This window comes from Micropterus salmoides, unplaced genomic scaffold, assembly GCF_014851395.1.
Source record: "Micropterus salmoides isolate LMB-PRFRI ecotype aquatic unplaced genomic scaffold, ASM1485139v1 Ms_hic_scaffold_17, whole genome shotgun sequence".
In the NCBI taxonomy this organism is placed as follows: Eukaryota; Metazoa; Chordata; class Actinopteri; order Centrarchiformes; family Centrarchidae; genus Micropterus; species Micropterus salmoides.
Genome location: NW_024040817.1, coordinates 29,671,610 through 30,248,325, shown reverse-complemented (window position 1 = coordinate 30,248,325; position 576,716 = coordinate 29,671,610). Strand labels below are relative to the sequence as shown.

At 40.5% G+C, this 576,716-nt stretch overlaps 12 protein-coding genes and 1 long non-coding RNA gene across 21 annotated transcripts; 8 read left to right on the top strand and 5 right to left on the bottom strand.

Annotated features, from left to right (window-relative positions):
• The first annotated feature begins 133,289 nt into the window (after positions 1–133,289).
• Positions 133,290–230,103, top strand: thrb (thyroid hormone receptor beta). 4 transcript variants are annotated; one of them, XM_038724299.1, is made up of 11 exons: positions 133,290–133,733; positions 192,240–192,306; positions 206,196–206,268; positions 207,515–207,565; positions 218,464–218,564; positions 218,666–218,813; positions 219,887–220,092; positions 221,147–221,233; positions 221,708–221,854; positions 221,943–222,201; positions 223,027–230,103. In XM_038724299.1, exons 3-11 carry the CDS (start codon positions 206,262–206,264, stop codon positions 223,266–223,268), a joined length of 1,248 nt encoding a protein of 415 aa, XP_038580227.1. In that variant the 5' UTR covers positions 133,290–133,733; positions 192,240–192,306; positions 206,196–206,261; the 3' UTR covers positions 223,269–230,103. The 4 variants fall into 4 exon arrangements, with proteins under 4 accessions (XP_038580227.1, XP_038580228.1, XP_038580230.1 ...); XM_038724300.1 differs by having other exon boundaries at positions 133,293–133,733; positions 221,207–221,233; XM_038724302.1 differs by lacking the exons at positions 133,290–133,733; positions 192,240–192,306; positions 206,196–206,268; positions 207,515–207,565 and adding an exon at positions 207,572–217,202 and having other exon boundaries at positions 221,207–221,233.
• Positions 230,104–232,392: 2,289 nt separating this feature from the next.
• On the bottom strand, positions 232,393–243,960 carry nr1d2b (nuclear receptor subfamily 1, group D, member 2b). The gene is made up of 8 exons (XM_038724297.1): positions 243,475–243,960; positions 240,821–241,051; positions 239,414–239,502; positions 238,745–238,889; positions 236,767–237,452; positions 235,167–235,352; positions 234,855–235,065; positions 232,393–234,067 (listed from the first exon to the last, which is right to left on the bottom strand). The coding sequence occupies exons 1-8, from the start codon at positions 243,491–243,493 to the stop codon at positions 233,871–233,873; spliced, it is 1,764 nt and encodes a 587-aa protein (XP_038580225.1). The 5' UTR covers positions 243,494–243,960; the 3' UTR covers positions 232,393–233,870.
• Positions 241,734–249,920, top strand: LOC119906872. Its single transcript, XR_005445048.1, has 2 exons — positions 241,734–243,212; positions 249,122–249,920. It is a non-coding gene; the product is annotated as an uncharacterized LOC119906872 (long non-coding RNA).
• A 3,551-nt stretch (positions 249,921–253,471) lies between these two features.
• rpl15 (ribosomal protein L15) lies at positions 253,472–255,886 on the bottom strand. The gene is made up of 3 exons (XM_038725845.1): positions 255,670–255,886; positions 255,439–255,575; positions 253,472–253,829 (listed from the first exon to the last, which is right to left on the bottom strand). Exons 1-3 carry the CDS (start codon positions 255,839–255,841, stop codon positions 253,524–253,526), a joined length of 615 nt encoding a protein of 204 aa, XP_038581773.1. The 5' UTR covers positions 255,842–255,886; the 3' UTR covers positions 253,472–253,523.
• A 2,409-nt stretch (positions 255,887–258,295) lies between these two features.
• Positions 258,296–262,995, top strand: nkiras1 (NFKB inhibitor interacting Ras-like 1). Of its 2 annotated transcripts, none has more exons than XM_038725843.1 (4): positions 258,296–258,448; positions 258,691–258,791; positions 259,010–259,251; positions 260,971–262,995. In XM_038725843.1, the coding sequence occupies exons 2-4, from the start codon at positions 258,698–258,700 to the stop codon at positions 261,211–261,213; spliced, it is 579 nt and encodes a 192-aa protein (XP_038581771.1). In that variant the 5' UTR covers positions 258,296–258,448; positions 258,691–258,697; the 3' UTR covers positions 261,214–262,995. The 2 variants fall into 2 exon arrangements, with proteins under 2 accessions (XP_038581771.1, XP_038581772.1); XM_038725844.1 differs by having other exon boundaries at positions 258,343–258,613.
• On the bottom strand, positions 262,654–279,325 carry ube2e1 (ubiquitin-conjugating enzyme E2E 1). Of its 3 annotated transcripts, none has more exons than XM_038725842.1 (6): positions 279,230–279,325; positions 277,882–278,052; positions 277,368–277,418; positions 265,326–265,458; positions 264,548–264,695; positions 262,654–263,241 (listed from the first exon to the last, which is right to left on the bottom strand). In XM_038725842.1, exons 2-6 carry the CDS (start codon positions 278,043–278,045, stop codon positions 263,144–263,146), a joined length of 594 nt encoding a protein of 197 aa, XP_038581770.1. In that variant the 5' UTR covers positions 278,046–278,052; positions 279,230–279,325; the 3' UTR covers positions 262,654–263,143. The 3 variants fall into 3 exon arrangements, with proteins under 3 accessions (XP_038581770.1, XP_038581768.1, XP_038581769.1); XM_038725840.1 differs by lacking the exon at positions 279,230–279,325 and adding an exon at positions 278,899–279,038; XM_038725841.1 differs by lacking the exon at positions 279,230–279,325 and adding an exon at positions 278,443–278,783.
• A 5,574-nt stretch (positions 279,326–284,899) lies between these two features.
• LOC119908097 (ubiquitin-conjugating enzyme E2 E2-like) lies at positions 284,900–352,400 on the bottom strand. Its single transcript, XM_038725838.1, has 6 exons — positions 352,251–352,400; positions 349,522–349,719; positions 340,737–340,787; positions 299,937–300,069; positions 291,799–291,946; positions 284,900–285,644 (listed from the first exon to the last, which is right to left on the bottom strand). The coding sequence occupies exons 2-6, from the start codon at positions 349,710–349,712 to the stop codon at positions 285,547–285,549; spliced, it is 621 nt and encodes a 206-aa protein (XP_038581766.1). The 5' UTR covers positions 349,713–349,719; positions 352,251–352,400; the 3' UTR covers positions 284,900–285,546.
• A 1,175-nt stretch (positions 352,401–353,575) lies between these two features.
• sf3a3 (splicing factor 3a, subunit 3) lies at positions 353,576–363,565 on the top strand. Its single transcript, XM_038725274.1, has 17 exons — positions 353,576–353,807; positions 353,910–353,957; positions 354,429–354,481; positions 354,725–354,830; positions 354,926–354,998; positions 355,590–355,681; positions 355,778–355,860; positions 356,045–356,183; positions 356,294–356,362; positions 356,466–356,533; positions 358,020–358,127; positions 358,224–358,293; positions 358,469–358,633; positions 362,689–362,799; positions 362,943–363,033; positions 363,123–363,178; positions 363,271–363,565. The coding sequence occupies exons 1-17, from the start codon at positions 353,712–353,714 to the stop codon at positions 363,346–363,348; spliced, it is 1,506 nt and encodes a 501-aa protein (XP_038581202.1). The 5' UTR covers positions 353,576–353,711; the 3' UTR covers positions 363,349–363,565.
• Positions 363,566–370,699: 7,134 nt separating this feature from the next.
• On the bottom strand, positions 370,700–383,625 carry si:ch211-30b16.2 (glycoprotein endo-alpha-1,2-mannosidase-like protein). Its single transcript, XM_038725834.1, has 4 exons — positions 382,455–383,625; positions 382,048–382,157; positions 376,013–376,089; positions 370,700–372,902 (listed from the first exon to the last, which is right to left on the bottom strand). Exons 1-4 carry the CDS (start codon positions 382,957–382,959, stop codon positions 372,266–372,268), a joined length of 1,329 nt encoding a protein of 442 aa, XP_038581762.1. The 5' UTR covers positions 382,960–383,625; the 3' UTR covers positions 370,700–372,265.
• A 6,807-nt stretch (positions 383,626–390,432) lies between these two features.
• Positions 390,433–404,634, top strand: LOC119907803 (protein lin-28 homolog A-like). Its single transcript, XM_038725484.1, has 4 exons — positions 390,433–390,442; positions 391,760–391,914; positions 397,936–398,114; positions 403,569–404,634. Exons 1-4 carry the CDS (start codon positions 390,433–390,435, stop codon positions 403,801–403,803), a joined length of 579 nt encoding a protein of 192 aa, XP_038581412.1. The 3' UTR covers positions 403,804–404,634.
• Positions 404,635–410,940: 6,306 nt separating this feature from the next.
• On the top strand, positions 410,941–428,218 carry pdik1l (PDLIM1 interacting kinase 1 like). Its single transcript, XM_038724772.1, has 3 exons — positions 410,941–411,085; positions 417,079–417,374; positions 423,101–428,218. The coding sequence occupies exons 2-3, from the start codon at positions 417,090–417,092 to the stop codon at positions 423,839–423,841; spliced, it is 1,026 nt and encodes a 341-aa protein (XP_038580700.1). The 5' UTR covers positions 410,941–411,085; positions 417,079–417,089; the 3' UTR covers positions 423,842–428,218.
• A 144-nt stretch (positions 428,219–428,362) lies between these two features.
• Positions 428,363–432,966, top strand: LOC119907149 (replication protein A 32 kDa subunit-like). Of its 3 annotated transcripts, XM_038724774.1 has the most exons (9): positions 428,365–428,485; positions 428,572–428,624; positions 428,723–428,824; positions 429,666–429,782; positions 429,877–429,945; positions 430,059–430,166; positions 431,117–431,236; positions 432,236–432,333; positions 432,552–432,966. In XM_038724774.1, the coding sequence occupies exons 1-9, from the start codon at positions 428,473–428,475 to the stop codon at positions 432,631–432,633; spliced, it is 762 nt and encodes a 253-aa protein (XP_038580702.1). In that variant the 5' UTR covers positions 428,365–428,472; the 3' UTR covers positions 432,634–432,966. The 3 variants fall into 3 exon arrangements, with proteins under 3 accessions (XP_038580704.1, XP_038580703.1, XP_038580702.1); XM_038724776.1 differs by lacking the exon at positions 429,666–429,782 and having other exon boundaries at positions 428,363–428,485; XM_038724775.1 differs by lacking the exon at positions 430,059–430,166 and having other exon boundaries at positions 428,363–428,485.
• Positions 432,967–456,289: 23,323 nt separating this feature from the next.
• Positions 456,290–499,261, top strand: foxo6b (forkhead box O6 b). Its single transcript, XM_038723972.1, has 2 exons — positions 456,290–457,574; positions 495,027–499,261. Exons 1-2 carry the CDS (start codon positions 457,077–457,079, stop codon positions 496,749–496,751), a joined length of 2,223 nt encoding a protein of 740 aa, XP_038579900.1. The 5' UTR covers positions 456,290–457,076; the 3' UTR covers positions 496,752–499,261.
• The last annotated feature ends 77,455 nt before the right edge of the window (positions 499,262–576,716 follow it).

Below are 576,716 nucleotides of genomic sequence, written 5' to 3'. Positions count from 1 at the left end.
ATCCATTAACCAGCTCGCTGACATATTTATTGAATGCTTTTTTGTACTGTTTAAGAATCTGCTAGTGATACCTTTTGATTTAGTTTTGTGGACCAATATTAATATATTAATACTAGATGGAGTCAGCCTTTGTACATTTTGGTAACTTTAGAAACTGGCAATCTGACAAGCATGCCCACTTTATGTAGTAATTGGTCATGTGTGCGAAGGTGGTGGGCATAATTTTAACTTTAATTTTCACAATCAAGTTCCTTTTTACTTTTCACTTTGATCCTAGGTACCTTCAAGCAAACTGAACCCCTTAGTGCAGTCTAAGCAATCCACGGAAGGTTAAATCAAGTGCAACCGGACTTGGTTGAGGATACTGGAAGACGTTTTGCCTCTCATCCAAGAGGCATCTTCAGTTCTGGCTAACTGGCAGGGAGTCCCAGCTATTTAACCTCTTTGGAGCCGTTATCGAGGTTTAGGTACCAGATATCAGTGTCGGGAATAACGCGCAATTACAGTAATGTATTGCTTTTTGCTGTAACACAGTAATATGAAGCATTATTTTAAATAAAATCAGTATTATGATACCCATTACAATCTCGGTAACGCGCATTACAATGCATTTTAAGCTGAACTTAATTGGTGTTTTGTTTATTTAACAATTCACCAACACTGCAAACCATTTCGGCACCAGACAAACAAATCCATGAGTAAAAGACTAACGTTATTTACTGTTGCTGGAATCCGATGGTCGAGATTGTAGGCAGGGTGCAAAGTACGGGGAAGCTCGACTCCTCTTAACAAGACGGTTGTTCCCCTGATGGATCATGTCTAAAGAGATTTCTATTAGAATTCTATAGGCCATGTGTTTTCTTTAACGATTTCCTTTCATGATCAGAGAGGCTGCTGTCAGCTCATTCTGACCGATACTGTCAGAGATTCAAATAATCTGTGACATAATGCTGCTGTACCTCGTGCATATATGTGCACAGCGTCTTTCTTAATGGGGAGACAATTCATCCTATTTCACCCCCAGACACACACACACACGCACGCACACACACACCCCAGATCAGAAGGTTAATTTTTATGACAAAGACCCACCCGGATAACTCTGCACATCACTAGAACCCACCTATGCAGGTAGATCTTACTATCAGAAGAATTTAAATCCCATTAAATGGCAGTTAAAGTAACTCAAAGGTAGTGTAAAGCATTCAGAGACAGTAATATTGTAATATAACTAATTACTCTAAAATACATTTTGGAAGTAACTTGCCCAACACTGCCAGATATGCTCAGCCTGGCAGATCTGCTCAGGGCCTCACTGATTAATGTACAAAAACACACAACTTTTATAACTTTAGTCAGTGATTTTGATTAAACCGGATGATATTTTATGATTTTCTAGATGGACAGATAGCTTTGAAGTGAACCAATAACTGCTGTTAATTGTAATGTTAGCTGAGCGAACGGCAGCTACCATTAGCAGTAGTTACTTTACCACAAGTAAAGCCATCTTTCCATCACACAACTAACTAACTTTACTTCACCACTGAAAAAGCAAGACATAATGAACAATCTCCAAAATTTGAAGAGTCATCTTGAGCAGAGTAGTTCCAGCACTGGAGATAGTGCTATGAGCAGAGGGGGTTGAATACTGATACATACTGAGCAGGTTGGCTGTGCCTGGAGCAGATAATGAGCAGATGAAGGCAGGTAAGTAGAAAAACCATACCAAACCAAACCTGAGCAGTCTGAAGCTTGAGCATTTTGCTCACAGAGAAAATTAGGAAAAGCATAATAGGTCCCCTCTATCTGCATACATTTAGTTCAAGTATTTGAAATACATTTCTGTGGATTCAAACATCCCAAAATTTCGGAAGATACAAAATATGTTGGCATGATATGTTGGTAAATGTGTCTAAAATAACATAGACACATAATAATAAATAAAAATTTTAAAAAGTATGTATTTGAGTATGATATAGCTTCAACAAACAGAATAAGTGGATACGGTATAGATGGGATATACTGTAGGAAAGTTAAAGTTGCTTAATTTTTTTCAACCTTCCAGACATCCATTAGTTTCTGATAATTTTTCTACGACATTTAAATTAATAGGAAGACGTTTGTAACTTGCTTGAGTTGTTTAATCAACACAAGCACAGATTGAGTTGAAACGTCTGCATTTAATTGCCTTAACAATGAAATGAATGGCAATAAACATCTGCCTGGGACACAGAAAAATAAATCTTTCTCAAACACAGCAGCATCGTTTGTATAATAGTCTACAGTAATGTTGTGAAAGTACAATAGATGGGATTTTCAGTAAAACATGCATAAAAAATATGTTAGAAAACAATGTTGTTCTGGGATGTACACCAAAAAACCCAAACAAAAACCGGAACAAACAGACATCATCTACTTCTACATCTTGTGTATTAAGGAATAGTTGCAGTGTGGATGTAAATTTCAGAATAAATGTATTAATGTGTGCACTTGATTATAATATTTCCTTGTTCTTTATTTATTTTTATCTCTCTCATACATACTCACACACACACACACACCCCTCAGTGATGTTGATTGGGCCACTGGGGTTCCCATGAGGTATGTGATGTTTGCAGTAGAGTTCAGTTTCCCTATGAGTCCCCCAGCGGAGGTAGAAGGTGGCAAGCAGGGAAAACCGGACCGCTGACCTGACAGCAGCGTGTGTTTGAGCGTGTCCCTGGGGATCCTGCGGCGTCCCAGATCATTTGTGTGAATCCACACATCATGCTCAACAGCAGTACTCATTACCTTAGTGTTTGTTTCATCTGTTGTTTTTCTTGATGTCCAAAGTTCAGACGCATTCAGTCATATCTGTATCAGACAGCCTCGCATTTATTCTTTTGTCTCTAGTGTTGTAAATAATACAGTCTGCTTTCGTCTATATCACACCCCAAAGGATGATCAAGGAGAAGACAGCATCTGTACTGTTTTTTATCTACTTTTTGTTATTGCTTTTATGTGTTATATTGATGGTGTTGCATATTTCATGTGTACACTCTGTCCTGCCCCAGTCAGCAACGCAAGATCATGTTAATGTATTGACATTCTCTTCATGTTGCTTTCAACTGCAGGAACTGACTTGTTGTATGCAATTGTATTTTTAAACACAAAACAAGAATCAAATGGTTTTACAATAGGTTTACTTACAATATGAAGACACACTCATTCGATCGTTGTATTGAAGTGAAATGGTCTTACTCAGTGATTCCCAACCTCAGGGTGAAATCAAGGTAAGATTTACGATTGAAATAAAGATTGATTCTTTTTTATTTTGTTTTTCCTCTTTGGGCCTCTATACATTTTAATGAAACAGTCCCAATCTCCTTGCATCTCCAAAGATATATTCATTGTGGATAACCAGCATCTGTTTGTGTTGTATAGTTGTCTTAATTTTTCAATTTCAATTAATTCAATTTATGTATATACATATATATATATATATATATATATATATATATATATAGCGGCAAATCATAACAGAAGTTATTTCATGTTAATATTTTCGACGGAACAATTTTTACAGCATATTTTTCACAATGTTTTGCTGTTTATTTGTGACGAGCTGTATTTAAAAGGGCGAAATGTCCGTGCAGGAAGTGATGAGTTTCACCGACAATGGCTTCGCAGCTAGCACTTTACCATAATGGACACATGTTGAATAGTTACCAGGGAACAAATGATTAACTAACTGGTGGTGAACTATTGGTTAATGATTAGGTAATTAAAGCAACATTATGTAGTAATTTTATTAACAGTTTCAAAATCATTTGGATGAATCCAATGTTTTTCTTGGTCGCACTGCTGCACTTAACATTTCATAGGACAATTTGGCTAGATTCATACTCCTGCACATTTATACTTGTGCATTGGTGTCTGTGTCGCCGGTGAGTCAACTTCCTGTTTAGCCCTCCACTAACTTGAATGGGGGTAAAATAATAATACTGCAGCTATTCTAGACTTTCCAAATGTTACCAACCAAATGGATTAAATTCAGATTCAGTTGCCTATGTTAGCAAAGTCAGCTCAAGCAAAATCAGCCAAAATCAGAGGTTTCACAGACAGAGGTTAAGCTGCTAGCTATAAATTTCTAATTGATGTTGGCAAACTTACTAGACCACACACTGCAGTAATGTTAATGTAAGCGCTCTTGCACCAGATGCTGTTTATCTTTGTTGGATAACTTGCCACCCACATTTCATCCAATATTATGTAACTTTTCTACAGTAAAATAATGGCCGATGGCGAGCTCTTCGGATTCAATCTAGGACCACTACCTGCCTAATCAAATACCACTACCTGCCTCTTTAACAAAGCCTTTACTTTGAACAATAATGGCGAATAAGTCTACAAGGCAAGAGTTTAGTATGGCTACGCTAATAAGCCTACTGGAGGAACACAGGAAATCACTCTTGCTTATGTATCGATCTCCCACTTGCAGAATATCTTTATTTTACCCTGGGAACAGACTCAGCCTTTGGAAGTTACTTTTTTTTTACAGTTTATCTGTAGATATCTGGGATCAATCATGGACTATTTGCTTAGCTTCTTATGCTTGTTTAGTCTGTGTAGTATCCAATACTTATGCATTTGACTCATAACAGTTCAAAATAGCACTGTAGCAGCAAGACAGAGGGTCAGTGACCTTTGGGGAGGTGTTCTACGGGGAGAGTAGTGATTGGTGGTTATGTTTTCCTTTTTTTTGCTTTTTTTTGGCTAAAAATGTTCTCGCCTCCTGCTTCTTATACCCTCTTATCTGTCATATACCTACTTATTTATGAGTTATTGATTCAATTAAAGGATTGAAAGTCATTCATCTCAAAATCAGGAGCCTTGCTACTAAAATCGATCTTCTCAGGGTATGGGTGGCTTCACATAAACCTAATATAATTACTATTTCTGAATCATGGCTTCACAACAAAATCACTAATTATGAGGTGGGAATTGATAGCTATGTTTTATATAAAGCTGATCATCAAGAGGAGGAGGTGTGGCTACTAATGTTGATACAAATTTGGTCTCTGAGTATGTCTCTCCTAATGTTGCACCTATTTTGAGTGTCTTTTTAACTAACATCATCTTTCATGAAAACAAACAGCTTACTATTGGAAATATAATAGGCAGTGTAAACCTTACCCAGCTAATTACAGAACCCACAAGAGTTGATGGCCATTCTGCTACCTTGCTTAACTGGATCCTTGTTTTATCAGACTGCTGAAAATTAAAATACAGAGTTCCCCTACAAATATATCACAACAAGGCAATGTAAAAATATTAGTTGATCATTTTGTGATCTCTTAGATCTTAGATAGGACATGCTTCAACTAAGTCCACCTATGAAAGAGGCATGGAACCTCTTCCATACTTAAGTTAAAACTGTAATTGATAAACAGTCATTGGCAGACTTTCTGGGGAAGACCTGGTCTGGGAAGGAGCAGCTCTCATTTCTAGAAATCTGTTTATTAGTGGACCAAATCCATGACAACCCAGAGTTGAGACCAGGAGCCAGAGTCGCAGTCTAACACACTTCTCTGCTCCTCCATTTCAGGAGTTACTTAGTGTAAATCCTATAGTGACGGTGTCTGCCCCCCGACCATTTAAATCAAAGGTAAACAGAAGAGGAGCTGTGCATAAAAACCTCATAAAAATTAAAACCACAAGAGCAACAGTGCAAAACAATAGGAAAATGAAATGTGGAAACATCAGATCTCTCTCTTCTAAAGGTGTACTAGTAAATGAACTAATATCAGATTATGATATTGATTTATTTTGTCTTACTGAAACCTGGCTGGGTGATGGAGAATATGTTAGCCTAAATGAATCCACCCCTCCCAGTCATATTAATACTCACATTCCTCGAGGCACAGGCCGAGGAGGTGGAGTTGCAGCTATCTTCGACTCTAGCCTACTAATCAGCTCTAAACCTAAACTAAACTATAACTCATTTGAAGTCTTTCGCACCCAAGTTGGAAATCACTGCAACCTTTTTGTTATAGTGTACCGAGCACCTGGTCCGTACTCTGAATTCTTATCTGAATTTGCAGAGTTTTTGTCAACTTTAGTCCTTAAAACGGACAAAGTTATTGTTGTAGGGGATTTTAATATTCATGTGGATGTTGAGAATGACAGCTTTAGTACTGCGTTTATCTCTCTGTTAGATTCCATTGGCTTCTCATGTGTGTGTTCATGACCGACTCACTGTTTTAACCACACCCTCGACCTTGTTTTGGTATATGGTATTGAAATTGAACATTTAATAGTGTTCCCACAGAATCCCTCTTTGTCCGACCACTGTTTGATAACTTTTGAGTTTGTATTGCTGAACTACACGCCATTGGGCAAAAATTTCTATACAAGATGTCTGTCTGTCAAGGATGCGATTCCATCAGTTCTAAATTCATTATCTAGTCACAAAGTAACGGAGGACTCCTATGCTAATTTCAGACCCTCCCAAATCGATCATCTTGTTGATAGTGCTGCAGGCTCGCTGCAAATGACACTCGACTCTGTAGCCCCAAGAAAATTCACCAAGACCTGCCCTTAACTGGCACCAACTTATCTCTTAACTCAGGAACCTTAGAAACAGCTGTAGAACCAGATATATGTTTAGACTGTTTTGCTTCACTCAATCTTTACCAACTAACTTCAATAATTTCTTCATCTAAACCATCAACCTGCCTCTTAGACCCCATCCCGACTAGGCTGCTTAAAGATGTTTTACCCTTAGTCAGCACTTCTATACTAGATATGATCAATCTATCTCTATCAACAGGCTATGTACCACAGTACTTTAAAGTAGCTGTAATTAAACCTCTTCTGAAAAAGCCCAAACTTGATCCGGATGTTTTAGCCAACTATAGACCTATATCTAACCTTCCATTTCTCTCTAAGGTTCTGGAGAAAGCAGTTGCTAAACAGCTGTGTGACTTTCTACAGAGCAATAGTTTATTTGAGGATTTTCAGTCAGGATTTAGAGCTCATCATAGCACAGAGACAGCACTGGTGAAAATTACTAATGACCTCCTTATTGCATCAGACAAAGGACTTGTCTCTGTACTGGTTTTATTAGATCTTAGTGCTGCATCTGATACCACTGACCATCAGATCCTATTGCAGAGACTGGAACATTTCATTGGCATTAAAGAAACCGCTCTAAGCTGGTCCTATTTATTTGGATCGATTTCAGTTTGTACATGTTAACGATGAGTCCTCCATGCACGCCAAAGTTAGTCATGGAGATCCTCAAGGATCTGTCATCTCCTCCTCAGATGATACTCAGTTATATCTATCAATCAAGCCAGATGAAACTCATCACTTAACTAAACTTCAAATGTGCCTTCAGGATGTTAAAACCTGGATGACCTGTAATTTTCAAATGTTAAACTCAGATAAAACTGAAGTTATTGTTCTGGGGCCTAAGCACCTCCGTGACGCATTATCTAAAGATATAGTTTCCCTTGATGGCATCGCCCTGGCCTCCAGCACCACTGTGAGGAATCTTGGAGTTATCTTTGATCAGGACATGTCGTTTAAGTCTCACATTAAGCAAATTTCAAGGACCGCCTTTTTTCACCTACGTAATATTGCGAAAATCAGGAATATCCTGTCTAAAAATGATGCAGAAAAACTAGTCCATGCATTTGTTGCTTCTAGGCTGGATTACTGCAATTCTTTATTATCAGGCTGCTCGAAAATGTCCATTAAGACTCTTCAGCTGATCCAGAATGCTGCAGTACGTGTTCTGACAGGAACCAGGAAAAGAGATCACATTTCTCCTGTCTTAGCTTCTCTGCATTGGCTTCCAGTAAAATCCAAAATAGAATTTAAAATCATTCTTCTTACCTACAAAGCTCTTAATGGTCAGGCACCATCTTATCTTAAAGAGCTCATAGTACCTTACTATCCCACCAGAGCACTGCGCTCCCAGAATGCAGGGTTACTTGTGGTTCCTAGAGTCTCCAAAAGTAGACTAGGAGCCAGAGCGTTCAGCTATCAAGCTCCTCTCCTGTGGAACCAGGTTCCAGTTTGGGTTCAGGAGGCAGACACCATCTCCACATTTAAGAGTAGGCTTAAGACTTTCCTCTTTGATAAAGCTTATAGTTAGGGCTGGCTCAGGTGAGTCCTGAACCATCCCTTAGTTATGCTGCTATAGGCCTAGACTGCCGGGGGATTTCCCATGATGCACTGAGCTCCTCTCTCCTCTACTTTCTCTCCCTCTGTATGCAACCTCATCCCATTAATGCATGTTACTAACACAACTTCTCCCCTTTCTGGTAGTCTTGTGTCTCTCTCCTCTGTCCTCCTATCACTTCCTGCAGGTGTTTCTGGCTCTGGAGCTGTGGAGTCTGGATCTGTGGTTGCGGGTCACCTGCTGCCCCCATGTTCCTGCTTGACACGCTCTGCTGCAACGACTATTGTTACTAGTCCTATTGTTATTATTGTTATTATAATCATTAACATTACGATTGTTACCATTAACACTACTATAAATATCTGTACCATTTTTCATTCAGTCTATAGCAACATCACCTTTACTGTCTGTACCTCTGTGTGTATATTGTGTAGGCTGCCTCCCTCCCCTCTCTCTCCTTCCATCCCTCTCTCTCTCTCTCTCTCTTCCTCTCTCTCCTTCACCCCAACCGGTCGAGGCAGATGGCCGCCCACCCTGAGCCATGGTTCTGCTCGAGGTTTCTGCCTCTTAAAAGAAAATCTTCCTTGCCTCTGTCGCCTAGTGCTTGCTCTTGGTGGGAATTGTTGGGCTTCTGTAAATAACATCATAGAGTACGGTCTAGACCTGCTCTTTTATGAAAAGCGCTGTGAGATAACTGTTGTTGTGATTTGGTGCTATATAAATAAAATTTAATTGAAAAATTGAATAAACATGCTCCTGTGAGAACGATTAAAGTCAAAGGTTTGCCATGGATAAACTCTAAATTACTTCAACTATTCATAAAAAGGGATAAAGCTTGGGTTAAATATGGCTTCTCAAAAGATGATTTTATGTTGTCAGTTTATATATTGATATTGTTCTTCCATTCCATATTTATATATTTCTACATTTATTTATGTTGACTGTTTGTCTATGTGTAGCACCTTATCACCACAGCAAATTCCTCGTATGTGTAAAACACTACATGGCAATAAAGCTCCTTCTGATTCTGATGACTTTGATGGGACAATATATAGACAGTTAAGGAATAAATGCAAAACTGAAACTAGGAATGCCAAATCTAATTACTATATTGATTGTTTCTCTGATTATTTCAACAACTCCAGGCAATTCTGGAATCATTAAAATAATATTCTTAATAAAAATAAAAAAAACTTCTGTGAAACAAATATGCATGGACAATGACATATTATCTGATCCTTTGCATATAGCTCATGCCTTTAATCATAATTTTTTGTCTATGTGTAGTTTTTTCTGATGGTTTGGCATTGTCTTCCATGCCTGTTGGCTCCTTTTCATTTAAAAAAAAATCATGCCTACTGATGTCTATAATACATTATGTGACTTGAACATTACTTAATTGTGGATAAAGGTGTTCCTCAAGGTTCTACTTTATGCCCCTTACTTTTTTCCTTCTTTATCAATGACCTGGCACAAGTTTGTTCTCAATGTAAAGTAGAGCTTTGTGCAGATGACACTGTCATTTATACCTCTGACCGGGATTTGCTGCAAGTCAAGAGAACTCTTCAATCTGATTTTGATAAAGTACAACAGTGGCTGTTCATTAATAACCTTCTGTTAAACATGAAGAAATCCTGCTGTATGGTGTTTTCCACAATACAAAATTGCCAATGTGTTTCTAGTTTTGAAATCAAGTATTTATATGGGTCCCTTATGCAGAATGTGGAGGAAATTAAATATTTGGGCCTCTGGTTGGACCCCAACCTCACCTTCAAGATACACATTGATAATATCATTAGGAAACTATATGGATGTCTTGGCACTCTATAGATCGATCAATTGTTTTTCAACTCAAGTCAGAAATTTTGTTTTTCTCAACTAGTAATACCAATCATTGATTATGCAGACATAGTATACACTAATACATGCGAGTCCAATCTTAGACCCCTTAATGTTGAATTTAATTCCCTTTGCAGATTCATTTTGAACTGTTCATTTAAAACCCATCATTGGCTTATGTATGACTCACTAAACTGGTTGCAACCTAAACCACGTAGGGATTACCACTGGATTCTGTTTATCTTTAAATGTATTTATTCCAATTGTCTTGCATACCTAAAACAGCATTTAATTCCTAATTGATCAACATACTCATTTAGACACCTCCAATGTCGAACAATTTTTATGGTACCAAGGTTACTTTTTGTAACTGGTAGGAGAGCATTTCGATATAAGGCCCCTCAAGACTGGAATAACCTTCCTTTTTTTTTAGATCTATTTCCACATTTGGTTTATTCACATCATCATTTTTTTTATTTTCTTAAAACTACATATTCTTGTTATTCGGGGTACCAATGGTGTTAGCTATATATGGTTTATGCAGAAAATATACAGTAGTAGGTATATAATCATGACTTTCTTATCTTGTTTTTCTTTACTCTGTTTTTCTTCAGACATTTCTACATGAGATGTGACTTTATCTTGTATGTTACATTAGTTGGTTAATGCATTCTGATGTTTATTTTGTCAATGTACTTCATTTCGTTTGCAATGCTAAGTGTCTCCCACTACTGTTGCAATATTTTGACACACTGGTTTGTGTTGCCTTAGCCTGAGATTTCAGCTCCACATATTCACTCCACATATTTACTCACTCTCATTCCTTTCCTCCCTCTCACCGCCCTCCACCACCTAAAATCTGCTGTGACATGAAAACCAGCAGGCAGGTTCACCCAGGGGGGATTCTTCTCCCAGTGAGGGGCTCAGGTGTGCAGCTCCGTGTGCTGTCGAACATCTGAAGTGTATATAGACACAACACAGAGAGTCAAGCAATTTCAATATTAGTTGTTTTTGTTGCGTTTTACTTTCAGTTGATATATTGCTTCTTCCTCATTTGAGAAATTAGACAATGCAAGCGAGGCAGTGTGCAGGAGTTCCTCTCATTGTTTTCAGATACAAGAACAGCGGCTATACATATTTGGTTCCACACCTATTTACTTATCTGCAAAAATATAAATGCTCAAAATACAGCGTTTGTGTGCTTTAGCAGGAGATGATGGCTAAAAATCTATCAACAGAAATTAAAACGCAACAAAAACAACTCATTTTGAAATTGCTTGACTCTCTGTCTATTTACACTTCAGATGTTCAACAGCACACGGAGCTGCACACCTGAGCCCCTCACTGGGAGAAGAATCCCCCCTGGGTGAACCTGCCTGCTGGTTTTCATGTCAGAGCAGATTTTTAGGTGGTGGAGGGCGGTGAGAGGGAGGAAAGGAAAGAGAGAGAGTAAATATGTGGAGCTGAAAGTTGAAAACAGCACAGCTCAGGCTTAGGCAACACAAACCAGTGTGTCAAAATATTTCTACAGTAGTGGGAGACACCAGGGGATACCTACAGTGCCAACATAATCCAAAGAGATTGTTGTAGTCATGTTCTGTCTGATTAACTTTATCTCCTAACAATGAAACCAAGTTCTTCTTTTTTTTTAAACTAGGATAGTCATCTTAACCCAAATGTGCCCCTCATAAAGACTTGACACGCTTCTCAAGATACCTCAAGTTTTAGAGTAGAGTAATACTATTATAAAATACTATTGTATTGCAAAAGCCTCCATTTGCAACAAAAAAGGTATCTAATTTTACATACTATTACATACTCTTTAACCCAGTAATTTTGTATTCCTCTTGCATAAAATTTGGAAACTATGGAGACAGAATTTAAAAATGTATATGATGAAAAACAGTCCAAATTGAAACAGAAGGGGTATTTACCAACTTTAGTCCCTAGTATGGGTCAAATTTCAAAAATGATGAAACATTAATTTCTCATCATGCAACTATAGAATACGTTCATTAGACCTTCTATGTATAACACATTTCATATGTTTACAGTGCAGATCAGTGGCATTAGGCTCAGGCAATACGAGTAATTTAGTGCTGCTAAACCTAGTCCACACATGCAAAATGAAATTATATTGATGGGATATCTGATCCAAATCTTACCCTATCCTAGTTCTTACTTCGCAGATAAACCTAGTAACCTCCACCCACTTAAAAAAAGAGAAAAATAACAGCACTCGGAAAGAACTGAGCCATAAGATCCCTTCAAAGAGGTGGAAAATTGGTGGAGTGCCTATTTAAAGGAGTGCTCCAATGATTTAATATAAATGGATTCATGGTGGACAGTTCAATTAAAGGACAAAGATCTCGACTACTGACAATTTGGTTGGAGATTCTACTGTGTTATGCTAGTAGCGGCTAACATAGCATTCAACCAGAGATGAGGAATGAGCTTCAGAGGTCTTGTAACTGTCACTTCTTTCTAACTCCCCACCCCCAAATTCAAACATTTACTCTTCAGACACTGCGCACTCCCCCTTCAAAGGCTTCAACATGGTCCCCACCCCAAATTGCACTCAATCTCCTCACCGGCCACACGACAGTGATGCTCTCGTCCTCGCTAGAGTTGGAATTGCAGGAACTCTTAGTTAAAACTTTCACAATGGCTGCATGTCAGCGTTGTACAGCATACTTATTTTTGTTATTTTCTTCTACTTGCTTCCTCATACATCTTGCTTTTAAAAATGCAGCATCTTGCTTTCTAGTGTGTAAGGAGGAGAAGGAACAGGTGACAATGAGCCAATCAAACAAACTAACATGGCAACTATGATATAACGGTAGGGTCTGTGACAGAACACAAACTCTAGTCTCCTAGTCTAGACTCTAAATGCCCTTCAACCACTTCGACCTCTGCACCCTTACTTTCTAACTCACCATATAAAGAGCAGACTACTTCCTTCACTGGGTGTTTGCACTGGATTTTAATCATAAGGTATAGAAACGTTCAATATGGTTGGTGTAATTCATGGCTGACCTGGTGACTCCATTCTAAGGAGATGCACACCAGCAGTATTTTGCTTTTCAAGTTTAGGCCACCAAGACTGTTTGAATAAGGCTAGGGAATTAGGATACAGTCCCAGCCAGCACTGTGCAAGAGGCACGGCCTGTATTGTTAATGCTTGATAAAAATTAAGTCCACCTTTGGCATCACCTTTGTTTGGTGTCTGAAGATGGGCGTGACAAAAAAAGTGGAAACCATTATCTTCATGCATTTATCTCAATCTTCTCCACAAAACTTGAAGCAATATACTATCACACTACTTCCTGTTTTGATACTGAACAGAAAAATAGGTCATAATAACCTTTAAAATGAACAGATGACCAGTCCTGTTGTGTTGCTGTTGTTTCAGTCTGGTGTGAGAGCAGTTTGAGGTGAAGCTCAAAAGGGCTTTTCATTTGAGTGGCAATTTCACTAATCACAGTGTTGTTCTTCCACCTCCTAGCTGCTTGGTTACAGAACGTACAGATATGTACAGCCAGAGTCAGTGGAGGTGCAAAAACAGTACTCACCAACAGGTGAGGGTGTGCTGCCGCTGCTGGATGGCTGCTGGATCTGCAGCCGCTGCGGTGATGGTGGCGGCAGCTGTGGCAGGGAGCTGATGATTGACGGGAACAGGAAAGGATACACCCCGGGTGTGTAGCGCCTCATCTGCACCAGTGGAGGACTGCTGCGTGGCTGGGCGCGGCTGGCGGTCTTCATCAGGGCGATGGGCGAAGGGTGCACAGAGCACTGAGCGAGCTGAGCCTTGGCGAGGCTGGGAGGCCATCGGGTGAACCCTGGCTGCAGTTAGTGTGTCTGGAGCAGGTGTGGTACCACCTCAGCACTCCAGAGATGCATGGTGGTGGGGTTAAATGTCACCCAGGTCGACTCAGAGGCTTTTTCCACTAACACTGTAACAGAGACACGCATCAAGCATTAGTTAGTTAGATCGCTGTAGCTCTTCTGACAGTAGATGATCAATGAAACTGTAGTTATGAATAGAAATACAAATCCAACTATCGTTAGAAACCCATGGGAATAACATGGTGTAGCGCTGTCAATTTGTATTTGTCTGCTGCTCTTTTCCTGTCTCTAAGTTTTCCCTCTCGGACTTCTACAGGCAGACTCGTGGGATTCCTCACACATGTCCATTAGCCTCAACATTCAACCCCTCACTGGCTTGTTTGAAATCTGTCTGTTCAATCACTGCCTGACATCTTAGAAGGAAAAATAAATAAATATTGTAAAAAAAAAAAAAGAAAAAAAAAGTGCCCACTCATTTATATCATCATCCCACTCTGTTTTAATGGCTCTCATTGCCCTTGGGCTAAGAGATGTATAATACCCTCAAAATATTCTGAGTAACTCTAAATAAGATATTGTGCGTTTTTTAGCCTCGGTCGAGGCATGAATCAAGGGTCGGTTGTTTGGTTGGTCCACCACTTTTTTCCTGACTCAAATATCTCTAAAGAACGTTCGATAGATTGCCATGATATTTTGTAGAGACATTCATGGCCCAACAAGGACAAAGCCTAATGCCTTTGGTGACACCCCGACCTTTCTTCATGCATCACCAGCAGGTCAAGGTTTTCAGTTATCAAGCAAAATGTGTGCTTCATGGATTGGCACTAAAACATTGTACAGACATTCATAGTTCCCAGATGATGTTACCTAATGACTTTGGTGAATGTATGCCTTTTCATTTGGCCACAGTATTTGATACAGACAATCAAGTTCCCACCAGGATCAACTGTAATGCCTGCAGTGGTCCCTTTAAATTTCACTTGTACAGTCTCACAGAGCTGCTACCGTGGCTGTAGCCTATTAGCCTTTTTCATTATAGTGAAGGATAAATAAATAAACAAACAAAGCCACTCAGAATGCTGTTGCTGGACACGAAAGCTTGGATGGCAACTACATTATTGTCAAGGTACTGTTAAAGGTGCCCTGTTGAGTTTTCTTGTAAAGAAAATACTTGTGTCGTTGGGCCCTAACAAACATGATGATCACATTTCCTCTCTCATAAGACAGTTCCAAAGGCAAGTTTTCTTAAAGGATTTGAACCTGCATTGTTTGTATCCATGTTTACTTGCTAGCAGTCTTCTTCTTCCCTGTGGTTGCCAGTGCACTGCTGAGTATCTTGGTGCACAGACCTTTTTCACAGCAGACATTTTTACTTGCCTTTGCAGGAAAAGCACGGGTGCAATTGATACCGTTAAAAAAGAATGCATTCCATTTAGGTGAACACGTTTTAGGTTCAAGTCAAGTTAGGTTTATTTAAAGTGTAAGATCACCGACATGGTCCCAGTGTGCCTACAAAATACAGAGACATATAAAAAGTTGCAGAGTTGGATATAAAAAGTTGGATATAAAAACACATGATAAGATACACAAAATAAAATATAACAAAGTAAAACAAAATGCATGATGGTGAAACAACAAGATAATAAATAATTATAAAATTTATAAGAAATCATAACAATACCCTAGCCCTAACTATAAGCCTTATCTTAGAGTGAGGAAACCATCCCTAACTAAAAGCTTTATTAAAAAGACAAGTTTTAACCTACTCTTAAATAGGGAGATGTTGGTTGCTTCCTGAACCCAAACAGGGGTCTGATTCCACAGCAGAGGTACCTGATAGCTGAAGGCTCTGGTTCCTGTTCTACTACTAGAGACCCTAGGCACTACAAGTAACCGTGCATTTTGGGAGCGCAGTGCTCTAACAGGGCAGTATGGTGTACTGAGCTCTTTCAGAGAAGGTGGTGCCTGGCCATCAAGGGCTTTGTGTGGAAGAAGAAGAATTTTAAATTTTACAGGGAGCCAGTGCAAAGTAGCTAAAACAGGGGTGATAGTATGGAGTTGCAGTAGTCAAGCCTTGAAGTAACAAATGTGTGGACAAGTCCTAGTATTGTGCATACTGTGGCACTGTCAATGGAAACTTGATGGAACTTAGCCATTGTTAACAAGAAATAGTGTACACCCTAGGCAGAAATGTGTATTGTGTCACCTGCATGTATGTGCTATTGGGTGTCTGCATGTGTGTGGACAAACAACACAGAGACCCACTCATGATAAAACTCCACAGCTCTACAAGAGGTCAAAGACTTGACAGGGTACTTAATAGAGGTAAGGGAAAGAATAGTGGTAGACATTATTAGACATTAGGAACCTCGACTCATCTTTCAGCCTCACCAATGATAGTAAAGTAGTTTTTAAGGAAGCACTAATTGTAATAGTTCATTTATTTTTTTACGAGATTAAAGTTTTAGTGATTTAAAGCACATAGACGGAGTTTTTTTCAATGTTTTTATTTCTAGTAACTGTAGCCACATTTTAGTGGTATTGCAGAAGCTTAGCTCCATATCTACAGCTCAGCTTTTTTTAAGAATGTATTCATTTATGAAGGTCACAACATGGCCATCCTCATGAAGATGATTTCAAAGAGAATTTGTGGAGAGCAATGAAACAAAAATGGTGTATTTTCATTTAAATGATTAGTTTCCTTCAAGCACCTTTTGATTGCCTGGTTGGTTGCAAACAAGTGTGAGAACAAGTACTTGACCTTGCTGCAAAGACCAACTACTTTTCATAAAAACGTCAAGCCTTTTACTCAGTGTACGTTGACACTACAAGCTTGGTTCTGTAGCTGAAACTGATAATTCCTGGTTTCAAGGATATCCCGAGATATTCCCAGCAGAGACTTTGACCTTATAAATCAGCTGCAGTTCACCTCGGGCATTCATCCCATCTCTCCTCACACCAAGGTAGCTGCGGTCTGACTGCCGATGAAGACGAGCGGGGTGGTGCTGAGGTGCAATCAGTCCTCACCGCTGAATTCTGTGTAACAGAGTTATAAACTGCTACGGTATAATGGTGCTCATAATAAAGCTAATCTGCAGTCAGGGGGCCATTAAAGTGATCTGTAACCACACTTTGTAATTAAAGACCACCAGACCACCGTCTTGCCATTGTGCTGCATACCACTGAGGAAGGTAGAGTGCAGAGAGGACAGGGGCATGGTATTAAAATATGATCTGTGTCTGGGTGTCATGCCCATAGAATAGACTGTGACTGGGTGAGATGGGATCTGCTCGCCCACTCTGAAGACTCGGATCTCTGAGTCAGATAGGTGAATAAGAAATCCATAAAGCAGTGGTAGGCAATAGGCGGCCCGCAGGCCAGAACTGGCCCGCCAGCAATAATATCTGGCCTGCGGCCAGATTGCTTTGATAACAAAAAAATAAAACATTAATAAATTGATAGCGGCTGATGCTGAAATAGATCTCAGTCATGGCAGCAACAGTTACTCACAGAATCACTTTCTCTTAAGTGATTGTGCCTCCAAGATAAAAGCGCAAGAACGTTTTTTGAAGCAATGCTTCATGCATGAGTTCATTGAGAGCTTTTACTTTAAAAAGTTCTAAAGTACATTCGAAAGAGTCTCTGGCATACTGAAAAAAAGCCGTCCCTAAATGTGTGATTGGACTGAATTTTCTCATGGAAATGAAAATTTGTGTCTATAGGTTTATGAATGCAGATCAAACGTCAATTTGTTTAACAAGGGAGAAAAAAAAAAGTCACACTTATTTGCCGACCCCTGCCATACACAGTTGTCACAGTTGTCACAGTGCATAGAAATGGGATTGCTGTCTCCAGAACCATTATAGTCACTTGTAGGTAGGTTTTACAGTAGAACAATCAATGAAAGAAGAAACCTCATGACCAGGGAGCTGTTTTCAGTCGAACGCTCCAACCTTTAAACCAAACGCTGCTCATGTGGTTTGGACAGCCGTCTCAAATTGTCATATTTTTCTATATTTTTTGAAAATTCCCATTCAGCAGTAAATAATGTGGAAATGTCTGAAATGCAATCAAAAGTGGATGACTTATATTGACATTCAAGGCAAGTAATTGAGGAGGCGTACACAGCACTGGTTGATCATTTTGTGGAGTGGGCCTAAAGAAATCATCTGGGAGATGGTGATCAACTTTCAACTTGAAGAGGATGACTTCACATCTCCTGTGTTTTCTGCGAGAACATGTTGACATGGTGGAGTCCACATCAACAACAGACTGAACTGGAAGACCAACACAGAGGCTCTATTTAAGAGAGGGGCTGAGCAGACTCTTATTTTCTGAGGAACCTGAGATTCAACATGTGGAACAAGGTGCTGGGAATCTGTCTGTTGTGGCCAGTGCAATGTATTTTTGTAGTCTGCTGGGGAAGCCGCATTCGAGCCAGGAACACAGTCTTAATAAAGTGATCAAGAAGGCTGGCTCCATTATTGGCTGCAAACCAGACAGCTTTGAAGTTCTGCTGGAGAGGAGGACACTGAACAACCTGTTATCTGTTATGGATAATTCTGACCACCCTCCCCACCACCTACTGGACAGACAGCGTAGACAGAGTACTCTCACCTCACCTCTGTCTAAGTGAGAAGTCTCAGAACGCTCAGTTACTGTTTTTAGTTCTGTCTTAACTTAGTGCTCTGTTTTGCTCCCTCCAAAACGTATTTGCACATTTGTATTCTCTACCTAATTACATTCTAAAACTTCAATGACTTTGTAAACTTGTATAATATGTTATTATCGTCTTGTTTGGTCTGGACCACTCATGAATCATGTTCCTATAACCAAAGAGAAATTCTTAATGAGAAAATTGCTGAGTGTTAATTCTCTTAAATCAGTCATACATGCACATGAGAACGATGCCATAACTTCACATCTTGACAGGCGCACTTACAGGTCCAGTCCCCATGGAAATCTTGCTCAACTTTAAAGGCTTGTTTAATTAGTATATAAAGCAGCAGCAAGGATTTCAATACCAGGAATGAACTATATGGTATCACGGGCTGTTCACTTTGTAAAGACTTTTAATTCAGCTATCACAAAGTGATAGAGTTGGAAAATTATTCAATAATCCAAATGCCAAATAGTTCAAAATTTGAGGGAAAAAAACTCTTGTCAGAGGTTCATGGTTGCTTTTATGCTGTTACATGATTTTGATGTCTTTTGGTAAAAAGAAAACACACACACACAACCCCCTTTGTCCTCTTCCATTAGCTGTGGCAAGTCTTAGTGCCTGCCAGCTGAGAACATATGAAGCACATTTTAACATTTGAAGCAGCCTAATATGTGGTTGCATTTACTTATTAAAAGGCATCCAAGCAAGGTTAAAATCAAGGGCAACTGGATTTGGTTGATGAGTATCATCCTTGCATAACCATGACTTGGATGACTGAGAACCTTCAAAGACATCTTATTAAAAGGCCTATACTGGTCTGGATTAAAACTTGGTTCTCAACGGAAGTTTCATCTACGGAAACAATAAACAGCTATCCATTCAATTTTTTTTTTTACTCATTTCCCATGATAACAGGATACTTTTCTTGTGATCTTGTGATCAGATAACAAAACAGTAGTTTAACACAGTGGTTTAATGGTAATTTCAGTAGGAATATCAGTGTCACTGGTTAGCTCAGTTGGTAGAGCACAGTACTAATAGTCTTGGAGTTATTGGTTTGATTCTCATGGAGGACCAGCCTTATTGTCTTTTTTTCATAATCCTCTTCAACAAAGTGCTTATGAAGAGATTGTTTAACATGCTCACAATAAAGCATGTGCTGGACTGTGTGCATCCCGGTGATTGGTCCACATCCATCAACCTATGGACTTTTCATTCCCCGTCATTCACAGGGAGAGGAAATTCCCCTGGATCTCTTCATAACAACCTTTGTTGAAGAGGATAGTAAAACATTATGAGTCCTGTGCTCGTTCATTCATTCGGTATCTCATTTGGTAGTCATACACCCTTGGTATGATGGATATGATGGGACCTTATTGAATTCTGTCCATTTTTATTGAATAAATGATGAATACTATATTTGGCATCTTGTCCCTGCAAGACAAACTGTACTGCACATGCTGAAGGAGACGTTTTTATATTTTGTTTTGTTGCTGCATGTACCCTTACATTGAGTTGGAATATGAAAATTATTCTCCCAGCCTTCTGTGTGTAAGGAGGCCTCCAGGGTTAGGGGTGGGGGGTTGTCTGGTGTGTCAATAACAGGTTGAAGCAGTGGGAGATAAGAGATGCTGCAGCTTCCAGTGGGAGGAGAGCTAGTGCTTGTTTGGTTCCAGCAGTCTTATCTCCCCCGGGGTTCCCTGCTGTCATACACAGATTACTGTTTAACAGTTTAATCAAGAGGGACAGACGACGCACACACGCATTCAGCAAGTTCAATTCCTACTGGATACCTCAGCCTTGAAACTTTTGGCTGTACAGTTCTGTCAGTATGGAGGAATTAATCAGAAATGGGCCATTTAAAAATGAAGAGAAGGTTATTATGGAAGCACAGAAGATGACCTTCCTTCCTTTCATGAGCTTTTTCCACTTCACAGTACCACTTTATACAGAACAGAAAGATACAGTAAGAATAATCAAGCAAACACAATACTTTCATTTTAAACATCAAAGCAAACATTAGATGTTCCTGCTGACATTACAAAACAATCTACCAGGAATGTGCACATGGACAAATTTGATTGTCCAAAGCACTGCGTTGCTGAATGACGTCACATTGCTTTGCAGCAGAAATGAAGTCAGTTTAAACTTTTTGTGTACAACCTGTGTTGTTGGTTTTTGCCAGGGCACTTTGCCTTGGCAGGTGACTTGAGACAACAGTGTAGCACGCAGTGTGTCTGAACATGGCTTTACAGTTCTTCCATCTCTATCCTTTGTACAATTTGGCATGATAGAATTAACTCTCACAGCTTTTTGAAACTTTGCAACTGTTATTGGACTGAATAAGGGAAATTCTGATCATGCAGGTCTTTTCAAGGTGTTTGAGACACTCACAAAAATGTATTTCTCATTTTTACAGCTATTCCTTTTGTAATGTTTGTGTATGGGAAAAATGCTTTTGAAAAAGTGGCCACTTAAATGACCTGAAAGCCCAGCACTGTTTCTGGGGGCCTGATCCTGCACAGGATAACTGTTTGCACAACTACAGTAGGTAAAGTAGGTCCAGGCTAAACTAGGTAGTCGTCTGTAAACTTTGAGTTTCTTGCCTCGTTGAACTACTCTTTAGCGATGTTGCCACATTCCCAGATTTCAGCTATTAACTTGGTGAGCTCAGTATTACTACTACTGATAGAAATGATGGCCAAAAGTATATAATAAAACTCAAGTTGTTTTAAAAATGTATTATACTTTAAACACATTTCTTTTGTTTGCAAAGTAAGATACGAGTGCAAAAATTCAGCAATTTAATGATCTATTGGTTAATATTAAAGGGTGCATGCATACATTTAGAAATAAATAAGATTGATAGACTTCTAATCATGTTACCTTAAATTGTAAACATTGATCGCAGAGATAAATGAAATCATGTTATCAGATGTAAGGAGAAAGTAAACTGACAAAAACGTAAGTGCCTAAGAACACAATGTATCATTTGAATAAAAATTCCTATTCACTTCACAAAGTAGTGACTTTGTTGTTTTTTTTTGCAGAGATGAGCCACTTAGAGAGAGGTCGTCTGTTCCTGGCTTGTTTATCAGTTTGGAGTATTGCTCCAGTAGAATCATTATTTACCCAAATACACTACATTATCCAATTGACAATTACTGCTAATACTTTTAAGTAACGGTCTGGTTCCAGATTTAGACTTAATAAAAATACACTGGAACTTCATAATAATGCACATGGAAGGGTGAACAGTGTTGCTGCCATGATTTTGAATGTTGAAGAGAATGGAGGTGGAAAGTGTACTGAAGGAGGACTTCATACAGAGGAGGAAGAGGCATTCTTCTGGGAATACTGTGTGAGATGTTTATACTGCAACATACCTTTCTACAGTCTGGGGTTATTCACATAGTAGTTACTGTGTCTTCTGACTGATGCATCTTTGGTCTTATCCGACTTTTAAACAGTCTCCTTTAAGAAAACTTTCTTCCTTCATTGCAGTACGAAACAAGAGGCAATGTGTGCAAGAATAATTCATGAGGCTTAATTTAGAAATGTAGCTCCTGTCGCCATAGCGGATAGAAACCTGATAACAGCACAGCCACTGAGCACGAGCTGAATAAAAATAGAAGACATTATAAACAACAAGTTAGTGCATGTAGAAATTACAATGTGATGGAGCCACTGATACGTGCTGCTGCAGTATACACAGTGAGGACTACTTATAATTTGTGTTTATTTTTTTCTCCAGCTTCAGCTTGGCTCGGACTTTCTCTGTTGCCGCAGCTGTTAGTAACTAACGTCACAATTACATACTGACCATAATGATATGATGTCATGATAAAGTTTCATTGATCAAATGTTTTCTGTGAGAAGCATTAGAAGTGAATGGTGAATTAAGCATTTTAATCTGATAACATTCAATACATACACACATCTAAATATACAATATATTAATTATAATATACTCACTGACACAAACATTTCTACTTTGTTGTTCATGGCATTGCAGCTACCTAATACTGTACAGTTATAATGTATGCATTATAAATAATTTATGGAGATCATCTGTTCATATTTTTGGCATGATTATGTAGCAGAAAATAGAATTGTTGCACAATACTGCCTTTTCTTCTTTTTCTGTACTATATGTGGTATTATGAGTAGTATTATTATTATTATGTTCTATTATGCTTCTGAGTGCTATGAGCTCATGTTTTGATTAAGATTTTAAAGTTTCATTTTAAAATTGTTTAGCATGTGACAACTTGTTTTCAGAGATCAATCATGGGTCCAACTGTCATGTTCAAAAATTATACTAAAACCAATACTTGTTTGGTATTCATGTGCAGGCATTCACATATTGTATGCCCCATGAAATAAATCCTGATTTCACTCTAGCAAAAAATAAAACTAAGGCAAACAGATGCTACCACCCTGAAAAACTGGAAAAAAATACACCTACCAACAACTCTAAAGACTAATTAACACATACCTTATTTTAATTTGGATTAAACAAATAAGATACATGTTGTTTAGAAAGGTAGAAGAAAGTTGTGGTTTTACAGCTTAGTTACATGCAGAAACTATTTCTTGGCAAACAGCAGCTGGGGGCAGTGACTGTGCAGTCTTGTCGTACATCATGCCTGTACAAAGACCAAAACGTGTGCTTATTGAACATATCTGGAAATCAATGCTTTATCTAGGTGTCTGTGAAGGTTCTCAGTCATCCAGGTCCACGTTATCCAACGAAGGTTAAAGTCAAGGGCAACTAGACTTGGTTGAAGATACTAGAAGACATTTCGTCTCTCATCCAAGAGACTTCTTCAGTTCTGACTGACTGGTAGGGAAACTCAGCTATTTAACCTCTGTGGGATCATTAGCTATGATCGTCGATACCGCTGGTTTGATGGTGCTTTCTCTTATAGAAAGTGTTCTCGGAAGAGATGAGTTTTCAAGAGCTTCTTGAAGTTAGAGAAGGAACCCCTTCTCTGATGGCGTGTGGTAGCTCGTTCCACCATCATGGTGTCACAAATGAGAACAGCTGAGAACAGCTGCTTTGTGTGAAGGGATGGCAGAGCCAGGCGGTGTTCGTTGGAGGAGCGTCACGGCCAAGAAGGAACGTTTGTATTATGGAGATTAGGTAGATGGGTGCAGACCCAGTATTCACTCTGTATGCAGCATTAGTGACTTGAATTTGATTCTGGAGGCCATGGAGAGCCAGTGGAGGTCAGTAGTGGAGTAATAGAGTGACATGAGTCCTTTTGGGCTGATCAAAAACCAGACGCGCTGCTGCGTTCTGAACCATTTGTAAGGGTTTCACCGCACAAGCTGGAAGACCTGCTAAGAGGGCATTGCAATAGTCGAGGCGAGAGATAACCATTCAATTCAATTCAATTCAATTCAATTTTATTTATATAGCGCCAAATCACAACAACAGTTATCACACAGCGCTTTTCATAAAAGAGCAGGTCTAGACCGTGCTCTATGATGCTATTTACAGAAGCCCAACAGTTCCCACCAAGAGCAGCACTAGGCGACAGAGGCAAGGAAAAACTTCCTTTTAAGAGGCAGAAACCTCGAGCAGAACCATGGCTCAGGGTGGGCGGCCATCTGCCTCGACCGGTTGGGGTGTAGGAGAGAGAGGGAGAGAGAGAGCGAGATGGTTGGCCTGTACCAAAGCTGGGTGGCGTACTGAGGAAGGTAGGACTTGATTTTACTTATGTTGTATAGAAGTTACTGAAGTGAATTGAACAATGGAAGACTATCTTCATGCTTCATTTACACACATCGATCAGCCAATCATATAGTTGCTGTCAATCTTGCTGCAGCCCTCTTCCACCCCATTCATCTCCTGCTCATGAGATCCATGCCCAGATCAAGCTCAGCAGAGGTCCACTACTCATCATCAGCAACATCCAGATCTTCAACATTTCTTCATCACCATCAACAACGTCTAGACTCCATCGTTGGTTTGGTGGGGGGGCCACACCACCCCTTTAATACTATTATCACGATGGGGTCTAATTGCAAAAGACTTTTCACATTTCTCATATTCATTGTACACATGTCAATAAATTATTACCATTCACTCCTGATTGACTGATCCCTGGCTGGGTTTCCTGGTGGTACATAGCTGGATGATTAAACAGGCCAAGCTATACACAGTGGCTTAAAACAAACCAGTGGCTAGGTACACATTTTTACAGTGAAATCTGCATCGGCCTTTAAACATTCTCTACTGTACACCTATATCTGTACAGCACAGTGTGTTTATCTCTGCTCTTTGTTTCTCTCTCATCTAAGTCCTCTTTTATTTCTCTTCCAGCTCTTTTTAGCGGCTCCCTGTGATAGATGGAGGCTCCCCCGATGCTGACCCCTGGCATCTGGATCACAGCCATAATGACAGGGCCAAGCGGTGCTAACATGCCTCAGAGAAAGGTCAATAGACCTCAATGGCAATACAGATATCGACAGTGTCATCCATCAGAGGTTGGGGGGACTCGACAACGGCATGACAACAATTGATTGTACACTCCGGGATCAATTCCAAAATCATTTCTGCATCATTTTCAGGTGCAGGGAAATCAAAGTGAGCAGCTTCTGCACCCTTAAGGAACAAGATATATGACAGGCTTCCACCTAATCAGGCAAACTGCACAAACACATTACCTTCATTATACATACAGGCGCTATGAAGGTTTTTTTCTCCTCCCCTGATGTGCATTATTCATCATGCTACATGAAGGGAACTTCTTCAGTGTGTTAGACATGAGGGGGAGCTGGGTGCTTCATGTTGAGCATGGAGCTGGGAGTCTTGGGACCCATTCTGAGTATCAGGTGTTGTGGAGACACTACAGAACACATGAAACAGTTTACACACACATGCCCGCACTGCAGAAGATATCAAGAATGTTGTCCATACCCATTATCTTATGCTCTTACAGTTTTGAGGTGTAAGAAACAAAAGGAAATCCAGGTAAGGACAATGATCAGCAATTGCCACAGAAATTAGAAAAGAGCAAATTTCTACTTCACAAAATTACCGTTATAAAGAAGTAAAACATTAAAGGTGAGGATCTAGTGATTTAGGGTTGCATTTCTGTGAAGTTGGAGAACTCACAAGAGTCACAACATGAAAAGGAAGATCAAATTCTGTCGAAGCTGAAGAGGCAGTGATATCTTTTTAGTCCCAGTATGGTCAAGCGCCAATGACGCCAGATCCTGCATTTCCCATTATACAACGAAATGTATCTTTTTTTGTTAGACACACATTAATGTCTATTTGTTTCAATCTTGACTCCCCCAGTTTGTAACGTTATCTTATATCTCTATTATAAATTTGCACCAGGGTTACCGATTTGCAATGTGGGAGGAGTAGCTGTTTCCAGATGTGTTTTCCCAATTCTGTATTCTCATTTCAAAACTTTCTTTAAATAATATCTTCAGTGTAAATTTACAAAAAAAACATGGGGCTGCCCCAGACGATGTAACGATCGAACGGGTGTGAGTTTAATTATTTAAATTCTTTATCTGGGAAATCATGTTTGTCATTTTGGCATGAAGAATGGTTCTAAATACTACAATAGCCTTTGCTATGGAAAAGAAGTGTAAATCGGAGCGGTAGCAAATTCAAAATGCTTTGTCATCGTGAACAAAACACAATGCCACATTTGTTGAATTAACCTAAAATTTGAAAAGACATTAAGCTGCCGATTCCAAAATCGGTTTTGTCCGCACAGTAATCTTTAACTTCTACTCACTGTTATCGGCGCACATAACAGAATTTTTAAGCACGGTGACTGGATGTTTTTTGCATGATTCTGACGGCCCAAAGGAGACATATATCAACAAATCTAATTGCAGCAGTAGTTCCAATTGAATAAATAGATTTTGCTCAGACATTTCACTCAATGCCGATGTGACGAGGCCCTAGCAATTCTTTTGACCAGGAAATAAAGGCAAATGAATGTTCATTGTGATCTAGTTAGTGCAAGTTTCAAGTCAGCAAGCATTTGCCATAGCTTACAGAAATGAACAGAAACTAACTGCTGCTTAGAAGTTAGGATACAGTTATGGTATGCTTAGAAAACAGTCAGCAGTGATACAAATTATGTAATTAATGGGCTGACATGGCTAAATGTGCTAAAACATACAAAATCGGTGGCATGGCTCTTTAAATGCTGGAGAGGAATATGTTTGGCAGTGAGCTCACATCCACAAATACCTGCACATGTCTGACTCTGCTGTGAGAGGTGTCTAAACTGAGGCTGTTCCTCTGGGTGTTATTATCTCCACACAGAGGCACACTGGCAAAATGTCTGAGAGCTGCTCCTAATCATCCTAAGTGTGACTAACCAACCCTGGCCACTGTCTCCTCAGGACACACACGTACAGACGCATGGCTGTGATGATACCTTCTGAAGGATATACCGTTACAAGCAGCCATTTAGGCCTCTGTCACTGGTGTGTTGTGTGGACCTATCTACTCCAGCAGGTACAGTATGGATGCTGTTTGCACATGGGATACCGCAGGCCTTAAGCACTGCAAAGAATTTCATTTCTGTGATTGTTGCAAACAGCATTAAGTAGGAGTACAAGGAAGTTCTAGGACACATTAGGACATTGTATTCAGTGGGATTTAATGTGCTATATTTAGAGACAAACAAAATCTTAATTTGTGGTCCACTTACTAGTTTTTTTTTATTCTTTTTTTTAAACTAGCTTATCTCACAGTCTTCATTTTCGCAGTTGTTTTAGAACTGGCTCGTTTTTAAATTGTCTTATTTAATCCCGACTACATTTAGAAAATTAGGTATGACTCATGCTTTGAAAATGTCTTTTACATGTCTATTCAGTTAACATCCACACATATGCAAGTATATAAATCCAATCAGCGCGACCCAGTGCTGATATGATCTTCTACAAAGTAACATTTGAAGTTCCTAAAAATGAAGAAACACAGCCAGAAACACTAGTATTACAGTGTTAAACAATGCTAAATGCTGTGTTGTGAGACAAATGTTCAAAAGGACAGATTTATGTAATTTTTTTCCCAAGAGCCCGCCAATGAGGTACAGTTGCAAAACCCACAAAAATCAACTGTGACCTGATTTTTATCATTCTCCCATTGAGAACAAAAAGTGCCAGCTAGCCAGATAGCTTGCTAGCTAATAATATTGCATGTATCCCGAATAGTCGAAGATTCGATGCTTCGATGGGCAGAGCCTGATTCGACTGTCAATGTCACAGTCGAGCCAATAAGTTAATATACAGCCTATAACAATATAAATTTCAATGTTTAATGCTGTAAATAAACATGTAAAAAGAATAAAACTTTCAATAAATGCTTTTAAAGTGCGTAAATAAATCCAAAATTGTAACCATAACCCTGGGTCGTCTGTGCGCATGTGTAGGCGTAGCGTATATGTGTGTAGTGGCAGAAGAGACAGAGCCCCAGCTTCACCAGTGTTGTGCCAAGTTATCGGATAACTTATCACTGTTGATGAACCACACAAAGAATATTATAGCTGGCTACTTGAAATAGACCCGCGAGGAACCGCGACGTGACTTAATCTCAGATGTTTAGCGAAGTTTGCAGTATTTCAATTTGCACACACATCACACACAGCGTCATTATTACCTTCACAGCTAAAATACAGCCAGACGTGACTGCTTTTACAGTCAGCCGTAGTCAGCATTCAATCGCGGGAAATGTAAAGAACCTCTGTCACAGAGCTGTAGCGCAAGCATGACTTTGACAGGCAGAAGGAAAAGTAGTTCCTATCAACCAAGTATAATTAGATCATCCTGGTGACAGTAAGATACTTATGATAAAACACACACACTCCAAATTACTGAGTTTAGATGCCGATCCTTTTATATGAGTATCGATCCTAGAGCAGGAAACGTTGGTATCAGAAATATTGATACTTTAGGATCGATCCGCACATCTCTAGCGTGCAGTTGTCGGCAGCATGGCATGCACGCCACACTCTGCACAAGACCAGTGAATGAGAGAGAGAAAGAGTCGTAAAAATGCCTTAGTTTAGCTTAAAATATACAGTGTAAGTTGAATGAAGAGAGACTGCAGCTCTGCAGCTTCTCAAGATTAAAGCGAAGCTTTTTTTTGGTGTGCACACATGATTCGACTATCAGTCGACTATAGGCAGGACTTGACGATTCTGATTCGACAGTGTAAATCCTTAGTTGGAGACAATGTAAACTTACAGTATTAACACAAGTTCTACTTTGTTGGCGATAGTTGAGCTGTGTTTCGAGCTGCTTCGTGCATTTCATTAGGAAACAAATGAATTGGCACTGCCATTCGTTTTGAACAGTCAAAGTCCCATGCTTTCGTAGATGGGATATTTCTCGTATTGTCCACATTAGATGTGACTCACTGTTGTGACTGACTCACAAGTGAAGGGGGAGAGGTCATGTTACTCTCTACGCTGCACACAACCTGCAGGACCTGCGGGGTATAACAAACTTTTTAGTAGTTTTGAAACCTTGACTTTTTCATACCGTGGGATACCTTGAAACAGGTAAAATGCCCATGCCTACAGCCAATACACTGACTGTTGATAGCTGTAGCTAGACAGCAAAGTATGCACTGACAAGGAACTCCAGATTTTTAGTTTTTTACGGTCCAGTTTCTGTATTTTTCCTCTGAATTTCCTCCGTTTGTGTGTAAAGTCTGCTTAAGCTGAAACATTTTCACCTTAATTCACATCACCCAGGGTGAATATGTGTCATTTTGCATCTTTCCATTCCATCCTTTCTTTTATCACTATGTGAATTCTGAGAAAACTAGATGATGTCCAACCAGCTTTTTGAACCTCTAGTGAATTCCAGAAAAAAAGTTAAGTTGCCATTTTAACTACAACTCAAAATACTTAATGTGCTTGTAAAGTACTCGTTAGCCTCGAATTTGCTTATACACCAAAAGAAAGACTACAATACACGTTACAGTAACACATATGTTCGTTTTTTAGATTTACATTAACATAATACTGAGTCAGGTCTACTTTGCCTGACATGTCATGCATATAATGCACTACAGTATACACTACAATATGGACAGAAGAGCTCAGGCCTATCTTAAACTCCTTCAATGAACCAAATGTAGATTTCAGCTTATACCAATCGCCTTCCATACAGCCTGTCAGCCTTATCTCGGCTTTGACACAGAATGGAAGCAGTATTCAAGAAGATACACTAACTGCTAATCATGACATTTTCCGGCTTTAGCTCAAAAGAAAGCATGCTTAATGTAATGTGTGATTTTATCATCAGCGTCAATAAACTAATAAAACTTCTTCAGCGACAAGCAGCTGACAGACAAACAGCAATTCCATTGGGACTCTGACGTCTAATATGCTGAGCATTATGATTCTCATTTCATCAGGGCCAAAGGATGGGGTCATTACATAATGGTGTAATTAGTGGGGTTTGGTATAAAAACAGGCTCAGGAAGGCACAGTGCCTGATAAGATGCCAGTAAAGAGGGGAGCCGCAGCATGTTAACACCAGCTATGAGGGAAATAATCCCCCTTTTTAGATTTGAAGTGAAACACTTAAAGACCAGCCATCACAGCTACATCCTCTGCTGTTTTCATAAACTTGCAGCCACCCCGAGCTGTCCGTCCCCTCGCTGCGTCTGGAGCCAAGCCAGGCACAATATTGTTTCATATCTCACCGAGGCTCCAGAGGAAAGAGGCCTTTTCTCCTTCTGCCTCACACTCACAGATCCACAAACTCAGCTCTTTATCTCAGTTTTATACTGTTACAGACGGCAAAAAAACTATTTCAGGTCCATGTTGGGCTTTGCAAACCTGTATTTTGTCATCACTGAGTACATATGCTCAAGTTCGGAGAGCCATGTTTACACCCTGAGGCAGTCAACCAGCTCGGCTCATCACCTTATTTGTACGAGTGGTGCTGGCAACAGTTGCCAGGCTCTGTCTTTTTGTTTCCTGTTCCCCCCTCAGCATCCTGTTATCTGCTTTGCATGGAATAGCCTTGTCCTCAATAGCGCTGTTGTCCTGATTGAGCTCTAAGCATCCAATTAGCTCTGCCTGCTCATGAGCTCCAGTGAAACGGTCTGAGAAACTGTTTCGGTAACACGTTACTTGAGGAGCATGGTTATGCATTACAAGCAGATTACAGGTCCAGCTGAGCATTTTGTCCTCTAGACCCTAAAAATATCTGTGACTATGATGTACCCCAGAACACTGCAGGCCAAAAACCATGAGGCAACATCACGTTTACCCCCCTCATCCCCGCTCCACTGATTTTATACAAGTGTGTTTCCAGGTTTTGGGGAGTACTACTGCAGACGTGAAAAACTTTGAATAAAGTATTTTGTGTCTCAGAGGGAGCTGTGTGAAGTCTGATAAATGTCCTCAAGTGATGCTACTTGAGTCAGCATTGTTTGGGGCTGAAGACTACAAGGTTGAAACAGAAAGAAAGCCCGCTCCTCATCTCCGCTTGAGGCTACAGTACATTAGCTGCTACTAGCACACACCGAAATCACTGACCAAACTGTCTGTGCTTGAGTTGCATTGTGGGTAATGTAGGCACCAGGTTTTGACATGGTTCTGCTGCACTGTCTATCATGAGACTGACGCTGTTATTTAAGTGAAATGCTCAATACACTTTGGTTAGGTTTTAAAATGTAGTTAAATACAAATTTAAGGTACTTGTACTTACTCAACCCTAACTATTTTACTGGAAGTAATTTTTAATGTAAAAACAATTAATTCCAGATTCACAAATGTGAAGATTTTCCCTTTTTCTTTTAATTCTTTTAGTCATTTGAATGTAGTGTTAATAATGTTGAGGTTTGGACTGTTGGTTGGACAAAAAAAGCATTGTGAAGGTGTGACTATGGGCTCTGGGTAATTGACAGCATTTCTCACTATTTTCAGAATATTTTTACAAACCAAACAATCAATCGATTAATGTATAATATACAGTTTAATCCATAATGAAAACAATCCTTTGTTGCAGTAAGATACAAAATAGTTCAAAAATTAGCTCCAACTCAACAACTACAGCAGAAAATATCCTGCTTTTACATGAATGCATGAGGAATAATCAGATGATATGTAGTACAACAGTCACAGATTCAGATGGAAATCTGCCTCTGGTCTCTTTGTATGTCTAGATGAGGCTGAATTTCTGAAACAGTAAAATGGTATTGGTGAACTAAATGCTCCACCTCATCAGACTTGGCCCGAACAGCATCCTCCTGGATGCTTTCAAGTTTTCCCTTAGCTGAAGCAACCTCGTCTGAGCATTTCATGGTCAACTGGAACATTACTGTTAACATTGTCAGTCAAAGAAATTATGTCCTTTATTGTGTTTAACGCTGTTTCTTCCATGTTAGTGATTCAAATGCGGATTTCTTCTTCTCTCCACCTTCTCCTTTCCACATCCATGTCATGACATGCCAGGTGACAGTCAATCAGACAGCTTGTTACATCCAATGGCTTTGTTGTTTTCCCCTGTTTTACCAGCGTACGGCCCAAAGTTTCATGGAAAGGCTACAGAAGCTAAATGACTGAGAAAAGGAAAAGCAGCAGGGAAAGGAAAATGCAAAAGGGAAATGAATGATATTCCCCTTTTAAATGCCTCAATAAAATCTGCATTCCTAAATTCAATTTGTAATTTCAGATATCTTAAAAAACTGCATTTTCAAATAGATTTTTGAATATTTATTTATGAGTTCATTAATGTATTTTTAAATGATGTACTTATCGTCTTTTATGTTGCTTTTGTAAATCCCTTTTTAATTTAAACTATTTATTGATGGATTAATATTTCAGTTGTAAATTCTTTTTATAATTCCTCTTTTTATACCCCATTAAAATGTCAAATGATAAATTACTTTGTCATTTCTTTTATTATTCATGTATTAATAATTTAATATTTTAATTATACAATTAGTTATTAATTACAGAGCCCCTAAAGTCAAATAAAGTAATACTTTTTAATTTGAGTGTACAAATAATTATTTTGTGTGCTCAAGATTTTTAAAAAAGTATCACCTTATGGGGACTCTGTAATGAATTAATGAAACGCTTTATTACTATCTCTATGACACTTGTGGCCCCCATATTGCACAAGTTAATGGATCTTTATCTTTCTTTAACAATTTAATAGAGATCCCTTTTGTGGTCGTAGAAGGACCAATGGGATACATGGAAATCAAATTCATTCCTATTTTCAAATTATCTGCAGAAGACAAACAGGTTTATTTCCACATTAATAACAAAAAACTAATAATAATTATAAAATGTAATGATTCTCATTCTTTTTCTCTGTTTTTCATCTTGCATAAACACATTCTCCTCCTTCTGTTCATCCCCTGCAGGATCTACACATTAATACACAAACATGCTTCTTTGTGCTTGTTTATTCCATGTTTGTGTTCACTTTCCTTATGGATTATTCTTTTGGAGGATTTCTGTCTTCTTGCGGGTCTCTTTTGTTTGCTCTTAACTCAGACACTCAGTCCCTGTGGCTGGTTGACAGTATCCAGATTCCTATATTAGTAGTTTTATGCAAATTGTGATGACTTGAATAAGAAATGCTGAACAGAAACTGCATATTCAAATTATAAGTTAGGGAAAATGTTCAAGTTTCTACAGTTGCTTGAGGCTAAAAACATTTATAATGCTAAACTGGAATGGAGATGCATTTGTCAAAGATAGTGACATGCAGAATATTCGGTCTGATGAATAGTTTAACGGCTGTTTACGACAGCTAAAAAGTGGCTTTGGACAAAACTTTGAAAAAACCTCCCTGTAATGTTCGTATTTATAGGTGGATCTCTTTGTTCAGCTCTCTGGACTGTGTGAAATATGATTGTACAAACACTGACTGCTTCTTGACTTGAATGTGTTATTGACAGTCAGGGAGCTAGTTAAGATTCCTCAAGTCAGTCATGTCATTTTTTGACATAATGATGCTCATTACGGAGCTTAGACGCTCCAACGTCAGTCAGCGGGAAAGTAAGGGAAGACGCCAAGCAAACTATGTTGCCTTCAAAGTCATTCAAAATCACGGTCACAGAGTGGCAGTGAAACGAGCACAGTGTTTTGTGATAAGCTGCATGCAGCCGGGTAATAAATAGCCTCACTCAGGATTAGAGGCTGGGATCTGTGGCGTGGTAAATCTGTGCTTTACTAACTGAGCTAAATGATGCAGCAGTCAGGCTCAAAAGGCCTTCTGGATCCCATAGCTGCACATGTGATGTGTCCTGTAAGAACTTATTTCTTACAACAACTACCAGACTGGCTAACTGAGAGCGTGACGTTTGCTTGCTCCTTAACACAGTATACCATAGCCCTGTAAATGAGCACTGTAAATAGATCACACCAAGGTAGACCCAAGCAAATGTGCAGAACAACGCGTTAAAATTCAAATCACGGGATTACAAAAGTCATTAGGGCACTTTGTCTGGTGTCACATGGAGGAATGGAAGAGGATTCCAGTGGAAACCTGTGAAGCTCTGGTGAACTCCATGCCCAAGAGGTTTAAGCCAGTGCTGGAAAATAATGGTGGCCACACAAAATATTGACACTTTGGGCCTAATTTGGACATTTTCACTTAGGGGTGTCCTCACTTTGGTTTTCATTTGTAGCAAAGTGTCATTTCTTCATTGTTGTCACATGAAAAGATATAATCAAAAATTTACAAAAATGTGAGCGGTGTATTCACTTTTGTGAGAGACTGTAAATGAAAACTAGAAGACACTAGATGGATCAACAAATTCTTTATTATTCATGCTGAGGCCATAATCAATGTCAAGGAATCACCAAAGTCGTAAGTATTTTTCCTCTGGGGAGCATGAATTTCTATACCAAAGCTCAGGGTGATCCGTCCAGTTGTTGAGATACACCCCAAAATGTTTTACATCTCATTAAAACTCCTTTAAAAAGTAATTGAAAAAGTATTCATACAAGATAATTAAATAAACAGTTGTTTATGAAAACAAACAAAGGGTTTCTCACATTTAATTTGTACATTTGAGCCTAGCACTGCCACACGTGATCTTCTAGGAGAAAACAGGAAACTAAATTCTTCTTCAGGGCCTTCTAATATCATTGCCACTCTTGTCCTTGTCCCTTCAATTTACTTTGATGAATCTGAATTCTTTAGTGTTTGTTTCATGGATGCTGTGATTTCTTTATACTGTGAAAGGAGTGAAAATTATTTCATTTTCCTCATTTCTTACATTTTCTGTCCTTGCTGCTGTTGCTTCCTAGAGGACACGTACGTTAAACCCCAAATCCACACAAGTATAGAAGAAACACACACGTGTCTACAGGACACCCATGTACATGTGCTTACATGCAGCCCAGAGAAGTATAATTCCAGATTAAAGATACATCAAAATAACTGCCTGACAACCAGGCCTGGGGGCACCCAGCATAAACAGACCATGTCTATGGTAAATTACAACTACAGCTGCTCAATACACGTAATTCTCATGTGATTAAAAGATAACACCAAAAGGAGCCCATATCACATTGTATGTTTCTGTACCATGAATAAAAGTAGATGATTCTCTTTAACATCCACTACAGTAAGTGCAGCACAGGCCAGTAAGAACATGGATTCACCTCAAATAACTAGTATTAAGTTATCAGTGACCCTCTATTAACCTCTACACTGTAACACCACTAATACATGCTGCATCAGCAGAACTCTGCTGGCAGCCTTTCTCTGTTCCTCTTAACCTACTCTAGGAGGGCCTGTGATTGATCTGCAGTAAATCCCAGTCACATTTTTTGCTAGATTTTACAAGATTTTACAGTTCAGTGTTTGTTTGTTTTTTCAGCTCAAATAATTAATTTCCAAATGCCCTTTTTCCACATGAACAGTGTATACTATACTTCCGAGTACATTCCTGTCAAGTGAAGGTGAACAGACACAAAGCAAAACCAACAATCTGATACCAAACAACATATTTATACAGACAAGAAGAATTAAAAGCAAGTAGAAAAACAGCACTTGTGTGTACAGTGGAGACATACAGTCACTTGAAAAGTTTGAACCTTCCTGTGCATTGCTATAAATTGGTCCACAGCGGCCACTCAGAGAGCAATGACAGCTGATACACAGACGAGAGCGAGTGTGTACACATTAATTGTTGAGGACACCCCACCTCATCCTGTCCACATGTCGAAGTGTCCTTCATATCAATGAACCCTGACTTGCTCCTGCATGGCTCACCTCCATCAGTGCATGCATGCGTGCTTGAATGAGGTGCAAAAACCTTATGAATTGCTATAGAATTGAAGCCGTTGACCAGCATTGTTGCTACGTGGTGCCATGCCAGTTTCATTAGTTGATCCAATTATAGCAGAGAATGTGCAGCGAGTTTGACAGCTTACAATATTTACCAAACAAACAGTGATGGCAGTACCTTAAGATCAGCTCATTCAGAGCACAGTCCTGCCTGAGTTGTCTCAAAGTTCACTTGTGAACATACTAATTTATTACATTTTTTATTGTGACATTAGCATTTAGCTACCTATGGATGTCGGTTGATTGGCAAACTAGCATACTGGCCCAAAGTTGTACTGTACGGTCCTGACTCGAACCGACGGCCACATGTACAGGAAGCGGAAGCACTAGCGAGGAGACTAAAACCCATGGGCACTAGCATCTGTTGCCAGTGCGTCTCTTGAGGCATCAGGGAGTGAGGTTTATTCACTGCATAGTCTAGCTGGCTACCATTACACTAACAAAGATGATGAAAATGGTAAACATGACTGCTGAACATTGTAGGCACGTTAAGATGCTGATATCAGCATTTAGCTCAAAGCGCCGCTGCGCCAAAGCCTTGTTCACACTACACAATTTTAAACCCAAGTAGTAGGGTGAGTCATTGTCAGCTCGTGTAGTGTGAACACCACAACAACTTCAAGACTCCTGTTACAAGACAGCAAGTTGTGTAGTCTGAACAGCACAATAATCTGCCAACGTCAAAAATCAACGTGGCCTCACAAAGATGCTAGCATGGTAGTGTGTCCAGATAGAGTACAAAGCAAATTTTCACCTCACTTTATTTGCAAATATTCAACCACTGGAGTGTTTGTGCAGTCTGTGTTTATCCACCCCAAAAAGCCAATGTGCCATTAGCTAAAGCTAGCAACATATGCACCAACTGTGTGTGTGTGTGTGTTTTTTTAGGAGTGTCTGTATGTTTACGTTCTTTGGCTAAGTAGAACTTTTTCCCCACAAGCTGAAACATTTTCAACTCACACGAACACATCATCGTCTTTGTTCACCCCACCTAGAGAATATTTATATATGTATGTATGTTTATATAATAGCATAGTTTCTGTTGGTGCATGCTGGAATCCTTGCATTGGAATGGCACAAGTTTTTGTTTTGTTTTGTCTGTAAAATGATGTAAAATGAGTAAGGTTTGTGTGATGTCTTCAACCTATTCATCACAATGTCCAATCAGGAGGGCCAATTGTTTTTAAATGTGTGATTTAAGTACTATATTTAGACTTGTCCCCGCGACCCTGTACGCAGGATAAGTGGTTGACGATGGATGGATGGATGGATTTAGATTTGTCCCCGCGACCCTGTACGCAGGGAAAGTGGTTGACGATGGATGGATGGATGGATGGATGGATTTAGATTTGTAGTCTAGAACCGAAAACGAATCCAATCTACTGGCTATTTTATAATCATGACAAGAGATATTTATTCAACCTCCAGTTGGTTGATCTTGATACTGGGACTGACAACACAGGCATGGAATGAATTTTAAATAATTTTTTAAGATCTAACTGCAGGGTTTAGATTTATATTCCCTTGTAAAGAATGGAGAGAAAGCTGTGTGATTAATAGGGAGAATCAATGTTATCAGTGAATCAATGTCAATTAGTGTAACTGATGCAGATAAATAATCAGATTAACCACTGCAACTGTTGAGTGAAACATTATTAAAATTATATATGCATTTAAGTCAAGGTTGACTTCAAAGCAAGAATACTTTTTGTCTGCAAGAGGAGACCTCAGATGAGCAAAACCAGCAAAGATCAAATTAAATCTAAACACCAACATGCTCAGTTCTACAGAAAGCTCCTCTCATGAAACCAAAGTGATGTCTTTTTTGCAAAAGGTTAATGTGTATTTATTTCAGAGACTTTAAGATTACTGATCACGTCACACAGTAATGACATTAGCCGCTGTTAAATCTTGTGTCACACTAATCAAGTACAGTACATGCCATTCAGCAGTTCAACAGTCAAGTCAAATGAAAAGCTTCCAAATACTCTGCATGAGGACATACACACACACCATGCTCACAATTACAGATGGCACGCATTAAAAGTAAATATCTGCAAGAAGTCCAGTGCCTCATTGCAATATTTTTGTCATTTTAGAATAATTCCAGATCTTTTTTTACAAGTGGAGTTTGTGGACTCGTACATTTTCATGCTTCATTTATGTTTTGAAAACAGCCAGCAAAGCCCCTGTAAATCCCTTCATTCTGTCAGCGAGTGACACTGACTCGACAACACACTTCATTTGGTGATCATCTTGGCCATCATTATGGGCCAAACAAACACTACAGTGTAATGGATTAGATATGCAGCAAAAACTGGGCCAAGTGGGGTGTGTGGAGTTTGTGTTTGGTGGGAGGGGGGCCGACAGATGCTGTGATGTATCATATCTGCATTGGAAAAAATCCTTTGAAGGTGTCAGAGCGTGGACAAATTAGACACCAAGACAGCTCCATCCCATCTGATTCTATTAAGAGACAAAAGGAACATTAAGTGATGCAGATTAACATCACGCTTGCAGGAGTAATAACCATGATCAAAGATGGTTATTTGGAAGATTTGGAAACATCTCCACTTAACTGCGGCTCCTGCAAAAAGCTTGGGGTCGTACAGCTGTCACCACTTTCTCTCTGGCTCCCCACTACCATCGCTGCCACCTCTTCCCCCTCTTCCCCCTCTTCCCCCTCTTTCCCTTCTTTTATGTGTTGTTTTCTCCCCGATCCGCCAATGCCAGAAGCACACAATGCATACTGGAGCCCTCAGGAATAGTGCATCAGCTCAGCGCCAAAGTGAAAAAACAGAAAAAATAACAACAACCAGGCGGTGGGAAGGAGATTAACATATAACAGCAGAGAGAAAAGAGCTCCATTCATCAAACATACAGAGTTTGCTACACTACAAAAGCAGACAACCCCACTGTACAAGCAGCAGCGCACACCATACCGTATAAACACAAAAGCACTCCATATACATTGTGGATACAGTAGTACACAGATAGGGAAGCAGAAGGTTATTTTTTTTAAACACAGAAGATGATGGTTAATGGTGCTTTAACTGTGGTTCAGAGATGCTCACAAGTCTTTGAGCTAGAGTCCAAGTCAAGTCTAAAGTGTCTGCGCAAGAGTCCCAGTCTAGTCTCAAGTCTCTGAGCTGGAGTCCAAGTCAAGTCTCAAGTCACTCGTGGTTATAATGAGTGTTGTATCACCTGCTGCGTTCAATCCAGGCTGCCTGTAACACTGCTTAGCTATAAGGAATTCTCTAACTGTAACTTGTTTTTCATTTACCAAAGTGACTGTATTTTGAAAAAAAAATTGCCCTTGGTTCGTCCTGATGTAGAAATCCAGTTGCTGATGATGCTGTTGCCAATATGCCGATGATGCTGTTATTTACGTACACATCTAAACAAAGCAGCAAGCTGCTTCAAAACTTACCAGTGCAATGAACTACATTATAACAAAATATTATGCCTTGACAAATCATGTCTTACGTTAAATGTTTGTAAAACTGTTAGCGTGGTCTTTTTAATGCGACCATGTAGCAAGTTGTGTCTGAATACAAGTATCTGGGTGTCTGGATTGATTCAAATCTCTCTTTTAGAACTCATGTAAAAAATATGTCAGTTAGATTTAATTATTAAATAAGTAACTTTAGATTTGTTTGGCAATCACTCAGCTTTGCAACTGCTGTGATAAATATGAATGCAATGATTATCCTGCCTTTTACATATTGTTTGACAAGCTGGGCACAGGCTAATAAATCAACAATGAAGCCACTCGAAACTCTTTATCAACGTACTATCAAAGTTTTAGATCAGAAACCATATAGTTTTCACAGCTGTCAAATTTTAAATAGCCATAGACTTCTAAGTTGGGAAAACTTGATCAATTATAGTAACCTTTGTCTAGTTCAAAAGATATTGCACAGCATTGCCCCACCTCCACTGAAGAGATTTGTTATGCAGAGAGCAGGCACTCATGTTACCAGAGGTATCACAAGAGGGTGCTGTATCATTCCCACTCGAAGAAGTGCTTTTAATAGTTCTCTGTAACAGCATATAAACCATGGAATCTATTGCAAATGCAGATAAGAGAAGCAAATACGTATAGTTCTTTTACTGGTCAGCTTAAGAAGTGGCTAATTGATAATCAGATATGTGCACATTAGACTACTGACTGCCTACTGAGTTTTGTTGCTTGTTGGCAGATTGTCTTTGCAATGCTTTGTCTAATATGTTGTTTGTTACTTGCAGACTGTAATAAGTCATTTTATGTCATTTTAATAACTGGCCAGGGACAATAGATTAAAATTAGCCTGTTAGGCTAACTCTGGCTCATTTACAGTTATTTTAATGTTAATTAATGAGTGCTGTCCCTGTCAAATAAACATATATGAATGAGATGAAAGAATTATAATTTTAAGACAGCAGAACAGTTCTTTCAGCAAGGGCCAGTCAGAGGCAGAGTAGGCGGGTCACACCATCATCCTGTTAGGATTTGCAAAGGGACAATTGAGTGAGATTCAGCTCTTCTTTGTTTGAGAGGAGAGAGGGAGGTGGGGAGGGGAATCATTTTGTGTGTCAACAAAATATCTAAATAAATAATAATATTTAAATTCAGAAATTTTGGCTTATCATCTCATTTATTGTTTCCTTATGAAGTTTATGCAGTACTGTAGGCAAACCCAGGACACCATTACACTGTTCTAGGCAACTTAAAGAAATCCAAGACTATACTATACAGAAACCTTTTATTGTATTTTGTAAAAAGAGATTGAATGTGAATTGTGCATTTCCACATGGAACAAGCCTGCACATTCTTAATATTTATCAATATGAAAGATGTTCATCTGTCAGAGAGTGTAAAATTACTACTTCAAGGCCTAATTGCTAAAGTAGGTTTCACAGTGTCCGATAGCTGTGCAGGTGAAGTATGCAAATGTTGCTGAAAATAATGCTGCACTGGCACAGGATGAACTAAAAAGCATAATGGATCAACGTTCTCATTTTCGTCCAAGAAACAGGCGCTTGCAGCTCTGCCGCTTGAGCCCAGTGACTCATAATCCATGTCGTCTTTCATTTAGCGGGAAGAGCAGTTGGCGTATTGCGATATGGAAATAAGAGGAGCTGATCAAAGCTCCCCTCCCCTGGATGAGCTCCTCATCTGTCTCTCCAAGGACTCCCAGCCTGCCAAGCGCTGCAGCTCCTAATACAGACGTTTCAGCACTCATGCCCAACCACCCGCCATCATTAAAATTTCATACTGACACGCGGCATACACATTCCTGCAAGCCCTACAGGCTCCACTGTATCCACCTGACTGGCTCCAGCGCTCTCTCCTTCTCCCCTCCTCACTCTAGTCGACTGATTGGACTGGTCTGAGGTCTGAAGAGAGATGCACATCAGTGGATGACTGATTTATTAGGGCAGTATTGAGAGGGAGAGTGATGACGGTAGTGAAGCAGGAGGTCCAAATTTAGATATTTATCAGCTGATCTCAACTTGTCTCATGCCTGCAAGAATCTGACAGTGTGTAAAGCGGCTGCACAGAGAAACTGCAGGAGCATGATGGACATGTTTTAACTTTCTGAATGACTGAATGAACAGAAAACTTGCCAGATGCAGCATTTTAGCACTGATAAACATATCATCAGCATATTGAGTTAAAGGTTCAAGTTCCCATGAAACGGAAACCAGAGTGTTATTTCCTTCCATATATGTATGTGTTTCCAGTTAAAACACAAAGCTCTGGAGGGCCATGTCACAAATATTGATTGACGTTTGCAGTACCCAATAGCGCTGAATGTGCGTTCCACCCGCACCCTGTCATGCATACTCTTTGCTTAGTGAACTCCGCAGCCAGGAGCAAACACATCCTCCGAGACCAACAGAGGCCAGTTTGACAATTGGGAATACAGTACCAATGTGGTTTTCTTGTCAGTTTTGGCTCTTGACACGCCCGGGCCGGACTTAGCTAGGACTGCTAGCAAGCCCAGCTAATGTTAACAAGGTAACTAGCCACAGATGCAGATAGATGCGTTTAGCTGCATTTAACGGTTTAGCAAAAAGTAAAGCTGTCTGTCTTGAAGCTCTGTAAATCACTTCAGTAATGTATCCCCTTTTGGTCTTTAAGGCTGTGTTTGGTCCTGTTCAGGCTGTGTTGACTGGGAGGCTGCTGAATTCGACTCTGGTTGTGCCGCCCATTCTAGGGCCCCTACCCGCTATCACTCCATGCTGAGTCCCCCGTCCCTGGCCATAGACTTTATAAGCCTCTTGGCCTGAAAACCTCCTTGGCTTAAGTAATATTAGAAGTGTAACGCTAAACACTAACACTCTCCCAGTGATCTAATATATAGCTGCATTGCTAATCAAGCAATGTGATATACATTGATCCAGGACATACTTGCTGTTCTGAGCCTGTTTTTATATTCTTTTTGTTTATACCCTTCATGTTGTAGACATATATGTTAAAAAAAAGGGCATGCTATGACAGAACATAAAAGGATTTGTTTAATTCTGCCTCTTTACTTTAGTAATTTGACTGTTTTAGGATTTTTTAAAGATTAAAATGTTTCATAAAAATCTGAATACGCTGCTGAACTCTTCTTTCAAATCTGACCTTAAACCTGCAATCATTCAACACTTGGCCTGCAAAATGTTGCTTGTTTACATTTCCAGCAGTTATGGAGTAACAATATCATTCATTTGGAGTTGTGTTGCGATCTTGTCAATATAAATCCAATATTTACTCCCTTTTAGCTCTGTTCTCCTGAGAAAAATATCTGCTTCTTAGCTGCTAAATGCTCCACTGTGTTCACCAGCTATAGTCTCTGTAACTGTGTCTGCCTGCTGTTTGGTGCTGGGCTGGTAGTGTACAGTGAGTTAGTTTTAGAGTTACTTTGCTGAAAACACTTGCCTGCTGTGGCAGAAAATAAGCGGTGAGAATAAATCAAGAGAGTTAAATTGTGCGCCAGACAGCTGACAATGACCCGAAACTCTCTATAAAGCTCAGCAAAGCTGAGGGTTTACCAAGCAGCACACATTTGATACATTGTTAGTATAAAAATATCAATTAAAGCCCCTTCAAATAGCAGTCAGATAATGGGTAACATAGTAGTCGTACCTTTCAACGACAACATAAGTTTCATAGCTACTACAGCAAGACAAAGTTGTTTTGCTCTCTCACAAAGCAATCTTTCATCAAAGAAAGTTTTTTTTCCAGCTCATGACCTCTGTTGCAGTGAGATGTCACAGAAGCATTTAATTAAAGCCCACACCGTCCTCTGTCACACTCTCTCCTAGTGTTTCATAAATGTTCCTCCAGCAGCTAAAATCCACGCTGGTCTGTTCAACTGTTGTGTGATCAATGCATTGAGAAAAAAGAAGGGATGCCTGCTTTGCTCAACATTATCTCCATCCAAATCCCAACCCCTGGGGTTGAAAGAGGCACGTGGCACTTCGCTGCCCTGTGCCCTTGCTGATTGTATTTGGGGGATACCTGGAGACATGACCATCAAGACACCACCATCAAGAGAGTCGTTCCATCTTCCGCCATGTTGTTATTCAGCCATGGCAGAAATAAGCGGTGAGATGCCTCCGGTCCTATTGTCATTCAGCTGCAGTGTCAGGATGGAGGGGAAAGGAAATGATGCAGGGCTGCCAAGGCTAAATTTGTGTCATCTGCCAAAACTCTAGTTCTAGCACGATACACCCCGTTTAACCAACTTGACTGGAAACAATTGATTTTGCCCATTTTCACGGAAAGCAGCGGGAAGCTGGAAGCAATGAAGGGACATGAGAAAAGGAATGTTAAATAAAGGAATCTCTGTCTCCTCTTTTTCCCCTCTCTCATGCTTCATACTTTACACTGTAGATTTGACACGGCTCTGTTCTGCACAGGAGACACATAAGAAATCAACATGACATGTAAAAAGGCAGCTGTGTCAGGTTTGAGGGGGAAGCTTGGCAAATTTAGTGGAGGATTGATGTCAAAACAGCTGCAGGATGATAATTCAGCAACAACACAATACCTCAGAAAATTCTAACGGTAAAATATTATAGCAAATATGCCTGTAAATAAAAAGATCTAATTTGTTATTTTACTGCAACCATGGCCATCGATACCATCAAGTCATGTCCCGGGTATTTGTTTGGGGGAAATTGTAGGCTTTAGTATGTAACCCGCCTATTATATTATAATATAATATAATTGGGGGGTTACACATCATCAATCCACGGTGGTGATTGATTCCACTATTTAGAGTCAATAACCAAAACTGTGTAAAACTGTTTCACACACACAACAGAAATACTACAGTCATGCATTCAAATTTTACTTAAACAAAACTATAAGCATTGATGCATTAATGTCTACATATTTTTTATGTTGCTGCTGGAGAAGGTGGAGATCATTTTAATTATCTACTCCTGGCAATGTGTGAATTTCCCCCCAGGGATCAAAAAAGTCTTACTGGATCTTAACTCAAAATTATAAATCATAGTTGTTGATAATATCTTTTATCACACTCCTTTTTTATTTTTTTGCAGTGTATTTTGTGAAGTGTATTTGGTCCATGTCTTTTGGTGATTTTGCAAACTTGATTGATTGATTGTTTCATAAAATGAAAATACTCATGTAATTACTGTACTTAAGTACAGTAATTGAATAAATGTACTTACATATTGCTAAATGTACTTAACTTCCACCACTGCATGTTTTATTATGAATTCAGACTAATCTGCTGCCTGATTTATGTGTTGTGCTTTCTCTAGCGACGCCACCATTGCTGAGGTGGCACATTTGAATGGACTGAACTGCCTATGTAAATGTATTATTCAAGTATGATTATGACACAGGCTTTAGGGAAAAACAGCATTAACATTGCACTTTTGTTCAACCTCCACAGTATACATTTAAAGGTTTTGTGTAGAGAACCCTACATATAGACATGACTTGCTAGCTTATAAATCATTAGACTTGTAATTCATGATTTATTTGGAAAACCATGAAAAACATCAAACTCTAATAGTGGAATTTCAGCCAAGAAGCAGAGAGTACCCCACTGGCAAGAGATCTGAGGGCCATCATGGTGACACAGACTATAAATTAAAGTTACAATGATTTTGCTGAGCAGAGCAGGGTTTTTCCTGGCTCAGAATGGGCCTTTGGGGGGTGACTTTGCGCGACAGTAAGCATGATGGGTACGCGTTCAGTAAAGGCAATGACGAAATCTATGCATTTTCTTGTTATTTCTGACCATTTGATGAACAAAATATAATATATATATATATATATATATATATATATATATATATATATTTAACATATATAACATTAAATAGAAAGTATAATGTTACTATAATAATATATTTACATGTACACTTTATTTGGATGATCTGCCTACAGATAGTTTAGTAGATATTTAGCTTATTTGTTTCACAAATAAAACCATTTTCTGATATTAGCCTACACCACTGTGGTTAAGGTGTGATTAGTGCTAATGATGTAAATTCATTATAATTTCAGATAGTAGTACAGGTTACTATAATTTACCATTAGTAGCCTAATATTAATTCCAGCTGGACAAAACCACTGTTTTTGTGGGTTGTTTTCAGTCACTAAATTATTGTGCAAGAAAAATGCTCTACATGGTGGTTCTCTCATTTCCTTATGCAAATGAACTTGTCAGAAATAAAAACTGTGCATACAGAACAACAAGTTGAAGATTTCAAGTTTGCTGTAGTGCCTCAACCTTTTTTTAATGTCCCACCTCCTCCAGGCTGTGATTGGTTGGTTAACGAAAAGTGACTTTGACGAGCCACTATACACACAGCTGCATGAAAGGCTCCCGACCTCCCTGCGGAGATTAGCAGGCAGGCGAGAACGGGAACAGGTGAGCGTCACATAGTTTAATTACATGTTTAAAGGAATGTATGGGGTTGATTGTTCTTATGTAGTTTGTATGATGCTTTGGCAATATTGTTGTTATACATTCATGCCAATAAAGCTAATTTGAAGTGAATTGAAAATAGTGCCCAGAAAACCTGATTTATAGAGGGCAGAGGAGAGAACCAGTGCCGGTACACCAAGGAGTAAAATGTAAAAGTACCGGTGAATACTGACACACTTCAAGCACAAACTGCTTTTATCTTTTGAGAAATAAAAGGAACTCATTAGCGCGAGCTTCGTAACAGAGCGTTCAGTCACGTGTAAAATACAGCCGCTGTGGATGAGAGGAAAGGTGACTGGAAGTCAAAGACGTCGTATTTAAGTTTATGTTCTGCTTGCTCAACAGTTGTTTGATAAATGACTATTAAAACACATTCGGAGAGGATTTAAAAGGTTGTTTTTTTTTTTTCAATTCTGATCATTTTGGCGCTGAGGATTTTCCTTTGGCGCTCGCTAAAACCTCTGTGGGGGACGCCAAATATTTTTCTATGCAGGAAAAACCCTGGCAGAGGCTTATGGATTATTCTTTTAGATGTTTCTTTCCAAAGATGAAGTTTATTGTTGAGCAGCTAATACACATTTGTTTGTTGGTTTCTTGTGTAATTTAGTAAAAAAATGTAAATTTGAATTCTTGACTTAGACTAAATAAATGTTGGGGGCATTGGGGGACTTGGGCTGGTCCGTATTTCTAAAATCCCGGTTACAGCCCTGACTGCAGCTAAACTGACAAAAAGCTTCAAAGACATGTGACGGCAGCTCTCTGTAGTGGATAGCAGGATGGTGGATAGTGCAGCAACAAACACACTTCTTCCTTACACATTAAAACTGCTGACTGCTTCTACTGAACCATAAAATGTCAAGAAAGAAAACTCATGAAAGGGCAGTGAGATTGTTGAGACACCATCAATAGTATAGTATAACAGCACCATTTAACATAACGTGGCTCAGACTGGGCACTGATACTCATTATGGGCTGCGTCAAGGCTCCAAGAGAAATCAATACATGCATAAATTGGACCAAAAGGACAAATGCTGAACATAACTCCTAACAAAATAAGATATTAGAGCTCATGTACAGTACATGTATAGTGGCCTGGCAGGTTGGAATATTGTTGATGCCTCCATGCACACAGCACTCTGCATAATCAGTAGCAGACATGCTGTAGCTGCCCAGTGTAATTTAGGCATGCTATTTAAAAATAAAGAGAAACACTGATGGTGCTCTATTGTGCAATCCTTCATTAAAAAGCAATAACAAGTGTAATCTGTTAATGATTTCCCCTCCTGTAAATGGATGTTTCTTTGTCTACCAAGGTCTTTCTGGAATAACATCCAAACAATGGCAGGCATTGTCCTGCAGGGCAGGGGCGGACGATTGTGTACGTAGCGTTGAGATTTTTAAAGAGCTTTTGGGAGCACATGACTGATTTGTGGGGTCCGAATGGAAAGGCAAACAAAAAACAAAGATGTGAACTTCCTCCACCAAAATAGCCATCTGCTAAGTCATGGGATCCTGTGGCCTTGAACACTAAGTCACTGTTTCCAGGTCAGCCTTGGTAAGTCAAGACTGGCTTAAAACTTTAATATTCTGGGCTTTATTCTTTGTATCTGGAAATGACCCTTTTCTGTTTATCATTTCTTACAAAGTTGCACTATATAAAAATGCAGTTAGACTCTTTTGTAGTCTTAAAGCTGTATACCGCATATTTGCCTTTAAACAGGGTTTCAGCAGGTTCACCAAGTTAAATTTAAGACTTTTGAAGACCTTTTTATTGCCAAACAGAATGACATTCAATACCTGTTTCCAGATCATACTGGCCAAAGTATGAAAGTATGATGGAAAACAAATAGAGCTGATATGATTATTTATTACAATGTGACTTTTTTCAGTACTTCCAAGCAGTATGTAACAGTAATGATAGGGTTAATTAAACTAATGCGACCTGGAAGTGGATAAGTGGCAGGAAATGGATGGATGAACCAATTAAAAATAATTAATTAATTTGAGTTCATTCAATTTTTTTCTAAAATCAACATGTGTACATTAGGTGTTGATGAGCTGTCATTATTTCCCATATTTATGCCTTATATTCAAGAATCTTGAAATACGATTTCTGACATCACTAAAATAGACCATACCATTTCCTGAACTTGACGTTAGTTGAACAATGCCCACATCACTCGTAGGGCAGCTGCTCCAGTCGAGTGCATCACACACTGATGGAGACACTGCAGGTCAATATAAAGTTAGCCATCTAGCTTCTTTAATACATTTAACTTTCCTATCTTCAGAGTTTCGTAATTAGCATTTATTTTACTTTAAATGAGCTATGTGATGTTAGCTAGCTGATAGCCCACCCTCATTTCATTACCCTTAAATCATTTCATATTTTATGTAATTGTTAGCTAACACTGGTGCTTAGGTATGAGAAGTGAAACTGAGGATTAGTTATTGTAGATACACATTTTGACATCAATATAGAGATTATTATTTCATTTTATGTATTGTCTTTCTACAATAATCCTGATATTTGTTTTCACTCTGGAATTCAGGAGTTTTACCTGACTAGGTAAATGTTAAAATCCAGGCTTATTATTTCAAATGTATTCAGTTTTATTTATATAGCGCCAAGTCAGAACAAAAGGCAACTCATTGCACTTTTTATATAAAGCAGGTCAAGACCAGTACTCTGTTTAATATTATTTACAGAGACCCAAATATTGTCACAGATTGCATTTCATTCACAGTCAACATAAGCAAAAGGAGATATTTACAAAAAAAAAAGTTGAAACTTAAAACTTGAAATGATAAGAATTAGGAATTAGATATGCTAATGCAGACTAAATTTTATGGCAGTGTCTTTGTTTCTGGTTCAGCAGCATTGTGTGGGTCTGTTTTTAGCAGTCATGATGGTCTGATGTGTGTCTGACTTTCTGGCTGCTGTAGAATAGAGACCTCTGACTACAGTTGTCATGTGGTAACGGGCACCCATGACCTGATGTAATGAATTTGATTTATCATCATCTACAGACTGCACACATTAGTTAAATAAACAAGGATATGGATGTAAGCCCTACAACTCTCTTTCTCTGGCTTGTTTCCACCCAGACAACAATACAGCTAGACAAAATGTCAGTTCTTTTCATGCACGTGACGCAGAAGAGAGCTCACACAGTTTACTGAAGAAACTCATTTTGATGCTTTTTAAGACTTTACCCAAAATCTAATATGTTTGAATAAAAGACCAGACAACCAGAAAACCTGTAACAAACAGTTTGAAATATCCACTAAGTGAGCACAATACAAACAAAGATATCTATCTTTTGATACAAGGCCAGTCTAAGAGGGAGACAAAAGTTCCGCACTGCAGGTTTAACAAAAGTAACTGCAGATGTTTCAATCAGGAGAGACTTGGTGAGACTGAGTGAACAACAATAATTTATTGACAGGTGATACACTGAATATAAGAATGTGAAAAAGACTTTTGGCCATTTTACAGGGGTGGTGAACAGAGGCATAGAAATCCCCCATCCCCGGCTGAGCTTGAACTGGGCCTGGATCTGATGAGCAGGAGGTGAAGGGGTGGAGGACTGCTGCAGAGATTCATGCTGAAGTGACAGCTGACAGCAGAGGAGAGAACTTTTTTTTACTATTTTTTAATGCAGCATTAAAGTTACAGGAAATGTTTTCAGCAGTACTAATGGAAACTTGGGTTAATGATGATAAATTGACAAAACATTCCAAAACACTGCGTTTTTTTACTCAACCAAAGTCATGTGTACTATTCATTGAGTTGACTGTATTGTACTTCTCCAGTGAACATTTAGGGTGTTTGATACAGCCAGCAGACACAAAGGAAACTTGAGATGAGTAATTTAGTTTTCAGCAGTGTTAGGGAGTAAGTAGTTGCATGTAATTTAGTTACATAATTTAATTACAAAATAAATGTAACTGTAATCCACCCGAAATGTGTAATTAAACTGAAGTTACTTATAAAGATGTTCATGATTACATTGGGGGATACATCTGAATATTTTCTGTAAAAAGCTAGGCTGAATGTTGAATGACATTGATGTGAAGTAAAAAAGAGCAGCTAACTTCACTGTCTTGATCTGCTACTCTGCTACTTTAGCACTTCATGCAGACTAGATACGGCAACCTCAAAGGGTCAAAACTCAAGCTCAAAATTCCCAGTGGCCTAAAAACACAGCTACCACTAGGTGGATAAAGGGCAGCACAAACAGCAATTTGTTTTTTCAGCAAAAAAAATCATTAAATTCGGTGAATTTGCATTTGCATGAATATTTCATAGTTGCTCTGTCGTTCTGTAATTTTAATTTACAGACTGAAAAATGTGTGCTACTTTTTAACAGTTTGGATTTGCAGAAAATAAATAGAGAAAACTTTTTCGCAAGCATTTTGTATTAATAGTTAGATATTGTGATGTATCATTTTAGGATTGTCTAGCGTTATATCGATTATCGCAGAATTACTGTATCGTGATATTATCCTTATTGTGAGCCACGTATCGTGTATTGTATCGTATCATGAGGTACCCTGTGATTCCCACCACTAATTCTGATGCTTTAGATCGGTTCTCATGATCAACAGTTGAAAACAATCATTAGAAATTCACTTTATTAAATTGTAATAAGTTACAAGACTTTGATAAAGCAATTGAAATAGTTACAATATTATTACATTTTAAATAGGGAAACTTGTAATTTATTATTTATTTATTGCTTTTAAGAAATACTTCTTGCCCTTCAGTCTCAACTTGTCATTCCTTTTGTGAAAGGATTTCCAACAAACAACAAAACATCTACACTGTTTCTCTGGTTGGAAAATTGGTGTATTTTAACATGAAACTCACAAATTACAGATTTCAGTTTGTTTGTATGTCATTTTTAGTGACCTTATTAAAGTATCTTCTGATCATACTCTTATTGTGAATCGCTCTAGTGTCAGACAACCCTTACATGCTTATATGTAAGCATGTAACTAAACGTAATATGTTCAGCTGACAAAATGAGCAGCAGAGTTTGGTAGTATGTACTGCAGAGTACTAGAATGAAGTCAAGGGAAGATCCAGCTCTTGATGGCGGGATAATCAGCCTCCAATCCCTCTCCTCTTTGATATAGCCCTGCAGCCCCGGGGCCTTGATCCAGTCCGAGAGTACTCATTAAAACATCAGCAGAGAGTCCAGACAGGCCCTGGCACATCATGTCCTTCTAAAACTCCAGCCACAGTACACAGAGACAGCCCATGGTGGGAAACTAGCGGAGATTAGGACTTTTTTCAGCCCAGCTTTGTGATGTTGAATGACCTTAAACTTAGAAAGGACATCCATTGGTGCCTTGATGATTAGTTTTTGAGTGATCATTAACCCCCAGTCTTTCTTTTGATGCTTTAAATGAAGCAGCATCTCAAATAATAAATTACTTAACTAGTGCAATATTTCGCAGGGCTGCCACTTTTTCTTGACTGAATTTAAACTAACACGCAATTTGTTTGAATTAATTCTGATGTAATCTACCTAGCTTAATCCTAAACTGTGCGGTAAAATAGATATTCTGTTCATTCGCAGTGTCTCTTTTAGTAACCAGTAAGCTGTTAAATAAATCTTGTGGAGGAAAATGTACTTGGTTATATTCCACCATTGGTGAATTTTGATTCCCAAGTTCAAACTGTATTAATATGAGTAAATGAGTAAATTAGATTTTCCTTCACTTCCTGTCTCTTTCATTATTCATTATAACAGAGCAGCACCATCATTTGAAAGTAGTCAGATCACAATAAATAAAATAAAATTGAGCTATATTCTACTATACAGAATATCCTGTTTGTTACTGCATTTCTGCAAAAGATACCGTGCATGCCTGCAGAAAACTAATAATGAACCAAATGAGCCATGTTGAATGTCTGTGACTGGGTAAATCTCAAATCTAAATTATTTTTTAGCTGAGCAGTGGATTTTTATCAGTCCAACCATGGAAGGCATCTCTGTTTCCAAGCGCTCCTTCAGTGCAGCAGCTGCATAGCGTACATCCCACTAGAATATTATGAAACTGACCTAATTTCCCAAGCTTGCTGCAGGCAGCGATATGGCTCCTTTGTACTTTTCATTTTAGCCTAAATAATTGATTCAATCCTCCTTTGCCTGTAATCCTTCCCATAAAATACCAACCAGTGATAGACTCATAGTTGCACTATTGTAAATTAAAATGGATATGGATGTCATAGCTGTTGTCTCAATCGCAAACTCATCAGACATGCAAAAAACATTATTTTTCATAAGCCATTTTTTGGTCACATTTAAGCAGCAGCACTCCTCCTATGTGGAAACGGATACAGCACCCTGCCAAATAAGTTTCCATTTCTATTTTGAAAGATTAATAGTGTGGGGCTCCACATACATGGACCCATTGATACATGCACCCACACGTGCAAAAATGAACATAATGCGACTGCAATTGGAAGCATGCCAGTCCAAAACAAGATTCCACACACACACCCCTACGAAATAAATTCCCCAATACAAACATCTTCCAGTGCTGATATACACAACGCCTTGAGACTTTTCCACATTCTGTTTGACACCTCTAGTCAAGTGCTCCCCGGCAGCCCAGAGTCTGATAAAACATTCAGAGCAGGATCCTGGCACCCAGTGCTGCTGCTGCTGCGGCTGCTCCTGTGATAAGGGCCCTCCTTCTCTAATTAAAGCCAAGTAAGCCCCTGCTGGAGCTGCCTGCAGTGAGAAACCCGCAGAAACTGCTGGGGATGGCTGTTTGAGGAAGCCTCTGAAATATTAAGACGGTGCTGACAAATGGAGGCTCAGGTGAGCATTCTGCTGTCAGCCTCTCAGCTTCACTTCCATCACGGCTCACATTGAGACGGCTTACCAGTGGTGTGAGGGTGGAGGGTTCTCAACTGGGTTTGACCAGAGAAGGGTTTAAATAGTATTTTTGGCATGAGTAGCCACCTAGGTATTTTTAAACATGATAATTTGCATGCCAAAAACATTACAAAAAGTATTAAAGAATAGGGCTGGCAATATTTTATATTTTTCTTATAGTCTGAAATCCCATGAAAAGACCAAAACCAGCCATGAACTTAAAAGGCATGATGTAGTATATTCCTGTGTAACAGAATCCTCATTGACTTCTGCTCTATTAGTTCTTAGTTTTAGTGTCATTCAGCTCACAATTTTTGTTTACTGTTTTGGTCTCTCTGCTCTCATCAACATTGTTTCCAACTGCAGCAGGCAGCTGTTTTCAAAGAAAAAAGATCCCAAACTCAATGTACACTCCCTGCCCTGCTCTATAGCAGCTAAAGAGCCAGATATTTTTCTCAGGAGTTGGTGCAGACAAAAACAAAGCCACATGAGGGTGAATATTGAACTTAAGGCTCGTGCAGACTCCAGGACTTTCAGCGTTGGCCGATGGCCGTGCCGTTCACGCTACACAACTTGCCGTCTTGTGATGGGAGTCTTGAAGTCATTGTAGTGTTCACACCACGTGACTGATCGGTGACAGGGGGTCACACACTACACGAGCTGACAGCGGCTCTGTCACCTGACACTGGTCTCCAAACCAGTAGTTCACACATAACAACTGGTGGCCACCGATCGATCACTGAATTACCCCCGATCACAGCCTGATGGTTGCCAAGCTCGCCAAAATCTGGCTTAAACTCGTGTAGTGTGAACTAGGCTTTACACTCATCAGGCAGCCAGAGACATCAACCCGAATGCTAATGCTCCTGTTTCAGCTGGATGTGTAATTAGACAACAGTTTGCTATTATGATTAATTTTATGATAAGGGTCAAACAAAGTAGCCAAAAAAGTTGAATACATTTAATACAACACTACTTATACTCGTAATGATGGAAATTTCCCACAAGCCAAAGACTTTCACAAGTTAAATGTCACTAGCTTGACAGAATAGACCAGTCAAGTGGTGGTGGCTAGTCCATACAGCTAAAAAATCTGAGATTAAATTCTGTTTTCTGTATGCTAACACATTGATCACTGTTCAAATGTTCTAAAATTGAGTGCTGTAGTTGATAGTCAGCCCATTCTCACTCCCAAGTCGTCACATATGGAAGTTTGCTGTTCCTGAGAGAATCTGTTGATAGAGATGATATAGAATAAATAGTAAACCTGTGCCTATGTTTCACTTTTTCAGAAAGACAGATGAAAGAAACCCTTGCCCACCAAATGTGTATTGATCTGCAGCTGGAAATAGTACCCAGTAAATGCACCATTTACTCTTTGAGAAAAGTTTGCTAAACACTACAGTGTACAGTACAGTTTTTTTTAAATAAAGCAATATATTTGTCAGCCATTTTTTAAGAATAACATCTTCAGTAAGAACCAATGGGCTTGGGGCTGAGAGCCATAGACTGGGTAGGGAAGCCAAAATTATTGGGACATGGATTAACAGATTGTTGGTTTTGGTATTTTCGTGGGAAAAATCTATAACAATACTAGCTTTATACTCTAAGTGTCTCTCAACAGATTTTTATTCTTGTGATAGAAAAGCTACACCATAGAACGCTCAACCTCTGTAAAGCATTTATGCACACATATGCTTGGTAGTTAGAGAGCCATGCTTAGAGGCAAAGCACAGCTTTGTACACTGCATCAAACAAGCACCTTTTCAACTGGAAGGCCTTGATTAAAACAGCACTGAATAAAAGTCAATATTCTATTTCACCCTGTGGGCAAAACTTTACACCGAGACGTTCAAAGTAAAACCCATCTGCGACAAAAGGGGAGAAAAAACACTTGTTAACAATGATAACTGACCTGAGAGGCAAACAAAGACAGAATAACTGGGTCTCATAATCTGTAATGTGATTCTTCATTCGATCACAGCTAGACAAATGGACTGTGGAAGTATTGACACATAATGAATAACCTTTCATTTCAAGAGGGAAGGGAAAGCAATGGGAGCCATAATGCCAGGACCATTTTCCACAGTTATTCTATTTTCAGAGTAATCATACCATTAACAATTCATTACCTTTTTATGAAATCAGAACGACAGGGCTGAGAGCAGCTAATATTCCTCACAGCACATATTTATACACAAAATGTACAACGCACTCGGGGTATGACTGCATGGCCTAATCCATGGCTCTGATGACTGAAGTCATTAACTGGGCTGCTGATGACGCCGTTAGTCAGATTTAAGGTGTCATGGAGTCAACACATTAGTAGAGTGATGTAGGCGAGCATGGACGGAGGGATGCAATCATTCAACAGACGTGATAGGCTGTGAGTGGACGTGGCAACACGTAAGAGATGATGGGGGGTTCTAATGTGCAGTGACATCTGACAGTATAAACAGAAAATCTGCAAGTCTGTGGGTGCAAATATCATATTAAATACTGCTACTGTTATGCAGGTTACTCCACCATAACCTAAGCTGTTTTTGAGTTTTCATCACTTCCTACCAAAGCATTAGTCTACGGAAAACTGGTAACAGTGTGGTCTGTGGTTTAGAAATAATATTGCAGCTGAGTTTTCAAATGTGATTTGGCATTTCAAGTCTTTTATAGATAGTTGACAGTAGACAACTGACAAGAAGAGAGATGGAGAATACCATGCAAAAAAGGTCCCTGCTGGACACGAAGCAGGGCTGGTGTGGTTCATCATCAGCCCATTAACCCTGAGGCCACCAGGGCGCCCACAAATGTAACACATGTTTTGATAATCAAAAGAAAATTCCATTCATCTCCATTGTATTGAGATCTCATAAATCTACAAAACTGCAAAATCTACCAGATGGATATCACAAAATCCATATGACCAAACAAAATTGGGTAAATGTTTCATTTAAATCCGCCTCTGTGCTCTCTGCCTTGATCTCAGTCCTTCTACTTGGATTTTTAAATTAGGTTGTGGACATTTTTTGTAACTGTTTAGTATCTTCACATTCCATGACTTTCTGGCCAAAAGGATTTTCAAAAAGGCCTCAATGGTGCATTCAGCGTTTAAGAAGCTTAATCTCTAATCTCATGATGAGTCAGTCTTCATGGGACCTTAATAGCTACCTTTGAAGACAGGCTACTTATAATAATGCTAACATTTTTACTGGCAATAGCTACAAAGAATTCAATTCTTTTTCAACTGTGCACATACAAAGCAACAATTAGACAAAGGAAAACCAATATATTAGCAAAAAAAGAAATTAAACCCATTTATTTGGGGCGGCTGTGGCTCAGGAGGTAGAGCGGGTTGGCCGTTAATCGGAAGGTCGGCGGTTCAATCCCTGGCTCCCCCTGGTTGCATGTCAAAGTGTCCTTGGGCAAGATACTGAACCCCGATTTGCCCCTGGCGGCTATTCCGCCAGTGTATGAGTGAGTGTGAATGTTAGTTTCCGTTTGAGCACTTAGGCTCAGTGTATGAATGTGTGTGACTGGTGAATGCAGATGTAGTGTAAAAGCGCTTTGAGTGGTCGAAAAGACTAGAAAGGCGCTATACAAGTACGGAGCATTTACAGCATTACATTTACATTTAAGATGGAACTGTGCCTTTGACACAGTCAACCACAGGCTCCTGCTATCCGCTCTCTCAGCAATTGGCATCTCGAGTAAAGCACTCCTGTGGTTCGAATCCTACCTCTCGGGGCGTTCCTACAATGTTTTGTGGCAAGGACAATTATCCTCCTCCCACTGCCTCTCCACAGGGGTGCCCCAAGGCTCAGTGCTAGGGCCCCTTCTCTTCTCAATTTACACCACCTCACTGGGGCTGATCATTCACTTGCACGGCTTCTCTTACCACTGCTACGCAGACGATACGCAACTCTACCTATCCTTCCCGCCAGGCAATCCCACCGTCTCGACGCGGATCACGGACTGTCTCGTGGACATATCTGCATGGATGAAGGCTTGTCACCTTCAACTAAACCTCTCTAAGACTGAACTCTTGGTCATTCCAGCCAAGCAATCTATCCACCATAACATCACACTACAAATTGACTCCTCAACCATCACTCCAACCAAGGTGTCATGATTGATGACCAGCTGTCCTTTTCAGACCATGTTGCTGCTGTCTCTCGGTAATGCCACTTTGCTCTATACAACTTAAGGAAAATTAGGCCCTACCTCACTCAGTACGCCACCCAGCTTCTGGTACAGGCCATGGTTATCTCTCGCCTCGATTATTGCACTGCCCTCCTAGCAGTCTTCCAGCTTGAAACCCTTACAAATGGTTCAGAACGCAGCAGCGCGTCTGGTTTTTGATCAGTCCAAATTCAAGTCATTAATGCTTTGCATACAGAGTGACTACTGGGTCTGCACCCATCTACCTAAACTCCATAGTACAAACTTACGTTCCCGGCCAAGGCACTCCTACAACGAACGCCGCTTGGCTCTGCCATCCCTTCACACAAAGCAATCCCAGTCCCGGCTATTCTCATCTGTGACACCATGATGGTGGAACGAGCTACCAGACGCCATCAGAGCAGGGGTGTCCCTCTCTAACTTCAAGAAGCTCTTTAAAACTCATCTCTTCCGAGAACACTTTCTCTTATGACACCTCTAACTCCTAACCTCTAACATGTACTTCCTGTGCTCTTCCCTTACAATGATCTTGTATTGATAGCACTTTTTTGTTTTGATTGCACTTTTTGTTAACTCTTACTTCCTTCCCCATTGATGTGATATGTACTATGAGCTCTTACTAGTCTTTATTGCCACTCTTACTAGTATGTATTGTCAGTTGTAGATCTGTATTTGATGCTCTGTTGATGCTTGTGTGTTGATCCTCAAATGTAAGTCGCTTTGAATAAAAGCCAAATGAGTAAATGTAAATGTAGATGTTATGAAAGTAAAGAGAATGCAAGAGTACTGCAGTGCTAGCAGTTCTGTGTGGCTGTACTAGGCTCAATGGTGCTTCAAGCTAAATGCTAACGTCAGAAATGTAATATTCTTGCATAAATGACCAGCCGACATTGCCATTCCTAGAGCCTCCACTTCCCGAGGTCGCCAATTCAAGTCAGGGCCGTGCAGTAGTATAACCTCGGGGGTGAACCATTACACTTGCACTATGGCAGGGAGCTTTAAATCTTGTACCCACTCTCTTGGAGGCACATGGTTTTATTTATACATAACCAATTCCTAGCTATTGCCATAGCTTTCAATCTCATCCCATGGTTAAGATGGGAGTTTTGACATCTGAGCAAACTTTATCTGTTTATGAAAACCGTGAGATGTTGATGATGCTAGTAAATGGAACTTGAGTTAAGGTTATTTTGTCACACAGCGCTCCACGGTCAAGTTAGCAACAATAACTATGCTACGTCCGTAACGTAGCTGACATTACTTGCTCACTGATGTACCGGACTTTTCTACGTTAAGTAAGTCAGTTCACTTATGTAACTTCAAAGAATCATTTACTTTTGGTTTCACACAGGACTCAGGAAACAGTGGTCTCTTCGGTTAAAGTCCTGTGTTCGTTTGTCCCCTCCGTCTATCCACCCACCCCAACTTCTTCGCATCACAGCATCATATTTTGAGGGCCACTGACCAAGCAGCAGTATTTGATGACTTGGGAGTGAGACGGTGTTGTTCAAGCCAAAGACTGATTATTAAACATTAGTAGTCATAGGTGGCCTGGTAGCCTAGAGATCTAAAATGGATGTAATCATAATGTAACAATTTAGACAAAAGAACATTACCACAAAAAACACAAGCGCCACGAAAGCAACGTTGAGCTCAGAGCAAATGCACTCTGGTGACTTAACGTTCTGGACTTGATGATCTCGATATACAGGTATCCAGCAAACTCTGCTGAGTGTTGGCACACTTGGCTGTGTTCTGGCACCAGAGGAGCCAGCTCTTGCTCGCATGAGGTTGCCAGATTTTGGTATGTTTTGGGGGTGCAGAGTTGGGCTGAGCATCAGTTCCAGCTGGAAGTACTTTGGGCCAGGTGATTGGCCCAAGTACTCTGGCCATTTATTCATGATCAGTCTGGCAACTAGGCATGCCGTATTTAGGCCACTACTGGCCCAAGCCCCTTAGGCTTACTGAGATTCAGCATAAAAACAAGATAAATAGACTTAGGTTTTCTGCATTGATCTCCAGGATTCGGAAAAATTATAAAAATGTTTTTTTCCAACTGCATCAAATATATTCTCTAAATCTAGTAAAAATAATTTCTGATCAAGACTCACAGGCATGCTGCTTCAGGGTGTTTCCTGGTGTTTTTGCCTTTTTAACATTCTGTCACTCGCATTTCATGCAAGACATTACTAAGATAATTCAATAGCAAGTCTAGAGTGAATATTTGCGCAGAGCTTTGTGAGACTTCTAAATTCCAAACTGTTGTTAAAAATCCTTTTGTTTCTAGTGTTGTAATTTTTTTTCAGCTGTTTTCTTTTTTAAACCACTGTGTCCTCGATGTGTCAAGTGAGAAAATGTGCCCGGGTGAGGATGCTCATAAATACAGTGAATACATTTCTAAGAACTCCTCAGAGGGATTGTAGAAAAGAAATCCCAGTTGTGGAACAGCGGGATATTTCTGTGAACTTCTATTTACCTCATGTTGAACTTCATCTCACTTATTTACTTTTTTATTTAGCATCGTATATCTAATACAAGAGCCCATCCATTGATGTGGAAGGCTAGAATTACAGTTTTTTCCAGTTAAGCACAGCATTTACAGTATTTCTCATTTTGGCACAGTGATATTAATGTACCCATAAAAAGTGCAACACTTTATCTCTGTCACACACATACACAAACACACAATATCCTCTCACTTTTTTCCCAGCTTCCATTTACCTCTCTTTCCCTCTCTCTTTCTCTGTTTCTCTCTCTGTATATCTCTTGCTCATTCTCTTCCTGCACTGACCTGTGTTTCACTCCTGTGGAAGACTCGTATTAACTGTAACTGAATCTATACACTCTTTGAAACTCTATTCACCGTGGACACAAATTAGGCTATTTAAACGGCCTCTAAAAACATGCTTTAGTCTAGCTGGAATGTCGGAGATGGCTTCCATATGTGCTGAACGCAGATCAAAGTTTTTTTTCTTGTTCTCTTTGGCCTAAATGAATTGAGAAACTAAAGTTGGTGTTCCCTTAATTGCAACCAAGTAGTATATAGTTACTTCTGGTGTGTGTAACAGTATGTTGAGGGGTTTTGTTCAGAGAGATCACATTCATCTTGTAGAGAACAAGGGACAGCATAGTGTATCCAGTACAACACATCAACAACAGGTGCCTCTTCTTGCTGTTCTATGGAATTAAACTGATGACTTTACAGTGGTACTCAGGGTGCAAACTACTACTTTGTTGGGTTTCTAAAATATTGACAGCATGCTTTACTGACATTAATTTCTATATTTCTCTATCATCATGGATCTTACGTAAAATCAGGAGCATCAAACTTCATCCAGCCAGAGGCAACGATCACTGACCATCCGCAGCGATCCGTGATCTCCTGTCCCTGGCCCTGGACGCTCCATCGCCCCCCTCCCTCTCCGGTATGGGTTGTGTCGCTAGTACGAACGACACACTATGAACGGTTCATGATCGTTCCGTCTGGCTGGTTGAATATCACGCATGATCCATGCACTACTGCAGCTGGGGGCTCTCTGCAGCGCCACACAACTTTCCAAATTCTTCCCTTTCACAGAGAAAAGAAAGGTCAGGTCGCAAACACAGCCGCAGCGGTTGTGTCAAGCTTAATTGTAGCAAAATGGCTGACTATGATAATAATAATAATTAATATGGTACAGTTCACACACTGTTGGAACTGATACAGTAAATTGTAATCACAGAAATTAGTCTGATCTGGTGAGACCCAGATCCAGCCCTCTGTGCTGTATCGCTGGTATCGCTTTATTACAGATACTGCCACTATAACAGATTACACAAAGTTACCTCTACAGTGAGAGATTGACTATAAATGTTCCAAACCATAAACAGACAGCACAGAGTCCCCCCTCACATAATTAACGTTAGCATGAGATTCCTGCTGTTTGACTGCCGTATGAGTCAAGAGCACAGGTGCCCTAGTCATTATATTTTTGCATTAGCATGTAAAAAAACCTGCTGTTTCCTCAAAATATACCAGACACTGATGTGTTATGTTAGAGCAAGAACTCATATTAGCAATATCTGCAAGCATATACAGGAAAAACTTTACTCATAAGAAACTCACGTCAGTGAAGGATTTAATAAACATTGTTTATCAGCCACAAAAGATAATAAGAAGAGACTCTGTGCATCTGTTACATTTTTTTCTCCTCAAAAATTATTAGCGGAACTACATGATGCATTTTCTATCCAAAGTCTTTCGTCTGCAGCTCTGTCAGCTGTTACCAAGTCACACACCACAACTTTTAAAGTCAGTTTAGAGTCAGTCAGTGAATCACCAATGCTATTAAAATCCATCCTATAGGAACCATGAATGTTTGTACCTAACTGCACTGAAATTCATCAAATACTTGCTATTTCTCTCTCCAAAAATATTTACTTCATGGTGGCGCTACAGGATAACTTAGGATTCATTCTCTGGGGAACATGCAGGCACAAAATTTAATTGAAATCCATCCATCATTCATTGAGATTTTTCACTCTGTGTCAAAGTGGTGTCTGTAGCATGGCGAAAATGTCTTTGTTAGTCTCAGGTCTGGTATGCTACCTTCTAGTTTGGAAGTAGATGCAGCATTGCTTCCACTTGTCTCCAGCCCAGTGTTTAACAGTTTATACGTTTTACAGCTCAGAGGCCACATATCTGCAACCAGACATCACCAGCCAGGAAAGTTCCAATACAAAAAACTACTTATTCAGCTAATGACAATCATGATTTGCTTTAGACTAGTCTGAGGATTCTGTGTTACAGAGTCACTCATACAGGTACGTAACACCTCTGTTTTATACAATTTTCACAATAAGATTTAAAATAGGTTACATGAAGTGCACAAAGTTAGGACATTGTGCTATTTGATCACATCGAAATGTATTTTTGCACCATGCGTAGGCTCTATAGTGGATGTGCATTTTAGAGATGATGTGTGCATAACCTCAACTTCACAACAGAAAAGAACAGAAGTCAGTGGCTTTTGAAATTAAAATGTCAGAAGTGTTTCTTTTAACTTTTAAATAAGCATATATTTAATGAAAAATTCAGTATGCCTACTTTAGCAGTCCTCGATATTTTTCTATTCTGTCTTTATCTATCTGTCTACTGTCTGCATTATTCTGTATACTAAGACTCCACTGAGAGAACTTAAATTTATAATCTTGGAAAACCAGACTTTGATGCAATTGTTCTGTATACTAATGAAGTGCTGTAATTTGTTAATCATTTACATACCAAATGAAAGATGTATGGTTGTAAAGCCATAGTGTGAAAATGAATCTATGGCTGACATTTGGAATGAAAAATAAGGAATTTATCTATTACGGAGTTTAATTGCTTGGCGAGAGCGATCTCTCCTCCCCCTATTGATTCAGTTTGACAGGTTCCTTCACATTGACAAATCCAGGCAGGCGGGGCAGTGTTCCAGCCACCTCCAGGGTGTCATCCATCTCCCACCCCGAGTCTCTGAGCAAACCTCACACCTTAATGCTCATTTAAATGGGACACCAATCATCATCCGAGACAAATGACCGATTCAGACGTAGTGTAGCATCAGCAGCACCAGGCGCTCTGCAACAGCATGAAACTGAACATCACAAAACTCTCAATCACGCAGCTGTGTGGAAACAGATATGCAGCACGGCTCCTTTTTGCTTGATCAGATGAATTATCTATTTATGTAAAATGGAATCTCAGTGACTATTTAGTGAATATTTACGCTATATATACTGTATAGACACAACGTTATACTGATCTTAGTCATGAAATGGATTTAAATAATATGACATTAAATTTTTTATAAAAATCTGAATATTTCTTATTAACAAAACCACTGGATTCCATTGACTACAAGCACAGCGTATCTTAAACTACAACAATTTATCATTTTTTATGGAACTTGAAATCATGATTTTAATTAGAAGTTACATAGTTAAATGCCTTAACAAGCTGTAGGGGGGAAATGTCATCAACTGTTGATTTCACCAGTAAATGTACTCAGCTGTAGCTTATTTTCTGACAGGTAGCTAGAAGGTAGATGTCAGGTGTAAATAACGGACAGCTGGAGCACAGAGAAGTGGAACCTCCAGTTAAACCTTTAAGCACATCATATCATCGTTTAAAGCTTATCACCATAAAAGCTGTGCTCTGCTGTTAAAAGCTGTCTGTCCTGTCAGTCTGTAAAGTGTTAACGGTAGCATCAGCAGCTAAACTGCATAGCTGTCAACTTTTATCATTAAGTGTCAATATCTTATTAAAATATTGTCTTTTCTGGATTTAATAATGGGGTGCTATAATTGGTTAAATAGTACATACCAAATGAAAGATTGACCATGATAAAGCTACACTGCAGATCTCTAAACAGTATTATATAGGGGTGTCAGTCAACAGACATGATTTAATTTAGTTTTATCCTGTCAAAATTTGAAATGAATATTTTTCTTTATTTGAAAAGGGACAATGTGCATTAATCAATTTTCAAGCACATGTAAATGCACCTGACTTAGCCGAAAGGCTAGTTTTCATCTGCAGTCCCTTTGCCTGATGTTATTAGTCATCCTAGAGTAATAAAAAAATAAAATATGTACAATAGTTAAAAGCATACTACATTGTTGTAAAAGGCATTTCCAATACAGTTTAACAGCATGGGCAGACAGATTCCAATTGCAGTTATGCAGGTATAGAATGTTAAAGGTGAATAAAAATAGCATCAGTGTTGACATTGCTGGTTCTCAATATGCCATAAAACTAAATACATTTATCACAGTTTGTCATTATTACCATGAAAGGCTGGAGAGAAGGTGGAAGTGTCCTTGGGCAAGATAATGAACCCTGAAAATGAGTGTGTGTGTGTGAAGGGGATTAGATTCCGTTTCCTTTCTGATGAGCAGTTGACATCTTGCATGGCAGCCTCTGCCATCAGTGAATGAATGTATGTGAATGGGGTGAATGTGACATGTATTATAAAATACTGAGAGGTCAGAATACTGGAAAGGCGATATACAAGTGCAGTCCATCTACATTATGCAGCTTTTATCAAAATTGGGCTTTTGCATGATTGTTTTTGAATACATACCACTAATGTAATATCTTATCTAATTTATATTATGCTATGTACTGTATATCTAAAAATCTATTGGTTTAGCTTTTTTATAAAAAACTAGACACATACACGCAGACACACATTTCTCTGACTGAATAGTTTTTATTATTTATTATTCTATCTGTTCATGTAGATAAAAACAGCATATTGTTTAGTTCAAATTACAATTCGATATTTATCTTAAATCATTCTGCCCGATCTCAAACTAAGACCAAAACAATGCTCTAGCTCGACTAAGGTGCTAAATCACACCACACTACACAACTGAGCTCTTTTCTCAATTAACCAAGCTGTATACACAGTTACTCTAGAGGCCATAAAAGACAACTACCCCTTGTAGAGCTGTACAATGGACTACCCCAGTCAGATCAGAGCTATTTGTTCTTCTAAACACACTATGCTATTGCTTTATTTTGATTGCCAGTGCTATAAAAATGAATGAGTGACAGAGATAATAGTAGTTAGGTTCTAAAGCCAGCTGCAGCAGTTGTTCAATAAAAGGGAAAATAAATAAAAGGGTCAATAATTCAGTGTAGATAAGACTTACAATTGGTGTTAAGGCACCGAATGACATGAAAAAGTCTCCCACTGAGGACACATAACCAAAGCCACTTCCATTGCTTTAAACAGAAAACAGAGCTTGCTACATCTGATGCAGCGTGCTCTGTATGGTTTGGATATTGCATCGCTCTTTCATCAGACATTCTGAAAGCATGGAGGAGTAATCATTCCACTCGTTACTCACAGTTTTGATGAGCTCTGTGTGAGGGAGGGGTAAAGGTATGTTAGCAAATGTGGGCTGCCCTGAGGCGAGCACTTGAAATCTTCAAGTGACAGGTTCATTGGCTTGACCGCCAGGTGAGACCTCAGCACTGCAACCTCCTGTCCATTTTCCTAGGCATGCTCACGTCTTAAAAAAGCAGCTGTGTAAACACACAGGGATGAGTATCTCATTTTCAAACCGCAGACGGCCTGAACCAGAGGAGGAACCTGGAAGCTAAGTGCTGAGGGGGACATATAAAGAGAAGTTGGATGATTGTAAAACCACAATATATTTACATGGTTTGGCGTGATGGGAGTGTGGCTTTCACTTCCTGTCAGCAAAAACTGAGCAAACAGTATGCATGTAATAGATCATGATATAAAGCTTTCAAGACTTCTCAATATTTTCATATTACCAATGGGTAGAATGTCATCACTTGTTGTAACAAACCCACAGAGAATCATCACCCGAGTTTACATACACCTCAGTCAGTCTCATTGCTTCTTCTCATTTTTAACAATCAAGCTCATCTTAGCCTCTTATATGCTACCTGCCCAGTGAACAGCCATGGTAAGCATCTAGCTTGTGATAGTGGTGAATTTTTCTGCTAAGATAGGGTAACTATAAGTACTCCTTTTCCCGGACACTTCCTCTTTTTGGGACCTAAAAAATCCGTCCAGCCGGGATTTCTAAATCGCCCCAAAATGTCCGGCATTCGGCTTTTTGCTTTGTTCAGTCGGCATTCATTGTGTTTGTTTTTGCATTGCTTTGACCAGTACCGCCACATTACATTTTACTCTTTGTTGTACAGGGACTTTTTCTTGCATACCGGCACTTCTCTAAACTACTCTTTTCTGCCCTCTCCACCTGCGGAGTCTGAGTCAGGAGAAGATCAGGTGCTTCTTTTATCCAAGTCTGTGCATAAAGTTGCTTGTCACTGTCACCTTTCGTGACCTACTGATCACAGCCCGGATGAGGCGGGACCTTAAAAAAGGTTGATGTAGTGCTACAACAAGCTTTTGAGATATTGAACTCGTTCTGCATGAATGGCTGACTGTTTACAAGTTAGCACTTAGCATTTAACAAATTAGAGACTAACCACCATGTAGACCATTTTTTCCCCACAGGGATTTAATGAACGAGAACAACCTGCCATAATGAAACTGCTGTAGCTGGAATTAATATTGTACCAGTGGTAAGCTATATGTGATACTATTAGAAATGATAATGAATACACTATTTTGGTCCAAATCAAACCTTAACAAGATGGTAAAAAAGTGAATCAGTTGAATTGTTGAATCTCAATATGCTGCTGAAATGTTACAAATAGGCCTACTATAATCTATATCTACTAAACCACATCTGTAGGCAAACAGCCAAGTAAAGTACAACCTATAAATTTATTACCAGTTACCATATTTGCCAGTCGATTCACGTTCCAAGCCTCACCTATGGTAGTGACCAGAAGAATGAGAGTGCGGATACAAGCGTCCAAAATGAGTTTCCTCCATAGGATGACATCCAGAGCGAGCTCAGAGCAGAGCCACTGCTCCTTTGGGTCGAAAGGAGCCAGTTGAGTTGGTTCATGCATATGATTAGGATGCCCCCTGGGTGCCTTCCAGGCACAACTGACTAGGAGGACACACCGGAGTAGACCCAGTACTCCGTAGTACTCCCATCACTACTGGAGGGATTACACATCTCATCTCCCCACAGGAGGAACTGGAAAGTGCTGCTGAGGAGAAGGACGTCTGGACTACCCTGCTTTGCCCGCTGTCACCACAACCTGACCCCGGACCAGCGGAAGAATGCGGAATGGAATTTTATATGGTTCATCAATGTTGGGTTTACTACAGAAGCCCTAAGCGGCCATCCATTCAAATATTTTTTTTACTCCATTTTCCCATGATAACAGAAGAAAGATTCCTGACCCCGTGTTAAATTACTGTTTGTTATCTCGAGATCACAAGATAATTACCCCGTTATCACGGGAAAACGAGGTAAGGTCACTTAGGGCTTCCATAGTTTAAAGCTTGTTACTGCCTTTTTGGCCCAGCTCTCCCCAGCCCATCCCATTCTCTCACAAACAAGAATCCAGGAAATAAACAATGGCCCTGGAGGACAAAACTCTTGACAATAACGTCACTCCCTATCGTGCAGAGTCTTTAAAATTCAACACGAGTCATATATCAACTCGGAAGAGGAAATGAGCAGACTTGTTTAAATTGCAGACTAAACTACTGTAAACAAGAAAGTAAAGAGGAAATGCTGATGAATACATGTTCATAACTACAAAGGCTGCACAAAGAGGAGAGTGTGTGTGTGTGTGTGTGTGTGTGTGTGTGTGTGTGTGTGTGTGTGTGTGTGTGTGTGTGTGTGTGTGCACAAGAAAGATATAATGGGGTAGAAAGCTAGGTGGTATTGACTCTGGTGAGATAATCTCAACACAGTGTCCTAATCCAAAAGGGTTTGAATTTGACAGAAGATAATCTGTACAATTTCTCTTCTTAAATTTATCTGGTGAATGGATGCTAACTGTCGCTGCAATCCATGATGACCTTCTAACCCTAACCCAGCTTGATGTTTAGGGTTTAAACCTACTTTTTAATTTCCTTCAACTTCAGCATCCATCAACTTTAGGATACAGATAGAGATGTACAGTCACTTCATTCCACCATCTACTGAGCCTGGTCCTACTGTGTAGTACTTGTTGCAACATACGTTATTTTCCTTTTTCCACAGAGAATACAGCAGCCGCCTGTCAGCAGTTGGACAGTACAGCATATGAAAGATGAGAAGAACTGAGAAAATGTGCCGTGACAACTGAGCAAACTCCAGCCACTGATGAAGGCCATGAGATTCATTAAGAACTTGGTGCCACAAACCACAGCTTTTATAACTTAAACTACTTCGAAATGCCAGTTAGTTGAAAGATCGACAAGCTATTAAGTGCACCTCCTTTGTTCGTAAGTATGCTGTTAATTGCTGTGACAGAACAGATGTACAATTGAGCAAGAAACACAAGCAGTCAGACAATTAATCAAACCTCCAGGTTAGTCAAATATATTTGGATGAGACGATAAAGGCAAACAGTACAAACTTTACCCAAACAGTCCATTGTAAACATCTTTCATAGTTAACATAGTTACCAACTTCCTGCTTCATCTTAGACCCATTTGCTGTATTTGCATGTGTACAGTTTTCCTGCGCAATGAAGGATTTTTACTTTATTTTGAGTATGTATATTTTTGGTTTCATCCCCTTTTGGATTTTTAACGCACAGTGGACACTGGTCATTTGCAGAGTCATCTCAGGTGGTGTTCACTGTATGGATGTAGGAATCTGCTGTTGTAGTGTTGTCACTGTGTTCCCACACCACTGTAATTAACCTAATAAGTAAAATATTATTTTTAAGAAATGCAAATATAATAAGCAGTTGACAAGACAAACCCTTCTCTGGTAATTTGGTGAGTAAAATGTTTACATAATTGATAGCAATGATCACCAGAACAACGATATTAAGACTCAAGATTGTAGTTCTTAGGGTCCACTACCCGAACAGTTTCTGGAGCTTTCAGCCATATCACATGGGCTTCATCAGCAGAAAGAATTTTCTCAGTTGTCATGGAATATGTCCTGTAATTGGACCTTAAGCTGAGAATTTTCTGCTGTTTCCAAGGTCAATAATGAACTTTCAAGCTCAACTTTTATGACCAAACTTTTAACAAAACCAGAATTTTCTTTTCATTTTGAGAAATAGTTGCATTTAAATGTATAACTGCTGTGGGACTGAAGCCAAAAATTTCCTCCATCATGAGCTGATTTGTTTTTTATTTCTTTGGCAATATGTACTGTTACAATATTGCATCTAGTGCCTTTAACTGAGCAAATTAAGTGACATTAGATTTTTCAGCAAGCACTTTCAAATACCATACACCCTGGCTTCCCTGTGTGCGGACTGATCTCTTGAAAGCTGCACTGAATGTGGTGAATCAAAGTGTATAGAGCAAAGCATCATGGGTAAAGAGCCTGAAAGCACACACCAGCTATGACAAATGCAGCTTTGGTGGATACAAATTGAATTATTCAGACTCAGAGGCATTGGGCTGGATGGGGAAAAGATCATTGGTTTGTGTTCTGTGTCCATCCTTCATGCTGTGGGACAATGACAACAGCAAAGGCGAAACAGAGGTCACAATCTATTATCCGCTGCAACATGCAATTAATCAGCATTTTTGTTTTCCTTGTGTGTGTGTGTGTGTGTGTGTGTGTGTGAGTATGAGAGAAAGCTATGGAGTGATGGCGGTGGGAGAGGGAGGTTTATTTCAATCCTGACTTGATCAGAGCACCACAATAAATTTGTCTGACTCAGTGTGAGAAGTGAAAATCAAAGAAACAGCAAGGTCAAAAGGCTTACTCAACTTCAGTGCGCACAGCTGTATACAGTACACCACACACACACACACACACATACATACACACATACGCGTACTGCTGCATTATAACAGTAGGTGTAACTTTTACAATATACTGCACACTCTGGACAGCACAGTTGTCCTGAACTCTTTCATTTGCACTGTAGCATTAAAACAAACAAACACAATTCATCAGACAGAACTGTATCACTGTTGTCATGTAGAAATGTTGGAGGTTTTGGTTCTTTTAATACAGTTACTTAATATTAAGAATTATATGTTATTTTATGCATTGAGAACATTTAAAGGGGCTATATTTAAGTTTTTGATTTTAATAAATGAAATTGTCATTGCCTTATTGTCAATGGGCTCAAATCTCACTTAGAAATGAAGCACACGCCTGTTTTCTCTGTTGCTTGCATCAGCCACTATTCTGCTTTTAATGTGGGGACACCGGGTTGGATTCAGCTCTGTGCGCGCTCCCGAGCCTCTCACAGACTACAGCGACAACACGGCAGCTAACGACATGCAGTCCACTAACACTATAAAACAACCGGCTCCCAGCAAAACACAGGCTCCACGTAAGGATCCAAAACAAGAATAAAGGTTTATGTGCTGAAGCCCATCAGACCAAACAGGTTCAGATGATGTTGAGTAAGAACAAAGTGAGCATTAGTAAAGCTGGAGAAACACAGAGAAAGTCACGTTAGCTCGCAGGCTAACAACAATGTTATGTTATCCGATCGCTTTCCACATTAATTCACCAACTATCGCGACCCTTGTTACTATCCTGTGTACCACTGTTGATTTAGCCTGCAAGAAAGGATGTAATGGTAAAAAAGCAAATGTGTAGCGATTTGTTTACTAATGTCTGTACTAAAGCCTATAGTGATGCAGCCAGGAGCAGCCAGCTAACGTACCTAACAGCTAACAGTAGCTCGGACCTGCTGCTTTTTTCTTTGTAACGTTCAGTTTATGTTTATTGTGGTTTTACCAATACTCAGGTACACAGCTTCTCCACCTCTCAGTCACTGTAACTAACGTGACCCACATAACATAAAACACTGCAACAAAACGGTCACAACAAGCCAGAGGAAGAGCCATCCACTATCACTAGTTACAGTAAAGTTACTTACTGCGGTCTAAGTGTTCTCATCACAATCTCATCATAATATCCATTCCAGCTAACTAACCGTTTCATTATCATCCAATACATGTAGCTGTGCTGACACTGCTGAGCCTCCGGTGACAGATTCACAGATAGTAAAGATGGTTAACGTTACCGAAAAGCAGCAGCCGAGCTAACGATGTAGCACGTCGGCTAAATGCAGTAAATGTACCGTGATCATCTAACGAGCATGGATTAGTTCAACCTGCAGTTGATAAAACTATCACTGTAACGTTGCAGTGGGAGTTTCCAGCTCTGTCTGTTCTCCCTGTCTGTCTATAGCTGCTGTCACCCTTTTTGTGGGAGTATTGAGCCGATATGCGGCTGGCTGCACTGAATGAAAGGTACGGCGCCGGTGTTGATCTGCCTCTGATACGGGAACATCGAAGTAACAGAGCCTGAAGATGTCTGGAGAAAAGCCACAGCCTGCATGCTGGTGTTTCTGCGTTTATTGTGGTATTTCTGTATGAAGGCAGTAGTATAATGCCCCTTTAAATTCTTAATTGAGCTTTAGAAATGATTTCATAACACAAGTGGACAAAAGTGGTATGTCACAATTCCATATTCATATTGTACAGTAAACACAATGTAATACTAATGATAATTATATATATGAGGCACCTTTTACTGACATACAGGAAGACATCAGGATCAGAAATACATGTTAATAAAACAGACCTTTTGATACTACCGCCAACTGTATAAGACAGTCAGTCTCAGGAACTCAGGAACAGGATATTAACAAGGAACATGACACAAAGTTACCCCATCTTTATTCACTGATTAATTTGATTGTCTTTGTTGCCTCACTAACTACCATTTTTTGTATGTGCCTTGTGGGAAATAGTGATTTTAGTCTGCATGCTGGCAAGTACACAACAAGGCTCCTATTTTGAAACTTGTTAAAGAGGTGGTATTGTGCTCATTTTCAGGTTCAAAATCTTATTTAGGGGTTGTACCAGAACAGGTTTACATGGTTTAATTTTCAAAAAAAATCACCATATTTTTTTTCATACTGCACATTGCTGCAGCTCCTCTTTTCACCTTGCATGTTGAACGCTTCGTTTTAGCTACGTACGTGTATCTTTCATCCAGAAAGTTTCTACATCACAGTAACAACTTTCTGTCCATTGACTGCCTGGAGGGTAGCTAGTGTTTGGAAGGGAGAGGAGAGGTGTGTGCTGCAGCTCACTGTTTTTCCACCGGTGTTTTTGAGGGCGTGTCGGACTAGCCGCTTGGCGAGCTTTATATGAGGCGCATTTTGCTTTCATTCCTGTGAAGTCACAGGGAAGCGGCTGGACTACAAACGAGTTGTTTTCAGTCAGTTCAGAGCAGAGTTTTCTGTGGGAGAAGGGAACTCCCTTTGGGGTGGACTTTGGGCTCTTTAGGTTTGCAAACCTATTACATGCACAAAAAAGGTATATAACAATAAAGGAGAGGGAAAAAGCCCAATACCACCTCTTTAAGTATTAAAATTCCATATTATGCCGGTACTGGAGAAGCAAAAGTCTTGTTTGTATGTGTTTTTTATTTTTTTTATTTATCCAGATCATTCTTATTGTCTATTTCTTCTACCCATAACCACACAATTTGCTACAACAACCTCAGCTCCTTACAGGGATCAATAACATTTCACCTAATCATTAATCATATCATATCTTATCCTTCCCAGGACACAGACTAAGTGCTGCCGGGAAAAAATAAATAGAAAGCTAGTGTCTGTTGTCAAAGGCTCTTCTCTATAGCACACAGCAGATCATTGTGCCTTTGGTGCACATGAGTAACACATTTCTCCAGGGCCAAATATGAAAGTAGCAATTTGTATTCTGTTGGCCGCCCAGTCAGCGATACTCTCTGTGTCTTTTTTTTTTTTTCTTTCTTTGGATGCCTCGGCAGAGTCCATCTCAGTAAAGAGACGGAAATCAAACCACCATTTGAAAGGCTCCTCATATCCCGGCATCATTTGCTAGATTGGTTCGGCATTGTGAAGTCAGAAAGCTTTAGTATGGATTTTGCCTCTGAGAAGCCGGTGCTGTCTCTGTGAGATCAAAGCAGCGGAGACCAGATGATCTGTGCAGTGTTTAAGACAGCTCTGAGGGCCTGCAGACGTGACTGGACTGCCTAGACCAGGTCAGAGGCCTCAGAAGAGGTGATGGATTCTGCCATCCCAGAGGTGAGATGGATGAAATGCGATGGAAGTGCGTTGCCTCATCAAGTGTTCAAAGGTGAAAGAGCTTTGAATGTGGTTGGGAGAGTAAGGTAACATTTGGGTTGAAGTATTTTACTAGATAGTAATGATTACAGGTGGAACACACACGACCTGATGGATGAACATGAATAAAGACTGAATAAAGAGGTGGTTTGAATTCATGCATACAAGCCTTATAGATTAATCCGCCCCCGATTAATGTGTAGTGCTCTGTGACGCAATTACTGTGGTTGCATATTGGAACTGAATGCATCTTCACTGACTGTTTAGACTGATCACACTCGGCAAAAGTGCAGGTAGCTTGTGTCAATGTCTCAAATAAGTCTACCACACTAGAAGAATTAAGAGAAAAAGTTAACACTAAAGGGGACAAATACATTTCCAGCACTATGTTTTTATTCTGAGACTCCACTAGGGTAGCTCTGGATGATTCACAGTTTTAACAAATATTTATTTATCTTATACTGGTATTTAATGCTTGTTAATCATCTGTCAGAAACAAGCCGTTTTAGCTCCTGTCTCTTTAAGGCCACTTTCTTCTGATTGGCTAGCTTCCAGAAGCCTGCCGAGGGGTAGCAACTAGCTGGCAGAGCGCTAAAACAAAGTGTAGAAATGGACACTCAAGACAAGGCAGCAAACAGTGCTTGACAGCATATGATAGCTACAGTAACTTAGCTTGGAAAATAGCAGTATGGGGGTATGGATTTACTATTTATCAAACCAGAAATTACACAAGAATGAGGTTGCAAAAACGACAAAATGCCACTTCAACCAAAGTCGCATTCATCTATTGAAGTCAATATAAACCATGTTAAATCAAAGATGAAGCTGGATTTCCTTCGCTCTCAGCGACTTCAGCAGAAATGAGCTCTGTGCTTCCAGAGGTGGCTAGAAGCTATATTGCAACAATACCGTTGATTAAAATAGTACTCTCAAAAAATTTGCTTCCGACCAGCATCATATTGAAGAAAATTGTTCCTGTAACAAATGTAATAAATGTTGTAGTAATTGAAATGGTTGGTTTTAATCTGTTCCAGAATCGTGATATGTAATATATGACCGTCCTAGATCAGGTCTGAATTCGAATTGAGTTGTTAGCTACAACTCATATTGGTTAACTGAAAAGCTGCCTATCATAATCAGATGAATAGATAAAAAGTTTAATTAGCTGTACAATTGAGGTTACATGGTCTTCAGTCAGTTGCAATCATAAATTTTCATGACATGAACTACATACACCGGTCACAGAACGTCTTGGCGCTTTCATTGTCTCTCCCCTCTATTAGCTAGAAGACGCAACTGTTGAGTCGGGGGCAGAGGTAATATTGTGTTAGCTGGTTTATTCATGGAAACAGAGAGAGCCTCAGTCAAAGGTTCATGTAGGCAGATTAACCTGAAAAAGACCTGAACCTGAGTACAGACGACAGCTCAGCATGTAAATGAATGAATGAATCACAAAAAAGGCACTGCTTGGTTAAAGCTTCAAACAGCATTATCAGATCATCAGATGTATCAACAGCATGATCATGCATAGATTGGAATGTGCATGTGCTTGTTTATCTAAGTGCTAAAAGAGTGATATCAGATCATTCAAAAGGTTTCATGTGACAACAATATACTCCACTTCACTTAAATGTAATTCTAACCATCAGAAACCACTAGTGGTGATTATTTCCAGATGTCTTTCGTGTGTTTTCACGTCTGCTTCATTCAAGCATGCTTCTGGGTAATGGAACAAGTAATCATCTCCTACATGATAACCATATAATAACTTCTCGTAGGGAAACTATAAAATATGTTATTTATCACATTTAAACATCACACGTACACCATCAAATCCTAATTCTACCTGATCTGGAAGAATAACAGAATCTTACACACTCACACGACAAAATTCCAGTTGCTGTTAGTGATCCCGCTTCCCCCACTACTGAGCATCTAACTAAATTTGATATTAGCAATAAAAAAAGACTAATGATGCTCATGTGGAATCACTAGGCACTGTAATCACATTGTAAGTGTGTGATAATTATTAAACTCAGAATATAATATAATGTGCAGAATGTGCAAAGTGAAATACAAACCTACAGTATGTCAGTCTGAACAACTCCTCAACCTTAGCTTGTAGTTGAACATTTTGGGAAATTTTTCACTTTCTTTCAATCAGTGAGATGAGGATATCAGTCTCTCTGATTGAGCGAGCCAGAAATGTAAGCAGTGAATGTTACTTACTGTACATCCAATCAGCAATCCCCATTCTCTTCTCCCTTTGTTTTTGTTTTAAATGACTTTTAGCTTTATTATTTACTATCTTATGTACATGCGTTTACAAGAGTTTACAAGGTTAATGAAGTGTTCAGTAGCCTTCATTAAAAGTTTGTGAAATTACAGGTGGATTTAGATACATATACTAGAATAATATTAATAGCTGAATAATCATAAAGCTAGTTAGAGTCAGTTGAGTTTAGTCTGACTTTTATGAAAATGTTTTCAGTTTTTCAAACCTTTTCTTTTTGATGGATATGCAAAACCATTCATAATGACTTCATACATATGCAAACTAGCACAAGACGTCATGGCAACTTATAGTGACTGTTCAAGACGACTGTAGATTGGCTACTTTTCATTGGAAATTGTTAGCAACAACTATTGCAGGGGGAAATAGCTAGCCCGACTCTGTCCAAAGTAAAAAGACAGGGAAAAAGAAGTAAGTAAACATAGATGTACTCAATGCAGGTTTAAACTTTTAAGAAAAATCTGCTCTTTTTATGAGGATTGAATGCATTAAGCATGTTTGTTAGACCTAAAGGGGTTTTGGTGAGTAACACTAAATGTAAACTGAAATGTTAAAGAAACAACAGGGCATTAAGCTTAGTTTTACTTCACTGTGTAAAAATGTTTTCAATATTTTTAACATCTAATAAAGACAGCGCACTCAAGTCATATTGCTAAGCTAAGCTAACTATGTCCTTACTTTAGCCCCATACTTGACACTGACATTGTCTCTATTTTAAACAATGCAGTGGTCTACACAGGCTTCCATTCTCTTCTGTTTTTTAGTCTTAACTACACTGATTGTGTACAGGGCTCTGAGCACTGCCAGACCAGTGACTGTGATCTCCACAGTCATTCAACACTAGTGTGTCTGAATGCATCCTGCGTTGAGACAGACAGAGCACTGAAGCTGCTGTTCTGCTAACATGCTGATCACGCTCCTCCTCCTGTGTAGACATGGAGTTAGAAGCGCATTTTCAAGTCAAATGTTACAACAACACTTTGTCATGTAATGAGTTGGTAACAACGGTTTTTGACAGCCATTTAAAGCACCGAGGTGATTAAAACAAGCAGAATTAATTTAGTTAGTTCCCATGCAGACTGCTCTATATCAGCTGTGACAGAGGATGCTGAAGCTACACAGGCCTAACTGACAGGGCCATGGCCCGGCCCGCTGAGTCTTGACAGGAAGAGGGAGGGAAAGGCAGCAGGAAAGAGAAGCTTGAGGAGGACAGAGTCATGCCCTTGTTTTGAATCAGCCTCCATTTCTACTAATTTCCCAAAAATAACTTCAGGAATGTCCTGCATATGAGGCATAAATAACCCTTATATGCACAATCAGGGCTATGCTCCCTCTGTTCTTCTTCATTGAGGAGGATTTTTAGGAACATACTGAATGGCTCTGGCTCCACAAGCTGAGAATCTGAAGAGAATTCCCGTTTTCTATTGACACCCCCCACTCTTATCATTGTTGTCTTTGAGGAGCAGGGGGGAGGGGGCTGGAGAGGTGCCAGGGACCCCCCTCGCGAGACACAGCGAACAGGGTACAAACGCTTGGCACAGTAAGGCCACTAATTTGCCAACAGCCACTCTGGCAACCATCGGCTCTGAAGGTTCAGTGAGAGGTGAATCATCACTCATCAACAGTAAACACAGAAACACACTGCATGCTGTACAGTACACACTGCCGCAAGCTGCAACTGAGCTGAAAATTACAAACCAAAATAAAGGAAATTATGTTAAGTACTAGCAATTGATAATATTTGTGTGTAACTGAACTGAAGCTGCTGGAACCAAGCGGTAACAAGTAAGTTAATGCAATTTCAGTCGTTACCTACGTATAGAACATGTGATTCATTAGTAGAATTATGCTTTCAAATACTTTAAAATCATTGTTAGGACTATGTGTGTATTTACAGTACCATACCGGTGGTTCTACAGGTTGTCTGTGTTTATATTACTGCTGACTGATTACTTCTGAAACTTTTGCTTCTCAGTGTCCCTGTTGTTTATTTGTTGTTTGCTGCTGGCTGCTATCCAAATAATAAATAATAGAGAATAAAAGTGGAAAGATGAGCATAACATGTATAAAAGTGGTTGTGGGATTTTACAGAGGTAATTTGTTGGTGTGACTTCACCAAATAAAGTGACCAAAATATTATGGAACACATGTGTGCTGCCTGAGCAGTCGTGCAGTGCCAGAGAAAAATGCCAGTTCTCCTGTGCAATGCTGCGTTCTGTGTTCTGCACCGACACCACCATAGCAATATTGTCTGTAGCTTCAAAAACTTGTAAATGTAATCTATATAAATGCATCAATCAATTCATTCTAGAATTCGAGAATTTAATGTTTCTGCTAACAGTCACAGCGGGCCGCCAAGTTTCTTGTGCCACGGAAATCCAATGTTACCTTACATAAAAATTTGTCCAATACGTTCTGTACAGTTTTCTATAAAGATTTTAAATTTGGAGAAAGGAGAGCCCTGGTCAGCAGATACCCTGAGTTGAGATGTATATTTAAGAATTCAATTGTTAAAATTTTTCTTTACTTACATACAACAAAACAAGTTTTTGTGTCAATCTTCCAATGAGGTCTGTAAAGCAAGATAAAAAGCTAGGTTCTCCTCTGCCAAGACTTTGTACTGTACAGAATTTAAAACAAGTGAAGTACAGCCACACAGCCTCTGCTCCTCCGTCAATCGTCAATGATTATGTAAATAATTACATGCACATCACATGTGGGTGCAAGGAGTACTGGAAAACAGCATTACGCACAGTACTTGTTTTTGTACCATTAAGTGTCATGTGCAATATTTACTGTTTCCTTTCATGTAGCTTTTTAACTGTATTTTTAGCCACACTAGAGGTATGGTTCTAGGGATTGTCGGGTGGCACAGTAGTCCAACTGGTTCATTTATTTCTCATTAGGTAACAGGGTTAACCAATGAAATACATTACATCATTAATCATCACCAAGTCAAACTCAATTTATGGCGAGCAAAACCAATGACTTTTCCATCAGCTACAGTTGCACTTTGTGCTCATTAGAGAATGTTAGCATGCTAACATGCTGGGTGGTGATGGAGCAGTGGATAAGACACATGCCTTTGGTGTCAGAGTCTTGGGTTCGAAACCACTGAGACACCATTGTGTACCTGAGCAAGACACTAGTTGCAAATATAAGTTGCTTTGGATAAAAACATCAGCTAAATGAATAAATGTAAAGTATGAAGGTAAACATTAGCAAGTTAGCACTGTCGTTGTTAGCATGCCAAAATTAGCACATTGCCCCATATTGCTAGCATGTCTCAGTCATGTTGATACATTGGTGTAATTAATGTATCTGTATTTGTTTTTGTACTGTACTCTAATGGATCTGGACCACTATACTAACCATTTTGATATGTATTGCTAACCACACCTGTCACCACAGAGCACCATCAGCCCATTAGTATTTACATATACATTTTGACGCGAGGAAGATCTGACTGTGATCAAAATATTGTCTATTTAAATAAATGTGTGGTTTAGAGTCAGTGTGTAGGCATTTCTCTTTTCATCAAAACAAGACAACTCCAACAAAATTGGAAATATTGCTGCTGAAGAAAAGACTGTTTGATGTCCTTCTGAAATACGTTAAACAGACATTTGATCCACTGCACAACCAGAATGTGATATAGCCAATACCAGAGGGCTGAGATTGGTGCATTGAAAACCACTCTGACAGATCTTCCATTCAGTTGCTAAACAGCAGATCAAGCAAAGACCAAATTCATGTAATCTTTTTCACAACATAGTTATATATTTTTTTGTATTCAGGATTTAGATTTTCCAAAAATAAGAAAAAAACACTTTCATACAGACAACTTCAGACATTCGAATATCCTTCAACACAAGACCAAGGGGAGTTTTAAAAATCATCTCTGCTTGCAACCCCAGTACAACACACAGATAACAACAACTGTGTGTGTGTGTGTGTGTTGGGGGGGGGTACTAGCAAACTGTTAAATTATGTATTATACCACGTAAAGCAAGTCTCTGGTGTCTGCAAGTTGATTTTCAAAGCTCACTAAGACGAACGACTATGCATACGTGAAAATGAATATGTTTTGGAAATAAGTGAAGAGTTACTCATGGTACAGAATTCAGGATGTCTTATTCTTGGCCTGTCAGGTGTCTTTGGGGTGAAACCACCATACTGGTTGTAATTAAACAGAGGATCAAACTGATGAGCTGATTCAGACTCACCATAATTAGTGATCTGACTCAGCTCTCAGCAGGAAAAAGAACCTGAGCATCGAGTGTAAGCAGCATGAGTGAGTTCATGTGTTGTTAACTAGACTTACTCAAGTGTAGTTCATTAAAGGCTGGCTACTTTCTGCATATTAAAAGTCAGCTAAGCCTCACTGCTGAGTGGTGAGTGTATTTGAACACCATTTTCCAATGTGGTTGCTTTAATTATCACCAGAAAAGTCCAGAATGGAAAGAAATAAACTAAGTGAGGGATGAGTGAGGGGGAAACAGAAGAGTGAGGGAGAGGTGGGGTGAAAGGAGGCAAAGAAGAAATGAGAGAAAATAATTGAGGGAGAAAATGGGGGTTTGTCTGTGTCTATTTGTCAAAATTAGAAGTACTGCGATGCACTTTTCAACCATTATGTTAAATATAAATCAGCATTCAAGAAAGTTTGACAGCAATTTTGCTAGTGTGGAAGGAGAAGCACCACCTGTACTCCACATGGAGACAGCAACTACAGCAGGAAAAAGTTCACGAGTGGGCTAAAACCACCTAAGAGAAATGTATCAAGATTACAAGAGATTGAAGATTATCTTTGCAGCACTGAACATTGCCTAATGTACCACACAAGGTGAGCTGTAAGCCACACACTCTCCATTAGTCTGTTGCTCTGTTTTGTATTTTCTGGTTCTCAAGGTTTTGTTCAGACAGAACAGAAAGTAAATTTTAGGGGGTTAGGGTCGGGTTATAAGTGGTTCATATGACAATATGGGAAATCAAAAGTGCCACACTAAAAGGCAAAGTGAAACCCGGCCATCAAAGAGATGGGTGATAAGTGATATTTCACTAGCAAGGACCACACAATCCACAGATACGATTAAATGATTTATTAACGAACAAAACAGAACGATGTATGAGGCTTGCAGTTGCTGAATAGACATCAAAAGCGTTGTGGGGAAGCTGCGAAAGGGAAATCCGCCGTAGCACCAGGGCACGACGGACCCCCTATAACCCTATGGGGAGGAAGAAGGAGATCAGGAGGCAGGACAGAGAAAGCGTTTGGGGGAGAGGGGTGCAGAATGCGAGAGCGAAGAAGAGGATATGGGAACTGTGGGTATTTATGGAAATGCTGGCAATGACATGATTCATGTGTGGTCCCTCTCCTGAAACTCTGCTAATTAGCTCCACTTCACCAGCACGGACCATACAATCCACAGATATGATTGATGATTTATTATTAATCGAAACAGAAAGATGTGCGAGGCTTGCAGTTGCTGAATAGACATTTGAAAGCTTTGTGGGGAAGCTACATTAGGGAAATGCGCCGTAGCACCGGGGCACAACAGACCCCAAAAAGATTCCAGTTATTTGAAAGAACGATCTCTGAGACTTTTGAGATCTGAACGAATGAGAGTAAAAGACGAGTGCAAGCTGGGTTGCTTTAAGTAGAACGCAGTGTTGTTTGGGAAATGAGTCAGAATTGCAGGTATGACGCCGAAAGTCAAATTGAAGGGAAGATGCAGTTTAGTGAAACCAAAGAGAGCCAGTGGGAATGAGAAAAGCTGAGTCTGCTGTGAGAGGAAGGCGGAGGTGGTCTTGGGATGGTTCTTGACATGAAAACCTCTAAGTAAGGTTATCTGATAATGGTTAAAGGCCAGACACGCCAGTTAGAGGTCTGGAAAGGAAGGTAGCGCAGCTAAGATGGACTTTGATGACGTGCGTTTTATAGCCATCATGGATTGGGCATAGCTGATGAAACAAGACGTGGCGACGAGATCGAATGGTAGGAAGGTTACCTTGTACGAGTTGTGATGGTGGCTGAAGCTCTTCAAGCTGGCTTGAAATGAGAGAGAGGGCTGTGCTGTTGATAGTAAAGTTTCGGGGGAACATTCTGCAACCAACCATCTTTCCCTATGGAACCCCAAAAAACCTGCAGAATCAGTGACAGCAGTGTACAATTGGTATCGTGGGGTGACACAATTGTTGTGGTAGAAGATGATCCTGAACCGTTTGACAAGGACTGAGCCGAATATGTGGGGCGAGGGGGATGGCGTGATTGATGTGTGGTCCCACGTCTGAAAATCTGCTAATTAGCTCGACTGCTGAAATATGGGGATACCCTCTCCTGGAAGACATTCATACTGTTGTGCTTAATCAATAATTTAACAATGACCACTCTCCTTTTCAGTTACTCTCTTGACCTATCCAGTCCAACAAAAACATTACTGTTGTGGAGGATGCGGTTGAGGCAGGCAGGTACAACCATGCTATAGTCAGTCACTGATGGGTTGTAACCCACTCTCCATAAGAGAATGTCAACTTGTTTTTTTTTTATTGTCTATACATCTACATGTTGTCTGCCTTGGTCACTCTATATTCTGTCTTTCATTGTATAAGAATCGCTGGGCTGTTTCTCGCCCAGCTCTCCTTCTTCACAGTGCGGAACGTTCAAATGTGCCGGTGAATAGAACTCTCTCTGCCACTGCCCCTGTGCACGAGCAATAATGCCACCTGTTGCTGATTGGCTGGAACAATGTTGTGGGCAAGGTCCACACCACTTTCTTTGATTTCCATTTACAGAACCAGGGCTGTGTAGGATAACCGTTTTGGTTTATTTGAGACACACAAAATGAAGAGCTAGCAAACTGTAATGCATTCCGATCACTTAGTAACCATTTAATAAGGCTAAACTATGGAAGGGATTTGTATACAGTTGCAATGCAACTAACACATAGTTTACAAAGTGCTATTTTATACATATATATATATATTAATTTGGACCAAAAGGCCCAGGGATATAGTTAGCACTTGGGCCTGCCATGAGGTTGTGCCATTGCATTTAATATATATATGATGTAGTTTGCTGGATTATACATTTAACATAAAATTTAACATGACATAAATTATTTGCTTCAGTCCCAAAACATTTTGTATTTTAACTTCTTTAGTGAGAAGGTGTAAAACAAACACCATGTCCAGTATGTGTAAATGCTGTTTGACCTATTGGTTTACCACAGCAGAAATCCTGCGACATAGACATTACAGCGCATGAATATGCCAGAGTATTAGGTAACCAAGAGGATTATTCAGATGAGAACGAGAGTCATTTGCATTGCAAATTAAAACAGTATTTAAAGCAGAGTAACATGCCCTTCAAATAACTTCTGCTGCAGAAATATCCCAGTTCTCCTCCCTGTTAAAATAGTTATAAGGTGGGAAGGGCACCACATGAAAGACTCAGCGCTTCCACACTGAACATCACCATTACACCGAATAATCGTTGGCTCGGCCTCCGCTCTTAGATACAACAGACTGTGTCATAATCATTTCATGGACAGTTTTGTAAGGGAATTCAGCATGTGATTAATTGATTAAAATCACTCTGTGTTCCTCCCGCAGGTGAAATTGCTTAAAGAATCAATAAGTTCTCGTGACGAACTGCGTGGTGTTGAAACTGTACAGGGAAGCGCCACGGAAATATACAGTGATGCAGTGTGCCAGTATTGAGTGTGGGTGGTTTTACAGTGTCAGCGCTGTTGTGGATGTTGAAGATGATGGAGAAAGAAAAATGTGCAACGTTGTGGCCTTGAGCCCGGCCCATAATTCTGTGGAACATTTTCTTCCATTCAGATGTGTGGAAGTTTTAAAACATGATTAGGAACTTAAAGAACTTTTATCAAATGTAAAGTGTATATGTTGGCACATTGTTGCACATTCCTGCTGGGTACCATTGTTCCATCATTATTGTAGAGATGTGGATCCTGGCGTATATGGATCATATTGCCTAGATTAAAATGTGATGATTTATTTACTGTACTGTTGTGTTGCAGGCGCCAAAGCTGGTATCAAAAGTGCAGCAGAGTATGTGAATATGAAATATTTGGTTGCACAGGTTGGCAAAATACACAGTATATGTTCTTCCATACCAAGGTCTTGGGTAAATGTGTTTAATAACAAATACACATGTTTTTAAAGACACATATTTGCTTCTATAGCTCCTCCAAAATCCTGTCCACAAAGCCTGGAAAATAATTTGTGCATGTGAAATACAATTATTCTTTTGTATTACAAACTAGTATTTTCTACATTCAATTGCATAATTCTCATTCATGCTTTGTGCCCCCAAATGCTGCATATATGCTGTGCAGGCACACATTTCAGACCACTGCCACTGAAAACAAATGAACACCTCATCAGTTAGGAAACGATTCAAAACAAAATGGAATTTAGGAAAATAAAATGCACAAAGTGTTTTTTTCTGGGTTACTGTTTCAGCACCCCACCCATTCTCCCTCCATTGTCATCAGTGACAGCTCCTTATCTGGCTAATGAAGCGTAGCAAACACACTGATGCAATTTTTACATAAGGTTCACGGTAACAAATCAGTATGCCAGTTAAGTTCAGTCTTCCACTGAACAAGATATCTTTCATTCATTATTGATGTTGTGTGAGAGGAGCTTTCCCCTGAAGGCACACTAGGATTCCCATAGCCAGACTCAGCATCAAAGGCTTCTCTATAATCTTCTTCTTCTCTTTTCCCACCCCAACCACTCGCTGACTCTCCATATTACATGGTCCATCTTACTCATTTACTGCTATCCCTCGCCGTATGTGTTTAATTATGCTATCACTTGTAGTAGATAATAAGATAGCAGGATGAACAGTGCAACGGCTGCTATTTGTGATATCATTATTAAAAGCAAATTTTTCATGTAAAGGAACACTGATTTTGCATGGACAGATTTTTCTGTATCTTACATCATCTTACCTTTTTAAGCAATCTACCTGCCATGGTTAGGAGTTATCTATAGACTAGACCAATAGTGGAGACTGGTGAAGACTGAACCAGTCAGTGGTTGACCAGTTTGCAAACATTGCATGAATGATTCTTTTATTGTTCTTTACTAATATAAAAGAACAAGGAAAGATAAAAGGTTTGATAAGAAATTTGACAGTATTAGAATCTCAATGGAAAATGGAACCAGCCATTGGAACACAAACTGTCTTAATGGGTCGAGCTGTCCCATTCTTAAAGCTCCTACAAATGTATCCGACAGATTTCTGCCAGAAATTGTTTTGTCAGAATTTAAGGACATACCTACTGTATGTGTCTTCCAGTTTTTCCCCGTCATTGTTTACTTGTGAAGTTCAGGACAGAAACTTAAAATGATGCTTTGATGAAAATTATTTTGTAGGCTACACCTAAAGCCTTCAGTCCTTCGATAGCCACACCATCAAAGGTCAAAGACATTTCTGTTGCCCAGAGAGTCGCTGAAATACACAACTACACTACATAGATGTACTTTGAATTAGGTTCTACCTATTGGCTACCATAGTACCACTGCAAAACAAGTTGGCTGTAAAAACCTCTAAAGCAATGATGGCAGTGGGGATGGGAATTATGGTGATGCATGTTTGCTAGACAAGAATGAGTCATTCATTTGTGAATGAAGTAGAGAAGTGTATTCTTATACCTGATTCATCTAGTCTTTTAGCCACGCTAAAAGAATGGCTGAAAGGATGCTGATGTCGACCCATTGGCCCACCACCTTGTCCAAACTGAAATATTTATTTAATGAATTGCTTTGAAATGTCATATCCCCCTATAAACATATATATTAATAACTGATCCCTGAGATTTTATTTAGCACCATCATCAGGTGAAAATGTAAACGTGCAAACACACCAAGGTGATATATGTGGTAAACATTATACCTGCTAAACAGCAGCATGTTCACATCATCGTGAGCCTTTTAGCATGCAGACGTTAGCATTTAGCTCAAAGCACCACACGCAGCTCAACTAGCATGGCTGTAGACTCTTGTTTCAAAAAAACAGCAGCAAAATGCAGAAGAAATTCAGAAGCAGACTATGCTTCCTGTGGGGTCCAAATATCCTGCATAATCTCTACATGTATGTGTATACAATGCTGAGACGACAGAAACATATGACATACAGCAGCTACAACAACATTTAGATGAAGAAGCATATATCATACTTACTGCTTCCAGAGACAGGAGTTGCATTACTTAGAACAAGTTGCATAGGGTGTGTGTTTACTGAAAACATCATTATTTTCCTTCCTAAACATGTACTTTAATGAGCTTGACCTGAACAGGTCACTGAACTCTTCCCTGCACATACTGAGAGCATTAAACTCTTTTTAGGTTTGAAAGAAGTTACTTTTTTTGCAGCAGTAGAAGACACCAAATTAGCCATTTAGCTTCTGAACGATGCTTGGCTCTCTGCTTCAGAAGAAAAAACTAATGTTGGACAGGCTCTCCATGACTAACCTGGCTGCGCTAACACTGCCAGAGTTTGGAGTTCCATTCCCCTGAGCAAGGCACAGACATCGCCAGGGTTTCCATCCTGGTATGCAGGGAGCGGGAATGTCTCCAAATCCTTCCACTGTACACTCCCACTGTTACAGACTAAAATATGTATTCACCATTAGAAGCTCTTTCTGTGTGGAAGGGAACATGTTGAGTGCTCGGCAGTATTTGTGAAGCAGCGGGTGGAGGCTCTCAGCAGAGCAGGCTGGAGCAGTCACCCCCTCACAGGCTGTCTGCACCCCCTGGGAGCCAACACGGCTGCTTCACCAAACAGAGGGCAAAAACACAACAGTGACAGAAGGAGAGAAAAGGAAATGTGAGGGTAGTAAGGGAATGACACTGTACGTACACTATAAAGAGAGAGTCAGGTGTGACAAAGTCATTGTCAAGTAAGTCTCAAGGCTATGTAGTCCAGATTCAAGTCCAAAATCAAGACAGGCAAGTCCCATGTCAAGGAGCCGATCCCAGTTGACAATGGGTGAGAGGCAGGGTCCAGGGTCCAGTCAATCAAAGGGCCACATAGACAAACAACCATTCATGCTTACAGTCCCACCTACGGGCAGTTTAGAGATGAACCTAACCTGCTGTCTTTGGACTGTTGGAGGAAGAAAATCCATGCAGCTGCTTGCTCGTGTTGGAGTACTCACTAGCCACTAGTTTTCTTCTTCTTCTGGTATCAATCAGGGCCTTTGATTAAATTACAAGAGTGGAGTTACTCCAAAAAGCGACAAAGGCATTGAACCAGTCTCAAGCTTTTGGTGTTACTTTAAACTATGGTTCCGAAGAATAATACCATCCTTTTTCAGAGTGACCTTACTCTTGTATGTGTTAGATATCAGCAGATCTCTGTGAACTTTAACTGAATGTAGCACGTATACTCAGATGAGCACTTTCCAGCAAAATGACTGCACCTTGAACTAAATTAAATACAGTAGAAATGGTAGAATATTACACACAATATTACATTGTCATGTACATCTTGCTTATATATCATTTTATTTATTGTGCATATGATACATATATCATTATGTATACTATACATATACACAATATACTTTAATGTATGGTTTTATATTGTAATTATTTTTATAATTGTCCTACATGCTAGTATTTGTATTGTGTTGTACATGCGCCATGGCTACCTGTTTTGCTTGTGTGTCAGTATAATACCTCAGTAAGAGTTTCGGAGCACTACAGGACTCGTTTTTTTTGCACATACTATTTATATTCACACAGTTATTTGCACAATAAATTTACATTTAGAGGTATTGTAATGTTTACTATGTGTATACAGTTTATTCTTGATCTCGGAAACAATATGACCTCCAATCTCAAGTTCCACTTACTCACTTGTTCTGGATCTCTCAACGATGTTGCACTATGCTTCCAGTGCTTCCTTAATAAGGAGTTCGGTAAAGTCCGCAGTATGTAAATCTCCAAATAAATACAACATTTAAATCCAATCTATCTCAGTTGTCATAGAACTGATAACTGAAAAAAAGTCTATGATTCATTAGTGTTTTACAACTTCTCCTCAAATTTTCATAAAAACACAAAATTTTAGCTCAACTTTAGGAGGTAAGTGGATGTTGAGCGTCAACGTTGTTACAACCAGTTGACACCTAGTGGCCCTGTGTCTTTTGTGGCCTCTGCAGTCCAACCTTGAAACATATCAGCCACAGCCCCCAGTGTAACCCTAATGTGCATTCTGGGATATGACACACCACACAAATCAGAATTCATCCCTTATTCCTCAAACACAGTTGAGTCATTTGAAGCCTATACTCTCTGACAGTGCAGCGAAGAAAATTCTAGCACTATAATAAGGTTGAATCTGTTTTTAAAGAGGCCTGAGTTTCATCCTCAGAAGACTCAAATGGGATGAGACAGAGAAGCAACAGCGATGTCTTTGAAACTCAGCTGAGCATCTCTGACTACAGTGAGCTGCCCTTCAGAATGTCACACAGCCCTGTGATAGATCTCTTCTTATCCCTGAGAGCATTTTGCCACCTACTGACTGTTACTGGTAATCACATGACTAATCACATTTCACTTGCACCTTCAACATACATACAGGGTGCAGAGTGCAAGTTTTTTTTTCGCCATGATTAAAATCACATTTTTAAAAAGTCGTGTAAGGAGACAGTATTTTTCTGTGCAAAACATTTGTGGATACTGACGTTTGAAAAGAGAGGGAAGAAAACGCAGAAAAAAAGAAGACAAGCTGGCACACATCTGGGTAATGCAAATCCTGAGAAAATGAAAATGTATGGAATAATTAAAAAGCTTTGATTTGGGTACAAGGCTCAACATGAAAGCACTGAAGGAACACTTGAATCGCTGATGGAATTAAGCACATTATTAATGTAGGCTTACTTCAGGCTATTGCATCTCTGAGGTTCATTCTTTGATATCTTCCTAAGTCATTAATATTGCATAGTGTAGCTGAAGTCTTAATCACCAGATCCAAGAGTGTATAGAGCGCTACTTTTTTATCCAGAGAGGGGTTTCTCACAGAAATAAGTTGCAGACAATATCAAACCAGCGATCATTTAAGCACAAACTGCCATTGACTTTGAAATCCCCATTGACAGCATGTCATTCTGTCGTGGCTTCGTTTCCCCCCTGATGGCATTTCACCAAGGACAATGCTGCGGTGCGCATACAAGTGGATTAATTAAAAGATTCATAAGTCAATCAGAGAACATTCACATACTCGAGAGCAGTTTCTATGCGCAGGGTTCAGCGCGAGAAAACATCAAAGGGTTTAAACTGCAGGCATGAAAGGCATGGGAAATGAGCTTTCAAAAGGAGAGGCACTGCTGAAGCCTGCAGGAGGAGAGGAGCCTCTCACTGACTCTCAGGTACTCTGAGCCTCCAGTGAAGCCCGCATACCCTGCCGGCTGCAGGAGGAGGAGGGGAGCACAAGAAGAGCTCAAACAATCATGTTTGTTTGTCTTTTATCATCCCCTCTGTACGTGGATCAAGTTACATAATTGGTTCTTACACCTAATTCTGACATGCACTTCTATTAAGTCAGTGTCGCCTGAGCTGCTGGATATGAATAAATGTTTTTTCCAGCTCCGCTGAATTTGCATTAAAGCCAATTCTCTCTAACATAAAAACCTGCACTTGCAAAGTGTGAATGCTGTTGTGTCATGGTAGATATGACACGTGCACGCTGGATGTTTGTGCTAAATGCAAGAGTAGAAAATGTCCAAAATGCATCACTCACTTTGCTGGACTATGCCCCATTTTTACACTGGTCACTTGTGGGTTGCAACAGGTTAAGTAAGTGCCATCACATTCACCACCACCACCACCACCATCATCTTTATCATCTTCTTCTTTATCATCCAAACTATCTCCGCCAAAGCACCACATTCATGTCCAAAAGCAGCATCGCCAAATTAAAGCTAAAAATGCAACCATGTTAGGAGTGAAGTTGGCTGGGTGTTTGCGGGTCCATCCTTCAAAGCTCTGCCACTTCCAGACACACCAAAACAAACCCGTCAGGTGCCTGGATGAAGGCAGCAACGCGTCATTCCCTGACCCACTTCAGCGACAGAGACAGAGCTCAGCACATGACAGCTCTGATGAGCTGCACCATATTTCCATGTCACATAACTTTACAGATGTGTTTCTAATTTTACATATATCAAAAATATTTCTTCACCACAAGGAGTCATCCAGCGCAGATTTTGCTTCATCCAGACATGACAGCGTGGAGAAACTTACCCGTATCCCGCAGCTGGTCCTGACATCTTATAATTCAAACTTGTATCCTTAGTTGACGTTCCCTACACTCCGCAGCTTGACCTTTGCCTAAATGCAGCCGAGCAGAGAGAAGAGCCGTTATTTCTTCTTGGGGAGGTGAGGTGAAGTCCTTATGGCACAGGGTACCCGACCCGACGGCGCGCAGCCGCTGCTCACAGACGGAGCGCTTTATTATTTCTAACGGGCGCGCCACCGCAGCACGGCTATACGGGGTCTAACCCTGCGTGATGGGGGCGCTCGTTAAACTGACACTGTTAACCGCATGACACGAGTATTTAGGTGGCGCTTATCCACACAACACAGTTCATCTTCACTGATAACATCAGCGGGCAACATTGGCTACAGAATCCCGTCTGTCTGGCGTGTTACGCTTAATTCCGTTTGAAATGTCGGGGTTTATGGGAGCATCAATTTTTTGGGAAAAGGCAGAGACTTGGCAGAAAATGTCAACATGCCGTCCCGAAACGTTATGGGGTTCTTCGAATTTCGGCACAATGGTGATCCAACAAGCAGCACTTTTTAAAAAGAAAATGTTTTATAAATGACTACCACAGTTACCACCTCTTCGCAGTATGATATTGATTAGAGAGAATCTTTCCAATTTATATTTTACTTGATTGAATTTATTCTGAAATCTATGATGAATCCCGAAATGAAAAGTGGATACTAAAGATGTACCTATGTTAAATTCTAAGGGCATTTAAACTGCCTACTTCTCTCATGATTGAGGGAACCTTAATTTATCATATTTCTGAACACAGTGAACACAGAAAGCATATAGCCTGGACATCACAAATTACTTAAAGACAGATTTTTACTGTCTTTTCTGATTAAATGTGACTACAAGGGAAGGGAATCCCATGGTCATTTATTTGTGTATACATGTGAACAAGCATCCCGCTCACTGAGTGTCCTTGAGCAATAAGGAATCCTTCCAGCTCAGAGATAAATGGTCAGCTGAGGCTGGATGACCTCTAACCTGCATGTTCAACAGGAGTCAGCAGGGATGCTGCACTTTGGAGAAGAGTTGCTGGGACCTAGAAAAGTTCCTGCAACAAAAAGAAGTGAAGACTTGAAGGTATACATACAGTATATAGGTATACATATATGTGTGTATATACATATACATATATATATGTACATATACATATATACATTACATATACATATACATATATATATATGGCATCCTTTACTTCTCAAGCCATGTGTTGTTGCTTTTTTTTTACAGCAACAAGAGTTTTATTTTGTGATGCAATGACGTTCTCAACTGAAAACGTGATTTCATGCCTAGAAGATCTAATTACTTACCATTTCCGTGATTTGTGGGAGAGTAGTGTCACTAATGAGAGAAGTGGATTTACACTTTGAGTTTTTTTAATCAGTTTTTTAAGGTGTTACAGATCCGTGGGAGTAATATTTTTTATATATGTACAGTTTGTCTGTCTATGAGTAATGTGAGCACTTTCCACCACATCATCAAGTGACTTTATCATCTTTTCAATCTGCAGTTCCCTTAAAACGGCCTGAGACCAGTACTCTTGCAAATGAATCATATTTTTAAGCCACTGGAATGCAAAACTTTTAAATTAGGCTACATCAAGCTCAAGCCTTCATTAAGTCACACTGCAGCTGGATGAATTTACCTTTTTCCAATTTTAACTCATAAGGCACCAGTGAACACTATAAGTTTGGAGGATAAGGCTGGTATTATTATATATTTGTTCACTTTGTCAACAAAGTGAACAAAACCAAAAATGTGTCCTTCAAAACTTTCTGACATTCCTAGCCTGTCTGCAGTACAAAGGCCCAAGTCCATGTAGATCTTTAAGACAGCTCACAAATACACCGTTTAAACTTTTAAAGGCTGTTGTTTTCTACAACAGCTCATTGTAGTTTTTAGCAATCTTTATTCAAACAGGAAGAAAGAGTGTATTTGTTGCTTTAGCCAATGTTTGGGGCAGCAGGACAGTGGATATGGGACTGGGTTAAAATAAACTTCACTTTGTGTGTTCATGGTAATGAAGGAACACATCACCCGGTGCAACAGTGTTTTTATTAGTGCTTGGTACTTTAGCTCTTTGGCACGGAGGAAGACGACACACCGGGCTTTGGAAGCCCACTCCATACCTGTTAGTAAGATACATTCATTGTTTGGGTCTTCTCAAGAGATCTGTTGTCAGTACACTGACCTAGAACATCACAGAGATTGCACAGAGCTTCATTTTCCCACTTACAATTGCAATTCCTCATATTGATGCCTAAAGGAAATGTAAAAAAGAAGCAAAACATTATCATATTACAATGTGAAAACAGGTACACATAATAGCAATCCTTTTAGTTTGGCAGTCTGCACATGTGATGCTCTGTCCTAAATCTGAGCAAGCCTGATGTACTGTGTCTGTCACTGAGCTCACAAACCATCCCGGCAGAGCATGAGATACACAACATTTAATGAACACAAACACATAATAAAGAAACAGAAGAGGCTTTGTATGTGCCGGAAGCTACAGCATAGCAGCAAGGATGCAGAGCTCAGCATTGTGGCTCCATGGACAGCCTAATGGGAGAGATGGACAAACATGATTGGAGGGTTTATGGAACATGTGACTCTAAAGCTGATGATACACGGGGCAACTTTTTGAGCAATGTTGCTGGGCAATCTTGCTAGCGGCAAGTCCGACTATGTTTTGAACGGATAGCGGCGGGGCGGGTGGCGGAGTGGTGGGTGAAGGGGATTACGGTAGTAATCTTTACTCATTACCCTTGACGACAACGTTGCCCTGCATGATTGCTCTAAAAGTTGCTCTGTGTATCATCAGCTTTAAATAAGTTCCGTTCCTGCCTGAACTACTGCAATGCTAATCAAAATTTAGTCGGAGGCCCCGCTGACAGTTGAGCATTGTCACTACATATGACACAGAAACAACATCTCTTGTTTTTAAATAAGACCCGACAAATCCTTCCTACATTATTAAACCTGCCTTGTTTGTTTAGCACAAAAACACCAAAGATAATTTCTTAAACCTACTTTGCAATAAAGCTGACATCAACGTCTAATCAGTCATTAAGGACTGACTGACAAATCTGATTTTCTCTCGTCAGACATCAAGCCTGACTGACCCAGCATAACAAGCGACGTCACAGGGTCTGTCAGGGTCGGGAGTCACGGGGAGGTCCAGCTGACCAATGAGGGCAGCAGATTTTCCATTGTATATAACTAAATAACCACTATACTTATGGTGCGTAATATTGAGAGCTGTCTTTCATTTTATTTTGTTTCTTTTTTCAGTGAATTTTTTCCACCACTAGCAAGCAGTGACTGTAGGGGGCTCTCTGCTGGCCACGGGGCCCTATGCCACGGCAAAGGTCACTTAGTGGGTTGGCCGGCTCTGCCACCACCTCCTGAGGAAACAGTCTGTCTCTATAGCTGCTGAAGGCGCCATGCTTGGGAGAGAGGTGTGAGAAAAGTGTGGCAGAAGTTTGCAGACAGGGAGCGATGGACTTCACATGACAGAATTCACAACTTGGATACATTTTTATGAAAAGCTGTTTTGATTCTTTTGATCAGTGGACCCTTACAGACTAAAGGAATCTAAATAATCAAGGAACAGACATATTCGGACTTAACGAGTGCTTCAAAGGAGTCAGCACTTTTTTTTCCTTTTCGTCTCTTGTACAATGCAGTTTACACCAGTAAATCTATAAGAATTAGACTCGTTTCCGTTACATTAACTGAACGATTGAATTATGGAGAAATTAGCCAAGCTAACGATGTATAGCATGTGCATACTGACATATTGATCATATGTTTAAACATATATTAATATTTGCATTAACGATCTAAGCAGCTTAGAAGCAGCTAAAGCAGAAAACCCAGCTGGGTTTAAGAGGTTTTATACATCCAAAGATGTTATATCAAAACCAGACCAGGCCTCTATTCGGAACCTGTGTTTATTTGTCAAAATGTGTTCCCACACCAGGCCAGTAAACGGGGTAGGCAGGTATTTGGGACTCGGCTATTAATTGAAGTTTTACGGTACGTAAGTTACATTATGTACCTGGCCTAACATAAGTACGTTACATAAGAAACTTCTTGTTTCACACAGGACCTGAACAGCAGCCTCCTGGACAACATGTTCTCACTCCCGACTCGTCACATATCAACGCTTGGTCAAGGCCCTTTGGCGTCGCCTTTTAACGACCTGGGTACCCCGATGCGTCATTTATTGACATTTAGGGCTCCGCGGTCAAGTTAGCAACGCTTAGCAACAACAAATATACACCTTCTGGTAAAGTTTGCAACAATAAATATGCAACGTCCGGTTTGACTTTCAAAATAAAATGCTAGCATTTCGAATCGCCATTTTTGAAAGAGCGCGTTATTAAAGTCGTGAAATGTTGCAGTTTGGTTAGATTAACACACAAAAAGTACTTGGTTGGGTTGAGGAAACAAAACTACTTGGTTATGGTTAGGAAAAGATCATAGTTTGGGTTAAAATAACTTCATATGTCAGTTAATACGTAAGTTAACTAACGTCACTTACATCAATTTATGTAACTTGCCTACATAAAAAGATTTAAAGTTTACTTTTTGTTTCACACAGGACAAGTCCAGGTTCTGGCCCTCCATCCACCCCAACCAACACCTTACTCAGTCTTTTCTGTTAAATATCATACACCTACCTTTACCGTCAAAAACTGATGCTACAGGGCTTCCCCCACTGCATTGAATTATGATGCTATAGGGATCCCCAGTGTGTTACAAACTGACACCGATGGCTCTTGACCAGGTGTATGTGACGAGTCCGGGAGTGAGAACGTGTTGTCCTGGTTTACAGTCTGTGTCTGTTTGTCCCATATGTCGACATTTCTTTTAATCACCATGTTTATAAATTCAACAATAACCTGTCCAGCTGTGGAGAGCACCACAGATATTGTAGTGTTTGCTCGTGACTTCTTAATGTACCCCCCACACACACACACACACACCCATCCACCCACCCACCCCCACAAGATGATGTTGTTATCAGCACTAAAGGCTGAGTGTGCATTCCTCTTCCTGAAGATATTATCTGTGCCCTCCTCTGCAGACAGCCAGAGAAAGGTGAGAGTGATGGCGGCGGGGGGGTGGGAAACTCCTCTTTTTGACACCATATCAACTCAGTGCTCCTTATCGCTCCCATTTGCTGCAGAGCCAGACGATTACCAGAGTGGCTTTATGCACACAGCCTCGACACTCAATTAGTCTCCCACACCCACTCGCTCTGTTAGCTCTCAGCACCGGGAACCCACAGCAGCAGACGCAAGAGCGGGAAAATGCAGATGAGTTGACCCACATCAACAGATCGATGCACGCTGTGTTTTAAGGAAAATCCACTCCTGACCTCATGTCTTAGATAATGATTTTTTGCGTAGTGTGAAAGGAAAGAAAAAGTGGTTTCTAAGTGCCCCAGTGTTTTGTTCTTTTGTTTTATGTTAAGGAGAACTGTATGAATGAATACAGATGTCAGTGACCCCTATGGCTAAAGACTGGAAGTGATGTGTCTCCTTGCTAATTTTTTACAATGTAATCAAATAAATAAAATTATTAAAGTACACATTTTGGAAAATAAGATTAATATAGTTATCATAGTTATAAGATACAGTATGTCACTTCCAGGTGCTCTCTTTAATTGGCTGAGTTAGCTAAAGCTAAAATATTTATTGCATCCCATGCAATAGCTTTTGTTTCAGGTGCTGTTCCCAAAGACAGCTGTTTCCCCCAGCTGGAGCTCTGTAAACAGGCTTAAGTATGGTGACGTAACCTTCATACATAGCTAGTTAGCTACCTAGCTACAACTACAAGACAGAAACTGTCTCTAAATGCCTAATACTAATGCACTTTTATTCGCCATTAATTCAGTGAGTTTGATTAAACCTGAGTCATACTTCCAAAGAAGACAGATTCTCCTGACACCTGGTAATCACTGTTGAGTCATCTTACAGGAGAAAAATTGAAGTATCTGCAATTGCTGGATAGTTCTGATGCTTTGAAAATAGTTTCTCACAATTGTCATTGTCAACATTAAAACCTCAGCTGACCTCCTCAGATAAAGAATCAAGATCTCAATCCTTCCCACAGTGACAGGTCATCAGGGAGCTCTGGCCCAATGCAGCTTGTACTGGAAGAAATGTCTTCATGTAGTTCTTTCTCGTGGCTTACAGAGACCAGGCTGCTGTTAATGTGGTGCGTTGGACAGGAAATGTTGTCATTTGTCCTTCTATTGACTCAAGCTCAAAGTCGAGAAGACAACTTTGGTGTGTTTCCCAGGAGCTCAGAGGATAAATGTTCCTTACCTCACTGCTGTGCTGCTCCAATCACCAACATAATTACACAAAGTCTATTTGCTGGAAAGGACTTGCCACAGCGCTTGCTTTTGATCAATGTCCATGTATAGACTCCCCCAGCCCCCTCCCCACTACTCTTTCTGTACACTTCCCAGTTACTGTCAGCTCATCCTTTTCTGACTGCTAAATTCCTTTGTCCTGTTTTTCTTCACAGAGCACATATTTACAGGATTGCATCTTTTTTTTTCCTTTAAGACAGCAGGCGAGGCCTAATGTTATATTTCAGTGTAATGGGCATCTATGGCACAGCATATGGCTCTCAAAGACTTCTGGATTATTGCAGTCCACTTGGTTTCTTGCAGACACACCGCTGCTGACAGGATTTTACACCTTGAGGAGTTGCTTTTCCTCAAGACACCTGCATTCTGTGTCATCTGTGCGCTTATTCATACTTCTTTAACACATTTAAGTCACTGGTTTTATGTCATATTGATATTTGAACAAGTAACTTGGAAAATATAATCAATTACTAATTAGTTATCACTCGGCAAACATGCGATGTTCACTGATCTGAACTGAACCCAGATGTTAAAGGCTTACCAGGGCCAGCTAAGAGGACACAACGTGTATGGACTTCACTGATCACATGGAAGACCTGGTTAGAGCTGGGACCAAATTTACTCCTCGCACCTTCCCTCGCTCCACTCCCTTTTTCTCCACCCTAAACCCCCCTCACCGTCCACCTCCACCACTGGTTCTAAGTCCTCCAGGTTTGACACATGTGTCACAAATCCAGCGCATAACCCGCCCTCCCGCTCCGCAATGACGAAAAAGCCCAGTAAGCTCTGTCTGATATGTGCTGGGTCCAGACTGCAAGGAAAATAGCACTCATGACTCTTCCCAGGACAAGCCGGGGCCCAGTGTGCTGGTAGTCTTCTCCATCCCTGTCTTGATAGGTAACAGAAAAAGCATGGTGAATGTGTTAAGAAACAGGAAGAACTCAACATATCCTGCAAATTTAGTATTAATTCCTCGTCAGCCACAGCCTGTCGAAAAAAGTGGGCCAGATAATGTTTTTAACACACTAAAATTAGCTTTGTTAAATGTTAGGTCTTTGGCAGGAAAAACATTTTTAATCAATGATTTTATAATAACTCAAAATGTTAATTTCATGTTTTTAACTGAAACTTGGTTGGACCAAGATAACAGTGCAGCTGTCCTTATCGAGTCTACCCCTCCCAGCTTCAGTTTCATGAGTGAAGCTAGAGTGCATAAGAGAGGAGGTGGAATTGCCATTTTGTTTAATGACTCCCTCCAATGCAAAAAGAAGTCTTATGGGAAATTTGCTTCTTTTGAATATGTGGCTCTTCAGCTGAATTCCTCTTTTCGAGCTATTTTTCTAAATATCTACAGGCCCCCTAAATACAAACAAACTATTTTGATGACTTTGGTGAACTGCTGTCTATAATCTGTATTGACTTTGACTGTGTGGTTATTGTTGGTGATTTTAACGTCCATGTTGACAACCCCCAGGACAGAGGGACTAAAGAACTGTGTTGTTTTTCTTGATAATTATGGACTGACCCAACATGTGACGGAGCTCACACACAGTAAGGGGCACACTTTGTACTTGGTCATCTCCAAGGGTCTGAACATTTCCAAGGTTGTGGTGACTGATGCTTCTCTCTCTGATCATTCCTGTGTTTTCTTTGAGAGTGCTATCTGCGTGCACACAAATGTACAAACAGAGGTGTTCACAAAACGGCATATCACTGAAAACACTAGTGAAAAATGTATTGAGGCTTTCTCCTCGACACCCGCCCTCTCACGGGTCTCAGTCAATGAGCTTGTAGATAATTTCTGTTCTAAAATTACAAATGTTATTGATGCCATTGCACCAGCCAAGGTGAAGGTGGTCTCTGGTAAGAGAAGATCTCCATGGAGAAATGCCACGCTGGTTAGAACTCAAAAAAGAGAGTGTCGAAAAGCTGAACGCAGGTGGCGGAAAACAAATCTCCAGGTTCATTATGACATCTATAAAGAGAGACTTCACATTTAGAATTTAGAGCTGAGAAATGCAAGGCGGTCCTTCTTCCCTGACATCATCACCAAAAACACTAATAATGCACGTGCCCTGTTTGCTGCTGTCGACAGGATAACCAACCCTCCTGTGTCTGTAGCCTCTGAACTTCTATCCACCAGGGCCTGCAATGAATATGCCTCCTTCTTCACAGACAAAATTCAAACAATTAGACAAGCAAACAGTGCCTCCATGTCAGTAACAGAATATGTCTTGTCCCTATGTCCACTTAAAAACAATTCATATAGCATGAGAAAATTTGATTCTATTAACCATAAAAACCTGGAGGACATAATACAACATCTGAAATCCTCCTCATGCTGCCTTGATATTCTGCCAACAGGTTTTTTCAAACATGTTTCTAAATGCATGGCCTCAGATCTACTACAAATTGTCAACATGTCTCTCCTCTCAGGTTTTTTCCCACAGGCCCTGAAAACTGCAGTCATCAAGCCACTCTTAAAAAGAGCAATCTAGCCTGGTCACTAATGAGCAGTTACAGGCCCATATCAAAGTAAAATCACCGAAAAAGCTGTTTTTCAACAGCTTAGTGCTTTCTTGGCACTAACTAACTGTTTTGATGTCTTCCAGTCAGGTTTTCGACCACACCACAGCACTGAGACGGCTCTTGTTAAGGTCTTCAATGACATCCATTTAAACACTGACAGTGGCAGAATTTCAGTTTTAGTATTATTGGATCTCAGTGCTGCATTCGACACGGGCGACCAAAACATATTACTAGACAGACTTAAAAACTGGGTTGGACTTTCTGGCACAGTACTAAACTGGTTTAAATCCTACTTAAAGGACAGGGACTACTTTGTGTCTATAGGTAATTACACATCTGAGCTGACAAAAATGATATGTGGAGTTGCCCAAGACTCCATTCTGGGGCCTCTTTTGTTTAACATTTACATGCTTCCACTGGCTCAGATTATGAAAAACAACAAAATATATTACCATAGTTATGCAGATGACTATGATCCCATACAAGTGCTGAGTAAATGGATGTGCCAAAATTTTCTCCAATTAAACAAAGATAAAACTGAAGTTATTGTTTTTGGAACCATGGAGGAACGATTGAAAGTCAGTACTCGACTTCAGTCTGTAATGTTAAGAACCACAAATCAAGCCAGAAATCTTGGTGTAGTCATGGACTCAGACCTGAATTTGAGGAGCCACATCAAGATAATTACAAAGTCAGCCTACTATCACCTGAAGAATATATCAAGGATTAAAGGACTTATGTCTCAGCAGGACCTGGAAAAGCTTATCCATGCATTTATCTTCAGTGGACTCGACTACTGTAACAGTGTCCTTACAGGGCTCCCTAAGAAATCCATCAGACAGCTGCAGCTGATTCAGAACGCTGTTGCTCGAGTCCTCACTAAGACCAAAAAGGTGGATCACATCACTCCAGTTCTGAGGTCTTTACATTGGCTTGTTTCAGGTGCTGTATGTCAAAGAATTGATTTCAAAATCCTGCTGTTAGTTTATAAAGCACTGAATGGTTTAGGGCCAAAACACATTTCTGATCTTCGTTATGAACCATCCAGATCTCTCAGGTCGTCTGGGGCAGGTCTGCTTTCTGTCCCCAGAGTCAAAACTAAACAAGGAGAAGCAGCATTCAGTTATTATGCTCCGTATATTTGGAATAAACTCCCAGATAACTGCAGGTCTGCTGAAATTGTCAGTTCTTTTAAATTAAGACTGAAGACTTCTGTTCTGACTTCTTTTTACCATTGCTTTTAATTAAATATTTAAGATTTTTCTTTTTACCACTGCCTTTAAGTAGAAGATTGATAACTTACACTGCGCTGTAACTTTTACTGTCCTGTTTTCTTTTTCTTTGTTTTTAGCTTTTTACCATTGCTTTTAATTAAATATTTACACTGTGAGAAATTGTTAATTGAGTGAAAAGATAATGAGAGTGAGATTGAACATAGTGAAGGAAGTGGTCTTAAATCTCGCGCCTGAGTGATTTGCAGGAACCTCTGTCCACCTGCAAAACGTGCAAGTGGGTCCAGGGTATAACTGGATCAAAGTGGCCTGCAGACAGACATGTCCTGGTTTCTCTGTAGTGTCCGAGGGTTTTTGGAGTTTCAGTGGACCCAAAGATTGCTATTGACCCGAGAACAGACTAGCTAGAGTGAGTAGATAAAGTGTACTTCTCTGTTTATTCTCTTTTCAAAACAATTGGTACTCAATTATTTGCTCAACCCCTCAGCCTGTTTTATTTTCCATTTAACTCTTTTAACCCTGATTGTACACTGCACTGTAACTTTTATTATATTTTAATGTGTAATTTCCCTATGCTGCTTTTAAACTTTGTTTTTATTTTTATATATTCCCCTGTTGCTGTCCATGTTTTATGTAAAGCACTTTGAATTACCTTGTTGTTGAAATGTGCTATACAAATAAACTTGCCTTGCCTCTCATCAACCTTGTTTCCAGCAGCAGCTGTTTTAAATATAAATATAAATATAAAATAGTGGCTAATTTAGCAGCCAAGCAAGATATTTTTCTCAGGAGCTGGTGGAGACCAAAACAACAGTTAAAAAGAGAGTGAATGGGCTTCATCAGATGGACACAACTCAGATTAATGCTAATAGTAGTTTCCCAAGTGGACAAAAAAGAGTCAAATCAATTCATGAAGTCAGGAGTGGATAAATAATAATAATAATAAACAGCCGATACACAGTGTGTTACTGAAAAAAGTCCTCTGTCCTGGCTTCAGTTCACTGGATAATACTGAAATGCAGAACTAAATTCCCAAATATAACTTTAAAATGCAGCTCTCTACAGTCAGACCTGTTGATCTCCTAACCCTTTACTTCAGCTTAAAATCGGAAGCAGAGCAAGCTAAAGCTCATGTTAATCAATTCAATGTTTTGTAAACATAGTATATATATATATATATATAGTATTTAATATTATTTGCTTTTCCAACTGTTAACGACTTGTTTTGACCACTGCCTGTATGCCATTTAGAAGATAGCAACAGTTTTTATAAAAACAATTTGTGAAATTGTGAAATTTTTGATTGCCTGTAGTAGCAAACAGTAATGACTGCTTCAGCAGACTTTCCACCGAAGAGAAAACAAAGACTTAAGATTGAACTCTTTCAAATGTGTCATGCAATCTTTTTTTTATGCAGATGTTGCAAGTAGATGTGAGTTTGTGTTACTGGGAGTCTTCAAAGAGAATATTACTAATCAAACACCACAGGTTGCTGTAAGGACAAGCTACATGTATTTAATTCAAATGTAATTCCATGTAAGTGTAACATCATAGGTGCAGTTCTGGACTGAAACATCACCTCAGGAGAAAATTTCAGTTTGATGTTGAACTTTATTCATCATTTATCTTCACACAAAATGATATTGAGTCAGATCATCTGAATGTTGACAACAATGTCTACAGCTGCCTGGAAAATAATTTGGAGACAAAGTTCCAGCATAAATAAATCCTAAAACTCTTAGAGGCAAATTCTAAACTACTGGTTGAAATGTTGGATGACCACTTAATATTAACACAATTAATGTAATGTAATGTTAACATCAGTAGTAAAAGCACTTAGCACTGCAATTTGGCTTGGCTTAATCTGTGTTTCAGTATTTTAAAGTCAGAGAGGAAAACACGTCTGTGAAGGAGCTCACAGCTCTCGTGGCCAAACTCATGGAGGACCTCTCCCCCCAAAATGCTCCTATTTCTGTAAGTTTGACGCTGTTGCTGCAACAGGCAGGTGTTACACCACCTCCCTGTTGATGATTTACACTGAGGATTTCAACACATTTTTATTCTGCACTAAAGCCCAGAGAGGAAGAGAAGGAGGCTCAACCTGGAGGCCGAAAAAGGGAGTCCAATTTTTATGATGACTCTCCACAAGCAGAGGGAGAGGAAGGACTGAGACTGGGAAAACAAAATGGGGTGCACACAAACACAGGTAGGTTCTCTAATGGTCACACACACCTGGGATCAATTTGTTTGAAATCAGTTCCCCAGAAAATTGCACTTGCAATTGCATATTTGGAGTTGGGAGCGTAATTTACTGTTAAAATGCAAGACATTCAAACCAGCTTTATTGTACACAGACGCTCAGAGCACCTCGCTGTCCAAGTCGAGAAGAGGACACAGAGAGAATAGAGAAAAGAGGAGCGGAGGTGTAGACAGGGTGCTGGCAGATAGAGACAGGTTCTCTTATGACAACACGTGAATCAATAGCTGTTTGGTTTTGATTATTAAGTAGTTGTTCCTTACTCACAAACTTAACTTTTAATGTTTCCGCTTTACTAATATGTAAAAACATACTGGTGTTAACTGCCATCGCAGCCGGCCGTCAGGTTCAGCCTCAGCATGGAGGCAAAGGAAGAAGCCCGTTTAAAAGGAACAGCAGAGCCAGGAGCTCCTTAAAGGACACTGACGCCCACAGTCAGAACGGAAGATCATTTTTATCCTTCCAGGAATTGAGATGCTGTGATTTGAGGCTGCACTAACAGATCAAAAGACCATTAATGTGTAATGTGTGACCTCAATGTTTTGGTTCTGCAAACTCCCCACTCTTCAATCTTTTTTCCAGCAGCTGTTTTCAGCTCTAAAAACCCACTGTAAACTGGAACATTCAGCAGCCAAAGAAATATTTTTCTCAGGAGTTGGCGGCGACCAAAACATCCAAATGAATGCTGATGTTGCTCTGCTTGTTCAGCGGGGTGGTGATAGAGCAGTGGATACATGCCTTTGGTGTGGTAGACCCAGGTTCAATCCCCCCCACAATGACATTAACCAATGTGTCCTTGAGCAAGACCTCTGACATATGTGGCAATTGTCAGTCGCTTTGGATAAGAGCGTCAGCTAAAAGATTAAATGTAATGTAAAACCTCAATTCGTCATCTTACTAGACCCTGTTCTGAATGATGCTCCAGGACCGGATGCTCCTTTCTCGTTGAGACAGTGCAGAGGGACTTGCGTGTTGTTAACATGTCCTCACACACACTCCACACAGATCGATGCCCGCTTTGTCCCGTTGCTCGGAGGGCTCCTCCTTGCCATTGATTGACGGGGGGAGAAGCGCTGCCAGGCCTGTGCCGGAGCAAGAAATAATTATTGAGCTGATGTGAGAGGATAAACTGTGGCTCATCCTGGCTTAGTGGACATCTATACAGTAGCGGAGAGATGCTGCAGATAAACTGAATGTCCTGCTCGCGCTGAGCCGTGCTGCTGACAGGAATTCTGGTCCTCTGGGGGGGAATTGCTCTCTTTTTTCTTACATTCAATTTTGTTTTTCAGAGGACTTACATAGCTCAGGAACTGGTGCCAGCTCCAACTGAATCAGATAAAATTTTGATAAAAACATATTAGATCTGGTTCCTTTAGTGAAACTACTGAATTGGCCAGCTTATGGTCACGCTTCACCAGCACTGTGTGACTACAGATACAGGTAGAAATCATGAATCACTTCAAATCCTTTCGCTCATTTCAGTTCAGAGATTTGTAGTCACAGACTGGAGTACCCAAAATGCCCTTATTTTGGGGGTTGACATGGGGATTCACTGTCCTATCTGTTTAAAGATTTGTTGATGAAGTTTTGTCCGTACACCTCTGAACACTCAACACCTCTACAGAGACATGAGCAATAGACCCAGCGAGGCATCACCTCTTTTTGTAGAACTGTGTCTAATTCAGAGTTTTTAACATTCAGAATTTGTACAATCCAGTGAATCCTTCAAAAATGATTCTGATATTTCTACGTGCTTATAATGGGGAAGATGTAATATAGATATAAGGGTATCACCTTATACAGTCAGACGCTCTGCCTTCCAGTCTGATTCACACTGGTTATTCTGGTCACATCTGTATTATCATTAACACATTAGTAACACCAGTTGTAGTGTTTGTGTTCTGTGATCTGTCCACTGCTTCTCTGCTCACGGGCGTGAACATTGTTTGTGTGAAAGTTGTGTCTTCTTATTTCAGTGCTTGTTTTCAGTTCAGTTCAGTTCACTAGAACTGTCTTCTTTTATAATTTATGTCTCTGTAAGGGCAATTGTCTGCCGGAGCTCGCCAGCCAGATCGACAGATACACACACACAGAGTGGCTAGGAGAATAAAGAAAAACACTGTTAGATAGTCATAAAGCTAAAAACAATCATGGAGCACAGCAAATGCGAGGCAGCTATCAGAATTCATCTGCCAAGATCTGCTCGGGTAGCAGAACAGTTTTTGTTGTTTGTGGATTTGTGTGTCAATTTTGTTTATCTGTGTTGGGTTTAGTTGCGATTTGTTTTATTTTGATGCGTTGTTTCTGTTTTCATCTATACGTGTCTATAAGCGTTTGTGGGTTTGTTTTGTGCAGGGCCAAGTGTGGAGTTGTGGAGGTTGGTTTACAGACAAAAATTATTTTTTGTTTGATTGGTTGATTGATTGTTTTTGTTTTGAATGTGTTTTTGTTGTGTCCGTCTGAGTGTTCGTTTGCTAGTTTAGCATAAAAACAAGGGCGTCACAATGTGTCGAAAAGTGGTGGGGACATGTCCCCAGCATCCTCAGTGTAAATGGCACCTATACATAAACACATTTAAAGATATTGAATATGTTTTTGATGAATATGATCAGCTGTCAGATTCGCCAACCTTTAAACTCCCATGTCAAAACTCTTTAATGTGTCATTCCTGCACCTGCCCTTAACTCCCTGCAGCTTCTGTTCATTCGTGATCACACAGGCTTTATCACATCAGACATGATGGAGGAAAATCATGAGAAAGTTGTGGGTTTGATGGATGACTTTGTGCTATGGTTTCATCAAGCTCTGGCCGGTGTAATTTGATCCCCTGGAGTTTCTGGGGGGGGGGCAGCAATCAGAAGAGAAGGCTCGATCCAGCTGTCCACAGCACAGAGAACAGTCCTCAAATGCATTATTGCAAAAACGAAAAGAATTTTTCACTAAAACATGAAAAGACTGACTGAGGCAGGTCATCAAAACACCTAGCATTCATCATTCAGTCTCAACTTCAAACACCACACAAGTGCTTCCATCTCGTTCATTGCTGGGCATCGTTTGGATTTCCCCAAGCTCCTCGCAGACCTTCCAGTAGAGCGCCGATGCTGTAGTTAAATGGCACCGTTCAAAGCGTTTTTGCTGAGAACAACACCTCTCATTTCAGATGGATGGAGGTCCGTGTTCGCCCTGTGGTGTATGATTTCTTATCTCTGTCAGCAGGCAGTGGTGTAAGCTCACCAGGCTTCAGAGGACTATCTATCTGCGTTTGCAGCACAGCTCAGGGGAACTATTGGAGAGGTCAAACTGAGGGCAGCGCTGGAAACAATGACACGGAGAAGATAATGACACAATACAATACAGTTGCCTGAAAATGGCTGTCTTATCATCAAGGATATCATATGTCGGGGAATGTTGTGACAGCGATTTGAAAAACAAGTACTCCCCCTAGTGAGGAAACACATGATGAAGGGGACAGGGGGCCAAATCAAGGACTGTGGCTTTTGTCCCCCATCAGTTACATTCACTTTAGGAACTGATCCAGACTATTCATGGCCAGTATAGACAGGAGCAACAATTATACAGTGGCAATCAAAGCAACTTTCACTGTACATACCTTAAAACTTGACAAAAATGTGAATCTATCCTTTAAGTAGAATTTTCAATGCAGAAATTTTACTTTTGTAGTTTTCTTGTACTTAAATAAAGGATCTGAATGTTTCTGGTATTTCACTGGTTAAAAAAAAATGTAACCTGCAGAGTAACTACATACTATAGCTGTGAAATATATGAGGTGTCGTAGACAGTAGTTGTACCTCAACTGACTTATGTATATCTATTAATTGCAATAATATTTTTGTTGTCCTATGTATTCCTCCTCTACAGTTCCCATTTCATGGTCTTTCTGAGATTTCTCCCATTTTCCTTATGCTGAGTTTATTAAAGGCAAAACTCTTAAATGATCTCGTCTCCATCACTCCTCAACTTACTTTACCTACATGTGTCGTTTAGTTCAAAGTTTGAGTCTTACACTGTTCATTTGACTGTAAATTAGCCCCTCAAGATATCTGCCTCGTTTTTTTTTTTCGTTTTTTCATTCTTTCTAGCGGTCTCCCACTTCCATACTACATACAGTGACAAAATCATGTCTACTCAAAACAGTCAGTGTGCACAATAAGTGTAATAAGTGTTGAGCGTGCTGTCATTGTCCCACAGTGCAATGTACAAATGGAATGTCTACTTACCGCTGCACAAAATTAAATAAATTGCTAATACTGGTGGGACAACTCCAGAATGATCTTGGAAAACAAAACAAAACAAAGTATTAGATATTGAGGAAGACATTTTGCTGTTAGTATAGTATTGAGACACAGCTTCTGAGTTTCACTGCATGATTCTGAGCTTCTGCTCTTAATGTGGTGCTCTACAGAGGTAAAGGTAGGACAGATGAGCCTGTTGATACTTGTTGCTATAAATATGATGTTTGAGGAGGTTGGCTGTTGCTAGGCAATTCACTGGTCTTCTCCATGCTTTGATTGCATTCGGTTTTATTTATGTGCCTCTAAATTCTTCCACTGCGTAATTGCACAAGAGGTTGGTTTACAGAACATGAATCTGGCAGCAAACTTCAGTTTTTCCTATCATCTTCACAGTTTTATCAACTGCTTATCTCCTACTTTTATCAGATGCCGTGTGTGTTGATTAAATTTAGTGTACTGTGATAGGCGACGTCTCCTCACCTCAGGCTTTTTCCAACATACAATGATGACAACAGGAATATAAAATGGGGAGGAAATAAAGTTCAAACAGCTTAAGGCAATGCATTAATTTTAAAATATAATACTATCATGACAAAGTGTGCTACTTGACAGTTATTAGGTGTAGTTAAAGTACAAACACTACATTTAGCGTTTATTGAATTGGACTATTACATTTTATACTTACTGGAGATGAACATGGACACACCTATCTGTCCTGGATGCCAAATATGAGCTTGGGATCATGAGTTTATGTGTAATTGTTAAATGAGGAAAAGAATTTTAGCATCAAATCATTTTCAAAAATGACCTATGAAAAGGCTCCACTACAAAGAGCATTAAGAAACATTGAACAACCCCACATTCTCCAGTATTTCTTTGACAGATCTGCAGTTCCTACATACAACCACTTGATGGCATCAGCACACTGTTGTTTTCTTTTTACAGAACTTGGCACAGCACCAAAACTTTGTCTGCCAAATCAGATAAAACCATAAAACCGTCATGCATAAGAAATATTGATTCAATAGTGAAATATTGATAGAATAGTGATTCATTCTTGTTTAGTATGAGTACATGAGTACTATAAGGAAAGACAATACTATAAAAGGCTAAAATCAAAGCCACATTTATCAGTTTTGATGGAGAACATCCAGGATGCAGTGAAATGTTTGGATTTGGCAGCTGGCAAAGGCTTCATGGTGACACAGTGAGGGACTGAGGTTACTGTGTGTTTAAACTGTCTTACCAGCTGTTGGGATTACACACTCGGAGAACAGAGCAGTGGGAGTTCAGAGAAATCTCAGCCTGTTTCTAGCAGTACAGACCCTCTGCTCTTCTTCACTGAATCTGTGGCCTGAAGTGAACCTGGCCACTCTCACTGGGTGTTAGTCAACTGCTACAAATTACACTGTATAATAACATACTGACTTTTGTTTGAGGGTGTTTAAGGCTTGTGCTTTCAACTTATCAGAGGTCTAGAACATAGTTTTGAGATAGGCCAAGTTTCCAAATTTCCCAATTCAACTGCTCAACTGAACTGAACACTTATAACAAGACATCATGTGTCCTTACGTTTATTAAATGACTCTTTTCTCTGAAAAAGCAATCTAAAACTAAAAATAGGCATCCATTTTGATCAGTTATTTTTCATAATTCTAAATATAATAAAAACCACAGATTTTGTTCTGTGGTTGCTTTTTAGACAACGTCATAATGCTCAATACAACAAGTCCTCATACCTAAACAACAAAATAGTCCTTCTGTCCATGCCTCTCAAAACAACACATTTGAGCGTTTTCCGTACCAGTCCAGCAACAGGCACCGTACCTTAACTCTTTTATGTAAGTCACATGATGTAAGTGGTTAACGTTGTGATGCAGTTTGGTTAGGTTTAGGAAAGCCTTCTGGTTTGGGTTAAAGTAAGTACTTTAGGTAAGTCATCGCAATAACTGTTTTAACAAACTACCCATTTTGTTGTTTTTCAGGTGAGGACAGGCTGCCTCAATAATGGCCCATCACGACATCAGGATTTAAAATGCTGGACATTTGTTGTGATGGAGGTATTTTTGCATTGTTGGATTTTAGTATTCCATTTGTGGAAGACATCTGATGCCTCATGACTCCTGACAAAGCCTCTTCCTCTTCATTGATCTGTTCTGTAATGTGGGCCTATAGGATGTCTTCTGCCTCCAACTGTTAAAATGATGATGTACACAAAGGGAGTGATATTTTATGCATAGTGCTTTTTTACACCTTTTTCTTCTGATGAGAAATGGTTCCCTTAAATTGATAAAACCACATTTACATGTGTCAGTATTTGTTGTGGGTTCGGCCAGGTGGAAGACTGCCCAGGTAACAACAAAAAGTTGATGTCATCAGAGGGTTGAAATATATAGCCAAAATTAAAGTCGAACCAGTGTCAAAGTGCAACGTCGATTGTGTCTCATCGTGCTCTCTTTCCCTTGAAAAACTGTTCTATTTTTATATCCTGACATGTTTTGTGAATAACTGCCGACTGTGAGAATTTCACCAATGATTATGTTGACATCAGGGCTAAGTATTGAAGAATTCCTGCACACAACATCTGATCAATCACAATAAAGTAATTATTATATATTAATACAAATATTAATTAGAATACACATGCCACTATGTACGAATTAATTAAAAATATCATCTCATGGAAAGTCCAACAGTCTGTCCTCCTGGGTGGCTGGAATACTTTGTGTGACTTGTAGTGTATAGCATTAGCTCTGCCATGTTCCCCCGACACTAAAGCTAGAAAAGCATGCACTTGTAGCCATGGAGCAAACTAAATGCCACTTTTTACAACTGTGAAAGTTGCATATGAACGCATAAAAATGGTCTGATGTTCTACATTAGTAAATAACTTACAGATACATTTGTAAAGACGCCTTTGTTGTTGCTGTGTACTGTTTCTGCTGCTCAAGTCGACTGAGTTCTGTTTGAAAGATGATGACAGATATGAACAGTAACTGTTAGACTGAAATTTAAACTTGGGCAGGACAATAATTCTATCTAACTTTGTAGCTTATTACATAACTCAGATTGCACAAGTATTCTATAACCCTGTTAGGGTATACATTTATACTCATTAACATTTATTTTTTAAATTGTGCCATTGACCTGCCATTAACGCTCTGGCACCTTATTGATCACATACTGTACTTGTATGGACCCCAGTTGTGAAAGAAGAGCATGTTGTGACCGATCATGATCCATCTTTACGTTTTTGATTAAGCTACAATATGCAGGGTGACACCAGAATTTTAGTTTAAAACACTGACCATTAAATAAATGAAATAACATTATCAACAGAATGTGAAGAAGTAACCGTTCTGATGTCATGTCAAAGACGTCTGTGTACAGTGTTGCAGAGATCCATCCATTATCTTTAACTGCTTATCGTTTGTAGGGTCACGGCGGCCACATAGTGACATAGTGACACACAGCCATTTGCCCTCACATTCCCACCTAAGGACAATTTGTAGTCACTAATTAACATATTATCCTGCATGCCTTCAGAATGTGGGAGGAAGCCGGAGCACCAGGACAAAACCCACGCTGGCACAGGGAGAACAAACTTCAGCCTGATAAAACTAATCAATTAGCTAAACTTTACTTGGCCCCAGTCCCCCCCTCCAAGATACATTGTCTGAAGATATAGATAGACTGGATGGCTTTGCCCTGGCATATCCTGTTTCAGCATTTTTACTTCAAGGCTGGATTACTGCAATTCCTTATTGTCAGGATATCCAAAGTCCATTAAGACTCTCCAGCTGATCCACAATGCTACTGCAGGTGTCCTGACAAGAACCAGGAATAGAGATCATAGTTCTAGCCGCTGTGGATCAGAGGGTAGCGGGGTCGTCAACTAATCATAAGGTTACTGGTTCAATCCCCAGCTCGCCTAGTCTGCATGTCATTTACCATTTATCCCGTATTAGCTTCCCTGTAAAATCCAGAATAGAATCTAAAATCCTCCTGCTCACCTCCTATGGTCAGGTACCATCATATAGGGGGACCTCTCATTGTGCGATGAGCTCCTCTAGTCTCCACTCCTCATCTCCCTCTCCATCTGTCTTCATTCATATCTCATTAACGCATGTTACTAACTTGACTTCTTCCTTCTCCCATAGTTTTGTGCTTTCTCAACTCTCTCCTCTCTCTTTCTGAACGCTTTCTGCAGATGGTTTCTGGGTCTCTACAAGGGCAGACTGACCATTGGGAGTACCGGGAGTTTTCCTGGTGGACTGCTGGACAATTGGGCAGATTAACTACATAGTATTAAGAAAGCTGTTTAAAATCGATTGGTGTGTGCCTTGATTGACTGTCCCATAATGTGTGGTTAATGGCCCAGATGGGGGTGGCCAAGGCCAGTTTAATATGATTGGGAATTTCAATCAATCATAAACTCTGCATCACTCTACATCATCAACATAATGAAATGGTTGAAACGTGGACCTAACCCATAGCCCAGTTATGTTTGCTTTTTTACATGAAACATAACACAAAGGTGATGCTGAAAAGTTGAGGGAGCCCCCAACAAATGCTTTGTCCGGAGATTGGGCAGACCATGGACAATTTCCCAGACCCCAGTCTGCCACTGGCTCTGGAGCTATGGGGTCATGGATCTGTGGTTGCAGGCTTCCTGCTGCCCCTGCAACACCCGTTGCTACAATTATTATTATTAGTGTTATTATTTTTATTAATTGTTTCTCTTTATTGATGTCTGTACTAAAACCACCTTTACTGTTTTTTAGCTTTTCTGTGTGGACATTATGTTAGGCTGCTTTCTCTCTCTCTCTCTCTCTCTCTCTCTCTCTCTCTCTCTCTCTCTCTCTCTCTCTGTGTGTCTCCTGCCACCATTTGATCTTCGCTGTATCTGATTGGGCAGACTGTGTGTGAAATCGTTGTCGTCCGGGGACACAGGAGGCAGAAGCGCAGCGAGGTGCAGCGAAGCGCCCTGAACCGCTGCCTGCTCCCTTTCAGCGCTCATGTTAACCAACTGGGCTGTTCAGACAGAGCAAGATGGTGTAGGTAGAGCTGCCAGAGAATCTGACAAGAAAATACACTGATAATACAATAATAATAATATAATATTCCAAACAATCCAAATGACAAACTATGATATAAATTATCTGATGAAAATGCATGCCATGCTTCCCCCCTTAAAGGAAATGTACCTTAAAGCCATTTTTTCCATCCACTTTGGAAAATTCGTGTATGGATAAAAACTTTGTGATTTAACGCATTGTACTGGCATTGTAACCATTGGGAAATATAACATAAAGCATATGGTGTGTAACAGGCAACAGACAGGATCAAGCCAAAAGCCTCCCCAGGGTGGCGTGGGAGAATTTAAGGGTTGGCGCGTAGGGAGAAACGTGAGGTGAATATGAGTCATAAATAATCCTCCTTTTCACAGACACGATACACATATTGATATCATTCAGTTCGAGTTACAATTAATGTCCATCGGGAATAACTTGAGAATATCATATTTTTGTGAGTGGAAATTGTTGTGAAAATTGTATCTAGTTGGTGAGGCATTGAGAAAATAATTACAACAAACCCTTGTCTTTTAAGAATTTATTAACAAAAGAGAATAAACAGAGAAGTAGTACAATACAAATCAGCTGGACCAGAGGTTCTGTCTCCTAGGACAGTCATTAACGTCTGGCTCCGAGCAAAGGGATGCATCATCATTTACACTGTCTAGGTTTCTATGTTTTGGGGAACAGAGATCCTCTCTCGGCCTTGAATGAACATTCCAGGAGAGGAGAGGAAAAACAAGAGAGGGAAAACACCAAAACAATCTCACAGCTCTGACCTAAACCTGAGTAAATGTGGACAGACTAACTTAAGGAGTATAGAAGAGGAAAAGGTTAAGAATAAAAACACATACACACATATACCTACAAGGCATAACAATAATAGTAATAATAATAGTAGTAATAATAATAATATTAAAAGATCATACATAAAAGATTAAATGTAAGAGGACACAATTTTCTGCCATAACATAAATGTAAACAAATATAGGCTAAAAATTGGGTATCAAAAATTGGATACCAGTACCTACCTGTTATTCCCAAATAGGCCTATATTTTGGTGTTAGCAAGTTTCTATCTATCAGGTTAAAAAAAACACTTCTTACATACTCAATATTCACACAAAAATCTAATTCCGTACTGATCGTATGCCAAAAAGAATGGCAAGCAGATCCACTTTAAAATACAAAGACATCGCTCCGTATAGGATTTGACTTACAGTAAGACTCCACCAACCCCAGAGAAATAAATCCAATCCGAATGGGGTTAAATTACCGTAAACCACCATAAGATACTGTACAGGTCTTACCAAATAAGGCTGTAGCAACAAAACCCCAAGTGTATTGAATTGTGTACAAGCTTGTTGCACTCTTGTTCGCCTCGACGGGGTGGTCTTAGAGCGCTGTCAAGTGAACTCTGGAGCGGTTTCTTTCTGGTGTGAATACCATTTGAACCGATAATAGCAAGCATACACTTCTATGTGTCATTTAAATAGTACTTATTTATCATTACTGTACTATTAAATGTAATATTGTTGTTATTTATAATAATATGATTATATTATAATTATATATTTCATATTTATCAGATTATCAGTTTTCACTTTTGATATATCTAACTTTTTTTATGTAGTAGGTAGGGAAATATATGCATTAATTCATTCTTTCAAGGAGATACATTCTTTAAAGATAAATTTATAGGGGTGACTTTTTTACCTGCCACGGCTTTTGTTGACGATTCTGGACCATTTGAGTTTTGCCTTTGTGAAGGCAAAGGAAAATTCAAACACAGCATTATCCTTGCATTGGTTTGATTCAGGAACCAGACCATTATGTGTGAACCCGCCCTAACAAACCAACACAGGTACAGCTACACTAACCCTCATTAAAAGACCTCAGTTTTGTCTGACTTTTTTCATGACTTACATCATGTTGATGCTTTACTGCACAAAATGTCCATTTTTTACAAATCACTTTGTCTGTCACTGAGAATAATTTCAAGATTCTTTGTTACCAAAATAAAATAATCTGCTAATAGGACAAAAGTGGTCACTCATGGATTAACTTGAAGAACAAACAAGAATCTGACTTAAATGCAGCATTTTCTTTTTGTTTCTAGGTGGGAACAACTTGGTGGAAATTAAGAAGTAACCTAGAAAGGTGATTTCTACAAATTCAACTTTCCCTATTCCAAATTACACCTCTGTTGGGCCACACAATAAATTTAATGCAGGACGTCATGTATGATTCAGGTTTTTTTTTAAGCATTAGTCCACAAGATATCTTATTTCTGCAATAATCAAGTTTAACAAGCCAAACTACCAGAGGCCCCGGAGCTGGTTTCACTCTCTACTTAATGTTAGTTCACCTGCATGGTGACCTGTGAAACAGCTGGTTATGAGATGTTTGTGCATGTGTGTGTGTTTGTGTGTGAACTGGTCTGGAGGGCTCTGTGTTGATGTTGATGATAACTCTACTTGACAGCTCCCAGAACAAAATGCCCCAGTTGCCAGAGGCAGCAGGCCCTCAACTGCACACATATTTTATTTATAGGTGGAGGAGATCAGAGAAAGGACGGGTTCATAAGGTCAGCGGTTTGTTTTTTTACATTGCTGGATGTCAATATAGAAAAATCCCCAAAAAACGTGAAGAATGCTCTTTGAAGCATGAGTCTGGGGAACACATGAAGCAGGTCTAATTTATTGGTTATTGTTGGATTACCTGCCATTACTTGTTCTAGCTAGTTGGTATGATTGTTGGGAAATTTTAGCAAGACTTCTCTACACTGTAACTGCAGTTTCCAGTTTTTTCCTTTTACTTTGTCATTTTGTTCTGGCGAATGTGCTCACAAAAAAAATCCTTTTACATCCAGCAGATGTAGAGCAACATTAGCGTTCATTTGTTTCTCCTCTGTTTTGGACTTCACCAACCCCAGAGAGAAATATCTGGCCCTCTGCTAAATGCTCCACTTGTCCACTAGTCAGCTGCTTGCTGACTTTGTCTGTTTGTCTGTCTGCTGGTTGGTGCTGGGCAGGTAGAGTCAGATGTGAGATGTAATGTGAGCCATGAGACTGAACTAAAACAGTTAAGTTAACTTAACGCTAAAAAGCTGCGGCCATTTGCCCCAATGTTAATATAAAGTGTCAAACCATCAATAAACATAACAGTTAAATTGTGAACAGATGAGTGTGCAGACTGGCACACGTTCAGAGAGGCCACCCAGAAGAACCAGTCTTGAGTCAATACAATGATTCCACAACCAGAAAGCCTGGATGAACGAAGAGAACTCTGTGGTGAAGTCTGCAGACGACACCACCATCTGCCTGATTTCAAACAATGATGAGACTTTACATTGGGAGGAAATCGACAGTCTTGCAGAGTGGTGCACAGAGAACAAACTACTACTCATCTTCAGCAAAACTGAGGAGCTGATTGCTGATTTTAGGAAGAAGAAGGCACACACTCAGAGAACACTGTCCACATCAGCTGAGCTGAGGTAGAGCAGGTGAACTGTTTAATGTCAACATGACTGAGAATCTGACATGGTTATCTCACATCTCTACGCGTAAGGAAACTAAAGAGGGAAATATTCCCATGCCAAGTCCTTGTTAACTTTTACAGAGGAGCAATAGAAAGCATCTTGATGGATACTATCACAAACTGGCATGGGATATGTACGGCCCAGGACAGGAGGGCTCTGCAGCAGGTGATTAAAACTGCTCAGGCGATCATTGGTCCTCATCTACTGAGCAGAGCCCAAAAAAGTTATTAATTAATTAAAATTACAGTATCTCACAAAAGTGAGTACACCCTTGACATTTTCTAAATGTTAGGGGCACTCACTTTTGTTGCCAGCGTTTTAGACATTAATGGCTGTGTGATGTGTTATTTTGAGGGGACAGCAAATTTATAAGCTGTACACTCACTACTTTACAATGTAGCAAAGTGTAATTTCTTCAGTGTTGTCACATGAAAAGATAGAATCAAATATTTACAAATATGTGAGAAGTGTACTCACTTTTGTGAGATACTGTATGATGACCTAGATGGGTGTATAAATAACAAGTCATAGAAACATTGTTGGAGTGCTGAGGATGAATTGTCTCACAGCTTGAGGGAAAACGCTGGTGCTGTGGCAGAGTGAACAGGCTGAGGCTGGGGTGGGTACGGTCCTTTAAAGGTTCAGTGTGTGAGTTCTAGTGACATCTAGTGGCGAGGGTTGCGAATTGCACCCCCACCCCTCCCCTACCCAAGGAAATATAGCTAAGGTGCCTCAGACAGGACAAAGATGTCATCTATGAGATAAAAGAGATTGCCAATCAGGAAATTAGTTTCCTTTAGATAGATGTGTTAAGGAATTATATAAATTATGTAAAATCAATTGTTGTTTTGAATATTATTGTTACTTTTTCATTAATAAACAACAGCCACATGAAGAAATGAAGTGCTACATGATGTCTCATAATCCTGTAATACATTATTTTACATCTTGGGAGTGTTGGCTCATCTGAACTAACATACCAAAGTAAATAAAGAAATTAATTATTATTTATAAAAACACTATCACATCTAGTGCATCAAGTATGACCACTGACAGGTACCAGGACAATGTAAGCCTCACTGCACCACAGTCCATTATAAACCACATAATACATGAACTTTACAAAGGCATTTTCAGGTGAGGATCAAGGCTCCTCTTGCTTTGCTTAATTAGATAAGCAATCTGCAAATATTACCAAAATGTCTTTGTCTATGTCTTTGATTTTTTTTTAAATACAACAGAAACACAAAATAGTACTGACAGACATAAGTTCAGCTTGTAGTAAAATAGTGCAACGTTTTTAATGGGCATTTAGCATGTGAAAGTACAAATTACACATTTGTGTGCACAGTGGGACGCAATATCCAATAATATCTTTAATGCAAATTCGGAAAGTATTCATTATTGGTCACTTGATAGGCACATGGTCTTGTTCTATATCACCATTAGCAGTAAAAAGAAATACATGTTTTCCACCAGGGCAGTAAAATGTGAAGTTTAGCTGCTGATCTGAGCTTCCCTGCTGTTACCGTTTCATTACCAATAATATTCATCAACTGTTTGTCTCAGGAAGGTTACGGCACATTTCTGTCCACGTAATAAAGCCATAACAGAGCGCTGGAGAAGAACTACAGGAAGTTACAATTCAACTACATATTTTTTCTAAGTTTAGCTGGCTGATCTGAGCTCTGATGCTGGAAGCTGCCGTTTTATTGCCAATTAGCGATCAGCTGATTCTCAGGAACTTAACACACAAAGCCAAAACAGAGTGCTGGAGAGAGAGAGAGAGTAACTACATGAAATTAATCCAACTAACATAACACCACAAGCCAAAGCACAGCGCTGGAGAATAAACCAATCCAACTAACAATAAATGTTTTTCTTCCAGTCAGTAAAAGTTCAGCTAGCTGATGCTTCCATGCTCTAAGCTAAAGTTATGCTTTTATTGCCAATTAATTAATAATTAATAATTAAGCCAAACCACAGGCTGGAGTATAAGTATGAAATTAATCCATATTTCACACCACTGACAGGGGAAACATGTCACGGCTCTCTGTGATTATGGCCAGCTAATAGCTAAAGCTCTCAAACACCAGTTTTCATTTGCATCGCTAAAGTCTGATATACAAAGTTAATTACCTGTCCAGCAGAAAACAGACAACTTCAACGCTGCTTTGAAGACATCTGTCCCACAATATAGCCTTCCATCTGGGAAAATCCACAAAATCCGTAATTTCTGCCGTCAGCTGTCTGTCCCGACTCCGTCTGGCTGTCGGCTCTCGTGCTAAATAACACGTGTGTGCTCCTTCATTTGTCCAAATGTCACTTCTCTTCTTACTTCTAATAAACCAGAAGACTGTATATTACTATTATTATTAGTCCCTTTTCTTCTTCTTTGTGTGACAGCGTCTACACTACAGCGTCTACACAAGCAGAAGAAGAACGCCCTGATGACAAAACGCGCTCTGTCACGCTGTTTGTCCCTTGTCAGCTATTGTAGAAACATGATGACAAAATACTGCGACCTCCACAGCAGGGGGTGCCCAGGTTATGTAGATATAAATGTTTCATTCTAAGGTAATAAAAACATAATGATTCGTTATGTAAGGTCTTTACACACCACTGAAAACATAGTTATGGATCTTATATTGCATTTCTGTTAATAGAGCCTCAGAAACATTACACACTGGGCCTTTAATATCCCAAGTTAAGGTCATGTGATGACTCTTCAGCCAGACTGAAGACTGTAAAATGTGGTTGAGAGCTCTAAAGCTAGGAGCTTGGGTATGTGAAATAGGGGTGAGGGGAGATTTAGAAGCTGTCACTTATAATGGAAATATATAAATATGCATCAGAATGTGCACATGATGATCGAATTAGGTCACTGACAATTTGCTTTTTGAAAACGTTTTGTTATGATGTTCATACAATGACTGGTTGAAATCCCACCTAACAACATTGTTTTTGAATGTTTAATTAACCGTTCTGCAATGTAATAATATTTTAGCTCTCAATTTTTCCTATTAACAGTAGATCTGATAAGAACATTTTCTCAGAAGGCCAAGTGACTGCCTTATCCGTTAACATCCAATCTGTGTTAATTGAAAACTCATCAGGACCATTCTGCAATAACTAGTACGTCTTTCTTAGCAAAACACAGCCTGGCCTTGAAAAAGCCACAACCCAAAAAGAAAGAAAGAGCCTGCTCTTCCTAATATTGTCTGAGGACAGTCATTAAGATAAGACATCACCAGTCTAAAAGTACTGTCAAGCTAAAATCTTCCACAGCTCAAAGTCCATTAAGATCCACTGAAAACAGCCCATGTAGGCCAAACAAACATCAAAGCCAAAGTTGGAGTAATATTAGATCAGATTACAATACACTGGATCAGATGAAGCTTTAATGATCTATGCGGAGAAACTGGGTCACTGCAACAGGCAAAAAGAAAAGAATAGAAAACGGAGAGGACTTAGGATAACTAAACAATTACAAAGATGTATGCGGCGAGTATAACATTCACTAAGTAAATAAAGATGCAACATCTCTATGCTTCAAAGACAGAGCTCCAGCTGGTTAACAAGAACAGAATTTACAAGTTGGTGGGAGTTTGCCTTTTGTACTATAAACTATAAGAATCCATGGATGGCATGTAAATAAGCATCTTTGGCTGACTACATTACAGTTACAGAATGTGCAGACATGACTCACCACCAGCTGATGATCATCGTACAGATGTAAAAAAGAAAAAAAAGACAAAAAACAATCTACACAAATGTAGACACTATGCTAACCAGGCAATTAATCTTGACTCTATAGCCTAAAGGTGTGTTGAAATTGATGTTACCCCAAGGCTGTTTAGCAAAGCCTTTCCCTGGTGTAGTACAGCCTACAGTCTGGTGCAGGGGTCTCTTCTTTTACTGTTAAATGTTCAAGCGACCTCCCTAGGGGGAGAGTAACCTGGCCTGTGGTCTCCGGGTAATTTCATTTCTCGACCCATTGCATAGCATGTGTCTGATTTAAACACTTAGAACTTTGATTATTGCGACTAACTTTGAGCAGGTCTATCAGCTGTCCCTCCAACATTAATGGTGTGGCAGTATTGAGTATTTTGACACTGAGTGGAAGTACCCTAAGCTTGGCACGGCCGGGTTGTGCAGCAGGAAGTGCTGCATACGGAAGCTACAATATATAACATTACAGCACCTGCTTCATGGATCAACTCAGGGTGTTGAGCTAGAGGGGAAAGTGTGTTCCATCAGCTCACTGTAGAAACTAGTAAGGGCAAAACCTGCAACCAGGGGCACTTGCAAACTTCCCATGAAGATGCACTGAGACTGAGCCAGGTTCTAAGCAGACATTGGGATGGGTTATTCAGCTGCATATCAAAACTTTGTAATGGTTTAAAATCTGGTGCTTTGTTTTACACAAAGAAGACAAAAAAAAACACAGAATGGAGAACGGTAATGCCCGTCTAAAGCTATCTAGGTCATGCAAGCTAATTATAGCTAACTTACTGACCTTCTGAGATGAACGATGTTTGTAACTATACCTCCAAAGTGCCTGTGATTCATGATGTGCAGGTGTCTTGAAGATGCACTGCCCTGAGCTTGTCCCCCGAGCACTCATGATTTGTTTAAACCCGCTAAATATTTTTTTTAAATGAATAAATAAATGAATGAATAAATAAATAAAAAACTAAATATACAGTCGATTAAATGGGTCTCACCACGCTTCAGGGACCCTCTAGTGGGAATAGGTTGTAGGCTGGAGTCTCAGAACCTATTCTCAGAACAACATGATGTTATACACATGGTTAAAGTGGTGAAATGGTTGCAGTTTTGTTAGGTTTACGCAACATAACTATTCTTGGTTAGGTTTAGGACAAGGTCGTGGTTTGGATTAAAATAACTAAGTCACGTGGCTTAACTTATGTGATCAACCAGCTCCTTACACCAACTTTCTCACTCTTTATACTACGTCACGTGAATTCCTCCTTTGTCCATACGGCAACTGGAGGTCCCAGCTTAACAATAAACATAAAAATGGGTCGTAATAAGGTGCTTGCACTATCAACCGATGCAGCCATTTAACTGGTGAGGACGGGCTGGGTAATTACTAATATTTTGATAAATGCTGTCAAAGACACCAGAGTTTTAATTCAACTTAAAGTAAGGTAATTCAAGCTTCTACTCATTGATGGTGGTGCTTTCCCAGAATTATTTTCAAACATTATTGACAGAACTTTACTGCACACACACACTCACTATGTTGGCAATGTTCTTGTGGGAAACCTAAAGATATAATAAGTGATTACGAGAGAATTTTGCTGACAATGTTTCACCACATAGCCAACAGACAACATGATAGTTTAATAACTTACAGGAAGAAGGAGCACTTTGGAACAACGGACACAAAGGGCAGACTTTATTTCATGAACCAATGTTTCATCGAGGAAATGTTTTATGTAAGAACATATAGGTAAATAAGACAATGGGCCCTACTTTAACTGCCCAAGCACAACGACAAATGCATAGAGGCAGACTGTGCGGGTGTCTTCACAGACGTCTGCTGTTTTGGTTCACGTATGTGCAGCAGTGCAAATGGCCTGGGTGAAGGTGAATATTGATCGGAGGGTGTGGCACCTGATAATGCACCCGCATCACTGGTCTCGTCGCTCTGAAACAGTTTAGCCAAAACAGTTTAACAGTGACGCATGACAACAGGAGTTCAAAAAATAAAGAAACGGCTTTTCCTGGAAATCATGCTGTCACCTGGGTGATGCAGAGCGGCACGTTGTGAACACACAGCACCACTAAATCAGCAGCCAGGGGCAGATAATTAGTACAGTGATGATAGAAATAAATAATTCTTTAAAACTGTAAGGTAAAACTCATATCACATCAATCTGACTCTATTTCAATCATGATCCTTATTTCATGTTGCAAATGGTTACATTATATCTTAAATTATATTTAAATTGGAGGCTTTGAGGCAAAAGATTAATGAGGCCAGTAATCTGATGTCTCCTGCATAAACAGCAGAATACTGAGTTATAGCGACCGGTCTGACGTGGTGTGTAGATGCGTGTGTGGTTATAGCAGCAGCCTGGTGGGCGGCCGCAGGTACTGGTACTGTGCACTCCAGTCAGAGGGTGCATATTTATCAACATACTGTATTTGTTCTGCTGCCTTCAGGTTGCTGCAGGGATGTCATGAACTTTCATTCCATCTACAGCTGCTGTTGATAGCAGATATTGTAAGAATCACTTATTAAAGCAGGAGTAGGCAACGTTGGAGAAACTAGCAAGAGAGAGTCAGAAATTTAAAGTATCCAACTGAAAAGAAATCTCACTCAGGCCTCTCTCCAACACCCCCCCAAAACACATGTTCATGCACAGTGAGTGCACGGGCAGATGATTGCCCCTGTTGGTGTATATTTGTTTTCATTTATATTTATTATTATTATCTATTTTCATTGCAGCAGCAACACTCTCTGTGTGTCACCATACCCTTCTACTGGCTCTGTAAGTAATGCTCATTGTAAGGAAAAGCAAACCGTTTGATATATAAACCAAAGTATTGGTCAAATTGCACTTTTGACATCATGTTGGCACTAGGGAATCACCAAAGTTCAGAAAGACCATAAAAAACACCAAATTGTTTGGTTATTCATCCAATTCTTGTCAAGAAATTTTAAAAGTCAGGGGATCACCAATTATCTAAACAGAATCAGCAAGTATGTTAAATAAAAGAAGTATAAAAATATTATAATTATTTTATTAAATTATAAATTATGCATCCTGCCCAGGAACGGCTAGTTACTGCTATTGCATGAGGTAGAAGCCCCACGATACTTCAATTCTCTAATTTGTTCAGAAACAGATTTTGGTGGACTGCTACGGTGAAATAGCGAAAGTTTACTAGTCTAGGCCTACTTCATACAATAGAACCCTACTACTCATGCTCAACCCCTCAGCCCCCTCAGCTCACAAAACTAGGACCCTCAGGAGGAGGGAGGACTGCAGTTGGACCCTTCTCCTTCTGCATCGGTCAACATGCAATTCTGCTCCTGTGCTCTTTTGTAATCTCTTATAATAACCTCTTGAATTTATTTTTATGTGTTCCTAGATAAGCAGGTTGTTGCTCTCCTCTGCAAACTAATCTGGCAAGAAAACAGAGAGAGAGAGAGCAGACACACACAAGCAGGAAAGAAGCCCTTTCCCACAGATGATCACACAAGGAGATGATTTGAACTTTGAACTAGGGCTGGGCATGTTAACGTTGTTAATGTTATTATCGTGTTAACACATTACCATGTGTCACAGGAGGGGCGGGATGTTGATCAGCAAATCACCCAAACAAGCAGTGGAGGGAGGCTTCGGCAGACTACGCTGGATGCAGCGTGTGGGAGAAGTAGATAAACAACAGCAAAACAAGCGATCACATTCCATAGTGAAGTGGATAGCTGCACAATGCATGCTGATCAGTATTGGTGAAGATCTCTTCCAATGATTTGTGCTGCGCATCGCGTACAAAAAGTGCAAGAATATTGAGCTTCTGCAGCGGGAAGGTGTGTGCGTGAGGCGACCACTTCACCTCACTCTAACAGGGACACTTGCTACTGAACATAGACTGTTTCTTCTGCTCCCTGATAAAAGAAAAAAGTTTCTGCTGATACTTGTTCAGACAAACAAAACAAGAAAACAGATTTATATGTGTTAATCTGTTGCTCAGAAGGAGTCTGTGGATGTTCTGATCATGGCTCTGGACTCTGATGGTAACTTATTTTAACAAGATATAAAGGGTAACGCCCTGGCAGTGGCAAAGACCTTCGGTTTAATATTTGATTTGATTACATTAATGTTTAAGTTGAGATTTACTAGAAATATTTTATTCCTACTGTGTAAAGGGCATACTGCTGGTAAAAAGCACCTTATTTGTTTGTAAGTGTTTGCAAACCACGTTATTGCACTTTTTGAAAAGTGCGCAATACACTACTTTAGAATTCATTATTAAATTTTGCGCATAACTATGAGATTAGTCGTGATTAAAAATGTTACCCTTGCCCATTTACATAGAATATTTAGCTTTGTTTCACTCTCCAATTACTCCTGAGCAATACATCTTGCTAAAACTCTTTCTGTCTGTAATTCATAAAAATTATTTATTTGGGTTTATCAGGAAGATACAAAATAAAGGAAGAAAACTGATAACAAATTCTGAACCTGCATGTGAACAGCATGCAAATCATCCAGAATGAAATCTTTTGCCCCGTTACATTCGCGACCTTGAACAATTTTTTCAGTTCAGTGTTATGTTATGTTATTTATATAGTGCCAATCCATGACAGGTGTTATCTGATTGCACTTTACACAGAGCAGGTCTAGCCTGTACCCTTGTAATATTATTTACATAGAGCCAACAGTTCTCACCATGAGCAAGCACTTGCAAGTCAGAGGCACGGAAAAACGTCCTTTTAACAGGCAGAAACCTTGAGCACAACCTGAACTCACGATGGACGGCCAACTGCTATGACTGGATGGGTTGGTGGGGGAGCAGGGGGAATGTTCTTTCAGGAACAAGAACACTTCGAGCTTGGCTGCAACAGGTTATGTGTTTACATATGCAGCTGTGACTTGGCATGCCACAGCGAGATCTTCCTAACGTGTTTGGGTTCATCCTTATGCCTCACACACTGTATGATGAAGGTGTGTGTGGTTTACCTTATTTCTCACAGGGGGTTAAAAAGCCCTTAAAACAACAATCCACCTCAATATGAACAGTATTTATAGGGAACTTGGGAGTTTTTGAAGCACTGGAAAATCTTATTCCTGCAGTATATTATAGATAATGGGACAATATGTTATTATTTTCCAGTTTAGCAATAATGCAGTTTGACAGCAAATAATCTGTCAGCTAAAAAACATCAACTGTAAACTCTGGCTTTGGTGACAGTTCCACAGAATCAAAGAGCAGGTGTTTCTTTTGAAATTCACAGTTTTGCACTGACAGGGAGTTTTACAGTATAGAGAAGGCAAGGCAGAGAACAGTTATCTCCCTCCAGTAACCTCAGTAGCTGATAATGTAATTCAAACAAGACAGCACACTATGCCATTATTCTGCACCCTTACTTTATCACACTTACTAATGTTATTTTTGTTTATGGCCCATATACAAAACATTATTTGAATAAAAAAAAAAAAATCTCTCGTCTATACAGTAGGCTTCTATGTCATGTCAGTATCACGCATAATTTGGTGTTTGAGGTACAAGGATCCAGTTCTGCATAAAAGCAGTTCAACTACCGCCCTTTTACATACTTGGAGAGCATCCAAGTTAAACATAAAGTACACAAAAGCAAAGGTGATGTAAGGTAAGTGAACAGGCCTACACAAGGTGATCAGCGCGCTCCAAGGTATGCTATGCAGACAGGGACATTCGCAAATTGCTGCCAGAAGACTTTGAAACCTTCCACTAATAATTTACCTGGAAGCCGTGTTTCTGCCATGAGTTTAGAGCCAATTCAAAACTCAGTCCATTAAGACACTGGAGAAGCAAACAGGAGCCTAATCAGGTTGCTGGGACAGACTGATTTCAGGTAGACTCTGAAAGTTAATGTAAGTCTATGAAATAATGTTGCAGTTTTTTTAAGCTCACTACATAACATTGTGTTGATCATTTTTGACCAAAAATGATCAAGCATTTAGGTACAAGGCAATGTTTCCTCCCAGACAGCATGTCCATGTAGACCCTTATATGGATTAAATGTGGCAATATGGGTATCAAGTGGGTGTGGGCTTGACCTGGGCAAATTGTGCGGGAAGCCCGTGCTGGCTACGTGATCCCCATTCAGTTAAATGTGGGCTAAGTGGGTATGGCCCAGAGCTGGTTAGACTATCTGGAACCTATGGCTTCAGCTGCTTGGGTCCCACATGTCCAGCCCATGTGGGCTAACTTAACGAGCTCCTTTTAGGGGCAAGCAAGAATATAAATGTAAGTTTTGCCATAGGAATCTGTCTCCAAGTCTGCCTCTCTGTCCCTCCTTTCAGACCCATTCTCACTTCTGTAGGCCACTTCATTGCCATTCCATACCTGTCAACCAGTTGCCATCAATACTTTTCTCACTCCCTCATCCAGCTACTCCTTCCTACCCTGCAGTAATCCCTTTCAACTATTCCCATCACCTGGTCTTCCCATTCACCTGTTCACTTGTTTCCACTTTAACTGATCTGACCGGCAGTATTTTCCCAGCTTCTTTTCCTCAGTCAGTGCCAGATCGTCAGTCTTGCCATATTCCTGCATGCCTTTGCTTCTGAGGCACCAGAACCTGATCTTGACTTGGACCCTGGACCTGCCAGACTGCCTGCCTGCCTACCTGTACCTGCCTGTAAGTCTATATAGACCTTCAACTTATAAATACTGAAAAAAAACTCTTCCTGCCCACTTGGTCTGTCAGGATTTGGGTCCTTCCCTTGTTGCCTGAATTCACAGGTCTTGACAGTAGGCTAATCAATGCAGAAATGAAATGGATAGAAACAGTGTACAGCTATCACTATGTTGCTAATGTTGCCTTGTTCCTCACTGGGTGAGTGTCAGAGTAACCCTTTGCTTTATAAAGCAATACTCTTTCAATTCATTAACAATGTTACTTTAATTGAGCATTTAAAAACACTTTTACAAAGTTGGTGTTATGGTCCGGTGAATCTGTCTGTATTTTATGTTTAGTTAATATTTCCTGACTTTTAATTCTGTCAGTCTTCCCTAGGTCCTGTTTGTCTCATCCATCCTTGTGTGTTGTTGCATGCTTAACATCCTGTTTTATTTTGTTATTGTCTGTGTCTGCTGTTCATGTCTAGCTTTGTTCCTGTTATGTCTAATTATTCCTAATTAGTAAAATGTCTTTCACCTGTTCACTCCCTCCCTGCTCGTTTGCTCTGGTATTTAAGTCCTCACTATTGTTCTCTTTGTTGTGTCCTTGTCATATGTTGTGTGTTATACCTGTAATCATGCCAGTTTGTTTGTTTCCCTCCATTTGGATTACTTTCTTTGGATTACCTTGGTTTTTTTGGACTTTGCCACTAATTGTGGTGTGCTCATCTTTGTGTTTCCGACACAATTGTGTCAAAAATGGTTCAGTACTCCAAGCTTCATTCAGAAAATGCACACTACCATCTGCTGATAAAGATGTAATGCAACATCAAAGGCTTGTCAAAGCAGTCATTTCACTACCTGAGTGAACCACTGTGTTTGCTTCAGACATCAGACTTAACGATACAAGCTCTGAAACAGTGGTTCGTTGAGAGAACTTTTTGAGTTTGAAGCAAACATCAATGTCAAACATGACATCACTATATCTAGGTCCTAGGTATTTTGTGCTGAATGAATAGATGAATGAATTGATATTCTTCTTTGTCACACTTACCACTAAGCTGAACATGCCCAATTTCGAGAAGCTAGTAAAGGCAAAGCAGCTAAAACTGAAGCTAGCGAGAGCAGAGAGCCAGCCAGCAGCCCCCTGCTATCTTTCTTTGGCATCAACAATGAAAACAAGGCCAAAGCCATTACAAGGAAAATCATGGAATTCATGGCATAAAATGACCAGCCATTTTCCGTGGTGCACACTAGCCATGTTTCCATGAAATTGTTCTGCAAATTTTAAGCAAAATTTTGAAATGTCACAAAAAAGCAAAAAAAGGTAAATGTTCGCTACGTCACAACTTATTTGGCACAACCTTTTGTAATGCGATACTTCAAAATGGGCATAAATAAACGTTGATGGAAACTGACTAATGACGAGTAGGTGATATTTCTCAGATGTGGCATTACCAGAATCGTTTAATCTTGCGCCAAACCACATACGCAGCCTGCTACAAGGCAATTCCAAAGCAGCAATCAGTTTTACAACTTACATTTGGACATCTATGATGTCTGACTGCTCAGTTGGCCACCAAGTCCGTCTACACTGTGATGACATGTTAGGTCCCACACTGCTGCCAACCTAACAGCCACATTTGACACAATGTTGCAATGGTGGGACATAAACAAAACCAGGGTTCATGCTGTGCTGCCAGACAATGCTAGAAATATGTCTGAAGCACTGGATGAGGTTTACTTGGCGGGTTTGCCCTGCATGGCACACACACCACAGTTAGCAGGTAGAAAGTTTTTTCCTGTAATATGGAGCAATTTTGGTATTTTACAGAATGTTCATAAGAATTTTAAAAATGAACATGTATTATATTTTTTGGGATAAAAAGCTGTAAATTCTAAACATTGGTATCTTCTAGAGAAGTGTAAATAGTCATATAGGATGTTGCATTTTAATTGGCTGAGGTATAGGTGAGATGTAGGAAAAGTGTGCATTTACTTATGTCTCATCAAGTAGATCATTTGCAAGAGGATATGCTTTTGTTAATAACAGAGAATTTATACCCAAAGTTTTGCTGTGCTATAGGATGCCACTTAGTAATCAAGTTGGGGGAACAGACTGTAGGCTGATGCTAGCTAAATCAGCTTGAGTCAGTAGTTTTGTCTGGACTGTTTCATGGAAAAGAGAGATGACACCCAACTCTGAGCCACCTGGGAATGCTCAGTTCCTCTGGCAATACTGGATAAACACTAAACTCTGTGAATATGCCTACGTGCTGCCCTCCGGCTCAAGGACAGAGGCTGGTAGAGACTGGTAGCCTTCTCTGTCGAACCACAGAACTCTAAAAAAAGGTACTGCCCTGCTTTATTTGTTTTGCTCTAGTTTGAGTGAAGTGACCGCTAAGTTTTTGGTCCCTATGAGCACAAGCATGAATTCAGACCTGCAACAAATTTTATTTATGTCATTTCATTTTTCAGGCTTATTATGGAGTGACTATTGGTGTGTGCACAGTGTGTGTTAAGGGAAAGGTATGGGCAAGTTATTTATTTTGTTGAACTACAGAATTTAAAAAAGAAATTGGGTGTTAAATGAATCTATATGATGCAAGTTGAAACACTTGTTTGAGAAAGTAGAGAACAGACTTAAAGTTTAAATACATTCAATTTTATGTAATCTTGCCTTTCAATTAAAGTAAGCTTTTTAACTTTAGTTAAACATTTTCTGGGTGTGTTTATTATTTCTAGAGGTCAAAGGGCATATAGTCTACATATGCACATTAGACTGTGGTGCTTGTGTATTGTGTTAAAGAGTTAGTACAAATAATTATTTGCTTATTATTGTGGACTCACAATATTTAGTTATAGCTGAGCAGTATAAGGTTTCTAGCACGTCCCAAGATAAATAACATTAAGTTAATCAGAGCTATACCAAAGTTAATTGGGATAAAGAACTCAGGCCCCCTGAACATAAAATGGAGGCACCGCTGGGATAAGTCTTGGGTCCCCAGGAAAGTTAGAGTAGCTAATTCAAGATCCAAAGGCAGAAAAGCAACTCCAGAAGATGGCAGACGGAGCAGAGGTAGTTTCTGAGCTGGAGAGATGGTGCAGAGGTGAAGGATTGGATGAGGCACATGGAGTCATGGACATGGGTTATCGTCCCTGAAGATCTGAAAACTGGCCAAATCGAAGAGGCTCGTGAAACTAGTAAGAGCAGCCTTATGGTCTTGTGTAAATGTAAGGAAACCCTAGCTGGAGTAAGTGTTCTTTGTCTTCTTGGCAGTGTTGAGCAAGCTACCACCAAGCTACTGAGAAATGTAGTTAAACTAGTAACGCCAGTACTTGTAGTGACGCTACTGCCCAACACTGGTAGCAACAGGGAGAGAAACTGTCAGACTTCCTCAGGCAGCTTGAGCGCTCTCTAAGTGTTTCACAGAGACAGCCTTCCTCCCGACTGGATAGGGCTTTTGTGGAGCAACTACTGAGAGGGGCAGATGCTTCTGACCTAATGCTAATCCAGCCTACCATACCTACCTGAAGTCCCATTACATCCAATGTCTGGTTTCATTCTCTGGGGTTTAAATATGTCCGACGCTAGCTCTATCCCTCTATCCCAGAAGGGGAGAAGGCCTTTCCACATTAGTCCAAGCCATCAAATACAGACGTCCAGCACACTGAGGATGCGTTCCAGGTTTCTGCAGCTGTCTGGCACCAGTTGGGACATCTGATCCACACTGTGAATATGGAAGGAAAAAAATGTTGCAGGTAGTTCGTGTAAAATATAAAGTTAACTATAAAGGATGCCTCAGTTTGGTTGACACTACTATTATGTCACATATTTGAGAGAAAATGGAATAAGGGAGTAACACCTTGATATATAGAGGACAGTCAATAACAATATCCAACATTATGTTTTTTTGTTTTCCTTTGAAGACAGACAATGTAATATCAGCTGTCAAATGTCCAGTAGCCATCACAATAAATGCTGATTCATGGTAACGTTAATGTCTCCACATAATCTACTGTGGCAAATTACCACATTTATTTTTATACGTTGAAGCATTTTAAACCTTGTGTAGTATAACCTAAATAACAGAGAAATAGTTACTTTAAGTGTTGTTGTGTAGTTTCAGGTTAACTTACCTCCAGGATAAGCTGATAACGATGCTGCCACAGGCTACCAACCTCCAACAAGACAAGCTCCAGGTAAAAGCTACTTCTGCTAACGCAGAGTATCATATAGCATTAGCTCCTTAGCCTGAGCTAACTCGGTCATGTTGAACTAGGCGGGCGTGGTTGTTCCACGTAGAAATATATCTCACCTGATGGGTTTAATCCAACAACTCTTGGTCCTTTTATCACATCATCCTCTCATGTAAGTTCTTTGACGTTTGCTTCTGTAACGTTAGCTTTGGTCATTGAGAGAAAAAGTTACGACGTAACCGCCATTCCTGTACACCCTTGTTCTGCTCGTCATGACTAGAAGAAGTTCCGAGATCTGTGCCTTTTTGAAAGTGTATAGGGTCAGTTTTGCAATGTTATTTATGTAAATGTTTTCTTCATGAAAAGTATCTATACAAGTTGAAACATGTAAGAGCAGACCGCTGTGGAGACCTAGACTGTAGAATAAATCTGTCTAGACTGACTAGAGGCATCTGCTGTCCAAATGTTAATAGTAAATCTTTGGCCTTTGGATAATGTATTTGAACTTGATAGTACCAAATGCCTGATATGGCTTTTACTGTAGTGAACACAGTCGCACTGTCAAAGCCTTGTTGGGGGTTGCAGATACTGAATGATACACTGTTGCATGAGGCGAGACTTTGATTTTTATCTATTCTCTCCCTGCCGTATGCTTTTGCAATGAAAGTAGGAAGAATGGCTAAAAATCAAACTGGATTGTTTTCTTTTTCATATCATGTCTTATTAGTTGGATTGAAAAACAATGCTGTTACACAAGTAATTAACCAGAAGGATGCAGAAAAGGCCCATTCCAAGTGGTTCTCGGGACAAGATAAAGGGCTGATACAAGACTGGGCACAGTCCAAGTAGGCAAACCTGGCACAGTAGTGGTAGGAGCATGCCCCCCCCCCCCCCCCCCCCCCACACACACACACACAATTCATTGAGCACAGGCTCATTCACTGTCTACTGCTGTCCTCTCTGTTCTAACAAATTATTCAAACCGTTCTGTTTTGTTTGTGGTTTCTTACTAATGACAAGCATCCTTTGTGTAGTTGTCATTTGATCATAGACCATGATGGTGTTATGTTTTCTGAAGACGTTACGATACACTGATACACAGATATACAGATAATAGCATTCCATGTGTCATTAGGGTTAACTCTTTGATTTCTCATGTGAGTCACTGCTAATCACACTACAGGTGTTATTTCATGTTTTTGTTCTCAGATGACTGTGCTGGACACAATAGTGATTTGATGGACTCTGCTGCAGCTGAGGAATTGCTGTTCAGTAGTAATGAACTGCAATGAAATCACTGTTTTAGATTAATTCAGTCTGATAACAGAAAACAATATCATTATTGAGAACAACTAAGTTGTGAGTAAAGTTATAAAACACAGTGTTGGTGCTGGGAACATGGGACATTGCTGCTGAGACGCAGCAGTGCAATAATCAGGGCTGTAATCACTAATTTAACATTGGGGGAACCATTTTCAATGTGCGAAAGTTTTAGAAACGTAATAGCTAAGTTGACCATTTCAAAACATTTTAAAACCAAAGTCAGATGTTTCCTCTGCTGTTCATATTTGAATAGCATGGGTCTACATCAGGTGTTTTCAAAGTCTCAGACTGTGGGCCTCCCCTCAGACAAAGCTTGCGGAACGGCACCCCCCCCCCCCACCACATCTTTAGTTTACTCAAGTTTCACTCAATTCCCTGATGCATATGGGATGATGATTATATTATTTGATCCACTCAACATTTGAGCCAAAATAGCCTAATATTGCTGTTGTTACATAACTTCTAAATACACCAAATAGTTTTAAAAAGGTCTGTCCTAAAGCCTTTCTTAGTTTCTGACTCTGATGGGGGGGAAACAGGTCTCAAAAACTTCTGTGTCTCTGAACTCTCGTACATGTAGGCTATTCTGTGTGATCTCCTTTTGATAACTAATGCAATAATATATTCATAGTCATATTGTTTCACTTCCACTCACTGAGTCTCCCCTGACACTGTTTGGAGCCCCCCTTGGGAGGCCTGCCTCACACTTTGAAAACCCCTGGTCTACATAATTACATGACGGATGTGTGTGAATGTAGGCTGTTGCCTTCTGAATCTTTAGTTGATCCTTTCTTATTTACCTCCATACCTCCTCTGCTGCCATCGATCTCTGCTCCTTTTCTTTTGCCTGATTACAGTAAAGTGAATATGCCATAATTAGCAGCATTTGGTGGGAGTTTATATAAATATCTACATATTTTGTAGATACTGACAGAATACTATGGTGTTTCGTAAAAGACTTTGTGAGAAGTCTGTATGACATCATTAAAATGCTGCCCCTGATGGGTGCCTACTCAGTAATCTATAACTAATCTAAACCTCCTCAGACCTTAAGAAGAAGGTCAAGGTGAGAAACATGTAAGTCCACCTTTCCATCCATTTGTAGCATAAATTGCTGAACGGTTATATTTGACTACTACTATTATTTGCTATTTTCAGCCTATGTTAAGTTTTTGTGGGATGAGCCTGGAAAAAAAGCGTTTCAGAGTTCTTGTACAACATTACTTTATAATGCCAGGAGATGGTGTAACTTGTTAAATGCATACGCATAAGTTTAACTGTTAGTTAAATGTTAAACTGTTTGGCTACGTTCAGACTGCAGGCCTTAATGCTCAATTCCAATTTTTTTTCCCCAGATCTGATTTTTTTTGTTTGACAGTTCACATTATAGTTTAAATGTGGCCCATATCAGACTCCAGTGTGAACTGTCCGCGGCCTGAAAGTGACCTGCATACGCAGAAGAATAACATGACGGCACACGCTGTTGCAGGCTACAGAAGTAAACAACATAGCTCCAGTTAGCTCACGGGAGACTCCCGATTTTTATTGTCCTCTCACAGGTTACATTTCTCCCGAATTATGACAAGTGTTCACAACTTTCTGTTCTTTTCAGTTTCTGGCGCTGTACAACGCAACTGCCCCACAACTCCCTCCCTCCTACACTCCCTGAGTGTATTGTGTTTACGCCCCAGCTCCAGGGTAACTAGTGTCTGTTGTCAGTTTTCTTGTTCTGTGACAAAAAAGGAGAAATAATTTTCCATTGTTTCCGTGTGGCTGGGAAACATAAACAGTACTTTATTTGTATTTTTTTTTTCATATTTATGTTCCTGAAAAACTTTCCTTTTAGGCATTGAATTCCCCCTTGCGGGATTAATAAAGTATATCTTCTTCTTCTTCTTCTTCTTAGATGCATTTGGCACTGAGATAAACAATTGTGATGTTTTTTGACATGTGCCATTTTCAAAATGAAAGTGGCAGGCCTGTATTTGAAACAATGTGATTTATTCAGTGTCTGGCTCTGCAAATGTCTTACTTGAATGTTGTAAGAAATTTTAGCTATTAAAAACAATTGTGTGGTATTGTATTTTCAGCAATGTGAGTGTGAATGGTGGTCTGTCTTTATGTGCCAGCATGGTGATTGACTGGTGACCTGTCATGGTGTACCGCCCGCCCCTTTTCAGCTTTGTAGTAGTTATTGCATGTGTTGCCTCAAGTGTGTTTATTGGTATCTCGATGGGGCTATGGCACGCAGGGACAAACCCAGAAGCCCACTTGTAGCACATGTGCCACCCACCTAGGCTGCTACAGGTGGGTTTCAATTGGATTTGTACCAGACAGTCTGTTTGTACACAGGTTCCACGGTGGCACCACGTGTGTTTGCCCGGATGGGCTTCAGTCTTGATTTCATAGGGCTGAAGGTGTGGCCCAAATGGGTATAGATATAAGCTCACATGTGGTCTAGGTTCATGGGTGTCACCCACCTAGGCTGTAAAAGGTATAAATAACCCAAATGGGCCTCAATTGCAACCCAGTAACAACATGAAGCACACAAACTTGGTTGGGACCCACATTTCAGCCTGTTTTTAACCCATTTGGGGCCCACACACAAATGCTGGCTGGGCTCTAGACTGATAGTTTGGTGACCTACATGAAATGCTTTTATGTAGGTTAGGATTTGTTGAGCACATGTGCACAACCCACTCCAAAATATAATAATAAAAAGAAGGTTATAAAGGCCTAATGGAAATGAAATTATATAAACGTAAATGAAGGTGAATTTGAATACATTACAAAATAAATGACACTATTAATGTATTGTCATGTGTTATATAATTATAATTTCATCAGTCCTCGCCTGCTGTCCTTGAGCGCACAAACACACACACACACACACAGTAAGTTGAGCAGTATGTTTCCTGCCCTGTCGGCATGTACCAGGCCCACTGTAAAACACTCAACCGCCATCGAGAAAAAAACAACTTGGGAGTGTGTAGTAAGGGCGAGGCTTATTTTGTTCGGTTCCTGCTCGTTCCTGAATCGGCTCTCTGATTCCCCGTAGCGATCACTCGGAGCGCTACAATTGCCTGTTTCGTTAGTGTGCCGCTTTTTCAAAGGTTTGTTCTCGGCTCCATGTTGAAGTTTTTGCGTCCAGAGCACAGACTCTCTTAGCCGCATTCACTGTGTTAGCCCATACTACACTCACTCCACACAGGGACAGTACACGCGCAGATACACGCATAGCCTTCGCCTGATTTGCACTAGCTCGGGTCATTTCAGGTTAAACCCTGGCGCTGTGTCCCGTTCAGTTGAGCCGACGGAGATCGACACTGGTTCCAGTTGAGGAGGAATGCACAGGCACTGGGACTCCAAATAATACTTGGATACGAGCTCCGTCTTGCATATGCGGTAGGCGATGTTTCATGTTTTTGACAACAGTCGCTAGACAGGGTGCTTGACAGTAACGTTACCGCAGCTGGCTGTACATTGCGCTTCCTTCGCGTCATGTTCATATTAATGTTCACGCTTTTAACATGACCACCAATGAGTTATTTATGTCCTATGGAGGGAATAGTGTTTGCCGAACTGCATTCAAAATTTCTGCAATTCAAAGCTGCCTTGGTAAACTGCAGACGGTTCACTCCTGGATGACAATGACTTCGGCTTCTCCAGAATTATAAGAGTCTCTAAAACAATTCGGAGTACAGTTTATCCAGAAAACAATACTTAATAACAGAAATATTTAAACTTTATAATTGGTTAACGCTGCTCCCTTACGCCCACGGCGGCGTATTATGTCGGAACGAGATAGCGGGAGGAAAATGAGAATTGATCAAAAAAGTTACATTTTATTGAGTTGCTGGTTTATTGTATACACGCCGAATTGAACACTATCTCGTAATTATTCAGAAACGTACAAATACATTCTTTTAATTTGTTGTTAATTTCAACAAGAAGCGAAAGCACATTAAATTGACAGATATTTGGCTCGAGGTTTTGTCGGTCCAAGAGAACAGGCACGTACCCGGGCTAGCTTTTATGAAGACTTGAGGGAGTTGGTTTATGGGCCTAAGTTATCGTGTCCCTCATAGTCGAGGGCATCATGCCAGCTTATGATAACACCTGTCGGGGGGGGGTCTGGTTCACTTTCACTTGGGGTCTTGAAAATATGTCAGAAATGATTTCAGCTCACTGTCTCTGATGTAACCTTTGCTTTCGCTTTGGCAACATAATCTTCATTGAAGCGCTCGATGAACATCTGGCATGCAAAATAAGCAATCCTTTCCTTAGAGGTTGGATTTTACAACTTTACAGTTCGATGTATCACTGACATTGTACATGTAAAGATGTTTGCTAATGCTTGACAAAATATGTGGCATTATCCCCGCGGAAAGATTTGTTTGTGAGTGGAAAGTTAGCTAGGTCTATTTGCAAACAATTATAAACAGTCCTTTTTGCCTTCCCACAGTGTACCGTATGACAGGTGACATGTTGCCATGTGAGCATAATAGGATGCCTTCAAAGGCTGTCAGAAAATACAAGCATACAACAGCAAGGTGACCGTGGGAGTTTTCTGTGTCCAGACGAACACTGAAACAGCAGTTGATGTTACAAGTAATGTCTAGGATAGTCATAAAAGCATATTGTCCTCCTCAGTGCCAAAAAAAAGACAAATGACCAGAAATATTAATAATTTGTAAATTTATTTGAAAAACACAGCAGACAAATCATTTCAGCCATTCGCCAGCTCCATTTGTAGGTAGTGAGAATATAACCTGTCAATTAAGTATCATACCAATGTTTCATTAAGTAGAAATTATATTTAAATTAAGTGAATATGGATATTTTCCCAAGAGATATTTTGACATTAACAGTTTTAATTCATGTGCATTATTTATTTATCTTGACTCATTAAAAGAATAGCATAAATACTTAAAATATATACTTTTGATACACCGATGATACTGACATTTTTATTTTACAACCAGAAGCACTTAAGTGCATGCCGAGTCATATTTACATCATTCAAATGGGGAGTTTCCAAGGAGCTACTGAAGGCAGCATCAGTTCTCAGCTGAGGGTATTTAAGGTCGTTGTCTGCCTATTTGCTACTGTGCTGTGGGAGCTTGTGTGAACATCGACTCGCAGAGCAGGATCTTGTGTGCAACAGTGCAGCCCACTCGCACATCTCCACAAATAATGTACAACATACTATAGGAGGGGGGTCTAGAATATTTATATTCAGGATTCAGAGTGGGATCAAGTCAAGTTGGCGAGTCACTTTGTGGCAAAGAATATGTTATCTAGGGCCTCCGGTTGAGTGCATTCATTCCCCTGTTAATTCCCACAGACATTTGTATTGCTGTTAACAATAAGTTTGAATAAAAACCACAAGAGTAAGAATAATCAGTGTTTGTTCAATTATAACCTTTAAAATATCACATAGCCATTTTTATGTACCCTTTTCATGTCAAAGTAGGAATAGCACACATGTAAATAAAGACAAAGGAATGCAAGGTATGTCTCAAGAACAATCTCATGAGATTTCTGGGTGCCTGTTGTGGTTTGACGTGGGATCTGCAGTTGTCTCCTTAAGACTATTTTCACTTTTTTCAAATACATAGCCCTGTCTTAGTGCTCCTCTGCTCTGCTGTAAGGCCACAAGCCACATTTATCCACAGAAATACAAGAAGTTTAAAAGAGTTTGTACCTGAGCCATACGTTACTAAAACGGGCAGTACAGTATATTTCCAATAGCGCTATCATAGAAATGTTTCATTATGAAATTGGCAACCACTATTCTTATAATCAGTAGTAGTACCCACAGTTGTTTATGAAGATTTTAATGACTTCTTGCCACATAACAATTAAATGTGTAAGAACATAATCCATCATGTTGGGCTTTTTTCATAGTGATCTATCTTAACAACAGACTTGATTTGTTAACAACGTTTGTTTTTAATAATCCATGTGCAGTTGTGTTACAGATGTATTTCCACTCTGCTGGAAAATGTACTTCTCATGTTGCAATACAGTGCATCACTAAAGTGAGTAAGATACATGGAGTAAAGGACATTATGGAACCAGGCATAAAAATGGAACAAGACAGATGATTCATCACGTGCAGTGCTTCAGGGGGTTGTCACCTGATCGTGTTTACTTTTTCAGATAATGCACGAGTGCTTTTGCTTTTTGTTGACTTTTGCAGCTCACACTGGTGGATATAATTAAGTAGTAGAATGAGAAGTATTCGACATGTTAAGCCTGAAAACCAAGGTGTTAACACTCCCATGATACCAGCACAGCTAAAGTCAGTATTAAAGTGCTGCTCCACTTACTCCTGGAGCTTATGAGGCTGTTGGCTACATAAGCTGGCAAGAGATGCGTTTGCATGCAAGTACAGGCGAACATACTCGTAGTTGTACAAGGCTCCCTTATTGTTCTTATTGGAGAAACTTGTTACATTTCGAAATGAATGGTATCTGGCCGTAACATAATGAGATTCTGTAGTAGCTTAACCATAGATCAATTTGAATAAATCAGTTGTAAGAGCTATGAAATGATGTATTGCTTCATGGTTTGTTAATGCGGTTAGTCGGGTGTTAAAGGTTATTATAGCAAGGCTTCGTCTCAGCTCAATTCCATACCTGAGATTCTCAATTGGTAGAGGAATCATTTGTACAATATTCTTAGGAATTCTACAGCACCAAATTGTAGTAACATTTAAAATACTGTCAGTTACTGAATTGTGGCTTAACAAAAAACATGTACCTTACAATGGAAAAGCCTCAATAATCACAGTATGATATGGAGCCTTGAAACTGGTAAAAGGCAGTAAAAGCTTACCAGCTGAGTTAAACATGTAACTAAACACATACAATGCAATTATAATAAATAATTAAAGGAAATATTAATTATCGAGTACAGTCAGTATGAGGTGTCTGAGCACTTCTAATTAGCGCTAGATAGCTAAGAAAATCGATTGACTTAAGTATCGTGTTTCGTTTTGATTCCCAATTGATATATAAAACTAGTTATTCTCCTTTATCATAACCAGTTAAATGTACCACTTTACTTCAAAAATTATTATTATTATTTTTTATTCATTGTTTTTTATTCATTTTATTTACCCCTTTTATATGCAGTCGGCACATCTCCACCGTGATATAGAAAGCTCAGAAATGGCAGTATTTCTTAAGGAAACTTAAGAAGGCTAAATTCCTGTACCAAGTTCTTTTACAGAGGAGCAATAGAAAGCACCTTGACTGGAAACATCACAAACTGGTATGGGATGTGCACGGCCCAGGACCGGAGGGCTCTGCAGCGGGTGATTAAAACTGCTCAGAAGATCATTGGTACCCATCTACCGAGCATCAGTGATATCGGTGAGGTGCCTGCAGAGCCCAAAGGATACTAAAGGACAGTACCCACCCAGCCACAGCCTGTTCACCCTGCTGCCCTCTGGCACACTGGCGCACGTTGCTACATGTAGTGATTAGCAACGCTTGCGTTTGTGAGCAGTATAAAGGGAACTACAACTTCATCTCATTATACAACGCTGTGTTGTAAAATGATAAATAAATCTGCCTTGTGCCTTGTATTGAGCACTGAAAAAAGAAACTTGCACCTCTTTGGTACATCTGATTATTAGCGTCCGGTGTAATTCATTAGAGTTGTTCATATCTTTTATTGCCTGTTGTCAGTTTTAGGGCTCAAGTGTGTGAGCGTGTGTTTATGCCTTAGTGTGCAATTATGATGTGATTATGATGACTGTGCAAGTGAAGACCTGGATCACTTGGCATGGATGAATGTAAAATATGAATATAAAAACACTGAAATCACCAGTGCAAGCTTTTGAAAACATAGGTTCTTTTTTCAATGTGACACATTGAAAACAGCTTTTAAAACATGGACACAGCTTTTAGAAACACTGATCACTCATCACACTGAGAAAACTCTGCAGTGATTGGTGCACTGCAATTTGTGGAATGTGGGACTAGGGACGGATACACGATACACCAGCACCGCCTACACACACACAACGCCACACTTTATGTGTGTAATTTTTAAGAAATGTCATATGACGAAATATATGATTGGGAAAATAGTCTATTTGGCTGAAAGTCACAAAATTCAAAACAATGCTGGTGCATTTTGAAATGTTGCTTATATATTGTTTGTGTATATCGTCACGTTTTAACAAGCATGGCAGTATAACTATATGATGTTACTATATTCATTATGATCTCATATAATACTATATTATATAGCTTACCACTAGTATAATAGTAATAATAATAATATAGTTTCATTTTTGTGGGTTATTTTCTTTTCATTAAATCTTAGTACAAGAAAAATGGTCTACATTGTTGTAATATGTTAATGCTAAGTGCTAACTCAATAATCATAACCACTCGTGCAGAACAATGAATTTTGCTGTAGAACATCAACCTTTTTTAATGTCCCGCACCATCCACGTTGTGATGGTTCGGTTCGCGAAAAGTGACACTTGTGCTTTATGAAAAGTTGAACATATTTCAGCAAAAGGCACCTAGCTAAAGAGCTAGCTAGCCCGTTATACAAAAACAGTGAGAGAGATGCGTTGTCAGGCTGCTCAAGCTGCCCGCAGAAGACCGGCTCACCGGGATTTCTCTTAGCACTCCCGATGGCTTGTCTGTCCATGTTTTCAGTGAGCAGCGGAGGTGGGGGGCGTGCCGTGTTGTAGTCTTGACTCATACACTATGCTCATTAATAATTTTTCTGGTTTTGCACAAATCTGTTTTTAGGGGCATATGCAAGTGTTTATACTTGAACTGTAGAGCCCTGTACATAATATGAAAGCTTGTCCAAATAATGCAGCTGTTAATAGTTTCTGCTGCTTACATCACGTCCATTTCTCTGTGTATATTGCACAGTTTTACATCAACTCCCTGTAGTCCATCAATGAACCCCTACCACTTCCCTGTCAACATGGACTACTACAGTTTTAAATTCATGATTACGTAATTGCAATAATACTTGCAAAAGAAATAACAGTACTAGCAACGGCAATTATATTAATCAATCTTGCAGTTGCAACAATCGGTAATAGTCTTAAGTCAATTTTTCAGTGGGCCTTCTAAGGAGAGAGATGCCGGTTGGGAAATCTACTCCTGGCGTCACTCAGATAAAAGCTTCGAATGGCTGTAATCAACATCTCATGCATTTTGCACGTCTTAGGTTGAGCTATTGTTAGTGAAATCAAATCACATTGGCTTCCAGTAACAGGGTACAGGTAACGGGATCCTAAGGCTCACACCGGGACACAGCAGGTTGAGTTTAAAGGCAGTTCACTCGGTCATTGAGGCAGGGTTACAGTTGGCAACTGGTGCACTGAATCAAGCAAACTACTCTCAGATAAACACAGGTAAACAGCAAGGCAGGGCTCTAAAGGTGAACTCCACAGATTTTATGTCTCCAGATCCTCGGTAAGGTATTTAATGTGGATTTGTCATGTCTGATCAATACTTAGCCCATTTAATAAGGTCTGTGCCGGCACCAATACAGATACTATACGTATACTACAAACAATTTTATCAGTCTAGTTGACTTGGCTGCCTCATGCCAACAGTTTGCTTTATTAATCAGTATATAAACCTGGCCACAAGGCATTGCTTGAAACAGTGCTGTAGATATGACGTGATGATATGAAATGATTTGAGTAGCTCAATAACAACCTTTCTGCAAGTCTGAACATTGTGCTATCTTTGTTGTACCTGATGTCCTAGCCACATATGGACGATACACACACACACACACACACACACACACACACACACACACACACACAGACACGCCTTGCTATGCCTAGATCTAGTGATTCATCTGTCAGTGTGACTCAGATGTATTGGGTTTTAGTTGAAATGCAGGCGACCCCACATAACAGACTTTTTATTAGAAACACAAACCTCTACTTTTTTTTGTCTAAATTAAAAACTAAACTTTGAGCTCAGTTTAAGCGCTGAGGACATATTATTTGAGCATCTGAAACCTTATCTCTGTGAACTCACATTCCCTGATAACTTGTAATAGACCTTAATAGATTGTTTTATGGCCGTACTGTTGCGTTTGGATTCTACTATGATTACAGATTTTTCATGTTAGCTTCTGTTCAGTGCTTTTGCTAACCTCCATCTCCTTCTGCAACATCCTCTGCAGTTACTCAAAGTTTGACCAATGACAGTTTGTTTTCAGATAGCGTGTCCTACTAAATGATTGTATTGAAATGTCTGTGGTAGCTTTCATTGTTGCCACTACCCCAGGATTGCTTGCACACAATTGGAGCCTGTTGCACCAGCAGTTTGTAAGTCCAAACTTGGCCTTAAGTTTATAACTTAAGTGGAGATTTACCCATAACAAAATTGAAAACAGCTTGCACCACAAAAACTTGTTCTTATGTACAGATTAGTATTTACACCCAGTAACTGCCAGTTGGAACTGGACTGGACTGAAACAACCCAAGCTTTCATCTCTGCCAACATATCTGATCAGACATATTTAACATTTAACAGCACAATCTCAAATTACAAAACATTTTTTGATTATGTTGGTAATACCCATCACCTAGTTTAAAATCATGCTAGTCAGTGATTTTAATTCTTAAAATCAATAAAAGCCGCTAGTCAAAAACGAAGGGTGAATGAACTCCTGGTTATATAATGTGCATGTCAACAAAATAATCTTGTTTTTATGTGTTTTCAACACTTTATTGTTCTGGATTATTCATTGTAATTGCTATTGTCGCATTTCACTCCCTGCAGTGTATATATGTATATAGTATGTCTCAGCCAAGCCGTATTTTGTAGTAACTAGGGATGTGCCGATTAAGCCTAGTTCACACTACACGATTTTTAGCCCGATTTGCCGCTCGCCGACCGCCAGGCTGTGTCAATGTGTCAAAACAGCTACCCGACACATTTCTAACACATCGCCGACGTCTGCCAGATATCTAGCATGCCAAATATCTGGAAGAGTAGGCCGACTCGACATCCTCATCCAGCCAATGAGAGCAGGCAGCTACTTTTTCACTACAAAACACTTTTTACTCCCCTCTTTGTAACTCAGACAATCCCTGCTACCTGCGTGTGCTAATCCATCTTTCAGCTGTTTTGTGTGTAGGTCACGTCATTTCCCGTTTCACATTTCACGTGTTTCCTTGACAAAACGTGGTTTGGAGACCAGCGCCGGGTGACAGAACTGCTGTCAGCTCGTGTAGTGTGTGACCCCCTGTCACCGATCAGTCACGTGGTGCGAACACTACAACGACTTCAAGACTCCCGTCACAAGACGGCAAGTTGTGTAGCGTGAACGGCACGGCTATCGGCCGACGCTCAAAGTCATGTAGTCTGCACGAAGCATTAGTCGATTAAACGTTGCTACCCTCGCTTAGTCTGCACCAGCAATACTAGTTGGATCAATCATTATTATATTTTATTAATGTACAATGCCAGTTAACTTCTAAGATGTAACGCAGCCAACAGCCAGAAGCGGGCCTCAGCACCCACAAAGTGGGACATAGATGACATCTCGTAAAATCAGCGCAGTTTGGAAAATGAAGGTTGTATGTAGTTCTTTATCAGAATAAATTGGCATACCTGTATAAAAACTCGATCAGAGCAATGCACAGGCACTGCTAATGTAAGTCACATTCTACAAAATCCTGCAGATGTTTCACAATAAATGCCTGGTTAGGAAATAAAGGACTTGTGTCCACTGAAACACTAGAGGGCTTTTAATTTTAAATGGATACTGGAAGTGTCGGGTTTGTATGAAGAGCAATATAATATGTAAAAAACAGTAACAATATACTTATCAAACAGAGGGAATAGAAATATAAGGCCTATCTATATTACAAGCCTGCTTGAAATAAAGGCCTGGTACCTTTTACAGTTGCAGGTGAATAGATTCTCAGTCAAGCTCTGGAGCAGTTTCTAAGCTCTAGTAGCATTTATGGCCATTTTTCAGCAATCTACATTAGAGACAATGATATCCTCAGTAAGTTATACTGAATGATATCAATATGGGTTTCCTCTCTCTGTGTTCAGTTCAGACTGTTGATTAGGGGTGTGCAATATTGAAAAAACATTATATCTCGATTTCTTTCTTGAATCGTGTCGATAACGATAATTTGACAATATTTAGCATCCTTCAAAAAGTCGAATATTGTACTAGCTCGCTCTTGTTATTAGAATATTAATTGTTACTAATGACATTAATGGCAACAGGACTTTTTTTAAACTGGCTTTGATTCTGTCATTATTGAAGCAGTTTTGAACCTGGGTGTGTTTTTGTGCTGGTACCTTGGCTGGTTCAGGTCTGTCGTGGATAGCAGATTCCCGAAGCTTTTCAAATTCTTGATATTCTGTGTGGTGGTTAGTTCGTGGTCTTTAAGGGCAACCGATTTTTGACGTAGTTTTGCGAATGATGTGTTTTGAGCCACATCCATCTCTTCAAAGCCAAAGCAAAGAGGTGGATCCACGTCTAGCGATTCATAATAAAACAACGTAGATTGCGAGGCTGGTGGTGTAAACTTGTGTTTTATCTTCTGACACTGTTTGTTTACTCATTTTTACAGTTTACAGTTTTAGCTTAGTCTGTTTTAAACAATATTTGTGTTTAGAAAGAAGCTGTTGTATATCCATCCCTCACAAATGAACTATCCCAAATACTAAATCGGACACGTGATGGGTACGTGGCCCATACCCACAACGTAGGCATACGTCCAGCCAAACGCAGACCCTGCACCAAAAACGGGCGGGTATGTTTGTGCCAACCTAAAAGCATGGAAGCCTTAATGGTTTCAAATGTCTTAAGATGTTAAATATTGATGTGTTGACACGGTATTTTCTAGACGACAGAAATTTTGCACCTTCACTGCTCACCTGCAATCCATGTGCCTCCCTTTTTTTTTTTTTTTAAATACTTACAATTATATTTATTTAATTACTTACTTATATTTTTTTATTTATGCTGCTGGTCACTGGGAGCTGCCAAACAAATTTTTGTTGGATGCGAACAGTGACAAATAACGTATGTTCAGTAGCGTTTGGAGTGTAGAGTTTCCACAACCTGAAATTTTTTAGGGTCTCCCGTGTATTTACACTAAGCTCTTAATAGTTAATAAGGCTGTTTCATTTGTTCTAAGCGATTTATATTTGGCATTTCAAACTAAAGTAGGACATTCATTTGTATTGGAAATTGCTGTAACAAACACAGTGAATATGGGTAGGTAATAATCTCAAACATAAATCATGTAATTGAACCCTGATAGCAGAGAGAACCTTTTACTGAATTTACTAAGTAACCATTTAAAAACATTCCTCTGTTCCCCCTGAACAATGCATTGCTGGACTGTTTATTGACTTGCTGCTGTTTCAGCTACACCCACCGGGACTGGTGGAGCAAAATGAACTTCACAGATGCTTAAACAAGAACTTTAAGTGTTAGGGTCATGATAAGTCAGAATGAGTCCAGAGAATAGTCTCCTAAAATATAAGGTTCAGAACATCACGAGTCAGAGAGTCACATCTGTAACTTTATATGTATTAGTTGTTTGTCCTGTGCCAGTTGATCTGTCGCCTTCAATCATACACCAGAAACCCTGACATACAGATAGACCTCTCGACCCTTCTGAAACTAGAGTGCAGAGTTTAATAAGTGCAACATGGATAAAAATATGCTTTTGTGTTTACTGCTGACATAATTTGTCAGATACTCTCTGGACCATTTTGACCTACACAAACTGTATGTCAACAAGAAAGTATTTCCCCGGCATCCTGCTCCTTGGCTGTGGAAAACTGTGATAGTGACTATGAGGCTGACTTCTTGACAAATTGTGGCGGGTGGTGTAACGTTCAGCTGGCTGCACATACTGTACTCTGCAGCTGTCAGAAACAACTGCTCACATGGCATGCATACAAGAGTTGGGTGATACTGTAGGAGTCTCTAAATCATTAAAACAATCGGCCTTGTATGTATTCCACATCAGCAATCATGGTATGAAATGTAACACAATTCTAACTTTTTAAATCACAACATGTCCTCTGTCAGTAGTGAGAGTGGATCCTGTAGTGTGGGGTTTCTTTCACTGACAGTCAGGACTTCACTGTTGCTTTCCGAGATATTTCATTGGTATTTTACATTTAAAGGCTTTGTACACTGCCGTTTTGTAGATAGGACGATGGGCATTAAAATGCACAAAGGTGCAGCGACAAATTTGATTTCTGCTCTTGTCAAACATCTCTACCTCCTGTCTATTGCATTTTATCTACTGTCGATCTGTCTAGTGACTATTTGCATTATTCTCTGCTCACTCCGTATTGTTACTGTTTACTGCGTATTGGATTGTTTGTATTGGGTGATTTGTTGTGATTTGTTGTTGCCTAATCTTACATTGTTTATGCACCTTGGTCCGTACGAAACAACATTTCATTCAGCTGTACTGAACTGTTGCGGAAGAATGACATTGAAGTTGACTTTACTTGACGTGATGCAGAGCTAACATCTTGTTGAAGGCGTGAGGATCACCGAAAGGAAAAATTCAACCCAAACATTGATAATGACTTGCTTTAGTCCAACCAGCATTACATCCCATGTCATCCATTCTTTCTTTTGCTCTCCACTGTAAAACTCTCTCATAGCGTTGATTGGTCAGTATCAGTTTTGCCCACATGTGCTCAGAAATAATGGGTCTTTGGCTGAGTACGCTCATTAAGCTAACACAAAACAGCATCATAAAAACTAATAGTGCATGTACATGTGGGGTTGTGGTCAAAGAACCAAGCACTTTGACATTGCATGACTTAAGCTGTGAAAAGATTTGGTGTTAAAATTGGCAGTGGCTTTAACAATTTCGTACAAATGCTTTTTTATCAACTCTATTATCCTGTTTTTTTTCAAACAATAGTAAGTCCACAAAGTCAGTTTGTGATTCTGATTTGAAATTGTTGTGGTAGTTTTTGACCAGGATAGTGACATTTCACAAGATGTTTGACACAGCATATTGTGCCTTATAGTATATACCCCAATATATGATATTTTTTATAATAGGATAATAAAGTTTGTCACAAATAATATTGAATTCATCAAAATATGTTGTATATGTATCAATCAATTGGGCTGATGATCTACAGACTTAGTAACTCTCATTTACATGCACACTTGTATCCAGGTTTTGCAATTTTCATGGAACATAGAGACAACTGAGTGTTAATCTCTTTGTATACAAAGAGCCGATCGACAGAAATTTTTTTGGCATCACCCTGGTGGGTGCTACACGTTGGTGGTGGTTGAGAGTAGTTGCCCCCCCCCTCACTCTGAAACGCTTTGGGTGTCTAAGATAAAGCACTATACAAATGTAATCCATTATTACTATTATTATTATTTCATTATTAGAATTTTGATAATTTATTCTTGTAAGCATTTATCAATGAAAAACATTCCCATTATCTGGTTCCAGCTTCTCTGATGTTGGGCTTTTGTTAGTCAGACAAAACAAGACATTTGAAGACATCATCTTGGACTGTGAGAAACTGTATTGGGGATTTTTCACAATTTTAAAATTTAATTGTCCTTTAATTCAGACACTGAAAATAATCATTAGTTGCAGCTAGGGCTGTGCGATATGACGATTTTTGGTGAGGGAACGCCGCTTTGCACTGCGATGAGATTAGCTTTACGTTGGAATTCGGCATCTTTCCAATGTCCCAATGTGAAACTAATATCCAACTTGAACCTAACTTCACCCCGGACCTTTCTTCCACATGTGCCAGTGCCAGAAGAAATTGCACTGGACGAGCCACACAACAGTATCCAGCAGTGGCAGTCGTGATATGTGTTAGTCAGGTACTTGCTGTGTCGTACTCTATCATGGTATTTGTCATGGTGATGGATTTCTCCCTTCTAAGTTCTCACTTACCACAACTTTATATTGCAGAGAAATATCCTGAGTTACAGTTGGAAATGCCATATTTCATTGAATCCCCCCCCCCCAAATTTCTATAATGCATGCTTTATTGGCATGAATGTAAAACAACAATATTGCCAAAGCTAGAAATAAATTACAAAACAACAATTCATTTTATACAGTTCATTAATCACTATAAAAAAAATAAAAATAAAAATATATATTATAAATATTAAAATATAAAGTAAATTAAACAGTAAATGTGTGTGTGAGTCTGTGTATCTTATATTAATAGACAAATTTTAAAAAAAATTTTAGATAAAAAAACAAAACAATATTTAGGACAATTATAGCCCTATAGTTAAAAATGACCTATATTGGGATATGAATTTTGCCATATCACACAGCCCTAGTTGCAGCCCTATGTGACTCTAACATTATCCAGGTTTTTGACATTGTTTTTGTATTATTACCGCTTAGTTATAAGCTTCATTCTGTGTTAGGGCTTACACCATACCTAGGTTGGCTAAATGCGTGGTCTCCAAAGCTGCAGACATGCGCAGTGTTTCCCATACTTTCATTTATTTGTGGCGACCCGCAACAATATCAACGCTGACCCGCCACAGATTGATTTTCGATTTTTCTTTTACTAGGCCTATTTAAAATTATATTTTATTGCAGAGCGCTGTAGCATGTTCGCGCAGCGCATCCTCTCGGTCGTCCCTCTGTCTCTCTCTCCCTCTCCCTCATAAACACAGCTGCACGCTGTGAATGTTGGAGACTAAGCTTCAATAAGTTATTAGCAAGCATGTAAGGAGTCTAGCTAATAAGGAGAGCTAAGTTAATGTTAGAAAACTCAGTTACGCTGTTATTCTGTGGGAAACACTGATGTGCCTATTCAAAAATGTAACTACATGCCAAAGAGGCATTTCATAGAGTAGGTCTGGACCTTTTTGTAGAGACCCAACAATTCCCACAATGAGCAAGCACTTGGGGACACAGGCAAGGAAAAGGTTCCTTTTTGGAGGTGGAAATTTTGAGCAGAACCAAGACTCAGGATGGCCATAGCTATAATTGTTTCTGGAGTGTTTCCAGATAATATTGTCTAAATGAACCATAAGGTGAATATGATTGGATCAAGCTGAGATAGATCTGATAAACAGGACTTAAACCAGCTTAGAGTGGTTCCCTTAATGCCAATTAAATGTTCCTGTCTCTGTAATAGGATGTGATGGTCAGTGGTGTCAAATGCAGCACTAACATCATCTGACAAAACAAGTACAGAGACAGAGTCCTTCTGTGTTTTCTCCTACAAATTTCTAATGCCGGTAAATTGTGAAGCAAACATGAAGCACAGTGAATGAAACAACATAAATACAGCAAACACATGGAATAGTCTCATAATGTAGTTATTAAATAAGGTCTCTCCCATCATTGCTAAGTAAATGAAAGACTGTATGAATTTAAAAACACAGTGACTGGGGAATATAATTAAAGCATGATGTGGCCTGATTGTGTGCTATAAATCCGTCTAGTGTTGTGGTGGTGATTAGGGGTGGGGGAAAAATCGATACAGCATAGTATCCTGATATTTGCCATGGCAATACTGTATCGATACACGGACGCCAAGTATCAATATTTTAGTATATAAATAGCAGATGGGAGTTTTAACTTTTTGGTAAAATCTATTGCTTTTTTAGTCTACTACAAAACTTAACAGGACCATATAGAGGACTGAAAAAGTGATATGAACAAACAAATGTCTCTTTTTAGATAAACAGATGTTGACAAAGTGTGACTTTAGGGATCTAATTGGAAGTTGGAAAAATGTATTAAATTGCAATATATCTCAATATATTTAAAATAGCTATATAATCGAATCGCAACATAAATATAGTGATAATATCTTATCGTGGGGCCTCTGGTGATTCCCACCCCTAGTGGTGATATCTTTTGGAGAACATTTCTGCCTAATTTACCTTCATCATCTGATAATGGAAGACAGGAGCATCAATGAAATGTGTTCTGTTTATTAGTGGTGGCAGACATTGGCTTTAATTTCAGCATATATAGATCGTCATTTTTTGTAGAAGGAGAAGAAGAGCCTGCCCACATAGCAAACCGTAATCTGAATACGGTGTAATGTAACATTAGGATCATTCACATGATTCATTCATTCACATTCTGTGCTGTTAGGCCTTTAAAAGCTTAATAATAATAATAATAAGCTTAGTGAATACATCTTCACTTTGGTTCAAATGGGTCAACACTACATTCTTTAAAATTTCCCTTGACCCTGACTAGTTAATGTGTAGTGTAGACACTCATTCTGTAAGGTATTTTAATAAAACTCACAACCGTAGAACTGGTATAGAAGTGATATAGCTGCAATAACATTGGAATACCTACAAGTATTTATTATCATTAGTTTTGGGAGTGTGTTTCAGAGGTCAGAAGTCAACCAGAAGGACTTTGTCAGTGATAGAATCATGCAGTACCCTGTCCTTCCCTTTCACCAAAGGCCTTCAAGCTGTACCCCAGCAACAGTCACTTTGAATCCTGCTGCTGTGTCCTTGAGCCAGTTACTGAACCTCTCTCCAACGATAAGGGCCTCAGAGAAATGCCAAAAAGGACTACGCTCCGGTTGGTTTTTACAACCTTCATTTCAGTAAAGTTAAAATTGACTAGGCAATATTTTATCAGTAAAGACACTACCCTAAAATGAGAAAGCAGGTTTCGAAAGGTTTAGCTGAAATACGATACAGTTGGTCTTTTCAGAAGCTAAAAGTGTTCTTGACACTCACTTTGAGCAGATCAGCTAAAGTTTTCTCCGACTTGAGAGGGCATTTTGGTTAACTGTGATCGTCGGCTCACTCTGCAGTCTGTTGTGGAGCACAGGTTCAAACTTTGGCTGGGTCATTCAAGGACTCTCAAACTTGAAGCCACTCCAGCTTTGCCTTGGCATGGTGCCTCGCCCACTTGTGCTCTTCCTGTCTGAGGCTATGTGCGCTCTGCGGCAGGCTTTCTTACAGGATCTCTCTGTATTTGGCACCAGTCTTATACTCAGTCCTGAGTCCATACCCAAAGCATGATATTGCCACCATGCTCCACAGTAAGAAAGGTGTTTCCTAGGTGTAGTGGATGTTCAGACCAAATGGTATTGTGTAATCAGACCAATAATTTTTAATAGTCATTTGCATAGACAATGCAGTCCTAACTCAGGGTCCGCTTGGTGGAGATGGAGATGAAGACAGTGAGATGCAGCTGAAACATGGTTCTTGCTACTTTTTCCAAGATTAAGAATATAATTTTGCACCCAACCCCAATGCTAATATTTACACATTTCTGACATTCATGTATAAATGCACTTCATTATGCAAGATGCCGATTAGATTTAGAGACAAACTGTAAGTCTGCCTTTCAAACCTAATGTTGAAATTTGAGTCAAAAAGTCATGAAACATCTGTAATGTTGTTGTTGTGTAACATTGAAGAGCTATGTAACTGACTTCCCCATACGTCAAAAAGAGTGATTTAAGAGAGAACGGCCAAGCGAGGGCAAGAAATGAAACAAAAAATTAACAGTGTTTACTAAAGCAGACCTATTGAAGCAGAGGAACACTAACCAAGAAAAACACACTGGGACTTCTTCTTCTCTTGGAATTTTTAACTTCACAATTAAGCAGTTAAATAATACCAAAACTGTAAAGCTGCTCTAATCAATATTTTTAATTATGCGTAATGTGAAAGTTGACGCTCATTTTGATGAAACTGCAGGCTGCACAAACAACATTAAGTTAAGGCTAGCGTTAATGTCTGTGGCCAGCAAAAGTTTAAGCAAATTTTAGCCAAGGGGCTAGCCTTACGTAGTTAAAGCTAAAGTTAACCTAATCAATATTTTTATGATAACAATGGCTCAAATGACTGTATAAGGTGTTGTTTGTAGTGACAAACCCACAGGGAGTAATCCCTCAGCTCTGCAGTTTCCCACAGCTCTGCGGAGCTTTTTAGCCTGTTTTAGCTCATGCTTTTGTTTTTAAAGTTTAACCTCTTTTCCAGCAGCAGGGAAAACCAGCTCTGATAAATCCACTGTAGCAACTAGGTGATAAACATGGTGCCGCATTTAGCAGCTAAAGAGGTGGGTACTTTTGCTGGAGACCAAAACAGAGCTTAAACAGTGCTGATGAATCTGGTGGCCAAAAACACTACCGTACTCCTTTGAATGCTAATGTCTGTGTGTGCTGCAGGGGTGTGCTTCTTCACTGGTCTCACGATTCCATTCGATTACAATTATCAGGTCAACAATTCGATTCGATTCCTCGATGCATCACGATGTATCACCTCAAGGGTGGGAATTTCTAGGTACCTCATTACGATTATGAGGCTACGATGCAATTGTAAAACGGACAGGATACAGATGTTTTTTTTCACTCACAGCATTATTACATTATTACAGTGTTATTACAGACCTCTGCTGTTGCTATTTTTATTTGAGGCTGCTATTATTAGTATAAAGTCAGATACATGTTGAACTACACACTTTACAATGCTCCAGCCAAACCACGTTCTCTCCACCGTAATATATCTGTTCCTTTTTTTGTCTCGCATAGTGTAGTTACATGTTTGTGTCTTGTAAGTTGATTTATAGTAATCTGGTATTGAGCACCATGGGCCTTGAGAATTTGTGTACTAGATATGTGGATGAATGACAACAAACCAACTTTACAGCAGCCAAATAACATCCTGCTCAGCTTCCAGACCGCAGTCTGAGGAGGAGAGGTTTGCTAGCGCTAACTAGTAGCGCTAGTAGTTGGGAAAACAACAGACAGACTTTAATAAACGCACGCTGTGACTTACACGGTACATTTACAGCCAGACTGAAACGTAGCACTCATGTTTTCCTCTGCTCCGCTCGTTTTCACCATCACCTACTGGCGCCTGTCACGTAGCTGTCATTTGAAGAATGAGGAGCGGACGCTAGCTAAGCGCTACCGAGTCATCATTAACGAATTATTAACGTGAGTTACGCGTTGACTTAATTGATCATGTGAAAGTTTAGTAGCAGCAGTCACTCACTCAATAGCCGCCTGTCTGTGCTGAACAGGGAGAACCAGACGTTTCCGTTGTGTGCACCTTAAAGAAGCAGCAACAAGGAGCAGCAACTTCCAAATTTCCGAGTTCCACGTTTTTCGTTCCGTCAACAGCAGGTGATCGTTTGCTAATATGTGTGTCATAAAAATGTTATTGATGTCTTGTTCCTCTGAGGGGAAAAAAATAGAGCTTTAAATAAGAAATGTTTCTGAATCTTTTAAAAAGCCAAACTTGGGTGATTTAAATTCAGGTTGGAGGTGGAGGTCAGATGCTTGGCACTTGAAAACATTTTTGTTTAGCTGCAAGGTTTGAATCACTGTAGGAAAGAATTTGATGGAGAGTTTCAGTTAAATGAACAATGTTTTGTTCTAACGGTGGTAAAAAGCCAGAGATCTAAAGTTGAAACAAGGCAAGAGGAGGATAAAACATTCACCGCCCTTTTAAGGAGCCAAGTTGCTGACAGTATCCCCTATATAAAAAAAATCTAGATGTTACTTCTGGTATGTTTTATTACTTCAAGCATTTGTACCGGCCTGACTGCAGGTCATGGAGAAAGCCCTGGATACTCCCCTAATAAAAGCAGAGGAGGATCACATTGTTTGGTGGCTTGTCCTCTATTCTTCAACAAAAGGTGTCTACAGGTGCCTTGAACGTCTGGCAGTCATGCTTGGGTGGCAACATGATGCAATGGGAAAAGAAATCTTAAAGAATTCTGCCCTGTTTGTTTTGGCAATGCTCATTAATGTCATTCTTATTTTAATTCACTTAAACCTCCTCTTTCAAAACAGACTCCAGACACAAAAGACTAAGTGGCTGTATCATAAAAGAATTGTTAGGGCAGAGAAATATCCCACAAGCTGCATTTCAAGGCTTTGTGCCAGCATTGCTCAACATCAGGAGGTATTTTTTTTAGATGCATTTAAAGTCGGCCTACATTACAGTTGTCCTCTGGACCTACAGAAGGGCTGTTGAGAAGGTTAGAAAAAAATGGAAGAGTTATATTAGCATGGACAGCGATACATTGGTGAACATTTCACATTTTCCACTGCTTTTGATAAGCCAGTTAAATACATATAGAGATCAAATCAGTTTTTGATATCAGATTAATTATAAATAAACCTTACCTGCAATAAATCTTCTTTTGAAAAAGCAAGCTTAAAGAAGGCATGCTAGTGATTGACGATAAAGCAGTGACCATCCAGAAAAAGCTAATCTGTAGGACTGGAATTCTTTAGGTTTCCAATTTCCATTCCAATTATGATTATTTATTTGATACAACTAAGGCTCAGAAAGTCCCATCAACATGGTTTAATAATCTATTTATCTATCTTATGTTCCAACGTTCAAATAATTTCAAATTGCAAACAACTTTTTTTATATATAAACTATAAGACATACCTAGCTTCTAAGATTTCTGCAGAAATGCTTTTGCTTCCCTTTATGAACCGCTGTGTGCTGAATGGCAAAAAATATCTATCTAATCAACACCAGAAAAAGGGGTCATGCTTCTTTTTGACTGTATGTTGTTTTAAGTCACACTTCTTCACCCTCCTCTCATCTTTGCTCAGCATATCACAGAGCCAGACACTTAGACAGAAGGAAGTAAAACAGATAGCTAGGCAGACAGGAAGCTGTCAGACTGTGCTCTTGATACTACACAATGTGACTTACTGTCTTCTGGCGTTATAGACTCGTATGGACCTGTATGTATGATTGTGCCGAAGAACACAGGTTGGCCAATCTTCCTTGCATTGTGGTTTTTTTTTTGCCAGGAGGTATACTTGACTCAACCCCGTCATTCTGCTTTCTCTTCCTGTGTCACTTCTTTTTTCTTTTCTTGTTCCCTATACCGTATGTCGGTCTCTAGTGCATGACTGCATGTGTGTGTCTGTGTTTGTCTGTTCATGTTAAAATCATTTGAAGAGCAAAGAAAGAGGAATCCTGCAAAACACTGAATTCCGAGTGAGTGGTTACTTTGCAGATTTTATTTACTTCATCAAATAGAAGAAATAGACGCTGTGGCGTAATTAGGTTTTTTTAGAACTTAAAAAGATTTTGAAGAACTCTGGAGCTTAATGGAAATTAAAACATTTAAGAAAACTCCATTTGTTTCAGCAGAGCTTCAGAGGAAGTGTGCATTCAGGTTGTAATGGCAGTTCATAGAAAGCTTGAAAGTGGATTTAAAAGACAGCACCTTTGTTGTGAAAGGATGAGACATGGGGACTGCTCGCCTTGTTGGAAGGAGAAAATCCTAGTTTTGTGTCTTCTCAGTGGCATTTTCAGAGCAGGCACATTAGGCTAATTCAATTTACAGACATCTAAGTAATCAGATGATTCAGCCTGATTTGGAGGAAATGGCTAAGAAATAAACAAAAGGCTTTGGTGCTTCTGCCACAGGGCTCCCACTGCTCTTGATGTTGAATTGAGACTTAAACAGATTTTGCCTTGTACCTTAGCCTTTCCTAATTGTATTGTAGATTTATTGTAACTAAACCCTGTGTTGAAATCGGCTTTGGTGTCAAAAATGAAAATCAGAATTAATCACAATATGTTTTGGTTTAAAATGCAAACATTTGGAACCAGTAAAAGCCAGTAAAACTTGGAAGATTTACTGGCTTGCTGGGTATGTGTTAGAAAAGCTTTCAACTTGTTTTTTTTTTTTTTGCATGTGGCTCTACACTCAGATACAAATCTTAATATACTGAATGTCCATTAATGCTTTTGTGCACTTGGCTTTCTGTAGATCCTCAAAAGATTGAGCGCAGATGGATGAGATAGATGTGATATTTCAGATAACACAGAAATGCATGCACTGTTACTCCATAACTGAAAGAAATGCAACGCACAGGATGCGTTCACCACAACAAACATCTGCAATGTGGAATATTAAATAGATAAATAAGACATTACTAAAAACACATACATTTTTATTACAATAAAAAATATTATTATTTAAATGTATCCCCCTTATTATGAATTGTAATTTAAATTACAATTTTTATATTCATAATAACTTAAGACTTAACTTATAACTTAACATAATAAGTTTTATTGAAATTCAAGAGCGGTATGGAGAGTAGGAAGTGAGGAGTTGGAGAAGGAGATGGGATAGGAGGAAGAGCAGGAGTATGGTAGAAGAGTAGGGAGGAGGAGGTACAGAAGGAGGTGCAGCATGAGAATCTCTGGCCTGTCCCTGACCAAAGATAAGATGCTGTAGCAGAATAATGAGTTGTTTGGTGTGTTGTACTGTACAGTGCATTAAGGAATAAAAAATGTACAAATGTATACATTTATTTCTTTTGTTGTGTTCATCATGTGAAAATGTTTTTGTGGGGGAGAATCACAAGCAGCATTACTTATAACTGGTTTTTGTAGTATTGTTTAGAATTTATCTCACCACTGTGTAAGTGTGTGTGTGTGTGTGTGTGTGTGTGTGTGTGTGTGTTTGAGGGCTTGTGTGTTATGTCTGAGGGCAAAGTTTGTTTTTTCAGCCAAATTGAACGGTTTTGAGGGGAGAGCTTCATTTTGACCTGAAAAGAGGACGTTTGGGGAATTGGGTGAGAAGTGGTGGATTTGTGTTTAGAGTTTCGAGAAAAAGAGGCATCATTTCAAGAAATGTGTTCAAGCAGTCAAGAAAAACTGTAAACACAATTCAGAATGATAATTTCATATGTATTTATTTACTCAATATTAAACACACTGATGAAACAGTAATTTATATTACTTTAAATTAATAATGAATTAACTGCAAACAGAGATTCAAAGTATTGTGTGACTGTGGCCTCATGGCATATGGAAGTTCAGCTGTGCACTCTAAACTTACTTAGCCTTCAAGGTTGACTGTTTTTAATTGCCATTTCGGCAAAACAGCCTGGAACTAATGTGTGTTGTATTTTGGTTGAAAAGAAAAAGTTCTTTGACATTTCTCTAAGAGGGACCCCTGTGGTTTGGAAAACACTGCTGTTGATCACAGAGGTTACTGTGCAGCATACAAATTTAAAGTTCAGTGAGGAGAGCAAACTGTGCAGCAGTTCCCAGAAAAGCATACAAACACAAATAAAAGTGTGGCAGCCAGAATTTGTGTTTTTCCAATATAAAAGAGAGGCAGGGTGCTGGCGCACAGATGTTTAAGTAAAAACTGTAGTCTTGTCTGGCATCGTGTTGACCTTTTTATTGTTTCAGCCTGTTATTTGTCCTCCTCCTCCTCTTGTACATGGCCGTTGTTTTCCGGAACATATAATTTGGTCCACTTCCTGTCTTGACCTGAGCAACAACAAACAAAAGCAATTATTTACAGTAGCCTTGTGGTGCCAAACCAAACCAGAATTTGGAAAGCCAAAATCTTTAAAATGCCAAAATACGCAATTACAAAAGGGAAGAACAAATCATAAGTACTGATTTGTTTGGTGTTTTTTGGTGAATCTTTACATTCAGTTTTCCATAACTGCAGCACTGAAAAACATAATGCCAACCAAATGAATAGAATATCTTTTATACAGGCTGAGGCAACAAAGTGACAGCATAATATTGTATCAGTGGAAAGTTTGCCCAGTGTGCCCTGATGACTGGGCAGTGATGAGCTTATTACACATTAAGTAGCCTACACAATCTAATCTTCCTTTGGTAGCCTAATCTTCTTCAAGCCTTGGTAGCACAAATACTTTTCACTGTCCCACTTTTTACAGTTCATATTCATTATAGTGGTTTGATTCAATGAGACAACACAAATGTGAGTAATCCATTTTCACAATGATTTTGATCTACTTTTACAGTCCAAGCTGGTCTTTGAAGTATCAGCAGTATGTTTTATGGCTTATAAAATGATATATATATGCCCTACCCCTACATATGTGAACATTTAACATGCTTTAAACTTTCCATATAGCGCCATCATCAGTTAAAATGTGTCCAATACTTTGGTTTGTGACCAATAATCATTGACATTGCCATCAGTGCTAATTAGCAAACACTAACATGCCTAACTAAGATGGTGAAAATGGGAAACATTGTGTGCTAAAAATCATTGAGAGCATGTTGGCATGCTGATGTAAGCATTTAGCTCAAAGCACTGCTGTGCCTAAGTACTGTACGGGCAAAGGGGTGTGTAACAGGCGATGTACCCAATGGGTTTCAATAAATAAAGGGTCCAAAGAGAAGTGGGCTTTCTGTAGCACACACCACTTAAAACTTGTCTTGATAAATGATGTCTCAGGACATCCCTAATCACTACTTTTGCTGATGACACACAAATCTACAGTATGTGTCTACCAAGAGTGGTGCGTAAAGATTTTAGGTGGCTAAAATATGTTGTGCTGCTGACACCGTCCACACCAGTAGGTTGCTTTGCTTCTGTGCTGGTACTGCTGTCCGCTTCTCTAAGCTGGGGGTGTGCGTACCCCCATCCACTGTAGGTAATACACTGACTATGGATAAGTAACTCAAACAGTTCCACTTGTGTGAAAAAGTGTGTTAAAGGGATAGTTTTTAGATAGATTACATAGATTCAGCTATGTTATTGATCTTTCTATACCCTGCAAGACCAATCAAGTCCACTAACTAACAGTTGCAATTTAAAATCCAGAGATGCATTTGCTACAGGGTCACCCAAACTATAGAGAACTGCAAACTTGATTGGAAGCTTAGCTCAAAGAGCCATGTTGTTTAAGTGACTGAATAACTGCTGGTAAATGGGGATAAATAAGGCAGTGTTATGCTGAAGGGGATTGCTGTGGCGCTGAAAAGTCTGACGCAGCGGGTCACATGAATGCGGCAGTTGGACTGCTTTATACTCTTTTGATTGATGGCCTTGCATTGTACTACATCTAGTAAATTGAAAAATAACTTACAAGAACTAGGCTGTGTGAAATTAGGTCACTTTGAGTCATTTTACTGTTAACTGGTCACCACTCTCTTGACCAAAGTATGGCAGGATGTTTGTACAATAAATTTGCTTTTTCGAATTACAGATTGTATTCACACTGGACAGGAACTTGTGATTTGGGATTTTGATCCCTGGATCTTCGTTCTCAAAGCTAAAGCATAGCAGTAGGCTAATGAGTTTTGTTATTGAACCTGTTGACAGATTGGAACATTTCGTAAAGGAACAGTTCAATATTTATGGAAATATACCTACTCACTGTCTTTAGAGTGACATGAGAAGATCAAAGTCGATCTCATGTCTGGTTGGTAATCTGTTTTATGTTGATCTTGATAAAGACCAAATGCAGAAACGCAGTTAGTCTACAGAAAAAAAATACACCTACCAGAACTAATGCTCACGTTGTGTCTCATTTGTTTTACCCTTACAGAAATGTACAGTACTTGTGCAGAGTGTCTCAGGCTATAGCACTGGTTGCCTGTTAAACCAAGACTGGAGAAGGGAAGAACGGGGAGTCGCTTTTGTAAGAAACATTTCTAGCACCTAATTCACAAATTGTCATTTTTACATCTTGTTTGTGTACAGAACAAACAATATGCAACATAAGCTTCAGAGGTGTAGGGAGGACAGAGCCAGGGTAGCTGTTTCCCCTTAATTCCAGTCTGTATGCTTTAGGTTTACCATGTCCTGATTCCAGCTCTGTTCTTTCACCCACTGTTTAATTGTCTTTGAGAATCATCTCAATCTTATCTGATGGGTATTCTCTATGCTGAGCATTTAGATTAAGCTGCTTGCACCTAAACTGCTTTCAGAGTTTTCATTACTAATATCCACTACAGGCTCAATACAGTGCTTTTCTAAATCACTTGCACATTACTGATGTATTTTATCAGATGACCTCTGTGTTTGGATGGAACTTTTAACTAGGACAGAGTAGCAGAGACTCAAGAATGAATTTGCGATTATTACAAATTGCAGGAGAACCCCAGATAATAATAATAGTTGTGCACAAGCAGAGATTTTCCTGGTGATTAAAATAACTAACAATGTCGGCAGTTAATGACTAGACATTACCAGTGCAAACAGAGCTGAATAGACTCTTCCAACATTGTTGTTGCACTTAGCAGCTACTGTCATTAAAAAATGGTAGGGACTGTTCTGCCATTCCAAATTATTGGTAAGGACATGTCCCTGTCGTTCATATGCAAAGTTACACACACACTTGTAATTGAATGCAACTACATTTGTTTTAAAATCACAAGTAGATCCATTTGCATGATCCACATGGCCTGCTTTGAATATGAAGCCTCCCTGATGAACTTAATTTGAACCTGATAGAATCCCTTTCTGATCAAGGTTCCAAATGGACTGGCTTGGTGCCTTTTGAAATTTGTATTTTTGTTATTTTTCCCACCCGGTTCTATGTAGTAAAGCTTCACATGGATTGGCAGTGGTACATTTTTGACTCATATGACTGAAAAACAGGAACTAGTTACAGGTGTTGGTACACTCGTTTCACATTTCCCATGTGGTTCAGAAAGATGCTGACAGCAGTTAATCTTGTGTGCCATCTACATGTTTACACACACACTTCCTTTACCATTCTTTACTGAGAAGGTTGTGGCCAGTAACGTTTCAACATATACGGTATAGCCTCTAGTCATTGTGTGGTTATCTTTTAACAAACATTTTAAAGTAGCTGCACAAAGCATCATAGGGAGGCCTTAAAGTAAAACCTAATTTAGATTTAAATGTACACTGAGAGCACTTAAAGTGGATCCGACTGTGCGGCCTGGGTTTACCATTCTCAGAAGCATAAAACTCAAGTCTCCAAAGTGTTCATGACATGTGACTTGTGGTGAATGGGGTTATGCATCTGACACAGATTGACTGTCTGAATATACAGTCCTGAGATTTACAGTGCAATAAATTGATGTTATACTCTATTTTTTTCTCTCTTCCATGTGATTGGACTGTGATGCTCAACCACTGACACCATTACAGGTAAGTTGTGGTTTCCTTTTATTTCTTACTGGATATGAACTGTATGCCTATGTGCACCTAAATTCAAGTTTAAAAGTCAAATTCAAAATGGAAAAAGTGTCACCAATCAACAGTTTTAGATTGTATTTTGTATTTAACATTGTAACAAAGCTCAAGGTGTGGACTCAAGTCCCAAATCTGGTGACTTTGACTTTATCATCAATGATTTGTGACTTACTCTGAGATTAGACTTGATATCTTCCCCAAGCCAAAGACTTTGAACTTATGTTATAAAAAAGTATGTCATGAATTATTTATTTCTGCAAACAGCTGTACTTTGAATCAATGTGACAGCAGCCAATCATATTGTGCAAGCAGTTTGTCAGTGCAGACCAGCAGACATGCAACAGCTGTTACCTCAGAATAACTCATTTGGCCATAAACAATATGTTGTGGTCAGCAAAACATGGAATGTAACATGCAAAAGAGTTGACTGATACAGATGGAGGTAAAACAACTTCCAACTTAGTTTGACATTTGAGGCAGCACAAAGAACATTACATTGATATTAGCCAGTATTAGCTAGCACTGGGTTGTTAAAGATGCATAATTAAAATTAATATATTCAGTGTGTCCCCTAAAATTGTTTTTAGTCACAGTGAATGAGCATGCGACGCCATCCCGACTTCTTCACTTCATAGCCAAGACTTGAGACTTGCAAAACAATGACTTTCTCCCACCACTGGAAAAAGTGCAACTAAGGCGTCCTATCAGCACTTTTATCAAAGGGTCACTAATGATACTCAGTGCCAATTTTAGTATACATAGAGTAAGTAATGCCAGAATATGACATTCACAGAGAAGTAGTTAGTTTGAAAAAAAAGGGGGTGCTTGATACGCACAAAGGTAGCAAGATTCTGAAGTGATTTAGAAGTGGTGTAGTATTTTTTCCAGCAAATTTGCAAATACCTTGGTTTTCTGCATCAATTTCAAATACTGTTTCTGAATCCACATTCCCTGATTTAGCGCATGATTTCTACAAAACAGATAGCACGGGGCCCTGTGTGGGTTTACACAGTACGTGTGCCTGTGCCTTCAGCGAAACCTCTGTTTGTGTGGCCTAATGTGATCCTGTTATAATCGGGAGTGGATTTATGTTAGGTATGAGGAGCTTATGAACCCCCTGGCAGTCAGTGTGGAGCTCCACTGTGTTTTAATGCTTCAGGGAAAGTTGAAAAATGCTCTCAGGCCTAGATGGGGTTGAATTATTCATGGAGATAGAGGGAGAGGAGCTGTAAAAGCCTTCATCTTCACTTTTCTACCCCTGGCTGTGCTGCTTCATGGTGCTCACTGAGTGATGGGGTGAGTTGGGGTAAGAAGGCACGTGATTATCTTTGTAAAATATTGATACCACATGGACTTGCCAGGGGAAGAGCGGAAAGGGGGGGGGGGGGGGGGTGTATGCTAAGGGTTTACACCAATTACCTTTTCCTTGTTAATGCCCATCCAGATTGCAATTTTTGGGGATGTCATTGATCCCTATCGTTTTTGTATTTTGGTTTACCCATCATGTTGCTAGTCATGTTGACATATACTCATAGTGACGCTGTCTGCAGGTTGTAAAATAAGGAGAACTATGCAATGCTAGTAGGCATGAAGACGGATGTGAAAACAGCAACTGGACTGAAACATAAAGATTAGGGGTGTGACAAGATCTTGTGGCACAAGATCTTGCAGGATTAAAATGTGACGAGATTTCTCTGTGGTGGTGTGAAGTTGGCTGCTTTTCACCTGAGAGACCAGCATTTGGTTTTTAAAAAAATAAAGTTAAGTAGCATGAGCTGCGTTAGCTTTGTAGCATTAGCGTTAGCTAGCTAGTTAACTATATTAGGCCCCCCACAGTCCCATACCCTAACCTACACATGGGTGTGTGCCTAAACCTAAGTCAGTGATTCTATGCCTGTTGACCAGTAAACCCATCAGCTGCAGCCTGATAGCCGATCTGCTAGCAGGTAGGGTTCACCTCCTTTGTGTCACTGCGGTGTCCAAGTGTTTATGTCATGTAACATAGAACGTAATTTACCTAACGTGGGCAAAGAAACGGAGTTCGAAATTCCCGTTTTGGGACAAACGTTACCGGTAGGGGCGTTATTTTAGGATACGCTCATATGAGTCGTATTTGGATGTTGGTTAAAACAACCTATGTTGTTGGACACCGGCATACGCCGTGATGGTAATCAAGTAAACCCACTGTAGCGCTATGAGAAATGTTGTCTCGTCTCGATCTCATGAACCCATCTCCTGTCTCGTCTCGTTGGTATTGTGTTTCGTCATACCCCTAATAAAGATCCAAAGTGTGTTAAAGTCAAGGGCAACTGGACTTGGCCGAAGAAACTCAAAGACGTTTTGCCTCTCATCCAAGAGTTTTCTTCATTTGTCAGAGTTTAAGAGATGCACCCTACATGGACAGGGAAAATGGAGGTCTTGTCAACAGTTGATGGTAAAAGTGAAATGAGCATACCGTATTTTAAATTAAGTGTATCATAAAACATAAAATGCTTCCTTTGTTGTAGATGGAAAAAAACACAAGGCGATATTCAGGTAATAATAGTTGTGCATGTGTGCACATTGATGAAGGGTGGAACTTCCTTGTTTTCCCTATTCCATTATGTAACGTTGTTCGGGTGGAGGTTTTATTTCTGTGGATAACAGGCCAAACTTACTGTAGGGGGGGGGGCTGCATTTAATGTCAGTATTTTAGAAACATATCAAGCGTGCTTCATTACAGAACCACAGTTTGGTGCCAGTGTGTCAGTGAACAGTTGGGAGGGGAGAGATTGTAGAAGTCAGAGATACCAGTTCCCCCACAAACAGTAGCCACAGCAGCTGTAAATCATGGTCCGCCATCACAGTCACACCCCAGTCTTTATTAAGTAGATGGTTCAATGTTTTTTAGTCTACATACCAAGTGAACAAAATTATGTTCCTGGCCACTTAAGATTATGCAGTTATGCGGAAGGAAAGTGCATACACCAATAATTCAAGCATGTCGGAAAGTAATCAATATCACAAATAATACTGGACAAAAAAAAAATGAGTGTCCCAGGGTGTTTTTTGCTCCACTGGCTACACGGCTTAAGGATGGTGTTGCTGATCAGTTAGCTGGTCTGTTTACCTTAGTCCTCACAGTCCAAAGACATCTGCCTGATCAGGTTTTTTTGGGCCCTATACCCTGTTCTGAAATAAAGGTGACATGCAACCACAAATTATTTGTGATTTCACAAGAGTATTTCAGAATGTGGGGTAAACGAACATTTTATCCTATACATGCAGCATGCAGCTAGCAAGGCTTTAAGCTTTTTGCAAGTTCTCCCGTCTTATGGCTAGTGTGCCTTCGCCTTAAAGGGGTGCTGGGAATGGGAGCGTTCAGCACTGTGGCCTGTTACGTAACGCTTTGGCTGCGGTGCTCAGAGCTGCGTGGCCCCTGCGCTGTCCCACTGCCAACAAGCACAAGAGGTTTCATCACCCCGCTGTTTCAAAAGGCCCTCTGGACTCTGGATATTATTTGGTGCTGCTCTGTAGTTTGCCTAATTCATTTTCTCCTTTCTCTCTCCTTTACACCAACCATCTGTCCTCCTCCCTAATAGTCTCCTTCTTGTAAACCCGCTGTCTTTTTCCTCATCTGCTCGATCTTCTGCTGACTCACTCCACTCTCTGAAATTATAATGCACTGAAATAGCTGACTCTCTCTCTCTCTCTCTCTCTCTCTCTCTCTCTCTCTCTCTCTCATGGTCTTATTGCACCATTTTGTTTTTATATCTGCTTCTCCTCTGTGCTTCCCTGTCCACCGAGACCGGGTCTAATGAGAAGCTGTGAATACGGATAAGGCTAGGATGCCTTACTTCCACTGGGTTTTTTATTTTAGTTCGTGCTAAAAAAAAACATCATTTGGTTTTACACACAGAGGAAAGTAGAGCCAGTTGTTATTTGTCGCATGAAGATAATAAATCATCTGTCAATAATAATAAAAATAACAACATGTCATGGAATTATTTTGAGCAGCTCATAAGGCATTATAAAGACTGTCATACTATACAGTATGACATTATACAGGCACAAAAACTGTCAATTTGTATTGTAAGCATGAGTAAGGACACGGAGGGAGAGATATGAGGCCAAGATACTGTGTGAGGTGTTCTGAAAACAACAGGATGTCAGTTATTGTAGTTTGGCCACGGATGTTGCTGCTTACCAACATGGTCAGCAGGTGGAGTCTCTGAGGATGTCATTATCTTCTAAGTTTATTGTGATAAATCTACTATAGAAATGATAAAAAAAATAGACTTAGAACTCCAGAACTTTCCTGCAAATAATCACTTTTTCAAGTTTTCTTCAGTATCAATCAAAGTAATCCAGTGATTGTTGTCTGTCCGTACATGGGAACTCTGCAAACAGGAACGGCTAATAGCAAATGCTGCATACTTTTAATGTTGCCAATTGTAGGCTAAAAACAAGTTTGTGCAGTTTTTGGGGGGGGGGGGGTTAGTTTAAACAAGCTCATATGCACTTCAGTCAAAGTATTTCTGAACAAGCTAGGTCCAATGAAGAAAACAATTCAAGCATCTTCTTAATTTAGTGTTAAGTCAGTGGATGGAACTGATTTTCTGAGTGCTTTGGTGCTATGTGGTTCTAAATCACAACTTGGCTCGCTTTGTGTCAAATTAGTGAGGAAGAAGAACTGCTGAGGGTCTAAATTTAAGTAAAATAGTAAGGAATAAAGTGCTTGTTAAATAGTTTCCAGCTTCCTCGCCACAGTGAATGGGTTTTATAGTGGCTTCCAATAATCCTACCAAAAGATTGTAAAAAAAATAAATAAAAATAAGCGCCGAAAAATGTAAAAGTGGTAGTTATAAAAGAGACTTTCCTCAGCAGAATAATGACAGCATTAGTTGTTTGATCAAATGCTTAAAGCAACCTCTCTTAATAGCGTCATTGTGCACCCCTGCAGTAGCCTGGCACCTGTAATAGAGGCTGACATTTTTTCCGAAATCCTGTGGGTCACTGGATTCTTGTGAAATTCCCACATTATGGGAGTCAGTTTTCCACATTTCCAGTTTCTGTAATCATAATGGGACTGGGAAGGGTCAACAGGAGTGGGCGTGACAGGAATCTTAGGTCTGTTTTTTTTTTTATATAATATATGCAGTTCTAATATGAATTAACACACTTTTCTTTTAAGTTTTTTATTGGGAACGGGATGGGACAGGAGTGAAAATCCACTTCCTGTGTCACCCTCTAGCCTGTAATGCCCAGGAGCAGCTCTGAGCTTTTGATCACTGGTCAAGTCAGGTCTTATTTTATCCTAGTCTGTATGTAATGTAGAGATAACATGATTCACTTGTTGACAAGATATAGGATGGATAATTGGATTGTACCACAGAGCTGAAATCACTCATATCACATTTGGGACTTTTTGTTGCTTGTTAAGATAGAGTTATCCTTTACCAGAGGTTTCACACATTTTAAGAGCTTGATCACACAGAATTTGCTAATTTGCTTTGTAGGCTTTTAAACGTGAGGTATACTAATTGGCTTTTTGTTTTAGAATCCTAGTCGGTGTGCCTAGGTCTCTGTGTGTTCTGTGTTTTACTTGGCTGCACGACAAATTTCCCCTTGGGGACAATTAAGTTAAAATTGAAGTTGCTGCCAGTCACTTAGCTAGTGAAGAGAATGACAATAGATAATGTTGTTGTCCAACTGAAAAAAGTCATTTTTATCAATCCAATAATGTTAATGATCTCACTCTTAGTAAATCAAGGTTTGAAGAAACAGCTTAATAAGCCTAGAGATAGAAATACGGCCTTTCCACTCTAAATACGGAATATTTTTCATGTGTGCTCAGAGCATTTCTCAAAAATATGAGGTACACTGGGTGACTAAAATGTGAGACACACAGGGAGCAGAGGTGGTGCAAAAACCCCTTAAAAACATACTGAAAATAATCAGAAAACCGCAGCTCTCACATCACATCCTGTGTGATCAGGCCCTAAGACATTTTGTCTTTCAAAACCTGTTAAGTGATACTTAGTGGGTTGATGAACAAAAACATCAGACTATGTATGTGTCCGCGTGTGTATGGGAATGTGTGTGCGTGTGTGTGTGTGTGTGTGTGTGTGTGCAATTGGGCATCCTTATAGTGATTTCACAGCTTTGGGTTCAGGTCAGGGTCAAGGTTCCTCTTTGTCAGCTTGCTGCAGTTAGCACAGTGGTAAAGACATTTGCTAGATGTGTGTGCGCGCGCGTGTGTGTGTGTTTTCATAATGATCCTGCTTTCCTGACATCTGCTGTGAAAGGCTGGACAGTCACCAGTGACCATCTTACCATGTCTGTAGTCTGATTGTGGCTGGTGTTAGAGGCTCTGATTGCATCTAAACCGTGGTTTCAAGCAGCTCCTGAGTAAATTTAAATTAGCATGAAAGCAGATGGAAACAGCCAGGAGGAATGCAAATGTGAGTTGCTTTTGACAGCCAATTACACGAAAAGATCAGTCACGGACAACTTTCCCCCACCGACAAACTTGCTTTGCCTCCACACATCGGCTGACTTTCCTCAGTCGCGTAGCGGCACTTTATTTGAAATTGATGGAGTCCCAATGAGTTGATGGTGTGAGTGTGAGCAATTCCCTTGGCTGGGAGTCAAGGGAAAATGGTGAATTACTGGATGCAGAAATGCGACCAGGCACTAATGGATGTAGAATGAGATAATCAAGAGGCTAACGACGACAGGAATATTTGTCAGAGAGAGCAGCAGTGAAGAGCTTTGTACTTAGCTTTAGACGTCCAAAATGCATCCATTACTCCTAACTATACCAGGGCCTTTCTTATGCACTGACTTAGAATTTTATGTTCCTTCAGGGTGCATGAATGTATCCCAACACAAAGGGCCTCTTCTAGACTCACAGCTGTGCATGAGGCTTCAGCTGGACTCACTGTCCTAGTTTGGCTGCATATCGACACACACACACACACACACACACACACACAAATATGGTCAGCACAGGGAGCTCAACGAGCGAGACAGCGCACTTAGGGTACATGGGACATGGAAGGCAAAACAGCATGTGGTATTAAACCATTGAGTGTCCACACTGGCCAAATGAAAGAGACCCCTGTCTGTCCTGTTTGTCTCTTTGTATTGTTCCTCGTTATGATGTGGCCCAGATTCTCTAGATTCCCCAAACTGGGTGCCGTGTCTAAAAGTAGCACTTTGCACACAGAGGCTACTCAGCTAAACTATGTGTGGTTCTGTCAGCACATGAAGATTTGCAGTATCAGTTACGTCTTGCCTGAGTGATTGTGCCAGTTTCAGTCATCTGCACTCACTTCCAGGGGGATGTGGATATGGAAAAATATCAGGATTGTCTTAAAGTACAATATCACTTTTGTTAGGCTGGTCGTAAATTGTTCCAGAGCCCAAAGGAAATGGCTTTATTTGCTGCTTTTGAGTGTTGCCGTTTGGAACAGCTATCAACACATTTGCCATTAGGCATGGTCAGACAACGTCTTGGATGAACTAGTTTGCTTTGACGATACCCCTTTTAATACATTTCACAAGAATACATTTTGCAAATGCTGGCATTGAACCATATCTAGGCTTTGGAGAATTGTCAAATATCTGTGTTCTTGTCTGATGACAGGGCTGTCCATTGCTGGTTTAGAAGAGGTATTGGTCACTCAGAGTAACTAATAACTTTTGAACTGACCTAATTTAATTCATTTAAACTGTGTAATATGTAAAACAGATGTGTTGTACAGACTGTTCTTGTTTAAGCAGATGAAAGTAGAGATGGAGAACTACCTCAGCAATCTGCTGCTTACTGTCCAAGTTGTGGAATTTTTGCACGTTATGGCTGTTGTCTCACCACAGCCCCTCATGTTTAGCCTTGCAAAGTCGGCCTGCAAATTTCACCTCACTCACTGTGGTCTGGCCAGGCTCAGTTGCCATGTTGATTTGGTTCAGGTCATCAATAGGCAGAGACCAAAAATACCTTTTTAAGAATTTTGAAACAGAAAACCAAATACGACACCGACCATAAATTCAATTGCAGCAGTTTGTTCGCTATCATATAAACTACTAGGGGTGCGAATCACCAGATACCCCACGATACGATATTATCACGATGCTTATGTCACGATACGATATTATTGCGAATTTTTCCCAACTTCAAATTGTGTCCCCAAAGCAAAACTCTTTTTCTAGTGGACTGAAAAAGCAATTTTATTAGTGCCAAAAAGGAACTTCTCATGTACAATTTATATAATAAAAGATCGATACTTGACATTCATGTTACGATACGATATTGCCTTGCAAAATATCGTGATACTATGCTGTATCGATTCCCCCACCCCTATAAACTACTCACCAAAGGGTCAGCTGCTGTCAATCACTTGGCTGGCCTAGCTGATGACAATAGCTTATGTCGTCAACTACCTGAAGAAGAGAAAGCTCACCATCCATATCCACCATCCATTTTTATTGTTTACAACAGAACAAATGAAAGATGGGAGAGTAAAGGCTGTAGTGATGTAGAGCATTTTTGTGCCTAGCCTGTTTCTTCAAACACACTAGGTACTCAGGCTGGATAAAAGGCTGCATGAGCAGTGTGCAAAAGACTTGAACCCCGTTGAAAACAATTAGACACAAGCATCTCACCCCCAGAAGTGGGACTCCTCTTTTTGGTGGTTATACTCCACATTTTGATTGAACTGATGGTGTCCTATGATATGCAGCACCCACAAAGATTCAGTTTGGTTTTCATGCCATTGTTTTGTGAATTATGGCTCAGCCAAACTGCTCTGTGTTTGATAGTAGTTAACAGCAAATAATCGTAGCAATGACACGAGTGAGGGAGAATCCAATGGGGGAGATAACGGCAGGCATGAGTTAGTCACTGTCTGTTTGTGTGTGTGTGTGTGAGAGAGGGGGCGGGAGAGAGAGAGAGAGAGAGGGGGAGAGAGAGAGAGAGAGAGAGAGAGGGGGAGAGGGAGAGGGAGAGAGAGAGAGAGAGTCTACTATTTACTGTCTATACCAAAACTTAGTTTTTAACTTTGTTACAGCTTTGCTTTTAGACCCAAGGGCAGGACTAAGAAAGGTGAGGAGTTAGATAAAAGAGGAATATTTGCAGGGTGGAAGGGATCAGATACTGAGCCGGGGATGAGCGAAGTGGAAGACTAGATACTGCAGAACCATAGCTGAGAGTCCAGACTGTGAGAGGCTGAGCTGAGCAGGTCCAGAGCAGAATACGGGAATAATATAGTTATTTAAATGTGTTCATTATGTTGTTTGTTTGTTTTTTTATTGTAGCCTAGTACAGTTTAATGATTTACTTTAAAATGTAGGCTATTTGACTGTTTTGATCTGCAATGAAATTAAGCAATTGTAAAATTAATAAACCCCATAACTGCTACATTGCCGCTGTCATCACTCAGTTTAAAGTGCTCCCACACAGCTGACGGCTTCATTATGCTTTCTGTTCACTGCTGCGAGCAGAGGGTCAGGTGTGCGAAAAAAAACCCTCAACATTCAAATCTCAGTGGTTAGCACTGTTTTCTCACAGCAAGATGGTCGCGGGTTCAAACCCTGGTTGCCCCGGCCTTTCTGTGTGGAGTTTGCATGTTCTCCCCGTGTCCACATGGGTTCTCTCAGGGGGCTCCGGCTTCCTCCCACCATCCAAAGACATGCATGCTAGGTTAATTGTCCTTAGGTGTGACTGGATGTACTATGTGTGGCCCTGCGATGGACTGGCGACCTGTCCAGGGTGTACCCGCCTGATGTCAGCTGGGATTGGCTCCTGTATGCAGGATAAACGGTTGACGATGGATGGATGGATATACAGTTGGGCCGTTTAATCTACAGCAATGCATCATATTCCACAAGTATTACAGTACATTTTATAGAAGACATATTTATTTACTCTGGCAATCCTCATACAATACTTTAAGAGCAAATAAAAGTCGCATGTAGTCTGCATGTATCTTGATCTTATTATGTAGCACATATCTCCAGGATGCGGACCAGATGGATTTTAGTTTTTGGCTGCTCTCGAATTGGAAAACAGAAAATATGTGTGTTACATGTGAGAGGAAGAATCAGTTTGGGGACCTTTCCATCTTAATCTCAGCTGGATGTGTCTCCTCAGTGTTGGTCCAGTTGTGCACTGTTTGCCTGCTTTAGTCTGATTTGAGTTGCCTGGGATAGTTACAGATTTACATTTAAGCAAAAAAAACTCAGTCACCCCCCACCTCCTCCAGCCTATCTGCTAATGCCAAGGGTTGTGTGAAAAACAAAAGCAGTGCAAAAAAAGCAGAATGTGGATGCACTACTTTGGGGGAAGAAAAGCCCAGAGCCTGCCAAAATATGTGTGCTGCTTGAATGCTGGATTGCTTTCAAGCAGGGAAAGAAGGGGGGGAAATGAGGGGATAGAGAGGCCAAGGGAATGAAGGAAGTAACGGATGAATAAGGCAGAGAGACATATTGGGGAAACTATTTTGCGAGTGTTGGGATCCCAGAGGCTATGGCGTCTCAATCAAACCACGTATGCACATGTTGTGAAGGCCTGTAGCCAGGCGAGAGGGGGCAAGAAGTGTTTGTTGTCATTCCCTTTAAGTTAAGCCGTGGGCAGATGGGGAGAGGAAGCTTACTAATAACACGTTAGGGCTCATTGATTTCAACACGTCTTTTTCTGTTTTGGTTTCATGGTTTTAATTTGGGGCTGTTCTGGCACCGTCTTCACCCCCTCTCTTTCTTCTTTTCCATTTTGAATGTGGTTGCTCGGTGAACTGGTCATAAATGTGCGATGATTTTTGCTCATGCTCAGTATTGCAAACTGCGCCATGTGTCTTTTTTTTTAACCCCAGAACCAGCAAGTCTGAATCAAGTTGTTGCAAAAGGAACTGGAGGGTTGCAATGAGGGATGGAAAATAGCCACAAGTCCATTTAACGGGGTTGGACTTCTATGTTTGTAGACATACGCTGAAAATAGTGAAGGTTGTCCGGTCATTGTCCCACAGAATGGGATCATTTTTTCTACTGTGCATAGTGAATCCCCAAAGGATGAATCAACAATCAACAACTTTTGTGATCTCTTGACTTTTCCTCTAGCGCCACCAGCAGGTCAAAGTTTTCACTTTAATATTTTAACACTTACAAGGTGGTTTGGCACAAAATATTTTACAGGCATTCATGGTTCCCAGATGAACCCTGCTGACATTAGAGATCTCCTGGTCCTTGAATTTGTCCAATTCTTTGGTTTATGGCCAAGTGCTAATTAACAAATATTAGCATGCTAACACTATATGTTTGTAAACAAATATGTGCTAAACATCGGCATGTTAGCATTGCCCACTTAAGTGTTACAATTTAGCATTTACTACAGCCTTACAGAGCTGCATGAATCTTAGTCTCAATACATATATATTTTTCATTTGAATTATTTTTATGAACGTGGACCAGTTGAAGTTCGTCAAATTAGTTCAAAGCCAGGGGTGTGATGAGATCTCGTGATCTCGTAATATTAAAATGTGACGATATTTCTAGTGGAGAAATATCTTCAATGCAACTGCATTGTTTTGCATTTTGTGAATTATTAAATTAGAGATTGATTTTTGTTATTTTAAATGGTGTGCAAAGATTCATTTCTTGTATGAATCCCTATCATTAGTTCTAAATTACAGTGTTCTTTTCATTATTTTATTATTAGGAATTTATGGACACACATTCATTATTGTTTGGAGATTCTTATACAGATTACATCATTGTACACTGTGATTTAAATCAGACTTTTGCCAATTTATAACAGCATTTGAGAAAACGCATATTTGTATCATTGTCCATTTCTAGTCACTGTTGTGGTTTTACAGTTATTGTGAGACACCGTCCCATTGTGCTGTCCTACATGGACAGTATGACACACCACATTAACCCCAACAAAATGACAGCTTTGGTTTTGTTTGTTTTTCTGTATATTACTCAAGAATCCTCTTTCTAGTTGTTGGGGGGGGACATTGCATGTGTCCACGTGTCGCAGCGAGCCAAAGCCTGTTGCTGCTCGGACTGGATTATGGGATTTTGCACTGTAACCTTTTCTTTACCCTTTCATCGCATCCCACACTGAAGCTTTTTATGCGACATGTATGCAGTCGTATGGTGAAGGTTTCAGCTTAACCCTGCTTACAGTGCCAAAAGGACATCTGTCTGTTTGTGTCTAAATTTAGTAGAGGAGTGGAGATATGAAGAGGGGAACAAGCCATTTGTAGTTCACTGAGTTTCTATCTCACAACACGTCAGGGTTTGTTATTTTTACGTAATGTTTTTTTGGCCTCTGTTGAAGGCTAAAGCTTCTAAATAGGTAAGACTAAATACGTTGGTAACACTGACACAGATAGGGGGCAGACTGTGTATCGCAGTCTGTTTATGTAACCTGCCTGAGGCTGAATGCTCAGGAATCGCACAGATGTTGTTGCCAGATGTGGATCAAACTGACCTCAGCTTTGCGCTTCACCTTTTTAAAGTGGCGTGCACATGTAAGAACACACACAGACACACACATTTGTTGTCAAGAGTGGAGGTGTGTTAAGATCAGTAAATAGCACTGCTATTACCCTTAGTTTACTTGCTTAGTTTCACTTAATTCCTGGATGTCTTTGGGATCATAGTTATTTTATTTTATCCCGTAGACAACAGTTGAGCCAAGATAGCCTAATAATGCTCTTGGTATAACTTCAGACTACACCAAATACAACTAGAAATGGTCTATCCTAAGGCATTCATGAGTTTGTGACTGTTGAGATAAATGTCAAATATTAAATTGATTTGGTTTTCATGTTTTTGTAGCTTAATTATTAAATTATTTTCTCGAATACCAATAGCGGCATTGATTGATTGATTGATTGATTGTGAGATCACCTGGCGGGGCAGTCCGGAGCTGAGAAGTTCACGTGAGGTGATGGTTCATGAAGGTGTTTCCGTTGCAGCCAGGTGGGAAAAGACGCCAATGTAATGTGTCTGGGAAATTGTGAAAAACAGTAAAAATCATCTAAACTACTGTATCTCTGAACAATTTCTTTAACCAAATCACACACATTTAGCCTATTCAATGTGATCTCCATTTGACAACTACTGTCATATTTTTTCACTTCCTTTCATTGAGCCTCCCCTGAAACAGATTGAGCCCCCATGGGGAGGCTCGCCGTGCACTTTGAAAAGCCCTGCTGTAGAGCAATGTTTAAGCTTTCAGGCTTGACTAACTAAGGGTGATGCCTACATACATAATATCATGCTAAAAGACACGGCAGTAAAGAAACAGCGTTGTTCTTATATTGCAGTCTAGCGTAGGGGTGGGCAATATTACAATACTCTGCGAATACCAGGTATCTCTCTTACTACAGCCCCACAGACACAGCTTCAGCATGTGGAGAAATCCAAGGCCTTGCCATGCCTAAAAATGATTACTGAGCTATGATTGGACAATTGCTGTTCGGGGAAGGCGGGGTTTTAGCGAATGGTCAGTTCTTAAGACTGTGAAGCCACGTGCTGGCAGAGCTAGGTATGGTGCCACCACTCAGCCTTGCTGCCAGTTTTGCCCCTGTGATCACTCACAATACTGCAACAGAAAAATGCTATGAGCTGTCTTTATAGAAGATGTCTGACATCTGTAAAATTGTTGACAGGACACCTCCAACTGTAAAAAAGGTTTATTATTACTTCTTGTATTACTTCTGTATGATTTTTTAAGCCATGAAGGTTTTGTATTTGCAGAACCTTCCCAGTGCTTAGAAAATGTTTTATGTGCAATAAATCATCCCCATGTCAAACATGTACAGGGTGCTACACCATGGAATCTATTTCTTTTTATTATGTCTCAGAGCTCACCTGAGCCGGCCCTAACTATAAGTCTATATCCGTCTCTAGAAGCCGATACGGCAACTAACCATTTGTGCAACTTTCCTCTGAAACAGATCTGTGTATGACCTCATGCAAATCACTCTGCACCAGAGGGAGAGACTGTTTTTATACTGTATGTTGACAGAGATGCTGTTTCTCTCACTGACTATAGAGGAAATGACTGAAGATAACATATGTGTCATTCATTATCATGAAAATATCTGCTTTCAAACAGCAGAGCGGCACAGAGATACGGAAGGGTTTCTCTGGCCGATGTTGTCCTCAGCTGAAGGGCTGAATCTGCTGCTTTTAGTTTGAAAGTTACAGCTAATAAATGTCACCCATTTGCAAGTGGTACTTTTCTGTGCAAATTTCACTGTGCAAACTTCATATTTAGAGTTGAAAATCATAATCAATTTGTGTGATGTGCACTTTGTTTCCATAGTAACAGGCTGCTGTAGTTGCCTGCAAACAGCACTCAGAAAAAACTTTTTGAAATCAAAATGCCACGGCATTAAATTATTTTCTGATGGTAATTTGAAAAATTTGCAGATTTATTTTGGTTTATCACCTACATATACATAAAATACAGTAGGTCATGTGGTCTTGGCATGGTCAAAAGTTACGCCTCAACAACTTATTCCAAAACAAATACTCCACCAAGGCTCCTAAAGCAACACATTAACTAGAGCCAGACTGAGACTAGCTAAGCTGCCAATATTTGCCAATTCTGCCTTATCACAGATGTAGTGTGTTAATTGCAGTAATATATGTGGTTATGAAACGTCTTTCACAAGAAAGTGGTTTCAGTTCCCTCTGCCACTGTTATTTAAAAAAAAAAAAGGCCTTTAATAACTTATTCCTTTAATAACTTTATATTTATCTTAAACTTGTATTTTAGTCTTTTCAATGTTTTTCATGCTTTTAGCTTGTATTGTTTTTGCATTATTGTCTCGTGGGTATTATTATAACTTGTTTTTGAAAAGTGCTCTACAAATAAAGATTATTATTATTATTATTATTATTATAAAAGTCACATCTTTTATATGTGATTTATTTAGCACATCAGGAACTAGGGATCGACCAATATGTGTTTTTCTGGGCCAATACCGATTATTAGTAGCCAATTAGACCGATGACTGATATTTGGAACCGATAAACATTTGGTGTCAAAATTTTAATCTTGGTGTCAAAATTTTAATCTTGGTGTCAAAATTTTGATTAATACAAACTCCAACACAAAATTTTGTTAAAAATAACAAGATTACAGTTGAGGCTCGTGCAGACTACACAACATTCAGCGTCGGCCGATGGCCGTGCCGTTCACACTTCACAATTTGCCGTCTTGTGACGGGAGTCTTGAAGTCGTTGTAGTGTTCGCACCACGTGACTGATCGGTGACAGGGGGTCACACACTACACGAGCTGACAGCAGCTCTGTCACCCGGCGCTGGTCTCCAAACCACGTTTTGTCAAGAAAACACGTGAAATGTGAAACGGGAAATGACGTGACCTACACACAAAACAGCTGTTGTTTGTTATTATAAAGATGGCAATTATAAAGCCAAAAAATCTGGGTGTAAGAATGGATTAGCACACGCAGGTAGCAGGGATTGTCTGAGCTACAGAGAGAGCTGGAGGGGAGTAAAAATGGTTTTGCAGTGAAAAGTAGCTGCCTGCTCTCATTGGCTGGATGTGGATGTCGAGTCGGCCGACTCCTCCAGAAATTTGGTATGCTGGATATCTGGCAGACGGCGGTGTATAAGAAATGTGTCAGGGAGCTGTTTTGATGCGTCGTTGAGTAGCTCACACATAGCGACTGACGACCGCTGGTCAAACGCTGATTTACTCCCGATCACAGCTCGACAGTCGCGGAGCTTGCCGAGCAGCAAATCGGGCTAAAAATCATGTAGTGTGAACAAGGTTTTAATTGTCATGTTTAATCTTTATAAATAGTGAATTAAATGAATTAGAGATCCATCCCAGAGATGGACTTGTGTGAACTATGAACTCTGAGTGACAAATTATCTTAAACTTTGTCTTTACCTGCTGCCATTTATATTGTATTTATTTTATATTGTTAGGATTTTATTGATACTATTTATTGGTTCTGTTCTTTATCTGTACTCGTATTGTTTTTTTTACTAAACAATTGCCTTAAATAGAATAAATTCAGAACACTATTCAAATTTAATATTTAACTGTTTTCAGAGCAGCAACAAAAGTAAGGTTTACAGCAGCTATAGTCACTATATAAAATCAGTATCTCACTGGAAACAAATACAACATGTAAAATAAACTATATATCCTATAAGTGAATAAAATTAAATATGTATTGAATATTTATTGAACATTTATTATATTGATATTGAAAATAATTATATTGCAATAATTATTGTTATTGTTTTATTGTCCAGCCCTACGTTAAAGTGAACCAAAGTGGAAGATAAAGATTTTAATTTAGTTGTAAGAGCGGGCACAATCCTATAGATTTTTTTTTTATCAATGTATGGACCAAAGCCACCTTTACTGTTGTTTTGCTCTCTGTGCTGTTCAGTGTTAGAGAAATCCATCTTCCAGAACCTTGTGGCTCCATAATCCAAGGAAATTCAGCTTCTGGTTTCAGCCCAGTGTGAAATCCCTGTGTTTCCATGCGTATATGCTGTGAATGCTTGGATGCTGGAGAACTTACTGTCTGGATGTATGTGGGAAATTTTGGATATATAGCGTTTTCCACATGCATATAATGTTGTGTAATGTTAAGGCTTTTAACTGTCTGTGTGTGTGTGTGAGAGAGAGAACCTGGCAGGGTTCCTAGCTAGCGAGGGTTGGGCCAGTGTGGTATCCAGGTTTCTGCCCCAGAAACATGGAAACCAACCAATCAGAGGAGTTTTGGAGAAAATCCTAGGGTGCCCATTACTGACCTATTTGCAGTTAGGCAGGCGTTGACACTCTTTGCAAACCCTGTAACTATCAGAGCAGCATTATGAGGAGGACGCATAGAGTTTGATCAAGTCAGCACAACACATTACTTTTGCTTATTGAGTTACATTTAGAAGCTCTTGTTTGTTGTTGAGCAAAATCCTCTCCACATGGGGGTTGTTTTTTTTCATTTTAAATTGATTTGTTTTTTTCCGCCTTTTCTTTATTTTCTTGTATGTCTTTTGGATTTTACTGCCTGGATCGCTGAAGCAATCTGCTTCCTGCATGTCTGCCAAGAAACATCTTGTTCCTCCGATGCTTTGCCATGGGTGCTGGAAGCCTGGAAACCCATCATGCCCCTTTCCTTTCCTTCCCTCCCCAGCCCTGCCTGCCTGTCTGTCTGGGAAACCTAGTGTTTACTGTAGAGAACTGGGCAGTGCTGGAAAACCCGGACCCTGATTTTACTGGTTTAGAGCTGAATTTAGATCTATAGCGCACTTCCTATACTATGTTGTATTTATGGGGGACCCAGACACTTAAACTACGAAGACTAATGAGCAAAACATTTGAAACAATATGGAAGACTTTCTAACAAAAACAAGTTTTTACATTGTGGTGTGGTCTGTGAATAGGCTCTACTTTGAGGTACATGGTGAGGCATTTACTGGGCAGAGTTCACAGTAGTTTTAATGTGTCTGTGCAGTTTTATTGCCCTTGTTAGTGACTTGTAAAATAATTGCTTGGATGAAGAGATCAAATTAGCTCTTACAGTTCAAGTTAAGCATTTACAGCCAGCAGGGACTGAAGTGGGGCAGGCTGGGCTGACGGAAAGGTCAGCAGTTTGGCTCCGAAGGTCACTTCTTGAAATCAGTGGTGTTGTTGCATCCAGACTGCAAATCCCTTTCCATGCAAAGCTGCCACCTTCAAAGTCAAGACTGCACACAAAGAGCCAAATAATGGTGCTGAATTACAAGATGGCTTTCCAGTGTCATTTTCAGGACATTGTTATGTTAGTGCCAGAATATATTGTGGTATTGCTCAGATAGGGTAGACTGCACACTGTGCTTTTAGGGATTGTGTTTGCCATACTGTTCTGAAGAATAGCTAATGCCTCACTTAAGGTCTTCTCTGGGATAAGCTGTTGAAATGGATCTTAATATGTGATTCAGGGATACAGTAATCCTGTATATAGGCATTCTGGGGGTGCAGTCAGACTATCTGTGCGCCTGTGCCACAATATTTCTTATGAAATACTGTTAAAATCACTGGAGTGCTGATATCTTTACATTAAGTCCTAACTTGTTTCAGTTATAATAAAATGTTGTAATAATACCTACTGGTCTATGTTGGTTAGTTTAAAGTGATTGTGAGCAATCTTGTGGTAGCTTATAATTGTATGTGTCTGTGTAAGCTTAATGTTTATTGAGAAGAGACCCTTTAGCTGCTGGTGTGCTATTACACTTGATGATTCATGAGAGGTCTGCATTGGAGGTCCGCTCCTAGTAACCAAGACCCAAGCTGGGACCTGAGCTAGGTCCAAAGTAGATTTAGTATTCAGCAACTGCATACTGTTGTTCTCTTTCCATTTGGGTCAACCACATTTTGAAGCCTGTCTCACTATCCTCAGGTTTGATTCTGAAAGGGCTGATTCTTGGTGAAAAGGAGGTCTGCTTCCAAGCAAACGTACCAACCAGTATTGGATATTTGAATTGTTATTTGAAAAAAGTAAACGCTTTTTTCAGTCCTTTTTTTCCTCACCATAATAAACATCCTAATAAAAAAATGAAGTGCTAATTTGTGTATGGTTTAAGTGAATAATTTATTGAATATTTATTTATTATGATGTTATTCAAAAAAATTATATCGTGATAATTATTGTTATTGTTGTCCAACCTACATGCAACTCAGCTCAGAAGAGAGCTTGGGACCTGGTGGATTTCAGGTGTAAAAAAGGGAATTTGTGGGCAGATGATAGCAACGTAGAGGAGGAAGGGAGATGTATGATAATGGCCTATGTGGAGCTTTTTCGTTCATTGCGGCTCGGGTCAGTGGGGCAACAGCTGCTCTAGAGTGACGTTAAAGTCGCATCAGTTCCGATCCAAGGGTCCAGACTCAGGTCGCATTTAAAAAAGATCCTGTATCGGATTTGGACCACATATAGGGCTGGGCGGTATATCGGCATATTGAGGTATACCGATATAATTTCAAAAGAGATATAAAATTAGACAATACCGTTTATACCGATTTATAGTTTGATGTTGAGTTAATGTTTCTGTAAAGTCCTGCCAGCGTTTGCTCGTCTCTCTCCCTCACCCGCAGCCCCGCCCCTCCCTCTGCGTCTGCACGCGGCCGTCTACTCACAAACACTGAACAACATGGAGACGCACACAGTGCTGAAGACCTGGCTTGTAAAAAGAAAAATACAACGGATTATTATAGACTCACATTATTAAAACAACACTTTTGGACACTACTCCGATCGTTATTATCGAAAATCGCTTTTTTCTATCAGCGCAATGCATGATGGTATGTAGGGCTTGGTTAGTGACCATTTGTTGTACACAACTTTTCAAAATGCATTCTGGGATACATTGAGTAGACAAATAGGGTATTATAATAATTACTATACATTCGGACAGCACTACAAAATGGCGAGCTCCCTATATAGTCCACTATAAAGTGAGTAGTGGGTGATTTCGGACACAGCCACAGTGATTACGTCACAAGTAGCGACACGGTGGACATTTTACAAGAGCGGACCAGGTAAAGCGACAGTGAAAACACCAGTCAGATGTCATTCATTAGCTACCACGTTGGTTTTATTTTGAAAGGCTACGTTACTTAAGATGGAAAATCAAGTATGATTAAAATGGTGAAATAAGATACAAGCTAAATTACTAAAAATAGTAAAAACATGGCCGCTAAAACAGACACCAAATGTCTCTTCAGGTTGGCTGTATTCTTTTCACCTTAGGCAATTTATCTCTCCGTCTCCACTTATTACAGTCCATTGTGTTTGTCTTCAACCCTTGTTGTGTTGAAGCCATCAGGTTGTCATTAACTCCACCTCACCTGGGATTCTGCGCTCCTCACATGCACGTGTTAATCAATGAAAGGGATGCATTGTTTACATTCTGACTGATGGAATAGACACACAATTAGAGGGAAATATCATGCATTTTTTTTAGCACACCAATAGCATTTTAGTCCTGACAAAACATACATTTTGTCCTAATTTTTCTTATCAAAGATTTATTTTTAGCTCGTAAATGTCTTGTCTTAGTCATGAATAAAATATTAAATATTAATCATTTTTGTTAACCAAATTAACGCTGGTAGTGCAGCAATTGTGAGCTTTTTGTGACACCAGACAACATAAATAAACGCACAAGGAGCAGTAAAGTGCAGCATGAGACCGATTTGTTTTCAGCCGTTGGAATTAAATTTTCCCCATGTGAGTCCTGATGATGTTAATGTTGCACCAATTGGGGAGTTACCTGTCAGTCAATATGACATCATCTTGTCAAGCTCTTGGATCTTTTGTAAAGTGCCAGCACAAACCTTGTCTTTACTCTGGACCAAATCAACCAAACTACATGGAAAGCATCTTGAGTATCTTGAAGGCATCAAACTGCTTCAGACAAAGTTCTCATCAGATTATCTAGCAGCTGAAACGGCCTGCACGTCAGTTTATTACATGATCGACAAACAGTAGCTCCACACATTACCATCGTCCACGCTCCAAACAAAGACATGCAGATATTTTTAAGTGAACTAACAGGCTTTCTGAGTAGACCAATGAGAATTTTATTTTCCTAATGCACCAAAAAATTTTCATACAACCACAAAAGAGTCTTCATTACCGTGGATATTTAGGACTACAGCGTTTGTGGGCGGTTGAGGTGCACAAATATTTGCTTTGGCTGCAGATGTCACCACACGATTAGGATCTTCAATACTGTGCAGTTTTTAAAGTGGGTGTTCGGTTTTGTAAGGCATTATGAATGTATTTTACCACTTTATACTCACAATCATAAATTCTACACAATGAGAAAATGTAAAGGAGGTTGACTATTTCATTGTGCTAAAATCGGTGCCTCAAGTGGTTTCATAATCTAATTTGACAGTCAGTGTGCGCGCTTGAACCGAAGTGTTACCACTATTTTTGGCACAGTGAGAATTCAGATTTTCTAATATAATCACACATCATCAGGCAGGTTTACATTGCTGAGAATTATAACTACTTGCCACATACTTGTTTCACTATCTGCTACAGATCTAGCAGAGCGGACCAGGACAGATATGTGAAGAAAGTAGGAAGAGAGCGCTGTTCTCCAAAGACAAATGGAGTGAGTCGTTTCAGCATATCTGTGGCAGTTTGAATGCCTCAAGGTTATTTGGATTGTGTGTTGATCACCAGAGATCTTTGTAACTTGTAACTGACACTCCTCTCAAAAGATGTTGACTGATTTTCCATCATCTTTAACGGAGCACCGCCACAGGTATCACAAAATAAGCAGGCTTGAGGAAGTGAGCTGAAAAACACTGGATAACCCCAAGATATTTAGTACAAGTACTGTTTACTAAGTTCAGTAGTCTGCTCACTTAAATGTTGAGTTGCAACTAGACATTTTATACAAACAACGTTTCTTTACATTCATTTAGCTGACGCTTTTATCCAAAGCGACTTACAATTGCTATATATGTCAGAGGTCGCACGCCTCTGGAGCAACTAAGCGTGTGGCAGTGTGATTCAAACCCTGGTCTCCCACACCAAGGCACGTGTCATATCCACTGCGCCATCACCACCACATAGTAGCTCATTTGTCAGAACCCTCAAAACAAGTAGTAGTTATAAAAGAGTGTCATTTTTGTGGTGCCGGCAGTCTCAGTCAGGAGTTGGTCTACCGCTAGTTTGGCTGTTCTTGCTCCAGCTGTTTCTTTAGATGTTTCTGGATATTTGATAAAATATAAACGTGTGTAGTCTAGTTTTTTGTCTAAAAAGGTTTCAGTATCATTAAAGATGTCATTTGAGTGTGCAGACGTTTGTGCTGAAATAAACTGTTGATGAATTGCTTGATTGATTGAAAGAAAATGAATTGATCACAATTTGATATTTAATTAATTGTTTCACAGTTTTACCTGGTGAATGACAAACACTCTAAACACGCTAAATGGTTTATTGATTAATCAAAAAGGTGATCGATAATGAAAGTAATCCCTAGTTGCAGCCCTTGCAGACATGCTAGAAATTTATTGTGCTTATTTTGTCCACCATTCACATCCAGGGGTATGAGATGGAGGCCACTAATTTGCTTAACTGTAGCCTCAGCAGTTTGTAGTAATGATATGAAGAATTAATTTGACATTGATATGATAATGTTTAGAAACACTGTTAACAGTGTGACAGTGCAGAATGCAGTTCAGAGCAGGTGTGTGCCATCTCGTGGGCCGGCTGCAGGGGGACTCCCCCTGGCCTGGCCGCAGTCTGGATGCTGGACGTCACATCTGGCAGGAAGCAGCGGTGGCTGATAAGTGTCGCCGCAGACTATGTATTCCCTGTAGCGCTCCCTGTCTGCTGCGCTCATACACTCTCCGCACTCCTGGTGAAACAAATTCACACACTGACACACTTCAAATGCCGCTGTACACACACAGAGAGGTCATGCAGGGGTCAGGATTTCAAATAGTACCATCCAGCAGACGGTTATATGTCAGTGCTGCGGCGGTGCTGACTGTTAAATGCCAGCGGGAAGGCTGGGGGAGGGAGAGTTTGCACAGCATGCAAGGTCAGTGTTAGCGACGCTGCCATGGTGAAACTGTGTGACCCAGGTTAGATGGCTACACAGAGGCTACATTTCAGACAGGAAGAGGTACCAATATAATCTGCTCCATTTTTTTCACATCAAGGTTAAAAGTACAGTCTGCATCCGATGTGCTTTACTATGTACTGGAAAAAACATAGTAGTATTTCTGTGCTGCATGCTTTCAGTATCTGATAATTTAGTAAAACATATATAGTGTATTGATGTAATATTATCTTTACTAACATAATATGTACTTTTTGTTATTGCTCTGCATGCTTATGTCATATTTCAGTGACTGCTGTCCTTGTATATTCTTTTTTTAGGCTAACTATGTAATATCTGTCCAGAGACTACAGATGGGAAATAACTCACAGTAACACATTTCCAGCGGTGTTTATTAAGGCGCAGTGTTCCAGTAACCAATACGGTTAATTGACAGCAGTTTCGATAATGCATTAATCAATTAAGTCATTTATCAGGCACAAATGCCATACATTTGCTGGTTCCAGCTTCTCAGCTGTGAGGATTGAATGTCTTAAGGTTTTGAACTGTTGGTTGGACCAAAAAAAAGCATCAGCTAGGGAAGAGTTTCACTATTTTACAGAATAAAATATTAATCGATGAATTTAAAAAGTAATTAACATGCTCATAATTCTTCTACACCTATATTTTTACAGTTCATTTCTGAAAGTCTTCTAATTTGCAAAGTCTTAACACACCACTTGCTAGAACACCTAATCAGTTCATGTAGCACTTCATGTGTCCATATTTCAGCTTGAATGTATTATGTGTGGTGAGACAGCCAACAGTAAACACCGTCTGAAAGAAAGAGGCGGCTTCTCCGCATGAAAGAGAAGACTCGCGGTAGCCTTTTATAGAAAGTTAAAAACAATCCAAACGACCAGATTCATCTGGAGTCCTTGAGACAGAGTCGTACGTTGCTGCAATCCCAGCTGATGCAGATCTACCCTGATCTTGCCAGTATTTTTGTCTCCTTTCCCTCACCTCCCTCCCTCCGTCTCTCTGCATCTTTTCCCTCTCTTTTTTTCATTGTGAACAGCTTACTGCAGTATCCTTAAAGTCCCTGCATGTGTCCTGAGTTGTCCTCTCTTACCCAGCATGCACCGGTACTATCTGGAGCTCTGTCGGCTCAGGATGGACGCACACTTTTGATGTCAGGAGAGAGGAGGGGGGAGGACAGGCAGACGCTATGATGCTGCTTTATAGACTCCTTTCAGTGGTTTCCCTCAGCGCCCACTGCTGTCATCAATTTGAAAAGGGCTCTTTATTTTCGCCCTCCTCTTTTGCTAATTTTTTTTTTTCATTCTGGCCCTGAAATAGTGTCCACGAGGCTGAAAAATAGGAGAAAAGAACTCGGTATAGCTGCAAACAGAGTCTGCGAGCCGGCGCATTGTCCTGATGTGACCCGTACTCACTTATACAGGCGACAGCAACAACTATCAGCCTGCAAGGGAGGGGTGTGTGTGTGTGTGTGTGTGTGTGTGTGGAAGATGGAGATGTTAGTAGGGCAAGATATGCATGAAATTTAGATATTTTCTAATCTTTGCTCTGTGGTTGTAATCTTTCCTCACATTCATTCTCATGTCATGCATTCATTCAGTTAGTACAGTTTGTCAGCTACTCAGTTACTACATTAACATAAGATTAACCATCAATCATTTTGATGATTGATCATTTTTTCAGACCGAATCACAAAACATTCCAACTTCTCAAATGGGACGATTTACCGCCGATGTCATTGTATATTGAACTTATCAATTAAAAAAGATTAACATTAATATTATTTGTTTGATTAGTTGATTAGTGAGAGAAACAAAGCAACGACACAAACAGACAAACAAACACACGTAATTGCTCAAAATTACACAATAGCTTTTGTTTTTGCTTACTATTGTACCATTATGCCGTTTTGGACCTGCTTTTCAATTATCTCATAATGATCAAGAAAACCTTCCATATACTGTAGTTTTAATGTTTTGGGGGGTTTTTTTTATCGTAAAACAGTCCCAGTTTGTGAAGGGTGTCTAAAATCCAAAGATCTTTTGTTTACAATGATAGAGAGAAAACGATCAAATCCTCCCAGGAAGGTTCAAATGAAGCGCCGCTGGACCAGAGAGGCTTTTTCAGTTGTGACTGACCGGCAAGGGGTCCCAGCAAAAGTTTGGTATTTTTACTTAATGAGTGACTTCAATGATTTGTTCGGCTGAGTAATTGATTTTGGACTATTGGTCAGACATTATGAAGACAACACCTTGGGCTCTGTTTTTTTAATAGACTAAAATATTAATCAAAATGATCAATCCGTTTTATTGCCAATAAAAATTATAGTTGCAGCGTTAAAATCAAGGATTTTCATCAAACTCCATCCACTGATGGCGACCTTTTTATACGGTTGAAAGCCCTGAAAAAAGCTAGTCAGGTCGAGACTAAGCTTTGACGCTTGAGTGCAAATTTGATTAAAGAACTAAGATGACCCATTTTGTGGAGTATTGTTTTGATGTTTCCCTTTTTAACTGCAGCACAATATAAACGTCAGTGTGATCGTGTAACATGTTCAAATACTGCATTCAGGCGGTTTATTCAGGATCTAATGGAATTAGCACTGGCAGTGAGTACAGCTGTTTCCTCTGGTGCTGACAGCTCAGAGCAGTTTAATCATGTCAGTTATCTTTACCTGTTCGCTTGCTTAATTTAGCTCCGCTCACTTGAAGGTAACGCTTCTTTGAAGGGTGGTCCTGACAGTCCCCTGTCTTGTGTGTGTGTTATTTTAAAAAAATGCTCTAGAAAGATTCCTTAAGATGGATTGTTCTTTTGTCAAATCTGACTGCTGCCTCACCTCTGTACGCAGTTTGTTCTCACCAGCTGTCTAACTTTGTTTGATGCCTCTATCAGATTTTGGGACCTACTTTCTTTACAAAGATTCCTTCACACCTCAGACCCTAAATTATTTTTGAGATCGAAATGGCCTCAATGATCAGGAATTTCAGAAAGAGAGAGATTCAATGTTAATGTTTGCAAAAATCTTAACATGTCGTTTTTGGTTTTTAGTATTATTTTTTTGCATTTATTTTACCAGGAAGTCCCATTGAGATCAAAAAAATCTTTTACAAAAGAGACCAAGCCAATGTAGCAACTGCACAGAAACACAACATATTAAAATGCATCATATAAAACATGATATACAAAAATCAGCAACAAGACAAAGAACAGCTGTTCACAGGAGAACAGCTGTTCACAGTGGCCTCCATCACCACATTCTTTATGAAATACCTTCATTCACGAGTGGATATAAATGTGTCTAGTTTTAGATTTTTTGGGAGATTAGTCCATGCTCAAAGTGCTTAGTAGGAAAATGCAGTTCTCCCCAGATCTTTCAAAACCTGGGGTACATTTAAAAGCCACCACTTGGAGGAGCGTAGCTGGTAACTACCAGAGCTGAGACAGAGAAGGGTACAGACGTGAGCTGGAAGTTTACCCAGCATGTTGGACATTTTGCTAGAGTACCAGAAATCCAGTTGTTGTTCATCTCACAGTCCTTTGTGCCCGCATGTTTCTGCATCTGTTTATTTACCTAACCGAGTGAAACAGCAAGTTGTTTATTAACGGATGACCATTTTTCTTTGCACACAAAAGAAATTGTGTACTCTCCAGATTTGGACCGGTGCCTCCTGACTGACACCAAATCTGCTTGATGTCCATTGTAGTTTTTTAGTCTTACAGTATGGGATCCCCTAGATTTCAAAAGTCTCCATTGTTGTTCCTTCTTCAGTAATGGTCTATAGGGATTTTTATGATCCAGTCCAGAAACAGTCATAAAAACCAACAAGGACAATCTTCTTCGGAACAGTTTGGTTTTATTGTAAAAAACATTTGTTAGGAACGTATGATGGATTGGAATGTGAACATGTTTTCACAATATTGTCCCTGTCCATCAAGTAAAAACTGAGCAGCTGGTGACACTTAAGGAAACAAATAACGAATGATAACCAAACTTATCAGAAAAATGCTTGAACAGACATCAGCGTGATATGAACTAACTACAATGACAGAAGCTGTCTTTGGGGAAAAAAGTATTTGACGTGTACTTTGATTTTTTTTTTTTTTAGTTTGGCCCATGGCATGGGCCAGGGTTTATGACCTATACTGTGGCAAGCCACCAGGGGGCCATAGAGATTTTTTGGCTTCACTTTTTTCTTCAGCCGGTGGCGTAGTCTTGGTCCCAAGCGGGAAGCTTCTGGTCAGGGACCTGAGGTGAACACAGAAGTCCCTTAAACCTGCATTTTATCGAACGGCCAGCTGGGGGTGACAAAGCAACGGGAGATGTGACAATGACTACATCCCCTTCCTGTATAGTCTATGCTTGTTCCTTGAGGTTAGCGACTGACTGCTAACAAATGTGCAAGATATGGAGAAGGAGTTTTTGCACTTTTTCCTTTGCAGATCAGTTTTAAACAATGCAAGGAAGTAGGGCTGGGCGATATGGCCAAAAAATTTAGCACGCTGAAATATTTCATACCATTCGATATCGATAATTATCACGATAAATATCAAATGATTATTTCTATCAAATTAAAAGGCTGATTTTTGCTTTTTGAAGAAATCAGATGGTTAGTTGTGGTTTTAAACTGTTATTTATGGTCAGAACATGACAAAGACTTGCCAAAGAGTGGATGGCATTAAAAAATCTGAGGAAGAACATTCAAACAACAAAAATATTTTTTTTAATTATATACTTGAATAAAATTAAGTAAAATCTCTTTTCAGTCCCTTTTTCTCAACAAAAGAAATATCTTTAATAGAAAAAAAAAGTTAATTTGTTTGTGATTCAAATGAATTAAATCAAACATTTATTGACAATATATTGAACCTTTGTTCTATTGTTATTGTGGAAAATTATATTGCGATAATTATCATTATTTATTTATTGCCCAGGCCTACAAGGAAGTAATAAGTAAGATACAGCTACAGTTCAGTGATTACATTCAGAGCTGCAGGTGGCGGGACACTTTGCAGTTTGGGTAAAACCCAAAACACATCATCAATGCAAGAAAACTTTTTTACCACAATGTTATCCAACTGTCAACGGCAACTCATACAAGGGACTTCTTCAGCTCTGAGAACTTCAGTTCTGAGTCCCTCATACAAGGGACTTCTGAAGAAGAGAACTGAAGAAGTCCTTTGGATGAGCGATGAAACGTCTTCCAGTATCTTCAACCAAGTCCAGTTGCCCTTCACTTTAACCTTTGTTGGATAACTATGACCTGGATGACTGAGAATCTTCATAGACATCTTACCACGATGTTCCTATCACATGGAAACCTTAGGATGGGTGCATCAATACCTGAAGTATCTATATTACCAATACAAGCCTTGTTTTGCATATCGGTACTTTGTGAAATGCCAAAAGGCTAGTTACAATAAAAAGGAAATGTGTCACATTAGATCATGTTCTGGGCACATGTGCAACACTCTGCTTCTCTGCTGCTGTTGTGTGCCTGTGCACAGTGATCACCACATTCATTCTCAGAATCAGCACAATAAACACTTGTTATTTGTCATTAAAAACTGCCTTGTGTTTTAACATTGCATGGCCTTAAGTAATTGGCCCTGGTATTACTTGGTATCTGATCAGAACCACATTTTGTGGTATTGTGCACCCCTAAGGAAAACCGCTCATGCTGTGCCTACATCACAGGCTTTGATCTGAGCTTCTCATGGTGTGACATGGTCCAGGCATCCCATTATATCCGATTTTGGCATTAGAGTGCACATAAAAATCTAGACCCCCCCCCCAGTCGTTCATATGTGTTTAGTTTTGAAAATATTTTAGAGCAATTTTACCTTTTGAGAGCACTTCTTATCTGTGTATAAAGGTTTCCTTTTTTTAAGCCAGACCGACTGCCAAGTAATGTTTACATTTTATAAGTATAGGTCAATAAATTGCCATATTTTGGTTTCTTCACCTTCTGCAGTGAAAAATTACAGAACTATTGTTCCAAAAGCTTGGTTGTGGATCAAACCTTCCGTTTTGCACATCGTCACGCTTTGCACTGTTGCTTCAAAGCTAAAAGGTCCTCTGGTTCAAACCTGACTGCGGCCTCTCTAGGTGGAGTGATGGTTCTCTCCGTGTTCACATGGTTTCCTTAAGTGCTCCACTTTCCTCCCACACTAAAACACTTGAACACTGTCCTTGACCAAAGCACTGGCCTTGGATCTGGAAGGAGGATAAAGAGTTCCATTTTGGCTCCATGAGAACCGGGGATCTTTCTGGTCTTTTTTTCCCATTGTAAAAGAAAAGAACAGATGAAAAAAAATGTATTCAAAAATAAACCTTGGACTTGGACATCAGTGGATTAGGTTGGGCTTTAGATTTGGGCACAAGGCAGAGTTACGTGATATTTTCTTTAGTGATTAAAGGCTCGCACAAAGTCAGCTGCTGCCAATCACTTAGCTAATTCATGAGATTGTGTGATATTGTTGGACTACAGAGGAAAACTCACCATCCATTTTAATCATGCCCCAAGCCTGATGCTCTCTACTTTTATCATGATATTCTCTCTTGTCTCTAAATGGACCTTTCATTCCATTTCACATCTTTATGACACACAACAGAACAACTCTCGTGTTTGCTTTTACCTGATTGGACAGAAGAGAAATGGCCGCAGTGATGTAGGCCATTTGAACATTTTGTGACCTGCTGTGCTTTTAGAACCACAAAGACATGTCAGGTGCCTGAAGCACAACTACAACACTGTGCAGATATTCTGTTGTAAACAACTGGATAGAGGCGCCTCTCGCTGCAGAAAAAGTGACGGGGGTGATCATCCCCTAAGCTATTGTAGCTCATATGAGCAGATTCAACAGAACAACACTTCAGCATGAAAAAAAACTGGAATAATTGTACTGTTTTGTTCTTTGCATGCATGAATGCTCGTGAGCTTCATGAAACAGTAATGTCAGCACTTGCATTACAGGCCAGTACATTATTGCATCTTTAAGTATCGTGTATTTTCCAGAGTTCAAGCTTACATTCAGTTTATATATGCAAGTCACAGAGTACCATCCAGACTGAGTACTAATTCTTTGGAGTTAATAGTATAGTAATTGGAGGCTAAGTACACAGGACTAAACACACTGGAAACATGAAGTGGGGACTTGCGAGTTGGGATCACAGGCACAAGAAAGCCTTGAATTCATTAAGGTTCCCACAGACCACTTGACACACCCCTAGAGGAACATACTGAGGAGGAGCTCTGCCCAATCCAGCCTTTACTTAACCATTTACAACCATTACAGACCAGCCCGTCGACACTCATCTAGACGTCTTTTCTAGACTTTCTCCAGGCCTCAGACACAGGCCCAGCTGTCATTTTGCCTCACTTTTCTGTAATAAAAACCATTCATACTTTTAGCTCGCTGCGCTGGAAAAGATGAAGACTAACAGCAAAAGTGGATGCTGAAAATGTGCGTCACATTGTCAAATATAACTCGAATCACCATGGAAACTGAGTAATAGAGTGTATCAGTGTTTTTTTTTTTTTTCACAACTCTGTCTCTCTCTCCCAGACACACACACACACACACAGACACACACACACTCACTCTCTTTTCATCGCTCTCTTCTTGTGGCTCTCTTCACCAAAATACACACACACACACACACATTTCTGACTGGATGACAGCATCACAGTCCAAAATCACTTATTGGTAGAAAATATATTAGAAACTGCTGCATCTTATGGGGGAAACATGACTAGTAAAGTTGAATCAAGAACATGGGAGGAGATATTAAAAGTATTGCTACTCCTTTGTCACAGCCAATGCCATACACTCTTTGTGCTTACCAAATAAATGTATTTCCCCGAGAGAATAATAAATAGTTTTGTGTAAGTCTTGCCCAGTGAAATTTGAAAAGCAACTTGATATAAGCTATTTTAATTCCATTTATTTTAATTTGTATTGTCGGATTTATGATGCTGTTAAACTACTCCACAGAAAATGTATTCTGCGGTCATGTGCCTAGAAGCTTTTACCGGGCTGAATGCAGGATAATAGGTTGCATTTGAGACTGAAAAGGCGTTGAGAGTCAATCTAATGGCACATATGGATCAATAGCGAACAGCAGAGTGCAGGAGAAACTCACTGATTTATTATGTCTGTGCACAAATGTATTCAGAAGCAACTCATTTTTCTTGGGGTAAGTGCATTACATTATTTGGGTTTTTTTGAATTTTGACAACTTAAGCCTGTCCACTCTTAGCTAGATAAATTCAGAAATGCATAATTTCCTTTATGTTAAGTGTTCTTCACAGCCACAAATCATTGTGCATTTCAAAACCACTGACCACAGTGTGGAGTTTTCTTGTAAACAAACAAAAGTTAGATTTAGTGTCACCAAAAGCATATTTCCCTCCTCATAAAATATTTAAAAAGCCCATTTTTTATTTATTTGAAATCTATCAGTGTTTACATCCTTGTTTGCTAGCTTGCAGTCTTCTTCTTCACCTTCTTTGCTGGCATATTGCAGCGTATTTTGCCGTGTTACAGCCTCTTGTACATCAGTGGAATAGATTGATACCGTCGGTAGGTCTTTGGACTTTGTAGGACTTTGTCTCGTGCGTCATGCATGTGCATGCAATGCAGTGAAGGCACCACGCAAAATAATGCTCTCCATGTGGGTTTGAATTTTTGGTAATGTGATTGGTGCAATATTTGTGTGGGCGGGTTCCAGAAATAGTTTGTTATATGACTCAAGTTCCAATAGCCCTAACAGGCAGTTAACCATCCAGATGCCAAAATAACAGAGTGCTGAGGTCACAGGCCTATACCCGTTGTGGTTAGTTTTGATAGCGTACCGTCTAAGAAAGACGGCTAACACTGTCCAGACCCCTTCCTTTCTCCAATGCAAGTTAATTGCTGAGATCTGAGAACACAGCAACATCGGTCTGACAGGTCAAGGAACAGTATGCCAGGGTTTAAACAAAGTCAAGCTTATTTTTCTGTGCAATAAGGGATTGCTGAGGACATTCCAGGTGCCCTCACTTTCACTTTCTCCGCCAAATAAAGTGCTTTAAATAATCTGGCTAAACAGTTCCTGATTGTCATTATAATGCAGCAAGCACATGAATCTCTGCTTTGTTGTCATGATTTTGTTCCCTGGTCTCAGCAGTCAGCTTGGCGGGTACATCCTTATCATAACTGATGATGGCAAAGACTGCGACAATAAGTAATAAAGCGGATTATCCTTTAATGAGCTATGTAAACTGTGTGTTTGTGATGTTGTATAAGTGTTGATGGAGACCAGACCGGAGCTCAGCGGAGTAACCAGCCTCTGCAAAAGAACGCATACAAATGAGGCCCGAAGAGAATATGAACCAATATGCAAATTAACATTACACACAAATAGGACTTGATTATGTTGTACTGTTATGGATAGACAGTATTATTAAAACGATGATTACCTTTCAGATGGGAGCGCGGCGTTGCATTTCCCCCAGATGAGATGCAAATGTGCGCACACGCTTGCTTGTTTGCGTGTGGACGAGTGTGTTAAAAGGTGCTGCCGACAGAGCATGCAGGGAGGAAACGCGTTCCCATTAGAGTGCCCATTAAGTCTGATTACAAGTGATTACCGTCTGTCGGAGAGAGATGACCAGCCCTGTCCTGCCACTGAATTAATGCCATAAACAAATGCTTTCCTTTCTCACTCTCATCATAATCAAACTGCCGCCTCTGTGTTTTTCCTCTTCCCTTGACATCTCCCCATGAACGTCCAATGCTTTGTGGCGAAACACCAGACTTAGGCGCTCGTTTCTACTTCCCTGCACATGTTTTGTGACCGTTGTTTTATTTATGGCCGTTTTCCTCCCAAAATGCCTCTCTTCGCTTCAGGGGCTGACACACACAAAAAGATATATATATTGACTCATTTGAGAGCAGCCGGTCCTAAAGGGGAAAATAAATTTACACTGGGCCCCCTTCACTGCAGCGCTGGGGAAAGTATTTGTGGTCGTGACCACATGTGGAAGCCACCAGAGGTTATTTTACAGCAGCTGTGGGAGTTGCTTTGTTGAGGGTAGTGTTGTATATAGGTCACCTTAGTAAAACAACATCCTGTCATACACACAGGAAACGGGCAGATGGCTTGATTGTTAGTGTTTTTAATGCCAATGTGAATATTTAACGGCACGCGATTGTTTCTAGTCTTCCAGAGGACTTACTGGTTTTAGTAGTTAGACTATGATTTTCATCTCTGTTGCTCATTAGTTTGACCGGCCTCTATATGTCTGTGTGTGTGTGTGTGTGTGTGTGTGTGTGTGTGTTTTTGTAGGTGTTTCTCTCGGGGAGCTCAGCAGCTCCTCAGCGGTGCCTGGAGTCAGACTTCATCACTTCCTCTGGTAAGACCTTCATGTTGCTCAATTCCACACAGTCAGAGTCCTGCAGCCTGCAGAATGCCAATACACTGTGTGTTCTCTGCACTATACCTCCCTGCTGTGGCCAAGGCGCGCACCAACACACACACACACATACCCACACACACACACAAAGAAAATCTGTGTCTCTAGCAGTCTAGAGTCGTGATGTAAATGCAATGAAGCTCTAATCTTGGTACTGATCCAGGCTAAATCATTATGTGCCAGACTGCTGATCTGTCAGTTTATTCTGTTTCTTGTCTTTGGGTTTGACAGCTGCAGACTGTGCATGTGTGTGCAGGGGGTGTCATAGGGCTGGGTGATGTGGTTAAAATCAGAAACATTTTAACGGTGTGAATGTTTCTCCAATATTGTATTTAAACACACTGAATGTTATGAAATCCAAATTCTCCAAATCAATTTAGTGTTAACAGTATAGTACATATCTGATATACCATGGCATATCATATTGTAACAAAATAATATGGTTTTATTGTTATTATTTCATCATTTGTGGTATGTTGGGTACTAATGTCTGTCTTAACCACAGATCTGTTCTAAAATAAACAACAGGCAATCTGTTCTCCAAACTTCAATCGCAGGGCTAACACTTTGACTGTTATAAAGAGCATTACATGCACACACTTCCCCTACAGCCTTATTCTGAGGTTCGTTGGGGGCAGTGAAAATCTTGCGGCACTCAGCTCTAGCCGTCACCTTTTGTAATCAACAGCTGATACATCAAAAACCCACTGTGATTCAATTTAAAAAATAGTTTTGACCATCAAATAAAGGCTGCTGCTGCATTTACCATATTTTAGGTTAGTGCTGCCCTATAAATGCAGCTCAACAAAGCCAGCATTGTGTACTGTATATTGCAAGGAAGGAAATATATGTGACAGCTTATTAAAAATTAAGACTTAACAGAGTGGCCGTGTAGCTCAGAGCAGATGTCAGACTGAAAGCAAAAAAGGTACAAATAAAATGGGAAAATGTGTTGGACCTAAAATGTAATGATGATAACTCTGCAGGTGATTGCTGGCTCCAGCTGTCAGCCATTTGTGTTTGTGTTCTCACTGCTGGTTGTTGTAGTAGTACATGGATTTTTGGTTATAATACACCCGATGTGTTATTTGGACCTGCTCAGCTCATGGCTGTGTACAGTGTAACAGGAACACTGCAGCATATCCAAAACACAGCAGATAGCCTCAGCGTATCAGCGATCTTCTTTGGCCTGTGTGTTTTTTTTGTTTTTTTTCCCCAGGCAGCCTGAGAACTTAATGTAATATGATAAGTGCACCGGAGACTCCCAACACAAAGTCATTGGGTTGATTCTTCTATTAGCTTGAATTCTTTAATGAAAACACCATCTGCTGTCCTTTTTTGTGATACCAGTTGCTATGATGATGAGGCTGTATCACGTTGCACAGTGTGAATAAATTAAGTATCAGAGAGCTGTAGGCATAATTGGCGACGGATCAAGATTGACTCTTATCAGAATGCAACCCCACAAATAAGATGCATATTGGTCAAGGCTGTGACTATTGTTTACTGCTGCTTGTCACTGTTGATTCATGATTCAAGCTGACGTTGCGCACGATGAGATTACCACTGAGGACTGTTATGAGGGCTGACATTTAGACATAGATAAGGCTCCGATGCCCTTTTGTGAAGTTTTCAAAACAACTAGAGCCAATAATTTTTATTGCAGGTGAATGCAGCATGTACTGCCTCTGTTTTGCATATATTGTCCTTGTTTGTTCATTGTGTTGTGTCTATTTGGTGCAAAGCATAAGTCTCAAAAATACATTCAGTGTAGAGCCCAACCGATACGGGTTTTTTGGAGCCAATGTTGATAATCTAGTGGAAAAGAGCAGATTTATGAGCCGATATTTTGATTTTGAAAATTATTTGGAAAGTAGACCCCTTTCCTGTCCAAACTACACTTACCACAGGCCAATATTGAAAGCTGTTCTGTATGTGGGCTATAATACCTTTTCTTAAATGGATTATGTTAATAAAATAAATTACAGTCTCAACACATTCATATGTAAACATGTAAACAATTGCTCATCAACAAATATTTGCTGCAGAAAGGTGCAACTGTAAACAGAGGGCTGAAAGAGAATAAGTGTAGGCCATGTGTATTTTACCTTAAACATAATCTGCCCTATTAACTACATTCAATGTAGCATATTCACATCTAGTCGATCTGCTGTACCAGCACTCTTTAATAACATCCAAAACTACTAAACCATTTCTCAACCACCAGCTGGCTCTAAAACATCTACGATAACGTTACAGTGAGCTGCTGTTGAATGCATCTAATACTACATGACTCTCTACGAGGACCTGCAACTTTGAGATTTCATTTAACTAACATTATAACTACAACCAGAGCCGTTACGGCTCTGACAGCGTTTCACATCTACAACGTCACACAAAGAGGAGCTACAGGAGCCGCGTTAGATTCTTGTTCAGCTCACATTTATTTACATGTTTGCTCTGGTTTAATCATTTCAGACACGCCGACTAACTGCAGACATGCGGCTCGCAGATATATTTAGAATACGTCAGAAACTCTAGTTTATGGGCTCATTAATGTTAGCGCTCCTCCACTGATAAACACGACATTAGCTTTGTGGCTAATTTAATTTGCTGCACGTGATTTTAGAGTGGTGAAGAAGTGATGAACTAGGGACAAATGTGGACTGTTCGCTAGAACTGCCACTGTTTCAGAAATAAATCTACAATCACGTTTGCCAGCAGCCTAGTCTCCAGCACCCAACTACCAGAACATTAAACATGCTGCTGTGAGCCGGGAGGGCAGTGAAAAAACGGGAGGGTTAGCAAGTCATGAATGTTTTCAGAACAGGAGAAATGATGGGTCTGTTTTTATTATAATTATTCAAGTTATGTAATTAATGTGACAAAGGACCCACTCATGACACGAGGGAAGGATATGTCTCTGTTTCTTTATCAATAGTCATATATCTCCTGTTGTAAACGCCAATGCCAATTAAATGCAAGTAGCTCATATCGGCTTATAATATCGGCCCGCTGATAAATCGGTTGGACGATAATTCAGTGGTGGAAGAAGTATAAGTCTGTGTAAAATTACAACAGTGTAAAAATACTCCATTGAGTCCTGCATTCAAAATCATACTTAGTACAGAAGTAAATAAAAATAATAGTAAAGTAAAAGTAGTCTGCAGTAAAATGTCTCCCGTGACATAATGATGCGTTAATGTTAGAGCAGCATTTTACTGTTGTTGCTGCTCGAGGTAGAGCACGTTTAAACTATTTATATCCAGTTAGGTAGTTTAGTCTAGTGGTTCCCAGCCTAGGGGGTTGGGCCATTCCAGAGAGTCCAAAGGGTCACCAGATAAATCTGAAGTGTCGTGAGATGATCAACAGGAGAGGAAAGAAGAAGAAACAAAGTTCTGATATTTTGGACTCTGAGTTTTTGGACTTTTCTTAAAGCTTTTGTGCAACATATTGAATGATTGGACCTCTTTGGGCCTCAAAATGTTATTTAAAGGAAATCATGTGAAGTGTCTGTCTGATGAAACTAACAATTCATAAACATCTGGAATATGACAAGAAGCACTGATTTATTTATTTTTGTAAGGGATCACAAGCCAAACAGGTTGGAAACCACCAGTTTGATCTTTTTCAATGTTATGTATTTTATAAACCTTTTTCTTATGTTAAATCTTAATCTGAAAAGTAACCAGTAACTTGCATTCTGAAATTTTGAGATGCAGAAGTATGAAGTAGCATAAAATGGTCTGTGACAAAATAATCTAAACTGAAATGTCAAGACAAAATATTTTATTTCGGAGCGTTTAGTTGAGCTGACTGTGATGCAGTGAACAGATTGTTACCTTCACACTAATGTATGTTGGGCCAACCTACCTGCTGAGTTCCTTCAAAAACATTGTGCAAGTGCACCTAGAAGAACTGATGCTGTTTGAAGGCAAAGGGTGGTCACACCAAATATTGATTTGTTTCGAATTTTTTTCTGTTCACATATGTGTATGTATACACACACACATATACATATATATATAAAATGTCCACATGCTTTTGATCGTATGGTGTACTTAAGTTTTCATTTTCAGTAATAGAAGTTTTCAGTTTCATAGCATGTGTAGAAGTCACAAACTTCAGTAAGGTATGGAAATACTCTGGGACTGAACTTTTGAAGTGTGGAAACCCTGTATATGCATTGCATCATTTTGTGTTCCCCCTTTACCTAAATCTCATATTGCCAAAGCAAAGCATTTACAAGAAACGGGTTCACTGAGAAGCCGTTAGAAGACGTTGGAGCATGATCATAGTGGAGCTGAAACCTTTGATCATTGACCGTCGCTGGTTTCCAGGATGCTCTCTGGTAATAGCTAAACAATACATTACAGTCAGAGAAATGCTCTTGGGTCTGCTTTAAAAGTGGAGGATTTTGATACAAATGTGTTTTTCATTAACTTTATGTCAGATTCAAAGAATGTTGATTTCTTTCATGCCTCAAGCATATTTTGCTGACTTGTTGTATTGTTGTGCTTCTCCTCTCAGAGATCTGTTGCACCCATTCATGTTGGCAAAGGGTTTTACAGGGCAGCACTGCCATTTGAAGAAAGCACATAAAACAAACTATGAACAAGCGTGATAGAACAGAGTCAGCTGAAGGTCTTCATCTGTTTGCTTTTTATTTTTTTACTCTGTTGTGACTGTCTGCAGTTTTGTGTGGAGAAAATGCTAGACACTATATGTACAACACAACTTTGTTGCACACAGCTAGTCTCGTGGTCCTGTAGCTATCAAGAACTGGTTTGCGATAATCAGTTAATCTATTCTTTGGATGCTATCAATGAGGAAAAGTACAGCATGTACCCCATTAGGGGCCTATTTCCTGTTTCCTGCCTTACCCCAGGCATCTGAGTGCACACATGTGGGCTATTTCACAATGAATTTTCTGTATTAGCTACTGTCTGTCTGTGTTTTTAAATCAGTGGCCATATTAAGTTGTATTACATGGTTCTGCTTTCATTTAAAGATGTGTTGGATGAATTGCGCTTGTTAAGGATCACTGTTCCTATTATAGTGGCTAATGTGATGTAAAACCTTCAAGCTTGTTTTATCATCAACAGCGAAGCAAACAGTTTTGTTGTTTCTCAGCAAAAGACCCAGCCCTACACTGTAAGGTTGCTTTCATGTTGTTATCCTCTCATCATATCGGTCTCTCCCCCTACACGCTACAGCCAAATTGAAAGTAATTCTTGGAAACCCAGAGAATTTCTAAATATGGTAGCTCTAAACAAGTGAGGTTAGGGAAAGTGGGTATTTGAGCGCTTTATCACTGAATAACAGTGTATCTGAGGATGGAATGAAATTTATTTGAGTTAATTTGATCACATGACAACAACAACACATGAAAGCTATGAAATATGTATGAGAGAGACATTTTACACACTAGTAACACACACATTTCCTGTGTGTGTCCTGTATATATTTCTATGACTGTCTGTGATATTCAACGCTTAGTACATTATGCATTAATCAAAGTTGCATAATACTTGTGGTGTCATGAGTAAGCGAGCGAGCACGTTTAATGAACGTGCACTGTTTAGTTTACATTTCTTCTTGTTTTGTAATGCGCAGTACACAGTGTTCCTGCAGCGCTCGTCATGCAGGATGTGGTGGCTGTTGCGGTGGAGAAACCACATAGAATGTGTGTCCCTGTGTAGAGGAGGAAGTGCTCACCCATGGCCTTACAGAGCGCTGCGTGGCCTCCAACCACAGGCAGAGAACACGCCCACAAGACAGTGCAAACCTACGACTCAATCTGACTTCCAAGCACAGAGTCTCTCATGTGTCTGTAGTTGTAAGATGTGAAATCTGTGAAAGGAACAAAGAGCGTGAATATGGTCCAGGATGTAACATGTTGACTACCGATCAAAAGGTCGAGGTTTGACTGCAGTTGTGGATCAAATCTGACAGCCAGCGATAATTCCACAGTAGCTGCCCGTACAATCTGAAACTTGATGGCTTCAGCGACCCCTTGAGTCTCCTAAGAGGAACTGTTTTACAAATTGAGGCACTGACTTCTTGAGACAATGCCATTTGAATGACTCACTTAGTGTTTTGGCTTTTGCCCATTCTCAAACGTTGCCCCGGGTGGCTCCCGGGCTTTCAAAATCCAGTCAAAGCAAAACAAATGAGCCGTGAATTCACCACAGAAAATAAACTTCTGAATCAGTTAGTCTGTTTTCTCAGTAATAAAGTCGTACTTTCCCGTAACAAAAATAGGCCGGTGAAACTTTTGAATCAAGGTGGATCTCTTCATACAAGTGCAGTAATGGGCCTTGTGTTGGCTTGTTTTAAGATGCACTTAACAAAATCCCCTGCGGTCTAATGCCCACCGTTATAAGAGACACGCCTATAAAACCGCTGACAGGACAGCTCAAACTTTTTGGTATTTTCCTTGAAACCAAACATATTAATGTTATTCATGAGGTGGCCTGTTTGCCTTCCAATCCAGCAACAAAAGGGTTACGCGTCTGGGCAAGAAATAAATTGTCAAATGAATGGGTGCTATCTTGGAGTCTGGCATCCAGTTTATATAATACATCCATGGTTCTTTCAAAACAGAGAAAAGCAAGTTGGCAGTGTTCTAGCGAACACGTCCTCCAAATTAAACGACACACAATGTTGTCTGTAAACTGCCTTTTAGAACGGCACACTGAAGCGCATTCTGATCTGATGTCCATATGGACGGAGGACAACATCATTTGTCTGCTCTCTAAAATTGTCACAGAAACAGAAAATCCCTTTTAGGATTTAACAGCAGTTTAGGCACAAAAGTGACTTGGGGAAAGATCCTAGTTTGGGTTAAAATAAGTACGCTGTTAAGGTTAGAGAAACATCATGGTTTGGGTTAAAATGATCTCTTCTTAGGGTTACGGGAGATTCATTGACATGGTTACAGTAAAAAAGGGAGCGATCGTGGTCGGGAAATCCTAAAAAGACAGATGTTTGGTTGTCCCATCCATCCACACATACCTCCTCCCTATGCGGACCTTGTTGCTTTACAATGACCTGTAATCAGTCACCTGACTTCCTCCTTTGCTCCCTTTGTAATTACTACCACTGCTACAGGGCGCTGCCGTCTCAGCATAAACATGTTGTTTAGTGGCCCTGGATGAAATGACTGATTTTGCTAGAGGAGGGTGTCGTTCCACCAAACTGTTCTAAGTAATGTACTCAGTCTACCTTGTATAGAGGGAAAAAAAAAAACTCAAGTGGAGGCAGGGGTGGAAACGTATTTAGATCATTTACTTCAGTCAGAGTAGTAATGCCACACTATAAAAAATACTTACTTAGAAAAAGTCCTGCATTCACAATCCCACCGATGTAAGTAAAAATACTGAAGTATTCTCAGCAAAGTGTACTTAAACTATCCAAATGTATTGTTTATTTAAAGTATAATTGCAATCAATTAGAGGCTTGGAACAAGCGAATAAGGCAGTTGAAGGTAGTTTCAGTACAAAGTATTTGTGTAAGGTCCTCTGCGGGGTCAGAGCATCTTGTGCACAGGTGCATGCAAGAACATGTTTCGTAATTTTATTCTAAATCTCTCTTACTTTTTTCTCTGAGGCTTGTTTCTTTGAGTGTTAGACTCAACAAACTCTCTGAACTGGACAAACAGACCGAGACCTGCATTAAGACCCTGTGGAAGCTCAGCATGGAGCCAGAGAATTTTCTTCAAGACAAAACCACTAAATACGTTTTCTGTGCCGAAATACGGCAATAAAAATATTCAAATCTGATAAACACTTTTGACAACCCTTGTAAGGATGATGATGTGGTGAATAGAATATCAAATATGCCTTACATTTATCTTGATGAATCTCGAGCAAAATGACAATTAATTGTGATACTGATTTCAGATAATAATGGCCAAGCCATGTACCTGCAAGTTATATGCTTTTACATATAGCTGTTTCATATTGTATATTGATTATCTGAAAATATTTGTTAGCAAATACTTGGTATAGTTTTGCTCGTGCGCACTGTGGATGAAGCTGTGTAGCTTAATTTACACACCAGTACCAATGTGTTTAAAGCTGGGTAGGTGTTTGAAGAAAGCTTGCAAGATATTTTGGGTGGGATATTGTTGAAGCAAGGCCAGCTTGAAGGCTGCAGCATGTTAGCTCATGCACATACATGCACACGCACACACATACCGCTCTGTACACACCATGACAGATAATCGTCGCAGGAAAAGAGTAGACACAAGGCTGCAGTTTAAATTGCTCCGCATCATAGCTCAGCACCTTCTCATCAAGAAAAGTATGTGGATTCTTTTAGGACTCCATTTGTGCTGTTCCAGGAAAGTCAAGGGGAGAAATCAATGAGTGCACATAAAGTACAAGCAGATAAAATGCGAGACAGGCTGGAACTCCATGCCAGGGGCAGTGCTCCTGTGTTTTGAAAAGACAGGTAGGAAACCCTGGAGAGCTGGTATAAGTTTGACAGATTCTTTTGTGTGTACATGAGAAGAGAAGAAATGGGAGGTTTTCTGTAAGATAACTTTGGTTTAGCCTCCTCTGTCCTCAGTATAATCGCACAAAAGGTTAGATCTTGTTGCCATCATGCCTTGCTTTACACCAGTCCTTGATACATAACGGCATTATAAAGAAACTGCTGATGTTCAAATTACTATAAAAGATAGTTTGTCCAAAATCCCGATCAGCTGTATAGAAGTTGGCCGAGCCCTCCAGACATGTATTAGGCATAAAACTATAATGTGTGTCTGATATGTTTACATTCTGCAAAAACAAAATTACAATTTCCACATTGCAATCTGTAAAAGGGCATCTTCTCCTTCAAGAACCAATTAATAACCAACTAATATCAGAATCTATGAATATGCAAATTGTGTTTATTAATTAATAATTGTTATTATTCCTGCAGGACACAAGATTGCTCATTGGCTTAAAGTTCCTACATAACTCTCATATAAATTTGCATTTTAAACCAGGATTGGCTTCCAAACTATTTGTGATAGTTCATGACAAATCATGCTCGTAGACCTACCCCTTAAAATCGGATTTTCATTGAGCACAGAGAAACTTTCCACTCTCTGCAGTTAAATGTGAAAACAGCCCTGTAGTGTTGAACTCTGCACCAACACCATTCTGCACAGTGGAAACCACTTTTAAGTGGCCGCAAAGGCAGCACAGAGTCAGGGTAGAAGTAGGAACTAGTTAACACATCTTTTTTTAAGGTATAAAAAACCTCCGATAGAGCAAGCAGGAAAGTAGAAAAGGTCAAAGCTCAATGAAAAGGGAAAAGGGTGGACTGAAGCAACCCTGCTCCCTGCCACTGCAGCTAATTTACGCCTGCGGTGGAAGTCCATTATTGTCACTTTTGTTTATTTGGGACACTAATGTGGAGAAATGGCAATTAGAGAGCCACAGAAAGCACTCAGCTGGATGATTTTTCCCCCTTCCAAAATAAATTGCCATCTGTGGCCCTCCTATCTGATGGAATCGGGTTGTCCTGAAATGCATCCCTGTAAGCGCCTATAGGTGTGACTGGTTTGGTTTACCTGAAAACTCTCTCTGATATGTCTTTTTTTACTCTACATATACATTAGTCTACATTTATGAAATAACAAAATTGTCTAACATATTTAAGCCAATTGTTATATCCTTCTACAGAGGAAAAGAACACCAACTGAATGTTGTGCCAGGTTATTTTAGGCAGTAAAAGTCACGTTCATAGTCGCTGCTAGATGATTGGCAGTTGGAGCTCTTCCAAAGACTGGTTGGGCATGAAACTTTTCTGGTTGAATCATCAGTGTTCACCTTTGTACAGTAAAACGTAAGTATAGGGAAGTAAACTATGAAGTTGAAATGATAAGCTGATAAGCCATAACATAAGCCTATAGTATGTTAGAGCACACATTGTGGATACTAGATCCCAACTGATATGGGATTTTTTAAGACTTAGGATTTTAAAATCCACTATTCTGATACATGGGCTATAGATAATCCCTAACATTTGTTATGTGTAGTTATGAGATCTCAACGAGACATAATGCAGTTCAAAAAAAAAAAGTCAGTCAGCTGATTGCTGTGTGTTGTGGTGGATTTGTGGCTTCAAACAGTGAGTTGCCAACAGGGGAGTTGCAGAGTACCCTCTGATGGACAAACTATACAACCACAATAACACTCATGTTTGTAGGATCCGTCTCTTCGTTTCTTTTTTAATCGTTTTTTACCGGCTGTTATAAACACAGATACCTATTTTTCTGCCATTAGCTCATATTGGCCAAAAATATCGACGCGCAGATTTATCCGTCAGGCTGTAGCGGATACCAGTGAAATTAAAAGCTTCAAATTGGAATTGAGTCTTAAAAAATACTTTGGGAACAAACAGGCTCTCCCGTGTAGCAACTGTGTAAAAAAGAAAAAAGAAAAAGAGAGAGAGGGTGAGAAAGTTTATTATTTATAAGAAGTTGTGTTTGTTTCTGGGCTTAACGAATGTAGGAATTTACTAACCTGAAGCTGGAGCCAAAATGGAACCAGCTTTAGGAAGCTAGCAATCATGAGATACTCATTTTCCCTCAACATCCGGTGTATCTTTGAGCCAACTGTTTTCCTCCATTCTGCTTGCTCAGCCGATGGACTCGGCTTCTGTCCATGATATAGGAATCTGATAGGGGGTTATTTATAAAAATGGCCCCATGAGGAGTGTCACTTTGCTCAGTAACTGTTATGTCTCGTTATCTCAGCGTCCTACTGTGACCTGCAAACATCTCCACCGTCCTATGTATGTACATTACAGCCCATTCATTGACTGATTTTCAATCTATCTTCATGTTTGTTCCAGCCAGAAAATCTTTGGCCATCTCTCTGCCTGTCTATGTCCTCACTAGAGCTTCAGAAACCTGTTGTATGGATGAAGCAGCTGTTGTCTGGATATTAAATGCTCTCTTGGGTAAAAAGCAGCAAACCGAAGCAGAGCTTTCTTTAATGCTTTGCGAGCCAGCTGTTCTTCCAGTGCAAAGGAATTATGAATACTGTCCTTCTTTTTGCATTTGCCTTTTTTTTTTTCTGTGCTCGTTGACTGTGAGTTTTTGAAACAGCATGTACACTGGGTTACAAAATGGAAGTCTTGAGTGGTTGGTTGTTTTAATGGTTGATTTATCAGAAGCTGCGATTACATTTTATTCTCGTCTTTACACTTACACCTGTGCCACAGTAAAGGCAGGTAAAGGCTTGGTCAGCCGGGGACATGATGTATGTCGTGTAATATAAACACAACAGGTCATTTTTACTTGTTCCTTTGTGCAGCTATGATTTGAATGTCTTGTCTGAAAAGGTTTGATTGAATGATTGTGTATGCAGACTGGTAATAGTTTAAATGCTTTAAATGCTTTTTGGGTGCTTATGAAATGGTGCTTATTGCAACTAGATTCGACATGATGGTAATGACATGATAATGACAGGAAAATCATTGGAGCTAGCCTAAATAGACTTTCAGTTTTTCTAATTATTCAAATTCAAATTTGTGTATATGGACTAGAGTTTTTTTTAGACTGGAACAACATTTTAAAGGAACAGTCAAACATTGTGGGATCTATGTTTGTGTAATCGGGGTGTAGGTGCTCTTATTTGTTAGCACGGTGTGTCTTGAAAGGTATCTCAAGCACGTGTGACTTTGAGAGGAAGGGCAGGCACTTCCAGCATCAGTTCCATCTGCTGAAACACAACCTTGCCATGCAATATGATGACCATGATAAGACATACATATTTTGTTATTATTTTAATAACCGGGTACTCGGAGTCCTCCTCAATGATTTTCTGTTAATTGTTCAGTACAAAGTATTTGTGTGAGGTCTGCTTCCTCTCCAGAATGACACAATGTTTGCCTGTGGCAAAACTAACGTATATATTCAACGTTTCCTCATATCATACCCTACTGCTCTGCTCAGCTCTTCCCCTCTGCTGGAATGTACTGTATGTGAAATCTGTGAAAATGCCAGTTTTGCTCTCGGGCAACCAACCGCCCAGACAGTAGACATCTGCGGGATCACAATAATACCTTTTGAAGATACAACTTGCTTCTGGATGACAGGTAAAAACTTTCAGACCTGTCTCCCAGGGTTAGGGCTACGGTCAGTCTCTCAGACTGACCGTAGCCCTGCATGAAAAAATGCAGCCTCCTCATTTATTTGAGTGGAGCCAGGTTGCCAAATCCAAAAAGTTAAACCAGGATTAACCTGTGCTGGCTGGTTTCTTTACAACATGAACCGCATATTTGCTCATGTTTAGGTTGGGATCTTTGTGAACATTTTCTAGCGTTGTTAAATCCAGTATTTAAAACTGTGAAACTATACTTAAAAGCAAACAAAGTAGTCGCTGAGAGGCTGAGGTAGGGCTGTGGTGTGGTTTACTGACTCCCTGCACAAATAATTCGCGGATATCAAAAAATATAATCTGTTGTTTTTTTATTGATGATAATATGCAACTTAATACAATGTGAAAATGTGTATTCAAAATAATCACAATGATCAAAACTATAAAGAGGGATCGGCTCCAGCCCCTATGGACCCTCAGGTTCTAGATAATGGATGGCTAGTTTGCTAGGTGGAACTGTCACTGGAGTGGACAGTCGCTTTAGCAAAATAGAAACTATGCAAGCATAGATGCATTTAGATTTTCTTATTGTACAGCGCATGTCAGTAGGGTTGTGTGTATGCGTGTGTGCTTGTGTGTAAGGAAATAGACAGAGAGAGAAGAAGGGAGGTTAAGGCTCCAAGGGGGCATATCTGGTTATGTCCCAGGGGTTGAAGAGGCGTCATAATGGAACCACGACAGCTGGGTCAGGCCAGAGTTTTATTGGTTTAATTAAGGATACCTTATTGAGACCCTTTAGGTCTGGTTGCACTGCAGTCAAGTGAATTTGCTACCTTCTTCCACTGCTAAATGCCAGCTAATGTCTGCCCAACAAGTGGCTACATTTGTCGCTAAATTGGCAATTGGGTTCACCCTAAACTTTCTAAACTAAATGAGAAAGAGCACACCTCCAATCACATGTTGGAATCATGTTAACATGGATTTCATGTTTCTCTAGAATCCATGTAATCATCGTATTTTGAATACAATCAAAGACAAGATTAAAATCAACCATCAGTTCATACTCTGTGTGTATGTGCAAATGCATAATTTCCTATCATTCAGTTTCTCTGATGTACTTCATTTATGCAACTCTAGCACTGAGTGTGTGTGTGTGTGTGTGTGTGTGTGTGTGTGTGCATTTCAGATTAACTGCAGCAGATCGCATGATTCTGCAACACCTTTGGACATTCTATCCTTTAATCTGTTTTCTCCTTTATTATCACAGTGGATATGTGATAAGAGTAAAAACAACCACACCTCGAGAATAAAAAGTCTGCAATCAACACCTCAGACATTGAGTGGGTGTGTAAAGTGATTTGTCATGTCTGACCACTAGATGTCACCGTATACGGCGGCAAAATGTCACGGCCATAATCTGGACAGGTCATGTGCAATATTCCCTTTGATAATCTGACACCACAGCAATTCTTCCCTCTTTTAATATGTCCCCTGATATGCAAACACCTCGTTCAACCTGTTTTATCAAGCTGAAGAGGCTGATTACATCAAATTAGTGGCACTTGAGTAGTAGTAAGCACACAAGTTTTGTTGTTAAAATACAGGGATGGAACAAGCTTTCAGCAAAAAATACCCCCTTTTAAGAACAGACTGAAGTGTTGATATTGTCAGCTACTATATGAGTAATACATGTAGTGATTGATGGTGTCTTGGCTCTGTGTTCAGCTAGGTAGGTACCCAGATGTCTGAGGAGGCTCTGAGGATGACGTCTTGGCCTTGAACCCCAGCAGTATGTCAGGTAAGATGTCTGGCCTGATTGCCCCACCACACACTCGCAGCCCGACAGCCCCAGGTGTGTTCTAAATAATATTTATAGTGTAAAAATGTAGTGTATCTATGCTTTAAATTTGCTGTATTTTAAAGTTGCTGATAGCAGATATTTAAGCCAATATTCACGAAATCTCAATTTGACCTTTATTCGCAAAACAAGTCTGCCACATTTCCCCTGATTTCTATTCTTGTCAACAAGTAGACAATCATGGCACACTAAAATTCTTAACTGAAGTACGAACATATCAGGTCTAAACCAGCAACGTATCATTTTGTATTTTTTTATTTTTCAAACTTGAGTCTGGGAGCATCAAATCTGACAATTACAATCACTTGGAACTCTAATTAGACCCTCTACACATGATCAGCGGCAGAATCCCTTCGCGCCGGCGTCTTTTTATAGAGAAGAGGCCTAAACTTGCAGCAGTGAAGCCTTAGGCTTAGATTGCACACCTCAGTGCTGTGCTCAAAATTCAGTCAGTTTCAACTTTGACCTTTTGGACCTTGAGATTGTTTTGTCACCTGCTGTTTCCAAGGTCTACAGTGAACTGCTAAGCCCTCCTTTTAAGGCCACATGAATGAGTTCTCCAGGCGCTTAGAATCGATGAAGTTTGAACATTTACTGCTCCATCACAACTGAGGAAAAACTCAGTATGCTGATGGACATCATGCAGTATGGTCAAAAGCCCTAAAACAAGCTAGTGGCTGGACAGCTGCCATTGTCTAGGCCTAGAGTGAACTTTTAAGCTTGACTTTGACCTTTCTGTGCACAACCAATGAGATAACAGCTGTCCATGGCCTAGCGTCCATGGCTGTCCCATAGTTTGAACAGTAACTCTTTGCCACTTCGTCAGCACAGATAGTATAGTGTACAGGGCAAATTGGCCGTCACGTGTGGATTTAGCCAGGCCTGGTGACCTCGCTGGCCCGCCACATATGCTATCAATCTCGGCATAGTGAACAGATGCGAGCTTACATGTATCACATGAGGAAAACGAACCTGATCTCCTCGCTCACTGTAACACCAGACCAACAACAACATGCTGTGATAAAGTGATGTTTCTGATGCTGCTGTTAAAGATTTTGTTTTATTAGCACCTGATTGTTGATTCCTTTTGATTTGATGTGGAAAGCAGAGGAGCGTCAGTCTGCCTCTCTCACCTGTTTCACTGAGCAAGGAGTTTTTTTAAAAGTGACTCTCCCATCTATTTTAGAGCCAGCAGAAAAATGCTCCCCCCGCTGGAAAGATGAGGCCATTCAAAATGGTAATATTTATCCTCCCTCTCAGTTCTGCTTTTCCTCTTCTCTGTCAGTCTGGGTGAGCTTTGGAGCACTCCTTAAAGATTTTGAGTTTTTCACAAAAAAAAATGGTGGAGCTGCTTCAGATGTTAACCGCCTTCAGATTTTGCTTTAAATGTTGTGAAAGGCCCTGAATGACATGATTGATTCTGTTTAGAGCTGGTAACTCAGGTAAGCACTCTTGTAAAATGTGTTGTGTTCACATTTGGGGCTTTCTCCCTCCAACAAAAATCATAATCCATTACCCAAACCATTAACCAACTTCCAGGGGAATGTTTTACTGCAATATTATTGAAATATAAGATTTGTGTAGCAAAAAAGCAGAATAGCTGCAGGCAGAGACAGCGTCTTTTCTTTTGATTGTGTTCATGTACCTATGGTAGTGGAGCTAAGCTTAAGCTAAGATGCTGTTATCCTGGTTGGTATGATAATATAAAGACCTGCAAATAAACGCAAAATAAATCCAAATCATGTTATTAAGTTATATGAATGTTGTCTTCCTGAGCAATTAAACTTACAGTAGTATAATTAAGAATGTTTTGATAATATAACTAATAAACAGAGGGTTGTCCTTAAACTGTAGTTCCACAGTAACATTTTATTTTACGGGTCTGTAAGTTCCTAACGAATTTGTAAGAAATTTCCTGTAAGGGAACATGTATAATTTGCCACTAATAATATGTGAAATAGAGAAAAATTTGAGTTCAGTTGGTACAATTAATTAATAATGAATACATATTAATTAAATAACAGGTTAAAAAACTATTTTAGTCAGCGCAAAACATCTCAGTTCAACATGCAATATGTCAAATTTGCCTACATGCAAGCATACAATTCAACGTCTAGAATAAAGTCCAATAATAAATTAAAGTGTACTTTGAATGAAAACGAGCAGTCTGGCTGTCTGTTCTTTCCAGGATAGGAAAGAATTACAAAATAAAGGATCCATATGTTAAAGCTTTTCTGAAATTTCTGTTAATGTTATAGTTGGAAAAAATTATCTTTTTCATTATACTAGTTAACATAATGAGATCACTGACATAAATAAAAAAGAAAAACTGGAGACATTAACAATAAAAATGTCTCTGATGCTCACATATGTAGGAGCTATGAGCACACAAAAGACGTCCTCATCACTTTCAACTATTAAATTAACAAAATAAAAGATGCAGCAAACCTTAATCCAAACATGGCATAAATCTGTTCGTTTGGGAAGGACAATCCTGGCTGTAATATGTCGTAAACATACACTGATATGTTGAAGGAAGATTAAGCGATCTTTAAAAACCAATCTCTAGTGGGTCTGTAAGCATGCAGTGGAGACTTTCATCTTCCTCCTTCCTGTCTGTTTCCACCACTATCACTAAAAGTCCCTACAGAGCTTTTCATGTGACTATTGTACAGTGTCAAACACAGAGACATTTTAAATGAAATGCAGCACACACACACACACACACACACACAGTCTCTCAGACAAAATTTCCATCATACCTGGCAGCTGTTTTATACTCTGCACTGATTGCTGTTGCATTCAAGGACCCTTCAGTCAGTGTTGCTTCATATGACCTTCTCATACAGCCGTGTGCTGCTGTGAAGAGACTTGAATTATTTCAGGTCCTCACATGAAAGGATTTCTTTTAGAATTGTCTCAGCATCGTTTAAATCGCCCCAATTCACATTTTATAGGTCATGTTTGTTGAGTTTAGAGGGTTGCAAGAAGTGTTTATTTATACAAGGGCATGTCTGTGCCACATTCCATGTCTTTCCACACTATTTCCATCACATCTTGTCCTCTAGGTGCCTGCAATAGATTAATAAACCAAACACACTTAACTTAGCTGGACCTTGCAGATTGCAGTGGCACAGATCCCCAGTAGTAATCGCATTGTTAGTCAAGTACAGAGAGCCACTAGTCTTGTTATGTGTTATTGCACTGCACCTCACAGAGGATACCGGTTAGTCAAACAGCAAGGGCTGCATGTACTGCCTTTTACCTGGATTTACTGTTGTTCTGCTGTTTAGTTCCTGAAGGCGTTGTTCACCTTTTTGTCTCTTCAGCCAACCTTAGTTAATCCAACAAAGCACATGATCATTTTTTAACATCTTAAATGCAAATGAAAGAGAGACTCGCCTTGCAAACACTCACACACAAACTGTGGCCTCCCGCCTGGTGCGCCTTTTTGATATATATACCAAATGTGTCTGTGTCAGAATGCGCTTAGAAAGGAGCAAAACATTAGTAAACTTTTCCCAGAGTGTTTAGCACAGTAAAGGATTTCAGTAAATTGCCTTAAACTGCAGTAATGCAGCATTGCAAAAGTGAAATTAATTTATGTGAAAATGTTTTGGAAGGCGTTGGTATAAAGACGTCCTGATCAGCAGTCTAACAAGCTTAAGTTTCAGTGTCACAGATGTCTTCACGGTGACCTGTGGGTGACTCATGATGCCTGAGGATCTTTGAAGACTAATGATATTTTCTTTGAGAGGTCACTTTTTATGTAACTCTTACCCTAGCTATCAAGGAGAAGGAGTAAAAGTATTTAAATAAATGAAGAGCAGTGTCTGAAATAGATTCATTCATTCTGAATTGCTGGATAATCCTCTCAACCTTTAACCTTTATGGAGGACGCCTTCTGTTGTTCCCCTGAGCTTACCTTGAACTTTAAGGGGAAAGGTTGACCAACTAATGTGCCCTCCTCAGGTAACACCGAGTAGCCGGGGACATCTGGCTTAGGGCATCGTGTCAATTAAGGGCCCGGGGTATAAGAGATAGCTCACATCCAGAAAGTGTTCGTGACCGGCTTTGAACCCCCAAGACCTAAAGTAATCAATCAAGGAGGGAATATATCTGTGCAAAACCCCACGGCAGGGCCACTGTGCTGAGGTGCCATCGACAGAGAAACTGTTCCTTTTTGCAAGGCAGGGAGAGATTATTGTAAAGTAGTACCATCTAAAATAGAAAGGCCGTGTTGTTTACTTTAGACGTTTGTCAGGAATTACCTGGAGTCATCTGCTGGAGACAAGACATTAGTTTTCCTTTGTGTTTTTATACGTACTTGGCACGAAGAAGTGTGAAACTTTCTTCCGGACATACTATTCCAGCACGTTTTCATTAGAGCAAGCTTAAAGAGAGAACTATGCAACTGATAAAAATGACAATTGGGGTAAGTAAAGAAATATTTAAATTGTCTGAAATGTGAATTGCATTATTTTAAAACGACTAAAATGTTATGTACATGTAAAGTGATGCATTGTGGTTACAAGGTACCTCTGGAAAAATTGAACATGATAGTCTTATAATAATGTAAACATTTGTACCATCATATTAAAAGACAAATATAGTAATCTTGAATCAAGCTCCACAGCTTAACATGCAGATGAATGTAATATAAGCTGTAAACAAGCTTTACATTATGTCAAAGGAAAATATTAAAACACACAAATGAATCATTAAATGAACACTAATAATAATAAATACCTTGCTCAATACCTGAATCAAAAATGTATATATAATTAGAATTTTTAATTCATAAATACTTTGTTTTACCTGAATTTATTTAAAACAGTATCTTCTTTCTGTTAGCATTAATTCTCTCCGCTCAGACAACAGATTGAGTCAGTAGGCAGGCGTTAAACTCTGTCTGAAGAATGCTTAACAGTTCGTCGAGAGTCGTTTAAGAAACTCCAAACAAGATTAGTCCATGGCAAGGACATCACCTCATCAAAAAGTTAAACTGGTATCAAGCCCTCTTTGCAAGCAGATTTGCCTCATAGAGCCTGTCTCTTACCAGCTGCTGCATCTACTTGTCACAAACTCACACTTATTACATTAATGGGGTCAGTAATCCCATGTTAAGCCTTTATACCTCTTCATTCAGCCAGATTATATAAATTAAACATTGATCATTTATTATGGCCTAGTTGTCCACAGCGTAATTCCAGATCTCCATGTGTGCATACTCCAAAATGTAGCAAAAATGTTAAATTGTAACAACTATAATACAGTCATTATTGCAGCACTTTTATAATAAAAAAAGTTTTAACATGTGAAACAATTTAGTGTATCACTTGATAAAATATCGCACATACTTACTTATATTACATGTTTTTTTTAATGTTAGAATTTGGTATCTCTTTCTAAACCTGATTTTTACTCTTATTCTAATTAGTCACACAGCACAGCCTCAAGAACATGCCACCATGCATGACACTGCACATATTTTATGGGCATATGACGGATAAAAACTTTGTATTTTGAGTCTTAATGACTTTAATGTTCCGCGTCTACCTGTGTTTAACGTATAGAGGCTGGTTGACCTGTTTTTAACAAAGTACAAATCACGATTAAGGGGTCGCCAAAGAGTGGGTCCAATAAACAACAATAACAGACTTCAGGTCTCTAATGGAACATTGTAAGACTCTTGGCGATCACAGGAAGGCAAATGTGAGCTCAACAGAGATGAATGAAGGATTGCCTTGAAGACAAACAAAACCACCACTAGTACGCAATGCTAGTGCAATGTAAAGGTCACTAATTAGTTATCATATATCATATAACAAGTTACAAATGTTGCTCAATTTCTTTTTATATTTTTTTTTACTGTGTTGTCAAAGAGCAGACCGCTTAAAATCTAACAATGTAATCCCACTGATTTCTATTGAACTTCCTATTATATATTAATTAACAAACTTTTAACCCATATGAGTATAGTATTTAACATGCACTTCCCTTCATGAAATCTGAAATCTGCTGTAGTGAGAATTGTAATTCAACATATCTAGATATGTACATAGATTAAATATAATTATATCCACTGTTTTCTTTACAAATAATTTAATTATTACAAGTGGAAATATCCGCTTTTTATATCTGCAGTATATAATTAATCTGTAAATATAGTGTTAATTGTAAATGTAACTTCATTGTAACTACCCATAAGTCCATTCAAGGATAGATAACTTTTCATAAAATACATTAAACATTTTGACAATCAAAATACATTTACAACCGTACCAAATGAATTAGTATGACTTGAAATTACAACTATTAAGGACAGAATTTGTGTTTGGTGTGATTGACAGTTAAGAAGTTCTCAAGATAAGAACCAAAAACCAAAAAGCTTTTATAATTAAATGAAATGTTAGATATCTTAAATTATAATATGACTAGTCATTCTTGATTTTTTTTTTTTATTACAATTCAGTTATTCATACTGTAGGCACAATTCCAAAATGAATCAGTTGGTAATATGCACTCCATATTAAAATTTTAAAGTACAAATTGTATTTGAAATTGGAATTTCTCTTGGCCCATTTTGTGAAAATTAAAATATAAAAATGAATAAATCATTTTCACCCGACACAACAGTACTAATGTTATTGAACTAAAGCTGTTTGTAAATTGAACATTATTTTTTACACATAATGACTTCCTTAAATTGTGATTAAACACATTCACTGTGTTGTTTTTGTCAATTCTCATTTGCTTTAGTAATGAAACAGTTTGCTAAAGTAATCCCGAGATTCACTATAGTGCGCTCCTGCACATTAGAACCCAGATTGTGTTCTCAACAGGGATTGGGTAATTTTGTTGTGTGGGATCATGTTAAAAAGATAATTCAATTACAATTCAATTCAAACAAGTTCTGTAGCAGTATTTTTGAGTGAAACTGACCGAGTATGTAAATGACTTACATATGAGCTGCTAAGTGTGCAAACTGTTAGCATTATCCTGTAAACTGATAATTACCGACAGCACGTGAACAACTCTCAAGTAAAATGGCAGTCAATCTGGCAATATTGCCTTTGTAAGGTCACAACATACTGACGAAAGAGCCGGTGAAATGTGGTGCAGTTTGTTTGTGGTTGGATTTAATCTCATGAAAAACAATTTCACTCAACAAACAAAGATGTAGCACTATCAAGTCAATCAAATTCCATCACATTGTTTATATGACCTGAATGAGCAAGCTGTCAGCAACATAGGAGCAAGTGATTTCTCTTTTTGAGCAGTAGTTAATAAAAAAAACCTGTGGGTTTAAATAGTAGGCCCCTCAATAGGTGATTGTGTTTTTAATTTTTCTTTTACATTGTGACTTGTGATTTGATTACTCTAAGTTTTAACAGAGGTGTCAGTCCCGTCTCAGCCTATTTGTGCAGGACATGCATGCATCCACAGAGCGCAAATGCACTGTTGTCATGCAGATCATCTTGTGGTGCACAACTAATGAGATTTAAAAGCCAATGCTTCACACTCAGACTTGGCACTTCAGCGTGAGTCGGATGACATGTTTAGTCGCTTTAAGTGTCATATTATATCTGGAAACATAATCGCTTTGTCAGGCTCAGGTTTTCCACCGGCATTACAAGAGTATCAGCACCAATGCTCATTAACTAAATAGGCAGTTCAAGATACAAAGTACACAAAAATACAGATTTTTATTTTTTATTTTAAAGTTTTATTTATTTAATCTTTACTGAAATGTTCAGGGTTTACCACTGTTTGTATTTTTCAGAACTGTAGGGAGACCGTACAAGTCATGTGTTTTTAATCATATGCAGTCCAACTTATTAGATGCTGATTGTACATTATTAAGGGCATGTGAAAATACAGTACAGTAAAATTACAGGATCATTTTGTTCTTAATTTATAACAAGCGGAAATACATTTTTATTACTCCTTGTAATCCCAGTAACTAGAGTTTTTAAAAGAACTGATGGCAAATGATTAAGAGACTGCTGTTAAGCGGAGACATAAACTACACAGTACAGTGCATTGGAAAGAACTTCAAAATCATATTCAGTTGCCTGCTGAAGACTGTGGTACAAAACTCTGGGCTTGCTTTGGCATGTTTTAAACTTTAACTTTAACTTTTTAGGAAATACAGTGCAGTGGGGGAAAGAGAAAAAAATGCATTTTATGAATGAAAAGCTGTGGCCTTCCTCAGGCTAAACCCTAACTTACCCTTCAGTCTTATGTGAGATCTCGGACACCGTCAGTTTGAACACTGCAGACAGAGTGATAGAGCATAGCTGAGTTGGGTAATACCACCACTGAATTTATAAATCATATTAAACAGAAAACAAATCTGTGACTAACAATGAAGGTCTTTTAAAAATATTTCACCTTTTGTGGTCAAATCCGTAGGAGCACTGATTATCCCTATTTCTTCATAATCCTGTACTCCAACAGTATTGATCGTGTCTTTTTTGAAAGATGTGATGGCAGAGCGAGCAGGCTGGCTGTGATTCAGAGAGTTCAGATAAGTTCAAGCAGCAGGGAGTTTAGAGCCAAAACGGCATCTTTACTCAGACTTCGCCATGTGTTCACGCATTCACATGTCTCCATGTTTCGGGCCCACTTCTGTGACCCATTAACCAACAAGATGTTCTGTTTTCTGGTATTTGGTAATCTTAAGACAAATCTTAATCTTAAGAAAAACGGCATCTGTGTGATCAGATCTTACCCAAAATGTCTCTAAAAGAAGCTTAAGAATGAAAAAATGAGCAACGGTTATTTAGATTCACAATTGACCACAGACACTTGGTATTATTAGTATTAACTCATTAAACTCCATTAAAACTTGATAATATCATTCTTAACTGGGCATCACATGAAACTTCTGCTGGAAATACATAGTTATAGTTTGTAATAGTTTTAGTTGTTGGTCATCTGTAATCAGTTTGGAGTTTTCTCAATGCTACTGAACATATCCAACTAAATTATAATATACTCTAATTTACATGGCATCTTATAAAACTTGTAATTACTGTGCTCATTAGATTTTGGAACTCAAGAGAAAGTATTTATACAAATGAAAAGTGAAAGTAACCACACACATTAATAACATCACATTCAACAGACTGGATGCATTATTCTATAGAATGTTTACAGTCAGCCCTCATAACATTTCTAAGCACCACAATATGTTGTTTTATAATGGGGTCAAGTAACAGATACACATCCTTGCTGCAAGGCTTATCCCATCTTCATTGAACATGAAACCTGATCAATATGGCTGAGTACAGTCAGTCTCTTAGATTATAGGTGTATTAACTGAAGTTCACGCAGTGCATCGCTCAGTGTGTCGCTCGCGTGTCTGACATTGTGGGGAAACAATATTGATTTTGCGATTTACAGCTGTTCTTTTTTTAGGCAGACAGGTTTCCAGCCCATTACTTAAGTATATTTTAATTTTAAAAAAGACGTAGACCTTTCTTAGTTAGTATTGTTTTATTTATCTTATTTTATTGAAAATACAAATGAATGTAATTATTTATTTGGCACGTACATTTAGATGTATACCTGCAACCTGTATATATGAATCTCACAAACAATGCACATAATTCAAAATATACTTTATTCTCTAAATTAGATTTGCCCAGTAGGTTAATCTAAATGAAGTTTAAGTCAAGTCTTATTTTGGTTATTGTTCTTTAAAAAATGGTTAATTAGTTTATTCTCAGTAAGTCCCACATTAAAATACTGTTATGTGTCATACTATAAATACACAGAATACAGGTTACAGTCTTAATAGTGAAAGGTGAGGGTTATGTGAAACACAGACCCTTCTCAAAGTCTAAACCTTAGTGTCATAGCAATCACCTAGTAGTTGGTGTGAACAATTAAATGGCTCTGACTTTAGCAAGCTTATTTGCGGTTTCTATTTAAAATAGACCACAGGATAAGTAAGGGGGTTAATACACAAGTTAAAGGTTACTGGGGTTAGAAAGGGTGTCAAGCTTAAGACGACTATTAATTCTTATATGGCTTTTAAAAGGCTTTTAAAAGGCTTTTAAAACGTTAAAACGTTTTCTTTGAACCTTTTTATCGCTTTCTTTAGATTTTCCACTCGATGGAAATTAGATGTATTTACTGTAGGTGCAACACGTAAGGTCTTAATCTGTGACATCGCCACTGTCTGCGGCACGTCAAGGATTTGTGGAGTGTAAGATTAGAGCTCTACGTCGTCATAAATCTCTGCTTCTCAATTCGACCGGGTGGTGGCAGGGGGGGCAGTTGCTAAGGTGTAGTCTGTGGTCTGTGGATTGGGTGGATAAAACGCTTGGGCGTCTGCGTAGGGTCAACCTCTATGAAGTTTATTTCAGGACAGGAAACTTCTAATTGCCACATTCACGTGGCTTTATACTCTTTCTTAGACCTGATTTTATTTTATTCTTTAGAACCTGCTTTACTTTATTTGAGAACGAATAGTTCTTGGAGTTGACCCAGAACTTTTTGTGGTGCTCTGCTGCGGCTCTCCATGATGAACTACTGCATACCACACATGTATGAGATGCCTCACGCTGGGGTGGGAGGCTACATGGTGCAGGGCGATGGGGAGGACTGCAAGTACCCAGGTGAGGGACTCGGGTATGGACACTGTGAAACCCAGCCGCTGCACCATCTGCCCTGCATGGAGCAGGCTTGGCCTCCCAGCCAGCTCAACTCTTGCTTATACGCTGGTGGCCCTCCGGTTTTTACGAGCGAGTTTTGCAGCATGGAGATCCCTCTTAGTCATTTCCACCATCAGCCTGAATATTTCCCTGAGATCAAACCTGACTTCTCACACCTGCAGTGGATGCAGGGGGCGCACAAGAAAGGTATGACGCCCGGATTGGGATTGTATTTTTGGGTGGGCAGAATTGCTGCATGTACTCGTGCTAGCTTCATTTCGAATTGACTGATGAAATTATTTCTGTTGTTTTGTGGTTGTCTCTCTGGAGTGTGTGTATTTCTAACGGTTTTCATTGTTATTTTTTGTAATTAGCGATGACTCCTCCTTGATCAATGAATCAATGATGTCTGGGATTTTCGAATTAAGTCTGATAAGCGTAAATCCAAGACTTAAGGCGTCATGTGGTGGCAGGTCTGTGAGCAGGACTTGGTGCATCTGATGCTGTGTGTCTGACTAAGGCGGGCGGGGGTTCCTTATTGATTGATGGTGAGGCAACAGAAGGCTGATTGCTTTCTTAACAAACAACCCTAATAACACTAAAAAGGTATAGATCAGTCAGTTTAACCTCCGGTCCTGGAGTCTGCCTGAGGTCAAAGCACTGAATGTAAATGCTCTGTATTTGTATAGCGCCTTTCTAGTCTTTACGAGCGGCAACCACTCAAAGCGCTTTTACACTACATCGCATTCACCATTCACACACTGTGCAACACAAACTAACATTCACACACATTCATACACTGGCGGAACAGCCACCAGGGGTTATTCAGGGTTCAGTATCTTGCCCAAGGACACTGCGACACGCAGCCTGGAGGAGCCGGGGGATTGGACCGCCGACCTTCCGATTTACAGGCAACCCGCTCTACCTCCTGAACTCATTAAGCTCAATCCCAAAATTGGGCCAGGTGTTAACTAGTTACCTAGAAGCCATAGCGCTATACGTGGAAGCCGGTGCTAATTGAATATTAGGTGTCGGACGGTCGGCCATACAAGAGTCAGCCTAATTTTAAATCTCCCTATGTGACTTATCAAAGCAACAGCATTTAGTCGGCAGTCCGCATCTAGATGTTACGAATCGACACAAATTGCCACAAGGAACGTTGATTTACTGTACATACAGTAAATAATCAACTTGTTAGCCTTCTCATTGATCCCCACTCGATTGTGCCAATTCAGTTTCACTTTTTCCCTACCTAAAAAGGAAAAGAAGCAAAAAAAATAGTACATTATATAAAAATGAAAACTATCAAAATGGGATATTATTGTTTAAATGACCTCTTAACTTAACAAGAACTAAAATCCAGTTGTAAACATGTGTCCCAGGTGAATGAATCCCCAGCAGTCATGAAAAATAGTTCTGACTACAAATCCAACAAAATCTAACTTTAACTATTTGGTTTTATCTTCAGGGTACATTCCAAGTTACCTGGACAAGGATGAGCTATGTGTAGTATGCGGGGACAAAGCCACAGGCTATCACTATCGCTGCATTACCTGTGAAGGTTGCAAGGTAAAACCAGCGAGTCTTGTTTGTTTGTTTGTTTGTTCTTTGCAGCCAATTCAAGGCATTTTTTCAAGGCATTTCTGAACACGTGCCTGTCTGCTCTCTAGGGTTTCTTCAGGCGGACGATCCAGAAGAATCTCAACCCTACCTACGCCTGTAAGTATGAGGCGAAATGCGTCATCGACAAAGTGACCAGAAACCAGTGCCAGGAATGTCGCTTCAAGAAGTGCATTGCAGTGGGAATGGCGACCGACTGTGAGTATCAAAGGCCTCATGTTGTGTCTGCCGCTTGTCTTGCTTGTTTGTTTCTGTTGATGTGTTTAATGGGTCAACCTGCCCTGGCCGCAGATGTGTCTTTTGACATTTCCACCACATATTTAGCCAACATTTGGGAAAAATATTATACCGTGCACAGAGTAATAAAAGCTGAAACAATTATCAATGAATTATTTCATTCAACCTGGGTCCAGCTTGTCAAATTCAAGGATGTGATGCTTTTCTTTGTATGACAGTAAACTGAATATCTTTGGGTTTTGGACCAGTTAGCCAGATGAAACAAGCAACTGGGAAACAGACAATGGGCATTTGTCGCCATTACCTATTTGAGAAAATAATTGGTAGCAATTGCTATATATGTCAGAGGGCGCACGCCTCTGGAGCATGTCCTGCTCAGGGACACAATGGTGCATGTGTCACAGTGGGGGATTGAACCCAGGTCTCTCACACCAAAGGCATGTGTCTTATCCACTGCTATCATGAATATAATCAGCGGTTGCAGTCCTAATGCAAAATAGTGGAAATGTGAATTGTGCACCAGTGCAGAGTGTTTTAAGTTTCTATGGACAGTTTTCGACTTTATTTCTCTCACTACAGCTGCTCTTTTGTCATAAAGAACGACATTTATTAATTAGCTAATTACAGCTAGCTTTCAAGCCTGCAGTGAGTGGGTGGAGTATCAATTGAAGCGTAAGATCAGGAGGGTTGTGAGGCAACACACAAAAATCAAAGTCACTGGTCAGGAATACAATTATTTAAACATCGGATAAAGAGCTACTTGTGAATATTCTGTCCATTGTATCGTTCACTGAGTATACAGTAATTCTCGTGCACTTACAATGTATTTACAATATTATATTTGCTTCAAGAGAAGCACTTCAAGTAAAGTGTCACCTAACTTGAATGTCATTTTCTTGTGTTTGTAATGTTATGTAATTTATATATATTTTTTATTTAGGCAGCATTGCCCTGTATTGTTAACTATATTTCCCCTCCTCCTCATTCCTGTCCACTCATTGTCTCTCCCTTTTTCTTCTTTTGCACCCCCCCAGTGGTATTGGACAACAGCAAAAGGCTGGCCAAGCGGAAACTAATCGAGGAGAACCGGGAGCGCCGTCGGAAGGAGGAACTGCAGAAAACTGTGTGGGACCGACTGGAGCCCACCCAGGAGGAGTGGGACCTCATCCGTATGGTGACTGAGGCCCACATGGCCACGAACGCGCAGGGCAACCACTGGAAGCAGAAGCGGAAATTCCTGGTGAGACACCCTCCTCCCTCCCTCCCTCCCTCCTCACCACAGCCTTTATGGTATTGATTACCCTGCTTTATCCAATCCACCCCACCCCACATCCCCCCTCCCCTCCCTCCGCCCCTCACAGACCCCTTCCATATCACACCCGTGTCTCTTCCGCCACAACCACTGTTCCACTGTTCCCTGTGTTAATATGTCCATGTGTTTTTTTGTATCTCCTTGTAGAGTGGGGAGAATTAGCTGGACGATGGAGAAAAGTGTGTTCCTCAACGCAGCAGCACTAATTTATAATGGCACATTCTTATTCTTGTCTGTTTTGTGTCTTACCAAGCAATGATCTTTAATCGCTAATACTAATAACTTGCTTTTTTCGTGCTGTTTCATTTTTCTCTTTTTCTGTTTGTAGCTTTTGATTTCACACCTCACCCTGTTTTTGACTAATTTTCTTTTTCTTTTCTGTAAATTCTAATTGCTCTGTCCAGATTGATAGTCTGTCTCAACTGTTGACTTTATCCTGGGTTTCTATGGCACGATCAGAAAGAACACTCTTCAAGGCATAAAACGTCTTTATACTCGGCGTGGAAGAGTAGCAGATTTGTGTTAAGGAGAGGGGGGGGTTTCTATCCACGGTTCTCATTTGTTGTGGAATTTGCGGAATATTGTGAAATTCTGAGACGTCTGGAGAAGTGAAATTACATTTTCCAGGAAAGTAAATTGACATGCGTCACTTAACACGAATACAGCGGAATCTATTTCACTACTTTTGCGCTTTCATCACGGTTTTAAGCCCAACTGCACTGTAAAGAAAAACATTTGAAGTCGCCCCTTCATCACTATCAAAATTTCAGCGTCGTCTAAGTAGTAAGTGTTTCTGAGGACCTGTTTGAAGTCGTGGTCCTGAGCCTGAATCTCACCATAGAAAACCATCTTGGATTTCTGTCCTCACCTGTTTTCTATCTGCACTCTTTCGTCTGTCCTCAGTTTTAACTTGTTTTCTTTTTAGTTGGCTTGACACGGGTTCTTCATTGAAACTTCACGATTCCTGTTGATTATCCAACAGGTCGAGGAAGCTATGCTTCTTAATGAAATAACATGTAATTTATTCTATACTTCTGACCAGAGTGCAGCAGGGGTGAAGGAAACTAAGGTAAGACACAAATATGTATTTAAACTGGTGTACTGCCTTTCAATTTGTGTCTGAGACGGTGTTTAGTTTTATCACCAATATCAGTTTTGACGGTACAGTCTTACTATGAATATATTGATTAGCAGTGATTTACATGCCCTAGTGCAGTGCCCGTTCACAACTCCGTTTCACCACATTCATATTTCAAACATGCGTGATGACGATAACTCAACTCAGCTTCAACAATTCACTACCATATTAGCAGTACGGCCGTTGTGTAATGGGCTTCCTCTTTCATACAAAGCTAGAACTTAATAAAATCTTACAACTCCATTTCAGCTACCATATTAGGTATATCAGATATATTTTGTAGAAACTTGCGTTGTGACAATGGACAAGATGAACAATTGATAAACCTTTTGACATGCTGTTTTAATTTTGTATTTTAAGGTGGAGACTGTTCAGACACTGAGCCATCTGTCTTTGTCGTTTCAGCCTGAGGATATTGGTCAAGCGTCCATGGTCAATACACCTGAAGGGAACAAAGTGGATATAGAAGCCTTCACACAGTTTACAAAAATTATCACCCCTGCCATAACCCGAGTGGTGGACTTTGCCAAAAAATTGCCTATGTTTTGTGAGGTAAGTGCTGCTTATTTAACAAAGTTTCATAAAATGGAGATAGAGAATAGAGTTCATAATGCTCCGTCTGGCTTCTCATTCTAATCAGCTGCCTTGTGAAGACCAGATCATCCTGTTGAAAGGCTGTTGCATGGAGATCATGTCACTGCGAGCTGCTGTGCGCTATGATCCAGAGAGTGAGACCCTCACGCTCAACGGCGAGATGGCGGTCACGCGGGGTCAGCTTAAGAATGGAGGCTTGGGCGTAGTCTCAGACGCCATCTTTGACCTTGGTGTGTCGCTGTCCTCCTTTAACTTGGATGACTCTGAGGTGGCTCTCCTACAGGCAGTCATCCTGCTTTCATCTGGTAATTGACAAGAACTTGTCACTTGTGGACAAGAATATATATTTTTAGGGAAACAGTCAAAAGCGTTAATTTTATAGACCAGTAAAGCAATAGTTCATTATGGGAGTGTCCACACAAATCAGGCTCCCTCCATAAATCACAAAGGGCACTTGTCCTGCTGTCTCAAAAGCCATGTTATTTCTTTAATAATGCTTTGTTCTCTCTTGCACAGATTGTGTGAACAGTATTTTTCTGACATGAAATCCATATCAAACTAGAGTTTAATCGATTAATCATTCAGAGGAGCTTTGTCGTGCTAGCTTGGTTTTGGCTCCGCCACCATTTCTTTGTGTGACGCTCTGCATCTCATTGAAGATCAATACTGTTCTGCTGTGTGTTCTACATGTAGACATGCCATGGGGATAACCTGCCCATCTGTCTTGTTGTCTGACACACAGTAGCCACTAGGGTTTAATCAATACCATTATCTGTTGTGGTGTTACCAATATTTCTGCAAAGTAGATACTTTGTGCTATAATTATTATCTTGAAAGTTGACCCTTTTTACTGGAAACGTTACAATATTAACTTGTAAGTATTTGCCATTTATACCAGAAAAGCTTCTGAAATGAAACATTCCACTGAATGTCGGGATAATAGCATATAGAGTATTTGGTTATCGTAACTGTGCTATGAAAAGAAAACCCAGGTTGTAATAAAGCATAGTTTTCCTGTAATTCAGTAAAAATTATTTTCATTAAAAAATAAATAGGAATGACATATCAGGGTTCTCTCACCACTGTTTCCTCACACTAAACTAATTGTCTCTTGTCTTCTTGTTTATCAGATCGGCCGGGCCTGAGTAGTGTGGAGAAAATTGAACGCTGCCAAGAGGAGTTCCTGCTGGCCTTTGAACATTACATCAACTACCGCAAACACAAAGTGGCACATTTCTGGCCCAAGCTGCTAATGAAGGTGACGGACCTGCGCATGATCGGCGCCTGCCACGCCAGCCGATTCCTTCACATGAAAGTGGAGTGTCCCACCGAGCTATTCCCTCCTCTCTTCCTGGAGGTCTTCGAGGACTGACCAATGGATTTTATTGTATGTATGTGTGTGTGTGTGTGTGTGTGTGTGTGTGTGTGTGTGTGTGTGTGTGTGTGTATGAGCGCATACGTCAGCGCCTGGGCACCCTGGAGGTCTCAGAGGTGGAACCAGCAGAAGGCCCGTCACAATGAACTTTGTATTAGCACTACTGAGTGTCACTTCATTCCATAGTTTAGGAGTAGCTCTCTGGTATAGTTTTGGATGGAACCATTCCTTACAGTGCGGGTACATGTGAATAGCATTTTGTTGTTTTGGTTTTTTTGGGGGGGGGTTGTTTTGTTGTTATTGTTGTGGATATAACCTCTCACCTCGGATTTTACTATAGGTTATTTTTGTGTTGATGATTGTACAGGTGGCATAATAGTGATTTTATCAACACTTGTGACCGTGCAAATGTTGTATTTTCCTTCCTTTATGTTAAAAAATTCAAAATGGCTGCTCACCTGATACATAACACAAGACATTGTTAGTCACCCGTTAGCCGTTCCCCCACCTGCTCGATTTTATCGGACCCATTTGTCAGTTAATACGTACAGGACATTAACTGTCATGTAGTCAGGTCATCCATGTGGTGAGTGTCTGAACTTCATCAAACTGTGACCCATTAACAGCAGCACTCATTCTAATGGACAGCAGCTCACAGGCCTTCATAAGGCTTTGGGTAGCCACACGTCACAACGTTAAGTCGGAATGCTGCGTTCCAGAGATCAGAAAAATCAGAATTTTGCAGCTGAACAGCAACTCACGGCAAAAGTCCGAGCGAGAAACCTGGGCAAGATTTTCCAGCAATTAACTTTTCTGAGACACCGTTATTTGATGTCACATCTACACGGCAGCACACACTGTTAACACTAAACAACAATATTGTTAAACTGTTTTTCTATTCCTCAAAACACACGGACAAGTACATTTTTCAGTGTTGTATACAAGCATAGTTCTGCCCAATACTTACCTTTGTGGTAGCTACACATAGAGTCATTAAATTAAGAGGTTCACTGACAGTTGCTAAAGTGCTCCACTAACTACCTAGCAAACATTGCTAAATAACATGGACAACATTGGCTGTTTACCTACAACAGCATATTAGGGCCATTACTGAAGAAGGACACATTTTATTCATATAATGAAAGGGGATGTTTCTAAGATTTATCTTGGAAATGTATGAGTTGTGAGTCGCTTTGGACAAAAGCATCTGTAGAGAATGTTTATATGACACGCAAGTCAGAAATATGCAAGCAAAATCTGCACATTAATTGAACTAAATCACATTGCTTTTCCCTTCCACATAGTGTTTGTTCTTGTCTGAAGAGAACATCAAACCAAACTCCATTCAAAAATCTGTTCATTATTTGCTGATCAAAGAGATATTGACTGTCTATGGCGAACGTATGTGACAAATTTGTATTACCTTTCACCGAACGTTTTTTGGTTTACAGAGCTCCTACCCAACCTCTAATGAAACAGATTGTTTAGGGCTTATTTCATAACAAATGCGGAGCTGCAACGATAGATCGATAAGTTGATCGACAGAATAATAATCTGTCACTGTTTTGAGAATGAATTAATTGTTCATCTTAACACTTGGGAAATTGTGTTGGCCATTTTTCAGTATATTGTTACAATTTTTAAAATAAACGATTCAATGATCAAGAGAATAATCAATTAACGAATTAATTGTTAGTTGCCATTCATCTGCCTTTCCAAGTTCAGGCGTATAAACAGTGCATTATTTATCTTAAGCAAGCATTTGGAATAGCAGACGTATTGCAGGGGACAAATCTCTGTTCTTCCATGGCCCTAATACTCTGTGTTTAAAAAAAAAAAAAAAAAAACTGTATCTGTGTCCATGTCTTTGCCTGTGGAAACACAGTGGTTATAATTCTAACCTACCCGCTGGTTATTCACACTTCTGACACTGAAGGGAACGCTGCAGTAGCATTAAAACAAGATTGCTCATCATTGCCAGAGACTGGTCAGGACTAACTAAAGCACATAATGACACTGATGTCAGGAAAAGACAATCATACAGTACTCGTTTTTGTGTAACGATGCCACATGCTGTGCCAAAACCAAGTGAATGATGCCCTCCTCATTAAGTCCCTGCTGGACTTTCATAGCGCTACCAAGACTTGACTGGTTAATGTTAGTTAGTGCATGCAGCTGACTCGTGTTTTAGTCCACGTTATAGCAGCTTCTACATCTACAATACAACCATTATGAGTTTTAAGTGTTTCATCTCGGCCTATGTTGCCTCACTAGTCCCACATACAGTGATTTCAACCATTTGTTTATTTGTTTTGTTTTTTTATAACTCCCTAAAAAGGGAGACTGTATGTTAAAACAGTGACGTCATGGTGCTAAGGTGGGTTGGGGAAATGGCTGATTGAACTGTATTGTTATTGCAGACATTATCTGTTTGTGTAACAGCCCACCACCCTTATGATGGCATGCATATACACTAACACACAAACATGCACATATACAGTACATACAGTATACCTGTACACATACTGTACACATGCACATATATGCATATATATATGTGCCTCGATAAGATATGGGTCAGACCCCACCACTGTGACCAACTGGTGGGATTTGGAGGCCAAGTGAACACTGGCTGGCCTAAACACAGTATGATTCATCATCAGCATGGTACACTGAGAAAGCTGGTGATATTGTGAAAACGTAGCGCTCTTTCCTTTCTTTTATTTTAGCCGGTATGTTCTTTTTTTGTTGTTGTTCTTAAAGCCTCTCTATTGTATTGTCGTTTGCAATGTGACAAACATTTTGCTTTGTATATCTCGCTTTTTCAAGCTTCACACTACTCCTCAAAGCAGCTTGTGTTTTGTTTTGTTTTTCTGTGAAGTGATGCCTTTTATCAAAGCAATAGACTTGCTGCAGTGTTTGAATGACCCGGACCTCACACACACACCTCGCAAACTGTACAGACTCAAAATAAATGCACAGACAATCAGAGGGAGAGAGAAGGGGGGATAGGCACCCCGGCTAAGGCGGCCCGGTTGACATGTAGGGCTGGGCCGTGCTGAGCCAGAGCCATTTGGAAAAGTAACATTGGCCACGTTTACATGCACCCCTGTTGTCCACGGTCCTGTTGAGGTTATCTTAATGTTAAGTCGTTTGCAGGAGCCTTTGATACCCTGTCACTGGGCCTGCCTGGTGCCATTAATGAACCAGTTAACGGAGTAGTCATGGTCGAAAAAAATAAAAAGGATGTCCCATTAGTTATGCTCACTTTTGTTTGTGCATGATAAATATATTGACCTAAAATAATGTGTGACAAGATGAACAAAAGTTGGAAAAAGAAAGTGAAATGACCCAACCAGGGGCTGGTTGCACAAACATGCATATGTTAGACAGATCTACGATCTATTTAGAGTTAGGCCAGTCTTAATTCTGCTCTGGCCCTTTTCAACCAAACAGTCCCAGCAACTAAACTCAGGAACTATATGTGGACCTAAAAGTCCCTTTGGTGCATTTGTGTTTGCATTTTCATTGCATCTGAAGAATGGTAAAGATCAGAACAGCAAATGACTTTAGCAAATTACACCTAAAAAACATTAAAACATGCAGTGAGATTACAACACTTTCATCTGGGTCGTCTTTTGTAATTTACTGTTGCATGACTGATGTTCTACTTTAGTGCGGAACCGCATTCAAACATCAAATTGCTCTCTCTTACCTCTTTTTTAAAACTTGCAGACTAGTCTCAGGAATTCGGCTGCATAACTTGGTTTAAATATCAACAGCATCGAAAGAAAATCTCATTCTAAGCCCCAATATACTAGCAATAACTGCTAATGCTTGCTTGCTTGCAGTCTAAATGAAAGCTTTACACACGCTGTAGCAGTTTTAAAGCCTGTGCTTGAGCAGTCAGTGACATCGGTACTTTAGCTCCACCCTGATAGCTGCTGGACCATTCGTACATACTACCTCAGGAGCAGGGACTTTTGGAGGGCGCAATCTATGGCCCAGGAACCAAAACTGGAACACATTCCTTAAATCGACATGCAAGTAAAGTTTCTGAGTTTCTGTAAATATTTTCTTGGTCCCTTCACAGAGAAATGGCCACAATGATAGTTAAGCCATCTGTACAAAATAAAAATTAAGTAATTTCATAGCTGCATTATTTGATTTTGTATTTATTTATTTTTGCCACTATGGGGCAAAACTCTACAACAAGCTGACGGACACACACCCTTGTCATTTCACTATATAATGTTCACTATATAATGTTGTTAAGGCTAACGTGTTAGCAAACAGTTTGCTATTTGTACATCAAGCAGAAACAGAGCAGCATTAGCATTCAATTGAAGTTGTGTTTGTGTCCAACTGATAAATATATATATATAATAAAAAATATAGAAGTCCAATTTCCACTTTCCTTTTAGCTCTAGTTTGGTGTCCACCAACTCCTGAGGGAAATATTTGACACTTTATCTGCTAGAAATTAGGTTTTCGTCACCAGCTAGTTACTAACCATTAACTCTGCATTATCCTCCATCTTTTAACCCCCAACCCACCATCAGGTATATTTAGAACAATTTATGACATCTTTCCAGTGCGCCTTCTTTTCTTTAGCTTTGTTTTAGCTGTTGCAGATCAAAGTTTGTGAAATATTTTCAACCGTTTCCTTCAACGAAGTTGCAGCCAGGAGCTAACCCTTCCCTGCTAATGGGCAGTGAGTATAAAATTAAGATAGACTTCAACAAAATCTGAACCTATGTTTAAATATCATGAGATGGTTTCATGAAACTGAAGAATTTTGACAGTCTAAATGTGACTGTCATATCATATAAGTCTACCTGTGCAGCCAGCCCCGGGTTTCTCCTAGTCTATGAGAAAGTATGAACTGACAAGGCTAATGGTCTTTCAGGTAGGTCACAGGTTCTACTTCAAAATTTTTTAAAGATATGTTTTGGGATTGCGTTCTAAAAGTTTTCTGTGCCCGAGTAACTGGACAGTTTGCAGCATGGTTATTTCCCTTAATGCACACTAAGTCACTAACAACATCGTGTGCAAAACAAAACCAAAAAAAGATTAACTTAACTACAAAAATCTTTAAATCCAAACAGGGTGATAATCTAGACATTACAGCAGTATCCCTTAGTCATGACATTTCCGCTTAATCTCATTAGGAACTGGCACGTCATTTGATATTTAAAAAGAATGGATTGTTAGCTCAAACAAGGTAGTTTTTTTTCTGTAAAAGTAATTAACCAAAATGATTTACAGAAATGTCAAAGCTGCAATAATCCGCTTTAGTTGGATATTTGATTGCAGAACACACAATTACACACAAATTATGGCCTTATAAAGGTAATATGGCTAACATGTTAGCAAATTATTGCCTATGTACACACCTGCAGATGTGGAGCTAGTATTAATCTGGAGTTGTTTCTGCTGACATAATGAATGTAAATCTAATATTCACTCAGTCTCAGTGTTGTTTTTTCAACAACTTCTGAGAAAAATATTTGGCTCTTTAGCTGCTACTGTAAATGCTTCATTGTGTTCACAAGCTAGCAGCTAACTTTTTCTGTGTGCTGTTTGCTGGAGGGCAGGTAGTGTACAGTTGGCCAGTAAAGGAGATGATAAGAATATTGAGACATAACTGAAACAGTTCAGTTGTGGGCCATAACACCAAAACAATGAGCTGAAAGATGATTAAATGCTCCATAGAGCTGAAGAGCTTTGCTCTAGCAACTAGAAGTGACCTCTTCACATTACATCATTGTTAATTTAAAATTAATAATCAGTGTAGCTTTGAGTAAAAAAAAAGAAAATAAAAAAAGAAGAAGAAGCTCAAACTGAAAACATTTTTTTTTTGAGCAAATTACATTAAAATACTAATTATAGTAGGCATTACAAATCTTAACTTTTCTTAGTCTATGATATGAATGTGTTTTTTTGTAGGGTATGTATGAAGTGGAGTAAATGGCTGTAAGAATAGGTAGGATTTTTACACGTCACCCACTTACTTGAATTATCATATGCACAGAGCTGTTGGTGCATGTAAACATAGTCAATGCTGACTGCTGGTTCAGAAAATGTTTACTGTTCCTGAAGAGGTGCCAGTACGCTGTTATCTCTCCCGCGAGTTGTTACTCTTAAGGTTACTCAGTTACAAACCAATAAAAAGAGTTGCACCATAGAAAAGCTATTTTACAGTACAAAGGAAAAAGGATGTATATTTTCAGACTGCAGATTTTTTTTTTACGGATGTTAGCATAATATGAACATGAAATTGTTTTTGCATAGTGTTAAAAAAAAATACAATATCTTGCTCTCAAATCTATGTCCACATCTCTGTAAAAGAACTATGAGCAAGACATAATCATAATCTTAAATTAGTGCATTAGTTCTACAATTGACATCAATTATTACTGTAGCTGGGCTTCACTGTCAATACAAAGCAGCACAGCTACACATTCAAGGAAAACGTCTTGGTCAGTATAACCAGCATCAGAGTCATCCACAGTTAACACAGATTTCTCTCCTTGTGTGTTTGAGTGTCTTCTTGTTCAACTCATCAGTTCAAAACGTACTGGAAAACCGTCACAGAGAAAGGGAGATAAAGTGTGTAAAGTGTAGGAGTAAATCTGTGGCAGCAAAACAGAAGATGAGAAAAATGTTGTTCCAAATTTGCTGTCTTGCAGTCCGCATTTTACTGGAGACATTATCCGGTAATCCATTGTTCAGCTTTGACATGAGCATGGAAGACCTCAAGAGGAAATGATTGATGATGATTGCAGCTAATGTGAACTGGCTCTTCAGAATAAAGATGGTTTTGAGAGAATTTGTTTTGTGCTTTTTTGGTTGCATTTTAATATTAAGTGATCTTACCCTTGTTTTTTTGCATGTATTTATTTATTTATTTGGGCCTTGATTGTCTTCCATACATCTTAAGTTGTTCATCAGCTTGACTTTTTTTGGCTCAGGATGAGAATGTTCTGCCTGATGTTTTCAAATGCTTACTTTCAAAATGTATTTTTAAAAGACTCCTTCTCAACACTGAACAATGGTCGGCTGATATAGAAGCTCTACTAATTTAAATAAGGTCAATCAAAAGGCCTCAATTAGCTTCAGTCAAAGTGTTTGTTGGTTTACCTAACCTTCCTTTGTTGGTACATTGCTATGTTTCTTGGTTAATCAGTGGAATAGCGTGAAAGTAACAATTAACCTCTTTTGAATACAGGATGAAAATACCAATGGTAGTAAAATGTAATACATTTTTTTTTTTTTTTAAAGGGTTTCTTAAAATTGAATATGAATTTTTCTTGATGAAATATGTGTTATATTGGTTTTATATTGTTTTAAATAAGAAAACTGTTATAGAAATGGGTAGCAAATGAGTTCTTATCAATACCAAATTGATGGCTTATAATGTCTTTTTTTGTGTCAAATGTCCCCTACAAAGGACATGTGTTAAAACATAAATGAAATATATTTTTAAGGAAAAAAAATCTTTGTGATATGTTCTTACATCTCAATTACTGGAATTTTATGTAAAAGAAATCAAAATATAAAACACTTTTTTCTTCCGTGTCTCAGGGAGGACATTATTAGGTACTTTGAACCAAATTTGCCAACCATCTGAATATTGTCTTCATTAAACATTTGACTGTTTATCATTTTACTTTGTGGAAAGTCTAAATTTACATAATATGGGAGATGTAAATAATAAGATCTGTATATGTGAGAGGACACTCCTTTGGCATTTTTATCCTGTATTTCAATAGAGGAACATAATTATAATCTAAAATATTAATATGAAGCCTTTATGTGGAGTCTGTATTACTTGCAAAGAACTGAAATTACGTATTACTTCGCTTCCAGAGGGAACATGAGGAGGCTGCAGATGGTGCTGGAGTCCCAGGCTGCGGGGAGTGGCAGTGAGTGGACGGAGAGACGAAGCTGCCTTGTTGCCATCTGCTGATGCATAGTGACATTACCATAGTCACACTGTTGAGCTCTGACTTCTCACAAGTTTAGATCAACCAAATGATCTTCTTTATAAATGTCATGAAGTTTCCATCACAGATCTGTAGCTTAGTCATTTTTAATTTCAATATTTGGCCGTTCTAAATGGTGATGGTTTTTAATGCTTATACACTGAATTAAGAAATTCAGGAAACAAAAGTCTTTCTTCTGCACAGTGAAGGAGTTCATATAGGAGCCAAAAGTTAGAATTCCATACTGCATAGTCAGTATTAACGCGACAGAAAAACAAAGAAAGACATTATGCTTTCTTTTTATGTTTAATTAGCAGTGGCTTTCTAAAGTCATAGTTGGATGGACACCTGATGGTGAACTTTATTTATTTATTTCCTGTTAGTATAAAAATGGTATGAACTCCAGGTATGGAGTTGGGACACAGTTAAAATCTAAATGGCCATTTGGTGGTGCTATTGCATCCATACCAAGACAAAAAAACAATGCCTCGTTAGTCCCTGTTAAAAGTTTTAAATCTGTCCTGCTAATGAAAACCTCTTGGCAGAGGTAAAGATTTATTTCACCTTCAGTTTCAGGACTTAAGCTGACATTCATCTTTAGTGTTATAATAATAATGAATGACAACAAATCCCTAAACAGAAAATGAGCACAATGAGCAGTAAAGCTTTCAGGCAGCTGTAAATGTATTGCGGTGGAGTTGTAAGTTGTGTTCACTGCTCTCGCCTCTCTGTGGAGCCAAACTCAACAGGCAGAAAGCTGGATTTAAGAACAGAAGTTCAACACAGACAGCTTTGAAATAAAAATTAGTAAGGAAATGATTTTAGTGTATAAGACCACTCTGATTGTATACTTATCTTTATTATTATTTATACTTAGCCTGCCATACTTGACATCTTTTAAAACATTCAATATTATAAACATGATAAATGACGTGCTGTTGACTAAAACGGTCCCTGGCCACACAACCAAAGTTTGTAAAGGTGGATCTGTCAGGGTTGAAGACAAACTTCTCTAACAAGTATTTAAGTCTTAAGGCCAAAATCAGGCTTGAATTCAATTTAAACACTGTGATTAATTAATTCTGCTAAACTAAATGACATCCAGACAAATCAAATGACCACTTCACAGCATGAACAGCATTTATAAAATTTATTTATATAGATAAATTCATCTATACAGTTATGTATGATAGTATGTATATATTTATATAGAAATCTATGCATACTGCAATCCTTTCACAGAGGAGAACAGAACCACATCAGCAATGTTAACACAATGACAGAAGCTCTGGATATTGAAAGGCCAGACACTCTGAATTCACCGAAAGGGAGCACAACGATGGCATCGCAAAAAGAACACCAGCAACTCAGCTGTCACCTCAACTCTTTAAATTACAATCACTTCAGTGATATTACAATCATATTTAATGTGAAACAGCCCTACCTATTCAGATTAACTACACTCAGCTAAAGTCTGTACAGTTTGAAATAAGACATTATTCAAGCATGTGAGAGTTGCTGGTGACTGCAAACGCCTTCTCTGCCGTCCAGTGTCCCACAGCAGCACCAAGTGTCTTGACTCAACTGCTTAGCAGGTAGGAAACTCAACCCAACCTGGGACACGCAGGACAGCAGACACTGGGATCTCAGAAATCTGTTTTTTTTCTATAAGGAGAAAAAAATATAAGAGAAGGAAATCTCTTTTTTTTTTTTACGTTCAATTCTATTTCGTTGGTTCAGTGTTTCTCCATTTCCACTGATCCATGTGTAGAAATCACAGATACATCTGATTTGTCACAATGCCCAAATAATTTAGAAAAATGACCCACAACACAGCACGTAAAACAACTGCATGAAAAGCCTGAAATAAGACACCGCCTTCTTTTGCTTCCCTAATTCATTCAACATAAACATTCTCTAATTTCTCGTGACCAAACTAGAAAGCTGGGACTGACAGCAGCTTTACGTCCACATGCCTCTCATTGTAGTCTGCTTTCTTTTGTTTTTCTGAACAGAATTCTACCTCATCAGTCATTCAGTGCCCACAGTTTGGTTTGTTTTAAGGGTTACAACATCCCCCCACCCCCCCACCCCCCAATATGAGCCCAGCACCTATTCAAATTAATGTGTGCCATTGAAAAGTATACACAAGTATAATGACTCCTCACTATACAGCTCAAATCAACAAGCGGTCACATATTGCACTATGAATGCAAAAATACCAGTCTACACTATACAGAAAAGTGCTTCTAACATTTTTTTTGTTGTTGTTTTTTGTTTTTACATTTGCAAACATATAGTATGCTACACACAAACACAAGAAACATATACATCAATCAGTGTGTCTGTATGTATGCATTACCGTCACACAGGCAGTCACGCCCTACAGTACAAGAACATTTTATGGTCGTCTTCCTCCTTTAAATGTCAGGTTTGAGCTTTAGTTTACATTTACAGACTGAAGGAACAGAACCCAAAGCCTCATGGGAGGAAGTGTGGAGGTGCACGTGGGGTTGGGAAGTGAGGCGGAGCTGGTGGTCTGCGTGGCCTCCGGGGTCCAGTCGCAGACCGTAAATAGTTTGTGCCTGGGTGTCAAGTACAAGAGGAAACTTCAGGAATGGACCTTGAAGGCCAGCAGCTGCTCAGAGTGCATGTTGTTGAGCGAGCGCAGGTCGGGCAGTTTGAGCAGCAGCTTGGTGAAGATGGCCGACTCGTTGGGGTGGTTCTTGGTGATGAGGCTTCGCAGGGCGCGGATCAGCGTCTCCTGCAGGGCCTCCACCGAGTTCACGTTCTCTATGCCTGAACGATCTGGAAGAAGGGGCAGTTACAGGGTTAGGCGAGAGCTATGGCACACATTTTGTATTCATGTGTGGGGAAAAAATCTGGACAAAAAACAACTTTGTCATTTTGGGAAATAACGCTTTCAGATCCATGTCACTGAATCTACGGACAGCAGCCTATTGGCTTAGCTTATCATCAAGACTGGAAGCATGGGGAACCGCTCTAATGGTTCTGTTAAAAGGTAAAAAAAAAAAAAATCTTCAGAAGTGCTAGGTGGTTTTTGTTACCTTGGACAAAGCCAGGTCAGGCAAGCAAGTTCCCCATTTCGAGTCCTTATGCTATGCTAAGCTATCTGATCTATTTGATCTTCTCTTCTCACTCTTAGCCTGAATGTGAATAAGCAAAATGTTGAAATAATCTCAATATCTCCACAGTCGAAACAGGCCGGTAAGTGGCCTTTGGTTAAGTATGGTTTTCATTTCAAAATGAAAACACAAGCCCCATAATCTTGTTTTCATCCGTCCATTGTTGTTCACCTCTATTTTCTCATCAGTGTCTTACATATCAAATAAAAAATTAGCAAAAGCTTTGTGTACCATGGTGGTTCTGGTTCTCATGGTGGTGTCAGTGGTCCCCAACCAAGGGTTGCATTAATTAGTGTTTGGCAGGGCAAAGTTCAGAATAGAAAAGTTTTAATTTAAATATATTTCTATCTGCCTTCAAAAGCCCATACTGGTCTGTGGTGCGTGCATTGTTTTTTACTTGGTGTAACAAGTGTGGAGTGCAAAAAAGAATGAACTAAAAACAAACCCACCTGCAGAGACCAGAACCACAGCTGTGAAGAGGCTCATCTCCTCCTCACTGAGGCCCAGGTTGATGAGCTTCTCACTGAAGTCAAACATGGAGTTGAGGAGGTCTCCGGCCCCCATGGCTCTCAGAGTGTCCAAGCTGTATTTCTTCCCACCCAGAAAAGTGACGGTGCGGTCCTTCATGTCGAAGAGAGAAGCGAAGCGAACCACCAACACCTGTAGATCACAAACACCTGTCAGTCTTCTGACACCTGCCATAACCTCAGCTTTCCATGACAGCTGAAAAAGATCACATGGTTTAGAAAAACATAGTGTACCTCAAAGGTGCCAGCCTTCAGCAGGCTGACCTGGTCAGGCTGGGACAGATCTCTGAAGCCTGGGATCTTCTTGGCAAACTCCACCACCTCCCTGACAGCAGGGGTGAAGCTGTGGGAAAACTCCTCCCACACCTCGTGGCCAGACTTCTGAGGGTCCACATGGGGAGACGTGTTCATCGGACACACCTGAAGGCAGGACAGGGGACAGAGCAATATAAACTGTCTGTCTGGAGGAAGCATGAAATGATCAAAATCAGGGTAAATCAGGGTGAGGCTGATACAGTGCGTCTGTCTGTTGATGTCAGAAAACTTGGAAGGGAGTTTAGTCTGTCTAAAATAAACAGTAAAACAGTCAAATAATTCAGGACAACAGCTCTTGTTCTGGACTTCAAACATCACCATTGATTTATTTTTTCAATTGAGTTACAGAGAAACTAAATCTGCACTCAAAATAATTTTATATTAATGGATTTCATGACTATGTGTAAACTGAAAGGGAATCCACAGAGACTCATGGAGTCCCCCATGGCTCTAAAGAGCCTTTATTCAATTTTTAAAAATCTATTTTTTTTGACCCACCACTTCGTTTTCAGCAACCACCGTGGGCAGCCTTTATCCAGTGAAAACGCTTGGACAAACCCACTGCAATCTACCTCTCCAGCACCAAAACTAATTTAGCGACTGGTGAACATAGTGGAGCGTGTAGTGGCTAAGAAGCCTGATGTTTTTCTCAGGAGCTGGTTGAGACCAGGGTGGCCGGAAACCAAATCCAAATGAATAGTGTTGCTCTGTGCCCGCTTGATGTTTTCCATCTCAGTTGTATTTGGTGATAGGTGTGTTCGAGATGACTGCGGCTGACTTTCTTTGTGAGCTGCAGGTGACTGCAGTGGCGGGGAATAAAAACGGCGCCGTCAAGTCGGACACATTCTACCTGCGTGAGCTTACTGTGAGATGAGATCAATGACTGATCTCACAGCATTTTAAACAACAAATGCTGCAAGACCAGGCAAAAGGTGGTTCCAAATTTGTGCAGCTGGAGAAAAGCAACTGCGGCCGCCGGACTCGGCGCCTGCAGCCGCCTTTCAATGTCACGTGACATGGTGAATCTTTGCAGCGCCAACGAAAGTCGGGCACAATTTCTAACCAGCATGCCTTATTTTAAGTCCAGCATGCATCGCGGGAAGTCAGCGCTGCTCAACATCGCATGAAGTCAAATGCACCTATGGTCATGTTTGTTTTGCTGCCCCAAAGTAAGTCACTGCTTATATTTAGAAGGCTGCACCACTGCATTGGTGTTTTACAGGTCTCAGTCAGTCTGATTCAGAAGAACATATTTCTCCTGTTCTCAGATCACTGCCCTGGCTGCCAGCATTTCAGAGGATCCGCAGAAAAATACATCTCTGAACTGCTTCACTGTTATGACCTCACCAAACCTCTATGAGAAGCAGTTATTGGTTTGCTATCATTCTGTTTTATCGAACTGCATTCTAATTTATTTTATTTTGAATTCTCATTGCCTTCTAAATGGTATTTAATATACTTTAATGCCTTAATTAAAGCTTGTTTAATTGGCTTTGTGTTTGAAACCTTTTAATCTTACCAGATGCATTCTGTTGCCTCCTCTCCACAGGGGCCCAGTGTGGGCTCCATTGGCGGGGCCCTCTGTGGACGGGGCTCTGAACGCTCCGTGTGTGTAGGCTGGGCAGTGGCTGGAGACGGCCCTCCTGGACAGCCTGAAGGGGCAGTGGCTGGTGGTGTTGTCCTCCTGACCTTGGGGGCCCATGCTGGAGGGGGGGTCCTGTGCTGCCATGGTGACCAGGTTGTTGTGGTGGTTCCAGGCATCCTGCTGCTCCTCTTCACGCAGGTTAGTGGTGTTTTTGGCAGAGCCACTGTTCAGGGAGCCAGTGGGGGGCGGGGCCTCAGGTGTCAGGGTGCTCTGCTCCTGGTTGTACATGAAGGTCTCCTGGTGGGCCCTGGTCACCGAGCCGATCACCTCCTCCTCCCCGCTGTCTGACGTGCTGGGCGAGGCCGAGCTGGGGCTGGTGTCCATGGCCACGGTGGGTTCAGGTTCAGAGCTGGAGTCTGATTGGCTGGATGGAGAGCAGGAAGGGGCGGGGCCGGCATCCTCGGAGGTAGGTTCTGTGGCACTGGCCGGCAGCGGTTTGCCAATAGGTAGGGTCTGGCTGCTGTGCAGCTGGCTGTTGTTCATCATGTTGTTCATGGCACTCTGCATCTCCAGCAGCATGCGTTGTTTCTCCCGCTTGGGGATTCGGCCAAAGCGCACAGCTGAACAGTGAGGGGAGAATCATTTCAGAAGGATTCACCTTTATTTTTTTATAGTGTTGCACTATAAGTTAGTCAGTAATGAATCATGTGAGCAATTTTTATTCTTCAGAAAAGCAGTTAGAAATCCCACCCGCTGACTGAGCCACGCTGAGCTGGGTCAGTTTGCTTCCATTGATTTTTATTTACCAGGCAGGAATGTAACAAAAATAAGGTATTGAGTTAAATCAAGGGATTTAACTATGGGATTCAAAATCTGAATATCTTTGCTTCTGCTGTTCTTTCTAAATCAGTCTCTTGTGAGTCCCCCTATGAAGGCCCAAAAAGAGTTTTATATTAAATCATATCATAAAACGAATATTCAAATGAATAAATACAGACAGAAATCTGGGCTATATCATGTAAAATAATCCAATATGGTATCCATGGGCTCATTATTATGTAATGTTAAAAAATATATTTAATAAGATTGTATTTTTTCATATAACTATTTATTTCATAATGTTTTAATTGATGGATGTCCTTAGTTTTGAACAATTTGATCCTTTATTATAGGAATTATAATAAATAATTGGTTTAGCTGACGCTTTTATCCAGAGCAGAGGACGCACGCCTCTGGAGCAACTAGTGGTAAAGTGTCTTGCTCAGGGACACATTGGTAGATGTTGCAGTGGGAATCAAACCCCGGTCTCCCACACCAGAGGCAAGTGTCTTATCCACTGCACCATCATGTATTAAATGTTACAGTCCCATCACTCCAGGTTTTCAGTTGAATGGTAAATGGACTGTACTTATACAGCACCTAGTCTTCTGATCATTCAAAACTTCTCACATGTCCCATACACCCCATTCACACACTGATGGCAGTGGCTGCCATGCAAGGTGCCAACTGCACATCAGAAAGGAACTAATCATTCACATTCGCTGATGGCACAGCCTTCAGCAGCAATATGGGGTTCAGTATCTTGCCCAAGGCCACTTTGACATGGAGACTGGAGCAGTAAGGGGATTGTCCCGCTGACCTTCTGATTAGCGGGCGACCCGCTCTACTTTCTGAACCACAGCCGTTAGGATATGTACATTATCATTTATCCGCCACGTCTGACTTCACTTTGTTGCATTTTATTTTCCCTCAATAAACCTCAGCCAAGTATAAAAACTTTTGCTGAGATATTACGAGACTGTTTTAAATTTTCGGCGCTTCCACTCAGGTTGTTTGGTTATTCTATTTTTTTTTTTTTTTTTAAATGAGCGTTGCTCCAATGAGCCTGACAGTAACTTCTACAGATACTCACAGTCTCTGGACATTCCCACCATCAGGCATTTCTTGAAACGGCACTGCTGGCAGCGGTTCCTGTTGATCCTCATGATGGGGCAGCTCTCGTTCTTAAGGCACTTCTTATACTGGATGTTCTGCTGGATGCTCCTCCTGAAGAAGCCCTGTGTGTTCATAAAGACAAACAGCGCACCGTGATGACAGGGATCACACAAGTCACGGAGAGAGGGCGAGATTACTGTGAGTGGACACGTCAAAATTAGACCAACATGGGTTTTATTCAATTTCAAATAATGACCTTTAAATTAGTGCATCTTCATGTCAATAACACTTAAATTATTTGCATTTCTTGCAGTTTTGAGATTCATTAAAACTGTATAATATTGGCTAACCAATACATTAGTCTAAAACGTGTGTGTGTGTGTGTGTGTGTTCCTCCTCGAAGGCGTACTGTGGTGTGTTTGCTCCCGACAGTTAACTAGGCCACACAGTAATGTGAAGTATGAGGAGCAGCGGATATATAAATATGGGGGGGGGGGGCAACTACTTTCACTGAGGCTCTGCTTTGTAGCCGTACTTCAACTCCACCCCAAAGTCAGCGCAAGCTCCATCACTGTGTCGCAGTGAAAATAAGTGACTCAGTGTCGTGTGTGTGTTTTTGGAGGGGGGTTCAGAGAGCTACCCTCACCTTACAGCCCTCGCAGGCATGCACGCCGTAGTGGAAACCAGAGGCCACATCGCCACACACCTTACACAGCAGCACCAGGCCGTTGATTTCTGAGTGATACAAAAACACGTTATTACACATATAGTTCGTCTGAAAAAGGAAAACACCAGTGATTTCTGATTTCTCCTTAACTAAAGACAGTTTACGTTTTACATTACTACCAACAATTTTCCAAAGTGCAGTGTGTTTTGAGTGATTGCCTCCAATCCAGCCAGTGACATAGTTACCATCACAGATCACATCCTCACTATTTTTTGTGTGGAGTTCTTTTCTACAATCATAAACTTATTTATTCATTATTATACATGTGGTTATTTTTTAACGGCTTATTTCTGTATTTTAGACTGTAGGCTCGGATATTTAGCCTTACAAAAAGAAGCAACTGAATCATAAGTAAAACACATTTTACATGTGGAGCACAATTTGAAATATGGCAAAAAGCTCACATATAGGCACGTTTCAGATATTTCACATGCAAAATCTCAAGACATCGCCTGTGAATATACACACACACATACACACACGTATCAAAACAGCATTTCCGTGGGATTAATGATAAATTCATATATAGGTTAGTGTAGTGTGAGGGACATTTCGTGTGTGAAATGTATGATGTGAAAATGTGATTTTTAAATGTTGATTTAATGTACTAGAACGAATTAATTTCTCTCCACGCAAATGTTATTCCTGATAGTGAAGAGACGGCTTTTAAACTTTGCGTTGACAGACCTCAGTGTTTCTAAAATCCTGCTTACAGGCCTGTTTCCGGGCAAGCTTTGGTTTCTCTTTTCAATTCACTATGAAATCAACCTGCAGTGCCTTGGAAGGGGTAAATCATAACAAACAACAATTCGTTTTTATCATTTTTTTTTTTATAGTAAACAGTGGTCATCTGAAATACCTCACTTATGATACAATTGAGAAATTTTTTTATCGTACTCTAATTAGCTGAAACTAGCTACCTTGAAGGTAAGAAATCAATAGAATCTTGGTTTGTCATTTTGTTGGTTTATTTTAAGTTAATAAAAACCTTGTGTGGTGCTTTGGTTCTGCCCTAACCCTGCTACTACAGTAAAATTTACACTCACATTTTATTTGCTGGATCCTGTTAAGTTTTTCAGAAAATTCAATGATAACTGGTTTGATGTTTGTCTGAGGCCATAAGGGAACTCGTCCTTAACTGTGCTCTGCTGGAATAAACCACTGTTGGTCTCCAATCATGCATAAAGATCCGCACGCAAAGTCAATCTCTATAAATAAAAGGAAACTCTCCTACCTAAAAGAAGCACTCTCACATTCTCAGTTTGATCAAAGTTACAGATTAGCACAGTTAGCTTCTCAAAACACAAAATGGAGCGATCATCTTACTTGTGATGCCACATTTTGCAGTGGAGGAGGAGCGTCCACTTTTCTGAGATCCTGGAAGGTTTTGGCCGGCTGCGGGGAGCGTGTTGTCAGCCGGCTGACCTGGCCGGTGGCGGCTGGGCGAGGAGCCGTGGGGCGGGGAGGACGACTGGTAGCTGCCGTTGGAGGAGTCGCTGTGGCACGACTCCGGGCTAGAGCCAGAGCTGGACGAGCTGATGTAGGTTATCACGCCTCCTGGTGGCAGAGAGGAAAATGGGCCATGAAGACAAGGACTGCAGCGACACTGTGCAGACATGTGGACAGCTTTCATTTCTTACCTTTAAAACATAAGGCTGGTGATACTATATTTTACTTACTGTCAACAAACCCCATGAAAAGACCTAAGCCAACTATGAATGGATCCTAGTAACAAGTATTGTGTGTATATAAAATATCCAACAATATATCTTCTTTCTCTGAGCCACAGAGCTCCATTGTTGTCCAGAAACTATTAAAGACACATGAGTGAGCCTCACTGTTGCACTGGGTGACATGCTCCTTCAACACCATGAACACACACTCAATAGCTTTGACACACACACACACATACACACACAGCTGCAAGAAATATTCAATAAAGAAACAAATGTTTCTTAATCTGCTGCAGAAAATAGTCCCCAACAAATGCACAATTTAATTCTCTCTCTTGTTCTGTGGTGTTTTAGCATCAAATATTCCAGTCTATTAAATACTGTGACATTTTTGTCTTTTAATTTTCTGTTTATATTCAGGTTTCTGCATGTGGCGCTTTTGTTTTTCTTTACATGATCTGTCGTGGTCGCTATCAGTGCTCATTCCAACTTCCTGCTACTCCCTCACATGAAATGTAGCTGTACCTATCACCAGCCCCAGGCAGATTTGCTGTGGAATCAACAAGCTTAACACAAAGAGGGCAGACCATAATACGACATCAACTTCCTCAGCCAGTAGGAGCCGAGCAGGCAGGCTGCTGCCGCTGAGTCCGTGTTCCCCTTCAACACAGGCTGACCTGATTTCTTCCCCTGCCATTCTCACTGATTAGGTAACAGCCGTTACATAATGTCAGCTTCACTAGGGTGTGTGTAGTAGGTAGTTTGGCCTGTCCCTGCAGCAATTCACATATACAGGCCCTTTAACAAATGTATCTAGACAAACACATTGTACTGATATAAGTGATGCATGTCATCTCAAGTAAATTGACAGTGCACCCCTTGCATTTTTCATGTTGTGATTTTCTGACGAATAGGTATCATTAACTATTGGATTAAATGCTGGCATAAAGGTGGACTGAGACAAAAATAGTACCACATATTCTTTTCCACAGAAAATAGGACAGATACCATAAAATGTTTGTCTTCATCATCAGTTCTGACCTCATTAAAAGGCCCGCTTCATCCAATCCAATGATGTGATATTTTCTCACACATTTCAAGAATATGGTGTTATTACAGACATTAAACTCTCTGAAAATACCCATTGTCATTATATTTCTGTATTAGAATACATGGAAAAATGGCGAAGTGACACTAAAACGCCTTTGTCTACCAAACTTAACATGTATTACTTCTGCTTAGTACATAATTACACAGTAGCCTACTACTATAGTACAAAGTTAAAGAGAAAAATCGTAAGATTTTACATTGGAGGATCAAGTCCCTAAACTTTTTGATTTGAGGATATTGGATTGATTCAGAATGCAGAAAAATATGCTGCATTCCAATCCCATGGGAAATATCAGCTTTTACAAGTCATTCGGCAAACTTAACCCCAAATACCTAAATCAAGTCATATGTGTCCTGTAATGTGATTTTGCAAGCAGTGGTGATTTGTAAAATGGCATGTAATGAAAAGTATTGATTTTATTTTATTTTTTCCCCAATAGGGAATGTAACACACCCACTACACAAATAATTTCTATGGCCGATTTAACAATGTTAACATTAAAACCAGTGCTCAGCTTATATATTAACACATGAAAAACGAGTTGGAAGTAATTTCTAGAAATATTTTTTCAGCCGAAGTCCCTGAACAACACTGCATTCTACGCGTAGATGCTTGTATATCCCAGGGGCCGTGAAAGCGCCACATCTTTCGACGACTTTATTCAACACGCCCCCACGTGGAGCAGGCATGTTCTTTCCCCGGGAAAACTGGGTCACCGCCTGCAGTCTGTGGTCACCGCGAGCTGCCTCACGTGTACCCGCGGCCAGACGCCACACCATCTTGACGGGAGAAATTATGCAATGCGCCACGTCACGACGCCACTCGGCCAATGAGCGGCGACGCACGGGGGAGCGTAAACACTGGTGCACATGGCCAGGCTGGTGAGTCCATGTGAGAAGGGAGGACTGCAGTGCTGATGAAGCTATCTACTTAGGTAATGACAACAGCCCACTGCTACTCCTAACCCAGTTTAATGTTAACACACCAGTGCACGCTACGACCTTTAACATCTTTAAATGCTTCGTGAGAATGTAAAGACTTTTAACGATATAACACGACAGTGCGCCCCATTTAGTTAGCTAGTCGTGCTACTTTCACCAAACGTAATTCCATTGCACCTAACGGCAGGACAATATTAAGTCCAGTGCAACAAGCTGCAGCTCCTCTCATTTCAATTACAGTTAATGCACACTTACCAGCTTTGCTCGACTCCATGTCCTGCGAGTTTGGGGGCTTTCCTCCTCCTCTGCTACCTCAGTGCTGAAGCCGTGTTTCTGTTTGTGTTCAGCAACTGAGAAGTCGCTGATGGCTCCCGGTTGGGAAACTGGCTGTAACGCTAACGTTACAACATTTGAATGAACGACGCCTAAACCCGGTAAAGACCGTACAAACTACGGTCGGTTGTCAGTGACAGACTAGCGTAGATACAATTACAGGAAGAAGAAGAAATCTCACATATCAAACCGAAGCAGCGAGTTTTCAAGATTTCGAACGACGCCGAAATGTCAGTTTCTCGGTGGTGGTCTTGTTCTTTCTGCCAGGAGAGGAGAAACACAGCTGCGTCTGTTCTCAGCGTTATTGAGGTCAATCTCGAAATATGGCGAATTCCACTCAGGGATGGTACAGGGGTAAAGGCTCGACTCTGTCTGGAGGACTGGTTTTGCAGCGACTGTTGCGAGTAGCGATCAGCCTGCAACCATGTGACCCAGTTCATCGGCCCCGCCCTCCCTGCAGTCCTGCACTGGTGTCAATGTAACCCACTGACATAGTTTCACCAATCAAAGTGAACCAAGAATGTTAGCAGGCACGTCCCGTGTCCAAAAAAGTTCGTTGCAACATAGTAGTATGTAGTAATAGTATAATAGTAGTATCATTTTATTTGTCATCATGGTTTGGCCTGAGCCCAAATTTGTTCTTGCACTTTTTATTAAAGGAGGGCAAAGGAAAACTCAAGGATGTCTGACGAAATATTTGGTAATAAGTAAAAGTTTTGTCTCCTTTGCTTTTCATATATTATTGGCAGTATACCTGTTTTGTGTTACTAAATATGTTTTCCTACAGACAGGCTAAGTCATTCTGACGGGTGTAAAGTTGTGTTCAAACAGAAGGTCAGGCCAATTTAGGCATTTGCAAACAAAGTCACTGGACAATTGATTATCACTCACCAATATATGCGTGTTCCAGCTCGTTCAATGTGAGAATTTGCAGAATTTGCACCATTGAAATAGATGTTGACCCATCTGCGCAAGTTGAAAATGTTTCTAAGTTGCACAAAAATGTGCATTTATCCCTCTAGCCTACCAAGGAAACAGCGTGATAATTATGGCACAGGTGAGGTTGTTGAGAGAGGCTGCGGCTGAAATCTGCCAGCAGACAGTGACTCAGCGAATTCTCACCGGAAATGAAAAACAGCGGACAGAACAGCCTACTAACCTTACAACGCACGGCCCTCATCCGAGATGAAAAACGAAGTTGCCAACTCTGACATGGTCTAACTGATTTTTTAGTCCGATACCGATTTCGATATTTGAGATTTTTAAAATCAGATAGCCGACGTATCAGGCGATATAGTTTTTCTCCCCCTTATTTTAAGAAACGCATGATATAAACAAAGATTATCCCTAACATTTGTTATGTTGAGACCTCACCAAGATACCATGACATAATGGAGTATAAAATAAACTTTTATTGTTGTAAATAGTACTTTGAACAAAAGTACAACAAAATATATCAAGGTTTTGATGAATAAGAGTCAAATAAAACTACAGAACTTTTTTAAAAATATCTGATTTGTTATAAATTATGGAGTACTACATCTAATGAACATTAAAGTAAACAGTGTATTGTGGGGGCCAGGAAAACTTCCCATATACTACTACTGCTATTACCACCACAAATAATACCATATAGCATATCTAATGTCACTGCTATAATAATGATAAATAGGGCTCTCCTACATAGGCAAATAATTATATTTTTTTTTTGTCATGTAATAGTTATTACCTTACATATAATCTGCCACAATGACTACTTTCTAAAACATATCGTCTATGGTACTGTGACACAAAGGAAACGCTGCTGTTTAATTAACCTTATACTACATGACTGTCTACAAGGAGGACCTGCAGCTTTGAGATTTCACACTAACGTTTCACATTCAAAAGAAGAGGTGACGTTAGAGAACTTTGTTAGGCAGGAAGCTGTTGTGCTTTCACACCTGCCTCGTTTAGTTCGGTTGAATTGCACTACAGTTCACCTCTTCAAGGAGGTCGCTTTCAAACAAACTCTGGAGCGGTTTGCTTGTGTGAAAGCAAACGAACCAACCACAGGATTTTAGTTAACTGTACATCTGTGTAACGTCGTGGTTACTTCTCTGGTTTGTTTGTAAAACTGCAGTGTGAACATGAACCGGACCAGAACTAAAATGCAACAGCGTATCATTTTTTTCACTTTGACCGGACCAAATGAACCGAACAACTAGTGTGAAAGCATTCTTTTGAAAGCTCACGTTTATTCACAAGTCTGCTCTGGTTTAATCATTTCTGTGTGGGAGACACTGCATCCCTGGATGGGTTAAAATCATTTAACACATCTTGTAGAGCACCATAAGCTAACATTTAAGGTCCCATTAAAGCCTGACTCAACAGAACAAAACACCACTTTAAAACCTACTAGACAACAATTGTTTGCTTTAACTTCCTCATTAAAACATTCAGATTCACTGTGTGAGGACCGCACTGTCGTACATCTTTCACTAGTTTGTGTTATTGGTATCATGTGAGATACAAACACACCAGCATTTGGCCGTGGATACTGTTCAAATAGAGTAGTGGAATCTAAGGCTTAATGCCATGAGGCTGTCAGGCTGTTCTCCCCCACACTGAATTCTTACGAGGTTAAAATGACATGGACGAGCTTCCCTCCTCCCTGTCACAGACCGCCGGCAGGGGATGGCTGAAGCTCCACATTAAGTATGTAGCACCAGGCATTTCCCAAGGCTCTCCCCCGCAATCCCCGCTAATGTTTCCTAGGGGACTACAATGAAACCTTTTTAGGAGTAAGAAATCCCACACTGTACCTTACCACCATTCTCTACCTGCTGTTTTGGGACTTTTCACACAGCAGGTCAGAGGAAACTGTAGCCCCGTGGTGCATGGAGAGGAGAGACAATAGAGGGAGTGAGGCATGTTCTCGGTTGACCATTTCACTTTTTAGGTCAGGGAAACACTTTCAGCTAACGACTAGAATATGTTGTCACTCTGACCCAGTGAATTCATTCAGTAGTAGTTAACATAACAAAGTAAGATATTCTTAACACTTTATTGATCCCTGCGCAGCCTCACATTCCCATATCCCTGCAGGACAGCGATATAAAAGAAAAAGACACTACAACTCTTAATAGTTACAGCACAAAAATGGAAAAGAAGTATTCATGAATCATTGTCATTGTCCCTCCTCGTTCGCCTTTTGACAGAAATTCATTTATACATGAAGAACAGCACCATCTCACTATTTTGTGCCAGAATCCAGCAGATTTCCTGCTAAGTCTGACCTGGTGGTACAAAATGTAAAGTGCGATATGGACTCTAGGCCCCCGATGTATAAGCAATGCAAATGCCATTTCCTGTACATTAAGTGGAATGCAGATAAACATGCAGAACACATAGTTGGCAAACATGGTTTTCTAGAGCTAGGGTGATATAATAAGGTGGAGAGAAAACACTATGAGAAATCCATCCATCCATCCATCGTCAACCGCTTATCCAGCGTACAGGGTCGTGGGACTATGAGAAATGTGAAATTGAAAATAAAACCTAATTCATTTAGGTAGGGCCCTATGAAATCCGTTTAAATCTGTTTGATTTTTTCCCAAACTCCGTGTTTTCCGTTTAATTTTTTCCTGTTTTACAATTTAAGCACATTTTGTGATCACAAAGAGGGATCAACAAGAAAATATAAAAAAAAATAGCAAGCCAAATATCTGGAGAAGTCTGCCGACTCGACATCCACATCCAGCCAATGAGAGCAGGCAGCTACTTTTTCACTTTAAAACACTTCTTACTCACCTCCAGCTCTCTCACAAGACGGCAAGTTGTGTAGTGTGAATGGCACTTCTGCTGAAAGTCGTGTAGTCTGCACGAGCCTTAAATGACCCCAAAACATAGCAGTGCAGTGTTTTTGTTCGTTTAGCCAAATGCTGTGATAAAAACGCTTATGATGCTAGAGAAACCCCACATTTTTATAAATTGCATCTACATTTCTGGAAGATTCTACGATATTCCGTGATTTAGTTGATTCCAGCCAGTTAAACTGAACAATCTATACAATGTCCATCAAAGGATCGCACGATGTACTTTTGTTTGATGAATCACAATATGTGTGTTTCATGGTGGGTATGGAGGTGACAGTGCCGACGATGGCTTACAGGTAGATGTGATGAATTTCATGATATGGGCACTATACATAGCCCCCGCTGTGCATATTGATATGCAGACGTTCTTCAGTCACTTAACTCCTCCTGCCTATATTAGGGGCAGATGGGAAATAGGCTATCAAATTGTTTATTTCAACCAGTATTACTATGGCTATCATAACATATCAATTACAAATCATAAATTGAATCTCATCTTAGAGACAGTCTATAGGCCAAACTCAAGCACAGGGAGAGAAAGAGAGACATAATAATAATTATAATTAATAATTATAACATAATTGTATGCCTTTTCTTTATATCATCTTTTTTTCCACACCAGAGGCTGACGTCAGTGCGAGGAAACTTTTCACATTTTCACCCATGATCTCAGTTTTTATTTTGACTGTCTTGATATCTATTTAAAGTCACATAGGCGTGAAAATGGTTGTTTGTCTTTACTTGATGCTTTTTGGAATACAAATACACACCACTTGCTATTTCTTTCCTCTCAAGCAGGCACAGAACACACGTGCATGTTGACGGCCAGTCCCCTGGCTGTTGTCTTTGTGTTTTTTTGCAGAAGCCATGAAGTGACACATCTGTGCTAGTTCTTTGAATTCACTTTGGTGTCAACACCCAGCTAAGTGCACTTTTTCAGAGGCGCTATTGCTTCAAAACCATAAAACCTAACCTCATTTTACTTTCCCACCGGTGGAACGTGCACAAGTGAATGTATACAATTTTCCATGTGGGGGAGTGGTGGCTTATAGGTTAAAGAAACAGGCGTGTGAGGTCAATCCTAACACAGTCCAGGTGGGGCCCCTAACCCCAAATCTACCTCAGTGGAGTCTATGTAACTGTGTGAGAGTGAACAGCGTAACTGAAAAAGAAAGCATTGCTCTCAGGGTTACATTAAGGTTAAAAATGAGGGGAAACTCTTCTACAATAAAAGGATCATGCCAGACAAGGCCTTACTTGGTAGGCTTATTATTATGCTTCAGGACATGAGCGAGGGAGAATCTGATGGGGGAGAGATCAATACATAGCGAGTGACCCGTCATTTCCCCCTGATTAACTGTATTAATCTGAGGAGCCTCCACCCTGTCGAGAGAACAAAAAGGCCTAGGCTTCCGGTGAAAGGCAGGCTCCTACAATTCAGCTTTAAAATGCGCGACTATAACTATGGCATAAACCCATCACAATCTAATGTAGCCTAAAATTAATCTCAACAGAGCAACCATCAAACTTGCCTGCATCTCCACCATGGCTAAGGGATGCCTCTGTTGTTGGAGCACAAATGACAGGTGAACTTACAAGCCACTGAAGCCACTTCTCTTATGTTTAATTCCATCAGACTTACTTATTTGACACATTCCGCTCAATTTCAGGAATGTTCATCTAAACTAATTATACGCATTTATATTCCTTAGCGTCGGCTCAACCACCGCGAGGTGAGCTTTAGCATGAGACTGGGAAGAGGTGAGGATTTGGAGAGCTATCCACGCACCAGGACATCTGACAGTGCTGGACCAACTGCACACGCCCGCCACAACTTTGAAGATCCTTTGAGTACTTTCATAGGAATGATGGTCCGATTGATGTGAGTGATATTTTGGACAGGCTGATAAACAGCATCGCATCATACAAACCAGTGTAAGAAATTCCTGTGTGTGAACAGCTGTCCCCCATGAAAGCCTGCTGCCCCTTCACTGAATACATGCTGAGGAAACCTGCCTAATTCAGAATCAAGTTCTGGATCCCTGCTGATGTGGAGACGAAATACTGTATCTGGTCCATGGATGGATCTGAGCCGCCCCGCTACTCAGAGTCTCGTGAAGAGTGTGGTTCTGAAGTTGACGGAGCCTTATTAGGGCAAGGGTAGACATACAACACTTTCCTACAAACTCCTGGCCAAGAATACAGGCCCTGTTGGCACCACCAACAAGAACAAGAGGTCACTGCGTCCTTTTGCACACCAGAAAGCTCCACCGCATGACACGAAAGTGATGCAGAACGACAAGCCAACCCTCACCATTTACCAGGGAAAAGAAAAGAAGAATGTCTGCCTCCTCAGCACCATGCACTTATCGGTGGATCCACAAGATGATGCCAAAAACAAAGCCAGGGATGGTTCACTTCTACATCCAGACCATGGTTGGAGTAGATGTGAAACACATAACAGATTCTAAATAAAACGTTTAAACAAACTCTGATAGATCATAGAGCAAATACCCTATATACACTATATATTAAAATAGTCATGACCGTGTTTATTCCTTATCGCTCATATTTCTCAATAAATATATATCAATATAAAAGACAACCTTATTTTTCTTTTGGAATTTAGTTTGTGTCACTTGATGAATGTATGTAATATCAGTATTTACTCTCTTTTAATTAACTACTGAGGGTTATATCTGGCCCTTTAGCTGCTACATGCTCCACTTTGTTCACCAGCTGGTCTCTAACAGCGTCTGTCTGCTGGTGCCCCTTTCAAATTAGGTCCGTTTCTGTCTGCAAACTTTAACCTCCCTCAAATGAATACATAACATTACGAGCAAAAATGCCATGTTTCCATCAAGTTTACCACATTGTTGTCCACCTTTTAGATTGTTATTGCCGTGCTTTTGATTACATCAGCTCGTTGCACCCACTTCTTCTGCAATGAATTAATGGCACCTGAACGGAGAATTAGTGCCACCAACTGTTTAGCTGGATGCGCTCTAAAATTTAATAACGGTAGTGGATGCCTGTTTATTCAGAGTATTGAGGGCAAATTCATAGAAAAAACACTGAAGGAGTTTAGCAGTGGAAACCCATGTTTTTCCACCTAGTTTGTAACAGCGCTCTGTGTCTCACCATTATCTGAGTATTGTTTGAAGTATTCGTCATTTTGAATTGAAAAGGGTTTTTAACTCTCTCTGACTGGCTCGTACGGCAGGTCATGATCATTAGATGTGGTTGGTGTAGTGTTTTCATTTGAAGCGTTGTGTCTGATGCTTTTCTCACCAGTTACACACACTGACGCGGCTTGCCGCAGACACAGGCGTGTACTTAATTTGAGATCTCCTTGACATCTCTTCTTCCTCAGCTCAGCCTTTGACACAGTGGACCACAATGCTTAAATCAGCTGTCTGAAAAATGTTGGCATCAGTGATGTGGCGCTGGTTTGGTTCATCTACAGGTGCTGGTCATATAATTAGAATATCATCAAAAAGTTGATTTATTTCAGTAATTCCATTCAAAAAGTGAAACTTGTATAATGTATACATTCATTCCACACAGACTGATATATTTCAAGTGTTCATTCCTTTTAATTTTGATGATTATAACTGACAACTAATGAAAACCCCAAAATCAGTATCTCAGAAAATTTGAATATTGTGAAAAGGTTCAATATTGAAGACACCTGGTGCCACACTCTAATCAGCTAATTAACTCAAAACACCTGCAAAGGCCTTTAAATGGTCTCTCAGTCTAGTTCTGTAGGCTACACAATCATGGGGAAGACTGCTGACTTGACAGCTGTCCAAAAGACGACCATTGACACCTTGCACAAGGAGGGCAAGACACAAAAGGTCATTGCTAAAGAGGCTGGCTGTTCACAGAGCTCTGTGTCCAAGCACATTAATAGAGAGGCGAAGGGAAGGAAAAGATGTGGTAGAAAAAAGTGTACAAGCAATAGGGATAACCGCACCCTGGAGAGGATTGTGAAACAAAACCCATTCAAAAATGTGGGGGAGATTCACAAAGAGTGGACTGCAGCTGGAGTCAGTGCTTCAAGAACCACCACGCACAGACGTATGCAAGACATGGGTTTCAGCTGTCGCATTCCTTGTGTCAAGCCACTCTTGAACAAGACACAGCGTCAGAAGCGTCTCACCTGGGCTAAAAACAAAAAGGACTGGACTGCTGCTGAGTGGTCCAAAGTTATGTTCTCTGATGAAAGTAAATTTTGCATTTCCTTTGGAAATCAAGGTCCCAGAGTCTGGAGGAAGAGAGGAGAGGCACAGAATCCACGTCGCTTGAAGTCCAGTGTAAAGTTTCCACAGTCAGTGATGGTTTGGGGTGCCATGTCATTTGCTGGTGTTTGTCCACTGTGTTTTCTGAGGTCCAAGGTCAATGCAGCCGTCTACCAGGAAGTTTTAGAGCACTTCATGCTTCCTGCTGCTGACCAACTTTATGGAGATGCAGATTTCATTTTCCAACAGGACTTGGCACCTGCACACAGTGCCAAAGCTACCAGTACCTGGTTTAAGGACCATGGTATCCCTGTTCTTAATTGGCCAGCAAACTGGCCTGACCTTAACCCTGTAGAAAATCTATGGGGTATTGTGAAGAGGAAGATGCGATACGCCAGACCCAACAATGCAGAAGAGCTGAAGGCCACTATCAGAGCAACCTGGGCTCTCATAACACCTGAGCAGTGCCACAGACTGATGGACTCCATGCCACGCCGCATTGCTGCAGTAATTCAGGCAAAAGGATCCCCAACTAAGTATTGAGTGCTGTACATGCTCATACTTTTCATGTTCATACTTTTCAGTTGGCCAACATTTCTAAAAATCCTTTTTTTGTATTGGTCTTAAGTAATACTTTTAAGTAATAATTTTCAGAGATACTGAATTTGGGATTTTCATTAGTTGTCAGTTTTAATCATCACAATTAAATGAAATAAACATTTTAAATATATCAGTCTGTGTGTAATGAATGAATATCCAAGTTTCACTGTTTGAATGGAATTACTGAAATAAATCAACTTTTTGAGGAGATTCTAATTATATGACCAGCACCTTTATCTGTCCAACAGGTCCTTCTCTGTTGGAGATGCCTCCTCACCTCCTGCTCCTCTCTTCTGTGGGGTCCCCTCTTGTTTACTATATACCTACTGTAAACCCCTGTGGCAAATCACATGTAGACATAATATAATCACTGAAATTAGGAATTGGATGTCCAAGTGTCCTGCAGTGGAATGACTCAATCAAAAGTCATAATTACCCATTCTGGTCCCTGCACCAGCAGTTTTAACAATCACTTCTGTAGTTTGTGCTTTTATCTAATGTTAAAAATAGGCGTGTAACCTATGTGTATTTTTCTGTCTCTTGTAGTGTATTCCTGCTATGTCCACCAGAGACATTTACCCCAGATCAGGGTATCCATGCTTTTTCCCTTTAGACTATATTATTGTTACTCACTTTGTTCTGTTATCAGTTGGCAAAACATCTAAAGACTTGTAGCCAAAACTTTAACAAAATGCTGCTAGCAGGCAGTTACCATGTTCTGAGACTGCATCACACCAATCCTGGCTGCCCTTTACAGTGCAGCCGTTTTACTTAAATTGTACATTTGGGATTTTATAGTTTTTTTTTTTATTGTAACAACTTAGTAAAAAGGTGCTATATAATAGTTAAAATAATTGGAATGTAATATGTTTCATAATAAATAGTAATCTGTGAGCCTGCATTCCAACCATGGAATGGACCGATCTTCACAACTGGTCATTCTTACACTCCATTGTCCTTACAGGCCCTGCACACCCACACAGCTGATAGACCTGCTTGTTGTCAACGTGTTCATTTGCTGATGCAACAGGAAAGTGAGGGAGGGTAATCAGGCGGCTTGTGAGGAACTCTAATCAAAAGTGAAGTCCCCAGCAAGATTACCAAAGTTTATAAAGGAAGATTTCTCTAAGCTTTTTGTGCACACTGGTAGTGCGAGTTGAAAAGATCAAGTTCTATTTAAAACAATAATATTCAAACTGAATGAACCAGACACCAGTCTCACCATAAAAAGGGTTGTTTATTTTTTTAATGTACAGACATGTGGCGCGCTCTAACGATAGCGGCGCAGCTGCAGGGTGTTGCGCCTCTTCCAGGCTGCACGGCGGGAGCCTCCGATGGTCAGGTGGAACTTGTGGCCCTTGCCCAGGCCGCGGCTCTTCTTTCCTGCAGATGTCAGGCCACGCATCTCTCTGTGCTTGTGCACAGCCTTTGTGATCCATTGGGTGTCTGGGTTGCGTCTGATGGCCTTGTGGAAGGTGTCGATCAGAATCACCTCAAAGAACTTGTAGGTGGAATCCTCACCCACCCAGTAGGAGCTCAGCACTCGCAAGCCTCCGCAGTGACGGCCAGCACGCTCCTAGGAAACAAAAATATAGACTTAATGATTTTTACTGGCCAAACCAGTAGACTTATCAATCTGTGTACACACAACTTTGTTTGGCACCACTTTAAAGCACTAAAATAGTGCTTTAGTGGCATTAAACTGGGCACATGTTCATATGACAGTGATCATGGCTTAAAATGGAAGACAGGCAAACTACGAGATACGATCAGCTGAACCTTAAAATTCATGCCGACCAATGTGGACACATTCAATCTCACACCTGCAGCTACAGGTTTAATTTAGCAAATACATAACACAAACAAACATCGGCAGTCACAACACTTTGTCCACTGCTTATGTGACCTAAGCTCATTTTACCTCTACCTTTTTCATCAGTAGTCCATTTAATCATATTAAAACACTGAATGTTTTCAGTTTTTAAAACTCCCTGAATTGCAGCATCTTTGCACTGCAGGGCTGTTTGCTTTGGTTCAGAACCAGGCTGATTACTGGGGCTACCTCCTAATCAAAACCTCTGTGCTGAGCAATACAGCCCATCATATGGGCTGTGTTGCTATGTATGAATGAGACAACACCATCATGTACATAACACATTTCAGATAACATCCAACAATTGGAGCTTTCATAAACAATGTGGATATAAGTACAACTACATGCAACACAGCCATTAATATGAGTTCCCACTGTGCTGGCAGAAGAGGTTTCCACTTTGAGAAACTTACTCATTTGGTACATTGTGCTGAAGATGTGCTTCCCCCCCACTGGTTTTTTCAATGCTTAAACAGGCAGTAGGAAAACATGTATAGCTGTACCTACTAATTATTTTCATTACTGATTATCTGTCAATTTTTACTTTTGTCAATATTATATTTCCCAGAGCCTATGGTGGCATCTTAAACCTCCTGGTTTTCTGACCATCGGTCTAAAACCCATAGATCTTCAATTCACACAATATGACAAAGAAAAGCAGAAAATTCTCAGGAGAAGATAAAACTTACTAATTCACTTTTTTTTTTTTTTTTTTTTTTAAATCAGTCAAAATTCTAATGTGCCAGTAAGCTGTGACCTTACAGTAGCACAACCCTGAAATTGAAACAGCTAAATGGACTCCAGCCCTTACTCAACTTCAGCTCTATATGCAACGATCAATTAAAACTTACTATTTAGTGTCAGCAACCCAATATATCAAATTCAAATCCAACTGCTGCAATGCAATCTCCAAGTCTACCTCTTTACCAAACCAAATTGGTACTACACTTCTGACCGACAGGAGCACAATGCTGATACTCTAACATGACCAGGGGAATATATGTTTGTGAGCTTGAAAAATCACAAGGTGTGAAATCACTGAGTGTTTGGAACACACTACAGATGGACAGTGGACTACGCCGTTGTATGGTGTAAACCCAACAGCATTCTTAGGTTCCAGGACATTTCAACACCTTTTGACCTTTTTTAAACAGCCACCATTACAATCACATCAATAGAAACTGACTCATTATGCGGTCCTAGACCATTCTGGAAATTATGGTCAAGTACCATGTGTTCAAAAGTATCATCATACCAGCAAAAACAACTCACTGTTCCATCGCCTTTAAGCCACAGTCTAAAATGAACGTACCTCAGCAGTGGACTGCAAACTGCGGGCAAACTTGATCTGGTTGACGCCATGGTGCACGGGCTTGCCGTAGGTGGCACCCTTGGGCACAGGGCGTTTACGGCCTCCGCGGCGCACACGGACGCGATAGATTACGTAACCTGTTGGAATCACATTAAAAACATGATTGGCAAGGTAGGCAGACATGATGTTGGACCAGACATGTGCAGGTGTAACTCTGGGCTCAGCTCTCACCCTGCTTGGCCTTGTAGCCCAGCCTACGGGCCTTGTCAGGTCTGGTGGGTCTGGGAGCACGGTGGAGGTTGGACAGCTGACGGTACTGCCAGCAACGGACGCGGAGCAGGAAACGCATCACATCGGACTGCTTCTTGCGCCATAACTCCTGCATATACTTATATGCTCCCATGTTGACTTATCTGAGAAAACAAAACATACCTCTTTTAAGTTCTATGTATTATACAGCTTGTTTTTGATGCTATTAAGAAAACGAGGACAACATGCAGTCAGCACCTGCATTTCAATCTATAATAACCTGTGAAACCTGTGACTGTTAACCTGAACAACGCTTACTGAAATCACATTGGAGTGTTTTACTTATGACTTAAGTCTGCAAGTTTTTTCAAACCAAAACACAGCTAGAACTTGGATTAGTTGCTGCCTAGCTCAGGTAATGTTATTGAACAAAAGATTGCTGTATTTTAGATCAAAGTCGATTTAAAAACGTGTAACACTCTGGTTTTAATGGCACATGATTCAAGACCACCGGGACTCCGTACACGGATTTAACTTTTCACACTAGCCTTAAAACTACCGGTAATACACTTAACGTAAGGAAAGGCCACCAGCTGTCTCTTATTAAAGAATACGGAACACATTATTCTAGGTGCAAGTGTACATAAATCCATGCTTTTCGAGTAGCTAACAGAAATAACGCTAACGTTAGCATGCTTGTGTTGGCCGCGTATCTTATCACTCCCTGCTCCACCAGACTGTTCTAGCATGACCACAAATAGAACATTGCACGGGTCAATCTCAAATATATTAAAATAAATAAATAAAAAACTGAAAATATACACAAATGTCAATACAGCATGGTAACATGTTAGCTTTCTACTGCGGCTAGCAGTGTCAGCGGCTACCGGCTAGACTGCATCTCGACACCGTTAAAACAGGGCAGTAATCTGTGTTCTTAACAATGTTAGTCTAAAAATAGTTGACGCTTGTAGATCGTTAATAAGTCGCTAACCGATAGCCTGGGTAAAACAAGTAGATTAAAGTTTATACATGATGATTTTTATGGATTGCGTTTTGTACAAAAGTATAGAAATACTCGCTTACATGATGGCGTACCAGCCGGAAAGAGAGAGGCAACGTACCCAGCATGCCTTATGAAAACGACAGTGACGCATTTCCTTTGTTGGGCTGATAGGAAATGTAGTCTTAGGTAAATCTTCCCCCCACACCTTTTCTTGATACTTTGTGGTTATTTCGAATATTAAACAGGTGCCCTATTTAATATCATTTTGAATTTAAAAGTAATTTTACAACATAGGTTAATCACATAGTATTGTAGTAGGCCTAGTCTAGAAAAAAAATAAGGACATAATTAGTGTGTAGCCTTTATTGATCAAGCAAATTACAGCCATATTGACTACAGACATAACTGCATAAATGAATTTAAATGCATTGACTGTATAGTTCTCTCTATCAGATAACAGTGTAGCTTAGGCTACTTCCTGATTGACTGACCCACTGTTGTTTTATTGTGTACAAACTCTTTTAAGTCCCTTCTTAAAACATACTTTTATAGGAGAGCTTTTCCCGATCTTATTTGACTTTATTTTATCCCTTTTATTTTATTGTATTTTACTAATTTTATATTAAATTTTCATGCTCTTATCTTTTTTTGTATTATTCTTTACACTTGTTAAAGCACTTTGTAACTTGTTTTTGAAAAGTGCTCTACAAATAAGGATTATTATTATTATTATTATTAAACTATCACCATTACAGTTATATAAAATCAACAATAATAGTAATAAGATTATTATGAACAAAAAATCGTGTAGTTAGATGGTGTAAGTGAACTCCAGAGTCACTTGCTAGCAGAGATGCTCTGGTTGTCCTGTAAACCTTTATAAACAAGCTCTGCTTGCCTGGAAATTATTTTATAAGCATGATGTTTCACCAACTAATTACTACATTTGGTATAACAAGAATATTCAATATGAAAAAAAATCACTATATTTTGGAACAGGGGTTGACAATGGTATTGTGTTGGTTTAACAACTTGTCAGTGCTGATGAGCAGTTATTAACGTACAAAGAATTCCTTGCAGAACTCCAGTTACTAGTTAGGCCAAAAGAATATGCAGTGCTTTTGGATGCTGTTCCAAGGCGTGTGCTGCAACTTCTTAGAGATTCAGCAGTCAATGTCTCAATGATCTAACAACTTAATAGCCTAGTAGTATATTCCTAGGAGAAGTTGGCAGTACAAAGAATAAGTTTTTGGATAAATACATCAGGAACTGCATACCAGGTGTATCCCTGTCTCCAGGAAGTTTCTTATGGGCTTAGGGTTATGGAGAAAACTTGGTGAATTGGAGACAAATTTTGTTTCCTTCAAAATATTGTATCGAATATAACCAGTGAAAAAGACGGAAAGATTTAGAATTAATGTTGAGTATTCTAAAACTGTAAACGTGTGTGTGTACAATAATAATAGTAAGCAATAAAACAACAGTAATAGTAAGCACCAACAAAACTTGCAAACTGCACAGTGCATGTAAATACGGTGTCACAACTCTTATGTAACATTATTACACAATATATAGCAGACGCGTTTTATAAACAAAAAACAATCATGCTGGTGCCATAGTGCTAGTGAACTTCGGTGGCCGCGCACGCGCAGTGACTGACTGAGCCTTATCAGCGCTAGCAGAGCAGTATGGATGCTCTGGTTGTGATGCTACATTTAAAGCCTTGCTAGACAGCTAGTTATTCACCTGATTCAAGTAAGTGACTCTACCCGAATGTGCCAGTGATATACAAAGAGTGGTCCGCATTTGGTTTGTTTGTATGACGCGGAATGAGTTGCTACGGCTAACGTTAGCCTGTTATCTAGCTAAGAACCGAAGGACAGCCGCCAATAAACACTAAAGAAGAAGAAGAAGAAGAAGGTGCGAGCCAAAGCCCCGGGTTGAGTCCGAGCTGGTTTAGAGCAAGTGTTGTCACGTTTTCTGTTCATATATTGCAGGCTCGAAATGGGGAAAGGCTGTAAAGTTGTGGTGTGTGGCCAGGCAGCAGTTGGAAAAACTGCCATACTGGAACAGTTGCTGTACGGAAATCACACTGTAGGTAAGTAACGTTATGGAGTCACATTATCCGTCAGTTGCACTATTATACGTAACGTTACAGGTCAAATTTGGATTCATATTGGTTCAATGTCGGAGTCTTTTGTGGATGACCTTCATCTATTTGAAAACAATTTCATCATTGAATGGTTTCCCTTGTAGTGAAAACTGACTGAAGTATACCAGTCCAGGTTTTCTGAGTGTGTTGTCTGCGTTCTCCAGGCTCTGAGTCCAGTGAGACCCAGGAGGATGTGTATGTGGCCTCAGTGGAAACTGACCGCGGTGTGAAGGAACAGCTGAGGCTTTATGACACCAAAGGCCTCCACGATGGACAAGACCTCCCCAAACACTACTACTCAGTGGCAGACGGCTTTGTGCTCATCTACAGCGTTGACAGCTTGGAGTCTTTCAAGAAGGTGGACATTCTGAAGAAGGAAATAGACAAGTCCAGAGATAAAAAAGAGGTGTGGCTGGTTCAAAGTATGCTTTAACCACGAGTCATAATATATGCCGCTCTCTCCTCTTTGCAGAGAATGTCTCATTCGACCGCGTCCCAAAATCTACTGCTGCCTTTAATATTTGCTGACATCCACACCACGTAGGACATCATTTAAGACATTTGAAAGATCCAGTTTAACGAGCAGCACTTTCCGTATTTTCAGTTCACTTTCAGGTGGTTCCGAGTTCCATTTGTACAGCTGTACATTGTCCTACCACCTGAATATATCGTGAAATGTGGTAGTGAAAGGTGTTAACAGATATAATTTGGGTGTAAAGAGGAACTGAAACTGAAGCTGAAGTTCCCAGTTTGAGAAAAAAAATTTGCTTTCATTCATACAGGTCTGCATTGTGGCTGCAGACTGCTGTCCACAACTGAGCTGTACATGCAGCACGATTTCCTAATAGCTTATACTGTATATGAACTGTTTTCCATTTAGTGTTTAGAAATAAAGCGACTTGCTGGAAACCAGTAAAATTACTTTTTAGAATTAAATTTATACTACTGCACACCTTGTATTGATGAACATGGGCCGATCTAGCTACATAACATGACATATAGATGTTTATTGAGAAGTGGCAGCTAAACCAGACTACACACAGTTAGCACTTACTGAGAAATGACCTTTGTGTGCTAAAAGCCCAGAAGCCCCATTCATAAGAAACTGTGTCAATACAGGATTTAATTGTTATTTATCAGCCACATAAGATCACACCTGTTTGTTTTAATCCTCTGAAGAATTTAAAGTGAAATATAATGATGCATTTTCCATCCTACGCCATCAGCCTGCACTTCCATTCGCAATCATCGAGTAAGTAAAGTTTATTTACTTACAAACTTGATGATGGAGTCTCACCCTGAAACTCCAATCACATGTCAAAGATGAAAGGGAAGCATTGGCCACTAAGGCTGATGAACTTTAGCAAAGTTTATTCAACAGCCATAAAAGTATCAGTGGTCTTTCCTTAAACCAGCTGGGTTTTTTTTTCTTCATCAGTTTCTGATCAAAACTCTCCACCACCTCTTTAAAATACGGGGCTGTGATTAGATCGCTAGACACTAACAGCTAAATCTGGGAGCACGTTCTTCTCGGGGTGTTCCACATTTCCATCCATTGCTTTTTTAGCGGTTTGCGTGTTTTAAGGCACAAGAGCAATTTGTTGATCTTCCCTAAAGCTGTCAGTCATTTCTGTGAGTCATTTATGGTATTTATGTGTCTGTCCGCTAATTACATGGTCAATCACAACGATTTGTTTCTGTCCCAAAAGTATTAAAACACAATCCACTGAAAATTTGAGGATGTTTTGTTTCATCTATCGAGGCTTCTGCTGAATTCATTTCTGAATTTTGACAATTACCCCAATTTTTTTAAGCAAAGCATTTCAACTTTTTTTATTAGTGGCCTTTTTAAGTTGTATACAAGGCTAAGATGTAGATTTTATTTTGTTCTTGAAGGAGCATGCAATCCCCTAATTTAAGTGAAAATATGACTTTCACTAAATATGTTTATAAATAAGTGTTTCAGCCAACATCAGTGCTGAAAAAAGGCAATATTAAATCTGATTTATCAGTGTATTATTGTGTTGTGTGTACTCCATACAGTAAAGCGCATAATGTACTTAAATCTTTAAAAATGTAATTTTGATGCGTGGTTTTGGTTCAGGTGCGTCTCTTATGTTCTCAGGTGACCGTCATAGTGCTGGGGAATAAGACGGACTTGCGAGAGTGTCGTCAGGTGGACCAGGAGGTGGCGCAGCAGTGGGCGCGAGGCGAGAAGGTGAAGCTGTGGGAGGTGAGCGTCACCGAACGCAACTCCCTCATCGAACCCTTCACGCAGCTGACCAGTCGCCTCACACAACCCCAGAGCAAGTCCGCCTTCCCTCTGCCGGGACGCAAGAGCAAAGGCACCCCGTCCAATGACATCTGAAGATCCCCTCACTAACCTGTGCTCCTGTTAGTAGGCTGCATTCACCTCATGTGGGAATAACGAGCAGGACAAAGTGGACAGGCCTTTAGTTCAGCAGCATGACTGTTGAGGTCCGAGGTGTTGCTATTCCTATTTGTGAGCTTTGGGCAGAGTAAGGCTAGCTGTTTCTCTGCTTCCGGTCTTTATGTTAACCTAGCCCAAACACATCCCGACTCCAGCTCTGTAGTGAACACACAGACGTGAGATTGATGGTGCCAAAGAAAGCAAATACGCATATTTAATGTTTAACTAATCCAATGAGGATGCAGGCTGTAGTGTCAACACGAAGCCTAACAGAAGTGTGAACCACAAACCAAATCCACATCTGTAACATCTCCTCTCTGTACAGTGTGCTGGCAATCCTTTTTTATCATGGGAACACCGCCTTTAAAAACTTAGCATGTACAAGCACTTTAGTACCAAAGATTTGAGACAACCAAAACACAGATATGGTGGATTCACACTTTTGGATTGTGATTGGGAGTTGCGCTCTATGTTCACTGTCCTTTTCAACTGAAATGTATATACCATTCAAACTTAAAGGATACTTCAGATTTTTTTGAAGTCTATCTTATGTTAGTACAATTCTCACATGCAGATTTAAAGAGTTATCGGTAGCTATGGCGATTTCCTCGTCTCTATCCCAGGAACTACTACGATGATAAAAGTGAGGGACTAAACCGTCAAATCCACTGATAAGCTTGTCAGTTTCTCTCAGCTTACATTGGATTTGTGCCAGGAGGGGGGATTGTACAAAAACAGATCTGAAACTGTCCTTCAAGCTCTGGCACCAAACCCTTGACTTTATGTAAATGCTGCAGTGTTATCAAACAGGAATCTTGTACCTGTAATGTTATTCCCCATCTGAAGTGAATGCAGCACGAGTCCTTGTCCTCTGGCAGGACTCAGCTAGCCTTCGTCCAGTCCACCTCACATATTAAGTATGGCCTGGCAGCAATAATACTCATGGGTACTGCCTTTACTTTTTTGTCATGTCTGTACAGCGTTAGTTGCACTCCTGTGTCGTCCAGCCCGTGTAATCCTTTCTAACAGTAGAAATGAAATATTTATTTTGTAACTAATTTATTTTTGTCACTTTATTGAGCCACATTCCTTGACTTTTGAAAATGGTGAAACAATGTGAAAGATAATCTGCGCTGGTTTCTGGTGTCCTTAATGTTTCAAAGTAATAACATTTAATGTGCTGCTAGTAGAACAGAGTTAGTGAGATCAACACTTGCACTCTGTAATCACGCTAACCCTAAGTTATTCTCTGCAGCTCTGTTTCAAGATGCACTGAATAAAATGTAGCCTCTTCATATTTAATCCTCTCAAAGTGTCGGTGGTGGTTCCTGGGGATGATCACAAAAATGATGCAAATGATCAGACTAAGTCAGATTCCTCAGTTGGTCATGTTTAATTCTTCAGGATTCATCAGAAACAGAACAGCTTTTTATCAGTACAGAACACAAATCACATCCAATATCCATCCCTGACTAAACATGTCTACCTGTGTGAAACGCCTTTCCAAAGACCAGGAGTTTGGAGGGGGAGCCAACACCAATGGGAACTTAATACATGTGAGAATTTACGCTGACAAAATTGACTGGGAATCATGCTGTGACACAGTTCAGTCTAGCAGTATTAACATCCACCTTCAAGCACAAGCTAAAAGTCCAAAGAGATAACACTGAATGCCTTATTGCCAGATTTGATTATAGCTGGGCTGGAGAAAAAAAAAAATACAACAAACAACAGAATATCAGGAGTTAATACTTCAATTCAGAGATAAAAATTTACCCGCCCCTCTACCTGCCCTGCCTCCCTCCCCGAGTCACCCCCCCCCACCCACATCCCCAAGTCTTCTAAGCAGCAGCAGCTCCTCTGGTGATTATGTGGCGTAGCGTTTGGTCCACTGTTTGGCTATCCTGTCGTGTTCAGGCCTATTTGTTGTGTACTGTGTGGCGATGCTTCCAACCAGAGGGTCGGCTGTGAACAGAGAAACAGAACATGACATCGGTATTTCTTACTTAAAGTGGTTCTTCAATCTGTGGTTCTGTGTTATGGTATAATTTACTGACATGGTTTCTTTACGTGTGCGTCTTTGCTAAAATGAACAAATTGCAATGTTCGTATAGAAGTACATTTTGTAATTCTATCTTTACACACCGAAAACCTGCAACCAGGCAGTATTCCAGCATAGAGCACTGTTTTGTTGTCTGGGCTTATAAAGAAGCAGTTGTGTATAGTTTGTTCTTAAACGTGGAGGCAACAGTGAGGTGGGAGGAGGTAAGGTCCATAAGGTCTTTCATTTATCAATAAATGAAGTGGGAATGTGTGGGGTTTTTTGCCTAACCAAGTAATTTAAATACATGAAAAGTAAGCTTATTCATTCCATTATTGCAAAAGTTTCCACACTGCCGTGAAGCCATTCTGCTCTTTTATTTGCAACATCATCCACAATGGCCTGCTACAAGATACTGAAGGGATAGCTACCACTGTATTAAGGGCAAAATCCCTGATGATCAATAAATGTATATAATCCTTGCCCAACTCCTAACTCACAGGAGTCATTATGGTGTCATCTATCAAATACTTACATTAGTAAATATAGTTACACAGTCATATCCTTAAAATCTAAAAGGAACCATCAGAGATAATAAGGGGATGACTTCTTGCTGTTTTCCAAACCTCAGTATACTGCCTGCATGTCAAGAGCCAAAATGCTGCAGTAAATCTTTAAATAACACAACAATATGTATTCACTTAAGTTTTTTTCCCCCCTCATGAAGTCTGAACACAAATGCAGCACCACCTTCTGTCTACAATCTGGATTTTGAAACAGCTTAATCTGGAGATATGAGATATGAGCTGGAGTCAGGAGCAGATTTAATGAATGGACCTTAAAATCCTTTAAGTGCAGTCCTGTAAATTGTGTTTGGCCGCCTATACGAGAGTTTTATGGTCTCTCCTCTGAACATCCAAGATCAAAGGGGAGCTGCAGCTGATCCCACCTTTGAGGAAGAATATTGAGTTACTGCGGTTAATGAGATGAGCTGAAATAAACCCTGCAACCAAAACGTGTTCCGACCCCATTTTATTTATTCAATGTTTTATTATTTTTAGTAAGAAAACCCTGTATTTAAACCGATGCTTTTACAGACGCCTTTCAGATTTAAAAATATGAAGGAACAAACTTTTAATATTGACACACACACAAAAAAATAATAATTCCAAGCAACAAAGCTTGTGCTTGTGCGCGTGTGTGTGTGTGTGTGTGTGTTGCAGCTCTCACCAGGGTTGCAGTCAGTGAGCAGGGAGCAGATGGACAGCAGGACCTTGGAGATGGTGAGAGCGGGACTCCAGTTGTCCTTCAGGATGTCCAGACAGATCACCCCCTGACTGTTGATGTTACAGTGGTAGATCCTCGTACGGAACGTCACCTGGACACACACGAATGAGAAAAGAGGAGTCTGTGTTCCGCCGCCTGCTATACATTTTCTTTTCCCTTGTGTGCTAAACTCTCTCTCTTGGCAGGCAGACTGTTTTTATCTAAACTGTCAACATCATCTCAAACATCTAACCCACTGAGCAGCACTTTCAGTTTCATCCATTTGAAGTTGGTTTGTTATTTACTTTCACTGGTTTGCCTGTTTTATCACAAACCCGCTCTAGAAAGTGGACGGCAATCACCTTTAAAAGCGCCGCTCAATAGATTCTATTTATGCTGACATGAGGAGTAGTGGCTAATGATTTAGAAAAGCTATCAGGTCACGTCTTGTGAAGTTTCTATGCTTGGAAATGTGAGGTCAGAGTAAATGTCTACATCTTTCAAATCCAGTTTGGTTGCGACAGCTCCTCCTTAAAACACAGAGACTTACAAGCATCAGGACGCAGTATGTTAGAGAGGCCTGGGGAATTAATATTTGAAGTATGAGCTGCTGAGTTCATTCAGCTGCATTCCACAGTGCAAGGATGCCCTCTAGTGGAAATGATAAAAATGACACCTCTTTGAAACAGCTGTCAGTTACAGAAAGGGCTTTGCTGAATGCCAACAACCATTCACAAGTCACCTTGGGTGGTTTGAAGGGGTAGTCTGGTGTGAAGGCGATGTCCAGGAAAAACACTCCTCCTTCGTACACGGAGCCTGGAGGGCCCAGGATGGTAGACCTCCACTCATAGATGTTGTCTCCTTTAGGGCCGGCGCTGTCAGTACACAGGAAACATTTAATCTTTATTAACATTTGGATGCTACAAAATCAGACTGATGAAAGTCACCCAGCCATACCACAAATTTCAATTCTACTGGTTATGGGACTGTACTGGTTATTTAGAACTCTGTGACTCTAATTACTGAGAGTCAATAAAAACCTCTTCTTTCAGCAGCAACTCTACTGAGCTGGTTTTTTTGATCGAAGTTAAGTTTCAAGTCCGGAAAAAAAAAAGAAAAAATAAAGCTGCTCCATCATGAAAATTACAAAAAAGGAAACAGGTAATTTAACGTCCACTTGCAAGTAAGGGTTTCTGTCTGTGTGTAGTGTTTCTGTACATCTCCGCTCCGGATTCTAATATGAACAAAGTCAAGTCTCCTCAGCTTTTCGCCTTCAAGTCTCAAGTTGAGTCTCACAGACGAGTCCAACTCGAGTCAGAGCCTCAAGTCTCCAGTCTAAAGCTCAGCGTCCGAGCTTTATCTATCCCTCCAAGCCAGATCGGACCAGCCTTCACCCAAAAAGGCCAACTTATATCAAGTCTACGCCGAAGCCTACGTCGTGAGCATTTATACTTGTGCGTTGGTGTCTGTGCCACTGTTCTTGTTGGCGTAGGCTTCTAAAACTGAGCGGATCATCCTGGAGTTGGAGCTGATCGATGTTGCAGCAGCAGTTACCTTTTAGTGCCATTTCTGGGGAGGAGGAGCGTGTCAGGCTACGGCGTAGCTTAAAGTATAAACGGACCTTAACTCTGCTTCCTGATCGAGCTTAATTCGTCCTCAGTCTGCAGGATTGCTGCTCCCTCATGGTCTCCCTCCCAAAATATTAAGACCCCATATGTCACTGTCTTCTTCTGCCTCCTCACAAGACCAAGATCTTCCAGTTTTAGACAGGCTGCCAAAAGAGATGGTTCACTTCTTTGCACACAAATCATTAAAGCTCTCCTCTCTTGACATTAAGCCGGGGTGTGTGAATCTTCACTTCATCCATTTGTTTTAAGTCCAACCCTCCGGCAGGTCACCATCATGATCACCTTCACCTCTCTCAGCCTCCTAGGCCTCAAGTCTAACCTCTGTCTTCGGATTTTCTTTTACTGTTTAAGTACTGAGGCTTATTCTGCTTGTTGAACCAGCCAAGTCACTCAACATCTGTTAAACGTCTACAGAATGACCGTCTTTCTAATGTTTTCCAGTCAGGAAAACTATCCACGCCGTCTAACTGGTAATTCACTAAAACAATACAGTGCTTAGGCCAACAGAGTGGAAAGTGAGAAAAGGAAAAAGATCAACACGACTTTATTTGCCTACGGAGATAAAGCTGAAGAGTGGCAGTGCTGACGAATACAGCCGCTTCACGAGAGCACTGATTCAACAGCAGCAACACAGAGAGTCAACAGCAGCTTCTGTCAGCGTTTTAATGCTGGAGATGTTTTCCTATAATTGACTGCTTGATGAGGCGCTCCAAACTACACACTTCAGTTTGCCATTTCATTTTTAAATATGCAGGGCTGTTAAAGAATGTTTGTCAGATAAAAATAAAAAGCTAAATATAAATGGACAGCAATATATTTAGACAGAGAAATCAATATTTTTGACAAACAAACAAAATAATCCATTATTCAGACGCAGCAATTCTTAGAATAATTCAGTGCACAAATCCGATTTCGAGCACATAAGTAGTTACTCTGCACGGTGCTTGTGTAATAATAAGTAGCTCGTTTATGCCGTCTGTTCTGAGGGACGACGGGAGAGGTAAATGTCAAGCAATAATCTCACTTTGTGAAGCAGACGCACCACTCTGCCCGCTCTTTACCACGGCTGAGAGGGAGGGCAGACACCTCCACAAAAAGAGGCAAACATCCAGAAAATACCCTCAGGAGTCTAAACCTCCAAGCTTCTGGCTGCCAGAAAAAGGCACTGTCACAGTGCTTTACTATCATAGCTTAACAGATAAAATCACTGTTAGGACAGACACCTAAATCATTTCTATGTCCTCAATAGGGCTGCTAAATGTAAAACATTTACTGTTACTGCCACATGAAGTTCAGCCGTAAACAAGAGACAAATGGACAAGAGATCAGCTCAGAGCCTCCTTTATGGTTTCTGGCTAGTACAATTTACAGTACAAACCTTCCAGCCCTCAGCAGGATCAGATTAACCCACTAGGGGCCCCACAGACAAGTCATTATGCAGAAAAAAATGCCATAAATTTGGTGGGTCCCGCTTCTCAAATGTGAGCAGTCGCTGCTTTTTCTATCACAGTAAACAGAATTTCTTTGCTGTTTTGCACTGTTAGCCAAACAAAAGCACAAAAAAAACCAACACACACACATCCTCTTGGGCTCTGTGAAGTTGTGATGTGCATATTTCACCATTTTCTTATCTGTGCAGAGAAGTAGTGGGTCCATTAAACAATAATAAAAAGAATCAGTAGTCACTCCCATGTGTAAGAAGAACTCGTTTCTGATAACTTGATTAAACACACAATTATTTAGGAACATGCAAACATGTATCGCAATGAGGGCTGCAGCTGAATTTAGCAATCGAGTATTCTACAGATTATTTCATCAAGTAATCGTATAAGAAGTACTTTTACTTAGCGGAATCTGAAATCTTAGCATGGTGCAAGGATGCACCTGTGGAAGGTTTATTATTAGCAAGCAGCTTTAAGAAGGCCTTGTATAGAAATGTGTCAGTCAGCCAGGGAGTGCTTTTTGGTGAATTAAAAGAATAAACTATAAAATGCATTATATAATCTGATGTACAATCTAATCTGAAATTAACTTTGAAAAAAAGTGTATCTTTATTGCAGCATACAAGCATGAAACACTGACAAATCTGTTCACTCAAAGCTTATGCTATTTGATTACACACACAATGTTAGCAAGGAGCGGTGTATGACCACATACACCGCTCCTTGCTAACATTGTGCTGAGTGATACTAGGCTAGCAAAATCCTAAAATGGGAGATATGATCATAAAAAGGTGGGAATTTTGTATGGGTGGGAATCACCAGAGGCCCCTCGACACGATATTATCACGATACGATATTATTGCGATTTTAAACATATTGAAATTTATTGCAATATTTTATCTTTTTCCCAACTTCAAATTGTGTCCCCAAAGGAAAACTCTTTTTCTAGTAGAATGAAAAAGCAATTTTATTAGTGTCAAAAAAGGAATTTCTCATGTACAATTTATATAATAAAAGATCGATACTTGATGTTCGTGTTACGATACGATATTGCCTTGCAAAATATTGCGATACTATGCTGTATCGATTTTCCCCCCCCCACCCCTAAAATTTTCATCTTTAAGGGAAATATTAAGTGAAGTACAGTTTTGTATGAACAGACTACTTTGTTGTCACAGGAAGTGAATCTAATGGGTAAAGGGGGACTGTGTGCTGCTAAATATCATTATGTAACGGACAGATATGTGGTCACTCACCTGAAACCGTTCCAAAAATAAACCTGCCAGCATCAAATAAAACACTAGTTTCCAACCAGTTTGGCTTGTGGACCTTTATAGCCAAGCAGCATCTACTTCTAACCCATTGTCACAGGTTGCATGTTAGTTTGTTTGATTGTAGCAGTTTCTCATTTCAGTGTACAAAAAATGTATGTGTTGCATTACTGTTTTTTTCCCTCCCATCTCGAGCACTGTGATTTATGCTGTGTACTGGGTATTATTGTCTTTACACTTGTTAAAGCACTTTGTAACTTGTTTTTGAAAAGTGCTCTACAAATAAAGATTATTATTATTATTATTATTATTATTATTATTATTATTATTACCCTTGAGGTGCAATGATCACCTATACACCGGACACAGTGTGTGAACAAGTGTTGGCATGAAGCCAATGATCTACCAGAGGCGTGTGAGGAGGACAAAACAAGATCCATTCAGATTTTATGGAATAGCCACAGTGTGCTATCCAGATGTGAATAACTGAGGAGAAACTCCCCTTCGGTATAAAATAATACCACATGTCCCTTAGAGGAATGCAGTTCACTTACACTGTGTTACCAGCATTCCTGCAGGGGAGCCCCGACCTCGGCTGGGACTGCTAATATACTGGTCAAACCACAAGACCTCAGTCAGAAGCCACTGCTGTGCCAAGAATAGATATTGTATAATTTCCCACTGTATCAACTAGACTGAGGTTTCTTTGGCCTTACAACAGAGGCGTCTCACATTCACAGACGAGCCACAGAGAGAGGCCGGGCTTCCTCCCCGCCTGCCTCCGACACACAAAGGCTGCCCAGTGTTACCCTCTGCTGTTGTCATTCAGTTCAATATCAGGGGGGGGGGGCTTCTTCTGCAACCTCTGTGTACACAAGAAGAGTGCTGACATTTTTGCCGTTTCATTTTTTCTAAGCCTTTAACCTTTCAAACAGGCACACGGCAGTTTACCCAAAACTGACTCCTGCAGCACAGCAGAGCAGTAGATGAATATGTTCAGGTAGCCTGTCTGCTACCACAATGAGCTCCAACAGGTTCAATATGCTATTCAATACAACTTTTCACCCTGTGAAAATACAAACATAAAGAATTGCAAATACAGCACTGGTATTACATGACAGTTGAGCGTTCAACTTCATACAAAATGGAAACTAAGTTTATAAATGTGAGTTGGACACTTTTAGTGAAACAAACTATCAGCTAGGATGCTACAGCTATTGTGCATATTATATTTTTATGGGGCATAAGATTGTTTTTGGACATACTGTATATGTGGAAACAATGTCATAGTGTTTCCCATGGCACTGGTGGGTAGCTAGGAGGTGCAAAGTCTCCAAGCTTTTATCCTCCTTTTTTCAAAAAGTCGCATTTTAAGCCATCTGTCCCCTTAGAACAGTGAACGTACAAAGTAGCAATAGGAAAACCATTGAGGTCAGCCTATGATTTGTAGTTCAGAGTTAGAGAAAAAGTGACCTTTGGACAGCTACTGTATCTCCCACTGGTCAAAAGAAACTACAGAAGTGAGCAAATGATGATTTGAATTGTTTCATTTTGGTCATTGCAGTTTTGACCAAATAATAAAGCAAAGGAGATATACAGTGTATTGATTTATTAGAAAAAAACTACTGTTATTTCAGCTTGACTTTTAGTGTAAAAAGCTTCACAAATGATCATGAAAGATCAAAATGAATATATTCTCTCTTAATATTCTTCCCTCTGTACGAAGCACGCACTTGTGCTGAAATCAATCGACTTTTCTTCACCTCAACACTTTGCGTTGTTTCACGATGCCGTTGACTCAGAGCACTGCTGTGCGAGTCTCAGCTCCTCATTGTAGACCTTAACACGCTGCCATCAGCACACACTGGGCTTCATTTTCAATTACCACTATCTGCTTGCAATGGTATTGTGATGACAAGGAGAAACACTGTAATAAGCTGCCTGACTGAGACAATATAATGACTCAACTTCACTTGAGTGCAGAGGAGACTTCATATAACAGCACCACACACCCACCCAGCCAATTTAATCCAATGGCAATCAGCCTGTAAATGTTCTTTCAGTGCTATATGAGGAGTGTGCAGGATGAATACTATGGTAGATTCCTATTCCTCCAAAGAAACAAAATGTCAGACTCAAGTCTGATACATTTTCTTGAAATAGATTCTATTTGTTATTAGGCATGAGTGAAACTAATGAAATCCATTTCCTCAAATTTTTTCATTATATTCGGTTTCGGCCAATAATTTTCATTTCAGTGCATCCCCAATGTCAACACTGCCATTTGCAGGACCTGTATCAGGCTGCTAGGGCACCATTACCGCTGGGAAATGTTTGAAATGTTTGTTTACTAGTGCTGATACAAAAGCAGAGTTTCGGTACGGTTAGTCATTTCTTGAACGTTTCCTGGAAATAACTGTGGTCTAATTTTGTGCTAATTATACCAGAGACAAAGTTCTGTGACATTTTCTTGAAAGAAATGCTCGTGACATGTTCAAGACTCTCAAAAATATTCAGCTAGAGTAAAATTAAATTTTAATTAAAAAGGAGTCATCTACTCCTTCCCCACCTAAAAAAAACTAAAGCTTTTATGTTTATTTAACAACAGAAGCCTGTGATGCTGTGAAATAAAACAGAAGCAGCTTTACACGAACATTACAATATGAGATGATCAAATCTGGCAACATTTCACTTTCACAAAATCAGGAACTATAAGATCAGAGAATAAGCAGACAAGATTACAAATCTGACTGGACATCTATATGATGCCAGCTTTCAAGACTTGACAGATACTCTAGTTCTATGTTCTATCTCGGCCCTACCTGTAGATGAAAGGAGATGAATAGAAACATCTTTCCCTTGCTGCCCACCTAAACCCCGTGATGCAGAAGGGAAACTTCAAACTTCCATCTGTGCAGCAGCAGCAGCAGCAGCAGCAGCAGCTCGGAGCTCAGCGCTGCTTTCAGGGCTGTTTCTGAAGTAACAACGGTGTACAGGCCAGCCACTTCCTCTCCAGGGAGGAGGCTTTTTATAGACATGAAGAAGCTGTTACGAAAACCTCAGTACAGTCTCAAACATGCAAGCCAGTAATACACTGCAGAGGTGTGTGTGGAGAGGCCGCTGCTAACATCAGCGACTGAACAGAGGGATCACATGCAGCTCAGATGGCTCGCAGCAGGGTTAGCACGCACGTTCTTCAGCTGTATGATCAGGAGAGCCTAAAATGGCACATTTCCAAATGGTTCAAGCTAAAAATATCAATTACAGGCTTTAAACCACATCTGTCCAACTCACCCTAGCACTAGCCTCCGACTTTCCTTAGTTGTCATGAGCCACGACCCTGGAATGTCAGGAATCTGTCTGACACCTGAGGGCAACTTCTTAAGAGGAGATACAGTGAAGGAGAGTGTAAGAAAGACAAGACGGAGGTGAAAGAGAGATAGAAGTGCGAGTGTCAGGAAATGAGCAATAAATAAAATAGTTGGACGAGAGGAAAAAAGAATAAAACGTGGTGAATAAAAGCAACACAGGGTGGGTGTGAGGGGTGGGAAGTCCTGTGATGTCTGCAGTTCACGCTTCAGTGGCAACGAGGCAGTAGAAAAATAAAAGCGGGCCTGCTCGGCATTTCACTGTGTGGAGTATATATCAATTTTGATAAATGACAGACAAAAGACTCTGGCTTGCAGTGCTCATAAAACAAAGTTTGCCACGAGAGAGGCGCTGATGATAATGAAAACTAGTCAGGATAAGTCTTTTCTTCATCAGTCAGTGTCCATTTTAAGAGCGAGGGGGCCAGAAACAACCTCGTGAGAAATGAAACGAAAAACCAACTGACTCATCGATGTGTAATCCATGAAACAGCATCTGCAAGGCGTAGCTGGCCAGCTCCTTTCAAACCCTAATGAGCAGATTCTGTGCTAACTGAAGCAGAAAGAACCAAAATCCACTAAAAGTCTCCCTTCTGCACGTGGTGCTGAATAGAAGGTTTTGCACCCAGTGGAACAGAACAAAATGAGGAGGAGATGAGGCCTTTCTCCACGCTGGTGGTCTGACAGATAAAATCACTCAGGGTGCGGTCACACCACACACGTGTGGAGCAGTTTCTCACTACTCTGAAACATTTCCTTCTTTAGTTCAATTGGCCAGGTGAGAACAATGACTCCTGAACTTGGGTTCACCAAACGAACAAACAGACGCGTGAAATCGCAGATCTCCGTCGGTGTCCAAGAGAACTCACAGCGGAGGATGGAGGACATTGTGCATTGTATCTAAAAATACAAGGTGCTGATAGTGACATCTGCCACCCATTATAAAAATCTGGTTACTGATATTTCTTAGTGTGTCCCTCACACAAGGTAGAAATAAATTAATAATTTTTTTGGTGTATTAATGTTTGACCTGCGACTGAGAATTTCTTCAACCTTTTTTGTTAAACAAAACACAACATCCTCACTAGAGCTATAGACGTGCTAAAACTTGACTCATAGAATAAGACTAATAATAAGAACAACTAGAATAAGTTGTTTTATAGTCAACAACTCTCATGAAAAGACCAAAACCAACAATGTGCAAGTACTTTGACTTCTCTACAGTCTGTGGCACTCACCCACAAGCCCATTCATCCCTACAGTTACATGGCTTCATTTTGTAAAGGCTCAGTAATATCCTAAAAAGCTAGCATGGCATAAGTTACTTATAAAGGATAAAGTGCATTTGTTAGGAACCACTTCTGCGGATTGATCCCAAATATGTTATACTTGTGTAAATAAAATAAAAAAAACAATACACTATTCATTTAAAAAGAAAATGTTCCAAATAGGTTTGACTGACAGACTGACTCGTGCCTGGACTCGAGACTCGACTCGTGCCTGGACTCGAGACTCGACTCGTGCCTGGACTCGAGACTCGACTCGTGCCTGGACTCGAGACTCGACTCGTGCCTGGACTCGAGACTCGTCTCGTGCCTGGAAATGTGCTCGTCTCGTGCCTCGAAATGTGCTCGTCTCGTGCCTCGACTCGAGGCTCGACTCGCCTGTGTCGTGCCTCGACTCGAGGCTCGACTCGCCTGTGTCGTGCCTCGACTCGAGGCTCGACTCGCCTGTGTCGTGCCTCGACTCGAGGCTCCACTCGAGGCTCGACTCGCCTGTGTCGTGCCTCGACTCGAGGCTCCACTCGAGGCTCGACTCGCCTGTGTCGTGCCTCGACTCGCCTGTGTCGTGCCTCGACTCGCCTGTGTCGTGCCTCGACTCGCCTGTGTCGTGCCTCGACTCGAGGCTCGACTCGCCTGTGTCGTGCCTCGACTCGCCTGTGTCGTGCCTCGACTCGAGGCTCGACTCGCCTGTGTCGTGCCTCGACTCGCCTGTGTCGTGCCTCGACTCGAGGCTCGACTCGCCTGTGTCAGACCACAGGTGAAAGATTTTTTCCCAAAACAAATACAGTTGAACGTTTTTCTTTAGCTGAATCTGTGCTGGTTGTGGCAGAGTATGTTTTATCTAATCTACAACAAACCAGCATCTTTGTCTGTGGTGCAGCAACTTAAATCAGAAAAAGATGATCAAGTCAAACAGTTTCCCTTGTAGAAAACAACTACAAAACTAAACCCCTCGTCAACAATCCTACATTCATCAAATCTTATTCTCACTAAGCCATCGGAGCTTCCAGTGAGCAGAGTTAATCCGTGACGCCACAGGGGGTTTGGGGGGGTACAGCTAGAGTGCACATTTAATGGCTCCTGGTGATGCCTAAAGCTTCTCTGTGGCCAGGGTGCATCATCTACATGCTTGTTTTGGGTCTCAACTACACAACTCGTGGTTTTGAGCATGCTGCCATGCAATCCGCTCGCTTCGACATGACCTGCAGCTCAGACACCTCACCAGCTTTACTGCAAATAACAACTGATCACCTCAAGATACCTTGCTGTTACAAAAGGGCATTGAGTCCTTTTGTAAACTTGTAGTAGCTCCAACACATGGATCACATGGTGATCATTTCTTTTCATGACGTGTGTCTAAACCTGCCAGGCTTGTTTGAAAGACAGGTCAAACTGGCTCTGAATATGTCGATACGCTCACATCCCTTTTGGCTGAGGACAAGTTGCAGACCTCTACTTAGCACAGTTGCTAGCAGCAACAAGTAGGGCTGGGCAATTTAATATTCCCATCACAAATGTGTTTCTACAAGAATAGAACAGCTGCTTGTTAAGTTCCTTCCTGGGTTCCTTCTGGAAAGACAAGCTTTAAGTGAACCTGGCTTGTTTTCTGTGGAAGAATTTACTCATTTAGCTCATATTTCTATTGGAATATGACATTAGTGTCATACTTTACATCACTCAATATTACTCACATATGATCATGACGTTTAAAACGATGTTCACGAACGTTCACAAACTCACAGGACAGACAGCTAGGAATCATGGGGGTGCAGATTCACAGGTTTTAAAAGGAGATAAGCTTAAAACAACAAGTGTTTAAACGTTTAATGGGAGACTCACAAGCCGTCTTTTCCACTCTTCAACAATTACCAAGCTGTCCTGTCACAGATTTACCCAAGGACATTACCTAGATTATTTACATTACAGAGTCACCAATCTGTCCCTCCAAAGCCCCCCCCAAAAAGCACATGTTCATGTGCAGTGAGTGCACAGGCAGAGTGAGAAAGGCAGGTAGGCCAGCCAATTGTTTCATTTGGAACCACATAAGATGATTGGCCGGTACTGGTGGCGTTACCAGTTGCGTTAGCCTATGCCAGCTGCAAGCAGGCTGTAATTTCACGAGATGCAGCTATGTATTTCATGTTCATTAAAGCAGGACAACAGAAGGATGAATGCCCAAAAAGTTTTGGCAATGATATGAGTGAGGGAGAAACCTGAAGGGGGAGAGATAAGGAACGGCGGTCACTGACTGTGTGTAGGCTACGTGTGCGTGTGTGCGCTTCCTTTCTTTATTTACATGTAGGCTATATAATAACAGCACGTTATTATTACCAAAAGGTTGTGTTGAACACTTTTTTTATAGCCTACTAAATGTTCTTAAACCCCATAACTGCCACACGGACTTTGCCATCACTCAGCTTAAAGTGCTCCCACAGAGCTGAGGGCTTCGTTTTGTTTCCCCTTTGATGTGAACTGGAGCGTTAAGTCCACTGCTGTGGGCGGTGGTCAGGCGTGCAAAAAAGAAAAGAAAATAATTCAATATTGGAATCCCAACATTGAAAATCAAACATGTACCCAACGATTGAATATACAAATATACGAATATTCGGGTCCAGTAGTATCCGTGTCTTTACTAATATCTGTAAAACACTACATGGCACCGCCAGAGTGAACGCCCCATGCACAAAAGCCGAGTCCTTGCCGCTGCGGCTGTGCCCAGGTTAGAATCCGACCTGCAGCCCTTTGCTGCATGTTTTCCCCTCTCTCTATCCCCCACATTTCCTGTCTCTCATCTGTCCTATTTCAAATAAAAGGCACCGACAGTCCCCCAAAAATATCTTTCAAAACACTAAATTGTCCTGGTTTTCAGCACAATTTCAATAATTATAATATTACACTTGTTTCCAGCGCTTACATAGGCATTTCTCATGTTCCGTCCCACTCATTATTACCTAACGCTATACAAAAACATAAAGAGTTCACCACTGATGTGTGTCTCTTACTGACAGAACCCATCACTATGCTAACGGTTAGCTAATTAGCTACAGCGGTGTACATTTTCCAGCAACAGTCCTCACCAACTAGTCACCTCCTACAGCTTGCTAAGACACTGCAGGTCTTGTTTGACATTCTGCAGTTTCTTCTTTTTTTTCCCCAATTAGTAGAAGCATTTCCTTAATACAAGCAGCTGTAGAAGACCGTTGCCGAAGTCTAAAATTGGCAAACTTTAATTGAAATACGGAACTCTCTCTTAAAAGAATAAGAAAACCAGATCCGACCAGACATTAGAAGATATTTGACAGTTTAAGTTTGAAAGGCACATTTCAGTCAGTACCAATGAAGTATTATGGAGCAATACTCAGCCCTATAAATATTCCACTGAAATGTGAAAAGAGCAATATAAAAACAGAGATAACCCTAACTCAGGTTTCTCTAAATAGGTCTACCATGTACTGAAAAGTCTGAAGCCTGGCGAACAGAAAGCACATTTAGCTGTAGTTTTATAAAGCACACAGTTCAGTCTCTCATTACCTTGATCGTTTTTCTCTTTTGACTGACTAGACATGCGAACCAGTGAAGCAAAAAGATCTTTTTCCATTCTGGCATTCAGGCAAAGAGGGGCTTTTCAACCTTCACATTCACAACGCCCACATGAAGGACTACTTGCATTCATTTCTCTCACTCTCTCACACACACACACACACACACACACACACCAGTGACCCAGCTGTTTCTAATGACACATTAATAATTCCCCATTAAAATGATGCTGATGCGCACTCGTTCACTTACCTGCAGTTTGGTGGTGGATCCAACGTAATGTCAGCCAGTTCCTTCTGAATTCTGCAAAAGCACACAAAGAGCCACGCATCAAAAGCTAAACTCTGATCAGTGACTGTAAATGCAAACTCAAGGCCTGGACACAAGGCAGGGGAGGCCTGACGGACATGAGAAAAGGCTGCTTTGCCATAAATTCTTGAGGAAAATAACCTTTTCCTGTGTTAAACTAAAACCTTCACGAGTCAAGAAAAGCTTTTCTTTTTCAAAAGAAAATGTACTGCTGGTACCTGCTCGTAAGTAGGACATCCTCCTGACTTGTTCCCAGCTGTTGGGGAAAGTGATTAATACTCCCTAAAGAGACTGAAGACAGTCCTGGGAATAAGCGCCAGTATTCTCTAGGATAAAATGCAGCTGTAAAACTTTAATACCACTCACTGTAGCAGGTGGAAAACAAAAGGGTAAACTAGAACCTGGAGTCAGTAATGAGCAAAGTCTCCCCACCACAAAAACAATGACTCCAGCTTACCTTTTAGCACTAGTAGAGAGGAGTTTGGAGGTCTTGCTCATGCTGGCTTTGCTTTCTCGTTTCTTCAAGAGGTTTGAGTCGTGCTGCTGCTGCTGCTGCTGCTGATGGGTTGAGGATGACGAGGAGGAAGAGCTGGTGCTGGCACGGGAATCTTCATCCGACATACCGAGCCTGGGTAGCAGAAACACTAGATTCAGAAAAAGGTGCACATGCCTAACCACCTTTGCCCTCAAATGTCTTTACTCCACATCCAGCCCTATAAAATCTGACACTGATTACAGCGCGTGCAACACTTGGGATCTGAAAACATCTTCAGGTCGCACTTCTAAATTCGGCATGCATCCCGTACACTAACTGCTGCACTAATATTTGCAAGTTACTCCTACTGTGTTTTTTTCAACTAAAAACACTTGTATGAACAAATCGGGTTAAGATTTTATTGAAATGTGCAGCTGTCTGGTGGTACACCTGCACCACCTACACCTATTCTTCTACAAGCCCAAGTCGTGTTTTATTAACAAGACACTGAGACCTTTACATTAGTGTTTTTCTAATGCATACGTAAAGCGGTGCATGTCGAGGCTGTAGACTGCAAGTACGAATCCCACAGCGCAGTCAGAGATTCCATAAAGGCTGCAGTCGTTTAAACCACCAGGCCTGGACTAGACGTTGACCCGGGTTAAACGTTTTAGCGGTTTAAATCGCCGCTGCGTGGATGTCACTGATGTATTTATCGTGTTTATCTGCGGAGCATTTTCCTCTTTCCTGACGCTGAATTCTGACCTCAGCTAATGTTTGCAGCCGGGGCGTTATTTTTAGCCATGCCGGGGCTGCGACAAAGGAAATCATTTTGTAAAAGAGTTCGGCTAAAGGCCTAGTTCTGTGTGCCACCACAGCGCGGTCCACGACCACACACGAGACCTCTGCTCTCCATCGAGTCGAAAAAGGTCAGAGTGGAAAAGCAGAAATGCACCGACGGGGCGATGTCGCAGTCGGCACGGAACCCCGGCACTCCACCTCAACAATTTCCAGACGAATGAAACTTTCATCCAGAGAAGTCAGCGAGGTGCTACCGCGCCGTCAAACTGCCTCCAACGCGCTGAACCCAAATTACGACATTCACAACAAACACAGCACGCCGCTCGCTTAAAGGTTTTCCTCGCATTTTTAAAGCAATATCCGTCGACAGCTGATCTCAGTGCAGCCAGTCACAGGATGGACCGACTCTTAAATTCTCCTTTGACGTTCACACGGTTACATTTATAGTCCCAGCATCCCCTAAAAGAAACAAATGACATACACTGTCACACTAGTATGCGCCGCAATACAAACATTTAGTATTTGATACCTTTCTTTGTGTGTGTGCACAGCCTATGTGTGTGTGCCTCCGCCGCCTGGACGCACCAGTGTCAAAGCGCCTACAATGAAAAGAAATCAAACTTCCGGTCATCATCTTAAAAGTAAAAGCATAGACAAACGGAGGCGGTTATATTATAGGCCCTATTTATAGTAAAATACGGTAAGACTAGATAAGATAAACTTTATAGATGCATGCAAGAGGACTCAACAGTCAGAGCAGCGAAAGTAAGTACAACACTATTCAACAACACCAGGTCTACATATCGTCTTCAGACACAATAGATCACAAAAAAAGAGTGACAACGAGACACAACGTGAGAAAATGTCTACAGAATGGTGGGAGAGATGAGCAGAAGATTTGTCGGACCAGTCTTAACATTTTGATTAATATTGATCAGTAGCTATACAATCATTGTCATCCACCTTTCATGTGGTCAATTGTTTTCTTCTTCTTTTTTTAAATGAAATTATTATTAGCTATTATCAGTGATCATTGTGTTGGATTATATATCTTATTACTTGCAGAACATTTGTGGATTTTGAAATATTTAACAAATGAAAAATTCTCAAATTATTATATTTATTCGTTCTAACATGATGCCATTCGCCTTTGAATAAGCTCATGTCCAAAGTACCGTCTACTGAGGGGTAATGAAATGTCACGTATATGATGGGGTCAAAAGCGTGAGTCGTCTGTTGAAGAGTTCGGTGCTTTTATTTTGCAGGGTTCAGCAGCCTACTTTCCGGGATTATCGTGAACAACTCACAAGAGCTTGACGTTACCCGCTGGACGCGTGCCTCTTCTCGCCGGAAGTGTTGGTCCAGCAGCAGACAGACGTCCTGACATTGTCACCTAGATTCAGGGTCTGTATAGTCACCACAGCGTCAGTGTAATGAGTGAGACATTACAACGTATGATAAAAGATATAGAGGCTAATGGAAACATAAGTCAGGAGCATTTATTCAAGGCCATTATTAGAAAAGAAAGCCAGTAACTAACTCAGACATTTAAAGTATGGCAAATAGCCTACGGTACTTATTTTACTTGCCTCTTAACTTTGCCTATTACACCCCTGCAGCATGCTTGATTACCCTGTTGTCACTGTTTATTGTTGAAAATTGATGGTTAGCTTCTCCATTTACATGTTTGGCAAGGACTCCTAATGTTGACACAACGCCATTTATTAGCTGTCAACCAGTTATCTCAGGAATGATTTCTGCAAAGATTTTTATGGAGTGTGATGTGACAACGTATGACCTTGCGTAATTCGTAATTCATTTCTAAACCTGCTGGGAAGTAGCCTGAGTTCCTACCAAACACTAAAGCAGGAGTTGACTGACACTTTTAAAAGGCCATTATATCCCCTGGCCTGATATGTGAAATGTGTTGTAGGTTAAATAAACATTTAACAAAGTGGTTGCCATGAAAGGTGTACGGAGTTATAAAGTGGCACTTTAGTTGAAATTTCATAGCATGCAGCGAACTCTCCTGGGGTCCAGCTTCTCCAGAGAGACGGTTCTGGATAACTGACCAGTTAGAACTAGCTTTTATTTCATTTTAGTTTATTAATGTGGCAGAAAATATGAAAATTAATTTGTATTCTTTCTAATAACGTTAACTTCACCTACCATCTCCCCAAAGCTGCTATCATATTTCAATTCTGCATTAAAGATTTGAAGACCATGTGGGACGTGGAGGCCAGGGCCGTAGCTGCCACTGAGGACACTGAGGTCACATCCGCAGGATTTTCTCTGGGGATTTTAATCACATTTACTTTTAAAAACTATTCATGCAGGGTATTTTATAGGATGAGGTCACTATTCTTTACATATTATACACAATATATTTAAATGTGACGTCTTTTAAGCCAACAACATAAATAAATCAAGATCCTCTAAAAAATGAGCTGTTGACCCACAAGTTACTCCGATCTCTGTGCAGTGTATCAGTTTGTAATTAGCTTGTGGTAGGTTGATTAAGCACAAATGTGTTTAGGAATATGCACCATAAACACACAAGATAAAGTGAAATAATAAAGGCTTTACACCTGTACAAGATGAAGTAATAATGCAGTTGTCACCTTAAGTAGCTTATAATTTCTATTTATATAGTGGGTCTTGTAGTGCATGCAGTCTTATCTAACAAATGATCAGTTAATCAAATTATGGCAAACAGCACTTGGTGAAACTGTTTCCCGATTTGCCCAGTTGGATATCCAGCTCTGCTATTTACCCACCAGCATTTTATTCTTGTCTTCATTGTTGAAAAATAGAAATTACAGAAAACATTTATATTAACATCTGAATAAATTGCACTTGAAAACTTCTAATATCTTTATGACTGTAGGGCTCATGATCCTGGGAACGGCCCAGCACGAGGCCAAACGTACAGTGTGTGTGTGCATGCTCACTATTGTATATTGAGGGTCTGTGACATGATGTAAACATATATGCAAAACTAAATATAACAAATGAGTCTTGAGCCACATGCTGCGTGGTGCAAACTGTCGATGTTGTTTGACATAATGACCTGTTTGGCATTTGGCTGCAGGGATGAGGACATGTCTACCCTGACTGCATACAAAGACTGTCTCCACTCCAACACATTATAGCTGCATAATATACATTATTATGCAGACCAGGTGCATTTTTATTCACAGATCAACTTTGCCCTTTTCACTCCTATTGATCACTTACCTCTCATTGCAAATGTTACATTACTATCCACGCATCAGTGACTTCTCCTTTTCTGTCAGACTCCTCCTGAAGGAGGAAGGAGGGAGGCAGGGAGGATGAGGACTCCCCCTCCCCCCTCCCGATGTGTCAACCATAATTAACTCTGCCACTGTTGCTCCACTTCGCTGGTTTTGCAACGCAGTCAGAGACTAAAACCACAACACAGCATTGTCTCCTGCTTCAGAACAAGGCGGACACAGCTGCTGTGAAGAGGGCCGCCGACAACCGTTGCATTCTGTTTACAACACACGATGAGGCTGCAATCACTGACACACCCAGCTATTCACCTATTAGTTAGCCATCTAGCCCCTGCAGGACTAATTAAAGTAGAAATTTACGAGGCAGGATCAAGGGAGTCGTGGCAAGACGTTCAAAATCATTTTTTGAACACACACAAAGTGGGCACACTAACTAATATTATCTAAGATGTTATCAGACATCTGCACAAGATTGTAATTTCTTTTTTAAGATCCATATCCTGTCTGCATGAGTTCTTATCTTTTGTGAACAAGCTGAAAGAATATCATCCCTTGGAACTTCGGGACTCTGCAGAAAGTGCATCAGAGAGGTAACAGCTCCTAAAATCCACTGAACATCACAGACTGGTGATATTTGACAGTTTAAGAGGAGCCCGGGGAGGGTTTTTACTTCATTGCAGGTCCAGGTTTTATTGACTGATAGCCCTAAATTTGTTGAGAAATTAAAAGAGGAACCTCTCTTTTTAAAGATGCCCCACACTGTCCATCAACAACATGGAACTCAAAGACTGTTCCACTGATAGCGGGGGGGCGGCTTTCATGTGCTCAGTTAACAATCCGGTTGCTGCTTCGACTTCCATGCTTTCAGATTAAACCTGCAACACATTAGAGCTGGACGGTCTGTCTGCATGAGGTGCGTTTGACATAATGTCTGTGCTGCCTTGCAGGGGGGCCATTAAGAGGTGTTAGAAATGTAGCACCTTCCAGTATTTGAGCTCATGGCTGCAGGCTGAGGAAATGGGATTTTTGAACTGACATTATGAGCTACTAATCAGGATAGTTTTTCTCTTAGGGCGTTCATTAGATTACATTCATTAGAAACACATTTTAATTGCATGAGGATTTTGTAACGTTAGAGAAGAAAATAATAAAAATGCAGAGATGGGGGTTAAATACTGTTTGATTACTGTTACTGGTGATTATCAAATCATTTAAAGCTTGTGATCTGATAGGCAGGATGCTTCACAGCACTCAGTGTAAAGTCTTACCACAGTTCGGTTTAGTTTCATTTGAGGCAAGAGTCAATGTGTGCAGCAGAGGCTGAAGAGGTAACACCACAGGGTTCCTATTGTTTCACTTTAAATGTATCATATCTTGAAGACTTTGAGGTGTTGATTTGATTAAATTGATTGATTAAATACTTATTTATTTGGTTTGCTTTCTGCAAACCGTTATTTCGCCTTCACTAACACCGCCACATCACTCTTCTAGTGATTATTAGTGGCAACAAACAGCAGAATATGACAGCGGACGGACATTTACAGCCACAAAATATATATGTGGCGTATTCCTAACATCACTATTCAATCAATATTCTATCAAGAAACACAGTCTTTTTGTGTGTGTATGGCACCACCTCTGCACACATGAATAGACTACATCATCCCTACACCTATCACTGCGTTACAAAAAAGAGCGGCTGCCTTGGTTGGAGCGGGTTGCTGCAGGTGCCAATAACAATTTCATACAGAAAGTCCAGTGACAATCCTATCATTAAAAGTAGGGCGGCGCAGGGTTCTCTCCAGGTGCTCCGGTTAGACACGCAGGTTAGGTTAAGTGGTGACTCTAAATTGCCCTTAGGTGAGAGGGTGAGTGGCTGTTTGTATGTGTGTGGCCCTGCGGTGGACTGGCGACCTGGGTTGTCAGGTGGCAAATCCCTGCAAGGCAGTTATCGTGAGAGAGGTTATCGTGGTGTTATTTTGTGTGGAGCAAACAGTAGAAATACTCTGTTTCCACAAATGTGTTCTTGCACAGATTTGAGTGATTTACCGTGGGCCCGCCCAAGGACGCTGCATCGTGTTAAAGCAAAAGTTGTGTCAGACTCAAGTGTTACACTAGAAGACTGTGTATTTGTACTAGAGCTCCCTGTTTCCCATAATGCAGATGTTGGTCCGCACACAGCCTGACAAAGTGCGTCTCTAGTGAGCACAGGAGCGTGAAAACCAGACCATTTTTGGAGCTGAAAACATTTTCCCAGTTGGACAAATCGAGGTACCTTCTGCGCCATGCTGAGAGGAGGCCCCGTATTTGGTTTAATCAGCATGAGTAGATGGGGCCATCTTGTTTTGTGAGACATGTCGTCTACACATTTTAAGGCCCAATACCCATTTAAGCACATCAGAACAGGGTGCTTATCGTCTCGTACAATGCCTGCCCAGATAAACTCTAAAAGCCCTGAGGCCTTCTTCAGAGACAGCAGCCTCCTCAGCGAAACAAACGTCAGCGACAACACAATGCAGCGTCACCTGGCAATGCGTTTGCTCATCAAATAAATGCAAGCAGTCGTTTCCTGGTAGATTATTTTGTAATTTGAATAACATAAATCTACTGTTACCCTGCTGGTGACAGACAATTAAGTGATTGCAGCTGTGATGAATTTCCAAAGCCGTAAAATCCTTCCGCACATTGCAATTGTGTGTTTTGGCAGCTGATACTCCTTTAAACTAGACTAGAGTAGCTAACTACTAAACAAAATTTCACAATAGCATCATTTCGAGTGTGAGAGTGAGTGAGATACGAGTAACCTTTCACCATCTAATCACTCTCTCTGTGGTGAGCCCGTGAGGACTCATTTCTAACAGGAAGTGGTCAGAGTGACGAGACTACATGTACACAACTTTGTAATCACGCACAGTCATATAAAAGCAAGAGGCTGAGACGAAGTCTGTCACATTACAGCCAGTGTTTAATTGAGTATTCAATGAGTATGTATTCTCACAAGGCATTAAATGTACAGCAAACTACCACTATCGTCATACACGGTGATGGGCTCACTCCATGCCAGTACTCTGCCGGGACAGAAATAATACCATGACTACATGTGCACTGCATGAACACATATCCTGATGCCATGCACTAATATTGACCATGAGCTGTAAAACCACTGAAAGAAAACAAACTAAATGCACTCACTCAGTATGAGCATTTTTACATGAAACCATCACATGGAACGGGAATAATACACGCACGCTTTTAGATAAAGGAGATGACAAGGGTGGCGACAATGTTATAAACAATGCAATAACAATAAGAACAACATCGACAAGAACAATAACAGTATTAAAGCTTTTCATGACCATATCAACATTCAGTGTATTGGAAAATACAATCCCAATAGACTCTTTGTATAAAAAAGAAGCTTTTCAAGTCAGCATGGAACAAATAACAGTTCATTTCTCTGGGGTGGGGGCGGGGTGGATGACAGGAGCCGGGTGTGCTTCCATAGATTTGGGAGGAGGGGAGGTGTCGGAGGTGTGTGTGTGTGTGTGTGTGTGTTGGGTAGGGTGAGGGGTTCTGGAGGAGTCATGCTGGTCTATGTGGCGTAGCGTTTGGTCCACTGTTTGGCTATCCTGTCGTGCTCAGCTCTGTTGGTCAGGTACTGTGTGGCGATGCTTCCAACCAGAGGGTCGGCTGTAACACAAGAAGAATGAACTCAATGAGACTCAACAACAAACAACCTCTTTATTACTGCAGTGTTAGACCTTAAAATTGATCTGGGCCAATGAGGCCCCATCCGCACTATTCCGATTTTGTTTTAAAGTTTTAAAACAAATACGATCTCCGTCCACAGCAGCGTTTTAGCTGCGTATCAGAGTTGATCTCCGTCCATATTAAAATGACTGAAAACGCACATCTAGCGGCCGTTCAGGTGCACTGGGCATGCGTGTGCCGGTGTAAACGTGAAGCAGATGGTCTACTCTGTAGTTACAGAAGATTTGGCGAAAGAATGAAGTACTACAGACGAAGAACCACATGGACCAACAATGAGCTGGAAACTGTTACTGAAAGTAACACGGGAGTCCAAAGCGACTGTGGCGGCGAAAAACAGCTGGAAGTCATCGCAAAGTAAATACGGCGACATGCACAGTACAAGTGTAGGCTGGAAGTGTTCTTTGCACGGTACCAATTTTTAAAATAAAAATACCAAAATTAATTTTGGTGTCCTAGCCTAAACTCTGAATGGAACTGATCTTTATTTTTATTTTTTATTGTTAATTAACGTGTCAACTTTTCTTTCAATGAACTGTTTGTTTTGTCTTTAAAGCAGCAATAAAAAAAAGTTTTGGCAGTTGGGTGCAATGCAACAAGCTATTAACACAACACTGACATAAACAACAATTGCTTATTTCCCCATCCAGCAGATATGGAGCAAAATTAGCATTTATTCAGAGTGATGGTTGATGAATTTAAGTTCAATATTCACTCTCCTTTTAGCTCTGTTTTAGCCTCCACCAACTCCTCAGAAAAAATATCTGTCTCATTAGCAGTTAAATGCTCCACTATGTTCAACCAGCTAGTTGCTAACCTTTCCTAAAAGTAACCGTTTCAGCTGGAGCTGACAGTTGGCTACATCAGTAGTGAGGATTTACACATAATTTAAACACTTTAAATTTACCGGCAACACTAACCAAATATAATCTGCATTAGACCAAAAGTGTTGGAAACAATTTCATGCCAATCTGTCAGTAGAAAGAAAATCAGCCAAGAAAATCCACAGGACATTTACTGGAAATCCAGAAACAGTTTTAGTCCACACCTGGACCTTGTTGTGGGCGCACTATAATGTAAACATCTCACACCTTCACTAACAGATTTCCTAAGGGGAAAATGGGATGTCAGCAGCAGCCTTCAAAAATCCACATCTGTGCGAGTGATATTTTATTTATTAGGACACACATCATGTTTACACAAACAGCCACCCGGTGCTGTTTGACACCCAATTACCTGATGCAGTGTATCAAAGTCTAAAATGATGTAGAAACCTGCAGCCAAACACCTTGGTTTATCAGCACGCATGGGAATTTTATTACAACCAGTGAAAACCACCGAAAAGCCATAAGTCAAACAAACGGGGCTCTATCACTCCTGCGGTCTGAGGTGGACGACACTTTAATCGACAGCACAGTAAAATAAGCATGCTGCGCTAAATCAGAGGTGATCATAGTGAGCTCCAGAAGCTGCTGGGCCGTCCCGTCTGGTGATACACCGCACACGTCCGGTCGGTCAGCAGCCGCCATTATGAATTCCCACCGGCTCTTCTATTGATTGTGCTGCCGCTCAGTTCGTTGTGCCGCTGGTCAATTTCTCAGTGAGGTGACAGAGTGAGAAATTCCCAGGGCCTCTCTGCTTGGCTTCAGTCTGCGTCTCCTGCGGGGCTCGGCCTGCTGACGGAGCAGTGTGATGCGCTTGGCTGAGTAAGCAGCACAAACACCCCTCTGCACTAATCCCTGCTAGGGTTTCAATGATGGGTTTTTTTTCAGGCTTATGCCCATATTTCAGGATGAATGGACCCTTAGATATTATGACACTGTAGCTTGATGCCGGAACCATCTGACTTCTTAAGTAACAGCTTGAGCCAAAGACAGAAGTCCTGTTTGAATTGTTGTTGGAATCATCAAATGTAAAAGGATTGCTTTCTGTTTTAATTCCTTGTTTGACCAATTTGGGTTCTGAAGGCCAAAACTAAGACTGCTAACTAAGTTTTTAGATTAACTCTAAGGCTAGTATTCTGGGTGAAGCAGCAGCTATGCTCTGTTCACACATAGGAAATTAAGGTGTCAGTATATTTAGGCCCTCGGTTAAACAGCATCTGAAACCCCATCCAACAATTTGTGTAACTTTCCTAAGATGAAAATCCAACAAGCACGCCTCACAGATGAAAGTACAAGGGGGTTTGTGCTCTTTTCTGTTCTCCGCGCAACTACCACAGTTCAGCACCCAGTCAGTTCAGTAAGCAGTATTATTAAAGAAAGAAAGAGGTCATATTATGCTCATTTTTAGGTTCATCATTTTATTTAGGGGTTGTACTAGAACAGGTTTAAATGGTTTCATTTTCAAAAAAACACCTTATTTTTGTCATACTGCACATTGCTGCAGCTCCTCTGTGTTGAACGCTTCGTTTTAGCTATGGAGCGATGCATCTAACTTCTACAAGATCTTTGTTGGGAGTTGCACATGTGCAGATCCTAGTTAAGGACTACTAGCCAATCAGAAGCAGAGTAGGGCGGTTCCTGAAAAGCAGGTAAACACTGCTTCGGTTCAGCTCTATATGTTCCCCTTAGCAGCTTAGCATCATGGACCGGAGCAAGAGTTTCAGAGTGGTGAGTTATTAATCTGTAACAAAAGTATCTTTCATCCATAAAGTTTTAACTGAGCTCTGTATATATAAACTCAAGAAAGCAGAATATGACGTCTTTAACACTTTTCCTTTTAGAGGTGGCTGGATGACTTTACAAAGACGGTACAAAAATAGCAAGGCAACTCTTCCAGATAGCTTCAGGGTGATCAGAGTTTTGTTAACTGGGGAAATCCAGAAGATAATAAGGCAAATATTGGAACTGTTTGAACAATATTGCAATCATAAGAACAGGTTACGCTGTGCGAGTCATTTTATGGTAATTCCAGCCCTTTTTGTAACACCTCAGTGCATGTTTTCAGCCACCTCAGTTGTTGTACAGAAGGCAACACAGGAGCTGCACTAGTTGAGGACATAAACTGTTTTCATCTCACATATTCTGATATCAATCCAGATAGTAAAGCCTTCCTTTAAGGCAAGGTGAGGCATGTGTTATTACAGGCTTGACAAACTGACACCCCTGAAGCTACTGAGGGGAAAAAAAGCAGACACCTTTATTATAAAAGACCGGCCGAATATCAGCTCATATCAGCTAGATATACCAGACAGCAGCAGCAGAATCACTGAGGAGGAATCCCTCTGGCTTTGTTAAAAATTTAAGATTACTTTTTGGACGTTCCACAGAGGTTGAAACCGGAAAAGACAGGGAGAAAAAGTGGAGGATGGCCCTGGGCCGGATTTGAGCCCTAGATATGCATTGACACGCCATGTGGCTTGGCCTCAATGAGCCACCAGGACGCCCCAGGTAGAAATCTGCTCGTGGGACGTGATGCAGGGTTCAATGTAGCATGACGGCAGGGACGGCAGCCCTGGGAGGGTTGATTAACTGTCATTCCATCCTCTTCCCCCGCTTTAATGAGCTACATGCCAATGATCTCCGCCTGCATGGGAAAGAAAATCTTCAGACGGGAGGCAGTGGATATTTTTAGGGTAGTTCAGATCCAGGGCCCACATTCAGCACTTGAGGCTGGGTTTCAAAAACTTAAGAGTAGCGAGCGGACTGATTTTGATGAGGCAAGAGGCAGAAAGAGGGATAGACAGGGAGGAGGGGTGATTTTTCTTTGTTGTTGCCGGGGATGGGGTGTCGATCAAGTGTCTTTTGTATCGTACTTTAAAGGAATCGTCTCATTTCATCTTGCCACATCTGAAAACGGAGAGGAGGGAGACAGGAAAAGCCATTCTCATTTTCGCCCACGGAGGGAGAATCTTTGCTGCTAGGTTTATCAAAGAGCAATCCCCACAGAGAGGACACAAGCTATCATCAGAGGTCTTCACAATCAGCACTATCTCCCCCCCCCCCCGCTCTCTTTCTTTTCTGTAACCAGCTCATTCCCCACTATTCACATCTGAAATCACCTGCCATTCTTCTGCACTTTTAACTCCTTTTCTCTACCTTTCTTGCTCTGGCACATTTCTCCCAGTTGCTGTGCTTTTACCACCCCAGCTTGCTCAATTTAATACTTCATACCAACAGATAATAACGGTGATGGTAGCTGATGACCAGTCCAAACGCGAGGGGTTTAACTGGACCATAAAGGACAGATTGAATTCCCTGTTCCTCCAGCGGTGGTCTTTGTTCTGCTGGTAAACTGGGCCATAGTGGATCTAATTAGCTTTAGAAAGGTTGACATGTTCTCATAGCATGGTGTCAGCCGTTTACATAGTCCTGGTTAAATATTGACGGCAATAAAGGAAGGCTCAACGTTTACGACACAATATTGTAAGAGGATGAATGCAAAGGGTATGAAAATGCTACGATCTTTTTTTTCCTCATGCCCATAACTGGCACACATTCACACTGGAAGAGTAATGGTTATTACTCTTACAGTAATAAAGTGTTATCTTTTGCTTTAAAAAGGCCTCAGTATGCTTCAAACAAAGCGCTAGCAGCATTACTACTTTAGCTAACATCACAACAACAGCATGTCAAGCAAGTAAGCTGAATGTCCGTAGGCAAGTTATTTAACGTTACTGACACATAAATCATGGCTGGAATGGTTGGAATAGTGTTGCGTGGCTCATTAACATTTACAGAGCCAGGGCTGAGTACAAACCATACACCATTTTAAACCATTTTTTTAAACCAGGAAGTGCCCGGAAGTGAAGCCTTGTGCGGAGCTAGCTTGCTTGCTTAGCTAGGTGGAACTGTAACTCACGTTAACTGTCATTTTAACAGGGCTGATAACTTTGTCTAGCGAACAACAGTCTTAAATCTAAATGTACTCACCAGAGAAAGTGAACAGCCGACTCCTAATAAGCTTTTTCAAATGCGCTGGTTAAATTTACACAGCGCCGAGGGTACGAGTCTGCTCCAGCCTGATTGACAGGTCGCTATGGTAACGACTTGTCAATCATAGATAATCCCGCCCTGAAACATGCTGCCCTGCTTTTTCGTCTATTTTAAAATAAATGGGACCATAATTTACTAAATGAACATCATTTTGTATTGAAGAAGACTTGAAACTAGCGACTGAGACCATAAACTCATCAGGAAAGTGTTTACTGGGGTACTTCAGCTGAGAAGTAGGGTCATTTTCCCATTATTTCTAATGGAGCCAGACTTCTTTTTGCAACCAGAAGAGTCGCCACCCTGCTGGATTTTCAATAGAATGCAGGTTTCAGGGACTTCCGCATTGGCTTCATATTGTAGACCGGAAGCTTCCTGCTTGGTACAAACACCCAATTCTTTACAGCACACACACACACACAGAACAGACAGCTGGTGGACTGTGAGGAGACAGTCACTTTTTATTATATAAGAATCTCATATCCCAGCTTTAATTGTCATTTCTTGTGCACAAATAAATCTTGTCTTTGCAGACCTCCAGTATTTTAAAGTTTCACCTTGCTGCAGTGATGCACAGGTGTAATCCAGGACCCTGTAACGTCACTGTTGGGAGACTATATTTCTGACCACACACATCATTGACGCAAAACACAGCTTTTGTGCTAAGTAACCCTTTAATAAACTATGGTATATTGCAAATAAGCCGATTTCAGGTTGAAAAGGAGATTCCTTTCAATTGAGATCAGTCGATAAAAATGTGTTTTTTTTATATTAGGCAAAGATTACAAATAACAGGAGAGATTTTTAGGCTCTTTCTTTAATATTTTCAAGTTTGAATAAAGCCAGTATAGAGCATTTGTGTAATGGAGACCCTTTTTGACTTTAATAGATAGTTGAAATGAGCAGTGTTGCAGACCTCTTTCAAAAGGCTTCAGATTCAAACCTGCAGCGTTTCCATCACTGCAGCCTGTCTGTCCTCTCACACTGCTGCTGCTGCTGTTGTGCTACACAGAGCATGATACACTTCTATGTATATAATCCACACAGGATAGACATGTCAGTCAACCTGTCACAGCTAAAATAGGATGGAGATCTGACAAGGATAAGTGTGTGTGTGTGTGTGTGTGTGTTGCAGCTCTCACCAGGGTTGCAGTCAGTGAGCAGGGAGCAGATGGACAGCAGGACCTTGGAGATGGTGAGAGCGGGACTCCAGTTGTCCTTCAGGATGTCCAGACAGATCACCCCCTGACTGTTGATGTTACAGTGGTAGATCCTCGTACGGAACGTCACCTGGACACGGAGAGTCCGATGGTTAAATCAATATATTGGTTTCTAGAAGACAACCACGATCAGCTTGGTTTCACAAGTTTCACAAAGCTGATATTTTGTGCTGGCTATTGATTGTTAGTACCTTAAGATAGGATATTACAACAGCAAGGCCAAAACATTTAAAGCCTTATTTTCATGGCAGCGCAATGTCCAGTGCAAGCAGCGCTTCGACCGCTTTGTATTTTTCCAGACCTTGAAATGATTTTTGATTGTCTGTGTGGTATTCTGATGCCCAGCACAGAGCGCATGATGCACAGGGGGGAGTGGAGGAACAAACATGTGGGATGTCCATTCAAAAAAGGCAGCGCAAACAGAGGAGTTGGTATTTTGGTGGAAATTTGGTCTTAGTCATGGATCTGGGATGTCTATTCTCAACTCAATGCCGGTCGAAGACAGAATCCACTGGATGGACACTTAAAAATGCTTCTAGCCCAAAGCAGATTAACCCAAAACAATGGAGTGATTTGCAGGCCCAACCCAGCTGAAATAGGCCAACTTTTATAACCCATATTTGGTGTATCATATTCGTAAACACAGAAATATTTAGCTGGTTTCCTTCAAGAATGACTGAAACAATCAATCCATTATTAAAAATAGATTTTCTGCTGACTGTTTCACAAAAGCATATAAGAAACCTTGCAAACACACTAAGCAGCCCTTCCAGTCTGGCTGCGTAAAAACAAAATCCACAGTGCTGTAAAAAATTTAATCCTACACATTCTGATTGATTTGATTGATGAAGCCTAAACAGGCCTATAATAGATGGATAGATAGTCTGAATAATGCATTTATAAACATCTGCCTTATCTTAAGTCCCCCTGCGTACCTTAAGGGTCAGGTACCTTAAGAAGATCAGTGAAAAAGGTTGCAGGCTGAGATACAGCTATGGCTCTCACCAAGTCAATGACATACACTTCATACTCTGTCTGTACAGTATGAAGGTGATACTGACATTCCCTGTGGATCTGCCATAGTCAACCGTGAAGTCTGCAGAGCTCAATATCAGCACAAGGCGCACAACATCATTAAGGAGTGACCTTTCACCTTTCTGCTGACCAGCACAGGCAGTCCAGGCATGCTTCTGCTCCATCTTCCTGCTTGCTTTGGACTGAAGCTTGCACTCCCCCCCCCCCCCCCCCCCCCCTTTTTATGATCTCATTAAGTCTCCATTCCTCCCTTTACATCTCCTCCTTATGAGAAATAAACAACCCCTGCGTGCGAGCCCCGCCCTCCCCTCCTCACATTCCACGCTGGTATTACTGAGACAGGGCAACACACAGGACGCTTAAAGTAAGAAAGGATTTCTGAAGGCAGAGAAAAGGCGATTGATGGTGACTGTTTGAAGACAGGTCTCCCGTCTCAAGTCACTCCTCTTCTGTTCTTACACCTCCGCTGAGACGGGTTAGCGATGGCATGCTAATGCTGGCAGCCCAGCGGCCATGAAAAAGATCCATGGCCAGCTTGTGTGGTCTCATTAACAGCCTGTAATCCCATCATGGCTGATGCTAATAGATTATGATGCTGCCTCCGCGTAACAAAAGATACGGGTCTAATCCCACATCCCCCCTGTATTATGGATTCATCCCTCAGTCTCTAAACACGACCTCTGTATCCTCATTTTGCTCATTCTGATGAACAGATTCACGTATGTGTTTCTGAGGTAAATGCAGCCTGTAATACATCAATAAAGCAAACGGCATGGCACTCCAGCCATTAGTTTTTGATATATTTTGTGAAAAGTGGACAATTTGGACTAAGGGAAGCACTAGAGGAGAGTGAAAATGTATCTCCCTTCTACCTCTGTGGAGTACAGACTGTGCTCAGTAAATTCAAAGGACTGGTGGTGGAGATAGAAAAGTCAAGGTGTCACTAAAGTCATTAGAAATGATCTTATCTTCATCCACAACACAATTTCATGGCAATCTGGTCAGTAGTTGTCATCTTAATTTGGATCAGAGGTTTAGATGGAGGGTACAATGCAACAAAAGCTGTATTAATCAGTTTTGGGCCACTTGCTGAATCCCACAACAAGGTAAAAATAACATGTTTGACAAATATGGCACGCAAGTTGTTAAGGTTAATATGTTCAAGGTAGATTTATTTATCATTTTACAACACAGGGTTGTACAACCATATGCAAACTATAGTCTATTTACACATCCAGCAGACAAGAATCAACATTACCATTCATTTGGATTTGGTGCTTCTGGCTACTGGATGAATGGAAGTTCAACATTCACTGTCTTTTTTTCAGCTCTGTTTTTGGTATCTACCAACTCCTGATAAAAAAAGAGCCGTCTCTTTAGCTGCTAAAGGCTTCACTCTGTTTACTAGCTTGTAACTGAAAACAATTGCCTGCCAAGGCTGGAAACAACATGGTGAGAGCAGTGAGACTGAATAATGAAAGTGCTCGCAGCTAAAATGCTCCACAGAGCTTGTGAGTTTGTGACGATGAGCAACCATCTATATTACATATAGGACTGGGCAATAATACAATCATGATAATTATCGCAATACAATTTTCCTCAATAACATATGATCAATAAATGTCCAATAAATGTTTGATTTAATTAATTTTAATCTTAAACAATTTAGCACTTTCTGATAAGATATTTCTTTTGTTGAGGAAAAGGCAGTGAGAAAATATTTTACTTTAATTTACTTTCAATCTTTTTAATCATAATTGTTTTGAATGCTCTACCTCATTTATTACAGATAAGTGATCCACTGTTTGGAAAGTATTATGTTCTGACAATAAAGAATAGTTTAAAACCACAGATCTTCAAATTTCACTCGAGAGCAAAAATCAGCCTTTAAACAACTAAAGAAATAATGAATTGACTTACTAATTATCGATATCGAATGGTATGAAATGTTTTATCATGATAACATTTTTGGCCATATCACCCAGCCCTAATTACACATATAGTCATTAGATCTATTGACAATGTAAAAATATTGACAACAGGGGCTTGAAAATCACCTACATAACTTTTGATGAGCAGCGCCCACTGTGGCCACAAGTAGCAATTACACAATACAAGTAAATGCTAAATGTAGCGTGACAATAGCACATGTACAGCAGCAGTCATTAAGTCAGCAAAAGTGACTCAGTAAGGTAAAAGTCCGAATAGTCAAGTCACGCCTCCGGGCAGCTATTTTGGACTAACAAGAGCAGGCTCCTATCTGAATGAATGGGGAGAGAGCCAGAACTGCACTTTTACTGCTCACCGGGACATAAAAACTACATGAATGGACAAAAAAAAAATCGCTTAAAAAGTTTGACGACTTTGCCCCAAAATTAGGTTTAAAAAGCGCTTTTCCCAACCGTTTGTATGTCTACCCACGCCTGTGTCACCACTTCCACGCATGTGCTGTAGATGTAAAACCGAAGCAGACAACTGGCTCTCTAGCGGGAGGGGCAGGATAACCGCCATCTTTGCCGTTACGGGCTTTCCCCACAGAGATGTATAGAGGATGTGACTGCGTGTCTCTATAAAACGTCTCTGGTAATGTCAGTTATGAAGGGATATCTATTTAACGTTTGCCAACGTTACTAGAGCCAAAACGTCAATGCTCGAGATCTTTCAAGTAATTATTAGAAAAAGTTGCAAAAGTTGATAAAGCGCTTTTATTTATTTATTTACTACTTCAGTTCTGTTCACTCCCAATGTCCACATTTTATCGTCATTTGGGGCAAACCGTATGAAAAGCAATTTAACTGATTCATGGCTTTATGACCAGGCAGTCATCATGACGTACTTCAAATGAAGCAGAATAGGATCGTTTGGTTTAAAGGAGGGAATGTATTGAATGGCTGATCATCCGTAAATCTATGACACTTCACGGCACGTTAAACAGCCTATTTCACAAGTTTGAAAATGAGACTGATGTCATGCAGAGGAAGATAAAGAGTGCAGTGGAATTTAGTTCAAAGCCACAAGGAAATTAGAGTTGATAGAGGGGGATAATGTTAGTTAGAGGAGTCTAATCTTTCAGCCTTTCATTGGATGGTTGTGCTGAACAGGTCCTGGAATGGACTAATGTTGGACCGAAATACAAATGCTGAAGCAACGTCCTTGCCACCCTCAACCTTTATCAAAGAGTATCAGTGTCAGCCTTAACTGGCCTTATCATCCTAACATTAGTGAGTGAGCCAGCGTAGTGAGCAGCTGCAGCTGTCGGATTGGTGGCTGTGAGCTGGTAAGCTGCTGGATGGCACAGCTCACAGCCAGACTGGAAAAACAAGGCAGCAGGAGGCCAAGAGTTTAGGCGAGCTCTGTTTCCCCCCTCAGCTGCGTGGACTGCCAGGAAGGAGGCAGCTTTAGCTGGTCAGGAGGGAATAAGGGGAGTGTTGTTTCTCTTTGGGTGTCAGGTTTCACACCAGACTGCAGATCGAAACACCCAATGTTGTAACAGAATTCACAACAATTTAATTTGTTGTAAAAATATTCAATGGTTTCAGCACGGAATGGCCAATCAGATCCAAGGAAGTTGAGATTTTATTCAGTCTGCAGGTGGAGGAAGTTAAGTCATTTGTTTTTCTTCCAAACTGTGTGATTGTAGTTCCCATTTGTACTGAGCGTCTGGTTTTGCATTCTGTTGATCGGGGCTGGGAATCATGCACAAGTTTTGTGATGCTAGTGCTGACACCAGTACTCTTTTTTTATTTTAATACAAAATAAAGCAAAACCAAAATGTATTCTTCAATTTAACAAAATAAACTTAAATGTCTTAAAATCTTAAATGTGTCAGTGTTATCATAACAACAAGTGCCTCCCATTACTGCCTTTACTTGCTCTCTGATCAGACACTTCCTGATTGAAATAAAAACATTGCCGATTTTAAACAGACTTGTATTGGAAAAAGCATTGAAATTTGTCAAATAAAAACCAAGCCCTAGTAGGACTGGGTGATAAAACGATAACAATAATTATTGTGATATAATTTTCCTCAATATAAATATAACTAATGTTCAATTTATTTCATTAGAATCACGAATGAATGAGCACTTCTTTATTAAGATACTTATTTTGTTGAGGAAAAAGGGGGTTCTGCTTCCGATTTTTGAAGTGATCCCCTGTTTGGCAAGTGTTTGTCATGTTCTGACCATAGAAGAATAGTTTGAAACACAATTAACAATCTGGTTTCTTCAACTTTCCCTCAGGAGCAAAAATCAACCTTTATACCTGAAAGAAATAATGATTTGACTTTTATCCTGATAATTATCAATATCTAATGATGTGATTTTCTTTTTTTTAATCATGATAACATTTTTGGCCATATCGCCCAGCCCTAAGCCCATGTATTGTTTGAAAGATTTTTTAAAACCAATGCCAATACAGAACCTAAGTTTCAGTACAGATAGCAAAATGACACATCTAAAGAGTTTGTAGAAAAACCTATTTACATTGTAGACATTGAAGATGGCTGGATGGTCCCCAGAGGTTGGATACTATTATCTGTGGTGACCACCTGACATTTCATGAAGCATTATCAAGCATCAAAGCTCGAGAAACTAGATTATGAGGTATCGCCTAATCTAATGAGCAAATTCTGTATTATTGCTGCTGTCAACTGTATCCTCAACAACTCTCTCTCTCACTTCTCAACCATAACCCGAAGCAAGCCAAGTGCCTGTCCACAGTGAACGGTCCATTGCTGAAACAGTATAAATATGGCAGATATCCTAAACATGTTTTTCTGTTTACTTTTTCCCTGTTTATTTGTACAACATATGTCTCTAAATAGCTAACAGAGGTTAGCCAGGGGGTATTTCTAGACTTGAAACCAAAACCTAGGGCAAAATCAGAAGCACGGCTCCAACTAAGGGGGGAGGCAACCGCTGCCAGCCAGCCTACTGTGTAAATACTGACACACACTTGCGTAAGACAACACACGCATTTACCCACAAACCCACAGCCTTACTGGAAGGAAGCCAAATGCTGCTGAATGCTAGCAGCACGCATAGCAGAAGGGGAGACAATAACAAGAAACAGAAGAAGTCTTGTGATATTCTATATTTTTCTTATTGTCAGCAAATCCGTGTGCAGCCCAAAACAAACAATGGATGTATCCACTAACAAGTATTGTGTGTGCATCAAAGCCTGATATATCTTCTTCCTCTGTGCCATAGAGCTCCATTGTTTCCCAATAACGATTAAAAACCCATCAGTGAGCCACACTGTTGCACTGGGTGAATTTTGACTCAATCCGACGTCCACCATTCTGCTCCCCCAAATCAATACATATATATACATACAAATATATATTTGTGACTCTCAAAGATTTGCATTATCTGTAGCAGTGTTACGTTTTGCACCTTATTTTGATTTTTTTTTTTTTTTTTTTAAATCTTAGCCTTTTGACCAAAATTTTAGATTTAGTCAGATTTCAGGCAACTGAAGTAAAAACCTTTTAGCCAAGTGTTTATCATGCATTTCTCATTTTAATGCCTCCTAAAGGTGTTTATCACAAGGTTAGCTGAAAAGGCCTAGATAGATAGATAGATAGATAGATAGATAGATAGATAGCTTTATTGTCACACATGCACAAGTACACAGTGAAATTTATTTCTATTGGAGCAAGCCTCCTGATTACCCGTTTATGCCATAGATTGACTCTCTTAGGTGAACACTTGTCATTCTCAGACTCAGACTTGAACAGTGCTGCTCCTGTACTGTTGTTCGTGCTGACATGACATTATTAAAAGCCACCTGTGCTCTCGACTGCTGAGCAGTGATATTCTTTCAAAGCTGGATTCTCTCACTTGCTCTCTGTCTGGGTTTAGCTTGAGACGAGCAACTAAAACATCTGATTACACTGATGTTCTTTAGCAGACAATATAAATGGTAGACAGATGCTTCAGGGCTCTATGCTAACTTTTTTCTCCCCAAGGAGTACATGTTCAAGTAACACAGAGTTTATTAACAAACTATTTATGTGTGTGCTCCTTCTCCTTGTGTGCAAGTCCCTAGTATGTAGACACTTGGCATGGGCATCATAGCATGAAATAAAAAGTACAATTCATTTAGCTGAACCTTTTATTCAAAGCATCTTGCAGTTGCTACATATGTCAGAGGGTCGCACGCCTCTGGAGCAAGTAGGTGCTGCTAAGTGTCTTGCTCAGGGACACATTGGTGTCTCATGTGGATTCGAACCCGGGTCTCTCACACCAAAGGCAATATAGCTTACCACTAGTATAATTAGGGATTGGGATTTCTCAAAACCCGTAAATTCAACCCCCCACTGTGGCCCATCCACCATTGTGTCCCTGAGCAAGACACTTAACCCCTAGTTGCTCCAGAAGTGTGCGACCTCTGACATGTATAGCAATTGTAAGTCGCTTTGGATAAAAGCGTCAGCTAAATGAATAAATGTAAACATATGCGAGTGAAACACTTCCACTGTAAAACCCTGTGGAAGTTGGCGTGAGTCTTTTATATTTCCCATAGATTTTATTCTAGTCTTTTAGATTTAAGTTTTAGTTTGTGCTATGGATAAATGGCCGCCCACGGATATTTGTCGTCATAGTTTTTGTTGCTGAGATTAACTGTCTCTGTAGTGTTTCAGACAGGAAGTATTCAAAGATAGACTAACACATTGTTGAATATCAAATTGACACACATTGTTGGTTTTGCTCTTTATATGGGATTTTTTGACAGTAAGAAAAATATAGACAGTTGCCTTATACTTGGCATACTGTTGGAATATACAAAAAATAACAAGTGCAGGCCCCTAATTCAGTTTAGTTTTTTCAACTTCAGTTCACTGTGCTGCTGTCACCCATTATTTTACCAATGTGCTGTAGGTGAAGCAGCATTTAACAAGTCCTTGTTGGTAGACAACAGGGTGAAAAGCTGACAGCCTGCTGGGACAATGGTGGCTTTGTTCAAAGCTCCGGGTGAAGGAGTGGGGGGGCTGTGCTGCGTAGCTGCAGGGCACCACTCACCTTGGGTGGTTTGAAGGGGTAGTCTGGTGTGAAGGCGATGTCCAAGAAAAACACTCCTCCCTCGTACACGGAGCCTGGAGGGCCCAGGATGGTAGACCTCCACTCATAGATGTTGTCTCCTTTAGGGCCGGCGCTGTATTTATGAAGATAAAGAGCAGAAGAAGGAAAAGGGGAGAAATTTAATCTACCAGCAGGCGTTTACAGAGGAAAAGACGCTCTAATCGCGTAACTCAATTCTCTATGCAGCAGCAAGGCAGTGAATAAATAAAGTGTGCGATTATCAGCTGTTAAATCAGCCGCACAAAGCTACCGTTTAAAGTTCTTATCCATTAGAAGATTAGGCGACATTGCTACAGTGTATGTAACAAAGACTGTGTCTGTAAGCCGGGAGAAATGAGGAGTATGATCAATGTCATGTGAATAAATGATCTGTCTGGGATGTGCAGGCAAGCATGAAACACACACCAACCAACCTACACACACAAACACACACACCTATAAACACACAAACAGGAAGGTGTTGAGCAGCAGCAGCAGCAGCAGCAGCCCTGTTTCCTCAGTGTTCATCAGCGCTTCACTGTTGGGCAGCTGGCTGCTGTTGAGCTCCATTGTTGCACTGGTGCCACACACACACACACACACACACACACACACACACACAGCTGTGAGAAAAGAGGCACTAATCCAATTCCATTTTCTATTGGAATTAGGCCAGATGCCCCTGTCGGTTTCTTGTATTATTTTTACTTTCATCATTTATACACAGAGAGAAACCCAGGGAGAAAGAGAGAGAACAGGTGAGCAAGCGAGTGCGAGCATGTGTGAGGCACATAAATGTAAGATGAAAGCGTGAGTGGAGTTGTTCATGTGAAACAGCAGCCTGTTGTAAAGCACCAGGCCTCGGCAGACCTATTTCTTGTCAGTGTGTGTTTGGACACAGAGAGGAATTATGGGAGTGGGCCGGGTAAAGGATGCAGACATGTTCTCCTTGGATGGATAAAAATAGTCCGGAGAGCGATGCAGGGGATAAGAGGGCCAATAAATTGTTCTGCTCGGCATGGGGCGATGGCCTGATGTGACCCGATGGATAAATCTTTTTTTAAATGCCAATGGATGTAGAGCAGCACTGCCAGATTTGGTTCAACCACAATATGGTGCAATCGTTTATTATCAGAATAGAATCAACCCCCAGCTTCAAAGCATCTACAGAACCATTTCCAACCTGCCTTTTTTAAGTTACCCTTGAGTAACATCGTTCTTACAACTCTTCACACACACTGCCATGTCCATCGGCGATGGCTGACAGACAACACTGAGCCGGCAACGTGACTGTACGCCCGAATGAAATTTTTCACATTATACCACCATGAGAACGCATTTTTTAATCCTCACAGACATTATTATTATTCTTTTTAAGTCTACCGGCTTTGCACCTGCCTTGGATTTATCTTCTCCCCACGCTCACTCACATGCTCACCTACACCTCTAGTCTCCCACTGCAAACGCACCGACTTGCCTCGCCTGTCTCTTTCTCCATCTCTCCCTCTATGGGTCTTTGTGACTGACATCAGCAGTAGGCTATGTTTTATAAAGTCGGCGAAAAAAACCCACAGAACTCGTCTTTATTCCGGATTTTCCACCCACGGTCCGTTTTCACAGAAGCAGGTGCGCCGCATGCCGGCTTGTTAATGATGTAACCTATCAAACCATCAAACCAACATGGCACCGAATGACATCTGCACTTGTCTGTTTACTGTTGCTTTACCTGGTTCGTGCTTGTAAAAATTCCACCGAGTAAAGTATATGTGTAGGAAACACATGCCTTATACTTACGACTGATGTTTCATTGTAGACATCGTCCGATGCCAATTTCGTAGACACTGCCCAACCCTAGTACCATTTTATGCAGACAATCCCCTGTTGTATCTTTCAGTCCTAACCATTGGGATTTAAGACTCTGAGCTCAAATTCCAGCTGACTGTTGACAAAATGGAGATGTCAACAATTGTTCCAATTCCTGTTGTCTAAATAGTTAGAGTAACTTAACTGTCAAAATGCTGAAAACCAGTATTTCACTGCCCTCTCCAACTGAAAGTTTTGTGTCTGGCCACACCCAGTATGTAACCACACCCAGTATGTAACCACACCCAACAGGAAACAAGATTTTCAGGGGGTGGTAAGTTACTGAACATTCTTTGGTTTCATTATCTTGGAACTTACAGGAATGTAGGACTCATGTCAATTTTTCTGGCTTATCTCAGTCTTTAATTAATCAACTTCATGCTGGAAACTCTACCTAACTACCAATCTTCTCACACCCCTGTAGTCATCGGCACCTTCTACTATTCTGTTAACTTAAAATCAAATCGAAAGGGAACAAAGCTTCATGGCTTTTCATTACTTTAGAATAGCTTCTATCAGGTTCAAGTTGTTGTTTCTCTTAATATTTTTATACTTTATTTCTTACTTAGTTACTTACCGTTTGGCCTTTTTGTCATAAACTCTATTTATTGCCCCATTGCATTTTGCATATATACTATTTTATATCTGAATGTGTTTTGTATGTTCTAATTATCTTATTACTGCTTGATTAGGGTTTTATCTTTAGTGTGTGTTTACCTATTAGCATTCCTGTTTAATATGTTTGTTACGCACTTTGTAACCCCTGTTTTGAAAAGTGCTATATTTAAGTTTCAGAGTTGAATTATTGGTGTCACAGTGGTCTAAATGCTCTTTAAAGGGCTTTTCTACACAGAAAAGACTCTGAATGAAACATACAGCTTTTATTAAAATGATTACTGCTGTTATAATTTCCTGTGTTATTCATAATGCACCCTATGCGACAATCCACCAAGTCAAGTTTGTTACACAAGCCTGGTTTATTTTAATGAATATCAGCACATAAGAGCAACTGCTGGTAAGCTCAATCCCCAAATTACCAGTGTGGGCCTTGAAAAACCCATTAATAGTCAAACCCTATTGCAAGGTAGATGTTTAAAACTGCCCTCTGGGATCTTAAGTTGGCCGACCACTGATTTTTCTCTCTGCTGAGTTCCCACAGCTCAGTCTGCAGCATCTGGAAATGTTTAGAGGCCCCCCCCCTTCTTGCAGCCTGGTACAACCCGCTCTGACAGGAGGACAGATTGGGAATCTAGTAGAGAAGGATCTATATTTTTACCACCTGTCTTGGCCAGGTCAGACTGATGGAGGACACAGATCTCCATGATTCACCTCAGGGTATGCGCTCTTATTTATCCAAGGCAGCTCGACTGTCTTTACGTTCAATAGATGGGAATTTATCTTTTAGAATCTGTGATGTGCTTTATGTATACCAAAACTCAAGCTGGGGGGAAAAAAAGAGTGCTTTTCATAATGAAGGCTGAATGAAGATGATGGACACGACTGTTTCCCACGGTGTCAATTTCCACACTGGAAGCCATTAATAATGAGCCTGGAGCACTAAGAGCACTACGCTGAGGAGCACTATAATTAAGACGAGGCTGTTTAGTATCCTTTAGCTCCCTTGAATCTGTGAATTCTTTATACAAACTGGAACTGACCACTGGAAAATAAAATGTTTAGGCCACAACTGACCACACTAAGAACGAAAGATAGATTGTTGGATTTGTTTATTTTAATCCCCACTGATCTGTACTTGAATAGAAGGCAAAGCATACTGTGCTCAACCCCATCACACACTAAGAAGGAAACATCTATACAGTTAGAATTAGATGCACCTATGGCCAGACTTAAATCAGTTTGCATGTACATTAGTTTCCTGAGAACTTCAACCACCTGCACATGCCCACTTCTGCTTCAATTTAGTTTGTCCACCTCAATTTTATCTTACTCTCACTATTGACTGCTGTGCCATCCAACCTTTAAAACACTGCTAAGATCACCAACCCCACCTTCTTTCCCCATTCCTACCTCCCACCTTTTTTGTAGCTCTTCCTGAAAACTATTTTTACTCAGGCAGGGCACTTGCGCACACACACACACACACACACACACGCAATCTCTCGCAGCCCCATAAAATACAGGAACTTTCACAGGTGGCAACAGAGGTTTGAGACTGCTGTGTTTCCTTGCCCAGGGCCCCAGGGAAGAGCTCAGCTAACAGAATCACTCAGAGCTGTTCTGCAGTCTCGCATCAGTACAGAAATGCTGAATATGACTAATGTTTGAACTGAGTGGGTGTTTGTCAGTTGTGGCTGAGATAGTAGCCATAATCTTCTGTGACAGCTTGTTAGGACATCACAGAGAAACAGCAGAATACTAAGTCACCTAGGGTTGGGAATTATGTCAGATTGTCTTTTTAAACCTTTATTTAGTAAGGAAAAGTCTTGCTCTTTCACAGAAACTCCCTGCTGCACATTCATACACTGTCCGACAGACACAGCCTTGTACTGCTGCTGGGGGGCTCAATGTCCCACTCTAGGACACCTCCACAGTGGTTGTTCAGGGAGCAGACAGCCTTACTCATTCACTTTTCTTCACCCAGCCAGTTTGGGGATTTGATGGAACCTTCCCTAACCTGAGGGCTACTGCTGATTCTAGATTATTGACTGAGAGATGATACATAACATAAATGTTTTGAGCTAAAAGCTAAAATCAGTATGCTAACAAACAAATTTTAACATGCTGATGGTTAGCAGGTGTGTTTACCACCCTAGTTTAGCATGTTAGTGTTCCAAGATTTGCTATATAGCACTAAACACAAAGTAAGGGACCACCAAAGTGATTACAATTAATTTGGTATCTGAATAACATTTTGCAAATTACTTGGCTAATCATCCAATAGTTAATGAAACATTTTAAGGGTTCCATGTGGAGTTTTTGACACATCCTGATTCCTGCCAATGGTTTCACACTACTCCACTTATTTAGGCCCCATCCCCACTACTCCATTTCCATTAAAATGACTGAAAACGCACATCGAGTGGCCGTTCATGTACACTGGGCATGAGCGTGCCAGTGTAAACATGAAGTAGATGGTCTATTCCATAAAGTACGAAAGATGAAGAACCGCACCAGATTTTATTTTGCATGGACCAATAACGAGCTGGGACTGTTACTGAATGTAACACGGGTGTTAAAAACAGACTGGGACACAGTGTAGGCTTGAATGTGATTTATGGATGACCTGCTCTTCCTCCTGAGCTACAGCCGCCCCAGGAAGGAAATGTACAACACAGTTCAAGGATATGCACGTTTTGGTGACACTGAATGTAAATATAACTTTTGTTTGCTAACAAGAAAACTCCACTTTATATCAATCCATATGAGTGTGGACCAAAGACCAAGCATATTGGGAACAAAGAACGTTTGTACCAAATTGTGAGCTAATCCATCTGCAACACTAGTAGCAGATGTCAGCTCAACTGTAGTCAGGCCATCATCGAAGGCATTAGGATTCATCCCCTGGGGACCATCAATGTCTGTCTTGACCAAAATTGCCAAAACAGACTGGCATCCTTAAAATATGACATTGGGTGTTCTGAAAATGTATCACTCTAACATGTTCTCACAGATATATCCTACTGCATAAAACAACACTTTTAATTCAGTTACACATTTCAACGCAGCATAAGGAACATCCACTGGTATTCACTAATCCCTAAACTTCACTTTTTTGGGCGCAAAATGTCAAAAATTACCCTGACACTGCTACACAAAAAGAGAGTGAGAGGAAGAAAGAGAGAAAGCAGCCCTGCCCGCTCTGTCCTGCTTTGGGAAAGATCTCTGGCGCAGACTCTGTGAAGCCACAATAATAAAGACTTTAAAAATCCCTGTGCCATGTCGAGACCAGCGGATCCACATTCCACTGCCACACACCCACACACAACGATGCTTAACAGTGAGGAGGGGGGGACAGCACAAACAAGACAGTTTGCAGTTTAAACAGAGCGCTCAAATAAACAGTAGCCAAAGGACAAACTGATGAGCAAGTGCACTCAGCTTCATCATCCCTATTCCTCTCATCGGCCTCGCTCTCTGCAGGCTGACAAACACACAATAGGTCCATGAACCAGGACTGTACATGCAGAACAGGATGACGAAGAGCATTGAAATGACGAAGAGCATCGAAAGCACAACATGTTTAAAGAGCTCCTTAAGGACAGACTGGGCTTTCTCCTAATCTATTACCTCTAGCCTGTGATTGAACACTTTGGCTAATAGGCTGGCAAACAATTTGTTATTGAGAACATGAAAGTAATCAGCCGATTTAATGATGGTAGTTTGGTGATGTCAAGATCTAGCCTAATCAGTCACATCCAGCGTTGTTATAAAATGGGATACAATCTAGTTGAAATGACAAACTTCATGTGCAACTAATTAATTCTACACAAGTTGGCTTTGGAAAGATCTCAAAATGAACTGGTCCTGAAGAGACTTATTCCAATAATTGTCATAGTCCTGGGTTTCAAATAGTAAATAGTAACAGTAATTGCTGTTTCACTGTTGCATTTTCATCCTTGGGGAAACATGGAATCCTTACAATGTAGGGGTGGGCAATATGGGAAAATCTTCTATCACAGTAACGGTTTATATAACGATACAGTAAGTGTTCTGTAAATTTAATTACAAAACGGGTTAAAATAACAGTATCATCATATCATTCATCACATTTGATTATTTTACTCATTTCATTTGGAACTTCCAGACAAACATAACACGCCTCCTGCTCTGTATTTACAATTTCACTCTCCTCCTCCATGTTTCCATGTCACTTTCTTCTTCCGAGGCAGTTGGTAAACCAGCTTATTATTACATTGTAGCCACCAACTGTGGTAAGCAGTTCTGCTGCCCAACCCAAATCAGGTTACCTTGCGGGGCAGGCAGCTGGATTCACGACATCACATGAGACACGAGATATCACAAGATCATGCGAGACTCCGGTCCGGTCGGAGACATAAAGACATAGCTCCGGCGGTGGAAAGGGAATATTAAGGAAACTTCTAGCTGTAGACACACTACCGTTGCAAGATCTGGTCATATAGGTCTACAGCATGGATCTAGGGATGGCAATGCCAGTCAATTGGTCTACCACTTTGGATTGGTTTGATTACTGGATGACGTTTGTGGTTCCCAGAGAATGCAAAATGTGCAAAAAATTATGATTTTCTCATGATTCTAGCTGCAGTGAGAAGGAATTGCTTCAGCTTTTGCTTTACTATGTTTTCTTCATTTACCGTATACAATGAAAACACAAGTTTACTTTGTTTGTGGCCTCATAAAGCAACCCTCACCTGTTGCTCTTGCTTTTAATTTGGATAGAATGACCAGAAAAAAAATGCCATAAATGCTACAGTGCACTGCAGAAAAAAAACAAACAAATCCATTAAATTTAGGTTCAAGGAACTGAAATATTTAAGGTATTAAATATGTAAAAAAAGGGGAAGGTCCATTTTAAATTATGTTTTAGATCAAAACAGTTGTATTTATATAGCCCAAAATCCCAGTTTTCTCTGTGCTCTATCTATGCATGAAAATAAAGAGGAAAAGTACACTAACAAAAAAAGAAAATGGAACTACATAAAAAAGTTATGGTGCTGTAAAAATCTCAAAAGATTCATAATAAAAAAACTAGTAGTATTTTTTTCCCACCAGAACTTATTTAAACAAATTTAGTCTCTATGTTTCTTCAAGGTGTTCTATCAGTGAGTGTCTAAATTAGGACTTCCAAAGAACCTTAGTTCTTCTGGGTGTGAAAGAAAAACATAACCGAACTCTCAGTATGTTTGCTTACAGTGTCTTTGATGCCTTTGGCACCTCGACGTCTAACCCACCAACAGACTGTTATTACTGTAGAAGCACCTCATCTATGTTTCTACGCTCAAGGGCACTGCGCAAATGTCACTGACTCACTGTACAGATAGGCTACACCACACAAATCTATTACAAACAAACACAACACAAAGGAAATGTGGCTCACAGACAGAAAGCCTGTCAGGTAGAAAGTCACTGACAGTAAGCAGGGAATGTAGACATTTAGACACTGAATATGTGACTGGAGTCATTTGTTTGAACTACAGTGTATTCCCTTAGCAGGTGTGTTTGACCATGTGAACCATTTCATTTGAACTCAAAACTCACCCAACACAGGTTTTGATCCTATTCCAAGTGTTTGCTAGTATGAGTAACCGCAGATTACCACTTATTAGAAAGTGTCAATTAAATTAAACCAAAGACAAAAATGGTTTCAACGGTTAAAAAAATTAAAAAATGGGGGTAGGGGGAAATGGGTATTCTCTTGAAATACAGACATTCCACTCTGTAAGATTAATATTTTACTCAATAATCCCAGTGAGATTAAATGAGGTCCTTCTCCCTCCGCTCAACACTCCCTATGCAAAGAGATTTACCCTCTAAGGCTCCAATCAGCAGTGAGAGGCGCCTTATTCCAGTTGTTGTCTATAAGCAGAACGCGTTATCCAAGCTGCTAATGTGCCCCCACGCTTTAGATGCTCTGAGAGCCTCATGTTTTTGCAGGTGCACTCTGAACGCCTACAGTTAGAGCAGAAAAGCGCTCAAATTCATCTGCATTTTTTCCCCAAGATCTAATCTGATCAGATTTGTGAGTTTACTTCACAGCAAAATCACAGTTAGAGCAGGCGATTTAGTCGTTGCCTTGCAAGCTGCTCTTTTTTTTTTTTGTAGGCTTCAACTACGCCTTGATTTTGCAACCTGTAAAACGCCTGTCTGATCGTGGCCTAACCACGCATTATACTGTGATCACACAGCAGCCTTTGACAAGCGGAGTCGAGATGATTCATAAAGACGGATACATATCCATGTACGCTGAGATTCAAAAAGACACGCCAGCAGGACGTTGTCAGCCTCAGCTCCTGTGTGCTGCAGTAAAAGACAGGAACCACAGAGGATCTGGACAGCAGAGGATAAAACCCGACTAGTGGCAATACCATCAGTACTTACATTCCAGCCTGGATGGCTAATCCCCCTTCTAATTCCAGATTACAAACTAACTGGATTAAAACCTGACGATGATTGATACAGTACTGAAACAATTTCTCCCAAAAGTCCATTAGTAGCTGTCCTGGAGCTTTTGATCATTTCACAGAAACTTCCTCAGTAGATGAAGTTTTCCCAGTTGTCATGGAATGACAACACTATCAGTTAGTTTGGTTAGGTTGGCTTTTTTTTTTTTAGTACTACTCAGTTATGGTTCTGGGAACTTTGTTGTCATTGTTACAGACACCTTTCTTGATTGGCAGATTCTAGGTATTCTTTAAGGAAAGATAATTGCCTTTTTTGTGTAAAACTGAAATCGGCTACACCAGCGTGTGGCGGGCCTTCGCAGGGGGGCTCCAAACAGTTTCAGGAGATGCTCGGTGAATGGAAGTGTAACAATATTACATTATCAAAAGAAGATCACTCAGAATAGCATACATGTGTGGGATTTGGTTAAAGAGAGTTAAGAGATAAAGTAGTTTTGGGGAACTGTTTTCCCACAGACCTTTTTAACTGTATTTGGTGTAGTCTGAAGTTATGCAGCAATATTAGGCTATCTTGGCTCTGTTGTTGAGTGTCTATGGGATAATCAAATAACAAAATCATGATTCCATAGGCATCCAAGGTTGAGCAAAACTAAGCCAGTAAACTAACGGGGGTGAGGGGGCACCTTTTCCCAAGCTTTGCCTGAGGGGAGGCCCAGACTTTAAAAAACTGTGGGCAACACAAATCAAAATAGAATTACTACCCCACAGTTGGATGTCTCCAGTCAAGTTGCAGTTTACATCCATGTCTATCCAGACTCATAACACAGTGAATACTTGAAGGAGGGAATGAATGAATAAAAATGTGTAACGTTTTTTGTATTGTTGTTTTTTTTGCTAAATAGAAGTTTAATAGAAGAGAAAGCCCATACTGTGCTAGTTATTTTAAACTAGTAAACAATTCATTCTTCAAATCATGGCTTAAAACGTATTCTGAGGTCACAGTGACCTATCATTTTTGTCACATATTCAGTGTCTGACCAACTGTAAAATCTGTTCACAATTTCCCCTTCTGTCACTTCTGTATGGTATTAAATATTGGCCGAAAAAGGGTTTTTCCAGGACATTCCACAGTGAAGTTGTCCTTTGACCACCAAACTCTATTCAGTTCATCCAAGCGGATGTTTGTGCCAAATTTAAAGAGAGTCCCTCCAGGAGACATCGCCTTCTGAAGCCGACTTCTGATCTTTGGCCTGTTTTAGATATAAATTATTTTAACTTCATCATTTTATCCTACTAGGCATCTGTGTGACATTTGGTCCTGACTAGTGTATGAATTATTAAGCCAAAAACATGTTTTGTGAGGTCACAGTAACCTTGACCTTGACCGAGAACCCCAAAACATAAATGGTTATTGGCAGCGTGGAGGCATAAAAAAGGTCTTAGGCTTGCCTGGCATTTGTTGGTGACGTTAACCTGTGCTACGCTTTGCCTATTGCTCATATTCTTGTGTAAACCACAGCTCATGTCACTGGTCATGTGTAGATGGTCTTAAGGCATCTGAAACCCCCTCCCTTCATTTCTGACCATGGAATAGGGCGAGCAAAGTCTAGCAGTTTTTGCAACTCTACGAAACCAGCAATCTGACAAGCATGCCCACTTTACACAGAAATTGGTCAGGTTTGTGGTAGGGCTTACCCTGAGTAGTTGAAAATTCGGTGCTTCGATGGGCGGAGCCTGATTCGACGGTCAATCTCACAGTCGAAGCTTCGCAGCGAAACGAGGATCATGCCATTTTGGCGATATAAGGGTGCACAACGTCTGACTTTACACAGAACTACCAGCTCTCCCAATAAGTTAATATACAGCCTATTACAATATACATTTCAACATATGAGGCTGTAAATAAACGTGTAAAAAGAAAAAAGCTTTTAATCAATGTGTGTGAATAACTCCAAAACTGTAACCCTAACCCTTGAGCAAATGGGGTCAGTGCGCACCTCTCGGGACGTTTATCACCATTGATAAAGCACAGAAAGAATATTATATAGTTTTTAAATAGTAGGACTTGAAAAAGACCAGCGAGGAACCGCGACGTGCTTGCAGCAAACGCATTCGACTAAAGGCAAGACTTGACAATTCTGATTCGACCCTAGTTTGTAGATGTGCGTAAGTGCAACACCATGAATGCCTTTGAGAAAGGACTGTAAGAATCTGGTGACATTATCCCAATGTGAATGATTCATCTCTTCAAGCCTACTAAGACACGCAAAAGACAGAGTTCTTGGTGACAGAACAGGGAGGCAGTGTGATTCAGCCAGGAAGTGGTATGATGGCAGGCTTTTCATCCCACCTTTCAGTGTGGCCATTTGGGAGGCTTTTCCTTTATACGTGGATTGACCACACTTCTAGTCCCGAATTTTCATGATTGGACCCCAGCATACATCGGACACAGTGTAATACACCGTAACTGATGCCTCATTAGCAAACCCTACACAGTCGGTTCTTTTAATGAAGGGTAGGCTCAAGGTCTTGGGACTGATCCATTGTAAAAATGCTCCAGAAAGAGATGAAACGCTTTAATCCCCTTGAGATAAAAGCCCTTTTGATTCCTTTGTTGCTTCAGCTAAAAGGACTAAGTGTTGGCTTGCATAGGCCTTTGTCCCTCTTCATTTGGTCCAGCTTTATGCTCACAATGCATAAGTTCACTGGGTGCAAAAGGTGACAAGACCAGGCGACGGAAAGGCTGACTGGAGGAAGGTCGACCCTGATGTAACTCCAACACCCCCTAACCTTTAAATCAGCATTAAGCACTTCCCCATTGTCTTGAATATGTTGCCTAGCAACATTACATCCCTGCAGTGTGCATGGGTTGATTTTACTGCAAGAGGAATTTCCATGGAAACAACAACAGCGGGACAAGCAGGCACAACTGCGCTGCTTGACTCACCTGAAAACTGTTTGGCCAACATAAAGGCCAATAAAAGAATGAATTGTCTCACACATTACTCTTTGCTCATGGCTCACATTCTCCAAATACGTCCTTCAGGGACAAATCAACAAACATTAAGCTATTAAATTAGCCAAGAGGATCATATGAAAGGAATCAAGGCACAGATGACTTCCTAAATGGTAGTGACAGCTCATGGGCAGGCATCAAAACTAATACACACCCTGCATGCTGTTCTAATGAGGCCGAAAATAAGAAGTGAGATTTGCATCGATATAGAGCAGTTGGAAATGAATTTGGCCATTCAGGCGTTATGCTTGATTTGTTTTGATGGCGAGCACTGACAGTGCAGTCATGGAAAAAGTTCATCATCTTCCAACTCCGTTACCTCATGTCTTATCTTTATGAAACACTCTCATGGGTCTTTCAAATTAACTTTTTCAAATACCATCGCCACAGAAAATGCCCTTTTCTGGTTGGCTGGGAAGTGTCCTTTCAAAATCCGGTTCCGGTCAATTGCTTAACCACTGCTTTAAATCAGTGGACAAGTTAAGTTACATTGTGAGTAAATATAGCAACAACATGTCACGCTATGTTGCCCTGAATAAGCCTGGAGCGATTCATCAATGTAATCGATATCATTAAGAAGAAAATCAAGAAAATATGTCTATTTGCACATGTATTTTCTGCAAGATAAGAGTGGTAAACAGCTTAAACTGTTGTTACAGTCAGTAACACACCGATGCAAAAATAGATTTGCCAGTGATTATTTTATTTATTTATTTTGTGCATTACTCCAGCGATGAAATAAATCCATGTCAAAACCATCTTACGTTTTAAATCAAGTACTTCAGTAAAAATGCAGATTCTCCAGTTCAGGAAAGGAGTGATGTACAGTGATTAAATTATCCATGTGTCACAACAATCCTTTTGAATATGAGGTCCAGTATTTTCTAATCAGGCATCTGACAAATAGGGTCTGGTATTATTATTAATATCTTAACACAGCAGACTTGAAATTGATGTGACTCTTTTAAGAAATGCCACTATTATCATTTTGTGTCTCTTTTTCAGAATGATTGAATAAAATATTGAAATATCAATGACACAAGTTTTTGATTTATATTTTGGATAAATGAACTGTTATATTAATCGAGCAAATTTGTTTAAATATTTTTTAGAAAAATCAATAAATTAGTTGCCCCGCGACCCTGTATGCATGATAAGCGGTTGGATGGATGGAATAAATTAGTTGTTAGATTAATCGACTAATCGAAAAATGAATAGTTATATTAATTGATTTTTAAAATGAGCGTTAGGTACAGCCTTACTGTTGAATCTAACATAACCATGGGTTAAACTAACCATAAACACACCTGAAAATGAGATGATAATTTTTAACACAGGCTCAAGTGGGCATAAGTTATAGTAAAAAAGCAGCATAATTAAAAAAGCAGAAACAGCTATTTATAACAGGTGAGGTTTAAACACACAACTCTCATCAGAGAAGTGACCACAAAAAACAGAAACAACAATGACTAGTGTCATAAGATGAATAGTAATGAACATATGAAACTGAATGCCAACGCCAGAAACATTCAGCAAATAACTGTATGTAAAAAAAACAAACAAACCGCAGTATTATCCAGATAAAAAAACAGAACAGATGACAGGAATAAGTACACAATTCTAATTTAATTGGGAACCCCAACGGATTTTAAGACCCAATATCAGTTCACCCCGAGCTGAAATGAACATTAAATCCTGGAAAATACAATTACAATCATGTCAAGAATAACATTAAAATCTGTAACGTTCCTATATTTTATCTGGACATCATTGCTCAATGATACTACTAGCTTGCCGTTTGCAAATCACCCCATCAACCAACATGACAAAGCAACCAATGCCAGACCCTCGCTCAGAGCCAAGCCACAGCCAGTGGGCCAACCCCACCTTAGTTGCGGTTACAATTACCTAGTTGGCCACCCCTGTCTTGCATAGCTCTTGGCTAGTAGAAAGCAAGTAGTTATAGTACACAGGGTTTCAGTTGGGCCAGGACCAAGCCCTGCACCACACCGGCAGCCTACGACCAAAATACATCAGCCAGAATATGTTTCACATCTAACTTGGTGAATTAAGGGCTTATTTTGACCAAACCAAAGCTGGTGATTGTTGAAACAGTGGAAACACTAACCAAGAAGGTTTTGGTGAGTTTTATGTTGTTTCTGTCAAGTTTGAATGAAATGTGTTTTATAGGTTGGGGTTAGGGGACCCTTGAAATTAAAAGGTGTACGGTTGTATTTTTCAGTTTGATAAGGAAAATGGGTGTAAGAATTTTTTGTTGTGTTGCTTGTTGCAGCACTATATATGTTTTGTCAATGACAGAAACATTGTTTTCATTACGGTATACAGGAAAAACAGCCTTACTGCTGACTCTGAGTAAAGAGCGGGACTCTCTGGCTCTGTCATTTTGTTAGCGTGGTTATTTGCTTTAGCTCCAACCCTCTCTCTCTGCTCTCAGACTATATGTGTATTTAGCCTTGCTCTAACACACTTCTGCAGACACCATAGATGGGTTTTCCTCTTCCAATAAATCAGCTGGAAATGGGAGAGTGAAAGAACATTTTCCTGCTTATTAATACAGTAAACTGTACACTCAGTTTTTCTGTTTTCAATCTTGAATTGGAATCGTTACTGAGAAATGAGAACAACTGACCATCGATTACTGGTAGTTGTTTACACTGACAGCTGACAATATACTATAAATAATGTTTCCTAAACACAATTTTAGAACTTGACTAATATTTTGCAGGCATTTTCTTTTTGTACTGAAGCTGTCAATAGCTTTTGGTGCTTACATCTATACATCAGTCAGGTATCAAACCTTTTGGGTGTTGACAGAAATGACAAGCTCAGAGTTGGGACTGCCCAGTATTGGAAAAAACTGACATTTCGAGCAATATATTACAATAATAAATAATAAAAAACACAGGAAATTTCACTAGACGATGTACGCAGTTTACTATTATCATTTGGTAACTTTAAAAGTCTATCCTCATCTGACAAAACAAACCCCCCTTCCTACTTCTACCAGACTCTTTGCCAACCCTCCAGAAATCAGCTTGTATGTGACTCTGATAGGTGGTGAGAAAACAGGTGGAGAGATATTTAGGAAAAACAACACATTTCTTTATAAAATCCAAATGGACTTGTGTGTTGCACTTGTGAAATGTACGTGTGATCTAACATTTCTAACCACGTTCAAGTTTATGGTTAATCTGCGTGGTGGAATATTAACAGGCTGCAGCTGAGGATGGAGGGCCTATCAAACTCAAGTTACAGATTTATGTACAGTATATGCCGGCAAGATGTGTCTTGATACTACGAGTTTTGTGTGTGTTGTGTTTGTTAAGCACTTCTTAAATCAGGGCATGCACCAGCCCCGTGACAGTAACTTTTTAATCAGCCCCATGACGAGGTGCCGCTGATAATGGGAATACATGTACTCAAAAGCCGCCTTGCGTAACTGATCACCTGCTTCTAGCATCCAGGCGACATTATCTGTGACAGCAGCCGCGTCGCGCGCGCGTTCACTGGCAGGTGATCCGCAGACTCTTCATGCACAGCCATCAGTTCAATATATGTGCTCTGGAGAAGGGCTGCACAGTTTATCAAACAACCAGAACAGGCAGCTCATTTTCAGGTTGTGGAAGGCGACAAGTGGGGAACTGATCAAACTCTGTGGCTCCAAGAACCCTTTACTTGGATTAAATTATGTACTAACACACATACTTGCAAGTTTTTCTTTTGTATCAAGCAGCCAACTAGTTGTAGCATGACGTCTTTCAGTTAATTTGCCTTACTTGACATCACATGTCCTGTATTGTGTCCACATCTCTATGTTGACGCTGAAACGATATACTGTGTCTCCACTCAAGGTATCATACTGTCATGCACTGAAAGTTGGCATTGATGCTTGGTCAAATTCTTAGTGTAATTGGATTGATTTGATTAAATATTTCTTGATTTTAATTATGCTAATTCTCGACAGTATTTTATTAAGGTAAAGTTCTCATACTAGGGTAATACTGAGAATAGTTTCGTACCAATAACAAAATTAAAAGCATTTTCGTTGAGCTTGAATATCAATTGTGCTACGGACACATTTCAATTAATACCCAACAAAGTCAGAAATCTTGTTAGAAAACACAAGTTTGGAATGACGTCACTGTGTTGACTTCATGAATGACTTCCTTATGCTTTCTTAATAACTAGTTGGCATATGTCTCCCATGCAGCCTATTACACTACATCCACAGTGATAATTTAAGCAAATGATAAGGTTGGATGTGAGTCATTTCTCCCTCATCTTTACACACACTCAACCACTAAAGAGAGGCAAATGTGTTTATGATAACCTTTACCGTGTCTGTAGCCGTTAATGGCTCTCATTACAGTGCAGGAACGGTAATTCATTAACCCTCCTCCAATAGCTGCGAGGAAGTACAGACAATAAAAAAAGCATATAGAGGAAGAGAGAGAAATGAGAAAACAGAGAATAGGGAGGTATGGGGGGGAAATCAAATCCTGGGCTAAACCACAGATCATCATCATATATTGAGCATTTTCCTTTAATAAAATATGCAATATAATATGCCATTTTCATAATTCATAACTTGATGATAATTGAAAAACCTGAACCATCTCACTCTAAAACCTTTTCTTCTCAAAGAACAAAGATTTAATTGGATTAGAATCTATGTTCATGCAGACCAATTTAGCTCAGAGTGAATCCTGTTTTATAAACCAGCTTTATGTAAGGACATCGGTTGTCTCCGAGGGCTGAAAACAAAGACATCAATCCTGAATGGCAAGTCATCTCTGTGATAATGTACCAATGTACCAATCTTATCAAGTCACTGCGCTGAGAGATGAAAAGAGGCTGGAAATATGAATTGTTTTTAGAGGTTTTCTTCAAGAAAAAACAGCAGATAAATAGTGCCGATACAAAAAGGAAAATCTTAACTATGCAGCCCCTCGAGTGTCAGAGTGTGCCCTAAATGTCCAAAAATTCTCAGAGTGATGCATTTTTGATCCTTCCTTTTGGCTTAGGAGATAAAACATTTAAAGTTATTCTCCTCTCCGCTAATATTTAGGGTACCAGGTGTATCCTAACTAGGAACTGGAGATGGAGGGAACACTTCATAACAATGCTTAATGACAGATACTGTTTTTATAAAATGGAATCACAAGGAGAACATATACTGTCTCTGCAGAAACCAACATCCTGGCAAGATTACGCTCTTCGATGTTGATCTGGGTCTGTCAGAACACACTAATACACACTAACACCTCATGTGATGTGCTGATTCATTCATTTCCATAGTCAGTGCAAAGTCATGGAAAAACAAGTTGCAAATCGCTTTATAATTTCAAATTAAACATGAGGGTGTTGGTCATATTGTTATGAGGCTAATTCCCCATGCTCCGAAATGAAATCTTTTTACCCCACCGGTATAGGCACATTAACGATGAGTGTAGTTGGGGCACCCATATAGCTTAGAGGTTGAGACGCCGACCATAAACCACAACTTCTCGTTTCAACTTTGGCTGGAGAGACCTTTGTTGCATTTCTTTCTCCCTTGTTTCCTGTCATCTCTCTACTGACCGTATTCAAGGCTTAAGGAATACAAGTTAAGGACAAAGAGGACAGCGGAATAAAATATTCTGTGTTCTCCCTGCTCTGCTCACTGCTGTGTGGGCAATACTACACAACATTCAGTCGCTGCCCTAAATCCCACTGGCTCCCGGAGAGGATGAACTGGACAGCGACGACGACTTTGTTGCGTGACGTTTCTCATCTCTCTCTCTCCCCCCTCGTTTTCTGGTCATCGCCCTCATAATAAAACATGCACACTTTAAAAGAATGTAAAGGGGCGACGTACATCAGCGGCGTATGATGCTCACCAAAAACACATGGACCCATTACGTTCCAGCTAAGCTAGTGAACCGGCAGGGATACGCCACGGCCCTTTCTCTTACAGGTCAAGTCTCCAGAAAAGCAATCATTTTAATCCCCACATGGAAACATGGCTTCTATCTCTGTTTTACTGGAATGTGAAGTGCATTAAGTTTTAAGGATTTGACCCCCACTAAAAGTTCAGGGGAATCAGTGGTGTAGAGTGTTAGAGAATTGACTTGTAAAAAGCCTTCTGACTTCTGATTTCTGGTGATGTACTGTAGCTCCATTTGCCCTGTGCAAACTTCTGGTTCTAACGAAATCTTCACAAGTATCGAGTTATGAAAGTCAGTCCTGTGAGAATTTCAGGTCACTCCTCATGGCCTTGGTTGGGGTCCTCAGAAAATCAGATCGTTGCCAGTGTCATATTCCTTTCCCACAAAAACACCCCTTTATCTAAAAAGCCTCTTTCATCTTTTGTAAGATGTCTTAAGTCAAAGTTCTTTCATCCTTTTCATAAAACACTGAGGGCATAAAATTCCACACTGGCATGAGGACGGAGGTTTGCTGCTGGTGTGAGTGTGTGTGTGTGTGTGTTTGTGTGCGCGTGGAGTCGGCAGTGTCTCATCTTGTTGACAGCGAACCAAATCCAGCAGCGGCATCACAGTGAGCTCAGCGGAGAGCCGAAGCTCCGGTTTAGAATTAATTCAGCGCTGCCTCCAGTGCCACCTCCACCTTTCAAGCTCCCTGCTACAAGCAATAAACGCTTCCACTGAAAGTGTTGAGACAGCGCTCGAGGTGAGAGCGCTTACACTTTAAATAATTCTGGAGAAGTCGAGGAGTGACAGGAAACCCAGTGAACATGAATGCAGTTTGTTCTTTATCTTCAGACAAAATGATATCTGACACTCAAGTGTATTTTGATGCTGTAGGACGAACTGAGAAATTAAGTCACTGCCGTGGCCGGCGTATGACCCAATCCAAGCCATGGCTGTGAGCCTGATCACCCAGAAGGGGCCAATAAAAATATTACCATATAATACTAAAAAATACATTATGTTTAATGTTATACCATTAGCCATACATGTGCCCCATGAAGTACAACCTGGTGTGTTAAAAGGGTAGTCCAGTGATTTAGTACTTCATACTGCCATACATAAGATGGCAAATAGGTTTTGGTCAAAATCAAATCAGCAGAGGTGGTCATATGGTGGACTTTTAAGTTTCAGAAATTCCCAGACTTCCCATTATGCAACTCTATTTTCAGACCCTCCCTGTCTGTAAATGCCCACATCTTTCAAACTTCATGCCACAGGTTCATAACTGCAGGCTTTTAATTAAATGTGTCTTCTCAAGCCCAATCTGAGAAAACACTGACGGCGTCACCGTGACATCTTCAGTGTCACTTTCTCCGATTTTAGAAAGCCCCCTCCAGAGCCACACAACACATCATGAAGCTGTTTTCACACGAGGACTAGTAACATACTGATTTTTAAGTGAAAAATTGGTTGAGTGCCCCTTAAAAAGCTCAACATGTTCCAGACAAAGGGGGAAAGGGCTTTGTAATCTCATTAGGTCGGGCTCAACACGAGGCTGATTCCATATTAACCTCTTGAACCTGGAATTTCCCCTCAATTGTCCCATAAGTAAAATTAGAAAATCCACACATGAACATGTATGACACTGCTGCACAGCTATTCTGTTTCTGCTTGTTCTTACACTTCTTTGAAGTTACCATATGATGTTAAGTGACTCTTATAGAGGCCTTAAAACAATGAGCTTGACGTTTCATTCTTGACCTTGGAAACAGCATTCGACCAAACAATATCCACCTAGAACCAAGAACAAGTCCGCAAGTGGACCTTGACTACAAACTGTCTTGTCAAATTTAAAAACATAAATTTTTGGATGGGCCAGCGTGTCCATTGACAATGTTAATATGAACTTGGCAGTTAATGTTGGCCTTGTAGGGTGGCTGAAAATGCTGCTGAAACATTTGACAGGCGCTGACATAATCTACCGGTGAAATCAAAGTGAGCGACAACTAGTGCGTGCAGGACAGCCAGCCAGCCAGCCAAAATGTTGACACTGCTACAGCAGAGTGCAAACAAACCCGGCCCGGTGACATTTGTCTTCGCCGTGGATACAGACACAACAGAGATGTGCACACTTCATCTGTGATGGCTGGCTCACCTTTATCATCCAGACTAAACCCATTAATGCTCCCCAAACGGGGAGAGGCATTTTTATTTTTTTACCAGTCCTGTAACGTCATCCCCACCACTCGCAGTCGCCATCGAGTCGCTCCTTTTTGTGTGTGTGTAGTGAGTGTGTGGTTGAGTGAAAGACGGCGAGCAGCAGAGAGCGATGGTAAATGCAGCGGAGCAGAGGAACAGGTGAGCAGTGAAGTTAAACAGTACGGTGTAGGTTACAGTTTGTTACAGTGGAATAAAAACTGCAGCTAAAGCTCCCGTGTGTGTGTGTGTGTGTTATATCCCAACTGCTGGAGAAGTGAAGGGGGTTATAACTTTAATGATGATGTCAGGCAGTTTCACGCAACGTCACTCGCCTACATTGAGGGCGTACACTACAATATATCACCTCAGTACAGCATCTCTGTATCAGTTTAATAGGAAGAGGGTTGTATGTGTCATACTTTTGGGATTTCTAAATACCCTGGTATTCCGTAATACCTTGAGACCACACAAGCCTAGTCAGAGTGCTTTGACCTCTGACCTCTTTGGTGTGGTTCAAATGAACTCATGAGGGATTTGCCTGTTTGATTCAATTCACTTAGGGATGAGGTGAAAGCTGTTACATCAAACTTGGGTTTGGTCCAAACATCTGCACCAATCACAGGAGAGATGTCTAATTTTAGCAAAAATTCAATTATTTTATTTAATTAATATATTACTATTACATGGATTGGATGCATTTGCTGAAGTATAGTAGGAACTGTATAGGAAGTGATCGCCTAAGCAATCTATAAAACTGATTTCTATAATTTTGTTACCATCACATGAGCTTCAACAGAGGGGTGTTGGGATTTCCTCTTATGCATCAGAAAGTGAAAACAAAGTGTTAAAACGAAGATGTGTTGTGCTTGTTTCCTACTGCATGTCTTATGGCACTGAACTGAACTACGTGTGTGCAGCTGTAAGTAAAATGTCGGTTGAAATGTAAGTATTGAAAGTAGTCGAACTGTCAACTGGCAAGAAAGAAAAAGTGTCAGTTTAAGTAAAAGCTATTAAAGCACTTGAAATTTCATTTGAGGTCCAAGCTCTGAAAGTAACTCTGAAAAGTAAAGTGTCATTTGAAGAGTAAGTGATTAAAGCAGTTGAAATGCCAGGTGAGGTATAATTGGTAAAAATAGTTGAAATTCTTCTGTCAATAGCTTCTGAAACTCTGAAATGAAATGAAAGTACTGGAGAGAATTAAAGAGGTGGTTTTATGCTCATTTTCAGGTTCAAAATCCTATTTAGGGGTTGTACCAGAACAGGTTTACATGGTTTAATTTTCAAAAAACTAAAATAAAACACCATATTTTTGTCATTCTGCACATTGCTGCAGCTCCTCTTTTCACCCTGTGTTGAAGGTTTCGTTTTAGCTGTGGAGTGATACATCTAGTGTCTAAATTATCTTTGTTGGGAGATGCACACGCGCAGTTCCTAGTTAAGGATTACTAGCCAATCAGAGGCAGAGAAGGGCAGGTCAGCGAAAAGCAGGAGAGAGAAGGAGGAGAGGGAAAAAGCCAAAAAGCATAATACCACCTCTGACAGCAGGTCAAATGTCCGTTTAAGTGTAAAATGTGAAAGCAGCAGAACTGTCAAGTTGGAGAATAAAGATCAGTGTCACGTGACATATGACAAGTGAAAGCAGGTAAAGTGTCAATGGGTAAGTGATGACAGCACTTTAAATGTGTAAAAGGTTGAGTGGTTCTCCTGTTGCTTTGAAGGCCAAAATTCAAAAGTTGTAACTTAGTAAGAGGATAACTTTGTCAATATTTGATGCATAAATTGTCCATGAAGTGAGAACGCTGTACGAGGGAAAAAAGTTTTAAGAGGTTATTTTGAAAAAAGTTGAAAACTATCACACTAGCTGTGTGAAAGTGACTTAAGACAAGCACTCCAACTCTACAACACCCCCCAACCCCCCCACTTGACAGATTCTGTGCTGATTTCATTAATCACCATGCACTCCCTACTTCCTCATACTGAAATATACTTTTGATGCCTTGTAAGCACCACTTCAAGTAAAGTGTAGCTATTATTATCTACACAAGATGAAGTCTAGAGATGAAGTCAAATAATGTTTCAATAATATATCAGAGCCTCTTCCTCTGGCCTCTCTGCAAGACCTGGCTCTGCCATTACAGGGTCCTCAAGAGGCACACACACACTCCAAGGTCACAGAGAGCTGCCGACTCAGCTCGCTATTATGGCGAATGTCCTGAGCTACTCGTTAGCTGTTCTCTCAATATCGTATGCAGAGCTGACGGCAGGTCACTCTCACAGAAAAATGAACACATTCTCTGCGAGGACAAAATTAAATGATTGAGGAAAAATGGCCTGTGTTACAGTTAGGCTACTGTGAAAAAGAAACACGTTGAGTAGCCTGGGTGAGAAAACACAGTGCTGTCAAAATTGCAGCACCATTACATTAGTATTATTATCACAGCGCTCTGAGCTTATTGTGGAAAGAGAGGGTGTACGAAAGGAAACACAGGGTGACCTCGCAGGCAAACCAAATAAAACAATCTCTCAGTGCCCTCCCCGTAGTCATCATGGCAACATCGATTAGGTTGCACTCAGAACATTGATTTTGCGTCACTCTTCTATTGAGATGAGCTCCCATAGACTGCAATCACTCACAGCCAGAAACATTCCGTCTATCTATAATTCACTCTGTCCTTCGTCCTCCTGATCTCTCTCACCGCCTGCACAGATATGTGCTCTGTGCTAAGCAGAAAAAGAACATGTCTTTGGGGGACTTCTCCACTCGTCGATTTCCTACATAAATACAAACATGAGAGCATAAAGCCCATTTCAGACTTACAATTTGTCACATTGCTGGCTTCAGCCATCTATAAAAGAAATAGCTTTTGGGCTTTCAATCATAGGTCTCCCTTACGTAAATGTCCTCTAACGGCTCTATTCAAACAAGAAAGAAAGAGCCACAATGCTAGCACAATATTTTGCATCTGACCTGGACTGCATCTGTGATGGCTTTATATAATAAATAACACAACTTGTTTTGCAGGAGCCTTTATGAATGAGCATTGTGAGTGTGAGGGGTGATCGCCCAAGCTTCTCAACAGTGGATGCCCAAATACAATTTCTCATCAATTTTAGCATTTATGAGATAGAATACAGAATTGTCCAACGAGCGCACAAGCATAGTTTAAAGTAAAGAGACGTCAGGCTGTAACTCATTTCATTTTTGTTTGCTCACATGTTGACTATAAAGCGTTTTGCTGGATATTCATATTGTAAGATGTTAGCATGAATGAAAGGGAAAAATATAGTAATAAGCCTGATGTTTGAGTTTAAAACTCTGGTAATGATATACTCGCCGAGATTAATTTGGCCAACATTTCTGATAAGGATCCTTTAAAATTCGTTTAATAGTTCTAATTATGAATGGGACATTTTAGAACTGAAGCATGCTGCCAGATTTAGAGTCTCTAATGAGTTTTGGTTTGGTATCTGTTTTTGTAGTTGGTGGTTTTCCAAAGGTTTTCTCCTTCTGATAATGAATGAAAGCACATTTTCATTAACTGATCTGATGAAAGACCTGAGCCGTATTGTAAGTGTTACAAACTTTGAAAAGATTACTACATTGATTCATGGCATCAACATCTTTGTATTTTATACAAACACTTTTCGATCTGAGCGTCTTGCCCGCCCCCCCTACAGTGCCAGCTGCTGGGGATTCATCACCTGAAAGAAATCAAAGCCCTGGCAGGAAGCTGATCCTCAGTGTGTGTGGCGGCTGCTGAGGCCGGGGGCTCGGCCTGGCTGCCTGCGTAAAGCTCCCTGCCAAAACAGTAATGGAACCTCACCATAGCCTTGTTCTGCATTGGAACTATTTGTCCTGGTGCCAAGGTTTCACTGGTTACCCACACATGAGCCCTCGGACAGGGACTAACCCCTCAAACCTGCAGGAAGAGAGTTACATGTCCTCACAGTGCAGTGCAGCCTCAAGAAAGGACTGGCGGATCCACCCAGCAATGATGTACACTGATCCATTAGCTCACCTTAAAACAGCATTAATGCTTTTTCCCCCCGCTGATCTGCCTTGAAAATAAAATGGGAGACACTCCCCATTAAGAGCCAAGACTTGAAGGTGATAGCTGTTGAAAGCAGTCCACGAAAGGGCACATTAAGAATTCAACAGTCAGCGCAGCCACATCAGCTGGAAAACCAACTGAGGCATGCACGGAGACAATTAACCAGAGATTTACTGTGTGGATGTTGATCAGGCGAGGTATGGGGAATCTGGCACTTCCCCCTGTGGTCTCCTATGAAACACACTCTTTGATTAATGGCAGCTCAGGGTGTTGCCAGTGCAGTAACTGGTAACAAAATGGGAAGGCCAGTAGTTTAAATGGCTCCCCAAGGCTCCATAGTACTACATTTGGCATGCAGGTGACCTACAGTCGGCTCGCCGAAGTACAACTACCTTGAAATTCCAACTATCTTTGCACTGAGCGCTTAATTAATCTTATCAAGGGCAGACGTGTGCGTAGCGAGGACAGCTGAGGCGACTGAGTGAATGAAAATACTCTTTGGTGGTTGATGATAAGAGCTGCAGATATCTTTCAGATAGACAGCGGAGAGGGATCAGAGCTGCCTGAGAGGCAAAGAGAGGGGATGCTTTGGGACACAATTCCCAGAGTGATAAAAAATACATAGTTCCCACGCCTGCCGTGGCGCTGTCTGCTGACTGAAACACATTATGGGCTGATTTTAAAGCGGCTGTGAAGTGTACGCTACAGTGGAGCCTGTGGGTGTAGCATGGCTCTCACTGCAGCACTGCAGTTTAGAGAAGCATTGGCTGGGTATGAGAAATGGAAAATAAACAGAGAGCACCGAGTGGGAGCTCCATGGGAGCAGAGCAACAGACACTGAACCAGTTCAAGAATACAGATTCATGGTTACACAGTCCTAAAACTGCTGAAGCTTTTAGAGAAACATTTAATCTAAATTCAAAAGCCTAAATTCCCACTTTTAAGTTTTCACTCCTTTCAGTCTTAACTCGTTCCCTTCACACTGCAGTATTAAATCAATTTTGGCACGCCTCTCAGACTCATTCACTCAGTTTAACACCAGAAAACAATTTCTTAAAGGCCATCCACATTGATTTATCAAAACATTGACAGATCTGAAATATGTCTTTTAGCTGGTTTTGGATTGTAAAAAGAGACTTTTGTTGATTTTTACATGTCAGAAATATTTTCTAGCCATGTAGTGCACTATTCAGCCTGTGTAAACAGTTGTATAATGCAGCTCTGTAGGAGGTCAAATCTGAGAAAATTAATCAGACAAGTGACGCAAGACATTTTGGCTTTGACTTGGAGACTCCAATTTTTAAACAGACAGCCTGCTTTCCAAAACTTGGGACATGGTGTAGGGCTTGGGCAATCTTGGACAGATCGCCCTGATGTCATTGCGTTTGATTACCAAACACATTATGGGGGGCTACCAATGATAAAAGAACTGATGCTCAGCATCAGTTTATCTGCAGTTGCTACAGTACATGTTTAATATTTCATTACCAGAATGTTAAGTATTTTCTATAATCTTAACTTCCCTCACAGGTGAAAGCACAAAGCTTGTCTCTCAGTTAGAGTCTGATTATAACAGAGTACATGTCGTGCACTTCATGGTAGTTAATTTAAACTAAATGTAACTGTCAAACAGATTTTTAGGAAGTTACCAGTGGATTTTAAGATGTAGCCATTATCATGGCTTCTGCTTTTGTTCCCCCTGTTCTCCTATCACTTTGGGGGGATGAGGGGGACGAGAGACTTTCTGATTCAGAATACTCCACTTGGGTTTTGCTGCAATGTTATGCATTTGCCCGTGTAAACTGTGGATTGTTTGCACAGTGTGGGGAGTGTGTGAAGAGTTTAATTACATTTCCCAGTAACTGTTGGGAAGCTCTGGTATTTTGAAAATCACACAACATTTCCAACATGTCTTCCACTTAGTAGAGGGCCATCACGACCAAACACTGCGTTGGGATATTTTAATTTCTCTGACAAATGATTTTCTCCCATCTGTTTCCATCACTTCCTTTTCTTGTAATTTAGGAGAAAATCAAACAGGCAAATGTCTTTTTGACGATATGGAGCAGAGAGAGCTGTAACAACTATAACTGCGACCTAAATCTGATAACATGATAATGAAAATAGTACATAGAGGATCACACAAAGGAGTACAGTGAGGAAATCAAGTAGTAAAGTAATCTGACTTTGTAACCAAAGAATTACATCCACAAACATTGAATCTCAGCCAAAGCATGGCTGTCTGCATAGCAAACAAGTATGCATATAGTAAATAATTATACTAACAACAAAATTCCCACAGAACCTGAAAAGCAGTGCATGCATTTGTCTTTCAGGCATCAATAATTGACCCTTGACCTGAAAAGAGAGAAAACAAACTGTGCAGTGTATCTGCCTCGCTGTCCTGAGGCCACACATTTCTGGGCCAGTATCATACTCAGGGCTGCATGATGACTGGTTTAAGTGGAGCTCTGCTCACCTTATCTTCCCTTTCTCACAACTGGTTGGTTGAGTTAAGCTGTAACAACACAGGCAGATAAAGAGAAGCCCAGGACGCTGTCAGCTGTCTGCTTTATCTCTATGATGACAGGGGACACTAACCAGCCACACACACACACACACACACACACACACATCTCAGCTGCTCCTCTACAGATCAGAGGAGCTGATGTTCAATTACTGACATTAACTTGCTGTCTAAATTAAGTCGTAAGAAATCTAAATTTTTCTGCAGTGTAACTGTCTGAGCTCTGTTCTGCAGGAGCGTCCTGCTTCATGTCCATAAAGTGGCACTCACACACTTCATGGTGGCACCTGAGCAGCTTTTAATGGAGCAGCTGGAGACGTCACCAGCCACTGTACTGTTGCTCATATTCTGATCTATTTATGCATGTCAATGAATTGATATATTACTCACTGTCCTTAAAATAATAGCTCAACACATTGCTACACACGCTAGCTGCACTTTTATCTTCAGAAGCTGCAGAGCTGCAGCCTCTGTTCATTAGTCACTGTATCTTACCCTGTACATTTACAGCTAAACTGAGGCTTATTGTTGACCCTTTTCTCTCTGTACTGTTCTCCTGCCATTCACCGGTCTTGTGCAGAGTTGTGCCCGCAGACTCGCCGACAACGGCATGCACATCATGGTTCCTTGCGGGTCTATTCCAAGTACTGTTTAAAAACGATTTAATATTCTTTGTGAGGACAATCAATGGTCATAAATTATTTGTACATCCCGTAAAGTTCACGCACAACTCTACACAACACCAGCGCTGCCGATGCTCTGTCCATCTGCCTCTTCTACCACACATACACACACACACACACATACCCCTGCTACACCCACAAAAGCGCACTGACCCCCTCCTAAAAAAAAAGAACAAAATCGATACCGCATAGTATCGCGATATTTTCTGTGGCAAAGCTGTATCGATACACGGAAGAATCATTCTTTTATTATATAAATTGTACAATAGAACTTTACTTTTTGGTATTATAATAATAAAATCAATTGCTTTTTCAGTCCATTAGAAAAAGAGTTTTCCTTTGGGAACACAATCTGAACTTGAAAAAAATAGTAATAAATTCCAACACATTGCAATATTTTTTAAATTGCAATAATATCGTATTGTGACATAAGAATCGTGAGGCCTCTGGTGATTCCCACCCCAAATCTAAGCATCGAATCTACTATTCAGGGCCACCCCTACTCTGAAGCCAATTTGACATAACAACCAAGCCGTGGCACAACAACTTCCGGGTCCATCACATGATGCACACTGGCCCCAAAAGATTTTTCTCCATAGACTTGAGTCTGTAAAACGGTGGATACACTTCTTTGAGTACTATCAGAATTGGATCCATTTGGTTAACATCACATTTGGAAAGTCTAGGAGAGCCACACGATTCAAACATCTTATTCCCATTCAAATAAGCAATAAGAGTGCCAAACTTGAGCAGCTTTCATAGAAATGAAGATAGCCCCTCCTCCAGCTCTGTTGCCAGTTGTTTTTATACACCCATGGTTAAGACTATTTATTCAACAGGCCTATGTTTGTACCATCGACTCATGTCTCATAATTGTTTTCCTTCTTTTGTTCAGAAGGAAACAGCTAAATATTAGGGGTGGGAGAAAAAAATTGATTCTGAGATGCATCGTGGAAGATTCTGACTCGATTAACAAATGTCAAAAAATCGATTATTTGAATGTTAATTGATAACATAATGTTGACGGAACACAAAAGGTGGAACTAGCGGAAGTGCAGTGCCCGGAACGTCTGTGGTGCGCACAACTCAACAGAGATGAGATAGATCAGTGTTCCACCTGTAATCGGCACACCACCTCTGCGGAATGAATTACCACCCTACTTAAATGTCACACAGTTATTAGTATCAATGCGCAAGTGATGATTTTAACTCGCACACTGTGTGAGCATGGTGGCACTCAACGCTCGGCAGCTTCCTGTGTATCCTGTGTGTGAGGCCGAGCGAATGAGAGAGAGCGAGCGGCAGAACTTGACAGTAAAAGTTAGCAGAGAAAAAGTATTAGCAGTAAGTTTCAGTCTGGTTGTAAACGTGCAGTGTGGGTCCCAGTGTGTCCATTAATTAAAGTCTGCAGTTTCCAGTAGTTTTCACTGTCCAGCATGTTTTTTTGGCTGTTATGTTAGCTAAATGAGTACAAGGTATAAGCTTAGACTAAACTGGTGTACAGCTCTGTCCTGTACACATATTGTACATCCTGATAATTATATTTCAGTTTTCAGAGGAGTCTGTCAACTGGTTGTTAAAGAAATGAGAGACCATGGAGCTGAGGTTAATGAAGTAAATTAGGGATGCAAACTAGTCATTTTAAGCTAATTAGGAGATGTTTCTTTTGGATTCTAATGCTCAAATTAAATGCTTTGTAATTATCGACAGATCCTGTTTAGAAAAACTTATGCATCAAGATGCATCGATAATCGTTTTACAATCGCATCGCAGCTCTCGAATCGTAATCAAATCGTGGGGTGGCCAGAGAATCCCACCCCTACTATGATGATTACTAGGAGAGATCTGAAGTTGTAACAAGCCTTTTTAGATAGTTATGTAAATATATAGAATTATTTACGAATAATGATCCTTCAGCTCATCCTGCCGCACAGTAACACTTTCCCTGTCTTTGTCTATCCTTCAGTACTATGAGAAAACACACTGTAGTTTATTTTGACTCAATCCCACACACACCATCCTGCCGCCCCAAATTCTCACAAGGCCACAACACGTGTATTCATCTGTTGTTGAAAATAGTCCCCAACAAATACACTATTTCCTCCTATTTGAGTAACGTTTGCCAAAAACTACAGTGAGCAGCTGTTTTAGGACATTACTAACTTTTCCTTTTTTAAAGAAACTACATATTTGTAAGGCCCTTAGAAAGACTTCTTTAGGAAACAATCGGTCAAAGTTTTGCGAGGTATTTGTGGATAATAAGAAAAAGGATAAGAAGAATAGACAAACACCATGTTCACACTACCATACATAGCATGACAGTTATTTATAGCATGTGGTTGCCCACGATGGTACCGGGACTCAACCAGTGTGGTGTTTTCTTGTGCCAAATATAATAATCAGAGGTTTATTGCTGCAAGCTATAAAACCCACTGAACTGGCATTTTACCGCCCTGGGACGCTAAAGCTAGACTGATGGAACTAAAAAAGCCCTTTTACCATTTAAATAAGAATTAACATCAAAGATACATAACTAATGAATTGAATGAACAACTCAGTTCTATTAGATTGTGGGTTTGTAGCTGCACTCTGGGAGCAACCATCATAACAGAGGTGGACTACATGTCTGCAAGATCCCCTTCACAATGGGCCAATTATGGCTGGATGTATCAGTGTAGTCCTGATGGGTAAAGCTCAGGAAGTGAAAGTGTGTTTCTGTGTATCCGACATGAATGAAGTTTCCTCTTTAAGCGCAGGAGAGGAAGTGGTGCATTTATGTGTGAGTGCAATTGTGTTTCTGTTTGAACAGTTCGAGTGTGTGTGTGTGGATAGAAAGAATAAGTAACTGCCTGTGTGCGTTTTTGTAAGAGACTGAGCGGCGCTGTAGGAGGATCCTGCGGTCCTTCCTCTCCAGAACAGGACAGCATATCTAATGAGAGGCTAATCATTCATCCAACACAGAGACATGATGCGCATAGCTGATACACACACTGTTGATGACCTCATTCACACACACACACACACACACACACAGCACTGCAGAGACAGGCTTAGTCAGCTGTAGCAAACTGCAGACAAGAGATGGGAGGAAATGAATGGATGGAGGAGCAGAAATGAGGAGAAAGTCTGGGCCTCTCTGAACAATAAACACGCTTCTTATGATCATTTTTACGCAAAATCAGATCACAGGAGTATGGTAAGATTTTTCAAGCCAGTCAACGTTTTAAAAGCAGACTTAAAAATGGTTGGTGTGTTTGCTGCTACATCACACTTGACCTTAGGCAGAAGGATACTCCCCCATCCTACTGCACACAAAGACTACATGGGCTACCTTCTTTGTGTTTCATCACAGACTCCAAAAAAGCACTGCAGTAATACACTAGACTAGCTGTTTTTTTTTTGTGTCACATTTGGGTCCTTTCAATCAAACCCCCACCTTCCTTCCCCTGTTGTGTGCAGTGACTGTATGGAAAATGTTTTTAGCGAAAACTGCAGCATGACCAACAAACAAGAAAACACCTTTACAACATTAAAGCTATTAGATCCATTCTTATGGCCCCCGTGAATTAAAAGGTCTGACATTAGGGCAGCCCTGGTGGATTAGCGGTTCAGCCACATAGCATTTAACTGCAACATTCTGGGTTTGACTCCAGCCAGGGACATTTGTTGCATGTAGTACCCCTCCTGCCTTTATTTACGCTGTCACTAACTTATAAAATGACAAACTATATTTCATTATAAGGCATTTCTTTTGAAAGTCTTGCCTCTGACATAAACAGCACTTCACAGCATCCAGGAGTAAACAGTCTGTAACGTAAGAAATGACATTTTAATGAAGTATTAAGTTTTATGCAAAACGAGCAGTTGTGCTACAACACACAGCAAACCATCATCTACTAACTACACTGATAACAAGATGAGCTGTGTCAGCATTTCAGCTCAGCAGGAGATTCATCAAACACATTTGTGTTTACATTGCAGTAATTATTAAGAGCAGTGCATCATTGCTAGGGGGAGAGAAAAAAACTTGAAAAAGACTTAAAACAAACAACTTCATTAGTCAGGTGCACACATCTGCCACACTGCAGGTCAGACGCCAAGTTAGTCTGATAATCACCAGTGGGACACACAGCTTAAGGCGGGGACACAAATTAAGTCTGCTAAGACAATTATGAATATGCTACCTAGCCATTAGCAAGCAAGCATAAATGTTCTCTAGCATTACAGTGTTAACATGTTGGTGATGTAGACATGGGACACAGGCCAAACTAAAAAAATCAAAGGAAACATCAAATACATTTCTTCCAGAGACGGAAGAATTTTAGGTAGTTCTCATCATGCTGAAAACCAAGCTTGTTCAGGTTTCTGAAAAAGCTTGGTTTTTATTAGTTATAATCTACTCTCCCATGGTGCTCTACCACTTGCATACTTCTCAAATCACTGTTCTGTATCACCATAATAGTGTGTCAGTGACAAAAAAACAAGCATGTTTTCCTGCAAGTTTTAAGTTGATTTTCACGTTGAAGTACAGAAGAGAAATAATGGTAGCAACTAAACATGATTTGGTAGCAAAGGAAATAAAGAAGGGGAGGAGAGGGGGGATTGATCACTGCACAGATAAATGACCAGCCCGCATTCAGCTGCATGCAACTTTGACCTCAGAAACTTCCTGTAATAAAAATAAGGGGAAATCAATTTGGGCAAAATCCAGTCACTGTTAAATGTACACAAACACATATAAATATTAAACAAAGGAGACAGACACGCAGGGATAATCATCTTTTTTTTCTGGTGTAATGCAAGTATATATAAGGTGTGAAAACATAAAAAAGCTGCATAGTCAGCCAGTGGAGAGCAGGGCTAGTTAAAGAGATGGTGAATAATTAGTATTTCCATAGCGCCGTCTCCCTGCAGGGGGGCTGCAGAAATCTTTAAGGGCCTCCTCTGTTTCCTCTCTGAAGCAGATGGGTATGTCTCTCCCTGTCACTCTCAGCTCAACTTCCCAGTCTATTCTTCATTTTTCTTCCTCAAACAATCTGTGAGCTTAAAAGACAATGATTTTTCAAAAACTCTCCTTTTGGGGGGGGTTCAAATCCCCGGGGATTCTTTCCATACAGCAGACATCACCGCACAAATCTGGAGTGATTTGACAGATCACAATCTCTACAGCTTGCTGAAATCTTTTACAGGAGAAGAAAGTGGCACTAAGCAGCCCCTGAGTGTAGTAAAGGCTCCATTAGACATACAATCACACAATCCCTGTGAGTGAGTCACAGGAATTAATAGTCCACTTGTGTGTGCTTTTGTACAGATCATACATACAAGCGTACAAAACCATTTGGTGTCCAACATGGGGGTCATGAGAATTAAGGGTATTTCCTCAGTCCACCTCACTTTACCTTCTACCCTGTCTTCTATATTTATTTACTTGGAAACAATTGGACATAGGAAACAGCAAAGAAGTATGTATGGCCTTTATTTAAAAGAAGTAATACTTTTATTCATGTTTTAGTGGTCGTCGCTCTCACATTACACCCTCCTCTCAGTGTCTGTTTGTGTTTTAACAAATTCAGCTTTTAGTCTGAGCGGCGAGTTGCTGGCTGAACAGCTGGTGCGCCCACTAGCCGGCTGTTTCACTGCGGGATGTTTCCTAATAACCGGACCTCCTCCCATTTATCTGACAAGACCGCAACTACAGCTACAGTAGCTCGCTGGGATGCTGCAGGGCCGGACTGCAGACCACTTCACTCACCCCAACATGCCAGAGGGAACGGGCTGGACCACACAAACGAAGCTGCACTTCTGTCAAACATCTGACAAAGCAAAGCATTGGATAGGCTTCTCACTGGTTTCATATACTGAACTTGGCTTCTTTCTGTTATTCTATGCCAAATAAAGAGTCAGCGTTTACTCATTTACTCATTAAAAGACTGGGACTAAGCTAAAGGGTCTCAGAGTCTAATTTTACTGGACGTAAAATACCTTGCATGATACACTGGCGGACACTACGAGGGAGCTACATTATGGCAGGAGATATTTTGGCTGGAAATAAAATTGAGACGAAAAGCTGCTGAAGCATGTGATGAAAGTGAACACTGCCTTTTTGCCTCAGCTGTGCTGTGGACACAGAGAGGACAGCGAGTGCGGCACAGACTCTGATCACAGCTTCTCAGAGCAGCTCAGCACCGCTTGCAAGGCCTGTATCTGTACACAGCACCGGGAAGGCGTGATGTCGTGTCTGCCATTATGAAGTAGGTGCTTTGTAAAGATGCAATGTAAACAATCTTCTAAACAGTGTATTTTCACAAGTTGCACAAGGATGTTCATGTCTGAATGTCTCCACTTAGAGTTAATAATTGATTCACAGTTAAAGCCTCATATCACCTTACACACAGAAGAATGATTGTGTTCAACTAGAACACAGAGGTTTACTAACTTAAATTTTAAAGATAGAGAATTGGTATTGGATTGGTTCTTGGCTTAGACAGATAAGCTTAAGATTTTGGGCATTGAAATCTGTATGTGGGGAGAAAAGACTGGATCGCTGCATCTGCAGTATCAGGTTTATGATGGGAAGTATGAGTCTCTGACTGAATGGAATTTGGAGGGTATTTTATTAGACCACTGGATTGTGTTATCACAAATGCAGCGTCTTAACGCCGGTTTAAAAACGGAAATCCTATCAAACCTTTAATGGCAAAATAATGTTTGCCACTGTCAGCCCATTTAAACAGCTTCAGTTATAAAGGGATTACAAGTTGCTGATTTAAGTTGTTTCGCACTAGCGTCTAACAATGCCACTTAATAATCTTGAAAGCTGTTCGGTAGAAGACGCCTCACAGTCTGTGGATAAAATGAGTTTCCATCGGTTCTGGCATGCACACTTTGTTGGCTTTTGAATTTACCATCTCTGTAGTAAAAGCTGGTTTATTGTGGCTGGGAGAGAGCAGAAAGGCAGCACAGCTCAGCAGTCAATAACATCCTCCACTCATTTCTCCTCTGTCAGTCACAGAGACTACAGACGGGAAAATAAGGGAATGTAATTTATATTGTCCATTTTACTGACATCTTGAAATTTTGTCCTGTGGCAGAATTAGACACTTGAGCAGACTAGAAATCTGCGATGATACCGATATAGGACTCCTGTTAATGACTTTGATGTATCACAGCTCTCATAACTGTAACAGCTGCTGGGAGACCGATGATTCTCACAAAACATGGAGCTGTGAGAGAGACGTATGAGAGTCACTGCTGGGAACACTATAAACCTCACAGACAATAAAACATATTTTCTGCTTTTTACTAAAACAACAGTTGTCTGTTGAAGTCTTAATCCTGAAAAAAAAGCAGCTTTGCAAAAACCTTGACTTGAGAGTTAAACTACTTTCCACTGTCCTGCTGGCCAGACCAGAACCAGGAAAGCAGAGGACATCTCCTGTACATTCCTGTGTGCTGCAATGGCCAGATGGGACATTTAGATCATTTTTCTTCTCACAAAATATCAGTTATCAAAGACTGAACTCCACAAATATAGATTTTGTTCTTGTGATGACTCATAACAGTTATTGCATATAACATGTTTTTGAAAATCGTCATCCTCAACAAAAAAAGCACAGCACAGTGGTGAAGAAGTTTTTGGCAACCACAGAACATTACCTACATTTGTTTCCTGGCTCCACTGCTCACTGGAGTGTGATCACTTATTTTTAAAGTGACTAATGTTCATGTAATGAACTGTTAGATTCAACTTATTTCCTTTTTTCTTACATCGCTTTACACTCATGCTGACTGACTGTTGCTTCTTTATGTTGCATGTAACATTACTGATGTCCATGGTTGGGCGTAGCAAATAATGCTGCACTATGTTTCTAGCACCATGGTAGGATTCACCTCTGAGGGGGCCTGGGGACCTGCACCTTTGCCTGGGGCAAAACTTTGCTGGTGGGCCCTTATTGTCACACCACCACCATCACCACCTGTGCATCACCATGTCCCCTACAAGTAGCCATTCAGTACAGCACACTGCAGCCTATGCAAGGCACTTGTGTATACGCCCGATGTATTCTATGCCTTGAGATCAAGAAACCAACCAGTGCTCCTCTTCGGCAGGAACACTTTTAGACTTTTTTGCCACCATGCATGCATGGCAGGGTTTCAGCCAGGAAAGGACCAGAGGTGGCAAAACCACCAAGATTCTGATACATCCTGCCTCTTTATCAGTGCAGTTAGCAGAGAACTTCCTAAACAACTCTCTCACTCATTAAAAATATACACCATTTCCTCATAACTCCTCTGCACAACTTTACCGAATGGTTTTATTTCATAAAAATGTATTTATATTTATGTATTTGTTGTTTCAGGCGCTTCTCTTAATACACTAAAAGGCAGAAATAATATAAAACAGAAAAGCACAGAAAAATTTAAATGTTGTAATTTTGATGCTGTTCATGATTTAAATTTTTAATTGAAATGTGCAATTGCAACAATCAGTTAATGAATCAGATGATCAATTCATTGTTTAAGTCATTTTTCAAGCAAAATAATACCATCTGTTTGATGGTTTCAACATCTCAAAATACAGACTGTATGGCTTTCCTTAATAAATGTCACAACTGATAGTACTTTGAATATTTTTGGGGTTTTGGACTGTCGGTCAGACGTGCAGGCGTCACCTTGGCCTCTAATTAACTGTGATATGTATTTTCTGAATGATTTCAGAAAACTATTATGCATATTATTCTATAAATGATCATTATTTACAGAATATTAGTCAATTGGACCAAAAGATTTATGATAAAATGAATAGATAATGAAAATAATCATTAGCTGCAGCTCTATTTCAATACATATCATTGTGCAGCCCTGGTAATAACTGAGATTTTACTCTTGACGAATGTTATTCTTGTCTTTGAAACAGCATTAAGAGCACTTCCAGACACTTAAAGCCTGTACTGAACATTAGTGGCTCTTTAAGGAACTGACATTGCCACGCAGAGATCAGCATTAGCCGACACAGAAAATCAATATTCTTGGGTCGTTGTAGTCGCTTGTTGAAGAACAAGTTTTGTCATTCATGTAATTTTAATAAAATTAACAAAGAACATTGAGTGTTTTCAACAGCTGGATGTGGATGGAGGTCACCAAATCAAAGCTGAGCTAAGTGTCCGTCATCCTCCTTCAAGAAGTGAACCAGAGCTGACAATGAAAGCTGAGTTCTGTTGGAGTCAATCATATCTATAACTTGATAGTCATGGATGATTTGACATTTCTCTCACCCAACCCATTCAATCCGGTACTTTCTTCTGCCTTATTGCTTTCATTTCTTAAGATTGTCGCTGATATTCACTGGGAAGTTATTCCTCTGGAACACACAAAGTCTTGCTGGGATTAAGAAGGGGAGAGAGAGAGAGAGAGAGAGAGAGAGAGAGAGAGAGAGAGAGAGAGAGAGAGCGAGCATGGCCAATTCCCTTTGGAATCCACACATTGTTTTCCCTCAGTCGATGGGGGATTCTTATCAAAACGCTGCCAGGACTATCATGAAAGGATATGGTAATTATAGAAAAACACACACAAACACACACACACACAGCCAGGAAGGCCGACCAAGCACCAGGCTAATATAATGTGTCTGATGTGGGGGCTATTTACATACCCTTCCACAGCGCTTGTCACATTCAATTAATTACTCTCTGGCAGGGTGACAAAGATGATTAAAAAGAATGATGAAAAATATTTCTTCATATGGCTCCAGAAAAATCCGCTAAGTCCTTTTAAAACAAAGCCAAATGATCTATAAAACAAGGCACGCTGTCTTAGTAAAAGTTAAAGGTGGTTTTTTTGGGGTGTTTTTTTATTTCCCCAGAGGGATTCCAGTACCATTCCTTCTACTGAGGAAGGGAAGGCAGAAAATGAGCCAGAGAGGATGTTTGTATGAGCGGCTGTGATCATGAGCTGTGCTTTATTCTGGCGGGGGCGGGGGGGGGACCAGAGCCTGTGGGGTAATGAGCTGCATCACAGCGTCCGTTCATAACCCCTCACATCTGATGTCTTTCAGCGAGCACAGCCTATTTAACACTGTCAGATCAATTAGTAGGTGAAGAAAGGGCCGGGGAGACGTGGAGCCTTTTGTTCAAACAGACACTGTGTGCGAGGAGGTACGGCGCGGTTTAAGGGAATTTATCTTGGCAGAAGGTTTTAATGTTCACAATGCGAGATTGTGCTCCGCATGTCGCACAAAAGAACAGGCTGAATCAGGATTGTTGTGGTGAAACATGTAGGCTGAATCAAACACCGGGGATGTGACAGCCTTGTGGGGGGATCGGGAGCTGTTAGAGAGAGGCAAATACCCCAAGGGGCATATGAATACAGAAATCTACATTTCAAGTAGCGCCGCGCCTTCGCTGGCTCGTATCTCTGCCTGCCGCTGAAACACGCTCGAGCAGCCTGAGCCTAATTTTTCACTTACGGCTGAGGACTCCTGACTGCAGCCGAGGTTCAATCCATTCGTCACGAGGGCTCCTTTCAGCGTGGACATTCTTCAAGGAAGGCCTACCTTTACACAAAAATGTCATTTTCTATACAAACGCCTGCCCATGAAATTTCCTTTCCCCCTCTGCTGTTTGGCCCTTTGTCAGGAAACATAATGGCTTGCTTCAGCCAGATTAAGCATGTCTTTGAGATGGGGGAGCCGACAAACAGGCCGCGACGTGCCGAAGAGATCTCCCCCCCGTCTCTGACATGGAGCACCTTCACATACACAGGTAATTTTCTGTCATTCCTCTCCTGCTATAAGACACGGTGGCTGTGCATTTACACTGCAAGCAGCTGAGGAATTGTTCTATTGTGGCAGGTGAGAGGCTCATCATCTATTTATTTAGCTGTCTGCAGGGACAACCTTTTCAATGCTGAAACAGCTCTTTTTAACGGTGTTACATCCTTTTGATGAGTTAACATAGTGAGCCAGTTTATGATCCATGCATACAATGGACGCAGCTGTTCTCTCGAGAGGTTTATTCTTACAAAAAGCTTTGAATCGTTGCAGTGATCCCCCTACTCCATTTCACACTGTCCACGTGGAGTTATTGTTCAGAATCATCAAAATCTGATTGGCTAATGATGGCGGATAGACCTGGCCACATTAAAAAAAAAAACACTCAAAATCAGGTCTCAGGTCACAGGGCTGCTATCAACTACATTTATGGATGATCCTTGCCAATACTGATTCCAACACCTCAACTAAGAGCATCTGGCAACACGGGTACCTGGACCAGTGGTGTTTCTTTTGACTGACACAATGGAAAATCACCTCCACTGGACAGTTTTTGGCTGATTCTGACCTAATTAACTGGCTCAGGTGATGACCAGATGCGATTCATGCACATTAAATACAGTTTGTTCATTGACATAATTAAAAAACATCAGTCACACTAAAGGCTCGTGCAGACTACACAACATTCAGCGTCGGCCGATGGCCGTGCCGTTCACGCTACACAACTTGCCGTCTTGTGACGGGAGTCTTGAAGTCGTTGTAGTGTTCGCACCACGTGACTGATCGGTGACAGGGGGTCACACACTACACGAGCTGACAGCAGCTTTGTCACCCGGCGCTGGTCTCCAAACCACGTTTTGTCAAGAAAACACACGTGAAATGTTTGTTATTGTAAAGATGGCAATTATAAAGCCAAAAAATCTGGGTGTAAGAATGGATTAGCACACGCAAGTAGCAGGGATTGTCTGAGCTACAGAGAGAGCTGGAGGGGAGTAAAAAGGGTTTTGCTGTGAAAAGTAGCTGCCTGCTCTCATTGGCTGGATGTGGATGTCGGGTCGGCCGACTCCTCCAGATATTTGGCATGCTAGATATCTGGCTGGCGTCTGCGCTGCATCAGTGATGTGTCGGGGAGCCGTTTTGATGCGTCGTTGAGTAGTTCACACAATGACTAGCGGCCGCCAATCGATTGTTGATTTACCCCTGATCACAGCCCGACTGTCACGGAGCTCTCCGACCGGCAAATCAAGCTTAAAATCGTGTAGTGTGAACTAGGGTGAAGTTACATTGATCAGAGCCACTGACTCAATTTTTAGTGGTACAGCAATGTTGAAACAATATTACCTTATTTATCAATATGCAAGGTATACTCAGTATTACTTCAGGTATCATAACACCAAGAGAAATTGCTGGATGGTGGATTCATGATTCAAACCCTATAGAGGAACTAGGTAATGTTAGTTTAACAAATTAGTTTTGGTTCGTGAGGGAAACAAAGAAAAAAGACAGATCCACGGTGAAGTAAAGTGATTAGATGAGGAGCAGCAGAAGTAGTGTGTAATGAATCTAAAAGACGCCTTCTGCCTCTGCTGTCTTGTGGAGACACAGAGGACAACGAGTGCAGCTCGGAGCAGTTTGCAAGGTCTGCAGTCCTACAGCTCAAAAGGTGCATGTTGCACATCTCAGACAAGCTGAATATGATGGGGAATCTGCCCTCAGGTCAGGACACGGTACTAACATAACTGAGGTTGATTTCTTTTGGCACAACAATCTTATAAACTGTCTGGAACAACAGATTTGCAAATTTGCACAAGCCTAAAAGCAATGACGGGGTATGAATGAAGTTAAGAAGTTAAGTGAAGTAAAGTTACAGGCTCGTACCGTTTCACACAGTTAGGTTTCTAGATTTTAAATTTGGGGAAAGGTTGAGGTATTAGGATTGGTATTGGGAGAGGAAACTCTGGATCGGTGCATCCCTGCTTTTTAGGGCAGGGTAAAAATATTTGGAGCGACTAAACCCAGCTGTGGCCGACATTTCTCAGCCTACAAGCGAGTTTCCCTGCTTTCGCAGCCCAACAGGAAATGCCTGGACTTCAATGACTTGCTGCAGAGACTGCACCTCCACCTCCCCGTCACCCTCTGACTCTGCTCCCAAAAGTCATCCGTTTGAGAAGAGAATACCAAACCCTGACAAGACGAAACCCCCTCCACACAATGAAAGCTCTTACTAAGATCTTGATTGGCAGGAGCGTACGTCTTCCCTCTGAGGAAAATAAACCATGCAAACCAGTTGAGCCACAGCACAGAGTGCCTTTCCCGCCCTTAGGGAGTGTGAGCAAACACGGCACTGCTGCTACGATGATCCTAATGGTAAACACTGCCAATCAGGTCAATCGCACAGATATTTATTTATGTTATTTTGTTACGCCGCGTCTGATTCATGCTTCAGACTGCTTACAAGGTCCATTCATTAAGCTTCAGCCTGAGCAAACAGTGGTGCAAATACGGCACAATAATCTACCTATGCTATTCATGTGACTCACTGAGCTGGCACAATCGCTTCACACAGCTCATGCAGGCTCGTACACACTCGCACGCACACAAAAGTGCCTCAGGTGTCGGAGCAAATGGCCCCTTTAAAAACACACAATCAGCAGGCTCCTACCTGCAATTTGGCGGCGGGTCCAAGGTAATCTCTGCTAGCTCTTTCTGGATTCTGAAATGAGAGGAAGATCTGGGTTATATTCACACTCACAAAACACACACACGCACACACACACACACAAAGCACAGTTATATAAATCCTGCCTGTAAAATCAATCTGTAAGTGTACACACTGAATACCTCATTGATTTTCTAATGAGCTGCTGAGCGCTGTGACTGGATGCAGGAATAACACCTGTCACGCCAGATCAACACATAACACAAGATGCACAGACGAATTTGCCTTTTTTGTTCAGAACCCACAACCACGAATAAATGTTTATGTCAAACGGGCATGTCGGATTAAAGAATGATATCTGATAGATCTGGGTTCAATGATTTTGCAGCTGATCGTGGTCCTGCCTCAGCCCCTCACCCTTCCACGAAGCTGCTTGGAGCATTTCCACAGCAGACACATAAAAAAAAAATAGAGTTTAATGAATAGACCACAGTGAGGTCAAATTTCTCCCTGGTTAAGTATTCATTACATAACTATGCCTGTAATTTGCCAACAAGGACCCAGTCGCCCAGTGTTACACTTTACAATCACTCAGTCAGCTATGAATGCTGCTGTTATTCTCTCCATGCACAGCCTCATTTACACACTTCTTCACTATGGTCTTGATGTATCTGTCCATGCTTTTCCGTAGGCTGTGAGTATGTGTGCTTCCATGAGCTGAAATACATCTTTTTCGTCTTGGTTGGTTAATGTGCTTTTTGTATAGAGTTGAACATTCTCTTTCTGTCGCAGTTTGGTCGAAAACTACAGCAAAAAGCATTAAATGTGTTTAACGTTTGCATCTTATATTCACTGAATTTCCTGTGATATTCCAGAAATACTCACATAACAATCCACACATACTGTATATATAGATCCGGCAGGTGATTTCAGTGTTGCACTCTCAAACACTGCCGCCATTACTGAGTTCAACACATTTTCAGGCAGAGGTGTGTTTGGCTTAATCACAGTCACTCTCTCTGACAGACGAAGACAGCCTGTGTGAATGTGGAAGTTAGTCAAAGCACTTGTCTGAAATCAGTCATGGCACAGGCTTTGGGGGAAAATTAATCTGACCTCCACAGTCTGGATGTGAAAGTGCAGCAGTCAGCTTAAGATTTAAATCGCCAACATCTTGTTTTGTAAACAGAAGAATTACATCATTTAATAAAAATCTGAGACACATGAAACAGTGCAAAAGTGGAATGTCAGCCAGCGGCCTTGTGTGGTGTCATCAGCGACAAGCTTCCTAATCAACGTTGAGCACTCAACATGCCCTGATGGCTTCCCGTTCACTTTATCAGACATGATTTGGGAGACAACTATTCTAGCATATGGTGTAGGACATGAGCCAAACCCTCAACTGTAGGGTTTCATTTACATTCTCTGTACTGTAACTGTAAAGTACTACTGGGCAAACTCCATCCCCTGATGATGATGATGATGAATGATGATGATGATGAAATGTAATCAAAAGCAGAACAGAAACTAAATGGACGGAGGTGAGATTGTTTTCTCAACAACTGTTTCACATGATAAAATATTTCATATCGATAATTATCACAATTAATGTCAAATCAATATTTTAAGTGGCTCACTTAACAAATCTGAGGTAGAACATTTAAAACAATGACGATAAAATATTTTTTAACAAACATGCATGAGCAAAATTTCAGTCCCTTTTCCTCAACAAAATAAATATCTTCTAAAAAAAATTAAGTGCTAATTCGTTGACACAGGACAAAGGGTGTGGTCTTCTGAGACAGCTGAGAGTGGCCAGGCAAGGAATGGGGTTTCTTTCGGCATATTTATTAAGAAATTATATTTACTTAATTATTCAGTAAAACCATATGTTATTGTGACTTGGCCTCTGACAGACAACATGGAAAATGTAAGCCAAGAGTATGAAGCAGTCACTGTTTCTGCACCACAGTCCATTATAAACCACACTTTAGATAAAGTACAAACATTGACAAGGGAAACACTTTCATTCTCTCTGTGATTATGGACCATCGCCAAAACTGCCCGCCAGCAATAATATCTGGCCCACTGCCAGATTATGGTGCTTTGATAGCGGTAAAAAATATAAATAAAGGCCCCATCCACACTACTCCATTTTAGTTTACAAATGGAGAATCAAAACGAATATGATACCGATAAAGAGCTGTGTTACTGAGTGTAACACGGGAGTGTGGCGGCGGAAAGGAAACATGCACAGTACAAGTGTAGGCAGATGTGTGTTATTTGTAGGGTACAGAAAATTTTTATAAAAATACCAAGTCAAAAACTCTGTCAGAAGGATCCTGTTTCTGCTTTGCATGACTTATGAGGCCCAATCAGAGAGCCAATTGTGAGCGTCTGCGTCATCGTTTCTAAAGTCCTGCTGTATATTATTACTACAACTTCTTCTTCGAACGCAAGTATTCAACATTGTGACGAGTGTCTACACCGCCTGAATTCTACAAGAAGAAGAAGAAGAGTGTAGTGAAGGGCGGACCCGCGGTTATGGAGATAGAAATGTCTCATTCTAAGGTAATAAAAAGAGATTATAATGTAAGGTCTTTACACACCACTGAAAACAGTTATGGATCTTATAATGCATTTCTGGCAATAGATCCTCAGAAATATTACACACTGAACCTTTAAACCTAAATAAATTAAACATTTAGATTTCGGATATGTGATATATTTATCAAAATAATGCATACTTGAACATTTGACCCAACATTTTCAGGGATATGAAGGCGGCTCACAAGATTACAGGCCAGTCAGAGTCTAATCTCTGCAAGGCCATGTATTATTGGTACTGATGTCTTGATGAATGATGAAATCATTTTCATTAGCTTGCCTGGTGATGGTGCACATGTTGCACGTTGAAGAGTGATTATCAGAACCGAGGCCGAGTTGGTGGTGTCAGCAAGAATGCGGTTATCCCAATTATAAATGGTCCACAAAGTGTACTGCGTCCTCAGACTTTCGTGTCTGGACTGGGAAATTCAACTTGCCAAGTTCAAACGCCCAAGGACGCGAGTTCGAGCACGGCATACTCTGTATTGAGAAACACCTCGAGAGATTTATTATTTTTATTTCCATTTTTTTCCTTTCCGTCTCCCTTGCGTTTTGTTTCAACATGCTTCTTCATGGATGCGACAGAAACAAATAAGTGTAATAATTGACTACTTTTATTGATCATGCTGCGGGTTCACTCGGCTGTTTGTTAGCTGGGACATAATTTGCTGGTTTGCAAAGAGAGGGAAACAAAAGACAGGCAGTCAATGTTGACATGATATATTGTTTCAGCATCGGCAGGGTAATGAATGGGTGTGAACGGTCACACTGCAGAGCAATGTGAGGCTCACTTACATTACAATACAACACAAGTGTCCTTTGTCAAACCTGTTAAGATGCTACTGGAGAGAAAATCTACCGTATGTATCTGCAGAATGGAAGAGTCATAGGGGATTGTGGATAACTGCTTACCATTTAATTTAGAGGAAACGGCATCTTATGTAAGTGTAATTATCAAGGCACATGTCTCAAAGGTGTGAACAGTGAAGTAGTTTTTCCAAATCACAGAATCATTTGCGTCAAATTTCTCCAGAAGTCCAAATTGTCTCGCCACTACAAGCCAGTGGTTGAGGACTGTCGTTTTGTCAACGACATTTTGGAAAGATGTAACTGTCAACAAAGCTATTAGGGAAATACATTCCTTTGCAACCATGATGGCTGGCTCGACAGCAACGAAAAATACCATGCCTCTTTTGTCAAACATTGCTGTACAGATTTACAATTAATGACGCATGCACAGCGGGGGAGTAGAAAACACAATGCCACAATGTCATGATAATTTATATATGGACATTTTAAGTATTTAGAGAAATAAAATTGCATTTAAAGGGTGAATTTGTATGCAGCACTTTTTTTCTGCATACCATCTAACAATTTGACACAGGTAATTCCAGTGAGAAAGGGCAGCTACCAGCAGTAATAACAAAAGGTAGCTCTTGCAGTTAGTGAGAAATTGCCTGTGGGTTAAACCACAGAGCCCCACCCCCCCAACCCATGCAAGTAACATTAGCATATATGATCATGTGGCGATTCCATTGAAATGAATTCATTTGGATCCAATAAAAAAAAAGCTCACTGGTTTGGTTCTGGCTGGGTACCTTTGTTGCATGTTATCACCATCTCTCTCCCTGCATTTCTTGTCTGTATCACGGCCGTCTGTTAACTAAAGGCCAAATGCTAAATTTATGCTAAAATTTAGCCTAAGAAAAAAAAGGCACCGCTGGGTGAGTGGGAGTTTAGGAGTGGTATAAATATTGGGTTCACTGGGTGTGTAGTGTGATTGAAATATATGTTGCCTTCTCTACAAAATAAAAACAAAATAAAAACTGCTGCTCCTCCCTTCCGTGAGGTTTGTAATTATTCTGGGAAATGTAAAATCAGCCGTGTAAGTATGAAGAATTCAACACCAGCTAAAGGAATAAAACTACAAAGATGTACATTACAACACATCAGAAAATAATGGCAGGAGTGAACATTATAGGTTGGTGATACAGAATAGGGTAAAAGTATCCAGGGGTGGGGGGGGTCCTGAAACTCTCCTTGGTGGGGTAATGACGGCACACGACTCACTTGGGGAAGGAGGGGAAAAAAGACACATATTTGCAAAGGAGCCTGTAATACAATCTCCACGGTTATGGAGTCATTCTCAGCTTGAGTGCGTGCTGTGTAATTTTATCTGCAGTATTTCCTGAGGTGGCATATTTTGACGGCTGAAGCTGGGGGGACCTGTTAAGGAGAGTGGTGCAATGAACAAGGCCGGGGGAATCCAAAGGGAAAAGCACTGATTGTACTGTGGGTTCCTCGTGCTCGTGCACGGCATCTTTAACCAAACACTTGCTTTCTCTGACGTTCCACAGCTCATTGCGTTTGATAATCCCTTGAGCCACTGCAAGGACTAATCTATTACATACCGCATGCCTCAACTAATGCAAATAAGTCCCTATCATCTGAGAATGTGAGTTTTTATGATGGAAAACACCAGCGCTGGCTTGTGTGTGGAGCAGCAGATGATTTATTACAGGAGCTGGCACTGAAAAGCAACTAAAAACACTATGCCTGTCAACCTTCCTATAAAGTGGTAACCCTTGAGGTCCTTATTTTTTATGCTGTAGCCATCTCTGGTGATAAGAAGTCATCGCTGTATTTAATTCAAACTGTCTGCTGTTGCTGAAGTCAGAGGCATACAGTGTATCACTTCCTTTGTGCCACAGGATTTATTTCCCCAGGAAATGCCTGGTGCAGAATATTTACAAGAGAAAATTCAGAGGCTTTGATCACAGTAGTCACACAGAAAGACAACAGTTACCAGACTTGGCTAAATGCTGGCCAGTGTCAGTATATGGTTTAGACTGAGTTTCGTGCCATTGACATAATACTGTCCAATTAATATTTCTTTCCTAGGGTGGTAGGGACAGAAGGGCACTTTTTCTCTCACATATGATCCTTAAGTTGTCAGTATGCTTCAACCAAAGTGCTTTCTAGATGATCAAACAGCATCTGAAAACCTGTCAGCCCACACCTTTTCAATGTAAGAACTGGTGGGCTGTGATTTTTGTAACTTTCCGAAGCTGACAATACGACAATCACGCCTGCTTCACAAAGCAACTGGACAGGTGTGGGAAAGTAGACGGCTCTCTATTTTTAGTCTACGAACAACTACTTGTCACTTTTCGTATGTACTAACCAAGCGGGAAGCTTCGGGTCAGAGAACTGGGGCGAAAGCGGAAGTCCCTGAAAGTTGCATTCTATTGAACGGCGAGCAGGGGGCGACTCTTCTGGTTGCAAAAAGAAGTCCAGCTCCATTAGAAATAATGGGAAAATGACCCTACTTCTCACCTGATTTATTACCTCAGTACACATTTTCATAATGAGTTTATGGTCTCAGTCGCTAGTTTCAAGTCCTTAATACAACATGATGTTCACTCAGTAAATTATGGTCCCATTTAGAGGAAAATAGACCATAAAGCAGAGTATGCTTCAGGGCGGGATTATCTATGATTGACAAGTCGTTACCACGGCGACCTGTCAATCAAGCTACAGTGACTCGTACCCACGGGGCTGTGTAAATTTAACCTGCGCTGTTGAAAAAGCTTATAAGGAGTTGGCTGTTCACCTTCTCTGGTGAGTACATTTAGTTTTAAGCCTGTAAATCGTCAGCCCTGTTAAAATGACAGTTAACATGAATTACAGATACACCTAGCAAATCAAGCTAGCTAGCTCCACACAGAGCAGTTTGCTCTGCCGTATCGTCCAAATATGGTCACATCCGGTGCCGCTGGTTGCAAAAAATCTACATGGCGCTGCCATAAAGGCCAAACTCGAGGCTTCAAGGCAGCAGTCCGCTAACCAACGGGTGAAGTCACGATGACTACGTCCACTTCTTTTATACAGTCTATGGCACTACCAAAGGGCAACACTGTGAATGTCTGCAGCGAAGGTGTGTGCAGTTACCTCCATTTGAATGATTAATATGTATCTATATGACAGCAGGCTTTTCAACCCACCTTTGAATCTGGCCAACAGTTATTAATACTTTTGTTTTCAGACATAGTCAAAGGACGCGTCATAAAAACTGTTTCAAGCGTACCCGAGCCTAGGTGCACCTGTATTTATAACAGCTATTTCAAACCCACTGTAATTCATTTCAATAGAATGGCTATGTAGAGTTCATCTTTGGTGAACACAAGTTTGCGCTGTTGACCGATTACAAATTGTCTTGACAGTACTGACCTTTGGCACAGATATTTTCCCAGTTACTGATATTTTGCACATCTTTGCACAAACTGTATAGCTTTTTAAAAATAATAGTCATATTGTACATATTTTTTTTATCATGTTCTTTCATATTTTATTGTCATTTTTTTGTTCATGATTCTTGACTTGCAGTACTTGCTTTACCTTTCTTTATATTTCTACTTACTATGTTTATTGTTATGCACCAATATATCCAGGCAAATTCTTTGTATGTGAAAACTGAGCAGCATCCTCTGGGGCTTAAAAATTAAACCAACCCCAAAGTGTCTAAACCTGCAGTTCCTCAAATGGCCACTTGAGGCAGGCTCCAAAACCCAGATAATCCCCACAGACCCCCATGTTAAAAAGTAAACATGTTTACAGCCTGGTCCCAAAAAATGGTTTTGGTCTCTAAAAAGCTTATTTGTCCATTCATGACAACTGTACAGGGAGTGAATTTGTATATAATTTACCTGTTTAAATTATATTAAGGCTTAAAGTTATTCATAATTAAGGGCATGGCCGCTTTGAGCGACAGCTGGATAGCTGCTAGTCCCGCCTCAGCTCCACCTCTTTGCCCATTTTTTGATTAGGCGAGAGCTAGGCCAGTCAGGCACTGACAGGATAGCGATGGCAGGAGCCACACCAGGTCTTCCAGGACAGACACCCTATGGACTTATATGATTTGAAATTAAGAGAAGTGGAATTATGTGCTTTTATTCTGGTGACTTCTAGCAGGCGTTTTCATCTACCCCCTATTGTCACTGCAGCTGCCAAAAAGTGGCGCAGAATAGAGGACAACAACGTCTCTCTCAACAGCTCTGGTATCAGCATCAACACACAAGCTGAACTGGCTGCGCTGCTTGGCAAGCTTACTGGCCAATCAGATAACAACTGCTGTTATTCTGTGCCATCACCCCATGATGTTCCAATGCCAACCTGCCATGAGCTGGTCATAAACTGAATGAGCGCTGTGTTACCACAGGGAACTGATGGAAAGCACCAGGGGTGCGTTTAAAGTGAAAACGTCTGGCATTGGTGTGCAACCTCTTTCTGACACATCATTTTCCAACAGCCTTTAAGATCTGATCGGGTGAGTGTGGGGAGGGGGTGGATCTTCCATACAGCTATCAAACTCAAAATGGGGCACATTTTAGCATAATTATAACATATTGAAACATTCACCTTTAGTGCTTTCTTAGAAAAGCTCAAAGAGGACATATAACTCAGTTCATTCGCTGCTGTAGTAGTAATAACTAGTACTAACACTTCAGTCACTATTTAAGTGGCGTAGGTGTCTGTGGGGCCTTCTTATGAAAATGCCTCGAATGCACAGGAAGTGATGCTTTTATGTCCAGCAGTTTGTTTGGGAGAATTACATACAAGTCAGTGGCTGAGTGGATATAGAAAATAACGTCTCCCACAAAAACATCAAACCTTATTAGCACAGTAACTACTGACTATTTTCTTTATCGATTCATTTCTGGACTACTTTCTTCAATGAATCTATAAACTGTTAAAAGGAAACCTCCCCATTATAGTTTCACAGTGCCCAAGGTGACATTCTCAAATGTCTTGTTTTGTCTAACCGACAGCACATCCTTACATCAGAGAAGCTGAAACGAGAGACTGGAATTTTGGCCTGATATATTACTTTTGAAGAAGGATGGATTTATCAGAATTCAATTGTTAATTTTCTGCCTAACAATTAATCAACTAATAGTTTCAGCCCTGAGCCTAGTCCACAACTAATTACAGCCTGCACTGCTCTGATTGACAGATGTTCTCTAGAAACAAACAGAACACAGCGCAGCAGCGAGTACCTAGAACCAAAGATGGAGAAATAAATCAAGTAAGTGGCAGATGAACACTTGAGCAGCTAAGCAGAGCCACCAGCACAGTGTGTGCACCCAGCAGTAGACACAGAGTGAAAGTGAAGCACATCTACCTCTTGGCGCTGGTGGAGAGCTTGGCGGCGGTCTTGCTGGAGATTTTGGCCTCCTTCTTCTTGGGCTGAGTCTGGTCCCGCTGCTCGGGCCCCGGCTGCTCCGGAGGAGGCGCCTCCCTCTGCTCGGCATCCGAGCTTCCCCCACTGGTGTTGGGGCTGTCGTCCGGCCTCTGCTGCACCTCACTGGACATGCTGACGCTACGCACACACATGCATGTGCATAGTGAATACACAAAGACACACACACCTAAAAGGTTCTCTGGATCTTGTTAGGAGCTGTTATTCAGCTCCTCAAAAAACTGAGCAAACTCTATCTGCTGATTTAGACCCTGTGAATTGGTTGAAAGGCCCAGATAAAGCTAATACTGTACATGAACCTTGAGTTTTGGATTGTGTCACCAACACGACTAAGTCCAAGGTCAAGAGAATGAACTTCCATGCTAAATATATGAATGGTTTTGTGTTTATGCCTTGTTTTGTCCAACCAACAGTCTAAAAACCCAGACATTCATGACATAAGACAGAAGCAAATCCTCACATCTGAGAAGCTGGAAAAGTGAGCGTGTTTGCTCCAACAATATATCAAGGGGCATCCCGGTGGACGAGGGGTTGAGGAGCCAATCATGAACCGCAGTGTCACTTCCGGTCTCTCTCTCTTTCCCCTCATTTCCTGTCATCTCTTCTTCTTATCGATCAGCAGACAATGAGTTGGCAACAATCATGATCATCGATTAAGCTGGCAAAATTGAATAGGTTCCATCTTCTCAAACGTGAAGATTGTTCTGGTTTTATTTGTCTTCTGTGGCGGTAAACTGAATATCTTTGCATTTTGGACTGTGGGTTAGACAAAACCAATTTGAAAAACGTCACCACGAGCTCCGGGGACTTACGAAAGGCATTTTTGTCACAATCGTTTCACTGTTTGCAGACATTTTACAGACCAAAAAATATATGAAGAAAATAACTGTTAACTTAATTATTAAAAACAATTGGTAACGGCAGCCCTTACTGAGGTCACTCCTGTAGGAGGGTTATTCTGTATGCCCTCTCCAGAGGTAAACCTATTTGGAGCCACAGAGGGTAAAAAGTTACAGACCTCAGATCTTTGACCGCTCATCCTCAGAGTCAGTCAAGTTGAACATCTGCTTGTCACAGGCCTTGAGTCTCAATAATAAAAGACACCTACAAGGTCATGTTCACTAAATCCATTTCCTCCATCACTGTGTGTGTGTGTGTGTGTGTGTGTGTGTGTGTGTGCCTCAAGGTGAATGCCTCTATTTACGTTCCCGGGTCTGTTATGAAAAACGTATGATATAGATGAGTGAGTATGAGGGCGTTTTCGCTGCATGCTGCTGAGCTGAAACGAATACCAAATTGGACAGAAGTAAGGACAGATTGTTCAATAAACATGACAGCGGCTTTGGCAAGCTGCCTCGGCTTCTGATATCCGACAAACAGCCACTGCAGCGGGATATCTGATGCAATTAAGTGCATTTGGTGGTGAGCTGATATGGGACATAATTGGGGGATTATATGGGTTAGGATGATACAGGGGGCATCATTTCAAAGGTTATAACACAGTACATGCTCTGGTCAGCGGAATCCTCTCAGGGTAAGCTGTTCTTATTATGTGGGAAATAGTGTGTTTCCACTAGTCAGGTGAGGGCAAACCCACTGAAAGTAAAAGACAGAGCAGGACATCTAGCCTACTGCTCTTGCCACAAGAGATGGGGGCAGATGTTTTTTTCCCCCTTCAAGTGTGAAACTGTCAACACACCTCAACCATAACTATCAATCGAGGTGACGCCTTCCAAATTGTTTGTTACTAAGCAGGCCTACAGAAAATCACACCCCCGGAGAGAACCCACGGTCTTCTTTCCCTTCTTCCCCTAACAGTGGAGACCAACACTTCACATCTTCTTCACTTGGCAGCTACAGTAAATGCAGCCTCGCTTTTCGGCAAACACGTCGTAAAATTGTATTTTACTTTAGTCATTTACTTAATTTAATGTCATTAACAAACCAGCTTTTTTTTTTTTTTTTTAAAAAGGGACATTTCAACTTTTAACATTTGCTTCGCATCTTTTTCCAAACAGTCTATGGTTCGCACTGCTCGCGTGTCAGTAGAAGGGGTTTTCGCACTACGTGTCAAACTATCAAATAACTTTAACATTTATTGGACTTAAGTGCAGTTTGGTGCAATAGGTGTTCGCCGAATAACACAGTGGCTATAACAATTTTAAAGGGTCTTCATGGCATGCCCGTGAACTACATATACACGGTTAAAGAGCAGTTAGGTTTAAAATGACTGATATTTCGGACGGAGTTCGGGAAGACGCTCTCGCTTTTCGGCACCAAACATTAAAGGAGCGTATCTAACGTTATCGGGCTAATGTTAAGGAGCCCCCGGGCACTCACCGCCCCGGTCCCCTGGCTTACAGGCTATCAGCGAGCAGTTAACAGCAAGACAGCCTCCGTATGAGACATCTTCATACAGATAGAACGTGATGAAGCTTGACGGCACACTTATCCGAAATCTAGCCTCTCCACTACCAGAGATCCCACTGACCACTGCCAAATCTGCTCCAGCACAATAGACAGAATGGACGCCCCCCCCCTCCTCTCTTCCCCAACCACCACCGCCGCCGCCCCCTCCTTCTAGAAGATAACGTAATAGACCTTTATTCTATGTAGAGTTTAATCTTAAGAGAAGGATACGGGCGGCTCACCTTTATAAGCAGGCTGGGCGCTCGGCGGCAGGAGAAATGTGTTATAATGTCCACGGTATATTCCGTAATCCGTCACACTGGCTGTCCGCTGCCTTCCGTCCGTTGCTTTCACTGAGAGAATGTGCCAAACCGCGACAGTCAAGGTAGCTGGAATTCCGCACGCGTCGTTTCCGCTTTTAGCTGGCAAAATAAAAGCCACAATGGGCACGCGCTCTCGGTTGTGGTTGGGTTTTCAAGATAAACACGGGTGAGGCAAATAATGCCAGACAGTAGTTAAAAGAGGAACTTGTGAATATACAGAACTACTTTTCAATCTAAGAAGTTCGTTCTCATTTCTACCTCACTGGACCTATTACATCTGCTATATTTGCTCATGCGAAAAGCACATGTTTATTGCAATGTCCGTCATCCATTATATATGCCAGTTTATTATAATAGTGTATATAATGTATATACCTCTTGAATGCCATTTCGTAATATTTTATTTTGTTGTATTTTCTGTTTCTGTATCTGTAATCTATATCCTTCTCCTGCTGGTGTTTTTTGCTCAGTCTTTGCCCTTGAAGAAGTACAACATGGACTCAAAAGTGGCACACCTGGCCTTGCCTATTTCATGGTCATGAAATGGAAAATAAACTACATTCAGAAAAAATCTGTAGGCTTTGAATAAATAACGGAAAAAAACTTTAGTCGTTTTACCTTTTTTTTTTTTTTTTCCATCAAACGCATAGTAAGTATTTTATCTTGAGGCAGAGACTCCTCAGTTCCCATTTGTTCTTTTGTTTGCCGCAGCTTGACAAATCAGACCGCCTCCGTGCGCGCTCCCACGCGAGTCCGCGCAAAATGTGTGCTCTCTGAAGCGTTGAGGCAGGCTTTGATGATAGTGTAGATTACAAAGGAAGTGCAAAAAAGAGGAATATAATTTAGGCTGTCCATCCATGCTGTTTGAGAAGTGTGCAGTAGGATTTCTAGATGTTAATGATTTACAGCCCCTGGTACTGGGATGCTCGGAGCCCTTTTACAGCAATAGAGTTATTAAGGATGTCTGTGCTAAAGTGACCTGCTGCTGTGAGGAAGCAAGGTCCAGATGTTGATCGCTACCCCACTATTAAATTCGTCTAAAACATTGGGACAGTTTAATACATTGAAATGAACAGTAGCTTTAAAACACTATAAATAACCTAAATAACTAAATCAAGCACCTTCTAATTGTGTCAGTATCTTTATTTCTCTTGTAAACAGATATTTTGGAATTACTATTGGTCATGGATTGTGTCGACCGCGGAACCTTTTAACTGGACGTCGTTTCCGTTTGCCGAGTTCAGTGACGGACGTTAGCTGCTCAACATGCGCCATTGAAAACAAACGTAACAGATTCGGCAGTGGCGGATTCAGTCTTTTATGCCAACTAGTTAGAACTCTTATCTTGTCTTTAGTAAACGTTCGACACATTTATACACGATGGAGACTATTTTAGAGCAACAGCGTCGCTATCACGAAGAGAAAGAGAGGCTAATGGATGCTAAATCAAAAGAAATGCTACACAAGAAGTCCACGGTAAGCTGTCCGCTGAATGCTAGCATTAGCACCACTGCTAACCAGTACCGCAAACATCTGCAACTTACGTTTTCAAATGTATCTTATGTCTTTTTCTGACAGCTGCGGGAACAGATTAACTCTGACCATCGAACACGAGCGATGTTGGATGTAAGTTAACGTTGAACAAGAGTCTTGGGTTTGTTTCAAACGACTAGCACCGGCTGGCTAACGTTAGCTCGTACTTACAGAAATGTTAACTACTTTAAGGACTGAATGCAAACAACGTAGCTACATGTCTCCGCTGGTAACGCTCAGGATGGCAAAGAAGTTCCATCCTAAAATGTATCAGTTAAATGTATTTATTTCATGATATATTCATAAATAATCAATGTGACCTATAACGTCCACTGGCAACCAGATGCAAACACTGTAAACATTTAAATCACTCCATTGTGTACTGCAATCAATAGAGGTGCTCCTGAGTCAAACTTTGCTGGAAAACAAAACAACAGTGTGATGTTACTGTTAGATGTTGGAGGTTGAAGGACAGTAGTCAGTTCTGCGGTTCAGTGAGTTAAGTTCATATCTATGTTTAATGTCAAACATGAATACAATGGCAGTCTGTCTGTCTTTTGACAGAGGTATATGGAAGTGAGCGCAAATCTCAGAGACTCCTATGAAGACAAAGATGGGTAAGTCTTTTCCACATACTAACCTGCTCCACTTTAGGTGGCTATACCTACCTTTCTCCAAAGGTTACAGCTGTTGTTTAGAGATGATGGTACTTTGAGCTGCAACTTTTCACGAACATTGCTTGGAAACAGGCACCTTACTCATAATAACAGAAGTTACGTAATTGTGTCTGTTGCAGAGTATTGCATGCAGAATTGTCACTTAACCTCTTACTTTTGAACAAATCTTTTTCATGTTGACAGAATGAGAAAAGACGAACTTGCTGCCATCTCGGGACCCAATGAGTTTGCAGAGTTTTACAACAGACTGAAACAGATAAAGGAGTTTCACAGAAAACACCCAAATGAGGTATTTAACCTCTTAACTTGTAAATGGTTAAATTAGACTATTTAAACATTTTGAAAAAGAATATTAACAATAACGCCATTGTGTGTTTTTTGTAGATTTCCATTCCCATGTCTGCAGAGTTTGAGGAGCTGATGAAGGCCAGAGACAACCCCAGCGAGGAAGCTCAGAGTAGGTCGAAATGCGGTTTAAACATGGGTTACAATTTCATCTTAACAGGCTCTGTCTCACGGCAGGAGTCAGGGCTTTGAGGTGGAGGTGGTTCCCACCTTGATCAGTCTGCGCTTTCAACTGGCTCAAGCAAACACTTTGTACAATGTATTTTAAGAGTTCTAATAATTATGATTGAAGAAAATGACTATTGTCACTTTAATGTGTATTTTATTAAAAAATACCCCCTGTTCAACATTAAATCCAATACAATATAAAAGTAAATGTGGTTAATTTACACAGTTAACAAACAGCAAGATGTTAAAATCAAATATAAACTCGCCTTATTTTTTTATTTATAGTTCAGGGTCCTCTAGCAGTGTAGTTGATTTCAATTCCTGGATATTAAATGTCTCTGTAGTGTCCCAGTAATATTTTGCTGGCAAAATAATATTTTTATACAAGTAGATCTCCTCCTGCAACACCCCATGCATCTACCCCTTTTAACAATAACCTAGTTAAGACTGGCGTTAGCCGGCTAACACACTGATCTGCTTTTGTGAGACAGGCCCCAGATCTGTACGATGGAGTAAATCTGTTTATCTTCCACAGACCTGGTGGAGTTCACTGATGAGGAAGGATACGGCCGCTACCTCGATCTCCACGACTGCTACCTGAAGTTCACCAACTTGAAGGGAGCTGAGGTTATGATCCTTTAAAAGGCTGCAAATTTTTAATTGTGACGTCTAAAGTGAACCTGCTTTGTTTTTTAACACTCTCTATGCCATCTCTTTCTACAGAAACTGGAGTACATCTCTTTCCTGTCTTCATTCGATCAGCTCTTTGACATCCCCAAGGACAGGAAGAATGCTGAGTACAAGAAGTAGGTCCATCGTGCTTACTCCCATCAGAACTGACTGCTAACACATAAGTAGAAAATGTATATCCAACACTTGGGACAACAAAAATGAACACATCTCGCCCAGTAGGAATGATGGATGTCTCCGGTAATAAAAGTAACACCTATAAATGTGGAGATTAACCTGATGTGGTGGCTGTTTGTGCAGGTACTTGGAGATGCTGCTGGAGTATCTACAGGACTACACAGACCGGGTCAAACCTCTGCTGGACCAGAACGAGCTCTATGGCAAAGTGCTGTTGGACTTTGAGAAAAAGTGGGAGAACGGAACCTTTCCTGGCTGGCCTGTGAGTTCTCCTGGCACGTTCTTTATATGTCCTGATGGTTGCAGTTGTGGTTATTTATCTTATCTAACCTGATGGGTTTTTTTTCTTAATGTGATTCATTTTGACTTTAGAAAGAGACAAGTAGTGCTTTGACACATGCTGGAGCTCATCTGGACCTCTCTGCCTTTTCCTCTTGGGAGGTGAGACGTTAAGTGGTCATGCTTTAAGATTTGGCATTTAATATTAGTACTAAGGTTGCTCATTCAAGCTTCTTCTGATGTGTTTTTCTGTTCTTTTACACAGGAGTTGGCTTCTTTGGGTCTGGACAGATTGAAATCTGCTCTCATGGCGTTGGGACTGAAGTGTGGGGGGTGAGCATGGTTGTCAGCAGAAAACATAACATTAAAGCAGCTATCATTTTAGTATTGCACAACATTATTCATATGGTTAACTTTGCAAGTGCCCCCTCCCATTCTTGATCTTCACCCAAAATGAGATACAATGGTTATTGTTCTCGAGTCTTTCCGCACTCTATTAGTGGCCTTTCACTGCAGGAAACGTGCGGCCATTGTCACAGTTCCTGCGTTGGGGCAAGTTTCTAAGAGTGAACTTGATCAGGAGGAACACTAAACGCAAGTTCTCGGTACTCTGAGATGTTGCCAGCAGTGTAGTCGATCACAATGCGTCAAGTAGTGGTGTGGTCGATCTTGATAAGGATGGCTACAACAGCCACCATGCAGGAGGTCTGTGTGTTCTTCTCAATTTTCATATCGTCTGATCATTGCTACCTGAGAAATAGGCTTATTAGCTTTAAGAGAAACCACCAGAAACGTCTGTAAATGCACAGTACAGTGTTTCCCACAGAATTACCGTATAACTGTGGCGCCGCACGTGCGCGGTGGGGAGCAGGAGCGTGTCAACCTCGACAACCCAGCCGTATTCTGACGTTAACGTATCCTTATTAGCTGGGCTCCTTACACATGCTTGCTTATAACTTATTTGGAGGTGGGTCTCCGACATTGACTGCATTGTTAAGAAAATGGATATCGTCTCAGAGTTAACTTCAGTGCATTAGTTTTCTCTTAGTTCCGATGATGAGTTAGTGAAAATTGCCTTAATATCGGCGCATGAAAAATCAATCGCCGATCATCCCGTCAATCGTCGATAAGCAATCCAATCGGAACAAGCCTACCATGCAGGGCAGAAACTGGAATGTAATACACAGCTGAACAGTGCAGGGGTTTTTTCAAAAGATGAAAGAAGCTGATAGAAAAACAAAGGATTACCAAATGCACCGAAAAAAAAGGAGAAGGGGTTTGACTCTTTGGATGCCACTTCCTCCATTGTTGTCTGTCTAAAAACAGCACATGAAAATGACCACGTCTGACCCGCTGTCAGACATACTGGATATTCGAGAACATTCCGCCGAGCTTGAGATGTATCAGCATGTAGTCTTTCTTTAAACTCTGCTTAAACGGACAGATCTTTTTGGCGCTTGACATTTATTATTTCTGACTGCTGTGCACCTAGAAAACAAACGCACCTTGCATTACTATAACAGCTCTTATTACGTTTGCCTTTTTCGCCTTGTTTTGTGACAAAACGTTATTAATATGTAGAATTAAAAAGAGAGGAACTAAATCTTCCCCTCGCCCGGTCCTTAATACACCCCGGGGTGACATGGCACCGACGTTGGGAACCACTGATCTTAGAGGCAAGACTCATTCACACTGCAAGCAAGCACGTGGGAATAGATATATTAATATCAATAACAGAATGTGCACCACGATTTCAGACATATAGAGCGTGTCATGCAGTTAGGAGAACTGCTTGAATGTGTGGCTGTTTGTTGGGCAGGACTCTGGAGGAGAGAGCTCAGAGGCTCTTCAGCACAAAAGGCAAATCCCTGGAATCACTGGACCCTTCACTGTTTGCCAAGAATCCAAAAGCCAAAGGACCTAAAAAGTAAGTGGGTGGTAAAAATTCAGTCTAATACTGACAGTGTCTTATGATACTGTTGATTACATACCTCATAACAATTTCCATCCATCACTTCTGCAGGGACACCGAGCGGAACAAGGAAATTGCCTTCCTAGAGGCTCAAGTGTATGAATATGTGGAGACCCTCGGGGTGAGTGAATATATCTGGAGGCTAACTCTGCTGTGAAATTCATTTTTTATTAAAATCATAAAAGAAGCGTAAGATCCAACATTTTAAAGGAAAGCGTTATCCAGCTCGCTGTGGTCAGCACGCTCCCAGGTACGACAGTTTTAATGACGGCTGTCGATGCTGCCTGTGGTTACAGGAGCAGAGGCAGCTGACTCACGAGAACGTCCAGAGGAAGCAGGCCAGGACCGGAGAGGAGCGCGAGGAGGAGGAGGAGGAGCAGCTCAGTGAGAGCGAGAGCGAAGACGAAGACAACGAGATCATCTACAACCCCAAGAACCTGCCGCTGGGCTGGGACGGCAAGGTGTGGAAGCCCTTCTGTACAAAGTTACAAAAATACAACATTCAAAAATTTTAGCTAAGGAGTTTTTAGCTGCAAGAAGTCACCGGTGATGGTGGAGTGTAGGAACTGCACCTACACCGCCGTGTCTTAAAATTAGCAAGGTCATCTGGCTCAGTGGGCTGTGTGACCGTGTCAGCATCGGCCACGTGAGTTAAATATGACAACAGACCCTGAATGAAATTTAAAGGAATAAGAAAGGTTTTATTAGCTGATTAAATTAAGTCAATCAAACTCAAAGGCACAGTGTAGAACATTTACTGCAAAAATAGTGACATCAAAATGACAGAACAGTCAACAGTTTGGTTGCAGATGGTTGCCAGTGCTGAGATGACCATGCAGATAACATAACCGAGCAGTGTTCATTTTGCAGGCTTGACTTTGCAGTAAAAACAACATAAACACAAAAAGAAAATGTAGCATCTGAAGGCCTTCTTCACAGCAGACATTTTGACATTTTAAAGTAGGTAAACGCAGCTTTCCCAGTAAGACGTGACAATGCGGCAGCATGAATAATGGCAGGACCCTGACACAGAAGCAGCTAAATGGAATTCAGCCATCGTTCTTTGTATTATTTACACCTGTGCTTTTCCTCCTGTCAGCAGTCAAAATGTATTGATCTTCAAACATTTCTTTTTGAATGATTAATTTAGAGTAAGGCTGGACAATTATCCAAAATCTTATCAAAGTCGCAATATGGCCTACTGCAATTTTCAGATCAGTGGAGGTCTATATTTGTTTAAGGCAAAATGTGTCAAAATACCATTTAAAATGAAATCTTGTCGTGCTGCAGAGATGTCCTTTCCTACACACCATATTCTACAGACATAAGAAAACATCTTTTTTGGTACAGTAGCAATTACAATTATTTTCTAAATTGTTCAGCCCTAGTTTAGAGATTACTAAATCCAAATTACAGAGGCAAATCATCTTAGAGTACAATTTAGAAAATGCACATTTTCCACACGTTTTAGCTGTAAGCAATAGCCAGATCTGAACCCTTTAGTCCTCACTAAAAACCTTGATTTTTGCATTCAGAAGTTTTAAATATGGTCATGTGGTGACCAGAGTTTTTGCCGATCTCCAGTCTCTTAACGTCTCCCCTCACTGCAGTGATATACAAGTTCACTCTACATCACTGCTGGGTGTAGCTACAGCACACCTCTGACTGCACCCATTAGTGGTATCGGGGTGGTGAGAGGTGAAACAGGCCTGAAACTTTGAACCAGAGAGCTGTGGGGAAATGCTGCTTTTCAGCCTGCAATTGATCTTTAAAGGGGCACCTCACATATTTTACACAGATATCTCTTTACTAGTCAGGGACAGTAACGCACAGTCTGGCAAAACGGCTCCTCTGTGGCTTTTAAGGAGAGTTTTCAAGTCTGACAGAATAAACCCCCCATGATGTCACAGTGATGTCATCAGGGTTATCGCAGGTTGGGTTTGGAGACATTTACAACAGAGAGGCTGCATTACATTGTAGGGGCATGGAGCTTTAATGATGTGAGCTTTTATAATGCTGGAAACTGTTGGTTGCATTATGAGACTCATGGGAATCAGTGTTATTTGGCGCTTGACTCCCAACTTAGGACTAAAAGTCATGATACTGGTGCATCTGCTAATTGCTGTTTGATTTTGACATTTTATTCTGTCTCTGTGCAATATATCACTGGACCTCTTTGATGCGGTACCTATCAAATATACAGTGGGTACGGAAAGTATTCAGACCCCTTTAAATATTTCACTCTTTGTTTCATTGCAGCCATTTTCCAAAAATCAAAAAAGTTCATTTTATTTCTCAGTAATGTACACTCAGCACCCCATCTTGACAGAAAAAAACAGAAATGTAGAAATTTTTGCAAATTTATTAAAAAAGAAAAACTGAAATATCACATGGTCATAAGTATTCAGACCCTTTGCCGTGACACTCATATTTAACTCAGGTGCTGTCTATTTCTTCTGATCATCCTTGAGATGGTTCTACACCTTCATTTGAGTCCAGCTGTGTTTGATTATACTGATTGGACTTGATTAGGAAAGCCACACACCTGTCTATATAAGACCTTACAGCTCACAGTGCATGTCAGAGCAAATGAGAATCATGAGGTCAAAGGAACTGCCTGAAGAGCTCAGAGACAGAATTGTGGCAAGGCACAGATCTGGCCAAGGTTACAAAAAAATTTCTGCTGCACTTAAGGTTCCTAAGAGCACAGTGGCCTCCATAATCCTCAAATGGAAGACGTTTGGGACGACCAGAACCCTTCCTAGAGCTGGCCGTCCGGCCAAACTGAGCTATCGGGGGAGAAGAGCCTTGGTGAGAGAGGTAAAGAAGAACCCAAAGGTCACTGTGGCTGAGCTCCAGAGATGCAGTCGGGAGATGGGAGAAAGTTGTAGTAAGTCAACCATCACTGCAGCAATCCACCAGTCGGGGCTTTATGGCAGAGTGGCCCGACGGAAGCCTCTCCTCAGTGCAAGACACATGAAAGCCCGCATGGAGTTTGCTAAAAAACACCTGAAGGACTCCAAGATGGTGATAAATAAGATCCTCTGGTCTGATGAGACCAAGATAGAACTTTTTGGCCTTCTAAGCGGTATGTGTGGAGAAAACCAGGCACTGCTCATCACCTGTCCAATACAGTCTCAACAGTGAAGCATGGTGGTGGCAGCATCATGCTGTGGGGGTGTTTTTCAGCTGCAGGGACAGGACGACTGGTTGCAATCGAGGGAAAGATGAATGCGGCCAAGTACAGGGATATCCTGGACGAAAACCTTTTCCAGAGTGCTCTGGACCTCAGACTGGGCCGAAGGTTTACCTTCCAACAAGACAATGACCCTAAGCACACCGCTAAAATAACGAAGGAGTGGCTTCACAACAACTCCGTGGCTGTTCTTGAATGGCCCAGCCAGAGCCCTGACTTAAACCCAATTGAGCATCTCTGGAGAGACCTGAAAATGGCTGTCCACCAACGTTTACCATCCAACCTGACAGAACTGGAGAGGATCTGCAAGGAGGAATGGCAGAGGATACCCAAATCCAGATGTGAAAAACTTGTTGCATCTTTCCCAAAACGACTCATGGCTGTATTAGATCAAAAGGGTGCTTCTACTAAATACTGAGCAAAGGGTCTGAATACTTATGACCATGTGATATTTCAGTTTTTCTTTTTTAATAAATTTGCAAAAATTTCTACATTTCTGTTTTTTTCTGTCAAGATGGGGTGCTGAGTGTACATTACTGAGAAATAAAATGAACTTTTTTGATTTTTGGAAAATGGCTGCAATGAAACAAAGAGTGAAAAATTTAAAGGGGTCTGAATACTTTCCGTACCCACTGTATATATCCGCTTTTCCATTGCCAGAACCAGCTCGTCTCGACTCGGTTTGGCCTCGCCAGCTCCTCCCAAGGGTTGCCGCAGGCTTCCCCTGCAGCCACTTGCGTAGCTCCTCAGCTCCGAAAACTTTCAAGCACATTTTTGTTCTGCAATCACTTTCCATAAAACTGTCAATATCTGAAATCTACACAGCTGATTTCTCACCTCAGAACTTCTCAGAAGTGGATTTAGTGATGAAATTCCATACGAAAACTGTAAAATATAAAACTTTCTGTTGCTGGCCTCTGTCTGGCGCAGCAGTGATGATGCAGTGAATATTGACGATTCTCTCTGACCAATCAGCAGTCTGTCGTGTTTTCACGTCACATTTTAGTATCCCTCAGCTCGCTTTGAAACTCGACGGAGGTGATATGAAAAAAAGTACCTGGAAGCAGGTACAGGTCCAACATTTCTACAATGGAAAACCAAACAAAGGCGAGTCGAGCCAAGTCGAGCTGGTACTGTGCAGTGGAAAAGGGGCTTATTTAAAACCCTTTTTTATTACTTCCTTATTGACATTTTTGGGTTGAATTTGTCTTAAATTTGATTCAGACTGGCCCTGTGAAACCCTCGCTAAACGCCCCTCTGTTTTTATGTGCTGCACATTTGTTACTGTGTGTTTGCTGACTGCTGTTTTATTCCCTCCAGCCAATTCCATACTGGCTTTATAAACTCCATGGGCTGAACATCAACTACAACTGTGAGATCTGTGGAAACTACACTTACAGGGGACCCAAAGCCTTCCAGAGGCACTTTGCGGTATGTTGTTGTTTTATCAGGGAGCCATTATTACTACTGCCATCTTATCAAATCAACAAAATACACCAGCGTAGTACACTGCTTATGCCGTTAGGTGTGTACTCTGCCACTGGAGTGAGTTTTGTGTTGGTTTTGTTGTGTAGGAATGGAGGCATGCTCACGGTATGCGCTGCCTTGGAATCCCCAACACCGCTCACTTTGCCAACGTCACACAGATTGAGGACGCTGTCTCTTGTAAGTGTCTTTTTCTTGAGCTTGTTATGAACATCTGGCTTTTGAAGAATTTTTGGAGTTGGTTTCAATAAGCGTTTTTGTGTTTCCAGTGTGGGCGAAGCTGAAGTCCCAGAAGGCATCAGAGCGGTGGCAGCCGGACACGGAGGTGAGCCTATAGGGATGGAATCAGGACAACTGACTGGGAAATAATGCTTGTTTTAACGTACATGCTCATTCCATGACTTGTGTGTTTTTCAGGAAGAGTATGAGGACTCGAGTGGAAATGTGGTCAACAAGAAGACCTATGAGGATCTGAAGAGACAGGGCTTGCTGTAGGTTCAGGAGGATGTGACTGAGTCACAGAAAAAATGACGAGATGGAACATCTAATGGGCGTCCTTCAAGATTTGCTATATTTTTTATCACCCAGGTTTCTTTTTATGTGTAAGTAGTAATGTTTTACAGGCTGCATCCCACCTTCATTCCTTCCTTTGATAACTTTCAAATGTGGCAACTATTGATCATTATAATAAACTGAGTACTTTTGTCACTGAGCTGTTTGCTGGGGAGTCTGTTTACAGCGACAATGCTTTGTTTACTGTTGCAGTTGACTCATTTTAACTGTCTTTATGTGGGCTAGTTTAATACTGCAATTTTATGGTGGCGTAAAACACTTGAGTAATAACTTGAAACATGGATAGTTTTATATTTTTAATGAGCAAACCTGCTGTTCCCATAGAGCTTTGTTTAAGAAACTACATGCTTTGCAAAAATATTGACGATTTTACGGTTTTCTACCTGCAAAGGTGACGTATTTGACAGACCTGCAAAGTAATAAAATCACAAGATAATTCAGTCTATTTATTTTTCATAATGTGAGAAACACTTAATTTGTTAGAAGAATCATCAGGGAACTTTGTCACAGACATCAGCGCTCTGGTGCCAAAAAAAAAAGTAAAGCCGGTCTGTTAAAATGGCCAACGATATAGGTGTTAAACAGAGAAAAGCCATTTTGAGCCTTTTCCCCGAATACATGCTGCGCTGTCTGCTCACTAAGGCAAAGGTGCAATCAACCTGAAGCAGTAACTGATTCACAGACTCCTGTAAAGAGCTGATGTAAAGTATGATGGTGTACCAGGCCAGCAGGGATGTCAGCGGGGTTAATTGTGCTCTGTGTGGCCTGGTCATCTTTTCTCTGAGGGATAAATCAAATGAGCTATTCATCCAAATAACCTGCAGTGGAAGGATGTTTTTAAAGAGCTGATTCTGATGATACACTGAAAAGAAGTGCTTTGCCCACCTAAATACATGGGCGGATAACGCGCTACACTCAATTACGTCCTCGTAGCACATTGACCATACATGGTCCAGCCATAATATACTAGGTTCGGTCCTAGTCTTGTTTATTTGCTTACAGGTGAAAAAAAGGCACACAAAATCTTAGAGGCGCTCACTTGCTGATAGCAACAGGTATAATGTTGACCATGTTCACCATCTAAATGCTACAGCCCAGGCTGATGAGAATGCCATTAGTTTTGCAGGTATTTCTTCATAAAACCAAGTAGTAATCTTGACCTGGAGATGGCGCTAGAGGAAGAGTATTAAAAAAATATTTTAAGTTTGGACCAAAGTGGTGGACCGACCCTCTGACCAGCAGAACGCTGACAGGCGTAGAGTCATGCTGCTAAACATCAAGATGGAACGCATCTGCAGAGGGTCTTTTATATTATTACAAAAAACAATCTTAAGTGAAATCTAAGTACCACAACACCCCAAGTCACTGGTATAAATCATTATGGGTGGAAGCTTGTGTTTTAACACCTCTGTCAACAGTGTGTGGTACTACGATCATCTCAGGGCCTGACGCCTTGATTTCATTATAGTGGCGGTTAAACGAGAGGCGTTATCAGCTTTACTGTAAACAAGCTGTTGCAAAGGTGTTTTCTTACAGCCAGATATTTCTTTGGTGTATTCAAAACCAGCTTTTTACCAGTTTTGTAAAGCTTTAAATTCATGTCATGGTACATGGTAGAAGTTATGTTAGAACATCATTTATGGGGGGAGCAAGGCAGGGAGGGGTGGTGGACAAAAATCCTCTACTTAATAGATGTAGCAATACCACAGTGTAGAAATACAAATAAAAGTCATGCACTCAAAAGTTAACTGAAGTAAAAGTATTAGCACAGAAAGGTGAATTTATTAATTTATTATTATGAATTTATTAATGTGGACATCACATTGATTCAAGCTGTACAGGTGGAGCTTATTTTTTATTACTTTAGCTACTGTTGGGTAGCTTGTGAAAGTCTTACCCGAGTCCATAATTACACATCATAAGATTATATCTTTTTTATCAGTCTGAATCTTAACAATTAAGTACTCAAGCAAAATTGTACTTGTGTACACCTTCTTAACATGCTTGTTACATCAGGAGGTTTTATTAACCCCCGCCCTCCATTCGATTTACTATCACATGCATCAGTGTGACTCCTGACTGTTTGATAAGCTCAGTGTCTGTGTGGAAACCTGCACTGCAGACAGGCTTATGGACTTGCAGGGAGTCAGTTGTTTCCAGCAGGCTTGTAAGCTCCACAAGATGGGGCTCTTGTATCCAGGAGGGTTAGGCTCTGCAGGCTCAATGTCTTATTTCCAAAAAGGAAATGTGAAAAAGGGGAAGGTCTTAGGAATGTTTGAAAAGTCATTCATTGCATAAACACTGAAATCTGTAATGCCAAGGCAAATGCAGATTATTCTTTGAGAAATTGCCTGCTGTTGAATCCCTTAGGTTAGCTTGTTTTATAGGTTACCCTAATAGGTTTTCTCCTATTATTGTCTTGTTGAGATTTGAGTATGATATGATACATATTAATAAACACGCATGTCCTGTAAAACGTCTTATATTTGATTTCATCAGAGTAAAACAAACAGTGTGCTCTGTTAGAAATGTTCACTTCTTGATTTGATGTTGAGACAGTGCACATAAAACTGCAAAATACACCCACTGGCCACTTTATTGGGTACGCCTGTACAATCAAATGTAATCCCAACATGTAGTATGTAAAGGGGCTGGACAAAACAGAAACACATTTCATGCTAATGCACTAAAATACAACACCAACAAAATATCCACCGGCTTGTTTTCATACATGACTTAAATTCAGTTTCATTACAAATGAATAAAAAATGAATGTACATGATCGCAACCGCTGCTGCTTCATCTGTTGCCATTTTAACTAGTTTGAAAATACAATGGTGGTCCCTCCCCTTCCGCTACGTAGCCAAGATGGCGACCAATGAAGGTGAGAAGTGTCCAGCGCTCCACACTCAACTTTTTGACTGTTGTGAGTGCTCCAGCTGGGTACTCATGGTGCACTGCATTTTGCTATATTTCTCAGTGTGAAAGCTCTTATGCACTCAAAATAGCAAGTGGAAGTGTGGAAGGGCGCTAACTGAGACACAGCACTAGTGTGAATAACAGAAAGGTCCAAGTAAGGAGGTGGTTGGGGTGTATGGACAGGCCAGAAACCTAACCAAGTAGTTTTGGTGCCCAAATCTAACCAAACTGTGATCTTCTCAACTTCAACCACATGCCATTTCACAACAAGTTTTATTTTGAAAGTCTAATTAAAGGTCACATATTTAGTCTTGATAACTTGACCAGACGTTCCATATTTATTATTGCCAACTTGACCCCAGGGCATTAAAAAGTGACACCAAGGGGTCTTGACCAAGCATCCAAGTTGCAGGTGAGAATGTGTTGGTTTGGGGGAGGTGGGTTAGCTGCCTCTCACAGGAATCCAAATACTTACCGCAGTATTACTGTACTTTTTAATCTTTTTGTATTTATTTGGAATACTAACTGTGCAAATGAAATAAAATATATACATAGGATAAAGTAGGATAAAGGATATCTACCCATGTGAACCCACCCCTTCTCTGTTCTGGTGCCGCAGTGGTGGAACGAGCTCCCGGCCTATTTCTTTGCTGTCTGTCAGCAATTGGCTAACCTAGCAATTATGAGGGTTTACTCTACCGACAGCAATCTATTACTTTTTCACTTTCTCAAGTGTGCTTATTATAAGTAAGCTAAATGCCCTAAAGGTAGATGTAAATGTAAAGGGAGTGATCACACCGCAGCTCTGGATTACCTAGTTCTCATTCATTAGAGCATAGGCAGACACGATGCCAGACCTGATCCGACCTCAGTGCCTCTGCAAAGGTCCCCTTTAGCAGCAGAGTGAGGAGCTGATACACATGGGCCAGGCACATGGCCAGGTAGTGTGACGCTACCACAGCCGGCATTAGCATCTGAGTATCCACCAAGTGGAGCAGCATCATATAATGTGCCTCAGCATCCCTGCTGTTCTGCACACTCAGCAGGCAGGCCAGCTTTCTGATGGAGCGCCTCTGTCAGCTGCTTGGACGTGTCCTCTGTTGATCGGTCGCTGTGCCTCAGCTCATCTGGCGGCTGGCTGCCTGTCAGAAGGCACAGCGACGGGTAGAGCTGTAAAACACAAACAGTAAAACACTACATACATATGAGAGAAGTGGGAAGAGAGCTCTATATTGATAATGACTGATGATCTGTGGTTAAAACAGTGTCACAGAAACTCATACTTTCACAGAGGACAGTATCTTTTTGTGCTTCCACTGGGGCAATATTCAGTGATGATGAATCTAGGCTGGTGAGATACAAACATTAAAAAAATGAACATGCGCTGAAGATATTCTTTCTCACAGCATTTAAGAAAATAAAACATTGACCTTTAGGAAGAGATGGAGCTGCTGTTAGCCCAACCAGACAAAACATGTTTTAAACACGTCGGGCCTTTGGACAGAGCAGAGCAGATTTAACAGGTGCATCTGTTGATGCTAACAGTACATTTGTGAAACTCTCACACATGCGCACTTGATTCAACACAATAGCGCTCAGCTGCTCTGCATGCGCTAGCAATGGCAGATACACCAGGAGTCGCATCAAAATATTCTCGTCATGCCGAGTTTGAAGCCATCTGCATTTGTACGAAAACCAAGATTTCCTTTGCAACAGAGACAAATTGTTTGGAAAAACTGGTTAGTTTGACAAAGGTATCACTACATGGACAGGATCTAGAGCTGCAGAATTTCCCAGTGGAAACGTCCGACCTCCAAGCGTTCCAGGTGCCCCACCAGATTTTCGACAACTCTGCCGCTGAATAGCTAGTACTCGTTGCCTCCATTGGTTAAGTTGTTTTAGGTTAGGGTTAGGGTGGGGTTAGGGTTAGCCAATCAGAAGCAGAGTAGAGCCTGTTAAGTAAAAGTTGCAGGTGCAAGAGGCCAAACGTAAACAAAAAACATGGCTGACCGTCAAGGGCATCACTTTGTGTTGAAAAGTGGTGGGGACATAAGGGCTCAGATTTGGAGCGTGACGATACGCATGTACATTTCTTTCTTCTATATTTTCAAATTGCATTGCATGTTTTCTTATTGTGCAAATAAATATACCTTTCTTACACCATTTTCATTTGTCAGTTTGTCATTGTCATTTTTTTTTGGTGCCAGCTATTTTCAGAACATTTTTAACAAATGCTTTCAAAAAGTGATGGGCACAAAATCAGCCCTTTCAAAATGGGGTGGGGACATGTTCCCAGCATCCCCAGTGTAAATGATAGTATGTATTTAATACAGGCAGATGTACTTTATGTTGCCTTTTAGTTGATGGTTTACCATTTACTATGTATGCTTTCATTGCTGCTGCCATTGTTGTGTGATGTCAGACAGCTGCTTCTTCGATGGATTTCCTTGAGTTTACACGTAGGAACTCCGACTTTGAATGACTTTCCATTGCACTTTTTCTAGTAGGAGGTCGGACATTTTCGAGTTCCGAGTTGTGTGGAAAGCAGTATAATGTTACATGCTGTAACATTAAATCTTGTCAGAAGCTAGAAATCCAACCTGTTGTCTTGCCACACACACACACACACAGCCTGGAATAGCTGTTTCCATGAGGACATGGTGGATAGAGGATTCCTCTGATTAATGACCTGTCTTGTAGCAGATGTTTAATTGGTGTTGGAAGGTCTATTATTATCTGATGTTTTCCTGCTTGAAACATATGAATCCTTATAAAAAAACTTGTGTCGTACTCTTTTCCTCATGTGAACACAATTGCCATATTTCATTATAACACTGCAGCGGGTAAGAGTGAGACTATGGTAATAATAAGTACCTCATATATCCTATTTCAGGAAAGGTCAGGGAAACAGAGAATCAGAGAATTAAATGTGCTATTAATTGTTAGATTTGACTAATGACCTTGTTAGTTTCCTTGTGTAGTAAGCATATGGGATAGAAAAGACTTCAGAATAACGTTGGACAAAACACTCAGGTATTATGGCTCCTGCTAATCAAGATTTTAAAGGCTTTTGAATCTGCTTTTGTTGTGTCTTTCACAGTAAGGAGGTTTCTTTCACAAGTTTGAGCTGAACTAAAAATAGTAAAATGCCCCTTTTTACTTGTGGGTCAATGTACTGTATGCATGAATGCTTTCAGTAAGTGTCAGTACAGTAGCGTGATATACCACTGTCTACCACATTTTGGCTTATGGTGGCACCAGTGGAAATGGTTGAATGTTCTCAACAACAATCTGCCCATTAGATTAGACATTTCTTGCGTGAAATTTTGACATTCTGGCCTGAAAGTGGCACAAGAGGAAAGAACAGGGGGCCATCAAAAACATTAGGATCCATCATCTGGGCACCATGAATACCCACACAAGATTTATTACAAAGTAGGACAGTAGTTCTGTGAATCCGTAGGGTAGGCCCTCCTGCTGGCAGGGTAAAAAGGGATCAGTATGCAGTGTTGGGGAAGTTACTGAAAAAAATAATGCTTTATTAATCTCTCATTACTCTACTAAAGTTGGGATGACATAACCTTACTTGTTAAGCAGTGAATGCAGCAGCCATATTGTCATATCTTGTCAGATACTGAGACGTATCAAGTATTTTCTCCACTACGCAGCCCAACACTGTCTGCTCAGTTTTCCCTATGTTACTGTTGCAGCTGGATGATCTTAGCTTGAGCATTAAAGTTTATTTTAAACTTATAAGCAATGATTTTGAAAACATAATCTTAACTCGGGGTTCATAAACTAGCTCTTGAGCTTCCCTGTGTCTAGAGGTCATGTGACCATAAAAATCTAAACCTAATGTTCAACGCAACTGCTTCACAAATCTAAAGCTATGCTAGTGGCCCTGTTGCTTTGAGCTAAGTGCTAACATCAACATGCTGATGCTTACCATTTTCACCATCTTAGTTTAGTATGTTAGGACATGCTAACATTCACTAATTAGCACTAAACATTAGCTGAGGATGACTGGAATGCTAGTTTTGCAGGTATTTGTCATAAACCAGTAGGAGCAACAGGTAGTAGCTGTAGTTGAGGCACAAACATTTAGCATCAATAGCACTTAGTCCTACTATTTCATTATCGTGGGTTTTAGGGAGGCCATTTTAGTCTCTTGCAAGGGTCTAAATTCTGTGAATAGGCTTTTGTGGCCAGAGCCATTAGAGCTTGGCATTAGAGTGTCCTGAGGGATTAGCTTTGCTCCAGTGAGTTCTCATTCATCTAAGGGCTGAAGCCAGACTACTTGAACACTGGTTGGTTCACCTAGCTGATGTGTTCACTTGCAGAACTAGGAACACAATTCAAATCAACACAAGGTTTTATTAGTAACAGGATTCCTTGGACAGCCTAGCTAACAAAATCAAGAAATAACAAACCAGTCTGAGTTGAAGTTAACATTCAAGTACTTTGTGTGTTTTTGATTAACATGAACACCACCATTTCTAAATTACAGAAACCAGCATAGTCAAGCCCATTGCTACTGTATGTTTAGCTTATTATCAAGTATTTCTTATAGACACCAAGCCTTGCTGTAATTCACTTTCCTGTGCCCACCAACATACAGTAGGTGTGTCGAAACCCTTTCTCTCATATTCGTCTCGGGTCACACAACCTCCTCGCTTCCTCCTCTTTTATTACAGGAACCACAGGCCCCCAACTGAGTCTCAGTCCCTGGATTTCTTGGATTGACCCCACCTGGTCCTTCATCAATCCCCATTTGACCCTCCTTTCATTCTGTTGCGCTCGAGCCCCATTTCATGCCACCCCTTGACCACTCTCATCCCTCTGTCTGCAACCACTGTCCCCACCAATTTTCTTGTCCTTCCTGTAAATGAACCTGGATACATAAATCGTGAGCGATCAGTCACGGTTTAAACAAACCCCAAGGTTAGCCAAACTTATTTAAAACATAGGCAAACTGTAAAATTTGGGCCCCCAATTTACAGGTTGACTTCCAGCTTTTACCTACCAGACTTGCTGTAGTTGTGTGTCCACACAGTCAATAATTATTATTGCCATTTTGGGTGTCCGCAGTTTTGGTTTTTATCTCCAAATAAAGTTGTTTAGTTCATCAGGCTAAAGTATTGGATTGTTTACCTGTTTTAACATATGGCTGTTGCCCTGTCAGATCTCAGCTTCAGTAACTGTAATGTTGCTTTGTTTTAAGCCACTGAAATGAACCAAATAGAAAAAAAACAAACAAAGGAACCTAAACTATTGAAATTCAACACACCTAATTTAGACCAGCTGGAACAGCTTTCAGCCGCTTTTACTTCTGACTCATCTTTGTATTCGGCGCATACTGATTATTTCACCATTCACAAACGCAGCTTCAAATCTAGACTCACCACATTTCAACAACCCAGGGCACTGGGCAGACCTCTTTTATTATTTCTAACCTCTATGATGTTAGTTTACTTGTGCAGTACCATCACTGATTCACCAACATCAAACAGACACACATTTTAATTTGGCTTCAAAGAAACACAGGAAACAACAGTCTTATCATCATCATAAGAAAATAAGAAAATACCCTACAGAGCAGAGTTACTGTACATAGCCACACTTTCTTGATGTTACAAATGGATACTGAACAGAGTTGTTACGACGACTATCTGTCCATCTTTATGACCTTGTAGCTTCAAAATATCAGTGACATTATTAACCTGTACAAAAAATGTTAGTGATTAAAAACAGTAAGGGTAGAGTGAACATTTAGGGAAAATCTCATCAGAAGTGCTCAGAGTTGGAGAAAAACAACTAGTAGGTTGATGAATATAAAAGGTGTTGTCTTTTAACAGTGGGAGTTGACTTAATGTAATTTCTGGTCATACTCAGAGCATCTACCAGCAAAGTGAAGCCATGTTCACATTAGCCACTTGTCCTTCTCCTTGTTGAAGTTCTCTGCCCACTGGCGCGTAAGCTCTAAGTAGTGGTCCGGTTTGTTTGGTAGGTAGTCTAGGTACAAACGGGTCACTGTTTTCTTGGGTACAGCCTTCTCTATCTGCGTACCTTCATGCCACTGATTAAAAGAAGTAATGGTGACGATTTCTGGTCTGACAGACAAAGCTGCCTGCAAGGATGTCTCGTAGTAACGTCCGTTAACCCGGTTCCTGGTGTTATGGTTGTTCCAGGGCCGAACAGCTGTGTCCACGTAGCCTGGACCAACACTGGGGATAAATAGCAGATTGTTTGCATCGCAGAAGGCCTTGATGGGTTTCCAGTTCTGGTGGGATGAGCCAAAGGAGAAGCCGTTGGAGGCAAAATAGGTGTATATGCCATCAAAGCCGCTAGCTTGGATGTCATGTTTGTGGCGCTCCTCAACAATGAGGGCGACAAAAACGCCGTCATAAGGTGTGCCTCTGATGCTATGGGAGCCTTTAGTTGTCAGAAGCTCCGCCCAGGATTCTGGTGGTGTCAGGTAGGAGTCATAGACATAAAACAGAGGCAGGACTCGTCCTGTGCTGGACCTGAATCTGTAGAAGGCGCTGTGTTTTCCATACCTGAGAAAAATAAGAGAGGGACAATAAGCATGAAAAAGCATTTTCAAATACTAAATGCTACTATGTGTAGACTTTGTGTGATGGGAAGGGTTGCAGTGTGTTTGTTTTTCAGATTCTATACAAGGAAAAACATTGTTGTCAATTCCATGCAGTGTTGAATATACAGATTGTGATTGGTAGGATATGTAAATACTTAAATCTGGGACTATCAGCATAGGACATTGTCTTAAAGCTGTATAATCTGTTTATTTTGTGCTTCGGGGGGGCACAACAAGCTGAGCATGACATACATGTTTGATATATGGTATGGTCTTATACAGGTGCTGGTCATATAATTAGAATATCATCAAAAGGTTTATTTATTTCAGTAATTCCATTCAAAAAGTGAAACTTGGATATTATATTCATTCATTACACACAGACTGATATATTTCAAATGTTTATTTCATTTAATTGTGATGATTAAAACTGACAACTAATGAAAATCCCAAATTCAGTATCTCCGAAAATTAGAATATTACTTGAGACCAATACAAAAAAAGGATTATGAGAAATGTTGGCCAACTGAAACTTATGAACATGAAAAGTATGAGCATGTACAGCACTCAATACTTAGTTGGGGCTCCATAGTTGGACCACTCAGCAGCAGTCCAGTCCTTTTTGTCTTTAGCCCAGGCGAGATGCTTCTGACGCTGTGTCTTGTTCAAGAGTGGCTTGACACAAGGAATGCGACAGCTGAAACCCATGTCTTGCATACGTCTGTGCGTGGTGGTTCTTGAAGCACTGACTCCAGCTGCAGTACACTCTTTGTGAATCTCCCCCACATTTTTGAATGGGTTTTGTTTCACAATCCTCTCCAGGGTGCAGTTATCCCTATTGCTTGTACACTTTTTTCTACCACATCTTTTCCTTCCCTTCGCCTCTCTATTAATGTGCTTGGACACAGAGCTCTGTGAACAGCCAGCCTCTTTAGCAATGACCTTTTGTGTCTTGCCCTCCTTGTGCAAGGTGTCAATGGTCGTCTTTTGGACAGCTGTCAAGTCAGCAGTCTTCCCCATGATTGTGTAGCCTACAGAACTAGACTGAGAGACCATTTAAAGGCCTTTGCAGGTGTTTTGAGTTAATTAGCTGATTAGAGTGTGGCACCAGGTGTCTTCAATATTGAACCTTTTCACAATATTCAAAATTTCTGAGATACTGATTTTGGGGTTTTCATTAGTTGTCAGTTATAATCATCAAAATTAAAAGGAATGAACACTTGAAATATATCAGTCTGTGTGGAATGAGTTTCACTTTTTGAATGGAATTACTGAAATAAATCAACTTTTTAATGATATTCTAATTATATGACCAGCACCTGTACATTTGACATGGCTAACATGTTAAACTGTTAAACAGTTGCCTACTGTAAAACTTTGAATAATAGCCCGGGCTTTTATTTGCTAAAATCACTGAATTGACCCTGCCTTTATTTGGGACAGGCGTCCATATGGGACAGGGCTTTAATTCCTCTCGCACAAAACTGAAATAGGCTACTTTGAAACAGTTTATTTATTTCAAACAGAATGTTACTTGTATAAAAATTATCCAATAAAATCAAATACACGTCGTTCATTTGATCTAGCTTCAACAGACGGCTTATGCACTTTTAATTTGAAGGCAGCAACGTAATGGAAACAACAACAGGGTGCAGGATGAGAGAAGGGTGGCAGAAGTTAGCAGACAGAGAGCGATGAACTTCACATGATAGGATTCACAACTTATATATATATATAATCAAGGAATGGACACATTCGGACTTAACGAGCGCTTCAAAGGAAATGGGAGTCGGCACTTTTTTTTCCCTTTTCATCTCTTGTACACCAGTAAATCCATAAGAATTAGACTTTGGCGATTGAACTGTGGAGAAATTAACTGATCTAACGTTGTGCAGCATGTCCATACTGACATATTGATCATACGTTTAAACATTAATATTTGTATTACCGATCAAAGCAGCTTAGAAGTAGCTAAAGCGGGCAACCCGGTTGGGTTTAAGAGGTTTTATACGTCCAAAGAACTTCTATAAAAACCAGACCAGGCGTTTAATTGAGACCTGCGTTTATTTGTCAAAATGTGTTCCCACACCAGGCCAGGAAATGGGGTAGGCGGCTATTGGGGACTCGGCTATTAATTCAAGTTTTACGATATATAAATATTTAGTCACAGGCACAGCAACATTAACATTCATTTGAGTTGATGTGTTTCTGGGGACATCACAAATATATTCATTCTCTATATGGGTTGGTGTTCCAGTTAACTTTGTCAGTGGCAGTCCGGCTAAATAGAAATTACCTGCAGTAAAAGGCTGCAGGCTCTGTCCTGGCTCTGTAACTTTTCAAACTGAATTAGGCTAAAATGCCACACGTCGCACCTTTAATACAGTCAGGATTTTACAACTTGAGTTTGTGTTAGATGTTCAGAAAATATTTATGCTTTACTGAGAGCATCATCTCTTTTTATTGTCTTTCCAATTCTGGTTTCATTTTATCCAGATGGTCAGCACAGTGGGTTTCGGAAAATACTGGCAGCAATATAAAGTCCAGAAATCAGATTCAGATTCTCTAGGCTGGGCTTTGATTTTACTCCAGCATTGTATTATTATAAAGATGGAAACTGAGACTCTTTATTCTTGTTCCTAGTCACAGTGTGAGATCATGGGCCTCTCTCACACTAAGACTGAGTATCTTAAAACACTTAGCCTCACAGCCTTTCCCCGAGTCCATCTCTTAAAGCTAATATGTTTTATATGTTGCTTGAGTTATGGGAAAAGCTGAGAACCCTCACATTTTCTGAGATAGACAAAGAGTCAGGTTTCCTTTGACGCACATTCAGACTGGTTAAAGTCAGGGCAAAAGCTACCTGCTGATCCAATACAGCAGGCTCACAGAGAAGACATCTATATTCAACAACCACCTTCCTCATCTCTCCCTATCAGACTTCATGTTTCACCAGATCGCTAGACTTCTAAAGTGACTGGTCACTGATATGGAAAGCAGAGCTTGACCCTTTGGTGAGGGAAAGGAAACAAATCTAGCATAGGGGAAAGCGGAAACAGAAAAACAACTCACTTGTCAATAATGTATTTGATGTTCTCATGCATGCTCTGGTCCGTCCGTCCTTTGTATGGCTGTATGTGAAAGGCCACCTGTGCAAAACACATTTTAACACGGTTGTTAACAAAACAATTATCAAAGCACAACATAAATACAAAAAAACCTGCAAATTAAAGGGTTACGCAATGAATTTCAAACTGAGCACTCGGTTGTTCATTATTCCAGTGTATTATATGTTTTGATGGACAGCCAGAATGAAGGTAACATTTAATTAGTAGTCTGTGGACCTTGCTAATTATTTAGCCGTCTGTCTGTGAAGCACACTGTTGACTGAAGTGTCATTTGGTGCCCGCTCTGGAGGTACTTGTTCCACAGTGGTTGCATGTGTGAATCCTCAAATATCACCCTGCTCAACATCGCGACAGCATCATGTTCATTTCAAGCGGGCTCACTTTCAACCGGGGTACATCACCATGGTAACCTTTGCTGCACAGCTGACCTGCTCCTGAGCTGGATATGGACAGGGACAAAAGTACTGACTTTATAATAACATGATCAGAACCTTTCCAGATCCTCTCTGGTTTTAAAACAGAGCTTCGAACAAGGGGAGGGATAGTCTTCCATAATAAATACATAATGACGATTATAGCTGCATTTAAATTTAGCAAAGATTCTTTCATTCCCAACAGGATTCTTGACTGGCTATGTTTTTGTTATTTCCTATTATGAAAAATAAACATGATTGATTTAAACGGTTGGTAACCAATTTAAAATATCAGATAGAAGCATAATTGTACACGCAGCACTCATTACTCAGAACTTAGCAAATTATGCATATGTGGCTCGCGGGGAGGGCCAGTGGGTGCAGCTATTGTTATCATAGAAAAAGGCAAAAATGAATCACTCTGTAGTAAAGACACATAATAATTCATTCGTTATTTATAGCCTTACTTTTAATATTGGGAAATCATTTCAAGCGCGTCTACAGCTTCCTATTTATTCTTGTTATAGAAATCCGTTGTATGAACTTCACCTGGTTTAATAACGCTTTTTACTGTCGCTATAAATTGTTTTCCTTTCATTTCATACTGTGGTGAGGCACAGTCCAAAATGATGATTTTGCTTCAATCTGTCAATTTTCAGATGTCAAGTTATTTTGTAAATATTATTACCATACTTTCATAACAATCTTGAACAATCTTGAACAATATATATAAACATTATTATTATCTATTTTATACAAAGTCTGTCAACTGCAGACGTAAATTTCATCCACTGCTCAGTGGTGTATGAATATAGCAGGACTGACTCAGTTGGCCTTTATTAGGAACTGTCCCTTCTTTAGATCTCTATTATTGAAGGGTTAAGGCTGGGGTCCAGCCCTGAGCTCTAACGTCAGCATTTCAGTATATGACACACAGCAGAGCATTCATTTGATTTATACCTTCACATGACTCCAAATGACTTTAAATCTATTATACACTTTGCCCTGCGATGGACTGGCGACCTGTCCAGGGTGTACCCCGCCTTTCGCCAGATGTCAGCTGGGATTGGCTCCAGCCCCCCGCGACCCTGTACGCAGGATAAGCGGTTGACAATGGATGGATGGATGGATGGATGGACTTTGCTAAGTGCTTCCTTATTATTATTTTTTATATAAAAAATACATTTCCAAGTAATAATTCTGTCTCCCAGTGTTCAGTTATCTATTGTCATTTACGGCACTAAAAATATGTTTTTTAAAACATATTTGAGCATTTTCATAGCAAAAACCGTCTCTCCTCTTTTCCTGTGAACGTTATAATATTTTTGATGACTCGTCTTGAACTCAGGGGCGTAAACTTAAATGTTGCAACTATCTAACATCCTACATGATATAAAATCACATTTGAGCTCAATAGCACGCAGGTTGCAGTAGCTAGCAGAGCAGTAGGAGGTGTGTTTGGATGTAGGTTGGTAGTTTACAAGTAAAATTGTGCTAGTGGGGTATTATTTTATTATTTCGTTTTTCAGTGCTGTTCTTTTTGCCTTTGTGCCTTTTCATACATTTCAATACAGACAGTGCTTAGATTCTTGCAAATGGTATAAAAATAAGAGCCATCAATCATCAAAGAGGAAACAGGCAAGCAAACAGTGTCCTTTTTCTCTGATATGAAGATTGAAGGAGACAGAATAGCAGACAGAACCTAAGTATAGCCCGCAGGTTGCTGAGGGTTTCTTGAAAGTGGAGCTGAGAGGGAGGAGGAGGAGAGAACAAGTGAAGCAGATGCTCACCATCCCCACAGGCTTGTCCCGTATTGTCCTCTCATCTGCCAACACATTCAGGTGACACGGGGTGACATCTATTCCACTGGTTTCTGTCTCATAAAATCTCTTTAAGCGACCTCTCCGCAATAATAGAAACCTCAAAGAGTTATCTGCACAATCTTCTTTGGATTTGCGTAAATCAGAGGGAATTTTTGCTAATGGGCAGCAGGTATTTCTTAAGAAGAACTCAATAAAAACATGAAAATCACCGCAACTGGAGCATGATTTCACAGAGAACACTGTGTTACGTTCTATGGCAGGAGCTGAAAGCTGAGTGATGGATGCCCTCTGTCATCCAGGAAATACTATGGTATACTTGTCTGCTTCAGTCACATTGGGGAAAAAAGGTCCACTGCAGCTAAGTGGCAAACAGTAAAGCATTGACAGAGCTGTCGAGCCAAAAACACTAAGCGCTCGACGCCCACTCCATCTTTCAAAAGAGGCTGCAAGGTCTTCCTAAACAGTTTCCATGGTAACACGGTGGTGTTTGGCGCCCGAGCCCAGGCTTGTCAGCTGTCTCGACTGGTTGGAAATCATGAAAGGCCAGCGAGGTAAGACACTGCTCAATCTGTTCCTGTTTAGTTGAATAAACCACGGATGGATGCGAATGAAAAGTACTTTATTTGCTCAGATACCTTCGTTTGGTGCGATGCCTGCTGACTCAGATTTACATCTCAAGCCTCAGGTGTGTAGATTCTGCCGCAACAAACAAGCCTCCCGAGACAGTTTCCCCTAGTATTTGGCTTTTCTTTAGATGATGACAAACGCTAACCTGAAGCAATGTTATATCATCATGTTGGTGTATGCTACATTAAATCAGCTAATTACGTAAACTGAGATGATACATTCAAAAGTGTAGATGCAAAATACCATTATGACAAAAAAACATCTGCAAGACAACCTCTGTTCTTGAGGTCTTCAGAAAGTGTACTCAGAATAACTTGAAATAATTAGAAATCCTGCAATGTGACCTGGGTAAACTGCACCCGACTCATCCATATTTACCTTCCATCTAGTCTGTGATACTTTACACCAAAGAAGCCCACAGCAACAACATAGGCACAAAGTCTAATGTTGGCTTAATCAGATTTTCTCTTGCTATTTAAAGACAAAATCATTTGTACTCTTTGTTATGTAGGGAATGTTTTCTCATTAACTAGAAAGTGTATGTTTTACAATGAAGACCTGGTCAAAAGGCAGCAATACAAGACATTAAAACACACATACAGCTAGTGCAAGAAACCAATATTAGACAACATTAAAACATCACAATATATAGGCTACAGTATATGCATCGATGAGAGCAGTGAGACTGAACCAAAACAGTGAACTTGCTGGCCAGAAAACCAAAACAGTGAGCCTACAGCTGGTAAAAAGCTCTGTAGGCTCAGTTGGGTGATAACTCTCTGTGGGTTTTTCACTACAAGTCATTTAACCTTCTGTTCATATAGAACATATTGATTAGTGCAGCTTCATGCTTTTATTGTGAAACTTGATGGTAATGTATATTTTTTAGGAAGAGCACATTTCCTTGTGTGTTGACTATAAAAAGAAGAATATTCCATTCAAATATTCAGATCTCATCTATGTTCTGACACCACTGTTATTAAGAGAAGCACCATATTTATGAAAAAAAGCTGGCATCCTGAGGTCAACATTTCACTGAGCAAACAGTAATCAATCAGTGCTTAATTATAGTCAGGATGAAGCACTGGTGGGGATTATAGATCAGCCTGTGTCCTCCTGTTTGTCACATGTGATGGTCTCACTCATATCTGTGACAGCAGGGTCTGGTTTGGGTGGAATTTGGAACAACAGTGCCTCTTCACCACTCATTTTGCCTTTGGATTTCGACAGACAAACTGCTCCTGATTCAAAAGCACTATATCAAATCACATTTTATGCACACATGTATGACATTTGCTGGGGAAATGCACACACACACGACTGCTCACAAACACAGACTTCAGCCTGTATTTTGTCAGCGGCAGCTCTGGTGCACTGAAACACTGGAGCATTAGCCCTCAGGTCAGCTGTGAGATACACACTGTTGTGTAAGTCTGACTGAGACACACAGAGAGACCCAGTTCTCAGCCTAAGACTTCCATATAAGGAGCATGAAAGTAGACTGAGGGAAAGCTCTTCTGTCCTCTTAATGCTGAATCTACAGTCTGTGCTCAGCTTGTTTTGCCACTGCTGTCTCAAGCACCTTCAGCATATTATGGCTTTATGGTATCTAACCCCCTCAGTGTAATGCAGATATGACTTTGTTATATATAATATATAATAAAATCTACCCTAAAGCGTTTCATGCCTTTTACCAGCTACTGGCTCTGCTCGAAAAGCATCTGAAGCAGAACATTTTCATCTCCCTATATATTACTGTAAACGTCAGGTTTTGAGGTCAGAGCATCAAAATTGAAGATGCCACATGGGACCCGCTGGGTAGGTACAAATTTCTACAGACAGGAGCCCCAGTGGACCAGAATGCAATAGAGCTGCAAGACATGCTGCATTTGGAATAAAGGGCACGACACACTTTTTCTCAACTGGAAAAAAATGCAGTCTTAAGAACCCAACGCCGCAGCATTTAAAAGCAAAATCTTTGTCGAAGTAAATCTGTGTGATTCTTTGGTGAACGCTAACAAAGAGCCAGAGACTCCAAAACAGAGTCAGAGTCTATTAGCTGTGCTGTGCCATACGCATAACCATGATGAATAAACTATTACTTATCTGGTTATCAAAAGGGCTAGCTAGCGTGCTAACCGACAGTTAGCAAGCTACCTAGCTAGTAGAACTATTGTTACTAACTACAACTAGAATATTCCTAGAAGGCTAGCATTTCGCGTGGCAGCTATAGTAGATTACCAACCAGCCCTGCTAAAAGACACATTAAGCTATCATCATCATCATCAAGCTTTCTATTTTGCAAGGACATACGGATGAACGTTGCTGTGCCACTTTCTTGTCTGACGCTCTTACAATGCTATTGCTATCGCTCTCTTCACCTACATCCACAAGGCAGCACAATTAGCAGAACAATGCAATACACAAAAAAGTTTAGTTGAAAATTCTTGAATAAAGAACATTCATATTTTGCTGCAGAAGTGTTATTATACCCAAGGTCACTGGATAAGTGGGATAAATATAAAAATTTGGCAATAAGCGCATTTTAGAATAACTATAGGCTACTTGTCATGTAGCCTACATGTTGCAGGCTTTCAAGCCCCAAACTGGTTTGCTTATAATGAGCTACTGTATTTATTCCAGGATGTAACCCATATCTGATAGGCCTATCAATATGATCTGACATTCCTGTCAAAAGACACATTTATTAAAGTCACATCATGCACTTATCTCAATGTAATTAGATTTGAGTTGTCGTTTCCACAAAATACTGCAACTACTCTGGCTCAGCCAATTTGCAAAAGTATGACAATAGAAATAAGACAGTCCTCAAATTAAGCATACAATATACAACTGACATGTTGGTTGCATATGAATATGATTTTCACCACAGTTGTCCAGATCAAAACTGACATGAAATGTCTCTTTCCAGCTTTTTTCACACTAAGTCAAGGAAATCATGGGAACATTTGCAGATGCAGTGTGAATGCTATACAAGATTAAGATATAGGCCTACTGTATGTTGTTTTCAGCTTTAACATTTCACTGTCATTGGCAAGCCATTCATTCAGTAAATCATCAGAAAGGAAAAACATACCGGTTGTCTCACCAGTTACCTTGATGCTGTGCCTGTGGGCTGCGTCCATGACAGCAGGAACCAGGTCCTCGGTGGGCTCCCCGTGGTCGTCTGCCACCCCGGGAGGATACCAGGACAACACCAGCACTCCTACAACACCACAGCATAGAAAGAGGAGTCCAGTCAGGCATGGCGTTTGAATGTGATGAATGATGTTGGAGGTTAAAGCACTTTCAGTCAGTGTTTCTCATTAATAGTTGCAAAACTTATCACCTGAAAATTTATTAATTACATAATATGTATACAAGTTAACTGCATAAATAAAATATGAAGAAAAGACTGCATTTTCTTCGTTGGGGTCGCTGGGGGACTGGCTATGGCCCTGGAGGAGAGCCAATAGATTTAGCATTACAAGGGAAACATGTATAGTGTTGCGAGAATGTTTACCCGCTGCAGCAGCCTCTATCTGGGCCATGTGTGAGTCCAGCACCGCTGGGTCCCTGGAGCTGTAGGGTCCCAGTTCGGGGTAAAAACTTGAGGCAATATCTTCTGGGGGGGTGTGCCTTCCTTGGGCATGACTGGCTGCAATCTTTGGGTCCCAGTGTGGCACCAGCACATGATCCCAGTGAATGTACTTGTTGTCCATGCTGGGAGAGCCGTACCACAGGTAGTAGAAGATGTGAACATCATAGAATATACTGTAATCTCGGTCCGATTTGGTGAAAACCACCTTAGTGTCGCTGCTGCCCATGTGGAACTGGCCCGGAGACGCCACCACGTCTTTCACATCCAGCCGCCTCCTTTCGGACCTCTCTCCTGTGAAGTCCATGCCTGGGGCCAGGTCCGAGAAGCCGTCACTGGGTTTCAGCGTCCTGAGTCCCATCATGGCCCCGAAAATGAAGAGCGTGAAGAGGAAGAGTGCCACGAGAGCTTTCCTGCGGAGCCGAGTCATGGTCGCTGTCCGTGGTGCTGCGGAGAAACAGCCAGTCCGGTGCAGCAGCTAACACGGGTCCCTCTTAGTGCCAGCTACAGCCCGTGAGTGCAGTCATCGTCTTTCGGCATGAATTGGCGTCGAGCAGGTAAAAGAAAAAGCGTTCGGTCACTGCGGAGGCTGGCGCATAATCGAGCCTTGTTAAACGCACGACAAGCGAAGCAATCTCACATCACTTCCATTAGCGCGACCTGAGGGAATCCTGCACTAGAACGCTTCAATAACTCGCCCACTGCTCGCCTTCGCACAGCCATGATGATCCCGTCGGGTTTTATTTGTTCTCCAGCCTGCCCTCCTCGAGAGAAAAGTGCAACATCGGTCCCATCACTCAACAGTTCTCTCATGTCTCTACAGCAAGCCAGTCTAGTCGCTCCTGTAAAGCTCCAATAAAGCTGCTTTGGTTACCTTTGTATTCCACCCAATGGTTTGGTCGCTCTGTGAGTCTGCTTCTCATTTGTCCGTCGAGCAGCTGCTCTTCGTGTCATTCCCGTTATGACAAGGGATTACGTCTGTTTCCTGGAAAGCGTTTTCTATTCTGTTGCTGGAATCAGCCCTGTATTTAGAGAAACACTGTTTGTACCGAATGTTCATGCTAGAAGACGAGAGACAGGCATTTGTTTTTGTGATGCGAGCAGGCAGGAGGTGGGATTAACCCCAACCGGTATGAGGGGTGATTAATGCCACAAGCGAGAGAAGCAGGAGGTGCGGTTTGAGCATATAGGTTAATCTCTTACATTTGAAGAAACATATGTGTTGTCTATAGAAATTGTAGACTGGAGAAAATGAAATGGCTAAATCATACTTTATTACCATATCATCCTTATTGGTAACAATTAATTAAAAATAAACGTTATAATTATTACTAATCAGGACTTCTTTAGGAAATTTCCTGGGAAGAACTATTTAACTTGGAACAAGTGAGCAATGTTGCACTTATACATGTAATAGCTATGCTGACTGAGTCAAAGTTTTTGTCGGCTACAGCAACAGCAACTGAAATAGGGAAATGACACTGACGTTGTATTTAATTGGTCCACATCCAGTTAATTCATTCCAATCTAACTTGTAGTGTATCCAAACCTTTTTATCACTGCACAGTAGGCAATGCTCACCATGCAAAATGTAAAATTTGTCCTCAAGGAAGCAAATCAGCATATGAAAAAAAAAAGTTTTTCCTATATTATCCAAATAACATAGGTCAGGACACTTCCTAGATAATATTTAAACTTAGTTATGCTTTGGAAACCTCATATGTCATGCAACTAGGCAGTCAGTGTAGAGGTTCACATCCTGTTTCATTCTAGTGATATTTAATTATTTAATCATAATCCCAGTCTTTCTCTTAGCTTATCCATTTACAGTATGTACAATATTAATTAATTAGTTTGTTAATAAAAATGTATAAACATGTAGCCACATTTTTATTTTACGCGTATTAAGTAAATTAATTATTAAGTAAATTTAACCCCCCAACCCATTGGAGGGAAGCATCTCTCTATTGTGGAACGAGTGTCACTAGGAGGATCTCGCTTTCTCTTGTGTTTGTGACATGTTTTATCTCTGGAGCTAGAGAGTGGTGTTTTGATTTTCAAATCATTATTTTAGCAGACACATTTCAAAATGCTATTTTATCACTTACTGGGGCATTTGAGACACTCAATAAGAAATTACACTGCAATGCTGCAAAACCTATATTTTTAATGCAGCTTTTATTTTAATCTTACCAGCATGGATTTCTGTCCATATAATATCTTGGAATTGGAGCATACTGTAGATATGTGTGGTTGTGGCACTAATCACCCCTGATACAGGCTTGTTGTTTTTGTTTTTTTGTTTACTAATACCTTTAGTCTTGATTCTGAGAATTTGAGTTGTTTCCTGTAGGCTAAAGGACTCAAAGTCATGTGTCTTATTTTAGGCCTATTAACTCCTACAATCAATCAGCCTACAGCATAACACCACACATCATGTACTTTTCTGTCATATACCAAAGACCTCATTGTATCAATACTCACTGAAGAAGCTCAATCTCTGCTGATGCTGTAAAATTTACCTTTAATTCTGACACTGACAAATGTTCTCTACTGTAAACATGGCTTTTTGGGTGTTTTTTATCACATCCTCTAAACTAAAGCTACTAGTGTATTAAGTTAATGGGTAAAGGGTGCGGTTTATAACCACTCAATTTAAACTAATCTTTATTTAATCATTTAGATACAGTATATAAATAAGGAAATAGGGAATAAACTGACTATTATGTAAAAGCCAAACAGGTCCTTGAGCAAAATCCCACAAGAATTTTTAGCATAAAATACATCATGACTGCAGACATTTTTAGCTTGGATGCCCCCAATGAGAGTGTAATCCCTAAAGTGTCTGAGTTTCTTAACATCATTAAGAAATGAATAATATCCTGTTTAGTGTAAAAGTGATGCTTGTGTGGTGCGCTATCTGCAGTATTTCCATTTGCTTTGGATTATGTATGAATCACTATGATGATACTGTGGTTTTGGGTGGTCTCAGAGAATGCTTGCTTAATGTGCCATCTAGTGGGAAAAATAAAATATCACCTGCATGCTTGTGAATGTAGCCATTGTAGTCCTGTGGACTAAGGCTAGCCATCTTCCAATCCATGCGTCATGTATGTATTAACAAGTCTGTTCTTTCAGAACACCTTACATGTATAATATAACCACATTTTTTGCATATAGGATTAATCAATAGCTATATTTGTTCCATCCATCCATCCATTGTCAACCGCTTATCCTGCGTACAGGGTGGCGGGGGGGCTGGAGCCAATCCCAGCTGACATTGGGTGCAAGGCGGGGTACACCCTGGACAGGTCACCAGTCCATCGCAGGCTATATTTGTTGTTAATTCTAAAACAAATAAATTGTGAAAGATGTACTTTGTTTGGCTTTCCATACAAAAAAACCCCATTTCTTATATGCAGTCAGGCCATAAAAAGCATAGTTGGTTGTTGTAGATGACATTATGGAATTATTTTATCATACTTTTTACCAATAAATCATCCCGCCATGTTTTAATAAATCTACATTTCCTATAGGCGCTATACCTACATATGCGATTTTTGTTGTCACATTTCACGAAACATGAACTCACTGATTAAACTTCCAATTTTCAACCATGGGATGTGATGAGACGGTGTGATTCCAAAGCATTCCATAGTTTTGCATGGCTAATTGGCCATGGATCCACAATCTGCTTCATGCCACATCTCTCACTTTGGAGCCTTGAGCAACAACAGTATCTTCTTAAAAGCTAAGGATCCCTAAACCTTCATGTCACAAAAGGAGGCCTGTGCTTCGTTAGTAGAGCTGTCCCTGGTGCTGAAACAGTAATCCCGTTGGATACAATGCCCCTTTGTATGACGGAGGCTATTGATGAGTTTATGTATGAATAGAGCATTGTTTGCCTCTTCCTTTCAGCAATTTCTGTACACCTGTAGGTAATTGTATCTGCGCTAATTAGGCAGCAAAACCACACAGCAATCTGAGCTCATAATTCCAACATCAAACTTTCATTCATGCTGTTTTTATGCATTGCCCTGTCACCATTTGATTTTTTTCCCTGGAGGATTACACACAGGTGAGGTCAGTGATTTGAGATGGTAAGCTATCAAACTTCCTGCTGGAGGCTGGACAAATTATATATTTGAATGTGAAGTCTGTGTGTATCAAAGTCAGATATATCTTATTCCTATGTGCTATAGAGCTCCAACAAAAACACATCAGTGTTCCTTCATTACCATGAACAAACATGAATTTATTTTGACTCAACTCCACATACATCATCCTGCTGCTCCAACTCTTCACCAGAGCACCAAATGTGGATTAATCTGCAGCTGTAAATAGTCCCGAACAGATGCACTATTTTGTCTTTTGGCAAAAACGTGACAGATGCACTAACAAACCACAAATCATGAAATTCATTGATGGTAAGGAAAACATACTATATCACCAGTCTTGTCTTTCCAGTTTTGTCATATGTGGAGGTTTGTGGATTTATGTGGAGACTTTTTATTTGACATTGGCGCCATCTGGTGGTAGTGTTAACTATGGATAATGTGGTAGGGAGCATTGCCTCTTCCCACATATCTTACCAGGGCACAGTGTGGTGAATGGGCTGAAAGCTACAAATAGACTGCACCAATTTTCATCACAAATCTTTATTTTAATGCTACCAGAGTCACAGCAAACACAGAAAAATCACACACGTGGTAGCTTTAAAAATGTACGAAGTCCACCATAATGACATCTAGTGACGATGACCATGAAAGTCATTGAAGTCAACTAAAAAACAATCCCCAAAAATAGTGTCATTGTTCTTTAACGGACAGGTTACTTTGATGAAGAGGGGTTCAGCCTGTCAATGTTGCCTGCTTGGCCCTGACGTGGCCCGCAAGCGGCCTTTCCTACCCAGAGACTTGTTGTGGGAGGGATATCTGTCACAACATGGCAGCGTGTTATAGATTAGTTATTGATCAGGTTTATTGATTGATTTCCCTTTGGAGGAGGGGTGAAAGGTGAGCTGACAGGCTTCCCACGGGGCCCCTGCTTATTTCCCCCATCTGCAACACACAAGACACAGGCAGTCATTCCCAAAGTGTGTTTTAAACCAAACATCATTATATACAAGTCGTAATGGTACTTTAATATGTGCACTTCAGTCACACGTTGTAATATTTAAGAACTTACTCTCTCAGTCACATAACTGCCTCTGTGTGTGTGTAGATTCAGTGATGGCTACCGAATAAGCACGTGCCAAGGCTTTGTTACCGCAAGCCCCTCTGGGTGACCCGGATCACCTTAGGGTGGCCTGTTTTGTTGTGCAGCAGCCGGTGGGCCTTTCCATTTCCATGGTGACTTTCAGAGGGCCTCTGGCTGGACTATTAAACGCATGAATGGAGGTTGTCATTTGGTTTTCATCAGGCTGGACCCCTCACACCCAAGCACGCACGCGCAAAATGTGGCCAGATTACGCTGCACTTGTCCACAGGAAATTAGAAAACGGCAGGTTTTAGCTCATTATCTCTGCACATACGCAATGCCTGAATGTGTGTGAGTGTCTGCGTGTGTGTGCGTGATTGTGTGTCATTACAGTTCCATGACTCAGCAGTGATGAGAGCAGATTTTTGGTCTTATACAGTACCTTGAAAGGGCCTCATTACTTATTAATGAGCGTGATTGAATGACTCAAGCAGGCCACCGTATGTCTTTTTACAAAGTGTGACAGGTGGACGTGAGTCACCTCAGCAGAGACAATGCAAGGAGCTGAATTTCATCGGCAACAAATGTGACTCATCCTGAAAGAATAAGGCAGAGGGAGAAACCATCTGGTGTCTAAATTCCACCTATTAGTTTACACAATCATCATTATTTGTATGATTAGTATAGACAAAGTGAGTATAGCACCGGTTCTCTCTAATGTACACACGGTTCACGTATGGACATTCAGAGCCAACTCTTTCTTTATTCCACTGAACAGTATAGTGATAGTTTGTTGGATATCAGCCAGATGACACGATCTGATTTGAACCACTACAATCCTTTAAAACACACTTAATTTACCCTTAATTTAGATTTGAAAACATTCCACACATGTCTTAATCACAGGGTTTTTGGGAAGGTGAGATCCCTTAATTTGTCAATCAATTTGAAATGGTGAAAACTAAACGCCTTAAACACTTCTTATTTTAAATAGCCCTTTAAGCACATTTCAGTGGTACATTACCCCTTCATTTGAACATTAATTTGAAATGAGTCACTGACTGATTAATTAATAAATTTAAGGTGTTCTGAGAAGGCTAAAACTGCAAAAGCCTTTAAACATCCCAGGACTTTAACTAATACGTGACTTTCTCCTAAATGTACTCATGGATTTGAAATTTATTCTTTTTGTTATCAGTTTTAAGTATTGTTAAACGATTAGTAGATAATGTTAAAAACATACATTCACAAGTGATCACTATTCAGTATTGAGGTGTTTAACAGCTTCATCCAGATTTGGAGTAAATTAATAGATACATTAATGCATTGTAATATAATGGATTTTTAATTGGCTTTCTGTGTGGATTCATGTGTTTTTAAGGACCAAAACCTCATTTTAAAACCTTATTTTAAAAAATAGCATTACAAATGACTCTATTTTGTCCCTTTAAAAACCCTTAAATTTCCAATTAAAGTCTAAATTCACAGGGGTTCACAGATTTGGGGTTAATTAATCGATAATAAGGGGTTACAAATTTACCAACCAACACACCCTGAATTTTCACTTTAAATGTATACATTAGGTGACAGCTTTAATGTTGTTATGTCAATTTTGCCTTTTAATGTGCATTATTAACATTCATATATGTCAGGTGTACAGTATCAAAATAACTTAATTTAGGTGACCTAAAAGGTAAGCATTATTAAATGAATGGTTGAGGATTCAGTTTCATAGCAGTGACATCAAAGGCGGAGACTTTGAATCTACTGCTATTATTAGTTATGTTATAGAATTTCCCAAAACAAAGTGCTTAAAATGAATTTCAGATAAGATTCATTTTACTCTGAGTGCCACAGGATTGTTGTCTTTTGTTTTTTAAACTGACACACTGACAGTTATCTTATCTCTCAAACATGCAACTACATCAAGTTCTTTTCTCCCCCGCCACCCCCAGATTATTTTTTTTAATATTATGGTCAGAATTGTGAGAATGTAGTTTTGGCAAATTTATTTTGAAACCATGTCAAACATATTTAGTAAATTGAATGTACAGAGAGTTGATTAATGGCTTTTTAAGGGATGTTATATGGAGTCACAAGTCAGTTCAGATGGAAATGTCACACACACTTTTTTATCAATAAAAGATACTTCTGCTTATGTTGACACATCATTTGTAAATAGCCTACATCCTAGAGGACATCTTTACTATTCATCTTTATATTTAAATAGTAGCTGCAAAACGCAGAAGGGGTTCAATTATGTATGTGTGTGTGTGTGTGTGTGTGTGTGCGGTGGAGGGTGGCGGTGGGCGGGGTGATATCCTTCAGGGCTCTTGGGTGCAACGCTAATGAAGGATCGTCCAAGGCCCTGATTGGTCATGTTGTCAGTGTCCTGGCCCCCTATATCTTATTGGAAATGTGTGATTTATGTGCGTTCGGAAATCACGTGGACTTGACCGAAAATGTGGTAGTGTGTGCGTGGTGGCGGTCTAAGCGCGCGCGCGCGTGTGTGATGGGGGGTTATTAGAGGTAGGAGGGTCAGTAGGGTTCTTTGTAGAGTGCATGCAGAGAGGAGCGAGCAGGGAGAACGCATTTTTTTCTCCTGGAGGAACGTGCACGGATGTCCAGCATGCAATTAACTCATTTAGTCTGATATTTCCAGGGCCGGAGCTGTTCCTGCAGGAGGGTGAGGAAACCTCACACCATGGCAGAAGGTATGAAGAGCTTCTTTGCAGATGCTCTGAAAGAGGGAAGGAGGTTTTAATAGAAAAGAGGCACAAAGGAGGGCTGGCTTTTCTTCCTCTTGCATTGTCTTTCTTCTGTCCTCACTGAGGGGCTGCAGGGGGGGTAATGGTTGTCTATGGAGAAAAATCTCTCCAGAAGTGCTGCCATGACTTGGTGTCTGGGGGAAGTTATGCTTTTGTTGATGTGGAGGTAGAATGTGTGTGTGTGTGTGTGTGTGTGTGTGTGTGTGGGGGGGGGGGGGGGGGGGGGGGGGGGGCACTCTGAAGCCGGGGATAAGCGGTAGAGAGCGGCGGGATGGGCTCTGCTTCCAATCACAGTTTCACAGGTAGACCACAAGAAACAGCAATGTAGTGAGAAATCCAACTTTTTAATGTTGATAGTAATGCTAGTACATTGTTAACTTGTTTTTCTCTTTATCAGAGAAGCTTTGGATTCACCGATAAACTGTTTTTTTTTATTAATATTATTATTTTTTTGTTAAAAGATTTAGCTGGAAGATGGGGCCTGCTGGCAGTGGAGGTAGGCTATGGCATGTTAGGAAATGCACGGAGCCAACATGCTTCAAAAGAAATATTAGAAATATAGCCTACTTAATTTGCTCGTCGTTCGTCATCTATATAATTAAATCAGATAATTAGATGAGCAAAACACTGAATGAATAAAACCCTAATTATTTATGGATGAAACAATCAGCTGATGATTAACTAACCCGCATTTCATATGGTGTTTTAGCAGCTCTAGGACGGTCTATATTGACAGTGCGACCTAATGATAAAGAGAAAGTAATAGTAGGCTATTAGAGTAGCCTAGAACAAGAAATGTAAAAGGTTAAAAACCGAGTGGAAAATTTATTTGTATTGTGTAATATCTAAAGCAAAATGCTGAAAGTTGACTTAGCGATTTCATCTTCTCTGATTTGATTATTTGTTGTTTTTCAAAGTCTTCTAACTTGAATATGTTTCGATGTTGGACCGTTGGTCGGACATTTAAATTTGACATATTGAGCTTTGGGAAATTGTAATGAACAATTTCAGTATTCTCTGAGATTATGGACTATTTCGGAAACATATAAACATTAGCCGCACCCCTAATACAACGTCCACACCAGTCAAATGAGAAAATAGTGTTAGATATGAACAGTTTTTCATTACAAAGCTAGTGCTTTATTTTTTCTCGGGACGTTCCGCAAGGCGCCAGGCGCACGCGGGAGAACCAAGGCCTTCACTCTGCTGCCGTTTATCAGACCTTCTGACCACCATCACAATGTGTCCCTGGCTGTTGTGCAGGAGGCTGTCCGCAGAGCGAGGACGAGGCAGAGGGTCTGTCCCGGGGCAGAGGAGTCTGCAAGTGGTTCAACATGCGGATGGGCTTCGGCTTCCTGTCCATGAGCAGCAGAGACGGAGCTCCGCTGGAGCAGCCGCTCGACGTGTTCGTCCACCAGGTGAGACGCTGCTGCTTTTCAATGCTTGTGGTGAGCGAGGTGAAGGTTTGCCTGATTTAAGACACCTACTAAAATTTCACTAAACCTTAACAGTGCAGTCAGTAAGTATCTGGATAAGTACAAAAGTTTACAACTCCTGACTGGCTGAACCGAATCACTGTCCTCCCAAACTGTCCAAAAATTGGGGATAATACGTAAAAAGTGGTATAATTAAGACAATGGATGTGAATATTAGTAATAATATGTTACATATTCAGATGTTAACTGTACCTGTATATAGCCTGTAATAACATTCACTGGATGTGAACAATATGGATGAGGTGACAACAACCTCAAAAACTAAAATATGTCCAAATATGAAACACTATACTGTCTGTATGCAAAGCAGACTCTGCCTCTTAAATATGAAAAATGATGACACACTGTTTTTGGTTGGTATGATGAGTTAGTAAAGGCTCTATGGTCCTATGCTCTTTCACAAGTTTTCTTTCAGTATGCACTTAAGATATTGTTAGACAGTTCAGCTATATACAACAGTCAGTCCAAGAGGTTGTCTTTACACCTCTTTAACCTTTAGAGGACCATTACAGGTACAAAGACAACAACAAGTAATAACAGAGTCAGTAATAGTTTCTGGTAGCCTAAACAAGCAAAATCTAAAACTAAAATTTCAGGTTTATTTCCTAGTTGGTTAACACACCTTCCCGTGGATTCTCATGAGAATGACCAGAAGAGCGTGTTCCAGCTGAACTGAAGCAGCAGATGCACAGTTACAGAACCCTTTAAAGACAAAAAGACAACTACACATGTTAAAATGACATTTGATTTCTCAAATGTGAAGATGTAATTAGTTGGGGTTTTTTTGGGGGGGGACACTGTGATGAGCATTATCTTTCAGTTAATAGACCAGGCAGGAGCTATGGCCTCAGGCATTATCCCTCAAAAGCAGCTTAGGAGAAGAATGTAAAACATCTAATGTATTTTTGTGTAAAATTACCTAAAAATAAACACATTTTAAAGTCAATCATGACCGAGTCAGCACTGCCACTCAGACAAATATTTGCTGTGGAACCTCAACGGTACAGAGGGGCTCAAACATTTCTATTTAAAAGGGATTAGGGGCTAAAGCAGAGAAAACAAGGCTCATTCGTCTCCCCGTCCAGCCCTGCTTCCTGTTATAAAGTCATTAAAGCATCAGGGAGCCCACCCAACCCCGAGTTTCAGTCCCACCTCCTGTGTGGAGCCTTTTGGCAGAGACCTCTTCTCAGGTTACCTGCCCCTGTGTTGCTGTAAATCATCTGATGAAAGAGAAGGGATAAGGCTTCAGGGAATCATTGGTGTCAAATTGGTGTGCAGAGGTTTGATCAGATCGGAGATGTAGTGTTATAATCACCTATTAAACAGTTTTAGAATAGCTTAAGGCCTCAGTGTGCTTGAAATGAACTAGACTTCATGATGTGCTATCTGAGCACGCACAAAGGCAAAAATGTTCACACCTGTTTCGAAAGGTGGACACTTTTGCACATGCTCACAATAAAGCATGTGCCGCAGTGCGTGTGCGTCCCGGCGTTCCACAGTAACATAAACCTTTGGACGCTTATTTTCATTTCCCTGAGGAAATTCAGGGGAATCCAATCACACTTTTCCTGACGGCTTTTACAGAGGTGTGTCAAGCAGGCCAGAGTCTCTTTTGTATGTCCTTCAGAACTTTTCAAAGTAAAAGCTCTCAATAACCACCAAGCATTGCTGCAAAAAAACGTTCTTGTGCTTTTATTTTAGAGGCACAATCACTTAAGAGAAAGTGATTATGTGAGTAACTGTGGCTGTCATAACGACTGTTTCTGCACCAGCCGCTATCAATGAATGTATTTTTTATTTTTCTGCTATCAAAGCAATCTGGCCGCATGTTACATGCAGCCCTCTCCGATAGGAACTTCAGGCTGTTATAGCCACTCCTATAAATTTACCTTACTGAATGCAGCAGTTGGTGGTCTACTGCTGCCTCGATGGGTTAATGTGTGATTTTGGTGGTTTAAAGGGTTAGTATGGATAAAAACGGACGTGTTAACTGTATTTGATAAGGGCAGTGGTAGACCAGTGTCTCCAGTGGAATGCAAGGTAAAATAATTGTTTTTGTCAAAGGAGTCTGGTGGATTTGAAGAGAGGTAAAGCTGTGAAAATACTATAAATATAGTGTACACTTTAACAGGTATACATTTTTAGGTGTCTAAAATCAGTTTTTGGGCTGCCCTACTTTACAGAATTACATTACTTAGTTTCTGTGCCAGAGTCCTGTCTAATTCTGCTAACAAAAAATTGAAAATAAATAGGAAATTATAAGAGACAGATCCGTTGACAGGGTTTCTAAAAGGAGGACATATTTAACATATTTTCTACTGCATATTGGGGGGACAGATTGGTCTTTTCTCAGTATTGGTGAGGGCATAATCCCCCCAAAGAATGTCTTGTTTACACCCGTGCTTTGTAGTCTCAATGTGATGATTCATACCAAACACACTTTCAGTCGCTCCTCAAAAACACTCATGGTGTTGTATGCAGTAATTTGTGCTGTAGTTGTGTGAAGAATAAAAAAAAGAGAGATTGAAAAAGAAGTTCAAACAATCACTGTGTAAAAAATGGGGTCAAGTAAAGGTTGATTTCAGGAAGTCCGACAATTCGACAAGCACTTTGTTTGAAACATCCTACCATAACCACTCCCCCCCCCCCCATATTTAAAAAAAAATGCTACAGGAGTTGGGTATGTGTGGGTAAAACCTCAGTTTGAGACATGGCCTCGTGGCTTCAGTGTGTGTGTCCACATGGGGGGCATGTGGACACGGAAGACACAGCCTGACCAAAGCACAATGAAGCTAACCAGCTATGAGCAGCTACTGTCACGCTCAAAGGACAGGGAGTGCGGTCTGATTGTTATTCCCATGTATAAAGTGCAGCCAACAGGTCATTTCATACTGGTTAGCAGGTTTACATTCTATTCTTCCTCTAACTGAGCCAGCAGCAGCTTTAATGTATATTAACCAACAAATGACCATTCGAGACCTTTAACTGGTTGGCTTGTGGCTGCTGCATGCTGCCAGGCACGGATGGATGGGTGGTAAACCGAGGTGGAGTCAAAATGGGAAATAACCTCAAAGCTAGAATGAAGCCTTTCACTTCAGGGAAATGACGTCTTTGGAGTTGAAAATATTGCAAGAAAATATGAAGGATATCAACATGTGAGCTATAAAACAACACAGCAGCTTAGTCTACTTAGATGACAAAGGAGCTGTTTACTGTTAATAGAGATTATTCATAGTTTTCATAGCCACGTTTGGCTCTGCAATGTTTTATGGAGCTTAAATGGATACTAAACTCTATCAAGATTTTGTGACTTTTATAAACTTTGGGTACTTCAAGAAAAAAAGAGGTAATATTACTGTTTCCCAATAAGTGCAGCTGGTGTTTGGCACGTTCACCATGTGGCAGTTCATCCTTCTTTTTATTTACCACCACAATTGGAAAGCTAATTAGTGAAAGATCAATAGTGCAGCACACTGGTTGGTGATTTACTTTTCTCAGGATGCATACATTCTCGCCACCTCTTCTGCCAGCTATCCCAGGAATGCACTCCTCCCCTGTGTCATTTCCCAGCATCCTCCAGTGCAGTGATCATCCGGAGTCTTGACCAGATGGACTCATTGTGGAGAGTCTGTGGCTGCATGTTGGTGGTGGTGCTGAGGAAGCACAGGGGGGTGTGTGTGTGTGTGTGTGAGGAATGCTTTTGAGGGGAGGAGGGGTGTTTGAAGGCATTGGTGTTTTAACAAGGCTGCCAATAGGACTGGATTTTATCTGAGGATACCCTAAGAGCTGCTCCACATGCCTATTAATGTAACATTTCTTCTTGTTTCAAGTGTGAGGTACATTTTTAATCAAGCTGCACATTTGTCTTGTACAGACCAAATATGGAAATATGGAACTGGCTGATTTAAAGCCTTGTAGACATGTAGCAACTTTATGAATTAAATATCTGTCTCTTTAGCTGCTAAATTCTCCACTGTGTTCACCAGCTAGTCTCTAGCTACAGTGGCTTTTTAGAGCTTGTCCACTGAAAACAGCTGCTTACGGTTGCCAAATACAACTCTGTGACAGCGGTGAGAGTGAACCAACAGTAACGTCGCTGCCCGTACAGCTAAAGAATTAGCTGAAACTCACTATAAAGCTCTGTCAAGCTTTGGGAAACTGCAGGTGATTATTCTCTGTTGGATCATCTCTACGAGTGACCCCTCTTTTGTTAGATTGTTATAATAAAAATATTGACTATAGCTTTTATGGTGTCGAAAACAGTAAAATAGCTAGCAAAAAGCAGCAAGCTTGTCTACCATTATGTAGAGACACCATGAATCATACAAAAGTGAGCACACCCCTTATATTTGTGTAAATATTTGATTATATTTTTTCATGTGACAACACTGAAGAAATGACATAGTGAGTGTGCAGCTTGTACAACAGTGTAAATTTGCGGTCCCTTCAAAATAACACATCTCACAGCCATTAATGTCTAAAACGCTGGCATCAAATGTGAGTAAAGTGAAAATGTCCTAATTGGGCCCAAAGTGTCAATATTTTGTGGGGCCACCATTATTTTCCAGCACTGCCTTAACCCTCTTGGGTACAGAGTTCACCAGAGCTTCACAGGTTGCCACTGGAGTCCTCTTCCACTCCTCCATGATGACATCACGGAGCTGGTGGATGTTAGAGACCTGGCGCTCCACCTTCCGTTTGAGGATGCCCACAGATGCTCAATAGGGTTTAGGTCTGGAGACATACTTGGCCAGTACATCATCTTTACCCTCAGCTTCTTTGGATATGACACTGAGCACATACACTCAGCTTCTTTGGTCGACCATGGCGAGGCCTGTTCTGAGGGGAACCTGTCCTGTTGAACCGCTGTATGGCCTTGGCCACCGTGCTGCAGCTCAGTTTCAGGGTCTTGGCAAACTTCTTATAGCCTCGGCCAGCTTTATGTAGAGCAACAATTCTTTTTTCACATCAGAGAGTTCTTTGCCATAGGGTGCCATGTTGAACTTCAAGTGACCAGTATGAGGGAGTGTGAGAGCCATAACATCAGATTTAACACACCTGCTCCCCATTCACACCTGAGACCGTGTAACACTAATGAGTCACATGACACCCAGGAGGGAAAATGGCAAATTGGGCCTGATTTGTACATTTTCACTTAGGGGTGTTCTCACTTTTGTAGCCAGCGGTTTAGACATTAATGGCTGTGTGATGTGTTATTTTGAGGGGACAGCAAATTTTATACAAGCTGTTATACAAGCTGTACACTCACTACTACATTGGAGCAAAGTGTCATTTCTTCAGTGTTGTCACTTAAAAAGATCTAATAAAATATTTTCAAAAATGTGAGGGGTGTATTCACTTTTGAGAGATACTGTATATAGTTGTGTTGCAAACATTAATTCAGATACAGTAATGTATTGTTTTACATCTGTATATTTTATTTATGTAGTTGACTGTTCAAAGGTATCTTTTTGTTGCGCGCACTTACTCTTGGACTGTCTGTTTGTTTGTTTTTTAATAACCTAATTTGAGCTTACCAGTGTTGGGGATTCCACACCCCTTGAGTGGTTTCATGCAGTCTGGGCAAAAGTGTTGGTTCTGGAGCAAGAGCTGCTTTATTGGGGAGGTGGTCAAATTGGACACATTGGACATGTTCCATAGTTAGTCTCCCCTGTGTGTCCAACCTGGTCTGATCAACCAGTATGTAAGTCCTCTTAGTTTCATTTGTGGCAGGTCAGTTGTATGTTGAGATTGTTGTGTTTAGAGCTATGTTAGGTTTATTTTGTTGTAAACGATTTTTGGGGGGAAATAAAACCCTTTCTTTTGAAATTGCCCTGTGATATATCGTTTCAATGTTAGCCCTCAAAAGTCTGTGAAGATTCCCACATTAAGCTTTTTGACCCTTCCATCTGTGGTAACCGCTGAACTCTCTCTTATTAACAGAGTAAACTGCATATGGAGGGCTTCCGCAGCCTCAGAGAAGGTGAAGCCGTGGAGTTCAATTTTAAGAAGTCATCTAAAGGGCTGGAGTCTGTCTGGGTTACCGGGCCCAACGGAGCACCATGTTTGGGCAGTGAGAGAAGACCAAAGAGTGTCCAGAAACGACGCTCCAAAGGTGACAGGTAAGTCCAGCCTGAGGTCATCCACGTGCTAGCTTAAGAAATAAACACTTTATTTTGAAAAGAAAAATGCTCACTAACTTTCTTTCTGGCAGTAAGATCGATAAAAATCTGCATTAAATGCGGCCTAGTGTCAGGATGTTGTCGCTGATAGACTAGAAGCAGGGGTAAAAAGCTGACCTGAGACTGTCCACAGCTCACTAATGGAGATGTTATATCTTGTTTTTGATATATACAGAAAAGTAAAAATGATAATTAGGGATTTTAGGGGGAATTATGCGCTGAAACTGTTTTTCTTAAACAAGAGTTTATCCTAGCACTTGTGTGAAGTATCTTTGGCATTGGTGCAGGTTGCCAGAACAGCAAAGTAAAAAATATGCCTGCTATCACCTCTGAAGCTCACCAATTAACATGTTATAGCCCATCTTGTTTGTTTAATATGTACACAGATTTTTTATTATTTCTTACTTAATGGGAAGTTACATGCTGGAACAATTTCTTGATGAACAACAGTTCATTTATCTGCTCAGCACTTGTGCAGCACCTCCAGCTTTAGAGCCAGTACCAGTGAGTAAACACAGGTTCTGGTTTTGGTAAAAGAATAATGGCACCAAACCTGGCGACCTTAATATGGTGACGACAGACTCAGGGAAGTTATACTGGTCCTTTGCTGTCATGGTAACAATAATAAACGCGAGGCTTCAAAAAATGGTAGTCCACAAACCAATGTGCGACGTCACAGTGACTACATCCACTTTTTATCCAGTGTGTGGTTTAGACACCAAAACTAATTTGTTAGGGTTAAACAAAGATCATGGTTTGGGTTAAAATATTTAAGTTACGTTAGTACATCACGTCAGTCATGTGACGTAAGTTAACTTATGAACTTCCCTACGTACAGAAGTTTAAAAAATTCTATTAACTTTATTTATGTAACGCTGGTGGAACAGATACCACATTGCTATTCTGTTCCTTACTGTCCTGCTGACATCACTTTTACACGTGATTCCAGTTTATCATCTAATTGCTGAGATAGAGTTGGCTCGTTTCGGAGAGGCAGGCCTTTTTTTGTTGTCTTCAGGCTTCCTCAACCCCCAACAATTTTTGGCTCAACCCCTTTGCTACGCAACACAAAAATTCATCAGCTATTAATGAACCTGCAAATGCTTCTGGAGGAAACTACAATTTCATTGCAATTGCTGTGTTTGTCTTTGAAGCAAGTAAGATCCAGGGAAGCTGTTTATTTGCAGAGATGGAAAGATTACTAGAGATTACTTACTTTTCAATATGAAGGCAGAAGTCACCATTGGAGAATCCATCGTGAGCATGTTAGCATGTTAGCCAGATCCAGCATGCACCTGTCAGAAAACATTGTGGGTGTGCGTGATTTGCAGATTGTAGGTCATTAAGAGCCAACAAGGTTATTAATGTGACAGCATCTGAGTTGAACTTCACTTATCACGGTGGGCAATGATAAAAATCATTCCATAACTTCCTGCCCTTACCTGCTATGGGTTTGATTGCATTCACATGTTCCCTCTTTATTCCCAAACATAAATGTAGTATTCAGAAGAGGAAAGGATCCAGTCCATTTAACTGATACCAGATGTAGGTGCCGGAGAGAGGTCAGAGGCCACCGTTGCCACAGCAACACAATGGGATGTGGTGTGCAAATGAGGTGGAGGGGAGGGTGGGAGGAGGGGTGGTGTGCGAGCGGGGGTCAGGGTTCAGAGGTCACAGTAGTATTGAAACAAAGGAGCTCCCTCTCCCACCCTCGTGGCCATGCTGATCAATACTGAGCCCTGATGGGGGGCTGGGAGGAGGGAGGGAAGGGAGGAAGGAAGTGGACGATTAGCTGTGAGATGATTCAGGGCTCAGTCTGGGTTTCACCACTCTGTCACTCACAGGCTCAGGTTTGCTGCTTTTAAGGACATGTATTCTACACTTTTCTGAAGTCATGAACAAATTCCATGAAAAGACCCAAACTAACAATTCACTGATCTACTAACAAGTATTGTGTGAATCTGAACTGAGATATATTCTTCTGTGCCATAGAACTCTAATGTTGTCCAACAGTTAGTAAAAACACGTCAGAGAGCCACACTCTAGCACTAGGTGACACGTTCCTTATTACCATGAACACACGCACTGTAGTTCATTTCAACTCAGTCCCACACACGCTGTCCTGCTGCCCCAAATAGTCTCTAGAGCACCAAATGTGGATTAATCCACCGCTGAAAATAGTCCCTAACAAATGCACAGTTTCCTCCTGTTTGAGTAACCAGCTGGTCCAGGAAATTACTGAGCCTTTTAAAAAAAACTTTACAGCTCTGAGGAGTTCTTCTTCAGCTCCATTCAGCTTGTTTTAACTTGGAAACACATCTTTGAGTTCATTGTTTTGGTTTTACAGCATTTACTGTTTTGGTTCAGTGTATTATCAACCGATTATCTATCACCAGCCGCAGCTGCTTTCAATGAAAAAGCTCTGATAAACCCAGTGTTGCTAACTGTCCAGCACCAAATAACAGACAGACAAAGGAAAAAAAAGGCGGCAGCATTTATTTTTTTTAGTAGGAAACAATAGGTTGGTTTGTGGTTTTGCTCTTAAAGGGGATTTGTTGACAAGAGAAATATAGAAAACTACCAGCTGTATCATTTAATAAAGGCAACAAGATTGTAACGTGTGTAGTTGTGGTTTGCCTTTACAATATGTTAGATATTGCCCAGTTATTTTCCTCAACAGAAAGCAGCGTCAGTTTGTGAATTTACACTTCTGTCCATGCATGTCGTATTTAATGGGCTTTTCCTACCTTCCACACAGCCACTGGTTTCCATTTATTGCTGCACAGTATTAAAGCAATATGAAGAGACACGGAACTTGCTTGTGAAATGTAATTTGTTACAGTGAACATTAATGCATCCACTTAAAACATTAAATGAGCCATACTGGACTTGAGGCAGATACTGATATGTGGGTCGATGCTCCCATGTATTGAGCATGACATTTCACAGCTGTAAATTAAAATATGCAACGGCAACGCTGTTTTAAAATGAACTCAAACGTTTATTTTTGTAGATTTTGTTATATATCATCAATAGGTAAGTGGAAATAATTCAAAAATGTTTTTATGCTTGGCTGAGCTGGAAAAGTTGGTTTATCGATAAAAGCAAAATCTGACATGTGAAAGTGCTGTGGATTTATCTCGAAGAACCGACTCCTAATTATTGCGTAACAGTAGTGGATGGAAACACATATTCATTTGAACTTTCCTTTGCTGATTTTCACGAAATGTGGTTAAAATTTACGCTATAGAAACCCAGCTAATCAATTTTGAGGTGAAAAATAAAGTCGTTTTCACACAGCCTTCAGTTTCATTATGGTAGAATAGAACCGCCTCTTGTCTAGTTCACCAGTGCATTTGTTAGTGTCGAAGCGCAGTTGTAATAAGTCAAAAGAGTTTGTATGATTTGACAGTGTTGCTTAACTGATCTCTCTCGGTTGTCTTGTTCAACTGCAAATGGAGAGCAAAAGGAAAAATCCAGGGCCCAGAGAAAACCAGATTGTCTGTATACAAAGAATCAATAGTTTTTGCCTGCCTGTTTAAGTGGCCAGTGTCTCTTTGTGTCACACTGCACTGTGCATGAGCCTCACTTGCCTTATTTATCCTGCCCTAATGAATTCACCAACAGGATTTCACTTAGCTGCTGATCATGATCTCCCTCTGCTTAGATTTATTGATAATAATACATAGCGACTTGTTGAGCAACAACTGTTCTGTGTGGAGATTCATACATGCCTGGACCAGTCAATAGCTAAATTAGGGCTGTATGATGATGAATTTAATGTTGTTACTGACTTTCAGTGAAATCCTTTTATGAAAATATGATCATATCCCGTTATTGTTTTACACCAGATTCCTAGCAAATTGCACTATACTGTTTGCAGAAGTGTCTTAACATAAGTGAGCCAGTACATTTCTCCCTAAGCTGACTAAAAACCAATGTTTCAGAATGGTGTGTTTAGTTACATGAGTCTGTGGAGTCTAAGTAGTGGTAAAAATAACTTGGTATTGTTGAGACTTTCAGTAGTGCTGATCTAGATTTAAAGAGAGCTCATAAGTAAGCCTCTTCAGCACAATTAGAGGAATATCGCCTGGCCAAAACATGACTTTTAGAGGAAAGTAGAAGGAAAGGGGAAGCTCCTCCACATTGACATTGTAGGCAGGCACATGCAAAAAGCCAGTGAATCTAAATGATTAATACAGAGTAAATATATTGTATGTCGCCCATATACTTAAAGATGTCCTCCGAACCTGTGTGAAGATAATTGATGACTCTGCCTGATATGGCTCTTCTGCAGTTTCAGTTAAATAGTTAAAAAATCTTAACGGCACAAAAATCCATAATCTATGAATATGCGAATATCGGTCAAACATCACAGCGAAGGAGCACCTTTTTTAAGTTCAGGGGGCTTTTAAACACGCTGCAAAGCCCAGGTCCACCCTTTTGTCTTGATTGGTTGTCAAAGTACCGCTGATACAACCCCTTGAGGGACTGAGATCAGTTTGGCCAAATGCCCTAACAGCTGCCCACCACTGGGACTGCAGTAATACATGGTGACAGAGGGGATGTGAAACTAAGGCTTGAGTGTGCTGCCCTCTAGTGGTAGGATTTAATCATGTCATTTCACTGCAGATGGGATTTTGTCAAAACTGTAAAAAAAAAATTTTTAAAACTCAAATAATAAAAAAAACAAAAAACATTTATTTTATTTACAGTTTATACAGCGTATTTAATCATATGGTACTACTACTATTGTTGGTGCTAATATTTAACATGAATAACATTTGAAATCCTTTTTGTTTGCAATTTATCATCAATGCTTGCTAAAGCCCATTTTTTGAAGCACTGGTGCAATCACCACATCATCTTACACACTTCATTTGTCTTCCACATTTAACTTGTGTGTTAAAAGTGAATAGGCTAACTTTACTTTTACTTATGATATGCATCACTGCCACCGAAATAACATCTCCCTTTATCATTGCTTCGACCAAAAGGGAAAAAGTCGACTGATCATCGAATTGTGTGTGTGTGTGTGTGTGTGAGTGGGGGGTGAATTGCATGCACCTCGCAGTTCCTTGTGGGTGTATTCCAAGTACTGTTTAAGAACGATATAATATTCTTTGTGTGGTTCATGAATGGTGTAACACTGGTGCAGCTGTCAACATGACAACATGTGATTAAATGCACTAAAAACTCAGTATTAATAGGATCTGAAGATTCACATGTTTTGAACTGACACGTATGAAATGTGAGAAAATGAACTGTGGATGAACTGAGAATTGCGCACAGTGTTTGAAGAATAATGATTTTCATTTCACAATTGTGCCAAAGTAGCTGAGAAAAACAGTAATAGCACCTCTGTGGTAATTTCCTCTCCTCTGTTCATTTTAGGTGCTACAACTGTGGAGGACCTGGCCATCATGCCAAGGAGTGTCAGCTGCCTCCTCAGCCCAAAAGGTGTCACTTTTGTCAGAGCGTTTCCCACATGGTGGCCAACTGTCCGGTCAAAGCGCAGCAGCAGCAGCAGCAGCAGCATTTGTCTCCAAGCTCTCAGAGAACATCTACCTCATTGAGGGACGAGGAAGAGGAAAAATGCCAGACCACGCTCTCTGAAAGCTCAGAGTAAATGATGGAGGAAATCTGTGAGGTTTTTCACTGGAATACTGCTTATAGAAAGAGCTACCTCAGGTTTTATTTATTGATTGTGGACACGTCTGTCATATTTATGTGATGACAGACGTGTCCACTTTGAAAATGTTTTTTTTTGTGTGTGTTTTCGCTGTGGAACAAAACAATCAGACTGTTGATTCAGTCGTGTTGTAGCCACAGTCTCTGTTTGGACTGCTCTGACATGAGACGTGCCTCTGTATATTGAAGCTTCTTACAAAACTCAAAACCAAAAATCTTGCTGGTTTACAACTCTCCAAAGCATTGTATACATACCGGGTTTGTGTAAAGTTGTTTTGAGTGCTGTAAAGCACCAGAAAAGCCTTGACTGATATATGAGGTTTGTAGGTATTTGACCATGCTGACATAAGTCTGTCAGCATGGTTTCCATACAACCTGCATGATAGTCATAATAGACCTTTTTTTTTTTTACACAGACATTTTGACATGTCATAACAAGAAAAGGACTGGTGCACTCCATTTAGGTGCTGGGTGTTTAGGCAGTGGTGTGCATACTTGCATACTGACATGCATTATTGGGACACTTCATAGGAAGTGATCCATCATTAATAGTATTAGTTTCACCTGTCTTTTTCCTACTGTGACCAATTAATGTATTTGCTGTAAAAAAAGGCATGAATGTGCCTCTCAAATTCTCCCAGTACTTATATTTTAGTTCATATGCTGCCTTCAAATGAAACTTTTGTTTTAAAAACAGTACAATACACTCAGTGGTCACTGTGTGTGTCTTAGTTTCACCTGTACAATCCAATGCAATCCAATACAACAGCCCTGTCATAACATCTACCTTTACAAAGTTTATGACATTCCGTTTTTGGTGACATTGTCGAAAATGTGTTTATTTAAATGGATGTTGTAGTTAAAAGTGGTGTTTTATTGGACTTCATCATATTTAGAGGTGTTTATAATATTTTATCCTTCCTTACACACATGAAGTGGGCAGAATATTGGCAACATGTCTGAAAATAATGTAGGCCATTAGGCCAAGGGGTAGTTCAAGCGCAGTTCATTTGAAAAATAGAAATGATCCACACGTTTGTGTTTGGGAGAAGCATCAAAACACAAGTAAGATTATACATGTGTGTGTGATTCCGATCAATATAGTTATTGTCACAATGATTTACCAACAATGGTAGTCTGCACAAACAGCCCTCAGTTTTCCAGTAACTGGAGTCGAGTGATTAAGACTGCAGAAAGACTAGTTAGACAACGAAAAGCCAAAAGTAAAACTAAATGTTTGTAAATAGTTAAAACCACAGTTTCCGTTAGTCCACATGGCAGCAGCACAAATGCAAACCCAAACTACTAAAAAATACTATACTTCTATCAAAGGGGTATGATAAAGAGGCACTTAGGCCTATCTGATAGGGGTGTGGGGGGAAGTCAGACTCAAAAGATTGAGAACCACTGCAGTATGACATCATCACTAACTATAAAGTCAGTGCTTACACATGTCATTTAATTAACACCTCTATGGCAGTATCAAAAAAAAGTTGACATTATAGGCATGAAAAATGTTGACTTTATGGCTGGACAGTTTGATTGGATTGCATTAGATTGTGAAGATGTACCTAATTTTGGCCTATGAGTGTATATCTTAGACATACAGACTCTAGTTCCAATAGTTCCACTTCATCTTTCAAAAGCAATGGGGATATTTTGGATCTATCATGATTCTGAAATGATGGCACCCTTGTTCATCAGATCATTAAATATCCTTACAAACAGAATAGATATATAATAATAGATTGAGGAATAAATTAGGAATTATTGTTTGCCTAATATGCAACATACAAATCATTTGAGAAGCATGAAAGCCCTGAGAGGCAAATAAAAAACAAAAAAAGTCTAATCTAAATAGTTTTCTCTCCAGTGTTTCTGACTTGAGAACAGGTGAAAAAAGGGTGTATTAGGACAATCTTTCTAAATTCCTTTTATTTATTTATTTTTTAATCTGTGAAACATGTAGGGAAAAACATTTTTTTGTCAGGATAATTTTTTAAGTGTTGTTGCGATACTCATTTCGTCCACAAGAGTTTGAAGTGCGCAACATACCCAGGATCTAAGTAGGACTAAAAGCATTCAAGTTTCCTTCCAGGTGAGTTGTAATTTCTCCATGCACCCTAAAAACAAAGTACATAAAATGGTAATACACAATCCATGAGCCTGTTTTCACAGGCGAAAAAAGTAATTGAATTATCCTGGCAAAACCTTTTTTCACCTGTTCTTGAGTAATAAACACAGGAGAATATAACATTTTAGATCAGACTTAAAAAATGGATCTGCAGAATTTTTTTTCTCTTTTGCCTCATAGGGCTTCCACAGATAAGTGTAGCAAAGTATATAGTTGAAGTAAACATCTCTTTATTCTCATAATATCATGTCTATTTTCTGGTACAGTTTTGACTTTATTATCATAATTTTCTGATTTATTTTCTTGTAAAATGAAAACTTTTTCTCATAAAATTAAGACTAAGACAATTTAGACTTGTATTCAAAATGATGACTACATTCTCATAACTTTACAACTTTTGCTCAAAGTATTACGTTTACTACAACTACTAAACTTTAAACATTAGGTAAACAATCTAGTATGTGAATGTAACAGAAAAAACATATCCTGGACTGCCAAATATTTTGCTAAAAGTATTTGTGTCTGCCTTTATGCTAAAAATTTTCAGGGATTACAGTGAAAAGTGAATGTCAAAACATAAGTGCCGTAACATCCGCTTTCCAATGGAATTGATGAGAGCTGCTGTCATATTCCACTAAAAACAATATTATTTCACCAAACACATACCTGTGAAAATTAATTCTACTTTTTCCATTAATGGTAAAGTCTTAATTACAAAGTTGCCATTTCATTATTTAAATTTATATGCAAGACCAGTATTGAATGTATGGCAGACATTGTCTGCAAAACAGTATTAATCCGAAGAGAATGTTCACACACATATATATCAGGGATTTCTTCACATTGACAATATTTGCTAACTTCTTGTACTTTTAGGTGAAGCTGAAGGAAGGAGGTGCGATGTAGAATCGTATTGGTTTTTGCCTTCACTCATTTTGGTGAAGGGACTAAATTTATATAGATACTATCTTTTTATATTAACTAGTTATTCAGAGTTGTTCTCCCTGAAGGGCAGACTGAACATTTGACAGCTTCTGTGATTCAGAAATATCTTTCTACCACATTACCAATATAAGTCATTTCAGCAAAGCACATGCTGTGCAGTATGTCACAACTTTCTTGACACATTTTGACAAATCTATCTTCATTTTGAGCTTTGGGAGAACTTTTAAAAATCTACTTGCTTTTAGAATGTGTCTTCATGTTTAAGTTATTTACTGTCTTGCAGTGCCAGAAGACCTAGGGCATCAACTGTCAAATGAGCAATTGATGCTGCTGAAAAATCAACCTATATGGAAGTTTTTCTGGTGAGGACGGGCTGGAGAGTGTGATGTCATTAGATTTTTAGCTACAATACAGTGTGAAAGCAGAAATGTTTTTCTGCAACATAAAACAATAGCTGTAGAGGAAAGTAGCAGGTTTTATTGTTTTGTCTGGTAGCTGAAGTATTTCAAAGTGTATAAATTGCTATTGTGTTGCCTAAACATGTCACCTAGCCTACACCAAGACATCCACATGGCTTTAGCTTCTAAACTAGCTCAGATTTGCTAGATTAGCCAGATAGCTAGCTAACTAGACTTTAGCACTGTTTTTCTCAGGCTTTCAAATAGTTTACGCTGGAAGAGTGTGATAAAAAGATTGATATCAATCTCATGCCTGTACATCAAGTACGCAGCCGGAGCCAAGATGTGTTTGGCCTAGCTTAGCATAAAGCTTGGGAGCAGGAGGAAACAGCTAGCTCAACAGAAAAGTAAAAACTGTGCAGCTTCCCAGAGTCGCTGTGCAGACAGCTAAGTTACTGTTAATCCAGAAATTAAATACCGGCATTTCTGTTCAACAGCTAGTCTTTTTATATCACTTTAGGAAAAAAGCAAACATATGCATATTTGTCTAAATTGTGACCTAGACCTTTAAGTGTATGCCTTTCATTAGACAGAAGACATTCAGGGAAATGTAAGAAACATAAAAGTGTATGAACAGCCATGGGTACTTTACATTTCTATATGATGAGTTAAGTCAACCTGTTAAAAATTTCTTTAGCATTCGCGCTGACATACTTTTAAATGTTCAGAGATGAAACAGCAGATGTCGATTGACATTTTCCTTAAGTCAAAGCAAGCATGGGACTATATTTTCAAAGTCACCGTGATGTTGTTATATGTACATATCCATCGTCTTTTTCACATATTAATATAATATTCATGATGTGTCTGCATGATAATGAGTAAAATACTAGATTAGCTTTGTCATGTAAAATGGGACTGGCGTCTGAGCCCACTGATTGCACAGCACAAAGGATGTTTAAAAGCATCTGTATTGATCACCATTAAGGATCATTATGCTTATTATGTGTACTTGAGTTCACCATAATGCTCACTATGGTACAGTACAATTGGGTCTAATCTACTATCCATAATGCGCTAATCTTGCCTAGATCCCAGTGTCTTGTTTGTATTGCTTCTTATGTGTGACCAAGACAGAATTCGTCTTGTCAAAAATCTATACAAGTCTACCTCAGGTGTGATTTTGGACAGCTTGAGAACAGCATGTCCAAAAAATGTATTGTATGTATTGTAAATGTTTTGTTTATTAAATTGTATGTTCAAGTATTTATTACTTTTTTGACCTTTACCTTTTTTTCCTTTTCAGTGTGATGTGTGCTACCTCACAGAACTTATTCTGCTATTTTTATGATATCTTTATGCCTGTTGTGGCTGCCAATATAACGAGAGATCCTGTACTTAGAACCAAAGTGATGCTTTTGAATGAAGTCTTAAACATGTTTTCAGGAGATTCAGACACAAAACAACACAAGTAAGATGTTCACTTGCGAACAAACATCCATATCTGTACTTAACAGAGCAGACACACCCACCATTTTTATCTGTCTGGGGACTCGACTGCAATAGTAAAGTACCTCACCATAACTGTGCAAACAAAGAATGTCTGGATTAAGTTCGTGACTTTGTGTATAAATTGAATCTCTACCCTGTACTCAGGATGCTGAACACATACTATAGCCTCATTTAACCCAATGATTACTTTTGTCTTTAAACATGGATCATCTCCCCACCGCGCTTGATTTTTCAGCCTGCAATCAAAAAAAAGTGCTGTAGTTCAATCCAAGGAAGGTTAAAGTAAGGGCAATTGGAGGCCAACACGCTGTGTCCTAAATAACAAGTGTGCGCCTCTATTTGTCCAAATTTCCCTTATTTTCTTACTTCTAATAAACCAGCCGACTTCTACTACTACTAACGTTACTTGTTGTTGTTCTTCTTCTTTGTACGTATGCAATGTAGTGAAATGCGCTCTGTTGCGCTGTTTGACCATTTGGGCTACTGTAGAAACATGGCCGTGCAACATAGCGATGTCCATGTGAGGGGACCCTCAGTGTATGTAGATAGAAATGACTCATTCTAAGTAATAAAAATATTACGGTTCACTATGTAAGGTCTTTATACACCGTTGAAAACAGTGTATAGTTATGGATATTATCTTGTCTTTCTGTTAATAGATCTTCTAATCTAAATATTACACTGGACCTTTAACCTTCCATGGATAACTAATGACCTGGATGACTGAGAATCTTCACAGACAGCTGCAGAAACCTTTGCTAGACATGAATACAAGTTCACATTTGGCACTAGGCAGTAATTTCAAAGGTATTATTCAGTATTAAGATAATTAGTAAACATATCGATGCATACTTGTGTGAAATCGGATTACAATTTCATTCCAGGTGAAGTTTTTTTGACAACTTGTGTAGTTTTGTATTGATCAGTTCTTTGACAAATTCTGTAATAAATACATTTTTTGTGCTATCCATATCAGAGATGGATAAATCTGATTTCTAAGATTATAGTGAAGCCTAAAACATTACAAACTAAATCTTACATCAAGGTGCACATACCAGCTTAATATACATTTTGCCATCTTCATCAGCGGATGGAGTTTGATCAGCTATAGCCCAGTTGTCACCATGTGACCTATATATGGAACCAAAATATTTCCATAAAAACTACACTGATGAAGACCAGAATGAACTTTAAATAATTTGATTTGCATTAAAATAAAACAACAAACATTGCGATGGACAGGATTCCAACCAAGAATAATTTTAGGAGATCCATTAAACTGTTTTGAGGATCTTTTTTAAATGCACTTCGGCAAATAGACAAGATATGTGTTACAGGCTTTGATTGACTGGAAAACGGGAATAAAGAAATACACATCTTTTACAGTTAGCCTATTATATATATAGCCTATATATACTGCCATCTCAGTTTCATCCTGAAAAACACAAGAGAAAGACAGACTTAAAGACATTTAGATAAATCTTATTAATCCGATTTAATGATAGTGGTTATGTGTCATTATCTCAACAAAAAATGTCAAATTATATGGTTCAGGACCACTGCATTGGACTGCATGGATTTGTGCAGGTGTTCATGTTATTGCATGACAGTTCAGTTTAAAGGGGAGGGCAGGGGGTGTCCGTATTTCACTGGCTGCCTACTGAAAGAAATGTGGGGAACTACGTAAAGCTTGCCAGATTTGGCCAAGGGTAAGGTCGGAAGTGCTGTGATTGTTCTTCAAAATATATTTTAAATTTGTCAGTGGCGATAAAGAAGTTATCAATGACATTGTTAAATTATTTGTGACTGTACACGAGTATAAGTACAGTATGATGAGCTAAATGCTGTTTTAAAGCAATGAGGATTTCTAATACTGACAATATTTGACATTATTTTTTAGGGTAAAGCTATGGCCCTTATTTCCAGATAATGAATGTCGACACATTCTGAAAATATTAGTATGTGTGTGAGTATTATGGGTCTTCAAATTCTGCACCAGTTAACACGCTTTCTATTGTTCTTTACAAATGGGAGTTTATTTTGAAATGTGCAGACGGAAGTCGTGTCGTCCTGACCACCTCTGCGCTGCACTGCGCGGCAGCTGCACGCTCTCACATCCAGTGTTTGACAAAACCTCCTTGGTTTGACTGTGCGAGCAGAACGTGCGCGGCGGTAATGGCTGCCAGGGAGAGTGAAGAAGACAACAAATGAACGCGAGAAACGATTCAAAGGTGAGACTGAAAAAATGACAACTTGCAGCGTAACATCTGCAGCCTCTTCTACATTAAGAGTATTGTCTTGTCTTCTCTGGCTACTTGTCTCTTTGGCTCGCAGGTGTGTGTTTGTTTTGAGGAATCTGGTTGAATTTCTGGATGGCACAGTCACACACACACACACACACACACACACACAGGGACAATAAACTGTCAATACCCGAGGCTTAACATACACGCCTACTGCAAGCCCCAACGTTAGTGAAATTTAAGAGCAATGGACTTGTTTTAGGTTTGAATTATATAAGATAGACAGAGACAGATGCCGAGTGTGCTGGTGAGAGCTGGACTCTTTGTTAGCTGGTGTTAACGTGATTAGCTAACGTTAGCTAACCAACAACATCGTTAGCTGACGGTGGCCAGGCCACATAGCTGTTAGCCTGTTAGCCAATCAGCCAAGTGGATATCTAATTAGCCCGTTAGCATGCTGGCTATCATTTTTTCTGTCGTGGAGACAGCTCTTCGCTTCTGACTTTTTGGGGACGTTTATCATCTTCAAACTGTGACAAGTGTTTTTACATTAAGTTAGTTTCATGGATTGTCCGCTGAATAGCCCTGTATTGCAGGTGTTGGGAGTGAGTTTGAACACTGTCAGTGTATCGTCCAGTCGTTTCGAGTATGGTAGGCAGCAATTTGAGTTTTGTAGCAGTGCTAACTTGTGTTTTGCTTATAGTTTCTTATTGTAAACGGTTAAATAGTATAGATAATGAAACTTCAATAAACAAATGAGGACTGTCGTCACTAATTGGACATAATTCAATGTAGCCAGCAGAACACATGCCACATTGAATTGGCCTAAATAGCACTTATATATTCAATTAGTCAAGCAACAAAAATGAATCAACAATCAAGACATTTATCAAACATTAATCTCGTAACATTAGTTAGTTAGTTTCCTGCTTGTCAAATATAAAAAATGAGCTGCTGTTCTATAGGAATAGAATGTCTTTGGATTTTGGACTATTGGTTGGGCAAAAAAACTATTTAAAATGGTCACCCTGCACTTGTACTCTTTACAGAGTACTTAAGTATATTTTATCTCATTGCTTAATAAAATACTTGATAATGAAAACTATCAGTAGCTGCAGCCCTACTGCTATTTTCTATATCAGGAAGGATGAGTGAAGTCATTTGGCAGGGTGGAAATCTGCCAAAGTGTCTGGTAGATGACAAAAATCCACTGGCCAAACATATTTACCGGCCAAAATAATAAATTGTCTTTTGTGTCACAGATGCATTTGTTTCTGTCCTTTTAATTGAGATAATAAGGAATTGTGTCAAATGTAAACTTAAATCACCCTCTTCTGGCCTCCTGCAACGATCCATTTGTGAAAAGCCATTGCCGACATGCAGTGGCATGCCGCTGGTTCCTGTACAGCCGGGCTGCTATGTGAAAGCACACATGATTGCGGGATTAAAGCCTTTTCACACGTGATAAAGCTGCAAACTTTTGTTCACTATGAATAAGCGAATGCGACATAAATGCGGCTATTCTTTCCGCGCTGATCTTCTTATGAAAGCAGCTACACTCTCCTCTCTCGACTCCTGTCCACTAACGCCCACCCATTACAAATCTACTCCAATCAAACACAAGTAACATGAAAAGAACAAACAACAACCAATGAACCCCCCTAATCCATGTGTTACACGATTTTTAGATACCTTGGTACATTGGGACCAATTTAAGTGCGACACACAACCAACAAGGATGCCAGTGTGCTGCTAACTTCGTCAAATTGAAATTATATGCCGATTACCTGCCAATGTAGCCTCTGACATTTGGCCGCCAAATGGAAAGTCCACATTCATTTGGCGGGTGTTAATTTCCATCCCTGTCTTCTGGTGAGCATATGCCTTTATCCTTTGCAGTGCATGCTTTCAGTGGGGTAGCAATTTCTGAGAGGCATCACAAGTTGGTGACGTGCATATGCAGAAACATTGTCATACAGCTCAACAAGGTTGCATAATATCCCTGTAACAGGGTGCTCCGATCGATCGGTCACCGATCGTAATCGGCAGCTAAAATGATTTCACTACGCGGTCTGAGCAGTTTTCAAAGCTAGCTAGCACTGTAGTGCTTTTCAGACAGGAACCGATTGATGCTCCCAGTTAATCATTTACAATGAGAGTTGAACAGCAGTCAGACAAGCAGAGCAACAAGCAGCAGCGATCATGTGAAACTTTCACGGTCCTGCTCATCTCTAACACACACTGACAGCTACCAGAGTTTAATTGTCTTGACCCACAGTTCATCAGGCAGAGAGAGAGACTGATCCTTCAGCGTGAGTTTCCTGATGTAAAGAGAGGCTCCCCTCAATCAGCTCTGACAGTTTTAGTTTCAGTATTTTAATTAAAATATTTTATACTGTGTAAATAACACTTGTACTGTGCATCTCGCTGTATTTACTTCCAGTCTGGTTTCCGCCGCCACAGTCTAATACTAGGGATGAAACGGTATGAAAATTTCATATCACGTATATGACCAAAATGATCAGTATTATCACGGTATTGTAAAAATGTGCCAAGAAATCTTAGAATGTACTGATACACAAGTTTTATAATGAAAACTACAAATACAGTTGCCATTTTGTTTGCATAAAAAATAAAACAGCAAATACCTTTTGTAAACATGAAAATCATCTAAGTGTGCATTATCAAGATTTTATATTATATATGTAATACAATGACCCCGTGCACAATTACATGAAAACAATTCAACAAGTCTTTAGAAGACAGTGATAGCATTCTGCGCGTGCGCGCCTGCTTCTGGGAGACGCTGGACAGTGTTTGCCCTGAGATTATAACAGTGCGGTTAACCTTACCCGGTTATCACGGTAATTAAAATGTGTACGGTAATAATAACCATCGGGAATTATACCATGGTTTACCGTTAAACCGGTAATTGTTTCATCCCTACTTTCCCCTACTACAGTGTAGGGGAATGGCCAGTAGATGTGTGTTTTCAGTCGTTTCAATATGGATGGAGATCAGCTCTGATACGCAGCTAAAATGCTGCTGTGGATGGAGATCATATTCGTTACAAAACTGTTAAAAAACTCCCCTCAGGTCAACCCTCCTGTTTTCCCCAGGATTATCCCTTATTTTTCCATTCTCACGTGGTATCCTCCCGTTTAAATGTTTTAACCTTAATAAAATCAAATAAAACCTGCTGGCCGTATTAAAGTAAAGTGTTACTCTCTCCTCTAAAGGTAAAGCCGGTGGCAGTAGTCCCATGTAAAAGATGTAGTGTGCTTCTTGCACAAGGATTGAATAGATGAAAACAACCCACTGACAACATTAGGCCTATACTAGTGGTAAACTAGGCTATATGAAATTATAATGAATATAGTAACTGTAAGTAATAACAATATACTAATAGTATAATAGGGAATTAACATTTTCAAATCTCATTGACGGTTATGACTCCTCTCTGTAACCCATCTCATTGATGATAGCTGACTCCTCTGTAGCCCACTCTCCCTCTCTCTGATCCTCTCTCTACCACCTAAAGCCTGCCTGAGCTTTCCAGAACAAAAAGCGGCTACTTCAGAGTTTATCATCGGCTCATGATGTCTGTGCTCCTTTATCTCCTAAATATTGTGGCTACAGCCTTTTTTGTTGCAGTTTTTATAGTTGAAGTAAATTTATAAATGCTGTTTGCTCTGTTTTTGTAGTTTATTCCACTGGAAAGCTATTTGTGAAGCTATAAGATGTTCGCAGTAACCAGGCAAAGGCTGCTATGGTTTAAGTCTCTTACACAGAGGGAGTGAAATTAGTTACCCATGTTTCCTGGCAATAAAATTAACAGTTGTCATTTCATGATACTTTATCTGTTAATTTTAATACCTAATAAATTATTTTAGAACTAATTAAATAAATATACAGTATACTATATAATGCTACATGATAAATAAAAGGCTTCAAATAGGCCTAGTGATCGTTATTGGCCGATACTGCTTTCAGCAATCGGTGATTGGCACCTCTAGATACCAATGTGTGAAACTGTCAGTTCAACACAGCGGACATTTTTGTTGCTCTAATATGAGTTGCGTTTAGTTTTCTTTTGTGTCAGGTATTATGTATAGTGATCTTCCACTATAATCTCACTTGATCTGGGGATATACCAAATATGCTGCATAATATATTCCACTGGAAAATATACAATGTGGCTTGCTAACAAGTCAGGGCTCAACAATAACGGTGGCCCAATGGGGGCCAGTAAAAAGTAAGGTCGGGACAGTTGGGCCAGTGCAAAAACATTAGTATTTAAAAAAAATAAATTCGAAACTCAACGTCCTGCAGTTGCTTTGCAGCTCATGGTGCGCACCAATCTAGATTTGTAGTTATGTGATGAATGGTTGTCGAATGTTACTTCTCTAATCTCAATCAAGCAGCAACCTCTGGGTCTGAAAGTAAAACCATGCAGACAGAACTTAAACCTGCATTCTCTCTAATGGCCAGCAGGGGGCTATTAAACATGTAAACAGTAAAACATAACTTATAAGTCTTTGATTTTGTTGTAACACTGATAAATAACTTTTGGAAGGATGGCCAATAAAACTTGTCTTCGGCCCAGTAAGTTTCAAACCTACTGGCCCGGTGGGGCCAGTTGCAAAAAAGTGTAACGTTGAGCCCTGCAAGTGATGCCCAAAGCTGTGCCCAGGACATGGTGCCCATATGGAGTCAGTTTCTGACAGTCTGGTCAGAAACATACACACCAGTAGCCCACTGGAAGTCATTTTTAGGGCTCTGGCAGGGCTGCTTCTGTTCCTCCACGAACATAGGCCCTGCTGCTGTTAAGACCCTTTTATGTTCCTGTCCAGCTCTCCTCTTGTCTCCTCCATGCTCTTGAAACTGTGCTGGGAGACACAGCAAACCTTGTTGTGATGGCACGTATTGATGTGCCATTCTGGTGGAGCTGGTCTACCTGTGCAACCTGAGTGGGCTGCAGGTACCGCCTCATGCTGCCAGTAGTGACAAGAACACTAGCAAAACACAAAACCAGAGAACAATCAGTCAGGAAGGATAAGGAGAGAGCAATTATCTGTGGCCAACACCTGTAAAACCATTCCCTTTTTGGGGGTTGTCTTGCTGTTGTCTGTGAGTAAAGTCAGCTGATTGCTGCTGTGCCACAAGTGCTGAATTGATATGATGAAACACAGTGATCGATCGGTGACAAGTGATGTGAATTGCAAATAAAACTGTACAGTAGTGTTAAAGGATATTAGAAGATGAAACTAACGAAAAGCTAAGCTTGTGGTGATAAACTTACGGCAGTGATGAACGTGCCTGGGATCGCAGCCGAAGGTGGAGTGGCTGTTCAAATCACCATGGACTAGGTGCCGGAAGTCACGTAAAGAAACAGAGGCGTGCCTTCTCATTCTTTCAGGTGCGTTTTTGGCAGCAAGCAAAACCATACAAATAGTGTCCTGCATTCCTTTTTGAGCGTAGGTTGTGCACGTCTCCAGTTGGTGGTGGTATGCAGTTGGTTTGCCAACCACCATTAAACGCAAAAGAAGGAGGTCAGCAGCAGACTTACAAAAGGGAGATTTATGGCGGGATGTTTACAATAAAACTCCTGGAGCTAGTCCGCAATTACCGAGATTGTGGTGTCTCATTAAAATCACAACCTCTGAGAGTGTCGCTATGGCTTGTTTACGATGTGCAAGTTCGAGGTTGTCGAGGAAGATAATCTGGTGTTGGCGAGGGATGATCCGACCCTGATCTGCCCCCTAGTCGATTCACGTTTAATCCTCCAGGTACACGCAAAGTACGCAGGCAAGTAAGTGGACAATGCCGTTTGCGTTGCCAACGCCTGTATGTTGGGGGCTCTACGCTTCCTCAGTCAAGAGTCTTCATCAACCAGGTACATAGCATGAGATGACATGGAAAGTAAACTAAGCAGAAGTATATAACCTATAGAAAACTAATCCCATGTTCTTTGTCCACAGTGAGGACTAGGATGGTAAGCAGCCAACCGAAGTACGAGCTGATCCAGGAGGTGGGGCGTGGCAGTTACGGCGTGGTCTATGAGGCAGTAGTGAAGCGCACAGGGGCCCGGGTGGCGGTGAAGAAGATCCGCTGCCATTCTCCAGAGAATGTGGAGCTGGCCCTGCGGGAGTTCTGGGCCCTCAGCAGCATCCAAAGCCAGCACCCAAATGTCATCCACTTGGAGGAGTGTATCCTGCAGCGGGACCAACTGGCCCAGAGGATGAACCACGGCTCCAGCTCCCCGCTCTACCTGGAGGTGAGGACACAGAATTCATGGGAACAGGGTTCGGGGGCAATACACTGTAGTTTAACAGTAACTCTGCATTGATGCCGTGTTCATGTCAAACAGTAAAGGTGGCAGACACGAGCTTTCAAATACTGTCATTAACACCATTCAGGCTGTAACTGGATCTTGATCACTTCATATTTAAGGTCAGACACGCACTTGCTGAATGTTTGATTTGTTTACTTCAGTTTCAGTGGTACATAACGGGTAACTATTTTAATATTTATGCAAACAAAATGGCAATTGTGTTTAGTTTTCAATATAAAACTTGTTGAAATGGTTTCAGTGTGTGTATCGCTACATTTTGATCTTTTTCGGCACATTTTTACAATACCGTGATAATACTGATAATGGTGATAATTTTGGTTACTATTATCGTGATATGAAATTTTCATATAGTTTCATCCCTAAAATACATGTTGCTCCATATCAGTAGCAGTATGGCTGGCTACTGGCTAGTCAGTTGCTGTTAACATTACTACTCATAAGTAAAAACATTGGCGAATAAAATAATTGAGGTCAGCCGCCAGTGACAGGTTGCTGAAGTAGACCTTTTTCACTACAAACTCTCACAACAAACCGTCACATACAGTGGTTACCCACAAGGCCACCTTTCTTAAAGGGGGAGGCTCAGCCTGTAACACATAGGTGCAGTTACGGGGTGTGCTAACCTAAATTGTTAAATCTTTAAATAGTTACGTGTTTGTTCACATTGGTAGATGGAGAGGGGCGGTGGAGGAAGTACTCAGATCTTTTACTTCAGTGAAAGTTCACCACACTGTAAAAATACTCATTTACAAGTTACTTAAGTAAAACTTTGCAAGTATAATCAGGGAAAAAAATTCTTAAATGTACTCAATGCAGAACATCCCACTCCATCACCCAGAGCTGCTTTGATGCCATAATTTGCCGCACCGCCTTTCTGAGCACACAGTGAACTGGAGTAGATCCAGGAATTAGCCCCCTTATGTACTGAGTCGAAAATCTATTTTAAACTGAATCAAGACCCCAAGAATCGAAATCACACCCCCGTCACCCCGCCGCTACTGTTGGCACATAAAAACATGATCATTCTCAGGCAAGGTATGAATCTAGTTAATACAACCTGTGGACCAGTGGAGACACCAGGCAGACGCAAGACACAATAATATTTTTACATATAGATATTTTTACCACATTTGTTACTTTACTACCAACGGACCTATTGTCTGTTGCGTGTTTTTACTTAATCATTTAATGATTCTGAACAAATGCAGTTAAGTTAACAAAATGAGTTATTAAAGGTTTTGTTTCACATGTTTGGAAAAGGTTTGTTTGAGGGGAAACATATGGGGGGAATATGCTGTAATTACACATAGATATGAATTCATCTTTGGTCACACTACCAAACTTCAATCCAATTCAAGGGTCTGTGTCCTGCGGGTTTGTTTTCTTTTTGAGAAATGTATAGTGCAAACATGCATAGATACAGCTCAGTTATTGTCATGGAGGATCACCCAGACTGTCGAGTACTGGAGGATTACAGTGAGCAGAAAAGTCCGGTGTGGATACAAGATAAGTGGTGTAACAGCTTCCAAAATGAAACTAAACCAAATCATGGCTCCTGCAGCTGTCTAGACTGCCGACATAAACTTTAGGAAAACTCTGAATAGACTGTACTTTAGTGAGTACAAGCATCGCTGTGACATCTGATCATTACCATGTGGCTGCATCACAGATGCAATAATTGTGGCTCTTGGGGATCAATTGCACTTGACAGCATACATTTTTGATACACTACTGTACAGTACTGTGTACATTTGTCCCCAATTAATTGATTTGTTTGGTCAAACGTCAGAAAATTGTAAATAATGTCTGATTGATTCACAAAGCTGATATTCTCAAATGTCTTGTCTTGTTCCCAACTCAAAGTATTCAGTCAGAGGAGTAAAGAAACCAGAATATAATCACAATGAAGCAGCTAGAATCAGAGAATTTTGACCTTTTACTCAAACCGATTGACTGTCAAAATATTTATTTAATAGTTGTTTAATCGTTGCAGCTCTACAGTTTATTAACAAGAATTGCAAAGTTTGAACAAGTCTTTTGCAATTAGTGAAAGTAAACCTCAAACCTTAGCTTCAGCCAGGAGAGGAATCCAGCTTGACCCACTGTAATGAAACATTTTAGCAGTTGTTGGTTGACCACATGTTGCTGTCTTAAAATAGACTTGCACTATAATTTCTGTAATGAGTTGGAAGCCTGTTGCGAATTACAAAGCGTTTCATAATATCCCCTGACATATCCTAGATTATAAGAGGAATGTTTATTTTTCCATCCACTACCAACCACTGTTGACAAATTGTTGTCACGTTGTTGTTGGCAAAGATGACACATTTTTCTGGTCGCACTGCAGGCATAAAATGTAAAACGTGTTAAGGTCAGTGATTTTTCTTTTTCTTCCAGTATTGCGAAGTGAGTCATCAGCAAGCTAGTTGTGTCTTGTTTAAGATCATCTTATAGTTAATATTGTCAAATATTACAATTATGGAGACAGAATATCAGCACAAACATTGGCACGTGGAATAAAAAGCAACTAGTTCAACGCTGGTTTACATTCCTGTCTGTTGCTGCTGATGTGCATTAGCAGAAGAGCCAGAAGTTTCTGGTTGGATCTGTGTTGTCTCTGGCCTCAATGCCCCCACAATCACATGAACGTGTTGTCAGGTGGGGGTTGGGGGCTCGGGGCTCCCAACCTGTCTGCAGCCTGTCATGTCACAGTCCCTCCCTGCTGTCTGACGGCGGGCACACAAGCACTCTGCCGGTGCCTGATTATAGTCTCTCAGCGGCACGCAGGGCTATTGTCAGACCGTTCATTCAGGTTTCTGCAGCGCTAGCATTGGACACTTTCCCAGAATCCCTTTATTCCAGTTCTTTTTTTTTTTTTTTTTTTTCCTTTTTATTGCTCTGTAATGTTCCAGTTCGTGCTTACAGAAGAACACACGATAATAGGGCAGAATTATCTGACTGTGGGGTAATTTGCATCTATTGTTTTTGGGTAGTGGATTCTTTGGCTAGTAGCATGTCAGACAATTGGCAGTCATTTGTTTACACCAGAGTTTCCGTCAGGAATTACCTGACTTTACTACACATATTCAGAGCATTTGTTACTTGTAAAGCAGTTTGCACTAAAAGCTTTAATGCCACTAAATACTATTAAAATATATATATAGGTCTCTGTGAAAAGTGGCTATTAGTTGTATAAAACAGCACTGCAAGGAAATCATTGGTGAAGTTAATGGTACAGAGCTTACATGCGGTTTGTAAAACGGATATTTCACGCTGCTTTGCAAATAGTCTATTGCGCGGCAAGTCCGGCAACTTGAGTCAAGAAGCCGGACCACATGATATTCAAGTCGGCTGCTAGCCTAAAAGAAAAGGAAGAACGAAGAACGAGGGAGGTAAGCATTCTTTAGAAAGCTGTACCTAAGTATATGCTGTTATTGTGAGTTTGTCAGTCTAAGATGCAAAGAACATTTAACTACAAGAAAGAAAAGTGCTGGTGCTGACCGGGAGGCCACTACTGCCAGTGATGCATGCACCGGTCTGGAGAGAGGGGCGTTGAGCAATGTGTTTTATGTTTTGTAAAAACACTGAATAGGTGGGAGTTGCTTTATTTATTTATTTATTTTTTGCCAGTGTTGTTAAGACTACTCCATGCTGCTCTTAAGAATATGCTATTAAAAATCTATAGCCTATACTATGTAGCATCATCTGATTTGAGAGGCAGCAGTGTTTTCAGTTTGGTTGATTGTTGACTTCTAAGGCTAATTATTGTTCCAGTGAAGGATTTCTAAAATGAGCTGGCTGAAGAGGTTGTCCGCCATTTTTTAGGAAGGGGGCAGGGTAGAGAAATTAATATTGTAACATACTTTTAAGTAGTACTCTTTAAAGGAGTAAAATAACTTGTTCAAGTTACTCAGGAATTGTAATAACGCTGCATACCAACTGCACACGCTTTCTCTGGTGCTTCGTTTTCAACTCACATTTGAACTGCATTCATTGACAAAAATTCTTTGCGTCAATGCTTTATTTATTCTGTTTAACTATATAGAACACTGATTCGCACGGACATTTATTATTATGTTGTGTGAACACAACATGATTTATGATGGTGCTGTTTGCAAAGTGGAGGAAGAGAGAAAATAGCGAGGGACGAAAAAGAAAGTGTCCAAAATATGGGATTATTTCAAGCTAAAAGAAAACAACAACTCAATGTCACAGTCTGTCCACTGTAAAACAAAAATAATGTATCTTACCGCAACAGCACAACGGCACCCGGTCTAGCATCAAGTCCACGGACATGATAACAGTGACTTTAGCATTTAACTTAAATCATGATTGATTGTTGAGTTGAAGGCTACCAAAAGTAAATTGCAATCCTCAGCTGAAAATGTGCACACGTGCATTTGTTGTTCTCGGCCTGGTGTGGCCGTGAGTCAACTTTTACATAGCTGATCCCGGTACCGGGGTGCTTACGATGAATCAGTGAAATAATCTATAGAATACTCGACTACTAAAAGCATCGTTTGCTGCAGCCCGTAGTTACATGTCAGCACCTTGCAATTGCCTTCTCTTATTCTTCAACTGACATTTCAACTCATAAGGTGCTTTCAGACAGTGATTGGTTGCTGCTGCTTCCAAAGTTTTCAGTGTAAACACAGCAGCAGTAAGAAGAGGGCGGTCAGCTGCCTGATGAGATTATACTAGGTGGATAGCAGTAGCCGCTGGTGTACAGGCTGTCAGGATCGAAGCTATGCATGAGCCGTGGCGGTGGAGTTGCACCCTGCTGTCGCCGATTTAAGAACTTGGATGGTGCAAGGCAGCAGCTGCAGCGGCAACACACCTGAACTCTGAATGCGCCTTTGCTCTTCAGTTGAGAATTATCTGCTATGTACACTCGGCACATCAACTGGCAGTTCCACTGCTTTCATCACTTACTATTTAACGAAGTTCATCACTGAAGCTGATACACCCAGCTGAATTTATTACCTAAAATAATCCTCAACTCCTTTTTTAGCACTATTTCTTCTCACTAATTGTATTTCAACTTCTTGAATTATTTTAACTTTAAAATTTCCCAAATGAATTTTTTTAGCTGCAAGCACACTGAACTGTTCTTGAGAAAATGTTTATAGTCTACACTGTTCTTTAACAGACCTGTAGCTTTTCTGCGTTTAATACAAAACCGCATCCTCTCACGTTGCTTTGACTTGAGCTGTTTCCCCATGTATCTATAATCATGTAAGATAGACCAGACCTAAGTGGTGTAATCATTTTGGTTCTGCTTTTTGCAGCATTGCCCAAGGACTAACTTTCCTAAAACCTCGCAGCTAACCCTCTTAAGTGTATTTGTGTATTACTGTCAGTTCTTTTGGAGAGGCCAACAAAGCCGCAGTATACGGTTCAAGGTTGGTTAGGTTTAATAAAATCTAAGACAAGCATGATGTGAAGTAAATTTCCTATATTTCAGTTGTAGTGGTAATATTTCAGGAAGGTTTGACAAATATCATGATAATGCTGTTTACCATGCTAAGCAAAAAAATCTGATTCGGCACATCCCAACTTGTGCAGCATGCAGAGGCTAACTGTCCCTCAGCCATCACCAGTGGACTCATGTTGACCATGATTTTTCTTTTTCTGTGTTTCTGCTGTAGCTGGTGGAGACATCTTTAAAAGGCGAGATCACATTTGACCCGTGCTGTGCCTACTACTTGTGGTTCGTCACAGACTTCTGTGACGGGGGTGACATGAATGCCTACCTGCTGTCCCGCAAGCCTAGCCGCAAGACCAACACCAGCTTCATGCTGCAGCTGGGCAGCGCTCTGGCCTTCCTGCACCGCAATCAGATCATACACCGCGACCTCAAACCAGACAACATCCTCATCTCCCAGGCCTGCACGCCAGCCGGTTCATCCGAGCCCACCCTCAAAGTGGCCGACTTCGGCCTGAGCAAGGTCTGCTCCACCTCTGGGCTCAACCCTGAAGAGCCAGCCAGCGTCAACAAGTGCTTCCTGTCCACAGCTTGCGGAACAGACTTTTACATGGCCCCCGAGGTCTGGGAGGGCCACTACACGGCCAAGGCGGACATCTTCGCCCTGGGAGTGATTATCTGGGCCATGGTGGAGCGCATCACCTTTGTGGATGTGGAGACTCAGAAGGAGCTGCTGGGGAGCTATGTGCAGCAGGGCTCAGAGATTGTACCCTTAGGGGAGGCCCTGTTAGAGAACCCAAAGATGGAGCTGCTGATCCCCGCCAGAAAAAAGAGCATGAACAGCCACATGAAGCAGCTGATCAGGGAGATGTTGTCGGCCAACCCTCAGGAACGGCCCGACGCCTTTGAACTAGAGCTAAGACTTGTCCGAATCGCCTGCAGAGAGCTGGACTGGGACACGTGATGGATGAGCAAACGGCACTACAGACTCAAGCACATGTACACATCTCATCAGCTACTGTTAACCTAGATGGTCACATAATAGGGGATTATTGTGTTTTAACTAGGGAACAATAATTAGAATAGTCATTGTTTTTATCATGGCTTAAACTTCATCCACTGTCCAAGCACATACTGTCCTCTACTAGCTCTGTCTTTATATTGAAGGAGGGAGGTGTGACACCCACACTGCTGCTGCTCCAAACTGCAGCTTAGTCTCAGGCTAATCACATCACAGCTTCCACTTCCTCCTTACAGAATCACTCAAGCGTGATGGAAGAGCAAAATGATCCCAAAAGTGAATTCAATTAGAAGTGAATGTCAAAATGTGACAGTGAAGCAGTTTGTCTACAAATACCATCGTGGACTCGGTGCTAATTGTTACTAAATGCAATATGAGACATTATCCTGTGACCAGTACAGCGTACATTTATCCAAAGGGCCGATATTAAAACAGTCACCTCAAAGTGTGGAATGTTTTGAGGCCATTTGTGGCTTTGACAGAACCTGACCTACAAACTGACTTTAGCCTGGTACATAACCACCAGCATTAGTATTTACATCAAGATTCTGTTTTGGCATCAAATGCAGAAATGCCCTGAATGCTCAGGTAATAAAAACATACAACTGGTGATATTTGTAGACAAACATGTACATGTTGGTTTTGCTCAGTAGTCTTGGAGGAGGAAAATACCAAACTTTGGTGCTTGAAGATAACTTTATTTTCTTCTGAAGGCTGCTTTGTTGGTTGTCTGAGTGGGGAACATTTTATCAGTAAGGGGCCAGCCAGCAGGTGCTTGTGGTTGGTGTTTTCTGTTTTCACCCCATTACAGACTTAGAGATCCCACACACACCCCTAACCAGTATATCAGAATGTAAAACAATCAAGACAGGTCACCTTTTATTGATAGAGCCTTAAACACAAAACTGTTTTAATTAAGTGCTCCACATGGAGAGAAAAATCTAATTTTCTGTATTGCAACTTGAGTCTTATTTTCATGGTTTTAGCCATCATTCCTGTTGGTTATAACATTGTACCAAGTTAATTTAGCGTTTGCTAAACACTGCCCAGCTTAGTTACTATTGATAGCCCTGTCTAGCTCTCCGTTCTAGCATGATTGGAATGCAGTTTACAGGTTAACTGTGTCAGGTTTACTACTCAGATGTAATGGTCATTTTTGAAACATTTAACCCTTCTCCTTTTTCAGGCCCTAAATGTCAGAAACAGCTCTTTATTTTGCTGGCTGAAGTGACTGCTGTCACTGTCAGATGTTATTAGCTGTAACTAGCTAATGTTCTCTAATCTAACATACCTGTAAGTCCACATAATGATGTACTTAACTAACAGGGATGGGCACTTCGGCTGTAAATGCTGTGGAAAGTGGCATTTGTCCATTAAATGTAACATAAATTAAACATGACTAGGTCAAAACCTGGGCTGTGTATGGTCGTGTTAAATTGTGACCCAATTGAATTAGTATGCAAGAACATCAGAATATCCCGTTCTTGGTATGTGACAGATTTGTAAGGAGCAACAGTTAGTGAGTAGAAGGCCTGTAAAAAGGTAATTGAGGACTGTTGGCGCTTGTTCATTTTGAATTGAACTTAATCACTTAGTAAGTCAGGGGGACAGGCTTCCGTGTCGTGTCGCTGTGTTCCCCAAACTCTGCAATTATTTTGGTGAGGACAATGTTATCATAGCCAATAAGAATAATGTCTAAAACTATGAAAGTCAAACCCAACTTGTAATAAACCAAAATTATCCTTTAATAAGAAAATCCAACCAGCTGAGCACACAATAAATAAACCAGGCTGGCCTACATTCAAAAGATTTGGTGGAGTGACTCCCTCACACATGGCAAACAAATTAATCTTGACAGAAATCCCTATGTTGCCTACACATAGATTTAATTATCTGAAGGGTGAGCTGCCTGTATTACAAGAGCAGTGACATGAATATTCACATCTGAGAGACCTGAATGAGTAAAAGGGGTGAGGGATTCAGTGAATCTCACTGAAAGCACTTTTATTTAGTTGTTTATATTTATTCCTGATAACTACCTACTGCATTATATCAAGGAGCTCTGCGAGGCTGGATTCAGTGTGATAACTGCGTTGGTATTTGTTTACCAGGCGAGCACAATGTCATCCAACAGTCTTCTTATGCATGCAGTGCCTCTCACCTTCAGGGAAGAAGCGAGAGAAGACACCAGCACACACAATCCTCCATGAGCCAGAGGATCCGTGCTTTTTTTTTTTTTTTTTTGATACATAATACTGTTGTGTTTAACTTGATCTCCCCTCACTGTGTCACTGCTCCTCATTTCCTTTGGCTCTGGATCTTACAGTAATCCCTTTCTTCATGCTACCGACAGGCTAATTCTAAGCCTATTAAGTTGTTGCAACACTTGGCAGAGGATCATGCTCGGGACCCCTTTTGCCTTTCAGGTCATACATAATTTGTGCACTTTTAGAGGAACCTATAAAACCAAACAATCCTGGCTTTTTCATTGCTCTCAAACTGGCAGAAAATCAATTTCCTCTTACTTGTTGCCAATATTTATCTTCTAGATGGCCTTTAATTCTCCCCTTAGCTATAATAGTTTTTTTTCCTGTCATAATGCAATTGAGATTTGCCTTATTTCTGAAATTTGCCGTTTTCTTTTTGACACTAGAGTGGCCTCAGTGATACTGCACTTAAACACAGAATTGGCAGAAGTTGTGCTTGAGATGCACCACGTTTCTCCGGCTCTCAGCGTGATGCTTTGGTATGAATAGCAATACCACGAATCTGTATTAAAACGCCTGTCTGTACTGCAGGGCATCTATGCTGCTTTGGACATTGTTGCGTTGCTAGAAGAATGTGGCATTTGTGGCTTTGTATTCACGAGCATCAAAGTTTGGACTCAAAGTAGGTCACCCATATCCTCAGACCTCTAAGCAGAGCAAAGGATGATGGGTAGAGTCATTTCTCGACAGATTTCTTCCTTCAACCCTTCTAGACAAGAAGGGGAGGAGGAAGACACTTGGCTTCCTGTGAGGTTTGAGATGTTTGCCAAACAAATGCTAGGTCTGGGGAGAGATTAATAGATTTCAGCCCTTGATTTGTTGTATTAAATTCCTTTTGCACATGTGTAAATATTGTATAGGATCAACAGGGGATGAACAAGTTTGATGTACATTTGACTAGATGTGCTCTGTTTTTAGGAGCCTGACTTGTTTGACATGTAAATTACTGTGATGGATTCAATTTTACTTCAGCTCTTAATTCAGCTTCAGTTCACTTCAGTCATGGAAAAGATGTGATATACAATACTGTTGGTGTGCTAGTGATAATTGTATGTTTTTCATTGGCCTATTGTTTGTGATTTTGTGTAAGAAAAGCTGATATACAACGTGGGTCTTTTCTTTATTTGGAAATGGAGTTGGCTTCTTTGAAACCTTACCACTTTACTATCCCCGATCCAGGACCACCATACAATGTATAACCATACTGTAACAATACATAAGGTAACTCATCGGAAGGTTGGGGAGGGGGGTGCATGTTCAAATTTACAAAAAACATGACTAAGGTCTCTTTTATTTAATTACAATCAGTGAGAACCGCAGATGAACCGAATCACAGATGGTATAGGATTTCTGAGGATACTTCATTTGATCACTTATCCAGTAACGCACAAAATTCTCACTACCTGCTTAGAATTCATGTGTAGTATGGATTTAGGACAACTATAGTATCATTTCAAATCACTGATTTATACTAACTGCATTTAACTGTAATGATCCCCCCCCCCAGTCATGTTGCTGTAAAGTAGCTTCTGGCCACCAGTGGCAGCACAGAGCACACTGCTGCTGCGCTGTCTTTTTGTATTGACCGTCATTGAGGAGCCCTTTCTTGGTCTGGAGTAAGTGATATTTTGTTGTTACTTTGCACCTGTGTAGCCTCATTTTCCCACCTTACAGGTCACTAAGACGATTGCCTAACATTCAGTGATATCAGATTGACATCCTTAATGTTATGAGCTGCTCAGCGACTGATATATATACAAATTCTAGAAGATACTGATGCAGGACAGCAAGACCTAATGAGTCCTAGATCAGGGCTGCACTTACCACAAAAAAAGTCCTGTGTCTGATGAAGAACACAGTTGGAAACGTGTCAAAATAATAGGTCCAAACTCACCGCCAGGCAAAAGGTCAGCTCGCACTTTTGTATGAAAATTTTTTGCTCTTATGTCATTGTAAGATATTTTGAAGAGAAATTAAGTTTATCGAAAGTGGTGTGAACGCCTGTCAATCACCTGTTGAATTGATGGATTTTTAATAAAATGAAGTGAAATAATTGAATTTCTTTGAAGAAATCGAGCATGCTGACCATTTCTCCCTAGCCCCTTGTCTTTGGTCCTGCACTGCACCCCAGGTAATTGCTGTAATTAAATTCACCTGCTTGGACATAAATAAGCTGCCAGAAAAGTTGACTTTAGTCTCCTAGTGACTCTAGCCTGACTGTTGTTTATGTACTGGCCTCTGATGGTCTTAGTCTAACATTGAGGAATAGTAGCTGCCCATGCCACAGTTATTTGAAGATATTTTGTCATGTGGAACCAAGGTAAGTTAGCCTAACAAAAGAGCTTTGAACAATATCTTCTCTTTTTTTAAAATATCAATACGCTTTGTATCTTTTGGTTTCCACAGCTTGCAGTCAGTCCCCTGTTGGGGTGACCAGCCACAAAGCAGTGATATCAAAGGTGTGTCTTATCTTCTGTTGATGAGTGAAATACTGTGTAAAGGAAGGAAATGTGTTCATGTAGACTTAATCTATTCCTTCATCCTGATCTTGCCACAGAGGGCTGCTCTTCACATTTTGCCCTGCACAGTTTCTCAGCTGCTGTCAGCTTCTCAAGTCAGCAATGATACCTTTGCAGTCTGCAACTGGGAACTCAACCAGGTATGAGTATGAATGCCAACTGTAATCTAGAGAAGAGGGTTTCACTCTATATGACTGTACAGTGCTATTTAGTTGTGCACAGTCCTGAGGGATCGACATCACTTGGTCTCGAGTCTTGAATCTGGTGAATAGACATGACAAAGTGAAAAAGGACTCAACGTTAACATCAATGACTCGTGTCTTCAGTTGGATTTAGCCATGGAAGCTTGGAGGGACTTGATATCCAAAGATTAGCTAAGTCTGCAGCCATACTTGTGATTGTTATACAGCTGTGTTGTTGGCTAAATGCTAAAATCAGCAAGCTTAATGTGACAATGCTAACATGCCATTTAGCAAGTATTGAATTAGAATTTTTCCTCAAGGGTGGATGGATTATCTTGGCAAAGGAGAAGTGCTCACTGACACAGATTTTGATAGATTTGTGAACAATATTTGAGAGAAATAGGCCTTTTGTGTACATGAAGAGATTCTTAAATCTTTGAGTTCAACTCATGATGACTGGGGGCAAAAACAAAAGCGTTGCATTTATAATTTTGTTCAGTGTATTTCAAAACAATCTTGACCGCATACAACCATGTTGTGCAAGCAGGAAATTGGAAATTTCTGCTGGTGAAGATCATGTTATTTGATCGGAAGCTCTAGAACACCTGCTAAATGGCTCTTGAGGTAAGATTGTTTTGCCAAATGGTGTTTCTATGAACTAAAAGACTGACTGTCTTGCTTAAGAGTCGAAACACAAAGTTTATGATGTGACTTGGGAATACCAATTCTTCATTGGAATGTGGTCTGAGGATAACCACTTGTGCTGTGTTTTATTTGCTTGTGCTTCCTCTCTCTGCAGGTGTCCATAGTGGGCCTCCTCAGAGGATTTGCTCCCTTTGTGACTAACATCCAGTATTCTGTGGATGACATGACTGGTCCACCTTTGAATGTGAAGCAGTGGGTTAACGCCACAGAGGCCAGTAGCACCAACAGGCTCTGTTCAGAACTACAACTGGAAAGCAAATGAACTGTTTTGGTACATAAACGGCTTCAAATTCTGTTTCTCACAGGACTGTGCTCTGACGTTTGCGTCTCCTGGAGTATATGTAAAGGTTACTGGAACGCTGCGCAGTTTCAATGTAAGGAATACAAAGGGTTTAGAGATGATGGGATTTTAAGGTAACTTAGCTTTGAAGATCTTGCTTTTGTGATACTTGTGATCAATTTTGTGTGTGTGTGTGTGTTGCACAAGGGTCAAAGGTCATTGATGGCAATGAATATCTACTGTCTCAAAGACCCGAATGAGATCACATCCCACATGTTGGAAGTGGTACAAGCCCATATGCAGATTTTTCGAAAGGTACATGAGCTTGTGGAAGGTTCCGAACAGAAAACTGTAACAGAAATTCAAATCTTAGAAAAATATTTTGTCTGACCTTTTTGATACGAAAGAGTAGGGGAGAGCGGGGTGATTTGAGCCTGTGGGGAAGTTGAGCCACCCCGTGTTTCCCAGCAGTCATAGACAAAATTGGTCATGTAAATACACATTTTTGAAGAGTCATCCATTTTACTCACCCTGTGGTGGAGAGAGGCCCATGGAATAAGTGATGAGCACATTTAAGATAAAAGAACTGTATATGGTGTTTTGTCTTTTTTATTTTCAAGAAATCCTAATTCTTGTGTCTGAACAATTACAGACAGGTTTGAGAAAATCTTACACATGTGTTGGTGCTTAAGAAAGTTAAAATTTGAGGCTATAATGTTAGCATGACGTTACCCTTAAACTGCTGAAGACAGTTTTGAGCCAAAAGACCTGGGGGAAGCTGAGCCAGATATCTTACTGTAATTTTACGCATTCTTGTGCATCACCCATTATGTGACATTATGCAAATGGAAAACAGACTGGCTTCAACTCTTCTTGTGGATTTGGAGAATAGTGGGAGAGGTACAGAATGGAAAGTCCATACATGAATTGGCACAGGACATGACAATAAACAGCAACACTTCCTAAAATATATGTACATACTTTCATATTACTGTCATATCCACAAAGACACCAACTAAAAACTGGCTCAACTCACTCCCCCCTCCCCCCCCATTTAATGTTTTAGCTAGAAACTAACTTATAGAGCAAATTCAGACTGTGTGACACAGAATTCCTCCACTGAAACACAGAATCTGACATTTTCATGTACTACATAATTCATGTAATATTTTTGAAATGGCATTTCATTGGCCTGATTTAGGTTTCTTCTGGTTAGTAACATTTTTAATACTGCAAAAACGTGTGTGTATGTGTTGTTTATGCAGGCATTTGATGTCAATATGAATACCACTGCTTCCTCGCTGTCTGGAGGACTCCTTGGGCATAGTGGAGGTGGACATCCTGTAGACATCTTACCAAATGGTTTGTCCACTATCCAGGAACAGGTCTGTGGTTTTAATTGATCCAAATCAGACACATTTTCATATTCACCAGTAGGGTTGGGGTAGTTACTCAAAGGTAATGGATTACACATTACTAGTTAGAGGTGTGTGGGTTTTTTTTTTTGTTGTGTTTTTTTTTTTTTTTTTAAATAATGCAATTTTATTAGTAACTAGAATGTGATTACTGAAGTTACAGACAAAAGGAATCTGATTTCTGTCATGCGTTACTTTGTAATGCGTTACCCCCAACACTGCTCACCAGGAGTGGTATTTAGCCAAACAGATTTTGAGCTGCCGTGACAAAAACCCAAAGATCTGTTCAGTTTCTTGTGAATTTCTCTGAAGAAAAATTCAAGTTAATTTTGAACCTGGCTTTGTTTTGCGTAAATATGACCACTGTGGCTCTAAGGCTTGAGCTAACTTTGACCACTGGACTCGGGCAATTGTATAAAATGATTCACGTAAGAATCATGTTTCTTTGGAAAGCTGTAGGAGTGTTGCACAGCTTGCTCTAATATACATTATTTAGTTTGAGTCCTCTATTTTGCCATTTTGTTGAATCTCTACAACGGAGGTGGGAAGTACAAAGTTAGCATGGCCCTGAGAGTCACAGTGGCCACATTTATGGGCCACTTTAAAAAAATTTTAAACGTCTGTAAGCTGTGATAATGAGATATTGAAGTTTATGGTAAATTTCAGTGACAATAAGATAAAGTCAATGTTATATTAAGTTTCGTGTGGGGGGGATTTGTAGTAATGTCAGTGTCTTGTTTATAAAAAGATGGTTTTCATTTTAAAATTTTTTGTCAGTGGTGGCAGCAATAAGCTGCTGTAATTCATTGTTACTGCTGCCACCATGACAAATAAATAATTGCCGTTACACACAGTACTGTCAGGTGAATGGATTTTCCTTTTGTGGAAAGATTACACTTCATGCATTTAGTGAAATGCAACATGACAGCTCCACAGAGTTGGAAATTAAATTCTTGATTTTTGTTTAAGGTGTTGCACGTAATCAAAAGGTTCTCTGTCCGTGATGATGGCATCAGTTTCCAAGACCTGAAGACGCAGCTGGACTACTTAAGTACAAAAGACCTCAGGTACTGCTAGACCTCATCATACGTGTGGTACTGTATGTACATGTATGTAACTTTAGATGGAGGCGCTACAAAGGCTGTGTGTTTTTTAAAGACCCAGTCTATACTAATATTTTTTTAAATGTTGGGTGACAACCACTAGCAATGTCCAAATTAAGTTCTGCTAGTAAGTGACTCCACATACTGGCCATGTGGTTATGTAATTATTTTGTTATTTACAGAACCTCCTTGGCGTTTCTAATAAATGAAGGTCACGTCTTCTCTACCATTGATGAGCATCATTTCAAGTCATCAGAACCTTAACGGGCTACCTGGAGGCTAGTGAACATCAACATCGCAGCTGATCGTGCTACCCACATTTTTGGGGTGACAAATCTGAATTGTTTCGGTTAAATTTTGTTTTTATTTAAAACTTTAAACCTTGTATAATCATGATCAGACACATAAGGAAACTGTTACAGGGTTTATAGTGAATCTTTTGTGGCTTGTAAATAATTTCTACACTGATGTATTGCTCAGGCTTCATTATGTTTGACCATATATTTATATTTTTTTGTTTCTAAATTTGTGTGCTGAACTTGTGGGTGCCCTGCAAATGTCAGATTGCTGTATATAAAGAATTAAGTTTAAAATGCATCTCTGGCCTTTTTTATTTAACATACTTTTCATTAAGGACTACAGTCAATATGTTTACCTCTATGCAGTCCTCAGTTTCCCACAATTCAAAACCAAAAAGAAATTGGCAAAGATGGCAGCAAAGCCAAATAACAGCATGCCTTCGTTTTGACTTGTCCTGTGGCCTGCAGGCCTGTGGCTAGTACAAAGTCAGGTAACTGGCTTATCCAGGTACCTTCAGGAGTAACTTTGTGACGTTGGGTGAAACTTCCCGGTTAACCCTGCTCTTTGATAGGTGGATAAGTTTTACCTGGTCTGCTACCATGGCAATTTGCACTACATCTCTAAACTGCTCTGAGCAGATTATACTACACACATTTGTACTCTGTGTTAATGACAACTGAGGTTGGCTAATACAGACCTCTTGATCAAATGTTTTTAGGTTTCATCCTGACTTGTTCCACAAAGTTGGCAAAACAAATCTGTTATGAATTTAGCACCAAACCAGAATATTTGCATTGTAAGCAGTAGGGCTGCCAGTACACCCAATTGTCTGGGCTGCAGCCAGTCATGATGATTTATGATGATGATTTATTTGGGTAACATGTAATGCATTGTAGAAATATCTTTCTTTATTAATTTAAATGTGAGACAAAGCTACTTTATGCCCTGAGGACACCTAACCCCACGTCAAGCACTCCCACTTGCAGCATTGTGTTCACAGGTGTGTGTGTGAACTGAAGTTATGCAAGTGAAACTGACTTACATATCATCGTAGCAAGGCCTGGCTGCCTGTGCTGAACAAGTCTGGGCAGTTCACGGGAACAGTGTGATAGTAGATGGAATGAAGGTATCAAATAATAGAGCTTTTAATTAAGTAACCAGACTTGTGGTTAAACAGGAAGTGCTGTCGTTTGCCTTCATATTATATATATATAAAATCCAGTGGCATGAAATGAGCCTAGCTGACCGCCTGCCACTTCACGCAAAACATAACCAGCTGTAACAATTCACACCGTGTTTATTAGTGTATCACCTCACAATTGTCATCTAAATTATTTGTAGGTACAATTTATATTCCCTCTGTTCTGCTTGTACTGGCTTGCGAGTATTATAAAGGCATCAATATGCTTCTAACCAGGTGCTTGTTGGGTTGTCTAACAGCACCTTAAAGCCTCTTTTCGACTTTCTGAAATATGCAAACACTGAAGAGTGAAGAATGCAGCACCGTGAACACTTTCAAGGAAAGACTGTGCATGCACCATTATCCCCGTTTTTGTATGATTCTTTGTGTAGAGACAACAAAGACCCAGAATTCCAGGTGAGATCAAGGAGGTAGGGCGGTGCAGCCAGGATGAGGTTATGATGGCAGGTTTTCACCTTGCCTTTGAGTGTGGCCATTTGGAAGTGGGTATAAACACCTTAGGACGACAGACATGCGAACTAGTTCTTTTGAAGTGTACTGAACCCTTAAGGGCTGTAATGTTGGGCAGTCTCTTGGTCTTTTGTAGCGAGAAATCATGACAACTACCTGAAAGATTGCTTTGTAATGGTGTTCATGGCCCCCATCGAATGACTCCTAATGACATTGCTGACCCTCTGAACTTTAGCACTTCTTTTTAGCACTTCTTTCAGACTCTTGGACAGTATGTCGGTCCATAACAAGGCATTTAAAAAAAGTGATGGCCAGATTTCTATGACATTTGCTATGTACATTACAGGTATAGTACTTGGTTGTTTTCAATGGCACTAGCTCTTGATCCACCATCCCCAACATTTTCACATGTTAACATTAAAAGTAATACCTGGAATTTTTTTTCTGCCAGTGATTTAGCAACACGTGTTTGGACCAACCCAATAATAATTAGCTACTACTAAATCACTGGCATTGACCCTATATATATATATATATATATATATATACACACACACACACAGTGGACAAAATAAAAAACGCAACACTTTTGTTTTGGCCCCCATTCATCATGAGCTGAACTCAAAGATCTAAGACTTTCTCTACACAAATGTACACAAAAGGCCTATTTCTCAAATATTGTTCACAAATCTGTCAAAATCTGTGTCAGTGAGCACTTCTCCTTTGCTGAGATGATCCATCCACCTCACAGGTGTGGCATATCAAGATGCTGATCAGACAGCATGGGTATTGCACAGGTGTGCCTTAGGCTGGCCACAATAAAAGGCCACTTGAAAATGTGCAGTTCCATCACACAGCACAATGCCACAGATGTCGCACATTCTGAGGGGGCGTGCAATTGGCATGCTGACTGCAGGAATGTCAACCAGCAGATACTGTTCATCCTTTCATGTTTAACAAATTTGTCAATAGAACCCATTAAGATATTGGATTATAATATCAATCCCTTCAGGATTTCGTGGGTCTTTTTTGTGATTGTTGTGATCTAAAATGCCAGATTTTGTGGCAGCTTTTCAAAAAACTGCAATGAAAGTTGTAATGTTTTCGGGCATTTTTTGTGGCAAAATTGTGACCAAACTGAAAACTGCAAAGGTAGATTTGATTTCCTTTAAACTTTAGAATTATAATTAAATCATTAAAAAGTCCAATAATAGGTGAAAATTGCGGAAAAGTTTTGTTAATTGGTCAAAATTGCAAATTGCGCTGAATTCACAGGGATTTGTTGAATTTGCATTAGTTGGGAGGACTGTAATATATGCTGTAATATGTCAATTAGTGAGCTTAATTGTTGTTCATGTTTAAAAAGGTTTGTTTCCCCTAATATGTTCTATCACTATAAAGTTAAAAGGTATGATCCACTGACCCAGAAATGTTAACTAAGTTAAACCCAGGAAAGCTAATCACACCACAAATATTAATGCTAACCAACCCCCCCCCCCCCCCCCCCCCCCCCACACACACACCTGATAAGCCAGACGCTATTCTGACTGGGTACTCTATAACCAAGCATGTAAGAACAGTAACGCCTGAAAATCTGACAATGGCTGACACATCTGTCAAACAGGGCTGTTGCCAGTTATCCGCTCTACACATCCGAGTAAGATTATACACGTTTGGGTCTTTTGAGAGTCTGCACCGGAAAACTGGCTCAGATTCTGAAAAAGAACTTTGGCCTGTTACTGGCAAAACTGAGCAACTGTCAATCACTTATTCATTTCAGGAACCTTTCCAACTTTGGGGAAAGGAATCAAATCTTTTAGCAGACTCCTTGGCCTGAACACATGGCTGACATCGGAGTGCCTCACCCATGGGATAGAGTTTATTGACAATTTCAATAACTTTTGGAACTGTAAAGACTGCTTTAAACCTGATGTGGTTCATTCAAACATCACTGGATCCAGACAACTTGGTGCCAACCTACGTCATGCTCTCGTGATGCCATACCAAGACAAGAATGTACGGATCAGTTCAAAAGACACAGGCGGATATCTCTATCTCTGCCCCTCTCCTGATCCTTTGCTCCACACCACCCAAGGTCTCTGTTACAATTACAGACTTAGCTAAACAGCATGCCTGTCCTCCAAGCTATCTATTTAATCAGTCAGTCAGACAAAACAGGAGAGGAGGAGGGATTGCAGCCATTTGCTCTACACAGTTTGTGTTTAGTGGCATTGACCTGGGTGAATATAAACCATTTGAATATCTTGCACTTGAACCCAGTGCTGAACTATCAGAGCTCATTATTACATTTTATCGGCCACCAAGATATTCATCGCTGTTTCTGCAGGAATTCTCAGAGCTAATCTCACTTTGTATCACTAGATATGATGGATGAAATCTTAATGGGCCCCTGAATATTCATATTAATAAAAGGAATGACTCCAAAGCTATGGAGCTTGTGAATTTACTGTATAGGAAAACTAGTCTTGCAGTTAAGTGTAATATATACAAAGACGCCAAGACTGCCTGTAATAGAGCAATGTGTCTGGCAAGAAAGGATTACTTTTTTAAGGTTATTTCAGAGAATGCTGGAAACTCTTGAATATTTTTCTCCTCTATTGACCAGCTGCTGTCCATTGCCCACAGCCGTTCGCAGTTCTTTCCATCAAATTGGGAAGAACTTGCATTGTTCTTTAATAACAAATAACTGAACAACTAGAGCCAGAATTGTTACTGATGTAAACACAGATGACCTCAGCAAACCCTGTAAAAAGAGGTAACCATGGGAAAATTCACATTAACTGAGCTTTCACTCAGTATCACTGAGTGTAACTTTTCCACCTCATGTTTGATCCTGCACCTACAGTATGTTTTAAGCAGGTGTTCGACAGTGTTTCAAGTCATGTCCTGAGAATTATAAATACATCTCCTCAAACAGGCATCCTCCCAGATGCTGCTGTAAAACTCTTACTAAAGGAAACCGATGCGTTGGCCAGCTAAAGGCCAATATCCAAACTTCCATTCATTAGTAAGATGCTTGAAAGGTAGTTTCAGTGCAATAAAACTTCAGCTTATTTGCAGTGAAAAAATTATATCCTGGAGGAATATCAGCCAGGGTTTAGAAAATGCCACAGCGCTGACACTGCTCTTACTAAAATGATCTGCGACCTCAGACTAAACTGAAAATAAGGTCTAAATTCTTGTGCTCTGAGTTTTAAGTGCAGTGGTTGAGTATATAGACCGTGATATCTTAATCAAACGCCTTGAAAAGTTGGTTGGTGCGGTACTTAAACTGGTTTAAAACATACATCAAAGGGAGGAAACATTAAGTCACGCTTGGAGATCATGTGTCTGAGAAACATAACATCTGTTTTGGGGTTGCACAAGTGAGCTGCCTTGGTTCCTTATTATTCTCACTATACATGCTTGTGCATACATACATACTAGGTGACATCAATAGAGAGCACAATGTATGTTTCCATAGTTATGCTGATGACACGCACCTGCACATCTCTGCTGAGCAAAATGATCCTGCAGCTATGAACTTTACCTGGATGAGCAATAATTTCTTAAAGTTAAACAAGCCATAAAACAATAAGAGAAATGCTGTATTCACATTTGAGAGAATTAAGCTCATTCAAAACTCTGCAGTTCAGCAGGTCGTCTTCCTTATACACCAAGCCCTTAATAGGCCTTCACGGCAAACTCCCTTGTTTATTATTTGCCTTCAAGAACACTGCAATCATCTGCCACTGGTTTTTTGGAGGTTCCCAATAGGAAATGTGAGCTTTGTCAACTACGCCCCAAAGCTGTGGAACACACTACTTATAGACATCAGGGAAGCCAGCTTGCTAAATATTTATGAAAGAAAGCAAAAAAACGTATCACTTCACATTAGCCTTTCCTGACACAGGCCTGAAACTCTTGGACTTTACTTTGCACTTATGCATTGCTGCACTTGCTGTATTCTGTGCATTCTGTGTACTGTATTATTATTATTTTTTAAACTGGGCGTTTGGAGCTGGGTAGGTAGTGTACAGTGGGTTTATTATCAAATATACAATTAAACAGCTTTCTTTGCATCTCTTTGTTTGCTTTCCTTGTCTTTCTTAATACTTTAAAGCAGCTCCTTTTACCTCTGTTTTGATCTCCACCAACTCCTGGGGGAAATATCTGGCTCTTTAGCTGCTAAATGCTCTGTTTTTACCAACCAACCAAAACACCAAAACAACTAACTGTAGAAGCTTAAATGCCTGTAGAGCTGAGGGGACCTGCAGAGTTAGCTCATATTCCTCTGACTGTATGCCCCTCTATGAAAAGTGCAGTGAGATATCTTTTGTTATGAATTGGCACTATGTAAATCAAATTGAATTGAATTATGTTTTCCTTTATGGATAGAGTAAACTGAATTAGTCAGTTTTTATGACACAGTACGTTGGTGCCTTTCTGAGTACCAGATTTTGGTCATGAGTTTTTAGATGTTTTTTGGCCATTTTATGTATTAAATTAGTATTGTCATTTAGACATAATATTTATTCTAGAAACTAGTTCAGTGTGGGGGATAGGTTGAGGGGAAGAACATTCTAAGCTGCTTCTAATGTGGCAATTAATATTAACATTTGTATTAGTCTAAACCGTTAATTGTCAGTCATTAAAAATGGACGTTTCTGAACCTCTGTTGATGAGCATGTACTTTAGTTTCTGTAGTCACAGAAAAGCTGCATTTAGGTTCTTTTTAGAGACTTTCCTACACTACTAAAAGGAAAAAAAAGAGTTAGAAACACTCATATTGGCAATTTTAAAATGTAATTTCTGCTGTTTGTCTCTTTTTGTCTCACTGTTGTCCAGTCATAATATAGAAATAGATTTCTTGATCGGCACATGGGACTTTCCTGGGAGAAATACGCCTGGAACCACACAAGTCCCGGCAGGTTCCATTATACTCTACTGTGTTGTTCGGGGCATCTACACAGGTATGCATTGTTAGCATCCTTCTCAAGGGAAAAACCCCAGACCAAGGCAGCACCGCACCAGGGGAGCAGAAGGAAGAGGAGGATGAAGAGCCGAAAGGCCTGCTGGGACTGCCTGAGAGGAGAGGGAGATAGACGTGCGCGGATTCAGTCTTTCTTTGTCGTTGTTGGTTCTCAGCAGGGTGTTAAAAAAGTCTGGATTCAAAGGGGAATCTGTCTTTTCTTCGGAAAATGTGAGCAGCTCCAAACTTCAGACGCATTTCTTGATATCTGACAAAGCTGAGGATTGACAGCTGGATGGCTTGTGCTAGACAAAAGGAGGTAACCAAAACATGTGGAATAAGTTTGTCTGAATCTCTTGTACTAATCTGGGTACAGGAAATCTCTACCCTTACCACTGAGGAGGGCAACCTGGATACCCAGAGGCCAAAGAGAAGCAGGAGGAGTTCCCATGTGTCCTTCAGTGATGAAGAGGAATCAGCAATCCAAGTAGAGACACCCAGAAATATACACTGAATGTGCTATTCCTTCCGTAACAATGGATTTGATCAAACAATTCAACTCATCACTCACATGCACTCTAATCCAGATGTTAAACTTGTAATAACACTGTCAATGTGTGCATTTGTCCTTTTATAAGATTTTAAGTCACTATGAGCAGACTGTTAATGTGATTATGGAATCTTTCAAATTTGTTTGTAGAAAAATGAGACACTGCCAGTGAGTACAGATATTTCTTTTAATGCAGGGCTGTGTGCTCAGCCCTCCAGATCACGCTGTAAACCCATGACTGCATCCCCCAACACGGTGACAACTCTGTTGTGAAGTTTGCGGATGACACCACCCTCATCGGCTGGATTTCAAACAACGATGAGACTTCATATTGGGAGGAAATTGATCATCTTGTAGAGAACAACTTGCTGCTCAGCGTCAGCAAACCAAGGAGCCGATCATTGATTTTAGGAAGAAGGAGATAAAGACACACACTCCTGTCTACATAAATGGAGCTGAGGTGGAGTAGGTGAACAGTTTCAGGTTCCTGGGAATCAGCATCACAGAGACCCTGACATGGTCATCTCACATCTCCATGCTGGTGAAGAAAGCTCAGAAAACACTGGATTTCTTAAGAAAACTTAAGAAGACTAAATTCCCCTGCATTCAGGCTGCTGCATTCTGGGAAGAGATATAGAAGTTTCTGCTGCCGCACCACCAGACTGCAGAGGAGCTTTTCCCCCAAACTAAGAGACTTTACAAAATTCAGCACTGCTCCTTGGAATATAATTTGCTTCTGTCTGCCATTCTGATGATTTCTTTTTTTTTTTTTTTTTTTTACAGTATATTGTCTGCGATGTAGCAGAAAGAGTTACAAACCACATTTTATTTTACAACCCTGTTCGGAGTGTGACAATGAAATCTGCCTTGTACCTTTATCAATCAGATCAGGTCAGAAATGCTCAAATTACACAAAGGGACAGTAGTAGTAATCTAAACTGCCTGCAACATTAGTTTCTGCTCTCTAAAACTGCCGTCCAACATCACTCAGTGTCATTCAATCATTATGGCATTAACTAATTAATTATTTAATTAGATTATGCTATCAGGAAACGACTAGAGGCCTAAGGACTTTGTAAAGGTAATCAAAAACTCTTTTCTTAGTTTGCACGTTTGTGTCATTACATCCATTTCTTGTCCATATAGCAGACATATTTTATTCATTTACATGTTGCTGTGCTCAACTCAAGTGCTTATTTGCCCTTTGTTTTTTATCTTTATGGACAAAAATAGAATAAACTGATGCGTTGTCGATGTAACCCTTGACATTGCTAAGAAAGAGAAGACGGAAGCCTATGGCTCGTTGGGCCTGAAGGCTGCTGTACATAGGATGCAGCTCTTGCCAGTTACAGGAGGTCTGCACAGGGACATTCCTCTCGCCACCACACTGTGCCACAGGCAGCTGCAACCCTTCTGGGATGTGACACCCACCTCTGGAGAGTCCCCTAACACCCTTAACACAACCCCCGAACCAGGACTTTAAACTGCAAAATCTCTGAATGAACCGTACAAAAAGAAACATGCTAAAGAGGCCTGGCCTGGTTAGAAGCCCGCACCTTCACTGCTTATATAGAGGACCTGCTGACAGCCGTATTTCACACTATTAGAAAAATTATCTGAGAACATCTTCTTGAAAGTTATCTATATCTCTACAGTAGAAAAAAAAAGTCTGTGCTGTCTGTCCTAAACCCAACAGCCATTAAGTCAGTCATTTTGGATTAAATGGTGTTTTTGGCCATTTACAAACTCCGTACTTTAACAAACTCCTTCTAAAGAATTAGTCCAATGAACTTCAAATTTTTGCTGTGCAGCCTAAACACATTGATAATAAAAGTTATACAAATGGTGAGTTTTCGTCCACAAGCGTGTGCGTGGTGTGGCGTCGTAAATTGATGATTTGCCATAAAACAGGAAGTTGTTATAACTTCAGTTGCTCACATCTGTACCGTAATTACATGTATGATACCAGTCCCACCATGGGCACATCCATAGGCCAACATTCATTCAAAGTCATAGCGCCACCTGCTGGTAACAGGAAATGTTACCAGCAGGTGTAGTTTGCAGCAAAGTGCCAGGGCCCGCCCTATGCTGCTTGCAGCTTTAATTTCATTTAAATATTTTATTATGATGATTCTATCACATATCCATTCATCACTATTCATTTTATGTCTCAGTAATCAAATTATTGGTTATATATATGATATTTGTCTGTGAGAATGAAACATCCAATTTTAGCACCTTCAGGAGCAGTTGGCATCAAGAGCCTTGCTGGTGATGAAGGAGCGCTGCTTTTCACTGACAGGGATTAAACCAACTACAAACAGCTTCCAGTCACTAGCTCGCTTCTCTATCATTTAGGTAATTAGTAGTGGATATTGTAGTAAAAGGCATGCAGCACAATAACTTTATATACTGTTAGTCAGTGCAATTAATGTAATGAAACTAAATGTAATTGTCACACTGTGGGCGTGTCTGCTCTGCTTTGGACATTTAGTTTTCAGTTAGTCATGTTATTTGTAGTCTTTACAGTATCTGTGATATAGTTAGTCTGTGTTTTGGGTTTCAGTCATGTCTTGTGCCTAGTGTACTCTGTGTTCTGGTTCTGTGTTCTGGTTTGGGTTTTGTCTGTTGTGATCCCTGTGTTTTAGTTGATCAGTGTTTGTCTGTTTACATGGGTTTCTGTTATTGTCTTAGTTAGATTCTTGTCTTTTATTTTGTTACATGTGTTCTTTTTGTGTTGGTTATTATTTTGCCCCATGTCTGCCTGTCAAACGTTCCGTCTGTTCCCCCCAGTTATCACTCTGTCTGCCTGCCTCTCTCTCTGTTTTCCCTGCTGTCTCTCTGCCTGCCTCGTTAGCCTCATGTCCCTCACCTGTGTTGCTCCTGCCCTGCTCGTTAGTCCCTATGTATACAGGTGCTGGTCATATAATATCATCAAAAGGTTTATTTATTTCAGTAATTTCCATAATATTTCAGCATCTCCATAAAGTTGGTCAGCAGCAGGAAGCATGAAGTGCTCTAAAACTTCCTGGTAGACGGCTGCGTTGACCTTGGACCAACACCAGCAAATGACATGGCACCCCAAACCATCACTGACTGTGGAAACTTTACACTGGACTTCAAGCAACGTGGATTTTCTGCCTCTCCTCTCTTCCTCCAGACTCTGGGACCTTGATTTCCAAAGGAAATGCAAAATTTACTTTCATCAGAGAACATAACTTTGGACCTCTCAGCAGCAGTCCAGTCCTTTTTGTCTTTAGCCCAGACGAGACGCTTCTGACGCTGTGTCTTGTTCAAGAGTGGCTTGACACAAGGAATGCGACAGCTGAAACCCATGTCTTGCATACGTCTGTGCGTGGTGGTTCTTGAAGCACTGACTCCAGCTGCAGTCCACTCTATGTGAATCTCCCCCACATTTTTGAATGGGTTTTGTTTCACAATCCTCTCCAGGGTGCGGTTATCCCTATTGCTTGTACACTTTTTTCTACCACATCTTTTCCTTCCCTTCGCCTCTCTATTAATGTGCTTGGACACAGAGCTCTGTGAACAGCCAGCCTCTTTAGCAATGACCTTTTGTGTCTTGCCCTCCTTGTGCAAGGTGTCAATGGTCGTCTTTTGGACAGCTGTCAAGTCAGCAGTCTTCCCCATGATTGTGTAGCCTACAGAACTAGACTGAGAGACCGTTTAAAGGCCTTTGCAGGTGTTTTGAGTTAATTAGCTGATTAGAGTGTGGCACCAGGTGTCTTCAATATTGAACCTTTTCACAATATTCAGATTTCCTGAGATATTGATTCATTAGTTGTCAGTTATAATCATCAAAATTAAAAGGAATGAACACTTGAAATATATCAGTCTGCGTGGAATGAATGTATACATTATACAAGTTTCACTTTTTGAATGGAATTAGTGAAATAAATCAACTTTTTGATGATATTCTAATTATATGACCAGCACCTGTATATACCTGGTGTTTCTGTTTAGTCTTTGTCCGGTCATTACAGTGGGTTGCAGTTTGTTGCTCTGTCTCGTCTCGTGCCCTGTCCTGTCAGTTCTATGGTTAGTTGGAGTTTGCCTTTTGAGTTCTTTTTGGATCACCGGTTTCGTTTGGATTGTTTATTTCTTTTGGTTTATTTGGACTCAGCCACTCGGTTTGTAAGTGTGCTCGCTTTGTTTTGCCATAATAAACATAAACATTACCTGCTCCGCTCTGAGTCCTGCATTTGGGTCCACCGTACCAACCTGCTCACCACACCGCTCCCTGACAGTAATATATCCATAAATAAGCCAAGAACATAAAATCTTTGTATGTATGTTTTGTTTTCACTGGCTATTATGTTAATTAAAGGGTAGCCATTTTGCAGATGAATATAATGACATTTTTTGTGTTTGTCTTTGAAAACCAATCTAAATTAAAGTTATAATTCTTTAGATTTTCCTTTTATCAAACCCCATTTGTATATTATTTATGGCTGGCACTTTGTCAGCAATAGCCATTCAGTATATTTACATGTAATGATGCCTCTCTACAGGGCGTGGGTTCTCTCCAGGTGCTCTGGCTTCCTCCCACCGTCCAAAGACATGCAGGCTAGGTTGATTGGTGACTCTAAATTGCCCTTAGGTGAGAGCGTGAGAGGTTGTTTGTCTATGTGTGGCCCTGTGGTGGACTGGCGACCTGTCCAGGGTGTGCCCTGCCTTTCGCCCGATGTCAACTGTGATTGGCTCTAGCCCCCCGTGACCCTGTACGCAGGATAAGAGGGTTGGCGATGAGTGAGTGATTTTTACTGGCGGAGTCAGAATTCAAATTGTGTACACATTTTCAAAAGATTAACAGAAAACAACGTGGTTGGTACTCATGTCGTTATGAACCAAATCATGGATGCATGGAGATTTGTAATGAACTGGGCCCTCCTGGCTGTGACCTTTATGGTTTGGTGAATTGAGCAAAGGAGAAAAATAATTTGCTTTCAATTTGTATGTTTATATTGTTAAGACCTTTATGGGTTTACAGTAGTACACACTGTACTAGCTATGGGCAAGCTTTAACTGCTGTTGCAGCTGTTTGCAGAAATCTTATAAGTTGTCATGTTCCTTCCTGTCTCGTATATGTTTTTCCTGACTACCTTCTGTAGGAATTCTTTGTGTGAATTATATTTGGTCAGCAGCAGATTTACTCATAAAAATAGGAAGAAAATGTCACCAGCCAGGAAAGGAATAGTAGACATATCTGTAATAGACTCTGACAAGGCTATGAACTGCAGGTGAATATTGACTTCAAAGGAACTCAATAAAGAAACTGGTATTTGTGACAGTAAAATCAATGTTATTTTTTGTCTCTTTTTCTATTTTTATACCAAAATGTGACTTTATAAGCAAGTGCCATTGTCTGATATTTGTGAACCACTCAGAGTGAGAGGGCTTTAATTGATTATGACTGTTATTAGAATTCATTTATGCTTGATATTTGTATAATAAAGTATTATCCATACCTCTCACTTGGCTGTGTGTGAAATGATGTGGAGGAGGATTAGCAGGTCCCTGGAGAAATCTCCCACTGAGCTTACTTTACTTTCATGTATTCACAATGGTTCCATCTATGGCAATAAAAAAAATAAAATAACGTTGAGAGTGCTAATTAAGTGATTTTTTTTTTGGAGCAAACTGATTTTGATAGGATGTCTCTAGCACATGCTAAATGTGTCATTTTCTCCCCATGTTGATGAAAATATTCTCTGAAGATTCTGAGCACCTATCTGTTCTTTCTTTTTGAATTGTGTCCTGATTGGTGACAGGCCTCGCTTTTGAAATGGCTCGTCTCGTCTTTTTGAACGCCGTATGGCTTTTTTTATTGCTTTATTTTTCACATTACTGCTGTACTGTGCTCTCTTTACAGCCATTAATAATTGTCCCCACCACATAATGAAGTGTCTCTGTGCCTGACAATATGCTGCCTGCTGCTAAACAAGACTCCAGACACCCTTCAGCAGCCAGGCATGCAAGCATTAAATGTTGTTGTTTTTCCACCAGAGGGCAACATGTGTGCTGTAATCCACAAACACCCCCTACGTCTCCTTCACTCCACACTCCCCTAGATGTAAATCACATTCTTTCTTTACACCAACAGTCTCTTATGGAAATAGAAATGTCATTTATTTTAATGGGAATCCCTCTCAGCAGCCTCACTTTTCTGTCAAGTTGTGTGAGACAATGAGGGAAAATTGAAAATTAAAGCTTTGCTTCGCTTCAGATTCCCGTCTACTGAGTGATGCAATAAACAATTCTACATTTCTGCTTTTTTTTTTCTACAGTAGAAGCTACAGTCTGTGTTTTTATACATTAAATATAAGAGTAAACTGTAGCTGTGTTAAAAGCATACAAGCTTCCACCTTTAGGGGTCTCTCAAGCTCTGTGCAGGCCCTGCTGTCTCGCCTGTACAGATAAATGGCACCTCGTTAATCAAATCTGCATGAGTGCGCTCAGGTTGCCATGGCAATAATTATCAGAGCTGCCTAATTAACTTTCTCAATTGCTTAATGATATACGACCCTCTGAACTCCCTCATTTTTTCCCCCTCTCTAATCCAAGTTGTGTTTTTATTCCTCCATCTTTACTCCCCAGTGTTAACCCGTGATCGCCAAGATAATGGAAATTATAGCTAAAATAAATTCCGTTCCCCATCATTTCCTGATGGCCGTGGAGAGCCTGTTCCTGGGCTGAAACAAACGGGTGGTGTCGAACTTCACATGCAGCACAAGCACACGCTACTGAATGCAGACGCATGTAGTGGATGTGTGTCTGGCCTGTACAGTGTGTGACTTGCATACTTTGTCTTCTACTGTGACCTCGTGTGACAGCTGACTGAAGGTTGGGAGCAGCGGTCCTGTCGGCCCTGATCAGCCAGGCGAAACTCTTGAGATACACGGAGACAGGGGGAATCGTACCTGATGACACCCACCCTGCCATCCCTGTCACAGCCGGCCTCCCGTACTGTCTGCCGCCTTTCTTTATGGCCTCCTGTCAGCCTGCAGCCCCCTCACTGGCTGCAGTCCACACAATCCCAAGTTTTCTCAGTTAGTGTTTCATATCTTTAAGTCAGAGGTTTAGAAGTTGTGCATGAAAAACAACTGTATTGGGCCAATAGTGGACTTTAATTGAAAGGTTAAGTACTGTCTTCTCACCGTCCAAACTTTTTTTATGGTGACATGCATAGTTTCAAAGGCTTTTGCAACCTTGCCATGAATAAACAAAGTTTCTTGACCTGAAAATGCTCCGAGTCATGAGTATTGGAACAACATTTTTGTGTCTTTTTTTCTAAAGACTGGTCAGAAAAATAGGCCACAGCCAAACCCTTTAAGGCAGTACACATCCATAAAATTGGGGAACTCACAAGAGACATACGGTATTTAAAAAAGAATGATCAAAATGGAAGCAACATAGCTTGACTTTTACTCCCTGTGAGTCATGCCCAGGGGTGGAAATTAACACCCGGTAAGCGCCAAATGTTGGAAGGCTACCTGCCACATTGGCGGGTAAGCTATTTGGTATGATATCACCATATAATAGCTTTTTGATGGTACCTAGCAGCGTTGGTTTTTGTCGTGTGTCACACTTAAATTTGTCCCCACTGTACCAAGGGATCTAAAATCGTGTAACATTGGCTGTTGTTTATGTTAATTTCAGGTTACTTGTGTCTGATTGGCATACATATGTAAGGGGGTGGAAGTCGGGTCAGGAGCCGTCAAGTCGTGCTTGGAGTACCTGGAATGTTTCTTAGCATTTAGCTAGCTAGTTACCACTATAACGTGCATACCTGTCAACCCTCCCATTTCCTCCGGGCTTCTCCCGCATTTTCTCTCCCGGTATCCGCTCGTTAAAATATCTCCCCGTTAATAGTTTATTTATACCCGCTGTTTGCTACGTTCCCCTCGGTTAAAGCCAGTGGCGGCCTGTAGAACAGCTCATCGCAAATAAAACAACAAGAAGAAGATAAACTTTATGTGAAAGTTTAATGAATATCGCTAATTAATGAGGAGGTTTAAGTTGAATGATAAAGCATGAGTAAGAGTGAGCAGTGATGAGATTTAAGTTGAAAGATTAACAAGAATCTTGTAAGTTCATAAAACAATTTACTGTTATGTCTTAAGTACATTTTATAGCAATACATTTATTTTGCTTCAAATTTCAAACTGGTGTCATCTGTATGTTTGTATTCGACAGAATACCTTATTATCGCCGTTATAAGTACTGAAACAAATGTTTAGGTGACATAAAAAGGCAAGTTAGTATTTTGGACGGTAAAAAATGTGTTTGGCCGGAGGTGAGCCAAAAAGTTCATTTCCACCCCTGGTCACGCCCAAAGAAATCTGGATCCTATATTTCCCATAATGCCCCTTAACTGCATCTATCATTAGATAAATACCTGAAAAATACCCATGTCTTTCAAACTCTACATTCCGACTTACTTACGTAACAAAGACTTTGGTGTTGGGAATCGCACACAAACATACTATGACGCCAAATTGAGTATGTAATAAGTTCCAGCTACATATTATTGGGATCTTATGCGGGAAATTCCCAGGTGGATACTAGATTTGCAAGAATTTCTGAACTTACTGCGCATGCATTGCGTCTCTTCAGACAAAATGTGTTCTGCAGGAGTATCTAGCAACGTTCACAGACTTCAGCAATATTTCTGTCTACTGTGTTGTATTTATTCTGTACTGCTTGTCTTAGCGCTGCTTTAGACTAACTTTATAAGATAACATACATAGCCAGAGACACACGCTAAGATAGCACAATGCCGTTCCATCCTCCTCCTCCGTAAGCTGATGACTTCATTATGACATCTTCAGAATGTACTTTGAACCTCAGCTTTTAAACCAAGAAGATGAAGTTGTTCAATTCCATTAAAATGGTCAAAGATCATGTGATATGATCAACTTCCTAATGTTTCTGAAGTGTCATTTAGGGTTTAGGTTTGAGGGCTCGCTGGTGGAAGCACGGTTTTTGTGTTACTCCTCTCTGTGAACTCAGTTGTGACGGTCGTGCAGAGGCCATGTTGCGCTGAAAAACGGCCATCCAGACCCATGCCTCAGTTCTGGGATCAGTGCTGGGTTAGCAGACCGCAGGGCTTGGAAGAGTTCATATGATTAACTTTCTGTAACCACCATCAGGAAGCCTTATAAGACTGGGTCAAATCAAGCTTTGGCAAAAAACCTTACAGTGTGGTTACCACCAATGTCTGCCATATGTCTGGCACCGCCCGCTGACACAGTGTGATACCATTCCCCTTTTATTTCCCACATAACCTAATTTCACAAAAACCTAACCTTCCTTCGTTGCTTTTTTTCTTTTTCTTGCTCAAAGGACCTACCCGTGCTTTAATTGTACCTGCTTGCTTTTGTTGCTTTAAAGCCAGTGGGGAAACGTGGCAGGGGAAAGATTATCTTTGTAACACCTCTGCACTGCATCACAGTGTATTTTTTCCTCTTGTGAGTGGATTTCATGGTTGAGGGTGCAATATGAAATAGGATTAACAGTAGGTGTCGGGTAGTGTTAGCTAAACCTCTTTATGTCAGGTACAGCAGAGAGAAGTCTGTCACTGCGTCTGCCTGAACCCTTTCACCACTGAACATTGCTTGAGGGGGATTCTTTAAATATTACTAAAACTGTATTTGTATTCATCAAAGGGCTGTGAGCCAGGCAGGCGCAACACAATATTGTGGTTTTTCAATAAAAAGCAGAAAAAAGAATACATGCGGGCATTATTAGACAACCTCAACGTGTACTGTCATTAAGGGAAACAAAATGCAGCCATTTGTTTTTCTGGAAAAAAGAAAACTCAAAAAAGTGCTCCGTCTCTTTTTTGTCTCAGTGCCTCAGTGACATTGGGAGGCCACATGGTTGGCTGCGGCCCAGACCCACACAGAGGATGCATTCCTGGGATGGCCACTGGCAGTGTACGGGCCGAGATGCCCAACCCTCTGCTCCCAAAATTTCCGCACACAGCAGTGAGTCCCAACGGAAAACAACAGTTTCGGCAGCCTTATGTAACTGAGGTTGGTTGTAAAGAAGAGGGAGGGCTGGAGGGAGGGATTATGGACTGATGGAGAGAAAGAAAAAAAGAGGGCAGGTTGTTTAAGGCTGAACACTGAAACAAAGTTGAGTACAGTAAGTGACTTGCCCAAAGCTAGTGTACAGCCTAACCCAGAGATTCCCAACTAGGTGCCACAGAGGCTAAACGCCACGCAAGATTTCATTTTCAAAAGCAGTACAGTCAGTGATTTCAGTATTATTCCTTTTTCTTTAGTGGTGCATGTGCTTATTTATGACTTGTGCTCCTGTAGTCTTTAAAAACAATATGTTTTAGCTGCATTAGCTTTTGTCTGTGCTCATTAGCGTAGTAGCTAAAATATATTGTTAAAGGTACAATGTTACTAACATTATCAACAGAATGTGAAGTAATAGTTCTGACATTACGTCAAAGATGTCTATGTACTGTTTCAGCTACATCTACTGGTTAGCATGCTAAATAGTTAGCATCCTGTGTTGGAATAGCACTTTGTACCTTAAGAGGCGATCCTATATATATATTAGTATAGCTCAGGCCTCCCCCTGTAGTTTCAGCAGGTAGATGAGCCCGAGCAGCATGGTGGCTACATTTTTAGTTGAATAAAGAAACAAATCAAACTCAGAAAATGTAAAGAAAATAAATATTCTTACATCTGTTTTCCTTATCAAACAGAAAACTACAAGAATACCTTCTGAATTCAGGTTTCTCTCTTTCACTGAATCAATTGCCTTGTTAACTCAACATAAAACACAAAATAAAACTCACTAAAACCATCTTGGTTGGTCTTTCCACTGTTCCAACAGTCACCAACTCTGGTTTGGTCAGAATAAAACCTTAATTCAGAGTTAGATGTGAAAATATTCTTACCTCTCCTTTCCCCACCTGAACCCATTGTGCCTTCGTTGCCCCCCAAGTCAGAGTCCTGGTCGGATCCACTGTAAATCACCTGGCCTCTGTCTGTCTCAGAGGCCGTGTTCGGTCCCGGTTCACTGGGAGGCTGCTGAGCCCGGTTGTGATGCCTGCTCACCCTGCTCTGGTTCTGGTGCCAATTCTGTACTCAGACAGCTACAAGGGCCACTAAGTTAGCTGCGTGACTAAGTGAGCTAACTTGCTAACAACAATTATGACCTATTTTTTGGAGTATGAATTCGACAGGAACTAACACATTCACCATTTCAACTTTATAATGTGATAATATGTCAGTGTTTGTTTACAACTTTTTCTCCTGCCCCCCTGTGGCCAATTAAAGTTGTGTCTCATATTCTTGGTTTTGCCATCTCTTTTATCAATTACGAAAACATTGTTCTTGCCAAAGTAATTGCTGAGAGCTAGGAGCACAGCAACATTGTCAGATTGGACAATAAACATGCGGTCAGATAATTGGACAGATTGTACACAAGCCATTGTATTTGGAGGTTAAACTGAAAGTGAGCTGCCTGAAATGTCGATAATAATTCCTCATTGCAAAGGAAAACTGTCTGCACACAACTGTAATAAGTATACTAAGTGAAAGTTGAATGGAAGTCAGTCTGTAAACTGTGATGGATGTTTACGATGGACAGTTTGACAGCTTGAAAAGATCTGATACAATCTTATTACTACGATAGGATTGGTGGGTCAAATATGTTTATGTTTACTTGACGCGGATAATGCACAACATGTGTAGTGTACCAGATATAGCTAAAAGCCATAGGGACTGCAAATCCCCATCTGTAGTCCCTGACATTTAAGACCCACATTTTAAGGAACCAGATTTTTCCTTTAAAAGCTTTCTGGTTCCAGCACCTTGACGGAGCTGCAAGGTCTTTGGCAGATTTATTTCCTTTGTGTAAGGTTGGCATGAAGACATCCATAGGCCATGGTTGAGACTCAACTTTAAGATTAAATGAAGGGAAGCAGGTGAGTCAAAAACTCATGGTGCAACCATATCTGTCTTTCTGTTTTGCCTCATTATGAGCACAGAAGAGCACATCCCAACTTTCCTGATTGGTAGCGTCAGTGGCAGCAGTCAGTGTTGCTCAACAGTTGAAAGCCTCAGGGTTTCCTAAGGCAGGGTGTGGCATCCCCCTCCGCCAGTAAACACATCAATAATCCTGCAGGTTGACTGACTGTCTCACTGGATAAGGCATGAAAATGAGGGAGGAAGACCTGTGGAGAAGAGGCAATTAGTGTTCACTCTAAGGTGTGCGGGGCCTTGGAATAGTTAGTAATGTAGTGTTAAAAAGGCGGGTAAACCCTGAGTCCCAGTTGGTGGTCAGCCTAATGCAAACAGCTGCCAAGAGAAATGAAAAATCAATTAGTTTCTCATAAAAGGAGTGAACTGTTCCATTTTATGAACCCTTTTTCATTTACAGTAACTTTCATAAACTGGACACTGCCTACCATGAGGTTTCAATACATTTAACAAAAGAGAGACATTTTAACAAAATGCACTTCTTTGTCATGTTAAAGATGTTTGTGTCCATTAGCAGCATGGTCTAGGAAAATAATCCTCGGGACGCAGCTGTCACAAGTACAAATGTATTCCTTCCAACAACTCCAAAGCATCCTTTCTCATGTAATGTAGAAATAGAAATGTAAAATCAAATCTCCACACCTAAACGACAAGGTAGGTCACGTCAGTGCCTTGCAAAACAACCCACATAAACATTTACTGATCTGTACCGATCTCTGGTTAAGGCTACTGTAGTTACGTTTTTGGCCAATTGGGGGCAGTGGAACAGGATTGGAATTCGGATTGGCTGTAAACACAACAGTGACATATTATCACCTTGTAAGGCTGTAGTGGTGAACATGTGCATGGAGCAACATCAGCATTCATGGGGTTGTGTTTTTATGGCTACCTGACGATAGCTAGTTGCCAACGTTGTCTGCTTACCGTTTTGTGCTGGTCAGGTAGTGTACAGAGGGTGTTTCAGGGCTTTTTTTTGGCTGGAAACAGCTGCCTGCCGCTGGAAATGAGGTTGATGAGAGCGGTGAGACTGAACCAAAACAGTAAAGTTGACAGTTGGCGGAATCGGTTACTCTGACAAATAATTTCTGGAAATGAAACACCAATGTTAAAATGTGTGTCTTGGAAGAGTTGAACGTTCAGGCTCTTCTTGTACTGACTTCATATTTTGTACAAACAGCTAACAGTTTCTTTGACAAATCCACTCCCCCTGTGTGAAACCATGTAATTCTCCGTCTGCCTCGTGTCATGTCCAGCCGCGTGACTCATGTTTCTCATGTTTACGCTGCCGCGGTACATCACCTAGCCGTGATGATGAGGACTTTGCTGTAAGCCACAGCTGAACACCCTATATCCACCCCGCTGGCTCAGCTTCAGTGTTTTCATTCCATATGATAGGAGTCACACCACATTCCTGTTACAACTTCTCTGCGGCACATAAAACTCTCCTCTTGAAACCGCAGAGCCATATGTTTTCAATTTTCTCTCTGTTTGTTCCCATTTTCAGCATCTCCCTCCACTTTTTCTTCTGCTCTCTCTGTCTCTCACACACGATCACATACAAACACTGAAGGCTCGCTCTCTTCGTGTTGATAGGCCCATTTAGTCGTCATGAAAGCATTCCATTTAGGTGCATTTGAGGTTATGGTTGTCACTGACAACCGGCTGTCAGAGAGTGGCAGCCTCTATCAGTGTTGGGGGTTTCCAGAGAAGCTTACAACACACAGAGCAGCTATTGATGGAGCCTGCTTTATGGACTCAGACCCACCAAAGGCAATGGTGTGAGACAAAGACAGCAAGGGGAGTGGGTAGTTTGATTCTTTGACACCACAAACGAGTAGAATCACCCCATCTGATAAGTAGTCTTATTTAAATTTATTTACACTGCACAGTTAAGATAAATGTGTTGAGAGTGGTTATGTTGTTTCACCAGCAAAAAGTAATATGATTAAGGAGAGAAAAACAAACACAAAAATAAAATGATGAAATGAAAATAGTACAAACCTATAAGGCAAGTAGAATGTTAACAATGCTGAGAATTTTGATGGTGGAAATGTGAACACAATACATCGACTGGGGAGAAAGCCGGACCGTAGCAACCATTTAGCCCATCTCCATTGCCAGAGCTTTTTCAGGCAGTCATGAACCATTTCAGGAACTCAGGAACCTTACCTGTGTTTTGACTGGAATGAAGTTCCTCAGTTATAATTCTTAGTACCAAAAAGTCCTTGCTCCAAGGATAATACTTATTGATGGCCAAGGAACTATTGGGGCGGAGTTTGCAAAACTGAATGTCTCTCATGGGTCAACCCCTTGCGGCTGCCACAACATGTATGTAAAACAGCAAACAGGAATCCATAATAGCAACTTTTAGTTCCTGTGGCTCCATAGTTCCTGGAACTGTTTGGTCAGAAAGGGTCAAATGAGGACACTGAGGTCATGTCCTCAATATTCTTTTCTTTTTCTGTAGTGGATTTGGAGGTTTTTAGCAACCAGGAGGTTGTTTACAGTCTACATTTCAAAACCAGCCCAGTATCTTTAGGAATTATAGAAATTCTGCACCTCATTTACATCCTGTGCCAATGTTCAGTGCCAGTACAAGAAGTAATGTTGCCTTCATGGCACAATGTGCAGAGTATGGGTGAGTTTGTGTCCTTTCACAGACCTGCAGTTAACATTTGCCTTTTTGCTAACTGCCTCCTCTGTCTTATCTAATCTTTACAAACTGATCCATTCTTAACCTTAACCAAGTGTTAGTAACCCTAACCATGCCTCAAACATAGTTTATTTGCCATGCAGAAATTTAGAAAGAAGGCTTTTTAAAAACCATTGACGGTAAAAAAAAAAAATATAAATACTAGTTTATTATTTCCTTTCCTGCATTTTATTAGCTAAATCTATTTTTTTACTCAATTTGTTTCAATTTGATTACTTTCAGCCCAACAAAATGCTAAACAAAAGGTTTCAGCATTTCTGCCCCATAACTGTATTCCTGTGAGTGTGGAGAATGCTTTGAAACAGCATGTACACTTTACAGAAAGTGTGAATAAATTAAACAGAATGAATTAAATACATAAAAGGAGAAATCAAATCCAAATATGTAAGATAAATATTTAACCACTTCCTTTGGTGGGGCGTCAAATGGCTCATGACATCGGTACTTCTAAAATCCTGGCTATGTTTCTGGGAGAAGGTATTAATTACTTATATACATGGATTTAAGTTATTTGCAGCTGTACAAGTCTTACTTATAGACTACTACATGAGAAATTACATAAATGTTGACCAAAGGCCATTATGAATGATGAATACTGTAAATTAATGCTGTATCATATGAAGTTGACAGCTGCCTCATTAATCTAAACTGCATGGAAACACCATATCAACCTTCATAGGTGATTTTTAAAGCTTTAGGTTAGTATTGGTTTGGAGTTTCTTATAAAAGTCAGGCGGGCAGAATTTCAAACCTTTCAAAGTGACATGCTTCTTTGAAGAGGCTTGTATTAATTGATCCAAGGGGGTCCCTTTGTGTTGAAAAGTGGTGGGGACTTAGGGTCTCAGATTAGGGGTGTGAAGAGACATTTAGCTATCGAGACATCACTATAAGCGATATTAAGACGAACTGATTCTTAAACAGTGTTTTAAAGAAATGTGGGGGCCTCCCAGGAAATTGATCATTAAACACTTAATTTCCTGCATTCTGGTGAAAGTTTCTGCACCAATTTATGGTGGAAATGTTGTTATTTATGTAAAAGGAAACACAAAATTTAGGTAGCACATTGCATTTCAAAATATATAAATATAACAGAATATAAAGCAGTGCAGCTCTCAGGCATTCTGTCTGCACAATAGTTTTTTCTAGATTTAATTGCATTGCATGTTTTCTTATTGTGCAAATAAACCTTTCTAAAAGCATTTTCATTTGTTATTTAACTGCAAGCTATTTTTCAGCACTTTTTCTTTTTTAATAAATTATGCTTTAAAAAAGTGGTGGGGACATGTCCCCAGCCTCCCCAGTGTAAATGACACCTAAGAATTGATCCCATGCACAATCTATTTCTAATTAGGTCATTAAAAACAAAGCACAAAACAAACGAAGTTAACATTTACTTTTTTTTTTTTCAGCAACAACTGAATTTAAACTCATGTGGAAAAAAGTAGGATATATATACATGATGATAAACTAAAAGAATGTGATTGAATCTGGTTATTGTGTGAGTGCCTTTGGAAATTGTATTGTTGGGAATATCATCCACACCACACACACGCAACCCACCCTCCTCCTTTGGAAACCTGTTCTGGAGGGAGTGACTTGGTCCAGGCGGCATCCAATTATATAGAAGCAGCACTTATTCCACTTTATTCCAGGCTACAGTTAAGTGGCTTGAAGCCTTCAGAGACACACGGGCTTGTAGTATAAAGGCAGAGCGATAGGCAGAGAGACGGTACCCATGTGACATGTGAACGGAAAGCTAAAGACAAAGGTAGAAATATCTACTATATCAAGTGAGGCGTCTGGCGACGTGCAGAGGAGACACGGAGGATGCTCCAAATCAAATCCACGAGGGCTTTTTTTTCTCGTCTGGAAATTCACGACTTCATATAAATGATTCATGAGAGCCTGTTTCTATTTCTAAGGGAGTAATTGCGCTCGCAGTGAGTTTCAGCTGAAGCCGGTCACCAACCAATCTGCAGAAAGACGGTAGGAAAGCTCGGATCAGAGCCTGGAGAAAATTATAAAGTCAATTCATTTGGGGAGTTGATAAGCGTTCCTTTTAACCTGCACTGGACCTCATATGTCAAAAGGATCAACTGTTGCTGCAGCCGGAGCCAGAACAGATACATTCTCCAAGTGTGTCTGGCTTTCATAATGGATGTTTGACCACTTGGTCCTGCATGCAGCCACACAACCGGTGCTGTGCAATTAACATGGAAGAGAGACTGACACGGTTGTTGATGCCTCGGATACACCTTCATCTGTCCTGATGTGATGCCACATTGTTGCACTGAGGAGAATGATAATATCCCACACCGCTGCCCGCGTTTTCATACTGGTTGATCATCTCTGTGTGTGAAACAAAACAAATTAATTCTTTTTTCTTTGTACAAGGGACCTTTTTGGGCATTTTAACTCACTGGCAGACGTCAAATTTTACTGCCTTTTTGTTATAGTGACCTTGCCCGGTTTTGACATCTATTCAGCGGGAGATCATCATGCTGATGATGATAAAGAACAGCGGCATGGATGCGCATCAGGTTGATATCGATTCGGAATTTGAGCCTCACAGTCGGTCGCGGTCGTGCACCTGGCCGCTGCCGTGTCCGGAGGATTTCCCCGGGGGAGAAGAGGCGAGCCGAGGTCTAGCCCTGGCATCGGTCAAAGTGGAGCAGTACAACGTGCCCGCATGCCGGGCCGAAAGAAAAGGCGGCGCACCGGCGGAGATCAAACATCCAGCCGGCGCCCCGGCCCCGGTTGTGGCTGCTCCTGCCTGCATGTCCGGGGCTGCGCTCGATGTGGCCGGCCAGCTGCGCAAAGCCAAGTCCTCCCGGCGGAACGCGTGGGGAAACCTGTCTTATGCAGACCTTATTACCCGCGCTATCGAGAGCACCCCGGAGAAGAGACTCACCCTGTCCCAAATTTATGACTGGATGGTTCGCTTTGTTCCTTATTTCAAGGATAAAGGCGACAGCAACAGTTCAGCAGGATGGAAGGTAGGCCACATGAAAGAATTTTCTCACACCACATGGTGGAGGTTCTAGTGGAGAAGCTACACTATATTTAGCCTTAGTCTGTGTCTGTAGCATAACTCCTTTTCTGCATATTTGAAAGCCACATAATTGATCCCTGCTTCCAGCAATTTATGTCAGTAGCGTGTCCCCATGTCACTCCACACTTCAGTGTGTGGAAAGGGGCGGTGAGCATGGTTGGATAAGGGTTCACTGGGTTCATCGTATTTAGGGATTGCAGCCTGTGCATATAGGAGTAGCCACAAGGAGCCAAACTCCCCCTCTTCACGGTTCCCTTTGGATATGCAGCTATTACGCGCTGTGACGCATCGATGGTGTCTGGTTCCAAGCCCATATTTCTCTGCGTTACCGTTTCACACGGGAGACAAAGTGTGCCTCCGGCCCGATTTGCAGCTCCTCGACTGGAGCGTCACCCATGCCGCCAGTTGGGTCCTCTGTATAAACCGTTTGGAGCCACCCCGCCCCCTGCTACCCAGTGCGCGCACGTTGAAATACGCACAGGCTGGGCCAATGCATGGCACAAGGCGAGGGGTTTAAAAGGACAATAACAAGAGATGATGACATGGGGTGTCACAGCAAACAGATGCAACTACAGATTATCCCTTAAATTCAAATTAATATGAGGTTAATCTAATAGATTGGTTGCTGTAATCTACTTAAGTATACCACCCATTCTGTGTGAGGATTAATGGTCTTTTGTTTCCAAGCCCTATATTTTAGCTTCCCCTCCTACTATTCTTTGTGTTTGACAAAGTTTGGCCATTTAAAGCTAGCCCTGCTGCTTAAAATTGCAGTTCAGTACAATTCTAAAGTCTAAATAAATGTAAATGTAATATGTTCCTCTATCTGTTAAATATGGACTGCTGGAATTAAATGTTAAATTAGATACATCAGTAAAGACTGTCTAAACTGGACGTAAGTCATATGTAAACAAAAGTAAATAACATTTCAATCACATATTTTTAAGGACGGAAAAGGAAAAGAAAAAAACATATTTTACAATTTGCTGAATTTGCTTTGTCTCCACTTGTGTTTTATGGTCTTTGGTCAAAATGTTCATCAAAGGGTGACAAAGGTCAACACTGCCATTTTATACACACTGTTAACTCAAACAGAACAGGTTTAGTATAAGTCTCTTCTTGTTAAATCTGACAGCAGACTTTAACATTTAATGGCATTGTTCTATCTAGCAGTTTGAAAAAGAGCTACATCATTTAACATAATGACAATCATGACAAAAGATGGCCGGGAAACATGTTTCAAGGGTCACGCCAGTGTTTAAGTGTTTTGTATCCATAAAGTTGGGGAACTCAGAATAGACAAATCTAAGAAAGAAAATTAAAGCAGCAGAGGGTAAAGATATCCTAGTATAGGCTGAGCTCCAAAAAGACTGTATTCTACAATTCCCATAATGCAACTCAATAATGTCTTTTATTAGACCCTCTCTGCCCACTTCCTTCAAACCTCACACCTCCACTTTGTAACACGGGCTTTCCTTTAAAATGTTTAAGTCTCTTTGACGTCATCAGGGTTATTGGTTTCAAACTTTAAAGCTCCCTCCAGAGCCACAGAAGACCTTATACAACTGTAATCCCATTCGGAGTAGTACTCCTCCTGACGGGTAAACCGAACATCATGTGTAAAACTGGCAGAGTGCCCCTTTAAGACTTTCTAATGCTTTTGAAGTTGCGGTTTGCTTTCCTGCGTGCTGTGCTTCTCTGACAGAGCCGGGCGATACATGGGCTACAGAGGAAGGGGGGAACACAAGTTGCAGTGGGATTAACGTGCATTTCACACCATCTGTGTGTTTGACATTGAGTCGATCCAAACTTGTCTATCTGCTTCTCTTTTCATGTTATCACATCCTTACAGCAGTTTTTGATAAGTGCCATTGTCTCTCTTCTTTTTGTCCCTCTCACACACAACTTTTGTTCAATGCTTTCCCCTGCCCTAACATCTCATTTGGCTCCATACCAGCGTAGCAACTCAACAGTATTAAGATGCAGATTAATCTCAATAAAATCACCATTTGATTTAGGCCTGAGTCGAGCGGCAACAACCACTGTCCAATCTTTATGGTATGGGGGGTGGGGGTAAAATTGGATTTAAAGCAGGGCTTTATTCCCAGGACCTTGTTTGTGCTGCCCAGGGATGCCCAGCTTGATACCTGCTCCCATTCCAGCTTTGCGTGGAGATTTTGTTTGGCTGGCCTGGCAAGGGAAATGATTGGTGCGGAGAGGCTCCAAGTCTGGGCAAAAAACAACTTGATTCAATCATAATAACACTCCTCAAGAACAACAAAAAAAAAAGAAGAGAGAGAGAGAGGAGAGAGAGACACACACACATGCACGCACATGTTGGACTGTAACAGTTGGCAGTGATTTTGATGAGATTTGAAACACGGAGGTACGGAATCGCTCGCAAACACGCGCATACATTTCATATGTGTTCACCCTCGCACATTCCTGTTTCTGCTTAGGTTGAACAGGACTTAGGGGGAGGGGAGTGTATATGGATGGATGTTTGGATGGGATGAGTGGGAGGGACATAAGATCCAGTCAGAGTCTTGCTATTAAAAGCAGTCTTTAAGAGCTGTTGTGTAATCCTGTCTGAGAGCTGCTACTCAATTCAGCTGCTGGGCTCTTTGTCTTCATCTGGGCCGGCAGCTTCTCCTGCCTCTTAATACCACACACACACACACACACACACACACACACACACACACATACAGAGACACACATACTGTACACACACACTGTTGAGGTGTCACTCACTTGTTTAAGTGTCGAGCACTAAGGCTACAGCGGTGTATTGGATTTATTTCACATGTTTAAACACTTCTCGTGTCCAGTGGTAGTGTATGGATTTCTTTGAATGTAGTCACAGACTACACACACACACACACACACACACACACACACACACACACACACACACAGTGTTGCTTAAGTATCTTGCAGCAAGGTTGCCATTATGACTACATATGGATTTCTCTGACTGTGGTTCAGTAATTGCGGTCAAGTGTTTGGGCCATGTTTGTTATTGCATCCGAGGTGGGAGGCTGTGTTTGGTCATATGAAGTGAGTTCAGTTCTGTAGGTGGTCACGGTGGTGGTGCTGATGCGGGGGTCTGCACTCACACACACACACACACACACACAGTGTTATGTTCATTTCACAAGTGGCTCTGCGTGGGAATGGATGTGCTGAGCTGTGGCCTGTCTGCACGCTGTACTGTACACAGATTCAGCAGCAGGCAGGCAGGTAGGCGCTCACTGACTCCACCTGAAGGCTTTACAAACATTAAAGGCACGTCGTGGGTGTTTGACTGTTGTAATCAGACTGTGATATAATGAGCAAACAGCGAACAACGAGCAATGCACACGAGGATCAATTATAATTTCAGAAAAGCATTCATTCCTCATTTTTTTTGTCTTTAAGGAGCAACTTTAGCCTCAATGTGCCCTTTTCACAAATTCAGTGTGTAATGAAGTGACTTTATGTGTAGTTTACTCTCTTAAAAAGTGAGTGAAAAAAGTGATTTAGTTTGAAGTTACTCAACTTAAAAGACTTTGGTTGTCTTGGTTTTGTTCTGGCAAACACTTATTAGCATGACTTTTAGTATCTAAATTTATATTTGGGAAGAGTCTTTTTTCCAGGCTATTTAATTGGTCATGAATGCATCATTTTTTGTTTGGATCAGTTTGATACTCCTTGTCCACACAGACCTCTGTCAAAATGATACATAATCCCTGCACACCCAAATCCCCCTGGGTTTGAGTTTATTTCAGGTGTCATTTATAAATAAAACTTTGTCCAAAATCATTCACTCATTCACTACTATCTATATAAAAGACACTCAATAGTTAACACAATCCTGCAGATAGCATAGATTTTATCTACACTCACTGATATCAGACAATGCGTTTCATTAGCTTGGTAAGCTAATTGTCTAAAATGGATGAAAAATAGAAGAAATATAGTTTTTAGACTACATGTACTGAGGTTAGGATTTCTTTTTCACATCGTGCAGAACTCCAGTACATAGAGAATAAATGATAAGTAAGTATATGAGAGATAAGGTCCCACACAGTCAACACTTGCTTATGGCAAATTTATTAAATGCTGTGTTTTGCTTGATTAAGAGCCTTTATCAGGCCTTTTATTTAACAAGTAACAATAAGCACTCGCACCTATAAACATTATATATACATGTAGCCTACTGTATAGATACTTTAAAAGGATTTCAACTTATCCCAGGTACAAGCAGACAGTAATCAAAGAGAATATAAAAAACAGACACCTGCTAAAGAGCGGCAGAAGAGAAGATAATCCCTTTAAAATGTATTTGTTTATCAGCTTTTTGAATGAGTCACTAATTTCCTTCAAGGTTTTTTTATGGGAATTTTGAAGTATTGCATTAGAAAAGGTTGATGGAAATGGCAAAATCCGTAAAAAAAAAAAAGTTTTTATGCTTACAGCTTGAAAAACTGTTAATGCGCTAATTGGGAGATGGAAACACTTTTGCCGAATAAGTTCTGACGTGGCGAACTTGTAACTCACAACTGACCTGCTGTTTCCGCTGTCGGCGTCTTGCCAGATATTCATCACAATACATTTACATTTTTTCACTTTGCTGACGCTTTTATCCAAAGCGACTTACAATTGCTATAGATGTCAGAGGTTGCACGCCTCTGGAGCAATGAGGGGTTAAGTGTTTTGCTCAGGGACACAATGGTGGATGGGTCCCATAACTTTCTGAGACATGGCTGGTAGCAACTTCCCGCTTGAATCATATTTCTGAGGACCTCTCTCCATTTTTGCTAAGATCAATGGGCTTCAGGTCCATGCAACTGGTTTTGTTTCTGGTTTGGAACACATATGTCTTGTTTATTACAGCCGTGTGTGGCCTGGTTTATTCGCTCCAAACCACCTGATGGAAAGGCGCCTAATTTCGCATTAGCTTTTTTTTGCTTTTTTGGGACATTTCAAAAGTCCGCTTCAAATTCGCATGACAATTAGATGGAAAAATGGCTATAGTCTGTAGAGTCCTACATAAGCACATAGCCCTAATAATCTGAATCGGAAGCAGGCAGAGCTTAGCTGGTAAATGGTGATGTGAAATAATATCTTATTCTTCAAAACTTTAAATTTGATTGCAGCTTTTTTAGTTGTGAATATTAAATGTCATGTAGAAAAACAAATCAAGTTTTAAGTGCTTTAAGGGCCAGCAGGTAGAAGTTTAAACCAATAAAACTTTACCAAAACTGGTGTTGTGGTTGCAGGAGCTTGTTTTTTGACATTCTTACTTGCACTCCTTTCCAAAAAGAAGACATAATAAATACAAAAAAATATATTTATTCAGTCTCAAAATCAAAAAGTAAAAGGAATATATATGCAGGGAAACAGTGTTTTACTAACAGTTTTAAAAGATATATGTCGGGCCCTAAGAATAGTCAGACTGACTTTAGCTCGGTTTACATTTTTCTATATCTCTGATTACTGAGAGCAAAAATCTTTTCCTCTAATATGCTTCTAATCTGCTTGTAATGCATCACAATGCACTTCATCTAAAGTACTACCGCCCACGCTGATGGCCTTACCTTGTTCTGCTGAGATTCCACTTGCAGGAGATAGAGGCGAATACGGTGAGAGTGAGACAGAGTGAAAAAAAAAAAGAAAAAGAGGAGGCAAGGAGACATTTTGAAGAACAAGGTATTATTTGTCCTGCCAATAAAACCTTTTTTGAATTGAATTCAGAATTGAGTGGGAGAGGGAGAGAGGTGGAAAGAGAAAAGATAAAGCGAGTGCGAGAGTGGTGGCGGTGGCCCCTGCTGCTGAGCACATTGATAGCAGCCTTAATGCCTGTGATGCTTCAGCGCCAGCCGAGACAGAGGGGAATTGGTTGGAGATGGTGGAACAGGCTAAGAGGGTTCCCTGTGCCAGCCGGCCTGGCGCTGGCTCAACAGAAAGCCCTCTGCACCGCTACACAGTTATTGTTATTATCACAAAGGCGCAGCAGAAGGAGAGGCAGCTCTCGAGTTGGCGGGCTTGGCGCTGGGTTAACCGGGGGCGGGGAATGGGAAGAGGAATTTGGAAGGCAAAGGGGGTTGGTTGTTGAATCTGAGACTATGGTAAAACTCATCTGATCAGTCCTCTGAATGGAGAGAAAACAGTTGGGAAGAGTTGTTGAGGGCTTGAATGGAAAGGAGGCCATGCTGAGCTGGACAGATTTTGATCCCAGAGGATCGGTTACCTTGTCTGTTGATGCAGAGCTACAAAAGGCATTTGAACAGAACGCGGGCAGATATCACTTCAGTCTGGAGAAGGGCTGGGATGTAAACAAGGGATGCACCGGCAGTGGAGGCGGGGTGTTCACTGCTTAAATGAGTCATAGTGGTTGGAATAGAACATAATATTCTCGCCCTCAGCCCTCACACTTCAGTCAGTTGGAATAAAATGTTGAGAAAGACTCTACAGACGGAAATTCCAGAGAGAAAACCGAGTCCAGACACACAACAGTCAGTCAGGAAGGCGGATCTTGGGAATCGTGCCTGGTGGTGTGTTGTAAAATGTCGGACCAGCACACATTCTCTCCGTGTTGTCTACCAGACCTCAGGGCTTCAAATTATTCTGGTGTCTGGCCCGGACGATGAGCAGAGCGCTAGTCAAAAAACATTCAGTCCTCTGTCCTCACTGTCAGATTGTGACTCAGGGACAGGGCAGCACATAATGTTGTTACATTGCTAACAAGGCCTAAATGATCTATCATCTTTGCTCATTTTCTACAAATCACATAAACCTTACATCACAACTAAGTAGTTTGAAAACCACGCTGTTTTATGTTAGAAATCATGATTGTATTTTATCTACAGCTCTAGGCAGCTGTTGCTTTCAATTCATTTCTATACGGTGTGAAAACCTGGCTGAAAGTGGCTTGAGTTATGTAATCCATCACAGTAACTCCTTGAGTATATTTAACTTTGAAGATTACTAAAGTGTGAAATCAGATGTTTTTATGTTATACATCTCAGTTTGTGAAGGAAGGACAAAGAATTTAGGAATAAATATTCTTTATTTTTTTTATTTTACCTGACACATTACCAGTATTTTTGCAGGTTTTAGCTCCCTAACAACAAATGATATGTAAATTAGGGCTGGCCCCGAATAGTCGAAGATTCAATGGGCGGAGCCTGATTCGACTGTCAATCTCACAGTCTAATCTTTGACCATATGGGTGTGATTAACGTCTGATTTTACATAAAACTACCGTTTTTCTCCCAAAGTTAATATACTGCCTATTATGATACAAATTTCAACATATAAGGCTGTAAATAAAAATGGGAAAAGAATGAAACTTTTAATAAATCTTTTTATTAATGAGTGAGAATAAATCCAAAATTTTAACCCTAACCCTTAAGGTAGGGGGCGTCGGTGAGCTTCAGTGGGTGTGTGTGTTGGCAGACAAGGAAGGGAGACCAAAGGCTGTGTTCGCTGGACGTTCGGATCATTAATCACCATTGGGGAACCACACAAAGAATATTACAGTATGTCGTTTTTAAACACTTACTTAGAATAGACCCGCAAGGAACCGCAACACGCATGCACATACACACACCTCAGGGCGTCATATACCGACGATTTGAGAAAGAGTGACAAAGCGTAGTTATTTGACACTAAAGGTACCTTTTAGCGTCTGTGTGAGATGCACCGGGTGCGTCTCTATGAGGCGCTCCGGGGCGTCCCGTAGAGGGGGGGGCGTCCCGTACAGACTGGAAGTACTAGCTGGCTAGCTACGTTCGTGATAAAGGTGTTGACAGCCCCCAGAAGCCCCTACCCTTACCCAAGGTTATTATAGTTTTGGATTTTTCATTAGTTTTTATTTTTATTTCGTTTTGACATTTTGTTTTCAATTTCAGTTTAGTTTTAATTAGTTTTTAATGTGAATTTGCTAGTTTAGTTTAGTTTTTAGTTTTTGAAAATGCTTAGTTTTAGTTTAGTTTTTATTAGTTTTAGTGTTAGTTTTAGTCTTTGTCGCTGCACGATGCCAAGCTCAGTTCAGTTTAGTTCAGTCCAGTTTAGTTTATTCACAAAACATTAAAATGCAAGTACAATCATTAGAAATAATGCAGATTTGTGAAAACAGACACCTTTTTAGCTATCTGAAGCCTGTAGGGGCCCAAATATATATATATATATATATATATATATATATATTTGAAGTACTAACACATTGTCTACCAAGTGGTCCCAAGAAATTCATTACATCAGTCTCTAGCTCTATCATTCTTTGTTAAATAGATGAAATACATGCAGTTAATATAATGACCAGCAGACACGTTAGCCCAGTGCAAGGGGAGCTCACAATCAATGTAGGCTACTAGGGGCAAGTTCATCACACATGCAGGATGAGCTCTAAGCCAGACCATCAGAAAGAAAAACCACCAAGACAGTGACTCACTACCTGCAACCCAAGCTAAACTAAACACAGCTCTGTACAGTCGTTGCATTCATATTATTTTGTGCACATGTAGGCTATGTATAAAAGATAATAGAAAACATGTTCAAATCCCACCAACTACCAGCTGATCCCTACCCGGGTCTCCCCGGCAAAGTTAGCCTCCCCATAACGTTACATGGGGCTCTCCTCGTAACAACGGTCGCCAGCTGCTATGCCGCCCTGACCCCAGGCTCTCTTGATGGATAAAGCAATCGTGGCAGGACAGCCACATGACACGCAGCTTGCCGGTCCGGCAAGACTAACTGCCCGCAGCGTCAGTTCCCCCGGCTTCATAGCCACTTGAAATGTCGCCTTCGGTTCTATGAAATAAATAAATAAACGAAAACTAAGGACTATTACTCTTTCATTTTAGTTACTTAGTAACTTAGTTTTGCAAACCGTCAATATAGTTTTTTAGTTATCGTTTTTTTGTAAAGCTTCGTTTTTTATTTTTATTTCAGTAAACGACATTGTTTTTTCACATCGAGTTTTCGTTATTTAGTTCGTCTTCATTTACGATAACAACCTTGCCCTTACCACAACCATCAGAAATGTTAGTACCTCAGCCTAAGTCACTGAATTTATGCATGTTGACCGGCTAACCCTACAGCTGCGCACATGTGCTAGCAGGTAGGGTTAGCCTCCCTTCTGTTGCTGCAACGTTGCAAACGGGGGTGTTTCATATGGACGCTGAAGGGTACCTTTAGCGTAAAATCCTTACGCTTTGTCATGCTGTCTGAAAGCGTCAGTTATGACGCATTGAGATGAGAATGTGTTGATATATACATAGGTGTAGTAACACTGGCAAAAATGTAGGCAGAGGGCTGTCACTTTAAAAAAATAATTAATTTGAACACATTTTTAACACACGATTAAGCCTATCCTAAACTATTTTGAATTTTGAATATAAGATTTTGCTATTATTCAGACTTGAAGGTGATTAATTAATCATTTTAGGCTTTAAGTCTGTGCTAAGTGATTTTGTTTCCAATTGGATATAAATGGAAAACAGTGGCTGCCTGGAGCAGTAGACAACATTCATCTAAAACACAACTGTGTGACTGATTGATTGTTGTGCCTTATGGAAATGATTAGAAATCAATGGCTGCCTGGAGAGAAGACAATATACATAACACTGCTAAAACAAAACAGCATGGATTGCAAAAAAAACTACTTGTGATGTTAAGTATATGTAATTGATTGATTTTCATACCAAATAGAAATGAATGGAAACCAATGGATGTCTAGAGAAATCCATCAAAAACTGTAAAGTAAGTAAAATGCAAATATGCTACGTTAACATGATTTGATGTTTAAGAAATTAAACTTTGGCACATTGATAGTGATAGTATGAAAGCTGTGAGACAGGAACCATTCTTCTGTTCTTCATATTTCGGCAATAATAACTTCACAAACTGGGAGCAACAAGGTAAAACAAAGACCCAAAAAAACTGTTTGATTTCACATTATGACATAACCTTCAAAGTTATACATCACACAAGGAGTTACTTTTGACACACAGTCATCCTAACAATTCCAATCCATCAATTCACAGCAGCACCTAACTGATTCTAATCCCCATGGAATCAGAGAGAAAATGTTATAATGTAATCATACATTTGAAATGGCACTAAATTTTAATGTGATTAATGACACAGTTGCTTCATGAAGTATTCAACCGCCTAACTTTCTGCATATTGTACTCATTATACTATGCACCAATTTTAATAAATTATCATGCACTCACAGTGTGTTTATAATGGGCTTTTGATGCTTTATAATGCCTTATGAGCACCACTTCAAGTAATGTGTTGCCCTGATTTTTTACTGCAAATGGGATTAGTTTTTGAGTTCCTGCACACGCTAAAATGGGTTTGATAGAGGTTTGTATGGATCTGAAGATTTTTTGTGTGTACATTACATTTATGTGTATGTGTGTGTGTGTGTGTGTGCGTGCGTGCGTGCGTGCGTGCATCTGCTCTTGTTGTTCTATAGCTAGGCCTGATGGGAGTCCAGGTCCGGGGGGTACAGCTCTAGTTAATAATTCAGATGAGGCTCATTATCAAGGCAGCGCAGATCTCTCTCTCTGATTCCACCTTAATTGCAGGCAGGATGTGCCTCTCAGACACTCTCAAAGTCACCCCCCCCCCCCCCCCACACACACACACCCCGTCTGCAGCTGCAAATGACTACCACACACACACACACACGCACAGATACACACGCACACACACACGTGCACTCACGCACACAGATCTCCACTAGTCCTCTTCCAGACCTCACTCCTTTGCACCAGGTCCCCTCATAGAGATCAGGCCAGGAACTTTGCGCAAGCAGGTGAATGGACGTTTGGAGATGAGTAGATAAATCCCACTCAGAACTTATGATTATCAGAGCACAGACTCCAGGCCTGGCATGTACTCCTATTATGAGTCACTTATATTTTTATTAATCAGATCTTCATGAGGGCTTTCTCCTGTTGGAGTGCTCAGCAAACAAAGATTGATGGGAGGTAATCAGTCAGAGGACAGCAGCTCTGTGATTAATGGTGCTGGTGAGTGAACCTCTCAGCGACATGCTGGATGACCTGGAACACGGCTTTTCAACCCCAAATTTTCTGTGGAGCTGAAGTGAGGAGGGCATGTAAAAACAAGAGAACTGCTGTCGCCTGACAAGTAGTATCGGACGTATGTTGTATTTAAATAATGACCTGGTATTTCACTGTTTTGTTTCTCTTTAGAGCTTTCCCACAGGTTAAATTCAGTCACACAGAGCAAATTTACAATGTCTATTAGTCGGAAGGGGACAATCTCCTCCACAGATGGGGTATGAAATATGGACTAACGTGCCACAATTTACCAATGTCTAAAGATCCTTCTTAATTATTAGGTGGTCATGCTGAGATGTGATTTATGTGAAAAATATTTCATGTATCTCTGCTGAACAATTAGCTGTAACTTGTTTTCAAAGAAAAAAGTCAAAGATGAACATCTGCTTGGAAATAGTATCCTTGCTCTCTGAATCGATCCAGTCGTGGTAGGTGGACGTCTCTTTTTTACTGGAGAGCTTAAAAGTAGGGAAGAGTCATTCACTGGACTATGGAAAATTTGGAAATACAGCTGACAGGACTAAGTGTTTGGGATTCTGTGACTTAGATATCTGACTTAGTTTGAGTGTGAAGTGAAGACAGTCAATGGCATTGCAACCCAGTGAGTTGTAGACAAGAAACTCAAAGTTCACCACAGAGTTTTATACAGTCAGTGGTCACTACAAAACCCACAGTTCAACCAGCAATGTATGAGTCCTTATCTCAACAAAAACCTCCTCTTCTGGATCCCAGCAAGCAAACCAAAAAAATACTCAGTTTCAAAAACCAAGTGACACCTCTTGTGTCTAATAGACAAGCTTAGTGATTCTCCCACAAGACTGGAGTGACCTCCTGTAGTCCGGCCTGTGCTGCTGGCAAGCAGTAACTGGCTATCATTCAGAAAGGACTGAAAGTGATGTGCGATACCCCTTACCTTCTTTGTGATCCGAAAACAAGTAATACCAGGCTGGTTTTAACGATACCAATACTTTTTTATGTATTATACTTCTAGTTTATTGTGACAACCAGTTTTATGTGTAGTTTAATGTCACAGTCATTCTTGGCCCAATAACTGAGTCAATTCAAAACAGTTAAAAAAGTCTCAACAAAGTAGCATGTGAGATATGAAACGGAAGGCAAATATTGGAAGAAATTTCAAAAATAGATTTATACACCAAAAGATACTGAAAAGGTCATTTCTTTGAGGAGAATGAATGTTTGCATTGGGTAAAGAAAAACCCCGGGATATTCGTAATAAGCTACACTTAATTTTACAATACTATCAGTCACACTTAATGCGTTTTGTTCTTAGTGTAGTTCAGTCATGTTCAGGTGATGTTCAGCATAAATCAAGTCAAATCAAGTTTGCTGGCAATTGAATCCATTTTCATTAAAGTTGTCGGTAATTGCACTTTGATCATAGTTGATAAAAGTCAGCTGAAAGTTAAAGCCATTAGTAGCTTAAGAGCAGGATCAGCTGCTGTTTTAACCAGAATTATTTACTCATTGCCTTTTTAAAAAGTCTGTTAAAGCAGGTGCTGCACTCGGGAAGGTGTCTGCTAATGATGTCAAGTTGAGCCCAGACGCGGAAAAAGAACATGCTTACTGTCTATTGTCAGCACAAAGAAGGGTCAGGGAAGAGTATTTTCACCTAATGAATATTCATCAGTCCAACGGCAAATTTGGACAAATTACAATAAAAGCTTTTCAAGATGGAGCTGAGTGGAAATAATTTACAATCTAATCATTTTGGAGATTTTTAATTAATTAATCATTAAACTGCCTTAAATCACGACTAAGCAGAATTACATTATGCTATGTACAGATTGTGTAGTATGTGTGTGTGTGTGTTTGTGTGATGGCTTGCTGAGGGTGGTCCAGGAGGCAGACAGAGGTTAGTGTAAGACGGCCTCTCAGAGGATTTCTGTGTCAGTTTGATGAAAATAGGTCAGGATTCAGAGCTCGGCGTTTAGCATTCTCCTCATGCGATGGCTGACGCCGAGTCTGACGACAGCTAGCCTCAAATGAACTCCAGACTCTTTCTGTCTCTCTTTTTTCAACCCCCCCGTCTTCCCCCGTCTTCCTCCCTCCCGATTCCTCTGGAATCTAAACTCTGTCCTGTCATCCTCGGTCTCTCGTCAAGCTCACGTAAAGAAATTCAGATCTGTGGCCGTAGATTAAGCCTACTCCTCCAAAGAAATTGCACTGAAATCCACAATGGTATACGTCTGGTAGAATTTATTTGATTTAGATGTACTTTTGAGTATTGAAGTCAAGCATTTGAGAGAGAAAATAGATGTGTGGCAAAGTTTTATGAGGATAATATTTAAACTGTGCCCGGCAGGGACCTAGCTTAGCATAAGGTCTACAGTATGTTTGGTCACCACTAGAAGGGCTTGATTTATTATTCTCCTACAGAACAGGCTCTCATCTCTCGTGACTGCCATGCTTTAAAAGGTAAATTCACTTACAGATGAGCCAGTTCAATGTTTAGCTACATTGGAGGCTTTGCAATTGAGTCGCAACAACCACCTCTGGCATGTGGAGAATTGGCTGTACACAAATAATGGGTAAATATAAAGCTAACAACAAGAAGAGATAAGTGAAAAGATTGCTGCAAGGTCAGTTCTGTTAAGTGAATTTTCTGATAAGGTTGATCTGAGTCCAATTAGATTAGCTAGACAGAAAAAAACGTTGTTTCAGAGCCTTCACAACACTGTCTTGTTGCCGGAGAAAGGCTGGCTCTCTTACCTGGCTATTAGCCAGCAGCTAATTTAGAAAACCAACTAATGTAATTATAAACTCTATTTCTGCCAACACCATACTAGCCAAATTGCTTTTAAAATTTAGTATGGCTTAGTATGTCACAAATCCTTTTCACTTCAGGCTTTCCTTTAGTGCCACCTCACAATAATGTTTTGACACAAGATATCCCATAATTTAACAGGCATTGCCTATTGTAGTGAACGAAAAAGTGCAGCAACAGGTGCAACACTCTCTGTGGGTTAAAAGGTTAAAATTGCTGAATTTATTTTAAACAATCTATGTTATGACATTTAGGTAGGTCTTTATCTTCATGATTTTAATGATTCCATGGCCTTTCCTTTAGTGTCACACCCAGGTCAAAAACTCATTTTCATAGTGTTGGTTTTAATGATCACTTGGTGATTTGATGATATCAAGTGGGTTGTGCGATCTAATTTTGTGGCCCTGTCTTATGTCACATTCTAGTTAGACCTTTATTATTTTAGTTTTATATTTTTCTCACATGGTGTTCATCCCCAGATAAAGTTGTGTTTAATCAAAGCATCACAGCATAATGAAGCTGATGTGTGTGTAGAATCGTATAGGTTAGAATAAAGATATGTATGATGCACATAAAATGCTAAGTGGGAGATCAGTAGGGGCCCAGATTTTGCCCAGGGCCCCCAAACAGGTTAATCTAACCATGCTAAAAATATACGATACGGCAATAAAAGTAACACTGTCTGTTTATTCCTGAAAAGAAGTAATAACTAGTCTGTCAAAGTCGCTGTTACTGTACAGTATATGAAGTTAAATGTTTGCACAGTTTGTACACATGTCTGTGTTCATTTTCTACAAAGCCTTATTTGTCCAGTATCTGTTTCCTCCTTTGTCAGCCTCTACCTTGTGAAGTGTTAGATTGCACCTCCCTAACTGATTTATTGGCCCTCTAAAAGTCTGACTTCATCAAGTTCTTGATACCGCTAGTCATATATACTGTCTTTGATGAGTGCCACCGAAGTCGATGTGTGGATTTAATAGCAGCATTAATCTGCCTGTTTAATGGTGTTGTTGAGTGGAAGGTGGTCACCACAAGATGCAGCACTAAAAGATGAGTTATGGGCCCAGCCGGCGAACGATGAAAGGGCAAAATGCAAAACAGTTGAGATGTGGAGGAGAGTGGCAGAATTAAACAAGGTCTTCCTATACTCTGCAAACTGCGTATAAGTGTGGCCGGATGGTGACTAGAGCTAGTTACTGAACATGTAGTGAAATAAAAACCTTTCATACAGTTGTATCAAAGTTAGCTGCGGGTTGTCATGGGTTGCTAGGTGTTGCTAAACACACGCCTGAGGTGATATTTTATCGTTAGCACGGTTTGTGTTTCTGCTAATTTATTGAGAACACACAATAATTGATTCTCATGTGACATTTTATCAGATTACACAAGGACGCTTCTTTTCTCATCTCCTCATAACCGTGTTTAGCTAATGATAGATAACATCATACACTTTTTTTTCAGGTATTTCCCAAAAACAGATTGCATTGCAGCAGGTTGTTTTTTGTAATGAGGCACAGTGAGGAATGAGGTTACATTAATAGACTGGGCTCACAACAGGCTTTTATCATGCATTCTGTGCAGTGACATCTGCCTCTGATAGGGTGGAATGTTAGTACATTTACTTACAAAATGTGCTTAAGTACACTTGTGAGAGGTGTTTGAATTCAACTAAATTACAATTCTTAAGTACTTTACTTGACCATTTAATGATACATTATACTACTACTACACTACATTAAGGAGTTTACTAGTCAAGATTTTTCATACAAAACATGATGAGAGTATAAAAAACTATGAATAAAATACCAAACAGCCTATAAAGTAGGTAGAATAAGCTTCACTTCACCAGTAATAAACAGTACTATAACACTCTGACAGGTGTAATTTAAAAACACTTTGCTGCTAATACCTTTGTACTTATATTTAAGTAAGATTTTTATTGCACACAGTGATATTCTAATTCTACTTCACTGTATTTCACTATACTTATATATATATATATATATACACACACTATATAACCTGTTTTTATACATGTTTTCTGGTCAGGGACAGTACTACTCAGCATGTGAAAACAGCTGTATAATATCCTTTATCGAGTCTGAGAAAATAACCCTGATGATGTCATCAGGGCATTCCCATAATGCAACATTATGCATTATGGGAATTGTAGGATCCAGGGTTTTTGGTGCTTGACCCATACGAAGGAAAACAAGGCAGGATATCTTGGCTTCAGCCGCTTTGATTGAGAGAATTCTTCCGTAAGTTGTTTTTTTTGCAAGTCCGCCAACTTGATAAAAGCGCAGCACTAAATTGTTGAAGTACCCCTTCAAGTAACATTCTGAATGTGTCAGTTTAATCTGAATCTAATACATTTTTAAGACCAGATACTATTATAGAATTCCTTTAATTCATAAGTTATAGTATCAACTGTTTCAGTGGAGTTCAGTTTTAATCAGTAAAGTTTCAGTTGATAGTCTAAATGCCGTAGCGGAGGCTTTTTGATTTTCCATTATTGACTGTCATCATGAGATATTGTCATTTTGCAGCTTCACTCCAGAGATATTGACAGATGTGATGGCAGTTGAAGCCTACCGTAATGAAGCTGATGGAAAGACAGAGGGGGACAGGATTGTTGTGGCGGTGTGGTTGCGTGACTAAGCAGTGCTCAGGCCTGTCTGTGTAATTCTTGTAAGATGGACATTAAAGCCGCAACGCTGAGGCCTTTCCTCCGCTCTGTCCCTGCGCTCCCTCTCTCCCTCGCCTTTCCCATTCTCCCTTTCCCTCTCTGTCTCTGCTAATGATCTGCTCCGCCTGTCGCTGCCTGGCTGACTGATGCCCACTGACAGCCCCACTCATGCGGAAAGGCTGCACCCCTCCTCCTCTTCACACACACACACACACACACACACACACACACACACACACACACACAAACTGACACACACACACACACACACACACTAGAGTAATGAACTCCTACACATCCCAGCGCTACATATTCACTATGCATGTGTGACACACATGCACCATGCATGCCAACTTGCGTAAGCACTCACGGTGAGATAGATAGATCTGCATTAACTAATCACGCCCATTTGTTCGCTCGCATGTCAACAGACATATATGTGGAGCAGAGGACAAGCACACAAATAGACCACACAGTGTACTTTATCTGCACTCATCCTATACTCTATAGCATCCTTGTGGAGCGGCTGACTTTCCATCCATGCATTTTTATGCAAATGCCAATATATTGAATTAGATAGGCTGAATGGAAAGTGGCACATTTCAGTGAATTTCCCGCAGCGTCACAAAATAGTTTTTTGCTTGCTTGAGGCAGAAAACTTTTTTTTGTTGATTAAGAAATAATGTAATAAATAGAGATGGGGATGTATTAGTCATATGAATGATGATGCAGGTTTGACATGATAGTGGTGAATGCCTCAGTCTCAACAGTTCGTGCTAAGGACATGATGTTGTTGTCTGTAAAATGTCTTTTCAACATGACTTTCCAGAAGATAGCTGTGTTGTTTTACATTTAGTTTGTGCATTAAGTATCATAATAATATAAGTGTATAAAAGTGCATGTAGTAGTGCGGAAACAGTTGATCAAGTAGTGGATTGACAGAAAATTAACCATGAACAGTTTTGATAATTGTTTATAAGTCATTTATCAAGCAAAAATGCAAAACATCAACTGGTTCCAGCTTCTCAAACATCAATATTTGCTGCTTTAAGTGTTAATTCATGTACAGTTTTTGTCAACTGTTATAACTATGAAGACACATTATTACTTCATTATCTGGTTATACAGCAGCTCCCACTTATGGGTGTTCACAGGAGTTATAGTTGTGATAATACATTAATACCATTTACAGTATATCTTTAATAGTGTGTTATAAAGCGTTTAATAAACGTTTTACTGCTTATGAATGCTTAATAGGGAGACTTAAAGTAAAGTGTTACAATTTTTGATAGACTAAATGATTGATTGATTATTCAAAAAATAACTGTTTAATGAATGTTTAATGAAAATAATGGTGAGCTGCAGCCCTTTGTGCGCTACCTCAACAAGGATTCAGAGTTGCACTAATGGATTATTATTCATTTTACTCAAATAATTGCACAGTTCTTTTACAGGTATACAGTATATGGTATTAGCAGGCAGCCAGTGTAATATGAACAGAACCACGCCACATCAGTTTTAGACTACATCTGTGCCTTTAGCCTGTCTCTTATGCTGCTGTAATATGTGAATTTCTCTCCATGGATCAAAGTCTCATCTTATCATATCACTTTGCATTTGTAGCAAATATTATTTGACACCACACATTTCTGTATTCAGAAAAACACTTTATTCCCAACAACCTGCCTCATAGAAACACAACTAATTCATATTTAATTGTTCAATTCAAATTTTATTTTGGATTGACTTCACACCTGGATGCAGGGATTCAGGTTTGATTAATGTTGTTTTTGATTGCCAACACTAATCCAAACATTTTTAAAACCTGCTGCTTGGTGAGATTTTCTCCCAGTATTAGATGTATTTATGCACACATTAGCCAATCTGAGATGAGGCAGAAAGCACTCCAGTGGTGCTCAGAAATAAATCGTTGCCACTTCACATATTTAGCAACACCTCCAAATTGCAGCTTGTGAATGTAGCCTACTTTCTCAATAAAATAATAGTGCAAAAACTGTATTCTTTCATTAGCGTGTGCTTAAGCACTAACTCAGTATTCTCTCTCTTGCTCCTAATTACTAATTGGCCCTTACTAATAATAACCAGCCATGCATATGGAAATCTGATCAAAATAGCTTATTTGAATCTGCTCAGAGAAATGTATTCCCATAGATATCCAGTGTGGTCAATCCATTTTATATCGCTGAAAGACAGTGACTTGTTCATGCTTGATTTTTAATAAATTACCAATTTATCTAAGCGTCCTTGGTCCCGCCTCTGCATCTCAACATCAGCGCTGTGCCAGGGGAGTTTCAGGGAGGTAAGAAATGAGGTCAGTAAGCAACACTGTGATGCAGGGCGACACCCCTGGGCTCCCCTCAGTCCCAGCCAGCACATGGCCCACAATCCCCCAGCTGATGGCTCAGCCCTGCCATCACAATCAGCCCCCCCAACCCCACCCCCTGCTTATAGCATATCCATAAAGCATCAAATTATAAACCCTTTATAATAGGTGATTTTTTAGAAAGTAGGGTAACAAATGGACATAGTTTTATGAATACTGGCAGTTTTAAATCATTTCAATATAAATCAGTCTGTAACACGTAAAACCTCAATTTAGCATTTGTAAGCAGTACATAAACATTGATTAACACTCTATAATGTAGTTGTAGGCACATACAAGACACTTTTAATATGTTTATATTTGTTAGTAAATACTTCTCCTTTGAGTCACGGTGTATAAACACTTACTGCTGAATGCTTGATAAAATAGTTGCAGTCATATATAATGGAATGTCACCATTAGTTTTAAACACATTTATAAGCAGTTGCGCGTGAAAGTTTGAAAAAAAAACCATCTTAACTCAAGGTCACCTGACTGGCTGACTGTTAAAGTTTTAAAAGTTACAAATTGTTTAACTTGCCAGTTAATTATTTGTAAATTAAACAGCTAATAACACACTGAAAATGGTTGGTTATTGATACCTTTATAACAAAAATTTTTTTTTTACCTGAATAATAAATAAACAAATAAAATGCCAAAATAAGCTTAAGGTTGCCAACCATGGGGTCAGTAATTCCTCCAAGGGACTGTAAGACAAACCTGAAGTGTTGCATGATGCTTAAAGGGATGAAGAGAAGTATTTTCTTTTTTTCCAGATTTGTTTTCATCTTTTCTTATTGATCCACCGTAGTCATACTGAAATTCTCGACAACTATTGTATGATCATATCATGTATAATCCCCAGAGGATGAATCCTAATGACTTTGGTGTTTCCCTGACTTATCATGGTATACATTATACCTGTTGTAGCATTGACATTGTGAGCATGACGTCATTGTGTAGCAAATGTCGCTGTGCCTTAGTACAACCTCTCAGAGCAGCTAGCATGGCTGTCGACTATTTGTATTGTTTTCTTATTCCTGCTTCCATTTCTTGTGAAATTATGTATCATTTTGCCATTTCAAGCCTCTTGGCCCTTTTCCCTCTTTTAATTTTTTTTATTTATTAGAATTTTTGCAAGTAGAATTTACTTGATTTTATGGGATCACATACTAAAAAGGTGGCAAACCACAGCTTCGTCACACATGATAAAGTTTATGGATATCTTTCATTTTGATTTTCACACTGAGAAACAATTGTAACCCCTAATGAAGCATGCGTAAGTAGCGTGAAATCACAGGTGGTGAAAAGAAGCATGGAGGGAGGAAGAAGAAGAATTAGATTGTAAAGGCACTGACTTCTCGTAGCAGTTTCTGCCCTTCAAACATACATGCAAGACTAACCATTAATAAAATAATGGAGCTGTTATGGAAGATTGACACCCCCCCCCCCCAAAACAAAAAAATCCATTTCCATTTTGTTTCAATTAACAGGACGGTTAAAAACTTTGTTAGCTGCGGTCGGACCACTGAGAACAGTGAAGTTACTTCTCAGTTCAAGAAAACGCGACGGTGCTTAGATGTGCAGCAGGAACAACTTCAAGCTTCTAAAGAAGTTTCTCGTCTACTCTTTGAAAGACGCTCTGCTATACTCCACCCCTCAGCTACCAGCTTGACCCCCCCTTCACTCACACACACACACACACACACACACACACACACACACACACACACACACACACACACATGTGCAGACACTCAAACACAAAAAACCCACATTCCAGCATCCCCATTAGCAATTCATGAGCGGCGTCTCATTAGACTTTAAGTTTTACCATAGGCCTCTGAAGTATATGGCTGGAGCAGTTATTAATATTTCATAGTCTCCCATTGAGGAGCTAAAAACGAAGTCGACCCGCTTCCGCTACAAAGTGACTCGCACTCCTCTTTTTCCCCCTCTTCTTCTACTTCTTTTTTACCCCCTCTTTTCCCTGTTCGTTAGACTGCCTCTCTCTTCCCCTCTCCTCGCTGTTCGCTCCTCCGCCGCCGCTTTCTCTCTTCAGCTTCCTCGCTTCCGATCCTTCTCTGCCACACAGACCTTAACTCAAACTGACTTAATTGGGCTGTCTTTGTTCTGGGAAATGTGGGCATACCTTCCCCTTCTCCCCAGCAGAAAGAGAAAAGAGAAGTAGAAAGTGAAGAGGGGAGGGAAACGATGGAGGAGAAACCTAAGTGAACCCCGATTTCTCTACGAGTACTCTCTGTGCCTTGCTCGGGCTAGAGGGTGGGGGTGGGATGGGATAATGTGAGTGTGTGATTGTTTGTGTGTGTGCATGTGTGTGTGTGTGTGTGGAGAGAAAGATGGGGAGGGGAGTCTCGAGGGTTCACGGGGTGTCTGTCAGACTGGCAGACAGGAGCTCTGCCCCCGAAACAAACCCATGCATGAATAAGTCAATAAAGCCATGTCTGTGCAGTGTGTGTGGGTGAGACAGAGTGATGGGAGGGAAGAGGAGAGCATCAGATGAGGATGAGGGTGATGAGGCTTCTTGCTTCCCAGCGTCTGTGACAATGAGACAGACGCCACATTCCCCAGCAATGAGAAACAGACTGAGAGAGAGAGACAGAGAGAATTAAAACCAGAGCGAGAGAGTGAGAGAGAGAGAGAGGAAGAGGAGCACTTTGAATTGGTTGGGACAGTTACTACATGTTTGCACGTTGCACGAAATTGGTTGGAAGCAGAAGTATTTGGGAAAATACTTTGGGCTGCGTGTGTGTGTTTTAGGGTTTAGCACAGGCCTAAGACTGAGACCCGAACCCAGGTGAACCCAGATGAACCCAAGTGTTACTACCAAATGTGAGACCCAAACCCGACTCAAACCCAAGGCCACGTTTTTGTCATTTCTTCATTCAAAGACAAAGAGGTATGCTTAGTTCAGATCGACAAAAAGGTTTTCTCACTTTGGAAAAACACTGCACGTAACAAAATGCGATAGTCGAACGTGTCATACCAAAGCACGACCGTTAATCTCCAACTAGAATGTGGAAACTGGCTGCAGGGATTTGCTTCCATTCATCCGCAAGAGCATTAGTGGTGTCCAACACTGATGTTGGTGATAAGGCCTGACTCACAGTTGGTGTTCGAGTTCATTCCAAAGGTGTTGGATGGGTCATAGGTCATGTTGAAAGAGGAAAGGCACAAAAACAAACTTGTGCCACAATGTCAGAAAATATCATCTAAAATATCATTTTTATCCCTTCCCTTCATTTAAACCAAGGGGTCTAAGTTGGCATTGGACTTTCTAAAAGGTTGACACTGATCTTAATCTGTAGGGTTTTGCCGCATCATCCAATATCACTATTCTGTCCGAAAATGGGTGTGGACACATATGGACACAGATGATTTAGCACAATCAGGGAGGGACGTAATGGAGTTCTGCAACCCAACTCAAACCTAGATCTCAAAGCTAATACTTGGTGACCAGCCGAGTTTAGTTCGGGTAGCAGGACTGCAGAGTGGGTTGAGGGTGGTGAGAGGTATGAACTTTAGGTGTTAATATGCTGCAGCTCTTCAATTATAACTCTCTTGAGACACATGTACTCCTCAATGTGACAACCCAGTCCTAGGCAATGAAAAGAATGATTTAATAAGAGGCAATGAAGTCAGAGAGAGGAAAAGAAACAGAGGAAAAGAAAACAGACGTGGGGAGGAGGGAGGGGGATGAAACAGTGACACAGAGAAAGAAATGAATGGAGGATGGAAACAATTCAGTGTCCTTGGAAACCCATAAGGCTAATTTGAATTTGAGACTGAGGACTTCTTCTCTCTTCTTTTGCCTCGTATGACCTCCTCCTCGCCCTTCTTCTGCAATCCCCAATCAGTTTAATCTCTTTCTGCTCATCCCTCCCAGATGCTCTCCCTCACTCTCTTTACTCTCCCTCCCATCCGTCGTTCATTACCGCTCACTCTCACCAGAGCAGATTTCTTTCCATGACGGATGGGCTCTGTGAATGCTCGTCCAAAAGGTCTGTCAGATCTTCTGCTCGCGTAGTAAAAAGCTGAGAGACGAGCGGTTCGCACAGGGACATGCGTGGCATTATGGGGCGGGGATTAAGGGAGTCAAGATGGGGTTTTTGGTTCGTGGGTACTAAGTGTCATTTTGGCGTCTTTGTCAACGCCTGGATCTAGTTGTGGCGGCGACCGTGTTAGCCGTGGGAACACTGCTGCATGCACATTGGTGTTTTCAAAAGAAGGTTTTTTTTTTCAAGGTTACCCTCTTTTCTTGCTCCCACCCCATCAATTTTCCCCGCACATTATTTCAACAGTCTCTGTGGTTCTCCAACGAGCCCGCTGCCTTGCAGGCATCTTTACAAGTCCTTCTCTTTCAACATCTTAACCATAACCCCCTCCAGCCTTTCTCTCCTCACTTCATTCTGCCCTCACTTTTCCTCCCCATTTCTTTTCCTCTTTCTGTCTACGATGGTCATGTCTCATGGGGGAAGACAGTTGGCAGGATGCAGGCTTGCTGCCATGGCAACAGGAACCCTCCCTCTCCCTAAGGTCTCCTTAGCAACTAGTAGCTTGGCATTGTAGTAATGAGCCGGCCCAGCATGCCATACTAGCGAAGCACGAGATGTGTGTGCGTGTGTGTGTTTGTGTGTTTGTGTGGCTTTGTCTTTGCAAGGGTGATATGCACACTGTCAGAGTGGGGTTCGACTTCTGCTGTGATGTCAATTAATGATACAAGATAAGATGTTAAATTTATGATTTGTGAATATGTATATCCCTTTCCCCTCGTGTCTTGTCAATTTTTGTCAATTTCTCAGATTGCAATCACTAAATGGAAATGTATAGCCTCATCCTGGAAGAATGACAGTCAACACATCAAACAGAGGGAATTGGCATACTTCAAAAGAGCTCATCTGATGAGAGATGTGTTTCTCTTAAAATAAATTTGAGTTCTCAAAAAGCATGACATGGTGAATTGGCAAAATTATCTACTGGGAAAAAATGATCACTCTCAAGTCACATTCCCATAAATTTTTGAAAAGTGTTTTCAAAGCTGGTTAAAGAAAAAAGGACTAATTGAATCAAATGCAGGCAATGAGTGTGTATTCTTCTCATACATCATTACTATTCCTGGCTACCTTTGGTATTTGAGTGTGGGCCCCAAAGCAGGTATCGGGTTACGGAGAAGCAATCAAAGATGAAGCTAATGATGATCCATTATGAACAGAGACACACCACCCAAGTTGGAGTGAAGCATGATTCAAACAGATCTGTCTGTGCATTTTGTTTTGATAAATGTTGCAAGGAGAGGTTTCTGGTGATTTACTGAACTGTAACACTTTGCAGTGCGCTGATGTTCGATTCTGGTTCCAGCCCTCTGAATCCCACATCTCTGATTTGTTTAGTGATTAACATAGGTCCGGAGTTGTGCTTGAGGGAGATTTCAACCATGCTAATCAGAGCTTTTCAGGCAGGATTAGAACGGGTTAGTCATTTCCTAAAAGAAATTGCTACATCCCTGACACCATTGCCACGAGTTGGCGACAAGTCTGGGTTGAGTACAGAAACAACTCTTGTTAGGTTCAGTTTTTTCAACACTCACATGCCAAATGTATAATAAAAGAGTACAAGTCACTGTAATAATTCCTCCTCTCCTTACTGGTGAAGTGCTACCTTCATACAGCGACCACAAAAACTGGAGACAAAGTCCAATCCTTATTTTGTGTAAATGCATTCTAAAGTTCAACCGAATCTAATATGAGGCGGCGTCAGTTGTCTCATTTAGCCAAATTTAGACGATATCTCTGTTTAAGTATATTTCTGGTGTCCCAACATCAAACCTACAAGCAACTACCATTAGCCCATGGCTGTGGTTCAACAGAGACAGACAGTCTGGAAAAACACAAAGGATATTTTGTACTGCAAACAACCACTTGGTTGTACTGAAGCCTCATTTTAAAGTGATTTCTGTGTGGAATGAGTATACTGTAAAAGATTGGGAACTTTGTATTAGCTTAAAGTTGAAATTTAAAATGCGTTTTTTGTACTGAACAAAAACCTTGGACTTTGTCCCAGATTTCCTACAGGGAAGTAACTCAGTCAATATATCACTTCACAGCCAGTCTTTATATGGCATTTAATCTTCAGTCGTCATGAAATATGTTAACGGGTACACAAGCTCAATTTCTGTGTGGACTGAAAATTACGTTAGCAGGACAGACACTATTGGTTTGTGGGCAAAACTGGATAAAATACCCCCCGTCCTCAAAAACAGAAGGCAGCTAACATGGACACAATATCAGGCTGAAGGAATGAATTGAACTTAAATGAGAATTCAGTCTCACTAACAGGACGTTCTCTGCTGAAATAGTAGGAGTAAACCGGGGCGAAAGTAACAAGGCGATTTTCTCAGAGCCCTGACTTCATTTTCAGTCCAAGCTGTGACAACACCTTCAGCACGCAACCCTTGATAGAGCTGAATATGTCACATGATTTTGTCATCGTTTCCTGCGGCCGTCTTCAGAAAAGTGTTTTCGAGCACGGCAAGTCAATTTCTGAAGCGGGACTCTTTTTCGAATTACAAGTTGTGTCTCTCGTTTCATGTGTCACAGTAACGATTAATCTACAGGTTATTTAGTGCTTTAACACACCCTGAAGTTTGCCCTGTCACAGTTGTTCAGTATAAAAAAAAATGGTGTTTATATGTCAGGAGTTTCTGTCACAGTGACCACAAATGTTTGTTTTGTCCCGCTGCTAACGTGGTGACTTTCTGTGTGTTGCAGCATTTATTAAAACATGTTTATGTCACATTATACATACAGAATATGCCAGTAGCGTGGGTCAGAAAGACAGAGGTCTGATTCAGCCAGATGTTTGAGAAGGCGTTTCTGGACATATCTATTAGAAACATTAGTCTCAGGTCAGCTGATAAAGTCGCTTTGTTCAGATAATGCAGGAGGAGTGCAGAGATAATTGGGGAGAAGACTAGACCACAGGCACAGATCACATTATGAAGTCTTCTCCTTGGACTAGGAGAGGAAGCTGTATGCCTATATGAAGGGAGCGGCTGATATTTATTTTGGCCTGTCTCAGTGGAGTAGGTGTCAGTAAAAAGCACTCAAAATGCAGATCACTCATACTGTTCTTACTAAAACAAATTTAAATTCATTTCAAAATGTGAAATTTGTATAGGCCATACTGTAAATAGATTTTTAACTTTTATCTTAATTTTATTGTTTATTTTCATTTTGTCCTATCTTTCTAAATTATGTGTCATTTTTTTCACTGTTTCAGAAACTGCTGCAACATGCAAATATCCCCAGTGCAGGATCAGTAAAGTCTTATTTTATTTTAATCATGTCAGGTTCATTAACAATCTCCATCTAACCATTCCCCCCTGTTTTAGGTGCACACATATTGCATATTTGTATTATATATTTATAATATATGCTTAATATAATATGAAATTTTCTAAACAATTCAAGTTTGGGCTGTCAGGTTACTTTTGAAACTGAATATTATAAATATAATTTTTTTTTAAAGATAAAGGACAAAAGATGTTTGCAGTTACACATTAACAAGGTCACAGTCATGTTTATTTATTAAGTACAAGGGTAAAATCTAGCTTGTATTGTTGTGTTACTTTTGTCCCAACTTATGGGGTTAATGTGCCACTTATGTTTAAAGTAAAATTATATGGAAGTCGTTCTACATTTGTACAAAATACCACCTGATGTTGATAGACCACATCTGTGAGTTAGTGACCACAGCAAAAAATATATCTGTCTGAAACATTATCTTTTAAAATCAGGTTTTTCTGAAAAATGGTACTTTCGCCCCTGTTCTCCCCTACATTAAGTCAGTAGTTTTCTATTTAACTTTTACTTTGATAACCAAGCAGCAGTTTGGGTGCCAAGGTACCCAAACTTTGAATATTCAACAATACCTCCCTTTATTCAAATGATAATGAATATTCAATACAAAGTGTTACATGCTTACGGTCATGGTTAAATGGCTTTTGAGTTGGCCTACTACTTAGGACTAAGTCAAACTAACCTATAATTAAGGTACAGACATTTTAAGAAATGTTGATCACCTCTTTGTCAGGAGTCTCTTATTCATTCAAGGCTACAGCACTGTTTGAAAAGTCTCTAAGTTACGGATGGAAGGCCAAAGGTTGAACTCATTATTTGAACATAAGAGGTTGTTGTTATTCTTGTGGCAGTGGCTGGGGTTTTTTTAGTATGTTTTCATCTTATCAATTCCTTAAGCCAATCTAGCCTTTGTTACTTTTTATTAATATGCCATTCAAAGTGTCTCAGCCCGTGTTTCTGCTGGTGTGTCAGCTTCTGACCGTAGATCAGTGCATTTGTTGGAGGCGCTGTACAGCCTCAGTGTGTGGATGGATGTGACAGCTGAGAGTTGAGGTGGGTGGTGCTCTCCTGAGACCTGATGGCAGGTGTGATCAGGCCTGATTCTCAGCTTCTCCTTTGGCTCCCATAGGTGTCACGATGCTCCACCTGCCATGTGAAACCTCCCCGGGGAGGGATGAAAATCAAAGCCGTGGGGGTGGACTCCTTTTATAGGTGTGAGTCAAAGGTAGAGGTGACTATTACATTTAATCTAGTTACTGTAATTTAATACCTTTTTTCTGTATTTGCACTGTTTTTAAGGTTTAATCGGCAGCGTTTAAAGCATTACATCAGAAATGATGGTTGGAAAAAATGGTTCCAGCTTACTTCAGATTAGCCAAAAAATAATTCATTCAGATACCTGGAGTTGGCCCTTAGGTTCTTTTGTTTTTACCTGTGATGCTAGTTCAGAAGGCCAGAAGCTAGCAAACAAGCCAGACGACAAGCTGCTCTTGCTCACTGCTAACTTTTTGCCACATGAGGTAGCTTGATAGACAAAATATCCATCCATCCATCGTCAATCGCTGGGGCTGGGGCCAATCCCAGTTTACATCGGGCGAAAGGCGGGGTGCATCCTGGACAGGTCACCAGTCCATCGCAGGGCCACACATAGACAAACAACCAGTCACACTCACATCCACACCTAAGGACAATTTTAGAGACACCAATTAACCTAGCCTGCATGTCTTTGAACGTCACCATTGCACCGCCCTAAAAACAAAATAACTTGTAATTAAAAATAAGGATGAAGAATTTCAGTTTCCAAAAGAAATAGTTCCTAGCACTCTTAACACAGTTAATGCAACATCATGGGGACAGTAGAGGAAACTATTGCTGAATTATCTGGTTCATTTGGCTGCTAGCATGCATGTTTTACCAAAGAAAGGCTAAAAAATACAAAGCAGAGACACTTCACACAAACTATTACCAAAAAGCCAAGCAGACCCAAACCCAAAAAAGTAAAATGAGTTCATTGTATAAATACTAGCTACATCGTTGTGATACCTGTGCGTATGACACAAATGAGGATGTTTTTTTAAAGTTACTCTGTATTTTTGTATTAAGTAAATGAAACAAAAGAGCAAACATTATTGTATTTTTACCCCAGGAAGTTAAGTACTGCAGTACTTCATTAAAATGTAAGCAAAGTCCTCCAGCAGGACATAGTGGTGTCTGCCCCCCCCCGGTGTTCGTGATGTAAGGAAGCCAACAGGAAGGAAGCACCACTCGTGGCCACTCTGGGTCCATCACTCTTTACAGAGCTGGCTGTGGCCGGAGGACTGGGCATCTCTGGCACACAGGGAGGATTTTCCGATCCCCTGCCCCGCTTTCAGATGCTCGTTAATCTGCCGGCTCTATTTTTATCTGCCCTCTCCTCCCACCCCCGGGCTCTCCGCCTTCACTCGGCTCCTTATGTCCATCCACTGAGGGAGAGGCTGCCTCGGCAGGCCGGCAGCTCCAATTAGAGGCCTCTCCACTGGGGATTGGGCTTGCTGTCCGCCTCTGGCCCCTCAGGCTGTCTTCCCGTCTACCTTTCTCAGGTTAGCCCCAGACGATGCCTCACTCCCTGCATCCCGTCTTTTCCCTCCCTGTCTGCCTTGTTTCTCTGTCTTCCCTCCAGAGCTTGTGATGCTCCACAGGGAGTAAGGGGGAGTGAAAGGCCTTCTGTCGCCTGAGGGTAGGCTCTGGTCCCTCGGCTGTACTTTGAGAAGAAGCTAACTGGTGCACCTTTCAGGAGGCGGCTTCAGTGCAACTGCTGGAGACACTAACTCTGATCGTATTGTCACAGCTCCTGCGAGTGTACAACTGAAACTGCTGCTACTACTGTAAACACTATAATTGATCCTCCACACAGAAAAATGAAGGCACTTCTTGTTTGACGAGTTCTGTTAGAAGATCACGACTCAAAGAACCTGACAATTACAAACATCCTTACAAATGTTTTCCCAGTTTCAAAGAGTTCTTTGTTTTAACCTGATGAATTAGACCATTCAGTCTTTTCTTAAAATGTTCATAACATTCGGTATGGCAATTTTTAGACAGTGATTCTTTATGTTACTATTAAATTAGACATGCTACATTTTCTGGTGCTACAGATGATGAAACATGTTTAAAAGAAAGTAAAAGAAAGTGTTACTGGTATGTCTGTAATTTTTCAGTATGCTGTTGCTGGCCTTATACACAACTAAGATCATGTTTCTTGAATGTTCTTAGCTACACTGGATTCTTCTGGATGACGACCCATTATTTTCATGCAATCCACCAAAAGAATAGCATCTTTTTTCCCAGCTTAGCCCCCACCCAAACTCTGCATGCTCACACCTTCTCCAACCCCATTAATCCCTCAGCCTCCCACTTCTTTATTTCTCTTCAAAGAGACAAGCGCTGCCCGTGACATCAGTCACAGGAAGTGAATCTTTAGCGTTGACTAATTTCCATCGATTGCCTCCAGACAGGCTTAGCAGGCGAGACCCATTCCCACACAGAGCCTGGCTGCTCTCATTTAAGTCTCCCCGCCTGCAGAAAACGCTTCACAATGAACGCAGTCAGCGCTTTTATCTTCTCCCCCACTCCTGCTTATTATCAAATAAATGCGCGGCATAGAGAGATACCCATTGACAGGACCGTGCATAATGACTCCTGGCTGTGTGAAATGGATTAATAAATAATGGTTGAGCAAGAGGAGAAAACGGCTTTGCCTAGTCCCACCACTTCTCAACAAGGCAGCGTACAACAATCCCCACAACACTCGGCTGGATTGTGCCGGACCACATCTAATGGAATGCTGCATGGAATTTAAAACGCAACCTTCTTCTTGAATGTGTTGTGGAATGTGTCATAAATTAGAGGTGGGCTCCTTAAAATGTGAAACAGAAAGCACTATAAAATCCACTACACGATGTTCTACTGAATCCTCCAAAGAATCCCCTCCAAGAGACTTCTCCTGTGAGCATAGAAAGGTAAAAGCAGCCTATAAAAATGTCCAGGAGCAGAACTCCTCTGCAACCTGTTCCCCATCTTGCTGCTGACAGAGCAGCAGCAGAAGGTAAATCAGTTTCCTTTTTTGCTTCTGCTTTCACGCTCTCGTGAGTATACCAACAGTTCAGACACACATATCCTGCAGTTTCCATGTGCAAACTCAATTGAACAGACATACAGTGGAGCCAACAAACACCAGAGGCCTTCTTGTTTTTAACACAGCATCCCCATCCATCCCCCATCAATGACATATTGCTTCATTAACACTCTCGGCTTTGTGTATATTGACAGCTTTTTCAAAATGGCAGAGAGTAAAAGTGTTCCTGCCACCTACTCTGCACCAAAGGGGCTTAAAGAGACTATAAAACCCAAACTGAGTCTGTGATAGTGAAGTGTGCTCTGACTGCACTGTACCCCTGTGCCAATGTAATGAGTCTGTCTGAGACACGGGGTGAAAAGGTCTCAATCTCCTTAACGCTAGATTAAGGAGCAGCTTGATCAAGGCGTCTTAAGTGCTTCATTTTGGAATCAGGATCAATAGCTGCTAAGAAGAATTGAGCTAGGAACTTCGGAAGGTAGAGCTGATTGAATAGAGACTAATACCTTCTCAGAAGCACCGGAGGAATGGCTCATACTGTATACCCTGCTTATGTTTTTATTTTAGCTATTTATTTATTTTATTCAGTCATTCAAATGAGATAAAAAAGGTTATTCTATCTCCTAGCTTCAGTTGTCACGGCAAACGGTAAGTCCTGCTTGTAAGCATGTAAACAGGAGTTTATGTGCTAACATGCAGGACTGTGGTGAAAAACATGTTTTCTCCCAGGAGCGGTGTCAACAATATGGCTATAGTGTGACGTAGCTCAATCCGGACGTATTTTGAAGACCCGTGAAAACCTGTGCTTGTTTTTCTTTGCTTCCAATAACTGCCCGACCAATTATGTCCATCAAGGCCGCGCCCAGCCTCAATCGCCATGATCCGACCAATCCCCACCCTGTCTCTGTGGTTTCAGGGTGAAACCCAGCTGAGGAGTGCCCAGAATTAACCAGGATTAGCCTTGGATTGCACAGGATTACTCAGGCTGGAGAGGGATTAAGTATGATTGCCAGTTTGGGGTGGGTGGTTCGGGGGGAGCGCTAGATGTGTGTGAGTGAGCCTGTGTGCGCATGCACATTGAGGTGAACATGTGTCAAATTGTGAAATAAATCATGCCATTTGTTTACAATGCTGTACAATGTAAAGTGGGTCCAATGCTGCCTGAACTGAAAACACTAGACAGGATTTCTAAATCTTTACCAGTCTAAAAGAGATGTGGAAATGTATGGAACTTGTTTTTCCCTCCATGGTATGAAATGGTCCAGTACATATCCAGTATATATTTTGTATTTTTTGTTGTGTAGAATTAATATATGAGGCTCTCTGCTCAAACACAAAGCTCCATTAAGAGAGTTGCTTGTTAACTGTGAGACAACAAGAGAAAACAGGGTGCAAAGGGTTACATCATTCACGTTGCTATGCAACACAAACTGGATAATTTGTAATAGATGTAATTAGCTTTAGCTAGCTAACCCAGAATAAAAAAAGAGGCAAGGGGGTTAAAAATAATAATCAAGACAATTAGCCATTGCTCTGTTCTTGTGGTGTGGAGGATGTGGGCACACGGCATCCTGCTGAAGAGAACACACAGTTGCTGACCATTTAAAATGCTGTTGGGTCTCAGTAAAATGCAGGTACAGGGGTTGGACAAATAGCAACTCACAGTGTAATGTTATATGCAAACAATGAGGGAAATCAACCTCAATCAAAGTCTGAAACAGTTTTAACAATCTGAAAGAAAGGATATTGTGATCTACTGTACTGGATTAAATTAGACTACAGATGTTGCTGTTATTCTTTCCATCCCATGCACGTTCAGTTAAGAATTCCAGGAGGAGTGGACACTCCAGCAATTTCACACATTAAGTTTCATTTAGTCATCCCGAGGACTACTAATCAGCCTGTGAAAACAGTTGTATAATGTTTTCTGTAGCTCGAGAGCAAGCTTTCCAAAATCTGTAAAAAAAATAACCCTGATAATATCACCAAGGTCTATAGAAATATGATATTAAGTTTAATGGGAAATGTAGTGTTTTATGGACTAAAAGCCAAGATATCCTGGCATCTGCTGCTTCAATTCTGATCATGTGTTTTTGAGCAGTCTCTTCTCCCCCAATTTTATGGAAATACAATGCTAAAGTGCCGTTAAAGTACACTTCCAAAAAACAAAACATTAAAAGGAGGAGACACGTGAGAGTCCCTTTAAACGAGAACTGAAACTTTTCAAATTAAAACAAAACAAAACAATCCCAACTCAAGAGCTTTCAGCCATATCACATAGTCTTCACACGATTACCATTTTCATTTAGGGTGAGGGTTATCTTTAATGTACACAGTCCTGTGGAATAAATATCAGATTCTGATGCTTCTAGTGATGACACTGGTCAAATTATTTCCTAGGTCAAGAATGAACTTGTAAAATACAGCATGTAGTGTAGCAGTAGTTCCCAAATCCAGTCATAAAATTCTTGCCTGGTGTGGTATTTTGAAAAAGGGTAAAGTGTAAGAATTCTGTGTTTATACAGATCCTTGTGTCCACAGGCCATTAACTAACCACTGGACTGACTATCCCCTGACTCAGTGAAAGCAGCAGTGTGTCAGGGTCAAACTCAGTCCCTATTTATGCATAATGGAGCTGGATACCGTGCAGCATGTTCCCCGTAGAGGAAAAGGGTGGGTGTGAGGACAGATTCAGTCACCGTTCTCTCCGTAACAGTCCATCTCCTCCTGCATTAGCAGAAAGACAAAGGCTGAGAGCAGAGGGAACAGGCTCCTCTACTTCAGAATCAGTCTTTCTGACAAGTTAATATATACACTGAGGCAGGGCTTGCCAGCTGATGTGCTACAGAGAGCTGAGAGTCTGCAGGTTTCCACCAAAGACTATACGCTGGAGAACTTCACTGATCAGCTCCCCCTCTGTGGCTGACAGAGTGCTAATCAGTGACATCTCCAGCTACATAGCCTTCGATTGCAGTGATAACCTGGAGACTCTCTGCCTTCCCTTTGCATGTGATGGTCCAATCCTGCACCAGAGTCACGTTGATATAATGGACTGCTGACGAACAAAGACCACGCCAATGTGAGTTTTGAAAAGGCAGATTATTTGGATACTGAGGAGTATTTATGATGTAGGGGACGAGAACGAAAGGGATGAAGGGGTCGAGAACGGCGGGATGAAGGGGTCGAGAACGGAGGGATGAAGGGGTCGAGAACGGAGGGATGAAGGGGTCAAGAAAGGAGGGATGAAGGGGTCGAGAACGGAGGGATGAAGGGGTCGAGAACGGAGGGATGAAGGGGTCAAGAAAGGAGGGATGAAGGGGTCGAGAACGGAGGGATGAAGGGGTCGAGAACGGAGGGATGAAGGGGTCAAGAAAGGAGGGATGAAGGGGTCGAGAACGGAGGGATGAAGGGTTCGAGAACGGATAGATGAAGGGGTCGAGAATGGAGGGATGAAGGAGGTTGTTAGGGGTGTGGTGGCCAGAGCGGCTAGGAACCCGGGGGTCGAGACTCTGGGTGGGGGCTGGTCTCGATAAGTTGGCTTGTTTATCAGTGAGATTGGTTCTGTTTGTTCCCGTTCCATGTGTCGCTAGCCACAGATGCCACAGTATCTTTTTACCAACGAGTCCTCCAAATTTCACAAAATAGATTGTATGGATTGTCCTTCAGATCAATTCAAAAGCAAGTATTTTCTGATCTGATGCCCTATCAGCAGGATGACATCAATTGTGTGTCCTACAGAAAAAGGAGCCAAGGCACTGATTTGAAACCTGTCTAGTATCTTTAATATTATATGCAATATTGATGATGATGATGATGCATTACATTTATATAGCGCTTTATCATTGAAACTCAAAGCGCTTCACAGTGAAGTGGGGGGGACTCACCTCAACCACCACCAATGTGTAGCACCCACCTGGGTGATGCACGGCAGCCATTTAGTGCCAGAACTCTCACCACACATCAGCTTGAGGCAGAGAGGGAGGGAAACATTGAGCCAATTACTACCGGGGATGATTATTGTGTTATTGTGACATTGTGTTTTAATGGGACAAATGGAAATTTTATAGGCAGTTTCAGGCTGGCTATAATCTACAGGGCATTTTAAAACTGAAAAAAAGGTTGCAATTTAGATTGTCAATTGTGATTGCGAATAAATATTATTCTTTGGCCAGATTGACCAACCCTACACATACTGTAATAATGAATATGTTTTGTTAGGGAACTACAGTAGTTAAAAGAACTCCAGAGGCCTCTCATAGCTCCATGTGTCTTTTTCTAATTTGTTAATGATTTATAGGATTCTATTGCTCTCCTGCGTTCAGATAATTTGGCTTAATCATCCCATTTGAGCACTGACATTAAAAGCTGATAGTGTTGAGTATCAGCACCACGTTTTCACTATTAGCAGTTTCAGTACAAAAATGTCAGTCAGCCTTAAAATGAATGTTAGATTAATCTTAATAAATACAGAAGACAATGCCACATTGTAGTAGTTTACAATGTATCAGCAGGTGAAGGAACAGCAGTCTACTGTGGTATAATTGTTGCTCCGGTAGTTGTATGGAAGCTCTTGCTCCCCTCACACACACACACACACACACACACACACACACACACACTGCTAATCACAGCTTGGTACAGGTAGTGAGACGTTGGGACTACTGGTGATTGAGCTTCCCTAGTGGATTGGAAGCAGGAATCTGACAGACTCAGATAAAAGGCTGTTTGGAGTTGCCTGCAGCATCAAACAGCATCAGCCGCCACCCCTCCTCTCTCCCCCCTGTCCTCCCCACCATCACCCCCCCCCTCTCTTCATTTCTCCCTCTTTTGGTTTACTCTGTTTCCATGGCTACGCTCAGCCGGAGCCGTCATGTTGTGGAGAAACCTGTCAGGGTGCCGCTCTCAGATCACCTGATGTGGGTCGCCTCCACTGGCGGCCTCTTTCACACGGCGTCATCGTTCAATTTGGCTTTGATAAAGTCTGCGCTCCGTCGCGTGCCGCGGCTGAGAAGTGCAGTCGGCTCATTTCGTTGCCGAACGTTGAGCTTGTGCAATTTTACCGACCTGGTGGTTTGGAGAGGACCCCTTTGAACAGCAGAAAAAAACATAAAAACATCTCTCCAATCCCATTTTCATATCTGTGAAGAGAGTCTAGTCAAAGCAGAGTGATTTGAGTGGAGGATGGGATGAAATTACCTGTTAGGAGTCATGCTGAGGGGATGGGTGTGTGCGGAGGGGGCTTTTCTACATGAATGAGAATGTTAGTAGGTAGGATACAAGACTGATTTGAGACCCACTTAAAGCTGAATTCTCCCTGTAAACATTTTGCGAGAAACATATTACCTGCTGTTCTGGATGCTGTGCTTTTCATAATGTGCTGCAACAACAAAGAGCCATCAACTCTTTTAGCTGGCTGTCCAGTTCACAGCTATGCAGGTCTGTAAGCTGCCAGAGTACGGGGGGGTGGGGGTGGGTACATATGCTAACTGTACTGATTGTGCTGAAGGGTGAAATGTAAGCTGGCCCCCCACTATGCTCAGATTTGCATCTCCTGATGTTTGTTTCCGATATTTGCTGGTACTTTCAGTGCGAATGAATGAATGAAAGAGGGGCGAGGGGGGAAGATTAGAGTTGTGTAAGGTGATGAGAGGATGGATGTGGAGAGAGGGGGAGAATGAGCAATGTCGTGATCAAGAGACGCTGGGACACAGGGAGGGAGATGAATGGGGCTGAGAGCAGGAAAATTGGACAGGAGGCGGGGAGTGAATGAAGATAGAGAATGGCTCGAGATATCAGGAGACAGAGATTGTGAAGTATGTGCAGGTAATAAACAAGGCAGAAATAGATAGATATCTCCAGAGAGGAAAAAGAAAAGTGTGTGATTGCACAAATAGGGTTGAGAGTTGGGGTTGAGGGGGGTTTGTTTCTGCCAAAAGCTCAGAAAAGAGCAAAAGAGGAAAGAAAAAGAAGGCAGAAAAGCATAGGGAGTAAAACTGGAGAGAGTGTGAATAATGACACAAGCAGGAAAGATTTGGATGAACATGCTGTACTTAGACTAACTTGGCCAGCTGAGATGATGTGTATCCCTGCTAAGCTCTCCTTTAGGCAGGCTTAGATCTCATCAACTCACTCCAGGTTGGCACCGGCTTCAAATGCTGCTGCAGAGCCCTGGATTAACTATACAGCCGTCACTCAGACACTTAAACAGGGGTCTGGAGAGGCTTATCCTATACACCCCCCGCACACCCACACCCGCCACATCCGTCCTCCTTCAAAGGTACTCGCAGGAAGCATTCATCATAACGATATCTGTCTTTGCCTACGGTCATGTTAATTGTGCCATGATTTTAAAAGAGGTTAAATGAGCATGTCCCTCTCCTCCTCGCTCCCCCCATTTACTTCCCCTCTATCTTATTCCAGGCCTGTGTATGTTTGTTTCTTTTTTCATTCTGGGGCTCTTCCAGATCTTCCCCTGCCAAATCACGCCTCTCCCTCCCTTCCTCTCCTTCCCTCCCTCCCTGTCTCTGGCTGGGTCTCAGGCTCTCATATTTGGAGGCCCTGCAATCGATATGGACTGTCTGCGATTGGGTTGCCATGCGTGATTCATTTCTGTAACCTTGGTGATGGTTTGATGTGGAGGCTGCACCCATGTCCACATTATGACTCAGTGAGCGCGTGTGGAGAGGAGAGGCTGGTCAGGGGAGGTATCGATTGGTCCTTCACTCTCCATGCCCTCTTTGCCCCCCCCCTCTCTTTCTTTATCCATCTTTTTCTCACTTGCCGTGCAGCCTTGATAGTTTGGCCATAATTTGAAATGACTTTGTGTTCTCAAGAAATGATTATTTAACCCTAAATGTTCCCTTGGGAGTTAATGCTTATCTCTTCTTTTCTCTCTCCCATTTCTGCCTCCTTTTCCCTCTCTCACCCTATTTCTTTCCCATCTTTCTCTCTCGTTCCAGAATTCAATCAGACACAATCTGTCCCTGCACAGCCGCTTCATCCGGGTGCAAAATGAAGGGACGGGGAAGAGTTCATGGTGGATGCTGAACCCAGAAGGAGGGAAGATGGGGAAGGGACCAAGACGACGTGCGGCCTCTGTAGACAACAGCACCCGCTACCTGAAGACCAAGGGTCGCATTAGCCGTAAGAGAGCAGGGGCCATAGGCCTCGGACGGGGACAAGGTCAGGGGGCCGGACCTGCAATGCAAGGCTCCCCAGAGCATGGTAGTCCAGCAGGGAAGGGAGGTGTGGGCATGGGGGGTGAGGAGTATGACACCTGGACGGACCTCCATTCCCGCACCTCCTCCTCTGCCTCCACACTGAGTGGCTGCCTGTCTCCGATCCTGGCTGAGGCGGAGGCTGATGAACCAGAGGAGGGTGGACTGTCCTGTTCAGCATCTCCTCGACTATACCCCAGCCCTAGCAGCACACGCTCCCCGGCCCTGGGCACTGGGGGCCACTGCCCCACTGTGGAGCTGCCCCAGCTGACTGACCTGACTGGGGCTATCAGTCTAGATGAGAGCAGCTACCCCCAGCCACCGCAAATCAAATGCAATGGTTATCCCTACGTGCCTGGGCCCAAGGCAGAGGGCTCCTACTGTGGGCCCATGTACGCACAGCCTTCCATGGGCATGCTCCGACACCACACTCCCATGGAGACCATCCAGGAGAACAAGCCAGTTAGCTTCCAGCGCCCAATGAGGGGCTACTCAGAGAACAACGCCCTGCAGAGTCTTCTTACTGGAGGTCCTCCGTACTGCAACAAAGACACAGTGCTGGGCCAGGGACGGGAAACACACACACTAATGACACAGGGAACCAATGGCGTTCACAGCCAGCACAGTCACAATCAGAATCGAAGCCACAATCATAACCACAATCACAGCCAAGAGCATGCTCACACTCCCAGCCTACACAATGGCCATGGCTCAGTTCATGACCAGAACACAACCCACCATCAGAACCACAATCAGGGTCACAAACACCAAGCCAGCCTCGACTACAGCCACAGCCACAAGCCCCATGCAGCGCATGACTACCGTCAGAGTCACGAGCACAGTCATAGTAACAAAGTAAATGCCAGCCATGATCACAACCCTCGCTCCAGCCAGAGTCACATGCACAACCAACACCCCCACAACCCTCATAACCCTATGCACAGTGGGCCACAACCCCAGGCCCTCTCCCCACGGGTTAGCACTGACATCCTGCAGCCCTACAGCCTCAAGACCTCTAATCACTATGGGCCACGCCCACACCTCCCGACATCACCGTCCCTGCCGCCCAACCCTGCCAGCGTCATGGATGTTCCCCAGGACCCCTGCCGTCTGGCATCTGCACCTCACCCTCGTCACCAGCCTTACCCCGGGGCTCATCATCAGGGTATGACCGACTCCTGGCATGGCTACTACCACAACAACCACCAGCCGGGGAACGCTGGTTATCAGGGGCAACAGCACTCTGACAGTAGAATGGCTGCCAACCTGGAGATGGAGAATGTCCCTAATAGCCTGGACTGTGATGTAGATTCCATCCTGCTCAGTGACTTTATGGACACAGAGAGCATTGACTTCAACTTTGATGGCTCTCTGTCCCAAGGCGTGGGCATGGGAATGGGTATGAGCTTGGGGGCGTTTGCTTGCCCTCCACCAGCACATAGCAACCAGAGTTGGGTGCCAGGGTGAACCCTGACATAAGGGTTTGGATAGACACATGACCGGAAAGCTCACCCACTGGGCCAGGCTGCTGGTGGGCTGCACCCTTGGACTGAATGACTGTGATTCTGTTTCTCTGAGACTGTAGAACAAAATATGTATTGTCATTATGTTTCCTGGGGACTCCCTACATCCCCTCATCCTACCCCTACCCCCATAAAAAAGCCTTCTGTCTCCACATTGAGTCTGCACCCAGTTAGCCCAGTTTTAAAGCGCCACCCCCACCCCGTTCATGCCCTTCAGTTTTTTTTGTGTTTTTTTGTGTTTTTATGGACTCCTCCCAATCTCGTCCTGCCTATCCTAAGCTCTCAAGCACTTTACATCCATTCTTCCTATACAGATGCAGTAACACAAAGATCAGGCAATGTCACGTTGTGTGTTGGCTTAAGTTTAATGTATGCAATCCACTTAACAGTATTATCACCTCCTACAAAGGAAGTGTTGTTTTTGACTTGAGAACATGATCAAACAGCTGCATAAATATATTTCAATGTAGAGGTGCTTTCAGATTGGGGGTTAAAAAGCAGGGGAGGCTTTGAGGTTTCAGGATGAAGAAAAAATTAGGGTTTTAGAAGAAGAGGGAATACGAACAAAAGGGGTAGAGGGATAGAAATGAAGGGAGCTCCAGGGTCAGTGTGACTTATCTACCTGGTGGACAGTGGTGCTTCATGTTCGGTTCAGCGCGGGAGGACAGTCATCCATCAGTCAACCATCAGCAACACTCCATTGAAATGCAACGTCCCTTCTTTAATCTCCAAAGTAATGCCAGAGTGATGCATCACTATTGCAAATCTAATGCGCCACTCTGTGTTTTTTCAACCCCCCTCTTCAACTCCGGACACACCGGCTTAATGTGTTTTGGCGAAAGTGATGATTAAAGTCACTCTGCACTAAATGGGGGAGGGATTGAAAGGGGTGGTGTTGGGGATGGGGGCATTGAGAGGAGATGATAGGAAAGGAGAAATGCAAATATTCCCTCTGTGCCTCTTCCTCTCCATTTTGTGGATTTATGTAGCTTTCCCCGTAATGAAATAAGCAACGATCAGAGCCTGCTGTACATCCTGAGGAGCTCTCTGATTGGCCTGTGCTGGGCTGCCTCAGCGTGGCTCCTTCACCGACTGACCCCAGAACAGCTTAGCGAGCAGCTGTGGTCAGGCCAGGATGTTGATGGAGCTGCCGTCCTCAGACCCAATGCAACCTTCTCTAATTTACTAACACACAGGTTCAAGCCTACTATGTGCTTTTACTCCTGCGAATTGCACACTGATGAACAACGTCAGCAGATTACTATTTGGTGCTATCTCTTCTTCCCAGGCTCCCTCCTATCACGCCACCCCATCCCGAGGTTACTCGGAGGGTAAACAAGAGTAATTAACCGCCAAACAAGATGGATGATTTATGCAAGTGTGTGGATTCGCTCATCGGCACAAAGTCATAATTCTTCCCCCCCGCCAGGAACAAGGAGGGCGATTTTTGAGAGGTGATGCCCAGCGACAAGGTAAAGCGGCTGGCAAGCTTTGTGCTTTTAGTGTCCTTCAAGTCCTTTAAGCATCCCCTTTACAAGCATTCACCGCCCTATCCTGGCCATGGCTTTCGTTAGTTGTTGTCTTTTCTTGTGCTCGTTTTGTGATTGTGCAGATGTCTGTCCTGTTTCAATACAGCCTGGATGGGAGCTTCCGTGTGCATTTTATTTTCTCCATTCCCAGAGGGAAAACAGGCAAAGGGGGCTTTCGCCAACCCATGTCCTGGCACCTGTCCCACTCATGACAGAGAGAATCGGAACAAGAGAGAGAGAAGAAAGGTAGATAGATACAGAGAGAGACTGAATGGGAGGCATGGAGTTAAAGGAGTAAGCAGGATCTGTGAGACTGGGAGAGATTTTCCAGCTCGGTAGCTTTCTGTAGAATTGGCTGTTTGAATCAGGCCAAATGTCAAGTGCTACTCAGCCAGCTCTGGCGAGCTTTGACCAGAACCAGACGTCTCCCTCCTGATCAAGGACAATGACGGGTATTTCCATACACATTTCTTTTGCTTTCTTCTTTTCTTTTCACGAGTTAAGATGGCCCATTGTTGTAACCCAACTGTAATTTGTTCTCTGGCCCGTGTGCACTTGTGTGTCAAGCTTCTTGTGGGTGTGCGAGCGTGTGTGTGTGTGTGTAGCACAGTGATGTACAAGAACTGATTAAGGGAATATTGTTGAGAACTAACTTGCCCCGATATTGTCCATGCCTGGATGAGTGCAGCATACATAATATATACAGTTTATATTTATTGGTAAGGGAGATGGGTCTATGGAGGACCATTCAGACCCCTCGTTGCTTTGTCTTCTTGATGACAAAGAGGCAGAATGCTGTTTCAGTTCGACATTTCATTCTGTACATAATCTATATTGAGAAAATTGTATTATAATTTTTTTGCAAATATCAATTTCTTTTCTAAAATGATGTATCTGCTCATCTGGTGACTGTAAAATAAAAACAAATAAGAACATAGATGTTTTATTGTGTGTGTCTCTGTTATTCACATCTACAATCCCATGTGCATTGCTGTCAGGTGAAAACCTTGTATCTTCTGGATATGAACTCTTAAAGAACAATACAAAGAGGTTTGTCTTTAATCTGACCCTCAAGTCAAGTCAGTTTTACTGATATAGGCCGAAATCACAAATTGCAAAGTTGCCTCAGAGGACTTCACAATTTGTATAGCATACAGCCCTCTCTGTCGTTATCACAATTTGGATAAGGGGAAAAAGTGAAAAACTCCAGGAAGTGGAGCTGTGGAGGGATATACACGGACAGATAGAAATCGCATTAGTAAAACTACAATATGGAGAATCAGAATTACAATATTATGTAAATTAAATCTGGTTTATTGAGTAATAACGTTGTACTCTGGAAAACAGCAACAATGCTACAATGACAGGGACAGACACACAAGCAGTCAGACAATCAAAGAGGTTTTATACAAACCAACAAAATAATTGTTAATTGCCCAGGTAAACAGTGTGTGTGCAAAACTATGTTGAGGAAGGTAGGTCAAAGTTGAACTAGGAAGTCTTTCTGTAAACTGTGAAGGATGTTTAAAACAGACAGTATGGGTAATAATTTTACGTTTACATTAGTTTTCTCCTCCAATTAAGTTAGGTTAAGCTTGAGATTCGTTTACAACCTGACTGCTCATGTTTCTTGCCCAGTCTGATTTCCTTTTCAGCAAAGACCCCTCATTCCTGGGTCTTAGTAATTAACTTAGTAAGTTTTATTCCATTATTACAGAAATTATGACCAAAACTAAAGAACAAAGTTGTCATAACCTGAAATAAAATAAATCTTCTGACGTTTTTGTTAGATTTCAAGCAGGTTTTTAAAGAGGGTATGCGCGTGACATCACAGAACGCAGTTACGCTCACTGAGTGGCAGAAAGACAAGCAGCAGTGTTAGACTGAATCAGCAAAAACACAAACAACACATCTAAAATGGGAAAGAGCTGGACCACTGGTTCTTTGGTAAGCAGTAAGGATCACTGTCGAGTCCGACAGCCTTTAATTTGAGCAAATAATCACTTGTTTTACTCCCGGTTTGCTAAACGCAGCCATGGTAACAGATGTTTTCAGTGTTCCGGAAAGGGAAGTGACATCAACGCATACCCTCTATTTACTGATTTATTATTAAAGATTTACAACAACTTGAATGGAGGTTTGTACATTAACAGCAGTGATAATATGTCATAGAGTTAACTAATAATTATCATGGTAGCACATCATTAGCTGTATGTGTGTGTGTTTGAGGTGTGCGTCTCTTTATATGTGAATGAATGGTTGCATAGAAAACAGGTGCGTGTGTGAATGTGTGTGTGTATATATGTGTGTGTGTGTATGATGGACAGTTCGACACACCAGTATATCAGCCCTCACCTCAGCTTTGGGACTGACTGTAAGTGTGTATTTGTGCGCAACTCCCTGCATGTGGACATGTGTGTGTGTGTGTGTGTGTTTTGGTGTCTAGTCTAGCGCCTGTGTGATAAGGCTCGTTAGCAACTCGATGCCATGCCACAGCTGTGTCTGTCCCAGCGGACGCTTCCTCACTGAGGGACTGACTGCATCTGCACCGCCATACTGTGCCACACATTCACGCGCACACACAAACACACGGCTGTGTCCTCATCGCCCCCTCACCTCTGTTGCTGTGTGTGTGTGGCGTGAACCTACAGAGAGAAAGTCAATGTAACATATAGTTAGTTAGCAGCAGCTCACCTGACAAGATGGCTGAGCCCTGTACACCTGGGAAGATGGCGGCACCCAGTGCTACACACACATACACACGCACACACACACATACTGTCAGAAGCCAATAACAGCTCTCCATCATCCCCAGCTCATGCCGTTCTATAAAATATGCCTCTTGGATGCTAGTTAGTTCATCTGGTAGAGAGAGGAAGGTTAGTGTGAGACAGAATGCATAATAAGGACGGGCTCCTGCTGCACTCCATGCAAATGTGAAACCTGATGTGTCAGAGCCGTGATGGATCTGTTCTGACAGACACGGTGACAGCCCAGTGACAGCAACTTAAAAACCTACACTCCTTCTCCCTCTCACTCTCTCCCTCCTCGTATATATTTACAACCGAAGCATCTTAATGCACTTTCCCCCCCTAATCTCCCATGTTCTTCTGCAGCTAGTTCAGAGACGTCCCCATATTTCACAGGATATGGAATTTTGTGATCTGACAAAGGTTGTGGGCTGAAATGCGAGCTCTGTATAGTGTATGATATCTGCATAAACTGTATGGTGCTGTTGTGTGTGTCTGTTAGTGAGAGACACTCAAATTCTCTATTGAATCCCAGGAAAGTACTCCGAGTATTAATCATTCCCTGTAAATAAATAGCTAATTGTTTTGATAAAACTGTTTTTGCGCTTTCTATAATAATTGTAGTCTAACAAAAGAGACATTCAGTATCTCACAAAAGTGAGTACACCCCTCACATTGTTGTAAATATTTGATTATATCTTTTCATGTGACAACACTGAAGAAATTACACTTACTACAATATAAAGTAGTGAGTGTACAGCTTGTATAACAGTGTAAATTTGCTGTCCCCTCAAAATAACACATCACACAGCCATTAATGTCTAAACCGCTGGCAACCAAAGTGAGTGCATAGTGAGTACAATAAAAATTGAGTGAGTACAATAAAACATCACACACACACACATATATAAATGAATCTAGCTAGATAGATTACGAGTCACATATAGATAGATAGATAGATAGATAGATAGATAGATAGATAGATAGATAGATAGATAGATAGATAGATAATCCAATTCAAAAACCACTGATGCAAATCTATACGTACGTTTGAGTTACCCAGGAGACCAGTGTTCGCTTCTCCTGTGAAATCATAGTCAGCACTGATTCTTTTTAACTTTACTCTTTATCTCTACTCTTTTATCTCTGTGGGGTCCTTTCCATAATGTAGTAAGACACTTGCAATAACAATCTGAGCCTGTCAGTGGTAAAAACAAGCACTTTTAATGGACATACATTGACAGTGCACATTTGCGTGGAATAATTACATTTCAGAAAAAAAAAATAGGGGTAGGGATATTCTATTATCTGCTTGCCATCAACTTACATTTTGAAGTTCCTCACTAAGAGTTTTCTTAATGATTGTTTTATCTTTGTGTTGTTTTTCTTTAGATTTTTTATTTGTTTAGCTGCTGCTTTTATCCAGAGCGACTTACAATTGCCATTGATGTCAGCGCAACTATGTGTTAACTGTCTTGCTTAGGGACACATTGGTGGATGTGTCACAGTGGGGGATTGAACCTGGGTCTCTCACACCAAAGGCATGTTTCTAATCCACTGCTCCATCACCACTCGCCAATGAAACGGAATCGGCAGCATATAAAACTAAATTGCACGAGGCAGTTGTTTTAAAGTAATTTATAGACCCAGGATACTACACTGTGACACCCCACATCCCATAATTCCATACGTCCCATCAACGTCAACCAATTGAGTACTATTTATTTAGTATGACTGGACCCAATTTAGTGTCAGCCCACTAAAACCCATGGCTTAAATTTCATTCATAAAATGCTGTGATCTATTGTATCAAATTCTGTGTGCAAATGCAGCGTGACCATAAGACAAGACTTCCCTCCATCCACTTTGCTTCTAATAAGGTCTGTTAGATACAATAAGCATGTTTTAGTAGAATGGTAGCAGACACCTGATTGCTACACATATATAATACACATAAACTGGAATTTTTGATACGTAAAAATACAAGGTGATGGCGAAGAGCACTATCCTATTTTCTTCATCAGGACACGGGCAAGTCTATTACCAAGCTTAATGCCATGGCCACTCAGAAAAGTATTGCAAGGTAGGCTGGCTTCAAATCATAAACCATTTTGTTTGTTTGTGGTTGGTTGAAGTGATGGTTGCTGTAGGTCCGTTTCAGTGAGAGTTATCAAACAGAAGTACTGTTGCTATGGTTACTTCCAGTTAATATACCTTGTGCACTAATTTATTATAAAAGTGGTCAAACTGTGCTCCAGGGCTTTGTTTAATGTGTGCCGTTATGCAGTCTTAATTAACACCTGCCAGCCAATCAGAAATTATATTCTTTCATGGCCATGGCATGAAAGATTACAAGTCTAAAGACAAGTATAATTGTCTCAACCCAAGTTAAAAAGACATCAAATTCTGAGATACATTTTTTTCCACAGTGACATTTTTTTCTCTTTCATTGCTCATCACAATGGTGGTCAGCTGACCTACTGTACAGTTACATGTGCTGATCCAGTCTCAGTGGCCTTCTGACCCCATGCAGTTACCAGGGAGTGACTGGGACAGGCTGATGGGACTTCCTGCTGGCTAGTGCGTTGCAGTGCGCCCACTGCTGTGGTTTATAACAGCATAGCCTCCCCAGGGATTCAGCTGATGGCAAACATCAAAGCTGTGCCTGGTATATTAGAACAGCAAGAACGTGGGTGGAGGTCATCTCCAATGAATTCTGCCTCATATATGGGACAAACGCCTTCAGCACGTTGCATGAATGCTCATTATCAATTCATGCAGCCACTGAACACTCCCTGTTTCTCTTCAAATTCTCTGTTTTTCCTTGTCTTTAAAGGGAGCTGTTTTTTTTTTTTCTTCTTCTTCTTTTTTGAGCATGAATTTCAACAATTCAAACTTCCGCTCAATGACAAGCTATGAGTCCCACGCTGGAAAAAGGTCCCATGTGTTTGAAGCATCTAGGCCGCTCCATCTTTTTGATCAGCAGCTCGGCTGTGAATTCTGCAGATCAGAAAGTGGATCAGAGGCTCCCCAGGGACCGCCATTTATGCCTGCCACCAGCAGAGGATAGAGAACGTAATTAAGAGTTTGTTAAGATGCCCAAATTCCTTCTCATTTCCACCCGCCTCCCTCCGTCCCTTTCCCATCCCTCCTCCTCCTGCTCCCAGTAGCTCTGATCTCGCCACAGATTAAACCTCTCATATCCCGGGAAGACAGAGCCATGGAGGGGAGCTGCATCTCCAGCCACACAGGCTGATTATCTTAAAGAGTAATTAGTGAGTGTGACAATCTTAGAGACAGAGCGCTGTGTCGACATGATGGAGATGGATTATTCTGACTGGGGTGTACACAGGCCCCTCTGAAAGGCACAAGAAAGAGGAGTGCATGTGTTGCATGTGCGTTAATTATCAGTGTCACTCACTCTTTATGTGTCTTCATGTGCTTGTTAGTAATTACTGTTCATGTATGTGTATGTATCAGTGTCAGTCAGTCAGTCAGCAAGCAACTTCAAACCACCGCAAGGCAACAATTATCCCTTCAATAATACGCAGCTCAGGCTTAGTACACGCTGTGAGAGATTTGATACTGAATGCTAATTGATCTGGAAGTTGATTGTTTCTTTTGTGGGGGAGGGTGAAGACTTGAAAAAAAACTATTTGTCTTGCATAGAAATGTGCCTGGGTCAGTCAGTGTGACAGTGTAGTTCATATTTTATTAACATTGTTGCTCTTATCCAAGGGAAAAGTAAGACAAAGGAAATTAACATAACATACATGTGTGTAAGGGCTTTATATGTCTTTTAACAGTGTAGGAATATAATTTTCTTTATTGCACTGTTCCTGATCATCATTCTTTTCTACACTCTCAATATTAAAAATAATACAGTGAAATAAAGTAATTTAGTAAATCAGTAGAAACGAATTGAAGGAAGGGCATAAAGAGCTATTAAAATGAATTAGATTTAATGTGCACATGAGGAAAAGTTGAAGATATATGTGAGGGGTCTCTGGCAATTAAATCCAATTGTGACATCATAATTTTACGATGGTAGTCATGCCATGATCAGTACAGAAATAATCCTGGATATCGCATTAAAATATGAGGCCCCATTCAGTCCTATGAGAGTTACTCACTGGGCGCAAAATGCCTCTGGGGGTGTGGACGTTTTTATTGGACTATATTATTACCCCACAGAAGACAATCAACAAATGTTTACCACGAGCCACAAAGATTTAACTATACATAAGCATGTATTTGTGTTGTGTAAAATCATATTAACAAAAAAACGGAGCAACTTGCTTAAGTGACGGTTTTGTTTATTTGTGGAATTTTGTCCGTGTACCGTGGAAATCTTTTACTATCCACAAACACAAGGTATGGGAAGATTGTATTACATTTCACAAAAATAACACAAAATACAAAACATTATGCCAGTAATGTCAAACTAAATGGTCTAATAACATCAGTCAGGTGAGCATGTTTGGACATTTCCCACTCATTTTATAATAAAAACTACAAATCTAAAACACAGATCAGTTTAATGCATGCTATGCCCCATAGCTTACTGGAAGGATTAATTGGCAGATGGTTCTGATGGAGATGCACGGAAATCTGAATGTATCCCATCAGGGAGTTTATTAAAGATTATTTTCATTCATTTGGAGTTTTCATTCATTTAAGCTGCAGTGTAGAACTTTTGTCTCCCCTTTCTGACAGTGAGAGTAACTATACAACACCATGCTGACCCATGCTTATGACGTATAGGCTCTGCCACACTGAGTTGTTGCCTTTGCTACGGTTGCTCCTGGCTTCAGCTCTGGCTAACCAATCATTGCTGGTTGGCATAAAACACATCTCTGCTGGTTCAGCGGTGCAGGAATGTTGCCACAGAAACTCTGGTATACTGCAATTACAGAAAGATTAAGACTTAGTCAAGATTGTGTGAACTAATTTGGCAAAGGCTTGAATGTAACAGACTAACATTTATATCCTACACTCTAATATATACTTTTATTAATTCAATGAAGAAACAAAGCCATGGGTATGCTAATAAACTAGTGTCCCATGTATTTGTCTAATGATTTTTTCTTTAAATACTATTGACACTAGCCTACTGAGGAAAAAAGATACATTTGTCTGCAGCTGCTCATTGGTACACAATCTTTGTCTTATGGTGCTTTCAGACCAAGAGCAAAGCGAGCGTTCAGGGCGGTGAGTTTACATCCAAAGTCAATGCAAAGATGATGAAAGATAGAACCCCGATTTCCTTTCGGCGGCGCGATGCGACGATGTCGACATGAAGGAATTAGTGTGAGGCTGAGTTGCGATAGCCTGTCAGCGTTGAGATTGCCTGTATGTCACTGACGGCTTCAGAGCGTTGTGTGGAGAGGGCCAGGCAGAGCGGGAGATTGAAAATCTGCTGGCTGGCGGAGAGCTGCTAAACTAAAAAAAGGCTTTTGGACATATAACCACCTGTAGTCCGACTGGATTATGCTCTGACAACTATGCCATTTGCTCGTGGGAGAAGCTTGGAGTAAACTGCTTTTATTAAATTAGCTTTTTACTTTAGTTTTTGGGATTACAACGTTGATTTATCTTCAGTGGAGCTTCTCAGCAGCTAGATTCTGCGCACATCAGGTTCCAGTGTTGTTAGCGTCGTTTGGCACTACTTCATATTTATATAAAAAACGGACAAAATTGGACATTGCTGGGAGAAAAGAAAGCGAGGAGGTTGAACTACCTGGTGAGTTCAGAAAACATGTCTGTAACTTTATTCCAGCTTTACTGTGACCATGTTAGCATAGCATAGCCCTGATCGATCCAAACTCCATTCAGAAAACAAGCATTTTAAAAGTTGTAGTCCTGCTGTCTTGCTGACAGACCTGACAAAGCATGAATTCATATGTTTAACAAATCTGCATCAAGTTGTAGTTATTTCGGCATCAGTCTGATCTGTTTATTGCTATTTAATCACAGCAAAATGTTTACTTTGGGTTCATACAGCTGTAGTAATGGCGAGTTGCGTTTATTCAACAGTTGAAATCTCCCTTCACTATATACTATATTAAAAGGCTAATTGTGCTGTTACAATTACTTTAGTAAATAATAAGTGTACTCCTTCCACCACTGTTCTAGGTAGCCAGTTTGCCAGGGTAATGCATTCAACTAAACCTTTAACTGAACAATCAAAAGTGTAAAAATCTCTCCACCATTATGTTTTCTGGTAGTCTTGATTGGTTAACTCTTTTGTTCATTTCTTTCAGATTAATAATTCAGCACTCTGAAACTCTGGCTCCAGTCCATGTTGCTAAGTTGGTAAGGGGATATACAGCTAAACTGAAGCTGTGTTTACTGTTTTTTCAGGACCTGCTTCTGATTGGCTAGTAGTCCTTATCTATGCAAACTGAAACAACCACTAAATAAAATGATGAACCTGAAAATGAGCATGATATGACTACTTTAAGGATATTTTGTGAGTAGAGAGAGAGAGAGGATGGCAAGCTCAGACTCCATTAAATCTGCAGTTTATTCACTTAACTAGTATTTATAGGACAAAAACTTTAAACTAGTCATTCAAGTCAAGCACAAAAAAGAAAAATCATTGCAAATGAAAATATTTGAAAGAAAAACTTTTCCTAATAATTGGTTTGTCTGGATGTTCTTCTCAGACACCTGGAAGTCCCTGTCGTGGTGTGAGTCTGTATGTTGGTTGATTGCATGTATATCATTTCTTGGTCTTTAAATACACTGAACTCTTCGATTCTACCTCTAGCCATTCTCTGCTGCCCCTGGGACTTTCTCTTGTTGACTCCACGTTGAGATGCCGAAACAAACAGGAGAGAAAACAGATCAATGAAACACCATATCAGATGATGGAAAAGCTGCGAGAGAGGAGTGTTAGCAGAGAGGAGTGAAGATCAAACTGGGCAAACGAGAGTGACATCATCACCTCTTACAACTAACATCACAGCATAGATTTTGATGGTGGTTCGATCCAACTTTAAAGTGACTATAAACTTCAGATCTTTGTGATTGATGTATATATACTAAATATATACTCGTGTAAATCCATTTTATAGCCTTCTTAAAGAACTACTCTCTATTTTTTAAGTTGTTGGTTAATTTAGTGACACCTGTACTTAATGGTAGACAAAAGGAAGAAGGAGAGAGACTGGATGAAAAACAGAAAGAACTGGAGTCCCTGCTGTGTTCTATCAGATGCTAATCTGAGCATAAATACACAGTTTGTGCTTTTATTACTAACTAGCTAAACCTAATCATGTTTGTGCTGAATAAATATGAACAGCAGAGTTCAGTGGTCAAATTTTAGCAAATAATGTGTGGCCAAAAATTGTATGTACACATCTATTTGAACACACTTATTACAGAACTTGTGACTGAATGTTATGTTTTGCATAATGTGAATTGTAGGACTACACATGAACACAATGTTTCATCCATCGCAGTTTGGGTTTCAGTGTCTTAGCATCTTTTAGCTCATAATGGTATCAAGTACACTGCTCTCCTCAACCTATTTTCCAGCTGCAGCAGGCTGGTGTTTTCAGCAGAAAGCTCTGATAAAACTGTTGCCCAAAATCTGGGCAAGAAACACTGAATGCCAAATTGCTACTGATAGTCAAACCAGCACCTTGCACAGTGTGTGTGTCTGTGTGAGTGTGTCAAAGGGTGAATGACTGATCAATTGTAAAGTGCTTTGGATAAAAGAGCTATATAAATGCAGACATTTTTCATTTATGTAAGTCTAATATTTACTTTTGGCTCTTTCTTTTCCACCAACCTCTGAGAAAAATATTCTTTAGCTGGTAAATTCTCCACAGTGACTAGTCACTAGCAAGTCTGTAACAGGTAGTGTACAGTGGGCTCATAATAGCTTTATGCTGAAAGCACCTGCCTGCTGCTGCTGGAAATGAGGTTGATAGGAGCAGTGTACCTTACCAACCATATGAGTTAAAATGTACTGTAACCCTCTTTAGAGCTGAGGGGAACTAAAGAGTTGGGTCATAATTCTCTAGTGGCTTCAAGTGGCCCCTTTCACATACTTACAGTATGTGAGCCATTGCTCATGTAAAACTATTGATTAGTGCAGTATATGATGGCTTTTATTTTACAATTTCTTTAGAATAAACAACATGAGCAGATAGCCAACATGACAGAAAAGACAAACACTTCCAACACTTCATCAACAGTAACTGACTGATGATCTCTGTGAAATACAGTGGGAAAACACCTCAATGAGCACTTAGCACCAATTAAATACTTTTTTCCCTCAGGTCAGAGTGTGTGTGACATGTGTTAAGCAAACTGTTGTTTATGTGGTTTGCATAAGTTGAACATGCCACAAAAATATTGTAAGGAATGTTGTTTCCTCTCCACCCTACCATGAGTAAAACTGGATGTGTGAGGAAAACCTTCTGTATCAGGCTGAGCCTGAGAGGCAGGAGGAGTGTTAGATTGGATGGCAGGTAGATTGCATCTATCAGAGGAATAATCTCTCCCAAAACACTGTCCGCCTCCAGACTCCAAGTTCTCTTTTTTTGTAAGGGCGGCAATTCTCTTCAATTCCCAAGGTGTCATATCATAGACTTGCCATCCAGCTCAGGCTAACTTGAAACAGAGGGGTGACATTGAGTCAGGCGAGAGACATCTCATTACACTTTCATATGCTGCAAACCGCCGCGGGTTGGCCGGCTGGTCAAAGAGAGCCCAACACAATTTCATTGATTTAAACGGCTGATCTGCTCTGCACGCCCAGAGCCAGGTGCTTCACTCCTTTCCCCACGTTAATTAATTTCCTAACGCGTCACTCCTTGTCATCCCCACAGTCACATCTTCTGCTCTGTGTCCTATGGCTTTACTTTTATCAAACGACAAAATGTTTGACATCAAAACGGTCCCGGAGGTGCTGAAGGGGGAGAGCCTGAACTCCTTGTCCTCCATGGCTGGGGTATGACCTGGCCTGGCGACATCAGCTGAGCTGCCAGCCAGAGTGCAGCCTGACATGACAGTGTCTCTCTGTCTCAACTCCAACACTGGAGTCATTCTTTCCCTGTCGCACTGGTCCCTGCAGCAGGCCAGGCATATGGCTGACATACATCGCCCAGGGTTATGCCTTGGGGGGGGACGTCCCCTCTCTGTAGGCCTCAGTTCCCTCGAGAAGCAGGTGGTGCCAGAGAACAGCTGCTAGATGCAGCAGTAATGGTCTTGCCTCACATGCACCCTCAATTCCCCTTCTCCCCAGTCCAACCAGTACACAGAGTGCTCCAGTGGTTTTCAACGGTGTGCCAAAGAGGCCTTAGAGTACTCAGAGGTCTTTCTCAATATGCTTTCTTGTTCATTCACATGTCTTCAATCATACATTTGATGTTGTTACATCAGTTGTATTTATCATCTACTCCAGTTCATTTTTTGAAAACATAATATTTTTCCACAGATGATGGATCCTACTCACTTTGAGGACCCCCCGACATTTCCTGATTTTTGTTTTTTAGTAAAATGTCTTGACAACTATTGGATAGAGTGACATGTACACATCTTCATGGTCCCCAGGGGATGAATTTGTCGATCACCTGACTTTTCATCTACTGCAACCAACCGGTTGGCATTTGTGGTTCAAAGGGAAATATTTCTACAGCTATTGGATGAATTGCCATGCAATTTAGAGTTGACAATCCTGGTCTTTTTGTGCTTGGGTGATACCCTGACCTTTCATCTAACTCCATCATCAGGTGCAAGTCTCAAATCATCCAATACTTCTTTTTATTATTATAATTTTTTTACAATGAAAATTACATCCTCACAGAGCTGCTGGCATGGCTGTAGAATCTGGTTGGAAAAAAGTAGTAATATGACATATACTTTTGCTCTCAGCCATCTGGCGGCATTACTTCTTTTATACCACTCATAAAGTATACTTCACTTCCCATGAGCAAATCGGAAAAAAAATTCCAATTGAAGGCAGCACATCTCTCATATTAAATATGATTATGTTTCATTGTTTTCAGCATTTATTAATTTACACACACACACACACACACACACACACACAAGAAGTGGATACATCATAACTTCTGGTTACATAAGTTATGATGTTTTCAGCAGCAAGAGGACACTTACCACCGCAGTTTAAAATAAATGGAGCTCTCTCGCGACACTGACTTTTTATTTGAGGAAAAAAAATGTGGAGTCCAAAAGAAAGTAAGTAGAAACAATGGATAAAAATGGATTTGTGCTGCAAATTTAGTCTTTTTGTCGTAGTTTTTTTTGTTTTATTAGATTTTGACCCGTTTTATAATAGGCCTATTGAAAACAGAGAGATTTGCATATTTAATTTTTGAAAAGTAAAAACTGAAATGAGCTCTAAATATAACTCAAAGACAAAAGAAAGCGGAGGATGAAGGTTGGATGAAACATTACTTGCAGTAGATGAACTGAAGAAACTTGTTTCATAGACACAAATCGACTGGGCTAAGATTCGCTGTAAGACTAAAGCCTTGCATCCCACCAGCTCAGGAAATTGTGTCTTAATTGATCGCACAACATCCAGCATGCAGTCCATTTCAAACTTTAAAGATGTTTTGTGGTCTTGGGTTGTTAACAAGTTCTCTAAGCTCTCTAAGGGAACCATCTCCACAGGAGCAAATGTTTCAACTTGACGTTCTTAGCTTTGAGGTCACCTCAGTGATGTACTGTAACAAAAACAACAGACATTTATTTCTGTGATGACTTTTTCCTCTGTGGCTGATTGTGAATTCTGTCACTGTAGTGAGTGGTTACAGTAAAACCCTGCTGACGCTTGGATCTTAGTGGTACCCGCTGAGGAGCCAGTAGCTGCAGCCTTAGACAGGTCAGAGGAGGTAGCATCAGTACTGCCTCACTACCTCTGATCTGCTCTGACAACAAGCCTGTCATTTGGCTGGCAGGCTCTTCTGTATTTAGTTGGTTGAGACCAGTTTTTTCCTGACTCTAGAAGGGATCAATTGGCCACAAGCACACAGTAATCACACAAATGGGACACAGCAAGCCTTGGTGAGATGGAAGTTTTTGGTGTGACTGATGACCAACTACAGGTAGCACTGTATAATATCTCAGCCCACAATATTTTTTATCGATTGTATACTTGTTTTTAAAGTGCAATAAGAAAAGTGATGCTGTTAGTAATGATGTTCCTCCTCAGCTCTGTAGATCTTTGAGTGCCTTCCAGCCAATTGTTTTGGTTTGATGACCAATTTCTGAATGAAATGTGAGGTTCTCTTATATTCAGGTGTCAGTCAGTGATGATTCGACCCTAATCTGCAATTGGCTATACCATCCAGTTGATAGTCTGTGATAGTATGAAGCTAGAGCTCGCCGAACGATTCAACACAGCGAAGCAGCTAGGCTCTGTTCAAAGTCTGACTACCATCACCTCTATTTCTTTTGTTTGATCCATACAGAAACAGAACTGTTATAACAGGAAGTTGTGGTTTTATGTTGAGTTACGTGTCTGACTGCTGGTCACCAAAAATAGTTAACCCTGTAAGACCCAAATATATTAAAAAATAAGAAAGAAAAATTCACCTGCCTGATGCAGATAATGAAGGATTTTAGAATTTTTTGGGGAAACTTTGTAATATTACAACGCTGGGCCTTGTTGGGAACAGAATTTCAGTATTTGCACTCACACTGTCCAACAAATGTGGATAACAACTAAGGGTTTATTTGCAGTGATTGCTTATATAGCACTAAAACAGTTAATATCATGACTAATAATCACCCAATAGTCATATTTTTATGAATGAGAATTTATTAAAAATATAAAACTGGATAAAATATTATATACAAAACAGAATGAAAACCTTGTCTCCACTGGTCGTTCACATGACTTCTTGGCTGGGACCCCATTAGGTGGACCCCCATTACCCCAGGATGGTCTTATCTGAAGATGGCAGCAGAAATGGATTCTGACCAGGATGAGAGAGGATGCTTGTTGCACTTTGAACAGTCTCCTGTTCAGCATCAGCACCACTGCTGACATCTGGGCCAGAAAAATCAGTATTAAAACTGATTAAATCCTATTGCAGAAAGTGATACCGGTCCTGGGGCATAGTTGCTTAAGTTGGTTGGCTCGATGCCCTCATCATCATCATCAGCTGGACATTCAGTGGGTGTTTGATTCTCTTTGTCCACTTCCTCAACATTTTCAACTACCTCCTCATCACTCAAATCACTGGTACATGATTCCATCTCAACATCCTTTCTCTATTTTAGACAGCAACAATGGCATTATAGCATACTGTAGTAAACAACGCTCCTTGCTGGTGTCATTCTAAAATGGACATAATAGTTGCAAGAGTTAGAGTAGTTCCAGTAAAAATAATGCAAATGAATCCTTATTGTGTGAAACATTCTACTGAAGTCACACAATACTGTCTGGGTAGCTTAATATGCACTCTATTTAACATTATAAAAGGAATATGCAGACCTCTTACATCCCCTCATTCCCGAACATTCACACCTGTCCCTGAACAATGCGCCATGCATGCAACCCCCCATATTTCAGAACATTTGTCTGTCCTTGAACAACCATACTCCAAACCACTCCACAAACAGAGTTTGCCTTGTGAAGCTAGCAGATATTTGGGCAAATAAAATTAGCTATTAACTATATTTTACTGCTAACATACAGGAACAATTTCAAATACTGGTACTGTAAGAACCTAAAATACTGCAATCAGAAATAATTTACAATAACAATACAAATCTGGTCTAAAATTAAAATGATAATGATAGAAATAGTGAAGTAACTATCCTATATGAAAACAAGTGCAAACAAGTGTCTCCATGTAATGTGCAAGGTGCACATGCTATTTTGACTATCATTCTCACCCAGCCAACAAAGACATAACAAGCTGAAAATCTAATTTGATGCATGCATTCCACAATAACTTAGTATTTACATGAACTAGACATTCTAACAATCACAAAAAAAAAAAAATCAGGGATTTTACTAACTTCATTGTTATTATACCCAGTCCGATGAAACAAGGAGATGTGTTTCCAGAAAAGTTTGTAGGTTGTATGAGTTCATGGGCTTATGGCAAGACCTATACACACATTTAGTATCCAATGGCATTGAGAGGCTAAACAATAGGCCATTGGCTATGTAAATGTGGTCCTTCAAAAAACAAACATTTGCAGATGTATTTTTTGGAGAGCTAAAAGTGATGTAATTTTACAGCCACGGGTCTTACAGGGTTAAGTGGATCTTCCCACAGTAAAACCACAAACATTTATTTTAACATTACTGTGTGTGGACAGAAATAAATAAATCAGAAATAACATGGTAGTTATTTAGTTTTAAAGGTGTTGGTAGGTTAGTATTGAACTTTGTGGAGAGTTAAAGGTGCGCATCTTTAGCTTCACACTTTTTGTACTAGAAAATGTTTACATGCTTTAATGTTTAATAATTAAACATCATACTGTCCACTGCTTCAGCACCTCTTTTCACCCTCTTTCTGAACACACAGTTTTACCTCCCTTCTCTTTAGGACACCCCTGATTGTCCGGTTTTCCCTCTGATGCCCTCCGGCTGCTCTGCCTCCACTTTTGCTGGTTTACAGAGTTTCCATCCATCGTCAACCGCTTATCCTGCGTACAGTGTCGTGGGGATTTACAGAGTTTATTTAAAGTTACTGATTACTTTAGCAGCTAACCACTTTAGCTACTCAGTTAGCTGTCCTATTGCTAACATTACTACAGAAGTTTTTGACCGCTGGTTCATAGCGATCTGACAACAGGAGCTACTGTTAGCAACAGGTAGCGGTTAGCAATCAGTAGCATTAGCAACAAGTAAAGCTATCTGTCTATCAGGAAACTTCATAAATCACAGAGTTGAGGCAGAGCAGCCGGAGGACATCAGAGGGAAAACCACACACTGCACTGCACCACCTCCAGCTGTGGCTCTGTGACATCATTTGACCACTAACTCTGGAACATGGGCTGATCTATGTTACCTTGGGGGTGTAAACATAAGAGATGTTGCCTGACGTCTATCACTTGTTGGCATTCACCCGTTTTTCGGTGGTATTTTGAACGTGCAAGAATTACATATAAAGGAGGAAACAAAGGTTTTTTAGGGTCACAATGTATCAGTTCCATGTACTGAACTCCTTTTATTCAACTATGCCAAGGGAAATACAGTTTTCCATTTTACGGCACCTTTAAGCTAGTTCTTTCCCCCCTGCTTCCATTTTTTATGTTAAACTAGGATAGGCTAATCCCCTCCTGGCTCGAGCTCTGTGTTAACGCGCACACATGATGACATGTTGTCAAGCTTCTCATCTAATTCTCTGCAAGAAAGCAATGAGGTGCACTTCCAAATACTGCTTTAAACTTGAATGTCAAGAATTTGCACAACTTTAAAAACTTGGAAATGAAAGTTGATGTCCACATTTGTCAGGAACATCTATCTGCATCAGGTGAACTCGGGGCATAAAGTCTTTCTACTATCAGCTCAAAACATTTTTCAAAGTTCTTTAAAATGCATTTCTACCATGTCTCAATATCATATTCAGAAAATTGTGTTTGTACTTTGAACTTGACGTCCTCTTGCACCGGGTTGGGTGAAAAAGTTGCAAATTGAGGCACTGCACCCCAACCCAGAAAAAAAGTCCACCTTATTTTTCCAGCCAGTGAACATAAAGACTTCTTCCGTGTGGCTTCTCTTGATAAATTACAGCGCGCTTGAAGTTTTGCCACATTAAAAATAACCTGAGAAATATACGTAACAAACCAAGAGCTCATGCCCTGCTTCAGGCCAAAGCAAACAGATTTTATGTTTGCAAACACCTTTAGAGAGAGAAAGAGAGAGAGAGAGAGAGAAATAGAGAGAGAGAGAGAGAAATAGAGAGAGAGGCCATTACCAGGCCATAGTGACCTGGAGCAAACCTCTCTCTCTCCATCTTACTCTTTATCTCTCTCAGCTGCTCTGCAGGCACACTGGTACTAATTGAAAGTGCAGTGAAATATAGATGAACACAGGAAGCAAGCAGGCTGTTCCTTCCCTTTCCTCTCTTGCATCCTCCATCTCGCCTCTCATCCCTCTTTATCCTTTTATCTCTTTATCTGCCTCTCCTCTTGAGGTCAGATTGGTCTCTCTTGCTTCTGTCTCTGGCTTGCTATCTCTCTCTTTCTCCTCCTCCTCACTCTTTCGCTCACTCCCTTCATCATGAGTCTAGGCAGGTTAGGTATCAAAGGGGAAGGGGGCTCAATGAAGTCAAACTTCCACAAACAAAATAAAAAGAAACTATGGGATTACTACACTATATATAGCCAAAAGTATGTTGACACCCAAACAAACTATTTGAAAACTTTGTAGGATATGTCATTCCAAAACTGCGGACATTAATCTGCTGCTATAACATCCTCCACTCTTCTGCTTTCATGTTTACTAGCACATGTTGGAACCTGGCTGCAGGGATTTGCTCCTATTCAGCCACAAGAGCATTGGTGATGTCCAGCACTGTAGCTGATTTTAAGCATTAAACACTTCATTTCCTGCATTCTGGAGACATCTTCTGCACCAGACAAAATTCAGGTGGCAGGTGACCATTCAGAATATAAAAATAAACTAGAATATAATGCAGTAATCAGTAGCTTATTATTGTTTTTAGCCTAAGTTACGTTTTTGGACAACACAGAGCTTTCTTCTATATTGACATTGCAGACTTATTGTGCAAAATAGCATTTCATAGCATTTCTGTTTGTTAATTAACATTTCTTGGTGCAAGCTATTTTTCAGAACATTTTAAACAAATGCTTTCAAAAAGTGGTGGCCTACATGTCCCCAGCGTCCCCAGTGTAAATGACCCTCCATCCCTGCTCCCGCCCTACAGGTTGAGCTACTCCACGCTTATCGCTTCACCTCCGCTCACTCTCCGTCGGCCCTGCCACTTTGTCACTCACTATCACTGTAGACTGGTAGGGGCCACTGCTCTCCTTTACTCCTTCTGGTGCCTGTGGCTGCTCTACGTTCTGTGCTTCAGCTGATGTTAACACTACTGCAGCCGCGGTAGCAAACATATCGGTTATTTTCGCGCATTTGGCCGCAGCCTTCCGAAGATTTTTTTTGGGGGCCGCAACGCAAGAAACAGAGAGCAGAGGGAGTGGGGGCCAGTAAGAGATGTGATTGGGCCGGCCCAGTGTCAGTATAGAAAATTACCCAATGGGCCGCTGTCCATGCTTTATGGGCTGGTGTATATACACTTACATAAACACATAATTTACGTCACACCAGCCCCAAAGGTGCTCCAGCCCACCAGGCATTTGCTCGGTATGCCAGATTACCAATCCAGCCAGGTTTTAAGTCAGAGCTCTGTGCAGGCCACTCAAATTCTTCCACACCAGACACAGGGGCAATGTTAAAACAGGAAAGGGACAAACACAATCTGTTGACACAAATTGGAAGCCAATCATTCATCCTGCTTAGAAATACGGGACCTGTTAGGAGAGGAGGAAATTTTGATTCACATGAGGATTGTGATTCTTTTTCTCTGACAATTATCAATGAAATCACAGATTCGTTGTTGTTAATAATGTTGTGGTTTCTCATTGCAAAGCTTCCAGCCAACTCTGATCACAAGAAGAAACTCTACAGCCTGCTTCATTTTAAAAGACCTGCACCCGCACAGCATTGTTGATAACGATTCATTTCCCTGCAACTATGTTGCAGCAAAGAGACTGTTCTTACTCCCACATACTTGCGCTACTTTATTTGTTTGGTCAGACAGTGACCTTTGTTAGCCAGTTATGTTTCATATATCAATTCAGTAGACTAAAGACAGGAGGAATGGTTTAGCACACAGTGCACTGGAAGAAGAAGAATTACTTTATTAATCCCCATGGGGGGGGGGGTTACATTTTTTTTCCACTCTATTTATTACTTTTTTACACACACACAGGACCTATACACATGCTGTTAGGAGAGATGTTAGAGTGATGGGGCTGCCACAGAACCAAGCAGTTAGGGGTTCGATACCATGCTTAAGGGCACCACGTCAGTGTCCAGGAGGTGAATTGACACCTGTCCAACAACCACTCCATGCTCCACACTGTGGTCTTTGCTGGAGTTGAACCGGCCACCCTCCAGTTCCCAAGCCAATATCGCCTCCCTCGCTTCAGAAATGAATCAACCAAGAGCTGAAGTGATTCCCAACCTTTTGATCTCGCCCAAACCATAAAAACAGCCCCCAATCACTACACAAAAAAGTATGTGGGTAGGTGTGTATTTCCAGTACTACAATACTTCATCTGATATTCAAATCTAATGTTAGAGTCAGTGTTCCTCAACCATTTATGGCTCACTTATACATTTTACTCTTTGGCGTACCGGGGCTTGTTTTGTGTACCAGTACTTCTCCCAAGCTGCTGGTACTCTTTGATGCCATCCATCTCAGGTTCTCTGGGCACCATGTGAGGCTCACCTAATCTCGGAGGAGACAGAGGAGGGAAGCTCAGGTGATCAGAATGTCCTCACCGCTTTTTGAAAGAATATTTTTAAAAGGTTCTGAAAAACAGCTTGCAATGAGAAATGCTAAATAACAAATGAAACTGCTTTGGGAATGCTTTATTTGCACAATAAGAAAACATGAAATGCAATTTAAATATAGACGAGACAAATGTGCATTGTCCAAAAAGATGTAATTTTCTTTAGCTAAAGAAAACAAGCTACTGATTACTGCATTAGATTCCATCATATTTTTATATTTTGTATTGTCACCTGTCATTTTGCGCTTCCCTTCATATAAATAAAGACATTTCCACAAAGAATTGGTTCAGAATGCAGAAATTTAAGAGTTTAATGCTCAAACTCTTATGGGGGAGGACCCCCATTACCCCATTTGTATTGTATTAAATATTTCTTTAAAATAGTGTTTTATAAGATATTTTCTCTTCTTGATCTAGTGACCCAAGTGTATCGTCACACCCCTAAACAGAGCCCTTGTGTCCCCACCTGTTTTCTACACAAAGTGATGGGGCAGGTCTCTGTAACGACGTGGGCACAACAGTCACTGAATTCCATTGCTTGGTCAACATGGCAACTGTCCCGGCTCTCTTTCCTCTCCTCTGAGCAATCACTGTACCCGCCATGGTGGCTGGTCCGGTTGTTTGGGCTGAGTGGATCATGGTCGGCTGTTCTTTAAAAAACCCCGTCTTCATTTTCCAATGACTGTATTTATTTCATAGGTAACACGTGTTTCAGCAATTAAGCCGCACAAAATAAATGAATAACAAAAGTTTAGCAAAGTTAGACACCAAAACTAGTAGCCTGGTCTATACTATTATCTGAAATTATAATGAATGCATAAACGTTAGCTTTAACAACAGTGGTGTAATATCAGAAAATGGTTTTATTTGTGAAATTGTTGAATGTGAATGGAGAGTACTGGCACCAATTTTTTCCACTTCAAGCACTGACAGTAATATATTTGGAGAGATTTTGGTGAGTTAAAGTTGGACGGGCCAAAAAATAGAATCTTGAAATAGTAAAATGGGAATTACGCCTTTAGTTAGGTTTCAGAATCACTCTTCAAAAGGTGGGTCACATAGCCTGTAGCAAAGGGTTACATCCTGAAGACCCTTCGGTGTAAGGGGAGCTGTGATCGGTTTCACTTTACTTACACACTCACTATGTTTGACTTCCCGCCTCTGGTTCGCGCACGGCATGGAACTCAAGGTTACCAGGCCTGCAGGGGCTCACTCAGCTCCAAGAAAATGTCTCTGAGCATCAGCACTTTCACTTTATGACTCTCTCATGCAGACACACACACACACACACACACACACACACACAGAGCCTGCTTGTTGCTGCTGCATCATCATTTAATATGGTTATCTGTATAAGCTAATGTTCTGTGTCTGTGACTGTGCTAGGAAAGAGAAAAAAGCTTGCTTGTGTGTTTGTGCGCGAGTGTTTTGAGTTGATCCCACTGAAAGTCACCTCTGATAGCCATTATACACCCACACGCTGAAATATCCCTCAATTTCTCTTACCCCCTACCAGCTCCCTCCCCCACAATGCACACTAAACAGACATGGTTTGTTACTATGTTTCTCTGATTTGCAGGGGATTTACAACAGTGCCACGGCCATATTAATATGGCGGTATAGACTTCAAGGACTAACTGGTGAACCTTAAGCACAGCAGTACATCTGTGATGCACTGTAGTCAGGAATAAGTTTAGACTCTAAGGTTTGGGAATCAAAAAGTGATTCTGATCATTAATCTGTTTTTTTCCAACTCATATTTAAATATCGCTCAGGATTGAAGTCAAGGTGTGGCTCTTTGTGTGCTAGTGAATATATGTGTGCCACGTTTCCTTGCTTTTGGGCATTGCTTGTGTGTATCTGTGGTTGTGATTTGTGTCTATAAGCACACAATTACGCAGGGGGTGTGCGTCCACCTTTATTTGTATGTGTATGAGTTGTACGAGGCTGTACATCACCTCTGTGCCTTTGTTGTGCTGCCTGCCTCTCAGTCTGTGTTCTGTGATAGATCCTGACAAGCTGCTGTCTGAATTATTGATTCTCTGATCTGAAAGTTTGATGTTTAGCCCGAGGGCTGGATTAACCTGCCGACAGCACTGGCGTCTACCCTCAGAAGTAACCACAGCACAGACACACAAACACACTATGCATATTCATGTACACGTATGTGCACATACACACACCAGACACCAGTTGATGTGGTGGACCCTCCTCTTGGCTAGTTAGACTGCAGATTACATACAGCCCCCCCACCTACAGATGTAAGCAGGCTGATTATCACTCAGCTGTTCTACTCTCTGCTTGTCCTCCTGACCCTCATGATGTGAGCGTCATGGGAGACAAAAACTCTCCATATGAATAAAGCTCTTCCTTCACAGGTTGCCACTCCCTAAGGCAGTGTGAGCGAGCTCACCTTTTCAGGAGAAGCTATTCAAATTCTCTTCAAAGTGAGCATTTATTTCAAATAAAACATTATGGAAGCATAGTGAAATAAGAGGACCCTCCAACCTGGATGCAGAAAAACACAGTGTTGCACAAGTCTCATTTCCATTCAAACTTAAATGTGCACTAATCAATATTTTCGTATAAACAAAATCTGTGCGATGTGATAGGTGTCACTCCACATAGAGTTACGACTTGACTCTGCAGTTCCCTTCAGCTCTATTGAACTATTTGCCAACTTTCAGCTCATTTTTTGGGTTTTGAGGGCTGCACCTTTACTGTTTTGATTCACGGCGCTCTCATCAACCTTGTGTCCAACAGCAGGCAGCTGTTTCCAAAAAGCTCAGATACTTGGGGTTGGTGGAGACAAAAACAGAGTTAAAAGGAGAGTGAATATACTGTACATTCATCAGTTGAACAAATGGGAACGTTGCTCCATGTCTGTGTGTTCTGAATGTGTAAATAAAATAACTGTTCGCTTAAACGTCTACCACAGTTACTAATATCAGAGTTTACAGCTTAATTTCACTGCCCCATTGTGGCCAAAAAAATCTAACTGCTACGGATTCCCCTGAATGAGAAAAGCAGGAATTTCCTCTGCCTGGAGATACCGGGGACACAAAAATAGGCGTCCATATGTCGATGTGGACCAATCGCCATGATGTACACACTCCTGCACATGTGCAATTGTGGTAGTAATATGATCTCTTCACAATCAATTTGTTGAAAAAGGAAGAAAAATATACTTGCAGCAAGTGAAGATTGAACACACAACCCTCCAAACAGGAATCCTGGGCCCTACCAAGTGAGCTAGCTGCACACACAGGAAATGATGGTTTATAAATGATAAATTGACGATGTTGTGGCCCACCCTCTAATGACCAGACTTATTTGGCGACCCCTGCTGCAGGTCTTTTAGTGTATTTTCTGCAACTAAAAAAGTCAATTGCTTCTGCTGTAAAGAACATTTAGCAAAATACACCTTTATACTTTCCTTTAGGAGCTTAAATAGAAAGCTTGATATTAATCCCATGTCTGCATGCTAAGCATGAAACTGAAGTCAAGCTTAGCCTTCAGGACAAAGCTGGCAAACTCTTTCCTCCTGCATTCTGTTTTGATCACGTTCCAACTGTATTCTCAAGATACAAACATGAGTGTGGCACTGATCCTCTCATCAAACTCTTGAAAACAATGTAAATAATGCTGAACCATACCTTTAACACGCCTACGCACACTCTGCTATATGAAATCTGTCTTGTCTTCAACAAATAGAGATTTGGTAGCTTTTTCTCACTCACTTGTTCACTTTAGCCCTCTCCAAACTATTTTTGATTGGATGCATCTATGTGTTGACAAAGACAAATGTTTATTGAATGATCATAATACAGTAAACCAGTAAGAAACATGACAAAATCCAGTTTATTTTCTGCACTCCTAATGTCTCTCTTTTGTCACAGTTTTTCCTTCATATTCTGTCACCACTGTTCAAGCACTTCACAGTAAGAGCTGATAAAGGTGGTTTTCTGTTCGGGTGGTCATCTGGATTGGATTTCCTGAGATGGAAAAATGTTGCTGGGCAAATGCATTGCTAAAACACTTAATCATCATAGTCTAACATCATGAAGTGATTGTGAATCAGTGTCATTTGTTTTGGTGCAAATGAAAAGTGAGAACAGGTGCACTGGAGAGGCAACAGCAAGACAACCCCCCAAAAGGTTAATGGTTTTGCAGGTGGTGGCCACCGACAATTGTTCCTTATTCTTCCTGACTGATTGTTCTCACTGTCACTGGCAGAATGAGGCGGTACTGCAGCCCATTCAGGTTGCACAGGTAGTCCAGCTTCTTCACAATGGCACATCAACATGTGCCATCACAAGAAGGTTTGCTGTGTCTCTCAGCACAGTCTCAAGAGCATGTGGAGATACCAGGAGACGGGCAGTTACACAAGGAGGGCTGGACAGGAGCAGGACTGGTATCTGCTCCTTTGTGCGAGGAGAAACAGGAGGAGCACTGCCAGAGCCCTACAAAATGACCTCCAGTGGGCTACTGGTGTGCATGTTTCTGACCAAACTGTCAGAAACAGACTCCACGAGGGTGGCATGAGGGTCTCACATCCTCTAGTGGATCTGTGCTTACAGCCCAGTACTGTTCAGCTCAATTGGCATTCGCCAGAGAACATACGTGAGAACAGACGTGAGAGTGTCTGGAGACGGCGTGGTGAAGATTACTGTGCCTGCAACATCATCCAGCCTGACCTGTTTGGCGGTGGGTCAGTTATGGTCTGGGAGGATCCCCCAGGACACCATCCGGTGTCTCATTAGGAGCATGGCCAGACATTTTCAGAAGTACATACAGGCACGTGAGGGCCATACACATTATTAAGTCACATTATGATTTTCTGTGGATCAGCCTGTGCTTTACTTTACTTTTTAGTGTGATTTTGAATCCAGCCCTTAATCAAATGGTGACTTTGGTTTCTGTTGACCATTGTTACATCATTTTGTTCTCAACGAATAACGTACAGTTAAGATTTTTAACTTTCAGATCTGATACGTGATTTAAGTGTAATTTTCTGAGAAGTATATATTATATGTCACTCTGTTTTAAGATGATTTGGATTGCTAGCATTGTTCCCTGTTATTAGTACTTTTTAATAATTGCTCAAACAGCTGGCTTCTTCTGCATGAACCAATGGATGGGTGTCAGAAGATCTTGTTTGGATGTGAAAGTGACCTGCCCTTGTTCTGGTGATGTCATCTAACAGCACCAAAGCAACCTTAGTGTTGTTAGGTACAGTATAGATATTACATACTAAAGCATGTTGTGAGCAATAACACCCTATTGATTGATGACATATAGGATATTGTAGTAGATTTTATGATTCAGTTTGTGTTATTCCAACATTACTGTACAATCTGCAAGACAAAATTTAAACTTAGGTACTTGAAGAAAATCATAGAAGGATGTTAAAATCATAATTTCCTCTTCATTGTCCTCCTTTTTGTTGCATTTTACATATAGCGCCTATCTTGTCTTCCGACCACTCAAAGCGCTTTACACTACATGTCACATTCAACAGATTCACATACATTCATACACTGATGGCACAGCCTTCAGGAGCAATTTGGGTTTCATTATCTTCCTCACGGACACCGCCAACCTTCTGATTAGTGGGTGACCCACTATACCTCCTGAGCCGCAGCCGCCGTTAAGGATAGAGAAAAACTGTGTTCATGGTTAAAGGTAAATGTTAATTGCATCCACACCCTTACATCTTGTCGACACAGGAGACATTTCAGCATTTTTCAGTTCTCTGACACACTCTGCAGACACAGATAGAGCACTGAAGCTGCCTGCTGATGCGCTATGCCTCCTGTGCAGGCATGGTCTTACTTTCCATACTGCTAAATAAGGGCACACTACTACAATAAAGTATTCCTGGGAATACTGGGTTGCATCAGACACCTTAGCAAAGCTGTTTAAAGGTAGCACAATTTAATGTAAAGTCAATGCAAATAAATGAATTTGCCCTGTGTTTGCATAAATTAAAGCAACAATATATAATATTTGTAAAAAAAAAAAAGGACAGCTGTACATGTGCATTTGTTATGATTATGTTACTTATGATTAAAAACTAGCAAGTCAACAACTTTGCTAACACAGCTAAACATCAAGCAAGTGCAACAACACAAGACAGCAATATTACTTACTAGACTTAAGTCCAACTGAAAGAATGCCACCTCAGCGTCTGTCTTGCATTTCACGAAGCTTGGTCACTGTGTTTTTCTCTTCTAAGCTTCCTCTATCGTTGTCCTCTCTGGTCTTTTCACCTCTGCTATTAGCTAAGTTATGTCCATAGACGCTTCTGAGCCCGGTTATGTTGCCCACTTGCCAGCACACCGATGCCGCTCTCCACCAGCAGCAGCATAATGTTGGTTGAAACTTGGGTGGCAAGCTAGCCAACAAGGTTAGACAGCAACCAACGGTAAAACGACAATAAATCTAAATTGAACTTTACGAAGTAAACAACACCGGATCCATGCAAATTTAGCAGGTTTTTAACATGATTTTAGAACCAAATTGATCCAAATTTGCTTTGTACCCGTTACAAGGTACAAGGGAAAAGGTAGATTTATTTGTCACATTCCATCAGGTTGTAAAGTGAAACTGAGTGTGTAACTCCCTTCTGCTACATAGCAGACAATATACATTAATATAAAAGCAAATGGGGACCATACACAACTTCTGTATCTCTTCCCAGAATGCAGCAGGGTGAACAGGCTATGGCTGGGTGGGTACTGTCCTTTAGTATCCTTTGGGCTCTGTGTAGGAACCTCACATCACCGATATCACTGATTCTCGGGATATGGGTACCAATGAGATGCTTCTTTTAGTGATGTTTTCAGTCAGGATGCTTTCTATTGTTTCTCTGTAAAAGCTGACAAGAACTTGGCGTGGGGATTTGGCCTTCTTAAGGTTTTTTAAGAAATACAGTAATTTCTGCGCTTTCTTCACCAGTGTGGATATATGAGATGTCCATGTCAGGTTCTCTGTGATGCTGATTCCCAAGAAAAGCACAAAATCACAATATATTTTACATGCTTTGCAGTAATATTAGGTTACCTGTCCAATAGGATGAAAGCCAACTCTGGGTCAGGAGTGCGTAAAGTAACCCATCAAGAACTCACCAGTCCAGTGTTTATTTAAATTTGTACTTTTAAATTTTGTTCAGTCAGAAAAAGCTTAAGTAAGTAGTAGATTTATTTAAAAACCCATCATTTGTCAAGCACCACAACAGCATAAAAGATCATCACCAAGAATGTTAATGACATTTGCCAGCCTCTGCATTGCATTTACACAATAGGGAACATGGCGAGATGTATACCTTTACAGCACAAAATATGGCTTTGTGGCAAAAAAAACGAACTAATTGGATGCAGTTCTTCAAGATGTAGCTGATGATATATAAATATACACTGCTCAAAAACATTAAGGGAACACTTAATCATCCCTGTATAACATCATGTCACTTAAACTTCAGGGATATTGCTCTGTCCAGCATCGCAGCGATTGTAAATCAGTGTCACTTGTTTTGGTGCAAATTAAAGTGACAACAGGTGCACCGAAGAGGCAACAGCAAGACAACTCCTAAAAAGGAACTGGTTTTGCAGGTGGTGGACACAGACAATAGCTCTCTTCTTATCCTTCCTTACTCATTGTTCTCTAGTTTTGCCATCTGTTCTCCCATCAGTGTCCAGACTTGAACACATAAAGCACACTCTTGTAAGGAATACTTGGGAGCACCACTGTTCTGCCTTATTTGGAGACTTGGTTTACTTGCTCTCCAGTCAGATGAAAGCTACGTTGAGAGAAGGTACGGTAAATTAGGTAATTTATTCCCAAATCCTTAGAGAACATGCCTCTCTATATATTTACGTTGCTGTTCATGTATCTGAAGTCAGTTTAGGCAAATTAACCGAACGTGTGGTTGCTGGCCTTTTCAACGACGAGCTGTCAGCCTGTGCTACTAATCCTCTTAGATAATTTAAGAACAATATAGAATGGCAGTAATAAGGAGGGGTGTTCTGGTTATTTAGGGTACCTAGTTGCAAAAATATTCACAGTGGGTGGGAAATAGGCCAATACATTATAATAAAGTAACACTGCACAGCAGCAGCATTAAATGAACAAGTTGCCTACCTTTGCTCGCATATTCCAAAGTGTGCGAGGTTTGTGATGATGAAGGGATGATGGAGAGAAATCAGTCTCTTCTGGGTCACTGTGCTGCTAAAGATTCTGGAATGGCAAGATTTCCTAATTCCTTTTGCTCTCTAATGCTGCGCTTTCATGTATTTGAATCTTTGCCGACAGGAAATGGGGCACACTTGTGTTTCCAGTGATTATTACCAATATATTTCATTGATACGTCATTTTTTATATTTTATCAGATCTCTTATTTTAAAAGGCACATGATGTATTGGTATGTATTTACTTTAAAGACAAATTATGTCTATGTATCTTTTCAATAATTTTAATCAAAAACATTGCTCTGAAGCTCAATTATGAGGCTGTAAATAGTTTTCTTATAGATATGGCAACTTCTGATTAACCCATACCAATTTCAGGCTTAACTTCTGGTTAGTCCCGTCCACATCCAGGTTAAGGTCGCCCATTCTGAGTACAGATACAGATACAGATAGTGGTGTACTTACTCATCCCTACTGCCTGGCTACACCACACCCAAGAGTAAAAAAAACTATTACAAACTGTGTAGTACGCTACGGTTCTTTAGGTAAGCAGTGTTCCTGGCTCCAAAAGTACAGCTATCTTATTACTAGATCTTTTATCTTACAATTGCATGTTGTGGTTGGGTTCAGGGGTTTTGTCTGTATATAGCTTAAGCTTCTTCTATATTTTATACATACACACTGTCATGCCATGTGTAACTTTAAGATTATGGCTTATTGTTTGGATGAACTTGAATAATGAGTGTTAGAACGCTTGCGGTGTGAACACCAGGATACAGGTAATTTAGGGCATAACGTGAAAGAGTTGTGCTCCTCTGCTCTATATTTTAACAGTGAAAGGGATTTCAATGCAGTGAGAATAATTAATTAATTAATTAATTAATTAACATTAATGTGTGACTTATCTTGTGTTAGATTCTAGTCCAATTTTCATCTATATGTTGGCACTGACATTATTAGGACTAGGACCTCCCCATTTCTAAAACCTGAGTCACTGGCACCCTATTCTCTTCACACACTGAGCACACGGGAAAGAGTCTGGAGATGCCATGATGAACATCATCCAGCACGACCTTCTTTGGTGGTGGGTCAGTGATGGTCTGGGGAGGCATATGTTGGAGAGTGGCACAGATATCCAAATGGTCTTTTAGCTCTCAGTCGGTCGGGGATTTAGGTTTCCATTGACCCTTGCTATGTCATTTTGTTGTCCACAAATTATTTGATGTACAGTAAAGATTTTGAACTTTGAACTATTTCGTGTCAACGGATGTGTGATTTAAGTGTTCCCTTATTTTTTTTTAATAAAAAAAATATATGTAACCACTGCTTTTATCTTTTATCTTGTAAAAGCCGATGGCACTTTAGAGTAGGACGAGGTCAAGAAGCACTACAATCACTAACAACTGCTGGAGTGAGATAGAGCCTTAAAGGCCTCGCATGTTTACAGCACCCAAACCAACACATCTATTCATCATCTGTGTTCCCTCTTCATTTAAAATGTTGACAAGTTTGAATGAATTCTTGCCCTTTCAAAAATTTTGCATGCACCACTCTCCCCTACTGTGACATCCCGTCTAGTTCAGAAACTACATGACAAATTGACAAATTGTCAATTTCGATTGATGTTACGGTTGAGTAATTAGTTACAAATGAAGGACTTCATTATGAATATGTCTCCTGTTTGGAAACAGTCTTAAAAACAGCATTCTTGAGTGATCAGATGACAGATGAAGGTATGTTGTGGGTTTAGCAGTAAAGTAATTACAGCCTTGTTAGAAGTGCCGGAAACTAATGGCCAACATCAAACAGTGCTTCTGTCTGTATTGTTAAAATGCAAGTGACTATTTATCGGTCTTTCCTCCATTAGTCCTGAACCTTTTCCTCTCCCTTCCTCTCTCTGCCTCCTCCTGTGTGCTGTTTCTCTTTGCTTATCTGTCACATTGCTGAGGTGAGTCCTCTGTCTCCTGATTTATTCATGATACAACTTTTAATATCATTCACTATGACACTGGAGTCTGCATCTCAAATTAAAATCCTTCAGGCAAAGTGTGTGCCGTGTACTGTGCACAGAATACTCTGTGTGTGTGTGTGTGTGTGTGTGTTTATTTGAGAGGCAAAACAGAGTGAAAATGTATTATATCTCCATCGGTTTATACGGCATGGTGAGAGCAGATGATTAAATAATCCATTATCTGATTACATGAGGGTGTTGCATGCTTATGCAAAACTGCAGTCCTATATGCTTTTACAGAAATATCACAGGTCATGTGTGTGTGTGTATATATATATATATATATATATATATATATATATATATATATATATATATATATATATATATATATATATTTAGACTTTATATAAAGTGTGTAACTTGTCTTTGTGAGTCTCTCCATGGTAATGTGGCATCTCAACAATTAACCAGGTGTAATTGAGTGGGATACATGATTGTCACTGGCACTGGCAATTGCAGTGATGGAAAGGCACGCCATTCAAGAGTGCGTGGGTGTTAACTACGAGCGTGGCTCCATGTTTGTCTCCGTGTTTTAATGGGCGCTATAAGCTTTGATGGAACATTACCAGTTTTTTCATGTGCGTATGTCAACATATGTGGGTGTAAAGGTGCGCTTCTGAAGAGCTTTTTTTTTTGTTTAAATGTGTGGGCAGGGTTTTGTATGTGTTTATCAGTATATTGGAGAATTTGTCAGGAGCATTTGAAAGTGACAAAGAAGGGGAAAAGCCAAGTGAAGACTTCGGTTGTGTTTTTTTTTTTACCCATGTTGCCTCCTATACATTTGTCTTTTCTCGATGACAAGACGATCACACTTTGTCCCTGCTGACTGCATTCTACTTGTTAGAATGGTTGAAATAGTTATCTAAAAGTTGAAATGTCCAACTTCTTAAACTCCAAGTAGTAGTGTGTCTGCAAACTTGACGAATGCAACATAAACTTTAACCATTCAATTGTATGGAAAAAGTCCAAAACAAGCTACAGCACGCTGAAATGACTTACTATATTTAACGTGAACAATGCATTGTATGTAAAAAGTAATGAACAATATCCAATTTTAGGCAATCAATAATATTAAGTAACATCCAGTTAAAAACTTCCCTTCAAACACATGTCAAGAGGTACCTGAGGTCTAACTGTGGAGGTACGTCAGACAAAAAAGGTTGGGAAACACAAATTTACACCCTCCATCTTGGTCATTACAGACTTTCTCACAAGAACAGAAAAATAAATGCATATGTGATCTAAAAGGCACTCTGGTGGAAGGATTTCTGTGTTCTGTCGGCTTGCTCCTGGGGCAGGAAGTCATTATGTGTGTTGCCACCTGGCCCTCCTCTTACCCATAATGCTGTGGTAACAAATACCCCAAGGACAATAGCAAGGGACGACAAAGGATGAAGATGAAGAGGAGGGTGGGTGCATGTTGTGCGTCAGAGTTAGGGCATGGCTCAGCAGGCTCGGCAGTGTCCCCTCGATGCTGTCTGGTTTTTGATGTTGAGAACTCGGAGTGGGTTTGGTTTTTAATGTTATGCAACTTTGAAGATGGAGTGTTTGAAGTTATGCATGAGTTGGACTCATTTCCAGCTTCTTCCTGATTTGTTTTTGTTTTTTTTACCATCTCTTTCTTCTCTTAGAGTCTTTTTTTGCTACGAGAGGCACAAGTTATGTGTTTGAAGTGAAGGAATGTTTCAAGGGTATCTGGCGAAGCATCCATTGTGATAGTGGTCTTTGCTGTGCTCATGCCTTAATTGTGTCTCTTAAGTGATTGTTGCTGCTATGTTTCCTCAATTTCCTCTCTCCTACAGGATCTATACTTTCTCTCCAAACTACTATGTCTGTCTCTGGACTCTCTTCACAGATTTTTATACGATATATGAAAGAACAGTTTGTGGAATTTGTTTCTACTTAAAGAATTTACATAAATATTACTTAAAGGAGCTGTAAGCAACATTCACTGCCACTAAATGTCGCACTAGACAATCCTACGCTATGGCCCAATAGACTCTATTGAGGAAAAACAATAATTTTACCTTGCAGATCATTGTAACACAAACTTCGTCTTTCCACTGTTCCAACAATCGCCAGCTCTGCTTTGGTTAAAATAAACCCTTATTTCACTGAAATATTCTGGCTCTACATCTGAGCCGGCAGCCATGCCTGCAATGGATGCAACGTAATATTTGGAGACCAATGCTCCCATCAACGTCCACTAAAAGTCCAACATGACAACATTATGGTAAGGATACCTATAGAAATATAACTTTTATGCAAAACAGTAAGATCCTTTCTGTTTAACCAGAAACAGCCACCAAACTTACCAACAATAACTGACTCTGGCTTTGTTGAAATAATTCAGCTTCACAGCGAGGGACTCTAGCCAATCTTAGTGTATTGTACTATTTTGAAGGCATCATTGTTTTCACTAGTTGAACAGACTTAAATGCATCCATTTTTAGTGTGGACCACACCCCCTAATCAGCACTGCAGCACTTTGCCAACTTCTAATTAAGTAATTCACTTAACATGTCAGGGCACGATCAGAGCTTGATTATTGCCAACAAACAACCGTTCTTTTCACCATTTTAAACATTATCTGTCAATGGACGGTCTCAAAGGACCCTTCTCTGTAGTGGAAAAGTTGACTGAGTTATATGCAGTTAAAAAAAAACAGCCATTTTCTCTGTTCATTGGATGACGATGGTCCAGTTTGACCTGGAGTTTGGCCTTGAAGTTATGGAGGCTACAACATTTTTTCCGTTCATGTATTTTTGTGACTAAAGGTCATTCCACAATATTTAAATCAACATTATCTAGTAATTTTATCTTAGTGTCATTGCCACTCAAAGCCCGCAGTGCCTGCTACTGCTTTAAGTAACATTTATCACGACAACGGTGTAATGCCTTACAAGCAAGCTGTAAGAAGAAGCAAAAAGTATATAATGTACAATGTAAGTTCTTTGGAAGAAGCTAAAAGCAGAGGCTGCAAGGAGACCAATGAAGACGTTGTGGGAGGAAGCGAGGAAGAAAAAAAGAGAGAGTGACCAAGCAAGAGAGGCAACGAAGTCAAGCTCAGCTCACAATCCCAGCTCATCAGCTGATAGCAGCCATCTTAATCCAGCCACATCAGCTGACAGCTCAGCTGATAAATCTCCTAGAATTCATTGGCAAATTCCATACAAGGCGCCTTATTTAAGCTGTGTAGCCTGCCTGCCTGCCCTCACTGCTTCTTCTACAACAGATCATAACCCTGTCTGACAGGGATGCTTGATAATTATCGATCCGGGTGGGCATATTTCATTATCAGAGAATCTATAAGAATCAACAATGCTAACATGCGCCGCTGCTGTTGTTGCACTCTGGGCATCATATTGGCGCTCATGGATAGAGCCACACAGACGCAGTGCAGGCAGCTAGAGCCAAACAAACAAGGTTCGGATATTTTTCGCTGTTACAGAAGGAGAAGACAGCGCATTGCATATGGCATCAGTCCTTCCCTCTGTCTCTACTGTGATCACTGCAGGTAACTACGTGCCAATTTGACATGGCAATCTAAGCTAAAGAGTAAATTACAGATAGCTTTCATTTAGCTCATTGAACATCTAGCTAATTGCCAAGCTAGCATTAGCGAGGTGTGCTTTTGTAACAGAGGATGGAAGACTGTGGACAGAGCAGATCAAATAACACCTTCTACATGTTGAGCTGTTAAACAGAAGTATTGTCTTTTACTCGGGAGGTTCTATTGCACATACTACAGTAACGAGGGTAGCTGTCGCCAACTCGAGTAGTTCAGAGTTACCTTCACTTCACTGTCTCCCCCACAGCCTATCTGCGCTGGCTGCTGTGTGTTGGTGCACGCCCACATGTGTGTCTTTGCATGCAGAGGCGATACAGAGCAGCAGAGGCAGCAGCCTGATAATAAACAGTACGGTCTTCAGCCCAGGACCCGTTTAACATAGTATTTCAGTGCCATCTTGTATCTGATTATTACATAATTCAGCATGCCTGCTCTGTCCTTTGTAGGGGTTCTTTACTGCTGCTCTCTGCCTTGGGCTTTCCATGTATGCACATGGATGGGCAGAGAGGTGCTCTCCCTGCCTTATAGCTTTTTCACGTAGGCATGCGGAAGGGCAGAGAGGTGTGCTCTTCCTGCCTTAGGCATGTGGAAGGGCCGGGAGCTGCTCTCTCCACCTCATGGCTTTCTACGTACGCGGAAGATGGAAGGTCAGGGAGATCCCTGAAGGGCAGGGAGATCCATTCCATATTTATTATCAATTCCATATTTATTTATGTTGACTGTATGATTGTCTACGTGTAGCACCTTATCACCACAGCAAATTCCTCGTATGTGTACTTGGCAATAAAGCTCCTTCTGATTCTGATTCTGATCCCAGAACAGAGCCATACCACCAAACATAATTACAATGCAGAAATATCAGTCTTCGATAAAAGTTGTCTTGTCTGATCTGTAAGTGCTCTTGTGTTGGTTGCTGTCTAGCTTTGTTGGCTAGCTTGCCAAACAAGTTTCAAGTAACACTATGTAACTTTTCTATCATAAAATAAAATAATAAACTGGTTTTGCTGCTGGTGAGCGGGTAACATAACAGGGCTCTGCAGCCTCTATGATTGCATTGTTAGCTAATGTTAGAGGCAAAGAGACTGAAGAGGACGTTGACGCAGGAAGCTAAGAAGAGAATGAGAGAGTGACAAAGCAACAGGCTCCCGGACATTGGTGAGAGCTTTGTCAAAAAAAAGGCTGCAAGAAATTGACACTGACAAGTGTTTACAGTTGGACAAGTTAGTATACTAGATATTGTGATGTCTTTTGTTGTCGCACTTGATGTTTGGCTGTGCTGGCAAATTTGTCGACTTGCTAATTTTGGATCATAAGTACTGTAATCCTAAAAAATGAACATTAACAGCTGTCCTAATTTGCAACAGTAGTGAATTATTAATAATTAGCGAGCAGCAGAAAGCAAGCTGTTAACACAACATTGACATATCAACGTCTGTCTTTGTCTGCTGTTTGGTGCTGAGCAGGTAGTATATAGAGAGTTTATCAGAGCTTTTTAACTGAAAACAGCTGTCTACTGCTGGAAACATGGACAATAAAAGTAGGGAGCTCGAACCAAAACAGTAAGTGGAGTATTAAAATGGACTTATGTGTATCTATTGATAGATTTGACGATTTACTGTGTGACATTTAATCAGATCTCAACCGTGCCAGTCTCCTAATAAACAATGCTAACAATTATTTGATCTTGCCCTGTTGTAGGAGGCTTATTTGAAATTTTAAAGAGTGCAATGAAAACAATATTTTGGCTTGATACAGGATCTATTTTCATTCAGCTCCAGATTTCTCCATTTACCTCTACCAATAAACACCACCAAGCTGCTCAGCGCCATCTATTCCTTCACTTGCTCCTCTCTGCCCCTTGTCAAAAAAGACAAATGATGTGAATCCTTTCTTTTAAGAATGCTGCAGCCCATTTTTGGATCGTTCTGCGGGAGCAATGCCACTGTTCAATATTTAGGATTAGGCTTTGACAGCATGGAGGAAGAACCATTATCCCATTGTCGTGTGAAGCTGGAGAGAGCGGTTTGGATCTCTGTGATGTGCACTTTTAATGAGGCCCATTAAATCAAGTGGCAGTTCCTCACTAGGAAAAGTTGGTTGGTGTTTAATAGTTTCACCACAAGCTTACATAAGCCCCTTTAATTCAGCGCTCGGGCGCTCTTTCCGGGCAGCGCCGGGAGAAGGCTCCCTTGCTCCGCCGAGAGGCACGCAACAGCAATTAGCCGTCCTCTGGAGTCTTAATTAGGGAGCCACGTCGACCTGAAGACGAGCGCATGAGAGGACCACACGTCGGTCAACAGCCAAACAAAAATAGATGAAAAAAATAGAGGCTCCAATTAATTACAGACTCTAAATGAGCATCCGTGTAGTAGCAGGCCTTGAGAGGCGAGAGGAGTGAAGTCAGGCAGGGCTGGTTAAACTCTACTGGAGTGATGTAGAGATGCCACCAGTTTATACCCTTTCTTTTACATCAGTCCCTACTTGCAGAGCTCACTTTGGAGATGTGGAAGAACGCTTAACAAGCAGCTCGCAGTGCCTGAGGGCAAACTGATCTGAGTGATCTTAGATAGTATGCTATATGTTCTTTAATTAGCTCATAACTGACTTTGAGGGGCTATTGTCTCTGCTAGCTTATCCTTCATTTGATTAATTGGCATTCACTGTATGCACTCCTTTTTGTTTGTGTTTATGTGTGCGTGTGTGTGTGAGAGAGAGTGTGTTTACTGGGTTTTGCCTGCTTTTGTTCCACCTCTTTTCCTCATTGTGAAGCAGGTACTGCTTCCGTGGCCATGGTGACGGGGAAACAGCATCAAAGAGGATTGCCATGGTGACGGTTTACAATGTTTGGCATTCATGTGTCGACAGTAAAGATGATATGCTGAAGATTTCTGTAATGGCCGTTACGACAGTGATGAGAATTACCGTTATGGCAACAATGAGCGTTAAGGTGCTGCTAGTGACAGCAGTGGCGGGTTCGGTGATGAGTGTTATGACGGCAGTGAGCATCACGGCGCTGGTAGTGATGACGCTGAGGCCTGATGCCCACAGCGAGGGCTTCTGTATCAGATTACTGCTGGTCTGCAGGCAGAAGACAGCAGCCTCTCATTAACTTTAATGAGATAAAGACATGCCCTGTTCTTTGTCTGGGGAGTTCTCTTTTTATATTAAGTATGTGGAAGTGTGTGTGTGCGTGTGTGTGTTTCTTGAAAGGAATGCTGTTATGCCGCGACCGCAGTAACCTCACAAACATAACACAAACAGAATAATGTCATGTATAAGAGGAGAATGTCAAATCGGATCACCAGTCATTTGTATTCCCTTTGATTTTTCTGTGTGTAGAGTTCTGCATTAACCATGTTTCTGTTGTGTATCGTTGATGTTTGGCTTATTTCTAAATGAGCAATGCTCTTGCTTCAACAGACCTTGACAGCTGACATCATACCAATGCTACTTTGCATCATTGTGAAAAACTAAATGTGTGTGCGCCTGTATATCTTTGCATGTATCTGTTTGTGTGTTGGTGAGAGTGTGTGGCTGGGAGCCATGCCAGCCTCTAAGTGACAGCACCCCCTCTCATTGGCGCATCTTTGTCTCAGAGACTAATGGCACAGAGAGAATCAATTACCGCCATAACGTTGGTAATATGCCAGAGCTGCTGGGCGGTGGAGAGAATAAGCCATTCCCATGCACCCTCCGTTTTCACCCACCTCCCATCCCCTTCCTCCTCCTTCTCCTCCTCGTCCTCCCATGTCAACCAATGGCCGGCTGGAGACGGTGACATGTCCCTTCTCTTCCCGTCATCAGGCCTCTGAGGAGCACCACAGGGATACGGCACCCATTCCAGACACTCCCCAGAAGCCACAGTCGCACCCCGTCATCAGAGAAGCCCAAGATCCCACCGGCAGGGCGGAGAAGGACACCCTGCGGCTTGGAAACAGAGTTCCGCTGCGCTGCTCAATGTTGCAATATTTTACTGTTTGCAATTCAGCCTTTAAGCATTGTAGCTCATGCTCCACAGTGATTTAGAGCGAAAGAGCACATCATACCTGCTGTACACTGCTGCTAATCTGTGTGTATCTAAAGGACACATTGGCAGGACACATGGTTGTTAAAGGGGCACTGTATAAAATCTTCTGTGCTCTGGTGGTGCTTACTGAAGTCTCTGAAAATAATCTTGATGATCAAACAGAGAGGCAATGCATCCAAAATGTAGGCCAGGAGCAGGACAACAGATTTAATGAAGGAAAGGACATGCACAGTGGATTTTAGCTCCCAAAGCATTCATCTTTTTACCATCAGTAACCCTGATGATGTCATAGTTATCAGGGTTATCTCATTTTATCATTAGAAACTAAACTTAAATAGCTTTAACAGAAAGTATGATTTATAAACTGGTGTGGAAGGTCTTTACAACAAGGGTCAAGCTGCATTATGGGAAGTGTTGGATGCAGTGTTTCTGGAGCTTGAAAGTAACATCAAGCTCTCTGCCCCTGCTGCAGAGATTATGACCATTACATTTTAATCCATCCCTTTTAATCCATCCCCTATCTTTATTGCCAAACTACATCTCTCAAGTTCCTCTTTAATGGTGATGGACTTTAAGCTTGCACTTGATTTGGCTGTTCTATGTCAAATCTGAAAACTCAAGGCCACCGTGTCTTTGCAGAAAGGGCTTTGAAACTCTGGATTTGAATAGGTGGAGTACTCTCTTTAAAGTTCCCCTCCAGACATGTTTTAAAGTATGTCAAAATACTCTGCTAAGATAAAAAAATTCGTTTCCCACATAAAAAAACTCTGAAAAGGGACTGGAAGCACTCTTTCACCCTCATTTAGAAATTTTGGATCTATGAATGCCCCCGCCCACAACTGCTGCTTGTGCTAGGTTGACTGGTGAAAGAGCAATGCGCATCAAGATGGCCAGCATAGAAGATACATTGGACAGATTTAGCCATGGCCTACATGTTTGAGCTTCAGTCAGACTCTAAGTTATCTTTGATCATCATATGTCCTTTAACTCCCACATAAATCAAACTTCATGGACTGCCTTTTTTCACCTATGTATTATTTGAAAAAGTCAGGCTAATCTTGCCTTAAAATGAGGCAGAAAACTAGTCCACTCATTTGCTACTTTAAGTCTGGATTGTTGCAATTCCTTATTATCAGGCTTTGTGTATAAGTGCCCTAAGATTCTCAAGTTGATCCAGACAGTTACGGCACGTGTACTGACAAGAACCAGGAAAAGAGATCATATTTCTCGTCCCTCTCCTCTCTCCTTCTGTCTCTTTCCGCAGGTGTTTCTGGCTCCCCAGCTGTGGGGTCTGGATCTGTGGTTACAAGCCGCCTACTGCCCCATGTTCTGAATTGAATTGGAAAGAATTGTGCACCAATATCAGCGACTAGCAGATGTATCAAAATGGTAGGTGTACTAGGCATCTTTTTTTGTTCATATTGTTTGTTAGCTTGTTAGCATGTAACTGGCAGTGGCTGACACAGATTTAGTGGTTGTGAAATATACATAATACCTGCAACGATGTTACAGTGCGTTCATATTGTCACATTGTAATTAAGTAGTAGATGGTGGGAGAAAACTCCAAGGTCTGGTTTACATTCCAAAACTCCACACTCAACCATGTTTGCAGTCAAAAATTTCACTAAGCTAGTGCAACGGGAAGAAGCTGTACTGAGAAGTCCGCTCTGCGCCGGAGGTTTCAGGTTTCTTTATCGGTGGCATTTGTTGAATCTGATCAAATGCTCCTCAGGAATCAGTTCTGGGTAAATTGTAAGTGAAAACTACAGTCAAATACTCTATTAAAAACCATCAAATCAATAACAAATAGAAGACTTTCTGTTATTAATTATTTAAGAGTGTTGAAATCAAGCAGGAAAACATAGTGATGCTGGGGTTGTCTCCAGGTCCATTTAGATACACCTTATGTACAACCACAAATATTTGAAGTAGAAAGTGTTTTCTGCACACTGCATCTTTTAATATGGGATTTCTCAACAGCAAAACAGCATGTAGAGCCACATGAAAAGCTTGTGGTGGTAGTTAGAGTACATAAGCGGTCTCAACATGCTGACTGTCGAATTTAAAGGGCCGCAGAAAGAGAACAAGTCCCTTTGTACGACCTGTTTTCTGAAGCCCAGCCTCCAGAAACGAACATCGTCTCAGCCCTGATCTCGCACGCTGAGTTTTTCAAATTATCCATCAAACAGGATCAGATTGTCTCACTTCTTTCGCAGCTTCAAACAGACTGCTAGAAGAGAGAGGAGGAGGGTTAGACTGAGAGAAAGAGAGGTGGACGCAGGCATCTGACAAACTCATCTGCAACGCAGAGGAGAAGTAGAGCGTCTGTGGTAGGAAAACTAAAAGAGATGTCTGTCTTCGGCTTTTACAGTAAATAGCTTTTATATACTTGGGTAAAAAAAAACAGTACCCTACCCTGGCTGTGAAAGCTGTCTCGTCTAGACGTGGTAAACGGGCTACATTTGAAGTGTTGCCAAATAAAAGATGAGCTGTTACTCAAAGGCCTCTTCACTCGCTTTATCTCCCCTCAGTCTCTCCTCCCTCTGAAGTTTCTACCATTCGTTGCTGATGGCACCTGTTTTCAGGAGGACAAGCTAAAAAGTTAGCTCCACAGTGAAAGAAACACTCCTCCATACGGGTATTCATCCATAAACTTCAGCTTTTGGTCAGCTAAATCATTAAGATGTCACAGCTGGATGGGGTCAGAAGGCCTCTGCTGTCAAAAGAAAAAAACATGGGAAAATAGGAGCACTTTTTCTGTTTTTTTCACTTTTCTGCTTTATTCTTTCTACAATGATTTTTATGACAATGAAATTTCAATTACATTGTAATAAAGCTTAGAATAACTTAATTGCATTGGAGTAATTTTAAGTGCATTTTACTGCATTTTGCATCTTAAACAGACAGAGAGAAGTTCTTTTTTGGGCTTCTTTGAGCAAGAGAAGGAGATATCTGGTATGTGGCAAGTAGGATAGGTAGGAAATCACTCATTTTATCAACTGATCAAATTATAAAATCATGTCTTTGAGTGCTTAGTATCGCATATTTTGGGAATACTTTATGACCACTTACTTGATAAAGTTTGTTGGATAATGCAGCAGTGCAACAGTGATCATTCTGTTAGAACCATCAATTTCTGCAATCGCAAATACATGAACATAAATACATATATACTTCATAGTTAAACTAAACCTAAAGACACATTAACTTTTCCATTTATGCTTTAAAAAATTACAATAACCCTACAAACTATCGGTCCATAAACCCGCCAATGCTGCTGTTTTTCATACATTTCAAATTTTGATGACTTTCAATTTCATTTAATGCCAATGTTGTGATATTTTGACTATCCCTGTATCCCATTACTATTTGCAGTTATCACAACCTAATTTATCTTATCTTATGATAACAATGTAGAACTTTATTGTCTGAGCATGTGCACGGACAGTTACGAGAATTACAGAGGAAGAACCCAGGAATGGGCTTCAGGCTTTCAGCCCACAGGGTGGAGATTCTGGTGGCTGGGTAGGAATGTGTTTGGCCAGACTTGAGACTCATCGCCCAGCTTCTCTGGTCAGCTTGCTGGTAGCCGTGTGGAAAGGAGGCTACATTATCAAGAGCCCTGGTATGGGCCGGGGTTTGATGAGGTGGATGACCGGAGACTGAATCACGTAAGATCGCAGGTTTCTGTGGGCACTAACTTCCTTTTTCCCCTCAGCGGTGACTGTCAGGACGGTATTTTAAGGCTGTGGTTAAAGATTCCGATAGTGTGAGATGGCTGTGTGTTCATCACCCGTTAAGAGGCTTCGTCTCTACACACAATATACACAGCGTACCAACATTCCTACCCACATGCGTGTTTTCGTGCAGCACATTCACATGCAACACACACCATTCCAGCTGTAATGATGGAGAGTCCCGGCCCTCAGTGGGACAGATATGACAGTTCAACACTGCAGAGAGGTATTTTGTCCTCTGGAGTATCACACCGCTGCAGTGACAGTATGAATGTTGAGACAACATATGGAGCAATATAACAAGATAAATAAAACCCACCTTTTGTCTCCTCAGCAAGAATGGGAAAGTACAGTTGTAAAAGAGCAACTAGGTTGTATCAAGATTGAAACATATGAAGAGCAACCGTTGTATTTTGCCAATGAACTGGGCCGAATGAACATCAGCTGCTGCTTGCTAGGGATGGGTATCGGGTAGCGATACCTTTGAGGTATTGACTGAAACAGCCCAGTATCGAGTAGCATCGAAACGTCTCCAGTCAAACCAGTACTTCATTCGATACTTTTGTAAACAGATCACGGCAAAAGTTAATTTGTGTATGGTTTTGCTTATATATATTTCAATAAACAAGATATTTTACTGAAAGCCCCAAAACATTGTTTTGTAACATTACCAGTACTCACCCAGTTGCCTGGAATACCAGATGAAAAAACTTTACATTCATTAGAGCATTACAGCTGCCACCATGTCACGTCTATTGTCTCAGGAAAAACAACGTCTGGAGCCGGAGGAAGTAACGTAGTGCAGGAATGGCATTGAAGGCAGGAATGAGGACCACATTAATCTAACTTGAGTTGACCGAACTCCACCGCCAGCCAAATGCATTGAATTGCATTGAAGAGAAGTTTTGTGGCACTAGAAACTGATGCCATTTTGCAAAACTGGAAAGGTTATATTTACATTGAGCACCTTGAAGGATTGCATTATTGCATGACTTTTATTTCATAGTATTGCCCCGTAGTTGTTTAAAGTGTATAGGTCTATAATTCCTTTCTGACTAAACAGTTCAAAACCCAACAGATGTTGGTGATTTCTCACTTCTGTCATTTTTGTCAGGATTTGTTACTTTAACAATAGCTCCAGATAAATGTCAAGACAGCTTTGGTGAACTGAACATTTTATTGATTGTTTATTGGAAGTCTGCATTCCAATAAACAATCAATCATGCTGACTTTGTTTGACTTGTACAATGAACAGACCCCAGGAAACAAATGCCCTAAAGATACACTGTAATTCCCAAGGCAAGATGCGATTGTGACCTCAAAAGACCACAACTAACAGCAGCATGTACTGTAGAAAGAGGTAATAAGCAGCATGAGCAGCAGCATGACTGATAAGAGAGAGAGAGTGAGATTGTCAGCTTATAAACACGGCCTCAGTAACTTGTTTAAACATGATTGCTGATTGCAAGAGTTGGCTGATAATAATCACCTGATAGCATGCGTGGCCTCAGTGCTCTGCCTGAGCTAATGTAATGCTTCAACCATGGAATCAAAAGTTGATGCTGATATTTAATTGCCACTGAATTTAAGCAAAACTAACTAATACATGTACATGTAACATATACAGTTAATTAAAAATCCCAATTGTGGAATTTCAAATCATGAATCAAAAAAATTTATATTCTTAAAAGTAAATTGTCCGATATTTTAGAACATGCTGAAATTCAGTTGGACATTTTCAGATCTAAAATTTGAGACAAATCAGGAAAAATCTGGTTGCTCAAATTGGATTGGTAAAATTCCGGCAACAAAATTCAGGATAACCAATCGTGCCATAATGGAATTGATCAGACCTCTGTCCTTTTAGGTTCACTCTGCGCATGTGTTGGTGTCTGTAGCTGCCTGTCGGAAGCTCCATCGTAAACCTGACTCTTATCCAGTTTTAATCCACACTTTACGTTACATTTTTTATAACCTTTTTATTTAACTTAAGTTTTTAACTTAAGTTTTATGGGGGTTAAGGATTTTAGTTGTCCAACATGGATTTTATGCTAGATAACCATAAAAACGCTATCAACGCTACTGACCACAACAAAGCTCCGGCGACTAACGTTATGCTAGCTGAGATAACTCTGCCCCATGAGGACTGCACACTCCTTAAGAAAGCGAACAAAAAGATTGCTGACCTTAAGTAAGACATCTGATGACTTTCAGAAGAACTCAAAGAGAAAGATTCCCTGCTGACTGGCTTTATGGATGTGGCTTCAGTACAACAGATTGTTTCTCTTAGCGCAACCGCTAACATCCAGGACACCGTGCTGTGGGACCCTTTGACTCCGAAGCATCAGTCAACTTGGGCTTGGATGGGGCCCCCTCTCCAACCGCTATGCAGCCCTGTCTGACGAGACTCCGGTCCATCCAGCGGATTCACCTGCGGCTTCGAGTTTCCCTGATATGGATCTCTTTCGGCGGACAGTGCCAGCCGACACTGTTGCATCTCCTCCATCGCTGCATCTCCTGCACTGGCAAACGATCTGTCATCCCAGTCAAAAACCTCCGCCCCCCAAAACCGCATGGAGGATTTTTATCAGAACTTCGTGAATTTTTATCTACTCTGGTTTTAAATTATGACAGAATTGTTCTTTGTGGCAATTTTAATATTCATGTTGATGACCCCACCAATGTTAATGCAACTGACTTTTTAAATATGGCCACTTCTTTTAACTTCAAACAACATGTCAAAGGGCAAACACATAACCGTGGTCATACAATGGACTTGGTTTTTACCCTGGGTGTCAGCATTTCCTCTGTGGAATTAGTGGACATGACCATATCTGACCACAGATGTATTGTGTTAAGTGTTTAAAAGTTTTGCACATTCTTTCAGAGCCAAAGCCAACACCTGTCTGATTCCATCACCAACAATCTGGTCGATCACTTCAATCATATCTGCTTGTCGTCACAAAATATTACTGCTCCTCTAAAGTTTAGGCCTACGTCTAAAGCTAGTAAGCAACCCTGGATAATTGACAGCATTTTGCAGCCTAAAAAGGGAATGCAGGAAAGCAGAGCGCAGATGGAAAAAATCCAGTCTCCAAGTCCATTACCTCAGTCTGAAGTATTTATTTATTAACTACAATAACATGGTTAAGGATGAGAGAACACACTATTTTTCTGAACTCATTACTACACATAAACACAATCCCAGGTTTCTGTTTAAGACTGTGGATCAGCTGGTAAACCCAACCTTATTTTACCAATAAGGTGGTGTCAATCAGAGCCTCTATTACCCCCACGGCCTCTTACTCAGAGGTTCCTCACCAGCAACAAGAGAGTTTTAACCAGTTTTATCCCATCGACTTGTCTGAGCTTTTGAAAACAGTATCTCAAATGAGAGTGTCCTCCAGCCCACTTGATGTAATACCTACAAAGTTTTTACTGAAAGTAATGGATTCTGTTGGGCCCCGTTTGATCTCTGTTTTAAACAGCTCCCTATCTGCTGGTTGTGTCCCTGATTATTTGAAAACGGCTTGCGTGAACCCACTTTTAAAGAAACCTGGTTTAGATGCCTCCCTCCCACAAAATTTTAGACCAATTTCAAAACTGCCTTTTATTGCAAAGATTCTAGAAAGAATTGTGTCCAACAGCTGCTCACTGTACTGAAAAATAACAAAATATTTGAAAAGTTTCAATCTGGTTTCAGGAAGTACCACAGCATTGAAACTGCCCTGCTTAAAGTCACCAATGACCTTTTAATGTCTGCTGATGAAGGTATGTGCTCAGTCCTGGTACTCCTGGACCTTAGTGCTGCTTTTGACACCATTGATCACAGCATCATGTTAGACAGACTGAGGCACTGGGTGGGGATCTCTGGTACTGCCCTAGAATGGTTTTCATCCTACCTGTCAAATAGGAAGTTTTGCGTGTCTGTAAACAACTATGTCTCTTTGTTCTATCCAGTTAAATATGGTGTGCCTCAGGGGTCGGTCTTAGGACCCATTTTGTTTTCCTTGTATTTGCTTCCCCTTGGACATATTATCCATAAACATGGCATTTCTTTTCATATTTATGCTGATGACACACAAATGTACTTGCCCATCAGATCCACAGACCCTGGAATGCTGAGTTCACTTAACAACTGCCTTTGTGAAGTTAAAAAATGGATGTCAAATAATTTCCTCCAGCTGAACTCAGACAAAACAGAAATCCTGGTCATTCGAGCAGCACACCACCAAGCTTGTTCAATCATGTTTTTATCAACGACACCGAGTACATTTTACACGCCTTCATCTCATCACGCCTGGATTATTGCAAAAGACTTTTCACTTGTTTAACCCAAAAATCTACTGATCGACTCCAGACTGTCCAGAACTCAGCTGCCAGGCTTTTAACCAGAACAAAGAAATATGACCACATCACCCCTGTGTTAGCTTCATTACACTGGCTCCCAGTATGTTTTAGAATTGACTTGAATTTTATTGATCACTTTTAAAGCTCTTCATGGCCTCTCGCCTTGTTATATTTCTGACCTTTTAGTCCCATACGCACCAGCACGCACCTTGAGATCCTCGGGCAGAGGTCTGTTGTCTGTTCCAGAGTCTCGACTGAAAACTAAAGGGGACAGAGCGTTTGCTGTCAGGGCCCCGAGGCTCTGGAACAGCCTGCACGAGGAACTCAGGTCAGCTGAGTCAGTGAACTCTTTTAAGTCCCTTCTTAAAACATACTTTTATAGGAGAGCCTTTCCCGATTATATTTGACTTTTTTTTATCCCTTTTATTTTATTCTATCTTACTTATTTTATATTTATCTTAAATGTGTATTTTAGTCTTTTCAATGTTTTCTTGCTTTTATCTTGTATTGTTTTTGTATTATTGTCTTTTGGGTATATTATACTTTGTAACTTGTTTTTGAAAAGTGCTCTACAAATAAAGATTATTATTATTATTATTATTATTCTGTCAGTCAACAAAAAAACTATTTAAATGCTGAATCTGTAAATCTTTTTGTTTTATTTTACAAAAGTTAAAAAAGTCTTGAAAAATCTCACCAGATTAATTCAGGTAGATAGTTTTTAAATTAAAATATTTCAATACCACAAATTCAACACCAAATGCATTTCAGAATGTGATATTAAGTAGCTTATTATAATCAATTATGGCCATTCTTTTCTTCCATATTCAATGTAGTCTTTTACTATAGTGTATTGATAATGATGTGATTTATCACAGTTTATTCCAAACTTGATATCACAGAGATTTAATGATACTTTAATGCATAATATGTTGTATAATATGCAATTAACTATTACATATATATATATATAAGTAACTTTGGTTTTGTAAATATTTTATATAGTGCAAGAATGGGTTTCTAGGAGATTCGTGATGCAATGTAGCTGTAGCTGATAGATTAGGCAAAAAACCAGGACATGATCAATTAGTTTGGCCAATAATAGCCTGTAAACTGACACCATCACAGGCTTTAGCTTGGTTTACAGTGTGTGAATTGGTACACTATGCCCACATTAACATTCATGAGCAGAGTAGAGGAAAGTTTCAGATACTGTGCTAGATGTGTACACAGAGTTCTCCACAACTGTGTGCCTTGTTACCCAAGGGACATCACAGCAGTATCTCATTTCATATGAAAAGGCCCGGGCTCGCGGGAAACTGTTTGTGCAGCAGAGCATTGCCTCCACCATACTTACGATGCCCTAACCCCCCCCCCCTCTCCCCTCAAAAAAAAAAATAAAGAAGAATATTTGATTATAGTAACAAGCCAATAAATTATGCAAGAGGAGTTGAGGATGATGAGCTGATGAAAGACAGCCCCTTTTAACCTTTTTCCCAGCAGAGGAAGAGTCCCCTTTGCTCTCTGTTTGGCCACATGCAGTGAGGGAGAGTTGGAGACAGGGGTCTAGACGATAGCGTAATACATTCATGGTGGAGGGGGGGTCTATATATTTGCAGTCTGCGAGTGGGAATACATAGTGAATAACATGATGGCGTCGCACTGCATCTGCTGCAGTAACTTTTGCTCAGCTCTGTTTCACTGGTGTCACTGGAGAAGGAAGATACCAATTGATTCTGGTGCTGTTGCCAATTTTGTCATGGAAAATGTTTTGTTGCTGCTGCTGTGTGCATGTGTGTGTGTGCTGAGAGCAGGAAGCTGGTGGAAAGCTGTTGATGCGGCTTCGATCAGTGTGACTGCTGGGAGCATCCTAGTAGGAAACGAGTGGGCCACTTTCAAAGTGGCTGGCTGCTAATGTGTTCTTGTGTAACACAATACACACTCCCCACTGCCCCTGCTATCACTACGACTGCAGAACACGCTCACTGACTCAAACATACCTGCCACATTACACATGTGCACAGTGTTGTGCAAGTTCACACTTTACAAGAGCCAGCTCCAAGTTCCGTTCACCCGGACTAAAATGAACTGGTTCATGTTCATTATTGGGAATGAGTTTAACATAGATGGAGGAACTTACCGGTTGTTGCATGTTTCTTGCATAAAAATGTGATATTTTCGTTAGAATCTGTTTAATTCATGAAACTCCTGCCAGTCTTCATATAAAGTGGCTTCAGCAGTACTGGTAGCTGCGTCTGGATTGTCAATTGCACTAGACATACTGGTATGCCAGGTTCCGTAAAACACGGTGTGGGAGAATTGTTAAAGAATCAGTATGGAATTCTTGTAAAACATTTTTGCTGAAACTGTCACTATACCCTGACAGTAGTACATGAGACCAATAATCTGTGGGGGAAAAAAACAGGTCCCTGTGGCTCCTTCTACTGCTTTGAATGTCATTTGAAAGAATCCCTGTTCAAAACAACCAATCAGAGCCAGGAGCAGCTTCAGAAGTTTTGCAAACACAATGTCTGAGAAACAACCACCAAAACTGCCCATCCCTCCTTTAGCTATCTACAGCTTCGGGCTCATTATGTTCGATGCCATGATGCTTGTATCGACAAGTGGCAAAGAGGGATGAGGTTTCACAGGGCAACCGGCTCCTTCTGCTGTTGTGGGAACTTGTGGGTTTGGTGGCAGCAGAGAGAGATGCGGAATGTATACCATAGTATATTTTGACTCAGCTGCTCCAAATACCTCACCAGAGCACCAAGTGGGGATTAATCTGCAGCTGAAATAGTCCCCAACTAATAGTCATTAGTCAATAGTAATTTTACTTAACACTACACACAAACACACAATTTAAACTATATTGTGATCTATTTCTAAAGATTTATGTCTCTAGAAGGAACCAATAGGATTGTGGCATAGACAGACCGACTAACCCAGGTTGATTTTTGGTCATCGGACCAGACAGTACAAAATAATAGCCAGATTTGCGTGAAGGAAAGAGGTAAATCTGAAATTTGCAAACTTGCGGTGTTGACTCATAGCAAAGTCAGCAGGGAGTAAACGACACAGTACAGGGAAAACACAATAAAGCTTGGAGAGAGATATGACTGACTAGCTGACTAGCAGGTTAGCTTGGATGTTGCATGATATGAATTCATACGTTATTTCTTGTTGTTAATGGAACTGTGCTTTGCTTTAAATTAAGCCTATCATAATGATTATAATTATCAACATTGTAAAACACAATAAACATTAACCATCCCTGAATGTAAGCGTTATGTTTCAGTTTACACACAGAAAGTCTGAGGAAAGATTCACACATGTGCATCTACACATGCACCCGGGGATATTTGGCACCTTCCCAAATCCCATATCCCACACAAAGAGCCATTGTAGTTAGCTATGATAATGAGCTCAATATGCCCTCCTCAGGAATGTGTGAAAACGGGGCTGTTTCAGTGTAGAAATGCCCTCTTTCCCACAGTCTTAAAGAGCCAGTGGCCCCTCCAAAACATGACTGGCATACAAATGCCTTTGTGGGCCAATGCTTGGAGGGTGGGCAGGCGGGTGGACACAAGAGGGCACCCTGGCTGCCGCCCAAAATCCACAACGGCCATATGCAGAGGAGGTGGAGGAGCATCTCCCAAGTGCCTAGAGGTTAACTGTGGACCAGCAGGGCCATGAGCTTTGATTAGTGATTAGTGAATGAGAGAGCAGCCTGTGTCGGGCTCAGAAAAGCACTCAGAGATACGAGCCAAGATAGTTATGGAGGAGAAGGTGCCAAGATGAAAAGGCTACAGGTGGGAGGGGGAGGAGTGAGGGCAGTCTGTGGGCAAGTATCACATTTATACTGCATATACATAAAGGTGTGAAACTCTTCAGAACACAGAGCCAATTTGATCTTGTAGATTTAATTATCAGAATGGAGAACAAAGGCCATAAAAATAATGTGTGTTTGGCAACCATATTATAAGAGAACATTCTCAACAAATGTTGTGTTTAATTTAGTTCTTACCTACATTCAGCTTATGACACGATTTAGTGGAACAATCTGGGGTACACATCTAAGACAAAATAAGTGCAAATAAAATGAATAGAAAACAGATATAAAACACAGATGGGGTATTGGTGGCAAATTCTAGTCCACCCACCCTAACAACAAAACAGGCTGTGTGTCAGTGCCTGCCAAAAGTGTTAGCAATGACCTTTACCAAAATTATTCAAATGATTTATTTTTGCTCTGCCAGCAGTATTGTTAAGTTTTTGGTTAAAACTGCACTTGTCAGTTTGACTGGTTTCACAGCCCACAACTTGCTCTCATTGCCCACGATTCCAGCAGCAATGGGCAGCTGCTTTTAGCAAAAAAGCACTGAAAAACCCCACTGTACACTAACAGCAGACAGACAAAGACAGCAACTGATTACCTAAAAGCAAACATTTTAAATGTGCTTCACAAAAATATAAAAAATTAGGACACACAGCTAAATGAATCAGTTCTGACTCAAAACAAGATTAAATGCAACAGTTTGTCATAGGCTCCGAGGTTTTAATAATCAGCTCTTTTTAATATTGATATTTGGTCAATAATACACAAAACATTAAATATAAAATTATTCAAAGCTTTCAGTAGTTCAGTTATTATCATCCCAGACTTCTTCTGAAGACTGAGAGAATTGGAAATGATGCTAAAGAGAGCAGTTCTCAGTTCAGTGTAGAACTGCTTGAATCTAAATCTAAATCTATGTATCATATATGGACATATATCATATGAGTTATAAGTTAGAGAAGGAGTAAGGTTTTTGACTAAAAATGACAGCAATCAGGTTTTAAAGTACGTTAAATGCAGTAGTGGAAAAACTACTTAGATCTTTTACTTAAGTAAATGTAGCAAGACCTCTGTAAAAATCTGTGTTACAACTCTGTTACAAGTAATAGTCTTGCATTCCAAATTTGACTTAAGTAAAAGTACATAGTATTACTTTCAAAATGTACTATAATTAGTACTTTAAGTACCATATTATGCAGAATGTCCAATTATATTATTTTTATTTAGATTTTAGATGTTTTGAATGTTGCAGCTGGTAAAGGTGAGGCTATTTTAAACTACTGCTGCGTAGCTTAAGCTATAATCATACATCATCATTTATTTGTTGATTATATTTTGTATTAATAATCTAAATCTGGAAGGTAACTAACTAAAGCTGTCAAATAATTGTAGTGCAGTAAAAGGTGCAAGATTTTCCTCCACCCTCCCTTCCTAACACTAGCTACCCTCCAGGCAGTCAGTGGACATAAAGTTGTTACTGTGATGTAGAGACAGAGCAGTTAAAACTTTACATATGAAAGATAAATTTGTTTCAAATGAATAATTTACCAGTCTGAAACGTCTTGCTCCAGGCTAGGTTGCGAAGCTGGTGTCATCTCTCCTGCACCTCGCGGTTTGTAACCTCTGTACTAGATCATCTCTACAATAGAGCTTTATAGAAATAGAAGGTTTAAAATTGCACAGGTAACACACAGAATTTGAGGTCCCCGTCTTTATTTTGTTGAGGTGTTACGTAATATGAAGCGCTGACAATCTGACAGGAGGGTAAAGTTTGTACTGTATGAGTGGCAAGTAATTGTATATAGATTTTGAACTTAATGTTAGATACTCAGCTACTTTTGTAGACAAAGAGGAAGATGAAAATATGTGCTTATTAAGACCGCATCTGCAATCACTCCCTTATTCACTCATTCATTACTCATTTGACACTCAATAGTTTGTTCTATTATGAGCAGTTTCTCAAACATGAATCCCCAGTTTACATTATCCTTGACAGGTGTACAGTGATACATAATCGTAGAGTTACACATTGCATTTTGGGATTGATCACAGAAGGTAGTGTACATGCATAGGGCACAAAATGTCAGGGGGCGCCACAAGAGAAGGTTTTCAACTCGGCGTGAATCAACTCTGTCCTGTCGTTTTGCAATATAAACATCTAAAACCTGAGGTGCAGCCTTGCTCTGTTTGGGACTGTGAGCTGCACTTTACCGGAGCTTCTGAAGTTAACGTGTCTGGATTCGTGGTGAGAGTTTTCCCGTTTGTTTCGGTTTCACATGCAACATGCAGTCTGTGCACTGTGACGGTCAAACGGTCTAAAGGGGATAATTCCAGCAAAGCAATAAGTAATGCACAGCAGAGTACAGGAAAAGGTAGACTTAAAAAATATTATGAATTCTAATTAAATGATGACTAAATGACTTTTTTCTCAACATGTCAGAGAACTAAGATATGTGGGAGAGATTCTGAATGTGCAGAAAGTAATGAACATGAGCAGAAAAGCACAGGAATATATAACTTAATAACTTATTTGAGATGAAAAGGTGCCACATGCACATCCCCAAACAAAAGAGGAGGGAAGACGGAATCATGCCTGCATGTGTGTTACCTCAGCAGGGATTTTATTAAATTTTAAAAAGTTGATCTACAGGAGAAATATAGTCTTTTTAAAAGCAATAGCTACAGAATGCCTGAAAACCTTACTGCATTATACTCTACATTATATTTGAATTGGCATCTGCTGCCTGAATTTTACCCTTTACACAAATAAAGACTTTTACACCATAAATTGAGGCAGAAATCGGTACAGAAATTTTGACCAGAATGCAGGAAATTAAGTCTTCAGACCCTCCTCTTAGTTTCTGTCCCCTCCAAAGTTGAAACTGAAAAAAATGCTCTTGCTAGGCAAGGTGTGACAGGTCTGCTGATCACACTTCATTATTGACCATGATTACTGACTTGGCAGATCATCTATACATGCTAAAATTGTGAGTTTGGATAGACGTGTGATGACCCCAACCCCTGAGGTGGATTTTTTAGGATTGGGCATGGGGTGGGGGTGGCGCCAATTAAAAATCTCGCCTAGGGCTCCACCATTGTCAGGGCCGGCCCTGTGTACATGCCATGGACATTACTTTTTTTGTTCCATTGTGGGAATTTTTGAGGGAACTATATAGGTCATACATTACAAACTGACACTTCGGACACTCAGATAAAATGGCAAAGGGTAAATATAATTGCAGTAGGTGGCAAATTGTGAGCAGTTTTAGACAGTGCCTTAGTCGTTAAGGAGCAACCTGGTGAACCACAGTGTTATTGATTTTAAAGTGATAAACAGCCAATACTGTATCAGCAAGCTGATTTTGCACCTAATTCTCCTAAATCCAGAAGAAAACAAAGAGCTGAGCTGAAGGTTAACTGAGAAACTGTTGAAGGAAAAGATTCTCAAGGGGGGGAAAATATCCAGGAATAGATCCCTTCACCAAACTATAACACTTTTCATTGTAAACTTTGTTCCTCATGGCCTTGATCGCTTTACTGCCCTTGGTACTGCCTAACCCTTCAAAATTCATTAATTGGTAAAATGTTTACCATGTTAGTTTGAAGTGTTATCATGCCAACTAAGTGCAAAGTACAGCTTAGGCTAATGAGAATGTCATTAATTTAGCAGGTATTTGGTCATAAACCAAAGTGCTGAACAAATCTGAATTTTGACCTCATGATCACCAAAGTTATTACAATTCATCCTGAAGGCAGAACATGAATGCCTGTGCCAAATTTCATGATAACCTATTCCATAGTTGTCAAGATGTTTCACTAAAAACAAAATATCTGCGGACTAGAAATATATTTTATGAGCACAGAGTGCAAGTGAAGACTGCAACCTACAGTAATCTTCTTCCCTGCCCGAGCAGCTAATTGTGGAAAACAGTCGGACTGGCCATTGGGAGCAGAGGGAGAAACCTGTGGGCTTGAGAAGCACATTATACAAAAAACAGCAAGAGATGCGTCGTTGGCCCCACTTTGATTATGCGCCAGCCCACATCCTCCTCAAGATCCTCAGGTCAGCTATTAGTCATGGTTCTGCAGCTGAAGCCAGAAGACAGTAGGGATAAGATAAGCAAGGTTTGGTTTTGGCTTACTCACTGTTTAGCTATTTTGGGTGCCTTTTGTTGAAGCATGTTCAACTTTTCATAAAGCCAATGTGCTCATCAATGTCAATTTTTGTGAACCAACCAATCATAGCCTGAATGGTGCAGGACAAAAAGGTTGACTTGCTACAGCAAACTTTCAGAATGTTGAACTCATTGATCTGCATGAATGGTTATGATTCAGTGTCCAATGCAACATTTTTCCCCAACTGATTTGTTTCATTTTCTTCTTGTAACATTTTAAGATCATAATAGACATTTTTTTGATTGGATTTCCCATGAATTGAAGCTGTGTTCAGCCCCATTCATGCCATGTTCACTTGGAGACAGCTGAGCTCGGTTTCGTTGCCCAGTCCGGGCTTAGTCAGCTGTGACCACTAGTTGCACGGCTGTCTGAGCTAATTAGATAACGGCAGCTAGTTAGCCACTGTTAGCAGTTACTTAAGCAACAATTAACACTATCTATTAATATATAATAATAAGTAATATTATCTTATAGCGCTTTTAATAAAAGAGCAGGTCTAGACCATACTCTGATTAACAGTAACGCAGTATTTATTTGACCTCAGTCAGGGATGTACTTCGTGAGCAGCTAAACTTGTACATTTATGAAAAGTATGTTGATACAAAACTAGATAGACACAAAATGAGGTAACGTGAGGATGATGTAAATCTAAAAAACGGCTATTTTTGCTATACAGATACTAACAGTATCACCCATAGTTCAGACTCTGTATGTTTCAGAACTGGAACTGTAGTCTGTGTGTGTGTGTGTGTGTGCGTGTGTGTGTTTGGACGACTCTCTCCTTGATTTCATTTTTCTACTTCCAAATATCAGACTTTGTTATTTATTCCCACCACCGTTTACCAAGCCAGTGACACAAAATACAAATGACTGTCCGCAGAAACAACAGCAGCATTAGTTATATTTTCCTTTATATTTTCGGTTTTTAGACATTTCATATTACTTACATCAGTGTGATACTGCTTAACATGTTGTACACTGAATTTACATCATTAACATTTACATCAGCCAGAAAATGTGGCTAAACTGAGAGTAGGTGAGTTTACCCCCTGTTACATCACTGATCAAAAAAAAAAAAAAAACCCAACTAAAGGCGTGAAAGTTGCTCTGCTTCAATTTGTAGTTATCTCCCACTCACATACACATGTACACACATTTGATATTTACACAAACACCTACCTCCAACACACTCATTCACTAACTTTTTATCTTCAGTATGAACACAACATCCACACAAACACAGGCACATATGAATGCATTAATCCATGTCCCTCATTTAGATACTTTTGTGTTCATCAGCATGGTGGAAAACAAGTGTGTGTTTGGGTTTCGAGACATTACTCTGGGATGCCACTGAGCGGTCAGGGTGTCGTAGCAAAAGTCCAATCAGTGCGGTGAGAAACAGCAGGGCTCACAGCAGTGCATCTATCTTCAAGGCCAGGCCATACGACGGAACAGAATGATGAAAAACCAAAGACTGAAAGAAATGTTCGTCCTAATGCAAAAATCCGGTCATTATAGACTCACCCCCATGTCAGCGGAAACTTATCTGAAGTTCATGCAACCACTGAACCCAAGGGCGTAGGTTTGTTCTCAACATTGGTAGGGACACAACAACCCCCACCCCAAACCCCCCTGTGTCAGGATGAAGTGACTAAGGGAGCTGTTAAAAAGAGTGTCACCAACAATGTCCTTAAACTTTGATCATTATAGCATACATGTCCCAAGCCACCACCTCCATGTCTCTCCAATCACAGGAAGACAATTCGATTAGAGAAATCCGTCTCTTATCTTTCTGAAAATGTTTCATTTCAGATGACTCCTTTAGGCGAATTAGGAGAAAATGCTATGACGTTTCATCATTAAATAATGAGGTGTTTACTTCTTCACTTTTACCTGAGGAAGACCATTTGTGTTTGAAATGTTACAGTGTTCAGAATAAAAGTAATTTTTTATCATGTGCATAATTTGCTCTCTTCTGTCTCTCTTCAACAGGCGACACCAATGAGCATGACTAGTTACCTGTACACCACTTGACTACCACTTAGCTTGACTAGTACAAAGCCACATAAAGCAGAAGTAACTGGTACCAGTAGTTTCGAAGCTCTCTCACGGACTGACTTTACAAACAGAGCCTGCTGCATTGTGCGCTGTGAATATTAGCTGCTAGTGCTATTTGAAAGCCATGCATAAAGCCAGCCATACATAAAAGCTGCTTGAGTTAAAGTACTGATTTTTCTCCAAACATCTACTCAAGTAAGAGTAAAAAGTAAGCTGCATTTAATCTACTACTGACCAGTGCAGTTTATTCAAAAAAAGTACTTGAGTACATGTAAATGTAACTTGTTACTTAACCTCGGCATCACTCCTAAGATAATGCAAATGAGTTTGCGCAAATATTGGTAGGGGCAATTCTGTCCTCTCAAAATATTGGTATTGACATGTCCCTACCTCCATATGAAAAAGCTATGCCCTTGCCCTAACCTTTTGCAACTTTAGCAACTTATCCATCTCCTCTGTTTCCTAACTTGTGGTTTGTGACTGTACTTGTTCAGGTAAATTTGCCTTCTTTAGAACCTGTTAGGCAATTATATGAATGCTGTCAATTCTCCAATCAACCTCCATGAGAGCACCAGCTGTGGTTGCTGGGAGAACAGTGAAAAAGCTGCCAAAGCTTTTATACTGTGAAGGAATTAAGGAACACAATGAATTTACTTGGAGGGAAATAAGAACAACACAAAGCACGCAACTGAGGACCAAGCTGAGAAATAGTGTCATATTTATTCATGTTGCTTCTGCTGTTTCCTGTATGTTTACAGTGACATTTAGTAGCTTATTTATGTCTGAAATATCACATATATCATAGATATCATACAGAATTCCAACTACGTTGGGCACACGAGGAACCGTGAACAGCTGCGGCAGCATGCACTGTCAATCCAAATAGTCTTTATTCACTTCTCTGTGGATCATTATTTTTGGCATGAGAACCTATTGCTGGTTGTATACATGCTTCATTGTATTGTTTCAGAAAACATACTACATTAGGAAAAACGACATTTTTATTTAAATAGAACTCTAAAAAGGCAGAGGTATTCTAGAAAAAAACTAGCTTGTAAGGAGTGTCTTCCCACGACATATAGAGGACAAAACTGTTTTTCTCACATCAGTACACTCGGCCATTTGCTGTGTTAAGTGGGCGTGCTGTCAGATTATCAGTTTTGAAGTGTGATGGCAGCTGTCGAAAACATATAGGTGTATAATTTCCACTCACTTTCACTTTAAGAGAGATGTTTAAAGTAGAGTTGTTGTGTATTTTATCTCTTTTGGGGCCAAATTTAGTTAATACTGCTTTTCTTTTTCTCGTTCTTTGGTTGAATAAAAACCTACCTTTTTTGGAATTCAAAATCGTGTCTTGCGGCGGTCCCCAACTTTTAAGTTTTAAGCAGCCCCTCTACTTCCAGTGTTGAAAAGGCGCTGTTGCACAATCCTACAAGCACTTTGGTGAAAGCATACAGGCGTCTTAATGGTGCGTTACACATACATATACAAATAGCCAGGCAGAAGATAGTATGTGTGTTTGCATTAAGCACGTTATAGTTATTTTCTCATGTTGCCACTAAACTGGTCTAGTGCATTACTTGGGTGACATGTTTCCATGCATCATTTGTCATATTATTAGCTTGGTAAATTGTAGAGAATTGTAAAAACGCTGACTGCGATATTCATATTTCCCCCCATATTTTTTCAAGTACTTTCATGTAGCTTAGTAGACAAAAAAACTCCCATGTATTTCTAGACCACAATGGGGTCTCACTGGTCTAGTGGTTTAAAAGAGCAATGTGTAAGAATAGCAGTGAGCAGCATATAACATGTTAGGTCATATTCTCCTGCTAACTGATGATAGCTAGCAGTTAGCAAGTAGGAGATGTCCACAAGAGGAGGGGGGAGAGGAGGGGGGAGAGGAGGGAGTAGAAGGTTGGGCATCAGAGAGGCAGCGACAGCGTGTAGAGACAGAATATTTTCACATCTAACTTGGCAAATTGAGGGTTTATTTCAACCAAACCAGAGTTGGTGATTGTTGGAACAGACAGACATCAAGGCTCTCAAGTTTTAGCAAAAGTTTAGAGTAAGATAGGAGGAGGAGCCACTCAAACATTTGCAGCAGCGGCCCCTCAGCCCCAGCCAGTTCTCTCAAGCTTTTACTGGTAGTTGGATTTTACCTACAGTTAATAACTGACCCAAACCAATAGAAAGTATTATAATAGGTAGATCTGATAAAAGACTACTTATATATATATATAACGAGCCCACTGAACAGCAGTTCTGTACACATAGGCCTACAGTAGGATTGCAGAACCTACTCATGTATGCCAAGCTGTGTGTGTGAGTAGGCTGCACATTTCAGCTTATGAATGGTGTTTTATGTTGTAATGGTTTGTTGCACATTTCCTTGATGACAGGAGTAGGGGGCTCCTACTTAAAGCACTGTGGCTCAAGGCCAGCCATTTTCACCATCATGATGGATAATAGTTTTCTGTCTGGAGCCAAAATACAGAAAAACATCTCTAGTCCTTTCCTTAGTTTCAGGTAGCCAAAGCTAAGCCCAGTGGTGGACACTAACAAAGTAGTACTGTACTTAAGTACATAAGGTATTTGTACTGAACTTGAGTATTTTCTTTTCATGCCACCTTCTACTTCTACATCACCACATCTCAAAGGGAAATATTGTACTTTTTACTTTATCTGACAACTTCAGTTACTAGTTAAAAGCTTTTTACACAAAAAATTAATGAAGAGTTTAAAAAAATAGGATGTTTTGATATAAATTAAATTATTCAACAGGTTACAGGAGTCCAGCTCGTAGAACTACATCAGTTAGGCTAATTGAAAGAAATGTAATTGGCAACTGTTGTGGTATTAGTAATTTTTCATGTCAAAACATTTCATGGTTCCAGCTTCACAAACGTGAAGATTTGCTGCTTTTACTTGATTATTTTAATGTAATTTCAATCATTTTGAGGTCTGGACTGACAAAACAAGCATTGTGAAGGTCTCTCTTAGGGCACTGGGTAACTGTGACAACATTTCTCACTATTTTCAGAATTTATTACAATTGATTAATGGAGAAAATAATCAGCCGATTAAAATAAAAATAATCATTAAATGCAGTCTAATACAAAATAGTTCAGCTTCAACCAACTACATTAATGCATGCGGAATAATAATCTAATTATGTACTATATAGTAGTATAACAGTCATATGGGACGTTTCTCTTTCTGCTTTGAGTAGGCTACTTTTATTTTTAATTGGCTACTTCTACATTTTTTAGGTTATAGCCTAATTACATACTTTTTTGACAGGATGTAAGCAGACATGCAGTTCATATAATGGACATTCGTCACATTACATTGTGCAAGTTAAAAATATATATAGATGTCTCTGAAATAATGTCTAAACTATTATTTCTTTACTGTTCTTTTCTGTTGGTAATTTTATGTTTTTTTTGTTTGTTTGTTTTGTTCTCTAGTCTTTCTTCCACATTGTACCTTGAAGGCCATCAGCCACAATATTCCCGGTTTGAGGCTGGACTTGTTGTTGCATGACAACTTGTATGTCCCCCCAAAAAGCTTCAGAACTACTGCGCTTCCATTTCACTTTGTACTGCTTGGGGCCCTTTGACTAGTGGTGTGTGCTACCAATGCATTTTTTTTTATTTGTCCTACTGCATTGAGGCGATTGTAAGTTAGTTTGGTGAAACTGATCTAATCTGCAGTATTAGGTCAATAGAGATCGCCAGTAAGTCTCGCTTTTTTATCCTTTAAGGATTACCACTTTAAGGTCTTGGATGATCTCCATGTTCCCACTGCTCCACCCATCTCTCCCTGCCTCCTCTGGCAGACAGCAGGGGCAGATGGGTGACCACTCAGGCAGACCCCAGGGTGTGTGTGACACCCAGCTGGGAACTCAGGCTGGGCCCTCAGGGGGCCACAGCATCGTCAGAGCTCTGCCACGGGTTTGGAAGGAATTAGGGAAAGTTTTTCTGTCTCCTTCGGAAATAACCATGTCACAAGAATTAGTTATTTTTCTGCTTTCAGTGCATGGCCATGCACCAGTGTGACTGGAGAATGCTGCTGTTGAGTTTACATGCTGCAGATATTACTCAGAGATAACAGCAAGATTCTTCATGTGTTGGATGTAGACACAACATCTGTGAATTTTTCCTTCAATATTTATATATCTTCTTGATCTGATAACAAGTATAAGGTCAGATCTGGCTTCACTTAGAGAGCACTGCATGAATGTGAAACCCATTTCATGCACATAGCTGTCCATCAGTTCTGATTTGTTCTGCTCTATTCGATTTAACCACCATTCAGATTCAATGAAGAGTGTTTCCTTGCCTGTAGATAGAGCGAATGAAGAGTTCAGTTCTTATACACTATTGGCTAGTTATACCAATCACGTCACATTTGCTTTGTACATCATTTCTTTCAGGCTAAAATCAGCACTTTGACAAAATACGGATGGCACACAGGATAGCAATATGAAGTCCCTCCAGGATTTCGCAGGCCGTTTTAGTGGTTGCTGCGTTCTAAAATGGCTCATTTTGCGGCAGCTTTTCAAAAAAAAATTGCAACATTTTGGGGCTTTTTTTGCGATGACACTGTGGCAATTAGTGAAAACTGCAAAAGTAGAAGTGATTGTTTTAACTTTATAATTATAGTTGAATCATTAAAACAGTCCCTCCAGGATTTCGAGCCCTAACTCTAACTGTAACCCTGCATATTTAAACCAGCTTACTTTGATTCTTTCAGCACTTGCAATTGCCCAAAATGCAGCAGCCCTGTGTCACAGTGATTTGTTTTGTCTGATGTCCTCCATGTGTTTCTGCCATTCTCTGTATATGTTTTGCGGTGGGAAAGTGTTTGTCAATAGACAATTTCCTTTTATGTTCGACCACAACACTGCATGTTTTGCAAAACCGCTTAACACCCACTTAGGTAAAGAAGACCTGGACTGTATTTCAACTTTCACAATCCTTTTTATTTTTGTCTGCAAATGTGAGATGTTGGTGTTGCACAAGTCTGCTGCGTCTTGTAAACAAGGAAGTAAAAAGCTGACAACTGTATCCCAACGTTTTGTGGCAAATGGCGATGATCGGTCAAATTTGCTGAAAAGTTGCGTTGATTTGTCAAAACTGCAAGTTGCGCTGAATTCACAGGGATCTGTTGAATAGTGTGTTAATAGTTCCGATCACGACAATCCTGGAGGGACTGAATATGGATCTTGTTAGCTGGTGGAGTAACTTTAGTATTTGTCAGGGGATAATATTAGCACCTGGTCGGTGTTAGCACAAAAATAGAAAATCACAACATATATGTCAAATGTTTTGCAGTAATGTTAGTTTACCTATCCAATAGGATGAAAGCCAAATCAGGTTCAGTTTTTATATCCAAAACAAAGCAGAGGTCTCTGCATGACAGTAACGCCTTTTCGCACAATGTCGATCTGATCCTCGTTTGGCCTGACGGGCTTCAGCCCATCGAGTTTTGTTGGAGTCTGTGCTGTGCTAGGAGCCGGTCATTTTTTGGTCTTAGTGGAGTCCATTTTGTTAGCTCCACTGTTACTACTGATTGTGAACTGTGTGTAGAGTTCATAATCAGTAGGCAAGAGGCTCGGGAGCGCACATGTACGTGCCGTTGCCTAAGTACACCTAAAGATTTCGCAGAAAATCCGATACGATTTCTTCACACAGGAAGCAGCATGGTGGCTGTTCCAAGTGAGCGCAAAAGCAGGCGAATGATTCACTTTTATGTGCAGTTACAAATGTTCAGAAATTGGCAATAAAAAAGTTATTCATTTCATTATATCCACTTGTTTGTATTTATGCAGGCACAATGGAGTAACTAGAGTACATTTTTGTTTTGTTTTTCTGTCCACAGTTTTGAGAAAGATATGTTGCTGTTTAATTAGAGTCAGATTAGACAAAGTTAGATAGTTAGCTAGTCTCAGAGACACGATACCTCACAATCTGGAAAATATAAACACAAAACAATCTGCATGGCTGGATTCCACTGTAGGGAAGACTACTACTACTAGCAGTATAGAACTTTTACATCTGCTTTTGGCAAGGGTTCATTTGAAAAAGTCATTAATATAAAGGTATTCTATGGTCCTGTATGACAACAAAAGGACTCTTTTCTGATAATAAATATATTTCTTATATAAAGAGCTCAAGTTTAATTCTTGATCTCTTTTAATCTAATCTACCATTCACATCTTAAGGAATGTTCCATCTCTTCTTTTCTTTGCTGTCATTTGTTGTCTCGTCCCTTCTTTGTCTGGCAGGGCTTAATCAAATTTATTACAGTCTTTTTTTCAAAGAGTCTTCTCTTTTCTTTTCTCTTTTTTCCAGGGTCTAGGACTCTGCCATTGTATGTGCATTAACAGCTCCTCCGACCATTCCCTCGAGCCACTCAAAGAGCAGGGATTAATATCAATTATGGACGGGTGGGAAAGTTCCCTGCCATGTGCCAGATCCTTAATAGGGACATGTGTAAGTCATTACCTCAACACTTTGGGCTCCCAAAACGGTTTAAGTATGTGTGTGCATATATGAGTGTGTGTGTGTGTGTGTGCATGAGAAAGATGATTGATGATAAAGAGGAACAAAGTAAACGGGGTAGTAGGGGGTTTCTTTCTAGTTTGATAAAGCTCAGAAAATGCAGAGAAACTGGGTTTATATTCTTTGAGAAGTGTCTGTTTGCCTTTGAAAAGTGATGAGAGGCTCTATAGTGACAGACCTTCTATCACAACTTTAAAAAACCTCTTTCTTGACTTCCATCGTATACTCACACACCCACGGCCACGCACACACACAAACACACACACACACACACACACACACATAGTCAGCAGCAGCAGCAGCTGCGGCGGCGGCAGTCGGCCTGGTTCCATCAGAGCTCTGTGTTGTTGACAGTGTTGAAGGCCTCAGCACAGACAGCTCTGACACAGCTCCTCTCTTCTCTCCTTTCCCTTCCCATTCCTCTGCCTCGCGTTTTTGTGCATGGCAGATCACAGTCATGCCGGCCTCTCTGGCTGCTTCACAAGCTCAGATGGAGAAACTGCAGACCGGCTGATGAATGGATGCTGTAACGGGGGTCAGAGAGATATATGGGTTAGCCGATACTAGCCCTTATCTCATTAAAATATGGAAGAACTGTCAGTCACTGTCGGCTGAGGTTGAATATAAAAGGCAGACTAATACATCATGTTATGGATAATGTTTTTTTAGAGCTTTTACTTATGTTTATATTTTCACTCATGTTGTCCTTGATGTATTTTCAGCCCTGTCTGGAGCTAACACACTTGTAGGAATTTCCTGCCGCTAATGTGGTTTTTAGTGGAGAGTCCCACTGTGACTAAATGTTATGTTGGAATGTAACTAAGTAGATTTACACAAGTACGGTACTTATGTACAAATTTGAGGTTGTTTACATGAGTCTTTTGTTTTCATACCATTGATGTTTCTAAAAATATTAGTATTTTCTTCACCACAATTATGACTGCTTTAGTTAGTAGTTACTTTTCTAATTAAGATTTTTGCATGCAGCTTATAAAATATGATGTTTTGTTACATGTGAAACTCTCCAACAGCTTTTTCAAGGACACCTGAAGTGATTAGTCGATTAGTCAATTGACAAGCTATTTTAGTGATCGTTTATGTCATTTTACATGCAGCAACATTCTATGATTTCAACTACACAAATTTGAGGATTTGCTGCTGGATTTGCTGTTTGTTGTAATAATTCTAATAATTTGAATTTATTTGTAATACTTAAAGCAAGCATTGTGAAGGTGTCATTTGAACTGTTAGAGCCGTTGACTGCATTTCTAACGATTTTCAGAATTTCTACAAACCAAACAACATACGATCAAGAAAAATCTGCTCCAACCAGCTGCTTTTACATGAATGCATGAGTAATAAGGTACAATGTACGAGGAACAAGGTAGATTTATTTGTTTACAACAGGTAGTAGGGTGAAATTGAGTTTGTAATTCCCTTCTGCTGCGTAGCAGACAATATACAGTAATATAAAAGCAATTATATAAATGATAAACAGAAATAAACTATGTTCAGTGAAGCACTGCTGAGGATGAATTTGAGAACATGCAATGCAGTTTAAATATAGAAGAAAGAAATGTGCATTCTCCAAAAAAAGTAACTTAAGATACAAAACTAAAAAGCAGGTGATTACTGCAATACATTCTGTTATATTTTTATATTTATGAGTTGTCACCTGCCAGCTTTTTTGTTTCCCTTTTTATAAAAAAAGGGACAGCCTTTACAGCACAACCTTGCCCAGTGCAACTTTAACACATGGTGTTCCCAAGCAGCTACCTCCATGTCTGAAAAGTGAAGCCAGTGCAGAAGCGCCTTTAACCTGCATTCCTTCTAATGGCCAGCAGGGGTCGACTCCACTGGCCAAAAGAAGTCAGATTACATCGGAGTTAATAACAAAATTTCCTAATGGGTTCGTGGTCTCAATCGCTAGTTTCAGGTCTTCTTCAACACAGCATGATGTTCTTTTAGTAAATTAAGTCACTTCCAACCTGTCAGTCAGCATAGAGGTGAATCGTGTCCACTGCACTGTGTACACTTAACTAGCGGGGAAGTTGATTTCTGTGTTTTCATCTAAGAACATTGTTGCTTCCACAGTGTATTTTCAGTTCATGAAAGTTTATTGTAGTATTTTGGTTGCCTAAAAATGACTCGTTCAGTGGTCGGTTGTACTAAAGGACACTCTAAGGAGTCGCCTGTTCATTTTTCCAGTGAGTACATTTTGTTTTCCTCCTGTTTTTTTTGATAGCAAAAAATTTGCATCCAAGTTTATATCACAGTTAATCTGAATTATGGATGCATCTTGCTGACCAAGCTAGCTCGCTCCACCCTCTTGTCCGAATATACTGTCACTTTTGGTTCCAAAATGCCAAACTCGAGGCTTCAAAACGGTGGTCCACAAACCAATGGGCGACGTCCCCTTCTTTTACACAGTCTATGGTTGTTCCTTATCCTCCATTGCTCGTCAAATAGCCCCTGGCATCCCTTTCCCTCTCTCTCCCCAGAGACTGGCAGTGCTCTGGACAGATGACCTCGCTCGCAGCCAGCACTCTGGAGCGAGCTGAGCCAGCCAGCCAGGCTCCAAGTCGCTCCCAGTGCTGTCCGCTGATTATAGTGGGTAGATAGGAAAGAAGTGGAGGTGCTGAGGCTCCGACATGGAGAGCCAGAACACTGGAGCTGCTGCTCTGAGGAGCCCAGACAATGCAGTTTTACAAGAGGGATGGATCTGCACGCCACAAAGAATCCAATAAATCCACACCGCAGTGGAAGGCAAGACAACGCAGCGCCATTGTGTTTGTGTTGCTCTTTGTTTTTGTGTTTTCCATTCGTTTGTGTTTGTGTGCACATGGGTTGCAGGCGTACATACTCCTGTGTGTGTTTGTATGTGCATCTTCACCTCAAAGGAGTGGCCGTCATCACACAGCTACTATTGTTGCAAGCCTCTCCGCCTTCACTCCGTCTGCCTCACAATGCCTTAGTGTTGCAGGAGAAGGGGTGGGAGGGAGTGCATTGTTGAGTTGGACCGGCAAGGGATGGGAGGGGGTGAGGAAGAGTAAAATGAGGGGAGGAGGTGATGTGAGCCTGGGTAGACTCCTCGGAGCCGGACGCGGAGCTCCGATTATAGTGGCGGGGGACCGCAGAGAGACGTCGCCCAGCAACCCCAGCAGCTCTGCCTGTAAATCATGTCACCGGGGCTCCTCGGTGGCGCCCAGAGCCTCCCATCCAGTCTGTCAGCTGGAGGGCTGGGGGACTGAGACCAGGGGGCCATCCAGGCCTAAGGGCCGTCAGGACCAGAGCTGGGGATGAGGACATTTGGGTGAGAGTCTCCTTAAGATACGCCTCACCTGCCTTCAAAAATAGAATATCTCACTCGTAAAGTCTTTGGTGAATTCCGTGTTTCCTATGAGTGGAAGCATTTCATGACCCGTGACCTTTTCAAAAGTTGAAACAAAGCTTCTTTAGTTACAACTCATAGCTACAGCAGCATTTTTCTGTTACTCATACTACTATGAAGGTGTGTTACTCATCTCAGCATTGGGACAGATTGAGGGAAAGTGGGGAGAAATCCAAAATGAAAAAACAAAATCCGCTGACCGGCCTTTCTCTCCCACTTATAAAAGTAATTTTAAAAAACGCATTTTCTCAAATTCAATCATTTATTTCATGAAAAATGAGTAAATGGCATCATATCCCGCAAATAAGAGTGAAAATGACAGATTACTTAAACTGCTGAGGGTTCACCAAGGGTCATCAGCTTTTCACTCGCTCTGATGAGAGCTTACTGGCCCAAACACATTAGTGCTTTGTAACGGTTGCTTACCCTTCAATAATCCTACACTCTTAACAAAAAGGGTTTGTGCAAAAAATGGTTTAGACTTGTACTGTTGCATAATAGACTTTGGGAAGAAACAAGCAATCTTTGGCGTTCTTCTCGCTTTGATGAACAAAGGTTTCCTCAGGTCACCATGGTTATTGTTGAGAAACTACTTTGTGTATGTGAAGATGCAGCAGTTTTGAGGTGGAAGGTTGCGCTGCTGAAGTGCTAATACTGGTGCCATGAAAAGTATGTTTAAGGAAATTTGTAATGAAGAAACCACAGCCCTGAAAATCTGTTCAGTGATCTGGAGAAAGACAGAAATGTGACCTTTTCTCTTTTCCTACTCTCATATCAGGTGTTAGCTGAGAACTTTTTTTTAACAACCACAGTGGTTTTGACCCTGATTTGCCACGAGTCATTAACCAGCAAGCACTTGATAGATGACAAATAGCGGGAGGTGGCCAAGTTTGACATTAACCTTTAAAAAAGCCCAACATATTCACAATATAAATTTTCCGAATGGGAGATATTGATAATACAACAGTCTGGAAAGTTTTCTGGACTGATGATAGAAAGATAACTGGTTGTACTGATTTCTCAAACCAATACAAGGTTTTGAGTGCTGCTATGCTGAATGTCTAATATGTCAACCAGAGTTGGAAAACCAGCCTTTTCTGTTTGTAGTCAAATGTAAGGGATTGTTCCGTCTTTAATTTAGCAGTTTTGGCCATCCTTCCAATCAGTTATAGCACTGTGCTAATTACTGAGATTTGGGAACACGCTGACATTGCTACAAGTAAGTCAGATGGGGCAAGAAACATGAGAGGTCAGACCCATCAAACAAACTGTAAACAGTTGATGAAATGTGTGCACACACAACTCTGTTAGGTACAATACATCAACATTAAACCAAGAAGTTTAAATCAAATCAAGTCGATTGTCATACAAAGTATAAGTGATATTCGTTCTCTGTATTTAACCCATCCAAACTATTAGAAGCAGTGGGCAGCCACTGTGCAGCGCCTGGGGACCAACTCCAATTACTAGCAAGTGCCTTGGTCAAGGGCACTGAGGAGAGTTAACTTAACATGTTTTTGATGTTGGGGGAAACCGAAGCATCCGGAGGAAACACATGCAAACAAGGGCAGAACTTGCAAAGTCCACACAGAAAGGAAAGATATAGACTCAGAATCCTCTTGCTGTGAGGCGACAGTGCTAACCACTGAGCCACCATGCGTTGGCAGTTGGAATAGATAGTTTGGATAACCTGTGTGTCATTCCACTGTGCATCATGTAAGAAAGAGCCACAGTGCAACATGGTTATTTCTAGTGAATGCCTTTTGCTTTGCATGTTGTTCATCTCTAATTTAGCTGTTTTGGTTTAATACATTATTCCATATGGGTGTGTATCCCTCCCATTCAGATGAATTGATATGTATCAAGATACAAACTGCTATTATTAGATATTTTTACTTTTTTGATAATAAAAGTGACTAAAATACATTCATTTCCTTTTTTTCAACTAAATTAATACATATACCTCATATATGATGTGTTTTGCAACACCAACAGTAGTAAACACAGTTTACTAACTGATTAATTTTTCACTAAAATGCTAATGGATATTGTTTACCTCACACACTGGCTAGGTGTTGTCATTCTGAATTTGGTATTTTTAATCACACTGAATGGGTGCATGTCTCTGTGCCTAAAACAGCACACGGGCTTCGGTAAATGGGAGGAGTCGGGTTTGAAGTTGCATTAGCTGTTAATGCTAGCGTTACTCACCTTGCATTGACTGCTCCTGTCAATAACTGTCAGGGCACACGTGTTGCCCCAGCAAGATTTGAGTTTCCACCAGAATATTTTATGAAACAACTGTGCGTTCTGAAGACTGCAAATAAATGCAATGTGAAGATTGTATACAGGCAGCATTGTATACAGTAGTCAGACACTTCTTTCAGTGTGTGTGTTGGATGTCTTCAAGCAGTTGTGTGACTGAACGTAACAAGCTAGCTGACTTTTTTTCATGAAGAATTTGGGTTGGATCTGTTGGTGTATCAATGTAGCCGCATCTCTGACTCTTGTATTGGGGTATCGGTGAGTCTTTACACCCAAGTTAGTACAGATAGGGATGATGGCCAAAACTATGAAAATAAGAGCCAAGATGTAATAAAACAGATTTGTCCTTTAATCTGTTGTTTTGACTTAAACTCATTTTTACTCACTCTACTGTGGGTTTCTATAACTGGATGATTATTTGAACTAGTCTAGCAAGTGCATTTGTCTTTTGTGCTTTCGAAAGTTGTATTAAACACTAACACGCTAACAGCCTTCTTGTCGAAGTGCAATGTCTTTCTCTCCCTAATATAATCTGATAACCCCCTTGGCCTGGATGAGTGGCGCCCTGCCCATCTCCATCCAGGCCCCCGACATGTCAATTGGATGCCCCTACTTGCCCTCTGAGCGCCCTGCAACGTCTGGCAACCCTGCAAACCCAAAGCCAGCATCTCGTTAGCATGCCGGTGGCCACACGAGCTCGCCGTGGAGCAAGGTCACCTGAGACTGAAGGTGGTCGGAGTGCGCTGGAGTGAGTTGGTGCAGGCGGGGCGGAGGATGGGGGAGTCAGTCTGCGCTATTAGCATTCACCGGCTCCCCGCGCATCGCTAAATTTTTCAGTAACCTCCAGCTGCTTGATGTTGGAGCAAATCACCAGAGAGGCTCACCGCGTGCCTATCTGCCTTATCTCCCCCACCCCCATCTTCTCCCCCTCCGGAGTGCCGTCTCATTCAGGCCTCTTCACTTATTCATGTGTTTATTTATTATTTCATCGGCTGTGTCTGAGCCGGAGAGAGGAGGCATCTAGTTGTGAGAACAGTCATTAATTCATTAAAGCCTCTTCCTCTCCTATCCATCCTATCATTAATTCCCTCTCTCCATCGGAGAGGACCTATTGCAGTCCTATTGCCATTCCTCTGTTGCCCTTCTGTCTCTTCCACTCCACCTTCACATTCTTTCTCTTTTTCCCTTTGCATTCGCTATCAGCCAGTTCCTTACACCGCTTTGATTCACCTTTTCTCTGTTTCCCCCTGCCTATTGTTACGTTGAAGGACAGGTGCTTGGCTATGTTCAAAGGTAGAGAAGGGAAAAGAGGAGCTGCCCAGTGATTGAAACTGATATCTGGAAATCAAAAGTGTATCTGGGTAGAGTCACGGATCAATAAGAGCTGGGGAACCATGAAGAAGTTCCACATATACTCATCCCCTGGATGTCCATCCTCCCCTCTGCCGTATCTTTAGTCTCCCCCATAGATAAAGGGTTTTACAACTCTAAAGACTGGGTCATTTGAGTTCAGCAAGACCTGAATAGTGTTCAAGCATTCCGGAGCTAAGAGCAGATGCGTGAAATAAGATTTAACTGTCAAGATATCGAAGCGAGAAAAAATGCCAAATTGACGTGGGACGTGTATGTAGTGCATCTTGATTTTAAAGAGTTACTCTCACCATGGGTGCGCCAAAGTGTTGCCTTGTGACAAAGACAAGAGCAGACATTCTGCCAGGCTCCTTCTCATTTTTTATTCTTTTGTCTGTCTCGGGTGAATGGACCCAGTGATGGGAAGGAAAAATATGTAAGAATGTCACATATCTGAGACCATAACCTCTTGTATTTCTGCTAAGACATTTTTTCTCTCCAGGTTTATAGCACTGTTCCTCACACTACGCATGTCTCCTCTCTATCATGTTAACATCAGTAGTCAGACTAGCTTGCCTGTGTGTGTGTGTGTGTGAGTGTGTCTCCTTGGGGGCCAGTGTAGGGGCCCTGGCGGCTGCTCTGAGGGTTATGTATGGGAGCAGGGCTCCAAGGTGCTGGCAGGCCTGTCTGGGTTATTAATGACAGCGATAGACCGGACCTCACACACTCCATCACCTTGCGCCTTACACACCCCTAACCCATCTACCACACTGACACCTGGCAGCCTCACCCCCACCTCACCCTGCCTCACCTCGCCACCAACCCAGGACAGACGCAATGCTTTTTGGGGCCACAGACAACAGTTAGGCTCGGCAAGTCGCTCTTAGTCAGTTCATAATTGTAACATCAGGGACTAATTATCGTTTTGGTTTAAACTGTTGATGTCTAATCTTTTTATATATTCAACCATATCACAAACATCCCTAAAAAGTATGGATTTCATCATAAAATTGTGCTCTTACTGAAGTGTACAGACCTCTGAAACAGTATTTAGACCATCATTCATCAATAAAGCTGCATCAATCGATACTTTTAAAATAAAAAATGGATCAAATGTGTCAACTGAAAGGTTTCGCTCTTTGTTTTTGGATTTCCAACCTGCAAACGTTGCTCTCTTTAATCACATTTCCAGCAGCAGGAGTCAAGCAAAACCATTTTTTATGCAAAAAAGCTCTGATAAACAGAGCTGGACTGGGACAAAAAATCTGCCCTGGCATTTTTGGCCCAGGCGGCCCACCAAAATCGGTCTGACAACCCTCACCAATACCCCATCCTTCCTTTTAAGGGCTCAGATAAAGGGTGTGATGAAACACTTAGCGAATGAGACGTAACATTGCACAACACTGGGGCCATGACAACAAAACAAGAATATATTTTAATAGGCCTAAAAGATTTGTGTTGATCTTGAGCATTAAACACTTAATTTCCTGCATTCTGGGGACATTTTCTGCACCAGGGAAGCACACAATTCAGGTGGCAGGTGACAATATAAAAATAGAATAGAATATAACGCAGTAATCAGTAGCTTATTATTGTTTTTAGCCTAGGTTACTTTTTTGGACAACACAGTTTTCTTTTATATTTACATTGCATTGCAGACTTATTGTGCAAATAAACCTTTTTCATAGCATTTTTATTTGCTAATTAACATTTCTTGGTGCAAGCTATTTTTCAGAACATTTTTAACAAATGCTTTTAGAAAGTGGTGCCCTACATGTCCCCAGCGTCCCCAGTGTAAATGACCCCACCTCCCTACTCCCGCCCTACAGGTTGAGCTACTCCATGCTTACCGCTTCTCCTCCACTCTCCTCCTGCTCTCTCTCTCCCTCGGCCCTGTCAATCGCTAACACACACCTCCTCCTCTGCCTGGCAGTGGCCATGGCTCTCCTTTACTCCTTCAACTACGTCGGCTACTGCAGTTGATGTTATAGAAAATTACCCAATGGGCCGTTGTCCATGCTTTTTTATCGTTGTCCCATTTTTAACAGTTAACTGTAACAGTTATGTAAATACATCATTTGCCCTGTATGCCATATTAGCAGTCCAGCCCTGCTGATAAACCAAATGTACACTACCCAGCACCAGACAGCAGACAGGTAAGGTTAGTATCAGCATTAGAAGCTAAACAGACCTAGAAAACAAGTGAATATTAGACTCATTCACTGAGTAGGCAGAAACACCACTCCAGATGAATGTTAATATTGCTCTAATGCTTGTTGGATGTGTAAATAGGCAACTGTTTGCTAACATGTTAGTCACATCAACTTTATAACGTGATAATTCAGTAGGTCAGTGCTGTGTTTACAGCTCGCACACGGCCTGTCAAAATGTGCAATGTTTCCTACAGAAATATGTTGGTGGTTGATTGCTGTTCAAACCAATTCTTTGCTCAGTAAAATCAAAGTAGAGGAGTTCCTTCCATCCACAGGGAGTCACATTCACTGCCAGTTTGCACACATTTAACTCAATATGAGAGGACAACCAAACAAGTGGAGGATTTAGTTTAGGGGATAATTCAATTGATATTTAGACGGGATCAAAAATAAATTTGTTACACTACCTGCTACTGAGAAAATAATAACATTACCATAAAGCATTACTGATTTTGTAGGGCATTATGATGATCCTTGAGCTGTAATTATCAGTTGCAAGGTCACAGAAACTGAAAGACACAGTGTGTTATCAACAAAAATAAGCTTAATGGGGGCAGTGGTGTTAGAGAAGTGTCCTTTCAAAGGACTCATCTGACCATTGTAATAAAATGGTATATACAGAACAATAATTGGTAAGGCTTTAGACTATAGTACATGAATTACTCATTCATTATTTTGTGCATACAGGATGCCAATAAAATACTAATAAATGTGTATGGAAGTATGGAAGAAGACCAAAGATGAATTATTATTATTAATATTGTTTTATGTACTTTTTTACATTGTTGCTATAAGTGGTTCACCCCTTTTTACTGTAGTTACAGGGTATGTGGACTGTAAAATAAAATGGTCCCTTGTTCGCTCCCTTGAAACTGTAATAATAGCAGAGTTACAGCGTATATTTAAGTTTGTTTTTTTTACTAAGTTTAAGTGGCACACATAGTTTGACTCCTTTTCCTGATATGGATGGTATAAAAGGACATACAGGCTGGTACCCTGTTTGCACCTTGTAATTATTCAATAGGTAATCGAAAGCCTTACTACATTTTTTCTCAAACCTGCTCTCTCTTAGCTCCCTTCACATATTCCAGTGCAACTGCAGCTGCCAGTCAACCCAGCACAGGACAGAGGGCAGAAATGAATGGAAACCAGAGGAGAAATGGGGGTGAGATTGGCAGGTGCGAGGAAGGCCACAAAAGGTGAAGAAACATGAGTGAAAGAGCCAACAGAGAGTATTTGTATGTGTGTGAGGGGGAGGCATGATGGAGAGTGTGAAAGAGAGGTGGGAAAAGTAAAAAGGGAGAAACCGAGCGGAGACGAATGAAAGAGAGAATGAAAACAGAATAAAAATAGAGGCTGAGAGGAATCCTCATTTTTCATTTCAGCCGGCGGACTCGATGCCTCGAGATCAGACAATCAGACCTGATGGCTTTGGGAGGCTCAGTCAGCTTAGGGCTCGGAAAATGATGGGAGGATGATGAGGAGGGTTAGAGAATCTCAGCGAGAAATAGGAGGAGGAGGAGGAGGAAAGAGAAATGGTATTGGAGTAAATAACAGCAACACAAAAGGACAAAGGATTCAGAGATGGAGATTGCAGAATAGCTGAACCACTGGCAGAGGAAGTGGGGTGATGTTTCAGCTGAGGGCTGTGTGGGTTTGGAGTGGATTGGGTGTTAGTGTCACCAAACAGACCCCGAGCACCAACCCCTCCCTGGGCGTAAACAGCTGAGTCGAAGGTGAAGGGCAGCAGGGACGGATGGACAGATGGCCGCATGGAACGACGGAATTTCTTCTTTTAAGAAACCGTCAGCTCTGGGTTTGTGTGTCCTTCACCCCGTTCCCGCAGGAATAACATTAAAACACCACCTCCCCTCCCCTCCTTCTCTCCCCCGTTTTCTCCCTCTCTGTCTCTCCTTCTCTCTCCACCCCCTCTCTCATTAAAACTGTGCGCCTCGGCTTCTAATTAAATCCCACTTGAAAGTCTTAAAAGTCAGACTCAGATTGATTCAATTTGCATTTCTGAACAGGGAACATTGCCTAAAAGGATTAATAAATTGGTTGAAAATGCCTCTTTCTGCAATGTGCTGTTGTTGCTTGTAAGACAACACCCATCCAATACCTCTTTTTCTCGCATTCTTTCACTCTTTTCAAGACATTCACGCTCGCTGGTGCACACACACACACATACATGCGCGAATGAGGCACTAAAAGCAGTGAACCTAGTTGCCCATTCATCCATTTGTCCCGAAACACACGCACGCACACACTCCTCTTCGTGATTCCTCTCTTCAGTCGTCAATTGAATTCACATGTTCGCAAAAACCACTGTGGTGAACATACACACCCACATCTTGCCTCTGCACATACACACTTTCTCGTGCACGCTCATGCAGGCAGAGGCCTACACACACATGCACTTGCCAGATTCACACGCAGCATCAGTGTAACACTGTTGGCAGACCTCCAAATTTTTTCAGCAGAATGTTATGGAAGCATACAGGGGAGGATAATGTGTATGTGTGTGTGTGTGTGTGTGTGTGTGTGTGTGTGTGTGTGGTGTTTTTGCAGTGGGGTGGGTGGGGGGTATAAAGCAAAAGAGAGTGAGAGAGAAGGGGGGGGGATGGAGGAGGCAATTGCTCAAACAAGGCACGCTGGGGGATTAAAAAAGCAATAGGAAGATTGGCATGAAGAACCTCAGCGATGTTGACGTGCTGTTGATGACTCACTTGGGTGATAATATGTGAGGTGCTGTTGGAGGGAAACTGGCCACGGGTCAATGACTCTCCACTCCGGGGCACACCGAGTCAGCTAACTCACCACCGCAAGTCCCAAGATCTCGCAGTCACTCCTCACATCCCCTGTGAAGTGGCTATTTATGTCTACACACCCTGCTTTGATCTTGCTTATGCCAGAATGACAGACTCCGATTGTTGGGAACAGATGTAGAGCTGAAATGATTTACTGATTAGTCGATTGACAAAATATTAACCTTGGGTTCTGGGAAACTGCGATGATATTTTCGGACATTTTATAGACTACACATTCCTGAATCCCATGAATCTTATAGCAACCATTACTAGGCATGGTAGGCCTGTCAAGCTTTGGATTCTCCATGTTAAAGTGTTTTATATAGGTCTGTAGAAAGACCTTTAAAGTGTTTGAAAGGTTTTGTCTTTTTCTTTGTTCTCCAGCCTAAAGCACTAGAGAAAATCTGCTTTAATGTAAGCTGCAAACATTAGCATGCCTGGCTATGTAGCATAAAGTAGTTACTAAGCGTTACTTCCAAGGCAAGGAGCACATCATTAGCTAACTACTTTAGCTCTGTCCTGCGCTTTGTAGAATTTAGACAGCTGTACAGCCCAGCCAGAGTTACTTAAGTTAGGGTTTCCTGACACATGTGTCAATCCTCATCCTAAAAAAAACTTTTCTCTTGCAGAGGGACACATATTGTTTGAATATCATAAACAATACGCCAAGACAATAGGGTTATGTTAGATGAAATAACACAATTACACTTACATTTTTTCCTCAGGATTCTTGGAGTTGCCATGCAACAAAAGAACAATGCTGTTTTTTATTTCCATATCATTTAAACTGTCATCATCTGGGGCATGTAGCTTTACATGTAGCTTAGCACGATATCATATGTAACCATCAAGTGTGTATTTATGAGCCCTTTTACAAGATTTTAAAAGAAACCAAATAACCAACTAACCAGATAACGTTACCATGATTACCATGCTAGCTACCGCTGATAAAATCTGCTCGCAAGTGTCATTTTAGCAAAATGTGCAAATATTAGGCCCGCTATTGTGTACCTCAATCTTTAATTATGGGACCATTGTTTAAACAATTACTTAAAAATGTAAATCTGCCCCCGTTATCATAACTTGCATATGTGCTGCATGAGAACAGAAAGCTTCACAGGTGAAGCAACAGTAACTTGGGGGGGGGGTTAGAGAAAATACTAAACAGATGGTTAATGAAAATAGTCATTAGTTGCAGCTCCACATCTGTGACAAATGTACAGAGAACAGATACAGTAGGCAGGACTGTATCAGTCAGTGTTCATGTCCTCAGTATTGTGTATGGGACTTTGCAGGGTTTCAATATTTTTTAAGGAGATACAATTTACAGAAAATATAATTAACTAAATGAATGAAGTGGAAAAAAGGGAACTAATCCAAAAGAGTTTCTTTGGTGGCTAGTCAGGGTGGCAATGTTTGGGATATTCATTTATGAAAACAAGGCTGTAGCCCCAACAGTAGGTACGGGTTAAATACTATAAGCCAGGGACAAGGGTCCCTGAGGAGGTTCTAATATAAAACAGATCAACTTACTAGGAATCCCAATTAGATAATTAAAGATGGTGTAATCAGAGCTCTCATTCTCACCATGTTCACTGTAGACAGTTCCACAAACAAAACCAATCCTCACATGTGGAAGATTTGAGATTCGGCCCTCCAACAACTCTCTGCTGCAGTGTTTCCTATGAATTTTGTCCATTTCAAAACCAGTTTGATGTTAATGTTACAATTACTGCTGCTGTACTGTAAGAAATGTTTCCCATTATATTTCACTTGAATAGAGACCATTGCTTTGACATTGCTCCAGAGGGCCTTTGTTACAGCCATCATCAGATTGTCACTGCTCACACTTAGCATCATATTATCATCTCAGTCCTGGCTCCTCTGAGGCTGCTCTCTCCTGACTGAGGTCACTGGATGGGTCCTCATGTGTTGACCTCAGATTCAGGACATCGACACAAGCAGGGGGAAACATGGCTCTTAACTTAGAACAACACTGACCTCAAGTGGTTGTTTAACAGCAACTCTTAAAATAGACTACAACTCTACTTCAAACACTCTTGCATATTGTTTTCATGATATTATGCTCTGATTATAGTGATTATCATGCACTTACAACATGCTCATACTGCTTTTATGATGCTTTACAATGTTGAATGAGCATCATTGCAGGTAAAGTGTTACAGCTGCATAGCCAACTGTGCTCAGTGTTCTGCTTCACTTCCTCAGTCAGTGAAAATGTGCTTGTGTGCATTCCACTATTTAGTTAGTAAATGGCATAGAAAAAGAGGTGAAGTTTAATAAATGAGCCTAAAATCTATTTGTATGCAAATAAGACGGATTAACCTGCCAGCAGGACCTGGGACAAAAATTAGATGAGGGCCCCGACTGACCTCCTCTCCTTCAACCTGATGTGCATTATGTATACAAGGTCCCATAAAGTACTGTGCATACAGTAGAACATCATATTTTGCCTTGAGCCCCAAAAATAAGTACTTGTCCTTAAATACACAAATATAGGTGATATGTAGCATTTAATCTCTATACCAAGTGCAATAATAAATGTAAAATATGTTTATGTTTATTAGGTAGATAGGAACTACTTTTCCTTCCGCCTGTCAAAGTCATGCTTGTGCTACAGCTCTGTGACAGAGCTTCTTTACATTTCCCGTGATTGAATACTGACTATGGCTGACTGGAAAAGCAGTCACGTCTGGCTGTATTTTAGCTGTGAAGGTAATAATGACGCTGTGTGTGCAAAGACAGTGAAAAGACTGTGTCAACACTGCAAACTTTGCTAAACATCTGAGATTAAGTCAAAGTAATATGACGATGTTATGAGAGATTTTTATTGTACTTAAAGAATCAGACAGTAGTTTGATGTCTTGTCATTATGTAGCTCTTATTTGGAATTGGTAAGCCTACAGCCTACTCTTTATTTCTCTCATAAATACAGAAATATTAGGGGGGAGGTCACATTAAACTAGAAATAAAATATGTAAAAAGTATTGGTATTGGTATTGGCAATACCAGCCGAATAGGAATTAAATGGTCTCGCACATCACTAGTTTTATATCAATGAACTAAATCATTGTGGACTTTGATATTCAACCAAGTGGCTAAAAATAACCTAACAAAAAGTGGCTTATCAGGCCTCAGTTGCTAATAGACAATTTAGCAGGAAAACAAAGGATATAGCCCACATTGTCTGTGAACATTTAGCAGATACCTTCATTAACAAACCCTATTAAAAACCTGGCAGCATTAAATTTCTCACAAAACATATTCCTTTTGCACATACGTAGTATGTAAACATAATTTCCGGGGTGCCCCTGTGTCTTAGGGGTCAAGTTGCTGACCTCTCTAGGGCTGTGGGGATCCTACATGGAGACTGTACCCCTCAATTGGGCATAAATATACCTTACTTGACTGTATTAACTACAGACAAACACAAGAAGCAGTTTGGGCGTTGTAATGCAAACATAAGGATAATTCCATTCTGTAATGCATCATAATTTGGAATGATGT

Excerpts from the sequence above, each read along its gene's own strand:
- thrb (XM_038724301.1), top strand. The coding sequence starts at position 216,863 with ATGATGAACTACTGCATACCACACATGTATGAGATGCCTCACGCTGGG. Across the intron at positions 221,234-221,707 it reads CAGGGGTGAAGGAAACTAAG|CCTGAGGATATTGGTCAAGC; the intron begins GTAAGACACAAA and ends TTGTCGTTTCAG. Across the intron at positions 222,202-223,026 it reads AGTCATCCTGCTTTCATCTG|ATCGGCCGGGCCTGAGTAGT; the intron begins GTAATTGACAAG and ends CTTGTTTATCAG.
- rpl15 (XM_038725845.1), bottom strand. The coding sequence starts at position 255,841 with ATGGGAGCATATAAGTATATGCAGGAGTTATGGCGCAAGAAGCAGTCC. Across the intron at positions 255,576-255,669 it reads GGGCTACAAGGCCAAGCAGG|GTTACGTAATCTATCGCGTC; the intron begins GTGAGAGCTGAG and ends TGATTCCAACAG. Across the intron at positions 253,830-255,438 it reads GTTTGCAGTCCACTGCTGAG|GAGCGTGCTGGCCGTCACTG; the intron begins GTACGTTCATTT and ends TTTGTTTCCTAG.
- ube2e1 (XM_038725840.1), bottom strand. The coding sequence starts at position 278,930 with ATGAAAGTTTCATTCGTCTGGAAATTGTTGAG. Across the intron at positions 277,419-277,881 it reads CTCTCTACTAGTGCTAAAAG|AATTCAGAAGGAACTGGCTG; the intron begins GTAAGCTGGAGT and ends GTGCTTTTGCAG. Across the intron at positions 264,696-265,325 it reads ACCCCTTCAAACCACCCAAG|GTGACGTTCCGTACGAGGAT; the intron begins GTGACTTGTGAA and ends GTGTGTGTCCAG.
- pdik1l (XM_038724772.1), top strand. The coding sequence starts at position 417,090 with ATGGTAAGCAGCCAACCGAAGTACGAGCTGATCCAGGAGGTGGGGCGT. Across the intron at positions 417,375-423,100 it reads GCTCCCCGCTCTACCTGGAG|CTGGTGGAGACATCTTTAAA; the intron begins GTGAGGACACAG and ends TTTCTGCTGTAG.
- nr1d2b (XM_038724297.1), bottom strand. Across the intron at positions 238,890-239,413 it reads ATGCCTGCGAGGGCTGTAAG|GGCTTCTTCAGGAGGAGCAT; the intron begins GTGAGGGTAGCT and ends ATGAACACACAG. Across the intron at positions 235,353-236,766 it reads GAGGCAACAGAATGCATCTG|GTGTGTCCGATGAACACGTC; the intron begins GTAAGATTAAAA and ends TCCTGCCTTCAG.
- sf3a3 (XM_038725274.1), top strand. The coding sequence starts at position 353,712 with ATGGAGACTATTTTAGAGCAACAGCGTCGCTATCACGAAGAGAAAGAG. Across the intron at positions 355,861-356,044 it reads AAGAATGCTGAGTACAAGAA|GTACTTGGAGATGCTGCTGG; the intron begins GTAGGTCCATCG and ends CTGTTTGTGCAG. Across the intron at positions 356,363-356,465 it reads CTGCCTTTTCCTCTTGGGAG|GAGTTGGCTTCTTTGGGTCT; the intron begins GTGAGACGTTAA and ends TCTTTTACACAG.
- nkiras1 (XM_038725843.1), top strand. The coding sequence starts at position 258,698 with ATGGGGAAAGGCTGTAAAGTTGTGGTGTGTGGCCAGGCAGCAGTTGGA. Across the intron at positions 258,792-259,009 it reads GTACGGAAATCACACTGTAG|GCTCTGAGTCCAGTGAGACC; the intron begins GTAAGTAACGTT and ends TGCGTTCTCCAG. Across the intron at positions 259,252-260,970 it reads AGTCCAGAGATAAAAAAGAG|GTGACCGTCATAGTGCTGGG; the intron begins GTGTGGCTGGTT and ends TTATGTTCTCAG.
- LOC119908097 (XM_038725838.1), bottom strand. The coding sequence starts at position 349,712 with ATGTCCAGTGAGGTGCAGCAGAGGCCGGACGACAGCCCCAACACCAGT. Across the intron at positions 300,070-340,736 it reads GACCCGCCGCCAAATTGCAG|CGCCGGCCCTAAAGGAGACA; the intron begins GTAGGAGCCTGC and ends TCATAAATACAG. Across the intron at positions 291,947-299,936 it reads ACCCCTTCAAACCACCCAAG|GTGACGTTCCGTACGAGGAT; the intron begins GTGAGTGGTGCC and ends CTCCGTGTCCAG.
- LOC119907149 (XM_038724774.1), top strand. Across the intron at positions 429,783-429,876 it reads AGTGGGTTAACGCCACAGAG|GACTGTGCTCTGACGTTTGC; the intron begins GCCAGTAGCACC and ends TGTTTCTCACAG. Across the intron at positions 431,237-432,235 it reads TGTCCACTATCCAGGAACAG|GTGTTGCACGTAATCAAAAG; the intron begins GTCTGTGGTTTT and ends TTTTTGTTTAAG.
- LOC119907803 (XM_038725484.1), top strand. Across the intron at positions 391,915-397,935 it reads TCGACGTGTTCGTCCACCAG|AGTAAACTGCATATGGAGGG; the intron begins GTGAGACGCTGC and ends TCTTATTAACAG. Across the intron at positions 398,115-403,568 it reads CGACGCTCCAAAGGTGACAG|GTGCTACAACTGTGGAGGAC; the intron begins GTAAGTCCAGCC and ends TGTTCATTTTAG.
- si:ch211-30b16.2 (XM_038725834.1), bottom strand. The coding sequence starts at position 382,959 with ATGACTCGGCTCCGCAGGAAAGCTCTCGTGGCACTCTTCCTCTTCACG. Across the intron at positions 382,158-382,454 it reads GATAGAGGCTGCTGCAGCGG|GAGTGCTGGTGTTGTCCTGG; the intron begins GTAAACATTCTC and ends GTGGTGTTGTAG. Across the intron at positions 376,090-382,047 it reads CCCACAGGCACAGCATCAAG|GTGGCCTTTCACATACAGCC; the intron begins GTAACTGGTGAG and ends TGTTTTGCACAG.
- foxo6b (XM_038723972.1), top strand. The coding sequence starts at position 457,077 with ATGCTGATGATGATAAAGAACAGCGGCATGGATGCGCATCAGGTTGAT. Across the intron at positions 457,575-495,026 it reads ACAGTTCAGCAGGATGGAAG|AATTCAATCAGACACAATCT; the intron begins GTAGGCCACATG and ends CTCTCGTTCCAG.